Here is a 565,633-nt window from a genome sequence, read left to right as displayed (position 1 = left end):
CAAAATCGTATGGGGTAAAATCGTACATGTACGATTTTGACCCGGATGTACTTAAGTGTATTAACCTTTTATTTTTCAAGACAGATGCCACGATGCCTCGTGATTATAAAAGGACGACTAATAGACAATCGTGGGTCGCGGAAAACATGAAAGAAGGTGTTCAAGCCGTGTTTGATGGGACTATGGGGTACTTCAAAGCTGCTCAAATGCCGTGGTGCCGAAATCCATACGGTATACGGTTTTGTCCATGCCCTGGGGCAAAACCGTAAAACGTCGAAGAATTATTTTTGCTATTTTTTTTCAATTTACGCTTTAATTATCTAAGTTAAAATATTGTGATTGCGTACCTTATGAGACTGGTTAAAAATAAATGTTGATTTAGTACATCTGTGTTCTAAAATTATTGATCAGCATCCACAAACCCTTAGCTATACGGCTTTGCCCCGGTCTCCCCTACTTACAGTATTGAAAAAAAAAAATGGTGTACCTAGATGTTCTTCTTTCAATGAGAGAACGCTTGACGGCTTCAATTATGGAGTGGAGCTAACTGCAGTTAATTAGGTCCTACCTTGTTAATAAGGACGTAATTTAACCCATTACAATGTACTGCGATTTTTGAAGGGAAATAAATATTCTAGAGCACCAAAAAGAGCCCCTGAATATCAATGCCATGACCTCGTGCCTTGAGCAAGCCAATGGAAACTTAAATAATTAATTTGAGTTTTATAAAACCCACACATCTTCAAATAAATCCAGGAATTACAAAAAAGCATTTTTCACGCCAGGCTAGTTATTAGCAAAATTACGTAAAAAAGCTTTTATCATAATTTAAACCAACGTCATCTATGTTCCCTCCGTTGAACTAACAAGAGCATTTGACGTCACAACTTACAACGCACTTGTTACATTGAAAGTGCAATGCTGCTCAATTCCTGTGATTATTATTACGAGGTAAGTGAAAATTGATTAATTTATTACTTTTTTAATGCTTACAACTTAATACTTACTTAAGTACCTAAATGTTTTTATTAACAATCCGTTGTTTAAAAGTGCATGGTGCTAATGTGCGGAATGCATCGTGTTTTCTTCGTTGGTCCATCCACATGTCTGATGATGGAATATTTAACTTGGGCATGTTTGATCGGTGTAATCTCTGAAATGGCCAGACTGATTTTGATGGGACTTTCATAGCCAAATGTAACTAGAAGAGGTGATGCGGGAATTAGTCGCATTTGGCTGCAGGTGACAACGTTAGAACTACTAGTCAACCTGCCTAAAACAATATTTTAATATTTGTTTTACCCCAATCTATTTTAACAGAAGATCATTCAGAATCCCAGCAGTGAAAAAACTTATGCCCAAATTCGTCTTTCCTACGCTCAATTCATACCTATTGTGGGAGTCAGAGACTGGTACCAACAAAAACTACATACGGGGTAGCACCCTATCTAACCAGTGACGGATTAGGCAAGCTCGGGGCCCGTAGCAGACTTTAGCATGTTCCCCCTTTTGTCCATACTTGTACAAGTAGATTATATCTTTTCTAGGCCATCTACGTTAGTTTTCTGATAAAAAATCAGGAGTCAAACCTCAATAATGTGAATTGTGTGAATGAAGTATGCCTAAGTACCTACAACGACAACAAAAACTGTTTAGGTACTAACAATAGTACTTACAAGTTTTAAAGTAAACTGTTGTTTTAATAAAATTGCCTTTTATGGTGTGGTTTAATTTTCGCTTAGTCAGAAAGAGAGACGATTCAGATTGATCAGCGCAATAAAACATCATTGCAGTTGCTCTGAGCCTCTCTAAGCTTAGGCTTGGGTGCAGTGCAGGGCCCCGTTCGCGCGGGGCCCGTAGCAATTGTGCTGTTCCTAAGTACCCATTTAGTTAAGGTTCAGTATTTTTTTTAACATTTCTTGTTGTAACAGAAGGAGGTAAATATGTAGCTATCGCGGTTCATGAGATTTTTTATTTTTACTCATTGATAAATTTATGTCTTTACGTTTCGTTTGTTGGTGTGCCAATAAATAAAAAAAATTGAGATACTTAGATACCTACCTAGGTATAGATTTTGTTAAATATGGTACAGACGGACACTGAAGTCCTAGTAATTCGTTCCCGTGCCCTTTGACCCTTTGGGTACGAAACCCTAATAACAATGTAGTTAAAATAGTGATGTAGCTATAGAAAGTACCAATTTTATGAGATAGGTTTACCTATTTATTCTTAAGAACGAAATACATAAGTAGGTACTTGGTAATTATCTAGGTAATATCAGAATTTAAAATAGGTACCTACCTAGATAAAAAACTTAAATAACACGAGCAAAATCACAGAAAAACCACAACCTTGTGTGTTACCTATAAATCGGGAAAACTGCTTTTCCGCCGTAGGTCTTTCTATCTACCTAAGTACCTACCTACGAATGTATTTTTTTTCAACAAGCATTAATGTTGACGTCATTCATTCGTAAATAGGTAACCTACCTGCCTACATACAAAATACCTACTTACTACTTACAAAACATAAAAGTAGGCAGAATACCTATTCTACATAAGCATAACCAGCTAAGAAGCCCGTTTTAACTTATCCAAGCAAAGCAAAAACGTAAATAAAGTTACGCTAAACAGTACGAACTCCCATTAAATAATCCAATAAATCGAAAATTCACACAATCATCGGCAAAAGGGATCGCAAAAATCAATAGTCGATGGTTTCAACCAAGCTTGCTGCCTACAAACCTACTGACGTGACGTAACATCTTTTACACAGTTTATGTTACTACGAAAATATACTCTAATACAAACAAAATAAAGTTGAAGCTCGCTTGAACGTGCTAAGGAGTTATGATGTTCTAGTATTATGTGCGAAAGAACAGATAATCGACGCCTAGCCTTGTGCGATATCGATTTTGACAACGGCTACTTTCACTGAAACGCAACGAGAACAGACTCGCTATCTCCCTCGCTCTTGGCGCAAAAAACAATGACGCAGAAAGAGAAAGGTATAGTGAATCATGTCGACGCAACTTGGGGTCGCCGCAGCGGCGTTGCCATGACAACAGGTCACCGGGAGTGTATGATTTCCAATATAATTGTTCGATATTTTTAGGTCAAAATGTCTGAGTTTTTAATAAAAGTATTTATGAACGACAATAAACTGGAAATAAGCATGGATAATGGTAATGTCACTATGGTTGTGGATAAAAACGATTTTCTCATTGATTCGGTAAGAATTTTATTGGAATTTGACGCTGACAAAATGGCGGATGGTTGTAGATAAAATATTTTGCTTTAGGTATTGATTTTTTGACAAACATCGATAATATTGTAGATGTATGATTAGTTTTACAATGAGTAGAAGTTACGTAATTTTCTGTCGTTAGATGCGCTGGTTATTTTTAGGTTAGTTAACTAGGTACCTATACTTAGATATATATTTATACGGATCAATAGTTTCTTATTGGATTTGAAATAGAAATGAAATGAAGTGGTCATCTTGGTATCTTGATTTTTGTGTAGAAATTATATGATTATGATTGTATATGAATAATATTATGGATAAATAATATACCTAAGTCCCGTAGATCTATACCTACCTATACATTGTAATTCGATTTATCATAGACATACCTACCACACACTTATGTATTTTGTTTAAATACCTACTAGATACCTACTGTATCCCGTGGACTCACCTGAGTTTTGATGGTAGGTTATTGTTTCACACCTGGATAAAAACTTGTAGGTGCGTACCTAGGTCTTTTGTCTATGTACCTACGGATGATATTTTATCTAAGTAAATAGGTTTAGCCAAATCATAGGTACCTACAAAGAATCGTATTACGATATCAGTAAGGAGTAGCGCCTATGCAATAGGTATTTACGCGGACATCAGACGTTCATCTCAGTTTGTAGTGCAGCAGTTTTTCATAACAAACAGACTTTCACACTCTGATAACGATTAGAAGGATACCTACTCAGTAGAAACACCATTTGATTGGTAAGGCGTTTATTTATAAATTGCCGTGTGAAACTTTACACCTGATCAACCGTTGGCTTTTCTAGGAAATCTTAAAGGTATTAATAAGATCCTCATTTCTACTATTGCCTAGGTAAAGTGGATATATTTTTTTATTCTTAACTAAGTAGTGGTTTCTTACAGTATTAATTATAAGTACCTACTTTCTTTTTCTTTTATAAGTAGTTGAAAGAAAAGGGGGTGTGTGTAAAATGGCAGCAGCGTGACATATAACTTTTTGTTACTAACACATGGACATTTTGATATTTTATTGCATACTAGCTTCCGCCAGTGGTTTTATTGCCGTGGGAACTCTTTGCGCACCTGGATAAAAAGTATCGTTAAGCATTTGTCGATAAATGGGCTATCTATCACAAAGATTTTCTTCCATCGGTGCAGTAGTTTATTAGGTAGGTACCTATGTCCTTTATATCTTGACTAGCTTTCGCCCGCGGCTTTGCCCACGTAGAGTTCGGTTATATCGCGTTTCCAAGAGAATTCTTCAAAAGTCCGGGATAAAAACTATCCTATGTTCTTTCTCAAGGTCAACTCTATCTCTGTACCAAATTTTATTAAAATGGTTTAGACGTGAAAGCGTAACTGACAGACAGGCAGACAGACAGAGTTACTTTCGCATTTATAATATGTAGGTATTAGTAGGGATATGCAGAGCAGTTACCACGGGCCATGGACAAAACCTCTGGCTATAAAGAACGAGTCTATTTTATATCAACGTAATAGACACGCGAACATACTGCAAGGAAGGGTTGCTATAAAACAATGTGACACAACAGTAGGAAGTGGTGGAGCGCCCTAACCCTTCGCTTCCGACCACGAAGCCCTATTAGTATGTTTTTAATATCCTCACTATTAAATAGGGCTGTTTTTGATGCATGTGGCGTTTTTAAAAAGAGCTCGTTCGGATAGAACGATCATAAAGTTAAGCAACGCGTTGTGCGTTCGGTCCGGGGATGGGTGACAGTCTTGTCGTGATGAGTTCTTACATGTTTCAGAGAGCACGATAAAGTGTAGGTAAGTCGCAGCGATCATTTAAGTCTTTTACAGTCAGCAGCCAGTAAGTCTGACAACTGGTCTTACCAAAGGGTAGGTATTGGGTTGCCCGGGTAATGGGTTGAGGGGGTCAGATAGGCAGTCGCTACTTGTAAAACACTGATAAAAGCTGCTGAAATGGGCAAAATATTCGCGCGTGTTCTATTTCTCCGCGACTGCTTTTACTTTCTTTTGATCGAATTTGTTAACAAATCTACTTAATAGAGATTTCTTCTTATGTTCTAAAAAAAAACTAAACAAACATACTACATACAAGTCTTGTTATGACATACTTACCTCACTCAAAAACAGCCCTTCACAATCCTACCCCTTGTCCCAATCTTAAGCGGAACCCTAAGAAAAAGTAAAAAGGTCAATGCACCCGGAACAGTGAGGCACGCGCGCGCCACAGGTGTTCGTTCGATAATATCGATTTTCCCGCGACAATCGATAAGTGACGTCAATCCAATATGGCGGCTGCGCGCGCAGCTGTCGCTCGATAAAAAACACGTATGCTAATGAAAGTAGGGTCGATAAAATAGGGGTTTAACAATATCATTTTTGGGACACGCGAATGTACTTTTTTTTGTAATTTATTATTTAGGTTGACGAATTTGAATAGGGTGGTCTCTGAGTTTTAGAAAGATTTGAATATTGTTTGTTTCTGGGATTATGGGCTTAAAAAGTGTAACGTACAATAGCGGAAAAAGTTCTAACTGAACTTTTGTCCTTTCGGAATTATTAGCAAATCATGAAAGTTTGGTCCGGTTACAAATGTGTTAGGAATCCATAAGTATATCAAGGAAGGCTTAAACTCGCTACAACTTTTATTCAGGCTTGGTAGTTCCTGCGGGACGCGAGCGAAATTGCTGGCTAAATCTAGAATAACGATAAAACATATTTTTAATTCATCTTACAACAAGAAACATTCATTTATAAAAGGATCATCACCAAGCGTATACAACAAAACTATTATTAGGAACATGCATAGTTTAACCATATCCCAGTTAAGAGAGACCTTAGGTAGGTACGTTCAGTAGTAGATTCAAACTAAAAAAGTACCTAGTCAAAAAATCTTTTTCGAGATGTTCTCATAACACCCAGCCCACTCCGTAGGCAAAAGCTAGTTTCTCATCTCAAAAAGATACCAACTACAGACTACGACATAATGTAGTTAATATTAAACAATACGATATAGTTCGGTTAACGTTTACGTGTGTACGTAATGACGTAACGCAGTTAGCAGGACGTGGTATAGGGGCTGCCGGTGACGTGGTAGGGATGGGGTTGTCGATATCGATAAATGTGCTTAATGATGTCTTAGTGCTGTGGGTTATTTTATGTTTTATTATTATTTTTGTATTACAAGAATATATGTATAAGGGAGTTATAAAATACACAGGGAGTGATGCCAAAACAAGACTTTTTTAATGAGGATGTAACAGAATGCCGCAAATACAATAGAAAGGATGGATAAGCTGATTGGTGGTGGTATATGTAAATGAAGAGGGTTAAAATATAAAGTACCTATTACTTTATATTCATAAGTAGTTAAGTTTAAGTAGTTTAGTAGTTTGTAACATGTCATGTGATGTTCATCTAGCACGATGGAGTTAATAACAACATCAAATTAACTTATTTAAAAGAGAACAAAATAAATATGTTTAGCAAAAAACGACTTAGGAGTAAACACATATTTAAATATGCATTTCAAACTCCTAAAGATTTCATATCTACAGTTTGAATATCAAACCAACTTCACAATCTTAAGGGCTCTATCGATATCGATAACCCAACATCCCATCACTCAAAGCCCTTTGTCACGAGCCAGGTGTCGCGCGGGGTCATTTGAGCCACCTGCCCATGTGTGAGTAACTGTATACAGACACGGTTTGTAACACACACTAACACACAAAAGGGTTTGTTTGTGTGTTTTTGCTCGCGTCTGCAACATTCGGCTAAATACACTGTGTTTCAATTTTTTTTAGCACTGAGCTGGTTTTTTTGTTAGGTAGCTTAATATAAAATAATGTGAGAAAACATGGGTGGTATGGTTATGGATCAGTTTGATGATATATTGTATTTTTTTCTGATAAGAAATTAGAAGATAGGTACGATAAATGAGTACTTTCGTATTGTCTAATTTCATTTTTCGTAATACCTACAATGTCCATATCTGTTGATTAGAAAACGTTCAGAATCTTTGTAATATTTGTCAGTTTTAGGGATTATGTTTAGCTCACAGAGTTGGACCAGTTTGTGAATGTGCCATTACCTAAAAATATAACAAGTAGGTATGTCTTCACTGTCACCTTCTTCATTCAAAAATCATGAAAGGAAACAAGTTTTATTTCTAGTTACTTTTAAATAAATAAAAAATACAATTAAACGTATCCAGAAAAACGAGAATCCTAATAAATATATTCCTGACATAACATGTTTTCTTTGATATGCAAATATTCTGGTTCAACAATCAAGAGTTTTGACGTCAAAACATGGAATCACGCTTTTCATTGTAAACTCGAATAAAACATAATACGATGCTTTTGAAGTCACAATCATTCAACAATAAGTGGTCTACAATCATTGTCAAAGTAGAGACATTTTCTTCCATTGTATAGTTGTTCCAACAAACGCAGAAACTACAGTATTTGCTCCATAACATATAACAGCAATAATATTTCAAGCTTTGTAGCGTTAATTATTTCCCTCTTGGAAGTTTCACCATGAGGTAAGCTTGGCTAGCAAGTAGCCAAGTGACAGCAATGCTCGAACGAGGGCAGTGCCGCCACCACACCACCACCAAACTCACGCTCAGACCTTCCACAGCATCATCCATAGACGCTCCCGAAATAACCCCCCCAAAACAAACAAAACCCAACCAGCAATGGTCACAAAACAATCCGTACAGCTAGAAACACGGGACGTACGACGCCCCAGGGTAGGTTAAGGGTGCATTGTATACAGCTAACGTCAGATAGCCTGACAAAGTAAGCAAACCCACACGAAATCCAACTTAAACACCTTCTAATAAGGTTGATATTGCTCATTTCCCCATCAAAGATAGGTTGTTTGAAACGAGGGTGAAGAAACAGGGGTGTTTGCAGGATGCGGGGCGGGGGGAAGGTAGGGTGCGTCGCGCAGGCGTGCTTCAGTCGCCCGCGCGACCCCGCTGCCGCCGGCCGCGCGCCATGGACGAGGGAAGAGCGCGCGATCGCGCTCCACTCACGGTGATTGTCGCCCCGAGCAACGCCTCGCCGCCCAGACTGTCGCCAGCAGACCTGCTGCCTGACGGCGACGCGGCGTTCCACCCCCTGTCCGCAGTCAATGGACGGCTGACACCGCCGGGGCTCGAGCCCGCCTCGTACGCGACGCTCACCCCTCTGCTCCCACTGCCGCCGATCAGCACCGTTTCGGACAAGTTCGCGTACCACGCTGGGGGCACGTTCACAGTAATACAGCAGCAGCAGTCGTACGCGTCCTTATCACCAACTCCTTACAATGAGCCGTTGTCGCCTCAGTCGGCATACAGCCGGCGGAGTGCGTCGCCCAACTCATTCGAGAGGCGATCCCCCACGCCGCCATTGCCGAGTCCTGGCTTGGACTTGAACGCGGCGTTGCTCGCGAGAGAGGAGCAACAACAGCAGCAGCAGCAGCAATCACAGAGCGACACAGAAGAAATAAACACAAAAGAATTAGCTCAGAGGATAAGTGGGGAACTGAAGAGGTATTCGATACCTCAAGCGATATTTGCTCAGAGGGTGCTATGTAGGTCCCAGGGCACGCTAAGTGACCTGCTAAGGAATCCAAAGCCCTGGTCGAAGCTCAAGTCGGGGAGGGAGACGTTCCGAAGGATGTGGAAGTGGCTTCAAGAGCCGGAGTTCCAGAGGATGTCGGCCTTGAGGCTAGCAGGTATGTGATGCATGATGTTCTGTTGTTCGTAGATTTTATACTAGATGATGTGCTTTTGTTTTTTTTTTGTAATTTTCTCCAGGTAAGTTTACAGGTGTTGATTCTCCAATAAGAATAATACGAACTGTAAAAGAATCTCGTTGGTACAAATATGAAATTTTGAATTGACGCAGGTTCTTTTTCAGACATGGACCTGACCACGTGGTCCATGTTTTTTTGTATGATGCGTAAAACGAAAATGCGACGCTACTACTATGTAGTCAAAGCCTTTTTTGGAAGGGTTTCAAAATCATATATTTTTAGGTACTGGACCTATAATCTGGGATTAAATTTCCCTCCTGAAATAACCCTTTTGCCTTTATAAACAAACCTAAATTATGTCATAAATTCGCAGCTGAATAAAACCGCGCTTCAGTCAGCCTACATTAGCATAATGTAGCCTGACCTGGATTGCCACGTGGACGCAAAATGCATAAAACCATTCCAAATATACATTTATAATTTGTTTGGTATACAAACTGTAATATGTAGCATTTTTTTCAGAAATCTACCAAGTTTTCTTTAAGCTTCTGATGGTCCTGAAACTGCCTAAAAGCTTAAGTTAATTTAATGTTTGAAAATCTTAATAAAACAAGATACTATTTTATGTTAAGAAAATCATCCTGCAAGCTTTAAATATGATACACTTTCCCTGTCTATCTATCACGCTTTCCTGGCCAAAACTACTGGACCGATCTGTAAAAATCTTTCAGTATTTGATAGGTTACTTTTTATCCGGGTGCGTAGAGTAGTTACTTTGAAACGCGGGAAGCTAATAGTAAATAAAACTACATAAAAACGTTATTCCTAAAATAAATCCCATTCTAAGATATTTGCACATAGCAAGGCTTTCAAGTATGAAGATATGGCAATTAAAGATACCATAGAGAAACAATAAGCATTGTTGATGCGTATAGACGTCTAGACGATGAGAGTAACAATAGACAATAATACCACAGATACAAAACAAGTCTACAAAATTATGAACTGTAAAGTTTATTTAGTACCCAATATTGGTTCTCCATCTCTCACGTATGAGTGTTCGATTCCAGGTCAGGCAAGTACCAATGCAACTTATCTAAGTCTGTATGTACTTTCTAAGTATATCTTGGACACCAATGACCGTGTTTCGGAGGGCACTTTAAACTGCAGGCCTCGGCTGTTATTTGAACATCTATGGTAGTTGTTACAGGTAGTCAGAAGCAAGTAAGTCTGACACCAGTTTTATTGGGTATTAGGTTGCCCGGGTAACTGGATCAGATAGGCAGTCTCTCCTTGTATAACACTAGTAACTGCATCCGATTAGACTGGAAGCCGACCCCAACATAGTTGGGAAAAGGCTAGCCAGATGATTAAAGTGGTTTACATACTACAAAATAAACATTGCTAACATAACAGAATTGTATGAAGGAAATCTTAAACTAGCTCTAAATCAAGGGTGAAGACCTTTTTGAGTATTCATAGACCACGCTAGGGGTGAAAGTGGCCCATAGCTTTTATATATTGCCAAACTATTATTATTTTTCTTGTGAAAACTGTCTGAAAGTAATTTATGATTCTTTTGAAATTGATTTCTGATTGGATTTTTGTAATTCAATGCCATTTGTTGCTATTGGTCGGATTCTGTCGGAAATATGTTTCATAATCATTCAAGTTTTTCCTATGTTGAAGCTAATAGTTAAAATATGTTTTGTCTTCAATAGAACCAGCGTAGATAGGCTCTAAACAGTTGACACTGAAATCTATATACTAATATGATTGTTTGTTTGCTTGAACGCGGTAATCTTAGGAAGCATTGGTCTGATTTGAAAAATTCTTTCAGTGTTAGATAGCCCATCTATCGAGGAAAGCTATAGGTTACTTTCCATCTCAGTACGAGCAGTATTTTCCACAGGAAGCGGGTGAAACCGCGGGAAAACTGCAAGTTTTATATAAATGCTCTATTTTCATGTATTCATTTTATCAACATAACCCAAAAGTGTTCCAATAATGCATACATTTTTTTTACTCTAAAGAAAAACCCAATATTCCTCTTAAAAGCTTAACCTACGTAATTTACTATAAAGCCAATGATGCGCCACTACGTTATCGATAAACGCTTGCAGTTTACAAACAGCGGGCGCGTCAGCTGCCTCTATCGATTCGTACAATCGATGCGTTGGGTCACCGCGCGGTCGATGCGGTACGTCACTAGTTGTGGTGACCACGCGATTGGGAAACGCGGGAATGAATGGGAAATGTGTTGCGTTTTGTTTGTGAAAGATGAATGGTAAAATAGTGTACTTGTGTCGGTTGGGTTGCAGATAAAATGCTCTTGAATTAGTAGTGCATTATTTTAAATATTTTTAACCGGGTAAAAAAGGTTATCAATTTGGTCTGTATGTTTATTGGTGCCCGATTATCTCACGTTTGGTCCAACATAGTTTACTGCGATCTTCCGCATAATATTTCTGACTTAGGACATGGATTGAGGTATGGCTAAAGGTTTTTTTTGAAAAAAAAAATTATCAAAAAATAGTTAACCTTAATGGATTTTGCTTTTTTTTTGGAAATAAATAATGATAATAACTAGGGTCATTAATAAAAATCAAGATAAATGAGACCTCCAGCTGCGTGCATCGATTTTAATGCTAATGTATGCACGGTCGATGCGTGACGTAACTATGGGGTGCGTTACCCTCGCGTTGTAAGGGATTATGGGTTCTTGGTTTGTGCGTAACTAATGTATGCTTCTGCGTGCATACATCGTAATGTAAAAGCGTACAAATAATGCTGACTTGTCATCAAGGTTTCATTAGTGAACGAGCTAACCCAGTAGAATTTAATAATTATAAAAATAAAACATTTTTTTAATATACTTTAGATGAATATACAAAATGATGTTAGCCGAGTCGATCCAGTCATTTTACATTTGACTCCATTGCTCAATGAGTTTTGTATTTTAGAAAAAAGAAACTAAACTATCGTGAGAAGAAGAATTAAGATTTTTAAACTTTCACGTCCTATTCACATTTATTTACCTACCTAAAATCGGGACTACAGCGCGATATATTCCTGTAAAGGTACGCTACCTTTTCCTTTAACCGACCAAGAATGTCCTACAAACTCCGGCACTCATAGTCACCCTACACAATTTGACAGTTCATGTCGTCGGCACGCGACCTCCCCTGTTCGATAACCATTGCGTTTTGCTTACGTATCGCGAAAGTTGATCGGTGCAGTAGGCGGGCAATGTATACGGTAGTATTTGTCACTATGATGGATTGGGTAGGTTTTTAGAGCAATGGGAAGGTAGTTATTTGGTTAGGTTGTTTTTTCTTTCTTGTGAAAATTATGGTTATAAATATTGGTTGGTTTTAATTTTAGTTTTCGTAATTATCTGTTGCTTATATAATGCGGCTATTATCTGCATCACTAATGCTTTTTATTGTTTCTCCACTTTTAATATCATTGTTTTTCTGTTCAGCAGTTTTTAACTCTTAAACTTAATTAGGCATTGCCTCTCAAATATGAGTATGTCCTTTCTATGTTCATTTTGTACATCAATTATTGAGTAAGATTAAAGAAGAAATCTAGCTGAAATCAGGATTTTAAAATTATGATATCGCCAACCCGCCTTGAGCAAGCGTGGTGGTTGACGCTTATTCCTTCTCTGAATGAGAAGTGGCCTGATGACTCTACATTTAATTAGTTTTACTAGTCAATGAGTTAATCCCTACCTTCTATCATCAGTTGCGTTCTGCCTATAAATTCATATACTTTGTCATAACTAAGCTCAACTCTATCAAAACAACCAAAAATCATCAAATGTCCAACTATTATCATGGACAACATCATCAAACTTTTACTATCTTTCCTAACATCTAATATGATTACGTTTAATATCATGAATGACGTCATTCCGTGAACGCGTAGTTTCCTTATCTTCCTTTACTCGGAATATGATTGAATGGGACTCTTCCTCATCTTGGGTATTGACATATTTGTCATGTTATGTATTGACAAATTCGTCATATGTAGTCACATTATTTCCGTATGTATGTATGTTTTGTGGGTTTGCTGATGTAATTTTTTTCCTCATTGTATTTTTTATGTGGGTAAAGAACCAACCTCTCGAGTATGAGGGTGTGGGTTCCATTCCAGATCAGGCAAGTAACAATGCAACTTTTCTAAGTTTGTATGTACTTTCTAAGTATAACTTGGACACCAATGGCTGATAAAAAGGTGAAGGAAAATATGTTGAGGAAACCTGGACTATATAGTCTGAAATCACCAACCCGCATTGTGCAAGCGTGGTGCTCAATCCTTCTCCGCGTGAGAGGAGCCTGTGCCCAGCAGTAGGCCGATAAAAAGGCTGTAACAGTATTTTTTATAATACTAGTTTTTGTCGCACTCGGATAAAAAGTGACAGACTTTAGCTTGTTTGCAATACATGGGCCTTTCAACACTGAATGGCATTTCAAATCGGTCCAGTAGTTTCTATAAGCGCGTTCAAGCGATAAAAAAACTCTTCTGCTTTAAAATCTATATCTAAGGACTGGTCCGATTTGAATAATTGTTAAATACTTCCAACAACGCTACCTACACTTTTTTGTGTTGTTTTGGTAAAGTGGGTTCAAAGAAAATTAGGGGATCCCTTATCTACATACCTAATTAAATTCTACAAATTGTTGTTATCGCGTGGGTATAGCAACCATGTGGATGGAAACATCTAACTTCTATCAACTTCGATTTAAGTTTTTTCTACTAAGCCTTTTTCAGCCATTCCAAATTAAGGCCAATAAACCCCATTAACAGGCAGACACCATCATTTATCCTGAAGAACTACAAAAACCCTCAAAACGGTACCGCAAGCGAAGCGACCCCCCTCCCTCTGTGACGTCAGACACCCCGTTTATCGATTCACCCCTCCCCCCGCGGTCGCCTGCCGTCGGCTTGTGTTGTACGTACCTATATGGGGTTTCTTCAGTATACCTTTGCTCTAACGTTTTGAGATTTTTATGGCGTATATTTGGAGTTTCAGGTATTGTAACACATGGCTTGGAGTTATTCTTAAATAGCTTCTGACTGTGGTTTCAGCCACATCCCGTGAGAACTTTACCATAAAAATGACAAAAAGTAGCCTGTAGTCTTCCTCGATATATGGCCTAACCTAACATTGGAACAATTGTTCTAATGTACCCGTAGTTTCTGAGATAAGCGCCTTCGAGCAAACAAATTCTTCAGCTTTATAGGTTATATTAGTCTTATCTGGCTAGGCTTTTCCCAACTATGTTGGGGTCGGCTTCCAGTCTAACCAGGTAAGTTCAGTACCAGTGTTTTACCAAGAGCGACTGCCTATCTGACCTCCTCAATACAAAATATTTTTCTTTAACAATATTTTGTTCTCACTTTTCCTCGTCGGTTTTCTAAGAAAAACGGTTTGGCATAAATAATTTGGATTTCTTCGTTGACCTTTGATGGGTTCAATCGAAAATTATGTTAAATGTCAATTCTCTAAATATAGTCAAAGCAATTTGTAATCTGATAGACCGGGGATTTATAATGGTTACTTTTGATTTGGTTTGGACCTGATTTACAATATAATCTGTGTTTTGGAAGTCAAGAAATTGGTGGGTCCCGGCTGTCATTTGAACATCTTTGGTTGTCGTTTCGGGTAGTCCAAAGCCAGAGAGACTGACAACCAGTCTTAACGAGATCAGGCAATAATAGGACTAATTTTCACCCGATGAAGACTGGAAGACGACCCCAGCATAGTTTGAAAAAGGCTAGGCAGATTTTGATAAAAGGGAGGATTACAGACACTTCAGACATCCTTAAAAAATGATATTCTTAGTTCTATTTCCGTACTAAATTACACCTAAATACTTTCAGCATTATCATAGGGAAAAAGCATTAATCATTTAATCTGATAGTGTACTGCGAATTTAGAATTTGTCGCATCGCGGAAGCTAAAAAATATCAGCCATGATCATTTAGCAATTGAAACGTCACTTGTTGAAAATTATCTTTGAACATAAGTACTTATATCCTGTGCTTATCTGGAGGTAGTGAAGTACCATGCGTGTTAAGCTAACTTCCGCCAGCGGTTTCACCCACGTCCCGGGGAACTCTTTCTTACACATGGACAAAAAATTGCCTATATGTTATTATATCAGAATAACATACACGTTACTTTTTGTCCTTGTCCTGTCCTACGACCTACATATGAGTTAAATTACTTTTTCTCTCGGTGGAGGTAGTCCAAATTGGGTCTTGCAAAGTTGTCCCAAAATAGCGATGTCAATAATAACTCCTTTATTCAAAAACCGTTCGATGAAGATTCATATGTATTTGACAAACTATATCAAAATGTAGTATCTTATTAATTTCCTTCAAGTGGATGTCGGAAATTGATGACAATCTTCGTAGTGGCCTCACAAACAACTACAGCAAACAAAATTTAAATACTCTTAATTTTACAGATACCCCAAACCAGCATCAAACGATTAAAGGCGACAATGTAAACAACATGCCTCAACAGCCTTACTGCCAGCCTCGGGAGTACCAGGGTGCTCCGCCCGCGCCCCAGGGCTCCACAATGTACCCTGGGCCTCCGCCCCCCTGGGACGCGCCATACGAACCAGCTGGGGACGTTTCTTGCTTGTGAGTCCTGCCCTCAACTTGAATTGGATCCCCAAATCCTTCAAATCCCCTTTTCTGTTCATACCCTGCGGTTTCTGCTTTCATTTGTCATTTTTCTTCTATTTACTCTTTCATGAGTTCATTTTCTTCTCCCTCGATGTCTTCATTTTTTATTTCTTCATCAGCTGCTGAATCACCTTTATGTGTTTTTGCGTCATTAACATTAACATGTGTTTTGATTTCTACCGTTCCAATATCCTCTCCATCCTCTCAACCCTGGCTGCGTAGCAGTGGACTTGGTTTCTCATAGGTATAACAAACATGTAAATAGCTTGTCGCAAAGGTAAAGGAAACACATTATTATAATAGAAATACTAATCATAATTTTGATTCGCAGACTTTGTGACAAGTCGACTTAGATTGAGAATATTGTCTGAATGGATATTTTTGTTCTGTCGATCAAATGTGTAAAATGTATAGAGATTTGCTCATAGATGTTATTTTTTTTCTGAATAGGCAGTATCCTTTCCGCAGCTTTGGTTGTTTTTAGCTTTTGTGGCATTGATACTGCCTAGTGACTGTTTATTTAGATAATGTTTTTTGAAACATTACTTTTAGTTGTAGGTAAGTGTTATTTTGTTAGCTTGACGAGGCCAAGATGAATGTTAGACTGCTACCGCGCCCCCATCCCTCCCTTTTTGTTTCTCCCTGCGCCCGGGCTGTTATAGTTTTTCATTATATGATTTTATAGGTGCCTGCGAGATTACAGACCCTTTGTTAATGTTGTTTACATTGTCGCCAGGTATGCGTTTTTATATAATACGTTTGGTGTTTAGATTTCTGTCGATATGTTGGGATTCTGTTATGTCAACTAGATTTTTCGGAATTATGAAATAAAATAAGACCAATATTCAAAAATATTGGGAAAATACAATTCCAACATGTCAATATTACCATAAATAGATGGAAATAAATGTACAAATTAAATCTAGATGTTTTTTTTATTAGTGTAGAAATAAAATTACAATACCTATACAAAAATGTAATATTATAGATAACTTCTATAAGAAATGTATCCTAATTTTATTTCTACACTTCTAAAACCTAATCCAAAAAGGTCCCATGTTGGGCGCCAAAATAGAAAACTAAGAAATTTAATGTTAGCTCCATTACTCTAGATATAACGATCATTTTAAATAAATCTTATTACAATTTATATGCTTTTACATATACTTATGTCATATAAGATAAAAGAACAATCAATGAATCTGTAGATGAAAAAGTTTATAAAGACAAAATTAATTTAGAAAATGACAAAAGTATAGTAAAAGCTATAAAATGTAGTTTATGTTTAGAGCATGTTTGTTGTGTATAGATGAAGAGCTTGATAGATAACGGTCAAGCGCGAATAGATAAAGTTAGGGACATCATAATTTAAGTATGATTAACATTATTAATGGATTTATTATTTTTCTGTTACAGCGGCCCAGATCCCTCAGAGAGGCAGTGAGTATTTTATTATTAAATATTTAGATGTTAACACAGCATGTTTCAATGTAACTATACATGTTGTATCTTACAAAAGCGGGTTGATTATATTTTCTGTATCAAACCTATAATCATCAGTGAATTTGCAAATATATCCGTAAAAATGAAGGCAATAAACATATAGCTTTCCCTATTTTAATTCAAAACCAATTAAAAATCATAACACAAAAGCTAATAGTCAAACAAAATTTAACATTTAACACCAAAGTTAAGTCACTAATAACAAGCATTTAGTCTCTAAACATTACTTTTGGTAATCTAAAAACCTTCTCTATAATTCAAATTTCAAAATCTTTTAACTATTTATGACCTCAAACTCTGAATCGGCAAAACTTAAGTAGGACACAGCAAAATTACCATCTTTATCAATTCTAAAAGCAAAATTTCTTTGTTTTCACTCAACTTGAGGAGAGACCCGCATATGTACGTACTATTTCTAGAACTTTCCTCAAAGCTTGGCGTTCAAACCAGGTGATGTAAAGGTCCGCTTTGGTTACAGGCTGCAAACGCAAGGAGGATTTGGGTTCGGATACAATGCCTTCCCCGAAGAAACCGCGTTTGGTTTTCACAGACCTCCAGCGGCGTACTCTACAGGCTATTTTTAAGGTAAAGATTATAAAAATATCTGGACACATTTTACACACAGTTGAAAGCTATTGTCTGGTAACACTATTGCGCCAATGAGGTCTTCACAATTATAACATCCTATGTACCTATAACCGGGTACTTAATTGACGGGCTCAAAAGTATAATCATTCATGTTAATTTGGTATATCCATCTGTATCTATATCCGTCACTATCATTTATCGTTTTGATGAAAAAAAAAAAAACATAGAAATTGCAAAGTGTTCCAAGTGGAAAAAACAAGAAACCTTGCAAGATCTTCAAGACATAAAAAGGACATGAAAATAAAATTACATAAAAAAGACATGAAAATAAATTGACCTTTAAAAGTTTTGAGGTTATACGGTTCAACGAAGTTGTTACAGAGATTAGTTTTTTACATAAACAGAACTTTCCCACTTATTTCGTTAAAAAATAACTTCAAGCTAAAAATGTTAACAGCAGCACAAATTGTTATTATCATCAAAAAGTTTTAAAGCTGAACAACACCGTTTAACCTCAAGAACTAAGAGTATGGTAACACTCCAAAACTGACCATTTTTAACTGAAAGACATTTTTAAGCTACAGACAAACTTACCAAAATAATCAAAGTAGAATCATTAATTTCACTTCTACCTTTATAAGCACCTATAAAAATCAAAATCTCTAACCCAAAACATTCTGCATTCCAGGAAACGAAACGACCATCAAAAGAAATGCAAGTTACCATAGCACGACAACTAGGACTAGAGCCCACAACAGTTGGCAACTTCTTCATGAACGCCAGAAGAAGGTCCATGGATAAGTGGAAAGACGATGACGCACCATCAACAGACCTGGACCAGCAGTGCGAGAGTCATGACCTAGACAGGGTTCCAAGTCTAGATTCAGCGGAATCTGAAGAAGATCATGATGACCACGACGATCATTTGTTGTGACGCCGTATTCCTCAGCAGCAACTTCTAGTGCTATGAGATTCGCTTGTTTTGGGCCCCGAATTGACAGTGTCTGTTGTGGTTTCGGGTAAGCAGGTTTCTTAGGTTCTTTCTGTATTTTATTTTCCAATTTTATTGGGTTTAATTACTTCATTATCGATGATAATTTGAGCATCTTTTTCATTTTTAAATTCTTCATTTGATTGAAAAAGTTTGTCATTTTTGTTGGGTTTTAAATCTTCTTCAGTATTACTGATCATTTTAGTATCTTTTTCATTTGTAATGTTTTTGAATTCTTCATTTGGTTTCGGCTATGTATCAATACCTGTATGTGTGATATTATTATTACCTGTTACATAGTCTGTTACAGGTAATTTTGCTGCAATAATATTAATGTCATCTGAAATAATATCACTCATGCCATAGCCTAGTAATTTTCTTCTGTTCCATTAAGTGATGGGTAATTTTTTTCTTTTTTGTATAAACGATCATTCATTTTCAAAATTGTCGGGGCCCTAAACGGAGTTCAAAAAAGTGTACAGTTAAAACTTACGTGAATAGTGCGAAGCCGGAGCCGTTTTAGATAATATTTAGTTATTAGCTGCTGGTCGACGCCTCTATATCGATAGTCGATACATTTGTCGATACTAACAATCGACTCTTCTGATTGATTAGGTAAGGTAGAAAGTTCAAAGTTGATTGATAAAGATATGGGCAGGACGAGCTTTGGATGGGTCAAAAATGATCCAGTTTTAATTTTAGGATTTTTGTATGATAATGACTGAAGTGAAACAGGAACATGTTAAGGGTTGCCCATATCTTTTCATCGACAAATCTATCGATACCTACATAGTGTTGCGCCCCAGATTGATCTCTATATCAAACGTTTCTAGTCAAACGTGAACTAAACTAGTAATTTTTAGTTTTTATTTTAGAACGACAATATATATTTTTTAGTGTAAACAATCACTTTGGATTTGGGCGTCTGATTGATTCAAGTTTATCAATCATTTTGAATCAATCACTGTTGTACACAGCTCTATAGTAGTGCAATAAAACACATTTTCTCCTTTGAATGTAATAAGTGTAAGTGAATTAAACTAAGTTAAAAATGAATGAATCAATCATCTTTCCCCTAGTCTATGGCGCCCTTGTTCAAAGCTGATTGATTAGATAACTGTGAACGTTGTCAAAATGATGTTTTTAAAGTAGCGAGAATATCCGATGAAATCGGATCAGTTAACATTACATTTGATACGTTACATGATACAAAGGAAAAAAACTAGGTTATTTTCATAATGTTATCCATTTAAAAAAGTCTGTGAAAGTATGAATTGTTATAAAAGAGTTCCAATTCATTAAAAACAAACAGAAAAACTTAAAGATGATGTGCACACTTAAAGCTATAATACAAAATTTTTTAATAGACAAAATATTGTAGAAACGAGAAAAATAATATTAGTATCAAACATTTATTTATAGCAGGAGACAACATCAGAACTGCTCTTTTATTAAGTCGGTTTGACTGTGATGTTCTGTTCTCTTTAAAAATATACTTTGAAAATGTTTTCAATAAATTCCTTGGATCGTGTAACGTATCTCTCTAGTCACAACTTCTTAGCCATTCCTTTTAATTTCATAACGGCTGATTAAAAACTTGAAAGCAAATTTGTGCGTGATATTATCTAGATATAACTTAGATATAAAAAATGGTATTTATTTAAGAAAAAACTGCTTCAATATAAGACTAGTCTGATTTGTGCAAGTAGGTGAAGATTCGAAACGCTTGGAAAAAAGTTGGTGACATTGAGCGAGCGAATGCTTTATTTTATAGTATTTAAGCGAAGCTGTAATTGGATCACAATCCTTATGCTGTAATTGCAAATGTGAGTTTGTGTGCTACAATCTCTTTAACTAGTCAATCGATAGAGATGAACTTTTCTTACGGAGTCAACTTAAAAACTGGGGTTACAAGATACTTTTTATCATTTTTTTTTTCTTAAGAACATGACGTAAAACTGTGGGGAACAGTGAGTGTAAGATATTTAAATTAGGCAACAGTATTGTAAAGATTCTGTGTTATAAGATAGCGAGTAGTCATTGCGTTTATAGAAATGTGTAAGTTATCGACTATTTTCAAGCAATACTGTTAGATTAAAATAAATGCCTCCTTAAAATACTTTAACATAGAAAAGTCATTTAAGGATTTTGTACCTGTAAAATATTTATACGTTTTGTCTGTATAGACGCTGTTATATTTCATGCTATATTTAATATCTATAGCATCGCTCGCGCAGTGTACCATCAACTTTACACGTTATTTTTAATATTAAAAATAACTTTCCATTTTATAGTCAAATGCAAATGTTTAAGTTAATGTAAGAATAGTTTATTTATTAATTTATTTTTGTAATTTTAAACAATTGCTAGTCTTGTTTTTTTACCACCAAAGATATGTATGTGCAATTTGAGTTTAATTTAGTCCTCGAAGTTTAGTTTATTTTAAGTGAAAAAACTATTTATTAAGTTATAACCATTTTCATACATACAATTTGTTAGTTTGTACAGCGTCAACATATTTACAGTAAAAAGTATTATTTTTTTACAGTTCCAAATTATAATGTAGTTGCATAAAACAATTCACTGTATAAATTCTACTTCTGTGTATAAATATTTTTCACATTTATAATGGTTAATTTACGTACTTAATAGTATTAAAACAATTCATTTATTACAAAAAAAAACTTTGTAATGCAAAAACTTACTTCTGTTTTGTGTAAGAAACTTGAAAGAAAACAGCATTTTTATGTATTCTGGTTAAAATCTAACTATTATTATTTTAAATATTAAGTCATTATTTGTGTTCATATATCTAGTCACTTCTTATATCTTATTTCGAATACTAAAGACTATAAAGATTTTCACTTGGGAAAATAATTTATTGTTTAATTGATAATTATTCAAAGTTCAATTTTTCACAAGAGTTTTAATGCTACTATGAAACAAATGATTTCATTGAGGTAACGTTAAACTGTAGGTCCCGGCTGTAATTTAACATCCTTGGCAGTCGTTACGGGTAGAAAGAAGCCAGTAAGTCTGACACCAGTCACCACTCTTACCAAGGGGTATTGGGTTGCCCGGGTAACTGGGTTGAGGAGGTCAGGTGGCAGTCGCTCCTTGTAAAGCACTGGTTAGACTGGAAGCCGTTCCCAGCATAGCCCACATAGTTGGGAAAAGGCTCGGGAGTTGATGATGATTTCAATAACGAGCTGGCTAGCCAGTTCCTTTGTTTGAACATGTTTCTAATATTCTACGTATTTGTTGATTTCCTTACTAGACATAGAATACATACAAGTAAAATTCCTAACGCTAGTAAGAAAATCAACAGATAAAAGTAGATAGAATATTGGACACAGCCGTTAATCAGCATCCAATGATTTTTCATTACTAATATTTATCTTTCAATATTACATAATTTATATCGGGTGTGTCGTTCACAATCACATTAAATGAAATGGGTTAATATACCGGTTAATATATGTCGGTTAATACAAACAGAAAAGAAAAATACGTAAAAATAAAAAAAAATGTTTTTTCAAACAAAGTAAATAGAATAAAAATGTGTGAAAATTAGAACACCATATAAAAGCCAGTCAACAAACAACTGAAATTCTCCCTTGAAAACTGACATCTGTCAACTGGTCAAAACATTCGATACTCCTAACTTTATCTCGCTTTACACATGATGTTGTAAATTATAAAAACGAAAAATGACTGCTGTGGCTAAACCACTGAATGGATTAGGTATTTTTTTTTACAATTCGTCATAGAACATCATAAAGTATATGCGGTAGGATTTAATGTGATTGTGAACGACACACCCGATATATAAAGTACCTATTGATTTGTAAGATTATTTTTTTCACATCTCAATGAAACGCATTTTTGAAAGCAAAGTCTATTTATAAGACAATATTAAAATATAAGGTGTCCATTTAGAAAACTAGTAGAGTAACTTCCAGTTGATTTTCATTAAAATACCTTTTGATTATTATTGAAAAACAGTATACGTCTGCAAACTTAATTAGATATGTAATAATTAATATTTTGTAACTTACAAAGAATGTGGACTGTGAAAATCTACATGGGGAATTACTTATTATGTAATGTATGAGGAAACCATTATTTTTAATTTAAAATTGAGGTGTGTGAACTAGTCGAAAAAATACAGAGTCGTAATTAATGTGGTCTGTTATCTCTTATACATTCCAAATATGTTATTTTCATTAATTTTGAATAACTCTGCGTATTTTATGCAGATATAATCATAACAGCATGCAGAGTTATTCAAATGAAGTTTCTTTTTGGTTTCAAGACATTCAAAAGTCGTGTTTTCTTAAGAAAGATAATGTATCAAAAATTGCGCACAAAATTTTCAGTAATCCAGAAAATTATTATTCTACTGTAATTAAATAATTATTATTTTGGCTGTTCGAAGCTCTTTCACGTAATATCTATACTGATTTGAAACTATCAAATAAAAAAATGCAAAAATACAATATTTTTGTGTATGTATAGTACTAAATAGTGCGCTTTCTGATGTACATAGTTCGTGATTACATGTAAGATTATATGTACATTTTACAAAAATGTCTGTGTATTATTTTTCTATCCTTTTATTCCGAGAAATCTTTCGATGTTAAAGTCTAGAAACATCATACAGAAGTATGGAAACATCGAAAATGCAACAAACACAATTCAAAACTTCATTGATATGTATGAAGTCTGAAAATATTACCGATTTTTTTATATCAAATTATACCAATTTTAAAGATTATTATAATATTTCAACATTTCATGAATGTGGTTTGAACCCCGTGACAAACCGATATTCCAAAACAGGATGTTTACATTAGGTGAACAATAATTTCTACTATAATATTTTAGTTACAAATCAACAGTACCTACCTAGTAAGCGTAATAAAATGGTACACAGTAAAAAACTCGGCCTCTTTCAGCCTACAGCGACATCTGTGTACTGACTCGATAAATATTCTGGTCGGAGCAAATCGTACACAGCTAACATTTGAAATGAACTTAATACAGATTACAGGGCGAGTGACTACTTGTAGATTTGATGGCGCTACCATTGCTGGATACAAATGTAGGTACTTGCATTTTTCAGAACGGGAAAACCTTCCTTCTTCTTCGTCATGCCCTTACTGGTGAAGATTGCGACAATAAATTATATCCTTATAGAACTTTCTAAAGCCGTTTGGACTAAGAAGACCAAGAAGTTCCAAAGATGCTTGATCGATTATGTCCCATCTTATCAGTTTTATATAGGTAATTTATTGTTTATGTTACTACATATACACGTCTCTACAAAACATCTCAATATTTATTATGAAAGAATCTTTCATATCAACAGGTTGCTTCAATAACATACAACCTATAAATAAGTACCTAAGGTAAGATAAAATATCTGTATAAGGTATTTTACTAAATCGTTAAAAATACAACATAATCCTAATTTGAAATAACCTGGCTCCCAGTTATCTCGGTCGCCAATAACTTAACATCTATAAATAGTCTATGCAAATGTCGCTAATCTTGTCAAAGCTATCGGGCCTCGGTTTAGTTTAGTGAACTATCAACGAGGCAAGGCTTTGAAGGATTAACTATTTATTCCTTTGTGGTTCTATTCTGTGACAGTTAAAATGAGGGTTGTTTGACTAAATAATGGTAAATGGTAGATGTGGAAGATGGTATGGTATTTTATTTTGTTGATGCAATCTTCGAAAACTGTGTGGAATTAAAAAAATATGAGGAACTAGTGAGGTAGTAACTTGATGTTTTTAAAAAAAGTGTCTTGGTTTTCAACGAACAAGTTGGGAATATATGTAAATCTCTTCAAAACACATTGAGAGGTTGCCTCTGAAAGTCGGCGTTGGTATTCATAAACCAGAAAGTTTGTCTACCTTAATATTTTGGTACTTAATAAGTTTTACCCAATAGACATAGCCGCTCCGTGATCGAAATCTGTTAGCTATTAAGCTCCCACAATTCTTATTGTGGTGGAAAATCATCAAATGACACCTTCAACAGTGGGTGCAGTGCGAGGTAGTGTCAGACCAACCACAGAAAACCCACCATGTTCCTTTGTGTACCAGAGCTGCTAACTCTTTCGAACAATCCCGTAGGCCCTGCATAAGTTACCACCTGTCTTATAAATACTACAACAACCACTAAAACAAATGTGTTTTTTCCTCTCTCTTCGAAAAAATGTAAGCAGCGGAAACCAGACGGAAAAGGCTAGTAAGAAAATACAAGGGAAGCCAAATCGCTAGGATTATATACTTACTATAAAGATTTATTAGTATATGCACTTAGGGACCTCTGTATATTCCATACAAAGCATGGGATATGAACATAACTGGGTTACTATGAGTTTTTCGTAGTATGAGGTATGAGTGATTTTGAATGATGGTTTTGTATAGAAAATCCGATAGGTAAATGCTACGTTTATTTATTGCAAAATATCACAAAATACTCATTCGTTTTAAGCTCTTACTAAGATAATAACATGTAATTGTGGAAGTAACCCTGTCTGCCCGTCTCTCAGATTTTAACGCCAAAACTGCAGAACCGATTTAAATGCCAGATAAATAGTTTAGAATCCAAGAAATTACTTTCTATCTGAGCGCGGAAAATGGTTTGCCGAAGTTGGTTATGGTTGTTATTTCAATATAATATTTGATCAGAATCTGTTTGAAGCCTCCTTTTAAGCAAAACTAAAAATCCATTACAGACTTGACAATTGTAAAATAGCTTAATAGAATAAAAAATGAATAGGCGCGCTACATTGTATTAAGAGCTTGCACCAAATGGGATTCCAGCTCAGCGTGTGACGTGAAGAATACCTGACGCTTAACAGTCCACAAATTCCAGCAATAAATTAAAACAAACTAATAATACAATTTAATATTATGTAAACACTCTTGATACAAAATAAAAACAATAAGCAACAAAGAAACGATCCAAGAAAAAAAAAATATAGGCCACCCGCAACAGCTAGTCGCGTTTCTCATGGCCAAACCAGCGGCCACCCATCACTTTCCGAGCCTCACCCCACGCTTAACTTTACGCCTCCAGCTCAGTTTGGGCGTTAAAAAATAAAAACTGCCCCAAAGCTGAAGTCAGATCTTTTCACTTCCTGAAGACAAAAGGCCTTTGAAAAAATCTTCGTACTGAAAAATATACAAAAGGTCACTAGAGCTTAAAAGTGTGGGAGAGAGATGGCATGATGTGCATATTGCTGCGTTAGAGTGAGATGGCTAGCTGAAAATCAATTTATTAGGCAGTGACGTCACGGTGTACGCTTGCGCACTGCGCTTGTTCCCGGGAGAGGGTTGCTCATGGCGGGAAAATTTCCCCCTGTTTGTGGAAAGCGGGGAGAAATATTTTTCGGGGAAAAATATGTGAGAGTATGTATTAATTTATTTGTAGGTTGATGCTTGAGTTTGATAAAAGTTTCGTGTTTTACATAAGTTTTTAATTAACTATGGATTTTAGATTAAATAAATTCAGTAACGCAGTTTAGATAGGTATGTTAAAGTTGGTAAGCTTGATAATTCTAAAAACAAAGATAGTCGTTAACCAAAAATATAAGAAACAAGAAAAAAACAATCGTAGGAAGAGATAAACATTTAAAGTAAAATTCTCAGAAATTAAGATAAGAGCACTGTTAGTTCAATTATTTCATTTTGTAATTTTTAATCAAGGAGCACTGATGTTATTTCTTTCATCTCACCAAAATCACGAAAAAAAAACTAACCCAAACACAACTTAGCATCACAAAATGCATTACATGTAAATAAACAACAAAACGAGACTAAACACTCAAAAATAGAACACAAAACAATGTCCAACGATATTCGTAATTAAACTCCGCGTGTGGCAACACCGCGCTCATCTGGGCGGCCCGAAATAGTGGCACGAGGGGGGGCATCAGTAGTCGCGGCGGTGCCGCTCACGCCGCCCGCGCTATGGCGTCCGTCGCCGCTTGGCTGCCCTTCGCCCGAGCAGCCGCCATCGGATGGGTTCCCATCGCCACGCACCCGCTGCCGCCGCCCCCAGTCCCCAAGGACCGCCGCCGCGCCGAAGACGAGAAGCTCCTCATTAACGTCTCCGGACGACGCTTCGAGACATGGCGAAACACCCTCGAGAAATACCCCGACTCCCTCCTCGGCTCCACCGAGAGAGAATTCTTCTACGACGAAGACAGCAGAGAGTATTTCTTCGACAGAGACCCGGATATATTCCGACACATATTAAATTATTACAGAACTGGCAAGTTGCACTACCCCAAACACGAATGTTTAACGGGATACGACGAGGAGCTCGCTTTCTTTGGGATCCTACCTGACGTGATCGGAGACTGCTGCTATGAGGACTACAGAGATAGGAAACGGGAGAATGCCGAGAGGCTCATGGACGATAAATTAAGTGAGGCGGGAGATCAGAGCCTGCCCCAACTGACAGACTTGCGGCAGAAGATGTGGCGAGCGTTCGAGAACCCCCACACTTCGACTGCCGCCCTGGTATTCTACTATGTGACTGGGTTCTTCATCGCGGTGTCGGTGATGGCGAACGTAGTGGAAACAGTGCCGTGCGGCCACCGGCCCGGCCGCGCTGGGACCCTGCCGTGTGGCGAGCGGTACAAAATCGTGTTCTTCTGCTTAGACACAGCGTGTGTGATGATATTTACAGCGGAGTACCTGCTCCGACTGTTCGCGGCGCCGGATCGCTGCAAGTTCGTGAGATCCGTCATGTCGATCATTGACGTGGTGGCCATCCTGCCGTACTACATCGGTCTCGGGATAACCGACAACGACGACGTGTCGGGAGCCTTCGTGACCCTGAGGGTGTTCAGAGTGTTCCGTATCTTCAAGTTCTCCAGGCACTCTCAGGGCTTGCGTATCCTGGGTTACACGTTGAAGTCGTGCGCCAGTGAACTGGGCTTCTTGGTATTCTCGTTGGCGATGGCCATCATCATCTTCGCCACAGTGATGTTCTACGCTGAGAAGAACGAACAAGATACCAATTTCACATCCATTCCTGCCGCCTTCTGGTACACCATCGTGACAATGACGACGCTGGGGTGAGTACTTCAATATTAATTGATTACAGAACCAATCAAAGCTATTGGGAATGTATTGATCGTCATCGGTCAGCGATGCATCGGTATCCATTAAACAAAATGTTGCGCATATCTGACACCTGTCGACGCCATTAAATATGAACGCGGGAAAATATGTGTCATGGCGTCGATTTGCCGTTTCGACACCGTAAAATGTTTTACTTGAAATCGACGTTTTACAAGCGTTTTAATTTCGTGTATTTTTCATTTGCACAGTAGGTATTGTGGGGATTTGGGGACAAATGTTTTTGGTCTCTTGGGAGCGTGTTTTTCTGGTTACGGTCAGCAAACACGGTGCGTGAAATGCGGTGTTTTTATTTAATTATTTGCTGTCGCTGCGGATTTTCTGTCTCGTTTTGCTCTGGAGGGCTGTAAAGCTATATGAGATCTGTGACATTTCAGATTAACTTATAATTGATGTCGTTTTCAGCACTCGTTATTGGTTTTACGTAAATGTACGGTTTAATGATTTAAGAGACGTCTGCGTAAAGATTTTCTTTTGAACCAAAACTAGTATTAAGTTGTAACTTATACTTACACCCTTTGAATTAAAAGTCGTGCAATTTTAATACTTTTCTCTACATATATTTGGAAAACATAAAAAATAACTTGAAATCTGGTAACATTTTTATTTGCTGTGCTTACATATTTCTTTACAAAACCAGCTGCTAGTTAACAACAGCTGTTAGTAGTGTAATGGGTTATTTCACTTTCTTTTTGTCATTTTTTGGCATTTAACCAACGCGTAAAACATGAGTTCATTTGATGTCATAACAGATGAACTGCATCTCGTCTCTATCAAATAAGTTGCTTTGTTCCTGATACAATGTGAAAATCGGACTTGGGTTTTAGTGATTTTAATGATGTATTTTAATAATATTCACTCACTAATGATAATTGTGTCAAAAGTAAATCTTAAATCTAGGGATAGAAGAGTTATAGAAACAATACACTTAAACAAGTTATTTCAACCTGCAAATATATGTACATTTTGACTTATCTTCTTTCAATTAGTTTTCGCAGCAAGATTTTTTTCAGTACCATTTTTGTGTCTCATAAACCTTTAAATATATTAGTTAATTTTGTTATTTAAATCAGTATACACAATAAAAAATACATCTATATATATTTAAACACCTTACATCTTTCCATACCATTAACTCTGCTCACTCCCTCCATATAAAAGCTTGAGCATAAAACCTTCTTCGTACAAACTTTAAGGAGAGGATGTATGTACGTCATACGTCAGGCAAGTTTGACAGTTCACGCTTAACACTCAATATTGATTGACGTTTATATGTGGGAGAGATTTTTAGTTTAAGACAGGTAACAGGTTAAAATGTAACATGTTTTGAAACATATACATAAGTACCTGTAGTAGCTACCTACCATTGTTTTACTCGCGTCCACGAGGTATACTCGCATAAAAGATAGCCTATGTTCGTCTCCAGATTGCCAATTACATCTTTGCAAAAATGTTATCTTAATCTGTTCACCCGTTTTAGAGTAATAGTGTAACAAACAGACAAACTCACTTTCGTTTTTATAAGAAGTAGGTATATAAGAAGTAAGGAATGAGTTAAAATTATTTTTCGTAGAGGTTCTGAAACGCCTACGGCGTAGGTGTCCTATCTGCTACGGCGTAGGTGTTCTCTTTGCTACGGCGTAGGCTTTAACTAGGAGTAGTAGAAAAGGCTTTTTAATTATGATCTTGTTTCTTCTAGGTAAGTTGTATTCAAGTATAATGAAAACCGAAGAAAATAAATAAGTTACAAATAATTAAGATAACTAGGTATAAGTACCTACTCTAATAGATAACCTATTTATGCGCAAAACTTTATTATGTGCTTTGATACGTAGTAAAATATCGAAATCCAGGATCAAGTATCTATTATGTCTATAAGTTTATATATTTTTTTATACCTATTACACAAATTTAAGCACAAGTTCACTGACAACATAAACGTGAGTTTTCTTAAACCAACTGTTCACTGAATTTTCACGTTCAATTTTCAAACTAAACAGTTGTTTTAAGAAAAACGTACTCTAATATTATCTGTGAATCCGGACCTTTGTCTGTTTACAAATTAACTACTCTTTATAAACTAACAAAAAACCCTTATAAATGCTAACCAACATGTTTATTCCCTATTTTCGTATCAGGGTGAACGTTTACCATTGCCTCACGGTGTAGGGCTGTCCACTTAAGGCAAATTATGTACATAGATTTGAATAACATAGGACAAGCGGGGATTCGAACTTATAACCCCGATGCCATGTTTTTTTACTAACTCAAGGTCGCGTATGTTGGTTTACTAGGCTAGAAATATCTGTCTATAAATAGATTGGAAAGTTTTTGGTTGTTTTTTGGAAGATATGGTATATTTTACATAAAATATATTGGTGTCTGAAAATATGAGATGAAGTAGAATCCATTTTATGGTTTCAAAGTTTACGCGTAACTTAATTTTCATGTTAGCAATATTTGAAAATAATATGTTAGTGATTACTACGAATACTACTACAATACTAAAATATTGTTTTCGTACAAAATGCATTTATTTATAAATATTTACACACTTCGTATACAAAAACTATCTCAAAAAGCTGAAATACCATATACAACTAAATGGATTATTGATTCCTCAAAACCCATATTAATTTAATTTAATAGCCTTTTATTCCTAAACATAGGGTTACAAGAGGTCCCTAAGTTCGGTGTGCCTTTTGGCATAGGCCTCAAAACCCATACTACACATTTTTTATACTTATTTTTTTTTTTCAAACAAATCTAGTACCTTTTTGCGTGCATCCGTTTGGTTAACAAAACCACAAATATTATACTATTACATACACAAGTTCATACAAAAAAGAAAACATCTTGTTTTCCCTTTTATTCCCACAAACACACAGACAGAGTAATATATTGACGTTATTTTGTTTGAAATATGGCGCTCAAGGCACGGGTGAAACTGATTGATGATAGAAGGAATATAATAGGTACTAGTTCTGCTCGCGGCTGCGGTTGTGAGAAACGGGTGAAAAGAAAGTTATAAGTACCTAATTATTGGATTGTGTGGGCGTGGTTTTCTTTTTGGTTATTGTAAAGTGATGTTACATACACACATATCATCATCTACTGAGAATTTGCCCAACTATGTTGGGGTCGACACATGTCACGTACAATTATTTTTTTTTTAAATTACACTGAAAAAAGGACTCATTTTTGTCGCGAAAATTCAATGAGATAATCATCCATGAATTGGATTATAACTTTATTTATAAACATGAAATGATTAAGCGAGGTAAAGTATCTTAACAGATTCGAGATTTAACTCGTTACGGCCTAACCAGAAAGTCAGACAACCAGTCTTACCAAGGAGCCCTTACTTGTTTAACTAGGTTGAGGAGGTCAGATTAGCAGTCGCTCTATGTAAAACACTGGTACTCAGCTGTATCCGTTTAGACTGGAAGCCGACTCCAACATAGTTGGGGAAAGGTTAGGTAGATGAGTGTGTACTTAGTACCTCGTTTAGCATAAAGAATTTCAGTCCTAACAGTGAACATAAATTTTGTCTTAAGCAAATATCTGCTGCAAAGTGCAACTTGCTGGAAGTCGACTCCAGCATAGTTAGGAAAAGGCTTTTTTTCAAAAATCATCAAATGTCCCCTCCCGCCGGGTTAGCAGGGTGAGTTAGTGTCAGACTCTTACTGACTAAAAACCGTCGTGTTCCGTCGTAGGCCTCTTATGTACCAGGGCCGCGGTAACTCTTTCGAACAATCCCGCAGCCCCTTTAGTTAGGAAAAGGCTCGGGAGATGATGATGGACCAAATACATAAATACTAATAGGTACACATTTTGACTACAGTGAAGTCATTTACAGCTAACTTCAGACCAGCAAAGCTATTTAACGCGAAGTGTACACGAGTAAAGGATTACACAACAATACAATAAACTCTAACAGGATTGTGGTACTGCGATACATAAGTGGTTAAACAGTATTGATTTTAACACTGCATATGTGCAGTTAAACATGTACGCAATTTTCTTAGTTAAAGAATAAGTATTATTGTCAGGTTTGGACTATTGCTTTGTTGGTGTAGTGCTTGAAGTAAAGCTATGTGTCGGTTCGATTCCACGTCAGGCAAGTACAAATGTATCTTTTATAAGTAATACATAGTTTTTAATATTATATCTTGGATATCAATGACTGATTAACGGTGGATTTTTATAACCTACATACATATGTATCCTCTACATACACCAAAAAACGGATTGTATAAGTTAAAGAAATTCTCTTTAAAGGTAAAGTAAAACAATTTGAGGAAACTTTTTAGTTACTTCGAAATATGATATATTTTAAACTAATGAATGCAACTTTTAAGCTAATGTACTGTTTTGCTACCCTTAATTCATTATTCTACTTTTCTCACAAAGTAAAATTACATGTTTTTGTGTATTATATGTATTTCTCGCCCTATACCTTTATGGGAAATGAGGGTGATATTTCAAAGTCATTTATTGAAAGCGTGTTTTATCTGTCCAAAGAAAATCCATCGAAAACACGACTCCATACAATATTCAATGTTTTTAATAGCATATGGGGTTCCAAAAATATGGGTTGTTGGTATTTTTTAGAATTGATTATGGGGACTCCAAATGACAATCCTTATGAATTGAAAAAATATTAAATTAGCAGACTTCAGCTTCTGATTGTCATAATTTGCACATTTTTATTAATCATCATAAAGATTTTTGAAACCGATTTAACTATCTGCCGACGATTTAAACAGTTTAATGTTACACATTTAACTCCTGGCCTTTGCTTGAAAAATGACTACTATTAATTGGTAAAAATTATTTCCAAAAAAATTCAAATTAGAATTGATAACCTCCTCCATTTTGAGAAGTCGGTAAAAAATACTGTTACTCATACTTGAGGCATCGATATCTAACTTCAGAAATGCATAGTTAATTAGCGTAAACTATAAGGCCCTTTACAGTGACATAAATAGTTCAGGAAAGGTGCTCATTTAAAAATCTCTAACATTATACCCCAAGCAAAGTTATAAGGAAACTCTTTTAAAGGAATGAAAAGTACTTTTTTGAATTAGAAAAATGTTTTCCCGTCAAGAGACCCAGTGGTCCGAATGTAATGAGAATTGAGCCTTTTCCTTCGGCGAAGATTGTATGGTGTTATTAAGTCGTGATAGCTTAATGGAATCCGTTCCTTAATAGGAATGGAAGTGGGTAGAAGTTTCTTATGTAGATAGATGTGTAGGTAGGTTAATTTGATTTGATATTTTAGTTTTGAATTGTGGAGTTCTTGCATACTATCAGGTTAATCTGTTCTTACCATTCAATTTCCAGAACCCTGAACAAATATCAGCCTATTTTATTGTTTCACAGGCAAGCTAAGGCTTCTTCTCATGTAAAGAAAGTAAACACAATAAACACCATGCTTGTTTAATGTGTTTTAATCATTGTTGAATAGAAATACTTAGAAATTACATTATAGCTTTAAATTAGAAACTCGAAAACATAGCGCTTCTTAGCAGTTGGATACAAAGTTATATCGGCATTTGCCTGGCATAGAGTGAAACAAACACACTAGCACTTAAGAACCAAGTGCTTTAACTACTAGGCCACCGTGACTGCACATATGTCTTTTACCACTTCTAGGTACACAGAAAACCAGCCCAAAACCGCACGAAACAACCCTTAAATAATAACCCTAACCGCAGGCAAGCTATAATTACTTCCCCTATCCGCCCCGAGCTACATAGGGTTAAGCAAACTAGATCCAGCTACTTACAGCTCGTCACACGTTGAGTAAACAGCCTCCGGGGATACTGCATTTACGAGCTCGCCTGGTGTAGGGTGGTGGGTAAATGTTGGGTAAAAATTTAGGTATCACTACATAGTATAAAACAAAGTCGCTTTTTCTGTCCCTATGTCCCTTTGTACGCTTAAATTTTTAAAACTGCGCAACCGATTTTCATGCGGTTTTTCTTAATAGATAGAGTGATTAAAGAGGAAGGTTTATATGTAGTATAATAGCATAGTATAATAACGAGCGGGTCGCTAGTATGTATTATAATTAATTGTAACACAAAAACGGTTCTTCTTTATTACCTTTTTAAACGCGCTTTTATTAGCTTGACTTGTAACTATGCATGAAAGAAAATCTTGGAATCTTAATTTGACACACTTCCCGATCTTTGATTAAGATGCAATTTTGCACACGCTCTGAGTTGTGATGACAATACCTGACAAGTGTATTTTTTTTTTAGTATATCTTCATATATAAATAACCGGAATATGATCGGCCGATATAATATGTGTTTGTTGGCAAATAATTTTTTACGCTTTAATTTTTAATAATATTTTTTTCCCTATCCGCTACAGCTACATAGGGTTAAGCAAACTAGATCCAGCTACTTACAGCTCGTCACACGTTGAGTAAACAGCCTCCGGGGATACTGCATTTACGAGCTCGTCTGGTGTAGGGTGGTGGGTAAATGTTGGGTAAAAATTTAGGTACATATACATATGTATTATAATTAATTGTAACACAATAAATGTTCTTCTTTATTATAAATTTTAAGTCGATTTTATTAGCTTCACTTGTAACAATGTATGAACGAAAATCTTGGAATCGTAATTTGACACACTCCCCGGTCTTCGATTAAGATGAAATTTTGCACACGCTCTGAGTTGTGATGACAATACATGACAAGTGTTTTTTAACTATTTTTTTTCATATAGATAACCGAAATATGATTGGTCGATATAATATGTGTTTGCTGGCAAATCAATTTTCGCGACTGTTTTACGCTTTAATTTTTAATGCGTTTTTTTACCCTATCCGCTACAGCTACATAGGGTTAAGCAAACTAGATCCAGCTACTTACAGCTCGTCACACGTTGAGTAAACAGCCTCCGGGGATACTGCATTTACGAGCTCGTCTACCGTGGGGGTAACATAGTAATGTTAGTAGGTAGCGTAGTTTTATACGGTTTGCTGCAGGGAATAATTATGCCTGTATTTGAATAAAACGTTAGGAATATGTGTACTTATAAATAACTAGATTCTGCCAGCGGTTTCCCCCGCATCCCGTGGGAATCTCTGCACAAACCCGGATAAAAAGTATATATATAGGCCATAGCCTTCCTCGATAAATGGGCCATCTTACACCAAAAGAATTGTTCAAACCGGACCCGTAGTCCCTGAGATTAGCGCGTTCAAACAAACAAACTCTTCAGCTTTATAATATTAGTATAGATAAATAAATAAATAATAAAGAGGAATATTTTTTTATTGTTTGTTTTTATTTTGGAAAGCTACACTATTTCCGAGTAACATAGACTATATTTCATCCGGGTACTGGAAAAAGTTTCCCTGGTAAGAGAGTGAGACCACAGGAAATCAGATAAGTAGTGGTTTATATATAAGTAGTCTCAAAAAAGTAAACATGAAGAAATAACGCGACTTTGTCACGTTTTAACTAAACTAACATAGACAAAATTAACTACATGTTAAAGTAGACACCACTTCAAGTACGGTTATACGTAACTTTCATCCTTGAAGCAGCTCCTTAGGGACCCTCTGAAAACTGAGAAACGACCCCTAAATAAAATTAACAGCGCACGTGTTCCTGCCTTATAAAAAAAACATACCTTCACGCTTAATTTTACAAAGAAAACCTTAAAGCTTGTGGCACATTATAGCAGCACGGCAACAGCACGGCAGCAGCACGGCGTCGCCTCGAATTAAGACTACGGCTAGCTGCCAGCGCGCCAACCACGCGCTGTCCGCTCGCCGTCGGCGCGCCGTCCGCTCGCCGTCGGCGCGCCGGCCGCGCGCCTGCCGCGAGGTGTAAGCTTGCTGTCACCGCAAACTCAATATTATTTTAAGACGATTGATATATGATGACAATATGATTGATGTTATGATTGAACACGACGTAATGACGTTGTTTCGCTGCCGGCTCGGAGTCGGCGCGCAATTAGCACGCCGTCGGCGCGCTGTACGCATGAGGACCGCTCGCTTGCAGCACGCGGGCGGCGAGTCGAGTTGTGTGGAAGCGGCAAGCACGCTGACTGCTCGCCGTTGGCTTTTTCATATTGACATTACGAAATATATTATAATATACACGATTTAATGCTCTAAATTGAATGACAACTTAAATGCTGGTGTGGAGCCGTGCTGTTGCGGTGCTGCTGTAATGTGCCACAAGCTTATGGTACATCTCGGATACACACACAATAGTTGCTCGCCACACGCTTTCATTGCGTTCCTTAGAAAAGGTTTCATACATTCACATACGTGATGCCAGGATACAAATTGTGATTCTAATTAGTCCGTCTTTTATATTACCAAGAACGATTGGATACGTATTTTTAATTTTAACAAAACTTTAAACATTTACTAAGGTATTCACGATTTGGTTTTTGATGTGACGTTTAGGTACATTCATAAAGGTACCTAAAAGTGATGTAACACTAAATTTTTTATCTTCTTTATTATTTGTTTGAGAGAGAAAAGAAAAAAAATCGTTCATTAATTTAGGGTTATCTATACTATAAGACGGTATGTTTTTTTTTGATTCGCCATGCCTTATTGCATTGACCACTTGCGGCTGTCGTTTTTCTCCAAAGCGTACCTTTACGACGTGATAAAAATCGTCTCGTTTCTATGTTGTTTAGGAATTAATGAACTGGGCACGTCGCATTTACAATTGACCAAGGTGACCTCTGATTTGTGAAGGCAATTTAACGTGTGTAGCTGTGCTTAACTTCTGAACCAGAGCTTTTGTTAGAGAAAATTACTTGGATTGCGGGTTTTGTTTTATGTCATAATTAGAAATTAGAAAAAAAACTTAATTAAATGGACATAGCGGAAATTCTTGTCAATGTTTCTCGTGACCAGAGGGCTGGCTTATTCTTCGGACAAAGAAATGGTATTGGTAAAGAAATGGTATACGGTAGACTGCACATCAGTGGTAACTGTCATGCACCTTTACTCAATAGTAATAAGTACGATTTGCCTATAAAACTGTTACCACTGACCTGAAGTTGACTGTACCTACTCGAAAAACATTTGAATTACAAACATTATGGACTAACTTTAGGTTAATAAACTCTGAATTAATAACAAGCTTTCTGCATTGTTCCTCTGATATTTTTATACACATATTAAAAACCAATGACCTGTTTGTTTGTTCACCTTTTGCGTACTTCATAAATACTGAATGGTCTGTCTGGCGTTTATGTGACGAAGCTTGGGACAAACAAACAATCCTTTGTGTTTTAAAGACAGGTGAATGGAAAATATGTCAATAGTAATTGGTGCAAATTGATTTTTTTGAGCTTGAAAGTTGTTGTTGAGGTTTATTAGTCATTGCTTTTCTATACTAATATTATAAAGAGCAAAATTTTGTTTGTTTGTTTGGTTGAAATGGATGAACTCAAAAACAAGACCGATTTTGAATATTCTTTCACCATTAGAAAGCTATATTATCTGCGAGAAACATAGGCTGTATTTTATCCCGGTGCGGCCAGTAGCTTCCACGGGACGCGGGTGAAACCGCGGGAAATCGGCTAGTGTATGATAAAATACAAGTACAATACAATATTTTTTTGTTTTATTAAGGACTAGCCATTTCTTGCGGTTTTACCCGTACCCCGTGAGAACTACTCCTCGGACTCAGTTATAGAGTACCTACTTTTTACCGATCAAATCCTTCTCAATCCTTCTCCATGTAAGAGAAGGCCTGTGCCCAGCAGTGTGATGATAAAAAGGCTGTAACAGTAAACAAACTTACATTTGCAATTTCTAAGGATAATAACACAGTTATAGAGATCTGTTTACCTTCAATTATGAGTCAAAGAGTCATTATATTTGAAAAGAAAGACCGAACGAAGAAAAAGATTTCCAAGAAAAACATCCATTTAAATTCCAATGGTTTTCCAATCTTTCAGAAAATTCTTTTCACATTTCCTCGTGTTGTTTACCAAATCATCTGCCTAGCCTTTTCCTAACTATTTTGGTATCGACTTCCAGTCTAAGCAGATGCAGTTGAGTACCAGCGATTTACATGAAGCGACTGCCTATCTGATCTCCTCAACCCATTTACCTGGACAACCCGATACCCCTTAGTAAGACTGGTTATCAGACTTTCTGGCTTCTGATTGCCCGTAAAGACTGCCAAGGATGTTCTAATTTACAAATCCTAGGTGTACTAATTTAAAACATGCCTTCCAAAATACGGTGGGCCTCATCATGATAAAGATAACCACCCATCCATGTACCGACCACACCAAGTGTTGCTTAACCTTATGATGGATGACCGCTGCAGCTGCTGTAAGCTGCTACCGGTCGTTCCCAATATCTATCTGTATTTTGCTAACTAGAAATAGGAATTTACGACATTACTTGTTTGGGGCTTACGTCAAAATTCTATCTTTATCAAAAGATAGATAGAATATAGAAGCGGCGGTTAGACGAGCTCCTTTATTTACTGAGAGTGAAAATGTAAACAAAAAAGAAAATTCCTCAGCCTTGGGTATTTCGAAATGGTTCGATGTCGCGTTGGAGTTAGTGGGTCAATGGCGGATCGCGCGTCAGTTGCTCAAGGTTCGATACCTGGACGATGCTATAATTATGCCGGCTACTTAGTGATCAATAGTAAGTGTAGGTGCTAATTATATTAGGAGGATTATTGTTATGTGTGGGCAGGAGTCAAGTATTTTGTTTTTGTTGGTAACATTTGGTATTAATGATTTTCTAGCGTCTTGAAACCTGACTTTGATCGTTATTGAACACTAAGTATTACTTCATAAGCCTCTAGAAATCCTTTCTGTTATAATTTATACACAACTAGCTTTTGCCCGCGACTTCGTTCGCATGATAAAATACAAGCATATTTTTGGCATATTTTTGGTTTGACCAATAGATGGCGCTATATGTCCGGAATAAATTTTATTTTTTATTTTTATATATTTTTTTTAAACAAAAACTATCCTATGTCCTTTCTCAAGTTCCAAACTATGTCTGTACCAAATTTCACACAAATCGGTTCAGTAGTTTAGGCGTGAAGAAAAGACAGACAGACAGACAGACAGAGTTACTTTCACATTTATAATATTAGTTAGGATTAGGATTTATATCGAAACGATTAATACATACTGTCAGTTTGGAGTGAAAACCTCGAAAATGCAAAAAGTTTTGATTGCGTTTTTAAGAAGACGCCTCAAAATAAACTTGTCGCTAGTGTAGTAAACTTAAATTTTCAGGTGGAAAAAATAAGATCTATTCAGAGACAAACTATCACTACGTAATATACACAATAAGTACTTTAGCTACTTAGATAATTCTTCATACAAAAATACTCACAATAAATACTTGATCAATACTCCATCTTACCCCAGAGAATATACTCCTTCAGAATCAATGTTTTTTTCATATCAACCCTTTTCTAATACAGTTGGGTTCACATACATTTTTCTGTTTGCTGTTCAAATATTAATATCCTGACCCTTTAGTTTTGGAGAAATGTGGACCAAATTTAATAACTCCCCGAGTCTCTATATAGTGCTAAAAGTGTTTAATAACACATTTTAGTGGGAACATTAAACGGGGAACGAATTTACGGTCGTTGGCACAATGTAACTCTTACTCTAAATTGAGATGAGTGTGTTGGTTTGTTGTTGCTTTTGAGAGAATACACCGTTTTTGGGTAGAAGCTGAAATAATATCAAATCAAATCGCTTATTTTGCAAAGAATATGGGTACAAAATAAGATGAATGCATATCTCCCTTTGAAAGGTACGGCTATTGGAATTTCCTTGGAAAAACGTGAATCATAAATATCAATAAATCAACTGTATATTGACGATAATAAAAGTAATTCTGTTCAAATAACTATTTGACGCGAATAAGGAGGACCAAAATTTACTTTGGTAAGCCTGAGTTGCACCATTTAACTATGAAGGTAGTTAAAATGGGGGGTTTTTTTTCATAATAGACATATTTTACGGGTGCTTTATTTTACGTTTTGAGTGCTAACTGTCAGTTTCAACTGCCGACCGCACATGACACGACTGCATAAAATCGGCCGCAACTGCACTACTGGTGCGTTTGTATTAACATGAAATCGTTTTGGATCGAAGCGGCAGCAGCACGTGCAGTCACCCTCAGATGTCGACCGATTTCATGCAGTCTCGTACACATAAACGTACCTTAACGATAACCAATCCATAACCAGCTGTGAAATTGTCTCTATTTTCTGCGAAGTATTTTCAGTTGTTCTAAGTATATCTTGGACACCAATGACTGTGTTTCGAATGGCACGTTAATCTGTAGGTCCCGGCTGTCATTGAACATACTCGACAGTCGTTACGGGTAGTCAGAAGCCAGTAAGTGACGCCAGTCTAACCAAGGGGTATCGGGTTGCCGGGTAACTGAGTTGAGGAGGTCAGATAGGCAGTCGCTCTTTGTAAAGCACTGGTACTCAGTTGCATCCAGTTAGACTGGGAGCCGACCCCAACATGGTTAGGAAAAGGCTCGGGGGATGATGATATTTTCAGTTGTGAAATCGGTGAACAACTGAAAATCGTTTGGTTATCGCTACAGTCAAATGGTGTAAACCACAGTAACTGAATAAAGTTATTCTACTGTTATTTCTGAATGACTATTTATAAAGTACTTTTTCTTATGTCATAAATGTTATGTGGTAAACACACTTAAATTTCAATAACAAAATGGCTTTAAAACTGTTATTCCGATAATAAATAAGTTTTATGAAGACAGGAAAACTTGGCTATAAAGATTTTTAGGTTGAATCAAGATTTTGTTTGTAAAATCGTGGGCAAAATGTGGAATGTTCGGCGTTCGGATGATTCATTCTAAGGTGTGAAAGAAATAAATGTAGTCATACCGTAAATATAAAATTTCATGAATCAGATTTTTCGGGCCGACTAGACTTTTTGTGATTCTGATTCGGCGACTGTTATTTCCATTTAGTACAAATTTTTCAGTGTTAGATAATTGTGAAAGAAAAATTGTGACAATGCGAATCTATTATATTGTCACATTGGATAAGCTTGCCAACTTTTTTATGATATTGAATTTATATTTATTTGTAAACATGCATTCCACGCCATCATCACATTTTCCCTTTCATCTTTTTCTAACCTTATCTGTGTTTTACATATAGCATCAGCCTATCTGACCTCTTCAAGCCAGATACCTGGGCAATCTGATACCCCTGGTTCTGACTACCCCTAACGACCGCTGAAGAGGTTCAAATGATAGCCGGGACCAACCAAATTAATCGTGGCTTTTGAAACATTGAGAAACTCGTCATGACATGATGGACACCCATAAACGGACTTTAAAGGTTGCTTAAACTTATAATCGATCGATCTGCCCGGCTCTGACTTAGCCACGAGCTTTTTACACATATTTTTCTCACCTCAAAGTTAAAATAATCGTTAACCCAGCATACCGACGACCTCAGTCAATCAATATATCGACCTCGGCTGTACTAACATCGATGTATCGATATAAATTTATCAGCCGCACCCTACCTGCTGATTCCATAATAACAAATACGAACGGTCATTGAACTTGACGTTGAGACTTGATCTTTGAAGGGAAATCTAAGGTCATAGGATTGGTAAATTTGTTTTTTTTTTCTGTGAAATTATTTGTTTGTTGATAGAGAATATATTCAAACTGTGTTGATAGTGAGTTGTTTTCTGGTGTTGATGTTTTTTTTTGTAATATTTTATTTGTTTACTGCAGTTACTGCGTCATGAGAGAATTCTTTTGCGCACGTGGAATCGTCGAGTAAAAGTGTCGGTTATTTTATTGATTAGGGCTATTTTCTTGCTAAGTTTGTAAGTTTATGATAGGTATTTTTAGTATAATTAGCACGACATCATCTATCTGTTCACGATACACTCTGAACGGATTTCCATGAGGTTTTCACAAATAGAATGGCATTTTTTGGTAACAGTAAGTGATGGTGGTGGGAGATATAACTGTAGGTCATATTATGCACGTACTTATGCTGTGAATTTAGTTACGAACGGCCATTAAGGTTTGAGAGAACTATATAAAGAACATAATAAATCCTGTCTGATAAATAGCGTGACAAACACACAAAGAAAAAGATCAACATATTCTATGAAAGTACCTACAAGTACATACATATACAAAGATTGGCAAGCACATTACAGCATTATGATTAGCACATTCCTGCCAAGTTGAGTAATGGTGTTATTGCCATCGTCTGGCATTTCAGACTCGGTCAGAATTGTTATAGTCACTCTATAAAACGTCTGATGTGATACGCACGTCTGAATTAACGTGTTAGAAGTTTTTATTCATGTTTACATCATCAGCTGTCTAGCCATTTTCTAGTTGTGTTAGGGTCGGCTACTAGTCTAATTGAATGCAATTGTTTTCATAGAGCGACTGCCTTTTTGACCTCCTCATCTCAGATACCTGAGTAACTTTATTACCCTTGGCAAGACTGGTTGTCAGTCTTTCTAGCTTTTGATTATCGTGACCACTTAGAAAATAAAACAAATGACAGTTGGGAGCCACAATTTGACTTGCCGTGCCTTCTAAAACATAGAGGAACTCTTTATGTCATAGATGGCCACCCATCCACGTGCCGACCGCATAAAATGTTGCTTACCTGTTAACGATTATTTACTTTAGATACCCCAGTATCTCTTTCAAACAATATCATAACCAATCTTCCGCTTTGCAGTTGGTTAAAATGTATGCATTATTGAGCTCTGGCAAGCTCGATAAATACCTGAACACTATAACCGGCTCAGCGCGAATTATAAGCCACATTGACGGCTGAATTTTTATAGGCGTTACTTCAAAACGGATTGGAACGATGCCAGAACTATGCAGTTCTAACAAAAGGTTTAGTTTTCAGGTACGTTTTGAATATTTTTCTTTATTAAGTATATGATGAATGACATATTTTTTTATTGTGATTTTAATTATTAAAACAGATAAATACAGGGTGTGTCGTTCACAATCACACTAAATCCTATCACATATACTTTATGATATTCTATGGCGAATTAAAAATAAATAACGTAATCCATTCAGTGGTTTAGCCGCAGGAGTCTGACAGCTTTCAACTGGGCAAAACATTCGATACTCCCCTTTAATTTTGTTTAATTTTGTTTTACACATGATGTTGTAAATTATCAAAACGAAAAATGACTCCTGTGTCTAAACCACTGAATGGATTAGGTTATGTTTTTTACAATTCGCCAAAGAATATCGTAAGTATATGTGATAGGATTTAATGACATGTGATTAGCTACAACACACCCGATATACAAACCAGTAGTGCAGCTGCGGCCGACTTCATGCAGTCGCGGCATGTGCGTTCGGCAGTTGGTATTCAAAACGTACCTTTATTCGTACATAGAGTTAGCGTGATCGTTATTTGAGATTTAACGGGTTTAGGCTTGAGTTTAATTGGTGTGAAACCGGTTTAGTTTGTACACTATAGAGCAGGAATATTTGGTCAGCTAAAAATATAGGTACCTATTAAAAAATAATGCCATTTAATCGAAAGTTTTAATCTGGTAAACCTATGGTGATTACTACGACGCGACTTCTTCCACTACTTTAATTCACAGACAGCCTATATTATTCATGAATACTTTCCAAAATATCTCCTGATTATATCTAGATGATAAATAAGAAAAACATAATAAGACTATAAACTCAGAAAAACAACATAAAAACAAAAACACAACAGTTTTTCAATGAACAACAAACGTTCTTTGCCAATTATAATAAAAAGGAAATGTTATAACAACAGGTCATACTTAAGTATATACCTATCATAGGTACCTACACATATACTTAAGTCATTTCAACTTTATGTAAGTAGGACAGCACCTGTGATAAATTATACCAGATGTCCATAGTAGGTAGTGATCAATTACTATCAGGTTGCTAGTTTCCCATGCAATAGTATTAAATAACAATGGATTGGTTGTGCAATGTATCTATACCTACCTATTTTATTCATAAGATATCATCATGTTATAGTAATCTATTCTAACATCATAAAAAGCAAAAAAAAATTGTTACACTTTTCCCGGGTAACATAGGCTATAATTTATCCCGATACCGGCAGTAGTTCCTACGGGATGTGGGAGGAATCGCGGAAAAACAGTAATAAGGCTTATTTCTTTCAAAGGACAAATGAATGTACAAAATTATAAGATTTTTTCTAATCGACCAAGTAGTTTCCAAGTTAAACGCGTTCGAAATAATCAAAATTTTCAGCCATGGTCAATGATTTCTCAAGTCAACCTTCTGTTTTACCTTTACCATAACAGAACTCTTACCTACAGTGCGACCATGAAACATAACGTACACAAAATATTTATAAGTACACAAATATGCTCCAGTTCGTGACCTCAAGACTTTAGGTTATTGTTCAAGGAGTGATTTATGTTTTGTTAGTTTTTTTTCGAGATAGAAATCTTTTAAGACCTAGTTAGGTTTAAGCCATACTTACATACAGCTACCTACGCAATTCAAATTTGATGATAGAGTTTAGAGTCTAAAGGTATTATAGGTAGTTATAGGTGGCATAGTGGGTAAAGAACCAACCTCTCGAGTATGAGAATGTGTTTGTCAGGTTTAAATCTCTGGGTAGATTATTACTGCCAAGGTAATGGTCCTATGGGATAAACCCATAAATTAATTGTAGGCATGACATTAGCGTTGTCGGTTTTATAACGACTTTCTTTCTAACCATAGGAAGACAATAACAAAGTCGGGGCATACAATGTAACTTTAAAGAGTTACACCACTACTTAACTGACTTAAATCGAATCAAGAATGTGCTTCTACCACCACGTATCGGATACTGCCAATAATGAGTTACAGAAACTATGTCCTCAGCCAATAAAAGGCTAATCAACACATTTTCATATTTACATAACATTATATACTTACTATCTATCTCCATAATCTACTTCAAACAGAAGACCAGGGTCTCTCACAAACCAGAGATGAAACAGTCCCACAATTTCTTACGTCGTCTCCTAAAGATCAGGTGTATAAATCTGTCGACGCAGCAATTTAGTGATTATCAACTGTAGTTATGATATATTGAGAAGTATTTATGAGTTAGATATAAATAGTTAGAGATAATAGTTACCGTAACGTCTGCCAAGCGTTTGATAATTAACTAGAGAGTTGCTTTCATCGTACTATTTAGTTATCTTAACTGTTAGTTGTTAAATGCGAAAGTTTATTTTGTACTAATGTAACAGCTATACTCATTCTTTAATTCAGTTTTGGTTTCTTTGAGTTTGACCAATTTCTACGACTGCGTGATGGTTAAATTTTTGTAGGTATACGCTCAATTAAGCTACGCTACTACATAAAACAGTCACTGTGGAAACGCTGTTTACTGTTGTCACCCATTCATGGACCGACCGAGCCGAATATAAGCTTACGAATGATCGATCCGCTTGGCTTTGACTTAGCCCCAAGCTCTTCATTTGACTTCTATACATGAAAAAGTAAACTTTTAACCCTAAACACGCCGTCGTATTTAACGAAGTGAGAAGTTCTTGAAACACGTCAAGAGTGCCAGCAGTAAACGGTTGACCTAAATCCAGGTTTAACTTAATTGGCGAAGTTATTCTGGTTGCGAACGACTGTGAACTTATTTTTAGTTTTTTTTTTTTGCATTTTTTTATTTTATGGAGCAATTGATTTGTTTTAAGGTTTGCAATGTAGGTGTCGTTTTGTGGTGTTTGTACCACTAATTTACAGTCTACATTGATATTTTAAAGGTGAAGACTTTGTTTGTTGAACGTGCTAATCTCAGGAACTACTCATTGCTTGCCCAAAACCTAGGGATTCCTACTTTGGGGCCAATTGTAAACCTGCTACTTAACAGTTTTGGAAAATAAACGATCTTTTTTATATTATTCAAAAAAGCTATTTTAAAAGACCATGGTAAGAAATACTTTTTACCCGTGTTGGCGGAGCAATTTTCATGGGACCCTAATGAAACATTCACCATTGACAACCTCGATGGCACAATGGTCACCATGCCGGACTGCCGAACCTGAGGTTCCGGGTTCGAATCTCGGTTCGGTCGACATTTGTGTGATGAGCATGCTTGTTGGCCGTGGTCTGGGTGTTATAATATGTATTTATAAATATGTATATATGTAGCTATATGTAGTTTATCAGTTGTTTTAGCACCCATAACACAAGTTAATTAATAACTTACCATGGGTCTAACCGACCGTGTGTGAAAAATGTCCCGGCATTATTATTATTCACCTATGTACAATCTTCTATGTATGTCATAATTAAACTCGAGTCCGTATTTCGACTATTTCCTCGATAAATAAATAACCTATCTAATAAATACACAATTTCTCAATAATACAACAAACTAACAAACACGTGATGAAACTTTATAATTAGACCAGCATTTGTTTGGCCGCCATCTTGGTTACAGACCTTCAAGGAACTATTGTTTAAAAGGTAACAAGTTACTACAACTCTATGGATTCTTCAGTACAGAGAAACCTTAGTATTGTGGTCAATTTATGTGTGCCATTGAACACACAAGGACGATGGAAATACTGATTTATTTATGTATATAAGTAGTTATTTATGTGTTCTTACACGCGAGTGACCATGTGGTAAGAAATGGCCATTACTTTTTTATTTAATTATTATGCTGACTCTTGTAAGGCTATTCTTGTAAGATTGGTATTTTTCTTAGAGAATTATATGATTTTATTTATCAGGGTTTTTTTTCTGCCTGACAGATTAGTTTATATAGGTTTTTTACCGGCTGCTAAGAAGGGGTTATATTTCTTGCACATAACTTCATCCATCATCCTCCGAGCCTTTTCCCAAACTATGTTGGGGTCGGCTTCCAGTCTAACCGGATGTAGCTGAGTACCAGTGCTTTACAAGGAGCGACTGCCCTATCTGACCCCCTCAACCCAGTTACCCGGGCAACCCAATACCCCTTGGTTAGACTGGTGTCAGACTTACTGGCTTCTGACTACCCGTAACGACTGCCAAAGATGTTCAATGACTGCCGGGACCTACAGTTTAACGTGCCATCCGAAACACAGTCATTGGCGTCTAAGATATACTTAGAAAGTACATACAAACTTAGAAAAGTTGCATTGGTACTTGCCTGACCTGGAATCGAACCCGCACCCTCATACTCGAGAGGTTGGTTCTTTGCCCACTAGGCCACCACGACTTTTCTTGCACATAACTTGTATTTATAATTTTTTTATCAGGCTAAAATTAAATGAAATGTCAACCTTAAACTGCAAATGGCAACTGTGACCACAAACAATTAATGTAATTAACTATGTCAATAATTCAATCAGTATGATCCGCGGGTACGACCAGATGTAATTTGTAAATAAAACATTCATAAATAGACCGCAGAATGCAATTTGGTTATCTGTTAATTTACTGAAAATTATATTAATCTACTTACATAAAACAGATAATACATTACATCTTGATGAATTTATAATTTGGCCCGAAAATATGTACAAATTTGTATAAACTTTTCAAGTTTAGGACTAACGATTACCAATCGGTCAAAAATTAAGTCTACAAACAAGACAATTATAAAATGGGTTTCACAAACCCAAACCACCATGGCACACCATGAAACATCTTTCAAGATTAACATAGCATCCTACCTAAAACACATTTATAAGGGCTACACGAAACTTAATAAATAAATGGATCAATAATAGCAATCTGTGACGTCACAATCCGGAAATCGAACTCCCGTCCCTAACGTAATATGTCTGAAATTCCCTGAAGAGAGTAATGAATGCATCTGGAGCAAACCCACTGGGCTTTCAGTTAATCTTACAGGAATTTCCACCTTATTGCCTTAGGTTCATAGTTGGTTTTCCTGTAACAAATTGTGTTTGAAAAGGTCTTATGCTGATTTTTTGTTTGCATTCTAAATTGGACTTTATAGTTATCTGTTAGGGTTGAAAATGGTATGTGAATGTAAATGGATAGTATATGTAAATACAGTTTTAAATATTCATGTGTGTAGTAAAAAAATATTTTCATTGCTGATTGGAAAATTTCAATTTGTTGTAATAGTTTCAATTGTTCGATGTTATTTTAATTCTGTTAATAAATTATCAAAGTAGATTGAGTTGGTAACTGTACCACCAAAATAAAGATAAACCGATAAAACAACATTTTATATACCAGTTTTAATTTATATAGGTTTTTTAAATATACCATCATAAACATAAAATACCTATAATTTTTATCAAGTACCTGGACAAAATTGTGTAGTATCGGCTGTCATTGAACATCCTTGGCAGTCGTTACGGGTAGTCAGAAGCCAGTAAGTCTGACACCAGTCTAACCAAGGGGTATCGGGTTGCCCGGATAACTGGGTTGAGGGGGTCAGATAGGGCAGTCGCTCCTTGTAAAGCACTGGTACTCAGCTACATCCGGTTAGACTGGAAGCCGACCCCAACGTAGTTTGGGAAATAGGCTCGGAGGATGTTCGGCGCGACTCCACAACTAACACATGTTCGCGCACAAAGGTTGCAATTTCACGGTTATTTTTGTAAGTTCGCACGCAATATTTACTGTTTGCCAGAGCTAACCAGAAGATACACTTGTGTGGTACATACCATACATAAAATCCTACCTTTTGAATTACCGCCACGAGAGGAAGTTACCCATTTAAGAACAAGATATTAATTAATGTAAGCAGGACACAGACTATTAGCTTATTTAGCAAGGAATAAACCGATTACAAAGCTGTTTAACAGAATTGGGCAAAGGTAATTTCGCTTGTCTAGACATAGAACTTTGAGGTTTTATTTGTTAAATCAAATCCAACGTGGCAATGCTGCCAGCCTCTTGGGTACACTCCCGGTGGGCAGCGATGAGGAGTTTTTTGATGCCATTTTTTTAGTTGTATATATGTATAAATAAGGCTTTTTTTTACGTCATGTAAATATGTACATAAATTAAACTTTTTACAATGTTAAAAAAAAAAAAAAATGATAAATCCTTTCTAATATTATAAAGCTGCAGAGTTTGATCTAACGAGGTGATCGCAGAAACTACCTACTGGTTTGATTCATTGCTAAATAGCCCACTTATCGAGGAAGGTTGTAAAGTAATTTTTTTCCGAGCACTTGGACTAGTTTCTATGAGATCAAATTGTTAAGTTTCATTGAAATCCTTTCAGCAGTTTGTGCGTGAAACGGCAACAAAATTAATGTAATTAAAAATAAACACATATTTTTAATTAATTAAACACAGCATAATGAGAGAATTTAATATATCCAGTATATGTTGTAGGGCGTTCTACTTGCATTCATTACTACCCTATCCAGGGGGTGAGAGAGTATATCATTTGCTACCCCTGGGGGTGACCGGGGAAAGTAGTGTGATGTAACAAGGAAGTATATGGTAATTTATTCTGAACTAGCTTTTGCCCGCGGCTTCGTTCCCGTCAACTGACTTCTCTACTTTACCCAATTTTTTTTCATAAGAACCTTCTCCTGACAATAACAAACACAACAAAAAAAGAATTAGCGAATTCGGTTCAGTTTTTCTCGAGTTATGCGCTTACCAACACATTTTGCGATTCATTTTTATATTATAGATAGATGATGGTAGGTACCTTAAATAGCTGAAAACTATTGTGGCTAATTTGAAGATTTTTTTTTGTTCGTAAAAAAATAAAAATCATTTAAATTGATTTAGTCACTAAATTCACTAGTAACATTAATTGTAAATTAACAGCATTTTTTTCTAAATTGTTTTCCTCTCACTTTATGCCAACCATCAATTTTATATAACCCAGCTTCATAATAAAGGAGGGATTTTGATACTTATTTTGTCCAAAGTACTTCAACATAAAAAAAACTGTTTTATTTAATATAATATATATATTAATCTTGAACATATTATTTACATAGTTATATACATAGCAATACAAAAAAACTATCCTAGTAGAACAATAAAAATGTATTTATTTAATATTAAGTTTGACTTTTATTAGGAAATCCAAACAATCTATAATAAGTCAGCGAAACACGACGCCGACACATCGTGTGCATTAGTTTTAAGAATATTTGGGTAAAGTATGTTTAAGTTTTTATAGATATAGTAGGTATTGTATATATATTTTGATATTGTGAATTTTTATGTATTAGTTTGTATTGTAATCTACGATATAAGTGTATTTGTATTTTTATGGGCCCTAGTTGCCTGAAATAAAGGAATAAATAAAAATATAATAGTCTCAAAACTCGCATCTATCTTCATACATACTTTTACCACCCCTCATATACCATACAAACTGCCTGCAATAGAATGTGAAATGATATAAACCCATTCCCACTAATTAAAATAACACCACAGAGACTAAAAGCTAAACCACAAAATAAACATAACTTTGAATTAAGAAAACTACATGCAAAAGCTAAAAGGGTGCACTGAAGAATACTCCAGCTACACTGCAGTGCAGATGCAGGGAACACACTTCATTTGCACTCGAGTGTAATCCAAAATTTCAGCTGCAATGTGTAAGATATATTTTCTCGTACATTCTAGAAAGTATTTATATTGGGTTGGTTGAATGGAACTTATGTTTGTAACGACTTTCAGGCTTAAACTGAAAGTTATCTTTATAACAGTTTTCATTAAAGTGATTGTAACTTACAGTGTTACTGGTATCTTAAAGGCTCATCTTTTGATCATCTCATTTTATGCTCGCATTCGGGTTGCGGGTGATTTTTGGTCACGCATGCTATCGAACATACGCATAATACGCAGCATGCGGGATAAAAGAGAATTCTATTTAAAAATATCTATATATCAACTTGATAGAACAACTTCCTGCAGCTGGTTAAAAACTATAACCGTTCTTTGAAAACATAACCAAAGAAAATTATAAACACACATTTTAACCCTGTAGTTTTAACATCGAAAATAGTACTAAATGCGCATAGTACACAAAGCCTCGTAGTAACTATTAAGTAATCTGTTCTATTATGTATTAAAAATAAAATTGAGCCATCAAAGTAGTCTAATAATTAATGACTACAACCTGTAAAGAAATTCTTTCATGACAGTACTGCGTGCCAATGTTTACAAGTTTTTTATAGCGTATCGGCTGATTCATGCTTTGTTTACCCGCTAGTAAGGCTAGACTGTATAGTTTGCCAAAATACGAGAACTACGGTATTTTGTTACTGTGTTTACTTGTGTCTTGATGATACTACTTCAAGTTTAACTGATAAAATAAAAAGATTCATGCTATATATAAGGTGCTTTAATATTACCTGCCAGGACTTGAATGGGGGGTAGTATTGCGTTTATAGACTACAATAGTAAAGATAAATAATTGATTATTTGTCATATTTTTCTCATACAAAAAAAAAATACGTATAAATTTGACTTAATTTATTAGTTTAAAACCATCCAGTAGAGTTGCGCGTTGCCACTCGTGCAGAACATATAGAAAGAGATAGTAGTTGTTTTCATTGACGAAGCGACACTACGCGCGTAATTTGTGAACCACGTTATGCATAGTAGAGCTAATGTTAATTTAACTTGATTAATGTCTCAAATTGAATTGACTGTTCCAGGGAACGAAATTTCTTCACTACTGTAATCTATAAACGCAATACTACCCCCCATTCAAGTCCTGGCAGGTAATATTAAAGCACCTTATAGGTATATAACGCCCGATAATAGCTGGAAGCCGACCCCATCATAGTTGGGAAAAAAGCTCAGAAGATGGATATGACCGGTTAAACCAAAATGTCTCTGTCAATTTTTGTTATAGAATACTTTTTTTAAGGTGCGGGAAGTAGATCCTTGGGGACGCGGGAACTGTGGGGAACAGCAATTCATTAAATAAATCTTAATTTATTTAGGTACGCGTGATACATTCTCAGTAGCATCCCTTGATGTTAAACGTCATCTTGCATCAAAGTGTAGTTTTCAATAGTTTGCTGACTGATGCATGTAGTAAAAAAAACCAAGCGGAAAATCCGCTAGCGTAAAAACACACTAACTCGACTGAAAATTTGTTTGGGCTCATAAATCAGTCTTAAGACGAATGTACAACGCACATTACAGAGATCAGGTACTTAGTCGGCATCAGAACGACTGAAAACTCTGACTATTATGAAGATGTTCTTTAAAAAAAATGCTAACTCTCGGGTCAAATTGTCAACCGACTATTTATTATGCAGTGTGCTATCCTATCAAATTCAATTTAGTCATAGTATAAAATCTTATGTTTTCTACAAAAATAAGTAAGCTTTAAGATAATACGAAGTCAGTTCTTTCCGTACCTGTATATAAATTATGTGAAAGTAATCATTTCAGCAAGTCAGCAAGGTGATAGCGGACTGACTTGCTAATATTTTGTACGAGTCATTGTGACTTTAAGATTCTTAGTATAACCTTACCTTACCTTTATGCTAGTCTTTGTTTAAGCCAGTGTGAAAAGGGAGAACTTACATTCATACCCGACCACCAAGAAGGGTTGTGTTTTTCGCGTGTTTCTTGTTAAACTAGTTGTGTCCTGCGGTTCTAGCCGCATCCTGAAATGAAGTATTTTTTAATATTCAGAAAATAAATTTTAATAGTAAATTGAAGGAATACTTTCCAAAATCTTTAAAAAGTAGGTGTAAGGGTACGTTTTGGAAGCGAGCTGCCGACCGCAAGTTATAGTACTTTTAAAAAAGTACAAACTCGATGACTATACATCGAGTTTGTACTTTTTTTATTTGTATTTACATGGAATTAACTTGGATGTCAAGCGATTTCACGCCGTCTCTGCATGTGCAGCCCACAGCTAGACTTCAAAACATACCTTAACAGCATTTGAAAATAAGCAAAATAAATCAACATAACCACCTTTTTCAGTCTTACTCGTAGCTCTCAATAAGCCATCGTCAGCATATTACGCTCAGTATGAAACGTTAGCAGTCCCCAAGGGCTCTCTCACTAAGTGAGCCCTCACGGAGCCCTATCGATAGTCAGAACCGCTGACTGAGACCTTTCCCTTCGAGTCTGTAATGGATCTCTGGATTATGTATTTTAGTTATAATTTTGCGTTGAAGTGGTAATAATTAGTTGGTTTATTTGATTGTGATGTTAATTCTCACATTATCATACTCAGTAATGAATGACTGAATAGTTATTTCCGAGTATATGGTATATTGAGATCTTAATATTAAAAACTGATTGACATTTCTATGTTGTTGGTGTATAAATACACCTATATTCAGTTAAAAACGTAAAGTAACTATGTATGTCGAGTTTCTACTCCAAAATTACTGAAACAGTTTAAATGAAGTTGATAAAGACTACTTTTATCCGGGCATGGAAAGCAAGTCTCTCGGGATGACAAATAAATAGTTCTTGAGACATAAATAAGTTTATTGCAAGCGATACTGCATGTACAATGAAAATATGTCAATTTCCAAAACACTGTTTTATCAATTCAAAAAATATAATACCAGTAGGTAATCAGTGCAAACAATTTCGTCACAATTTTCCCCGTCACTAAGATAACATCTATCAAACGTCTCGGTACAAAAGGGACAAACTGACAAACTGCAACAAAAAAGCTCACAAAAGAACCCCCTGGTTGATGGGGTGAAAATATAGAACATTTTTCATCACATTTCCTCCGAAGAATTTATGAAAAATGAAATGTTTTTCTTGGGAAAATATTTTTTTCAAAACATGGCTGAGAACGGTTTGGTGTTAGAAAAGTTTCTTTTTTTTTTGATATTGATGGTTTTAACATTAAACATAATATACCTACATGTTTAAAAGTCTTTGGAATATTCGACAAAATTTGACCAAAAATACGATGTTCCAATTATTCACCTTAATCAAGCGTGGTGATTAATTTTAAATTAACGCTCATTCCTTCTCTGTATGAGAAGAGGCCCTTTTACACGATCCAGGCACCCCTTACATTATATCTTACATCTATTGTCTTTCAAAACGGCAAGTAAACTTTTTTGAAAGTCATTGTCCCTGAAAATAATTATTTATTTTCTCGCGGTCTCACTCATATCCCGTGGGAACTACTGCCCGTACCGGGATAAAATATAGCCTATGTTACTTGAGAAGAGTGTAGCTTTCCAATAAGGAAATTTTTATAAATCGGTACAGTAGCATTTGAGTTTATCCATTACAAACAAAAATAAAATTTTTCCTTCTGTACAATATTAGTATACAGGGTTACTGGTAAGTAGACCGCAGCCTTTCATGAGGTGATAGTATAGGTCAATACGGACAAATTTGACCATGGGATACACCGGGCAAAAGTTAACCCGTTTCAAGATAATCGAATTTCAAGATCTTTTCTTTTCAAGTCATCTAGGTACACGTGTGAATTTTTATTATTAGTTAAAAGTCTCGTTTTTGCGGATTTTTGAGTATTTTGTGCCTTTTTGGATAGCTAGATAAATGTAAATGAAAAAAAATTTTAAGTATTCTGCACAAAAAAATTAAGAGTAATATTTTTGAGAAAATAGCTACTAAAAAAGTAATTGCTGTTCGCTATAATTTCCTCTGTGATTTGTACAGTTTTATGGTTTGTTATTATGAAGTGATTCATCTTCTATCCAAAAATACACAAAAATCCACAAAAACGAGACTTTTGACTAATAATGAAAATTTATACGTGTACCTAGACGACTGATCTTGCAATTCGATTATCTCGAAACGGGCTAACTTTTGTCCAGTGTATGCCATGGTCAAATTTGTCCGTATTGACCGATACTATCACCTCCTGAAAGGATGCGGTCTACTTACCAGTAACCCTGTATATAAAGTATATCAATGTCCTATTTTCAGGCTGAAATCAAAATTCCCTTTCAGAGTTACAGCTATGAAATACAAGGGTTCTACAATTGTAGCCTTCGTCTATTGTGTTGGGGGGTGAAACGCCCCCCAAAGGTGGGGTGAAAGGGGGTCTATGTGGGGAAAGATGGGGGTCGGTAATTAATTACACCCCTGTCGTAACAAACTGTCGGAGTGTTCCTTATCCTTAAATATTTTTAGGGAAATAAAGTGTATCGCTAGTGTATCGCTTGGTCACAAAACTTGGGGTATAATTAATTGGGACAAATAATGAGGGTTTTCGTGTGTACGGCTTTGGAATAAAAATTGCGTGTATTTTGTTTGCAATGCAGTGTATTTTGAAACGGATTTTATGTGTTGTTTGTAGTACAAAGTCATAGAATAATTTATTGTTGGAAAATACATAATTTACCCCCTTTGACGCATGTAAGTGGTTAATTAAACCACTACTACATACTTACCACTAAATAGCTTTGTTTTCACTCATGGCAGCATCTTACTAATAATTTAATCCCGAAAGTTTGTGTGTGTGTGAATAGACGTTGTTTATCCTTTCACGCAAAAACTACCAAATGTATTTTGATGATACATGGATATGTTGAAATTAATAAGCCTACCCCAACATACTTGGGAAAAAGGCTCGGAGAATGATGACACATATGTTGGAATAACATAATACTCCTTATCAATATGCGGAAAGCACTTCCCTTAGAAAGCGGGCGACATCACTGGCAGAAGCTAATTATTAACACAAAAATCAAGTAGGCATAAAAACATTACTTAAAGAAATCGTAATTGCAACCAACTATTTGCAATTTTCCAAGCGTCTACTACGAAAAACCAGAATAACATTCCAGTTCTTCAGTATTAACATAAAACATTAAAGCAGTAAAAGTCATGCGATAATGAGTGATGATCTATACATCTCGTAGAAACTCACGAGCTATGATTTACTATGGTGTTTTGACTTTTATAGTTGTTTCAGCGTCAGTACACAAAGATAGTGAAGTTATATATAGCTAGTATTTTTATCCCTACTAATATTATAAATGCGAAAGTAACTCTGTCTGTCTGTCTGTTACGCTTTCACGTCTAAACCACTGAACAGATTTTAATGAAATTTGGTACAGAGATAGAGTTGACGTTGAGAAAGAACGAAACGTTTTTATCCCGGATTTTTGAAGAATTATCTTGGAAACGCGATATAACCGAACTCTACGCGGGCGAAGCCGCTGGCGGAAGCTAGTTTCACTAGGTAATAATGGCGAGCGACATCCTGCAATCGGATAAAAGCATACACTTTCTCGGGCCCCCCAGACTTTCTGTGTGTTTTGGTGTAAAATCGTGACAGATAGAGTTACTTTGGAGTCTATAGTATTACTTGTACGGGTTGAGATTTACATATAACAGTAATATAATAGTAAAATGAATATCTTTTGACATGCATAACAACAAATTAAGGTGCCACCCACGCTTGACTTACGTTTCACGTCGAAGGAAATGAGTAACTAAACTATTTCAAGACTAGATAATGTTATGATTTATTGCATATCAAATCTGGACTTGAGCTTACAAAGTCTAACTAAAAACCGACCGTGGAAACAGCTCGTGACTAACTCAAACCACGAGGATCGAGCGTTCATCCCTACTCAAATTATAAATGCGAAAGTAACTCTGCACTCTGATAAAGCACAAAAAATTATGGGTCCCGGCTATCATTTAAACATCTTTGGCAGTCGCTTCGGATAGTCAGAAGCTAGAAAGTCTGAAAATCAGTCTTACCAAGGTGTCGGATTGCCTGGGAAAGAAGGTTGTGGAGCTTATCTGCATCCAGTGAGACTAGAAGCAGACCCCAAGATGGTTGGAAAAAGGCTAGGCAGATGATTATACGCGACACCGGTCGTACGAATCGAGCGATGTCACTCGGAAAAACCGCACGAGAAATCTGCTAGTGAGAAAACAATGTTATTTTTCAAAATCAAAAGTCATTTATTCAAAGTAGGCTGAAAATCTGCTCTTTTTGAACGTGAAATCTACAAAAGACAGCCCCCAAAACGCCCGCCCTTCACCACTTCCTATGTGTTTTTGCTGGAAAGAAGAAGTGGTGGAACAAATTCCCCAGCAAAAGCTAGCTATTAAAGCTAAGGTATTTTCATTACATATAACTAACCTAGCACTTGAAAAACTCAAGCATTTGTTAGCCCAGTCGTTAATCCCCGAGGTGACTGGGGTGGACCTGAGAGTGGCGGTGGCTAGGCTGAAAGCCAAAAACACCGCCCCAGGGCCTGATGGCCTGCCTGGCAAGGCCTGGGTCCTGGCCCTTGAGGCTCTCGGGCCTCGACTTAGGGGGCTTCTCAGCGCATGTTTGGAGAGGGGCCAGTTCCCACTTCGTTGGAAGACAGGGAAACTGGTCCTCATACGGAAGCCGGGGCGCCCTGCGGACTCTCCGTCCGCATACCGGCCTATCGTGTTGCTCGACGAGGTGGGCAAGCTCTTTGAGCGAGTTGTCGCACACCGCCTCGTCGCGCACCTTGCATGGGGGGATAGGGCCGGACCTTGCGGACCACCAGTTCGGTTTCCGCAAGGGGCGCTCAACGGTGGACGCCATCATGCGCGTGAGAGCTCTCACGACGGGGGATGCTGTGTCCCGGGGGGGGGTCGTCTTGGCGGTGTCTCTTGACATCGCCAACGCCTTCAACACCCTTCCCTGGAGTTGCATCAGGGAGGCACTCCGGTATCACCGGGTGCCGACCTACCTTCGTCGCGTGGTCGAGGCCTATCTGTCGGATAGGTCCATCATTTACCCTGGTCACAACGGGGAATGGAACCGGCGAGAGATGTCGTGCGGTGTTCCGCAGGGGTCGGTACTGGGGCCGCTCTTGTGGAACATCGGCTACGACTGGGTGCTGCGCGCCGACCTCCCTAGCGGCGTCAGCGTGGTCTGCTACGCTGACGACACGCTGGTTCTGGCACAAGGGAGGTCGCACCAGGAGGCGGCCGACATAATGACGCGCGGGGTTGCGATAGTCATCGAGAGGATCCAGCTGCTGGGACTGGAGGTGGCCTTGCACAAATCCGAGGCCATGTGCTTTCATGGGCTTCGGAACGCGCCACCTTCAGGCTCCCAAGTCACGGTGGGGGGGGGCTACCATCGGCGTCGAGAGGGCGATGAAGTACCTGGGACTCGTCCTCGACGGCCGGTGGAGCTTCGTCGAGCACTTCCGACGTTTGGGCCCCAAACTGGAGAAGGCAGGTGCTGCATTCAAGCGGCTCAAACGCCCCCTGCCGTAAACTCTACGCGGGGGTCATGCGGTCCATGGCCCTTTACGGGGCCCCGGTATGGGCACGTTCGGCACGGCCGCGGGCTGTGCACTACCTGAACGTGCCCCAAAGGGTGATAGCCATTAGGCTAATCCGGGGGTACCGTACGATCTCCCGCGAAGCAGCTGGCCTACTCGCTGGACTGCCACCGTGGGATCTGGAGGCGAGGGTCTTCTTGCGCCTGTACGACTGGCGCGAGGAGGCTCAGCGCCGGGGAGAAACCCCGTTGCCGCGGCAAGTTGTCGCGCAGCGGGCGGAGCTCCGGCGCGATCTCATGGTGGCCTGGAGGGAGCGACTATCGCAACCCAGTGCAGGGCACGCCACCATCGTGGCGGTAAGTCCCCTTTGAGGAGTGGCTCGGGAGTCACGGCGCCCTCACGTACCGCATGACGCAGGTCCTCACCGGACACGGTTGTTTCGGGAGGTACCTGCACCGCATCGGTCGTGAGGAGGCGCCCGGTGTCACCATTGTGCGGACAGCCCCGAGGACACGGTGGACCACACAGTCCAGGTGTGCCCCGCATGGGGGCACCGCCGGGTCCTCGTCGAGGCTTTGGGCGGCGGCGACCTCTCGCGTCCGGCCCTGGTTCAGGCCATGGTCCGGGGCGAGAGGAATGGGATGCCGTCGCCTCCTTCTGCGAAGCGGTCATGCTCGAGAAGGAGGAGGCGGAACGCCAGAGAGTTCGCACCTCTCATCCCGGCCGCCGCGCTGGACCAGGTAGACACCATGGGCGCCGGGTGTCGCGAGATGACTCCCGGCCACCGTAGGCGTGGGTCTGTGGGCGGTGAGTTCGGGTGGCTCATCGTCCCTCTGTCTTCCTAGACGACAGACCCGTGTCGACGGCGCGGGTTGTTCCACGCGCTCCTCAAAGAGACGTCAGCAACCCCAGCGGGGCCCAGCAGGGCCAAGGCCTGCCGGGGCTGCGGGTTGTTCGAAAGAGATACCGCGGCCCTGGTACATAAAAGGCCTATGACAAAAAAAGCCCAGTCGTTAAGGTCGAGTTCCACTGCGTCGCACTCGAACACAACTCGGATTTATTTCACTCTGACACCATGTGATTAATTACAGCTAATAGGCAATTAATCATCTGTAGGTAAATACTGGCAGAATTACTGCGAAGTTCAATTGTCCTTTGTGATGATTTTTTGAGTATACGGCTCCAAAAAAAGGAGGTCCCCAATACAAATGAGTTATTTTTTCCGTTTTTTATTTGTGGGAAAATAGGTCAAAATTAAATTCAAAATTAGGCTATTCACTAAGACTTTGAAAATACATATAATATCAAATAATAGTGGGGTTGAGGAGGTCAGATAGGCAGTCGCTCCTTGTGAAACACTGGTTCTCAGCTGCATCCAGTTAGACTGGAAGCCGACCCCAACATAGTTTGGAAAAGGCTAGACGGTTCAACCTGAATACAGAGGAATCTATTGTTTGAAAAAAAGGATAGATTGAGGGACCTTATTAAATACAAAAAAATCTGATATATTTATAAAGTTCAGCGTAATGTATCCTATGCGTATATGTATATTTGCTGTTAGTAGCGCCACGTATCTACTACATATAATACTACAGCAAATATTTCAGTTTTTTACTGCGCAGTTGGAAAAAAAACACGAGTATCATTTTCCGATGCATTTGCCAAAATTCAACTGTATCTGTGTATTTGTAAACAGCGTATTATGTCAATACTAGTTTGGTGACAAACATACGGGCGTTTTCATACTATTTACACATACATATATATTTAGAATTGAAGTCATTTAATGTATATTATTTACCTATGAACGATTTTTGTTGTCTGCGTTAGGTAAAAGTATCATATCCAATTTTCTAATCATCATCATCATCTCAGCCATAGGACGTCCACTGCTGAACATAGGCCCTTAGGTCTCCACAGATACCTGTTGGAGGCGACCTGCATCCAGCTTTCTAATTATGTATAATATAGATACATGCAAAAGTTTGTAGGACGTGGATGTTTACTCCTCCTTCATGGAAAAGCCACTAAATAGATTTTGATGAAGCTTGGCAGTAGTATAGCTTATGTATATCAGAACAACACAAAGGTTACTTTTTGTATGTACTTTCTAAGTATATCTTAGACACCATTCACTGTGTTTCGGATGGCACGTTAAACTGTAGGTCCCGGCTGTCACTGAACATCCTTGGCAGTTCTCGGCTCGTTACGGGTAATCAGAAGCCCGTAAGTCTGACACCAGTCTAACCAAGGGGTATCGGGTTGCCCGGGTGACTGGGTTGAGGCAGTCGCTTCTTGTAAAGCACTAGTACTCAGCTGAATCCGGTTACACTGGAAGCCGACCCCAACATAGTTGGGAAAAGGCTCGGAGGATGATGACATAGGTTACTTTTTATCCATGTGTGGAAGATAAATCCCTCGGGCTCGGGTGAAACTGCTGATGGAAGCTAATAATTCAATATATGACGTGAAATATACTAATTGTTCAAATAAACCAGTGTTGACTGATATAAAACAATTTGCCTAATTACGTTATGTTCAGCCTTTAACTAAACGGCGGCCATTATTCAAAATAACGGACGCACAATGACAGCTAATGGTCTAAACACCATTTGCTAAAAAACCTGTTTAAAAACTAATAAATCAACGCAAAATACGTTTGAGAACGCAACGTGTTTTGCTGGAATTAACTAGTTTTATACCACGGTGTTTCTTTTACATAGTACCAGATTTTGGAGTAAGAAAAGCAGATATATTTATATTTTTTTAAAGTCACAACTAAGTATTCGAAGATTGATATACCGTCCCATTGGGATATAAGAAAGTAGGAATAGGGAGAGCACCTATGTCTGCACAAATGTATGGCATTTGTGGCATTCTTGGGCAGCTGATCCTGTTATACGAGAACAGATATTCGGTTAGGGCATTATGAATGTTTCTTTTTTATTATTTTCTGCTGTTAAATTAATGCTGGTAGACATGATTTTATGTAGCCTATATTCAATACATATTATAAAGCAAAGAAAATCCGTCGCGTCTGTTTGAGTTATACTCAAAAACAAATGCTCATATGAATATATGAGCATTTGTTTTTACGCGGTTTCAACCAATAAGTACTTAGTGATAACCTATCCCAGGGTTCAAGATCTCTTTTTAAATGACGTCTAAATTATTCCACCTTTACCTTAAAAGTTAAACAAACAAACTCAAATTTACAGTAGCAAAAATAAATAAAACTCTAAAAACCCGCTCTCGAAATCTATACATATAATAAATCTGTAGAAAAGTAATTTTTGTACATTGAAGAAATTGACAAAAAAAATAGCCAGAATGTTAAAGAATAACTAACAGAACCCATTTCCATCATTTTTGTAATTTTTGTCTGTTTGTTCGTTCGGGATTCACGTAAAATCTACGAATTAAATGCAGACAATGCTTATATACAAAAATTCTACGTAACTTGGGGTATTATTTAGTTTTTGTTTCATCGAAATCGATTCACTTTATCAAAAGATATGATAAATTTTGTGAATTCAAGATGTAAAATATTACGACACACAATCTATTTGTCAAAACTGTACATTTGAATGTTGTACTTATATTAGTTGATCGGCCTATTATTAATCTTTACACAGAAAATCACACCTTTATAAGTAACTTCGGAAGAAAAAAAAATATGAAAATTTTGTTTAGCCAAGGTTAAAGTAGCTCCATCTGTGCTAAATCTGTGGTAAATAAAATACATCAAATTAGTCAAAGGAGCGAGGTGGTAAATGACAATATTACCATACATTCTTTATAGAGGATTATTATTTCAACAGATGGAGTTGTGTATTTTCCGTAATTCACCATATTTTAACACGTAGTGTAATTTTTCGATAGACATTTCAATAGTGTTTGTCAGTTTGCCGTGCCACATCAAAATCCAACTATAATTATTACCTTGATGAAAAGAAAATTAATAGTTCTCAGCCAAATTTAAAACGGTGCCATCTAAATTATTTTTTGAACATTATGTCAAAAATGATGACTTTAGTGGAACAATTAATTATCGTTTAAAGTTACAGATGGAGTTCATATCAGGATTTTTTCATAAACATAGTTTAGCTTATCTTCCACTAATGTGCTGGCCTTAAAACAAATTACTTTGAGTGAGTAGTATTAAGTAGACCTTAATTAATTTTTTTTGATGCAAAATATGTAAACTTAATCCTAGAAGAAATGAGGATCTATCTCTCGCAAGCGCTGCTAAGCGTGAGGTAGGTAATGTAGGATTCTGTAGCTTTAAAAACAAGAACAGATACAAATGCAGATAAGAAATGGGAGCTTTCTCTATTTAATACCATACACACGTAAAATGCTTTATGCGTCTGAAAACGTACAAATTACGCGCCGCATACCAGAGACATGCTTACTTTCAACTTCTGATCGCAAGTACACTGTTCACGATTACGAACAGTCTCAGTACGACCCGAGCCAAGTCTAAAAAAATACCTTTTATATAAAACTACGTTTGATGTCATTTAATCACAAATCTAAAGACAGAATTGTTCTCTGTTGCAAATCCTATCCACCTATATCCTATCCTAATCCAGAATGCATTGCAGGTGTGCCTAGCACAAAAACCAATGGTATCCTATTCGAGAAGTCAAAAGAGTTGATCTGCCAACGTCGCCATCAGAATTACATTCATCGTTGAATGAGGTGAATAAATTTTTAGAAACCACAATAACAGTAGGAGCCAAAGCGTATTATCGCTTCATAGAGCTCTGATTGGCCCCAGGTGACCAAGTCAGGTCTGATTTGTTCGTTCATCAGATCTTTGAAAGTGTTTCGGTGGATACTTACTGTCGTCCTGTTTACGTGTGACACAAAATATACGTCCTCCGCAAGAGCGAAATTTTCCCGGTGTGCGGTAGTGACGCACAGTATACAACACTTATGTTTCTTTTGATTTGCTGGCTCCACCAAGAAATGACAAATTGCGAGCGCACATTTTTAAAATCACAGATACGTACATTTTGCCTATTCGTGAACTAATGCAAACATTTCGGTGGAGTCCCGGCTTAGGCCACCACATTAGGCGTGCGCGATCCTCGGGCGTGTGAGTAGCGCGGGCGCCGCGCGTGCGTCGCGAGCGCGTTGCATGAGCGTCGCGTTTTGCTGCCCTGCGGCGTTTGCAGGGCGCTCGCGGCGCGCACGCGCCTCTCTCCTTGACGTTTAACTGCTAAGGCGTTTAGCGAGCGGCGGGGATAGCGGGCGAAGGGGTAAAGACGCAACTTGAGCGCCGCGTGCTCGCCGCGAGCGCGTCGCTTGCACTCTTCACACATGCCGCAGGGCAGCAAAACGCGACGTTCACGCAGCGCGCTCGCGACGCCCGCGCTACTCACACGCCCGAGGATCGCGCACGCCTAATGTGGGGTCAGCCTTACCATAGTGAGAAAGTGAAACTATCCTACCCTATGCGCCTGCTGATGATGATGACTCATTTTATCATCCATCCAGCTATTCCCCAACTATGTTGGTGTTGGCTTCCAGTCACCGAATCTGTTTGAGTACCAATATTTTGCTTGGAGCGACTACCTATCTACCTATCTTCAATCCAGTCAACTACACAAGACGATATCCATGGTAAGACTGACAGACTTTCTGGCTTCTGATTAGTCGCAGCAGCTGCAGAAAATTTACAAATGAAAGCTTTGTCAGACTCAAAGCATATAGACATAGATTATAGCTGTTTCCTGTGAAAATTACTTACGCACCATCATCATCATCCTCCTGCCCTTATCCCAATTTTATTTGGGGTCGGCGCAGCATGTTTTCTTCTTCCATACTCTTCTATCTGCCGTCATCTCACAAGTAACATTCTTTCTTACCATATCTACTTTCACACAATCCATCCATCGTTTCTTTGGTCTTCCTCTTCCACTATATCCGTCCACGTTCATACTCATCACCTTCCTCACAACATGACTCTCATCCCTCCGCATCACATGCCCATACCACGACAGCCGGTTTTCACGCAGTTTTTCTGATACCGGCGCTACTTTCAAACTTCCTCTTATATACTCATTCCTCACTCTATCCATTCGCGTAACTCCACACATACCTCTTAACATTCTCATCTCTGCCGCATGCAATTGTCTTTCATTAAAATTACTTACGCACCATACGTAATAATTTTCCAAATTGGCTGACTAGATCCAGAGATATTCACAACGTCACAAAATTTACTTCTTTCGTTTAGATAAATGGTCACATCCACAACACAACCTTGATCAATGAATCTATGCTACTGCTAAGTCATCATCCTCCGAGCCTTTTTCCCAATCATGTTGGGGTCGGCTTCCAGTCTAACCGGATTCAGCTGAGTACCAGTGCTTTACAAGAAGCGACTGCCTATCTGACCTCCTCAACCCAGTAACCCGGGCAACCTGATACCCCTTGGTTAGATTGGTGTCAGACTTACTGGCTTCTGACTACCCGTAACGACTGCCAATGTCAAGTCAAAGTCAAAGTCAAAGTCAAAAACGTTTATTGAAAATAGGCTAGTTTCTAGCACTTTTTCACGTCAAGTAATACATAAGGACAGCACCCCCAAAACGCCCCCCTTTCACCACTTCCTAGTGTTATGGCTGGGAAGAAGAAGTGGTGAAGAACAAACTTCCCAGCAACACAGCTGTCTATTACAATTAAATATAATTAAATTACAATTATATAATTCAATATCTTTTCAAATTATAGTCACAAAAAAAATATATATAAAAAACACTTGTTGTCCACTTCAGAGCTGCCATCTGCGTGTATCTGTGAAATAATCATTAATGTTATAATAAGCCTTTTTAATCAGAATATCCTTAATTTTGATTTTAAAAGAACTGTCCGTTAGTTCTAGCAAATGAACTGGGATTCTATTATAAATGCGTATACAAAGGCCCACAAACGAACCGTGCACTTTATGCAATCGATAGTTGGATGCGGTTAATTTATGTTTATTTCTGGTGTTGAAATTGTGCACGTCACTCTTTTTACTAAATAACTCTATGTTTTGCCTTACATATATTATATTGGCATAAATATATTGAGACGCCACAGTGAGAACACCAATATCCTTAAACCTTTCCCTTAAGGAGACTCTAGTACCTAGTCGGTATATAGCACGGACAGCGCGCTTCTGTAACACGAAGACATTTTCTATGTCGGCAGCATTGCCCCACATAAGAATTCCGTAGCACATAACACTGTGGAAATAACTGAAGTACACTAAACGCGCCGTGGCTACATCGGTGAGAGCTCTTACCTTTCTGACAGCGTACGCAGCAGAGCTTAGTCTATTCGTGAGGCCAGTTATAATGATGAATATAATGATGTTCAATGACACCTATGACATCTATGCTACTGCTAAGTGCTAATCCTAATTATACTGTCACGTGAAAGAATGCACCTACGGGATAAGTAGTATTTTGACTATTCTATATTGCCCACGCAGACGAAGTTGCGGGCAACAGCTAGTTAATTAATAAGATTATAAGTAAATGCGCGCGCATTTTTGGCAAGTCGCCATCTTGTTTTGGTGTTGGCGATTGATATCTATGGTTCGGAAGGAAGTGTTTTATTTTTGGTCGGTTTGAAAGAAGGTCGGAGCTGTCTGATACTGATAAAAATGTTGTGCTAGACTGACAGACAAAACACAGGCTTCGTTTTTAAAGATATAAAAAATGCAGCAATCAACGATTTTATGTAAGTACCTACTGAAAAATGTTTTATCCTATATTTTATGGGAATTGCGATTCCATAAGTACTTAGGTATAGTGAATTACTTACATAAAAATGAATGCGTGGGTTCTGGCTGTTATTGTACATCTTTGGTATTGCTTAAGGGTAGTCTGAAGACAGAAAGGCCCCCATCGAAATCAGTTTTGGGGATTAGTAGGTCAGATAGGCAGTCGTTCTTTGTAATTAACTGGTACTAAACTGAAAGGAAAGGGCCGGTTGAAAACTCAAGAAACGATGCACGGGTGAAAACTCAAGAAACAGTAAGACCATGTATTCTGTGTTTCTTTTATATTCTAATTTATCTCTATTCGAAGTTTCATCAATATCGCGATTAACCATTATAAAGCAACAAAGAAAGCAACTTACGCATTTCAAACAAAACTCTTGCAACTATCTGCCAGTTAACTTTTAACTAACTAACCAACAACATTATTGCCAGTTTCACAACAATCTCCATAGTTTAGATTTTAACCGTAACTATGCACTATACAGTTATCTGAAGTTTCCTGCTAACTATAACTAATATAAGTACCTCTAGCTAACTAGCGGCGAAGTCCGGCAGTAAACTGTGAGAGGAAATGGTGGGGGGGTATTTAACCTTAATAGTTACGTTTAGAATAACTGGAATTGTCTGGTGTTAGAGATATGGGATCTTAGGCAGTTTTACGGGTAGTCAGAAACTAGAAAGAATCAAATAAAAAATTGGAAGCTGACAGTTGGATAGAAGCTAGGCAGATGATGATGTCTCGAATAAGGACATTTTTTTTAATATTATGTTCTTAAAGAGACATTTTCTAAAAAACACATTTTCTTTTTACCTTAAATTCTTCGAAAATACTAAACCGATTTGAAAAATTCTTTCGCCGTTCGAAAGCTAGTCCCGGTACCGTGAGAAAATGACTGGTACAGTATAGAGGTAAATATCTAAACACCTTTGATCCTACAAATATATTATATAATAAACATATCATAAAATATAATCAATCACGCAAGGTTATTTCATTCAAAAAAGCTCGCTGCCTCGTCGAATCACATACAAAATATGTACATAAAATTGCGTAAATTAATTATTAACATCATTAGCAGACGTTAATTACGGTCATTTGAGCCCTGATGGACGCGTGGAGGGGGGAGGGGTGGACATGGAGAACAAAATAACTAGCGGAGGTGCCATAACGGAAAATCCCCCAAAAAACTAGCGCACCAAAATGCGGGTGGTAGACGAAGAACGTTACTGTTTCCGCCCTTATACGCCTTCTTTAGAACTGGCTTCTTTAGAATCTCCAAGAACCAAAACACGTCATTAGTTCATTCGTAATTGATAGTTTGACACCCTTTGTACATCTAATATGTAATTTTATAATATCTATTTTTTTTTCTTTAATGTCGTGTTAATTTATATTATGTACCCACTTATTTTTCTATTTTGTTGTTCAATTTATTTGCGTCTGTTATTGTTTGTGCTGAATAAATGTCTTGTCTATCTATTCATTTAGCTGTCTACATATTTGACCTACAAGAAAGCGCCTGACCTACCTGCATTATGGTATCTCTGCTCATTTTTCCTTACTCCGTGGCTAAAGACTTTATGTATGATGTTTTATTCAGGGTTAAGTCATGACTCTGCAGGGGAGGGTTGACTCTTTTGATATTTTATGTCTTTGAAATGAAATGCTGAAGAGTTTGTTTATTTTACGGTGGTAATCTCAGGAATTAGTGGTTCGATTTGAGTTTTTTTTGCAGTGTTATGTAGCCCATTTATTAGGTAAGGCTTAAGGCTAGTTTTTCTACGCGGAAACTTGAATTTTCATGTTTGGTGGCAGCAATCAAAAATAAATATAAAAAATCGGTTATTCTCTGTCAATAGCTTTCCTTGGTAAGAGGAAACATTTACACAATACCTAAACCTTTTATAACGGAGTTTTTTTCCTCTTCAGAATAGGTACCTTACCGATAAAGTTAGTAATTGTCAAGGCCCAAGAAATTGTTAAATTTTTTTCCTTATGATGTACGTCCAGACCTGTTTTTTTAAAGCTACAAGGCAATTACCAATACTTCTTAGTCTTTGTAGATAGTCAGCTAGCACAGTTGAAAACTCTATTTTGTTATTCTTTTCTATATTCTTTTTCAGTTTATTTATAATACATACAGAAAATAAAACTTCATACACCAAAGACGTGACTTACCTAGTAACTTTCACAAAATACATTTTAAAAATTCTAACCAAACATGCAAACATTTTGAAACCGAAAATTCCTCAAATATTCGCAAACAATACGTGTTAAAATTCACCTCAGAAAATATCCAAGAAACCCGATATATTCAGTTTAAAACATACTTTTTTATTCATACGAAATGATGCGCTCAACATCGGAAACTTTCGGCAAAGTTCGGGTAACTTCGGCGGACGGCGATGCGGGAGAACTTTATAATAGGGCTGTCCAAAATGGATATTAGTTCCAATATAAGGAAGTATATTTTCCAAGTGCTGGCTTTTTGGGGATAATTTAGATTTTATTTCTGTTTGCAAATTGTTCCTGATTTTATTCGGAAGGATTTAAAATTTCGTTTATGTGGTTGGTTTATTTTCTTTGTTTTTTATTTTGTGAAGGTTATGGCATTTTCATTTTTAGGGTTCTATACCCAAAGGGTAAAACGGGACCCTATTGTCCGTCCATCCATCCGTCCGTCTGTCACCAGGCTATCTCACGAATTGTGATAGGTAGAGACTTGAAATTTTCATAGATGAAGTATTTCTGTTGCCGCTATAACAACAAATACTGAAAACTAGAATAAAATAAATATTTTGGGGTGCTGCCCAAAATAATATACAACAAACGTGATTTTTGTGTCGTTTTCTAAATAATGGTACGGAACCCTTCGTGACTCCGACTCGCACTTGGCCGATTTTTATTCTAACGATGCATGTTCCTAGGCTTGGGTATTGAAAATTGAAGTTTGGTGATTCTTATAGGTCAAAAAAAATACTTACTATACAGCCAATGGGTTTGTTCGATTGCAGGAACTTAACTAAGGAAATGTTAGTAAGATTTGATAAATTCTGCAAATTATAGCCAACTTTTTGCGGGAAATATGAGTGATACCGCGAATTAGTCAGATCCTAAAGATATAGCGAACTTCTAAACACTTTGATCTTAATGTGACAATAACATCCTCCCGCTGAAGAATGCTTCTGAAAACTAATGAAAACTATTATAATCTTGATTCATTAATCTTTGAAGTATTCTGAAAAATTACCGTTAATTATGACAGTTATCGGAATTTTAGATTGGCTTTGATATAATGTAGGTATCGTTAATATCTAATATTCTTTGTTTTGTCTGAAGGGCAGTAGGATTCCATGTTATTGACCTGTTAACCATGAAAGATTTTTTTTTAATACGGGGGTTTTTTTAATGAAAGTTTTTTATGGTGCTAGACTTCTTGCTAGTTGTATGCCTTTGTAAACTATGTAAATTAACCTATTTAGTATTTACTATCATACTCCGAGCCTTTTCCCAAATATGTTGAGGTCGGCTTCCTACATTAAATTAACAATATAAAAAATATGATAAACTGAAAGTGTGACAATAACTTACAGAAGAACACAGCATTCAAAAAAACAGAGTGAGTGGGACCACTCTCGGCGTTGGGTGCCGCATAATCACCACAGCATAACCAGTCGTACACCTCATTGCCGTCCATAGGTTAAATCGGCGATTTGACAACTGAAAATTGTTCGGCTATCGTTATAGATCAATGGTTCAACTCACGGTGATATTTGCATAAAAACTATAAAAATCTTTCTATGTACGAACATATTTTTTATGCAAAAGAATTAATCTTAGAGAAAATCTTGTCCGATTAAAATGTCTAGCGTCTTCATAAATTTCCTTCTATCCATAAAAGTAAGATTGGAAATTTTTGCATAGCTCTGTGGCCAATAAATTCCTTCAGGCTCCAAGTAATGCATGCAGACACATTGCTTTTGAGATTCAGCTCTTTTTAAGATGTTAAACGACTTTCGAAGTCTTTAATTTATTATTAGACATACCTAAGTTTTTCAGTCTTTCCATATTATTATGAGAGATATTGTAATTATGATTTATTCATTTTTAATGCATGTATTTCAAGATAGTATTTAACTAACCATTTCCAAAAAAGGAAGTTCGTTATAATTTTTTTTTCTATGTCTAATATGCCGTTTCACCCGCGTCCCATAGAAACTACTTTGTGTACCTGAATGAAAATTAGTTTTCTTCGGTAGGTTGGCTATAGATGAGTCTAAGTTATAAGCTTTTAAGTCTTAAAATCTCCACAGATATCGACTTAAAACATAAGACCATCACTATTACCTAGCCTTTCCATAGTCATAAAAAGTTGGCCTTTAAACAATATACCTATATAACTCTAATCTCAGTTTGACAATATTAAACTTAAATCTGCTTCAAATGCACACAAAACGAAAATTCCTTATACCCAACATTATTTATTCTATTCTAGTACTAGACACGAATAAAACCAATAAATATGTTTCAAGAATACTGCAGTACACAAAATAAACAAATAAATCCAACTTCATGTAGTTGCATACTTACCTACCGCCTTTTTCAATAATCTATCTAGGTATTTGTTGTTCCGCTTTCAAGAGATCGGCTGTCATTGAACATCGTTGGCAGTCGTTACAGGTAGTCAGAAGCCAGTAAGTCTGATACCAGTCTTACCAAGGAATATTGGGTTGCCCGGGTATAGTTATCGGCACGAATCTTGAGCTCTGACCTACATACATCTGCGCAGAAGTGATTTATTAGCAAAGAACCAATCCCGAGTGACGGCTATGACGCGATGCACTGCGGGCCAATCACCGCTTTAGCCCGCCCCCGCGCCTCACTTTTTACTACAAAAGGGACTCAATAAATTACTTCTGCGCAGATGTAGGTCAGAGCTTAAGATTCGTGCCGATAACTATAACTGGGTTGAAGAGGTCCGATAGGCAGTCGCTCCTTGTAAAGTACTGGTACTCAGCTGCATACGGTTCGACTGGAAGCCGACCCCAACACAGTTGGGAAAAGGGTTAGGCAGATGATGCTAAAGTCAAACTTCTGTCTCTTCTTCTTCCTCCTGCCCTGTTCCCAATTTTATTTGGGGTCGGCGCAATATGTCATCCTCTTTCATCCCTCCCTGTCATTCGTCATACTGACACTCCCTTCCTATTCATGTCATCTTTCAGGCAATCCATCCATCTACATTCATACTTAGCACACGCTTTGTTGCATGCGTATCATCCCTCCTCATTACATGCCCATATCATGACAATGTTCTACTTCTCATCTTTTCTGTAACTGGCGCTACTTTCAGACTTCCTCTAATGTAATCGTTCCTCACTTTATCCATTCTAAACTTCTATCTCTAGTATAAACAAAACGATAGATAGATAAATTATTGGGACCGCCCGTTAGTACACGACTCGGAATAACCTAGATTGTATTTTATTTATTTATTATACTTAAGTACTTCACCAAAGATATTACGTCGAGTATTATGGAAGAACTTGATGGTAGTTTATTTTAATGGAGTTTCGAAAATGGCATTGCAGTTTTATAAGTATTGGAAGATAATAAAACTTTGTTTGACGGGTTTCTGCTTGTAGCGAGGTTCATATTGTTAGCATTTGAATTAATGGGTTATTGCAATCTGAAATGTATCCATTCATTTTGATAATAAATTACAGTCAATAACATTGTTTTATAATGTAAGTAGGCTCAGATTTTTTTGATCTGAGTAAGTAGGTAGATATATAATATCTGTTAATTCCTGTTTATACTAATATATAGGTACTTAATATTTTAAAGCTGAAGATTTTGTTTGTTTGGACGCGTTAATCTCATGATTACCTAACAGGACAGATTTGAAAAATTATTGCAGTGGGCTATGTAAATAGCTAATTTATTTTATCTCAGTGGTTCCTATGAAACGCGAGTGAAACCACGAGTCGAAATGAGTTTGTAATATGTAAAAGTGACTATATAGGTATATAACATTAGTCTTAGCCGTGTGAAGAAAAGTTTTGTGTATGGTTTGTCAGGAAATATAATGTGAACATAAAATGTATGTTCCTAATTATTGTGTTCTGTTAATTCTTGGTTAGAATAATACTTATTTGGTCATTTCCTTGTTTTTACAGACAGTTATAAGTTTATTAAAAAGTTATGGCAACAAATTAACCTATAATCTATAATAACAAACTCTTACAACAGTTATTTCCTTTGTTTGTCAGATTTTATTTTTTCTAGCTACCAAAATAATTGTCCTACTCAATAAAACTTAGTTACAAATCTCATGTTTTTGACCTCATTTCAGAAACAACAACTTTGGTCTAGATATTCCATTTTATAGCGTTGTTTCTGCTGACTGTTCTTCAGGATTACCACTGATTTATAGCCAAGCTTCAGTTGGTTTTCAGGAGGAGAATATATTACCGTTTCTTTAAAACCTTGTTTGGTAAATGAAAATAAAAATGTAAAGACATTTTTTGGGGTATTAATTAAAAAGTCGGACATGGCCTGTGTTTTTGGTAAGTGTTGTAGTTTACCTATAGGTACAATTTTATTTATTAGAGTCTCTAAGAAATTATTTTGTTTTAGTCAATTTTTTTTTTAATATTTTCAATAATAAAATAAAGCTATTCATTATGTTCAGTTTGAGCCCGAAATATCAAATATATAATAACGATTAGTAATATTCCTGATAAAGAGTATAGTTTAGACAAACTAATTATGACACAATATTTTTCGCTTATTCATTTTAACCAGCAGAATATAGGTACTTTTTAAAATGGAAACAGTAGCCAACAGCACATCTCACAATGTCATTACATTTTACATCCCATCTCAAAAACAATTCGACGCCACAATTTCAATACCTATTTGAAGCTCCAAACTAGATAGGAAACTAGGTAGAAACACAGCCAACCTATATTCAAATATTACCTATTTAGACCGAAGCTCAGATCCAGGATAGTTCCCACAATTTCGAACAATGTCGTGACCTGAAACTTTCAGTCTAACGTCATAGGTATGACGTCACCACAATAGCTAGGTATTGGGTACGAAATCTGATGAGATGTTCGAGCGAAGTTATCAGCTGTTCCCAATATGCGATCTATCTATTGTTATGGTTAGAGATAGGAGTTTGACACTTTAAAGGTTTTCAAAATTTATTATGTATTAGCGCTTTGCCCCGATTTCGCCCGGGTACAATGCTGATACTAGTTACATATAAACCTTCCGCTTCAATCACTCTATCTGTTGAAAAACCGTATCAATGTACGTGCGTAGTTTTAAAGAATTAAGCATACATAGGTATACAGGGACAAAAAAAGCGACTTTGTTTTATACTAAGTAGTGATAAGCAATCGGGACACGATATGTATGTATGATGGTATGTATGTATACCTTTTCTTTACCCGATAGACGTTTAGGCCGAAAAGGCGTGATGAAAAAGTTAAAAAGAGTGATTCTGATTAGTCCGTCTTTTAGATACTGATGTTGATAAATGACAGCATACAATTTGATAACTTGTATTGGGCTAATATCAAAATTCTATCTCTAGTCAGCCAGAATGGATAGGATATTGGAAACGATAATGCATACGTATTTTGTATGCAAGAGTGCAACTTTTATTTGAAAAGTTTGCCAATTTTGTTTATAGGTTTGTTTACTTTATACTTTTGTTAGTTTTATTGGGGTTGAATAAGTTTCTTTATCTCTCTATTTTGGTTAGAGAAAGTTCTAATGATATTTTTACTTTAAGTGCCTAAAATGGATTAGTTTGAAAGTTATTTCAAAAATTGTCTCATTGGGGTGTATAAGGATTCTAACTAGTGTTAGGTATATTTGATTTGGAACTTGGTTATTTTTTAATATAAGTTTTTTCTTACACCGGTTTTTTTAGTTACAATCTTTTTTAATGTTATAAGCCTAATAAATACTTGAATTGTTTAAAACTTTAAGATTATTTTTCACAACTGTTTCCACAAAAGTAATTATTATCAAGAATATACATAAAAGTTTTATTTATTATTAGTAGATTATGTAAATATTAAAATATTGACGACTTAACATGAAATAGCACAAACAGCAGTACTTCTTGGCAGACAATAGCGCCTTTCTTACCAAATCCAACATATTTTATTTCTAACTAAAACGATTTTCAATATTAAAACAAAGGTGTATTAGCTATAAATCAAAATATATATTCTGAAGAAGGTACACTTAGCATAATAATATTGATATTGTTTGCCAAAGACTGCAATGCAGGTTTCTTTATTAGGTAATTTTGGAAAACTATGCGAAGTTGGTTTACGTTATCTATCCTACTATAATACATATTATAAATGCGAAAGTTCTGTTTGCTACACTTTCACGCAAAAACTACTTAACCGATCATCATGATACTTTGTACACATATTCTTGGTGGTACTAGAATTAACATACATAGGATACTTTTTACCAACACACCACGCGAGCGAGGCCGCGGGCGGAAACTAGTACTTAATATAATAAAGTGGAATATCTTTTCTTTGTGTGTTTGTACCCTCAAGGCTCCGAAACTACTAAATCGATTTGAGAATAAGTTTGAAAGCTACACTCTTTCCGAGTACCAAAGGTTATATTTTATCCAGTTACGGGCAGTAGTTCCCAGGGACACGAGTGAAACCATTTGAAAACGACTAGTACCGATTGTTATATTTTATGAAGGTACTGTGGCACGTTTTTCATTTCGTTCTGAAGGTGTTTTTCTTCAAGTGTTGTTGATTTATAGATTTTTCATTTGTTTTGATGTTATTAAAGGAATTACTTGAAGTAAGTAAATGTGTAAATAATGACTTCTATGTGTGGTAGTTATGGTTATTGCAATTTTTGCTTCATATCGAGATAAGAATTGTGATAATTAGGATTTTTTATTGTAATAGCGAGCTGTGATGTCATTTATTAGTTTTTGAATTGCTTTTATTTCCTGTAAGAAGAAAGAATATATGCTTCTTTAAACAAATTAAATCTTACCTACATAATCTAAAAATATGTTTAGTAAAATCTTTAGGAAAATTCCTACGCCTGTATATTACGCACAATAAAAATCTTGAAAATATGAACCCATTACTAATGGAACATCAAAACCCATAGACAATAGAACCCAACCTTAAAACTTTTCCGTCCCACACACCATAAACATCCGATTTTTTTTTATCTGAAATCACATGAAAACATTTATCTTCTGCCAAGTCCGTAGTTTATGGTTTTCACAAACAAAATAAGCGTAGAATACGTGAGGAAGGAAAACAAATCGTAAAATATATTGTCATACTTTAGAGTTTCGACAGTGTTACAGTATTTTGTATGGAATTTTAATGTCAGGTGTGAAATATATGGTACCTGTTATTATTATTACTACTGTGTTTTATATAATTATAAATTATCGGTTACGGCAGCTGTTCTCATATGAGGAGATCAGCCAGCTGCGAAGGACGTACTATAGTGCACAAGCATTTGCGCAGACACAGGTGCACTCTCTATTCCTTCACTCTCATAGCCCGATGGGACTACAATGCGACCATCGGAGAGAGATTAGGCACACGACCTTAACGTGCCATTCACGTGCTCTCCGATGCACGGGTGTATCAATCACCAATATCCAGACTCTGAGCTGCTTTTGTGTTTTTTTTTTAAATATATAAGTATGATGTCAGCTGCATACGAGAATCGAAGCCGGAATCCTATAGACAGCAGTCGCACTTTGCGACTACTTGAATTAACAATGCTATAATCCTCAGAGCCTTTTTCCCAACTATGTTGGGGTCGGCTTCTAGTCTAACCGGATGTAGCTGAGTACCGGCGATTTACAAGGAGCGACTGCCCTAACTGACCTCAACCCGGGCAACCCAATACTCCTTGGTTAGACTGGTGTCAGACTTATGTCTTCGGACTACCCGTACCTTCAGTTTAAGAAACACAGTCATTGGTGTCTAATATACTTAGAAAGTACATACAAACTTAGAAAAGTTGCATTGGTACTTTTGCCTGACCTGGAATCGAAGCTGCCTTCATACTTGAGAGGTTGGTTCTTTGCCCCCTAGGCCAAAACACTCCCGTATAGGCCTTAGAAAGCCAAAGCCAAACCACTTGAAACGGATGCAGCTTTAATCATCTTTTGTAGATGCTATCAGGCTAGTATAGTATAATCATCGGCACGAATCTTGAGCGCTGACCTTCACCTGCGCAGAAGTAATTTATTGGGTCCCTTTTGTGGTATGAAGTGAGGCGCGGGGGCGGGCTAAAGCGGTGATTGGCCCGCAGCGCATCGCGTCATAGCCGTCACTCGGGATTGGTTCTTTGCTAATAAATCACTTCTGCGCAGATGAAGGTCAGCGCTCAAGATTCGTGCCGATAACTATATATGTATAGGCCACCACAACTACCTAACGAATTAACAATGCTATGGTTTGGTTTAAATTGTTAGTTGTTTAAATTCTACCGTTTAGTCAAGCAGTATAACAACAAAGAGAGGTCATCAAAATTAATTGATTAACGAGTTACAGCGAACATTAACATAATTGATTTAGACAATCACAAATCAATTATTTTATTGCCCGCTTTTAATGTCGGATCTACAGTTCTATATGTGTTCTGTTTAGAAACTCCATGTCGGATTGTAGTTTATGAAGGATTGTATGAGAATCAGCTGGTTAGGCGATTTTTAAGTATCTATTGACCGAGTTTGGGTCACCGAGAGCGAAAATTGAAAAGAATTTAGCTAAAAGTTGAACTTTTTTACCGACTCCAAGAATGGAATGGGGTAATAGATATGTCTGTTTTCCACAAATTACTCTGAATGCCACTATTTATTGTTATTTACATAGAAGCTTCTTCTTATCGAGTAATCTGCAAACTTTAATTTCTTAAACAAGCTCTAGTATTCGTTTTTTCAAATCCTGATGACCTTTGACGTGGAATTGTTATTTTATTTTTAAATTTTTGCCTAATTCCCGTGACAAGTGCAAACAAACTCTTCAATTTCATCATAACAGTCTAGACTTTATCCTGGCGTGAGAAATGACAGAACCTCAAGGCAAAACCCAGTGAAACGGCAGGCAGAAGTTAGCCATCAAAATATAATCTAGCAGAACTAATCTTCAGATTAGTTCCTCCTTTCCACACAAACATTGATCATCCATACATAATAATCATTAATCAAAGGGAGCATTATCCTCCGTTATCTCAGTTATCTGGACCCTCGTCAAACCCTTTGGAAGCGGGTAATTTACTCGCTTCTAACTTTGACTGGTTACGAGCTGAAATTTTAAAAGCTTCAGCAGAATTGATAGTAAGGGAATTGGAAAGTACCTTAAATTATCCATCATCATCAAAATTGGCGTATTCAACAATTAAAATCATCAAAATCAGAAATCATTTATTCAAACTTGGCTGTAAAACAGCTCCTTTTGAACATCAAAAATTTGCAAAAGACAGCCCCCAAAACGCCCACCCTTCACCACTTCCTACGTGTTTTTGCTGGGAAGAAGAAGTGGTGCAACAAACTCAAGCAACACATGTCTGTCTGTAGGTTAGAAGAACTTTTCAACAATGTTTTATTAATAAATTGATTATTTATGTTCCGTACCAGCCGTTTTCTCGCCTTTGAGAACTACTGTCCTATCAACACGAATACAAAACAAGTTGTAGGAACATTCAATTGTTCAAATATTTTTCGGCGCCAGCCGAAATCAGTTACAAAATGGGTGACTCTTGTGCCTTGGGCATGAAAGTAAAATACATCATTATAACAAAGGTTCATAAAAGTTTATTCACTTCACAACCAAATAAATTATGAATAAAATAAGGATTGGCGAAAACACAAACCAGTGAATTGATGAAACACAAATAGTAATTGCTACTAACAATAAATTGATTGTTTATGGAAACAAAATTAAGAAGCGTCAATCAGGTTTACAATTAACGTTAAATTCATTAAGTAAAAGTAAATAATAAACGTCTAATTCATTATCAAATCAATAAATAGAATTTAAATAAAATGAAAAGAAAACAATAAAAACACAAGGTATTAATTTAACTACAGAGTTAAATATTAAACAAATAAGGTGACTCAGGTGTGATTAACGTCACAATTAAGAGGTGTTGACAGAGCAGAGGTCGAACACCGAGTCCGCTCCGCCGCAGCGGGCGTAGCATTATATACACGTTGACCGGTCCGTCCCCACCTCGCCTGACTCACAGAGTGGTGCGATTACGTCACTTCCAACGTGCGGCGCACGTGTTTTCATAACCTTATTCATCCGCGCCGACACGGCCATTCTGCACAATGGTCGCCCTCGACCTGTATGGGAAGAATCTGATATTAAGTTAGTAAGGAGGCCCCTGTCCTCAACTTACGAACACGCACAAACACAAATGTAAGGAGGCCTCTGCCTTCAACTTATGAACACAAATGTAAGGAGGCCTCTGCCTTCGACTTACGGACACATGTAAGGAGGCCCCTGTCCTCAACTTACGAACACATATGTAAGGAGGCCTCTGCCTTCGACTTACGAACATAAATGTAAGGAGGCCTCTGCCTTCGACTTACGAACACATATGTAAGGAGGCCTCTGCCTTCGACTTACGGACACAAATGTAAGGAGGCCCCTGTCCTCAACTTACGAACACATATGTAAGGAGGCCTCTGCCTTCGACTTACGGACACAAATGTAAGGAGGCCCCTGTCCTCAACTTACGAACACATATGTAAGGAGGCCTCTGCCTTCAACTTACGAACACAAATGTAAGGAGGCCCCTGTCCTCAACTTACGAACACATATGTAAGGAGGCCTCTGCCTTCGACTTACGAACACAAATGTAAGGAGGCCTCTGCCTTCGACTTACGAACACAAATGTAAGGAGGCCCCTGTCCTCAACTTACGAACACATATGTAAGGAGGCCTCTGCCTTCAACTTACGAACACAAATGTAAGGAGGCCCCTGTCCTCAACTTACGGACAAACACAATTATAAATAAATAAATAGTAAATATGTACTTCATTTCGTGATGGCCAGGTAAAAACACCAACCTCTCATGTATTGTTGTGGGTTCAATTTCAGGTCAGGCAGGTACTAAGTACCAGTACCTGTTTCTTTCTTACTTCCTTTTCAAAAGGCATTGCAAAGTTTTAGGATTCAATAATACAATATAGACGGTTGGAATTCTCCTAGATAGGCTAGATATAAGACTGTGTGAGACAGTACCAGTCCCCTGATAACAGAAAGGATAGTGTCCAATGAGCAGTAACCAAATTCAAAATTAAAATGTAAACAAAATGAAACCAGAATTATTAACTGAACTGAGGTTAAACTAATACAACGATCGACGTTAAAAATATTTGAATTTCATATAGATTAACAAACATCCTAGACTTACACTAGTGCGTCCATCTACATAAGCGTATTTTGAAGGTAAGGAGGCACCTAGTCCGGTGCTGTCATTATCTGTATGCAGTTTATATGGCAAAATCGGTAAATTAAGTCTGATGTTCTCGCGTTCCACGGTCCATTAAAGATTTGCGTCTGGCCTTGTTAGGTTATAGATGTTAGTGACGCGCTCAACTACATAATTTTTTAAATTTGTCATTTGATAAAATAAAAATATTCACTATATTCACGACGGCCGGGAATGGTGCGTAGATATGCTTGTCGCTCGCATCTCCGCCGCCACCGTGCCACCACTAGTCTTCAACCGCCAGTCGATAGATGCGCATCGCGCGCATTTCCTGCAACTGCTGCAAATAAACTATCAAATCTTGTTGTTTTATCTATACTTATAATAAATCTGAAGAGAGGTCAATTCTGTACATTGAATATATTTCCAAAATAACTATTAGGGGGTGATTGATTAGTGATCGATACTGATGCCAAAAATGCAATCAGTAAAATTTTTGTCTGTCTGTCTATCTGTCTGTCTGTATGTTCGTTATGGGAACGAAAACTACTTGACGGATTTCAACGAAACTTGGTACAATGATTCTCTGTACTCCTGGGCAGGTTATAGGATACTCTTCATCACGCTATGGTCAATAGGAGCAGAGCAGTAAAGGTAAATGTTGGGAAAACGGGAGAAGTCACTCCGTCTTTTATGCTTCCGTCGCGTGTGCAGCCCTAATGGTTAAAGCCACACAAAAACAATGTATGACGGAAATGTTCTCCTTAAAATTATGTAAAAAATATACCCGGACAGCACACGTCTGTCTCTTATGGCTGGCTCACAATAACACGTTTAACTGTCGATAGCCTCTCTTTGCACCAAGTCCAAATCCAACGCGGACGAAGTCGCTGGCAGAAGCTAGTTGTATGAATATAACCGAGCTCAATATGCACTTAAATCATTTAATAGTTAATGTGGGTTCACCAGTGACTGCGTACAAGGAATCACCCACCATCGTTTCTACACTAACCGGTGGTCTCCCACAAGCGGGTCGCCCAAGTTGGATTGAAAAAGCGCATAACGTCGTGAGTGATGCCTTGTACACAGCAACATCCAATTACGACTTCAAGGACCTGAGGATGCTACGCTACGTGGCTACGAGCCATCTCACGTGACCACTGTAAGAATACACACTGTGGACATTTCTGCATGAACATAAGCAACGCTCGGTCATTACCTGTCAATGATGCAAGGGTGAGAAACAGGCAAACGACTGCTGGAGAAAAACCCCCTACTTACGCGGGACCAATAAGCATCAAAATCGTAGCGTTCGATGCAACGCACCACCGTCCTCCCATGGCGCCGCTGCACCAGCATGCCGTCGTCCAGTAAACAGTTGCTTATGCTGAAGAAGAGGCATCTCCCAGCCACCACAATTCAGTGAGCAGTGCTGATACCGTCAGTAAGCCTACGATGACAAAATAGTGTCATGATATCTGTTGACGAGCTCAGACTTACATACGTCGGCCGCAGTCCACCTTCAGATTTCCTACAAGCTGTCTGAGCGGGAGAGTAGTGCTGAACATTGATACTTCCACCTACTGCGCCCAATTACCTGTTGATGTATTCGGCTTCGAGTTTTCGTGTAGCACCGAATTTTGTTGACTTCGATCCGCAATACTGTTTGCTTATTTGTTACCACGTTATGCTCCTCGACTGTGCCTGAATATTTCGAAATTTGACTTACATTCCACTCCCTGCTCCAAAGCTCCGCTGCTCGGCATCCCCGAAGCATGCAGCAGCAGAATGCAATCGCTAGAGGCAGGCGAGCAGCTGACACCGCTCGCACCAGAAGTCGCTGCAGCACCGCACAGTCTGCAGGTTGTTGTTGTTTCGGTATGCGGCTATTGCAGAAGCTCTTGCGTTACCTTCTGTCAATCCAGCTTGTCCATGTCATTAGAGCACCGACACCAACAACTCGGCATCTCCGTTCTGTGCTCTCCGCAGCAGCCCAACACGAACTACGTCTCTGCGAGTGTATGCATCACACTAAAACAGCATTAAACACTTGAAAGTACCCTGCAAATCCAAAGATACTGAAGGAACCATTTTGACGTTCAGGAGCACTGCTGGTAACTTCAAGACATCGCATTTTCCTAGGACATTGGACGAACTGCACCATTTGAGATGCAGCCGTCCAAACTTTTGATTGGTGTTTGAAAAAAAAACAAACCTTTCCTTGCGTTCACGGTCTTAACACCGGGACAACGCCACCATCTCCCTGTCCAAAGTCTGCAAAAACCAAAAGAAAATATTTCTTGACCATGTGGGCCAAGTTGCGGCAATGCAGCCAGACACTACTGTGCATCGGGACACTGCTGAGACATTCTCTAGTACTAACAAAGGCCGCCAGGTACACTAAAGGCAGTTCGCGGCAGATAATCTTTCTTGATTGGTACTGGGCAAAGTCCTTGAACTAAGTCCAAATTGACAAAAGGCAGTTGTCGACAATCCGTCGGTCCGATCTGAAACTTGAGAGTGAAAAATTAATGGGTACCTCATTTGTTTAATTCAGTCCGTCGCACACACACGTCCAGTACAATGTGATTTACCCTCTTGAAAGATTCCTTTGATAATCAGCCCGTCGATTATCTCCATTTTCTGGCGCCTGCTGGAGCTACTTGGCCAGAAATTTCAATGGGATCTCCTGCGTTAAATTGACGCTCGGAAATATCACAAACGTATCGTTATATCTAAACAGTAATCTTTTAACTGATGCACCGCTCCATACTGGATCCCATCAAAACACTAAAAGGTATCTCATGATCTTCTACGACGGCACGTACTATATCCCAGTCGAGTCTCTCGTTCTACATCGATTGTTCTACATGCTTGGTTGTGGCTGCTACAGAAATCGATTTTGCCACAAAAGCATCACGCCCAGATAGAATGCGCAGTCGGAAAAATTCATTGTTTAAACAGTCGATGACCGCCGCCACAGCATCTCCATGACTCGCCTCCAGACATTCTATGCCCTGGTGATAGATTCGGCTGGTCGCGCTATGTGGCATTTAAATCCTGATCATGTCGTCATTGACGCTGCTCGCTTGTCAAACTGAATTGGTGACTAATTAACGAGAGCTTTGGGTCGGCCTTTTTAATTTTTAAATCCAGTTTGTACATACCTCACGATGAGCGAGTTCCTAAAAACTTTCGCTCTACCCACATATGCACGTCAATCGGCTGCCGATCGCGGCTCATTACTGCCGCGATCTAACGCCGTCGCCTCTTTGGAGTTACGGCTTGGTTGGTTGGTCCTGCAGGTATAGGCCAATGCGGACAGCATTTCGTTCACACCGGCGTCGTGGTTGTCTCCTTCAGTATGGGCAGATGAGGCTGAGGAAGCCCCACTAGTGATCCCACTTCTGATTTCGGCGCCAGCCGAAATCAGTTACAAAATGGGTGACTCTTGTGCCTTGGGCATGAAAGTAAAATACATCATTATAACAAAGGTTCATAAAAGTTTATTCACTTCACAACCAAATAAATTATGAATAAAATAAGGATTGGCGAAAACACAAACCAGTGAATTGATGAAACACAAATAGTAATTGCTACTAACAATAAATTGATTGTTTATGGAAACAAAATTAAGAAGCGTCAATCAGGTTTACAATTAACGTTAAATTCATTAAGTAAAAGTAAATAATAAACGTCTAATTCATTATCAAATCAATAAATAGAATTTAAATAAAATGAAAAGAAAACAATAAAAACACAAGGTATTAATTTAACTACAGAGTTAAATATTAAACAAATAAGGTGACTCAGGTGTGATTAACGTCACAATTAAGAGGTGTTGACAGAGCAGAGGTCGAACACCGAGTCCGCTCCGCCGCAGCGGGCGTAGCATTATATACACGTTGACCGGTCCGTCCCCACCTCGCCTGACTCACAGAGTGGTGCGATTACGTCACTTCCAACGTGCGGCGCACGTGTTTTCATAACCTTATTCATCCGCGCCGACATATTAGTGATCAATATAAAATAATTATATACCATTATACCCCTTGTTACAATCCATTGTCACGTGCAAGGGAACTTAACCAGCTGTCAAACAGGAAAACTACCCTTTTCTTTACATTTCAATCAATAACTTTATTGATTACTAGCCGTTTTTCTGCGGCTTCACTCGCAACCCCTAGCGGGAACTCCAGCGGGGCCCAGCAGGGCCATAGCCTGCCGGGGCTGCGGGATTGTTCGAAAGAGTTACCGCGGCCCTGGTACATAAAAGGCATACGACGGAACACGATGGTTTTTAGTTATAAGAGTCTGACACTCCCTCACCGCTGCTAACTCACAGCGAGAGAAGTCATTTGATGATTTTTGACGTCGTTAGCCCATGTTATTCGGGAAGAGGGTAGCTTTCCAATAGTGAAAAAATTTTTTGGTCACATAATATTAATATATAGCTGTTTACAATATAATTATCTGGACTAAATAAATATAACTTTTTACTAATCACATTTAGGTACAAATATTAACAATAAAAATTAAAAACTATCTAAACTATATTTACAAACATGAAAAATATTATTTGTACTATATTCCCCGAAGAAAACATTTTTTGTTTGTTAGTTTGTCAAGTGTTTTTTAAAGGTTCCGAAACCACTGAACGTATTAAAAAATCCTTTCAATATTGGAAAGATACACTTAACAAACATAGGCTATATTTTATACCGGTACCCAAGTAAAACCACGGTAAAACGTATGCCTACATTTACATTGTGAACTCAGCATAAAGGCACGGTATTGTTCTGAAAATAACAATGTTAGAACATTACTGGTATAATGGGAAACGCTCATTTTATGGGAGCGACTTACGGGGGAGTTATGAAATAATTGATATGTTAGCTTTGTATTTAATGTGTGGCTACCCCCTTTTTGGTATGGAGAATACATTAAAATCCGTGTGTACCTATAGTTATCGGCACGAATCTTGAGCTCTGACCTACATCTGCGCAGAAGTGATTTATTAGCAAAGAACCAATCTCGAGTGACGGCTATGACGCGATGCACTGCGGGCCAATCACCGCTTTACCCCGCCCCCGCGCCTCACTTCATACCACAAAAGGAACCCAATAAATTACTTCTGTGCAGGTGAAGGTCAGAGCTCAAGATTCGTGCCGATGACTATACTAAAGTTAATACTATGAAGTTTTTATCCGAGTGCGTGAAATAGGTCCCAAAAGAAGAGAGCGATACACGTTAAACTCAGAAATGACTAATCAGATTTGAAAAAACATTTCTAATTTGTTATTTCAGTTAGATTTTTTAAATTCAGCTTTTTGTACCTTTGTAAATAAAATGTAAAATTCATTTTCTTCAATATTACTACTATTTATTATTTTGTCATTGTTAAGGGTCGTGTTATCTTAGTTATGTTTTACATTATTATAAAAAAACTGTATTAAATACGAATTATTACCAAACAAGATTCTTAATGAATATTCCTGATTTTCCAAAATATTTTGACTGGAAGCCAAATATAAATAATTTCTCCACCTGCCATTTTTGTATATGTATCTAATAAGTACATTGTCATCGGCAGGTGCCATAGTTTCCCAATCTAATCCACTAACATCCCATCACTGGGTGATAGTGTATATAGTGTGTATAAATTTGTCTCAAAAGGCTTCAGCGTATTGGCTTAGACTCCACGTTCGCCTTCCAAAAATCCGGGACTCTGCATTCCCGTGGTCTGGTCGAGACATACAAAATTGTAATACTTCTTGTTATTGCTTAGTATACTATATCATCTCATTCCCATGAAAAAAAAGATACCTCGTTTAATTAAGATCAAAGGAAATATAAAAATATATTCCCTACCTACAGTCCACATGCAATATTTTATTTCTAATAAATTTCTCTCGTTATTTTTCTGTGTAGGAAGTGTAGCGTATGTAGATGTTAATTAAAATTCTAGGAAAAGCAATAAGAACGAAGTCTGTATGACAACTTGGAATAGAGTTGCTTACATAGCTACTATTTTTTTTTCTGTAGTCGGTGTAGTTGAAGGCAAAAATATTCCCTATTTTCTCAATACGCAGAAATGAGTAGGAGAAACTCAGAAAGCGGTAACTAGAATGCACATTCGCAGTTTCAGGAATGAAGAGTATCAAAGGAGAATTTACCTATGTATCAAGTTAGGGTTAAAAACCTATGGAATGTACGGCATCTGTAGTGTGATAATTGAATAACAAAAGCTACCTCCTATAATTAATTAAAGACAAAACTTAAAAATAAATCAAAAAGAAATTCATTAAAATCTATTCCTGACGCTTCTCTCTGCCAAATACGCGCGCAATCTAATCGCCATCTTTAATTTTAGTCTATGGATCTGCTCCGTAATTTGTCGGCTTGTCACTGCACTACGCCTATGACGTCACGTTGCAGCTGACGTTCCAAATTCAAAGTTTTGATTGCCGGAGCCCGGTTAATTTTGTATTTGGTACGATATATTGCGGTAGGTATTAAGTAGGTATACTTATATTATAAATCCTACTTATATTATAAATGTGAAAGTTTGTGAGAATGTATGTTTGTTATTCAATCATGCAAAAACGGCTGGACCGATTTGATTGAGATATGTAAATAGGTGATACCCTGGATTAACACATAGGCTACTTTTTATCAACACACCATGCGGGCGAAGCCGCTGGCGGAAGCTAGTAAGTAATAATTTGATGTTGTGGTATTTTGAAAATATTTTTGGGTTTCTAAATAATTATCCATAAAATATGTGATACATGTAGGTATTGCTACAATATTTTACTTCATAATAATTTTAATACTTACTCAATTGTTTATATTTAAAATTGTCATTTATTAATCTGTTTTATATAATTTGCATTTTGGGCAGATGAAATAGAAAAATATGGTATAGGTAATATGTTTGTTTTTTAATTAAAAGATAATAAACTAAAGAAGTGTAGGTACATATAAGCTCAAAGTAATTTTGTTTCAAAATTAATAAAACGTTGATTTGACTAAAATTTTAATTTAGAGCTTTGACATTCCAAAATGTCTGCGGCTGTCATTTGATATTCAAATAATATGCACGTGTGCAAGGCGACATTTTAGTTTGTTACACTAACAAATTATTGCAATTTATTGAGATGTTCATAATAAAACTGATTTAACGTAACCTTACCGACATATTATCATCATCATCAGCCTTTTATCGTCCCACTGCTGGGCTGCGGCCTCCTCTCACACAGAGAAGGATTGAGCATTAATCACCACGCTTGCTCAATGCGGGTTGGTGATTTCAGACTTTATAGACCAGGTTTCCTCGAGATGTTTTCTTTCAGCTTCGTTCAGCGATGTCCAAGATAAACTTACAAAGTATATACAAACTTAGAAAAGTTGCAAAGCTTACTTGACCTGGAATCGAACTCACACTCATACTTGAAAGGTTGGTTCTTTACTCACTAGGCCATGACTTACATAATACCGAACACAAGTTAAAATCAATTCAAACCAAACTCCCTTAAAAAAACAACATCAAAAATACATACATTCATTAACAAAACCGAAACATTGTAATCGATACACCCAACGATTTCAATTCGATTCGATTCGATTACAATCGCGTGTCAGATAGAATCGAGAACGAACCAAATTAATCTTGGCCTCAAAAGCTCGCTCAGAACACTGCTCGTAAATACACCAGTGTAAAACAATAAACATAGAATTTTACTATCGATTATAAAACATTGCCACTTTACTACGAACTTTGATTTTGTTTGTGAATGTACCGACTTCGTACAAAAGAGGAAAAGCTAGTTAGAACCTTCCTATATCATATTCAATTCTATTACATATACTTTATGATATTCTATCGCGAATTGTAAAAAAATTACCTAATGCATTCAGTGGTTTAGAAACAGGAGTCATTTTTCGTTTTCATAATTTACAACATCATGTGTAAAGCAGAGATAAAGTTTGGAGTATCGTATGTTTTGATCAGTTGACAGCTGTCAGTTTTCAAGGGAGAATTTCAGTTGTTTGTAATGACTGACTTTTATATGGTGTTCTAATTTTTGCACATTTTTATTCCATTTACTTTGTTTGAAAAAATCTTTTTTTTTATTTTTACGTATTTTTCTTTTATCTTTGTGCTAATCGACATATATTAACCAGTATATTAACGCATTTCATTTAATGTGATTATGAACGACAGTGCAGTTTTTTGAACCTGCGCAGGCGATGTCTTTGAGCCGTTTGGGGTTGAAACCTTGGGACCATGGGGCCCAAGTGCCCACAGACTTTATCGCGAAATTTCCAAGCGATTAGTGGAGTCCACTCGTGACCAAAAGGCTGTCATATATTTCGGCCAAAGAATATGCATTGCCATCCATTGTGGCAATGCAGCCAGCCTTTTGGGCACGATCCCCGCTGACAGCGATGCAGATGAATATTTTGATAAATAGTTTGAATTTTTCCCCCTTTTTCATTTTTGTAAATATGTAAATGTAACTAAAATTGTAAAATTCTAACCAAGAATAAAAATATCTTTACAAAAGTCACGTTTCCCAAACTATTCCTCATTTGAACCCCTTTGAGTCAAAAGTGCATTGACCTTCACTTAGACACAAAAAAAATCTGTACCTAGACTATACCTAGGCTTACATAAATAACTTATTCTTATCTAACGTCGGTTCTAGGACAGGGGACAATAAACCTCTGTTCGTATTGTCTATCTGTCGAAGATCGTATACGTAAAACAAATCCTTTGGGGCTTACCGTCAACCAATCAGATCTGACAATTTTGGAGATTTTTTTTCTGGACTTTGACCAATTTTGTGGTATGAAAAATCTGTGTAGGCTGTCTATCCATCTTGTATATATTTTTTGAGGTTTGTATAGATTTTTTGTATCATCTATGTATATATGTATTTTAGGCTTGATATATATTTTTGACTTGATTTTTTAATGGAATAACTCCGTCTTTAAAAATGCTTTCGTATTTCTCAGTCAAAAACTGAATCAATAGAATTTACTCAATGTCATTAAATTGTCCTCACAATATCTTGTACATTTAAAAATACACGTTTTTCTCAACTTCACAACTTCTTTTGGTTTTACTTCAATCAAGTAGGTACCTAGACACGTTTTTCTACGTACCCACCATGAATATTCAATCTTGAGCCATCTTTTTACATGAATGAATCGATCAATAAATTGCAATTTTTCTTTCAAAACCCGCCACACAGAGCGTCTTTAACAAACTTTTATGACACCCATATAAAAAAAGACACAAAAAATATATTTACTCCGTTTTTCTTTCAAATGCCGTCGTTTTATAAACTTTGTCTTAGTAAAAACAAACAGATAAACGGACAAACCTATTCATAGTGTTGTTCTTGGCTCAAAACAAAAATGATATATACTAATATATTTTATTTTACAACTACAAAACGTAAAACTTTGAGAAACACTGCCATCAAGGAAATTACAGTTTATTGATGTAGCTTTGATAAAAAAAAGTTTTTTTTTCATTGATCTATAAAACTGGGCTAGAATAAGATGAATAAAAATAACAGTTGGTTCCAAGAATGTTATTTTGTCATAAAAAGTCTACCGTACTCATTTATCGTTCGCTAGCCGTTTTCCCGCGGTTTCACCCGCATCCCGTGAGTACAAATCCCGTACCGGGATAAAAAATATAGCCTATGTTACTCGCAGATAATGAAGCTTTTGAAAGAATTTTTAAAACCAGTCCATCAGCTTTTGACTTATTCATTAATTACAAACAAACAAAGCTTTCCTATTTATATTATTGAGTATATATGTAGATAAAAGTATACCGTACTGATTTATCGTTAGAAAATAGTGAGACATATTTCACCCAAATCACTTATAGGGATGCCCTGTTTCTTGCAGATGTCGATATGTCAATATCTTAGAAAGCTCAACCTCTTCAACCCAATTAGAGAGTAGTGGCTATTCCAAGATTAGAAATTGTCCTGAAACTGAAGGATGGATAAAAATATTTGTGTTTTCTCGATTTTAAAGGACAGTTTGTCGGTTCTTTTTTTAGCAAATTGGTTAGTGAATAATATGCCAGTAATTTATTTGTAAATACCATCAATTTTTGATACATAGGTAGACATGTTACACTTAAAGGAGGTATAATGTATGGGCAAATGTAGCTTATAAATAAAGACGAAACTTAACTTTAACTAACCGTTACGACCCATGTGCATAAAACTCAAAATTCGAACTTTCTTAGCTACAGAAGATTTTGTACAAAAGAGAAATTCTATGTCTAATGATTTATGATGAGAATTCATACCTATACCGTCAGTTGCACAAAGTTCCATTAAAGTTAAAGTTTCATTAAATCTATTGCTGACACTTTTTATCTTGTTGACAAAGAAAGAGCCAAATTAAAGATTTAAAGAAGCTTTAAAGGAGATTGGGCAAGAATGTATGAAGTTTGGTCCAAATGTCCACCACGAACGAGACCTATATAATTAAATAGTCCACTTAATTTAGAGTAACTTTTACTAAGAAAGTAAAAAAAAAAAACGATGCCAAAAAAAAGTTACAGCCAAAAATGTATTCTCAATTTTCAGTAGTTTTTGTATGTTATCATTATTATTTTTTTATTTTATTCCACTTCCAATTCCGCATTTTATCTAAAACTAAGATGAATAAGACACATTTGCATATAAACAGCCCATATTTTGTTGCCCGATGGATGTACGAATCACTAACCAATTGAGGCACCAGAAGTGCTTGAATACACTCAGCGGTTCCTGAATCTAAGAAAGTTCAATGTAACTGGTGGTGTCTTCTCTCTAATAATGAACAATTCTATTTTGTCAGAAGTTACAGAATTTACGAAAATCGAACATCACGAAAAGTAATTGAAAAAATGAAATTGAAAAAATCTATAAAATGTTTTATTTGATTTTGCTATAACTTTTTTCTGGCATTATATTTTTTTTTACTTTCATAACAAAAAATGTTCTATATTTAACGGGCTACCTAGCCATATAGGTCTCGTTCGTGGTGGACATTTGGACCGGAATCGCCCATTGTCCTTTAATGGAGCTTTGTGCAACTGACGGTTAGTCTCACAAAATTGTCGCACTACCAATCAATATTAACCCACAAACATATACCCACGTCATTACTAACCGTTCGTTACCCTGCTACAAGTAACTCTCAGCTGCGAGTTCAACAGTTTACAGTACACACTGCAGCTGACAAGTATTGTTGCTGAATTTCAAAATAAACCGACAGGAACGGTAAAGCGTAGGGTGCATTCAGAACGAAGAATATTTTGGAGATAAAAAAAGAAGGTTTTGTAAATATTGAAGAGATTGTTATAATATGGAGATAATGATAATATACTGTGAAATAATGTTCTTGTTCTAGCTCTATTTCTTTGTTGGTTTGATCTTAATGTACTCTTAAGTGAACGTGTTTTTATAATGATGAAATTCCACAAAAATTACGGACACTTAGGAAAGTTCGAGAACAAAAAAAAATTTATGAGTTAGCGAGTGCAATGCTAGCAAGTCTTCATGCATAAAGGTTCCAATTTCACGGAAATTAAATAAAGAAGCAATTCTATGGCATGTAATTTTTTAATTTTTGCTTGAACAAGTAGACCAGAGGAAACATTTATTTTGCGATCATCACAGTGCTGGACACCAGTGGCATCTCACCCTAACAGTCACCCAAAACTTTGTTACATATTCACAAGTCTATCGGCCTAATTCTTGACAAGTACAAGTTTATTTGTAGGTAACAGATAGCATTTACAAATTATTTACACTATAATACACTGGCATACGATGCAAGGTTTACTTCTCTTGCACTACATTGTAAGATTGTAATCTGTTTTGTGGATCATGTGCAATCGTAATGGTCTATAGGTTATGCAGTTTTGAAACTTTACAATTTACTGTATACCTAGTAACATTTTTTTTAAATGATTATTTATTACGAAAACGAAACATTATTTAGGGTGCATTGAAACTAATCTATGAAAGTATGTTATTTTATTTTCAAAATGGAAACTTTTAATTGGTGCAATAGGAAAACATCAGTTTATAATATTACTGTTTCCCGCGGTTTCAACTGCGTCCCGATAGGATTACTTCCCGTACCCAAATGAAAAGTAGCCTACTCAGGCTCTGGACTATCTGGGTACCAAACATATCAATCGATTCAGCTTTTTATAGACGGATTACCTATATCTTATTCCGAAAAAACCGATTTACTCATACTTACATTACTTTTTTGTAATTTTCTTCTCATGCACTGTGACCATCAATCTTCCCTTTTTTATTCCGAGACTGAAATTCCTTCTCAACTGACTTTACAGCGGACAGCTTCCGCCCTACATTTTTGTCGTACCCTCATGTCTCGACACACATGTCCTGTAGAAAATTAAAACATGCAAGAATTTTATACTGGACGACCACAAATGGATAGGAGAAGATATTTTGTTTTATTGACGTTTTATAGAATTTCAAATATCTACGAGTATCACCGTCTTACCACAAAAACTTTTAAACGTCAGTTTATGCCTTGTCTAAAAAAATGTCAAATTATGACGTTGACATATGGTTCATTTTGCAGCCAAAATTTTAATAGACAAGTGTAAAACAGGGTTTAAAGTTTTTGTAGTAAGGCCCTGAGTGTTTAAGGAGATTTTATATGAAGCTTCCATCTGGTAGTACTTTTGGAAATGGGAACCCTACGGCTGAGATGATGATGATCACTAATGTAAATAAACTGGTTTTCACCCGGATACCTGAAGTAACCGCCATCATGTAGTAAATTAAAACCCATTTGTACCATCTAACAATAACTAGAAGTATACCTGCCACCCAACTGAAAAGTAAATAATTGAATGAATTGATTCCACCACCCAAAGGAAGACTGGATGAAAACGTCTAAGGCATTAAGTACGCCATTGTACAAAATTGTGCATAAAGTATTAAATAAATAAATTGATATGTTTGCTTTAAATTAACGAACCGTCCGAAATAAGTACCTCCGCAATAGTTTTTTTTTCTGTATTTTTCGCTGAATACCACCCAGTATTCAACAAGCACTGTAGTATTTTTTCAACATCTCTATAAATCTGCTTCGTCTCACTTTCCAGTTAGATTTCAATAAAAACAAGACTTGGCACGAACAACTGACAGTTAGGACATGATAGTTTTATACCACAGCTGGACCACCGGGACTGTTGTTTTCCAAAATAACGTTAAGACCACCTAGAACTGAAAATAAATTAGAACTTTGACGATCTTGTTCGAATGGAGTGTCAGTTTCAAAGAATTGTAGAGGTATAGACCCCCCAGATAGATAGCATTAAATTCTCGGACTAGCTAAGTATCTATCAAAAAAATATTTATTTAGTTAGAAGCTAATCGTGAAATCCATATTCATTTTTTTATTTGACGATACCTAACAACAATACAACCCGTATTGCTGTTGTAAGCTAATAGTGAACCCCATATTTTTTTATCTGCGGATACATGGTTGTAATTTACGCAGTAGGTACGATTAACGTTTACAGGTCTATGAATTAGGAGTCTGAAACTATATATACCTTTGCCAATTAAAAGTTTGCAGTTTGCGAGATGCATGCAAGGAAAGTTGAATCATTATTTTCTTGTAGCACATATTGTTCAAGTTTCATATTCAGTCGACTACTCTAGTGATGAGTCTTACTATTTTACTAGTGACAAGCATGTTCTTATATAAAGAAGGCATAAGAATTGATCACTAGATGCTTAATGTCGTGTCTCGGCTCCCAATCTTTCTGTGGTGTCGGATTGCCGTCCCATCGGGCTATGAGAGTGAGGGAATAGTGAGTGCACCTGTGTCTGCGCAAATGCTCGTGCACTATAATATGTCCTACGCGGCTGGCTATATCTCTCGAAAAAGCAGTCACTGTGGCTTAAAGTATACATTTATGGTACATGTTTCCTTATTAGCATGATATTTTCTTCTCTATTTGTCAGTTCATGTATATTTACTACAAAATCTGCATATTCGTGCTCACCGACCTACACTGCATTGCAAGATTATTGAGTCAGTAAGTATACAAGTGATTGAGTATGAATCAGTGCGTCACCTCGGTAAATCAAAGTTGTCTAAATAAACATCATAATGTACCATTAAATGATTTGTTATTGTTATCATACGTGGAAGTATGTCTAGAATAGATTTAGCTTGGCCTTTATTGATTTGTCTCGTTTGAAAATAACATTTCACACGGTTTTGCTTGCAATTTTAGCGAACCTTGTTAAGTTATAAGGATATAAAGTATTTTATGATCTTATGTATATTTAACACAATCTCCACTATCACTAAATTATTCTTGATCATGGTAAACGAGGTTTTTAGACTTAAATACGAAAATTTATAGCTAAAAACACGCCAAGCCAAGTGTGAGTCGGACTCACGTGCAGTGTATTCCGCACTGTATGGAGGAGCTTTTTTCATACCGAAATTGACAGAAAGGGATGCGCTAATGCTTACTAACCTTATGATCGACCGACTTCGGTTGTCACATAGCCACAAGCGGTTTTTGTACCTTAGATTCATCATCATAATTATAGGAATACCTACTTGATTTTTCTCTAAAATCATTCACAATTTCATTGTATAGACAGCAGTTAGTGAAAGTTAGTCATAACAAAAGTCCTCCCACATACCTATCTGACGAAGCTGTCTGACGTCTGCTGGTATCACAAGATGATGGTTGGCTTCCGCAGGTGATGACGTCATTACAGGAGAGCCGGTCTGAGTGCACTTGCTGGAAAGAAATGTGGGTCAGCTTGGAGTATTTTATTTTTTTGTGTAATTTTATTGAAATTAAGGTGTAATGGAATGGTGTAGTAACAACGCTATTATTTACAATGACATTCAGCAAGCGTGGTGATCAATTTACATTCATTTTCTGTATCAGATTATTCTGCAGGCTGTGCCCTGCAGTGGAACCACAAAAAGACAGTTTCTCTTCAAATATTCAAACTGAAGTTGCCTTTTACTGATAATTAACTAAATAGTATCTCTCAGTAAACAAAACAGCGTGTAATCTGACTCACACGCGATGATACACAGACAAACTTACCTATTTATACAAGATGCGCTCCCAAATCGGGCCTGCAACGTTTTACGTACATAAACAAATTCTCTTAGAACAATATGCTTTTGTTTACAATTGAAAAAATTATACCGGGTGAGAAATGTATTGCGTCAAAAGGTTCCGTAGGTGTTTTGATAATTAAGGTTTGCGTCAGACTTTGAAAAGTTGTTTTAAAACGTCAGCAAGTGTACGCCCACTTTTTTGGCAGTTTATGCTAGGTTAATCTGATAAGTAAGGTTAGTGATTGTTTCGTGTATGATGTCAAAGTTTTATCTTTACATCTTTTGGAAAGGATCTGTTCAGACTTATAACAACAATTACGTATCGATGATTAATGATTAGGTATGTATACCTATTTATTAGTTTTAGTTACCTACTTGACGTATTGACAAAATTCTGCCTGTATTGTGGACATCGGTACCTACATATAAAGAAGTAATATCCGGAACCTTTCTCATATTTTCTTTAAATCCTGGTAGTAAGTAAAATTTCGTCACACGGTTTATTATGTAGGCACTAATAAATAACATCTTTATAAAGACCTTATCATCATCATCATCATTTTAAGAGCCCAGCTCTTGTCGGTGCAGCTCCTTCCACAATTGACAAAGACCTTAAACCACAATTTAAATTATTTCACTACAGAACTCTAAATATCGTAAACACTAAACATGGCATCTTCCTGTTCTGCGAATTTTTAAGATATTTAACTGGAAACCATTATACTTACCTACTATCTACTTCACCTTTGAAGTTATTCATATACTTCTCAGATCTATCTTTACCGACATAGCGTAGGAGGTATGGCGTTGTTAATTCCTATACTTATATGGAGATCAAAAGAATATATAAGCTACAGTTGTTTTGCTGTGGGAGATATTTTTAACGTTTATGATGCAGACATTATTCTAAAACAAGACTAAGACTTGATAAACAAACGTTTTTCATCCAAATCTACCTGTAGGTAGGTATATACGAGTCTGTCTAAGTATGTCTCACTCAGTGCAGTAACACAACGTGTAGGTTATAACTTTTCTTCCGAGTTTCAAACTTTCTCTTTTATATTCTCTGATATTTCATGTCCATTGATTCATGTCATAGTAATAATAATATCCTTTCTACGCCTACCACGTCACTGCCGTGGCTAGGAAAGCTATTGGTCCTGCTTGTGATCTCTCTCCGATGGTGTTGGATTGCCGTCCCATCGCACGCAGAGAGTGAAGGAATAGCGAGTGCACCTGTGTCTGCACAAATGCTTGTGCACTGTAATGTCTAATGCAGCTAGCTGACTTCTTTAAGAACAGCCGCTGTGTCTAAAAGTCGGCCTAGACGCCATTATTACTCATTATTATTTGCTTTAGACTTTCTTCTCAAACCAGTTCCATAAAACTATCATCGTGCTAGTAATATCTCTAAGAACAAGTCGTTTTATATCCGTAGGCCTCCAAAACTAATTCCTATTTCCGTTTCCTCAACACCGACCGTGTCAAACGTTGGCACTGAAACACGACAGTTATCTTCACTTTTCAGCGCCCTGTATAAACATAAACCCGTAACGATTACTCTAGCAAGTAATTAAAATTCTTCATACGACGAAATACTTCCCCTGATAAATAAACTAAGAAAAGCATTATTCCGTAATGACGTAAATTGAATTTTGTACACGTAATTTTCAACTCTATGTCCTAAGCAATAGAGTTGAGTTTTGCTAGGACTTCATAGGGTGTTTAAGACCTTGTGGAATCGTGTGTGTAATGAAAACATATGGTCCTGTATTTTGCGCGTTTCTGCTTGTATTATTGTTTTATAGTGAAATTGTTTTACATGTGTTCCGAGTTGTGACTGCTGTTTTGGTATTGATTGGAATAATTATTTGATTGGTACAAAGTTGGGATTATGAAAGGGCTTGCGCCTTTCACCGCGTTGGATTTTATTCTTGTGTAATGTTGTGTCATATGATTTTTTTATTACAATAATTTAACTGACTATAGAATGAGTGTGAACTGCAGAATAAATATGAACTTTCATGTGGAATTTTAATTTCAACTAAGTTATACAAAGAAAAGCATAATTGTTATTTGATTGAAGTATTTCAATATATTTTCCGAGATTGGTATTCAAATATTGATACTCAGCTGAATTCGGTTAGAATGGAAGCCGACCCCAACATGGTTGGGAAAAAGGCTCGGAGGGCGATGGTATTCAAATATTGCTATTTTATGGGGTATCGAATGTTTTGTGCAATTGACAACTTACAGTTTCAAGGCATGATAGCATTTTGTGGACTGATTGATAGCTATACTCAAATGCACCAGAATATAGTCAGACCTTACCTATCTGACCACCTACCTATTCTTATATTGTCCAAGAAAAAAATAACAAAATAAACTAATTGTCAATCCCAGCCTTTATCCATTCAATTTAACGATATCAATACCATAAAGACAAATGATCGAAGTTGCACAATTGGCGCCAGATTCGCACAAGATGGCCGCCGACCATAGAGTTTCCCGCCTAATTGCAATACTTCGGGAATTTCGTTGGGATTATTAATTACTTTATATGCCTGTTTTGTGTAATTGGTTTTTTGGGTTTAGATGTTAATATTGAAAGATGTCTTTATTTAGATAAAACGGAGACTGCGTAGTTAGATGAAAGTTTAATTCCCACAGATGACGCCTGATGATAAGATGACGTAGGTACCTATTAGGTATAAGTTTTTGTCATCAATCAATATACAATGTTACAATACAATAATATGTAAAATATTGCTATATTTTATTATACACTGAATTTTCGCGATTTCACCTGCGGTACCGGGATAAAATATAACCTTTGTTAATCAAGAAGAGTGTAGCTTTCCAACAGTGAAAGCATTTTCCAAATCTGTTCACTAGTTTAAGAGCTTTTAGGGTGCAAACAAACAAAACAATTTTTCCTCTTTATTATATTAGTATAGAAAAAATCATTTATTAATACTGCCCCATCTGCTTCGGGTAAATACAAACAATAATACAAAATAATGCATTTCACTATTATTTATCACGGAACTCCTAAGCCAAAATTTTCTTAATTCCATTCTATTTACAAAGGTATTTACAGACGATCCCACGCCAGTAGTAAAAGCGCATTAGCGGAAATATGCGTCTAAGAGGCGTGAAGACGAAACACTATCAAAACATCAACGGCTATGCACGTCTGTGGTGGATCTGTCTTCGCCGCCATCTTGGAATAGGTAGCAGATTTTTTTTAGTGTTTTTCGAAGAAGTAGATGTTTTTCTAATGTCTTGATATCATTTTCCTGTCTGGATGTGAAAGAAAGAAGCTGGAAGGTGCTCTCCTGACAAACAAAGATAGAAAATTCTTTTTATACTTCTCACCATGAAGAAACTTACAAATCTTGTCTTATTATTACAAATAATAATCTCAACAAGTAACCCTTGTTTAAAGTTGGTAAAAAATCTTTGTGATATTATTATAAGGAACAATATCAACAGCAATAGCAACCCTTGTTTGGTATTGTTGTATAATCCTTCAGAAAGGATTATCAGTGTCGGTAAATACGCCATTTTAAATGTTACTTTATTTTGTATACAAAATTAATTTACCATCAAATTATTTGAAAAAAATGCATGGCATTTCGGTAGGTATTTTGTCACAATACCTATGATAATAGAGCCATATATTTTCAAAATCTTTCTGATTTTGCTTTTCTCAGAAATCAAATTTAAAACTTCTCTTTCCTTAACGATTGCCTACGTATTAAAGATCTATCAATGACAGCTGCTACCAATATCTTATGAATGATTTATACCAGACGGTAGCGGGCAAAAGCTGAATTACATATTTTTGCATAAAACATATATACCTACAATTTTTTTTTATATGTAGATAACTGAAATGCCTTTGTCGATAAATGGGCTATCTAACAGTGAAAGATTTTCTAAAAGACCAGTAGGTAGTTTTTGAGATAAGTGTGCTAAATTTTTTTTTTGCTTTGTAAATGTCTTATAGTTAAAAAAATACAAGATTTTTTATGATAAAATTGTATAAAGAATGGTCATCGACGAACCTACCGCCTTAGCCTAAGCCTAACTTTACTTTTGCCATGAGCAAACCATAGCAAAAGTAAAGATGGACTCGCAAAATTGACAATTTTTTTGCAAACTCAGACTTTCCCACAAAATTAAAAGAAAAAACCCACACCTACCAAAATAGTTGTTTAATTAAGATCATTTGCTTTTATATAAGATAAAGTATAAACAGTTTAGCGGCATCGGATATACAGTTTATACAAAACTCACACACACGCATTTTATTTGTAAGTTTAACAACTATTAACAAATGTATATTGCTTGTAATTGGACAAATTATTTGTAATACATTTTGAGCAAATGGCCTATATATTTCGGTTTGTGAGTGTAGAAAGATTTTATTATAAACACGACTACGGAAGATATTTTTTTATGAAAAAGCTTCTTATAATATGTATTATACCATGTATAGTTACCGCCAGTTAACTATGCAATTCTGAAGTTAGCTATTGACTCCTTGCGCATTTCTTCATACAAATATTGTCGAAAAGCTCTGTTTGTCCGAAGGTGGCTATTATTGACATCAGAATAATCAAAAAATTATGACAATTGAATGGCATTAAATGGCTAAATTCAGAACTGTAAAGTTATGTGGTCCAATTATAAGATAGTAGATAGTATTTTCTTACCTAAGTTACGTTAGCAATATAATACATAGGAAAAACTTTTTCTTTACATTATGAAGGATAGTTTTCATCATTTTCAAATCACCTCCCACAAACAATTCACGAACAAATTACCTATGAAATATGAAGCTATGACCCATTTACTAAAAACAAAAAACGCATAAACCGTTCTATTTTCATTCCAACAATAATCAAGGTAACACTGAAATATCAATTGTTTACACAAAAGAGCACCAAAATGAAAGAATTAGCACCCAATTTATCAATCACGCACGATACTCTATTTCCCATCTATTATAATAAAACGAAAACAAAATAACATTGAAAAATCAGTTTTTGGGCCATAAATTTATGGGTGCGAAAATTATTGCATGCAAGCCCACGTAGGTGTCAGTTTTGAAAAATCTGTGTTTTATGATTGTAATAAAGAATGGAAAATATTAGTTATTGTGTAAATAGTATCGGGATAATATTAGACCAGGTTATTGCTTGCGTCAAATAATTTGAGCTGTTCATGATTGGTGCACATCCTGTGTACCTATAGAATTTTAAAGGTGCGCAGACAGACAAATCGTATTTTTTTTTGTATTTGTGACTATCTTTATAGGACTACTATTTTTTTACTAACAATTAGGTATATATAGGTTTGATTTCAATGGTTTGGTGTATTCTTACTAAGGGGTATTGGGTTGAAAGGGTAACTGGGTTGAGGAGGCCAGATAGGCAGTCGCTCCTTGTAAATCACTGGTACTCAACTGCATCCGGTTAACCTGTAAGGTGACCGCAACATTGTTGGCGAAAGGCTAGATGATGATGACTTAAGCGATAAATAGCGTACTTCAGAGCGGCATGGTCAATAGACAAGAGCTCTTTTTGATTTTCACTAACAGCGTAGGGGCAAAGTTATTTGGGAAATACTAAAGTTAGCTTGGAGATGAGGATCAAAATTAAATACTTACAGCAACTATGTTCTCTAGGCTTTTGATTCCCAAGAATACCAGAATTTCCAAGTCATACCCGTATTAGCGACATAGTCTAAAATCGCACCCAAATTCTGATTTCAACACATAATTGTCGTCTAACGAGTTTCAGGAACAATTCTCAGTTGATTATGCCATTAACGCGTTTATGCGTTTGCGACTGAAATTAAATTCAGATTCCATGTGTTTTAGTTAGTTTTCAAAGCATTTTAGGCTCCAGTGCTAAAGTCGTTAACACTATAATTACGTGCTTCATAAAACTATTACATGTTGACAAGTATATCTTAGACACCAATGACTGTGTTTCGGATGGCACGTTAAACTGTAGGTCCCGGCTGTCATTGAACATCCTTGGCTGTCTTTACGGGTAGTCAGAAGCCAGTAAGTCTGACACCAGTCTAACCAAGGGGTATTGGGTTGCCCGGGTCACTGGGTTGAGGAGGTCAGATAGGCAGTCGCTTCTTGTAAAGCTCTGATACTCAGCTGAATCCGGTTAGACTGGATGCCGACCCCAACATACTTGGGAAAAAGGCTCGGAGGATGAGTTGACAAGTATTTCCTGCGGTTTCTACAGTAATTTATTTATAAATCTTGAGTTTCGTCAAGTCACCAATTTCTGACCTATCTATGCTGGGGTTGGCTCTCAGTAGTCGTATGCAGCTGAGTACCAGTGTCTTACAAGGAGTGACTACCTTTCTGACGTCTTCAACCCAGTTACCAGGGCAACACTAAACCTTTAGAATAGCTGGCTCCTTTTCGTATAAATCTATGTTGGGGTCGGCTCTCAGTGTAATCGAGTGCAGCTCAGTAATGGTGCTTTACTAGAGCGATTGCCTATCAGATCTGACCTTCTCAATCTAGTTCCTCGGGGCACACGATATCCTTGGAAAGACTGCTTTCCTTACCTGAAATCGGACCCACACTTGTATACAAGAGGTTGGTTTTTACCCATCAGCCCACCATGACTTAAAGGAAAATTATTTTGCCAAACCATTATTTTTTACTAATTTTTATATATACCATTCATCATTCATACGGATAGAGGCAACCGTTGCTTAACCTTATGACCGATAAGTAGTTCTCAAATTATTATTTGCCGAGCAAAAAATCCACTAGCCTATAATAAAAGCTCTCCAAGAAATAAACAACAAAACAACACAACTTCAAAACGGAACCTAATTTGACATCTTAAAGCATAACCCGGCCTATTTCCGTCGTGAAATCCCTAGGTTATTCACCGTCTAGGTAGCAAAATTAGTGTTTATAGGCCAACAGGGGGTGTGGCTTTGGGCAGTGTTAATTCTGGACTGGGTAGCTGTCAACCTGTCTGGTATTTTAGTGTTATGTGTAGTTTGTCTGGTGTTCTAGAATAGCAATAGCAATCTTTGTAAGTTCGTTGAGATATGGGTCTACATATGTCTACTTATATCTATACTAATATAATCAAAAGGAAACATTTGTTTGCGTAAAGGCTCCATAACAATTGAAGCGATTTGAACAATTCTTTTATTGTTAGAAAGCTACATTATGCCCGAGTAACATAGGCTATATTATCCGGGTATAGGAAGAAGGTTCCCTCAGGGCTCGGGTGAAACCGAGGGAAAAGCTAGTAGGTTATTTTTATGTTAAAAGTGGGTGTCGTATATTTTTTTTAATATTGCCTCAATTTTATTGACATTAGTGGTCAGTATACGTATACCTATCTAAACTTATATTGTAAAGTTAAAAAATCGTTTGATTGAACTTGCTAATTTCAGAAATAACAGGACCGATTTTAAATTATTTCAGTGTGATAGGCCATTTTTTAGAAAGCTATAGACCTCTTATCCAGATGCCAGGAGTAGTTCCTACGGTACACGGGTGAAACCGAGTTAGGAAGCTAGTAAACTATAAACATGAAATAATTAACAACAGTAAGCCAACATTAATTGATACGGTACATATCTAATGAGATGCTTAGTGTAATTAATTTTGAGATAGTTAACATAAATTATTATTAAACTGATATTAGATTTGATTATATGAGATTACCTATATACCTACTATTAGTTATGATATCTATAAATAGAAAACTGACATCTGATGAAAAACGAGTTGTGTTATAAGTTTGTAGTTCTTAATGGATAAGCCGATTTAGATGCGGTTTTCTGAAACGATAGCTGGTGTTTCAGCTGTGGTTCTTATTAACTTGCTAAAATGACAGTTTTTTGCGACGGGGTTATTTAAAATATGTAACTTTTTTCTTGTTAATACATAAACTAGTTAGGTACTCTTTAAGTTGTGTTAAAGTTTTCATTGAGATTTTTTAACAAATCGTCTCTAACTTACTCTTTAACCTCAGAAAAAATTTATAAGACCGATATTTTTAAAACCCCGACAGCATTTTAGCGGCCTTTCAAGAACTTTACAATGGAAGTGACAATTTCCAGAACGTTCCACTATTAATACAACTCTCAAACACAAAGCAGAGACGGATAGAAATAAAGAAAGAAAGAAAGAAAGCGCCACCGCAGCGACTTTCTTTCCTTTATTAGGTTTCGCTTGACTTTCTACTGTTTCCTTTCTTGTAATATTGAATTTCTGTTTTTAGTTCAGCGTTTGAACGGCGATAAAATGCTGCAGTTGTAACTTTGTGAATTAGCGGCTGTCTTGTCATCTGTCTAACCAACTATGTTGACTTTATGTACTCACATACTCATAGGTTTTTCATACTCGTAGCTTTTTTTCGGAAATAAGGCTTAATAAATAAATAAAAAATATACAAAATACTCTTGAATATTTTTTTGATTCTAACTCATTTTATTAACTACCAGGATAAAATATAGCCTACGTTGATCCGAAATGATGTAGCTTTCCAACAGTGAAAACAATTTTCAATCGATTCTGAAGTATGTTTTTAACTTTTAGCTATTAATAATCTTACTGTTTTCTATATTTTAACTTAATCTATATCGCCCCAAAAACCCCATAAATAAACCACCCATGACACATTTTCCAAAAAACCCGCTACTAATAGCTTCATAGGGCCCGCAATATGTCAAGGGGTGCTTTCCACATCAAGCCCTCGAAGTGACCAGTAAGAGGTGCTTGAGGCCCTTTCGGCCTCTAAGAGCCTCTTAGATATTTGGCCATTGACATGATCGTGTATGGCCGCGGTCCATTTATCATGTTTGACTAAGTTTTGCGGTGGAAATTTGGTCAAATGGAAGTTTTATGGTGTAAGGAAGTCGGATGAATATAAAAGTTGCAATTATTTTTTCACGCAAAATCAAGACATTTTTAGATAAGTCCCAGGTATAGAAGAAAAAGACTATCCGTTCAACTTATTACATACTTTAAAGTAGGTTTAATAATTATTGGAAACTGAAGGAATAAATCTATATATTTTTTTAATATTTTTCAAAGTAAAACTACGCTACTGATGAATTTGCGTGTTCAGCGCACGCAAATTCGTTTCTAATTTCAATTGATTTATATTTGTTTTTGGACAAGCAAGCACTTAAATTCAAAATTATTGTTCATCATCCTCCTCCGAGCCTTTTTCCCAAACTCCGTTGGGGTCGGCTTCCAGTCTAACCGGATGTAGCTGAGTACCAGTGCTTTACAAGGAGCGACTGCCCTATCTGACCCCCTCAACCCAGTTACCCGGGCAACCCAATACCCCTTGGTTAGACTGGTGTCAGACTTACTGGCTTCTGACTACCCGTAACGACTGCCAAGGATGTTCAATGACAGCCGGGACCTACAGTTTAACGTGCCATCCGAAACACAGTCATTGGTGTCTAAGATATACTTAGAAAGTACATACAAACTTAGAAAAGTTGCATTGGTACTTGCCTGACCTGGAATCGAACCCGCGCCCTCATACTCGAGAGGTTGGTTCTTTGCCCACTAGGCCACCACGACTTTCACGAATTCAAAATTATTGTTAACCACTAATAATTTAAAAAAAAACCTGTGCCATTATCCTATCTTTTATGTCTTAGATTAGTTTTAAGACAGGTAACAGATACGTAGAAAATTAAGTTATAACAATTATTTTGTAAGTTTTTATAATAATTATGAAAATAAAGTTCTTAAGTACATAGGTGACTAACAGATATTGTTCCTCAACTACTTTAATTATTTAAAAAATAAGTTAACAATTAAAACAAATATTAACGATCCCCTCTCTTCTACCCACAGATACGGCGACATGGTACCAGGTACCATAGCAGGCAAGATCGTAGGAGGAGTCTGCTCCCTGTCCGGAGTGCTGGTCATAGCGCTGCCGGTGCCCGTCATCGTGTCCAACTTCTCCAGGATCTACCATCAGAACCAGAGGGCTGATAAGAGGAAGGCTCAGAGGGTATGTGGTTTTAGAATAGTATTTTCTGTTGATATCTCAACTAATATTATAAAGCTGAAGAGTTTTTGTTTGTTTGAACGCGCTAATCTCAAGAACTACTGGACCGATTTGAAAAATTCTTTCAGTGTTAGATAGCCCATTTATCGAGGAAGGTTATAGGCTACTTTTTATCCGGGTTTGTGACGTGGTTCCTACGGAATGCGGGTGAAACCGCTGACAGAAGCTAGTAATTAATATTTAGATACATGGAGTGGGGACCACGGACTAACAAGCGCAGCATAGGACGTCCAACAACAAGGTGGACAGACGATCTTATAAAGGTCGCCGGAAGATGAATGATGCAGGTCGCCTCCAACAGGTATCTGTGGAGATCTAAGCGGGAGGCCTATGTTCAGCAGTGGTCGTCCTATGGCTGAGATGATGATGATGATGATTAATATTTGTATGAGTTCTTATATCTATTTCGTTTTAGGCCAAGGGCAAATTATGCATAGGAGTAAAACAACTGAACTAATTCTCGTACATGTATCCATAAAACTAGGCCTTTGTGTTATTCTTATATGCTTAGGATTTTTATGAAATTTCTACGTCAAAAAAGAGGTAGACAAATTAAAACTTTTATTATGATTTATTTTCGTTCAGTTTTAACCGACTTCCCAAACAGGAGGTGCTCAATGCGGCATCAAAGGCGTTTTTTTTTTTGTCACTGTTTTTGTCTACATTGTTTTATTTGATAATACGTATTTAAACTATTCATTTTTATACTACGTATTGTTACCTAATTATAAGTTTGAAATATAACAACCTGTTACGTTTTATAGATAAAACAATTCTATTATCTTGTCTACTGTTATCACAAACAAAAGACTTGAGACCAAGAGTAAGATATAAATACTGTTTTATATAACAGGGTTCTATTTAACTCTTCCCATTTAATAATCTAACTAGTATTATAAAGTTGAAGTTTACTTTGTTTAAGGATCTGATAGTTCGACTTCTATAGCCCGTGTATTGAAGTAGGTTGTAAGTAAGTTACTTTTTATCTCGCTGCACTAACTAAGTTGTTCCCAAGAGACGCGGGTGAAACCACTGGTACAAGCTAGCCTCAATATTACTGTCAAAGGTCTACTAAAACTTAAACAAAATACCTCTCTGAGGATAAACACAGAACATTGCATGTCTCACAGATAACTTGAAGTGGTATAACACAGCCCCTTCTATAGTGTTGTAATTTTACGACCCTCACAGTGTTTATAGCTTAGAACATACAACTAGCTGGAACTGCCATGAGAACTTATTGAAAAAGTCCGTCCATTCATACAAACGATATAAATCATATTGTAAACTATAAACGCGACAGTTTGTATTTGCAAATGTTTGTTCCTCTTTCACGCAAAAACTACTGCATCGATTTTGATGACACTTGGCAGTTATATAGCTTATATCACATAACACATTAAAAGCTTCTTTTTACCCGCGTGTGAGAAAAAAATTACTCAGAAAGCGGTTGAAAGCGTGAATACACGTTATGCAAAATGAAGCGATAGCTCACTCATGAATTTCACAGGCACACGACAAAAATTAAACAACACAAGACGTGAAGCACTTGTATTCAAGGTACGCCAATATCGTCTCCAGTTGGTTGAATTCTCTAAAGTTTATACTCGAAGCAAGCGTGTTATGATTCCGCCGTGTTTGAAGAGCGTGACATTCGATAAAATCTTAGCTGAAAACGGCAGTACAATGTTTTGGAGAATATAATGGGACATAATATATAATGTTTATAATTTTGTCGTATGTGCTCGTGGTGGAAAAGGTAATTTCCTCTCGAGATGGGTGAGATTGAAGTTTCGCAAACAATGATCACTGAAATCATAACTTTCTTTGAAGCACACATTACGAGTGGTATCACTGTGCAGTATATAAATACATCTGCAGACCATGACTGTCAAAACTGTTCTGATAGAAATAGGACTGTTTAAAAAATAAAATATTGTACCTAATATTTAAAACATTTTGGGCATCAATGTGTTGAAAGTTAAAAAAATAATACATACGTTAGATACAGTTCGAAATAAATAACTTTGCAATTTGAAGTTAGCCATTTGTCACAGGCAGGAACTTACCTACCTATTCAGAGTATGGATATAATAACCGTGACATAGAAAACCCATAAAAAGCCCATACTATTTATTTCCTTACTAGAAGCGTGTTTACTTACTAGCGTGACAAGATTGTCCACGGTGCAGTGGCGTGACTGTCAATAAGGTTTTATAGTAAGATTATATGGCACGGTGACTTGATAGAAATATATACTTCCTGCCTTGTAAAGAGGGGAACAAACGTCTTTTTATTTATGGTGTTATAAATAAGGGAGAAAATCACTCGAAAATTTCGATTCCAAAATTGATTTATGTCTAAGATTTGGATCAATTTATCTTTTCAAGTTGATACAGTTTTTAAGAAATTAATTATTAACCTTCCTAATTTCTTGCGCATGTCTTAAGACTGGAAGGTAAACTCAGAAGAGTTTTTCTGTAAGGTTGAACATAATCTGATAAACTGTATTTTAGGACCTATACCTAACACAGATAGACAGAACCTAAAAGCAAAGAACCAACCGCATTAACTGTATTTTTTTAAAATTTACTTTATACATATTTTTATCAGGAAAGCTGCTTTGAAGCTAACACAACATAAATAGCAACACTGATTGCTCAAACAAAAAAAAACTACCCTCACTTATTAACCGTTTTTGCTGACCATATGAAGCTCACGCGATGTAACGCTCGCGTAATTCAAATAGCCTAGACGTTTAAGTAAACGGCGGCAGCTAATTGGTTATAATAAAACTATGATTACAAAGGATTTATTTATTTTTAGTTCTATCATATAATAGGATTATTGACGGTCGATTTTGAGCTTTGTTGCTTGGAGATAATGGTGATTTTAATTCACACAAAACTTCAAATCGACTTTGATGTTTTGGTGGTGTGATAATGCTATCGATATTTCTGACACGTGTAACGGGTTCAATTATAGATAGTTCCAAAGTTGATAGGCTTTATATTTTAAACTCTAATTTATGGCTATAATCAATCCTGGTGATCATAGAAGTAATTCCGTAAACAATACTGACTTTTCTGTATCAATATTTTAAAGATGAAGAGTTTGTTTGTAAGTTTGAAAGCACAGGAATTACTGGTCCTATTTAAAAAAAATCTTCTCACAGCTTATATCTGGGGGCACGGCAGTGCCCCAGCCAAGACTCGAGCAAAGCGGGCACGGCCGCACCATCTTTTCTCGAAGCGTTTCGCTACGCTATTTACAACCTACATAGCCTCTACATAATCACAATTACTTAAACAAGCTCATGGTCGCTTTTTATCGTCTTCTAGGTAGATGTTGACAATTTATAAAGCTTTTATTTGATATTATCTTTTGCCACAGTCAAACGGACCAACAGCAGATGCCCTTATATTCGAATCCAGTCTTCAGAACTATCTCGAGGTCAATTTATAGGCTAGGATTCTTGCCTGGTTCCTGTACTCAAGAAACTATTCGTTTTATACCTTTTAAAATAAACGTCAAAGTCGTTCAAAGTTACCGTTGGTAGGAAAAACGAATAGTTTCTTGCTATGAACCGGGAATTAGACTCTCAGTAGGCTAGACTGGAAAAGATATGGCTAGATACCGAAACACCATCTACATTATCGAGATACTTTTATAGAAAAAGAGAGAGGTAGTCCCTGTAACAGGTTCTTGTCCATTTACATTAGGTTTCCTAAAAAATGTGTTGTTTAGCATACCGTGTTTTAATGTAGATCGCTAAAATGTGAAATGTCTTGTGTTTAAATTAATTTGTTGAGGCTACCCAATCCGTGGTGTTTTGTGACGTAACTGTTCATTTCCGAAATCATTGTCTATTCCAAAATCTTAAATAAAAAGTTCATTAATAGATATAACATATAAGCCTCCTTTTGATTCCAAAACTTTAAAATGCCCCAATTAGATGGTCTAAACACCCTCATTAAAGCCGTAAAACTATAAATGGAAACCCCAGGTTTTAACACTTCTATTCACAAAATTCCAGAAAGCCCGCCTCGCCCGAATCCGCATCGCCAAAGCCTCCTCCGGAGCTGCCTTCGTGTCAAAGAAGAAGGCAGCTGAAGCCCGCCTGGCTGCCCAGGAGTCGGGCGTAGAACTAGATGATGCTGGAAGAGACGAGGACATCTTCGAGTTGCAGCACCACCACTTACTGCGATGCCTCGAGCGCACCACGGTGGGTGAAGTTAGGCCCTTTCCTTACATAACTACGCTTCGGTCTCGTGGCATGTTTTGTGACTTTAAGGTCATGTCAATGTGGTGTTGTGGTGTGTAGCATAGATTTCTTTCTAGTCTTTGTTAGCAAGCGTGATGGTAAATGGATATTTTTGTGGGTAATTCTTTTTGAGAGTTGAACGTTTTTTGGTGTGCCGTGTGTATTTTTTAGTTTTTATTTGTTAAGACGGCGTTTTCTGTGAACTAAAAACTTTAATGTGGATTTCTCACGCAGAAGGTTTAAGCCCCTTAATTTCGCTATGTATAATACGATGACCTTCCGATTTGTTATTATTATTTTAGGGTGCTTTTTGGAGAAGCCGGGCTTTGATTTGGTTCTAGATTATTCTATAATATGGAGAGGCTTATGATCCAATAGTAGTTAAACTGATGAGCATCAGAATAAGGATAAAGCGACAATGCATCATGAGTTAAAAACCCTCCCATGATTTCACCTTCAGGAAGCAAGAGTAGACGTCTTTTAAGAAGAAAATATCCATCTCTAGGTGCCTGGTAACAACAAAAGGTCTAATCATCGCATAGATAAAGAGACAGGTCCCAATATTTACAGTAATTAGACAAGCTGAGGAATATGAGCCCAAAAAATATATAGAAATAATTACCTAATCTAAAAATATGTATACCTATATCTTCCAAAAATTGCCACAAAGCCAGACTTCACCCAAAAACTTCAATAAACTGATTAAACTTATTTAAAACTTCTCCCCAAAATAGGGCCCTAACACATAACCCTACCCACAGGACCGTGAATTCGTGGAAATGGAGAACCCCTTCAATGGAGCAGCCAAACGGGCTGGGTCCCCGTCTCCGCTAGCGTCGCCCGCGCACTCTGGTCGCGCGCCTGCGCTGTTGGCGTGTTGCGCAAGATGTGGCTGCTGCCCACAGAAGTATCAGGTACCTGTGTAGTTTGTTTTGTGTTTGTGTTGGTGGTGGCAACTGGATGTGGATTTAGGGTGAGGATCGTTTGATAGATCGGTAATGATTTATAGATATAGATAAACTTATATATGTGGTATGAGTCCAAAAACCGAAGAGTCAAGAGGCCTGTTACAGTGTGTTAAAGGCAAAATTTTATCAACTATCCTAACAGACATTTTGAAATGTGTTTAATGTTCTATGCTCAAACAAAAATACTGTAAATATCAATTTTACGGTAAAAGAAAACTGCACATATTTAAATTGTTGATCTATCTACTATTTTAGATCTCTGGTCAAGACTGATCTTATTTGCACGGCCATTTTAAAATTTATTTCATTTTAAGATGGCCTTATCCAGTTGCTACTATTTTTATTCAATATTTTGAACTTAAAAAGGCGTAAGGTAATTTCTAAGTCCTTTACGCCTTTTTTGTTGCATCTTAAAAAGGCGTAATGATTTTTTAACAACTTACGGTTTTTGGAGTAACGTTAGATTAGTTTAGGGAATGGTTAGTTTCTAGGGTTTTAGCATGATGTTATAACATAGGGGTAGTTTTAGAAACAGTTATTATGCACTTAATTATCATGGTGGGAAAATAAGTGACCTTTTGAACAATTTATTTCGTAAACATTCGAGTTATGAACGAAAATTATAAATAATGAATGTTTTTTTTCACAAAGTTAATAGGGAAGATTAACGAAAACAGAGCATGAGTATGTGTTTAGATTTTATGTCAAAAAAAAACTAAATACTTTATTTACTCTTTTAATTTTATGATATTTTTCTGTTCTTTTTATTTTTGTACGTCTTTATAAGCATGGCCTAAGAATATAATTTGTAATATTATATGTTTCTTACTTGAGGTTTTTAGCCACTTTAGCATCCAGGTGGCACGGTGATGTTATTTTTTTTCTGATTCTTAAATATTCGGGGATACTTTTACAAAATGCAGAACTTTTTATTTTGAAAAAAAAAAAAAAACAATTTGTTAATATTTAACTTTTCCAACTATGCTAGTTTAGAAACTCTTCTTTTGTGTCATTTTAAAAGATCAACATTTCATAATCAATTTATGAAAATAGCATGAACATTTATTAAAAATGTGCATTACCTAGCATATTTCTAGCATGTGTTTTATTTTTATTTTTTTTTAGTTTTATTTTTCATATTTTAGTTTTTCATCACGGATTTTTGAGAATGTTTTGTCATAATTATTTTGTCATTTTTCTATGAATGATAATAATTGTTGGTAACAGAAGCGACATCGCTCAGTGCGGTGCATCAGTCCTATAGAGTTCGCACCGAATAGACGAGAGGTATATACCTACTTATTGTGCTACTGGGCTACTTGTCTACCCAATGTCAATATCGTCACTGTTTGTCACAGCTCCCCAAGTGAAATAATGCAGTTTTCCAAAACTAAAATTCTGAAAAATAAACTAAAAATATATACGACTGCATTATGCCACTTAAGAGAGTTACAAAATAATTTATTTTTATAGTTTTCCATGTCATTCTTGGTGGATTTCTATAAAATTAATTAAAATCATTGTGCTAAGGCTTCCATCGCAAAATGTGGCTAGAATTATGTGATAAAGTCTAGATGTGGTCCGCCAACAGCGCTTCTCAAAATACTTCCTTGTGACTACAATTATACATAAAATATATTTATATAGCTTTGCTAAACAATATGAGATAATGAGCAATGTTTTTATTATAAGCTAGCCAAATAGCTAGGAAATCAGGTTAATTACTTTTTATATTGAATTGACGTGGTGGGGTCTAATGACAAAACTGGATTTAAAAATGAACAGGTTGGTATAATTAGATTAATATAATATACTTACCTTTATTTTCGATGGCTCGATATATTTTTTCTTTTAGCGCTCGATATTAAAACTAAGCTATATCTATCCTTATAGCTATCTCTTTTATCTAGTATTAAAATATATTTAATAAGTAAATTTTATATTGCTCGATGATCTTAGTTTTTATTTTTCGTTCTATACACTCTCACATAATTTTATTTATAACTAAAAGGACACAAACTTTACACTCTTATTTCATACCGAAGTAAAATTTCAAATAAGCAATAATTTTTATTTTTATTACTTATTTTCACACTTTTAGTTTTATTTTCCTATTTTTAATTACACATATCAGAAATTTTCAACGCAAAATTTTTCTTGTTTTTGTATGGAAGGCTCAGTTTCGAATTGGCTCTAACAGGTCCTGCTATTAGACTCGAGTAGGAAGGGAAGAAAGGGGGGGAGGCGGTACACGTCGACCTCTCGACCCTCCGACACGTCAGTGTCCGCTGCGCCCAGCGAAGATCCATTACCAGTATGTGAGAACGGCGTTAACACACAGCGATGGCAATAAACTCATTAAAATCCTTTAAAACTCGCCTTCTATTTATAATAAAAAATTGGAAAAAAACATTGACTAATCAGGAAGTTATTTATTCAAATTGATGTGACTGCATTTTGTAAATGTTTGTTCCGCAAATCGAATGGAAAGGTAAAACAGATTTGACATTTATTTTGCATGTTAATTTGAAATGTGTTAAAAACTAAAAAGTAGATACAAGTTAAAGTTTTTTGTTAGTACATAATTATTTTTTTGGAAACTAAAAATACAAAAAACAATCGCTGTGTGGTAACGTCTGCAAAAAGGAAAACAATATAAATAATTACGAGGCTTTAAATGTCTGCAGGGTGTTGGCTGCCTTATACTGTTGCTTTATAAATATCGTCCTATTGTATCTTGTTAAATGTTGTATCATTGTTTATGGGCTTGCGCTATGGTGCCGTGTTGTCAATTATTTTATATAAAAGTATATATGTACGTATAAGATATCTCTTTGTCCCTGTATTTTGTGAAAAATCGCTTTATTCTTTTTTCTTTAAGGATGAGGCGATCGTAGATCCAAGTGTTGTAAATGTATATTTGAAAGGATGTCGTCGTTTTTTATTTATGCTGTATGTTGAACATAATATACGGTTTGACGAATGCCAACACACTGCACACATTTTGATTGGATATTTGTTTTATTGGCAAGTAAGAGTATTTTGGAAGCCGAAATTTTGTTGCTAATCAGCCCTCGATTCGACCTCACAAAATTTTGAGTATATTTCAAATATATTAGTCAAAATTAAAAATCATCCGAGTTCAAAAATTGCATATAATCTACATTAACCAACTCAAAATGTAATATTGAAATTAATTCAGGTTTGTAGGAACCAAAAGCAATCAATCGACATCCAATGAAACCAAAAATTCGTAAAAGTAATATTGTAGTAGTTACAGATAATTAAACAATATAATCATTCACATTCACGTTTACTGAGGTAAAAAATCATTAAAAAAATAAAAATATGGAAACGAAGGCTTACTAAAAGTTTTCACGTGGATGTTTTATTCGTATTTTTAATTTTAGTTTTTAGTTTCATAAACAACTTTCTGTAGTGTAAAATTGCCCGTAGCGAGCTCAGAAAATTTACATTCAAACATGAACATTTGACATATACATTTTACATTACACATTGGGTCTACATAAAATCTATTTATTTATGAATTGGCATGAATGGCACACTTACTCACACTACATCAAAATGCTAGCAAAACTGTCACAATTTTTTCTATTTTTAGTTTTATTTTCAGTATGTTTTCTCGATGTTTTTTATTATAAGTGTCTGTGTTTTATAAAAATACGTTGTACAGCTTGTTTCAATGTGATCGTAGATAGATTAGGTAGGCGTATTTATTATAAATTATAATTATAAAAATATTGAAAGTAATGTGTGTTTTATATAGTAGTTATTTAGATAAAATACGTGTATTTTGATTTTATGTTGTAAAAGAATGTAGGTATTGTTATTTATGAGTATGTGTGTATAGTATGTTATTGTTTAGTTTTGCTCGTCCAGGGAAGATGGTAAGATTTGAAATGGCAGAATTCCGCTATTAAATGTTATTTTAACTGCCGAAGGTGGAAAAACAAATTGAGTTATTAAAATGTTTAAATTATAGAGATTGCTAAATATATGTTTAAAACACTGATAGGTGGTCTTACTATGGAATATTCATAATTCAAACACGAAATCTTCTGATTACAGCAAGCGTGTGGCAAATACATTCCTGCCGGGAGCACAGTGCAGGGCAATCAGACTGGTGTCGCCATGGACGGGACTTATCTAGTGGAGGCATCCTTCTAGGGTCCATCCACCAGCCACATGGAGACATATGTATAGCCCATGCAAGTGAACCTATCACGGACATGAATCAAAGCCTAGTTCACACTAGCACGCGACACACGTCGTACCAAAACAACAATTATTAGAATTATAAATCTGTGTAACATGTTCTAAGTCTAACACGATACTGCCTAACATTAAAAAAAAATATCAGATTTGTATTTTGCGAGTTTCGGAGTGAGTTATGGACACAGAGTTTTACACTGTGATTTTTAAAATGGAATAGTCCATTTCTTGTTCCATTCCATTTTTAAAAGACTTCTGTAGTGCCATTCCATTTCGATTACCGGAATGTGCTCTGGAATGGAAGAAACGGCTGGAAATGGAATGCATTTCTGGATTGTGACATGAAAGAAATGGAAGATATTTGGGATTGTGGTCTTAATCTCTGGAACGTAATGTTCTTTCGCGTCCTCTCCGTGTAGTTTCTTTTATCCGTATTAGTAATAAAACAGTATTAATTAAGATTTTAAATGTTAATGGTGAACGGATAGAATCTTGCTTCTTGTAACAACGAGATAAAATTATGTGAAAATGGTATTGTCTTTAGACTTTCTTGTGAGAGGCGTTTTTAGAAAAGACAACTAGATTCAAATTTCAGTATAGTCAATAGTTATTCGAGTCATATCAACATTAGGCAGTTATATAGACGTACCGGTATGTTGTAATTAAACTGTTCATAGTTGAAGTCATTTCTGGGGGTCCTAAGTTAATAAATAGTATGTATAAGTAAATAAAATAGAAAAAAATCTAGTCATGAATGAAAAAGTAACACAAATGCAACGTGAATTTTTAATAATTTATTTTTACATTGCATTTTCAAAAGATGCGATTTCTAGTCAAAAGTCAATGTGATCGAATTACATTTTTGAAATTATAAATTATTTGCATTTTTAATTTTAAGTTGTCAAACATCGAATGTTATTTTAGATTTTATAATTTAATTTTAGTGTTAGGTTTTTTGAACTAAAATTCAAAATCTGTCTATTTGTAATATCTACGTTTAAAATCTTGAGATATTCATACATAATTATTTTGTCAAAGTTTTTAGAGGTTTAAATAATTTCCCGACATTTTTCAAAACTGGACCTTCCGATGACTTTGATTGTGGACATACTCAAGGTCCCAACTTTTGAAATACTACTTATTTTTTATTTATTTTAATTTATATCACTAGAACTCTAGTGCCTTCAATATTTGTTATTTCCAAAAAATCGTTGCTCTGTGTTAGTGAGGCGTAAATTTTAGTGTTGTAACGATGCGTCAGATATCGATAGTCGATACGTCGATATGACGTAACGCTGTGTATTTGTAAAGGACTTGTTGCGTCAAAGTGACGTATTGAGCCGTGTATAAATGTATTCGAGGTGGATTATTTACGTCGTCCGACCGTAGTGCTGGAATATGACATGTGAAATGTGACAGAGTATCTTGGCAGACAGTTGAATGTATTTTTGATCTCTAAAAGTAATATTCAATTGTTATAAATCTCCTAAATTAAGATTGAACGCAGTATGACGTACTGATGAGCGAGGAAATGAAGTTATGTTTATATTTTTAAGATTTTTGAACAAAAGTACATTTAACTGTATGTTCTACTTGCCATGCGCATGATCAGAAACATAACGACATTACCGATGTCACTAGTAGAGACCCCCTATCATAGACCAGTCTTATGATTGCATTAGTATGAAATAATGTTATAATAATAGATAGAGAATTTATGTGGTTACATTAGAGATTTATTTAATTATATGTTAATAAACTAGCGTTAAGACGAATAGTGTTTAAGTAAAAATTTATTGCATTGAATGCATGATTTTAAAATTGTAGATACATACGTATTTTTTTCACCATGCTTTCTCTCCAAATGTGTCTTTTAAAGTTATCGATAAAAAATATAAATTGTAAATCGTGTTGTTTCACGTCACTACGCGTTGGGTAACGCTTCAATTTTTAAATTTTAAATTTATTAATCAGTATACTATGTAAATTGTTTCTTACGGAATTAAATTTTTAATAAAATAATCTACCTTCGATTTACTGAAGTGTAAAATCGCTTGCCAGATTTTATGGTCTAAATACTAAGGGAGATAACTTCCAATTTCTTTGAAGTAATTCCTATATAGTCTACTTAAACTTACTTGTAGACATAAGCGTTATTTAAAGTAATACTTGAATAACGGCGGGTTCTAAAATGGTGCCTCGAATCAAAAGCGGACCATTTGAATCCAAGATTAGACAGCTCGTGAAGAAAGCATGGTTTTAAACAAAATCTTTTTGTTTTTAGTTCATAATATTTATCGTAGTCATTATGAAACCGAATTCGATGTTAATAAAATGTTTCTTCCAAAGTATTGCCACAATTTCTACTAAATATAATGAGAAATGTGTTGTACTCAATAAAATAATTTGGTAATATTGTAAGTCTAGGAGTCGAGTAAATAAATCGAGAAATTTTCTTTTTAATTTGAAAGAAATGCTGAGTCATTTTTGGTAAATTGGAAAAAGGTTTAAATTGCAAGGTTTTCTTGAATTTTAAAAGCGAGAGGGTTCCCATTCGAACGAAGAAAGACTTATAAAAATTAACAGCTGCTTTGTGCTACGCCATTACGATATAAAAGACTAAAAACAACTTAATATTAAATTGTTACATTTTACAATTTAGCATTAATTTAAACTTAGGAATTGGACTATAATAAATCCTATTAAGTCTCAATTTTGATACAGGCTAGCAGTACTTCAAGCTACTTCAATCTGTCAAATAAGTTCAATAGATTTTCAACTTTATCTTTTGCACATAAGATTGAATGTTGACTGGAAAACAGGTTGTAGTAGCTTGAATTGCTTTTGTACCAAATGTCCTTAATAGAGATATTCCTCGAGGCGCCATCGCTTTGAAGCGCACCTGTATTATTCCTCGGAACGCACTTTTTAGTAGTGCTCCCGATAATGATGACAACAATATAGGTGCGCCTCAAAATTGTGGCGCTTCAAAACTTTGGCGCTTCGAGGAATACCCGGTTGGAGTATCTTGATTTTCTGGTTTCTGTATAAATAAAAAATTGGTATGCTAAATTGTATAAAGTAATGTAGATATTCAAGAAATAACTTGCAATTTAAACAGAAAATACTCGTTTAAATATAATTTGTTATATGTGGTCCACACCCCTGTGATTCTATGGCTGTTTTACCATTATTTACTGTTTCGGTTTCAAGCTTAATTTTTGTGTTGAAGTGATAATTTTTATGAAATATATTTTTTAGATTTGAAAAAAATGCCGGTTGCAGGATATAGGGATACAAGCATGACTTATGCAATTTTAGCCTGTCAAATACTTAAGCCAAATTATGTAATGCTTTAATTTTATTTTGTTTATACAATTTCAGAATTTTTAGAGTCGTTTTTATTATTCACAATGAAACTTCCAGTACCTAACGATAGTTTTCTTTGAAAATATATTTCATAAAAATCATTACACTTCAACAATGTATTTATCTGAAAGATATTTCGTCTTTCAGTTTCTCAAATTTTATTTTCTGTTATGTTTTTAAAATATTCTATCAAAAATGTTTCTTGTTTTTTAGTTTTGTTATTTAATTTTTTTTAGTTTCAATGATATTATGTCGCTTTCAAAATTAAGATAAAATTATTTTGAGAAGTGTTGCTGTGGTGATAAAATTTTGGATTTTTAACTACATGATATAAACACCGTCCTTAATCGGTAATCAACAGAATTCTGATAATAATCAATTAAAATCTTATTAATTAGCTCAATTGATCACACAGTAACATTTTTCAAAATTAAAAATCTTTTTTAAACAATTCACTGATATTTTACTGTGTGTTTTCAAGACTGTATTGTTTAAGTAATTAAAAAATCTATTTAAAAAGATGGTCATGCTCGGAAAAATAAAATAAAATAGAAAAAAATGCACAAAATTATGCCTTTCCTTATGAATTATGAAACAATATTGGGCTATTTTTTGTGCTCCAAAATTAAAATTTCGAAAATATTTTGATGTAAGCCCTTTCGTACACAGGGCTACGCAAGGCTTCGAAAACCGGTGATTTTGGATCTTAGCGACTACCGAAATAAAAAAATATATTTCATACACAGGCACGTGTCGTCGACACTTTTGATTTGTGTATCAGTCGGTTAGTGAGCAAAAACATGCGGTTTCGAAGGTTTGCGTACCTTAGTGTATGAAGGGGCTTCAAGTAAATGTATGGCCCTATAAAGCAATCCAGTTTTCTAGTCTACTCTTGGTGACTAGATACTCTTTGGCTCAGGAGTATTTAGCAAATTATATATCTGAACATTTCCAAACTCTATTTACTTACAGATTTTTAGGGTGCTGAAGACCTTATTGCTAAAAAGCGTCAATAAAATTCCACCCCATCACTACAGTTGTGAAGCTACGTACCAACGTTCGTGAAAATGTCACCCACACATGCACGTGTATCGACGAGCTTTTACCGGCGCTACCGGTGCTGTCAGTACTGAGTGTCGTGCATCGAGCACATGCGTGTGTGAGTGACATTGTTACGAACGTTTGTAAGTAGCTCCACAACTGTTTACAAAAGAATATACGTATTTTAACTGTGCCATCACTGTCGACTGGGACCTGGTCCAAGAGGCTGCTAATGTTACCTAACAGATTTAAGAATTTGAAATGGAACTTACCTGTTCTTTATTTTTTCTGTTTTCCAAGAAACCCTCTTTCAATTGAACTTACTTATCATTATTTTATATACTGGGTAAATACAGATGTTTATAGTGTCCAATACCTATATGTCAAAATCCGAGCATGACACATCAAAATGCGTCGAAAGTATGTGAATGTGTCGTTGGACCAAAGTGGATACTTCGAGTGTAGAGACATAATCTAGTGAATGTACTTGGATATTATTATGTAGGAGACAATATGGAAACAAAGAAGTCAAAGTCAAGTCAAAGGAAAAAGGATAGAAGTGCTAATGGCGGGGTTTTTGCAAACATTTTCAGTTTTCTTCAGGGAGTGTGTGATAGAACTTGGATAAACTAGACTGTTATTCGTAGTAAATGGGTATATTACTTACACCTATGTATTATGTGAAATATTTTTTTCCTAATATGGAATTGAACTTAGTAGGTGACGGAAGTAGGTACTAAAATTGTGGTTGTACCTATGTAGTTGAATGGTGATTTCACTAGTTTGAGAAAAACTTGAAAGGGTTAGTTCAGAAAATAGTACAGTTTTTTTTTGTAAATTTGGAATTTTATGCCCAAGTATACCGACAACATAAGCTACCGATTTTCTTAAAACAACTGTTACCGTAACGTTGAAGGTGACTATTTATAGTAAACAGTTGTTTTTAGAAAACTCACGTTTGTATTGGCGGTGGACTTGGGCTTAAGTACATACCCTGGAATATGATATTCCAATCTGGTCATTTGGTCTTTTCAGATAATGATGGCTGATGGTCTTATATGAATGTAGGTATGTTCCATACTGTCTCCTACATAATATTCTAAGTGATCGAGTGGTCGATTTGTTTTATAATTTGTACCTAACTATCGATTGTCGAAAATTAAACAATGTTTAAGGCTCTCGGTTCTGAACCTTTAGCTTAATTCTTTGTTATTTTGAGAAAAAAATAAAATAAACATAATTGTATATAAAGACTTTGTTTTTTATTTTGTTAACCTTAAGCATTTTATTTATGTTAATGATTTTCCTAAGAGAAAATCCCATAAGATGCGGGTAAAACTGTGAGAATAAGCTGTAGCTACTGCACTTGCACTTTTATTTGGCTGGCAGATATTAAAATCGACTATAATACTTAGTAAATATATTATAAGTTGAGTAAAAAACAGAACCGAAGTAAATAATCATAAAATAGCGCCATCTCTGGCGTGAAAATGGTAAACTGCCAACACATTTGATGACAACGCCATCTAGTATTTCATGACAAACTACTTGATCGTTTAGCTAGCTAGCGCTAGTTTGGTAGCGGTTTACATAACAAACTAATAGATGGCGTCCAAAGTAAGAATTTGTAACTGAAAACGAGCCTTGTTGAAGACAGTTTCTGGTCATTACACTAAACATAGTGCGAATATTTTCGTGGAGGTTTCTTGAATATATCGTATAACTTTAAAGTAGTCATAAATAATTAATTTTGGTTGCAAGTTGCATTACAATAAGTTTTGTATTGCCAATGCTATCTAGTATTGAATACGAGAACTACATTACAAGCTGCTGAGCAGGTCGCTAGTTCAAGTTTCAGGACAAATTTTATGGAGCCTCTTAAGATAATAGATGGCGTGCAATGAAAATAAATACCATAGGATGAAAAACTTGCTAGGCAAATTCATTCTGAGTATGTTTGTGCAAGAAAGAAAGGTCTAGAACTTGGTGCTTATTTGTGCATCTTAACTGAGAGACCATTTTTGTAGATCTTGTAACATCTAGGTAAACGTAGTACCTACCTTCTTACTGAGTTTATCATCCATCACTACATAATAATATTGCGGGTACTTGCTTAAGTCGATGTTGATTGTCAAATGGAATAAACACCGTTCCTCAAGTGCGAGTGTGACTTATCATCTTGAGGAAAACGGCTGAAATCACCATAAGTATTATGCAAGCGTGGTGCACTCATTCCTTCTCTGTTTAAAAAGAGGCCTTATCCTGTGTCACACTAAAAATGGCTGTTAATGACTATGTTAGGATACACAGGTATGTTATCTTAGATAATTACTGCGAAGAACAATGATAATTTTTTTAAACTGAAACTCATTTACTCCAACTTGGGAGCAAATAAGAACTTTTTGTACGTCAAAAATTTACAGAAAAACATCCCCCAAAACGCCCACCCTTCACCACTTCCTATATGTGCTGTGCTGGGAAGAAGAAGTGGCGCAACAAACTCCCCAGCAACACATGTCTGTCTGTAGGTTAGAAGAACTTTTCAACATTGTTTTATATGTACATTGGTAGGTATACAATGGGTATTTTGCCGTTTGCAATATTGACATAAAATAACACTCTACATTAAAAGCTTACATAATTAATTAATTAGGAATTCAAAGTCCAAGGCAAGTAACTGACGATTGAAAAAACATACGATACTGCATAAGGAATGTATCCTGCAAGAAAGTTTAACTTATAAAACAGTTAATAAATTATCTTTAATTTCCGACAAGAAAATTGGTCAAACACTAGACTTTATTTTACAAACAGACTTGTAGATAGGTAGAATATGCTGCTTCTCATAAAACTGAGGGAGTCTTGTAGATGGTTGTATGTATGTCTATCCTCTTCTGCATACATATATATTGGCGTCAAATTAACATCATCATCATCCTCCGAGCCTTTTTTCCAACTATGTTGGGGTCGGCTTCCAGTCTAACCGGATTCAGCTGAGTACCAGAGCTTTACAAGGAGAGACTGCCTATCTGACCTGCTCAACCCAGTTACCCGGGCAACCCAATACCCCTTGGTTAGACTGGCGTCAGACTGACTGGCTTCTGACTACCCGTAACGACTGCCAAAGATGTTCAATGACAGCAGAGACCTACAGTTTCACGTGCCATCCGAATGAATCTGAATGAATTTCTCAAATTGGTCAGGTAAGTAGTTCCTCAGATTAGTGTGTTAAAACAAACAAACTCTTCAGCTTTATAATATTAGTATGGATTACTTTAGTAGGTATTGACATGATACTTCATACACAACTTATCTACTTTTGTAGATATCCTGATTGTAGGTTACAAACAAGAAACTCCAATTTACAAAACTAGTCCACTCTACAAATGAATTTTCATAATCTTTGCAAGTCGGAACCGGCAGGAAAAATAACACGGCGTGGGCGCATACTAATAGTCTGCTTTGATGCCCCAATGAGCTCAGGATGATATATCGATCGATATACAAGAGGGTAATAACATCGATTCGAATTATTGATTCTTTTTACAGTAAGTACTCATATCGAATGCCTATTGAAACTTAGCATAAGCTGCGCAGGAGTTTCTAACTTCTACTTATAAATCTTTTATTTGCTGTTTTTGTTGTTCATTGAATCTGAGAGTTGTATTACTTCAGATTTTACAATTTCCCAAGATGTTTCAATATACAATTTAGCAGTGGCAAACAGTCCTGCGATTCTATAAAATTCGATCAACAACTCGCATTTCACTTCGATTCGTAATGTCATTTCATACTTTAGGGGAGGTAGGGGAGGGATGGGCACTTTTTCACATTTATTGCATAAAAAATTCAGATTTTACAGATAATCAACTTTTATTGCCATTTCTTATGTTTGGCTAGATAAAATCAAAGAGCTATCCTAAAAATTACAATCAGTTTCAACATTACGAGATATTTAAACGGTTTCAATAAAACCGTCGACACGTCAAAATTTTGTTTAGTCTGACATGCTTTAGTTGGTACTTACGTAGTGTTTAAAGTTACTTTTTGCTTTTTATAGGGTTTATCGTTTATAACATTTTGTCATAATAATTGCGTACTTTTTTGGGTCGGGGTGTTTTTTTAAATTTATAATTTTATTTTATTTCATGGTTTTTTAAAGGAGCTCCTTAATTTTTCCTTCTTTTTATGATGGGTTCGCTATATGCGATCTCAGCCAAAGGAAGCTGTTTAACAATCCTCATGACAAACTGGCTCTGGGAGAATTGCACAGATTGAGAAACAATAAAGATGGACCTTTGTTGATCCAGGGTTATATATCATTCTAGGGTTTCATCCGCCACATCCCATTTCCAGCATTAGGTTCTCGTCAATTAGAAACATGAAGAAAACTAGTCAAAACAAATTAAACGAGCCCAAACTCGATGGGTTTACTAAAAGGCAGTTCAGGATTACGTCTCCTATCTTCGTGTCCTAACAGCAGACCAGCTCAGTGGTTCCAGAAGACATTAGTATTTCAAATTTTAGATCCCACATATGCTTGCAAGTAAACTGAGCGTGTAACATTCCTATCACACCTAACAAACGAGCTGATGACCTTGAAGACCTGAACCGATTTCCACCAAACATAGCTAAGAACACTCCCGAATGACATTCCAATTTCCAATTTAAACAAAAAAACCGCATTACAATTGGATCATCCGTTTGGGAGCTACGATGCCACATACACACAGACACGTCAAACTTCGGGGGTTAAAAAGAATGGTTTGCGACGGGAAATTCTTAAAGATTTAATATAACGAGCAATACAAGAGGTATCAAAAGGTTAAAAAATAAAATTAACAGCTGATAAATATGGAGTCCCTAGATCAAGTTGGCAACGGTACCTGAAACAAGATTCTATAAAGGATTTTTAGCGCAGATTTATAACCTCACAAATTTTCACTGAAGAAGAAGAACAAAAATTTACAAATTATACATTACATGGTATGTCCAAGCCTCCCTACCATAGGGAGCATTGGACACTTTTGACTTAGTTTATAAAAAAAAATCGGTAAAAAAACTTAACTTAAACGGTTTTATCTTATGTGCACAGAAAACTAGAAAATAAAAAATAGTTACTTACCTGTCAACCTACGGTGGTCCCGGTCATATTAGACTAAAATAAAAACGTGGGGCCCATAAACTATTGCTGTAGTACCTCTTCTAGAGGTATAATAGGTGTGGATTGCATCGACTTACTATAATCGTAACTGGAGATTTTGACAATCAATCATTAATAATAGAAAATACACATACCTTTCATTAGTTTTCTCTTTATAACGATCCGAAACCGCAACAAAATATTTAAGTACTTTTACGAGTGTTTGTTCTTGACAACTCACAGAAATGACAGATAGTCTATGGATGAACACCGTTACCAGTCGGTAACGTAAACTACCCAATAAAAAAAAAACTATGATCAAATCAGAATAAAAGGACCCCCCTTTTATTCTGATTTCATCATGTCTCCCAACTGCCCATCTGTCCCCTACCTCCCCTATAGATAGACAGATTTTGGCAGATCTGTCAAAATCTCGACTTTAATTTAGTTCAACTTGTCAACACGCTCGATAGTGAAGCGCTAGTGTAGTTTGACAATGTCAATCACGAAACTTTAAGGTAGAATTCCGTGGGTCGCGATTGTCGCACCCGCGCGCGACAAAAGTCAACCTATGAAAATGTATGGCACCGCTGCCGAGGGCCGCGACAGTCGCGCGCGGACGACGAATTTCGTGAGCCGCTCGCGGCCGTACGCTTCTCAACATGGTCTAGCGCTTAATAACATCTATAGAATTTTAGTAAAACCAGAATTAAATTGTTGACAATGCCGCGAGCAGCTTACGAAATTCGTCGGCCGCGCGCGACTGTCACGGGCCTCGGCAACGGTGCCATACATTTTCATAGGTTGACTATTGTCGCGTCCACGGAATTCTACCTTTAGATCGAAGTCGAAGTGAGAGTGATGTCGAAGTGTGTTGTGATATTTTATAGAATCGACATGCAGTTTTAGATTGTCTATGTCCAGCGATGTTTTCAAAAGGGTTCAATGCGAACATATGTATCTATCTAATTAAAGGTTCCACAACTTCTGAACCGATTTGAAAAATTCTTTCACTGTTGGAAAGCTTCACTATCCCCGAGTAACATAGGCTATATTTTGTGTACAGAAAGGAGTTCCCCGGGACACGAATGAAATCTCGGGAAAACGGCTAGTTACCAACCCGCATTGAACAAGCTCAATCCTTTTCTTGAGTGAGAGGAGACCTATACCAAGCAGTGGGACGCTAAAAAAGCCGACTTTGTACCTTACTTGATACAATCAAATTACTCATACACATCATACTCATAGTTTAAGCAACGCTCTGATCCAATCAACATTTTATAACTAAACCACTTCAAATAAACCGTTTTGTAATCGGGCCCGCAATTTTCAAAAGTAGTTTTTAACTACATCTTTTTATGTTATTGTTATTAACATTGTTTTATGTTGTGTCTGTATGTGTATTTTGTGGGTAGGTAAGTAGTACCTACTTTGGATTATAATATTTAGCGTTTTCAACCACTTGCCACATGAGGGTAACATGAAGCCTGTCTTTTCTCAGGCTTTTGGCCATCTGTGTACACAGAAACACTGACTTTTAGAGCGTTTCGTGTTTTTAGAAGTCATTTTATTTACTTTTCAGATTAGACATGTGTCCAGATTTTAGGTTTTTAAACCTTTTCTCAAATTACCACTTAGGTAGGTACTATCTTACATGCACTATTACCGGCCAATTTTAAGCTTACTTTCTTCCAAAAAAGTTACCAATATACTCTAAAAATAATCCAACATGACCAAATAACTACATAATACCTTATCCATCAGGATTAAAAAACCAAAGTAAAGCCAAGTTGAAAACCACTACTTAAAGCAACGTTAACAGTAAACGCACACATACAAACGGCCATAGTTTTCACGACATGTGTGCACGCACGCACACATGTGTAGAGTAATTGTGGAGAGAATATAAAAAAAATTGCGTTAAGTGTGCCTTACTTGCGCGGCGAGGCGGGTACAGGGGAACACGAATGTGGTTATAGAGTTTTTTTTTCAAAATGATATAGTTGTGGGTTTGGTAAAATATTTAAAGTAGTTTAAAATGGTCATTAGAATGTAGGGTATTATGTGTGTCCTTCAAAAAAGATACCAAAGATACAACCCCCAAAGTCATTAGCAAGGAAATACTGATATTCTGTTTCACCTGGTTTCAGTGGGAACTACTCCGAGCCCCCGAAAAGATAGCCTTTCTCAATAAATGGGCTATCTTACACTTAAAAAAAATCTAATAGGTCTTGTTCTTCCTGACATTAGTGCATTCAAAAGAACAAACTCTTCAGTAATTAAATAATACCTATCCTTAGTTTCGACTACATAGTCCAAACCCTGAAATTATCTAGGTTAAATAATAGAAAAATATATAGCACTTAGGGTCTTACTACAAAAACTTTAAACCCTGTTTTACACTTGTCTAATAAAATTTTGGCTGCAAAATGAACCGTATGTCAACGTCATAATTTGACATTTTTTTAGACAAGGCATAAACTGACGTTTAAAAGTTTTTGTGGTAAGACGGGTAGTGTTTATCGTGAAGTCAATGAATAGCCCAATCCAAATTAGACTGATTGTACGTTTCTGATTTTATAGAAGTAGAGAAGGAAGTGCAAAATATCCAATATTCCAAAGCAAATCGTTAAACAGAAAATTCATTTGAGCCATTAACTGTATGCCTGAAACAAAGATATCTTACAATCCCAAATAAACACATACTATATTTATTCCTCCACATTTCCTTATACAGCGATCCAGTATGCAGTTCAGGTGTACATAGCGGGCGGCCGTTCCGTCTGGCCACAGTTGGCTGACAGAGCGAGAAGTTCAAATCTCCCAGCTCGTAATTGATAAATAAACGCGGCACGTGCGGGTCAACACACCTGATGACGACGAGGTGGCCTGGATTGCACATGCTCAAAGCTTGGGAGAAAATCCACCTGAAAGATGGAAGACCAAAGGTCTTATGGAGCCATCTTGAAACTTACAGTCACGTCTTCGACGGTCCCTATAAACATATTGTGAATTAAAATCATTGCACCATCTTCAATATATACCCTAAAAGTCAATATAGCACTATATTGTAATAGTTCTACTAGAGAGTGCCTTAGGGGGGTGGGAGACCCTTACTGTATGTATGCACAAAACAGCGGTTAGAAAGGTTATAGAAATTTGCAGTTAGGGCAGATCACGTTGGCAAACGTAGTCGGATAACTTAATGCACGGCGGACCCCCGATTTGAACGGGTTTTGAAGAACGAAAAAGGGTTTGAGAGGAACAAAACACTGCTACTCATCAGTTCAGGGTTATCAGCAGTTGATGACATAGCGAGAAGTTCAAATCTCCCAGCTCGTAATTGATAAATAAACGCGGCACGTGCGGGTCAACACACCTGATGACGAGGAGGTGGCCTGGATTGCATGTGGCAAGGAAGATCCCCCAGAAAGGGAGAAAATCCACCAGAATCACGGCAAAAGGAGGATTATGGAGCAGCCTTACGTCTTACTGTCACATCTTCGACAGTCCCTGAACTTACAATAACATTGGGCAATTCGAATTTTTGTCTCTTAAAATCATTCCAGAATCTTCAATAATATATTTATCCTAAAAGTCAATTTAGCACAATATAATAATAATGAAGAAACATCGTGTAGAATGGCCTAGAACATGGTGGACCGACGATTTGAAGAAAGGGTTTTGTGGAAGAAATAAAAGTTTGAGTGAAACAAAACACTGCTACTCGCCAGTTCAGGGTTTCAGTAGTTGATGACAAAGCAGGAAGTTCAAATCTCCCAGCTCGTAATTGATAAATAAACGTGGCACGTGCGGGTCAACACACCTGATGACGACGAGGTGGCCTGGATTGCATGTGGCAAGTAAGATCCCCCAGAAAGGGAGAAAATCTACCAGAATCACGGCAAAAGGAGGATAAGGGAACCACTTTAAGTCTCACAGTCACTTCTTCGACGGTCCCTAGATGTGCAGTAACATTGCAAAATACAACACATTTTTGTCTCTTAAAATCATTCCAGAATCTTCAATAATATATTTACCCTAAAAGTCAATTAATTAAGCACAATATGGTAATAATGAAGAAACATAGTGTAGTACGGCCTACAGTATGGTGAACTGACGATTTGAAGAAAGGGTTTTGGAGAAATAAGAGTAAAATAGATAAATAATAAGAGTTTGAGTGAAACAAAACACTGCTACTCTCCAGTTCAGGGTTATCAGTAGTTGATGGCAGGGCTAGAAATTCAAGTTTCGTGGCCGGCCTGATGAAGACCGTCTTGAAGTTACGTTGTCCAAGATGTATTTTAACCCAAAGAAAAACTGCTATAATTTGTATACCTTTGGAAAGACAATAAGACTACAGAAGCGGTTGTAGTAAGAAAAAACGGCAAGGTTTGGTGACAGTTCAGTTTGAAAGCTAGCATTCGAGTTGCACAAGAATACGAAACACAAAAGAAAAACTCTCTTCTATATACCTATTAAACAAGCCTCGTAAGCGAGAATCAAACTTATAAAAAAACTAGCCGATTCCCGTGGTTGCATCCCCGTCTCTTAGAAACTACTACCGGTACCTTGATAACATACAGCCTATGTTACTCGGGAAGAGTGTAGCTTTCCAAGAATCATGGAAATTTGTAAATTGGTCGAGTCATTTTGGAACCTTTAGGGTACGAAACAAACAACAAGATTTTGCCTCTTTTTTATATTAGTATAGATTTCTGAAGAATTTAAACCTATCACTACTAGCTTTTCACATAAAAAATACAAGTCCTCACAGCAGTTATAATAGATGATTTCCTATACATAATATAATTCGTCCATTACAACCATCAGATAAACACTAAGGTGACAGGTTGCTTGTCGTTAACCCTACGTAACCTGTCACCCCTAGCAACCCTTCCTCGGTTAATGTCGTGACCACCTGACTGAGGGAGAAATAATAAGAAAATAACGACTTTTTCTTTAAGAATAGTAATAGAATAGCGGTGTTTGTTAAATAGTTTATGAAGGTTCAAAGTTACTTGAAGTTAACTAGCATCTACGAATAATGAATAAGAATGTATCAACAAAATATACCAAAGTGACTAGGATCTTACTAACTGTAAACTAGACTTCAACAGACTAACGGTAATAGGTATAAAGTACTTTTTTAAAATGAAAACCTAAGTAACATTAGCCCTGACTATCGCAGCAAGTATAAACTTTCATGTAAATATGTACAATTTAAGTCCATATAACACCACGAAGACCACAAAACTGAATTTGTTACCTTACAAATAATCAGCTTTTGCTTAAATAATAATCAACCAACCTGATTAAATAATATTTTAGCCTTAGATCCTTGCTTTATGTAGGTCCCGATCAAACTACATAGCAATGCTTTGAAGTATGTACCTAGGTTATTAACTTGACCAAAATGATCTGGATTTCAGGACTGAATATTCACATTAAATTCCCTTTATTATTTCCAGATTACATACACATAACAACGCATGTATAAGACAAGAAAATAACTTCTAAATCAAGTTAAGAAACAAGTTTTGCAAGCCCAGCCCCAATTAGATGCATTTAAGTCTGTCAAAACCACCAATTATTGCTTACAACATTTCATGATAGACCGACAAAACTTTATCATAATCATATCAATTTTAACATCAGAATTAAAAATATACTTCTTTAAAAGTAATTTGAAGATTAAAATCCACCATATTGTCATAAAGTACATAAATCACATACACTAGAAGTTTCCGTTAACACATACACATGTAAAACGCACACAGAGAAATACACATGTGTGTGTAACTGAGCATGTGTGAGTGAAATAAAAAGTCGACGCGTGCGCACATTTACGACACATAACAGATGACTGTTGCCGTCTCTTTCTTACTTTAGCAGTTGATATATCTGTCTCTGTTTAACACGGAGTATGTAATTATAGTTGGTACATTACTGGTCGGTTCCGTTGGGTATAACTATATCTAGTTTTATGTAGGTATGTTTGTATGTGTTTCTAATCTCGGGAAATTATTACTTTTTATTGCTGAGATTCTGTTCAGTGTTTTAAAATATAATGAGGTATTTTTATAGTGCTCGCGGTTTTTTTATGTTTTTGAGGTTAATGATATAATATAATAAGTTGATGTGGCTTATTCCAACATACCTACTTGTTTGGTTTTAAAAGTTTCGTTATTTTAGGTTAAATTATTTTTTTTCCCTTTATTGTAGACTCACTGACTGTTTATGGTTAATTCTTAAATAAGACAAATAATATTGTTTGATAAGTCATGAACTGTAAGGCATTAGGTATAAGCATAGTAAAAGCAGGCTTTATTGAGTTTAAATTATTAAATGAGGACGGTATATGAGTCTGATATAATTTAAAAATCTTTATTGCAAAAACTTATGGATGGGTACAGGGGATGGAATTTTATTCTATACGGCAAAAAACTATGTTTTTGTTATCTTAAAAAGGTTTGATAAAACAAAGGAAATTAATTCATAAAACACCAACAAGTATGAATATTCAAATAATATTGTTTTGCATTTTAATTAACTTGGATGACGGTAAGTATTTTATTGTAATGAGTTTAATAAATAATATCTAAATAAATATTAAGTTTTTATTGAAATGCGGTTAATAATATCTGCATAGCTTTTTTCTAACTTTATAGCGACCTCCAAAATTTTCAGAAACAATGCTAAAGAATAAACGTCCGAATCAATGACTTCTCAATCGCAATCGCTTGGGCACTGTATATCTTCTGCGCAGCTGTCTGATCTCTTTTGAGAACAGCCACAGTAGCCAAAAATCTGGAAAATCCTTTACTTATTATTTTACGTCTTTAGCAGTAGACTACTCTGAAGTCTCACTACTTTGAAGTCAAAAGTCTGATAACCTTCGAACAAGAAAAGTTTTTCGACAATGCGTGTACGAATAAATGCAGGGAGTCAAATGGTTAACATTAATGTGCTTTTAACCATGATATAAATGAAAAGGATTTGATAATTTTGGAACTGGACTTAATGGAATCTCTGAGTATTCCAATTTTAAGCTACCTTCTCATGTCTCACGTGGAATTCAACTAATTATTAACTGACTTAAACATCATATTTTTCCCACCGATTCCACCAACATGAACTTCTGCTTACCCCAGTAAGGGCTTAATGCCGTTTCATAGTGTTGGCCGTTACGAGACGGTTATACTTTCTTCGTCTCGCATCGGCGCCCGCGCAGACGGGGCAGGGCTAGTGATGTGCATCTATCGATACGATAGTTGCATCACTAGTTCACGTAATCCTTATGTAAAGGGTACAGTTGTTAATTTTGATGATGATTCGATATAAAAATGTAATATTATGTTGGTGGAATAAAGTTGCATAGTGTGTAAAATGTTTTCGTAAGAGATGATAGAAGATTGTGATGAAATACATAATATTAAGTTATTAGGTATTTAATGTTAGTTATTAACAGACTAACTGAATACATGTTTACAGTACAGGGGGGCAGGCCCTGAAAGAGGTGGCGGGATGACCTGGATGCCTACAACCCTGATTGGTGCGAAAACTCAAAAGATGTGGAGGCTAAATGGGGAGGCCTTTGCCCAGCAGTGGGACAGTACGGGCTAATAATAAAAAAAACATAAACATTCGAATTAAGAACCTCTCTTTTAGAGAGCAGGTTAAAAATGATGAACACAAATGACACGAGTTTTCGACAGAAATCTCTGAAATGAAGAGCAAACAAAGCACCAAGTAAATATTATTATTATAAAAAAAGAAGAAAAATATGGTTATTCAGGTAATTATGTGGCGTTTATGTACGGTTGACCTTCTTTTTTGTTCAAATTATTCGTAAAATATTCATAAAGCACCTGAAGCATCAAATTGTGATTTTTTGCTGAATTCATTTTAAATTAATATAGGTATGCTAATATTTTTTTTGAATCTTGTTTTAATTGATTTATTTTTAAATACTTATTGTTAATGAATTAATTGCATCTTGTTGATTTGACTGCTAATTCAGTTTTGATTAATAAAGAATTTATGTAACTCATACAAAAAATAAATAATAGCATCATCATCAGCCTTTTTTTACCATCTCACACAGAGAAGGATAGAAATACATAATGAAATCTAAATTATGTAGATAGCTATTTTACATAATATCTATTTCAAATACATATATTCTTTGCAAAAAACATTACTTTCAGTAAAATTTTCAATCAAATCAAATAATTCTTTCATTAAAAATAGTTTATCGATATCGACAAAACATCCCGTGTCCCATCCCTAACCTCCTGGGGCGGAAGTAGTATAATTGTGGTGTCTTCCCCTCACTGGCCAGTCCCGACGAAAAAGTTAACTTTACTTGTTCTTACTTTTCATATTATTACTTGATAACTGGCTCTTATTATCTATTCCTGGCTTGATGGATAAGTTATGTTGGGAAAATAATATTTTTTATAAGGCGATATCATACTTGTGAACTTTGAAACACATTTTTATCTAGACTGTCATTTGTAGATCTTCTAACGATAGTTTGACTGTGTGAAAGTTGATTTGAAATATAGAGGCATATGATATGAAGATGATGGAGCAGGATTTTTTGTACCAGAAGACGAGATTTAAAAAAAAATGGCTTAGTAAAATGTTTCAGTCTGCCCGTGACCATGGATGCTGTAAAGGATCCGAAACGTCGGGATTAAATAATATAATATAACCGCGATAAAATCCGTAAAAGTAGTTTTATTTAAATGCTTTTCGGACTTTCTGCCTTCTGACTACCTGGAACAACTGCCAAAGATTTTGAAATGACAGCCGGGATCCGCCACTTTATCGTACCTTCCCAAAAACAAAAATCTCCGCATGACAAGATGGTCACCTATCCACAGACCAACCACACCAAGCATTACTTGTTTAAGTAGTTAAAAGATTATCATGATCAAATACGTTTCGTAAATGATTGAAACATATATACGATCAAATAGTTACTCTTCCCTTGTTAATATTTTTGCCAACTTCAGCTTACAAATAACAACAAAAACTTTGAGAACCGTACCCCTCTAACAAAGAGCACCAGCGCACGCGCGGTAATTTTACTAACTCCATCCGAACATTAAGTAGAACACCAGTTTTTACGGTAACATTCTCAGAAACAACACAATATCTTACATGAATCGGAACGTTACTACTTTTCAGCTTTCGACCGCTTCTCTGAAAAGGTTCTAAATTAAATATTTTGTTTTTTTTTTTTTGCGTTGGTTTAAATTGTTAAGAGTTTAAGCGGGTCGTAGTGGGGTTTTCTCGTGGGTCAGTTGCATTTTTAATTATCTACTTCGATATTTTGTTTATGGTGGTTTTGGTTAGGTAAAAATAGAAAACAAGTATAATATTATAGACTTATTTCGTTTTAAGGAGGTAATGTGTACCTTTCCTATATTTGTGGCACTTTTTTAGTATGCATTAATATTTTACCTATGATATCAAAATCCACTTAGACTGAAAATCGACCCTAATACATAGTTGGGAAAAGGCTAGGCAAATAAGATGACGACCAAGATGCTATCAAAATTTAAACATTTTCCAAAAAGTTAATTAAATAAGATAGTTTTGAAAAAGCTTCTGCCAAAAAAAATCACTAACAAACACACTTCACACTTTTGCACCAATCACATTAATTTACCCAATCTTCTAGTGTTGATTAATTAATTACAAAATAGACAACACAAAATCGGTTCTATCAGATGTTCCACCCCTCCCCGCTACCCCTGGTCACCTGTACAGCCAACTTCAGATCAGTGGTAACAGTTTTATAGGAAAATCGTACTTATTACTATTGAGTTAAGGTGCATGACAGTTACCACTGATGTGCAGTCTACTGTACCTCTGAGGGGTTGAGGGGTTGAAGACCAACCACCTGCCTCTAATTATATACGATACTAATCTTTGAAATTGTGGCACGTGGATAGAAAAGGTTTTACAAAAGAATAGATTAGTGATATCTGTTCTATGATTGTTGGTGAAGATTTAGTAGTAAATGTTCTTATAAATGCTAAGGTTTGTAAGACGAATGTATGTGTATGTTGGTAACACTTGCACGCAAAAATGACTGGATGAATTTTGATAACATTTGGTCGTTCCTAATAATAGGCTACTTTCTTCACGTCAAGTAGAAGATTTCAACGCGTGAGCTTCTAAAGGAATTTAATACATTACACCCGCATTCTGAGGGAACTTCTACACATATCGGGTGTGTCGTTCATAATCACATTAAATGAAATGCGTTAATATACTGGTTGATATATGTCGATTAACACAAAGAAAAAAGAAAAATACGTAAAAATAAAAAAAATGCATTTTTCAAACAAAGTAAATAGAATAAAAATGTGCGAAAATTAGAACGCCATATAGAAGTCAGTCATTACAAACAGCTGAAATTCTCCCTTGAAAACTGACAGCTGTCAACTGATCAAAACATTCGATACTCCTAACTTTATCTCTGCTTTACACATGATTTTGTAAATTATGAAAACGAAAAATGAATCCTGTGGCTAAACCACTGAATGGATTATGTTATTTTTTTTACAATTCGCTATAGAATATCATGAAGTACATGTGATAGAATTTAATGTGATTATGAACGACACACCCGATATATTAAAAGTAGTTTATGTCCATTTTCAGGCTCTAGGCAGTCTATATACATAATACAATCAGTTCTATAGTTTTGACGTTAAAGCCGGACAGACAAACGGATGGACAGACAGACATTCACATTCAGAATATTAATAAGTAAGTTATTTATACTTTCGGTTCAAGATGCTTAGGATTTTCCGAATAACTTATGGAGGATTCCAATTCACCCAAGAACATTATGGAAAATAATAAATTAACAGCTTAATTATTATTTTTTATACCGTAACTTAATTATAACTTGAGATAATTAATGTAGGAAGGCTAATGGCACGCTCAGCCCCGGATCTTCAATTTTTTTTAGGCGGGGCAAAAACTGAAAAATGCCGCCCCGCCTACCTACCTACTTATATTTATTTTCACCAACGAAAGTCATTTTTTTGGTAGGTAAATGACTTAAAAAAAAGTGTCCAAGTGAAAGTCGAGACAGAATAATGCAATTGTTGTAAAAATTTGCGCGAGCGAAAGAAGCACGCAATTTTTTTTAATTTTGGGTCACAAAAAGTTAATAAATTTAAAAAAGCGCTGTAAAGTAACAAGCAGTCGGAAGCGCAAACTTTTTTTTTTTGAGGACTCCATGAATAATATTTTTTGCTACATTTGACTTATAAAAGGTGGATTTGAGGTTGCGTGGATTTGAGTCATGAAGTTATGAAAGTAACGTATGTATAATATTGCGCGAGCGAAGCGAGCGCGAAATTTTTTGAGCCTACGACACAATAATAAGTGACTAAGTACATTGTAAAACCACGAACTTTTTTAAATTATTTGTTTGAAGACTCACAAATTAAACTGGGAATTATGTACAAATAAAAAGAAACCGTGATAAGAGCGAGTGCCATTTGTGTTCGTTGATTCGGTGCGTCAATAAAAATAATAAAACAATCAGAAAAACAGCACATATATTGTGATTTAGCCGCGAGCGTAGCGAGCGAGAATTTTTTCACTTATTTGGATGTTAAAAGTGAAAAATAATCAAAATGATCGATCAATCAAACAAAGCGAATGCGACTTTTTTGTCTGTATCATGATACAATGTGGAACTTCCTTATCAAACAGGGGCGTCCCGCGGCGCCCCTGAGCCTGAGGCGCCCGGGTTATTCGCACACCTTGCACTATAGCTTAAGACGGCCTTGAAGACTCACAAATGAAACTGGGAATTATGTACAAATAAAAAGAAACCGTGATTAGAGCGAGTGCCATTTGTGTTCGTTGATTCGGTGCGTCAATAAAAATGATAAACCATCAAAAAAAGCAAGACACTCATTGCCATTTAGTCGCGAGCGTAGCGAGCGAGAATTTTTTCACTTATTTGGAGTTACTTACTTAAAAGTGAAAAGTAATCAAAATGATAAATTAAACAAAGCAAAGGCGACTGTGTAATTTTTTCGAAATTTCCTGGTGGAGGGGCGCCCCTGAGACATACACACACCCTGCACCATAGGTTAAGACGGCCCTGTAGGTAACTATTATGGTCTGTGATGTAGGATTTAAAATCAGGCAGCCGCCTGATTTTGCCGCCCCCTGAATTTGCCGCCCGGGGCATGGGCCCCGGCTTGCCCCCCCCTAGATCCGGGGCTGGGCACGCTTGAAGTAACTTAAAACGGCGGTTTTTTGTGATTTTTCTTAAAATCTCAACTTCAAAGTTGTTAAGTAAGTAAAGCACAAGAATTAAGTTTAAATAATTATGTTTAGGTATTTTGGATACACGGAGCTCGTGGCTAAGTAACTGCTGGACTTGCCTAGCGATCATAAAGTTAAGCAAAGCTTAGTACCTCACTACGTATACTTAGAAGGGTGACGGTAGTCATTATGGGCGGCCAGAAGTCAAAAAGTCTGGCATCCAGTCCAGCAAGGGGTATAAGGTTACCCGGGTAACTGGGTTGAGGATGTCAAATAGGCAGTCGCTCCACGTCGAACACTGGTACTCAGCTGCATCCAGTTCCATTAGACTTAAAGCCGACCACACCAAAGTTGGTAAAAGGCTGGGCAGCTAGATTGTACAAAAGTTATTATTGTTGATAAACATACTGTAGAGATCATTTTGTCATAATTATTAGCAGATTAAAATTTAAGGATACTTTTAAGAATATTTAGTCCAACTACCAACAACCAACCAGTAAGGATAGAGATACAAACCTCAATAACCTGCCTCAATACTTTATCAATATCAAGTATCTATACCCAATACAGAAATCATAAAGTAGGTATACATTAACAGTATACAATTACAAGTACCTACAAACAGGAAAACACCATAAACATAACCACATAGAACACATCCTTAAAACAATACATATTACACCAATAATCAACGATGACAGAGCCACGAAAATCCTCACTAATAGCAGTTTTCCGTCCTCCAAATAATATACTAGCATTTTACATAAGGACGGCTTACATAAGGCTGTATTAACATATGTGTGCGTGAGGCTTACTCGACTCGCTGCGCGGGAGTCGACTGTGTTCCACTCAGCCGCATTTGAGTCGTGGCTGCCGAAGCGAGCAGACGTGCGGACGCTAAAAATACAATAAGAAACAGTGCTTGTGAGTGCCTGTGGAACACGAGTGTTAGAAAGTTCTGTTTTAACAAGTTTTTTATACGCAAATAAATTTTAATTTACAACATTTTTTTTTCGTTTGGAAAAAAGCTAGTTACGTGAATCTGGTTCGCCCGTTTTTCCGGTGCAGGTACGTTTTTTTGTTGTTACTGAATTCCGCTTAGTTTTTTACTTGTTATGGAAGGTTTTTTTCAGTGTTTTAGACTGTTATATGTAAATATTATCTACCTGTAAGCGTGTATTACTGAAAACTTTACTGCGTTTGCAGAGAAAACCTTTTCATCTTCTGAAGTCGGTATAAATCATGAAATGCATTGCAATTATCGTTCGCTTGAGACAAAATAACCTTCTAAAATAGTCTTGAGATATTTTTTTAATGTCTTATAGTCTATCAATAAAGCGAGTGACATGTTTCTCAGTTTATTGATATTAAACGTGTAACAACCATGATAAAAATATACATCAAATGAAAGCTAGACATCACTGCTTTCGGGTGTATATAATAAGATTCTAATAAGAGGCACAGTTAAGTCTGATTCATCAACAAAATTCAAGGCTTTAAAATATTGAAAGTAATTGTGTTTTAGACTATAAACTGTAAAAGGTGGACAGGGTAATAGATCACATTAAGAAATATTAGTTTTCATAAAGTTCCTTTGAAACGTATATAGAATGAATAAGGTAAAAAGGAAATGAAAACTGCAGAAAACTCCGTACAAATCACGAAACTAATTGGAAGAAAGAAATATGAGAAAGAAAATTTATCTTCTTATTAAAAAGAACCTTTACGTAAGAAATGAGAAATGAACAACAAAAATATAATCAATCAGATATCTAAAAGCTTCTCATATATAATATTATTCATTGAGCAAGTTTTAATAAAAGCCTAGGAAAGACATAAATATCATTGAATGCGGTTAAATAATGTTATTTTTATCCCGTCGCACATAATCTGATAACATGCAATAATCACTGGTTAACAACAGAAGTATACGAGATTGAAAACAATAAAATATCTTCTTTCTATATACATACAATACCTCATCAAAAACCTACCAGTACTATGACTCTGGAATAAGGCACAGATATAATCCAAAGTTAGAAGTTTCCCTTAATAATTTCACAATATTAAATCATCCATATATGTAATACGCAAACAAGACTAATCCATTTTGACAAAATTCATTTACATGATCTCCACATGCAAATGATTCCCTTAAAAACGATTGCCATAGTATTTTTCTCAATCGTTCTAGCGTATTAGCGTTATATACCTCAAGTTATATTAAAATATTACAAGTCAGAAACACAGCAAGATTACTTAAAAAGAGATGAAATAGCAATTTCAAATACCATCAATCCCAAAAACAATTTAAATAAAGCTAAAACTAATAACGAAAGAAAGCATGCTAAATTAAACAATAATAACAAAGCGAAAGAAAATGATTAAAATTATTTAATTCATGAAATAAATGGTATTTCCAACGGTTAGGTAAGACTAGACCAACGGTTTACGTAAAGAACATAAGACTTTTTACCCGACGGTCAACGTTTTATTGCACAAAATAGTTGGTACCTTTCGGTTGTGGAATGTTCGGGAAAAAATAGAGTTTTCTTTTTGTTTGACTTATTTAAATTGTTAATCATATTGTAAAACTCTGAGTTAGGTGTTAGCACTTCTATGACAGTTGATATAGTTTATTGAACTTTGAAGTTACAATTAGTAACATTTCTATGTTTTACTTATTACTTGTTGCCGTTTTCTTTCTTATCCTTTCACAAATGGAAATATGGTGCCTCATCTTTAACCTTAAAATCTTCACACTGAATACTATCTACTACAATTCAATAGGTTTTAGTTTAGCTAGATCTTGCTCCCATAAGTTAACTTCTCCTTTCTGAAACAGCTATTTTGTTCCAAATACTTCATAATTTTTTTGCCTCATGTAGACAACAGAGTCCTTTAATCTTCTTCTACCATATTAAGTATCTAAAGCATCAATACCAGTTCAGTTATTTAAAAACTTAATACACCTACAAAGTTACTTCCAAACTTTAAATTTTTCATGATATTTTTAATTCCTCATCCACCAGACGCACAAAAACTTGCTGACCATCAAAATACTAATAATCTTACATAAGCAAGCAAGTGAAAACATTTTTTATCTAATATTTCAAGTGTGGGAGCCATTGTCGCGGGTTCTAGGTTAAAATCTCTTTGTTTCAAGTTACGTGATGTTCCCATAGCTTACTGGTGTGCTGTTTACACATTATTGTTTTATTAAAAACGCAAAAACTTTGTATGGTTACGGAAATTTGTTAATTTTGTTGAAGAATTTGAGGATCCTACGCTTTTTGGGCTCTTAAAATTCATCATCTGTTTAGCCTTTTCCACCTATGTTGTGGTCTGTTTCCAGTCCAACTCGATGCAGCTGAGTACAGTGTTTCAAAAGGAGCCTATCTAACCTACTCAACACAGTTACCCGGGAAACCTAATAACTCTTGATAAGGCTGGTTGTCAGACTTACTAGCTTCTAACTACTGCCAGAGATGTTCAAATGACAGCCTACCTACGGTTTATCGTGCCTTTTGAAACACAGGGGAATTTATTGCAAACAAAAATGATGTTTCTAAACATTTGGACCTTTAGAAATGACATCACAACCTTAATCAACTGTTATTTCTATAAAAATAAGTGGCAAGACTTTAAAATTATCAAACTGATTTACCATGCAAAATGGATTGAAACCAACTGATAAACTAAAACCTCACGATACCACATTTCCTTCCAAAACTGCAGTAACAGATAGTTTTTTTCTTGAGGAAGTTAAAATAAGGAAACAGACTGAATTAAAAGAATCACGAAAGTTGTACTCTTAAAAAGATATCTACATTTTGGCGAATAACCTTTGACACAATGAGAATTTTCACCGAGACACGTAACTCTAAGTTTTTTGGAGTTTATAAGATTTTGGAACGTTCGAAAATATCTTGTTTAGTGAGTCGTTTGTTTTTATCTGCGACTGTCTTTTGTTATGTTTTTTGTTTATAAGTCTATTTAGTGGCAATCTAGCTTTAAGCGGATACTTACTGGTTCTGAAAATTCCCCGTCGAAAAAGATGGTTGTAATTTGACCAATATGAGTGTCTGTCTGTCTGTGAATTTGTAGCCCTTAAACGGATGAACTGAGTAGAAACTTCTGACGAAATGATCTTTTTGTTTCGTTGTATGTTGGTTTGGAACCTTCAAAAGTGTCGTGAGCCTCTAAAATATAAATTATTGTTTACGTAGACACCTTTTCGGGTTTATCTTCAACATTTAGTCTTTTGGCAAGACTTATTGTCAGGCTTTCCGCCTTCTGATTACCAGTAACTACTGCTAAACATGTTCAAATGACAGCTGGCGCCAATTAAACATGCCTTCTAAAATACAGAATTTACATAAACAACGACTATAAAATCGATATTCAGAGACAGATCTTGAATTTCTTGAATTGCTTGTCAAGTGACAGTGTGGCACCTTTCGTCGAGTTTTTTTACTAAAAGATATAAAAAGAAACGGCAAAAAACTACAATGGACGGTAGCACTTTCTAAAATGATCGGAGACCGGCGCGCGCGCCGACGGCTGGTAGCGAATATTGTAAACAGTGGTTTGGTTCTATTATTATAGTTTGATACTACTTTTAAAGTATTTGATACATTGATTTTTGTTATTGTCCCGGCTGTCATTGAACATCCTTGGCAGTCGTTACGGGTAGTCAGAAGCCAGTAAGTCTGACACCAGTCCAACCAAGGGGTATCGGGTTGCCCGGGTAACTGGGTTGAGGAGGTCAGATAGGCAGTCGCTTCTTGTAAAGCACTGGTACTTAGCTGAATCAGGTTAGACTGGCAGCCGACCCCAACATAGTTTGGGAAAAAGGCTCGGAGGATGATGAGGATGATGATACATTGATTTTTGTTGTTATATTATTTAGACCTATATTTGCTTTTGTTTTATCGCTAAACTAGCTTGTGCCGGTTTCACCCGTGTCCCGTAGGATCTACTTCGCGCACAAGGATAAAAAGTATCCTATAGTTGGGGTACTAACTTCATTATGGCTATCATTTAAGAGGCTGTCTTACAGTGAACGATTATTTTAAATCAGACCAATAGTTCTTGAGATTAGCACGTTTGAACAAATAAAATCTTCAGCATTACAATAATAGTAAACATAGTTAAAACTTTAAGGACATTTACAGCTAATGGAATTCTAATTGTCTGTCGGGAAGTTAATTGCTTTATTTGTATCTTTAAAATGTCAATTCTTCCTCAATTATATACAATTGTTTAACTTTGTTTCTTGTACTGTAGAAACTTTAATTAAAAGGAAAAATATTTCCACTTTTTGTACGAATAGTAGTTTCTTTCAATTTTTATTTGTAAACCTTTGAGAAGGGTTATATTAATATTCCATATATGTAATAAGATTTATAAAATAACAATTTTGCTCTGTTCAACTTTCTGGAAAAACAGCGAAAACTTAAAAATTCTTTTGCTGAGTCATGAAATAAAATTATAAATAACAAGCCGTCTACAATTTCAAGAACTTACTTTTTTCTTCAAATTAAAGTGTGGTTCTTAATTATAGCAATTTAAGAGGATAGTTGTGTTTTAATTAATCATTATTTAATTGACTAACATACACCAGTACCCTTTTCTTTTTATAGACTGACTTTTTAATCTTATAATAAGATTATGAGAAAGTTGAAAACCGCAGACAATAAAGGTGTAGTATTAATTTATTATCTGGACTACCTCAATAAGCCAGTGGTTAGCAGCTGAACAACTAAGGTTATTTGTTAGTAGATTACGAACTGAAAATCTATGGAAAAGAATAAGTATCAAACACTTGAAAATAATCTACTAATATATGATTTATAAACGCGAGAATGTATAGATGTTGGTCCCTCTTTCAAACAAAGCTACTGGATGGAGTTTTAGAAAAACTATATGTAGGTGCTTATAACAGAATTAGATATAAGTTGTCTATTTTTGCCTATTTGCCGGAAAATAGTTATGTCGAGAAGCCAGTGAAACTGTAGACAGGAACTAGTGCTATACATAGTGAAGTTATTAATGATATAAGTGACAATATAGACACAGACAAAAACAAAACAGCAACAAATACAAAAACTACAGTATCAAGCAAAGCACTGAATGACATACTGACTACAGTAAGTGAACACGCTAGCACGGTACCAAACAGTTCGGCACTGCCACCCAAGCGTTAACAAATAGAGTTGAACTTGACTTCTAAACGAATGTTCATCCTGTACGAAATAACTGTAATAGGCGAGGAAAAGGAACCGAACTTATAACTGTTAATATTGATGGAAGAAATAAAGAAAATGTAAAAGAAATGATGAAGTTTTAGGAGTAAAAATGAGAAAGTCATTCATATATGCAGATTAGCCACCAGATTCTACCAGCGGATTCATCCGCGTTCCAATTAAATTACTAAAAAATAGCCTATAGCCAGTTTTGATAAATGAGCTGAAAACATCTTAAAGAGACCTAGACTATAAAGTCCGAACTTGCCAATCTACATTGAGCAAGCGTGGTGATTAACACTCTTTCCTAGTCTGTATGAAAAGAGACTTGTGTCTTGAAATGGACGCATGGAGAGGCTAAAGATATAATCCAACATGGACATTTACAAGACATTTTAGAAATCTAAAACTTTCAAAGTTCACCATAAGGTCAATTCAAAGTGAGTTTTCATTCCAAAATACGATGAAAGCGACACATTAGTATGGTGACCGGAGATTCGGCGCGTGCGCACCCTACATTGCGAATCGTTGCACCAGGATCATTACGTCATAAATGCATGCCTGACTTTGATGAAATGCATCAATTAAATTGCTTTATTTGAGTTAAGTTGCAGACAATTATTGAACGTTAGTTTGAAGAACTCGTTAAAAGTAAAATAAAATGCTTGCCCTAATAGGTATGTGTTTTATATACACTATCTAAAAACGAATAATACTATTTAAAAGTCCTAATAAAAACGGTAAAACGGAATGAGAACCTTCTCCATATTGAAGACGGTTAAACACAGAAAATTGCAGCCCTAAGTTAATGGATAGAAAAGTCCCCTACAGTACAATCATTTCCAATCTATTTTTCCACAAAAAATACATGAATCCATTCATATAGATAATGACATCACCATCAACGATGACGCAGGTCTCGTTGACTGCACACCACTGATCCTGACGTGCGCCAACGCCGGTTGACGCTCCGATGATACCCAGTCGCATGGATCGCGTTTTTACCGATCGGATTAACTAGATTGCTAATTCGTAGTGTGTAAGCTAATCATTGTTTACACGTCGATAAGACTGAAGACTGAAAGACGTAATTGAAATAGCAGCAATATTGAAGGAATAGATTGATGGTGTGAACGATAAAATGGTTGAAAAAGTAGTAATACATGAAATATCATAAGATGTATTAGTAGATGACAAAGATGAAGAAAATAATGACGCTACCAAAGTAGGAATCAAAATAATTATGAAAAAGACAGAAGAATAAAAAGCAAACAGTTAAGATGTTACTATGCCTAGTTATAAAATAGTTTACAGTATTCTTAAAAAGGTATGCGCTAAAGGCTAACTCGATAACTCTGTTAGTGCGATGACAACATTCAGTCATCCAAAAAAACTTGGTGACAAAAAATCTACGGAAATATCTGCACTTAGTCGAATACATTGACGTCAGGCTGCCAAAGCAAGTAAACTTAATGGTACATCAATGCCTTTATTTTAAAGAAGATTTTGACTTGAATTTGCAAAATATTTGGGTTGTTGGCGACCTTATTTTTGATGCATTTTTAACCAAATTATTTGTTCCCCCTGTTTCCTCCCACTTCCCAAGGGTGGCTTGCTACGCAAATAAAGATTAGCCCATTTTCCTCTTTAGGCTGTAGACTATCTGTGTGTCAAAGCTAATTTAAATTGGTTCTGTAGATTCTGTCACAAAGCCAAAGACGGACATACATTTTACCTCACTATACTAGAAAGGATAACTTCCCAATTTCAATAATATTTATCACCTCAAAAAAATATTTTTTGCTTATGCCTATCCATGAATTCAACATCAAAATACCGTCGAACTTCGTCCATTGACTTTTACTACCGTTTCCACCGACCACAGCGCACCGCTAGACCCTGGTAGGCAGTCACTGAGCGAATCAAACACTCCTGTGTGCTTCACTGGAGCATGCGCCACGTGTTGCCAGCGAACCAGAGATGGCAGGTCTTCGATTGATGCTCTTGTCTTGACGACTGTGTTTGAAAGATTAGCGGGCTTTTTGGTTTTAGTGGTGTGGTTCGTTTATTGAATGGAAATTACCGGAAAATCTTAACGTCTAATGCTCTTGGTACAATATCTAACCATACAATTATTACTGCAGTAACTGTAGTAGGTATAATAATCTTCATTGGAATACCTGCATAAGAAGTTAAAATGATAAATATATAAATACCTAAATTAGAACCTATTTAAAAAAATGCTACAGCACTAATTCAAAATTTATGCATGTAGTTTCTCTAATAAAAAAATTGTAGTAAATATAGGAGATCCTTCGAAAAATTCATCCACTAAGCCTCAGTCAAATGCACGGACAGAATCAAGCAGACTACTTGATCCTTCCAACTCATTACTAAGTATCAACCAATCATAACACAACAAAACCGAACTACAACAAACAGTTACACCAAACCAACTGTATCACCTGAATCGTGAAGACTCGAAACGGTGAAGCAGTCATCGTGCGAATCAAGCAGTCCTGTATGTATGCTTCAGTGGAGCAAAACCCACGTGGGGCCACTCGACCAGGCGTGTATCAGTGGTCACTTCATGCTTCAAGTTAGGCAACCTTGACTGATTTTTCTTTGGTACAGTTGGAGAGTAAACAAAGAACTGTATGGGTGAACAGCTGACTGTCAAAGAAAGGGAAGAAATGGAGATTGTTGATGAAGAGATGCGATAGTTAAAGAAAGAAGAAATTATTGAATTGATTGAGTTGTCAAATGAAAAAATACTGGCACTTATGGATTGTATACCTTAGTTATATCCAAAGCTAAAAGCTAAAGTTATGTTATTTCTAAAGAAGTCATAACAGACAAAGCGAATGAGATAGATTTATTCACATACCAATCAAGAGTTGAATTTTTAACAGCAAACTGACTATCGCAATCATATCTGATTATTCATCAAAATCCATGGAATTTGCCATGAAAATGACATCACTAGCGAAATGCAGAAGTGGGTCATAGACGTTATTATTTCTAATAGCTATTGTGCTATATTAGTCTTTACCAGAATCGTATCTTTGCCTAAAGTGATAGGTATAAAACTTTAAACCCTTGTGCCGCTGCAATGCTGCAACACAACGTATTGAAAAGTGACATTACAATAATGTGAAAAGCAGCATCTACAAAACAGATTTTGATGACATTCTTCTTATGCGAAAACTTCGTACAGCTCATTACATTCATCATATTTCCAGCGTAGATGAAGCATCTTTCCTTTTCAACACAAACAAAGCTGCCTTCGCCCGCCCTCACCTCTTTACCAGTTTTTTCACCCAAACTCAGACTTTTAGTCAACACTACAGAATGGGCAGTCATTGAGCGAAACAAACATACATCCCGTATGGCCAGCACCACGTGGATCTACTGAACCATGGTCTGATGAAGTCGAGTCCGTTTCGTCAGTTGGCACGTCAATACCGTGACCGTATATTGACGTGAGGTTTTTAACAGTTCTATTTTTGTATGTTTATTTTGGGCACTACATTTTTCGGTCTTTTGTCTAAATCGCTATGTTCTAGGCCATTCTTGGAGCATTCCTTTATTACTATTTTTGAGTTACTTTACCTATGTACATCTTTTCAACTGTGCTGTTTTGAATTTATGTGAATTGTAGTTGCCATTTGGTGCTGAATATTTTGTATGGGCCTTGAATCCTTGTACTGAAATATACCAGTATTGACTGGTATAAAACGTGAGACCTTTAATACAACTTTGTGAGTGCCTTTTATATTATCTACATGACATATATTTTCATTCTCAATAAAGTTGTAGATAATCCTTAGTAAACATGAAATAAAAGTAACTGATTATGTCAGTGCTCTGCAAAGTCTTAAAGCTCTCTAAGTAGGCATTGTTTTTTTCAGTTCATCGAAAAGGCCAAAACCAGATCTCTAAAGACCATAATGACACAATACAACAATATTAACTAGGCTAAGCTCAAATCAATAAAGTCATGGTCATAGCCTACTCTAAATCTAACGATAAATTAGTGACCCTAATACTATCGATAAAAAATATGACCATCGCAGAACATCCCTGGCTTATCGACAAAAACTTCGGAGGTCGGTTGACTAACGATTTTTTGTCGATATCGACAAGGTTACAACCTTATTGTTTGCGTAAGTATGCCCTGAAAATGGTCGTAGTACAAGTAAATTGTATCGCGATTTGTAATATTTTAAATCCATGGTTATGGAAGCATTAAGCAAGATTTTTTGTCAATGTTGATGCTGATTCAAATACGTACTTTTTATTTAGAAAATTATTTGACTGATAAAGGTTTCAGCATAATGAGACCCACGTCGAAGACGCTAAGCAAGATTTAGAAGACAGGCAAAATGTTAATGACACTAAACAAAAACATCTTCCTGTCGAAGTAGTTGCAAGTTTGATCACCTAAGATGCCTCATTGTGAGAATTTCCTCAAATCTTATGTTTCTGTAGTATATAACAAGAAATTAAAAAGATAATTTTAAAGCAAATGCTGGATAAGAAGGGAAACAGTAGCCAGTTACTAATAACGCTAGAAACATCCGTAAATGGGCTAAGTAGTAAGTAGGCTAAAACACAAAAGTATTGTATCAAAAGAAACGGAAATAAATACTGTATCTACATGAACCCAATCCAAATCAGTAACATTTCTAACTATTATTTCCAAATCTTCAACTGTCACTTCAATTTGAACTTTATTGTTTACAATTTACATTCTGATATCCATTGTCAAATTTCCTTAATCCATATCTTCTTTTGCTATTCCATTTTGAACTTTACTGTCTATGAATTAGATTTTAATATTCATTGGTTGTTTTATTAGATTCACCGTTAAATTATTAGCTCACAGTAATCACGATTTTTAATGTAATCTAAGTGCAATGTGACACTCAATTACTTAATTTTTACGATCAATTGTTGGATTTGTCGTTTTGATGAAATGTTTGAGATTGATGCTACTTTCATATTGTTCATTATTGTCGAAATCTATGATATCATGATAGAGAAGATATAGTTCAATAAGCTTGATCAGGTAGTTCTAAGTTGTAAATATGACTGATTGAAGATTTAGTTAAAGAGTATGATCTCAGGTTGGTGACAGTCATAACATATTATATTGACCTAACCAATAAACTAAAACGATTTCTCTTAGATAAAAGCTACTACACAATTGACGAATATTTCAAAGATAAATACCAACTAGGGAAACTAGGATAACTGGAATAAACAAGCAGTACTTAATATATCAATTTATTTACCTTACTTACCGTGCAATACCTTTAATTAGATTCTTACTATTGAGTCATAAATAAAAAAAACTACAGCTAATTTATAAATAAATATAAATAAATAAAATAATTAATAACGATTAATACATAATATAGAATATTTATAATATAAATTAATAATATATAAATAAACGAATATAAATTTAATAAATAAGTAAAATGTAAATAAATCTACACAGAAATAATACCTACTCAAATATCTAAATATAATAAGATTTTCTACATTTAATTCAATATAATTATGTTTAAAAAGCGCTCTTCGTCCTCTCCTCTAAAAACTAACTTTGCTGTGCCCGACAGGGTCCATAATTGTTTCTTTTAATTTTACCCACCAGCCTGTACACATTATGGAATGCAATAAAGTTATTGAGTATTGAGTATTGAGTATATATTTAACCGAGTCGCCAAAAAAGAGGAAGGAATTATTGACATCACCTTAACTTTAAGCATAATCAAGGGTTTCGAACTTACATAATAAGAATCTTTACCATACCTCAAAATCAAGTGGTCCCAACATAGTTGAGAAAAGGCTCGGGAGATGCTGGACCTCAAATCCAAGTGGTCAATGTTTTCCAGCTATCCGTTGATCAATTTGTATGAATCATTATTAACCTTTTCTTCATTGTCAATTTAGACTTTATTATCGTTTTTGACACTCAATCTTAGTACCTTGAATATAATAATGAGTCACAGCTCATCAGCAACCTGCAACCGTTTTAATTTGGTTGCCAGCAACCTCAGCCCCGACTTGAGGTCAAGTTTACCTCGCCGTGAGAAGGTCATCATTTGATACGGTTTACTGAAGTTTTTACTATTCATAGATATTTTTATTAAGTCATTATTGTGTAAAAGTATTGTTGACAAACTTGGTTGGTTTTTTTTTTTGATCATGAATGGATAATTTTCATGTCTTTGAGAGATCTTTTCATTGCAATCTAAATAATGTGGATCTGTTCCAATTTGTTAGTCATTTGCTTCTGTTATATTACTGTGTGTTATTTTAGGTATCATTAAAATGTTGCTGCCCCGAAATCTGCCATTTGAGCCTTTGTTGTGTTAGTGGCAAAGTAATTTCACGAGAGATGTTGTTTTGGTTTTTGATATCTGCACTGTTATTTATTTAATTCAGTTATTTTGTTGTTATATACATATGTATATGGCCAGCGACTGATAGACCGTACCTACCTACATATCTACCTACTCAAAAGACTGTCAAAGATGTTCAAATGACAGCTGGGTTACCAATTTAACGTGCCTTCACAAACGGACTCTCTGTACTAGTCTGTACACATACATAAAATATACCTATACAAATTCCCGTACTTACAAAGAATAGTCCCGTACTTGCAATACATTTTGTTGGAACATAATTTTTATGTCACCAACAGTGAAAATAAATTGTTTGGGATTCATACTGTGTTGTAGTGATAGTTTGGTATAAATTGAGGTATGATTTAGTAGCAAATTCATTTAGATTGCAGTCATAAAAGTGATGATACAGATCCATACTGTTCAAATATTCAATATAACGTAGCTCATAAAATAAGTAATATAATCATCCTCCTCCGAGCCTTTTTCCCAACTATGTTGGGGTCGGCTTCCAGTCTAACCGGATTCAGCTGAGTACCAGTGCTTTACAAGAAGCGACTGCCTATCTGACCTCCTCAAACCAGTTACCCGGGCAACCCGATACCCCTTTGATTAGACTGGTGTCAGACTTACTGGCTTCTGACTACCCGTAACGACTGCCAAGGATGTTCAATAACAGTTCAATAAGTACAATATAAGTACAATAAGTAGTAGTATACTGTACAAAAAATAAATAAAGCATTTAACAATTAATAAAGCAAATAAAGTCATCACAAAAATTAAAAACAAAAACACTACTTAATCAGTAAAAAACAAAATAAAACCTACATTAATTCTAAAATGATTTCCTACGGGAAACAAAATTTTACATGCCCCCATTTCCCATGAAGTCGACAATAGTCGAGAGGCGCAGACGCCGACAACATGGCGGCCGTGACGTCACACCGGAAACGGCTCCGTTTTGAATTTGGAACGGTCGAGCGAGCAATGGCGGAACATCCGGCGCGCGAAGACGTTACAATGAGTGCGCGTGCGACGTTAAAATGTTCTATATAGATCTATTGATCATTGATCTTTATGATCGATCTAGATCTTTACTGTTTTATTTATTTAGTGTTATATATTTTTAGCGTTTTATTGAATTTTGTCAGCTGTTACTTAGCCAGTAGGTAGACTCATCATCATCATCATCATCAGCCTATAGCAGTCCACTGCTGGACATAGGCCTCTCCAAATGCACCTTCCAAGGTAGACTCAGCTATTTTGGGAATGGTAAACCGACTGTTACGTAGGTACATGATAAAGTGAAAGGTTATATTTTCTCAATTGAAACAATGACTTAAGTATTTAAAAATTAGCTTTACCTAAAGGTATAACAATAGGTCATAAACAAGTTTGACAAAACCAACTTTATCTCATAGTGTACATAACTTAGTTTAACATCACACTATCTTCATCATAGCACGAAATAACATAAACTGTATCGTATCTAACTTCCCTATAACCAATAAACCCACTAACATCTTAACAGCAGACCACACACAACACTACAAAATATCGATCACTTCTATCGATACTTCTTCTTTTATTTTTCGAAACTGTAAACCCGGAAGGCGATAGAAAACCGGTCTATTTGACTACCGTGAATATACGTATTTATTTGTGAGGTAGACTCAGCTATCTTGGAAATGGTAAACAGACTGATAATTGTGCGGTTAAAGGTAGGGATGGGACGTTATCGATAGAAAATAATCGTAAACATGTTAAGTGAAATAATTTGCTATCGATTTCATTCACATGAAATTATTCTCAAAGTTAAAAACTTATTTTAAAGAAGTTCACTAATATATTTATTTTCATTTGCATTAAAATATGGTATTTACATACGAGTTTTAACTATAATACCTGTAAATACTATTTGAAATTGAGTTTTAGTCTAGAAATAAGTTAATAAAACGAACAAAATTCGAAATTAAAGATAGACAGATTCAATAACAATTAGAGTTGGGTATAATCGAGGATGTTATAATTGCAAAGTTTTCAGAAAAATATCGATAAAAATTTTTAATTGAGTTATTTTGTTTGAGTCCCATCACTAGCTCTGACCGCTAACATCTCGATACAATATTAGTTTTCGATATTTCGTTTCTTAATAATTCTATTAGCAAAAACTATCAGCTGTAATGGGCTTTATTTTCATAAGATTTTTTGTTTTAAATCATCATTAGATAGTATTACGCATATAAGATTGAATTGGAGTACTTCTTCTTGAGACTGGTAATCAGACTTTCTGGCTTCTGACTACTGACTAATTTACTATGTTAATTTCTAAGGGGTATGTAAAACATAAAAAATTAAAAAAAAAAACACTAATTTGCCTCGTCTGCTTGCTGCTGCTGCTAAATATAATCTTATTTTTACTGGAAACCATATTTTTAGAAGTAAATAGACAAACATACATAAGTATAATGTTTCTAACATCGCCTATCACTAGCTCATTACACATGTTAGGAATTTATTACTAGACACAGCTATGCGGGTGACGTTGTAAACGAGTATATTCTTTCAAGAATTGAACTTACTGATAACAGTTACGTATTGACTAAAATAACTACCTTATCAAGTGTGGCAGCATTTATTTTGACATTGAAAATTTTTATTGAAGACTGCCAAATAAAGTTATTTGGAAAATAAAGAAGGACCCAGGATGCATCCTTGTGGCAATCCCATTTTGAAACAATGAGATTTATAAATTATTTTATTTGCTAGACCCTCTTGCAAAAATAAGAACACTAGTGTATGAAATGCCTTAAAAATTGCAGACCGATATTTGAAAAAATTGTGACAAATCGCAAACACTTGTCCGCGACATGCCAAGTGAGTTTTCTTTAAAATTGTTTGTAAATTTTGTCAAAGCTAGTTCAGCATTTTAACAGTTTAAACATAGAAGACATACATACCAACAGACAGAGCTTTTGAACTAATAATATGTATAAGTGTGGTGTTAAAAACAGGTCAAGACAGGTGACGGGAATCGAACCTCGTCACGCCATTGACCACGGAGGGTCAGAAAAAGGTGCACTTACTTTACAATTTGCTGTTGTTATTATTTCCAACTTTCTTAAAGGAAATTAAGTAAAATAATAATATGGCTGAAGATCCAACAGGAGAAATAAACGTTCTTATTTTTTGGGACCCTGAAAAACAATATTTTCATGCCTATTCTAAGCAATTAAACAAGACCACATTGGTCTTTTTCTGGATAGAGCTTATAGGATAAAATATAGCTAAACCAACATAGATAAAATTGGATCTTATAGAAGATGGAACTGTAGAAACCAACATATATAACATTTTATTTCGTATGTGTGAAGCATTATCTTAAGCTAACCAATAGGTACTCAAAAATCAAAATCAAAAGTCACTGTAGTTAACAGCTATCGAAGTTAAACAAAGGAAACTTAAAATTGAAAATCAATTCTTAAGTATGCCATTTTCGATCATGATAGCCAAACCATTAATCTATCAACAACAGTTAAGTTTAACCAATTTCTAGAAACAAAACAGTACCAATAACCAGCGGTTAGTAGTAAAGGTCAACTACGGATGCGGTTGTGGCAACACCTGCTAACTCTGTCTTATTAACTGAGATTGTTTTTGATCTATCTATTTCGGTTTTGAGACCTTTTGCAGTGTTATAAATATATATAACTGAGATTGTTTTTGATCTATCTATTTCGGTTTTGAGATCTTTTGCAGTGTTGTTAGTATCTATAAGTAAAGCTATTTGGATTTTAATTTCCTGTTTGTTATTTGTTTTTAGTGTTTTTGGATTTTTGGAAGCAGCTTTGGTGGTCTGAATGATTTGCGAAAATGATTCATAACTTGAACTATTCGATTCAGTCACACTTTCTTTATTTTTGTGCATGATTAATAACCGTAGCTACGCCTCAAGGTATACTTATAATACCTACTGTTTTGAGTAGAACTAAGTTTGTGACAGTCTAAGGCATCCAAAGTGAAAATTGATTCTCAATTCCATTCATACACAGTTAATAATTTGTTTTGTTGGCCACAAGCACTCATCGGCCTATAGATGCTTTTTAGATTTTTTTTTATTGAAAGTTGATCTTTCGAATGCTTATCAAGAGTTATCCATTGTCATAGATTTTAGGCTTTCCTAGACAGGTCTGGTTTACAATACGGCTATAAAGAAGACGTCAGACAACTCGCCCTAGGCTAGGTCTGGACCGCAATCCAGTTAGCCTAGATTATGTCCTAGCAGGGCTGTCGGCCGTGGTAAGGTGGGTCTAGATTGTCTATTGTTTTTACTCGGTTATGGAGAGTTAGAAGAAGATTTAGATATTTGTGTCTGTATTTTTGTAAATTATGTTGTCAGACTTTTTCTACTTCTGTGCTATCATAGCCATTACTTTAGTCAGTAGGATAATTTTGTTAAGGTTTAAAGTTCCAATCGTTTTGCAGGAAAATTCTTGTCCCATATTAAAAGTATCTAAAATTCTTCTACAAAAGATTGGCAAAGTAGACCTAAACCTTCCTCAAAACTTTAAACTCTTTCCGTGATAAATTGCAACAAGATTGATTCAGCTTTTTATCAATGAGGCGTTATATACCAACTCATATAAATGCGTATTCAACTAGACTATATTTGCCATCCCTACACAATATTATGTCCTAGTACAAACATACCGAAGGCGACTTTCTTTCACTTATTATTATGGAGTTAAGCTCCAATGGTTTCAACTTTGAAAGTTATAATAATAAACGTTTTGTGGTCTAGTGATATGCACTCTTTAGGTTTTGTTTTTATTGTTTTAATGGTTGTGTGCCGCGGTCTTACTCGCATCTTTATGATACTCCTGATATCCCGATCCCGATATCCACGTATTCGAAGAATAACTGTTTTGAACCAATTTCATGTTAAAAAGTTCTACTGAAAATATGATTATTATTATATTTATTTATTTTTTTATTTTAAGAAGGCTTACAGACTAATACAATAATAGTTTACAATATACAATAATCATATCGCTAATGACAAGCCTCCACAGATAAATAGACACATGTCGATAACAATAAGTAGGTATCTATCCAATGTTGCGTGCCAAGTGATGGTGTTCTCCTAGCTGATTATCGTCTACAGCTGCAGTTCTCATATACGGAGATTAGCTGCCTGCGCAAGACATATTATAGTGCACAAGCATTTGCGCAGACACAAAACGCTTATTATTTGTGCACTCACTATTCCTTCACTCTCATAGCTCGCTGGGACGGCAAACCAACACGACCGGAGAGAGATCAACTGAAAATACAAATTCCTAACTTTTAGAATAGAATAGAATATTCTTTATTGTACACCAGAATAAACAGAAAAGGACATTACAAAAAAATACGTGTAAGTACAATAGGCGGTCTTATCGCTCAAAAGCAATCTCTTACAGACAACCTTTGGATGGAGTCGATTTTAAATAGTTATATTTAACTTTTGATGGAAATTGTTAGGAACTGTCACTGTATCTAATTAATAATTTGAAGAGCCGACCCAAAATATTTAGGAAAAGAAAAAGCAGATGATTTAACGAAATTCGAGTATGTGAAGCAGTTTGCAAAATGCAGGCAAACCAAGAGAATTAGCTAGTATGTTAGTATCAGTATAGACAATAGATCTATCCCTTAAATCTATTTGTTAGTCCCGTACTCAGACGGAAAGATAGGTAACTGTCCAGGACAATCACTGTAATTTAGTCTAGACTACAGTTAGGATGTAGGCCGGATTTCTGACTGGCTTTGCTTCTAGATATTTTTTTTAGTAGTTAATATACTGGTAAATATTTATAAATTTTGAGTCAATGGACTTTACAATATTCAAATTAAAATCTGACCAAAACACTACTGCGCTCGCATGTCAAATGGCTATCTTCAGAAATGCAAAGTTGTGTGAGAAACGCAGTATCCTGAAATAACTGTGAAAACAATGAATATTTAATATGTAAAATTTTCCGTAATAGATTTGTGATTATAATGTCATTCTGTGAGCATCTAAACCATTTCCCAAGACATCACAGGAAAAAACATTTCTCTTTAATTACGAAACGGCCATACATCTTCCCCTTTTGACCTCAAAAGTTCACTTATCACTGTCCTCAACTGACCTCTTAGGGTTCATTTAACCCTAAGCAAGCGACGACAGGTGCCAACACTATATTTCTTCCGTTACAATTACAAAAACACACCCCTAAGACAGTTTACTAGAAAAAAAAACTTCACAAATGCATTTCCTATCAGGTGGTTAAAACAAACTTTGTAATAACAGCTACTAAAATTACTCAACCACCCTTAGTGCTATGAAAATAAGGTTCATATTTGCTTGTAGAATGACAGTAGCAGCTGTAAAGAGAAACAAATTTGTGTGTGCGGTCAATGAAATTGCTTGGTCGATTCTATTTCGTGACCAATAAGGTTCAATGTCGTTTGTGGTTTAAATAATTGGTGTTGTTGTAAGTTGGTTTCTTGTGTCTAGGAAGTCGGAAGATTGGTCTGTTCCTAGTTTTTTTTTGTAGGTAAGTAACTGTTAAAATGTTTAGTTCGATAGTGGCATATAGTACTTAGATCAGTTAGGTTTTCGTGGTTTCCTTCTATATTTACACATTTTAAAATATGAATTTTTGTATGTTTGTTACTCTATCACACCTTAACGGCTTCACGAAATGGCTCACGTGAGGGTAGACAAATTCCGATACAGTTTAATAGAACACTTTTTATCCGGGCGAAGTATAATGGTAGTATGATTCAATCATTTACTATAGGTAAGTAACCCTAATAAAATTACTCATTTATATAATAAATCTATTATTCCTTCAGTAAAGACTTGCTTACGCCTATTGCGATTAAAAATAAAAATACTTTTTTATAATATTTAACTTTCTAAAAGTACCTTAGTAAGTGGATTGGAAAACTTAAAACATATGTACAGATCAAGCAACAAATACAACAATAGAATCTATTACAAAATCATTATCATCATATATCTTAAAAAAAAAAAAACTTCAATTCAACAATTATCAAACGCCCTACCGTTACAAAATTATACAGGATGCTACATTTTCATATCATTGTCATCGGAAATGACTTCACCCCTTATAATAGGTAAGCACGTGCCATAGACACAGAAAAAAAGTAAAAAGTTCGTTGGAACATGTGTCTAATGCCTTTAAATAGATATTATGAATATTTAGAAAACAACCTGTTGTGTTTTTGGGGATTATTTTAGGAATAATCGTCACGGCTGTCATTGTTATATATCCGGGTATACAATAATCATAATTTAGGAAGCTCCATTGTAATATTTTAAAGTCTTTTTATAGTGTGCTGAGTGAAGTAAAATATTATAATCATCATCATCAGCATTTGTATTGTCCCACTGCAAGGCACAGGCTTCATCTCATACAGATATGGAGTGAGCGTTAATCACCACCCTTGCACAATGCTGGTTGGCGATTTCAGACTAAATCTAGCTTTTCTCAATATGTTTTCTTTCACCTTTACTTAGTCATGATTGTCCTAGATGTGCTTAGAAACTGTATACAAGTTAGAAGATTTACATTGATAACCTGAACACTCGTACTTGAGAAGCACAAAAAAGTTCTTGAATGAGTCTTATCGCTCGGGCAATAAAAGTGTCCAATCCGGTGCTCCTTAAATTACTCATGATCTATAGACGATCATGATAGATGAAGTCAATCATGATATCTATGATGTCAATATGATCTTTAAATCAAAATATACCCCAACAACATCTTAAATCTCAAAAAAAATCCCTTTCCCCTTTAGTCAAGTCCTCAAATTCTCACGATCAAAAGTAAACTTAGCACTTCAAAATCCTGCCTACACATATGACTATTATGACCTACCGCGAGCATCGAACCTGTTGACCAGCGTTGACATTTAGTGGCGCAAAAAAATCACGAGTAGCACGTGGCACCCCACCTGCTAGCCTAGTAGGGGTGTCACGCGACCATTACTTTAAGGAAGGGCATAATATTTTTTATTTAGGAACACAATGAAAAAAATTGCTAAGGCATAGTGAAAAATATCATAAAATTAAAAGCATGCGCCTGAGGTAAATGAAATAATGTTATGAAATGTAATTATCTATTTCTTATTGTAAATGAACTGTAAAGTTTTTTATAAGAAATAAATTTCTTTAAACCGAAAAATATACTTAGGGGTGTAAATAAGTTGTAAGGTGTAACACTAAAGACCTTACAGTTATTATAAAATATGTCCAACTTGAAAGTTCAACCGATAAAAGAATAATTTATTTTTACACAATTTATTTACTAAGCCAACAAATGTAGCGTTGTAGTCACGCATTTTTCTTCACCTTTCCCAATTTTTCACATTCTTTATAAATTATTTAGTTAATTAATCCCATTTATTCCTAATTATTTGTTTATCATCACCTATATCTATAATTTACCTTACATTGCCTTTTATTTTAAAAAGTTTTTGACTGCCAACCCTATATTAAACTCGTGACGTAGTGCAATAATTATAAGAGTTGCGGTATTTTTTGCTTGAGGCCTCAAAGGTCAAGCGACTTGAATGGGGTTCAAAAAGATTTACTATGTACTGGACTTGTTACTGGACTTTCAGGTATCAAGAATGGGGTAGGTCGGGAACTAAGAAGGGCTTACAAACGAACTTTTTAAAATAATTTGCTGTGTCTAGAGGTAGTTACAGGAGGAAAAAAATATTCAAAATTAAGAAAAAATAAACTAGGGTTTATTACTAATTTATATTAGATTATTATTTATTTTGCAAATAAATAAATGGACACATATTTACATAAACTTAAAAATAACCTTATATGGGATATACAAAATAACTTTTCACCACATTTTTTATTTTTATTTTTCCATAGAAGTACATTAAATAGCAATTGATAAACGTATTTTCCAAAAAGCGTTAATCAAAAAAGCAAAAGTTCAAAATTAAAATAAACACCGACACTAAAAACTACATTTGCCCCCTCCCTGCACGCTAGGGTTGTGCGTTAATGTTAATTTAAATTTAAAATATTCAATGTTTTAACAACAGGTGCACAATTTATGTGGGAATTGTGGATAATTTGCATACCGATGTAAATGACGGTTTGTTGGTATGTAGGTGTTGCATCTAATTTATATTATTTCCTGAATTATTGCTGCAATATTGCTTTAACAAGAATTTTCGTTGAAATTTGCCTTTTAAAAACTGCATATTTGTTGTTTTATTTGCGAAAAATTTATGAGTTTTTAAAGTCAGCTTTAATTAATATTTTCAAAACCTTACTTTAACTAGCAGAAAATGCGGTTACGAAGATGCAATCTAAAAAAAAATACAAATTAGGTACTAAATATGAAAAAGTAAAAATATTTAAACCAAATAACAAAAATATATGAACATATACCTAAACGTTTTCAAAGTGTTTTTTTTTAAGAAAATAAACACATTACCTCTACACATATTTTTTTAAGAATAAAAGCAAAAGTCTTACTCAACTACCAACCCCGATTAAAAACTCAAAAAATAAATCACTTAACCACAGCCCTACCTTCTAAGGGCGGCGCGTGCGCAAGATACAGGTGATCCCTTTCATTATATCATCCGATAATCTTGTTAGCTTGTTAGCTACTAGTTCCTGGTTTTATTGATAGAATTAATTAATTCTAACTTAATTCTTACTTATTGCGAATGTGGTGTGATAAATGACTTTATGTTTGATGATTTTTTGTATGAAGATTATGAATGGTTTTGGAGATTGTTATTAAATAGGTTACTAATGTATAGGATAGACAGTTTTATTTAGATTATTGAAGAGGTGTCGTCAGGATACTGGTAGCAGAAAGTTTAGCACGTAGGTAACTAAAATCTTTGTGATGTTTTAAGAAATAGCATGGCTTAATTATTGTCACCTGGCAGTCAAGTCTATTTGTTGACTTGGAATGCACATTCAGGACAAAGATAGTTGATCTCTGTAGAACTTTGTAAATTCTTACGATAAGTCCCACTCAGACGATAGAAAGTGTGACAACCATCCTTAAAAAAAGGCATCAGGGATGTACAAACTTAGACTCTCTAAGTATGTCACTGAAATCAAAATCGTATACTTTTAAATATGTATCTTCTTTCCTTTCTTCTCCTCACTACTCCAAATCCAGTGCACCATCTCAATAAATCACACAAAACTTCCCGCCAACGTGTTTTGGCGGCAATCGTCGCGTGCGCAGGTCCGTTAGCGTCAGGTGTGGCAGGTGGGAGTAACGACCTTAGGGTAGTCGCCCCTACGATTTGAGTTCATTTTTTAGATCATACCGTCTTAACGGACGTTCGGTTACTGAACTAGGGGTGAGAGGTCATTAAGGGATGGTTGTTCGAAGATATATTATAATTGTAGGATATATTTTTGGTATTTAAATAGTGTCGGTAAAAGTTGGTATGGAGGCTCTAGGCTAAGTGACACGGATGGATGGATCATATTAGGTAAAGCAGCGCTTGGTACAATCGCTCCGTAGATGGGTGACCGTCTTGTCACGATGAGTTCGGCAGTATTTCGGAAGGCACGTTGATTTGGTGGGCCCCTGTCATTAAAGCATCTTTGGCAGTTGTTGCTCTGGTTGGTCTGTCATACTTTCTGGCTTCTGACGGGTAGTCGGGCCAGTCCTACCTAGGTTTATCAAGTTCTTGGGATACCCTGAGTTAAGATGGGCAGTTGCTACATGTAAAACACCGGTACTCCGCTGCCTCCGATTACCCTGAAAACCACACCTAACAAAGTTGGGAAAAGGCTAGGCAGATAGATGATAACAATGAAAAGTGCAATCACAATACAAAGACGAGAGATAAATCACGAAGAAATCTTGCGTGTCACAACAACAATTTATAAAAGAAAAAAAAGTATAGGCATCTCAGTATCATCATCATAATAATACGGGTTCATTGACCTCAATTAACTACGTGATTATAAGACAATAGGACAAAAACGTTGCCGATGATTGAATAATTACTGCTTAGAGAAAAACTCTGATTGATTTCCTATTACTTGAGGAAATAAGATGTTGATGCGTTTATCCTTTTGGTGTTTCCTTTATTTTGATGAGAAAATTTTCAGTTTTTTGGGACCTCTTACTGTTACTAGATAGTTACCAAAATTTATCTTTTGGTGCAGTTCGCCCCAAATATCTTTGCAATTGTGAGATGAGCCATTTTATTTCTTGCGGATTCGTTCTTACATATGTAGGTTAATATGTTGTCGAGAAGCTTTACCTGTCCGAAGTCGGCTACTATGCCTTCACAATATTCCAAAAAATTATGCACAATTATACTTTAAAACTGCCTATGCTCGAAGCATCAGTAGCTAATTTCCCCTTAGATAGTCTAAAAGTACTTAAATATCTGACAATCTCTCCTAACTGAACTCTCAAATCTTACAAAATTTGATCACCCATCATCAAACTGACCTCATAACACGAACCTGTTGCCACCTGACCCCAACGTCTACTTCGGAAGTCGGTTAAAACGTTACAAACTCCGATATGAAGAAACAACAGAGGGGTGACTCCGTAGCAATTAACGGGTTGAAACCGTTTGTGGATGCATTTCCATCTACACGGGTAAATAATCTTTGACATCACGCTAAGGGGTTTGTGTCAAATGTCAGTTGGAGAAATGAGGAGTGTCAGTGAACTGAGGAAAAGTTATGTAAATGTACCTATTTGAGTATATTAAAGATAGTATTTGTATCTGTGGGGAGAGAAAGTGTGCTATGTAGTTAGTTATTATTAAACTATGTTTGTTTGGTCGCGCTAATCTCAAGAACTACTTCTCTGATTTGAAAAAATATTTGTTAGATTTATTGAGGAGAGTATAGGCTATTTTTAACCGGGTTGCGCGGAGATATTCCGACAGTATGCAGGTTAACCACTTCACTGTCCACGAAGCAGACACAATAGTAAGACAATCGGTGTGTATCACATATGACTCATGGGACAGGGAAGTTATTAAACCATTTTATTGAGTGAATAACTATTTGACCTCCTGATTCCAGTTACATCAATAGGTACCGTCCTGTACGATCTAATAAAAAAATTGTTGAAAGTAAAATCATATTCTAGTAGATTTTCATTTGACGTCATAAACACCAACTAACGTAATAAGTGAACATTTTCACATAACCAGTGAAACTAAATTGGTACCATTTAAAACATTATTTCCGTTTTTTACTCATGTCTGTAACGTCATAGCTGTAAGGTGAAACTAAGGCTAGACACACACACACGGGTCAAAGGACGGCCTACTTGAGGCTTTTATTTATCTGCCCAGCATTTTCTCAAACTATGTTATCAGCATGTGAGTTTCTCAACCCACTAGGCCAGGCAACCCTTTTTAAAACTGGTTGCCAGATTTGTCTGACTTCTAGCTGGTACTCAGCTGCATAAGGTTAGATTGTGACCCAATCAACCCAGTTGGGTTGGGAAAAAGGCAAGGCAAGGATACATGGACTGAATTGCTTATCTTGTTCATGTCATCTGCGTGGCCATATCTCGGCTGCAACTACCTATCTGACCCTCTTAACAAAGTTACTTAGGCAGGCAACCCAATACCCCCTTGTATCATTGACACACTTTCTGTCATCCATTGATCGAAAGATGTTCCAATGACAGCCGACAGGACCCACCAACGTGCGTTTCTAACCCAACACGTATCGGGTAAGACTGGTTGTCTATTTAAGAAGTCCACCCGTTGCCCCTCGGTAAGACTGTATGGTTGTCTAATTCAGTCCATGTATAACCAGCTGAATTAGTAGCGATTTGAAACTGCAGTCGTCAGTGATGACGATATAGCCTTGACGTGCCTCAATCAGTCTGTAGTGTATTGTCGGGCTTGTAATGAATTGTATTACTTTGTATTATTGTATTTGTATTGCGGTGGTTTAAACTAGTCTGGATGATGTTGAATAGGTGTGAGGTAGGACGTCTGGGTGATTCGGTAATTTTATGTTGTAGTATTAACTAGGAATCGGGTTCTGTTACTGTCTTTTTTTTTAAGCCATTCGTACAGAAAGGATTCCAAAAGAATATAAATAAACATTATTTCCCTACTAATATTATAAATGCCAAAGTAACGCAGTCTGTCGGGCTTTCCAAATATGCCAAAAATAAGGAACCGATGAAATTTGGTGCACAGAGAATCTAGAGTCTGTGAAGGGACTTTTGTACATATTTGGGTGCGGGAATAATTTAGGGACAACGAATTTCACTTTAATATAAGCTTTAATAGAAAATAAGGTATCTATTTAAGTATGCTAATGTTTAAACAATTTTAACGCTTTTAAACTATACTAAGTAAAACACCAAAACTTTATGTAACACCAAAGTTCAAGATCACTTCTAGGTCACACACACATGCACAAACTTCTCCACGAACAGACCACAGACAAGCTATCGAGACTAACCTACAAATTCACAATGTAAGTGCCAGTTCACACGAGCGTTCCCACGCGGCAATGTCTAGGGCGGCCGTGTGAAACACCTTTACAATGATGTAATGTTATGTCATGGGTTTGAAAGGAAAAATGCTTTTACTTTGACTTTTATTGGGATTATGTCAGAAGAAATTACGCTAAAAAAAGCGGTTTTGGCTTCCGAATTTTTGTCTGTCCATAAAATATAGTTGTGGTAAACTATGTAGTTTTAATTCTACTTTAAAATTAAGCTCTCAGTGAATTTTTAAAACAATATAGCAGTTCCTGAAATTACCTACTATTTACTGACATAGAAACTACCAACTACAACAGAAACTAACACTTAAACTTCTTCATTAAATACTCTAACTAAAGAAAATATGAGAGCTTATAACCGTATTTCTTTGTATGGCAAAAATACAGAAAGACAGAAAACTAAATCATTATGATTACATGGAAACAATACATCACCGAAAAGTTACGAACCTACATTAAGTACGACATCATTTAATTTATCATTTATTCAAAAACTAGCAAATCCAGGAAACAAAAATTTGAATACCGACACGGGAATCGAACTCTGAACTCACCCCTATTAATTATAGCAATCGTTTATACTCACGCGATATAGAGGGTGTGACCATAGGAATCTAAGGGTTACCCTTTAAAATAAATACGGTAAATGGTATAATTTTGTACGAGGGTGGAAATTACCAATTAACTTCTAAATAGGTGGGAATTTGTTACTATTTGCCTTTGAAGTACAATATTATTTTGTTTTATAGATTTTTGAACGTTGAATTTTATCAGAATCGGTTTAGCTAAAATAGTAAATACTTACATATGAATCAGAAAATCACAGATATTTTTATTATTCAAATATTATCTGTTTGTTGTCCGTTTTAGCCGTTTATTCAGAACCCTTAGGAAATTCGATGAAAATAAACGAAACTAAAATCATATTTTTTTATTTAATTTATTATAATATGCATGGTAAAAATAAACCATATTACTAAGTGATTAAAAAAAATATATCAGTTAATTTGAAAAAAATACATTTTTATACACAAACTTTCACCCTTTAACAGCTTACCACATTAAAAAAAAAACAAAAAGTGACTACAAATCGAGAAACCCTAGTAGAACAAAGGGTAAACCAATTCATCATCATCATCATCCTCCTGCCCTTATCCCAATTTTATTTGGGGTCGGCGCAGCATGTTTTCTTCTTCCATACGCTTCTATCTGCCGTCATCTCACAAGTAACATTCTTTCTTACCATATCTACTTTCACACAATCCATCCAAAAAATGGTAGTAAAGGGTAAACCAATTACTACCATTTTTTCGCTAGGCTGCGCTTACGCAGGGGTTCGTAGCAAATCTACCGGAAAATTACCATTGTTTACAAAATAAGTAATTTTTAAACTGGCAACTTTTATATTTTTATTCTTTATTTTTTTGACGATTCGCTCCAATGATAATTGGTGGGATATTGCGAAAAATATAATTTGCTTACTATTTTTTTTTTCGTTAGAAATAGTGGGTATTTGGGTTACTTAAGTTGAGTTTAAGTAATGGTTTAGAGAAATTGGAGCGATTTGATTGGTATTGTTATAGTAAATGGAATTGCTGTAAATTATTCCTAGTTATGGTTGACGAAGACAATTTTTGAAAAGATAGTACTTATATATAACTAGCTTCTGCCAGCGGTTTCACCCGCGTCCCGTGGGTTATCTGCACGAACCCGGATAAAAAGTAGCCTATAGCCTTCCTCGATAAATGGGCTATCTAACACTGAAAGAATTTTTCAAATCGGTCCAGTACTTTCGGAGATTAGCTCGTTCAAACAAATAAACAAACTCTTCAGCTTTATAATATTAGTATAGCATATAATTACAGATAAATCACTTGATTCAAAATGTACCAAACACTTAAACTTGTTTTTCACTTATGTTATAAAGCTTCATCTGAAAACACAATTGCTCTATAATAGTAAAATTGTTTTTTCAGAACGTTTAAATATTAAAAATAGATCTTTATCTTTTCAAAAACGTTAAATTCGTATTTTCAGATCCTTAAAACTACCTACTGAAATTTAACTACAGTTTTAAATTAAAATATACTAGGAACAAAGCACCAAAAAAACCCATCATGACGAATGACTGACGAGTTTCGAGAACGGTTTAGCGATTTTATCGCAACATGTCCTTCAGTTTTCTATGTGGTGTTTTACGTATACATACATAATGATTTATGTGTATATTGGTGTATAGTGTATATAAGTGCTAAACGTGTCCGGACGTAAAGCGAATAACCTATTAGTAGGTGAATATGATTTATAAGTATATAGAGACAGTAGAAGGACCTGAAAAGTGCAAGGTTTAAACCATTATTTAACTTTACTACATAATCATTACTAACAGGTAGCTGATAATTTAAAACGACTTTAATATTCAATTTTTGCCTGATCTATCCTGAAAACCGCATCATAATCGATTCAGCCAAATGTGAAATAATCATGCACGCACATACATACACACCCACATACAGGTCAAACTGAGAACCTCTTTTTTAAATGTAAAAAAGGTATTCCTATAAATCTTTAAGTAAGACCGTGTTTTATTAATATACTTAATTTCTTCATCAACGCATTGTTTTATCACCATGCAGTTTATGGGCAAAAATATCCTTTCAAATCCAAAATAAAAGCTTGTCACCCTACTCATAATTAAATATACCTTTGTCTAGTTGTGTTAAACAATTATTCTAGCAGTTCAATGTCGCTGTTTTTTGCGCATACGTCATTCATTATTTCGGCGCCATATTTGACAGCCATATTGGATTTTCACGTATTTTTATGAGTCATTTTATTTTGTGTTGTAGATTTTACATTAACACATATGCCACGTCATTCAAAGTTAAATTGCCTTGATTTATAGCATCTTTGGCAGCCGTTACGGTTAGGCAGAAGCAAGAAAATCTGGATACCAGTCTTACTATGGGCGTCGGTTTGAACAGGTAACTGGGTTGATGAGCTGTCCATGTAAACAGCTGACACTCAGCTACATTATGTTAGACTGAAAGCCGACCCCAACTTAGTTTGAAAAAATGCTAATATTCATTACCTAAGGAAATCATTAGATGACTTCTACTGCTGTAGATCAAAAATCTCAGTAAGTAGTCTCAAACTCTTACTGATTGAAACCCACCATGTTCCTTATGGAGCCCTTTGTGTACCAGGGCCGCGGTAACTCTTTCTACCCCAGTTGGTCTAATAACCCAGTTCCCTTTCTATCCTGGAAATAAAACTATGATTTTTATCCCACATTAGCATCCAATTTTACTCCTTTTTCTTTTAACACCTAAATCTTTAACCAACCTGAAAAAATTACCGATCAAAGCTTATAAAATAATTAGGAGGTCCAAAAATAACTTGACAAAACCCAACATGTAATCAAATGGTAGTCACAGCTAAAATAAAAAGTTAATAATGACAATTTGTTGTGTGGGAAACAACGTGACATGTCGACACCTCTACAGATAAAATATATACGAATATAATAATATGTTATCTTAGGAAGAACTTTGTGATCGTTTTTGAAGGACCATAAGAGAGAAGTGAAGTCAAAAATTTTCTTAACTATAGCTGTTACCTGCTTGCAATAGCATTTTGAGGGAATTACGTCCCGCAATCGAGTATAAGGTAGCTTAGCTAAAAACCGTCTATGCACAAAATTGAATTTAAATCAGTTAAGTAGTTTTGGCGTTAAATCTCGACAATCTCTCTCTATATATGTATATAGAGTAAGTTTCTCATTTATATTGTGTAAAATTAGTAGATAAGAATTTCAAGGGTATTAAGGGTTAGTCATTTGTAGATAAGGTTATGGTATATGGAATAACTGACTGAAATATTTACCAAAAATAAATTCTATCACAAAATAAACCATCAAAATCCTCGATTGACGTCATCAAATGATTCATTAGGTAAAACATAAGCAAATAAATAACTTCGTACATGAGATAAGTATCGTCGGATACCTGTGAATAAATTGTGGGAAGTGACGATACACACGAGGTGTGGGGATCAGTCTTGAGATATGAATGATTGGGTTTTTTGAACTTATAAATCAGAATATTTTTTACAACAAAAATATGTATAGGTAGGATTACAAGTTAGTCATTTTCATTTTGATTCTAGAAATGAAAAGTTATAATGTCTGTCTGGCTGGATCGGTTAAATGGGTATGATTTCAATAACTAATCTTTTTAATTGTTAGTATTTTAAAATGGTATATACTTCATTTATTTACCATTTGATACACAGTTTTAGTCCCCTCTCTCCCTTATTTTATTTTTGTAAATATGTAGGTATGTAATTTTAATTTGTAACATACATAAGTAATCTTGATTTGCACCTCATATGGCTGGACCTGTGTCTGAAGACGGCAAAAGGTTTATTACTTATTTTTTTTAATACTAAATAATCCCGACATACATATGTGGGTATGACGAGTAGGTAGATAAGCGCTTCCTCATTTAGTTCTCAAATACCACAATTATAATTATACATACCACCTATTTAATTGCAATTACATAACGAGATTCTAATTAAGGACTAAGTACATACTACTTTACCATGCGTTAAAATTATCTATCTATCTTCAGACGCATCCCTCCACCGACACCCACATGTGTATCAGTATTGTATTGTCAAATTATTTCCCATAGCCTTGCGCGCGCGCATCGCCTTTTTGTGGCTGCCGGATAGACTGCCTTCTCGTCGCTTCAAGTTTAAACCAGTTGGGGATCAGTAGGTTCGAAAATTATTATTATTTTATGAAATATTTTTTTTAAGAAAAAAATATGTTTAGACAATAAAGTATGCTTATATTCTTATCTTTTTAGACTGTATTTCTATGTATTTTTTTAAAGTCAATATAATAATAAATTCTTCATATACCTACTTAGTTTGGCAGTCTATGAAGCAATTTGAATTTCAGTTTCTACGACTGATCAATGTCAAATCATTTATTTACCATTTTTGTTTACCAGCATATACATACGACTGCCAAAAATATAAATAAGTTTGATTCTATTTGCCCATTTCAAAAGTAGTTTCCTATGAAGAAGAACAGGCAAGAAACTCAAATTTCAGTTCAAATGTTAAAACAAAGATTTTTTGGAAGTCGGTTAATTATACAAAATGATAGCAATAAACACCATACATGCTTTCTTGGAACCCTTCTGTTTTCAGAACAAAGAAAAACGAAATGAGTCAGATTCTCACACGTTCTTACAAATCAAAGGAGGGTTACGAAAATACAAAATAAATTTCAGAAACCTTATTTTTAAGCACTAAACCTGTTGTTATACCTAAATTAAGAAACTGGTTTATTTTAACCACCATGCTATAATTTCAATTTTGATGTTTTTTTTGTATTCTAGTGTGCCCGAAACAATCGATTTTGGGAAAGGAATGAAACTGGTTAAAACAAAGAAAGATTTTAATTACATGAATAAATGAATATGCTTAAGTAGGTATATATATTTTTTCTGGAAAAAACTATTTAACAATATAGAATGGTTATTTTATATAGGTAAACATGAATCTTAAAACTAAAATCTTCTTATAAAACTGAATAATGTTTATCCTCCTGCCTTTTACATAATGAAGGTACTATTTAAACCTATGCAAGTACGCAGATACAATATTTCACTACTAATATCTTCCCTATACAGGAATGCGGAAACCAACAAAATACCACAATATATCTAAAATAGAAGAAATCCAACATTTGAATATTAAAATTGAAACAAACGCGGTGAAAATATTAGTGTATTACAACAAAAGGTATCCTGTAGGAGCGTTTGCAATGAGAAACGCGAGCCGCCATGTTGGACCATAGAGCTATGAATATTACTGAACAGAGTTGGTAATGGACGTGGCAAATAAGTAGCAGCTTGTCCATTTGGAAGACACGCAAAAAAAATCCTACAAAAATTTGGTTTTGTAACTGCAACTATAAGGTTTATAATAATGTTTGAATACATCCATCATTTTAGGTCCTTCAATTGTCTTGTGACATGTGTACCTATATGAATTAGTAGTTATTGAAGCTGTTGTCATCTAAAGTGGCAAAAAACAGAAATTTAAATTATAGTGGGACAGAATAACTATTTTTGTGAGCTGAAAACGTGGGGCGAAAAGGGTACACATTCTATAGCCATTCAATCAATAAGAAATAAAATTTGCAAATACACCTGACACAACTTTCTAGACTTTATATTGAGTATTTTTATGACAGTGCCTTATCCACCCGCTCTCATTTCCCACCTCCCTAACGAAACGAAACAATAGCAAACCCGGGCACGAAGCCGTCGTTTTAAATAATACATAGAGATACACATTTTATTTGCAAAACGGAAGCACAGTGATTTATATGTATGTGCTGTTAATCGGTAGTTTTGCTATGTAGCTATAGTAGTTTTTTTTTTTTGTATGGAATATTTCGATAAATGTTGGAAAATGCTGTGTTGGGAAAGTATGTTGTTGATGGTGAAATTAGTCATGTACATAATAATGTCATTTGATAGGTCAAATTGGGGTTTATTTAAGTCTCTCATAAAATATGACTGTTGTAGATGGAGTCATTTTTTTTAGTATCAGAAGCCAGTAAGTCTGACAACCAGTCTAACCTGGGGGTATTGGGTTGCCGAAGTAACTGAGCTGAGAAGGTCAGATAGGAAGTCGAATAAACCGCCCTTAACACAGTTGGGAATAGGCTAGGCCGCTGATGATGACTTATCAAGTGATGTATTCTACTTTTGTCAGTTATTTCATATTATATTTGTATCAGTTCAATTAATTTAGACACTTTTAATAAAATATTTAAGTAATAACCAAACAATGCACAGCCTAAGTTAAAAAAATATATATTTTTCCAAATTATTAATACAATTTTCCTCTTTTTCCAGGTACAAAGATGATAAAAAGGCAGAAAATACGCAAGAAACTCCGGTGAGGCCGATAGGTCCACGTAACAATGTGACAACAGTGTCAAACAGTTAAAACTAAATACTAAAATACTCCTAAATAATTCTCCTAACACTTTCCTAATCTAGGTTTTAGTCACAAAAGTTAGTGCCAATAGAAAAAAAATACAGAATTATAAACGTATAGAAGTGACATCGAACTTTGGAAGCAACGATAAAATCACAGTGCCACATTAACAAAAAAAAACATTGAACTTTAAAAAAAAATTACAAATTAACATTTGGACAATTAAAAAAATATAGTGATAAATTTTTGTGTGGAAAAAAAATTGTGAAAAATTTCCAAAATTTTGGACTTAACGGGTGATGTGTTAAGGATGGATCTCCACGCTCCGCAGTTGGTAGTCCATTCTTATGAGCCACATGCCCCACTCCTCGAGGTGGAAGGACTGGATCCTCACAGTCCTCAGCAGAAGGTGCTGATTCATGCACCAACTTTACAAAGCCAGGAGTTGATGAGCAGTGACCATCGGAACGGAGGTGAGCAGAGCTATGGTAAACAGAAATTTTCTTTACTATTCTAAATTTAAGCGAAAAAACTAACATTTAACCAAATGGAAATATGCCGTAATGTTGAGACTTGGGGTTCGATTCCCTAGCAGAACCAATTAATCAGTAAAAAAAATAACATTTTGGAAGCAGTGTTTTACCTTGATAAATCATCTTTCATTGAAATAATGAAGTACCTACATCACTTCTTCATAGTCAATTTCAACTGTTAGGTTCAATCATCAATAGAATTCTTGATTTATCATTTAATTCTTCTGTCAATCAAAAACTGTTTTAGGTTCTCAATTATACCCGTATGTATGTTTGTTTGTTTATCCGCCGATTTTAATGCATAGTACATAAACATACTTTGGAGAAGGTTTTAGGTACATTGTTGCAGCCGTTTTTTTTTTAATTTTTATTTTATTTCTGTCTTTCTAAAAGCCTCGATAAACTATTATTGAGAGCAGATGTGTCTGATCTGACGTAGAGTACGACTTTACAGATGAGCAGTATCACGCGCACAGCAGCAACCAGAGCGGAGACGGTGAGTGCGCTATCTAGTTTATACTTATATGTATACCTACATATTGCTAAATGAAGGTGGAGGAGTTATACCTATAGTAGTTTTTAATGAGTCTGTGTGTGCTTGATTGTTTGTTTGAAAAGAGTTTAGGTACAACTCAGTATCACACTGAAAAGTTTATAAGTACACAATTATAAAAAATAATTTAGATGTTACCTATGAGTTTTGTATTTTTTTTTCCGATAACTTTTTTTAATTACACTATAATAATTTCCATTTGTAATAGACACATTTTAAAGCCCTATCATCAAGCAACAAATTCCATATTTTTTTTTGTCAAGAACTATCTAAAAATACATAGGTCTATAACAACTCAGTCTAGCTATTTGCATTCCCACCGCCCCGCACTCGTAACAAATGTTCTCAAAGAACTAATTCCATTTAATTTCTTAGACTCGCTTCGATTTCAGTCTAACTTTTTGTCTAGACTAGAAAAAAGATGGACTTATCACCTGTCACGTTGATAGAGAGTTTTCAGTTGAAATATTCGTTTTTCAGTTGAATTTATGAAGCAATTTATGTATGACCATTTCACTCGTATTGTGAGATAAATTATTTATGCTATTTAGCCTATATTTTGCACTGAGCTAGTGCCAAGTTCTGTGCCAAATTTCATCAAAATTGGCCGAATAGTTTACAAGAAATTGATAAAAATAAATTTTACTTAAAATATACTTAACTTCAGAATCTCGTGATGAAAGATTATGAATACTTTCTCAAAATAAACAATATTAAATAAAAGCATGAAACAGTTAATCCGTAAACGTCTGTCTTTAAAATAACAAGGTTTAACTGAAATAAAATGCGTCGGTTTAAATATTATAGCAAGTTTTATATCATAGTGGGAAATTGATCATCACGGTTGTTTATAATTCTGGTACTGAATACTTATTTAAATAAAACAAAAGACGGACGGTTTCTTAAATAATGGTCTTTGAATGTTTTGTTTGTTAAATATTTTTAAGAGGTTTTTTAAAAGTTGGTCAATGTATTTTCTTTACTTATAAGTAGTAGGTAAGTGTTTGACCATTATATCAGGTTAAGGTAAGCTATGATGTTTTCGAAGATGGTGCAGGCTCGACTAGTAGGAAATAACCTAAACAGTGCCTAAACATTATTTTCTCACTTGATGACTCCTAGATTGCTGAAAGGGCTATAATACAATAGGTAATAGTGATTATTTGTGTTGTTTGTTACAGTTAGTTAGTACCCACCCAAAACAAAAATGTGAAAGACTGCCAAGTTCGATAATATGGGAATGCTTCGCCTATAAAAGAAGTGAGATCTGAATAAGTACCAAGTTCCATACACATACCTCAGTTAAAAATAGTTACTTTTTAATGATGTTACTTGGCAAGTTTTCATACACCTTGTTATAAACCTACTAAACGCAATGAATCAAGTATTTAATTTTCTATTAAAACTTGCCAAGTAATCATCATTAAAAAGTAACTATTTTTAACTGAGGTATGTGTATGGAACTTGGTACTTATTCAGATCTCACTTCTTTTATAGGCGAAGCATTCCCATATTATCGAACTTGGCAGTCTTTCACATTTTTGTTTTGGGTGGGATTTCATTTATTTTTGTAAGGCTGTTAATTTTATTTTTTTCTTATGATTAAGTTAGTTAAGTAAATGTCTCATTTATACTATCTTTCAGATTTTTAAATATGCACTATGCTTCTTACAAAGAAATGAACTAGATTAACTAAATGGACTAGATTTACCAACTGACTGACATGACATGTTATCATATATTATGTTCGTGGATCAAAGTTACACATTCGTTATTTTCGAAAGTGACTCACACTTGGCAGTTTTCAGATTTTTACTTTGACTAAATACAAACCTTTGTAACGAATTTCAGATCGGTACGACCATTCGAAGATATATTATATAAATATAGATAAATTTAGTTCGTTTTAGTTCCTTAGGGGTATAAATTTACACTGGGTATTTTACACCTTCATTATTTTGAAACCGACTCACACTTGGCCATTTTCAGATTTTTTCCTTTACCTTGACATAAAGAACTACCTCCTTGCCAAATTTCAAGTCAATACGACCATTGGAAGTGGTCTAGGTTTTTGATGAGTGAGTCAGTGAATCAGTGAATCAGTGAATCAGTGAATAAGTCAGTGAGTGTATAGTAAAAATAGCGATTTTCTGACGTCAATATCTCAAGACCTACAATAGGTATATTAATGAAATTTTGTATTTTAGATAAGTGAGGGGGTCTCAACAGATACTAGAAATTTGATATGCGTAAATAAAATAGATTTTGAGTTACAGGGGGGTCGAATTTGGCCCGAAATGGTTCGTGTAATATAACCCACGGCCGGTGTGTCGCTTTTTTTGCTCGAACTTGGCGGACACACTGCCGTGTGTCTAGATACAGTTCTTATAAAACAACTTAGCTACCCTGAAGTCAGTCATTGAACGACGTCAGTTCAGGCAAACCTATTTACAGTTATTTGATAGAAGCTTTTCCATAAGAGACTACAATATCATCAATGAAATAAGCGTCTAAGCTATACTAGCTACACATTTAAAAAGAAACTTTTTCCAACTGTCTCCAAACTCGAAGATATTACGGAAAAAGTGTAAAGGATTGATCAGTTTTTTCAATGATACCCACACAGATGTAATGTTGTTCACACGGTGTTGTTTTGTTTGTGTGTGTGAGTATAAATATCAGTGGTGTGTGGTTCGAGTGGTAGCGGTGAGCGGGACGAGTTTATAAGCGAAGCGGATTGTAGGAATATCAGGCAATTTTGTTTTATTGTTACGTTTTAATATTGGTTATTTCAGTTTTGATTGAATTTCTTATTAACTGACTTTTGACATCAGTTATCGAATTCGGTAGTACTAAAAAAGAAGTTTTTATCTGCCTATCGAAAGTTATGTAATAGATTGCATCAAACTTTGAAAGTGAGGTTGTGAACTCCGTTATTTATTTTAATGACTGCCTGATACTGATGAAGACGGAAGACTATCAATTCGATGTAGTAGATAGTTTTTTAAACCAACTTTTTCGTGAAAAGCCTGTATAAATTGTTGTAATTCATATTTATATACATACTAACAGAGTACATAAGAATGAATACACCAAATTGCTGTCACGTTAACCCCCGCCTTCACTGCGACCCCACCCTGCGCACACGCGGCAGTCCATCCCAACTAATTTCACAGCGATTTAGTCAAGTGTACTGACGACAAAAAACCTCCCATTCACCGTGCTATGTGGCAGACGTGGTTCGACAGTGAAATTTCAATGAATGGCTCTTCGGTTGTATTGAGGTATTTTGGATCTTGGTTATATTTAGGGGTTCACTCTTACAAAGGGAGTGTTCGGGAGACAGTGTTAAGGAGATTGACAGTCTTTCGAGCTGCAACTGTTTAGACTGGAAGTCGACCCTAATATGGATGGGAAAAGACCAGGCCGTTGATGTCAGGGCCACGTTTGCACTATGACGTAGCAAAAATTAATTAAACGTCAAAAACACAATTACAAAGAGTGAGTCCTATAAAGTCTAACTTAACTTACAGTCATCCAAGTTCAAATTGTCTGTCTAGCCTTTTCCTAACAATTTTGGACTCAGGATCCAATCTAACCGTATGCATCTGACTACCAGTGTTGTACATAGACCGACTGCTTATAATCAAGCTCTATAGCTACTAAGAATCTCAACAGATTTATCTCAATAAACGCCATACAAAAGTGAACAGCAAAGTGCTCACGCGCCGATTGAAAGCGAAACTTGTTACAAAAAACCGGCCAAGTGCGAGTCGGACTCGTGCACGAAGGGTTCCGTAAATTACAGTTAAATCAACCTATCTCAAAAACTATAAGAGATACTTTGATCAAACCAAAAATCGTTGAAAGAGTTAATTAGCATGCATCACCTCTATTTTTTTTAGAATTTTATACCCCGTAGTTATAAAAATAGAGGGGGGGGGACATACTTTTTACGACTTTGAGAGCTGATATCTCAAAAACCGTTCACTTTAAGAAAAATGTTTTTTAGAAAACTTTATATCATTTTAAAAGACCTTTCCATTGATACCCCACACGGGTATGTACATCGAAAAAAAAAATTTCATCCCTCAGTTACATGTATGGGGGGCCCCACCCCCAATTCTTTTTTTTACTATTTAGTGTCATATTTTTGTAGCGGTTCATACAACACATATTCCCATCAAATTTCATCACTGTAGTACTTATAGTTTCCGAGTAAATCGGCTGTGACAGACGGACAGACGGACAGACGGACAGACGGACAGACGGACAGACGGACATGACGAAACTATAAGGGTTCCGTTTTTGCCATTTTGGCTACGGAACCCTAAAAAGTAACAAAACGATGACAAAAAAACTCCGACCAGATGTTTCTACCCGGCGACGCCTGCGGGTATGTTTTTAAGTTTGACTTGAGGTTTATCAATCGATTGAATTTATAAATAAACTCATTCTTGATTGATGAGTAAGTGCCTAATTAATCAATTAGGTGTTTCGTTAAGAGTAGTCATTATAATTGCGATACGTAGTTATTGTTTAGACTTTTACAGGAAAAACAGTGAATCTGATTTTGATAAAATTCGGTATCTAGACATATATTGAAACTGAGAGAAGAACATACAACTTTTAGTTAGGTTTCTAGGCTAGAATTTTTCAGGAAACGAGTTCAACTGTGTGGATTTTTCATAAATCAAAAGAGGTGCTATGCCTACGGATTTGGGATTACCATTTTACTTCGGTTTTCTGATTAAAATACATACATGCCAAATCTTTACAACTCTTCCATTAGAAATTGATGTACCTTTTTGTCACATCAAATATCTTAATATTATCTACCTAGAAGGACCCTTTGTACATCAAAATCCAAAATATAACCATCTTAAATCCGCAACCCAAACAAATCCTCTCATTACTAACAAACCAAACATTCTAACAAAACAAAAAAGACGTCCGTCCACCTAGCTAGTTCCCAAGGAAGTGGCTGCGGTCTGCGAGGTGTTCGTTACATGCGCGCGCGCACGTCTCAGGGAGAGGGGAGATGTGGTCCCTCACCAATTTCCGTTCAGAGAATTGGTATTGGGATTTTATGTAGTTCTGATTTATTTTTGGGATTCTAAATATTAATTGTGAAGCCTAAGTTTACGTAGTTATTATTAAGAAATCTGTATTAAACCTACATTGAGTAGTGCACGGCAATTGGCAGATAAAAATGATGGTAATGATGAAAAATGCTAAAGTGAGTTAGCTTGTTACGGTTAAAACAGCTAAATCAATTGAGATGTAACTTGGCCTTCAGATGTCCAGACTTTTCAACAGATAGACATGCTGCGCTGATCCCAAATAAAGTAAGGTATGTTAGGAGCAGAAGGATGATGATGATCCACTATAGGTACTTAATTATGATTAAGTTTCACCTACGTCCCTGGGAACTACTTCACCTACGTCCCTGATAAAAAGTATCCTACGGCCTTTTTGAGAAATGGGATATCTTTAAGTCATTAAATGACACCCCCTACTGCGGGTGCAGCGTGAGGGAGTGTCAGACTCTTACTGACTAAAACCCATCACGTTCCTTCTTAAGCCCTATACGTACCAGGCCGCGGTAACTTGCGCGAACACTGAAGCAGCCACAGCAGGGTAAATGGGTTACCTAAGTCGTATAGAATTTACGACCAGCAGTTCCTGAGATTAGCGAGTTCAAGCAAATAAACAAACAAACTAAAAGTTTGATTATGACTCATTCTCATTTAATTTTCTCATCCACCACGTGGTTAAACCATAACCAAAAACCAAAAGTTAAACATAACTTTCTCACAATCTAACCATAGCCTCATAGAACCGGTTGCAGTGTCAAGTCATCGCAATTAGTTCCGCGCCGGGAACCGAACCCGCGACCTGTCGACGGAAGTTTAATGTTTTTAGACAAATTGTCGGGTTTTAAGTTTTTTTTTTATGTTTGATATTATTTTAATTGAGTGGGAATTGATGGTGAGTGTTGTTATAGATATAGCTAAGGTTTTTTTTTATTTTTATAGGTAAGTTTTATCGAGTAATAGGTACCTATATATTAAGAGCGCCTTTTTCTTATCAATAGTACCTTTGTATGGGAACGGGCTTTTAAACGGTAGTGGGTAATAAAAAGGGCATATATCATCATGATATATATCATCAGTGGGTGCACTAGTTTCTCTCAGTTTTATACACATTTTATGGGAACAACTTCGCATTCCTGGAAAAAAATAGCCCATAGGTAGCCTTGCCTTCTTGACAAATTGGGTGTGGACATCAGTAGGTTCAATCATTCGTGGTGAGTTAAGTGTGTCGAGATGACGAATGACCCAATCAAACGTTGGAATACACTTTTTTGGAACTTATGGAAAGCAAAAACAAATTAATGTTAATTACCTACTTAAAACTAATGCCCTGATCAAGCATCCACCAAAATAAGTGGTCTCATTAATAAACAAACCAACCAACCAAATATGACTTCATAAAAGTAAAATAATAATAAAAAAAACAAAATCTACAGAACCTCACCAAAATCAGACCATTCACTCACAGTACCCCAAAATCTTCAGTGCGAAAGAGACAACCATATAAACCACGTTCCGCTCGATTAGAACCGCCTTGTTCGAATTTTGACAGCAGCCAATCAGAATAAATTTGTCCGCGCACACTAATTGATAATTCAAAGTCAAAACGTCCTATGTCTTTCAAACATCAACCGAATTAACATCTTAAGTCTACAGCGTTAAGGTCCAAATTCGAATGTGCGTAGACATTGATGAAACGTTGACAGAAAGGCCTAAATTTATATTGAGACATTATGAATTCCACCTTATCGTCGAGGGTTAAGTTGTATTTTTGAGTGGCACCATGAATCAATTATTTTTATTTTTTTCAACTTTTGAGCATTTGGTAAAGAGTGATATGTATGGAATAAGATTTTTGGAGCTTTTATCCGGTTTTGTCGAAATGGTAAATGGTTTTGAGTTGAATTCTAAATATTCTGGTGGGATGTAGTGATATCAGAAAAAACCTAAGCTTCCGTTTATCGTATCTTTTTAGATTCATTAATTAGGACAGATTAGGAATATAGATTTTTTTATTGTTATAGCGAAATAAATGTCACAGTGCAAATTCTAACTGTCTAGCTATCACCGTTCATGGGATCCAGGTGATATAGATCTCAGTACATTTCTACTTTTTGGGTATAAATAACCCCATACAAATAACTATCTAAAAATTTTGTAAAAAATTGCAAATTCAAAAATCTAAAATTATCACTTATGCCTGTTTCCTTTCAGCAAGCAAGTTTAAAAGATGATCCAATTGTTCGGTTAAACCAACACAAAGCAATATAAGCCTTATGTTACTTAGTCAAGGTTCATTCTTCTTTGACTATTGATAGAGATGTTAATGAGTATTGCAGACATAGACATTACTTTTAAAAGTTCACCTTATTTTTATGACCGTAAGGTCGATTTTCGAAAAATAGAGGTTTGTTTTTTTCTTTATTTCTAATTGTACCGATGTGATTGTTTTTGGACGAATGAAGGCTGTTCTTAGTTACATAGCAACAGTTTAAACATTATTTAAGTTATAAATATGTATGCGTGACTTACCTAAGTAATAAATAAGTTAATGACTTCATAAATACGCGTCCAGAATCTGTATATAAATACCTGGTCTTTATGTTCTTCTAATGTAATATTTAAGCTAATATTAAGTTTCATCAAAATCGTTGTTTACTTATTTCATACTAGCTGCTCCTCGCAGTTTCATCTCGAATAAAGAAAGGTAACCATTGTCTTTACTCAGGCTCTTAGGTACTGATGACGATGATGATGCCCTCCTAGCCGAGTATCGGCTCTTACTACTTGTGTACCAAATTTCATTTCAAAAGGTTCAGCAATTCTGGCGTGAAAGTCCAAAAGACAGTCAGAGATACATTCCCATTTAAATATAATGATTAGTATGATATTTATATATCTTGGTATTTCACTTAATATATAAGAAGCTTTAACAGTAATGTATCTATTATCTATTTTGGCTAATGAACCGTAAGATCCCATACATGAAACACCATAATTCACTCGAATTAGATCAGGATAGTTCACACACAAAAACTACAGACTTGGTCAAAATAATCGGTCACATAAAAATAGATTAAATTGAGTAAGGAAATAAAATAATTAAGCCATTATTAGAGTCACTGCCAATTGGTTTAAATAGCCTTTTAATCAAACAGCTAGCCTATTTACTAAACAACGCTGTAGTAACACAGTTAGGTACATAATTTTCAAAAATACAGGGTCTACCACTTTGGTAGCTCATCACCATATTTCTATCTAGATGACGTTTTGTGAGGACCATATGAAAGGTCTACCAATATTAACACGCTTATTAGTTATTAGCTTCACTTGTAACTATGTATGTAAGAAAATCTTGGAATCTTAATTTCACCCACTTCCCGGTCTTCGATTAGGATGAAACTTGTTGAGAAATCATGACCTACCTAGTCTTTTCCTTAATTTTGGGGTCGGCTTCCAGTCTAACAGGATGCAGCTAGGTACCTACCAAAATAGAATTTTCCATGGAGCTACTGCCTATCTGGTCTCCTCTACCCACCATTTGGTAAGTCTGATTACACTATATCATTTTGAGACAATCGTACAAAAAGTGGCAAGTTCATAGTCAAGATAATCTAACTTCGTTTACACAACATAGGTAAAATCAATTTGTCAAATATACAATCGCTTGCATTAGCCGACATGGTCTACAATAGGTTGTTCTAATTAATATCATATCAATAGGCCTTTGTATTAGCTAACTTTGTTAAAAGATATCTCCAAAGGTTATCGACATATAATGCTAGTTTTGTACACAGAGGTAGTGTGTTATTAATTGACAATTTGTAACTTTGTAATCCCATCTATATAATCTCTGAATTAACAGGACCGATTTTGATCTATTGTATCTTTTTTATTTTTGTTTTTTTCACCACGACAAGTTACCGAACAATATGATATTCCCCATTACGTTCCAGCTTGTAATGACGTACTAAAAAGTATAATATGTATTATCAAAACGATATGCTCATTCTTATCACAACCGATTGCAATTATCTGAGGGGGAGAGGAAAGTGGGTAGAGGTGTCACTGAGAGCTTTCAATTTGATAAGGATAGTAATTAGTTACGAATTAAACCTCAAGAACATACTTTTTTATGTAGAACAGAGGGGTTCCATCTGGGTTCCGTATCCAAAGTCAGAGTTAGGGTTCAGAGTTTTCGTACAAAAAAAACTGTGAGGATAGATAATATTTATATATAGGTACTGTAAGTAACAACAGTAACAATTACCTAATTCTCAACGTCCCAAACATAAAAAAGGACCATTTTAAACGGTCTAAACATATACCTACCTAGGATTTTCTTAATTACTAAAGTCGATACACTAAAATAGTCAAAACCAATGACCGAATTATACCTATGTTCTTCAATTGTAATTTTCTGGTTAAGACACGGATTAACAAGAGATAGATCATTTACCTACTCGTCTAGATTTATCTCTTTGTTAGATATTTGCAAATTGCAAGTCTAATTAGTTTATTTCAATACTCAGAGCTACAAAGATTTATTTTTATTTGATCTATTTTGAAAGAGTAGATTACATAGGAAATGAGTACGAGTTAGTCTTCCTAAGGAGTACCATGTTACCCAGGTAACTGCGTTGAAGAGGTCAGATAAGCAGTCGCTCCTTGTAAAAGACCTATCTACCTATTCAGTTGCATCTGGCAGACTGGAAGTTGATCTCAACACAGTTGAGAAAATGATGATGTCAATTATGATAGAGGCATTTTTAGTAAGAATTTAGATACCTATTCTATACCAGCTCTTGGCCATACAAAATTGTGTAGCGCCTACCGTATAGGTATTAGTAGGTATAGTCTATTGGACTTTTACAGATTTTTTTCATCTCTATCTACCCCGAATTAAAACGCCAAAAAATTACCAAAATATATCCAAAAATAATAACTTAATTTCGCCAAAAATTCAAACAAAGATGGCTGCCCAAATCTCACCCTCTCGCGCCGTATTTCGGATGATCCCTCCACGTGGCGCGGCAGTGTGCTCGCGACAGCCGCGCGGTCCGTTGTGACGCTATCCCGCGACCCGTGACGCGCGAATTTGAAACGTCATCGCAGTTCCATTTTTGAAAATTTGAATTTTGCAATGATAGAACGAAGTGGTTTGCCATTGTGTTCGCGGGTTTTTTCGTTTGAATTTGGAATGTGAAGTGATGATTTTGAGGTTGGATATCTAACGGAATTTTTTGGTTTGTGATTGTGCTTGTAATTTTCGTGGTTAGAAATAAGTGCAAGTTTTCTTCTTTTTTTTGCAAAATTAACGACTGAAAAAGAAATACACCAGTGTGTCAAAAAAATATTTTGACTACCACAGGCAAATAAAATAAAATAAGAACTATGTATACGGTGCTTTAAGATGACTGCCAGAACAAAATAAAAATCCGAACAATACATCAAAAATACAACAATTTCAAACTAAACACACAGAACTACACAAATACATAACAAACGAGTTATGTAAAACAATACGGCATGTAATACCGACACCGTATCACCGTAGCTACGGTATCGCATTACCGAACACGCCCCGTGTGAATGTTATACGACTTACACGCTAAGTTGTGTGTTTCATGATCAAAATGTTAGAAGAACAATAAGAAAATATCTTCAAAACCTGTACAGATCCTTGCCTGAAATAATAATAAATAAAAGAATAATCAATCTAGGATAAAAATCAAAGATTACCTATAGGTACCAGGATAGTCTCCAAAACGCTAGCTCTTCTCTAATTCCCAGGTGTTTTTGCTGGGAAGAAGAATTGGTGTAGGTACTAAATTCCTCTATGACGCACATCTGTGTGTTTGATTTGCGAAAAATAAGACAGATATCAGTAAGGTTAAAAGTGTGACCCTGTACTGCAATATGGCACGAAAATAAAAGAGCTTTGACTTAGCTGGAAGATACAAAGAAGATAAATATAAACAGGATTGATAGGCTCTTAGCAAAACAATAGGTTTAGTCCTAGGTTTTTTAAATGAAGCGGCTTCGGTCCGATTAAGGCGAATCAAAAAGAATTGAACAGCAGTGGTAAAGAAGATAATTACAGAACCGCTGTGACAGGTCAGGACACAGAATAACACCCTTGGTCAATTCAACTTTATTACTACGCCATGCCCGAGCCTTTCAAAATCGCCATTCATTTGTTGATCGCAATTTGCGTAAGTACACAAAGGTACATACATACCTACGTTTATTATTTTGGGCAATAATCTGTTTTTCTATTTGATATGGTACGACCAAAACGCTAAAATGACAAAGAGTTATAGGGACTGAATGCAGAAACATCTCCACCAATAAGTCCAAGCAATTATAAGTTATGAAGAATGACATAATAAGCCTTAATATAGACTTTGGACTTGATCAATATCGTCATACAATATCAAATTTAAAAAAAGACAAAACCAAAACAGTCCCACGGACTAACATAACAAGAAAACTGATCTCTTGTCACAATCGATCAATTATGTCCGTCAACCGTAAAATATACCTCAAAATCGAACTAAGTTATCTGTGCTCGATAGTCCGGCAATCGATTGAGACGTGTTTTAATCGAGATGTTAACGATTTCGGGTTTTTTTTTGTAAATTATAATAATTTTGGATTGTGTCGCTAAAAGTTTAAATTTTTTGGAGTGTTATTCAGTGATAGTGAGTCTTCAAATGGTGCAATATAGGTAAACACAAATAAAAGTGATCCAAATGGAAATTTTGCAAAAACAACAAAAAATTGAGTGAAAATCAAAATGGAACACTTTTAGAAAGCAGCCGTACCCTAAATAGAGCCTCTCTAAAAAACAACAGCCCTAATAATGAAACAAAAGAAAAATAAACTTATACCAAGAAATTATCTTCAAAAAAGACTTCCAAATTATCGCCTTTCGCCGAGCACACGGCTAATAATCGGACTATACGCGTTAATTGCTACTTCCTCTTAACAATCATTTACTTATCAAAAATCTTTGCTTCTCGTGAGAAAAACATTGTCATAGTTGCCCACCTGCCTCAATTGAACCGGAAAAGTGGTGATCAAACACCGGAAAATCGTACAAATCGTCGAAAAACCGGCAAAATTACTCCAAACGAATCGTTAATACTGACCAATCACAGCGGCCGATTCCATACCGCTTTCACGGTGTTATTTTTTATCGTTTTTTGAAAACCATTAGGGCATTGAAATTAAGCAAGTACTTACCTAGTTTCGACAAATAGGTATATTTTTTCTACCATCCGGTTTTTTTTTTGTTAGCTTTTTTCTTATTATTTTTCTAATTCTGCGAAGAGCAATCAGACGTTACGATCTCTGTTTTAGTTAGTTGATTTTAGTTGGTCCATGCGATGGTCTAATTACAAGCGCAATCAAGAACAATTTAAATAAAATAATTTATTTCAGTCCAAAATTCTAACTTCATCTTAAAATAAACACTATTGAAATAAAAATAATGAGTGAAAAAGTGATATAAAAAAATAAAAAAGACACTAAAAAACTCGTGATGAAAAATCGGTACAGACCAAACGAGTGACGTGAGAGAAAATTCTAATTGCGAATTCAAAACTTTCAAGATGGCGGCCGCATATATTTCGTTTTAAGTGTGATTTTGGACTAAAAAGTGTTGTTTTTTTGTAAATAAATTAAGATTAGTGTTGTGCCGTAAGTGTTCAAACTGGAGGGGCAGAGTAAGGCCACTTTTGCGGCCCTGTTTGGGCTAAGGGCCGGCGGCGGAGTCGATCTGTCCGCCGCTTACAGATACAACCAGAATATGATGGAATATTACACATGTAAGTGTTAATTTTTATGGAAATGTTTCATAGTTATTAGGAGAATATTTATGTTATCTATAGGTAAATTAACTATAGAATAAAAATCTGTGAGTATTCCGAATGATTTAATATAACCATGAGAAGAGGAATACTTGTAAGAAACGTTGTGGATGAAATTCAATGAGATGTTTTTGGCGATTTCTTAATTCTTGTTATTAATTCTTGAAATAGAAATCCTACATAGGTAAAAATATTCCTTATTTTGAGGACATTCAAAAAATAAAAATTTTGTCTTTAAATTTTGCTTTTGTACAAAAAACTCTTTGACCTATACCTAAATGAGATATTTGTTATCCTCAAGGTTTTAGACAAAAATACTCTAATATTTTTAAAACGGCTTAACGTCTGTAATATTTTTAAATACGAAAATCTGGTGCAGTTTCCATTTCTACCTCAGACAAGTCAGATAACGTTGTCCTCTGTTGTCCTTATAAAATTGCAGTCTGTTTCTCTTATTATTATAAGGTATATTAAGCAACTGATCCAAATACACCATAGGTAGGTAGGCACGTACGTACGATGTTCATATAACCACCCTAAAATCCCCTTTAAACCGAATCACATTCCATTTTCAAAAAAAGCATCCCTAAAACAAACGAACCGCCCTCATCCCTCAAACGACGTTATCTAGTCATTATGCAAAAGCGCTGGTTCCATCCATAACATTATTATCATAAATACAACGCATAAAAACTCAATCCCGTCATAAAATACCTAACAACCATCTGCAAAACCCTGAGATTTCATAAAACACCCGAAAATTTTCCCTCCGAAAAAGATCGTTACAAAACCCGCCAATGAGAGTTGTACAAACGCGTTGGAGGGCGAGGGAAGGCATCTGATTGGTCGTTTTGGAGAATGGTGTGCTGTGATTGGTCGGTGCGGTTGTGGGTGGGGCGTTGTGTCTGTGTGAGTGGGTGCGTTCGGTTTACGTTAATTGTGAGGCGTACGGGCGCGTTCGCTACATGTGTTGACCGCGTCTAGCAAATTGGACGTCGAGCCTTTTATTAGATTGGCGTATGGTTTTATGTAAATACATTGCTTTTCTGTATTAATATCAGACCTAGTTGATTAAATATACACTTACGCACTTTTCTCGTTAAAAAATCCTGAAAACTCCATTTATTCTTTGAATTGCCAAAATGATTGCAACCTACTTACTTATTCTCATAAAATCATTACTCATCAAATGGTTTTATTACCCATCTCGCAATGTCTTGCAATATTCCAAATCTCTGCTACTGCACTGATTCATAAAATTGATGTGATGATAGTTAACCACAATATTGCTTAATGTTATAGTTTTATAATGATTAATAAGAGTTTTGAACTGTCTAGACCCAATTCTGCAACAAGCATTGAATAATAAGGAAAATGGTTATGGAATGTTTTCTTATATTGCGAGTCCAGTAGGATACCACTCCTATACATCTCTGGTAAAAGATTAGGCTTAGTAGGACTATGAGCTTTACATGTATGAGACAGGATCTCACTGTTCCTGTGAATATGCATTGAGTGAACTCTAGCGTATTTCATTTTCTTTTCATTATTTGAGGTGATTTTCCGTGAGTAGGAACTGTAGGTTGCCTTATAGATACCTATCAAACGATAACACATAACTTTGGACACACAAAAATGGGAAAGGGACCTACTACACACAGATAGAACAAACACATTAAAGACCAAACACTTTTGGGAAAACTAAGTAGGTATCGTACATACCTACTGTGAAGGATGATTTGAGCATGAAAGTGAATAACTAAACAGGACCTAGATAACCAAAAAAATTAAGACTGGATAGTGTCAAAGACATTATATCTGAAATGGATGTTATTTCTAAAATTACATGGATAAAGCAAGAGGATGATGATGATGATGATAGCAGTCCCAAGTTACATTAACGTCTTTCACATAAATCTAAGGGTACCATATACATACCATAATACATTCACAAACCGTGAAGTTACAAAGTGTTACATATCTTCTAACATTGTACGTTAGTGTGAAAGTTATAAAGTACAACAAAGATAAGATTTACTTAATAACAAACAGTTTAATTAGAAGCGAAAGCGAATGCTGGTTTAGACTTTCCCAAAAAAGGTTAAGTAAATACTTAAACGAAGATTTTTATCTGTTTTGTATTGCAAGAAATGTTGGTAATGAAGCTATCTACTTCTTCCTCGTTTTAAAGATTTTTACAATTTTCTTTCTTATTTGTCATGGATATATTATACGATACTTGCTTTCTTATCTCACATCTGATATTGGCAGAATCATTGACATCGGCATCGACGAATCTTTGCCATCAACCAAAAATTGAATAGGAGCTGTGTGCTGACAATGATTTTGATGCTTATATTAAGGGAATACGGCAATATTTTTTCCTCACATAATAGCTACACTCTTTAGAGTTTCTCATCTTCCCATAGAGGTAGGTATATAAAAATGAATCCCTATATCCCTTGGCCACGCCATCACGCGTAAACGGCTGGAGCGATTAAGCTGAAAATTAGAAGGGAGGTAGCTCAGACCCGGGAAAAGGTCTATAGTTATGTCTTAGTTAGGTAAGCAAAAATTTCAATAGCATCTCAGTAAAAACCTCAAATCAAAAATAGATATGAGCTTACCAAAAATAAGTACCTACCTAACAAAGGAATTGCACCACCTAACTAGGAAGAACAAAACAAAAAATCTACCAAAAATTAACCAAGTTTTATACATATGACACCAAAATAATGACTGTCTAAGCCAAAAGAACAATAAAACGAGTAATACTTAAAAAATCGTCATCGTACACTAAAATACAGGAAACATTCAAATCATAAAGCACACCGGCCATTACGATGTCACATACAAACAATAAAATTAGGGCACACGTACAAAAAAACAACCAAATTTCAAACTTCCTGCAAATGACTCAACTGTCCATAGATCACGGAGTCATACTTATGTAGAGTGAACGACATTGCTTTACCAACATATTGAAAACACATTAAAAACTGACATCACAACCTTAACTATAAGACATAAAGTCTAAATTCACACAACAGATCTGTAGAACAAACTTTGCATGTAACATGAGACTCACGCACACATCTAAAACATGACACACGCCTATTCTACACGCGTACGCGATTGTAAACGCACACATAGATCGCGCGCTTCTGATTGGTTGACGGCGATGCGCTCACGCACATATCGTGTAGATCTTTTGCGTTTTGAAACTGGTTGTGCTTGGTAATTGTCGAGATTTTAGAAAGGCTGTTTGGTTGGTTGCTGTAACCAACTTGTTGGGTTGCGTCGCCCTAGAATGTGTTATTAACATATAATTTTTTTATTGCCGGTTATGTAAAACTGTTAATATTTATTGCAAATTATAGTGTTGCATCGTTACTTGGAGTGGGCTTTTGGTTTGCATAGATTTTTTAACTGCAGTTTATGATCACAAATGCAAAAAATTCCCGTTCCTTTTACCTATGTACCTATAGGTATCTACGTTCTAACGATTTTTACATAGGTACCTATTAGCAAAATTTTATACAGCTTCAGTAGTTTCTGGTCATAATTACGTAGACAAAGGACGTAAATCTATGAATACTAATATAATAAAGCTGAAAAGTTTTTCGTTTCAATGCACTAATATCAGAAACTACTAGACCGATTTAAAACATTCTTTCAGTATGAGATAGCCCATTTATCAAGAAAAGCTACTGAGGTTCTGCAATTTTTATAAGGGATATGAGGGAAACCGTAATAGTACCGTAACTCGTAAACATTAAATTAATGGTACTTATCTATATGAAAGACGCCTGAAAATAAATGAAGTTTCTACCTAATCAAAGATCTAAGCCGATGCAACAATGTACAAGTTTTGTAACATCACAAGGTTGGAGCTAACTAGAATTTTATCTAAATTCACCTTTTCAGTTGCTCAAGTTAACAGCTTTGGTATGTTTTTTACAATGTAACGAAGGAGATTGGTTAATAGTATGATTATCTAGTGTTTCAATAGATCAGATTGCTACATTAGTTGCGATACTTAAAACCTCCATCTCGGAATAATCATCATCATCTCTCAGCCATAAGTCGTCCACTGCTGAACATACTTAGGCCTCCCCCTTTGATCTCCAAAATAATCTCGTAATTATAGGTACCTGTCATATTCTTCTGTTATTGGCAAAAATTCTTAAGGACTATCCCTTACCCGGTATTGCCTTATCTTACCATTTTTGACTAGCTGCAGCGAAATCACGAAGTAAGTAAGAAATTCGAGGAAAATTATTACTGTACTTTAAAATCAATATTGTGACAAAGGCTCATTTAAATCAAGTCTTAATACACAAATAGGTACATTTTTACCTTTCTAATGCTTACATAAAATATGTTAGGTTTTCAAAGATACGAAATGACTGTAAAATGCTGTATCCATTTTCGGATAGTCATTATCTTTCCAAAGCATAGTTCTACTAATTAAGTTAATCTACTACCGAATATAGATACATAGTAAAATTATCAATTAGTTACACCATTTCAGGATCCATTACAATTACACCCCAACATTGCCTTCCTCTAAAAAAAACACGTTGATTTACCAACACAAAAACATTACAAAATATCAAAAGCTTTTTACGTTTAATTCAAGATGGCGGACACAATGGCGTCGGCCTCGCATCCGGTCGTCGCATGGTAATCTCACTTCCGGTCTGACCGCACTTCTGTCGCTTATTATCTAGGGAACTTTATTATTTGAATTTTGTTTGGGAATGTTGTGTTGAAGAAAATAAGGTTTTAAACTGGAAAAATTCATAAGGTGAAAATAAAGTACTTTTACTAACATGATTTTAGTGACTCAAAATTATAATTTTGGACTTAGGAGGACTCTTCATACCAACATGCTTTTGAAACGTGGTTATTTTGATACCAAAATAGATACAAAAAAGCCCTGCGTACAAACATGTTCAATATTTAGGATTTTAGTTGATATTGACATAATATAACAGTTGCAGAACTCATATTTATGCTAATAACCTATGTTTAAACCTTAAATATATTTATATACTTACAAGACCTACTACAAGAAGTTTAAATAGGTAGGTATATGTACCTACCTATCAACAATTTTGACTATCCACAACCAAATTCCCATACACCCAAAAAAAAACATCACCATATTTTCCTCAACTCTCAAAAAAAACCCATAACCATCAAATAATTTCAGCAGATGGGAGTTTTTAACATAAAAAGGCGCATTCCCATAGAATTCCCATGAAACAAAGGATGATACCCACTGCGTCACGGTTCGCAAACCATACATATTTAGTTTTATAGGATCCCATAAGATATTATGGCGGTATAAGGATAATGCTGGGAATTATGACAGAATGATCGTATCTCTGACGTTTTAAATAGGTTTTTGTTTAGGTGTCCAAAAAACGTGGATTGGATTAATTGGGTTGTTAGTAACGTGATTTAAAAGGAGAGGTAGAAGTAAGAAGTAGCTCTTGGTTAAAATTAATCCATTTGGTTAACTAAAGGTTAAGATAGGAATTTTTACACAAACGTAATAACTAAGCAAATGATCTACTGCATTAAATAAGGGTTCCAAAGCCCATGCAGATGATGTATTTTTAAACGTAGTTATTTAATAAATATAAAATTCTGTATATTTAGTAACTTACTAATCATTAATGGAGTATAGTTGACCCATGAAATAGGTGTTGAATTCATACTAATTTTCAGTATTAAGTTTCTCTAGTTACTTACTACGCTACTTATAAGATACATTCCAGAACCAAAGTTACTCTATCGAACATTCTAAAAACAACAAGAAAATACAGTAACGAACACAAACAGTTAAAACTGCAAAAATATTCCACGAACACCTGATTTCAATGCAAATATCTTTAGAAAAGTTCATAAAATGCCTGCACACAGTTGAAAAAAGGTTTACTAATTACAATTAATGCTGTATAAAAAGTGACAGGTTATAGAGGGGGTGAGTTCGACCATGACCATCGTCCTTGCACCTGTATGCTACCCTGAGGGTCAGAAACATAATTGTAGGGCTCATCAGTTTAACACTATTTAGATTTGTGTTTGATGTATAAAGAACTGTAAGTATGTGTATGACTACGCGTGTCACTATTTATAGTTTATATACAGAATTATGCAGAGTAACAATATGTCCCAAAGCTTTACCATACATAGATCCATTGGTAGCATTTCATAATATAACTACTATCAATGGCTATTGATTGGTACTAAAATTGTAAGGAAAATGAATATGCCAAGTCTGTTGTCTCGGTTGTTGATCCATTCTTTTCTAACCAGTACTTACAGTTGACAGTTTATTGTAGGGCAATCGTGAATGCAATCATCTTTTTAGTCAGTCTGCTACCGACCGGGTACCCTGAAGTAGTATTTAATATGGGCACTTCCAATCATCTCTATACTTAGTTACCTCAAGCCTGATCAAACTATGGGCTGAGCAACTACGCTGGGGCTCAAATTTTTTTATCAAAACGAAAACTATAAGTACCTATTTGCTGACTTCTTAACTTTTATCGATCCGTATGCTTGCTACTCCCCTGTTAATCAAAAGTACTGCATACCTTTACTGTAATACCACAAAGGGCACTATGCGTTGACGTGAACGCTCTACGGAGGGAGTGCGCTCGCGCATAACGCGGCGCCGTCCTTGCACTTGTATGTGTAGTTATCGGTAATAATAGTGTATTGGAATTCTGTGTGCTTTGCCCTTTTGAAGAGGGGAACTTTACCTTTTTTATGTAGGAGGGTAGGCGATTTTTTGATGAAGGAAACTCGATGTATTTTTTAATGAATAAGGCTAGTGCACAAATAATATATGTACATGTGTTGTGTTCACTCATAAATGTTACTTATCCTGTCGGGGCAATGATGGACAGATCTTGAAATTGTTCAATAATTCTTAACAAACCTAACTCTTATTTAATTGACGCTGACTGGCCCTATCCAAAGATTAAAAATCTCTCACAAAGCCTATACTCTCATTATCACAAGCTTGTTTACTATCCCGCTGCTGGGCTGCGGCCTCCTCTCACACGGAGTAGGATTGAACATTAATTACATACCTAGCTTGCTCAATGCAGGTCGGTGATTTCAGACTTTATAGTTCATGTTTCCTCGAGATGTTTTCCTTCACCTTTATTCAGTCATTGATGTCCAAGGTATACTTGGAAAGTAACTTAAAAAAGTTGCATTGGTACTTGCCTGATCTAGGCTGTTATCGAACCCTCACACGCATATGAGAGGTTGGTGCTTTACCCACTAAGCACCATGATTTCTGAATTCTCCTATATTACAAGCACAAGTAGAATCAAACCGCAAAATAAATCAGTACCTACAAGTAAAGTTATTTGAAAATCAGATTGTCCCTCGAACGGAAGTGGGAACGGAAATGTTCCCCCCACATCTAAATTGGATGCGCTGTCCAGTTTTATGTTATGGGTGCATGTTTATGGACTGTTATGGGTAGCTGTGAGTATGGGAAGTCAGAGTTTATGGGATTTAATTTTTGAGCGAGTGCTTTTGTGTTGGTGCGTTTAGCAATAGGTATTGAAGTTGGTATAAGACGAGCTTATCATACATGTAATACGTAGGTTCTAATGTGATAATATACATAGATAGGTAGTTTGTTTTCTTGAACAAGATAATCTTAAGAGCTGCGGGATTCATGATGGGTTAAGTCAGTAAGATTCTGACAGACGCTGCTAACCCACAGCAGGAGGGTTCACAGCAGACCGATTTGAAAAATCTTACATTGTTAGATTGCCCATTTATTGAAGACAGCTATTGGCTACTTTTTCTCTGGATTCGTGAATTAGTTTCCACGGAACATGGGTGGAACCACACGCAAAACCCAGATTACATGTAAAATAGCGTTAGACGAAAGTTGCGTTAAAATAAAACCTACTTAAAATAAATTTACTTCTGCAGAGAACTCCTCTTAAAATGTTCCTCGTTGACCCAATTCCATAATTTCTGGGGACTGTAAGATCTTTGTAGGAAGGGGACAGCTGGACACCTGGTGAGAATAAGCGTATAGTTTGTAGTCAGAGCAAAGTAGGGTTCGCATAAACTTACTGATTTTTTCGTCTATTATGAGTATTATTAGCTCCGCCTTTCAAACTTTTTATTAAACATTCTTCTGAGTTATCCTAAAATACTAGAACTTACGTACTCAAAAGATGTAAAACAAATGATTTTGAACCAAGTATCATGTTTCTGATTTGTTCTTTTTCTGGAATGCTCCGGACTTAGATTGGATGTGAAGGGAGAATGTAACCCAGAACAATAGAAAACGGATATAGGTTTCAAACACTTTAATGTCTTAGTTTTAGAACGTTCTGTCTGTAGTCACAAACACCTTAGTCGCAGCTTAATGAAATGTCAGCTTCCAAAAATACACTGCTGTAAAAAATTATAATCTTCACAATCTGTCGGTACAGTCTCGTCCCCAGTTTCCGGGCGGCCATCTTGCTCGCTATTACGCTTAATTACTACCTAAAATAGAGCCTTATTTGTGTTTTATTTATAACACAAACTCAGAGTATAGAACAAGAATATTTTTACTGAAGAAAATCAAAGGCAGTTTTGTGATTATGCACATTACATAGCTGACATTACAATTTATTTAGTCACTTAAGAGCGTGTACGTCAATCGCGCGCCATTTGGCCTAAAATGGTACTTTTCAAACCACTGTTTCTCAGTAACTACTTATCCCATAACTATGTTATTTTTTAATAACGCAAGGTAATTTCACTGTCTATATAGTTAATTGAACATAAATTTCAATTTGTGTAGTTTAAATACTTAAAACCCCTATAACGTAACAGATGTTTTATAAAATTCCCGTTCAGCGTCTATTTCGAAGCTTAAATTCATGTGAAAACAGTGGCAAATCTAATCATATTTATTTTTTTACTCATAGACGAAATCCCCATGCCTATAGTTAGTTGAAAACATTTTTTGATTTAGGTCTCTATCTTTCAGAAAAAAATATTTTAACAATGTGAAAATTTGTGAATTTCAAATGCTTTTTTTACCTACCTATCTTACTTAATTTAATATAACAATTATTTACTATAGTAATATAACTCTTTCTTTAAAACATAAACTTTATATTATAATTTAATCTCTCGTTTTCATTTTTTTATAAATTATTTAAAAACTACTATTAAACGCTGCACGCGAGTCAACTCAAACCAGACCGCCGCAAGGCTTCACAGAGAGAGGACGTGTCGCTCCGTCACATCGCGTAGGGTGAATAACCTCTGCCGTGGATACCGAGAATAGAGTACATTTCAAGCGCGACCAACAAATCTTGATACATTACTATTTTATTTAAAGCTCAATTTTGAAGCATATTTTTTTTATCGATTGAGTTGAAATTTTGTTTGAATGTTCAGTTTTAATGACAATGTATGATTCTATATCCAATATGGCGGTATACCGAAGATGGAGAAAAAAATGTTTTTAATGCATTCCTACGATATGGGTATCAAATGAAAGGGCTTGCTATGAATAACTCGAAAAAAAATGTGTCGCGAGTCTAAATCCAATATGGCGGACTCCTTAGGCTAGAAATCACTTATTGCAGATGTCTGTTACCAATCGAGCTATAATTTTTTTTTTTTTTTCATTTTGGATGTACCCAAATTTTGACTTTTGATCTCGAATAACTTTTGAAGCATATAGGATAGATAACTTAAAACTTTATTTGCAATGGTAAACCCAAGCTCTTCCCAATATTTGGCTTTCCGGCAATTGTTGTTATTTGACCACAATTTTTCGGTCTGGATGGACTTTACCATTCATATAAACAATCAATTTTTCAAATCGGTCCAGGCGTCTTTGAGAAATCGAGAACAATCAAATTGAGAACAATCACAAAACAATCTAATTGAAACCTCCTCCTTTCTTTTTTTGAAATCGGTTAAAATACAGAAACTCTTAACATTGTCATTAATCATCAGTCGACTATTTAGTACTGTTGAAAATTGTATGTAATATACAGAAAGTCCTCAAAACCAAGGTTTTCATAGGTGCCCGATTTTTTTGCAAAAGAGTGTAAGTATTAACGACTTATTTTCATGCTTTTATATTTTAGACATCCATAGACTTACACTATTTTCCCGCTATTAACTATTTACTAAATAATATATTTTTTGTTCTACCAATTTCACTCGAAAGGATCAAAATGGTTTGTGTGACTATACGTGAAGTATGATAGGCACGCACACAGCCGCGACGCTAGTCTGCGCGGTTTTTGCGTTGAATTACCTAAAGTTGACATCGCGCGCCGAGCGTACACGCTCTTAATCTAGATAATAGCCTGTTGCAATTTTCTTACAATATTTTTCTTTTTGGATTTTCGATTTTTTCCATTCGAAAGTTGCAGTAACATTCATAATATAGATTCAGCTAGGTAAGTAGTAACAGGAAAATTATGAAAAGAATACACACTAACGAAAAGCTTTTTACAGGAATACGATATTCTAGCGAAAATAGAAGATACATAAGTATTTTACTTATTACACACACATGAGATTGAATTTAAATAAACTTATGTTAGGTATTTAATTTACTTATTGATTAAGTCCACCAGTAGACAAAACAAACAACAAATAAATAACTGAATTACTAACGGATGATAGTAAATAACCCGATTTTGGCAACGTTTCGCGGCTGCAAGTTATTTATGGATTTACAAAAACAATTGTGTTAACATGGTATACGGTTAAAGCTAGCCTATAGGTATGTTTTCCATGAAAACTGTATAAGGTTGTATGTAGCTGAATTTGAAGCTCAGTTTTTGATAATGAAATACAATGTTTAAAATCATATTTATAACCTCAGGAAGATTCAGAGTATTCAGTGAATTATTTCATTTTCTGGTTCAGTTATCTGCAGTGCAATGTACATAGCATTTAAAAGTACACTACGATTAATATTATGAAGCTGAAGAGTTTGTTTGTTGATCGTGCGAATCTCAGAAACTACTAGACCGATTTGAATATTTTTTTCAGTGTTAGATAGCCATTATTTTATCAAATCTATCCGGATTCGTAAAATACGTCTCATGGAAAGTCGAAGATCGCTTGCAGATCGCAGTCGTCGCTTGCAGATATTGCAAGTTGTTTGGGTTAGATAGAATATGTACCTGATTTAGCAAGATTTACATACAAAACAAGACAATATTATCGAAAATCGAACACCTCCTAAAAATATCCTAAAAATACTAACTCCCCAACCTTATCACAATACCGACGTTATCAAACAAAACAGCCGGTTACACCCGGGTATCGACCGCGGGGCGTGTCGGATCGATCGTCACGCCTTGTGCCCACCCCACCCGGGTCGGGGGGTCCGTGAAAGTGTAACGTAAGATGAGAAGGGATGTTAGGTTCTGTGTTTTTCGGTGGAAAAACTGTTCGTATGTAGTTTTTTTTTGTACCTGTATTTTAGTTTTGGATAGTGTGTTGGTTATATTTCTAGACAATCATATTGCAAATACCTGCCACGTGAGATGATGGTCAAATAGTCCCAGCCATAAAATAAGAATAAAAAGTGTACCTATGTAGGTATTGCAAAAAGCACACATACATAATTTTATTCAGATAATATTTTGTCCATATACTCGTTTGCTGATTCTAACGTGTTTGAACTTCGATATATACTCTTACCACTTGAAACATAAAGGCATACTTTGAAAGAGCCATTTTCATTTACCTTCTACAACTTAAAATGAAAGACCGTGTCTCGTTTATCCAATTGATAATGATAAAGACTTTCAGTCTAAATGACATCATTGGTTACAGACCATTTTCGATAAAACACATTGCCAAAAACAACAAAATAAAACCAAAATCCTTAAAAAACTAACATTTATTATAACCAAAACTTTACTTATTCATCTTCTATACAAACCAAGCTCACGAGAACTCCACTAAGCATGAAACGGTTACATCAGACCACTGAGCCGGGACCATCGATCGGTCCACACCCGGATACGCCCGGATACGCCCGGGTTCGCCCGGGTACACCCGGCTAGCTAGTCGATACCCGGTTCACGGCCGGGGGAACTTCATCAATAATGTAACTCCTTTGTTGGAGATTTGACGGTATGGCTCGTTGTAGTTTGGTATTGTTTGCTCTTCGATGGTAGAATGGTAGGTTTTGGCTGTGTGCAAATATATCGGGTTAGATAGAATAGGAAGAGCAATGATAATAGGTTATTTTGTTATAGGTATCTGGTGACTGTGTCTAAGTTCAACTTCTATTAGATGATAACCGAATTCAGGGTGAAATATTAAAGTGTGAAATCTGGCAAAAGACTTGGGGTTGTATAATTTTAGCTCGGTACGTCATTGCGTAAGAGTTATAAAGAATGCGTTAGATCGAATACCTCATCATCCTCCGAGCCTTTTTCCCAATCATGTTGGGAACGGCTTCCAAACCTATTAATACCTATTAATCCTAAAATATATAAGTACCCAAGGCTCCATACCTAAGCTGTAATTGTTACCTAAGGTATTTCATCGGTGTTCTCTCAAAAAGTTTACACAACCCTTAAAACATGATCGCAAATCCCATCAATTTGAATTCAGCACACACAGATCTCAAAATATCTTCAAACCTTTTACCTATTGTAATTTTCTTATGTATCAGTTAAACTAATATTTCCTTTATCCCCACAGGCCACGGCGGAGTAAATCAACTAGGAGGAGTCTTCGTGAACGGCCGTCCCTTACCCGACGTGGTGAGGCAGAGGATTGTCGAGCTGGCGCACTCCGGAGTCAGGCCGTGTGACATCAGTCGACAGCTGAGGGTGTCGCACGGCTGCGTCTCCAAGATACTGTCCAGGTACGTGCTGAAAGTAGCTACTTACCCGACGTGGTGAGGCAGAGGATTGTCGAGCTGGCGCACTCCGGAGTCAGGCCGTGTGACATCAGTCGACAGCTAAGGGTGTCGCACGGCTGCGTCTCCAAGATACTGTCCAGGTATGTGCTGGAAGAACAATGGAGGCTTGGATGATAAGTTAATATTAATCATAACTAGCTTCCGCCAGTGGTCTCATCTGTGTCCTGTGAGGACAGCACTCCGTGCACCTAAATGAAATGTATCTTTTAACTTCACTCGATAAAAGGACTATCTAATCATCATCAGTATCATCATCATCTCAGCCATAAGACGTCCACTGCTGAACATAGGCGTCCCCCTTAGATCTCCACTGATACCGGTTGGAAGCGACCCGCATCGACTATCTAATACTGCAAGAACTTTTCAAATCACTGCAGTGGTTCTTGAGATTATATTAGCGTTTAAATGAAACAGGCATTTTTTGAGAAGAGAGAAAACAATTATTTTGCCTAAACCAACTAAACCTAAGCCCCACATTTCATCCAAAATAAAACACCAAAAACCCATACCCACACAGAAATCTCTGCCATCCTTTAATCACAACGTTTATTAACCCCACTCACACTCACACACTCACACATACACACATACACTCCACTGTCCATGTGTGCGTGCCCCCGTTCCGCGCGGTAACTTCGGCGTGTGCGCAGGTCCTAGCGGCTAGACAATGCGCTTATGTCATTTTCTTTTGTTTCGACTTGCTGTAACTAGTTGAAGTGGGGTTCCGTTGGGTGGTTTGTGAAACGGTTATGTTTTTTGGAAGTATTTACTGTTTAGGAATTTATTTTTTGCAATCGTATTTTTTTTACTCTAGTTAATGCAAAGTCTTCATTTAAGAAAAGTTTCATATTTAAAATCAATTAATATTTCTAAGAAATAATGGAGCTTTTAATACCTATCATCTCTTTTCCACACAAACAGATAAAAACTGAATTCAGGCAAAGCTTATAATTTGATCAATCATTATCCTATCTGTTAGATTAGACTAGATTTTAATAAAATGGGTCGATTATATTTATGTAACTCCTGCTCCTTTTATACTTGAAATATCTGCTACTTACCAATAAATAAATGCGAAAATTAGTTTATTGATGTTTTGCTACGCTTTCTCACTAAAACAAGCTGATACGGTTGTGGTATGCCTAAAAATATGTGGTATCCTATACCCCTTCTTATTCGGGTGCGGAAAACTACCTCAAAAACCCACTGAAATCGCAGCCAGATATAGTATCTTATAATTCAACTCAAAACAAATACTGAACCACCAAAAACAGCCAATTATACTAAAACAATAAAAAAATAACATACGGAACCATTATACTAATAATAGCATACCACTCAGTATATCTTTATACCTCATCTAATTGGTGTATTTATAACAAGCGAGGCATCTGATGAATATAATTCCGTTACAAAAAACTTCGAGTCACTATGACGGAACTTTACTTTGATTTAGTACGAATAATGAATATTAAGGTTTTTTGTAAAGGTTTTTGGTGGACTTTGAATTTAAAGTTCTACCAATACCATTATCTACCTTAATTTTATTATGTAGATATACCTACGATTGAAGGCCTACGATGCATTCTAGTTCAGATAAAAAAAACACATAATATATGAATTTAGAATCTCCTCCTTTTTTGGGAAGTCAGTTACTAATACCATTTTGTTATGGTACGCATTAAAGAATTGAGTATTGAGTATTGTTAACCAAGGTAATACGAATTCAGTTTTTGATATTGAGTGCATTTTATTCTTTTCTGAAATTGTGAAAATACCTAAATACCTAAGTATTTCTTTCTAACTCCATCTGTGAAGGGTAAAAGTGATTTGGGTTTCATAGATTTAAATCTAAAGGAATACTGTTTTTATTCAGTTTCATGACTATGTTTAAAAATAACTGTGATAACTATAAGAAAGAGCTAATCTATAATAGTAAGTTATGTATTTTTACGAATAACGCGATATTAAAATATATTTTTTGTTACAATAATGGTCTAGAATTTTTTCCTCAACTTCTAAATCACATTTCTAATCCGAACGTATCTAACTGATCATTAAAACCATCAACTTAAAGAGTTCCAGTTAAAACTAATTATTTTAACTGAACAACTTAACAGTCGAGTTAAATGCTCATCATTTGTGGTAAACCGATGTTAAACAGCGACGCTCCGACGGTTAACTGTACAGTCAACTTCAGGTCAGTGGTAACAGTTTTATAGGAAAATCGTACTTATTACTATGGAGTTAAGGTGCATGACAGTTACCACTGATGTGCGGTCTACTGTACCAGTTAATTCGTGCTTAGTAAAATATAATGGGTGTATTATTTAACTAGTGTTTATGTTTTGGTGTAAGTTGGTTAAATATAGGCTTGTTATCTGACCATCAAAAGAAAATAGGTACTGGAAATGTTAATAAGTATCACTTACACACATATTTTTCCTATTTATAACACCTTTTATTCAACATTTTGTTTAATAGACGAGTATTTATAACAATATCTATTTTGACGCATTGTTGTATATTTTGTACGACCCGAAATCTTATATTTTTGTCTGTATACGTAGGTAACCAGTTAATAGAACTATTGCTAACGGGATGAGATCAAGACCCAAGTTCACCGAAAACACTTAAAATTCAGTACTAGCTTAAAATAACTGTATTTGTACACAATTTCCACGTTGGATTTTCAAAGTAGACAGAGTTAGTTTAAGAAATACGGATGATTGAGAGACGATGATCAAATGATAAGATAAGAGAGGAAATCGTATAAGTGCCCAGTTGCGTTTGCTATCACTAAACCAACAAAACAAACAAAAATACCATGCTCTCAAAACGCAATTGACCATTATCTTTCCACAGCAAAAACACAATCGAAAATCCAATATTTGCTATTTAAATTTAATTCGCAATTATGTTTAAAATCCCGCAGTGTTTGTCCCAACAATACCGAATAGGTTCAGATGATTTGACGATATCATATCGATATAAATGACAATAACGTGAATGGAGCGCCGGGAGTCGAGCTGACCATTGTCCGATTTAAATTGAAAACTGAGCAGTGTTGCGCGGTGCGGGAATTTTTGTGGGACGCGGGATTTTAATAATCCCGGTGGGTCTTCTGATGTTAAGATAGTTCTTTCCCACATTCAGTACAAGTATAAGTGACATATTTTAAGATTGACAGAAAATGTATAAACTTTTAGAATAGCAATAGATTTTCCGATGTTTAAGCACACCAAAAAATACTTCCGTGCCTTAGTTGACATAACAGTCAAATTTTACATTGAAGAAACATTACTGCAGCATTTTACTGTTAGCAAAATATTTACTTTTATCGAAACTAAAATTGAACTACATATTATGTCTCAAAAATAAAAGGGAAAATATTTAATTCAACCATCCCAAGCCGTCTCAATCAATCAGATCACCTTACAAGCACTTTCACACATCACCATATTTTTCAACGAACAAATCGATCGATAAATCCCGGGCTGCCCATCCCTATTCCCGGGGGACACTCAATCGGCTCGCGCCGAACACTCGCTTTTCAATTTATCCCGCTCGTGCAATCCAACCCTATGTTTTGTTTTTAACCCGTAGGGAATTCATTTTTGTCTTAATGACAATGTAGAACTACCTACAATTTTGTCCTGGGATTTAAAGAATGTTCTAGATTAAGGGACTATGTTCTAGTTCGAAATGTAGGTTAGTCTCGTTTTGTTAATTGTTGCTGTTATTTAGATTTTTGTCGTTGTAAAAGTCATCTGTTTTTAATTTAAAAAGACGTTGCAGATTCTTAAGAAGTGTCAAAGATCAACTTTGTGCACAGTTTTAAATTGTGGAGAAGAACCGGCAAGAATTTCCATATACTTCCATTTTTTTAAATAAGAGAGTTTACTTCGCTTAGATTAAAATATCAATCATCTTATATGGGTTTGTATCATCATCTTCATCATTAGTGTGTGGTAATATTTATTTTGTATATAGGATCTCTTTCGATACATTTTTCAAAAGTATATTATATCCTACTCATTTTCCTTGTACAATTCGGTGTAAAAATACTAAAACTTTTTCAACTACCTTTATCATTCCTCCTAACAACACAAATAACAGTATTCCACAAATCTAAAAAAAAATATTTCTAACAGTGTTATTCGAAGCATTGTACTAGGTCGCCACGGTGCGCGCGCGCATACGCGTAAACTCACCGCGCGATGCGTGTGAGTTATAACGCCTAGGAACTTCTTGTACGGAAACTGAATGATTGACGCAGTAATATGCGTGATATATGAAGCCTAGAAAAACTAATATATAGCGTTAATATTAACAGCGTTGAATCACCACGGTATAGTGGTATTATTTATGCATTAGAGTAACACACTGCAGAATTGGTTGCAAAAAACTATTTTTTAAGAAAATCGTGAATTCAATCAAAGTTTTTAGTCGGTCTGATACCGTCCAAATACCTGATCGTTGCTGGGTGCTTACTACCAAGTAACTATTAAGGTAATTAATATGTGGTACTAATATTAATTTTTATACTGATTTAGAGCCCGAATAAACTTAGTTGAAGCCTAGATAATATAGTATACTTTGGTGGAGATAAATGTCCAGTTGTACAGTAATATTAAATAGGTTATTGATGATAGACACATGTCCAGAATATTATATCCAGATTTCAAATACTTTTCATACAATGTCAATTCTATCATAGCACCCCTTCCTTTAGCTTTTTTATTATTTTCCTTACATTAGGACCAAAATACTCTTTTTTCCTACCTGGTCCTTTAATACAAACTCAAAACAAACATAATAACAATTATTTCATAAAATAAATCAACGCACACCAACAAACGGAAGCGGCGTCACGCTTTCTGCGCCCGCGCCGACCGATGTAAAAACTGACTAATTATTAAACAGATACAGGACTGTATAGTGTAGCACTTTCATAATGCTCTTCTTGTTTGTAGCTGTAGTTTTATGTAGTCAGCAATATAGGTTGCTTTATATTAAAGCTTTAAATTAATGTAATACGTCCGACAAAAGTCTGACAACCAGTCTTATCAAGGGGAAGGTATCATGTAACTTAGGTTAGGGCGGTCAAATAGACAGCCGTTCTATGAAGAACACTCTTTTTTAGCTGCACCCGTATATACTGGAAGCCAACACCAAAATAATTAGGAAATGTCTGGGCAAATTATCTTGTACGAAGAGCTCGCAGCTTTATAACGCATGTGCGGTTTGACGTCTGCATAGATTAAAAAAGTTAGACTGGGCCAGATGGTTAGCCATTTCCTTTAAGCCAAGGCCTTAGAATAGTGACAAACCTCCATGTTTCTGAGCACTTGGAATGAAAAGTACAGTAAAGTACTAGCCCTTCTTCCAGAGTACATAACATCTCTATTGGTTCTGCCATTTTAGGGTAACAAACAAACTCATCATAACATTTATAATAATTTTAAGGATACACTTATTAATGCTCAACGAATATAAACCAGTTCTGCTTACCCTATCAACATATACATACAGACAAACAGCTAAATTGAAATCAATATCTACACAAGTCCAATCTATAACCAATTTGTCGATGTGACAATGTGGAGCATATTGCCAATCTAGATAGCGGGGTTAGCAAATCAGCTTATTGGGGACTTACGGGGTATTATGGGGACTTATGGGGCATTATGGGGACTTAGAGGATTATTTGGTTTTGTTCATGTGTGTTATTTGATGATCGGGTGATGTGTGAATTAAAGATAGGGGATTTAAGATGTAAGTAGCACAGGATTTTTAATTTAATCAAGTAAGCTGTAGGTGTCGTTACGTAACAAGGTTTGTCTTAAGAGTTTTCTCAAGGCATTCGAAGTAGATAATTCCTTTTTTGACCGACTTCCAAGTAAAGAAGAAATATTATATTTAGCTAGGTATATAGCGTTTTTTGGTTTTGTTTACGACCGTCGATTATTTGACTACAGCTAGCCTAATTGAGATGATACTTTTATGGTCGAAAGGGTCCATCCCTGTTAGTTTTAAAAGATTCACCTCCATTTTCTTCAAAATATGATTCAAATAAAAGGTTTTTAAATAACTAGTTTATTGACCAAAATAAACAAAATTAATTTTTGCATTAAATAATATGAACATCCCAAAACAAATTTTAAACCAGTTCAAAAATACCTCCGAGTGAAGTGCCCAATCCCATAAGTACCGGTTTGATTATTGTCAATTTACGTACAACAGTGCAGAGCCCAGGGGTGCGTTACGATAATGTTAGCTATCCCCCATGGATCACTGTCACCCTTGTTTTTGGGAGCCCTAGGATAGTTGGGGCGAAAAGTGTTATTCAGATTTCTGTGCAGGAGAGGAAAGCAAGTGAATAAAGCATGTATTTTTTTCTTGGATTAGACTGAAACTTTTTCTACGTGTTTTCTGCGGTTTCACCCCAGTCTCGGAGTCAAACTACTTCACTTACCCAGACAAAATATAGCCTATGTTACTCTAGGATAGTCTAGCTTTCTAATAGTGAAAGAATTTATCAAAATCTGTTGAGAAGTTTCCGAGCCTTGAGGGTTTGATAAAACAAACACGTAATTAAAAGTTTTCTTTTCATTTCATTACCTACCATAGAATTATTTAATTTATTTATTAATTTCTTTCCTTGTAATAATTACTCACAAAAAAAATTGTCTTCCAAAACTAAAATTCTAGACCCAAAAATCAACAAAAAATATCTCTTAAAAAATACTAGACGTGTAACACTTTTCTCCGTATCTGTACCTCAGAGTACCACTCACTTAGGGTGTGATCGCACTCGTAATTGACTTATCACGACGATTGTAATGCTCCACAATGTGAGCGCGCCCTTACTATAAATTGCTTAAGTGCGGTAGAAGCTGATAATCTTGTTTTTTTTTAATCTTATGCTTTTGAAAATTACTTTATAGACACTAGCTAGATATTGTTAAACACAAGTATTTGCATGTCCTAATTTAGGTAGAATAGTAAAATTAAGCATAATAAGAAAGATAAAAAGTAAGGAAAGACTATAGAATTAAATGGATAGTAGATAGTTGGACCATAAAACTGTCATAAGCTAAAAACATTTTTTTCATTCACTATAGTACCCTACCTATGGATAAAACTCCAACATTTTTTCTCAAAATACGTACCAAAAGACCAACAATAAACGCACCATATTGTCCTATCCTTCGTAGACAATACTAACCAGCCCCCCACCATTGTACTATCACGCCCCACTCCTTTGGGACCTGGCATTAGCTGAAGATAATTAAGTTCATATGAATTGTAATGTATTAAAAAAATACATTTTTTTGTCTATATGTATGGCCCAAACAAATGGAATATCAAAACTGTTCCTTACACTCTAAAACTCCATAATTTTTCGCAAAATACGTACCATCATCCTTCGAGCCTTTTTCCCAACTAGATATGTTAGGGTCGGCTTCCAGTCTAACCGGATTCAGCTGAGTACCAGTGCTTTCTCAAAATACGTACCAAAGGGAGCAAAAAAATCGTACCATATTGTCCCATCCTTCGTAAACAATATGAACCAGCCCCACCATTGTACGATCACGCCCCCACTCCTTTGGGACCTGGCATTAGCTGTAGATAATTAAATTCGTCTGACGATACAACAGGAGTATTATGACAATTGGATTTTAAGTCAGAACCGGGGGTCTGCCCTTTCGCTGGTGATTTTTGATTGAGTTTTTATGGGTTTGAGTTATGGTCTTATTTTTTGTAATGGGAAAGGGTAACGAAAAAATCAGTTTGTTGCAATGATATTGCTATGGTATAAAAATCATTAATATAAATAGCTAGACAACTGGGATTTGGAATTCTAACGGGTTGTGACATATAATTACCTACGTTCTTACAAATAATTTATTATTTCTTAGTGAATACATAAGTAATCAGGTTATAATCCTATAGGTACCTACTCCATTTTTATCTCCATGAACTCAAGATCCTATTTACCATATAAACTATTGTTTTTATTTCCTATATTTATTTATTTATTTATTTATTTGATTCAGGCAACAAGGGCCCATAGAAAATACAATACACAAATAACAATTAACATTAAAATAATTATAAACTAATACATACAAAAATAGATCGTCAAAACAATAGGTATCTATTTGCTGACACGAATAGGCGGTGTCGTGTTGCACTGCGTGGTGTCGCGTAGCCTCCCGCGGAATCGCCGGAAAACGACACCTTTCGGCCAAAACGCTTCTTGGAACATGTCGAGATGCTGAGTCGGCACACGTACCACAAACGATTTGAAATTTGTGTTGTGTCTCGGCTCCAACCTCTCGACTCTTAAGGTCCAGTTCGTCTTGACTCGTATATACTCCACGATCTCCTCGACCTTCGTGGAGTGATGAAGGCGCGACACATACAGCTGCGTCGTAGGTATTGCGGGGCGCAGCAGCATGTTCGGACCAGTCAACGCAGTTCCGCATTGATTACGGCTGGATGGCTTCTTCTTCCTTCTCTCCACCTTGATGAAACCATCTGCATCAGTTGTCCCTTTACATGGTACAGATTCGGGCTGTTTTTGTATTGCCACAGTAGCTTTAGGTGGCCGTTGGACGGGATCTCGCTTTACGGCATCCGAGTAAACACGTCCAAGCCTAGACGAGCTTACATTCATCGGCGTCCCGAGGGCAGGGGACGCGGGGAGGGCGGGGCACGGTGACGCATCGCTAGTAGTGGCGACGGCAGGCGACAAGTGCAATTTTGCTGACTCGGCGCGCTGCGGCGATGCGTTGACCTGTCCGTGGCGTGTGTTGTCGCTGTTGGCATGCGCGTGTGACCTACATACAGAGTTTCGCAATTCTGCTACCTCACTACGTAGATCACAGATGGTGGATTGCGATGCCTCCAGCTTCAATTGCAGCTCGACCAGGCTGGACCTCATACTTGTGATGTCCTTTAACAGCCTGGTGACGTCGACGTGATCGAAAGTGACCGGGGGCAGCTTCCGCAAGTCCTTTGCTACGAACGTTGGCACGTCGCCCGGGTCGGTCTCCTTCAACAGCCTTATGGTGTCTTGAAGACTCCTCTCTCCCTTTTCATCTCGCCTGCGGGACGGCATTCGGTCTGCCATTTGCAGCGACTCGTACAACAGCTTCTTTGCACTGCGTATCTCCTCCTCGGTGAAGTTCGAGGTGCATATTTGTGTCACACTGACCTCATCCATGACGTCCAGCTGGTACTGCAGGAACGCCAGGACCTCGTTCGCCACGAGTTCTTCCGAACGCATGGTATCAAAATAAGCGGCGGCTGACGCCGCGCTCGGCACGAAATTAAAATAATTTCTGCGAACAGTGCAAACGCGTCCGATGTCAACGAATGAACGCGATACTATCTATAATATATGCCAATTACCAGATGATTTTGCGGTTGACTTCACATATGCATAACTATAGTCGATAAATTAAATTGCAAAATAAAACACAGATTTTTCATATCAGACGAGTATTTCCTAAAATTCGAAAGAAATAATTGATACCACATATTTCTCCCAATTTTTTTATGTCATTGATTGAATTCCATTGTTGACTGAATTTTTCATTAAAATTAATTTAACATTAGTACAGTCGACCCCAAATAAATAGACTCACTTTCCCCAGGTACTACGAAACGGGCAGTTTCAAGGCGGGCGTGATCGGAGGCTCCAAGCCGAAGGTAGCCACGCCGCCGGTAGTGGACGCGATCGCCGCATACAAGAGAGAGAACCCGACGATGTTCGCCTGGGAGATCAGGGACAGACTCCTGAGTGAGGGGATCTGCAGCCAGGATAATGTGCCTTCCGTGTCCAGTATTAATAGGTAAGTTTTTTTTTTATGTAAGAGTTGGTTAAAGATCTTTAATGGAAAGAGTTAAGAAAGATTTATTGTGTTTTTTACGTTTAAGAATGTTCAAATTGGAATAAGAAAATTAGAAAATAACTATGTGCATTTATCATAATTATTTTGTTCTGTTTTGATAAATAAGATAACTAATTTTTTGGCTACTTTCGAGTAATTTTATTATAACATTCATAATTCTCACAAAATAATAAGTTGAATTGGATTTCCCATTTAATCTATTATATCATGAAAAAAGTGTCACAATTTTTTTGTGTTGCGTTTATCAGATAAAACTTAAATAATGTATTTAGTAAGGAGTCGAAAACGATAATTTATTTTATTTACATAAGTAAAAATAAAATAAACTACCAGAACATAACTAAACATACTGAAACTCCTTTTAACCACAAAAACAATAGTTTCCATACATCTACTTACAACAAATGTAGCAAGAATAACAATGATCTTAAAATGTTCTTCTACTGAGAAACGATCCCTTTCTTAGAACTTTTTCGGAAAAACTACTCGTACACATTGTAATTTCAACTTTAAGTGTTACAAGTTAAGGTGTAGTTTGGTTCGTGAACTTAAGTCGAGGAGAAAATAGTACGTTGGGCCATGAAGTTCTAGTGTCTTTTTTGGTCGTAGTTTTTTTTGTTCGACTGTACTTACCAATGTAGTGAATGTAACAGTGAGCTTGTTTTTCGCGCTTAGGTGGTAAAATGGCTGAGCTGATTAAGATGAAATTTGGTATGGATATAGAGGTACACTAAAGAAGTTAACCTACTTAGGTATAGATTTTTATACGGATGCGGAAAGAAATTCTTTCAGAACACGTGTGAAACCGCGGGTCAGATCTCGTCTTAAATGATTTGAGTGAATGTTAAAACTTCTAATCAATAAAAAAGTGGTTATTAACAAATAAAGATTAATTAAATATCAATACATCAATAAAAATAATTTCTGGACTCCAATATTGAAATAACAGAATTTCCGGTTAAAACTTCAAATAAAAAGATTCGCCCAACGTGGGGCTCGAACCCACGACCCTGAGATTAAGAGTCTCATGCTCTACCGACTGAGGTAGCCGGGCTGTGCCGATAGTACCCAATATAATATTCAGACTACATTATTATTTAGGTATATAACATATTTATTTTAAAAAAAACTCGCTACAGTGTGTGGATGTTTGAACAAGATAAAAATAGGGTTCAAGGTTGAAACATCGGCAGCTAACACGTTCTCTGTAAAAGATAATCCAAATAAAGTCTACAGATTATTTAATATTAAACAGATTTTTTTGTTACAAGAGCGAAGTTTATTTATAGGTTTCCGTACCTGTACTGAAAACTGGATACTTGGGGTATTATTAAGACACCACTGTCAGTCTTTTCTTCTATCTGAATGTTTGTCACCAGACAGTAAGTCTCATGAACCATATTTAGACAATTGAAATTTTACACTCCCAATTCTAGCTAAGTATTTTTTTTCCTCTAAGAAACGAATTGAAAGGTAAAAATAACTTCTACTTTACTTCTAATTCTTCCTTTTTTGAAGTCATCTAAAACATGTCTCAACAATTGTCTCACTCGCAGTTTTCATAGCCCCTTAAGGGGTTGCGTGATCACAACCGGAAACGGCTGTAACGGGGGTGCAAAGATGGCGTACCGGAAGTAGAGACACGTGCTCCGTTCACCGGATGTCCTCCACCATTGAATTATTATCCTACTAATATTATAAACGCGAAAGTTTGTATGTATGGATGTATGGATGTATGGATGTTTGTTACTCTTTCACGCAAAAACTACTGAATGGATTTTAATGAAACTTTACAATAATATAGCTTATACATCAGAATAACACATAGGCTACAATTTGTAAACATATTGTTCGAAATACTAAACCTGCGCGGACAAAGTCGCGGGCACCAGCTAGTATAATATAATGTAGAGATGCGTAGAGTCCCATAGAGATGTGACTCTATATAATATATTTTTGGTAGAATTTTTCTTATGATAGGTTATTGAAGCTGTTTCCTGGTACACGAGTTTTCGATTAGTGTTATTGGATTTATTTGGGTTATATTCATTGGAATGTGTATTTCAATATGAGTTATGGGGAAGTCACTCAATGATGATATTAATTTATTGCTTGTGTGAAGGCATTCTTGAAGAATAGAAGTCAGTGGTTTGGATTTATGAATATAGGTATCATGCAAAACTGTTGAACTGCATAAGAAATTCATTTACGATCAATATAAATATTATTGCACAGCCACTGTTAACGCCTTATATGGCATTCTATTATATCAAAGTCAGTTTGAAGACCTTAGTAGATACATGACAGATTCATTTAGACTAAAGTAACATATCAAGGTAGTTTAAAGTAGCAGAAATACCACTTAAAACTAAGCAGTCTTAATTTAATTCACAAAAACCAATAAATAACTCAACATTAATACAACAAACCATAACACTATTACCACACTTCTAAGTATTAATTTCCCCCAATCAACAGATAAACAAATAAAGATAAGCGACCCTAAATTAATAAACGGTAGCATTATGATTACACTGACAAGCTAATATACGGGAATTGATAAAACTCCCCATAATCGGGGAGTATTATCTTATCTGGCAACACGCAATTAGCCGCGGATTTAAGCTGGCAACACTTGAGGTCAAGTGCGTGTGGGATATAGTTTTTAATATGTATGTCTTGTTTGTTTGATGGTATTAGAATGTTGGTTGAATAAGGTAAATTAATTATTTTTGTATTTTTGTGTTAGGTACCTGATTTTATAGTTGTGAGTTATCTGATTTTTTAAAGAATAATATATGCCCCCCAAAAATCTATACTAAAAACTGAAGAATTCGTTGATTGCTTGAACGCGATATTTTCTGCAACCACGCGATTTGAAAAATCTTTCAGTATTAGATAGCCCATTTCGAAAAAGGCTATAGATTACTTTTTATCTAAGTATATTGGTAAAGGTCATTTGGAGGAGGCTTTTGCTAAAACAAAGCAAACAGATTTTCGAACCAATAATGCAGCTGAAGAAAATAACCAATTGTGAAATATCAGGAAGAAGGCAGTAAAGATTGTAAAAGTTTATTTGAATCAAACAAGAATTCTAAGACCATATTTATCTTCAAAATTCAATAAATTTTAACATCGATATCACTTACAAGCAATTTGTCTCTAATCTTGACTAACCCTTCACGCGCTGGTCTATCAAAATGCACTCTAAGTGCATTCTCAGCGGGGTGCAATCAGTCCATTATTGGACAATAAGCGAGGGTTATTGATACCAATATACTGCTCAGGGGTGAAATTGCATTATTTTGAGTTTGTATGGATGATTTTGTAGTTGCTGAATTGATTAGTTTTTATGGGAATTTTATTCGGAAATATGAAATGGTTTATTTTTATGGTTTTGACGATTTTCGAAATAAAAATGTTTTGTATTGGTGGAAAAGGAAGGGGTTCACAATGTTATATAAATAAGAAATTTGAGCGTTTTCACCCGCTTCTTGATTAAACACTTCTTCTCAAATTTCATTAAAATCCATCCAGTCTTACATACATTTACGCATACAAACTTCGCGTTTACAATATCAATACGAAGATAAGAAGGTAAAATACGTCAACCAACCAAAATCAAATTAACAACCAAAAATACAGACACAATCAAAAGTGAGAAATACCAAAATACCAAAACACAGGACTCTATTTTAAAGCCATACTTCTCCAATACGAGGCCTATTCGCACCCCCGCCACGCGTCCAACACGAGGCCGACACGAGACCGACACGAGGTCGACACGTGATACTAATGTTACAGTGACGGAACTCGGAATAGACCGCATGCGAGTCAATGGGGTTTATTCGAGTGGAAGCGAGTTTTTGGGAAAAATGTTTAGGGTTTAGAGGTCATTTGGGGGTGATGATTTTTGATTATTGGTTGTTATTTTATTTCATCAGGATCTTAGATATGTTCAGTTTTTTATAAAAAGATAGACCTACATCTCAAGTTTACTGGAAAATAATTAAAAAAACATGTAAAGGGATGTATTGTTAAAATCTTTCCGTCTTACCACAAAAACTTTTAAACGTCAGTTTAAGACTTGTCTAAAAATGACAGATTATGACGTTGAAATTAGGTCCATTTTGCAGGCACACTTTTTTTAGACAAGTATTTGACAAATGGTTAAGTTTTTGTAGTAAGACCATTAAGTTTATCTTAGGCTACGTGATCCTAATGTTACAGTGACGGAACTCGGAATAGACCGCATGCGAGTCAATGGGGTTTATTCGTGTGGAAGTGAGCTTTTGGGAAAAATGTTTAGAGTTTAGGAGGTCATTTGGAGGGTCATGATTTCTGATTATTGGTAGGTAGTTAGTTTGTTTCATTAGATATGTGCAATTTTTGATAAACATTTAGTGAAAAAAAGAAATACTGACAAAATGATGTACGAAAACAAAAATCCAGTTTTTCAGCGATTTTTACCTACTTCAAATTCTTGAAAATGGTCTCCTTTTTCGTGTATTTAATGACAATACCTTATGGTTTATGTTCTAATACCTGCCCAAATACCTATTAACATCAATCAAAAGGTAAGCTAAATTCGGCTTTTCCGCAAAAACTGTGTCGCATACAACATTGCAAAGCCATGCAAAGGTCATTACCCTATCTATCGCGATGTGTATCGATTGTACTAACTACAGCAAAAGGTCGATGATCGATGTTAGAAACATCGTAAACATCCTGTGCGGAGTTCAATACACTAAAATAGACAATAATTAATACTATAAGTGCGTTTGATTCAAAGAAAAAAATATTATTAAGGAATTTCCTGATTTTCCAATTATCTAAATGCATATCTGTGTAATTGTTTATATGTTTTGTATGTATTCGAAAGATTAGAGTAAAGAAATATTTTTTTTTATCTGATCTATCTTTACCAAACTACATATGTTAAGGTACTGCTTCCAGTCTAAACGATGTCAGTATTTGAAACATGGTTGTCTCTTACAAGTGGACGTTGCTTTACTTTTGATCCATATACCCATGTAATATATTATGTATTGCTTAGCCACGAGGTGTATCTAATACAATAAATTGTAAAAAAAGTCTGACAAAATAATAGCACAACAAATCAATGTTCAAGAAAAAAAACAATAAATAAAAACCCCATAACAATCATTCTACATTTTAAAAACTCAGCAAAATTGAACCGCCCTTTAAAATAAAAACATAAAAATGCACGAAAAAAGCTTACCTAGCAACACTAAGACATTTTAATCGAGGGACGGGCGGGTAATTGAAGCCATAACTCTGGCAACCCCAGTTTGACATTTAGATTTTTTTGCCGCGCAAACTGAGTTTGTTGGGAATAATAATATAATTTGAGGGGGTGTCAACGCGTGAATTAAAGCTGTTTCTATTTAGATTATTTTGGGTGTGAAATTAGATAAGACTTGTTTATGGATACTTGGGAAATTGATTTGTTTTTGATGAGTGTTAGTTGTTGATTTGAGAAGTATTTTATGCTGATTAGGTGGTAATTGAGGTCAGTTGATGCCCTAAACTAAACTGTGTCGCCTTTGTGAGGGGTTTAGTCTAAATTACAGGACCATAATTGGTTTTCATAGGTAATACAGAAAAGAACCAGACAATTGTAATAAAAATCCAAATATTTGCAGTTTTCAAAATAAAAATGCCTTAAGTATTTGCTCTAAGGTAGATGCTTAGGAAACCCATCTCATAAATAATACCTACATTTCCTAACAACCTAAATCCCATACAAATCCGAAAAAAACGGAAACCCATCCACTTAATTCTCTAAATCAACATTATGTAAAGTAAATTGTGGCAAAGCGGACAAATAAATCAAAAATATTTGCCAACGATTCATTCGTATGAAAAGAGGGTAATAAAATATTAAAGGGTAAAACATGGCTCGTACTGGTAACCCTAACGGAAACGGATATCATAACCTTGCTTTTTGCGGTCACAATTGTTGCGATTTTGTGAATTTTTCGCGAATATTTTCGCGGGTTTTTGTTTATTTTTCGCTTATTGCCGTTTGGTTCCTTCCTGGGTTAGTGTTTTATGAGAGGGTTAGAATTTTTGGGTAATTTTAAATTGTTATTCCAACCCTTGTGTTCTTATACCATGTGAGGAATGCCAAGCTTAACTCACTTCTGCTGTCTTTAATTATTTTTATTTGCACTATGTAAGTTATAATAACATTCAAAAGAAAAATAAACACCTACTACCGAAATCATTATCACACTACATTTTCTTAAAAATAAGAAAACAAATCATCTCCGCAAAACGCCAGAATATAACAAACAGAGCATCGATCACCAAAATCCCCTCAAACTGATGACTCTTTTACAAGAAGCTAATAACACCTTTTTGATAACTTTTACTAAACAATTTTTGCATATGTCAACCCCGAGGAGGCTGGCAATAATTCACGAAAGCGCGCCATCCATCATGGCGGAATGACCTGTCACGGGATCAAAATGGCGGATAGATAAAATGGCAGTCATTCTTGTTGGCTAATTTTAGCGTGGTTTTGATGAAACGTGGTAATGAAATGGAGAATATTTATGTTGATATTAATAATAGTTTGTTTTTGTGAACGTATGAGTTCAGACTGTAAAGGAAACTATTGTCACACAAAATAAGAACATTATTCGGAACCTTGAGAGTCAAAAAAAATTTTTTTTAATTCTTGTTATTGCAGAAATGTTACTACAGTCAATAGTTCATTAGTGTACCTAACTGTCTAGCCTTAGAGAAGATCCTACTATACGTTCATTTTTGTAATATTATATTTGTCGATTTTTCTCACCACAATCATTTTTATAATCCAAAATAAAAATTATACCACACCCCACTCAAAAATCCCGCTCATCTTCAATAATTAGAGCAAATGACATGAATAATCCATTACTGCGTCCCCTTCAAAACTGCGACTGCGACTTTTTAGTCGCACTGAAATTATCCCGTGGCGTGCCGCAAGCCGCAATGAATTATGCGCCACGCGACTCAACATCCTTTTGCAATATACGAAGCAGTCGCCGCGATTAGTCGCGCTTCCGACGGCCATTGTCGTAAAAAACGCAGACGTTGGCAAATTGTTAGGTTATTATTGAAATTGTGAGTGGAGATGTGGTCTAGTAATGGTTGAGATATTCATAGATGTGAACCTATGTGACTTATTATTGATACTCGTAGTTTAAGTAGATAGTAGATGTAAACAACGAACAAACATTTTCCTTTTTTTCGTCAGCTTTAATTAAATGGCACAACTAGTGATTTTAAGTATCGATACTAAAAGTTTTCTATTCTTATGTTGTCACTGGAAGATGAAGAGTTTTAAATAATCCAAATGTACCTACGTCAATGTTTTGGGATAACAAGCAGAAGACAGGTTCACCATGCTTATCTTCGTAAAACATACTACATTAAAAATGAAATCTAATAAATTAATTCTTCGAAATGTTCTTGCCATCAATTTTGACGGATGGTCTGAATACAACTTCTAGGCATACTTACATAAATAACGATATAAAAAATAAATAATGAACTAAGAATTTGTATTCTGGTAAAAGCAACCTCTACATATAAATAACTAATCCCTGCAAAAACAAATGAAATAAAAATAAAACTAATGTAATACTTCTTGTCGACAGGATCGTTCGCAACAAAGCGGCAGAGAAAGCGAAACAGGCGCACAACCAGCAGCAACAGCAACAAGAACAGGAGATCAGCTCGGCGCAGGGCAGCGTTGTATCTGTAAGTGACATCTGTCAGAATCTACACTACCTGTGTACCAAATTTCACTTAAATTGGTTCAACAGTTTTAGCGCGATAGAGTGACAATAGTGCTTAATAAGAATAATTTTCGTTCGAAGTTCTTTGTGCTCAAAAATCTGCGATTAAAACACGAAGTTCTTTGTGCTCAAAAATCTGCGATTAAAACCAGACTTGTCTGCATTCCCCTGCTTTTTCTGAGAACTCACTATTATCCCTTGTAATGCTTGATAACATCAATAACTTACTAATTATTGGACAGCGTTGAAAGCATACAGACCAGCCAGCTGTCTTTTTAGATTAACGTAATATTATGCCGCTATCGACGTCTTACCCAGATGAAGTGTTAATCTCTCATTCCTCAACTAAAAAAAATCTCAACAACCTTCTCTCCCCCAGGTGATAACCCACGCAGGCAACGCACCAGGCACGACAGCAGTCCTGTCTCCCACCACAGACCAGCACGTGACGAACACCGGCAGCTACAGCATCAACGGCATCCTGGGTATAGAGCAGGTGGAAGGCTTGCATAATGGCAACGCGACGGGGCTGAAGAGGAAGAGGCATGAGGACCAGGGTGAGTTGGAGACAAGTGCACTTTATAGGATTACCAGTGAGTGAAGATTCTTGAAAAACAAAAATGTCGAAACTGGTTTGCTGAAAAAAGGAAAGCAAAAGCAAAGTGAAGAGCTTATTTTTAAGCGACTTCGATGGAGTTCCAGCTTCTCAGTTTGAGAGTTTGAAGTCGCCGTTAAAAATGCATATAATTTAGTTATTTCCGAAATCAGTGGACAATAAATAGGGCCTTTAGGCCAAGAACAAGTCAAAAAGAGGAGTCTTTAATTACAAAGTACTCTTGTTAGACAGTTTTTAATCAAAAGAAAATCGTCCTATTTCGGATTCTGTGAAGCAGACTACCACTGCTTTTGAAAGATATACATAGTTAGCGTTCCTTTTTAGTCACTATAAGTGAGAAATATCCCCACATACGAGTATCTTTACCCCGTCAATTCAAAATCGAGTGGATTAATTTTAAACCTAATTTCAAACCTCATGCAATCCCCTTAAATTTCACACTCTTATAAATTACGTCTTCTAAGTATTCCCCATAAGTTCAGGAGTAGAATTTAATAGAACTTATAATAATAAGGTCACAATTTGTGCAGTAAACTTAATAGCTCAGTAAATCTCGGTGGTCGCGCTCCGTGCACGCCACTACGGCTGAAAGGATGCTAGTGATGTGGAGTTAGGGAAAAAAAGTATCGATATTTTTATCGATTTTGATAAGGACTATAATTTTGAAGTGGTGTTGTTACTATATCAAAATAAGACGTAGGTACATCATTTACATGAAATAAATAGAATGCTACAGAAATAATGTATCTCGGAATTTAGGTAAAACGGCAGCAGTTGTCTAAATTCAAGAAACAAAATCACAACAATATATCATAATATTGAGCATGTTATTTAAGCTGATATTAGTTATAATATGGATGACCGACAAACCGTTAAATTGGATTCAGTAATTATGCCTTTATAAATACAATTCAAAGGAAATTGATGTAAAATACATCAATTATTGAAACAAGTTCATTTCTCAATCATATTTCTTTGTATTAATTATTAACTGCAGACTAAATTTTTATCTTTATGAATGTAGTTTCATCATCACTAATTAATCTGCCAAATATTATATAAGTAACTTCATAAGTATTTATTGCAACATTCTTCAACATTTGCTTCTTTATGTTTATAGAGTTATTTACAAGATTCTACTAAAAATAATATTATAAAGAGTTATTTACACTGAAACTAAAAAGTTTTAAAAAACTCCTCATCACCGCCAAATGTTGGATTTTTTATTTTTTGCAGTATCCCACGATAAAAATCCTCGACATCGATAAAAGTATGTCGATAACTTGCCATCCCTAGCAACTTTAAGGGGTATAAAACGGGCCCCGCCGGGGGAGTCCGCGAGTATTTCACTGCCTACACTCTACTAACATCACTTACAACTTTACCCTATGTACTCCAAAGCCAGCAGTTTTGATAAAGGGGTTCAAACTTCAGATTAATTTTAAAGACTGAACTTTGTTTCAGACTCTATGTTTTTGGATTTTAGGAGAGTTATTTTTAGAGGAATTATGTTACGCTTCCGTTTTATGAAAATCCTATCTAATATTTTGGTTATCTATAGACTCGAGTAGGTAGTTGTTGTATAAAAAACAAACACTGGTACTTACTCAGTTGCTTCCCATTAGACTGGGAATCGACAAGACATAGTTCGATAAAGTTGATACAAGGCAAGGCAGATAATGATGATTTTACTAAACTAAGTCGCTATGTTACGTTTCCATAATATAACGACTGATAGGTTTTACTGACGATTTTGATTGTCTGAAATCTGGTAAAAGGCACATGGTTGGTAACCTATAAGGACTGTGCCGCTCCCCAAATAACCAGTTCAAGCCAATTTTAAGATACAATCTGTAAGAAATCAAGGTAAAAAGAGATTCTAATTTTAATATTTGTTACAGACGAGAATCGGGACTTCAACAGCCATTCGGAAGACGACGTGAAAAGACAAAGAAGTCACTACAATGGTGATCAAATATACTCTAACGTAAGTTTATACTTCCTTACTGCAGATTACTATACCTGTATAGGGTGTGTCGTACCTAATAACATTAAATTAAATACGTTAATACACTGGTTAATATATGTCGATTAGCACAAAGAAAACAAATAAAAAACGTAAAAATAAAAAAGATGATTTTTGTTGTTTACATTAATCGACCAGTTAGTTGGCTTAGTAGATAGTGATTCTACCTGCCATGAGGTCGCGGGTGCGATTCCCGCAGAAGACAAACGTTTGTCTTTTGTGTGTTCCTGTGTGTATATAACTTACAAAAGAAAAGTATATAAGTACGTTTGGATAGATTGAATACCCAAAATACAAGCTCTGATTAGTTTGGGACTAAATAGATGACGTGAACAGACACGTAGATACCTAACAGTCAGGGTTAACGACTCGACATGCATTTACACTTCTACTTTTACTACACCCAGAATCCGATTCCAAGATTTACCTCCACCATTAACCATTAAAACCAAATAACCACGAAGACAACCACAGCTTAACACAAATTAACAGCCGACTAACATCACATTAAACCAACCTCGTGCCATTGGCACGGATTGGCGCGTAAATTCAGCGGCCATCTTGCAGTGACGAATGGCGGCGGTCGGACGGTAATGACGTCACATCCGCCCGCCATTACGTGCGTATGAAAGTGCAATTAAATCGTGCGTGATTTTTTCGGTGGTGTATCGGTATTTTGCTGGTATGTTGGATTGTTTGTTTTGCAATGTTTTTATGCTATCTTTTTGGGAATTAAATTGGGATTGTTTTTAAAAACAGATGCGGATTGCAATCAGAATCATAAAATGTACATACATATTGAGTGACCGAGTCAGTTAAGTCGGTACCCACTTATACGGGTTCGAAGACTATAGACTCCTATCACAAAAGAAAAAGCCTAATTAGCTCCTAAAGTTAAATTTGACCATTCCGATGAAAACATTTTGACGCGCATTCAAATGCCACCAAAAATGGCCCATCCTCAACCACATAAAGATTTCCTTATTATCGATAAAAAGACCTTTTGGTGTCAAGATTTCTCATCGACATCCTCTTTCCAGCTCTGGTCATCATCAAAATGGAGTCTGAAAGACGAATACAAGCTACTATCGGAGCTCGGCGGCGCGGCGGGTGGTGCCACTGGCTACTACGGAGAACTCTTTGACACTCCCTACGAGCACGCTGCTCATCCGCATTATACGCCGCATTCAGGTAAGTGGTTTTGTGCTGTATGTGAAGGCTAAAATACAAAAAACCGTCCTATTTGTACAACAAACTCAACTGGATTGCTAGTAAGAGAGAACGCCCGGTAAGACAATGCTCACAGCAACTCTCACGGAACCGCACAGTACTGCTTTCAGAGGCAGTTTTAAGTACGCTGCTACTAAATGCTGGAACAATATTCCCCCGCCAATAATATCAAAACTCTTGATGGTAGAACACATCTAAGAAAGTTCCTTATTGATTTGATTGACGATCTCAAACACGTCCATAATATAGCGTTTCATCGCCATATTCCGGTTAACCCGCAACATGGGAATCTTCAAAATGTAAATATAAATAAAAATTAATCGTTATGGAATAGTCAAGTTACACCTAAGAAAGAAAATGGTTTCTCAAAAGCTTAAGTAAAAATAAACCCACCAAAAACATTAAATGTAAAAGAATGCCAAGTCTCTCGATGCAGTCTTTCCATCGTAAAAAGTTTTGAGATCTCATAGAAGCCAAGTCCTATTCAAAATATTTTGTAGTTATAAATCAACATTTAGTAATTGTATCAATAGTTTTCTTTATTTTATAATTATAGTGACTTGGCAATGAGCACAAGAAGAAACAAATAAAACGGCATATTTGGAGGAGTTGAAAGTTACACACACCGCATGCGTAAACATTAATATCACAAAATTAAGTTTCTTTTGGTTTATCCGTGTCGTCCCAACCGAATTTCGGCAACGGCAGTCAGTTTTAGTGTACTCTCGATTCATTTACTTTCATAAAGCGATGGCCCGTAAGGTATTCTTAATTATTGTATTGGAGCATGTAATCGGTAGTGACCATCATGATTCACACATAACAAATAATCTGATCACTGGTCTCGTCAGTAACATTTGCACATAATTCCAGGCAGCAAGCAGCTTTTAATTTGTGCTCATTGCCAAGTCACTATAATTATAATATAAAGAAAACTATTGATACAATTACTAAATGTTGATTTATAACTACAAAATATTTTGAATAGGACTTGGCTTCTATGAGATCTCAAAACTTTTTACGATGGAAAGACTGCATCGAGAGACTTGGCATTCTTTTACATTTAATGTTTTTGGTGGGATCTCATTTATTTTTTGTAAGTGTATTTCTTTCTTTTTTTTCACGTTCCATTACACTATATTTACAATTACTACTATAACAATATATTAAAAAGGCTTAAACTTATATACATATGCATATGTATATATATATATATATATATATATATAAATACAATATATATATATATATAAAAATTTTTTTTTTTTTTTTACTATATTTACCAGACGTATTAAGTTGTATCATTATTACAACGGCGGCGTGTAACATTGTATCTACCTCCGCAACGGTTTACGCGGGCGAGAGCGCGGGGTGCGTTGCGCGCTCGCGCCGCGTATGTATGACATGCGACAGTTCACGCCGGACTTCATGAAGAGTGGAGGTCGCGCGCCTATGATCGTCGATTTTTACGTAATTAATAATTTATAACGATATTTTAGAATTATGTAGTTTTATAACGACAACAACCTAAACTGTTTTAAAGATTACTTACAACAACTTACGTCGCTTAGAAGATACCAAATCAGCGTCGTATAATCACATACAACACTTTACGTTGTTGAATAATAACAAATTATATGTGAAGTAATACATACAACAGTTTACGTCTGAATTACATACACAAATAATTATTGGATGTTGACATAGTATATTTTACGTTGCGAAGATATTTCTTTTTTTAATGACATACAACAATATAGGTAAAGGGGTATTGAATAACACCGTGGATTTTAGTCAGTACAAGTCTGACAGTCCCTCCCACTCTGCTCTGGATGCTTTTGATGATTTTACCACGCTCTAAAAATTTTTGATTTAAAGTTCTGATGATCATGGGCCGAATTTAGTTCAGTAATCAATAGATAATTATGAAATTGATACCATTACATTTTATTACAGATTCTCCGTTGCCAGTTACTTTTAATGAATCTGAGATGAATGAATTAGCGAATATGATATCAGATGTTGACATTTTTGAAAATCTGGAGATAACAAACACTACAAATTCTAATGACTCCGTAATTCTTGAAACAGCTCATCCTTCACCTACCTGTAGCATTAATCATTTGGACTATGATTGTGACAATAACTTCTGCCCGTACTACATAGAATAAATAATAGTTTAAAAAAAACTAAAAAACACGCTTTTTATAGAAAAACGAACTAAAAAATAGAAAATAAATGTTAATGAATTTAAATTAAGAAAACAGTGTTAAAATACAAAAAAAGAATATTTTAAAAAAAGCGTGGGTGCATGGTGTCAATAGTTATAAATATTTTATTGACAGATATGAGTACAGTGATTTTCATTTCGATAATATCTTAAAAAGCACCCCACGCTTTTCATAAATATTTTTTTTGTATTTTAACACTGTTTTCTTAATTTAAATTCATTAACATTTATTTTCTATTTTTTAGTTCGTTTTTCTATAAAAAGCGTGTTTTTTAGTTTTTTTTAAACTATTATTTATTTTCTACTTTTTAGTTTGTTTAAAACTATTATTTGTTTTGTAGAATTAAAATTCTCTTTAGTATACAAAAATTTGTCAATATTAGAGAAAACGGCTAAAGATAATTATTGGAAATAAAAATTAACATCGAGTCCTGCCTTATCGACTGTAGAGAAAAATTCTAGAAAATTTTAATTAATTTTCTTACCTTATCGACTATAGACGAAAATTATATAAATTAACAAAAATCATATTTTGCAAATTGAAAAGCCTAGAAGTCGGTTTCTAATGGATGTTACTAAGTTAATTTTGCCACCGACTTCTAGGCCGATGCACCTAAAATTAGTTTTTTTTTTGCTTTTTAGTGTTTTGGGAAGTCGGTTTAATTTTTTTGTAAAAAGGTTATTTATTTAAAGCTTTTCAGTGATACGAATAGTTGTCACTATCCATACAAGTGGGAAGTTCTCATCAATACAAAGAATATAAGTCCAAACGAGGTATTTTACATATTCAGTTGTCGAGTTCCCGCGACTTTCTCTGGTCTCCATCATCAGGTCAGCTCCAAACCTTCACTGTTGCATAGGTCTTGTCAATACGAACAATTTAAGCCCAAACACGAGGTAGTTTACATATTCAGTTGTCGAGGTCCCTCGACTTTCTCTAGTCTCCATCATCAGGTCAGCTCCAAACCTTCACTGTTGCAAAGGTCTTGCCAATACAAATAATTTAAGCCCAAACACGAGGTAGTTTACATATTCAGTTGTCGAGTTCCCTCGACCCTCTCTGGTCTCCATCATCAGGTCAGCTCCAAATCTTCAAGTTGAATAGTGCTTTTAGGCGTACACCTGAGTGTCAAGTTTTTACCCTATGTATGCCTACAACTTTTGAAGGTTGCCCTCGATTTCTCAGGGTTTCCATCATCAGATCCTGACCTGATGACTATGGGACCAATTGCCAGCTATTATGAGTCGAACAAAAAAAGAATCACGTAAATCGGTCTATAAACCTCGGAGTAATCGATGTGTATGTGTAACCTCCTCCTTTTTGGGAAGTCGGTTAAAAATGGAATAATTTTATCAAATTAGTGTATTGTCATCGGTCCTCAATAAATCTACAAAGTTTGAACGAAATCTGGCCATTTAACGTGGGTCAAAATCGCGCCCAAAGAAGTCGGTTACAAACCTACAAACATACAAACCTACAGGTGAAGCTAATAAAAAGCGTGTAAAAAAAAGAAAAGCCTTTTTCCCAATCATGTTGGGGTCGGCTTCCAGTCTAACCGGATTCAGCTGAGTACCAGTGCTTTACAAGAAGCGACTGTCTATCTGACCTCCTCAACCCAGTTACCCGGGCAACCCGATACCCCTTGGTTAGACTGGTGTCAGACTTACTGGCTTCTGACTACAAGTAACGACTGCCAAGGATGTTCAATGACAGCCGGGACCTACAGTTTTAACGTGCCATCCGAAACACAGTGCATGGTGTCTGAGATATACTTAGAAAGTACCTACATACAAACTTAGAAAAGTTGCATTGGTACTTGCCTGACCCCCCTTATACTTGAGAGGTTGGTCCTTTACCCACTAGGCCACCACGACTCCGACCACACGACGAGAAAAAGAAAATTCATCAGTGTTGGATATTGTACCTCAACTATCACCAACAGCTACTTGCATAAAGTAGCTGTTCAACTCCACAAGCAAATAGTCCACCGTCCGTAATATCAAATAGTCCGCAATCTATAAACTTGATGGATCTTTGTAACAGTGGGCTTATCCCAGCTACATATCATGACTTCTTCAGGAGTCTGCCAGTTGTGGTAGCAACGCGTTCTGATAGTGAAACTTCTGATTCGGAGTAGTAGAGTTTTTTTTTTATTATTATGTATGTCTTTGCCAGACCTCGGGACTAAAGAGTCCCGGATTTTTGGGAGGCGAACGTGGGGCCGAAGCCAACACGCTGAAGCCCTTTTGAGACAACTTTAATGAAATGGTGACACAAAACCGACGATTATCCCTGTATACACTATAGAAATGTACCCAAGGACAATCCCCGGTTCTGTGCTAAACTATTGCTAACTATGGATGAAAACTACTTGAGCTATTGTGATGGGATGCTAATAGACTAGGAATGGGGAAACTACGGGAACTATGGTACCTGCCGATGACAATGTATTAAAAACATGTAAAAATGGCAGGTGGAAACTCGCCACCTCACTTACTGGGCCCCCGGGAATCAGTCGCTAAATCGCAACAAGAGGGCAACGGGTATTATTATTATCTTGTATGTCTCTACTCGACCACGGGACTACAAAGTCCCGGATTTTTGGAAGGCGAACGTGGGGCCGAAGCCAACACGCTGAAGACAACCCTTTTGAGACAACTTTAATGAAATGGCGACACAAAACCGACGATTATCCCTGTATACTATATAAAAACGTGCCCAAAGACAATCCCCGGTTCTGTGCTAAACTATTGCTAAATATGGAATAAAACTACTAGGGCTAGGGTGACGGGATGCTAATGTAATGGACTGGGAATGGGGATAACTATGGGAACTATGGCACCTGCCGTTTTGTATACGTAAAAATGGCAGGTGCAGACTCGCCAACTCACTTACTGGGCCCCCGGGAATCAGTCGCTAAATGGTAACAAGAGGGCAACAGTTACATGAGCGGCTGAAGGGTGAGGATACCTCGGCGGACTTTAAACGCAGATCACGCGCTCCCTGTGGGTCCAGCATCACCGGCCCACTCGCCACTTACCACGAGGCACCTACCCTCCGAGCAGAGCTGCTAACCCTGCTCTAGCGAGGCGGGAGACCTATCCCTCGCCATGCTTCACTCCGGCAGGCCGGAGATGGGGGACAGTATACTCTCCCTGGAGCATTCGGATCTATAGCCCCGCGGGTTCGCTACTCCCCGTCATCCGCCTCTACAGTCAGTACTATTCTTATTTTAATACTTCGTTTTCAATTTATTTATTTTTTACTGTTTAAAGACTGTTGTGACAGGAGGTATCACACAGTATTTCATCGATACCTTATTTCTTTTTATGTTTAAGTAACTTTAACATAATATAGGTATCAAAGTTTTAATAAATAAAAGACTGGAATAATTAATCTTACTAATAATTAACCTAGAATCTTGATTGTTATTTGATGTCAGAAGAAACTGTTTTTTTTTTTAGATTTTTTAATAATGTTGCATTGTTACTATTTCAGAGTTACTTAAGAGGATTAAATATGGTTTTTTACTAAGCCCTAATTATATGGAACTACACATACTGCTACAAAATATTAAATTTATATCAACGTACACTATAGTATTTAGCACATACAGTTAAATGCAAATATTGTTTTCCGCTGTAAATGGTTGTAAGTATCCTGTACAACATTTATGTAAGGTAACACTACAGTCTAGAATGTTGTATGAACAAAATCTCAAAAACTACAACTATTGAACAAAAAAATCGTAGGCAAACATTGAAAGCACTTTAAAATATATGTGTATGCAAAATTTGAAAAGAATATATTGAAGCAAGACAATTTGACGCGAGTGTTCCTCTTTAAAACGCTGTAGTGTAAAATTACAATTTTGAAGATACAACAACTTACGTGGGAGGTATCGGTATGTATTCATCCAATTGAATAGGTACTTAAACAACGAACAAAGTTAACAATGCAGTCAAAATCCATACATAATATTCTTGCCAAACCGCAAATATAAAATTGTTTTCTATGGCATATTATTTTTTAATGTTTTCATAATTTTTCCTTTATATGTGGCTAATGACCTATCTTGGTGCAAAATTTGAAGTTTCTAAGTCTGCTAGAAGTACCTTAGATTTTTGATGATCTGTCAGTGAGTCAGTGAGTGACAAAATGGTGTAACTTTGATCGACCGTAACTCCTAAACTATTAATTCAATTGGCATGTAATTTCGAACTTAAGCTTGTTCTAATGCCTACTATTATTCAAAGAAAACCTAAACTCCTAGCTATGTCCACGTCGAAGATATAGGGGGGGCGAAACAGCCGCGAATTGCTTCGAGAAAAGATGGTACGGCCGTGCCCGTTTTGCTCGAGACTTGGCTGGGGCACTGCCGTGCCCCCAGATCATGCAAGAATAGGCAATATCAATCGCTCTGCAATTTGCAAAAAAAAAAGTATTATACATAACTGTTTTGCGTTCAAAATACTTGAGAGACTACATTGCTACCGATGATAATAAGATGCCACACAGATAGGTAGACAGTCAAATAAAACTTAACACCCCTCTTTATCCTTCAGTGGTTCATAAATAATCCAAATCATAACACACCTACAATACAATCAATTTCAAAACACTATAATTTCATCATTTTATTCTTTATGACCATAAAAATACTAACCCATGATTTGCAATACGATTCCCATGTGATGATGAGCTTACAAGTTAATATAACTTACAAATCAATACTATGGTTACCATGGTAACCACATAAACGTCTGCGGTCAGACGGTGGCGATGGGAACCGGTCGTATCATTCATTCATACGTTCAGTTCATTCATGAAGTTGTTTTGTTTGTCTTGGCTATGAGATAGGCGATATTGGTTTTTTCACCGACTCCGAAGAGACGGTTAAGTTAAGCAGGATTTTTTTTTGTTTTTGAGTAAGCACGAAAATAGCGGAGGATTGATTTGTCCATTAAGTACCTTACCTATTTAAAAAAAATCTGAGAAGGTAATATCACAAAATAATAAGATTTCTTTCGTAAGTTCCATAAATTCTTCAAAACTGCTGAACCCATATATTATGAAAAAATATTTAAAAACTGTTGAAAAGCTTGACTATCCCCGAGTGGCACAGGCTCTATTTTATTCAGCTACAGAAAGCTTTCCCAATCCGCTGGTGAAACCGCGAAAAACAGCTATCCTTAAAATAAAATAGTTTTATCTACAATACCCCTTAAAATAAACACTACTAAAAGAAAAATACTTTCTCCCACAAACACAGCTAAACTAACCACATCCTCCTGTGTGAATAGCCCGGCTAGATCCCTCTCAGTAACATAAGCTGCGTCTGCGCATATCATGACGTATGTAACACGATGCGCGGGAGTCTATTGTAGGTGTACGCCCGATTTCCTTGGATAAAAGCTCTGCGGTTTTGTATTGTTATTAACTGGGATTAGAAGGTGCTTTTTTAGTTTAAATAATAAAGCGGATTAATGATAAGAAAGGAAAGGATTAGATGTGATTGCGGGTCGCTGAAGATCGAGTAAAGAGGCGAACTTTAGGGGAGGTCTTTGTCTAGCAATGGACGTGGGTTTTGGCTGAGACACAAGTTATATAGGAAATATGTTTTCATTCTTGAGTTTGGCAGTCGCTACGAGTAGCCAAAAACCAGAAAGTCTAATGTTCAATCCAACCAAGATGTATCGGGTCAAGTCACTCCATGGTAAACACTGGTACTACACTTGAAGAAGACCCTAACGTAGTAAGCCGACCCCAACATAGTTTTAGGAAAAGGCTAGGCGGAGACCCGTAAAAAGGCTAGGCAGATATTGTTACAATGACTAGCAATACTGGACACGAAACAAAACCAAAATCCGCTATAGCAAAAGCACTGTTAAAGAGAAACCAAGTTCAAAAAACAATAACTACTCAATTACAAACAGTTACAAACAATCAAGTTGACAAAACTAACGGGTTTACTTACCATTTCGTTGACACCATCATTTTCCATAGATCCATGGGCTATCATTACACCATTACCTGTCACGCCCTGAAAATTACTTGCGGTGGCAACCCTGCATGCCTCTGACATGGAATTTGTGGGCTAAGTCTAGGTTAATGGGGTTAAAATATGGTGTCATTGTTGGTCTTTTGGAACCGTGTTTGTAGGTCCAAAGTCTGCAGGGTGTTACTTGTATCCAGGCCTGCAAAATACTAATATAATAAAGAGGGAAAGTATTTTGTTTGTTCGTACCTTAAAGGCTCCAAAACTAGTGAACCGATTAAAAAAATTCGTTCACTCTTGGAAAACTACACTACTGCTGAGTAACATAGGCTATATTGTTTTTGGGATACGGGCAGTGGTGCCCACAGGACGCGGGTAAAAGAGGCACCTAGCTAGTCTGTTATATATTGCTGAAAGCTGAAGTTTCTTTGCTTGAAATCATTTTTAGACACAAATCTCCAAAAACACACCGACCTTCATTTCCCAGTCGACATCATCATCCTTTATCCCAATTTTGTTAGGGGTCGGCGTTGCATGTTTTCTTCTTCCACATGCTTCTGTTTGCCTTCGATTCCCAGCCGAAACGAGTCGTATTTTAAATCGAACTTGAAGTACTGTTGGTCGGACTACGAATAGTATTCAACTGAATTCTGAAAAAAGGCTGACTGCCCGTGATTTACGTTTGGATCACCAATTTATGTGTGGTCCAATTTATTGTGGTTTTAAAATAATTTTGCTTGATGTACGTTCAAGGAAAATATTTTTGAGTTTTTAGTGTGTCGGTCTCTTTTTTTTGCTAGCTACGTTGTAAAACCTAAGTTACAGATTTAGATATTCATTTTTCGTAAAACGGGCTTACTGACACTGTAAGAATTTTGAATACTATACCAGTACTTCCTGAGGTTGTTGTGGTCGTTGTACACCGGGTAAAATAAAAAAGCTTATGTTACTTAGGAATAGTATCTTTCAGATCGGTTTAGTAGTTCCGAAGCCTTTGGGTACAAACAAACAAAAAAAAACCTCTTTATTATGTTAGTACAAAAATTGGTAGAATTTGTGTATAAATGCAATGAGTCCATCAATTGTAAAATTATCACTATTTACAATCTCATTTAGCGTGCTAGCTAGGTTTGTTGTTATAATTAAAGCGGATTATTGTCAAGCTCTAATTAACTAAATAATATGCGTTTTTCTACTGGTAATTAAATAGTAATTGCTCACGTCACAATAATGTTACATTCATTTGCATGACTAAACTATAAAGACAGGTTTTGATGAAATTAATATTCAAACTACTGGAATTAATGTAAATCATAGTTGATTTGTTTATGATTAATTATTTTAATAAAATGCTCTAGAGTCTAGGTGTTTCCTGAAGTGGCATGCAAACTACTTTATGAATCCGGATAAATCCGCCTATGTCACCCGGGACAGTGTACTTTCCTAACAGTGGAAGAGTTTTTAATTCCCTTCAGCAGTTTGACGTACAAAGAAGCATTAAAAAAATCCTCTTCTCAATATTAGTATAGACTGAAGTCATTCTAAAAGGTGTTGAATTTATACACTTTTAACCTGTAGAAAAACAAAACTTTAGGTACTATAAACGAACATCAAGGAATGTTATAAGAAACACAGCTATGTCTGACAATATTACAAGACAAACCTTTCTCTATCAATGTGTTCCTGTTCAAAACTTTCAGAAAACTACTATACCAAAATTCAGAATGACCCAGTAACTGTTTTAAGACCCGTGTATAATCTAATAACATGTAGTTTCCTCTTTGGCAGCGCACAATCGCCTGCCTACGTTAGGGCAAACATCTCTACAACCACTCTGTAAGCTGACTTATACAATATTCTAGTTACGGATCATAGTACCACGGGATATGCGAATATGTGGAGAACTAATTTAGTAAAGCAACCTGACTAATTTTGAGACAGTCAAGATCAATTTTCAGTATAAACAAGAACCACGGATTCCTTTACAGAATGCAGAAACTGCCATAACAATATTAAGGTGTAGAGAATGAAATGAACATCAGTGTAATGTTCAATCAAATCAAATTATTGACTGAGCCGTGATCTTCATGAGACCAAATTTTTGGAACCGTGCAACTGGTGTGATGTTCCATAAGAGCCGGCAAAGGTCTATTTGATATAAAATCATTTGAATTTGACTTTCACTTTGAATTGGCTCTATAAGATTTATGCCCAAAGACTAATTCTGACTAACTTTCACTATTGAACAACGCCCTGTTCAAACTAATGATTATAATGATCTTCAAATTAAGAAAGAATCTCCACATTGTCGCATATCACATGGTACTATGATCTTACCAAATGCTTAAACTAGCAATATACTAAAAAGCGCACTTGTTACAGCAACAAATGACTCGACGGGTTCGAACGGAGGGGCGGGAGGAGAGCCCCCCTCGGCGGCTGCGAGTCCTGACGCAGCAGCGCTGGTTGTCCTCCAACCTCCGGCGCCGCCGTACCCTCCGTATGCTCATTATGATGGTAAGTTAAATATAATCCTTTGTTACATGTAAAAAGTGAAAGAGAAGGAGAATTAGTATACCTACATATTTGTGTTATAGTGTATCAATACTTGATGGAGATTTGTGGATAGGTACTGTAGAGATGTAGTCTTAGTTAGATACTCTTTGGTGTTTCATATTCAATTCCTGGCCGGACAATGATATAAATAGAAATAGAATAGTTTTTATATATTGAAGTGTGTCACTTCACCCCCGAGTCAGAAAATAAACGCAACGTTAAAGTTTTTTCCAATCTTTTAATTGAATAACCTGAAGATCCCCGGTTCCTAGCGCGCCACGCGCTACAGTACCTAATGGAGGGTATTAAGAAATAAGAGTCACGTTTTATTCGCAGTCATGTATGTTGTTAAAGTAGTTATGGGAGTATTTAAAGAGACTGATAAAACAAGAGAGTACCTAATAAGCCAGGTACCTATTTGTTGGCCGAAACTAGTGTTTTAATCTGACGTCACTGAGAGGATATTTGTGTTAAAATTTCATTGGCTATAAAACAGTACGATCCATAATTATATTGTGAGTGTATTTTTGGTAGCAGAAAGGCTATATCGTTAAAGTATCCTACGGAATATATGGAGGTCATACAACGTAGGTACTTAGGACATAAAACGAGCATAAAAACTAAATTAGACACTAACTTTAAGAGCGTGTACGCTCGGCGCGCGATGTCAACTTTAGGTAATTCAACGCAAAAAACCGCGCAGACTAGCGTCGCGGCTGTGTGCGTGCCTATCATACTTCACGTATAGTCACACAAACCATTTTGATCCTTTCGAGTGAAATTGGTAGAACTAAAAAATATATTATTTAGTAAATAGTTAATAGCGGGAAAATAGTGTAAGTCTATGGATGTCTAAAATATAAAAGCATGAAAATAAGTCGTTAATACTTACACTCTTTTGCAAAAAAATCGGGCACCTATGAAAACCTTGGTTTTGAGGACTTTCTGTGTATTACATACAATTTTCAACAGTACTAAATAGTCGACTGATGATTAATGACAATGTTAAGAGTTTCTGTATTTTAACCGATTTCAAAAAAAGAAAGGAGGAGGTTTCAATTAGATTGTTTTGGGATTGTTCTCAATTTGATTGTTCTCGAATTCCCAAAGACGCCTGGACCGATTTGAAAAATTGATTGTTTATATGAATGGTCCAGTCCATCCAGACCGAAAAATTGTGGTCAAATTGCCGGAAAGCCAAATATTGGTGAAGAGCTTGGGTTTACCATTGCAAATAAAGTTTTAAGTTATCTATCCTATATGCTTCAAAAGTTATTCGAGATCAAAAGTCAACATTTGGGTACATCCAAAATGAAAAAAAAAAAATTATAGCTCGATTGGTAACAGACATCTGCAATAAGTGATTTCTAGCCTAAGGAGTCCGCCATATTGGATTTAGACTCGCGACACATTTTTTTTCGAGTTATTCATAGCAAGCCCTTTCATTTGATACCCATATCGTAGGAATGCATTACAAACATTTTTTTCTCCATCTTGGGTATACCGCCATATTGGATATAGAATCATACATTGTCATTAAAACTGAACATACAAACAAAATTTCAACTCAATCGATAAAAAAAATATGCCTCAAAATTGAGCTTTAAATAAAATAGTAATGTATCAAGATTTGTTTGTCGCGCTTGAAATGTACTCTATTCTCGGTATCCACGGCAGAGGTTATTCACCCTACGCGATGTGACGGAGCGACACGTCCTCTCTCTGTGAAGCCTTGCGGCGGTCTGGTTTGAGTTGACTCGCGTGCAGCGTTTTATAGCAGTTTTTAAATAATTTATAAAAAAATAAAAACGAGAGATTAAATTATAATATAAAGTTTATGTTTTAAAGAAAGAGTTATATTACTATAGTAAATAATTGTTATATTAAATTAAGTAAGATAGATAGGTAAAAAAAGCATTTGAAATTCACAATTTTTCACATTGTTAAAATATTTTTTTCTGAAAGATAGAGACCTAAATCAAAAAATGTTTTCAACTAACTATAGGCATGGGGATTTCGTCTATGAGTAAAAAAATAAATATGATTAAATTTGCCACTGTTTTCACATGAATTTAAGCTTCGAAATAGACGCTGAACGGGAATTTTATAAAACATCTGTTACGTTATAGGGGTTTTAAGTATTTAAACTACACAAAGTGAAATTTATGTTCAATTAACTATATAGACAGTGAAATTACCTTGCGTTATTAAAAAATAACATAGTTATAGGATAAGTAGTTACTGAGAAACAGAGGTTTGAAAAGTACCATTTTAGGCCAAATGGCGCGCGGTTGACGTACACGCTCTTAACAAGCACCATATTCATAAAATTCGTATATAAAATATTCAAATTAAAGGATGTATAAAACACTGTGGAAGTGTGGTGTGGTGAGATCTAAGTATTGCTTAAATAATTTAGAGGGTACCATATTTTTGCATTTAGACAAAAAATAAAGCGTCGACCGTTCTTTATTTTCAATGTTATTTATGAACAGAGATTCAGTAATTTACACGATAACATGCCAGCATCCTCTTACGTTTGAGAAAAGTACAAAAAAAGCGACAAACGAAATTTCGTCTCCCCCTCAATAAAGACCCACGCACAGCAATAAAACAATGAAAGCTAAAACAAAAGTAGCCGAACAGATAAACAGCAAGAATCACAGTTGAGAAAACAAAAGTGCAAAAAAGCTCAGGAAAAGCTTTCGACAAAGTCGAGTGAGCCACTCGGAGCCACTCCGTCGGAAATCTAATTTTCTCCTTGGACCCCGCAATCCTCTCAGTGTTATAACATCATAAAATTTCATACAGCGCCCGCAATTTTAGCACTTATGCATATTAAAGAGAGATTCTAAAATGGAGTGCCGCAAGGAGCGGTATGGGGGCCGCTCTTTACGCTTCTGGTCTTTAATCTGCCGCAATCTGCTTATCTTGGCGGAGGGTGGCAAGGGGGGGACGCAGACATCTTTAATAGCTCATTCGGGGCTCTATGCAAATAATTTTAGAGGGGTGGTTCGAAGGGGGATCATACGGGCTTTGTCTGGGCTAACGAACCGGGACAGAGTCTGCGGAACAGAAGTGCTGCTAGCTCAAACGGGTTTAGGCTCACGTTTATAAATATTAACCGAGGGTGGTGGGGGGTTGCAAGCGGTTACGCGTAAGTGTTCAGGGGGCGTGTTAGTGTTAAATTTGTTTGAGGCGTGCCGCTTCGGGAACATCCTATTAATGTTGAGTGCGGTACTGAGTGATCAAATTGGATGATGTTAATAAATAATGTCTTGGTAAAATTTAATCGTATCACTGATTTTGTGTATAGACAATATAAATATGAAATGAATTTATGCGAGTATTCGTAGTTACTCCGAGCACAAAGTGTGTGGGGTCAGAAAATTTGTATCGTAAAAGTACTTCAGTGTAATCTAATTACATGGGTGTCTGTTTATTTTATAGGAAAGCTTTTATTCAATTTGCATCTTAAAACTTACGAAACTATTAGCGGTCTCTTTGGTTTGAGATTTCCTTTACCAAAACGATTATCTAATTAGCGAATTTGCGAGAACAATAGACTTCAAACCATAAATCATTATGAGTTACCTTCGTAACTTGAAGGAAGGAGGAAGCGACCGCTCGAAGGACGGCCTGAAGTAAAAACATTTTATCTTCTAAGCGTTTTTTTTTATATTTAATTGTTTTGGCGGGATGTATTTTATTTCATACGAAACCTCAGTGTTTTATCTTTTTTGTTGTATACGATTATTTATGTCTTAAATGCAATACAAAGGTGCCAACGTTAGGATGATTACATCTTTATAAGGATAGTTTTTCTCGTATGTAAATATCAACTTGACCTGAAAACCCACTCGTTATCAATGATCGCAAAAATAATTTCAAACCGCGGTTTACTGGGAATCAACGTCTCTTCAAATCTTACAAGAATGAATAGACTTGAAGCCTAATATCGACATATTATTTTTTGTTTCATATTACTTTTCTTACTATATTTAAACAATTGTGTTACAGGTACGACAACATTAGCCAGTGAATACGCGTACGCGGCTCCCTACTCACAGTACTCGCCCTACGGAGGACCCTACTCGCATTCCGCCGCCACCGGCCTACTGTCCAAGTGGTAAGTTTATTAGTACCTATATTCTTAGCATACATTATGTAGTTAAATTAACACCATTTTGCAGCGAGAAAGATCGGCATCTATATTCATAATCACTTCGCTGTCCACGAAACAGACACAATAGTTAAACAATCGGCTGATCACATATGACTCAAGGCACAGGGAAGTTGTCTATGTACATAGTTAAAGTAACAACAGCTAACAGTTAGAAATACCAGTGAAAGATAGCAGATCAAAATTTACAAAAACTATCCTTTTGTAGTTAATGAAATTAGAAAAGAATGCACATTTTGTATATCAATCAAAAGGAAAGAATAATTTAATAAGTACTAAAAAGTCTAATAAATAAGTCATTGCCTAACGTAAAGAAAATCACTGTTGAAAATTAAAATCTTATATTAAATTCAAATTAATCTTAACCATTTCCCTGTGAACCAAACGGAAAGAACCAATCTCAATCAATAAAGCACACAGGTGCTAAAACACTTCCCTGAGGTACGCCCTCTAAAAACTGACCGTTAAACCTCTCTAAGTGATAAACGGTTCAGATTTATATCCAACACATCGCCATTTGTTACTCAGAGCCTGCTAAACGACCAACGGTTTAAAACCTTTTAAATTCGACGAACTGTTAATGTATGTGCGGCTTATCGAAGGCTTTTGTTAATTCGTTGTTGTTTTTTTGTTGAAAACGCATGTAAAGCAAAAATACAAACTGGCGGGTTCCTGATAAACTGCCGATAAATATGTTCAGAAGGCTGGGAATTGTGTAAACTATGAATAGAAAACTAGTACGAGTATATGAAAATAACATTACGAAATATATATTTTTTTTAATTTTGAGCTATACATATGAACCCGACAATGTACTGTCTGTTTACTTTAATTGCTATAACAAGATATACATACATATTATATTCATTGTTAATAAGAATTCTTTGAAACTAGTTAATAATATTCTTAGTAAGAATATACCAATATCATTATTATTAGATTTCTAACAAGACAACATACACCACAATAAATATAAAATCACCCGGAAACAATATGAACAAAAGTATTCAAAACACCAATAACCCTGAAATCCCTCAGAAATTCACTGACAATCCGACAATTGGAATACAAAGAATCACTCTCACAATACTGTTTTGATTCTACCATCAAATTAGATACAAAATCCCAATCCCATAGGTGCTACATCAAAGCTACTGTAGCACACCAACTTATTTCAACATCAATAAACAACATTTCTACACAAATATCATCTCTATGACCTTCATCTTAAACCTCATGATTCATTTTGCCATCAGCAATGTCAACTTGGTTTTTCTCTATAGGGTCGGATGTGTTTCAAATTCTATATGGATTCGCGTGTTGTCGGTCCAAAGATGTGTTTTGTGTATCCTATGATGATAATGGGAAAAGGAATATGAATATTTTGGTCTTTGATTTTAATTAATCTTCTTACCTTTTTTGTAAAAATTCGTTCTAAAGTGAAGAGAAACAATAATTTAGAGCACAAATGAATAACATTACAAGTTATTCAGCGACATCCTATGGGAAAGGCTCCATGCACCCAGATAAAAAGGACCCTAATACACACGTTATCAAACACAGAAAATATTTTCCAATGGGCGAACGTAAGCAAACAAACAAACCCTTTTTCCTTATAATAGTAGCATATGTATATTACAATTAAATTATGTTTATTATGTTCATTTGCCTACCTATTAATTTCAAGCATTTTTTGTAATTTAGACAAACTTGTCCGACTAATATCCAAGAAATTAAAACAAAATCATTTCAAAAGCACCCCAATCAAATTAACTGTCATCACTACAAAAAAAAACATTATTAAAACTAAATCAATCGACTCAAAATAAATCAGGAACACAATAGGGCTGCACTCGCACATTTGTTGTCCCGTCCCTGTATTCGTCCCTTAGGATAGCGACAAAGGGCACAGCACTGTCCCTTGAGACACGGATAACTTACAGGGCATTAAATTTAAGTGATTCTTGTGAGTGTACTTTTAAAGTTAGGATTGGGGAAATGCTAGCAATATGGAGAATTTTTTAATATATTGTTTTCTATTGATTCTATTGTTTTATTTCTTGGTGATGAGCATGTAGATGTAGAGGATAGAACGACCAAAGAAATTATGGATGTAATGTATGAAAGTCGATATGGCTACGCTACTTGTGAAATGACGGTAGATAGAAGAAGAAAACAAACATACGCAATGACTAGTGATTTTCAGTGGTCTTTTCATCATAAAAACTACCAAATATTGAATAGCTTGTTGAAAGCCATCTTCAAGACGAATATTCTAAGATACATAGTACTTTTTCTCTGCTTTAAACTCATCATCATCATCATTGGCCACAGCACAGAGCATCTTAGTCAGATGATTGTGGCTTTAAACTAGTCATCTGTTAATTACTTATTAGTTTTTTTTTTCTTTTTTAAGGTTTTTTCTTCAGATTTAATTTAGCCTGCCTTATGAACAATACTAATAACAATTTCTTTGTTCTAGATATCAACGTACGCCGTGCGAGTAGTGGCAGTCGGCGGATAACAACGAACAAACATAAGTGATAATCGGACACTAAACTTATATGTATATCGATTGATCATGTGAGAAAATTAGTTTTATTTCTATAGGCAATCTCCTTTGTAGATAAATTAATATATTTGTACAATCCTTTATAATCTTTATTTCCTAAAAGCCTAATTTTATTCAGGTCAGTACATTTGCTTTCTCGAACATTTAAAACAATTAATAATTCATTTATACTCATTATATTTAATTAAATGAAAGTTCAGAGAGCCAAAGTTACTTCACTACGTTAAGATGTAAATAATGTATTTTAATGAAATTGTACTTAATTCATTTAATGTCATTAATAGGATTAAGGTTTATTCTCTTTTTTTACCTCAGCATAGTTACAAAGTAGTGGGTAATTTTGTGTAACATTTAATTTTTAATACTTCCAATTTATGTTTATTTAAGCTGTCCTGTGTGCACAATGGAATGAAGATTTTACATTTAAAATCATTTATTATACATTTAAAATCGTTATCATTTATATAAGTTATCTAATTTATTTCTTTTGTATTGTTATTGAATATATTTGCTTCCTATGAAGCGTTTAACAAATTACTTGGCAAGTCAACTGCTTAGTGTATTATTTAGAATATTTTTTTGAAATTACTATGAGATTATTCGTGTTTTTTTTGTACTTTTTATATAAAAAATGGTTAGTTTTAATTATACGTGTATAGCATGTTCAAATTAGCACGCTGTATGCCATAATTATATAAAAATAATAAGTTCAAATAATTGTTTTATTGTAAAAGAAATATTAGTTATCAAATCTTATCGTTTCCGTCCATTTATTATTATTATTGATTATTAATTTCTCAGTTGTAATTGAGATTTGTTTAAATGTAAATAATATTTTCTCTTATCCCGATGAGCATGATTTTAATATTGTTTTAAAACATACGTCATACAGTTTAGAGAAACGCCAAAGACTTAAAAAAATATTGTAACGTCTTTAGTTTACAGCGCAGTAATAATAGTTTAATTTTATATGAAAAACAAGCAATAACTTTTCACCAAAGATACAAAATAGCGGGCCTTTTTCTGATGAAACTTTTAATATAACCCTTTTAAATTAAAATTATTAAATCATGTTTTTAAACAATGTTTTGTGAAGTTGATTTTAGATTTTAAAATAGTTTTTTTTTTCAATTCTTTATAATTTTGTATAATACTATCTATTTTTTAAATAAATGTATTAGATAAAAGGTCTGAGCTGTATAAAGTATTCTACTCATTTTTGTATAATAATAATAATTTGCATTCTTCCTATTTATTAAATAATTTGGTGTCGCTTATTATTTCACAAAGCATATCGTAAGTGATCGTTGTGATCGACATAATAATAGATGAATGATAAAAAAACATGGATTTTTCTGTTTAATTTTATAATAATAAAGTATATTTGTAAGGCAAACGCACCAGTACGAAATAAAGCATTATGAGTTTATAAATTTAAACTATTTTATTTTTTCCTTCTTATTACCACGTTGACCACCACTTTTTTAGTAGAGGTGCATTCGACCTGATCTCTCTCCGGTGGTGTCGGATTGCCGTCCTATCGGGCTATGAGAGTGAAGGAATAGTAAGTGCACCTGTGTCTGCGCAAATGCTTGTGCACTATAATATGTCCTGCGCAGTTGGCTAATCTCCTTATATGAGAACAGACACCGTGGCTGATAATCGGCTAGGAGGACATCATCAGTAGAGTACCTACATACTTCCTTCGGGGAAAGTGAAGTGAAACCGTGGGCGAAAGATAATTCATTTTATAAGTAAAACATTGATAATACTTTGTGGTCACAAAACCGTATCTAACTCTTATTAGCTGTCTAGACAAATGTAGGCTTTTCGGCTATAATTTCGAAGTAGTTCTCTTAGATGGTCGAGTCTACCATGTCCCTGCACGAAATTATTTATCAAAGACAAAAAAGTTTGTTTGTTATTTTTATAAAAAATATTGACCGTCAATACAACCAACCTTCTCTTCAAAAAGCAAAAAGCAAGAAACATCAAAATGACATTGGATTTTTTTGCTGAAATAATGGACAAAACGTCACGAAGAAAACAATTAACAGAATCAAAATCCCAAAATGTGATACAGGTCATAACTAAAACAACCACTGAATAAATACCCAAAATGTAACTAACAACACCCACTTCAATAAGAAAGCAAAATTAATCTTTACAAACTATAATTTCAAGGTCTAATAACTTGATTTTTTTTTAATGTCTCCTAAAAAGAAGAAGAAGGCTAAGGACGAATGTGAAGCGGATCCCCCCCTACCCCGCTGCAAACCCCCTCCAGACATATGTAAGGAAACTGGCCTAACTCCTGCTGAAAACGCCATGTGTGCTGAAAGAAAGAGAAACGCTCTCAAGACACCACCGCCTACTATAAAGAAACTTTGTCCCAAAAAGAATAAAAATCCATCTTCAGCACAACCAGAAAACCCTCCTTGCTAAGAAATTAAAGATCTATTCATAGAAGAAATCAATAGTATTGAAACTTTTGATGTACGCGATACAGATCAATATAACGTTTGTCAATATCAAGGAGATGTGGGGGATTTGGTACGACTTGATACTCGACGCTGTAAATTCCATGTCAAGTTTGGCGAGAAAATTGAAGGATATCTTGAGCTTAAAGTTCATACAAAACAGGTTGTGGACAAGGAGGAAACAGTTGCAGATCCTTTATTACCCACAGCCTTGGAACAATTGAAAAGTAAAGATGTCAACCTCTCGAATGTTGAATGTTTTCGTACTGATCACAATTTTTAAGCTGTCTCTGACTAGACATTTGCTTCTGTACGTGACCTTGAGTATAATCGAACAATTTGGGTCTAACAGACGAAACAATAATGTTACTCCCATTGATGCAAACCAAGACATACTCCTAAGACATAATGTATCCAGCTCAACGATTTTCTATCAGCTCGTTTTATTAATGATCTTATCATTCTTTAAATTAGGATTGTATCTGAACACTAAATTCTGTGTTTCTTAAAATGTTAATATTTTAACACTCAAATACAATTCTATTTGGCTACTACACTTTGTTGTTTCATTTTATGTTTATCTCATACTAGCGACCCGCCCCGGCTTCACACGGGATAAGAGTATTTCCCTACCAGTTAATGGACGTTATTACATATAAACTTTCCTCTTGAAACACTCTATCTGATTAAAAAACCGCATGAAAATCGGTTGCGTAGTTTTGAAGATTTAAGCGTACAAACTGACATAGGGACAGAAAAAGCGACTTTGTTTTATACTACGTATGTAGTGATAGTGATGCACATAACTGTGTCTACACCACGATTAAGTTTTGTGGAGCAATTCAGATGTATTGTAGGTTCTTTTGCGCTTACGCACTCGTACAATGAATATCACAGAATTAGGTCTGATTATCATTTCGGAGGGGACGACAAACTTAGTGGGCCCCGGCTATCATTGAACATCTTTGGCAGTTGTTAGATCAGTCAGTAGCTGATAACAAGCCTTACCAAAGTGCTGGGTATGATTGCTGGGGTTGCAGGTCAGACAGGCAATAAGAAAGACGAATTGTGTTCGGCTCGTGCTCCGCTTGTGCTCGGCTCTCCTAGCGTAGACGCAGCTTTATAAAAAAACACTGGTACTAAGCTGCCTCCAGTTGACAGTTCGACATCAGATGATTTTATGATGATTCTACATTGGTCACAAGTGTAAGGTTTGTGTTTAGTAAAAGTTCATAACTGCGGCATTGAGGCCAACTAACCTAATGATAGTTTAAGATGTTAAAAAGAAATATCTATAAAATCCATGAAAAGAGGAAATCCTTTATTAAAACCTCAAAACCCAAAACACCAGTAAATAAAACTCTTTACTTCAACCAAAGCCAAATACCATTTAAAACATAAGAAGAAAAATTCTGTCAAGACCACAAGATCATCTGTCACAAAAACAATGGTTGCAAATTCAACGTAAAAACTGAAGACTTTAACAAAACCAGTCAGAATGTAATTCTCCACCAAAAAATTCAAAACCACATCAGCCCAGGACTTCAAGAAACAATCTACAGTAACTTTCATAATGGATGGGAAAAAAGCAAGGGATCCGAGATGTCCTCCTAAGAAGAACACAAAATGCCCGCCTGGTGAAATTAATCCGTGCACACTTATTCCAGAGCCTACTAGGTCCAAGAAAAAGGGTGGACCATTAAATTGTGATACTGAAGAAGAAGAGCAATGTGATCCCCCAGGACCGGATCCAGCTGAAGCGAAAGCACAGCTTAAAAAGCAACACGAGGAAGCCTGTCAAGCGCCCAAAACTAAAACTTGCGGTGAAACTAATAAGAAGAAGACCAAAAGACCATGTTAGACTGGAAATCTATGGATATTAAGACTGATTGCAAGGAACACAGCCGAACAGATTACTTCTTTTATATAACCAAACTGTTAATTTGAACCGACAGAATTAAATAACATTAAATCCAACTCATTTCTCTATTTTTTATTTCCTTTTAAGTATGCTTGAGCATAATTTGATACTCCACTATAAACTAGATACACTAACAAGATTTTTCCATCCCATTGGGCTTTAAATGAGAACAGTCCTCGTGTTTGACAATTGAGCACCATTAAAGCAAAGACTATAATGTATACATTAAAGATGGTGTTTGCATAACATTCTAGTTTCGACCTGACATGGTCAGAATCATTCGTAACTTCTTTCTTCTGTTTTAATAACTTACACAAACTGTTGGTTAACCCCATAGTATTTTATAGTAACCCCATAGTAAGCTATTTTTTAGCTCGTGTTATGGGTGTTATCCTGACTGATAAACTACATGTACTTTTAACATTAAAATGTATATACACATAAAAAACATATGAATGATAAATGTTATAAGTAGTTATAAATATATAGCTGTGTTAGCGAAGAAACATACTCATCACAATGTTGATCGTACCGGGAACTGATCAGGGTACCATGCCCGCCTCCACTATATATTTTGTGGTTTGGGCCTCCACATACTGTAGAGTGTAGACTGTGACACGTGAGCCCGAATAATAATTTACATAAAACTTCAAAGCACCTTTGGTCTTCCAGAACTTTTTCAAAGATAGATATCATCAAATGAATACCAAACTAGTTCTAAGCCCTGTTCTAAGTCCTTGTTGCCCTTTAACAAAATAATAATTCCTTCTTCCAGAGCTGCAGTAACTTTTTGAACAAAACCGGAGCCCTTTTCCAGTAGCCTGCAACAGACATGCGCAAGTTTTATCTATGTTATATTATGCTGAATGATTAAACCTCATCAATAGAATAAACCTTTTTTTAGCGCCAACTTCGTACATTTTTATTTTTTATTAATTATCAACCAGTCATTTAAACATACAATACATTCTTCTTGGTACACACGTATTTTTAAGAACAATAGATACCTATCAATTCATCCAACTGTCACAAAATTGCAATTCAATGCCATGAAAAGATGGCATGAAAATCCAATATAAATAAATAACAAAACAATAGCATCTACCCGCTGAACTCTGTCAAAATGTAAGTCTTTCAATAACCCATAAATCCCCCTAATTACAAATATTATGCATCCCGAAAAATTGGGATTCGAAGACTGTGACCTTAATTCAATTTTCAAAGCTATCGACAAAGACACCCAGACCATCGAAGCCAACTCCGTCAAAAGTTCAGAGAGTTCAGTAAAGTCATATAAATTACCCCTGCCGAGAGAACTAGAGAAACCTGAAGATGGTACAATTAAGGTATTCTCGTTTTGTCAGGTAATACAGGATCCTGATTGCCCGAAACTCGTTACAATTGTCAGAGAATCTGTCACTGAAGAGGTTCACAAACACAACGAATCACCGAATAGTGACGCTGTCTCAAACAGGTACAGGTATTGCAAAGAAGTTATAAAGCCTTATCTAAAAGATTACCCACCAGATTGCCCTGATTCTGGAGAACTACTCTTAAGGGATGCAATAATAACTGCTAATGAAGAGTTCCCCGAGTACCCACCCTGTTACGAAGTCCCTGTAAATGAATCTGACATACAACCGGAGCACAAAACAAAACAAGAAGGAAAGTATATACCACCCATTCAATCAAAAAAATCGGATAAACCTCTCTGTCCTCCTGTCCAACCTCCTGCCTGTATTCAACCAAAGCCAGATTTAGATTGTACTAAAAAGACATCCCATAAGGATTTAAAGCCCAAACAATCAAAAAAGGATCTAATTCCTGCTAAAAAGTCTAATACTTCAAAACAATCTAGTACTTCCAAAAAATCTAATACTTCAAAAAAATCTAGTACTTCAAAAAAATCTGATCATAAAAGCACGAAGATAGCCGATTGTGTAGCTGAAAAAGCTGCTTTGAGGAAAGCCGAAAAATGCTTAGCCGAAAAAGCCTTAGCTGCTAAGTGTTGTGAGAAAAAACTAGCACAAAAGGAATGTACTTGTCCAGCCAAAAAATCCGATAAAGATCTTAGTAAAAAATGTGAAAAGAAATCTAGTAAAGATTCATGTAAAAAAAAGTCTAACAAGGATTTATGTTTGAAACCATCTGATAAAAATATAGCTAAGCAGGGATGTACTTGTGATGATAAAAATTCCGACAAAGACAAACCGCATCTTATACTCTGCCCAGGTCAAAAAGTTCCTAAAATTTGCATAGAGATTACTGATCCAAAATGTTGTCCAGAAATCCCACAGCCAGCATTCTGTGAAGACGAAGACAAACGGAGACATCAAGACGAAGCCTGTCAAGAGGATTTATTTCCACCAGAAAATTGCGCCCCCGAAGTCGTAGAAGAGTGTAATTGTGGAGGAAGTCCAAAAGACGACGATTGTCCAGAAAAACCAGGAAAGGAAAAATCTTCAAAATCAAATCCAAAGGCCTCCTGGCCCCCTAGCATAGGAAAAAAAGATCATACTAACAAAAAAGACGGCTCGCCTGAGAAGAAAGACTGCCTTGGTTGCCTTTTAGAGTCTTTACGACGTATATCATCTGACGCAGAATCGTGCAAACGTAAGGCCGAAAAGTGTGCCGAATTAAAAAAGAAATTATCATCTGAAAAAAAACCGTGTCCTCCACCCACAAAACCTCCAAGCAAACCACCCGATTCTCCTAAGCGCAAAATGGGAGACTGTCCATCAGAGAACCCACCCTTAAATTGTAAGCCCAAGGCTAAAGCTCCATGTCCTAGCACCCCCATCGATGTGTGTTCCCCCAAAGAACGCAAGTCATCGCAAAAAGGTGGTTCGAAAGTCGGTGAGGAAAGAAGCAAAAAGGGAGCAGGCGGAAGCACTAGCACGCGTAAAGTTGATGAATCGGTCAAAGGCAATCTAGTTCAAGTTCAAGCCGAAGAAAGACAATTAGGTTCATGTACGTGTACTACAAATGCCGAAGTTAAATCAGCTATAGACGCACATCACAAGACTTTGGCAACCCTTAAATGCGCTATGGAAGACTTCATGTGTAAGATGTATAGAACCACACAGGAGGCCGTGACAGTAATCACCACTGAAAGTGCCAAGCAGCTGCAAAAGATAAAGAAATCCGCTTCCAAATCGTCTGATGAGTGCAGACCACCGAAGAAAGTATGCGATACCCGTAGCAAGAATAATTTGAGAAGATTTAGTATAGTGAACATAGATAACCCAAACCCAGACACGTTAAAGAAATTGCCTGATTGCGTACCCCCGGTCGGCCATGACGGTCCTTTGAAATACTTTGACGCAGTAGTTTCTAAAGTAGATTCTGCAGCATCAATGATAAGCGATACGCTTGCCTTTGACATGCCAAAACCTTTGAAGCCAAGAACATTTAACGACTGCAGTTCTGAGTATGACGTTCCCAATACTACTAGGCCTTATCCATCAGATATCACGAACGTTTTGGAGTCTGAAGGCACATCAAGCATGTTCGCATCATGGAGAGACAAGCTTTGGGCTATGTTCATTGAAGATGAAAATAAGCCAGAAGTCGAGATTGCTTCCAAACAATCAGGATCGGTAACATCGGAAAGTGATGAAGATCTTTTACATAAGCTGATTGATTAAAATTGATAAGTGAATACCTAATGTTTTTGTTTTATTTATGTTTATTTGGGAAACTATTACCACATTGCTTATCGTAGTAGGAATGAGCCGATGGCAATAATATAGTCTGTTTGAGATTTTAGTGGGTAAAGTACAGTGGACTCATAGTCCGCTGGTAGATATGTTCTTGTCTAGTGGCTGATTTCGGACCGACTTACTACAGATTAAAATACGCGATCCATTGGTTATCGAGTAATTGAAGATTGAACCCGTGGAACCCGCGCCAACCACGAGGCAAATCAATTGATTTTATCTTTTACGAGCTATTGTCCACGGTTTCACCTGAGTCTCGTGAGAACTACCCGTACCAGGATAAATTATAGCGTAGGTTAATCAGGAATAGTCTTCACTAATGTGAATAAAAGAAAACTTTGAAAAAGTTGTTTGTAATCACAAATGTACAAGTAGTAATATTACCAGTCACCCTATACATATCGATACCCTGTATATCGATGCCTTGTACGAAAATAATTCTGAAATCAGACCTTTTTGAGACTAAACAACTAACCTTTTTGGTGCGTAACAGAATACAATGAACAACAATACTGGCCAAATTAATCTATGCTTCAATTCTCAATACTTTTTATAACACAAACAATATAAAGAAAACGCATGAAGTCCGCCAGTCTACCAGTCTAATACTAAAAAATCGAGAAAAACGAACAAAAATGACTTCGAAAATTTAAACACAGCATGTCTAATCACGAGAACTGTGGAAACTGCAGAAGGAAGAGTAAATGTCTGCCATGTGTGAAGCCCTACTCCCAGGATTCGCTTTGTGAGGAGAAGCACCAAGTGGTCCACAATTGCATGGGCGCGAACCAAACGGCTTGCCAATGCACCGCTGAGAACCCTTGCTGCAAAAAAACAGAAAACAAGTACAATCACAGGAAATCGCATAACCACTAAAATTGACAAGCTTGGGAATATTTGGAAAATAATTTGCTATTTTAAAATATCATTTTAATCAAGTAAGTTCCTTATTCCACCATCTTCTTCTTTTTACTCTGTTCCAAAGGTATTTGGGGAATTAAATCATTTTTCTCGTGGTTTTCCTCTGCCTTTGTAGCATATAGTTTACACCCTCTCATAACATGATCATGCCACGACAAGTACTGACCTCTCGTTTTATCTGTCACACTCATCCACAACATAATACCATGATCGTCTGTATGTACCCAACAAGGGTGTTTATGTTATGTTACAGCCTTTTTATCGTCCCACTGCTGGGCTGCGGCCTCCTCTCACACGGAGAAGGGTTGAGCATTAATCACCACGCTTGCTCAATGCGGGTTGGTGATTTCAGACTATATAGTCCAGGTTTCATCAAGATGTTTTCCTTTACCTTTTTATCAGCCATTGGTGTCCAAGATATACTTAGAAAGTACATACAAACTTAGAAAAGTTGCAGTGGTACTTGCCTGACCTGGAATCGAACCCACGCCCTCATACTCGAGAGGTTGGTTCTTTACCCACTAGGCCACCGCGACTATTATACACACGACAAGGGTGTTTATTATCAACTAATTTGCTTGTCTTTTCAGACGCAAATCCAATGGGGGACGCTGTACACGTGAAGGTCTGTGAGGGGGCGCCATACGATGAGGATGAGGATGACGACCCCCCACATCCCTGTGATGACCCCCCGCGTCCCTGCAATCCATTCAAAGTGGAAGGGGACTGTCCATTTCCTTACCTCTGTTTTGAAAGGTTAAAGAATCCATCTATAGGTAGTAAGTATTTTCAAATAAACTAGGTTGGCATGGATGCCGTCGCGTTTATTACTAATATTATAAGTTTTTTCTTTCTATGGTTCCTTTCAAAGCAGCAGTTTTTTATAAAAAAGATTGATTTCCAGCAAAGTGCCTGGGAGTCCCGTTCATGCATGCAAAAATTTGTGGTAAAAAGGGCAAACCTACTGCGAAAACAGTGGAGGAAGGTCATCATCCTTGTGACCCTCTGCCCCCATGCAGCACGATGAAGAAGATGAGAACATGTCGAGAACCGGCGCTATGCTTCCACAGGATCAAAAACCCTGAATGGCCGAAGAAACCTATTACGTCAGATTGCAATCCCGATTTATAGAATATATTATAAAATTATAAAATGTCATGAAATAATAATAATAATATGTTTGGTGGATTGGTTGTTTCATTGATCGTCATTACACTTGTCGTTGGGTTAACCAAAGTTGGTTCTACATACTCCAAACCTGTAAAGGTGGATTTAGACAATACGAGCTTGGGGCTAAGGGCCGAGTCACCGGAATGGTAGCGGCTAGCAGCGACGCGTGTGAAATATTTTTATAAATGACATACTTAAAAGACCAGTATCGCTTATAAAGGTGTCGCGAGGCCACCTGCGACTTGTGGTGTTTCCACCCGCAGCTGCCAGCCGGCCACGTTAGGCCGCTGGTGGCACCGCTGGTGGCACCAGAGAGTATATAATCACTACGTTTTAGGTGGCACCGCGGGTGGCTGTGCGGTCCAATGTGCGGTCCTCACAGATCATAGATGATATCTCTGTTAGAAACTCTTTTCTCGGTAGTGTATCTGGCCATTTTTATATCTATTCCCACATCACATCCTAAAAAAAAAATCACGTGTCCAAACGTCACTGCAACACCATAGTGTATTATCTATGGCAACACCGACCGTCCGATGGACAACACGTCACCACCAAAATAGAATTTCCATAGCCCAAACCAACAATGGGTCAAATCTTCATGAGAAAATGTCACCCGGACCCAGGAGACCCACCACCACCACCACCACCACCGCCTATCCCGCCGCAAACACCATGTGAAATACAAAAACTCGCGCAGTTGAAAGCTAAGAAGGCAAAATTGAAGAAATGTGTACCAATCTGCAAACCACCACCACCACCACCAAAAGCCAAGCCCTGCGAAGACCAGGGCTGCCTCTGCATCGAGCGAGTGAAACACCCATTCTACCCAAACCCCTGCGAACTTAACCAACAGATTAAGTGCGTTGTCGAAAGAGTCCTTCCTGGAAGACCTCGATGTGTGTACTTTAATGAAAAAGGGATAGACCACAATCCTGTGGGTGTTCCATGTAGACGAGACCCTCCACCTGCATCAGCACCACCCCGTCCACTTACCACTTGTGAACAACAAAAGAAGATCAGAGAAGCATACCTAGCTAGATACCGAAAGAATAGGGAATGGTAACATGGTCTAAATTAACTATCTGAAATCAGCAACCACAAAGTTACAGTCATTTGCAGTCGAACAAAATATAAGTTTTAAATAAAATCTTGTTTTTCTTTTGTCGCTGACCGTACTAGCTCTTCCGTAACTTTCGAACGATCTCTCACCCTGCCAAGCGCACAACCCTGGTAGGAGAGATAGTCCTTGAGATCAATTTTCAGAAACGATTACCGCGTATTTGTTTTGCCAGAGTTTTCAGGGTAGCGCCGCAATTATCCTTGTCCACCAAGAATTTTTGAGTGGTGGGGGTAGTTCTCCACCAACCCCGCACGTCACAAATCCAGAACAGCACAATGTGATTGCATGGTATGCCATGCAATAACAGGCTTGCCCTATAGACTATGGGCATTTTTATTGCCTTGTATATTTGCCTGTACTCATACCAGCTCTCATGAGCGATTTTTAGTATACTTTTCACTCTATTGGCGCATCCACTCATGCCGCCGGCTTATGCCGCCGAGTTTCAGACCGCCTTGCCGCTGAATGCAGGCCGCCGGCTTTACCGGCGGTTGCCGGCGGTAAAGCAACAACAATACCACTCCGTATCGAAGCCGCAAGCAAGCTGCCGCCGGCAACCAAAAGACGCGCCGGCAACCAAAGGACCACTTCGGAATGAAACCGCATCTTTGCCTGCTTATCAGGCCTTATTAGCAGTTCAGCACTTTTTAGGGTTCCGTACCCAAAGGGTAAAACGGGACCCTATTGTTTTCGCAACTCTGTCCGTCCGGCCGTTCGTCTGTCACCAGGGTGTATTTCATGAACCGTGATAGTTAGAGAGCTGAAGTTTTCACAGACGATGGATTTCTTTACCGCTACAACAACAGATATTTAAGGGGGGCTCTCATACAACAAACGTAATTTTTTTTGCTCTTGTACGGTACCCTTAGTGCGCGAGTTCGAATCGCACTTGGCTGGTTTATTTTTATTTTGTATTCCTTTATCTTAACTACTACATGAAACACTGCACCTGCACTGCCACAAGTATTTTTGTGTTCTTCGACTACGAATACTCTCTTTCAGTTTTTGTTGACAAACCTCTTTTGAAACTGCTACCTATATCTGGCAGGTACGTTCTTAATGACATCGTAAAATTTGGCACATAGCTTCGTCACCAAGTCACCACACCCTTCATATAAAAAAAATGGAAACCAAATAAAAATTGCAGCAAATAATGTTTATGAAAAAATGCTCTGACGTGCCTCAAACAGAAGCAGCTGCACCAGGTATATATAATTTTTAAAGTAAATAATAATTATGGGGTTCAGACCGATCATCGGCCCCGATGGTCCCTTGGCGATCAGCCAGCTGCGCAGGACATATTATAGTGCACGAGCATTTGCGCAGACACAGGTGCACTCTCTATTCCTTCACTCTCATAATATGGGTCCCCATGGGCGGTGATCCAACACGACCGGAGAGAGATTAGGCTCAGAACTGATATTGACGTGGTCTCCAATGTACAGATCTGTTAAATAGGACTTCTGTCACCAGTCTGGGGTATTGCCGGGGTAACTGGGTTGAGGAGGTCAGATAGGCAGTCGCTCCTTGTAAAGCACTGGTACTCAGCTGAATCCGGTTAGCGGACTCTAACATAGTTGGGAAAAAGGCTCGAAGGATGAGCCTCGCGAATCATCCTAGGCAGGAATGGGTTTTCTTTTGCAAGGACTTGTGGTTCATCAAGTCTGATGTAATGCTGGGCTTTGTCAAGTTTGTGTGTGTTCACAAACTGCTGAGTTTCTGGAACTGAGGTGTTTGACATCGGCGATGTGTTCGAGACCACAATCACAATCAAGCTTCCATATGTCACCGGAAAATAACAAGACTCGTAAGTTGATCAATTTTCTAGGTAGTTGATCAAATCTCGGAAGATAATAAATGGCAGTTGAAATGTACTATTGAATTTTAGCTAATTGGTCAACTTACGTTACCTGGTTTATTTATTTTGCTACAAGTAAAATCATCTACGAATGAGCCAATAGTTGCCCAGTGTACACCTGCATCTTGTAGAGGCATCATCTTCAAGATGACACTTGACTTTCTTCAGCGGCCTGAAGTGATTTTGATTGGAGCTAGCTTCATAATATTAATATAAACGCGAGGAAATCCGTAAAAGTAGTTTTATTTAAATGTAAACTTTTTCTTGAGTTTTATTTATTTTTACTCTCCAGAAAAAAAAAATATCTTTAGATATACACCAGGTACTCTTATGAATCAGGTACAATAAAAATCAACCTTCCGACATTCAAAGCTATAAACCCTAGCTTTTGAGTTAATCAAGTTTTTGATATTTGACTTTTAGAATAATGTTACCTACTGTACCTACAATATATCTTGAACGGTGCTTGATCTGTTTTTTATATACCATTAAATATGAGAACTCTAATGATGAAAGTTGTCAGGACGGATAAGCTGTTATTCCTTTTAAATCTTTGGTACTCTATGTAATGTCATTAGTTAGCCTGGATTATGTTTTTTTTAAATAATGATTCCGACTGCCCCCTCACGGTTCAATATTTTATGGTGAATATTGTAACTAGTATCAATAAGATTAAAATGTCAACAATCAAAACTGCCAGCCGTCACTGATTATACATATTACACTAATTATATTCTTTCTTGTGTATTTGTAGAGCCACCAAAGAAAACACCATCAGTAACAACAACCCCAGAACCAGAACCAGAAAAACCCAAGAAAAAATGCAAATCGAAAAAAAGCGCAACTGAACTGCCCTACTGTGACGAAGCACCGGCTATCCCCCCACCACCACCCACACCTACAATCATCATAGCAGACGACACACCACCCCCAAAGAAGAAACGAAGTTGTGACAGCTGTCTCTGTCTAGAAAGAGTTAGGAACCCACCACTGCCGACAAAGGAACAACTAGCTGCTGCCGAGGATCCAAGAATAAACTGCGTAGTTAAAAGGCAACTGCCAGGTACGGCCCGGTGTGACAGGATTTTAGCATTAACAGCTGCAACTGAAGACGACGACGACGCAGAAAATAAACCCCCTCCACCAGGTAATCAGTGTCTGCCAGAAGTAAGACCCCTTAAACAAAGGGCGACCGGCACAGAATGCATGGATAGTTAGGATATGCGGAAAATGGCTGACGACAAGTACGTAGACAACAGTCCACGTAGCTCCAATGTTGATTCATTAATAGAGAAGCTAAGGGTGGAAATATCCAATGACTCTGAAGATGACTTCATGAATACAAGAAGACTGACTATTCAGTCTACAGCAAACAGAGCAGACATGACGAATGAGACTACCCACGACATCGATAAAGAGATAACTGAACTAGAGAACCTAATCAAAAGGTTACAAGCAGAAATTGTTGAGATGACCGAATCTGCGAGCAAACCTTTAAACGAATATTACCCTGATGATGCTTTAAATGAAGAAAACAGCTTCATCATCAGGGATCAGGATCAGGGAGAACGGCACTTGTCACCTCTAGTGAAAAATGACATAAACGACGAAAACGATTTTAAAATTAGAAAACACGGATCGGATGTCATCTTCCCGGTCATATTAAAAGACAATGGCTTGTTAAATGAACAAGAAAAACTGTTTGCAGAAAATATGTCAAACCCCCCGACAATTGTTTCTAAAGACGCAGACACTGATAATGAAGCTATAGATGGCGTAAGACGCAATTTCTCAGTACTGTGGGATGATACGCCAAATTCAAATGACACAAATTCTATGCCTAATCCAATCATTAGCGAAATGCAACCAAAACCCTTAATAGATCCGGCCTTGGAGCAAGCAATACCGGTAGGTGACCTGAAGTTTGTGAGCAATATATCGAAACCACCAGATAAGACTACAACAATGATTGCCCAAGTGGAACCAACTACTAATATTGATAAAATTCACGATGATGACGACGAAGAAGCAGCTAAAAATTTTGATGAAGATCACAATCAAGACATTGAAAATACGAATTCTAGCCCAACTGCCAACGATGATATTTCAAAAATAGAAACTAGTAGTTTTTCTAGCTTATCTGTGAATGACAATATTTCAAAAATAGAAACATTAAGTCTTTCAGAAATCGTCAATGAGCACGGATCCGAAGATCTACCTGTAACATTGAATAATGAAGCTATTATTCAGAGTGATCATGTTAAAACCTTACCCGGTGGTGCGGAGAACCTTACCACTGTTACTACAGACCCAAAAATCGCAGATTCTAACAGATCACCATCTTCAGAATCTAAAAAATCTATTCTCAAACTAAGCAAGAAAGATTTACACGCGGCTCCTCCTAGTAATACAGCTGAACAAATAATATCAACCATACTCCCTAAAGAAAATCCAAATACTAACCAAGAGGCAACTAAAACTCCCGCAAAACCTGTTTCAAAATCTGAAAGCAATGACAGTGGCATAATGAAAACTGTCAACAAGAAATTGCGTAAACTTGTGGGTAAAGTTAGTAAAGCTTCTATAGATAGCAACAAAAATGAAACTAAGACTCAAAATTCTTCGACATCAGATAGTGATATGTCAAAAAAGAATCGGAAATCTGCTTCTAAGGCAAAAAGTAAAGATTCGTTGACACAAGACGAGAAGGGTAAAAACAAAACTATACATGAATCAAAGTCTTCCACTAATAATAAAGAAACAGCTACTGTCAAACCTCATAGGAGCTCAAATTCCGCCCATAAAAGCTCTCACAAGACAGGAAAGGTAAAGTCTAAATCATCTCTTTCTCAATCCAGTGTTGATAACCCCAATTCTAGGAATGAGAGTGAGAGCAAAATAAAAGCAATAAAGTCAAAATCTATCAAGTCTTTGAATTCTGCTAAAGATTTGATTACAAAAGTCGTAACCAAACATGTTGAGAACAAAGATAATATAGCGAAGGAAAATGTACTAAATACAGTCAATACCAAAATACCTATCAACGCGACTGAAGGTCCTCAGATTGTGGACACTGAAAATATATTTGCTAAAAGTGAGATTAATTCAACTCAAATACCTATCACCGTAACAAAGGCAGTCAGTAACGCCGATGTGATTCCAAAGACTTACTCAGGCCTTACAGAAGATTCAATAGCTGATAGTAAAGATGAATCTGCAAAATTAGAAGCTGCAAAAGAAGTGACCACAATGATAGTAACAGAAGATTTTGGTTCTAATGCGGTAGAAGAAGATTTGGAGGGCGAGGAAGATCTAATGGATGAAGAGGATTTGCCTAATGATAACGATTCGACGCCGGGTGATGAACAAGAAGACGAAATGTTGGATTGTGTTGATGATGATGATGAAGAAAACCCTTACGACGTAGACTGACTCACAAACTGAAATAGACCTTCCATTAACTGAAATAAGCTTTTTATTGTAGTTTTAAATGAAACAATCCATTCAAAATCCATTCCAACAATTTATTCACAATAACAGGTATATTTCCATACAAAATACATCATTTAAAATATTTTTCATACTAAATAAACATTCACGTTAAAACTTAAGCAAGCATTTATGACTAGAATTTACTCAAAATAATACCCATACAACTTTACATTATAATTCCATTTAAACATGTTTATATACTTTATCAATAAATTAATTTATAGCAGAAAAAATAGCAATATTTATATTTAAGGCGATTAAAATTTTTGGCACAATTTCTCCGTCTACCCATTATAAATAAGGCACATAGCCATGATTACAACATCAGTATACATATTAAAATTTTCCATTTAAAAATTCACTCCTAACCACAAAAATTTTTGACCCCATAGGGGTCTTAGAAAAACACATGGGACCTTTAAGCCAAAAGCTACCTTTATTTACAAAATATTCGTCGAAAAATCAGTTTTTTGTTCTCCTAGCCCAGGGTGGGACTGAAAGCCCAGGTTGGGCAACAAACCCTGACGGTGTCAACCGAAAGGGTACAACTAATCCAACAAAGATTGTCGTGAAGATTATTTTTTTCTCGGCGGGGGCTGCATCGGAGGCTGGTGGAACGGATGGTATTGCCTTGACAATATGCTTTCCTGAAACAAATTGGAATATTACTCCACAGTCAACGGTTTTGATGACTCTTAAGCCTTATCAAAAATCATCTGTGTCAAATTACGGCCCATGAGTTACATACAGCTCAGTGATAGGCGAATGGGCAGACCACAGCGAAGTCTCAGTCACAGGATTTTTTTTCTTTCAGTACAGAATCATTAAAACTACGAGGACTGACTTCACCCAATCTAAATGCAGATACGAATATGTGCTAAGGATTTTTAGAATGGATCATAATTATATTGAATCTAAATAAATATACAGTTCAAAATGGCTTACCACATCGTTCGGCCTGCGCTGGGCAGATTCCATCCTTCTCTCTTGTAAAATTATCTGATTGGCAGCGCTGTAAACATCGACACATATTAGTTCATATTTTAGAAGAAAAATATCTTTAGAATTTTTCTGCAACACTCATTTTCAGCTTTTAAGGGTCGGTTCATATCTGACGGAAAATGCGTCGAGCGTATCGTAAATGTATGGTCGACGCATTAACGCATTATCGGTTAGGTGTGAATGATTGAATAATTTACCGTATATTTGACTGTTCTGGCGTTACGCGACCGATAATACGCGACGCATATTCCGTTAGATATGAACCGACCCTATACCTCATACTAGTTACCAACGCAGTGTATACCACTTAATTACAGTTTCTTGCCCAATATGGCAGCAAAAAGGGGGTAAAGAAAAACAATAAAAATAAGCCATAAGAACTGGTAGGTATAAACGTTAATATTGTTACTCAAAAGGGGGTCAAGAAGGCATAATAGGGGGTCAAGAAGTCCTAACGGGGGGTCAAGAAGGCATAATAGGGGGGTCAAGAAGGCATAATAAGGGGGGTAAAAAAGTTACAAAGGGGGGGTCAAAAAAAGGTCTCACGTATCCATTTCCTCCTGGGTAAGGTCGAGCGCCTCCTGCATCTCGCGCGAGGTGCTCTGAATGAAGTCCTTGTCACAGTACTTGCCGAGCCCCTGCTCCGTCAGTACCTGTGGGGGGGGTCATAGGGGATCTTAGCACGAGGCCTTGGGTAATACATTTTCTATAACACCCCGTCGTTTTTGCGTCGGGGGTTAAAAAGAGTACTAACCAAAACTACAGATTGGCAGGTTACTATACGTTGGGTCTACACTTTTTTTTATTCTATGGACATGGTATATAAAAAAATAAGCCAGGTAAATACGAACTACTTTACCTAACTACATACAAAAGTAATAATCTATATTTTTGATTGTTGTTGTAATGAAGAATTGTAGGTAAATATATACAAAATAGCTTATTAAAAAAAATCTACATTTAACTACATTCTACCTAATTAGTAGGTACCTAGGTAATGCCCCATGAGGTAGCTTGAAAAGATAAAATACAATTAACACAACAGATAGGTACTATTTCATCATCATCAGCCTATCGCAGTCCACTGCTGGACATAGGCCTCTCCAAGTGCACGCCACTGAGATACTATTTAAAAAAAGTTATTTCGAACTCTTTAACGGTGCAAAAACTTCGTTCCATATTTTTATAGGTAGTTTATAGTTTCCACGCATTGATGAATCAAAAGGCATAATCGACGATTTATGTACATAACTGGAGAATAAGTGATGGAGAAGAATATAACTTACTCGAGAAAATTTTTTGACGCTTTTTAGTTGTTTGTTTTACTAGGATAGTTTTTGATTTTTATTGTAAATACGTATTGTAAATATTAGTATTGTAATTAATAAACTTACTCGAGTAATAAGATTCTCCGCTGGATTCTCTATGCAATAAGGCACGTTGTTGGGGGGTCTCGTCTTTTTGTCACGATCTGAAATATAATAAACAAAATGTTTAATTTAGCAATACTTATGTTCACAGCTTTATTTGGTCAGTATTCATAGGTGAAGCCTGTATTTAATTTTAATTAACTCAATCTTCACATCATGACGAATAACAAGTTTTAATAGTTCATACTAAACGCCGATAGATGGCGCTTATTTCAATAACACTGGAAAATAGACAAAACAGTGTTTAAATTAATTTATTAAAGTTATCTAAAAGTTGTTAATTAAATATTCCCTCATGCACAATGCTCTATTAATAAACTATAAGTGCGTCATAACAACAAATTAATGGTGTTTTAGTTTAAAATATTAATAAGTCAAAATCTGGAGTTGGTACATTATTATCTTACCATCCTTCCTTGCTTACCAATGCAAGATCTAAATATAATTTTTACGACATTTCTTGTGTTAAAACTCATGCAAAGTTATCCCTGATTAATAAACATAGCATGAAAATAAATAGATTGCTACACAATCACAACACACTAAAACGGACTTACAGTTCTTTCTCATAGTCTGCATTAAATCGTTGGACGTTTTTCTGTGAATATTATTTTAGTTACATACCTACTCCTTTCTTTTATATAAAAATATCATACAGAAGTATTTTTGTAGTTATTTTAATATTTTTTACTACTAACGCCATCTTACACATTATCATAGAAACACGTAACAAGAGGGTTTGTGAGACGCAGCAGAAGAACGCATTTCACAAGCTTAGTTACGTTTCATTACACTACACTAGATGGCGCTGTACTCAATTTTGGTTCTTAAATGAATTGTTTGTTTTTAGGGTTCCGTAGCCAAAATGGCAAAAACGGAACCCTTATAGTTTCGTCATGTGCGTCTGTCCGTCTGTCCGTCTGTCCGTCTGTCACAGCCGATTTACTCGGAAACTATAAGTACTACAGTGATGAAATTTGATGGGAATATGTGTTGTATGAACCGCTACAAAAATATGACACTAAATAGTAAAAAAAAGAATTGGGGGTCGGGCCCCCCATACATGTAACTGAGGGATGAAATTTTTTTTTCGATGTACATACCCGTTTGGGGTATCAATGGAAAGGTCTTTTAAAATGATATAAAGTTTTCTAAAAAACATTTTTCTTAAAGTGAACGGTTTTTGAGATATCAGCTCTCAAAGTCGTAAAAAGTATGTCCCCCCCCTCTATTTTTATAACTACGGGGTATAAAATTCTAAAAAAAATAGAGGTGATGCATGCTAATTAACTCTTTCAACGATTTTTGGTTTGATCAAAGTATCTCTTATAGTTTTTGAGATAGGTTGATTTAACTGTAATTTACGGAACCCTTCGTGCACGAGTCCGACTCGCACTTGGCCGGTTTTTTCTCATTCTATCTGTATAACATTTTTAAATGCACAAAAACTAAATAATTTTAATGTGCCATGATTTAAAATGAAATTAAAACACTGGTCACGACACAGATAAACGTAATATTGTAAGAAGCTACTGTAAAATACGACAATAATTACTAGAACTATTTGGAATATCAGTGGGTATACGTACTCTATAGCTTTGAATATCTTTTCCGAGTCCTTGCCGTGAAGGAGAGGCTGCATCGCGATTTCTTCGTCGCTTTGATTGCCGTCTTCGTGTTTACTGCAACAAAAAAAAGTTGGATAATAACCAGAAGCTTTCCAGGCTCTGAATATTTGTCGATCTTAGACAAGTAGGTGTTTGGAAAGAAAGTTCTATTATTTAGTTATATTTGAGAGTTTAGGATGGACTAATAAAAAATGTGGGACTGTACCTACCAATGTTTGTTTGGCTCAAGGAATTTTGATGAAAGTTGGCAGTGGGTAGATAAAATAGTTTAATTATACATAAGTATAATATACATAGATGAGTAGGCTACTTTTATCTGGGTGCAAGAAGTAGTTCTCTTAGGAAACGAGGGAAACAGCTGGCGAAAGCTAGTTTAGTAAATAAATAAAATGATATAATTTTGATACTCACATTTCCTCTTCAGGAATCTGGCCATCCATGCCCAGCTCTCTCCTCATCATAGTGCTCAGTGACTGACCATCTTTGTCAACTGCAACAGAATATATACATATAGTGTATAGGTTAAAATGTTCCACAAATCTAAGGCTCATTTTCACCGACCACATAAACTTCCATTTCTTGAAACAACTGTTTTTTTTAGAAAATAGACCGTGAAAATTTTAAAGCAGTTTTATGAAAACTGACGCTTATGTTATAGGGGTCAGATAGGCAGTCGCTTCTTGTAAAGCACTGGTACTCAGCTGAATCCGGTTAGACTGGAAGCCGACCCCAACATAGTTGGGAAAAAGGCTCGGAAGATGATGATGTTGTAGGTGAACTTGGGCAGTCTTATCGCTAAGAGCGGTACCTTCCAGACAACTTTAAGATGAATTGAACAGAGAAGGACAAAATTATGTTATGGTAGGCAGTTAGATAAGGTGATAGAGTTTTTCTTACCACCATTCTGATTGGGTGACATATTTTGCATGGCAGTGCGTCGGTCCCTCCCGTAGAAACTCTCGCGGCCATGCTTCTTGATACTCGTCCATACTGCGCCGAATAGTGTGTGGTTACGCTGAAATGTAAACAAATAGGTGTCATAGTGAAAGAAAGAAAAACATTTTAATCACGCGAGTGATACATGGACAAAAACAAAAAAAAAATACAAAAAAATTAGACATAAAAAAGACGAATTACAATAAGAAACACGACACGAGAAGAAGGTACATAACGGGAAATATGTGTCACACCCGCGTGAAACGGCCCTCGCTCAGCATAATGCTGAGACCCGACTGCGAGACAAAAGCCTCAGCGCTGATTTTCAGCGAGAGATTCTTCGAGAATTATTCTATTAGAGATATTTCTTCATACACATAGAACTCGGTGGTTTTTCCTTAGCTGTACGTTGATAGATCTATCTATTGGATTTCATACTTTTTACATACGTGCAAATTTAGTGTGATCTTGACTGAGTCCATACATGTGTATGTAGCAAGCACATTGTCTTTATGTGAGTCAGCCACTCGATCATTAGCGAGCACACTCGAGCTCAGGCATACATAGACAATCTGCATACGTGCAACGCTCACCTGCGTAAAATAAAACACCTATTATTCTATTCCACTTACCCTATGCATAGGCTCAACAACTTCTCCGACGCATTCATCCAAGTTCCCAGATATAGCTCTCTTCAACTCCGGTCCAGCTTCATGTAAGGTCCTCAATCCAGCTTGTAACGTCATCTGGTTGTTCTGAAGAGATGCAGCAGCAGCCTGCTCCTTGCGCTTTCTGAATCTGTTTTCATTTACGTGGGAATGATGAAATCTTTGGCTAATATTGGTAGGATTATCTTTTTCTGCTGTTTGTAATAAGACTGTGACATTTGTTTGTGTCTTTATTGTTGTCTATAAGTCTATACACACATATCACAGTGTCTCTAATAAGATTATTTACAGCTAAATTATTTTCATTATCCATTTTAATTGTCTATTCAATGGATAAGTTAACTTTAATTTGTAAGTGTGATATCAAACACAAAATGGTGACTAATTGTTAAAGTTCCAAACTTTTCCAAACATGTATACTCTGTGTCACAGAATTACAACCATTTGCCTAAATTGTTTTAACTTTATGTTAAAAAGCCGATTTAACTAGCCCTCACCTTGTTCATGCAAAACATCTGACAAAACACAAAATTAAACCAAATCCACTCAAAAAAGATCAGAAAAAAGATAAAAAAAATGAAGACTGTGCGATTTAAGCAAGTGATTGTAAATACACAAGTTATTACACGGAGGTAAACATGCTTTGGATAAATCGAAAAAAATGTATCGAAAATTGTCATGCTGTCAACAATATATTTGGAAAATGCATTGAACTCGGAGGTAAAGAACACCTTATGAAAGGCATGGAAGCTGAAATCAATAAAAATGTATCAAGAATCATACAATCACCGACTGACATTCTTGAACATATAACTTAAAATGTATGTAATTACTTCTACTTTGATCTTACTAAATAAAGCTTTATATACAGATGATCGTATGAATCTAAAATCCCAAATATATAAAACGGAACATCATAACCAAAATTCAGAACAAAATCTCTCAAGCGGCTCCCTTGGCGTAAAAACTAGTAAATTTGCCAAGAAAGCAAGCGTAAATACAGCATTTGTAAATAAAAATCTTCGAATGTTGCTTAATACTCGTGATTGACTTACGCATGGTTCCTATAAAAATAGAAATGTAGATGTTAATGATTGTGCTCACAAAGAAAATAAAGTAAATGGATATAATATGAGTGATGGAGTGACCCCTGTTAAAGTGAATGATTTAGAATACACGTGGGAAAAAATACAGTATTCGCTTATCACTAAAGATCATGATTTCAAGGAACTGACTAAGACCTTCGAATAGGATTTCACCAAGTTGGTTTACTGTTACTGTTACTGTTACTGTTACAGCCTTTTTATCGTCCCACTGCTGGGCACAGGCCTCCTCTCACATGGAGAAGGATTGAGCATTAATCACCACGCTTGCTCAATGCGGGTTGGTGATTTCAGACTTTATAGTCCAGGTTTCCTCAAGATGTTTTCCTTCACCTTTTTATCAGCCATTGGTGTCTAAGTATACTTAGAAAGTACATACAAACTTAGAAAAGTTGCATTGGTACTTGCCTGACCCTGGAATCGAACCCACACCCTCATACTCGAAAGGTTGGTTCTTTACCCACTAGGCCACCACGACTTTTTTACACACGAGTTGGTTTACATTACAGAAAATTTTATATCTATTCTATATCCCCCTTTTTTAGACAAAAAAAATGTTTCGCTGATTATTTTAGGTGGATATATAAAATAAATAATATATAACCCTAAAGAACTATACAATTATGTACTCGAAATTTTAAGTAAAAAACAAGTTAATTTACCTTTAGACGACATAGTACTACCTACACATAAAGATTATTATTTTATTCCAATATTGTACTAACCTTCTGAAATAGTCCTGAATAAGGAATGTAGCGTAGAACTTTCCAACGGTGATCTCATTAGGATCCCCTGGTGGAGGTACCACTTGATCTAGAAGCTTCGGTGACGTTCGTTTCCAAACCTTTTTGATTATTGCTCGTAGTTCAGTGTTGCATTCATCGATAACACCTGTTATGAAGAAATGTTCTTTTCTGTTAGCAGTATTGGAAGACTGAATGGCTCTTTGAATAATTTGATTTAAGAATATTATCATTTGTACAAATAATTATATTTTAAGTGGTCTAAATAAAACACATAAGTTTAAACTAAGAACATTCTCGCAAATTTTGTTTTTCTTATTTTTAGGGACATTAGTGGATTACCTTAGCAAGTTAGAAATAGGATTTCCAAATTACTTTTCTAAAAGATAACTAACATTATTAAAGGCACTGCACAAGCACATACTATATAGGTTTTCGATGCTGTAACTATGCTTATATATTATAACATGTCTAGGTTAACTATATTATAGTTTCAACAAACCTGTAGTCTTAATCTGCAGCTGTGTTCTAACCACGGCAAAGAGTGTAGCGTTGAAGTTGACAGTGCCGTCAGAGTTCAACGGCATGTTCATAGACACTAGACGTTTGCATGCAGTCCGGTGAGGACAGAGCTTGCCGAAACCTGAAAATAAATAGATCATCTTTCATTTTAACATCTTTAGCAGCCGTTCCTGGCAGTCAAAAACCAGAAAGTCCGAGAACTAGCCTTACCAAAGGACATTCTGGTTTTCTAGGTTGAGGTGGTCGGATAGACAATCGCTCCAAGTAAATCAGTGGTACCTACTTGACTACATCTGGTAAGATTGAAAGCCGACCCCAGTATAGTTGGGAAAAGGCTAGGCACATGATGTTATTTAGAACAGTAGACTTACCTAAAGGTGGACTAATTTTCCTTAACAATGTGACAACGTCTAAGTGCTTGATTCTTCCCTTCGCATCAGGGTCATATTCACTCCATAATCTGAAATTTATAATTTCAGTGTTAGATAGCGAAGGCTTTAGTGTACTTTTATCAGGGTGCGAAGTGTACTTTTAAGGAGTTCCTACGGAAAGCAGTAGAAACTGACAAAAAGTTAAAACATGATATCTTACCTAACGAATTCATCAAGATGATGAGGTCCCAAAATGGACCAATCTCTGGTCAAGTAGTCGAAGTTATCCATGATGACGGCGACGAACAAGTTGATGATCTGTGAACAGGAATTCAAAATTATTCAATTCAACCGGCGATTGGTGCAGTAAATAACATTGTGTTTATTTGTGGGATCATTTTCCATACTGACCGTGACCTTCTCTCTAAGCCAGGCACAAAGTAAATTCTACCTCTCAATCCGTTTACTTTCACCCTCTTTGACACTTCTCATGTACATAATTTGTGTTCCACAGTCTAAGTTACATAAGAAAACAACTATCCTACATATATGAGTTGTGGCTATATTTTGGAACTTCATGAAATGCGACGATGTCATGAAATGAAGTTATCAAATCCACGTTATAGTTAAAGCTTAACGAAATATCTACCACACGCAGCACTATAAAAAACCAACTCACCAAAAAAGTACAAAGCAGCGAGAACGAGATAAAATAAGGGAAGGCCATCCAGTTTCCGCAGTCGGTGTTTAGGTCAGGCTGGGCATCTTTGTCATAGCGGTCCGGCTTCATGCAGTGCAGGGGTGCCCCTGGACGCTCGTCTATGTTCGGCGATAACGCCATCATTATGTCTTGCCATGCTTCTCCTGGAATATTCATGTTTGTAACTATTAGTTTGGTACTTTTGAATATATTGGATGATAGGCATGCAACAAAGTGTGGGCTAAGTATGAATGTAGAATTGTAGATGGATGGAGAGGAAGAGGAAGACCTAAGAAAAGATGGATGGATTACATGAATAGGAAGGGAGTGAGTGTCAGTATGACGAGTTACAGGGGAAAATGGAAGAGGATGACATATTGTGCCGACGCCAAATAAAATTGGAAACAGGGTAGGAGGAAGAAGACTTTTGAACATAATATTTTGAAGCATGACGGAGCTCAAAAGGAGCCGCAGCCGTCGTCATAAGGTTTAGTAAATGAGTCTTGAGTGTTTCGGAAGACAAGTTTAATTGGTGGGTCCCGTCTGTTGTTTGAATATCTTTGACAGTTGTTAGGCGAAGGAAGTCTGAAAGCCTGTCAACCAGTCTCATCAAAGGGTGTCTAGGGGTTGAGGAGGTCAGATAGGCAGTCGCTCTATGTAAAACATCTTAGACTTCTCTCACTAAACAGGGAGCAGACACGATAATGTAGTTGGGAAACAGCTAGACAGATGATGAGATGATAACGGCTATATTTATAAAGGCAGAACTAACCTGTAGCAGATCTGAATAGCACCATGAGAGCTCCTCCAAATGTCTTGAAGTTATTGTTGCTGCTAATTACATCATCGTCTGGAAACACTTTACCGAAGAGCTGTAAAGCAATTCATAGACAATTAATTAACAAATAATAATTTCGGTCAGATCAGGTATTCGTTGCAACTTAAATAAGTGGCAAGATTTAACCGAGAGTAATTTTGTCTTTTTATCGGAGAATTTATGGGAATTAAAATAGAAGAGTAACTAGGTACCCTTTTCCCGCAGATAAAACCATTTTCCATGGAAACTGCGTCGCGCACCGAGACAAAGAGTCGCTTAAAATAGTTTTTTTATGGTTTTCGACGTCTGTTATGTAAAAATACTCAACACATTTTATATGAATATGCAAAAACAAATAATGAAAAAAAAAATCCTTACCTGCATACCAACGACAGCATAAATAAAGAACAGTAGAACAATCAACAGAGCTACATAAGGCAGCGCTTGGAAAGACTTGATGAAGGTCCATAGAAGAGTCCTGATGCGCTCTCCTCGGGACAGCAGCTTGATCAGACGCATGGCTCGGAAGAGACGGAAGAATGTTATGTATTTGAGCAAGTTTGAGCCCTGGAAGGTGAAAATAATATTAGAATCTTGTATAAAAGAAAGGTGCATTCAGATCAAATAATATATAATAATAAAAGTGAAGGAAAACATCTTGAGGAAACCTGGACTATATAATCTGAAATCGGCAAACCGCATTGAGCAAGCGTAATGATTAATGCTCAATCCTTCGACGACGATAAAAAGGCTGTGACAGTAACAGTATCAAAGTTGTTCGTTAGTTCAAATGAGCGAATTGAAAATTTACAATTAAATCAAATAAAATCGTTTGTGTATTTATCGCTTTTTTAATGAATCTGTTTTGATCCGATTTTTTTTCAAATGATCATGCATCGCCATCATTGCCCTTATTACAATTTTATCTGGTGAGGGCAGCATGTTTTGAGATCATTTTGTAATATACGTTATTTAATTTTTAGCCATATTTTTTCTAGCCACATTATTCTAGCTATATGTAGAATCTGGGAATGAAACTCAATTCATTCACTCTTTTTTTGTCGCTCCCATTCTCTGCATGCATCCACATCCATGCGTTATATTAATAAAAAAAATATCTTACATCTTTATTAGCTTTGGTGACGTGCCCAAACTGTAAAAAAGACACAACAATTAATATTTCTTCTACCACATCATTATCTGAAGTAGGTATTTCAATAAAACTACTTACCACAACCGGTTTCTTGTTTTCATTCACTTGAGTAACGACTATGTCTATAATACTACCAACTACTAATATGAAATCTGTTGTATTCCACGCGTCTCCGAAATAATTCTGAAAGAAAAATTATATAAAGCAATCCCGACAGTTTACAAAATAGTAATATTTGTCATGATATTATGCACAATTTCTGTAGATAGGTATCTTATATTAAATATTAAAGTAAAGCAAAGTGTTAAATAAGCACTTCTAACTATGAGAAGAAAGATATAAGGGATATAATTAAGTAAGACAAAAACTTACCTTAAATCGAAATGCAGCTAACTTGAACACAAATTCAAGCATGAAAACTGTTGTCAGCACCATGTTTACGAAATCCAGACCCTGAAAAACAAAACAATAAGGATATAGGACAGGATGTACGCAAAGCGAAACATTTCACAACAGTGGATTTTCAGATCGAAGTTGTGGAGGCCTAGAGGGCAAAGAACCAACCTCTAACTTTTCTAAGTGGGTATGTAGGTACTTTCTAAGTAATCTGAGACACCAATGGCTGATAAAAAGGTGAAGGAAAACATCTTGAGGAAACCTGGACTATATAGCCTGAAATCACCAACCCGCATTGAGCAAGCATGGTGATTTCTTCTCAATCCTTCTCCGTGTGAGAGGAGGCTGTAACAGAAACAGTAACAACAACTATAGAGACCTACCTTCTTATAATCCTGCGATGCTCCATGGAACTTCATCATGAGCGCCACCGTGTTCAGCACGATGAAGAAGAAGATGCAGTATTCAAACCGCTGTGACGTCACAAACCACCAGGTCTTGTACTGGATCCTGTGTTTTGGGATGTATCTGGAAGGTAAGAAAAAATGAAATACGTTGGTTTATTAATTAATTTCTTTCAGAAAAATATTCGTATGAGACTTTTTGAATCTTGAAGGTAGCATGGTTCCGAAAGTTGGTCTTACGAAGAAGAACTGTTAAGAAACCCTATAAAGGATAATTTCTACAGACATAAACAACATAAACACTATTAAATATACAGGGTTACTGGTAAGTAGACCGCATCCTTTCAGGAGGTGATAGTATAGGTCAATACGGACAAATTTGACCCTGGGATACACTGGGCAAAAGTTAACCCATTTCAAGATAATCGAATTTCAAGATCAGTCGTCTAGGTACACGTATAAATTTTCATTATTTGTGAAAAGTCTTGTTTTTGTGGATTTTTGTGTGTTTTTGGATAGAAGATGAATCATTTCATAATAACAAACCATAAAACTGTACAAATCACAGAGGGAATTATAGCGAACAGAAATTACTTTTTTAGTAGATATTTTCTCAAAAATATTACTCTTCATTTTTTTGTGCAGAATACTTAAAAAACATCTACATTTATCAAGCTATCCAAAAAGCCACAAAACACACAAAAATCCGCAAAAACGAGACTTTTGACTAGTAGAAAAGATAAGAAACCCTATTGGTGAAGCGTCAATGTCTTTTTTTTTCAATGCAAATATTTATTCAATAATAAATTAAATACATAAATTATTTTTCCCGCAACTTAAAACTTTATTTCGATCATTTTCATATTAATAATAACCCAATTGAGTCTCTGGTGATGATATCCGAACGACAATACTAGCTACCGCAGCGCCCATTGGTTCGTATCGAGTGTTCTAGAGGATACTCGCAACAAGCTAGCAGTGTTGCGTCTGGCCAAGGACGGACGTAGTACTTCTCCCGCCGCCATTCGCATTGTGTCGAATACACACCGCTCCGCGTCATTATTTCCCTATATGTGATTTCCTGAAGATTCTCGTGTAATAATTGAACCTGCTGCTAGAAGACATTGCGGACTTGTAGTGCAGTGCTGATTTCACGAGTTTTAACCAGTCCACCGGTGGATGAATCTAGATTTAGCTCGCCGGCCGGCAGCCATTACCGCGACCACGCGCCCTGGAACGAGGCATCTTCACATCTCGCTGGTTCTAAGTGAGGTCCCTGGATTCACAAGGTACGTGGGCTTTATTGCTGCAAATAGTTGTAGTGGGTATTGGTGTCTAAAGGAATATCATCAGCAGTGATTTAATTGAATTACGATTTGAGTTTCACCGCCATATTGTTTTTCCCGCATTCGATTTTCAAGATTTGAAATCACCGCTCCCGCATCCCGCACTTCTCTTTTCTTTCTTCATTCCACCTTTTACAACAACAACTTAGTTTTTTTAAAGTGAATTTTATCCTGAAGATAAGATTGATCAGCATCGACATAAAGTGATCTCATAGTAAATACCTGTTCCAATTAAATCCATTATTTTTTTATTATTTTTCCCCGATGAGGCTATTTACACGCCTCATCAACTATCTACCTATCACTAACTGTGTCACTAATGGTTTTACTCGCATCCCGAAGAAGCTACTTCGCGCACTCAGTTAACGAGTTGTTTAATTTCTAATCAAACAAACTCTTCAGCTTCTATTGAAACTCTACTAAGAAACTAACAGGTATCCAAACTTACCGTCTAACAGGTTTAGCCTTTAACGCGAATTCTATGCAATTCCTCTGGTTCTTGTCCAGCTCGCAGTCCTTGAACTCCTGTTCTCCCTCCTTCTGGAATGTTACTATGACGAAACCTACGAAGATGTTCACCTGGAAGATATAATAGATGATCATTATTTATGTATATGGTTTTTTAAAGGGTGATAAATTGTCGGAATAGTATTTTACTAAAATAATTTAGGGCCGGTTACGGACGGTGAAAATTTGTGAAAACATGGCAGTTTTTGGCCTCTTATTGCCACAATATTATTATAGTCTTCAAAATCTTAGCTTTAGAGAAAAAAGAATGGGTGTCACCGTCAATTAGGAAACCACGCACAATGAATCCTCTGCGAGATGATTTATAGCCATTTCCAATATTCTATGTATTTATTGTTTTGCTTACAGAGATATGAAATTTACATTACTTATATATGTGGCCACTATGGGGCTATCTCTAGCAGGCAAATTAATACATGTATAGGCTATTGGGAACGGTCGTTACTGGATGATGGCAGTTTTGTAAGATAAATTAAATATGGTTTTAGCAATGCTTCATAACAACCTATAATATGCATCATAATCACTTATGAATCTTACCATGAAGAACGCTATAACAATAATGTAGCTGATGTAGAAGAAGGCGACCAGAGGTCTGGAGTTCTCTATGGGTCCGTGGCGCTCCTCGTTAGAATCCATAGATGTTGACAGCAATCTGGAAATATGCATAGAAAATACTTTTACCTCTGTACTGAAGAAACTAACCTAGCAAGCGTATCTACTCCGACTTTTTTTTCATTTTTTTATTCTCAAGTTCCGCTATAATATTTGGACATTTAATTCTTGTAGCGTGTACGTCTCGTCAGAACCTTGTCACTTAAAAAAAAAATTGATTCGCTTGAAGATTGTTTGCTACCCATACCGCTATGCACAAAGATCACGGATCCACTCGGTAGACTTGCAATGGAAAGAAAACTTTCATCTGTATAAAACTACATAGGTACGGTAGACTGCACATCAGTGGTAACTGACATGCACCTTAACTCAATAGTAATAAGTACGATTTTCCTATAAAACTGTTACCACTGACCTGAAGTTGACTGTACTATGGTACATATTATCGTTTTTTATAATGGTCAAACTTAACACACAATTTTTTCGTTCGAGGTAAAAAAAATCTTACCCTGGCCATCCTTCAAAGGTGGAGACAGTGAAGAGAGTCAGCATTCCGTTGAGCACATCATCGAAATTGAACTTATTTCGAATCCAAAACCGTTCCTCTATCACAAGCTTGCCATTCTTGTAAATTAAGTATGTGCCCCTGAAATAAAATGTATTTAAAAATAATGTTTAATTATATACAACATGTAAGTTAATTAACGCACATCCTGAAATTACTGCGTGCGTTAATTACGTTACATGTTGTATACACGTATGCACATAGTATTATTTATACACACAATATACTAACGAATATAAGAAATAAGTAATTAAAAAATCTGTTTATTCTGCATTTGTAAATCACCTACGTTTTGTCTGTTTTTTCGTGTGCAGCTTGAAGAAAAATAATTAACGGTTCCATGCATAAAATATAGACCATTCTATTACCTTCATACCTTTAACTCTCAAAACATCTATCATCACTTCCATATCTTTGTAATTCAATAAAATACTCACGCGCATTCCTCTTCCGTAACTTTGGTGATATCTGTACATCTATAGAATTTACCCTGAAATCAAAATAATATTACACCACAAATGTTTATATAAAAAAAATATGTTCACCGACTCTTGGACTATATCATTCGATACTTATAGTCCGAGAGCTCGACAAACACATTTCAGAAAAAAAAAATTTTTGAATATTTTTTTCCATACTAACAGAATCACCTGACCTCGTTTACTAAAGTTCCAATAAATAAAGCTAAGCACATAAAACAAATAATTAGTACATTGGATAACAACATAGCTGATACTAACCTAGTTATTTTAGCATTAACCTAACTTGAAGTATGACTAACAACCATAATAATATTTCTATAAATAAATCTTGAAACTAACTTTTTTATACTTTGCCTTTTTTTTCTTTTTTTTTGACTTTTTAAATAATTATGGTCGTGAGTCATACAATAATCACAGTTGAAGATAGAAAACTGATTTGAATATCTTGTAAAGATACATAAAAAAGAACATACTTATTACAAACCTTTTACCCTGTATACCTATTTTTAAAATAATACAATTAATATTGACATTAAATTACCTTAAACAACTGTATACCCACAACAGCGAACATGAATTGCAACATATGATTTATAATGAAAATATTTCCAATCGATTTGATAGAAGCAAACACACACTTGACCACATACTAAAGCACAAAAAATGCAAAAAATGTTAAAGCGGCCAAAATAAAACGTTACCCAATTGAAGTATATTTTTTTATATTTTTTTTTGTATTTTTATTATCGCCCATTTGTCCCAATGTGCGTTTGTGTAGGTGTATGCAAACCACGATGCATAAGTTTGTGGAAAAAAACAAAATGCAAAAATTAAATAAAAATGTTAGAAATAAAAAAAAAACACAAAAAACTGGGGGGAAATGTCATCAACTTACATCGCGTTAGTCCTTGGTTTTACGGAAACAAAAAAAAACTTTATTCGCTTTTGTACAAACGTGTCAGGGTCCCGGTCTGACTGTAGCTTTTTAACAATAAAAAAAAACTTAAACACACTAATAAACCAAGTACCTCACTCCTAGTTTTCGAGTGAAATGTCAAGGTAGGGCATTGTGCAACAGAAACACACCGAAGCACTTAATTTTGAGTCCAAAAAATCACAAAATTCGTAAAAAAAAAAACTTAAAAAACATCACACAACACCTTTGGGCTAATTTTAATTGAAAAATAAAAACAAAACGAAGCATGCAAGCTCCTAGATAGAAATAACAAAATAGAATTTTTTGGACCCACGGGCAGAAGCGAAAAAAAATTGTTAGTAAACTAATTTTTTGTTTTGCACGTAAATAAGCCTCACACATATTAAAGAAACGAAATCAGATGATTTGTGTATAAAAGTAGATTTTTTAGAAAATATAGTGCAAGAATAATTTCCGGGTGCATAAAATACTTACTTCCATATAATGTAAATTGTAAATAAATTGACCCAAAGGTGTCTTAGTGAGTAAAAAAAATTGTAATATTGTTTGTCAATTTTTTCCTCTTCCCTACCTTGAACATTTGCACTCCCATGACAGCAAACATGAACTGTAGAAGATTTGTCACCAACAAAATGTTGCCAATCGTCTTAATAGCGACGATCACACATTGTACTACGTGCTAAAAATTGATAAAAATACTCTCTGTTTATTCTATCTCTACAAAAATATTATTTTACGAAGATTTTTTTAAAATATTCTGAGTAAGAATAGAAAATGTGAACACTAACCTTTAATCCTTTGGCTCTGTTGATTGCTCTTAAAGGCCTCAAAACTCGAAACACTCTCAAAATCTTAATGAAGTTCACAGTGTTTTTGGACCTGAACCAAAAAAAAAGTTTTTTTAATATAGCAGTAACTGCATAGGTACCTACTCTGGAGACTTAACAGATATAAATAACTTCAGAAAACCATCTTTATGGCTCTCACTCTTAAGAAAAATATCTCTTCACGATATATGTAGCTATTCATAAGAACCATGCTTTAATCACTTTTAAGAACATTTTGTAGTAAACACAACTAAAATCCACTTACCCATCCAAAGAAATCAAAGACACAATGACGACGAGTAAATCTAGCAAATTGAATGCAGATCTACAGAATGCATCCTTGTGTAAGATGAAGCCGTATGTGATGACCTTCAAGATCAGCTCCAACGTAAACACGGCGGTGAAAAAGTAGTCTATTTTACGTAGAATCTGTAAATAATTGCCCATTCACTAATACTACTATTCGTTATGATTGTGAATGTTTGCAAGTTAAACGATATTATTTTTACATAGGCTAGTCTTGGTGTTAGATGTCATAAGATCATTTGCAAACATTACGGGTAGTCAGAAAGTCTGAAAACCAATCTTAAGACTTAAATGTGTCAAGGAAGTCAGACGGGCAGTTGCTACACGTAATTACACTGGTACTGAGCTTCATTCGGATAGACTGGAAGTCGACCCGAACGTCGATGATGTAGATTTTACGGTTACATTGCTATACACGATATATGCCACTGCAAGACCTTGAGTAAACAGAAAAGATCTCCACTTAATATTAAAACATACCTCAGTCTGAGTCTCACTGTCTTTCGATCCTACAGGATCTTCCATTGCCAACATGAGTGACGACGCAAGAATACACAGCAGAATCAAATTCTTGAACCACGAGTTCTTCTGGATTTTGTAGCACGTCACTCGGAACCTGGAAAAACACAGCAACTTGTATTTTATCTTTGAATTTATCAAAGGTATAAGAGGGCCAACCAACATCGACCTTTCCCAATTGAAAACCTTATTTGACCGTGGTATAACCTGCGACCGACTGTACGATATAACTACCATTCAGCACCAAATGGGATATCAAAAGAGATTGTCAGCAGCATCTCCAAAACTCACACTGCGCTCACCTCTCAAGGGCGGTGAGTATGGGCAAAACCCACAAACTTATTTAGTCCTCCCTCAAAGAGGTGTAGTAAACAACATGAATCAAGATGGGTACAAACCAGTTAGTATTAGAGAAGATGAAGAAACTGCTGGCTTCGGGAATCGGTTTGTCCTCGTTCTTCATTTCCACGTCAGACAGCCTCCTGGGTCGAGCTGAAGTCGCGGCTAGCTGACGCTTTGGTGAATCATCTTTTTTTATATCTCCTGGGTATGAAAAAACATAAATTCTTGAATGTTATACTTATTCTTGTAAACTGCATATTAGTCCAGATTTGAGGAATCCCTATGGTTTTAATTATATGCATGTTTATTTTAAATAATATGTATGTATGTATATTTTTGTTATAAGAGCAGAAAGCAGATGATTTTTTGTAGTTTTTTATGTGATAGCAAATGAATAATGATTGGTTGAAGTTAAGAAATTAATTTCTTTTATCTTTCATAATTTTGGATTTACACACATTTCTTGCCCGAAATTACAGATTTGAATATTACTCACCATTTTGTTTCTTCTCAATTCCTACAAGTGTGTCGTTGGCTTCGTCTCTCGTTTCTTGTTCCTGCTCTTCCACGTCTTCTTCTGAACCTGTCTCTTCATATTCGTGGTCTGACCTGGAAACATTTACAACAAAAATCAGGTCTATATCATCATCATGATATTTTTGGGGTCCTGATTTCAATAATCATGATAAAACAAGAGCCTTTGATAAGTTTTACGATAGATGTAAAAAACAATAAATTAAAAGTGCTAAGAATAAAAAAGTTCCGCCCTTTGTCTTACCTGGGTACCCTTTTATATTTCTTGTAAGGCCGGCTGTTAGTGAACAGTTTAGAAGAGTAAAATTAGCAGATACAGAAACCAGATGAAATGCAGAGCATAGTTTTAGATAAGATATTTTCAGGATAAGTTAGGAAGATAGAGATATTAATAGAATGAAGATGGCAGAAAACTGAGATTTCTGATTGATAGATTTTCAACTAGCAGCAGCATTCCAGAAGATTTTAGATACGAAAAATGCATGTGTTAGTAATGTTTCATGATTAAAAGGTGCCTTAATACAAGAACTTATCACATATAAACATTAATTTACTTATCAACTAGCAGCAATTTAAAGGCAAGGTTGAAAGACTTACCCTTCACTAGAATATCCTTCTTCTTCGTTAACGTATTCATCATCAGTCTCGCCTCTCTCCTCATCCAGTTGAGGATTACCTGCTTCTGGATTTTCAGCTTCCTGTCAATAAAAAACATAACTTGAGATATCATAACAGTGATTATCTATTTCGTAATTTTCAACAGCAACATGCGCTTTTAGTTTCATAAATATTATAGCACTGTTCCTAACAGTATTTTTTTGCAATTGCTATTAAGGTACAGGTAAAAGTAGTTGAATCATTTCAGACTCAATAGTAGTACAAATGATGTAACTGTATGTTTCAAAGTTTTATATTTCTACATATTTTATTCAATCGGAAATTTTTCATTTCTCGTGTATGCAATCATATTTTAGTGAATTAATCATATCTTAAATAAATATGGATTAATCTTACGTCTTTCTCCTTTTGTATTTCATCCATCTCTTCAGCGTCTCCCAGATTGTCGACAGCGATAGCCAAGAACACGTTCAGCAGAATATCTGTATTTATTCTCTAAGGAAATTATTATTTTCTACTAACCCTTAGTCATTACCCACATCTCCGGAATACTTCTTATCATACACGGATAGACGCCTTACGCTTTTGTTAATCAGGTATTTTATTTATATATAATGGCTTTGAAACTGGTCCATTTGTTTTTCATACAAGCAGTACATAAGAAAATATTGAGATCGTTTTTGAAAAGGATACAGTTACCGCAGATGAAGATGACGATGAAGTAAATAGAGGCCAGCATCCCGGCCGTGCCGACACCACCGTACGCGTTGATACCGTGATACATCACAGCGTTCCAATCTTCACCAGTTAATATCTAGAAGATTTAATAAAATAAGAGTAAGAGGGGAAAATATCGAAACTGAAAATATAAAAAAATGCCTGATGTTTAGAATAAATCGGAGAAAGCTTCCCAAAAAAACAAAAAGAAAGGCTTTTGATTGATGTTTAAATAAAGACAAGGCGCAGACCTTCGTCAAAGAAGTTCAACAGTGTTTTAGAATGTGAATTTTCCTTAAACACTCGACTAACGAGTTTTTATCTCTTTTACAGTAAGACTAAAAGTGTTTGGTCGAAAAATAATATTACTTTTTCGGGTCTTTCTTTTACCTGGAACATAGTCAGCACAGCTTGCCAGAAAGAGTCAAAGTTGTGTCTCTCTTTCTCCTCCTCAGGCTCGTAATCAAATCTCCCTCCGAAGACTTGCATGCCCAGCAGCGCGAAGATCATGATGAACAAGAAGAGAAGCAGAAGTAAAGAGAAAATGGACTGGATCGAGTTCAGAAGAGATGCTACCAAGTTTGAGAGGGAACGCCAGTACCTGGAAAAAAGAGTAGAAAAATAAAAATTATTTCAATGGCAAATTATTTATCTGGCCAATATTAGACTCATAGACAATCTCATTATTTCTAAAAAACTAGCTTCCTCTAGCGGTTTCACCCAAACCCTGTGACAACTACTCCGCGCACCTCAGAAGACTATAGTCTTCCTCGATACCTTTTTCTTGAATGGGCCAAATAGACTGACCCGTTCTCAGAAACTAGTGCACAGATTTGAAAAACTCTTTCAGTGTAACGTGGCCTATTTATCAAAAATAACTATATATACTTTTTGTCCGGGTATATAGAGTAGTTCCCACGATAAGTATAACCGCTAGTGGAATCTATTCAATTACCAGATTCCTCCAGCAGTTACAGATCTAGAGATACAGATACCTACAGATATATCCAGAAAATACAGAGGAATAAAAACAAAACTTACTTGGTAACCTTAAAGACCCTGAGCAGTCGAACACACCGCAACACAGATATACCGAGCTGAGGAATGGTATCCGTGATGGTCAGCGCCAGCTCCACGATGGAACAGAACATCACAAAGCAGTCGAAACGGTTGAACAGGGAGACGAAGTAGCCCTGGAAGATGATGGAAAATTACAGACAATTAATGATTTAAACGTTGATAATACACAAGGGTTTTGGGCAGGAACGTGGATGGATATGGTGGAAGCGGAAGACCAAAGAAACGACGGATGGATTCTATGAAAATGTACATGTCTATAAAGAATGTTACTTGTGGTATGGTGGCTGGTAGAAGAGTATGGAAGAAAAAAACAAGCTAAACACCAGAAACTCTGACAACCAGAATTAGCAAGAGGTTGAGCGGTCTAGATGACCGGGTTGAGGAGATCTGATAGGCAGTTGCACCATGTAAAACACTGATACTCATCAACATCCAGTTGGACGAGAAGCCTAGGCAGGCTAAGCAGATGATGATGGACCACAGAAGTATAGATTAAAGTAAAAAAACATCGATATCAAGTGTAACTTACTTGCAAGCCCAGTGCGTACATCTTGACCAACATCTCCATGGTAAATAGCACGACGAAGAAATAGTTCGCATAGTTCTGGAAGTGGTCTAACCAGTGTGGTTGGCTGAAATCAAAGAAAACGCTTTAGTAAATAATATTCTTTATATTTCACAGGCCCTTCCTCGTAGTTCCGCCCGGGTCGTGTCTTGAGAGAACTATTTCGTACTACACAATAAAAAGTAGATTTTATTGTATCCTTTCTCAAGGTGCTGCGAACGGGTTGCCTGGGTAAGAGGCCAGAAGAGTTCAAACACACCATACAAGATACCTCAAGATGACTTGACTTGCGCAAGACGGCTGGCAGGAGCTGGATGCGAGTAGCCGAAAATCGATCTCAGTGGCGTGCACTTGGAGAGGCCTATGTCCAGCAGTGGACTGCGATAGGCTGATGATGATACAAGATACCAGATCCATGTAAAACACTGATATTCAGCTGGACCTGGTTAGACAGCAAGCCAACTATTACATAGTTTCTCAACTATACCACCAGACAGATTTTGTGGCAGCATTTCAGAAAGTTTTATCCTGGTTTAAATAAAGGAGGCTAAGGATACTTACTCATGATGTTCAGTAGCTAACACCAACGTGTTCAGGAATACTAGTACAATGATAGCCCAGTAGAACGTCTGAGATTTCACCGCCTTTCTGCATTGTCTTCTTAAACGTCGATTCACCTGAAAGTTTATTATTTTTCATTATTTTGTCATGTTTAATGGGTACATAGCTCGTACCAGCGGCATCCCCAAAGTATGGAAGACCTCAATTCGGGTGTTTATATTATTTGTTTTTGGAGATATTTTGTTGTTATTTTCATTATACAGTGCTAGCTGCTTCCCCTTGGTATCACCCAAGTCCCAGAGGCATTGCTTCCCGGGTAGATTATGGCCTCTAGAGTTTCCAGTTTTATCTCTATACCAAATTGTATCACTATCAGTTCAGCCGTTTGAGAGTAAAATTGTGTTACACTAGCTTACTTTCTTATTTGTAGTTTTATTACTATAGTTCTGTACCTTGTCGAACCTCCTACAATAAATCTTGCAGGTAGACCCGTGCCCTTGTTCAGTACTTGTATTTATATTGCTTTGAGATCCTTCGTTGCTTTTTCTGTCTTTTTTGCCTGAAATACAAAAAAAAATATTCGCTTTCTACTAATTATTCTGAATAATACTTTCACATATAAAATTTTACATATTTTTATGTGCCTTTGTAAGTTTAAATTCCACCTTCTTCGGCATTAACATATTCGAGTACTAATTCAACTTTACCTTGTGAGTCCGTATCATCTTCTTTCTGTCCCTGATCATTCTCAAGGTCCAATTCTTCGGCTACTGTGATCCAATTCAGGTATCCTTTCAAATCTTCTTCAAACTGCTGTCTTTCACGGGACTTTTGGAAATCACCTCGATTTTTCGCTTTTTCTCTTTCTTTAGAGAATTCTCTGTGAAGATAATAATCAAAGTAAGTTTAAAAAAATGAGTGACAAAAAAGAACAGTTGAATTGAGGACCTCCTCCTTTGTTGAGGTCGGTAAAAAAAATTGGTCTGCAGTTTTCACATGCCATCTTTTTTATGCTGGGGTGATCATGCTAACATTCCCGAATAACAGGCAAAAGTCTTACAGTGCACTAAATATAAATGTAATACCTACCTACAGTAGAGAAATATCGTACAATTTTCTAGAATTTACTATACTCACTCATCCTTACACAACTGCAGTAGTCATGAAATGCGACAACAAGATGAATTATGTCAAAAGCAAGATATTTACATCTTTTCTTTGAAATCAGTTTACATCACCACAATATTAGGTAATTCTTAGGAATTTAAAGTGGTTTTATTATTTCTAGCTTCTAATTCAGCACACGGCATTTGTCATTCTGAGTTTTATATATTCGTTTTTAAATAGTCTGAGAGAATCATCATCATGCATCTTTTTGCTAGTGAAAGATGTCCTCGATTCTCGAATCGGCACAATAAAAAACCTACATCCAAGTTTTGCTGTGAAAGCCCTACTAAAAGATAGACATGGTCACTTTCTCTTTTATAATATTAATAAGGATATAACACTTACCCAGACAACACACCAAGAATGAGGTTCATGACGAAGAAGTTACCAAAGATGACCAGCGTCACGAAGTAGATCCACGGCCACGTGTTGCCTTTAACGTTGGCTATCTGAAACATACAGTTCAACCTATATTAGTATTTATTCAAACAACATTGATCAAAGTCAGTCAAAGATACAAATGGAAGGAACTTCTATGTATAATTATAAAAAAAAGTTTACTTTCGGAAAAGGAAGCAGCTCTTTGTCAATATCATTCTTTGGAAATTGTGTGCCAGATCTACCAACCCAGTAGAAGTTAGCAGAGATAGGGGGTAAGGGAAAACAAGGGGAATGAACAAAATCCTAAGGTTTATAGCTGTAAATAGATAGATACTTTATTAAGTAATGTAAAAAAATTTAGGCACTATGGACTGGAAACAAATCAACCAAAAACATGTAAAGATAATAATAACACTCACAGCATACATAATATCAGTCCATCCTTCAAGAGTGATACACTGGAAGACGGTCAGCATAGCATAACCGATGTTATCGAAGTTGGTGATGCCGTAGTTGATTCCAGGCCAGTCGCCGCGGCAGACGTAGTTCTCAGGACACTTGTAGCCGAAGTCACCGGGCTCACTGTTGCAGGGGCTTGGGTCGTCTATGAGCTCATCTGGAATGTGGTTATGTTTATGATGACATTAATGATAGAATCACTCTAGGGCTAGGGGAATATATTGATGTTAACTGATAAAACGTAAATCAAGAACAAGCCACTGCCAGACCTATTGGTTATAAAAAATTGCCCACTTCTACAGTGGGTATAATAATTGCCCACTGACTCTTTCTTTTTATTCATGTCCTTATTCACGCAATGTAGCCATTTTTCGGTCTGCTTTTACTCCTTACGGAACGGAATAGATGGTTCTATTTCGTTCATGTATCGCGACAACTCTTAGCTTTCATTTTTTTACTGTCATTGGGGCGGCCACTCTTAGATACTTTCCAATTTACTTGTCATAAAACAGAGTATTGTAATGATTAATAATTAACCAAAGAAAAACGCAAAGAAAAACATCATACAGACCTTTAGTCCCGTTCTTGAAGCAAGTTTCATGCAAGATGCCAGAGAACAGCTCCAAGCCGATGATAGCGTAGATGATGATCACGAACAGGACTAAGAAAGCGATGTGGAACAACGGCACCATTGCTTTCAATATGGAATTTAACACAATTTGGAGACCTGGAATATAAAATACATCAGATTAGCATTCCATCTTCTCAGATTTTAGGCTTGCTTTTATCATAAAGGGGGACTTACTATGTGCAAATTTTTGTATCCACTACCATACAATTTATTCTGAACTTCTAAGTAGTAATAAAATTAATTCACTCCAAAGTCAATCTTTGCTGACCTTAAGATCATATCGATATGTATAGGTACCTAGTTAGCAGTTTTCTTGAATTTCTCATGTACATTGGATTAAATAGTGATCAGGAGATGTAAAAGGATGGGTTAGACACTCACTTGGCACACCAGAGACCAGTCGAAGAGGCCTCAACACTCGGAAAGCTCTTAAAGCCTTCACGTCAAATGAGTCTTTTGAAATATATTGCAGGATCATACTCGCTATACTGAAACACAAAAAATGTCACTTTAAATATCTGGTATTATTAACATAAATATAAACGAAATACAGTAGCAGCTCTTTAAGATAATATTTTTTATACAATCTGCCTAGTGTGTAAAGATCTGATCCTATATTAGTCTAAATGTTGTGACTGCCTATTCACAACTAGCGATGTTCTTCTTGTCTGTCATAGAGATTAAAATGATTATCACGACCTTTCTCGTCCATTACACCATCGACAATATTATCAATATTCTCTATCTCCATCTAAGCATCAAATTCACCATCTTTTTCTATCGCTCTTCTAGCACCACCAAACAAAGAGTAGGTTAGAAACTCACCCAATAGTTACGATGGTGAAATCCAAACTGTTCCAGGTGTTCCTGAGATACGCTCCCGGGTGGAACAGAAAGCCGTATGCGATGATCTTCATCACGCACTCCCCGGTGAATATCACCATGAATATCCATTCTACTTTTTCCTGAAATCAGTTTATGGAAAGCATTAACTTCAGTTGCTAATAGAACTGATTAAGCTATTTAAACCCGATTTGGGAATCAAACCCGAGATGTAATTCACAGTAGTCGTGCTGAACGACTCCTAGACCAACGAGGTATTCATAGGTACAATATATGTACATACTGCGAATGGGTATGTATTTTGTATGGGTAGGATTGACCGAAGTAGATAAATATTTTGTAGAAAAGCTTCTCATTTCCGCGTGGTCTTTAATCTCTTTGAGTCAATATACTCTACAGGCAACAGTGTTGGCAAAGACTTATGGTGTTGGCATAACAACATCTGGCGTTTATAACAATGTATTTAAGAATTTAAATAACTTAATATACGTATGTATTTAAACTGTACTCACCAATATTTGATTAGTATTATTAGTATCACTGCACGGATACGGTGTGAAAACTGCTAAAGCTATACAATTTGCAAAAATCGTCGTCAATATCATGTATTCAAATGGTCTGAAAGAGGTTGGTTAAGGAAATCTTTGAAAAATACTGTGCATAATAAATTCGTCATCATCTGCCTTTTTATAGTCCCACTGCAGGCCACAGGTCTGTTTCTATGCCAAAAAATGACCGTTAGACGCCATGCTTGCTCAAGGCGGGTGCGATATCAGACTTTATAGTCCAAGTTTCCTCAGCATGTTTTCCTTCACTGATTCTTTGTGAATTACAGGATAGCTAAAGTAATGACTAATGCCTAAGTTAAAAGGTAAGGTACATTGGCACATTCAGCACTTTGTGAAATCAAACCTATACACTTATACTTGAGAAGCTGGTACTTAACCAATAGATAGGCCACCATATTATTTACTTTGTCATTTTCATCTAATAATTAATCTTAAATAAATAGACATGACTTTTGCAAAGGATACTTCCACTCAACAATATCATAGCACAACTTCCTCAAGGGATTCTTAAGTCCTAAGCAGAACAGACTTCGTTTAGGTTTCTCAGGCTGTGGCTTGCCCCGCGGCCTCGCCGGCTTGCGGGGAGCCGGGGTTGGGGCTGCTATGCTCGGGTCTACCACGCTATCGGCTCCGGGGGTCGTAGCCCCAGTGGTTTGGGGCTGTTCCGTTGACATTTTTACCTGGAAAGAAAGAAAAGGGGAATTTAGATTGCAATAAGACCAGTAACAGTGCACAGATTTGGTTTCCTTATGTGTACCTATGTAGTATGTTAACTTTTCCACGATTACTTTGATATTTATATTATGATATTTGAGGTCCACCGATCGTTCTAAAACAGTGTATTTATTGGTCCTTAAGGAATTATTTTTATAACCGATCATAAAAAAATTGAGGTAAAAAGAACAATTTCAGTTTCTCCCTACATAATTTGAATTGATCAGCAGTGACCATCGGAAAAATTTGAATACTCAGTAATCAGAAGGATCACATCCGTCCCCTCGAAAGATTTATCGAATTAATGCACAATTTACGACATTATACGTCGTAAACGAAATGTAAGCCAGTTCATAAAATTGAGATATTTCGCCAATATTATTGACTTTCCGAGTAGGCGTCCGATGATGTTTGTTCGATCTATTGAAATGACAGAATATTGAAAAATAAACTGAACAAATGGCCGAGTAGATATATAGAAGTCAGGAAAATAGCTGTGTTTATATATACATTTGAAGTCGGCTTGCATGTAAATCTAACTCTTACCGATGTGAATATTCCCCGCATATTCCCGATTATATACCAAAAGTTGTCATTATATTGTAGGTACAGATGTTTATCTTACGAAAACGAGTGACCCATACTTGTGTGTGTGTGCATGTACATTGAAAGTAATAACGATTATGAATATGAAATACACGATTCTTTGTACTGTCCGTGGCTTACGATTCAGTTCTTAGCCTGCCGAAGCGAAAAAAATATGCTAAAGCAATATCTTAATACAAAACCAATAAAAACAGATTATATAAAACAACAAAATCTAGGTTTTACACTACAAAACATACTAGTAACGTACCGCGGAAGACGTTGCATCCAAAATTAGACTCCTTTATAGCACTTTTGACCCCGAATCGTGAATGCGAAACATAAAGACTTAAAGACAGACAAGGTCTAGAGCAAATATAACGCATTCGTCAAGGGGTGTGTTTGTTTATAATTTCTCATAATAACTATGTAACAAACAACTAACATGACTGCATATTTGTTTGTTTGTGATGAAATCTAAAGAGACTGCCTTCCATTGCGACCCGGTTCATCCGTATTGAAGACAGCCTGTGTTTACCTTAAAGATCTCAATAGAGAATATCTCAATCAGTCCATCGATTTTAGCGTAATTACGTAACACACAAATAAAATTACTTTCGTAAGTAATATTAAAAAGGTAGAAATGATTGGGTATGGCTATCGCCTATCGATCCTAACTACTTACCTTTCGATGTGACATAAATACATACACAGTCTCTAAAACCTTAAAAAACGTCCAAAAACTTTGTGAAATTCATGGTCCATTTCTTCACCATTGAACAAGTCTTTATCTATAATAACTAGGAGCGGATTAAAAAGAAATATAGCATCAGAAGTACTATCGAAAGTCTAGTATCTAAAGCAGACAGAAATATAGTCGAAAATACACTCACTATGACGTCAAACAGTCATATTTCATTCCGCAGTCTTGCCAGACAGACGCATTGAATAACTGAGTATATTGTCGTTTTATCATCTAAGATAAATTTCATATTTGTCTTGTCATAGGGCAAAGGTTTTATATACTAGCTGGTTCAAACGGATTCGCCTGTCTCCCTTCCTAAGAATCATCCTCCGAGCCTTTTTCCCAACTATGTTGGGGTCGGCTTCTAGTCTACTTGGATGTAGCAGAGTACAGTGCTTTACAAGGAGCGACTGCAATATATGACCCCATCAACCCAGTTACCCGGGCAACCTAATACCCCTTGGTTAGACTAGTGTCAAACTTACTGGCTTCTGACTACCCGTAACGACTGCCAAGGATGTTCAATGACAGCCGGGACCTACGGGACCTAAAGTCCCTTTCTAAGAATAGATAAATAAAATCACGTATATCTGTGATAGCCATTATCAGTCACTTTTCAGGAAAGAATCACTGTGATTTTGTATATATCTCTAACAGCCGTTTAAGTTTAAGGGAAAGAGTAACAAACAAAAATTTTATTTTCACAAAATATAAATGTCCACTGCTAGACAAAGGCTTCCCTTGAGCTGAGGAATTAACATTTCTCCCTATTCATGTTTCTCCAAATATATAGACATTATTTACTGTTGTAGATTGCAGACAACTAGTATCTAAGTAAATAAAGAAATAATCATATGTTATTTAAGTACATCAAAATATGGGACTCGTTATTTATTTATTTATTTATTTAACACTTTTGTACACATAGAACACAAACAATAATAAATAATAGGAAAAAATTGTACAAGGGCACAGCTTATCTCTAATGAAATTTCTTCCAGCAGGCCCGTTATGGGAGAGTTAGAATAGAAGTTAATATCACTGAATGAAACACGAGTGGATAAATCCATGTCAATTAATAAGTCTATAAACCGTATTGGAAGAATCGTAAAAATGTATCGTAAAACGATTCCTTGTTTGTAAGAGATAAAGTCAGTAGGTATACCTACAGATCAAATAATATATTTACGAGTATTTCATGTCGCGTATACTTTTGCAGTAAGTAGGAGAAAATTATGGATTTATTATTTGGGAATTTTGATGATTTTAGATAAACTTTTTACGTAAAGAACGTAAGTATCGTGTTGATATCATGTTTATCAGAATGCCAGTGGTTTCACCTATTCCTTGATGGAACTACTTTACACCTTCCCGCTCCCAGATAAAATGTAGCCCATGTATAATGTTATCCTAGGTATATTACTGCCCATTTTCACTGTGCAGCAAGAAGTAACAAAAATACACACTCAGGAACTTTCCCGTTTACAATACTTGTAGGATTATGATCTAACAACGTGTCTCACGCTATACCACTTTGGCCAAACGTTTTGTCCTCAATATTGTTGAAACATTTTACTACACTGTGATAGTCCAAACGATACCCAGAAAGTCTTTCAGAATTGTTGAGTAATTTCTTTATCACGAATGTACCTATTTTGTTTTTGGGTTAGTGTTCCAAAGTCTGGGTCATTACCAAAGAGTACCTTTATTGACACTGCTTTGCTTAAAATGATACTTGGGAGAATCTAGTTGGTACTCATAATACCTGCTCCTGGGTAAAGAATCCACAGCAACATTTTCCGATACTTAAATGAAAAACATATGAAGAGTCAGAAGAGTGAATGGAAAATTACAGTTCATCATTTTCAACTACTCTATGCTAACGTAATACGTTCGGAACATAAAAATAAATAAGCATAAACTACATTAATATAAACTATACTTTTATCATAATTCTTATTTACTAATTCAAATGAGATATCTAGTCAAAGAAATGAATGATTAATCTCTTTAAATTTTTCGATAACCCTCGACTCCACTCATTTTTTGATCTACAATTCTTGGCATGCCGCCATTTTGAAATTAATTGCTGAAAGCAATCCGTCATTTTTATTTCGTGATCTCTTTCAATCTTAGTGTGGAAGTGTTTAGATAACCGACTTATGCAATGTGCTGACTTCCGTGGATTTTGAAGGTTAAAGAATTAAATAAAATATGATTTCTTTTCAATCTTTATTTCCGCCTTCAGTGTTTAGAATAAATAAGGTAATGTTTTAGCATGTCTAATGTACTCTTTTAGACTTTGAGAATTACTGCTGTACCTATTGCTAAAGACAAGAACTTTGGTGAAACCCCGAGCACAGAATGAGGTCTACTACTTACCTAACGTCATAAATCTACAAGATCGGCTTTCCTTGCAGCGCTTTTACATTAGTGGATTTTACGTTACGGCCTATGGGTAGAAAACAATTGACAACTGTCATCTCTGTTACACTAATTCTGTTACATTTTCACCAAAAAATACCTAATTTAGGGATCCCCTAAGAGCATCCAGGGAACACTTAATACGAATTTCGTTGTCACCAAAGTTTAAGTGTCCCTTATAACCTTTCAGTTTAGTAGGTCCTTATTCTAAGTGACACTTGGCGAAATGTTAGGAGATTGTTGGTGAAAACGGGCATAAGTAAGGCAAGTGAACATTTACAATATTAGATATCACAACTTCACAAGTTTTCCAAAATTGTGAATCCACTTTCTTTACCGACTGTCCTATGTAGGTACCACGTAGGAAAACTTTTGGCTAGATACTGGACTCGATACTAGCATAGTCCACAATGAGGCGATCTAATTGAACTGTTTTGACTTCAATTGATATCGTAATGGAACAAATGGTGATATTTCGATGAATCGATCATAATAGCAAGATTTGACATCTTGATCAAAGAACATTTCATCTTTGATCCTATTTCAGAGCTCATGTCTAGACTGTTGAAGTTAGTTGTAAAAGCTAGTAGATACTGGACTATACTGAGCTACGTACCTTGATTTTTTTTTTAGAAACTACTTTATGCACATACCTAATCATTCTTATATGCGGAATTACCGAGAGTATATACCTAAAAATCATGCTTCAACCACTCTAAATTAAATAAACATAAGTATCGTTATGTTATCCAGAAAATTAATATCTATTCAAAATCACTCAGAGATAAATTGCACACTGAACACTTCTAGGGACACTTGACTACATAAAAACACAACACTAAAGCAAAAAAAAGCTTTTAAATACCATAAAAAATCCCCATAATACTTTTCTTCTACCAATTCAATGCGTCCCGTGGCGCCCTAGAAGCACTAATTGGTGATATAATAATTGGCTGTTAGAAAAGCTTGATAAGTACAAAGTATTGGTTACATTATTGTTTCCATTGGACAGACGAAAGTTACTTTCCTATTTACAATATTTCTTCCACTCGTCATACTGACACTCACTCCCTTCCTATTCATGTCATCTTTCAGGCAATCCATCCATCTTTTCTTAGATCTTCCTCTTTTTTTTTTTTTATCGACGTAAAATCATCAATGACCCTCCCGCTGTGGGTTAGCAGCGGTGAGGGAGTGTCAGACTTTACTGACTAAAATCGTCGTGTTCCGTCATATGCCTTTTATGTACCAGGGCCGCGGTATCTCTTTCGAACAACCCGCAGCCCCGGCAGGCCTTGGCCCTGCTGGGCCCCGCTGGGGTTGCTGACGTCTCTTTGAGGAGCGCGTGGAACAACGCGCGCCGTCGACACGGGTCTGTCGTCTAGGAAGACAGAGGGACGATGAGCCACCCGAACTCACCGCCCACAGACCCACGCCTACGGTGGCCGGGAGTCATCTCGCGACACCCGGCGCCCATGGTGTCTACCTGGTCCAGCGCGGCGGCCGGGATGAGAGGTGCGGACTCTCTGGCGTTCCGCCTCCTCCTTCTCGAGCATGACCGCTTCGCAGAAGGAGGCGACGGCATCCCATTCCCTCTCGCCCCGGACCATGGCCTGAACCAGGGCCGGACGCGAGGGTCGCCGCCGCCCAAAGCCTCGACGAGGACCCGGCGGTGCCCTCCCATGCGGGGCACACCTGGACTGTGTGGTCCACCGTGTCCTCGGGGCTGTCCGCACAATGGTGACACCTCCTCACGACCGATGCGGTGCAGGTACCTCCCGAAACAACCGTGTCCGGTGAGGACCTGCGTCATGCGGTACGTGAGGGCGCCGTGACTCCTCCCGAGCCACTCCTCAAAGAGGGACTTACCGCCACGATGGTGGCGTGCCCTGCACTGGGTTGCGATAGTCGCCCCTCCAGGCCACCATGAGATCGCGCCGGAGCTCCGCCCGCTGCGCGACAACTTGCCGCGGCAACGGGGTTTCTCCCCGGCGCTGAGCCTCCTCGCGCCAGTCGTACAGGCGCAAGAAGACCCTCGCCTCCAGATCCCACGGTGGCAGTCCAGCGAGTAGGCCAGCTGCTTCGCGGGAGATCGTGCGGTACCCCCGGATTAGCCTGATGGCTATCACCCTTTGGGGCACGTTCAGGTAGTGCACAGCCCGCGGCCGTGCCGAACGTGCCCATACCGGGCCCCGTAAAGGGCCATGGACCGCATGACCCCCGCGTAGAGTTTACGGCAGGGGGCGTTTGGGCCTCCCAGGTTGGGCAGGAGCCGCTTGAATGCAGCACCTGCCTTCTCCAGTTTGGGGCCCAAACGTCGGAAGTGCTCGACGAAGCTCCACCGGCCGTCGAGGACGAGTCCCAGGTACTTCATCGCCCTCTCGACGCCGATGGTAGCCCCCACCGTGACTTGGGAGCCTGAAGGTGGCGCGTTCCGAAGCCCATGAAAGCACATGGCCTCGGATTTGTGCAAGGCCACCTCCAGTCCCAGCAGCTGGATCCTCTCGATGACTATCGCAACCCCGCGCGTCATTATGTCGGCCGCCTCCTGGTGCGACCTCCCTTGTGCCAGAACCAGCGTGTCGTCAGCGTAGCAGACCACGCTGACGCCGCTAGGGAGGTCGGCGCGCAGCACCAGTCGTAGCCGATGTTCCACAAGAGCGGCCCCAGTACCGACCCCTGCGGAACACCGCACGACATCTCGCCGGTTCCATTCCCCGTTGTGACCAGGGTAAATGATGGACCTATCCGACAGATAGGCCTCGACCACGCGACGAAGGTAGGTCGGCACCCGGTGATACCGGAGTGCCTCCTAATGCAACTCCAGGGAAGGGTGTTGAAGGCGTTGGCGATGTCAAGAGACACCGCCAAGACGACCCCCGGGACACAGCATCCCCGTCGTGAGAGCTCTCACGCGCATGATGGCGTCCACCGTTGAGCGCCCTTGCGGAAACCAAACTGGTGGTCCGCAAGGTCCGGCCCTATCCCCCCAAGGTGCGCGACGAGGCGGTGTGCGACAACTCGCTCAAAGAGCTTGCCCACCTCGTCGAGCAACACGATAGGCCGGTATGCGGACGGAGAGTCCGCAGGGCGCCCCGGCTTCCGTATGAGGACCAGTTTCCCTGTCTTCCAACGAAGTGGGAACTGGCCCCTCTCCAAGCATGCGCTGAGAAGCCCCCTAAGTCGAGGCCCGAGAGCCTCAAGGGCCAGGACCCAGGCCTTGCCAGGCAGGCCGTCAGGCCCTGGGGCGGTGTTTTTGGCTTTCAGCCTAGCCACCGCCACTCTCAGGTCCACCCCAGTCACCTCGGGGACATCGTCGTCGTCGGAAGTGTGGTCCGTCGTTGACACCGCGGGTTGCAGAGCCATGGGCGGGGGAGAGTGTTCCCCGCGCGAAGGGAACAGAGCGCTCACCACCTCCTCCACCAGCTGAGGCCGGAGACTCTGGGTCAGCGGGGGGGCCCATGGGCGGAGCTTGCCCCGCACCATTTTGTACGGGCGCCCCCACGGGTCCCTGTCCAGAGACCCCAGCAGCTCCGCATTGGCCACCTCCTTGGCCTGGACGATGGCCAATTGGAGGGCGGTCTTCGCAGCTCTGTAACCCTCGTACAGCTCTGCTTCCCTGGCTTCTGCATCCGGAGGGCGGATGCGCAGCCTGCGGTGTCTGGTGTACAGGTGCCTCGCAGCGACGCACGCCTCTCGAAGGGCGGCGATCTCGCAAGACCACCAGTACACCTGGCGTCGGGCGCGTCCTGGCGGGGCTCGGGGCATGGCCACGTCACAGATCTCGGACATGGTCTCCCGGAACCACTCCGCCTCGTCGTTGATGTCGGCGGGCCTGTCCGGTGATGACACCCAGGCCTGCACGACTGAGGCTTCCAGGAGAAGCTCCCGGTCCAGGTGCCTCAGCGCCCAACGTGGACCACTCGGGGTCTGCAGGACCGGCGCGCTAGGGTTCTGGGCGGAGACGTCAAACCGGATGTACCGGTGATCGGAGTAGGTCTCCACCCTCTCCTCTACGCGCCAGTCAAAGACACGCGGCAGCAGAGCGGGGCTGGCGAACGAGATGTCCACCACTGACTCGCCCCGCATCCGTACGCACGTGGGGACAGAACCCCGATTGAGGACGACCAGGCCTGCTTCCAGCGCCCAGTCCTCCACCATCCTACCCCGTGCATCTGTGCGTCGGGAACCCCAGGCCAAGTTCTTGGCGTTGAAGTCCCCTAACACTATCACGGGGAGGGAATAACTTCCGACGACGACGGACAACTCCAGGAGGGAGTTGTGGAACTCGGCGAGAGTTCGGCTCGGGGAGAAGTACACCCCCACGACGACTATCTCCCCGAACCGTGCTGCGACGCAACCCCTTCCACTCTTCACCCCTTCGAGGGAAGGAGTACCAGCGGCGGCCGACGATATGATGGTCACTGAGCCGCTAAGGTCCTTAACCCAGTCATCCCTGGGAAGGACAAAGTACGGCTCAGCGACCACGGCGATGTTGATCGACCACTGCGCCATGCTTTGGAGCAACAGATCCTGGGCACGGGCGCAGTGGTTGATGTTCGCCTGGAGGAAGCGTAGTGGAGCCAGGCTAGCACTCCATCACGTCTTCCTCCTCTTGAGGCCCAAGGACGGGCGCTGCGGCAGCAGCAGTGGCGACGGCGACAGCGGCGGCAGCGTTGGGGGCGGCGGCGGCCGCAGGAGCTGCGGTGGTGGCCACTGCGGAGGTGGTAGCGGTGGCGGCGACGGACGGCCCGCCCTTGCCCCCTTGACTTGGCGGGTGGGGCACAGGACTTGCTCCCTGCCCGGTGTTCGGCCGGCTTGCCAGCAGCCGCGCATGCAGTGCAGTGCGGCGCGGCACTACAAGCCACGGCCTTGTGACCGGGCTGACCGCAGCGGAAGCAGAGGGCGCTGCGGTCGACCTCCGAGGTGCAACGGACACCCACATGATGCCCGACATGGCATCGGAAGCACCTCAGCGGTCGGGGGTCAAGCAGCTTGACCTGCGCCGACACCCAGCCAACCAGCAATCTTCGGCCGTCTACGATGCGCTTGGCCGCCGTCACGGGGCAGCTCACCGTGATGGTGCACGTGCCCCTGAAGTCGGGACGTATGGTGCCCGCCTTGACTTCGTCGGCGGAGCACCCACCCGTCCTAGCGACGGCGGCCACCACCTCCTCCGCAGTAACTGAGTCGTCCAGGCCCATGATGCGCAGATCCGCGCACTTTTGGGGCCTGGAGACTCGGGCGTCGTCCGCACTTATGGACGCCCTAAGCCTCTCGGCTAGAGCGTCTGCGGCGGGCCCACTGGCCGCTCCTGGGACCTCCAGCATTCGGGCGCCCGTTGCGGTCACCCTGAGCCGGAGGCCGGAGGCGATACCCAGCTCCTGCAGGTTCACCGCCTCCTTTGCTTGGGCGAGCACGTCGCGGTACGACACGCCCCTTTTGACCGCGTCCGGCTGTAGTGTGACTACTACAGCCGCGGTTTTGGGGCGCGGAGCGCCGCGGCGGCTCGCTCCCTGCGCCGCCGTTTCTGGGCCTTCTTTGGCCGCTTTGGCCGCCCTCCGTTTCTTTTTCTTTTCCCCCACCACCTGCCACTCAGACTCAGTGGCAGAAGAGGTAGGGGCCGCAGACGGTGTCGGCTTTGGAGGGCGTTTCGCCACTGGTGCCGACGACGGAGCCGGTGCTGACGGTGGCACCGGGGGCCTCTGCGCCTGGACCGCCCTTGCGGTCTTGGGCTTTGGCTGAGCGGGCGCCCTCCTGGTCGGTCCGTTCGGCGCCGCGACAGGGGGCTTGCTCGGCGGTCCCCTTCTGGGTGGGAGTGCCGCTGCAACCGCGGCCGCATAGGAGGCCCTTTGGGCCGCTGGGGGCTTCGACGCCGCGAGGGGGGGGCGCAGGACCCTGCCCTCCAGGACTGAGAAGCGAGCCTGGAAGGCCGCCATCTCCTGACGGACTAGGGCCAGGATCTGGCTCTCAGCCGGCGCAGTCTGCGCCTGTTGTCTGGCCCCACCGCGCTCCGCCCCCTGCTCGCGCATCTTAGCGAGCTCCGCCCGGAGACTCCTGTTCTCCTCCACAAGAGACTCCAGGGCGGCCGTCAGGCGACCCACCTCCTGCTGCAGTTTGGCCAGCTCGCTCACGGGAGCCCGGCCAAAGTTGCTCACCGCTGCGGCGGTGATGGAGGCGGTGGCGGCCTCAATGGCGCCGTCTTTGCTGGCCTTTTTCCGTTTTAGGGCCACCTGCCTGATGGCGGACTCCACCGTCTTCTCAAAGTCCGCCCTCCGCTCCCGGTCGGAGCCGATGGCCGACTCCTCCTCGGAGGAGGAGCTCGGATGAGCCGCTCCTCCGCCACCCCCAGAAGCCCCAGCGGACCCTTCGCTGACGGGCCTCCTGGCGACCTTTTTGGCCGAGGCCCCGCGACCACCAGAGGAGGACCCGGGGTCCTCCTCCTCTTGAGGAAGGCGTCGACCCGGTGGTCCTTCTTGTTGCGGGGGAGCTTAAAACCCCCCGCATCCCCCTCGCTGGACACGGACTCGGATTCCGAGTCCTCATCCCACTCCTTTTCGTTTTTATCATTATTATTTTTTGAAGTTAGTGAATCCATATAGTTCCCACGATCATGAGAGCAATTGTTCGTCCACCCCGGCAGTGGCCTCATACCGGGGCAAGCCTACATACTGTTGGGGGCGGCTGGCCCCAACAGGGGGGAGCGCTAACGACCGTGTCCCCCACGGCCATTCATCCCCTCGCCGCGCTCCCGAAACTTGGGATTGGGTGGTTTTTTATCAAGAGGTGTCCTTCCTCTGGGCCGGGCGATTAAGCCAAGCCCTCGGCGGCGGCATTATGCATGCCTCCGTCTGCTGTCCGGCCAACCCGGCTCAGCAAACCCGCCGAAAGGTTTGCTCTTCGTTGTATGAAGAGCAAACGACCACCGCTTTGGTGCGCCTGCACCTCCGCGGGTATGGCCGCATCCTTGCCATGTCCACTAGCGTCGACTGGTCAGGAGCGGCCCCTCCCTGGGTCCCTCTTTGTCTGGCCTCTCCCCTGAACCTTTCCGGCATGAGTATCTCTACCGGCAGAGCTTCAGGATCATTGAGGCACGCAAGCCCCACCACGACGGCAACGTGGGGACCCCCTCGGTGGGGTAGATCTTCCTCTTCCTCTCCATCCATCTACATTCATACTTAGCACACACTTTGTTGCATGCGTATCATCCCTCCTCATTACATGCCCATATGTTGACAACTTTCTACTTCTCACCTTTTCTGTAACTGGCACTACTTCCTCTTATACAATATAAAAAGTAAAAATTAGTAACTTTTCTATATCGATTCTAGCACAACGAACTGTGTCTAAGTAAAGTACATAATATAATAAAGAATCGATTAAGTTAAAAGCTTTTTCGTAGAGTGTATTACTCTCAAAGTGAGTGTCGTGAAATGTGTAGACAAACATACGTTTTATGTATGTGTATGTATAGATATAGAAGCTACTGTTACTTTTGTATTTTTATACAAAGTTGTGTATATGGAGATGGTGGGAAATTATCTATGATAGGAACAAATTCACTGTTTCGTTACAATTCTGAGATCTACTATGGAATGCCCGGAAATAAAACTCACTCTTGAAGAGTCTTTAGCTGATTTAAAGTCGCTTATGATAATAATTATTATTGTACTTTTTTAGTACAAGAGAATCGTACTTGTAATAAATAACTGAATAATAGTTATTCATAAAATGAATACCAATCAAGTAAAACAAATTAATTACCAAAGGACCATGGGCAAAAATGTATGAAGCCTGGGCTCACCAACCAACAGAGATGATACCACTTTGAATATACTTGTAAAGCACTAAATATAAAGATTTAAACTAATTTTTGCGAAGAATCCATGGGGTTATTTTGCTATAAATATTTTTCTCCGACCATAAATAAACTAATATTCTGCAAAAAGTAGTGCTGTTATGGCATTGTAGGTTTTGTTATTGAACACCTTTAACTAGTTTTAAGTCCAGGTTTAATGTATACATAAAAAATGAAACAGCTGCTTACAGTTAAAATTATTTTTGTTAACATTTGAATCAATATCAATAATAATGTCGTCTAAATATCCTGCCGGTGGATTATGCATATCTACAATTTTCGAAAGTTGCCCTCGATTTCTCAGGGTTTCCATCATCAGATCCTGGCCTGGTGATGAAGGTGGTCCCATAATCCTAGCATAATCAAATCCTGCGAATTAGGTTTTATGTCATGTATAACCAAGCGCACTACGACTCTTAACAATTGTCTTTTTCTACAAAACCTATTTATTTATTTATTTATTCCTTTATTTCAGGCAACTAAGGCCCATAAAAATAAAATACAAAATATAAAAAATACTTATAAACTAATACATATGCTTACTTATAACAACACATACAATACTATAATATTCAACTTAACTTACTATACATACATACAAAATAACAAAGAAAATAAAAACTACTGCACACGGATCATCGGCGTCGTGTTACGCTGACTGGTGTCACGTAGCCGGCCACGAAACCGGCGGAACACAACACCTTTCGGCCAAAGGTCCTCCTTTAGGAACTTTTCGAGATCGCTCGTTGGAACACGCACCACAAACGAATTGAAGTTCATGTTGTGACGCGGCTCCAACCTCTCGACCCTCAAGGTCCATTTGGTCTTTATGCGCAGGTACTCCACGATTTCCTCAGCCTTCGTGGAGTGGTGCAGTCTGGACACGTACAGCAGCGTCGTATGAATAGCTGGACGCAGCAGCATATTGGGTCCTGTCAGTGCAGTACCGCACTGGTTCCGACAAGGAGGCTTCTTCTTCTTCCTCTTCTCTACCACCTTGAAACCATCCTTATCGCACGTGTCCTTCTGTGGACCCTGCCTCTTCAAAACCTGTTTTGGTTTCGACTGGCTCCGTTTACCCCCTTTTGGTTTTTCCGCTGGTTTTGTCTGCGAGATTTGTGGCCCAGCAGGCTTATTAGCGGCTACTATTGCTGCGTAGGCTCTTTTGGGGGTCGCCGAACCAACGCAAGTCATCGTCTCTACCGGTGTCGAGGCAGGGACGGCGGCGGCACACGTTGCAACGCATGCATTCTCGGCAGTTGGTGACGCATTCGAGCCCGCCGACTCGAAACTGCATATGGAAGCGTTTTTTGCCTCGCGACGCGTGTTTACATTTACAGCGTCGACATTCGTAGGTGACCTACTTGCAGAAATTGCATTACGCAATGATACTACTTCTGCCCGTAGATCACTGATGGTATTGTTGGACACCTCCAGCTGATGCTGCATCTCGGCCTGGCTTTGCTTCAGGAGTGTAATGTCCTTCAGCAACCTGGTGACATCTACGTGGTCGAACGTGACGGGAGGAAGCTTGTGCAGATCCTTCGCCACGAATTCAGGCACGTCGTCCGGGTCGGTCTCCTTGAACAGCGTTATGATGTCCTGGACACTCTTCTGTGTGCCATCCCTTCGACGAGACGGCATCTGGCTGACTTTGCCAAGCGTCGTGAACAGCAGCAACTTGGCACTGCTAATCTCATCCTCCTTGAAAGATGATTTGCAGATCTGCATGATGCTGACTTCGTCCATGTAATCGATGGCATGTTTTATAAATGCCAACACCTCATTGGCTACAAGCAATTTAGGTGCATATCTTTTTTTTGCCATGGAATTGAAGGTAGTGCCCATAGTAACAATTTTAGTACAAACAAAAACCTTCACAATGGCATATGCTATAACTCTGTTGGACAATGAGCCCAATTTGACTCATGGTCCTTTTCGCCACCAATTTCATTCGCGTCCCGGCTCCTAGATAAAAAGTACTCTAAAAAAGCCAAAAAAAATGTAAAAGTGTAAAAAGTAAAAAGTAGAGTAGCCTTTCTCAATAAACAGGCTATCTTTCACTATAAAGAGGTTTCTGAACAAGCACGTTTAAGCAAACAAACAAACTCTTACTATAGATCGCGAACCAAACATTTTATCTGCCTAAGGTTCAAAGCAAATGAATAATTGGATGCTGTATATAATTTCAAAAACATAAATCTGTATGAAATCTGAAGTGCACACGTGTATTGCAAGCATGCATTATTTATTATTCTATTAATATTAATGCACTTCATACAAATGCACTTTGTTAATAAATTAAACCTTTTCAAATGAAATTGGAGCGGTATCATTAATTCTCCAAATGTTTTCTAGAACCTATGTTGTCATAGTATGGAATAAAAATGTCTGAGCATTTCAACTGTACAAAAATTTGCTGTTTTCCCGAGGTTTCACCAGCGTCTTCTATGAACTTTTGCCCGTACCCAGATAAAATATAGCTTAAGTTACTCGGGAAGACTATAGCTTTTTGACATATATGTATGTTATATTAAAAATGTGAAAGTAACTATGTTTGTCTGTCGCATTTTCACTCCACGAATACTTAACCTATATGTGTTGGTACCCTCATAGTTTAGTAATGCCCATTTTCACCAACAAATACCTAAATTAAGGCCCTAAGAGCATTTAGGGAACACTTAATACGAATTTCGTTTTCACCAAAGTTTAAGTTTAAGTATAGGGGGAGCCCATTTGCTAAGTGACACATAGTTAGGGAAACGTTAAGAGATTGTTAGTGAAAACAGCCTCAAAAAGCTTGTCTTATTAGAAAGACACAGAGATACAGTAAGCATTGACTGATTTTTCAGTTTTACATCTTGATCTCTCTTTAAAAAAATTTATGTATAAACATAGATCTAAGAACTTATTCAATTTTAATAAGACATCACGAAAATAATTTCAGACAATGAATAATGATTCAGTCTAGACTATCAAAAACTTTCTGAAAATCAGTCAATCAGCAAATGACCTACCATCTGAAATAGCAACCTATAAAACGTACTATACATATGAATTACTATGGGTTCCCATAATATTCTGAACCCTCTCATTTTCACCCTCATTTATATGTAACACATGTATGAATATAGTAATTTCAGGAATTCCTATATTAAAGAATAATTTCGCTTTTCTTGGGAGACAAAAGGAGTCAACGTTTCGTATATATACAAATATAATAAGACTGACGAGTTATCTCGAATGTGCTTATCTCAGAAAGTAATGGTCCTATTTGAAAAAATATTTCAATTAATATTGATGGTCTATTTATCCATGTCCGTTTTGTACGCAGGTAGAATTAGTTCAGGTATCTATAAAAATACATCATCAGACGTCTTAGACGGTTCTATAACAATAAATATGTAAGTTCTTAAACCATTGTATCAGACAACCACTTTTTTAGTTGGTTACCTATTAAAGCTATGACCAGCATTTAACAAGTGGGCCTAAGTTCATTGATCCATTCAACAAGACTTCAATACTTAACCCAATAAAATAAAAATACTCTCATAAGTATACCTAAAACGTTGTCGTCACCAGATTTCTGTTTATCCCACAACGTGAATCATCGCATACAGTTCATAAATATATATTCGAATTTACGCAAGCACAATCGCAAGAAATCATTAGCGTGCTACTGAAATAAAATTCTCTGGTTTGGTTTTATAGCTATAGATATGAATGTGGTTTGTGGTTTTGGAAAAAACTTTTGGCTGTTTGGCTAGTCTGTATTTGATGAGATCATTCGTTGTATAATCATCAACCACCAATTAAACTTTTACCAATGCAACTTTTCTAAGTTTGTCTGTACTTTCTAAGTATATCTTAGACACCAATGGCTGATAGGTGAAGGAAGACATCTTGAGGAAACCTGGACTATATAGTCTGAAATCACCAACCCGCATTGAGCAAGCGTGGTGATTAATGCTCAATCCTTCTCCGTGTGAGAGGAGGCCTGTGCCCAGCAGTGGGACGATAAAAAGGCTGTAACTAACTAACTAACTTTGTTGGGGTCAGCTTTCAATCTAATTTCTCAACCCGGGCCATCTGATATCCCTTGCTAGGCCGGTTGTCAGACTTTCTAGCTTCTTCCTACCCGTAACAACTTTCAAAGATATCGGGATCCACCAATTTAACGTGCATTCCCAAAAACGGGGATACTCGTCATGTAAGATGGTCCCATCCACAAACCACTCTTAGCGTTGCATAAATTAATTATCGACGATATTGATGAAAATTTACAGTAAGTAATTTAGTTAGTTCATATTCAAAATGACAGACAACCTTATAAAGGTCGCCGAAAGACGCTGGATGCAGGTCGCCTCCAACAGGTATCTGTGGAGATCTAAGGGGAAGGCCTATGTTCAGCAGTGGACGTCTTTTGGCTGAGATGATGATGATGATGATATTCAAAATATCATATAGAGGCTTTTTCTAAGGGTTCAGGAAGCAGGTAAAACCGCTGTCGGAAGCTAGTATTAATATAAAACAACTATTTGAACCATTAATACTGCAATCAGGATGTAAGCCCGTTCATTTCTCAACGGGCGCACGTGGGTAATTTATTATTGTTTAATGAGTGCACGCATGCGCGTACGCACACTGCAGATGTTTGATGCATGCCATTAATAGCATAAATGTAGCATGTGTACATTGATATTGAACGTTGTGTTTTGAATGCCTTTAATAATAAAAAAATCTAGAAAATTGTGCTCAAAGAAAGTTACTATTGATTACTTTTTTTTTTCGATCTTCCGGTATTTTACATACTACTGTACCCGGATAAAATATAGCCAAGGTTACTCGGGGATTGTGTAGCTTCCTAACAGTATAAGAATTTTTCAACTCTCTTATGTACTCCCCTTATGTACTCCTCTTCTGTTCTCCCCTTATGTTCTCCTCTTATGTACTGTCTTATTTAATCTCTTATATACTCCTCTTGCGCGGCAGTAAATGGCTCATCGTCACTCTACGAATGCACGAGGAAGGCGGCCATCAGAGAGGAGTGGCGGCGGGTTGTAAAGCTTGCCACCAACACCTGAAGTGATGACCACGACCACTCTGTCAAGAGTGATAACGACAAAGAAGATACTCCTCTTATGTACTCCTCTTACGTATGTACTCTCTTATGAACTCTCTTGTGTACTCTATTATGTACTCCTCTTATAAGTCTGTCTTAACGGATTTCCTTAGTCTTCAAATGGGTAGTACCTATATAAAAGTCAATTCCGTCTCCCATCCACATACCGACCGCATCAATCGCTTAACCTCACATACCATTCAAGCTCTCAATACTTCACCCGTACATACGTACAAACAGTCAAACATTTAGTGTTAATACAAACATATACTCACGCAAATAGAAAACCTATATTTAGTACAAATTCTAACTACTAGTACTTAATCCGTAACTAGCTTATATAACGTGGTGTTGTCTGCGTTTTTACAATAAGTTAAAACCATTTTAACTGACTTTAAAAAAGGTCGCCAATTTGACCTGTAGGTATGTAGCTAACAATATGGTGTTTAAGAGCGATTATTTCGTTTCACTGAAACGATTTTGATGTGGTTTCAAATGTTTGTGAGAGTCAAAGGAAGAATTGAGGTATTTTATTGAAATCGATTTTGTATTTTATGTAAAAAACGTTATTGAGTGACTGTTTAGTTTGCATGTAGATTTTCATAATAACAGTTTTATTTATATTCCGTTTCCTAGATATCTTATTTAGTCAAACTATTTCGGAAGTACGCGATAGTATATAGACATAAAAAATTCTTTTTCACACCGCGTGAGGAAGACCATGAGTTTATCATAACTGAAAATTGTGTATTTATATTCATGGTGAAAAAATATAATTATCCCTTCTTCATTTAAAATCTGTAACTTTTACGTGACAGACAGACTCAAACAATATTAAAACCTACACATATATATAGAACTCGCATTTTATAAGCGCGTCTATAAATACAAGCACTGACCCCGATGCGGTCTACTATTTATGGTGAAAATGTCCGTCCGTTGCGATACCAGACCGACCCCGTTTTGTAACGCCGTGATTATAAATCTATCGTAGTCTTGGTAGTTTTTACCTGAAGATTTTCCTGTATTTTATTATGATAATGAAAATGCTGAAGAGTTTGTTTGTTTGTCTCTGCGTGGTTATTTCAGGAAGTATAATGGTCTACTTTGAAAAATTGTTTTAGTGTTACATAGCCCATTTATCAAGGAAGTCTTTCAAGCAAATACTCTGTGAAGTAGTTCCTACAGGATATGGTTAAGCCCGCTGGCAGAAGCTTGTCATTTATATCTGGTCAATATCTTTTCAGCCGTAGAACATCCAGTGCTCAACATAGCCTATGTTACACAGGCCATTTATTTGTAGCCAATACATACTTTCATACAAGACGCTGGTTGCAGGTCGCCTCCAACAGGTATCTGTGGAGATCTAAGGGGGAGGCCTATGTTCAGCAGAGTACGTCCTATGGCTGAGATGATGATGATGATGATGATGACTAACTTTCATCAGCGGTTCCATCATCATCCTACCTATAGGACAGCCTCCTTTTTGGGAAGTCGGTTAAAATTTTTCTAATCAGTTCAGTAGTGGCTGAGATTACCATGTTCAAGTACTGATGTAGGCATTCAAACGGAACTTTTCAGCTTCAGGTAGTAATAAGTAAGCAGTAGGCAATCATGGAAAGTATTTCCCCGAAAACCATAGAGCCATGACAACAAAACACTCGTATGGGAATGTTATCATGAAGATAATTTCAACAATTTATCGATTCTCTGCTGTTGTTCGATAACTTATCTTTAGTACTACGTGCTGAAGCTTTTGTTTAGAAGTCGGATAAGGCTGTTGTATGAGCTGAAAAATACCTCTTGGATGCATTCATAATATACATAGGTATACTTGCTCACTGCAGTCTAAATTGTCGACAGTTAGAAGAAAGTAGTGGATTCATTGATCATTCATCACCACCATTTCCATACTGATTTATGAGACCGAAAAATCTGTCGGTCGACTAAAAGTTTGCAGTGGTACTCATAGGTAAAGACATTTATAATAATGATCATTGATCAATATTGGGACGCAGGTCATTCCTACCTGGTTTTCAACTAAAAAAGTTCACCTAGAGCATTTTGTATCTCTCACACCTATTGAACATTGCGAGCATCAATCAATCAATCATTTTCATACTACTTACAATATTATAAACATGAAAGTTTATTACTCTTTGCCCCAAAAACGTACTGTTCCCAACTTTTTAACTGATTGTGCGAAGTTCGTAGTTCTTTCATAGAAAACTAATGAACAGCTGACAATAAATACCTAAATAGATTGATGACACAAATACCCACTTTTTTCATCACCAAACAACCAAGCAAAAAATACATTACTCAACCAATTAGCAACTGACATTCCCACAAAATAAACGTATCTACAATAATCTTAATGATTCCAAGACAATTATTTTACACGGAAACACCATTGAATGAAGTTTTTGGCACAAAACATTCACATTTAGTGAGCCAAACGATTGAAATTAACTCGTTATCCGAACCTGGCCTCAGTTTATAAATATCTTGCGTTCACTAATAATAAATAAACGGGTGAACTGGGAAGAAAAAGTGTGACAATCTTGCTGTAGTACAATAGCTGCGAGCTATTTTTTCGAAGCCAAAATAATTAGATGGGAATTCACTATTAGTAGGCTATTTTTTTTTTCAAATAATTCTATAAAAGCTCTTTCAAAACTTCAAACTGGTTGCACGGTTCCAAAGAGTAAGTGTCATGGAGAAGAACCGGTAAGAAACTCCAAAGACAGTCTTTTGAAAACACAAGTGTTTACAATAGTTTTCTAGCTAACAAAATAGGTATATTTTTAAATATATACTGTTTCTTGCATAATTATCCATTTGTACACTGAAAGATCTGCTGCTGCTATACCTACTGCTCCACACAAAAATGTCTCCTAAATTGACGCACAATATAAGAGGTTTATAGACGTAACAAACCGTTAACTGTCCTATTAGATTTTATACTCAGGACTGCAGTCTAGATATTGTAAAAATACTATGAACAAAAATACTTTAAAATCTACAATGCAGCTAACCACACGAAGGCCAACCAATAGGCTGTTATGTGACATCAAGAATTGTCTAATTCATCATAAATATACATACATAGTAAGTCATATAGCGAAAAGCCACATACTATATTTACGTCAACTGGGCCAAGAACTAACAGAATTCAGATACAAATGATATGCTGAGTCAGACTCCGTCTACCAAGGAATCAGTTGAGGTAATTTTAGTCCAAGATTCGTTTAGATTACGCCAGACGTACCGTGGATGAGATTTGGCAAATTACCTGGTAAAGGAAAAGCTGATTCTTGACATAAAAATGTTTCGTAATCAGATCTGCTGAATTATCATGAACTGCATAGCAGTTAATTCTGACCTCTCTACGGTCGTGTCGGATTACCGTCCCATCGGGTTATGAGAGTGAAGGAATAGTCAGTGCACTTGTGTTTGCGCAAATGCTCGTGCACTATAATATGTCCTGCGCAGCTGGCTGATCTCCTTATATGAGAACAGCCGCCGTGGCCGAAATCGACCGTGGACGCCATTAATTCTGACAAAGCTACACAGGTCGGCCCGTGGATAAGTGACCATTTTGTCATAATGAGTTCCTCTGTTTCTCAGCTGTCATAGGCAACTGTATACTAGATAACAGCTACCCCTTGATAAGACTGGTTGTCAGTCTGGCTGCTGACGACCTCTAGCGACTGGATAATATGTACAAATAACAGCCACCAATTTAGGTGCCTTCCGATACATAGACAGAGGAACTCGTCTTGACATAGAGAGATGGTTACCCATGAACCGACCATGCCAAACATTGCTTAACCCTATGATTGATCAAACCGTGCGACTTTTACTAAGCTTCCTTAAGACAGAAATTATTTTGTAGGTAATCCAAAAGTTATATACCTATTTTTCGGAGTTTTAAGCTCTGAAAACTTATATTTTTCTTCACACAAGTTTTTATCCTATGAGATATAAAGCGGATTTTCTTGGAGTACGTAAACACATAAAAATTCATTGTTTTCTAGTAAACGCTGCACTACTTTGTTTGTTTTCAATAATTTATTTGTGCAATGAATATTGGTATTATTGCATTTTTGCTGCAATGTGGAATTACTCTATATTTTGGTGGACAAAATAGTTTTATCTAACTTGGGTACATTAGATTGAACTCTTAAATTATTTATTAAAGAAAAACTAATGGATTTTATTTAGCCAACTTACTTCCGCCAGCCGTTTCACAACGCAAATCCGTCACACGCACGCATTCAGTGATACCTTTTTTGCGCACCCGGATAATTAACCTATGGCCTTCCTTGATAAATGGGCTTTAAAACTATGAATGATTTTTCAAATCGGACCAATGATTCCTGAGTTTAGCACGTAGGTACAACAAAACAAAACCTGAAGCATTTGATACCAGCGGTAGGTATATTTTCTTGAAGAAACGGCTGATTATTTTGATTCTACGAAACAGTGTTTTGATAACTCTTCAAATAGTTTTTAAATAAATACAAGAACAGTTTGATTGTTTTCATTTTCAATTGTTATTGCACTAACATTGCATCTAAGATTGAGTGGAGTGTAAATAAAAAAATATTTAAGCTTATTTTGTTTTTACACTGGTTAAACAAAGATGGAAATCGTTATTTCTTCTTGTTATTTCGAAACCAATTTATTTTAAAAACGTACAAAAAATACAATCATTAAAAAAATTGAATCTACAGTTATCCTACGATCAATGGCCAAAGTCCCAGACAACATGCTTAACATATTTACACCCGCGTCCCATGGAAACTACTGCCTGTGCCGGGATAAAATATAGCCTATGTTACTAGAGGACAGTATATCTTACCAACTTACAGTCAAGTGGAAGAAAGTCTTTAGGCTACAAACAAAAAAATGTTTCCCCTTTATTATATTAGTATAGACGTAACTCTTTCTATTTGCAATATAGAAAAACTTTGGCATAATTATGATATTAGCAAGGATTAGTTTACAATGTAAGTTTTACAACATAGTGCAGTAGGGTCATTGCACTACAAAGTCACTTTGTCCTGTATTGGGATTCTATAAAACTCGATCAACAACTCGCATTTCACTTCGATTCGTAATGTCATTTCATACTTTAGGGGAGGTAGGGGAGCGATGGGCACTTTTTCACATTTATTGCATAAAAAATCAGATTTTACAGATAATCAACTTTTATTGCCATTTCTTATGTTTGGATAGATAAAATCAAAGAGCTATCCTAAAAATTACAATCAGTTTCAACATTACGAGATATTTAAACGGTTTAAATAAAACCGTCGACACGTCAAAATTTTGTTTAGTCTGACATGCTTTAGTTGGTACTTACGTAGTGTTTAAAGTTACTTTTTGCTTTTTATAGGGTTTATCGTTTATAACATTTTGTCATAATAATTGCGTACTTTTTTGGGTCGGGGGTTTTTTTTAATTTATAATTTTATTTTATTTCATGGTTTTTAAAGGAGCTCCTTAATGTTTCCTTCTTTTATGATGGGTTCGCTAATGCGATCTCAGCCAAAGGAAGCTGTTTAACAATCCTCATGACAAACTGGCTCTGGGAGAATTGCACAGATTGAGAAACAATAAAGATGGACCTTTGTTGATCCAGGGTTATATATCATTCTAGGGTTTCATCCGCCACATCCCATTTCCAGAATTAGGTTCTCGTCAATTAGAAACATGAAGAAAACTAGTCAAGACAAATTAAACGAGCCCAAACTCGATGGGTTTACTAAAAGGCAGTTCAGGGTTACCTATCTTCGTGTCCTAACAGCAGACCAGCTCAGTGGTTCCAGAAGACATTAGTATTTCAAATTTTAGATCCCACATATGCTTGCAAGTAAACTGAGCGTGTAACATTCCTATCACACCTAACAAACGAGCTGATGACCTTGATATACAACACCCCGTCGTTTTTGCGTCGGGGGTTAAAAAGAATGGTTTGCGACGGGAAATTCCTAAAGATTTAATATAACGAGCAATACAAGAGGTATCAAAAGGTTAAAAAATAAAATTAACAGCTGATAAATATGGAGTCCCTAGATCAAGTTGGCAACGGTACCTGAAACAAGATTCTATAAAGGATTTTTAGCGCAGATTTATAACCTCACAAATTTTCACTGAAGAAGAAGAACAAAAATTTACAAATTATACATTACATGGTATGTCCAAGCCTCCCTACCATAGGGAGCATTGGACACTTTTGACTTAGTTTATAAAAAAAATCGGTAAAAAAACTTAAGTAAAACGGTTTTATCTTATGTGCACTGAAAACTAGAAAATAAAAAATAGTTACTTACCTGTCAACCTACGTAGGTGGTTAGTCCCGGTCATATTAGACTAAAATAAAAACGTGGGGCCCATAAACTATTGCTGTAGTACCTCTTCTAGAGGTATAATAGGTGTGGATTGCATCGACTTACTATAATCGTAACTGGAGATTTTGACAATCAATCATTAATAATAGAAAATACACATACCTTTCATTAGTTTTCTCTTTATAACGATCCGAAACCGCAACAAAATATTTAAGTACTTTTACGAGTGTTTGTTCTTGACAACTCACAGAAATGACAGATAGTCTATGGATGAACACCGTTACCAGTCGGTAACGTAAACTACCCAGTAAAAAAAAAAACTATGATCAAATCAGAATAAAAGGACCCCCTTAATCTGATTTGATCATGTCTCCAACTGCCCATCTCTCCCTACCTCCCTATAGATAGACAGATTTTGGCAGATCTGTCAAAACTCGACTTTAATTTAGTTCAACTTGTCAACACGCTCGATAGTGAAGCGCTAGTGTAGTTTGACAATGTCAATCACGAAACTTTAAGGTAGAATTCCGTGGGTCGCGATTGTCGCAGCCGCGCGCGACAAAAGTCAACCTATGAAAATGTATGGCACCGCTGTCGAGGGCCGCGACAGTCGCGCGCGGACGACGAATTTCGTGAGCCGCTGGCGGCCGTACGCTTCTCAACATGGTCTAGCGCTTAATAACATCTATAGAATTTTAGTAAAACCAGAATTAAATTGTTGACAATGCCGCGAGCAGCTTACGAAATTCGTCGGCCGCGCGCGACTGTCACGGGCCTCGGCAACGGTGCCATACATTTTCATAGGTTGACTATTGTCGCGTCCACGGAAATCTACCTTTAGATCGAAGTCGAAGTGAGAGTGATGTCGAAGTGAGTTATGATATTTTATAGAATCGACATGCTGTTAAGAATAGAAAGGTCTCTAAAGTGCAAATTCAATAAACAAAGTAGGCGTTAATAACAACATTTTTTAACAATACAAGAATGCATACAAATATTTTTATTATAAAGCTGAAGATTTTATTTGTTTGTTTAAACGTGCTTATCTCAGTAACTACAACTCGGATTCGGAAAATTCTTTCAATTTTATACAGCGCATTTGTCGCAGAAGACTACAGGTTTTACTTTTTATCCTGATGGATAAAGTAGTTCCTGGTGAAACTGATTTGAGAAGCTAGTTATCAAATACGTACTGTCTACTTTCTGGGTTGCCCGGGTAACTTGGGGGTCAGATAGGGCAGTCGCTCCTTGTAAAGCACTGGTACTCAGCTCAGCTTGTAAAGCAGTGGTCTAAAGCACTGGCATCTGATTAGACTGGAAGCCGTCCCCTAAATAGTTGGGAAAAAGGCTCGGAAGATGATGACGTACAGTCTACTTTTAGCTTTGTCGATAAACTTATGAAAGTAGGTAGTTACATATTGCTTTGATCTCTTAATTAGAAGAGTAGATCATGCCATTCATCATGTTCAATGGAAAACCTCGTTCATGACCGTTTAGTATTTATTATCCAAGTCAATATCTTTGGAAGTCAAGTGTTGTGGGATCAATGAACTGTTCAGAACCAGAGCTGTGCTCTAAATAATATATATATACAGAGTAGTATAAGCACGGAACATGTTACCGTGGTTCCTGGGATAAGTGCTAACAAACAAATAATATCTTCAGCTTTTTTTCAAACACAATATTTTATTCAGGCTTGTAAAATAGAATATCAATAACTTTTAAAAAATAATAACGGGCTTCAATATTATTCCTAAAACTGTGTTGAATCGCATAAAACTTGAGATAATCGCACACAAACGTACGCGTTCAATATGATCAACAATTTATAAACCCCGGGACTTTTTCAAAAGCTAAAAATAAACCAACTATTTTTGAAAAACATATATCAGTCAAAAATATCATCATCAAAGAAACATGAATCGGTCTATGAATCATTTTGTTTGTCAGTCAGTGCGTATCAGATAGTTCACTTTGTAAGAAAGATGAAAACTGAAAGGTCAATGACACCGTGCTTTTCAGGTGGATTTGAGGTAAATATGTATGTTCGTAAAATTTTGCAATGTCAAACAATGTGGGTACGTACTTGCTTACGTGATTGTACATACAAACTAGCTTTTGTCAGAAATTTCACCCGAGTCCCGTATAACTACTTTATGCGCCTTGATAAAAAGTAGCTTTCCTCGAAAATTATTTCAGTTTTACATACTTAGCCCTTTTAAAGAAGAAGGGTAAAATGCTATATTAGGTATTCGGGAGCAAGAAGCAATTCTCTGTTGAAGAAAATGGAACCGTAAGGAACATTAATAATATTATAAAGAGATCCAAAGAGTTATAAATAGTAAGTTTGTGTCATTGTAAGTGATAAACTCTGGATCTACTGAACTTATTTTGATGCAAATTGTCGGTGAATGTCGAGGAAATCAAGAGAAAAGTTTCCACAGGTGTCAGGTAAAACTGTGCAATATATACTTATCATGAGGGAAAAAGGTAGCCAGATGACGTGTAACCTTCATGTAACATTAATCTTAGGATTACAGTTATGACGTTTAAGCTCAGTTACTTAGTTTTATCCTTTAATTAATTTAGCATTGGGATTTCTTGCTTCATTTAACATGGCTGACGCTAGCGGGATTTTCGGATTATTGGGCAAATCCAATTTTGTTGGATAAATTGTATTGATAAGAGATTTTATATGTGATTGAGGGTAAACGATGATATTTTTCTTATATCAAATGAGCTAAATGTTTAATCACATAATAATCCCTAGTGTCAGAGTTTTCTCAAATCCGTCTGACGGCCTCTGACGAGGTATTGTAACAACGACTGCTACTGAGTAGCATTTGGGTACGTTGGCTGAACATGCGAACGGGACAAGGGATTACTGCCCTCATAGACACCCCCAACTTGTCGAACATATACCTACATACATACCTATTTACTTTCATGTACGAAAGCTTGCATCAGGTTGTGCCTAGACAGTGCAATGTGTGCGAACGATCGCATTGTTGGGATGACGATGACGAGAAATTATCAAAGAAAAAGTTTGCCCGTTTGCCTATGTTACTTTGAGATCATCTGCAGCCCGTAGTTCAAAAGTGTCACCACTAGATGGCCTTCTCCTCAAAAAAGAAATCAACTAAAAATATTCTTATTTTTATCACAATCCCAAGGTTTTTAATTTGGCGAAGAGTAAAGCTTTTGTTTTATCAGTATTAAAGTATTGTTAAAATAGTTTATTGTACGGCAGACAATAGGATCTACTCTATATTGTAGTTTTTCTGGCAAGGAGCCAGGATCTTGATTAGAAGGATTAGACAGTATTGTAACCACGGGTTCCTTTAGCGAAGATTTTTGGGAATATTATTTTTGGGATCTGCTATGTCATAAGAGAAATTTATTAATTAAACTAGCTTCTGCCCGCGACTTCGTACGCGGATCCTGTCCCTTATGCCAGCGACTACGGGGTCAGCAAAATCAAAGATCTGAATAGTCTGATATTGAATTTTAAGAGCCCGTTGACTTGAAAACAACGAAATACGCATAACCATTAGAAACGTTCCATATATTTATTTTTTGTAGTTTAACGGCAAAAGCACAGCAGACTAAACAAAACGCTGAGAACTGAACCGCAATAGACGTGACCATAGGGATAAAAGTAGTGATTCTAATTAGTCCGCATTTAAGTTGTGTGTGGCAAAAATATAACATGTATTATTACGTAAAAAAACATTAAATAGATGACAAAGTCGTGGTCTTTGATTCCAGGTTTGGCAAGTACCTGCCAATGCAACTTTTCTAAGTTCGTATGTACTTTCTACGTATATTTTGGATACCAATGACCGTTATTTGGAGGGCAAGTTAAACTGTAGGTTCCGGCTGACATTGAACATTCTTGGCAGTCGTTATGGGTAGTCAGAAGCCAGTAAGTCTGACCAGTTTTACCAAGGGGTGTTGGGTTGAGCGGGTAACCGGGTTGTGGAGGTCAGCTGGGCAGTCGCTCCTTGTAAAACACTGGCACTCAGTTGCATCGTGACTGGAAGTCGACCCTAACATAATTGGGACAAAGGTTCTTGAGATAATAACGACAATAATAATGAGATATAAGCACCGCAGGACATCTCAGGCTGATGACGGGGAGTAGCGACCCCGCGGGGCTATATATACTGAGTTCTCCAGGGAGAACTAATTACTTTTTTTGATTCACCATACCTATTTCATAACATTCATTTCTATAAATTTCAAGTGTAGTATTGCTCTTGAAGTTCCACATCAGGTGTTCCAGATCTTCGATGTTTGAACGTCAATAGAGAGTGCTTATCAGATTGAACCACTTTTGCTAGAACCTCATATCTTCTTATGTTGTAGTCTAGCTGGGCTCCTGGAGTTCCACATCAGGTGTTTTACATCTTAAATTTTTATAAGTCAACAGAGAGTGCTTATCAGATTGAACAACTTTTGCTAAAACGTCATACCTCTATATGCTATAGTCTAGCTGGGCCCCTGGACTTCCACATCAGGTGTTTTACATCTTAAATTTTTATAAGTCAACAGAGAGTGCTTATCAGATTGAACAACTTTTGCTAAAATGTCATACCTCTATATGCTACCTATAGTCTAGCTGGGCCCCTGGAGTTCCACATCAGGTGTTTTAGATCTTCAATTTGTATAAGTCAATAGAAAGTGCTTATCAAATTGAACATTTTTTGCTAAAACGTCATACCTGTATATGGTACAGAGAAGCTGGGCGCTTAGGGTTCCACATCAGGTGTTCCAGATCTTAAAATTTATTATCTCAGCTGAAAATGCTCATCACATGAAACAATTTTTGCCATGGCACCATTTTTGTATCTCTTATAGTTTTGTTGGTCTGTTGGAGTTCTGTATCAGGTCTTCAAGTTTCGAAGATAAATTATAGCCTATATGTTGACCAGGCTTAATACTGATACAACAAAGAAAAAATCATTGAAATCCGTTCAGTAGTTCCGAAGATTAGCGTGTACAAACAAACAGACATACAGACATACAGACATACAGACAAACAGACAGAATTTTTTTTTTGGATTTGTGTTCCATTACTGTTTCTAAACCCCACCCAATTATTATTTTTTTAATATATTCAATGTACAGACACAGTTTTTTTACAGATTTATTATATGTATAGATTAATATATTCAATGTACAGACACAGTTTTTTTACAGATTTATTATATGTATAGATATAGAATAGATATAGATATAGATTATTTATCAACTTGGAGGCAGTCTCCAAATTAGACAAAACCAAGAACATTTCTAAATGGTCCAGACCAACTACATGACTTACCACGATGTCCAAATTTGGATTGATTAGTCTTTTCTCCCTTGTCAACCCGACACCTCTTGGTACTTAAGCATCCCGAAACCTCTTATAGACAGATTATCAGACTATGACAAGCATAAAAATAAAAGACATGGTTCAATAGATAACTTTTTCCCTAATTTAAAAAGACTTGTCGGCAAAACGTTACGCCTACTTACTTACTTTCTAATCGAATTCCAAGAAAATCGATTATACGAAACTAAAAACAGGTTTTATCCAAAACTACTTAAAGTGGGGGATAGAACCTCCCCTCCACAGCCCTCTTTGAATAAATATTCAGTAGTACATATTCTGAATTCTAGTGAAACACAGTGCCAAAATGGGCTTTCAGCCCGGAGCTGAGATGAAATGACAAAGACGAGTGGTTTTGAAGCTAGAGGGTTCTGTACAATCCTTTTATTGAAGTGCAAACAGTAAGGTTCCAAAATCGTAATCTCAGATAGCAAAGTATGGTTAGAGTGGTCAATAGAGAAGCAATGATAATGGTTTTTTTTTTTATTTGCTGTTGGATTATCAAGGCATCTTTTATGCAGCTTTTAACAAAGACCTATGTATTTATTTTTCCATTGCTGCATGAAACATTGTTTTCACATAAGAAAATGTGGCGTCTGATGTTAGGGCGCTCAAAACAAACAAGCTCTTCAGCCTAATAGTATTAGTATTGATGATAGATATCATGAAACTTTTGAAAGTCACAATTGTACCTGTCAGCATTCGAACCCACACCCAAAATCCACAATCAAGACTTACCGCCAAACTTACAACAGCTGTTTTTACGCATAAAACCTCGAAAACAGATGCAACGGGCATTAAACACATTCGAGCATAAAATACTCGTGCAAGATGTCAGTTTCCACCACGGAGTAAGAAAACATGAACAGAGATGCCATAATGCAGGTAGGCCAGGCGCCTTCTTAAAGGTCAAATTCGAAAAGTGGGCATGACCAAAAGGATCAGTAACGAGTGAACTAACGAGGCGTTTGGGTTCTTTGAGACATCTGGCAACGATTTTTTAATAACAAAAAATGTCCAAATGAGTCCAAGGCAGGCGTATAACGGCGAAGACGTTCCTCGTCCTCCGCTCACCCGCATTTTAGCGCACTACTTTCGTCGGTGATTTTCCGCTATGGCACCTCCGCTAGTCATTTTATTCTCCATGGTTCCCGCTATTTCCAAAACGTCATTGACATAATTATGTCATCAAAATGGCGACAAATATCAGCATTATGTTGGAAACGGGCTCGAAGTGTGTCACACACTGCCAACGTACCAGCTAATATTAAAACAGGGATGTGCAAAACTTTATTTTCGTATTTTGAGGTGAATGGTATGTGTGAGAGATACTTTTTGGATTGTTTTCAAAGTAAGGACATGTGTCCTTAGATTGGCCTTAAATAAAAGAATAATTTTGAGTACAGCTCCGTTTTTCGTGGGTTTTAAAGATGGAGAAGGATAAAGGCAATGATTTTTATAAGTTAATCTTTAATGCTCATCATAGTTATAAGATTCAATGCAAACCTTAAACCTTTTTTTACAACAGTCGTAGTAGTAGTACAAGAAGCCTCGTTGGTCTAGCTGTCGCAAGTGCGGCTGCTGAGCACGAGGTCTCGGGTTCGATTCCCGAGTCGGGCCGAAATCGCTTTGTGGGTTTTAGAAGACTTTCACAAGGCAGCCCGGAGCCTGGAAGCTGGTGATTGATACACCCGTACATCGGAGAGCACGTAAATGTCGGTCCTGCGCCTGATCTCTTACCGGTCGTGTCGGCTTGCCGTCCCATCGGGTTATGAGAGTGAAGGAATAGGGAGTGCACCTGTGTTTGCGCAAATGCTCGTGCACTATAATATGTCCTGCGTAGTTGGCTAATCTCCTTACATGAGAACAGCCGCCGTAGCCGATAATCGGCTAGGACATCATCATCATCATCATCACAAGAAGACAAAATAATTTGTTTTAATTTATATTTTTCGTTTTTCTCTTTAAATATTTTTTTCATTCGTATTTGTACAGTGATTTAGATCTCTTCAAAATCCTAACTTTGTTAATTAATAATAATTATGATCAAGAAAACATTTCACACAATAATTTCTTCTTCTTCAAACAAAACAAACACAATAAATAACTGAAATAACGCCAAGGCTTCCAAAATAACGATTATTATTCGACCTTAACATTTATGACGAAAAATTAATAATTTTGTCACAACAAAACAAAACTTTGAAAGCGGTACCCTAAAAATATACGAAACTTTATCTGAGTCAAGGCCGGGGGAATTCGGATGATTTATTAATAATCTTATTATTTTCTGTATGTATTATTATAATAAATTCATAGTTATGGAAAACTTCAGAGGACAGAAAAGTGGGTAAAGAACCAACCTCTGAAGTATTAATGTGCGGATTCGATCCTAAGTTAGGCCTAGTAGAAGTACCAATGCAACTTTTATAAGTATAATTATCTTGGACAACAATGACGGCGTTTAGAAAAGCACGAGAAACTATAGGTTTCGGCTGTCATCTTTGACAGTCGTTACGGGTAACGAATCTTACCTGGGTGTATTGGGTTGCCCAGGTAACTGGGTTGAGGAGGTCAGATAGGCAATCGATCCTTGTTAAACACTGGTACTCAGCTGTTAGCTAGACTGGAAGCCGACAACATAGTTGGGAAAAGGCAGATGAAGAATATATATATATAAGTAAGTAAAATCACAAGACATAAAGAAAGTACAATTGGCGGTCTTATCGCTATACTGCGATTTCTTCCAGACAACCTTTGGATGGAGTTTATCTGTAGAATACCTACATAGTTATGGAAAAGTTTTCAGAGGACAGAGTATATATAATGATGTCATGAATTTCTAAAATTGTCTCATAGCACAGCTGGACAGTTGTAAAAGCGAATGATTGTTGTATGATGTTTTAACTGCATAGCAAAATGGAAATAGACTTAATTATCTCTGTAGTAATATTATAAAGCTGAAGAGTTTGTTTCTTGTAACTGCGTAGATTTGAAAAATTCTTCCAGCTTTGTGTGTATCAAGGAAGACTATTACTTTTGCTACCGGGTATGCGATCAAGTTTAAAAAAAGGAGGTTCTCAGTTGGATTTTCATGTATGTACCTAAGAGGTGCGCGAATATCTCACGTGTGGCTGAAGCGATTTTGATGTGGTTTTTAGCATTTTCGTGAGCAATTCTGTAAGCACCAATGAAAAAGAAAAAACAGTTCAACAGCGTATCTTACATTAGCTGTACCCATGTGTTAAATATGATACTATTCTTCTAACGGTCTCATATTAACTGCTTTATTTGTAAAACAGACCCACACGTCAATAAAAAAAAACTCAAAGCACTTACTAACGAGCTATTTCAGGCAAAACCAGACAAACAAAACAGCCATATAAAACTGTTTTTATAACTCTGAAAATATTTTTTTCATCACAACTAACAATAAAAATAGCTTACTCATCATTTCTCGCAAATGATTTGTCAATCTTTTGTGGAGTTTTTAACCAACTGCAGAGAAAAAGGAGAGAATCAATACAGCAGTATTTAATCATCAAGATTTCGACTTCTAGAAACATGTATTGATCCACAAGATTTTCAGACGAAAGTATAGTTGCTTCTTAATTTTTAAGGTTCCGTACTCAAACGATAAAACGGGACACTAGGATTCCTCAGTCTGTCCGTCTGTCTGTCACCAGGTATTTCATGAACCGTAATAGTTTGACAGTTGTCAATAAAACACTGAATACTAGAATAAAATAAATATTTAAGAGGGCTCCCATCAACGTGACTTTTAGGACCGTTTTATAGATAAAATGTACAAAACACTTATGAGACCAATTCGCACTTGGCCGGTTTTTTTTTTCATTTATATATGAAAGTAGTGTTTTGGAAAACGGTTTTGTTTTTCATTAATTTTCATTCTAATGATGACCTTCATAAAACAAGCCATGCGGTGTATTATACCCACTACTAAGGCTTCTAGATTATGTATCGAGTTTTATCAACTAGGTACTTATAAAAAGCTTTTTCATGTACCTATTGCTTACTATGAAGCCATTAGCTGTAATACGTAATACAAGTATGGTTTTAAGTAGACTGAGAGGAATATACTTGTACTCTTACTACGCAAATTCACGATATTTCAAAATTAATAAAAAGAAAAAATAGGTATATTGTTTTCTGTGGTGTGGCTGACTGAAGTGTATGCAGCTATCTATATAGTAGAATACACATATACATATCTACACTGATACAATAAAAACTGGAGATGTGAATTGGTACGATTTTAAAAATTCTGTAACGATTAGAATGGTACATAACTCCCGGTACTTAAAGAACTGTTTTATTTATCCGGGTAAGAAATATAATTCCTCCGGTACCTATATGGATGAAACTGTTTGTATTTCATTAAAAAAAAAAACATACAATTTTGAATCCTATGTGTACCCTAAAATTTAAGACAAAATGCTCCCAAACAAACGCCAAAAACATTTCGAAAATACTTATTCAACAAACTTTCCTTCGACTGTCAAAATTATACAACTTTTTGTGTAATTAAAAATCTTTTACCGAATGGACATTCTGTTTGAAAACGTATCTGTGGAGCTATATATATAAAAAAAAAAACAATCAAGCCAATAACGTTTTCACATCCCTATGAAAATCATTTCAGTTTTCCTTAAAAAAATACAATTAAAATTACGTTACATCACGTAGATTATATGTATTTATTTCATCCATTTTTGAAACAATTTTAATAGTATCAAAATTCTTATGCAGAAATCTGATTTTTGGCACCAAAACTACATCAATTGATCAACCAACCCCCCTGAAAACTGATAAACAACCAAAAAATCTATAACCTCACCTAAATGTACAAAAAATCCACGCTCACAGCAAATCCAGTATTATAATCACCATCACTCGCTCCGCATTTTCACAAACAAGACATTATAATCACCAGAAAAAAAAAACGTCGATTAACACCTCGATACACCAAACACAACACTAGCACTCAAAACAGCACTATTTATCGACATTATCTTTGAGAAATACACAAAAAATGAACAAAAGTTAGTAATTTTTACATATTTTTCGTGTTTTTTACGTAAAAAATTAGGAGAAAATTTATTTATAAACGTTTTCGCGGAGTGCCCGGAGCGACGGCTGCGTACCTCGGCAATCGGATTTAGGTTAGAAACGGCGGGTTATGGCGCCACGCACACATGCGCAGTACTGTATGTATATAGATAAAGATTATGGAAGTTTCAGATGTGATAACGGTTTGGAGCTTTCGACACAACTTTCGGGGAGTGAATGTTTTTGTATTATTTAGTTAGTTGGGAACGATTAAGTAGAGTGCCGTCTTTTCATTTCACAATAGTACCATGTAAAGTGGAGTAACTGAGTACCTTCAAAATACATATTTATCTTACTAATACTGCCTACCTATATGACATACAATTTCTGTTTTCTTTGTATAGATAATGTACCTACACCTAAAAATATGAAAACTTTAGACGGATCTAGGTACATAACGCACAAATTCGCTAATTTATTTTATTAATCAAACCGGGGAAGGTTTGATGAAAACTTCTCTTTACTAAAGTTTTATTTTATATGTATATTTTATTGTGTTTAATGCTGTTGGTGTACCATTAAAAAAAATAGGCATATTACTCCCCTCATTCACCTACTGCCACATCTACGCTTAACAACTCTTTGCCCCCTCACGCACACAAGCACACATCTTCTGGCAGACTCAGCGGCGTTTACGTAGATCGCAGCACTCTGCTATTACTGAAAATACTCGTAGATATTCGGACACACTGTAGGATGATGCCTACTGGTGGTAGTCACTTGTAATGGGGGAGGAGTGAGAAGAGGTGAGAATTTTGTGAGTTCTCAAGTTTTTAACTCGCTGGAAAGTTGTGTTTGTGCGGTATGTACATTTGTGTGTTAAGATTCTATGTTTCATGAAAAAAAACTTCAGTGGAAAGTTTACGTATTGGTGGCAGAACATGTAGCTCAAAAAATATCTTAACTTCTTACTGATATAATGAATGAGAGAGTAAGTTAATTCGCTTGCTCAAAAGATTGAACCGGTTAAGATGACAAGCATCGGCTAAATACAGACGAAATTGATTTAGGATATGAGGTATAATTTTGTCTGGATGAAAGCCGTATTTCCATCCAGTAACCAAAATATATAAAAACTTCTTTGTTTTTAAGAAGTCGATTAAAAGAGAATGGTTGATTTCACTTTTGTTTTATTAATCAAGCATTTTTATCACATTCATATATAGCTAATTTTCACAAACGCGACAATCATTCGAGTACCAACAGTAGTTCCCAGTTGTGACGTATGTTACAGTGATTCAGGAACACGTGACCTGATGACGGACAGGATCGCGGCATTCATCACGCTTAATCACGTTTTGGTATCTGCAGAATAGCAGGCATAGGTAGGCATCGATGTTGCTTGTCATTTGTGACAAAAGAATTGTGGAAGAGCAACTTAGGGCCGAAGTTTGCCAGTGTTGCTTGACATTTTTTGTCAGGAGAATGGGAGGAGCACCTTGAAAGTGTCGGGCTGCGGGATTGTTCGAAAGAGGTACTGCGGCCCTAGCACATGAAGGGTTTTAGTCAGTAGGTAAGAGTCTAATACTCCCGCAAGATACATCCACAGCAGGACCCCTTCATTTGATGAATTTCCCATAAAAAAGCCCCTTAAAGTCAAAGCCTGCCGGGGCTGCGGGATTGTTTGAAAGAGTTACCGTGGCTCTGGTGCATAAAGGGCTTCAGAAGGAACATGATGGGTTTTAGTCAGTAAGAGTCTGATACTCCCTCGCGCTGTACCCACTGTGGGAGGGTCAGGTCAGGGTCAGGTCATTTGATGATTTCCCAATAAAAAAGCCCCTCAGTGCCAAAGACCTGGTGCATAAAGCGCAGAAGGAATAAGGCCAGAACTCATTTTAGGCTGCTTGAATATCATTATCTCTTTCACGCTTATGACAGAAATACTTTTAAGTAGAACTTTAGGTTAGGCAGCGTATGAGCTGTTTGATGTTTCGAGGTAAGACAATGATACTTGTGTGCCCTAATTTAACACTAGCTGACATTGACTTTGTAAAGAAGTCGAATGAACTTTACCCTCGGGTCAAAACACCAAGTGCATTTTTGTTACAGCCATATTTATGGTGTAAGTAAATACCCAGTACATAAAATATAGCTATTATCATTAAGGCACATTCAGCAAAATTTCACACACGCACACACAGAACTATAATTCTCATCTATACTATTCTACGAAATTGCTTTTTTTATCTGTTTGCTATGCTAGTAAAAGAGAAAAATGCACCTGACGAATTATACTAGGACGGTTTTTATTCTCATGAGTAAAGAAATAACTTAAGTTGGAAAGTAAGTAAAATGAGCCAGTATCAAAAAAAACTAAATTATTGTGTACAAGCATTCGTATACCTTTTAAAAGATTCATTCATAACACAGTTCTACAGTAATACTAGAAGGCTGAAGAGTTGGTATATTCGTTTGGTTCCTTCGTCACGGAATGAGGGTGAAACCAAACCTTTTACTTAACACATCGTGCAAGCTCATTTTCTTCAATGCCAACATGAAAATGGACTTAAAAAGCACAAAACAAACCTGAATTTCATAGTAACATTGTAACACCAAAACCATCTCAGGAATGTGAACAATGCAAATAAGGAGAGTGCTATGAAGACAGTTTACGACCCACTTTTATGATTACACCGTAAAGATCTGTTACAGTACTGAAATCACCGACATTGCTTGCTAAATAAACGTGATAGCCTTTGCGGAGAATGGCAAGGAAATTAGGGCCTTGGACGGCGAAAGTTAAAATGTGGTTCACCAAGAATTTAACATTGATAGGTTTCAAATCGGATTAGGAGTTCCTGAGATTACTTCAAACGAATAAACAAACTCTTCAGTTTGACTATAAAACTACTTTAGATAGTAGATTTATATGCGCTTCTCTCAGGAACTACTGAATCCTGACCTAAAAATTCGTTCCTACTGTCTTTCTTCTACTTTTGTTCTACTGTTGTTCCTACTCCCTTGAGATGGGCTGTTAGATAAACAGCCCATTTCAAGAGGAAGGCCATTAGGCTACTTTTTATCCCTGTTGCGCAGAGTAGCTCTATTTCCCTCGGCAGCTGGTGAAATCGCCAGGAGAAGCTAATCTAGTAGTATTCTATAAACTAAGAAATTCCTCATAGAAAAATACCTACTGAGCCTATTCTAGCGTGCCTAGAGAGATCAATAGACTATCGAAAGATTTTTTTATCCAATACATAAATTATTACCTCCCGTATCCACGGAAGTTAATACACAAAACAAAAGACGCCCACGCAAGAACAGATTAACATTATTATAAACATATCGTAAAGTTTTATCGTTCGCACCAAATATTATAGTAATTTTTGTTAATAAAAAATATGTTTTTTTCGTGTAGGGAATTTATGTTTCTCGATAGATTCATATTGAGTTTATAACTTTTGAGAATATAAATTTTTTACAGTTCTAATAAGGGTCGGTCGGTCCATGGATGGGTGGCCATCTTGTAATAACAAGTCCCTCCCTATTACAAAAGGCATGTCAAATTGGTGGGTTCCGGTTGTCATTTGAACATCTTTAGCTGCCGTTACAGGTCTGTAGTCAGAAATTAGAAAGTCAGACAACCAGTCTTACCAAGGGATTGTACATGTAACAGGGATTGAGGAAGTTAGATTTACAAAGAAAAAAAGATTTCATCGGAATTGATAACCTTCTCCTTTTTGGGGGGTCGGTTTTTTCAAGATAGTCCTTCTAGTTTTACTGGAATCTCTTTAGGACCGTAAATAGAACACGGATGCGATACCAGATACTAATATTTTAATTCTTTGTTTGTAAAGGATAAACTCATAAACCACTGGACCTATTTTAAAAATTCTTTCACTGTTGGAAAGCTATGCTTTTCCCGAGTGACATTACTTTATCGCTATGGTCAGTTGTTCCCACAGGCGTAGGCGAAACGAAACTGCGGTAAAACCATAAAACGGCTAGTTTAAAAACAAAAAATAATGGCCAATTTTGTTTACAACAAATCTCACATAACAATATGCTTGTAATCACAATTTATGTTGCGGTTACATTCTCTGACGTCACGGCGGCCATTAACGTTTACGCGGCAATAATAAATGTTCCCGTTTTCAAACGATTGGAGATTTATTTTTAATTGAACGATTGAGTTTATGGTGAATATCGATGCTAGAAGTCGAATATTTTTTTGGGAGTATTTAATTCCTGTTAATCCCATATTTGCAAAGTTTGAAGGTAATTTTCACATTCCCGAGTCCATTCACAATATAATATGGAGCTTGAGAAATCAAAGCATTATTTTACATACACTGTAACTGTGATTTCATGAAAATAAAGGCATACCTAGGACTTAACAAGAGGTCTACTTGAAAACGGACGGTTGGGCTTAGTTGGTCATCAATCTTCAACAGAAAACTGAAGCAAGAAAGTTTCATGAACTTTCACAAAGTTCAATCATGAAATGTCGTACAGCGCCATCTAGGAAAAAAATAACAACACCAACAAGGGTGGAGAAAAACTACCGTGACAAAGAGCGATGTGAACTTTTTACACGAGTTGAAATCAGCGCCATCTGTGAAACTTTTCAGGAACTAACTGGGGTGATTTTTCTTACATTTGTTTTTATGTAGTGCATGAGATGTCGCTAGAGGTTTTACAAAATTGAAAGTTATCCTTTTCATTTCATTTTTTGCTTATTTTTTTATTTAGCTCGTTGAGACAAAATCACGAAATACGTAGACACGTACGACGATACTTTGGAAAAAAGGCGTACAGATTCTCATAATCATGACCTTCTTTTTATAGTTTTATAAGCGGAGCTGAATTTTACCTCGATTTTTGCAGATTTTAGAACTATCCATCCATTTTAATACTAAATCCTCAATTATATCACACTACGAAAAGTAACTGTTTAGGCATGGAGGCATAGTTAACTAGTTTTGATGAACTTTTTAATAATGTAAACATATACATCAGGATATCATAATTTTTATCCCTTTTTTCCAGGCACTGTATGAAGGTATTTCCGGACTCGGGACGCGAGTGACACTGCGGCGGATAGTATTCATAATGTTAAAGCCAGGATAGCCACTTATTCTTCTCAGAAGACAGACACTTTTTTGCAAATGATGTCATAAAATCCGTCGATTTAACTCAGCTTAGTTTTACTCAGTAAAAAACTAACACTAAAACGATCAATAGACTTTTGTGCCATTGACCTTTCCTTTTATGTTAACTGAACTTAATAGCGCAGTTTAGTTACGTAACTTAGGCTGAAAATAACGTGTTTTCACCTGAAAGGCTTCGCGAGATAGGTAGAAAATAATAAAGGCTTATATTATTCTTATATTAGGCTGCTTGACTGTTAGAAAGAGTTACCATGACTTAGAAAGGGCGAAGGTAGGAACATAGATGAGCTTTTTTTTAACTACGTCAAAAATCATCAAATGACCCCTCCCGCTGTGGGTTAGCAGCGGTGAGGGAGTGTCAGACTCTTACTGGCTAAAAACCGTCGTGTTCCGTCGTACGCCTTTTATGTACCAGCGCCGCGGTAACTCTTTCGAACAACCCGCAGCAACATAGATGACCTTAAGTCATTGTCAGTCAAGTTTAGTCAGTGTCATTTAGCAGTTAAGAGCCTGCTGGGGCTGCGTAACCGTTCGAGGGTTACCGGGGCCCTGGTACATTGGTACATAAAGGGCTTAAGACGGAACATGGTGGGTTTAGTCCGGAAGAGTCTGACACTCCCTCGCACTGTAACCACGAAGGGAGGGGTATTGAAGTTAAGAGTAAATGCTTATCGAGCTTGTCTGTAAACTATAAACTAAAAAAAAACTGAACGGTTTTCAGTAATAGATAATATTTTTATTAAAAGTCGATCTTTTATTTTTTCTCTCGGTTTATAATAAATACCTTTTTGAACATGCTAGTTTTAGCGATCTTAAGTACATATTACACCTTCGTACTTATTGTGTAGGTACCTATTTTAGTCTACTACAACTTTATGAAAACTACAACGAATATTTATATCGCAATCTTCATAATTTCTCTAGCATTTCACAGCCAGCCTTGGTTTCCAAGTTATTTATGACGTAAAAGTGTTGGCTCTCATAATAAATTTTAAGCGTTTAAAGAATCTCCACCTTAAGACGAAGTTTTTATCTTCAAAGTAGGACTTTTTAAATTGAAGTTTATCTTTGCTATCTTTTTCTTTGAACGTAGATTAGGTACTAATGTTCCAGTCTAACCAAGAGGTATTGGGTTGCCCGGGTAACTGGGTTGAGGGGGTCAGATAGGGCAGTCGCTCCTTGTAAAGCACTGGTACTCAGCTACATCCGGTTAGACTGGAAGCCGACCCTAACATAGTTGGGAAAAAGGCTCGGAGGATTATGATGGATTAGGTACTAAAGCAACTATTTAGTAGTCTGTGGTTTAGTTTTTACCAGATATTAGATTATTGCAAAGAGCCCGTTACATTATAATACCGTTTGATTTCTGTCTCCAAAATATGGTTGCTTTGAATACCTTTATATATGCCATTTGCCTATTAAGACCCAACTCCTAAAGGGAACAGCGTGCCAGGGCTGCGGGGCTGATGTTAGGAGCTACCACGGGCTCTGGTACATAAAGGGCCCAAGAAGGAACATGGTGGGGTTTAGTCAGTAAAAGACTGACACTCCCTCACACTGCACCTGTAGTGGGAGAATTCAAAATCATTTATTCAAACTTGGCTGCAAAACAGTACTTTTTGAAAGTCAAAAGTTTACAAAAGACAGCCCCCAAAACGCCCACCCTTCACCACTTCCTATATTTTTTTGCTGGGAAGAAGAAGTGGTACAAAAAACTGTCTGTTTGTTAGAAGAATCTTTCGACAATGCCATTCATTTGATGATTTACCATAACAAGTTTGCAAAGGTAGTAGACATTTATATTGATGGAATAAATTAACCTTAATAGCTTCAAATTCAGTATGTTACCACGCCGTATGGTTTTAGGTCATGTCAATAAACGTCTAGGTACTCGCCCTAGGTTAGGTCATATAAACCAATCAATACCTACCTTATTTTTGGTGTTGACATTGTAATAATTTACATAATGAGACTTAACGAGTTTTTTAAATAAAATAATGTCAATTTCTTCCCAAAATGACAAATCTCACTGACTTCAGACTTTATAAATGAACCTATATTTTGGAAAACATTTAGGTACGAGATAACTAAAAAAATCTGGACAAGTGGGAGCCGGACTCGTACACAAAGAGTTAAAAAAATATATATATATATTTTTCTATTATTATTTTTTCTACAGCATCAGCAAACATACATCATCTGTGAAATTGTTCACTGTGTAGCTACCACGGTTTGTGAGTTAAAGCTTAGTGACAGACGGACAGCGAAGACTTAACAGTAGGGTCCATTGTTACTCTATTGGTAAGAAACCTAAACTTCCAAACTATGATTTTTTAACTAAATAAAATTAAAAAGACTGTAGCAGACTGAACGTTAAGGCTTTGACTTCGCGTGCTGTGCTCAAGAAATTCCTTCAGGAATTCCAATAGTCTAGCTGGCCATAAAAACTCGTGTTTTATAGACTAAACACCCTGATATGTGGGCAGTAAATGACATACGTTTGAATCCCATATTGCAGGATTAAATTGATGCAGTGGTTTGTTGAGTAATTAAGCGTTTTGCATAAGTATTATGAAGGTTAGATAACTTTAGTATTGATTTAAAAGGATATGATTACTGTAAAAGTTAAAAGGAGAGCTGGAATAAATAATAATACTTTATAAACACCATCCTTTTTGCAAGTTGGTTAAAAATATGAAGGGCCAAAATACTGTGCTCCACAAAAATCCTGAATAGCACAAGTACAAAGGAATTCTTCCCTGGAAACACAAAAGGGGCTTTTCGGCTTTACACACGTAAGGCATAAAGAGGAATAATTCATAATGACGGAGGAACGGCGGTCCTCCGCTCCTTTCCTTACTATGACCTAAAACATTCCCAGCAATGCAGCTTATGGCTCAAAATCAGCTGCAATGCGCAACGCTCAAACTAGCACAAGAACCACCAAGGTAAAATACTACAAAAGTCGTTCACCCTGCATCATGTACGCCTCAGCTCACCTACACATTTATTATCTGTCAAAATATAATCGCCATTCTCATCTCGATACAATTTTGACAGTCACCTAAAATTGATTAGATTTTTTACAACACCATTACACGCGTAATACGAAAATATACACATGAAACGCCCGCCCTTAATCAGGAATCATTATTTTGCAATTTTACGACTGAAATGAAGCAATAGAATCGATGAAAAGACAATTTAGTATCGAATTAACACGCAGAAATGTCACATTTGGCGCGTAAACGTCAAACGTCAGGCGGCCATCTTGCGCGAGCTTATTGGCGCGTTCCGTAGGGTTGTTTGCGAGGCGAACGGGCGGCAGTATAGCCGTCTCTGTCGCTCTCCGTTACATAATACGGAAATGGGTGAGCAGTGTTAAGTTTTGTGGCAAGTTCCGCATGAGGCCACTGTCGGGGGGTAGTTATTGATTTTTCAAGGAGTTTGCGGCAGTCGCCTAACACGCCGGTGCCCAGCGCGAAAAACACATCCGAATCGCGCTCGCGTTTTTACAAAAATACAATTATTTATCCTAAATTCTAATTTTACAGTTAAATAATCCGATTTCTGTTACAATCGTTCGGTAATCTGTTGTTTGTGTGGAGATTTTTGTGCTGGAAAACTCATTTCGTAAGTGTTGTACGTTCAATTGTCACTTTTTTATTCCGAGACACCATTTTAATCATGTTTTATGTGTCTTTGGAGGTTTTTTATTGTCTTTTGCTTTGTTTTTTTATGACACCTGTGATTTTAAGGCGTTTCTCTCTGAATGTTGTGTTAATTGGTATCAGCTGTGAGGCGCACCCATGCAGCTAATTAAACGTCAGAGAGCAAAAAATATTGACAATACCTAATTTTCGCAGATATTGAGTGTAAATAAAAAAAATCTGACTCACCAATTTTCCCAGGCTGAAATTAGGCTTCAGCAGCCTGCTCCGAACCATAGCGTGATGCACGTTCATTGTTATTTTTTTATCTTATTTTATTTTTATTTAAAAATCTAATGGCACGTTCAAATCAGTCGCCCGTCAGCCGTCCACTGATTAAATCTCAATGATGCATATACATTGCCGGTTGTATATGGAGCTGAATATTCTCCTACGAATCGATAGTGTAATGTATAGTGGGACAGATCTTGGTGAGGCGGAGATGTGAAGTATGACGTCACAAACCGTTAGTGACACCATAGTGACGTCACGCGTCCTTGTTAACGTCCCCCGGGATGGCTTTCGGTCTAAACCCCATTACATTTAATATGGCTGGATTAATTTGCACCATAGGAATATTAATGGCCATGATCTAAATGTTATGTATGGGAGTTTACGACTGTGTGTCTTATCCCTTATTAGATTAGGGAGATCCAATTGGTGGTTATAAGGTAGGTACATACTTACGTTCTTGAAAGTTGTTCATCTAGGCTTAGTCTATCTTAGCCGAAACGCCTTGGTAACTAGCGGACAAAGACCTTTTTCTTTATGTAACAAAAAAACTTGAATTACGAAGAAAACTACAGTAATTTTTTCGTCATTTTCTGCATTGAGAAACAGTACGTTAATAAAATATTTTATTTTTACTACTATCATCACTGCTTAGTTAATACAATATAATAAAATAACTATCTACCGATCACTAGTTTACCTAACATCAATTTTATACCTCCAACAAAAAAAAAAGTATTTCCCCCCTTCTACCGCAATTGATAGATATTCTTTTAAATATCTAAGTATTATAATCCTGTCTATAATATACCCAGCATTATAATCATCATTATTATCATCCTTCTTCTTATGCAAATTTAATTTCACCACGCCTCATACCCGGTTAAAATATAGTCTATTTATCATAATCATCAGCCTTTTTATGGTCCAACAGAAAAGGATTAATCTATAATCACCACGCTTGCTCAATGATTGATTAAAGCTTATAAATCCCCACCCATGTACGCGAAATAGTCACCACATGAAGCAGGTAAAACTACGGGTGTTACTGTTACAGCCTTTTTATCGTCCCTCTGCTGGGCACAGGCTTCTTACAAGGAGAAGGATTGAGCACCACCACCACTACCAGAGGTAGAAGCTAGTATTTACTAACTTCAACAATATGCCTAAAACCTCCTAAGCCTAACAAAACAGCATGATTTTAGCCAAAAGTGAAATCATCATTATCATCATCAGCCTATAGCAGTCCACTGCTGGACATAGGCCTCTCCAAATGCACGCCACTGAGACCGATTTTCGAAAAGTGAAATAATCGCATACAAACAAACATACAGGTCAAATTGACACCCTACTTTTTTGAAATTGGTCAAAAACTATGACCTCTATTGACACATCCCACGTTGCATACCAATTTTCTTCAAGTTTATTTATCCAATCATACACAAGAATTGACAGCGAATCCAAAGATCAGAGACTTACCCAGATTCCAATGTAGTATGTTTACAATATCTGTCAAATAAATATATACAATCTATCATTTCGTATCCCAATGGCCTCTGTGTATATCATTGATGTTCAAAATTAACGTATTTCGAGTATTTATAGGTTGCGGATATTTTTAATTTTGTTTTCGAGGCTATAAAATTAAAGTGTGCCTCTTTTGAAAGGGTTAGGTGTATTTTTATCATGGAATTTGTTGGTTTTTAGAAAAGGAGTTTTTATGTTCGAATTATTTCATCAGCCTATGTTAATCTATTCGAAAGTTTTCTAACATAAAAAAATTAAAATATTTAGGCTGGTAAAAAATGAATACTGTAAGCTGTAGGTAAAACAAACATAATACATCTTCAACATGAGATAGATTGATCCTAACTAATATTATAAATGTGAAAGTAACTCTGTCTGTCTGTCTGTCTGTCTTTTCTTCACGCCTAAACTACTGAACCGATTTGTGTGAAATTTGGTACAGACATAGTTTGGAACTTGAGAAAGGACATAGGATAGTTTTTATTTCAAAAAAATATATATATTTATTCCGGACATATAGCGCCATCTATTGGTCAAACCAAAAATATGCCGGATGTCACTATATCATGCGAACGAAGTCGCGGACAAAAGCTAGTTATATAATAAATAAAAAGACAACATACATTTATATATGTCTGACAATAATAAATTAAGAAGAAAAGGATACAAAAGCCTTAAAATGCTACAACATCAAAGACCAAAAGAAAAAAAAGGCAAGAAAAATATTAATACGGATTCAATTATTACACTAGTTTACAGTACATTTGTTGCCGGGATTTTTTAAGCTGTTGTTGACTACTCATATTTAACCATATTTAAAACTATTAGTAGTTTTTTTTTATCAGCTCTAGTTTTTGAGATTCAGCTAAGTGCGGTTTAAAGAGAAAAACCTTAAAGAATATTTGTTTAAAAATTATATTAATTGTTAAGTTGAAAAAAAACTTGGGTTTAAAGCTCTTCTCTTATGTGTAGACTTTGGGAAATGGCGTATCAGAGACCAGCAATAGTGAGACATCATATTTACATCCCAGAAACCCTGATAACGTTCTTCCATGACACGTTAATCTTGATGCATACGTTCTCCCTGCTCTTCGCTCATATCTCCTAAATTTTCCGGAAATCTGTCCAGATGACTGAAGAGGAAGTGAGTTTATGCTCAAATTGCATCCCATATCTCTTAATTGTAAGAGCAGGTCTTCGACAAGTTCAACATAATTTTCATTATAATTTTTCAAAATTCAATATTATTTTTAATCTCTGAAAGTTCAGGTGAATGCTACACTGGACGCTGAACACTTGTACTACTTCGGTTTTGCCATTTAGCTCGATTTTTGGTGTTTAAGCTGTTTATGTTCACGCTACAAAAGTAAGAGTCGTCGAGATGATTTTCCGATTCTTTCCAAATAGTTGGTGTTTTAAGTTTAAAAGTACTTCTTTTACCACTGTTCCATAATCTTAAGTATTCAACGCAGGATTTACAAACACAATCAGGAGCCCAAGATTTGTCATTTTTATCTAACAACATTCCAAAATATAAAAAATAAGTATTTTTAAGCGTCTCTGATGACATTCCTACTCTTCTCAAACATATATTCTCCACATAAGTAACAAACATGGTTTGGATTGTTCAAACAACGCCTCCTTGAACTACTCGTGTTGTAAAAACTTCACATATTTGTATAATTACAATAAAATACGTACTTTAGCGACTGAAAAAGGTTCAGAAAAGAGAAAGTCAATAACAAGTAAAGTCGAGCTACAAAAAAATTTTTGCGGGTGTAATTAATAAAAACTAAACATAAGTGAATGTTACCAGCCATTAAATCTACGGCAACAGGCAAAAAGTTTGATTTTGTAAACTAGTGTTATTAATAAACAAAAAAGCTAATCATATTCCACCTAATTAAAATCCAGCCAATCTATATACTTGAGTGCTATCAATTTATCAGAACCATCGAACCAATCTCTTCCATAGATAATCTGTAGACCACGGAGTAGGGAACGATGATCGGAGATGCCATAATGCAGGTAGGCCAAGCGCCTTCTTGTAGGTCAAATATGTACGGTGGGCATGACCAAAACGATAAGGTAAGAGTGAACTAACGAAGTTTTCGGGTTCTTTAATACATCTGTCATCTGTATTACAAAAATGGTCGGGTCCAAAGAAGACGTGTAAGAGCGAAAACGTTACTCGTCCCCTGAACACCCGCATTTTGGCGCACAACTTTCTTAGGAGATTTTCCATTACGGCACATTTTTTTCTTATGGGAAATCATTAAATGACCCCTCTCGCTGTGGGTTAGCAGCGTCAGATTCTTGCTGACTAAAACCCATCATATTCCTTCGTAGGCATTTTACATAAAATGCCTACAGCGGCCCTGGTACATACCAGGGCCGCTGTAACTCTTTCGAACAATCCCGCAGCTCTTTGGGATATCTGTCAACGATTTTTGGTATTACAAGAAATGGTCGGGTCCAAAGAAGGCGTGTAAGAGCAAAGACAGTAACGTTCCTCGTGCCCTGAACACCTGCATTTTAGCGCGCTACTATCTCAGAAGATTTTCCGTTATGGCATCTCCACTAGTGATTTCATTCTCCATGCTTTGGACCTTTTAATACGCCACTGAGCTGATCTCCATTGCACATTGAACCGGCAAAAGGTATCCGTGGTTATCCGGCATACCCGGCCGGATGAGGACCCTGATCTTCGATTTTATCTCTTCCTTGTGGTTCTACGTTATCTTTAGAGAAAGAGTTTTTATTTGTTGGTAGAATTTTGTGTTCATTTATTCTATGTGTCTATTTAGAAAATATATTTTATACATCGACTATTTTCTGCTTGCGGTTGGCGCTAAACTTCTCCGCGCATCCGGATAAAAGTTACCTATACATAAATACCTTTCCACAATAAATTAACACTGAAAGAATACTTTAAATCGGATCAGTGGTTCCTGAGATGGATTGTTCAAGCAAACAGCTTTAAATCTGTCTTTGAGTTTCAAAATAACATTACAATCCATATTTGCCAAAAGCTGATTAGCACTAGATAAAACAAAAAGACTGATAGAACTATTATATACTTTCTATTTGGTTCCTTTTTGCCTATATCAAGCTGCTAGAGCTGTGGTTCGCGCGAGTTACCGCGGCCCTGGTACATAAAGGGCTTAAGAAGGAACAGGGTGGGTTTTAGTCATTTCATTTCACAGCGGGAGGGCTCATTTGCTAATTTTCCGTAAAAAAAGTAGTATTTCATTACTTCCATCGTTTAATCTTGGGTCGACTTAGGTTGTAATCTTAATCGTTTAGTCAGATAAGAGGAAGATGAAGTGGTTTCAAACACCCTCATCATTTGTGCTAGAGTTTATGCCAAGTTATGGCAAGTAATTAAGTATTAAAGTATAAGAAATAAGCTAAGAATCTTGATGAATTCTTAACTAAAATGAAAGAAAAATCAGATACTTTCATAGTGAGATGGTATATTTTCTGGGGTACGAAAAACCAACCCTCAGTAGAGGTAACTTGCAAGTCCTGGAAAATTCTAAGTCTTTCTGAGGGTTTCTGGTTAACTTATTTATTTATTTATTTAACAGTTTATGTACAAACACAGAATACAGACAAGAAGAAATATAGAACAGATAGTACAAAGGCACAGCTTATTTCATAAGAAATCTCTTCCAGCAGGCCCGTTATGAGAGAGTTAGAATAGAAAGAGATCTTCCCTTACTCGGATAAAAGATTTGTTCACAGGCTCTAACTAGACTACCATGTCCAGTATTTTTGACGTTAAAGCGTGACAGATAGACAGAATTACTTTCGTAAGAGAAATAGGTAGGTATCATTTGTAAGGACTCTCCATTCAATCACAATTTCTTATGTAAGTAAGTGTTATTATTTAATAAATTCAGCATTGCTCTAATATTCCTTCAGGCTTTAATCGCCTTAATTGCGAGGAACGGAATATTAGTAATTCCTAACAAAACTCCGTATTTCCGAAGGTAGGATAATTAGGCTCAATTAGAATGTCATTAAGTGAAGTTTTGGAAAACCTTGGCTTCGGATTATCAAGAAGTCAATGAACTCGCGATATAATATGTATGGTTTCTGATGGCTTATGTTTAACTGATCACCAGATATAGTAACAAACAGCAGACAAAAATAGTAAATGATCACCAAAATGAAACTCGCATTTTAATGTAAAACTATCACCAAAGTTTTAACACTTTGCTATCCTATTTAAGTGAAATTACTCCAAAATAAATCATGCGTAAGCCAAAAATAGTAAATGATCACCAAAATTAAACCACCATTTTAAAGTAAGATTATAACCAAAGTTTTTAAATTCTGCTATCCTATTTAAGCAAAATGAGTCCAAATAAATCATTGTTATCCCAAAAGTAGTAAATGATCACCAAAAGTAGTAAATGATCATCAAAAGTAGTAAATGATCATCAAAAAAGTTTTTACATCTTGCTATCCTGTTTAAGTAAACTGACTCCAAAAAAATAAGTTCGGCCTGATAAAATAAATGTAATAACATTATGGGGACCCTTTTCCTGCACTAGCGTGGAAAATTGTCTATTGCATGCCTCTAAACAGTGCGATAAGAGTGTGTTTTAGAGGGAGTGTATTGAGAAACACATTCTTCTTCTTCTTTCTCCTGCCCTGTTCCCAATTTTACTTGGCGTCGGCGCAATATGTAATTTTCTTCCATTTTCCCCTGTCACTCGTCATACTGACACTCACGCATGCATTGCAAGCCGGACACATAACTAAATATGGCATCATAATACTTTATTTGGTAATAAGCCTACATTTTATGGCAATCACAGTGACTTATTTAGGCAAAAATAATACATTAATTTGGTCGTCAAGAGTTGGTGATCATTTACTAAATTTGGTGGTCGAATACAATTTAAAGTGAAGTCGTGACTAAAATAGCTGGTACTATTACATTTTTTGACTTTATTTTTCTGGTGTTCAGTAGATATTTCTGGTTGCAAAACTTAGGGTATCAAAGCATTTTATGGTGGTCATTATATTTGTTCCCGTTTCTGATCGATACCAATTTATTGGAGACTAAATTGGGTATTTGAGTTTTTACGTGTGCGTGAAGTATCGATAAAGCTTTAAATATTTTTGGAAGTTTTTTAGCTTCTTTTCTCTTAATTATTTCAACGAGTTTGCTCATTAGCTGGTTTGTGATATATGTATGTAGTACTAGGCATTATTTACCACTCCGGGTTATAATGCAAAAAAATACTTTCCTCGATCAATAGGCTACCCAAATTTAAAAAATAGGAAGCGACCGTCCAAATCTACAAACTCTTCAGTTTTATAAAATTGGTAAAATATATTTGAGAATTCGTCAGTTGAACTCTTTGATTGTATCAACAAAGGATAAAGTAAAACAGTGACAAGCCTCCAGAATACTGATAATGTACAAAGTTACACCCTAGCTTTTCAAATGTTTCACAATGCTCAAGCATTGCGGAATTTTGATTATTTTTATGAACATCCATCCTCCGAGCCTTTTTCCCAACTATGTTGGGGTCGGCTTTTAGTCTAACAGGATGTAGCTGAGTACCAGTGCTTTACAAGGAGCGACTGCCCTATCTGACCCTCTCAACCCAGTTACCCGGGCAACCCAATACCCCTTGGTTAGACTGGTGTCAGACTTACTGGCTTCTGACTACCCGTAACGACTGCCAAGGCTGTTCAATGACAGCCGGGACCTACAGTTTAACGTGCCATCCGAAACACAGTCATTGGTGTCTAAGATATACTTAGAAAGTACATACAAACTTAGAAAAGTTGCATTGGTACTTGCCTGACCTGGAATCGAACCCGCGCCATCATACTCGAGAGGTTGGTTCTTTGCCCACTAGGCCACCACGACTTTCTTCCACCTTTTTTATTGCTATGAAAAACATACTTTCATGTCATACATAAGGATTAGTAATTTCTCACTACGGCTGTCATTTTAACCACCTCCTCATCATTAATCAAAAGTTTTTCAGGCTTCAGATTGACTTAATGTCACTTTTCAAGGTCAAATAAGGCTTTTATCGAAGGTATGTGGCCCTGACCTTTCTCAAGGACATGAAATTACAGGAAATATTTTTTAACTGTAAATATAAACAGCCTTGTTTGACTACCTACTATTGTTCGTTGCTTAATAACTTGTAATCATAACAATAAAGGTTCTAAACCATAATTTTCTTCTGTAAACTGGCTGTTTTGTGGAGAAATAAAGGATTTTGATATCTGTACGACCTTACAGGTTAAGTTGGCCAGAATCAAATGGCTCACATTAGATTTTGAGGGTCTTAAAGCAATGGCAAAATCTTCATCCTTATTGCATCGGTATTCTCAATTTTATTAAACGACTCCAAATGTGGAGAAGGTTCTATGCTGAGTGGTATTTATCCTTGATCAATATATTCAAGAGGATGCTGCTAAATTATCTATATTTACGTGAATATGAGTACATTAACACAGCTTCATATCTTTTTCTATAGCTTCAAATGTATGAAGGTTACACGACATTATTAAAGTTAAGTTATATAAAGCAGTTATCAAAGAATGTTGAATTATTAACACAATATAGAACTAAGTATTTCACCAACTCATAAAAGCTTGACATTATTAACAATACAAATATTTATGTAAATAAACTTACAAACACACTGCGGCATTGCTTTCGTAGAATCTCAGCAAGACCGTTATTGGCCCAACAAAATTAAGCCAATGACAAACATTTGGATATGACGCCAACGTTGTACAAACATTGCGTATAGGTCAGAGGACAGATGGGTTTAAATCGATAGGTTTTCTCTCTTCTAGGTTAGGTTAGTTTGAACCACCATAAGAGGTCATCTTTTGGTAGACAACAGACCCGTGTCGATGGCGTGCGTTGTGCCACGCGCTCCTCAAAGAGATGTCAGTAACCCCAGCGGGGCCCAGCAGGGCCAAGGCCTACCGGGGCTGCGGGAGTCAGTAAGAGTCTGACACTCCCTCACCGCTGCTAACCCACAGCGAGAGGGGTCATTTGATGATTTTTGAAGTCGTTAAAAAAACAGTCATCTTATGGTGGATCAAACTGTGGTTTTGATATCATAATTCATCTGTCCATCATTTTATACCTTCTTCTTCCTGCCCTATTCAAAAACCATGAAAGAACAGGGCTTTTGTTAGGTGTTAGTCAAAGTAATTGACATGAAAAAGTGCTAATTTCAATAAACGCTTTTGACTTTGAAATATGTATGCAGTCATGTCATTGTATTCCTCGCTTCCTTATGCTTTTCTTCTCATTAATGTAATTTTTCAATCAGTGTTTGACGTATCGTCGTCAGCCTCTTATTGTCATACATACACAGAATAAGCATTGGTCATCATATTTCCTCGAGGTAAAGTGAAAATCCTCATCTCTCTATGTTTTCTATCATCTTTGGTCGATGGTATCTCAAATACAAATAGGCACACTTAAAATGTGAAAAAAAAAATAAAAACTACGTCAATGAGTCCCTCGTCACATTCATCCCTTTTTGATGAAGTGCGAAGATCATAAGAAAAGTACAATTCACTATATTCCCAAACTTATCACCTTAGTACGAAGATCATATCAAAAGTATAAGTTGCTGTATTCTCAAACATATAACCAAATATGTACTTGTTTTTAGACTGTTATTTGAACTTCAGTAAATCACTGCTTGAAACTAAAAATATATATAAAATCTCCATTTCAAACATCCCAGCTTACTTGTACACTCATTAATTAACTCTACTTAATTATATTTCGCTGACAACTGTAACTAGTCTGTTAATTAGAACACGGAACCGCGGCAGCTAACGATTTACTATCACGATATTATCATGTATTTTATCTGTGAAAAGAAAGTTTCTTAGCTACGTTACTTTATTTTTCAGTGTGACAGTTTTAATTTTTAGATTAATTTATAGCTGCTGGACGTTATAAAATCTCGCACCATTATCTGTTTAGCCCAGTCACAGATTTAAAATTATTATGTATATTTATGTAATGTAGTATGTATGTAGGGCTATGGAATGAAATTGAAGAAAAATAAATAAGAAGGAAATTCGTGTACAATATGAATTTATTATATGTAGGTATGTAATGGTCTGCATAGCACTTATAGACAGCGTCTCTTATTGTTAAGAGATAAAGTTACACAATACACATAGAAGCATAAACAAAGAAAATATTTACCATATAAAAATAGACATAAGGGAAGAGGATGAGGTAGTCTTGGAGTGAAGCTAAAGAACCAAGAAGCCTTGGATTGTAAAATTGGCAATTTTCTGTCAGTAGACATTAAGCAAAATCATACTAACAAAAACCATTTTATCAGCTTTTTTAAGCAACCCTAAAAACCACATAAGAAGACATATAAAACCACTATCAAAAACAACCACAAAAAATCTCCAGACACAAACAATAAAAATCCCCTCAATGTTTTTGCTAACGCTACACTCAATAGTAATTCTATGCGTCATTTCGATTGACCGTACACAGAGTATAGTCAGCAACGTAAAGCCATTTGGCTGGGTTCCATAAAACATATAAAAGTTTCCTTAAGGTGAATACTTTGACTGGTAGTGGGTAAATTCAAAATAAAATGTTTTTTTTTTTGTGTTAGTCTAAGTTAACATTCAACATGCGGTAATGTAATAATATACTTTTTTATGGGAAATCATCAAATATGGGGGTCAGATAGGCAGTCGCTCCTTGTAAAGCACTGGTACTCAGCTACATGCGGTTAGACTGGAAGCCGACCCCAACATAGTTGAGAAAAAGGCTCGGAGGAAGATGGGAAATCATCAAATGCTCCGCTGTGTTTTAGCAGCTTTGAGGAAGTGTCAGACTCTTACTGACTAAAAACCGTCGTGTTCCGTCATAGGCCCTTTATGTACCAGGGCCGCGGTAACTCTTTCAAAAAATCCGACAGGTTTCCGGCAATTTTTGATCTCTTTGTCTTACTCCGAACTTCTTACAATGCACATATAATCCTGTATACTTTTTAATGCAAAATATTACTATATGTTTCACCCGCATCCCGTGGAAATCTCTGCACGAACCCGGATAAAACGTATCCTTCCTCAATAAATGGGCTATCTAACACCGAAAGAATTGTTCAAATCGGACCAGTAGTTCCTGAGATTAGCGCGTTCAAAAAAAAACAAACAAACTCTTCTTATTAGTATAAATTTAATTCCGATTTCATTTGTCAAATTAGATAAAATATCAATAAACCATATTATTTTCGGATTTTCTTTCTAACAGCGGAAATATTCCCCTTAACGGCACAATACTTAGCAGAAAATATAGAATCAAGTGTATGGCAGATAAGGACTTTATTACTTGATTTGGTAGTCTTTGTGATAACTTTGTGTACTTAGATAAGAATTAGATCATTATTTGGGTCGTTAAAGTAAATGAGGCTTGCGGAAATAAGATTCTGGGAAAAATAAGTACAATCCTCGGAAAAGTACGTTGCGGTTTGACCTGAAATAAAATTGTCTCTTATAAACCTCAGGCGTTTGTATTCATCATTTATTTGTTTGGTTGGTGCGCCAACAGCAATACATAATTAAATATGAAAAAGAAACTGTCAAAATATCCATCATCATCTGCCTAGTTTTTCTTACTTATTTTCAGTCTCGATTCCCACGGGATTTACTGAGTCTGATAATCAGTTGTTTTACATGGAACGACTGCCTATCTGACCTCATCAACCCAGTTACCTGAACAATCGGTGAAACCATCATAGTACCCAAAATTTTAACTAAAATTAGACAGCTCTATAAATAAATATCGATACCAGCATCACACATAAATGCATTATCGATTCAATTGAACTCTAGTTAACTCGGCAGTTAAATTGAGTCTGCAAAGTTTAAGCCTAACTGTGAGTGGTTAAATATACAAGTTTAGCTTCGTTATGGAAACTGAGTTCCTGTACCTAACTTTATTTCCGGTAGTTGACGTTTAGTTTAGAATTTTGTAGGTAATATAATATTGAGAGATGCCTGTGTATTAACCATAGTTCATTTTATGAATATTACTAGCTTCCGCCCGCGGCTTCACCTGCGTAGAGTTCGGTTATATCGCGTTTCCAAGAGAATTCTTCAAAGGTCCGGGATAAAAACTATTCTATGTTCTTTCTCAAGGTCAACTCTATCTCTGTATCAAATTTTCTTAAAATCAGTTCAGTGGTTTAGACGTGAAAGCGTAACAGACTGACAGACAGACAGAGTTACTTTCGCAAAAGGAATTTTGTGCTTGCCATGAGAGCCTTGTAGATTTTTGAAAATGAAAAATAGAACCTTATAAATCACGTTTAGACAATCTGATTAGCTATCCTTTGAGGAAAAGAGAATAAAATCTGATGTATCTTTCACAGGCTGATTGGCAAGGCAATGCATTGATTTTCTTGAGGATTCACAATTATGTAAACCTAAAAATAATTATGATATCTCTGATAAAAACCTACAGACCTGGTCCTGCTTAAACATCAAACTTGAACAGGTCAGAAGTCATGGTTCTAACAACTAGATAGACCATCATCATCCTCTGAGCCTTTCTCCCAAACAATGTTGGGGTCGGCTTCCAGTCTAACCGGATTCAGCTGAGTACAAGCTTTACAAGAAGCGACTGCCTATCTGACCTCCTCAACCCAGTTACCCGGGCAACCCGATACCCCTTGGTTAGACTGGTGTCAGATAGACCATCAAGACTATCTTATGCACATTTCATTTTATTTTCAAACCTGCTTACAACGCACCCAGCCTGTCAGTACCCACTTTTAGTTGTAACATCTTCCACTATTGCAAGGCTAGACAAGTTGGATAGTTGCCAAGCTACCGAGACGAAGGCTGCTGAATTTTCCCACTAAATCAACTAGGAAGATTACTTTGATAGGATACGGTAGGAAGTAGTGCTGTTTATTAAAGACTTGGATCCTGCAACGATTTTATATAAGTCCTCGATGAATGGGCTAGCTAACACTGAAAGACTCGTCGTCATATCGGTAACAGTAATTCTTGAGATTAGCGCGTTCAAGCAAACAACAGAAAGAAAGCTGGAAAACGCTGGAATCTTATAAGCGCTTATCGGCGCTTGACAGCGCTGATAACCTGCGCAGGGAAATATATGGATACGCGCCGATAAGCGCTCATAAGTTTGGAGCGTCTTCCAGCTTTTTTTCTGCATAAGGTCTTATGCTTTATATTTATTAGTTTTAGTATATATAGATATTTGGGGGGAGGGAATAAATAGCTCACAATGATGGATGATGATCACTACATGATACACATAAGGTATAAATAGAATCCGTCTCTCTCCATCTTGTCACAAACTTAAAAACTACTGCACGGATTCTCATGCAGTTTTCTCTAATATATAGTTAGATAGATTTAGGGTCAATTCACACTGAAAGAGCAGCGGCCGGCAGCGGCCGGCAGCGGCCGTAATTGCAAGGGATTGAGCGTGAGCGCGGCGGGCCGCGCGGCGCCGCGCGGCGCCGCATCGCGCCGCGCTCTTACATTTTCCGTGCTCTTACGGCCGCTGCCGGCCGCTGCTCTTTCAGTGTGAATTGACCCTTAGGATGATTATTTATTTAAATATAAAGGCAGCTCTCACTGTTACACGCTTACAGTAAGCCAAGGCCTGGACCTATCTCTAAATTCCACAAGATAACTGCGACGTCGCATGTTACCTACAACTAGCACTATAAGTAAGCCTAATCCACATTAAAATTTCAACCCCAAAACACTTAGGAAACGCCTGAGTTAGCTTTGATAACATAACACATATGTCTGTACGTGGGATATATGGTCTCACATACTATATGTAGGTACTATCTGTGCTCGGGTCATTAAACCTCATTGCTGTGAAGAGTTCTCTCGTATGGAATCGTGAGGTTGAGGAAGGTTTATAAGGGGGAAGGGGATGTGAAGTGGACTTGAATGCGGATTGAAAATAAATTGAGCGTTTATAAACATTATTAAAGTTTAAAAAATAATTTCCAGTTCTATGTAATCTATCCTCCAATAATGTACTTACTGCACTTTTTTTTACAACTCATTCTAAAGCGTTTTCTTTTCAAACACTTCCTTTACATTCTGTCTCCCATCATCATTATCATCATCATCCACCACTATTTTACCTTTATTTTTACCGTTAACCGTTATTTTACCACAGCAGGGCCAAGATCTCTGCTCAATAAAACATTATTGAAAGGTTCTTCTAACCTTCAGATAGACATGAGTTGCTGGGGAGTTTGTTGCGCCACTTCTTCCCAGCAAAAACATATAGGATGTGGTGGAGGGTGGCCGTTTTGGGGGCGATCTCTTGTAAATGACTTTTAAAAAGTATTATTTTACAACCAGTATAAATGATTTTGAGTTTACGTAAGTTTAAACATTAGGCTACTCTATCTCCTCTCGAAGCCACAGCCTACCAAATCCCCTTATGTATTAGTACCCTCATGGGCAACTGTACCTTTACCTTTGAGCTTGCTGACACTTCAAGAGACCCAAAGACTACTTTTTATTTTGTTCAAAACTTAAGCATTGCCATCCAACGTGCCAGCCTCGGTACGCCCCCACGTTTAATTCGATGCCTTACATATATTTTTTTGTGTTAGTATATATTAATAACAGGCGCCCTTACATTTCAGCAGCGAATGCCCCAGCAGCCCCCAGCAGTAAGGGCGTGAACCAGTGCCCCCAGATCCCGGCCTAGAGGCGTGCCCAGATGATTGGATCATTTTGGAACCTGTGCCGAGCGTGCCCTTCCATGCCCGTCGATAAGGTAAGATAGAGTTAAGAAAACTGGGAACTTTTATTGGGACCTCGTTTAGGTCGTCCAAAAATCTTTATCTACAGATTTTCGAAGCATTTCTTGGGAGAAGTATATTTTTCTTGAAGCATAAAAGTATGGTATGCTTTACCAAGATGACAATGGTCATTATTGCGGTTATATACCTACTTATTTATTTTTGTACAATTATTATGACTAACTAAACAAAATTTCAGAAAGAGCATGTAGGTATCTACCTATTATAAATATGGAAAATTGAGTAAAAGATCAAAAGATGATATAAAAATTGCTTCTCAAATTGTAATCAAAACTATGAAAAATTACAATTTCTTTGCCATAAAACAGACTATACTGCAAATCACACATCTTTCTCTCGATTAAGTAATATCTTCCATTATTTTAAAAATAATACTCACAATACACCACACGAAAGAAATCCACATAATATAACTTATAACAAAGCATCTCTCAAGAAAACCTACGTAATTTACTCATACCATGGTCGCAATTTTCTCCCATACCAAATACGCCATTTTCCCCGCGAAATTGCCGCGGATAACCTCTATAACTTATTCAGCAGTTAACACCAGGAATTCCCACAAAAACCCCGCGTATGATTCCTCGTGGGATATAAGCTTAGAGTATTGAAGCGACTGGAGACGAAATTGCCATGCCTTGCCTTCTAACAATTGAAAAAGAGTAGTGGTACAAATTTATAAGTGTGCGTCAACTTTATGCTGGTCTGTATCTAGACACACGGCAGTGTGTCCGCCAAGTTCGAGCAAAAAAAAAGCGACACACCGGCCGTGGGTTATATTACACGAACCATTTCGGGCCAAATTCGACCCCCCTATAACTCAAAATCTATTTTATTTACGCATATCAAATTTCTAGTATATGTTGAGACCCCCACACTTATCTAAAATACAAAATTTCATTAATATATCTATTGTAGGTCTTGAGATACTGACGTCAGAAAATCGCTATTTTTACTATACACTCACTGACTGACTGACTGACTGACTCACTCATCAAAAACCTAGACCACTTCCAATGGTCGTATTGACTTGAAATTTGGCATGGAGGTAGGTGTTTATGTCAAGGTAAAGGGAAAAATCTGAAAATGGCCAAGTGTGAGTCGGTTTCAAAATAATGAAGGTGTTTTATACCCCCAAGGAACTAAAACGAACTAAATTTATCTATATTTATATAATATATCTTCGAATGGTCGTACCGATCTGAAATTCGTTACAAAGGTTTGTATTTAGTCAAAGTAAAGTAAAAATCTGAAAACGGCCAAGTGTGAGTCCCTTTCGGAAATGACGAATGTGTAACTTTGATCCACGAACATAACATATGATAATATATCATGTTAGTCAGTTGGTAAATCTAGTCCATTTAGTTAATCTAGTTCCTTTCTTTGTAAGAAGCATAGTGCATATTCAAAAATCTGAAAGATAGTATAAATGAAACATTTCCTTAACTAACTTAATCATAAGAAAAAAATAAAATAAACAACCTTACAAAAATAAATGAAATCCCACCCAAAACAAAAATGTGAAAGACTGCCAAGTTCGATAATATGGGAATGCTACGCCTATAAAAGAAGTGAGATCTGAATAAGTACCAAGTTCCATAAACATACCTCAGTTAAAAATAGTTACTTTTTAATGATGTTCCTTGGCAAGTTTTAATAGAAAATGATATACTTGATTCATTGCGTTTAGTAGGTTTATAACAAGGTGTGTGAAAACTTGCCAAGTAACATCATTAAAAAGTAACTATTTTTAACTGAGGTATGTTTATGGAACTTGGTACTTATTCAGATCTCACTTCTTTTATAGGCGTAGCATTCCCATATTATCGAACTTGGCAGTCTTTCACATTTTTGTTTTGGGTAGGTACTTACTAATATAATAAAGAGGAATTTAATTAAATATATTTTGATAATTTGTCTCATAAAGAAAGGCTCCGAAGCTACTGAACCGATTTGAAAAATTCTTTCACTAAAGCTACACTATTCCGGATTAACATCAAGGGAAGTTCTCCCAAGACGCGGTTGCAACCACGGAAAAACTCGGTATTTGTCAATTTATTTAGTCGTTTACATGCTTAATATGATGTGATTGAAAATACATGAGTGAGCTATCACGTTTTATCATGTCACGTCAACACGCGTAAACTGACACTCAATTTTTCGATGCTTGTGCTCACGGCGGCTCCAATTGTTTGAGTGCTCTAAGGATATAAGCCTTATATAATTTTATTAAGCTGGATCGATCCAGGTCGAAAACGGCTAATTTTTCAGTAATATCGTAAGGTTTCTGACGTCCGGCGTTTGAGGATTTAATGCCTAAGTGATTAGTCTAGACTTTGTGGAGTATTTAGGACATGCCGGTATTTTAGGTCGAATTTTATGGTATCAGGCTGATTTTAGGATATACTTTTTGTAGAATTAAATTTCAATGTTACTTAGATATTATGAGCCTAATGCTTGCCAAAAGTTTTCTATAGGTACAGTCAAATGCTTGAATGTACTTAATGGTCGTTTAAACTCTTTCTTTAATAAGGCAATATTTGTTATAGAATCAGATGTTTTATCTCACGACTGTTTTCATAAGTTATCGAGTCTCTGAGATATACAAAGACAAAATACATACATGAACATTTTTATACACACAAGTATGTCTCCACGTGTTCTCGGGATAGTAGGTACAATATAACAAGAGCATGTCTGACCATCAAATCAAAATAATTTTCCACGGCAACATAACCTACCCATCCCGATGCAATGCAGTTCCCAACCATAATTTCCCACATCCTTACTTCAAAGGAGAAAAACTCGAATTGCAAACTCATCTTGAACCCTGCCCCCCCCCCCACCCCTCTTCACTCAAGCTACATGATAAGCAGGGTTCCCTACAACATGATTTAACATGAATTTCGTGCCCCTAGCTCCTGGCGACCAGCCAACGCGTCTGGGCTCTCCAATCACTCGCTTGCAAGTAAAAAGGGAATTTTGAATTTAAGTTTTTAAAAGGATATGCGTTTTTGATGAGGTTTTTCAACTGACATCCCAAAAAGCAGGAAGTTCTCAATTCGGTCGGAATATTGGTTTTTGCTTTGTAATAATCTATATATTGAGTGTTTATTAAGAATCATAATCACAATTTGTATTATGATTCTTCAAACTTTACATAACAGATAAACATGTGTTGCTGTGGAGTTTGTTGCGCCACTTCTTCCCAGAAAAAACACAGGAAAATGAAGGGGTCGGCGGCTGTCTCATGTACCCGATATATAAAACGTTCGAAAAGTACTGTTTTTCAGGATATTTTGAATAAATGCATTTTGATTTTGATTTTGAAGATGATTGGATGAAATTGAAACTAATGGTTCAATTATCACACTTTGTAAATCACAGTGCTGCATACATTTTTATCGTTTATTCCGTAGTAGAAACTATGCACATTAACTAGTAATTTATAATGCCAGCGCAGAACTAAGACCACTTAGATTAATATCAAAGGGCTTAGTCAAATGGCTTCAACTATTGTTTAAGCCAGTGAATAGAATGACATATGTAAGGGTGCATGACATTTCATTAAGTAATGTCAACTACATTATTAATTCTACTTCGGCTTATGCTCGCAAATCCGTCTGTGTCGTATGTGCCGTCCGTGGGTTAATGTTTTGCTAAACCTAACTAATATATGTGAATCAAAGTGAATATATTAGCACCTATGTATCATCAAAAAACTTCTTAACATGCGTCAGTAACTTTAGGAGCTCTTCGTCACTCTCTTTCGCCTTAGTAGACACCTCCAATAATTTTTTGCTTTTCGCTAAAATGAGGTATTACTAGTTTCCTCAGAGTGCGACAACTAGTTCGGCTGTGATTATCATGACATAAATAAAGTTATCAATAAAAACATGTACCTCCGCTATTTAAAGTTTATTTACCTATAGGGGTATCTATGAAACAACCAAACAAAAACCCGTAGGTTTAAACACACATATGCAGCTAAGTACGATACTTACTATAAAAATATAAAATGCTAACTATAAAATAACATTGCTATAAAATAACAAACTCATATAAGTTTCTACAGTTGACGCCAGAATATTTAACTTTATGAACCCTGCACCCTAGTTGGAAGCTATTGAATGTTGAGAATCGCTTGCCGATGCAGACGCCAAGTTGTCGCGTCTGGCTAGCATACATGTTTGTGATGTCTGATCGAATTAAATTGAAAAGTTTTCTTTGGAAACTAGCTTAATAAATTGCATGCCGTAAAGAAGAATATTTTAGATATTGTATAAAGAGTAATGAAGTAGTAAAGTTGACACTAAAATAAGGCAATATAAATGCTATTTATAAAATACTTGATCTGATCATGTCAGTACTTAATATTGAGCTCGCGCAAAGAAATAAAAAAGCAGAACATTGGCAGCCAGCTGCCAGCCTTTTGGGATTTCTCCCGATGATGATCAAGAAATTTTCAACGCCACATAAAATAAGCTAGTAATTTATTTTTACCGTGAGGTGTTAATAAATGAATTTTAATTTTACATAGATCTCCTTCTTTCCTTTAAACTCGATCTAGCTCCTCATAATTTTTGTGCCGTATCATCATCAGCCTTTTTATTGTTAACTAGGAGGCACATACATCTCCTCATATACTCAAAGAATGAGCGTGATAAATGAAAAATGTTTTTTATTTACATTATTTTTAACAACAAGTACCAAAATACCTAAAAATATCCCCCTTTTGCATTAATTACAAGTCGCCGTAATCTTCAGGGACTATAAATTAGAATTTGCGTCGACGTGTAGGTGTTTCGAGTAAACGAATTAACAGTTTTATCAGGCTTAATGTTACTTAAGTATTGTGCAGAAATTACGTACGTGGCTCGGTTTTGGTACATAATAATACGTGTTGTGTAACTGTAATTTGCAAGTGGTGTTTCGTAACTTGGTCCTATTTTTAGATTTTCGGGCTAGGTAAGATTGTTATCGTAAAACATTCTCACTTATATTTTAATTTATCACTGTTTCTTTTCTGCATAAATTATGTCAGTTGAAATCCTACCCTAACCTTCTGAGGCTTGTATTAGAAACATTCTTGGCAGTCGCGTACATAGCTTGCTACATGGGTTATTTCTTTCTGTGCCTGAGATTTTAATACTGCAGACTAAATGAGGGTAAAGTATATTACTTTAAGTAGATTAACAAAACTGTTAAAAAATCAATTCATGTTGATAGCACAGGTCAATTACCTTCCTTTGCTGCGCGTAGTCGGGTAAAAAAATTACTGTACCCAACATATTGAAGTCCAAAGAACCGTGCAAACGGGCCCTTCCTGGCTTTATAAAAAGAGAAGGCCATTGTACACTAGTGAATATGGTATTCATTTGTTTTTCATAAGGTCATTACTTTTACATCTCTTGTGGGAGACATGGGCGCTGGCAATTAGCGTGGAGCCAATTACTGTAGTGACAGTAACGGTTTTAATTTGGATGAATGGTGATTGTTGCCTTAGCGTTGTGTTAAATTAAAAATAAATAAAAACAAATTAAATACCTAAGGCATTAAGTCAGCCTTTGTGATATATTATTGTGTTGCATAAAGTTTAAATAAAGAAATACATTTTTAAAGGATATAACTAATAAATAGTTCAGATATAATTACAAATTTTCTGCCTTGTTTGTAATGTAATGAAGTTTTATGTGCTTCTCATTTTCATGAAGAATACACAGTATGCTAAAATGACACAGATTATTGCAAGTTTTTAAGTAACTATGTTATACACTTATTTATTTTAATGGATGAATTCTACGAATTCGTTTTAAATCTGTTATTCTACGGTGATAATTAACTTTGGAAACTACAAAAAACGACTTAGAAAAATCTTTCCGACAATTTTTTGCAGAAACATTGAAAACTTTCAAAAAAAGTGATTAGAAATATGACCTTGTCTCGTCTTCGCAAACACGAGGGTTGTAATTAAAAACAGATACTTTTTTTGTTAATTTGTTTAATTAGAAAAGAAACAAGAACGGATAAAGGAGAGCAAATTACCATCGTACTGTCTGTCTGTCAGACTTTTAATTACACAAAAAATAAAATTTTCTTGGTTTTGGTGTGGTGTTTTTCCATCTTTAAATAAACTTTTTTTGTATGTCAGTTATAGACAATTAGTGGCTTTGCTGTGGCTTAGTATCTATGAAAATATTTAAATAAACAGACGACGATTTTCCTACATTATTATAAAAGAATGGAATTTAAAAGACCTCTTTATAAAGGTCTAAAGGTTCGTAAACTTTGAGAACCACTGTCTTACAGCTTACGTCACAAGCTTTGCAGACGTCTAGTCTATTGGAAATTTTAAATTAATTACGAAGAGATCAATCCCTTTTTAAAACAATTATGTACTCTTGCTGTTTATTTAGCCCTTTATAAAAACTTATAAAACTGAAATTGAATTTAGATATACAGGATGTGTAATGCTATAAATGCGAAAGTACATAACTCGGTCTGTCTGTCTGACTGTTAAGCTTTCACGTCTAAACCAGTGAACTGATTTTAATTAAATTTTGTTCAGATATAAAGTTGATCTTGAGAAAGAACAAGGGATAGTTTTTATCCCGGATTTTTGAAGAATTCTCTTGGAAACGCGATATAACCGAGCTCTACGAGGGCGAAGACGCGGGCGGAAGCTAGTGGACAATAAATGTGATATCTTTTATGTAATTCATGATTAAAATTTTAAAAAGCTTTAGTATCTTTATTGAAAAGAAGTGTAACAAAACATTTAATAAATAGAAACAAGTTTTCTTACAGGAATCAGTAAATGAAAATAATTCAATAAACCTGTTTTATAAAGCTGTTCCTTTGCTGTAGAGTTATTGGAAAGGAAATGGCTCTGACGGCAAAACATATCAAACGTTTGTAAATCAAAGGTTTCCTGAGAATAGAAAACCTTGTAGAAGCTACCTTGTAGAGATTTTATTTACAAAAAAAATATAATACAAGAATTTGAAGCACTTATCTGGAATATTCCGCTTAAAAATAGGTTACAAAAAGAATAGAAAAACTATTTAAAACCAGCCGTTTTCCCTCGGTTTCACCCGCGTCCCGTGGGAGTTACTGCTCGCACCGGGATAAAATATAGCCTATGTTACTCGCAGATAATATAGCTTTCTAATGGTGAAAGAATATTTAAAATCGGTCCAGTAGTTTTTGAGTTTATCCATTACAACCAAACAAACAAACAAAGTTTTCCTCTTTATAATGTTATTATTAAGTATAGATAGATAAGTTTTTTGTCAACATTTTAATTAAATATTTACTCAAAATAAACCTATCTTCTGACTGAGTTTAGGTATCATAACAAATTGAAGGAACGACAAAACTGTTGTTCTACCTACAATATAACAACTCAATATACCATAAAACTAAACAAAACAGCCTGCATTTTCTCGAGAAATGTCCCCTTAAAAGCAGGGCCGCTGAGTAAAGTTTGAGAGGCATTGTCCTCGATCTGTGACGTCACGCGTCTAATATCTGCTGATGGAATATTTCAGCCTGAGGGAAACAAAGAAACCTTTTTCATGCGATTTTGTTCTCGATTTCTTGTTGAGAGTGTCGGAAAATGTTTCTAGGAAAATAATAGTATGTACCTACTTGATAGTAGGTATTTTTTATTTAGACACTAAAATCCAGCCTAGACATAATCGAAAAAAATATATAAGTATGAACAAATAGGTTCATTATTGGTTGGTAGGTATATATTTTATTAAATTAATTTCCTTTTACATAGCCTTGTTGTAGTTAATATTAATTATATTAATGCTAAAAGAAAAATTGGTGGCGCTGCTTCTCTGGTTTTATCTTTTGTGAAAAAAAAATTAACACAAATGTAAGGCGGTCTATATCAATTATGCTTTTGTGTAATTTTTACGTTTTTTTCATACGAATCATACTGTATAAAAACACATAAAGCTACACAAAATAATCTGTCTACGTATTAATGCACAATTTTCAAGTTAAACTAAATTCTAAGTAAACACTAACTTTGCAAAACGTCTGAAACTCTATTTTAAATTCACAACCAATCCGATTATCTAACATTCTGAACTGCAGAGGTGAATGACCTTTCGTTTCTTATGCACTACGGCAAGCTTTAAATCTTATTACATTATTACAGAACTTGGCTTGAACCGCGACAAACGATTTACTGCTGTCCTAATATTCTATCTAAATCAAATCAAATCAAATCAAATCAAAAATATTTATTTGTCAGAATATGGTACAATAGATGGTACAAAGGACATTGTCCAATTTTGGCCTAAGAACCGATGTGAATATAAATTATACTATAATTTTTATTTATTTTTATATTGTTTGAAACATATTTTAGTATTCCACGGACACTTCAAATAAATAAATTCCAAATAAAAAGTTGGGTCACAATTATTGATGCCTTATAAAATGTTTCCGTCAGCCAGTGCTGCCAGTTTCGGAAGTTTTCGCGATTTCGGTAAATACGGATCGAACTGAGAACCTCCTTTCCGAAGTCGGTTATTAAAATTAGTTGGTAACACTTTATTCATTTAAATACCTAAACTGACTAGCTAGAAAAAAACTAGTATTCTATCCGTCTTACCACAAAAACTTTTAAACGTCGTCGTGTTTTAAGCGAAATCGCGAATTTCTAGCTTGACATTCGAGTAGGATTATAGTTTTCGTAATTGACAACACTGGTGTACTTCAGTCAGTTTGCTAGAAGTCAGTTTGATTGCTTTGCGACTATCGTTTCTTTTGTGATTTTCTATGCGTTTCATGGTTTTATTCTAACAACTTTGGCTTGATTATGGACTCCGATTAGATTGCGTACTTGGTAGACTCGGCTGTGTGTAAAGGACTGGATTTTCCTGGCATTTTCGGACATTGCTCTGTCTGTGATCGAATTTAGTTGTATTATAATTACAACAATGGATGCAGAATATAGTATATTGTATAAATTGTGGATCTGCTGGAGGTTCTTTGGTATTAGAAAACGAAGATATACTTCGTTGCATACAACAATGGACTGCTCCCCGTATGGTAAGTGGTCTACGAAAGTGTTTTTCTAATTTTGATAAGAATGTTACTACCTACTTATGTTTTCATAAGCACACAATTTCTCGGTTTTCAAATCAATTGCCACAATTGCAAGTTACTTGACATTTACTAATGTTTTATTGTATTTATTTATTACAGGTTGAAGCTCATGACCTTATATGTACGACGTGTTGGTCTGAAGCAGTCAAGCATAATAAGATGCAATGCACTGTTGGACGCAATTGTGTACTTTGTAAGAAGCTCCTACCATCAGGCATTACTGTTGCAATTGTATCGTTGGGCGTAGAACAGTGGGCTGTTGTGCCCACATAATGACTATTATCTGGTATTTAAGCTGGGCGAGATACCAAAATTCAATTGAACCCCCTGCTCAGTTCTTAGATAATATATTATTAACAAATATTGATGATTAAAAACCTTTAATTGAATATAAATATTGTTTTTATTGCACATCCTCGAAAACCTCTTTCATTGTTATTGGTAAACCTTACTTTAACTGTTAAATTATTTTGTGTGGTAATGACATTTTTAGTATGGTCTTTGCCTTCTTGGTAATAGACCGCGGGTTCGATTCCCGCCTTATGGCATGTAGATAGCCAGGTAACTGTCTAATATAAAAGTAGTAACAATCATTTAAATAAAGCGGAGGAATACTTCGACGCCTGATCGATGCTCTTTTATATTATCTTTTATGTTTATATACATTTTGTATATAGTATTTTATTTTTGTATAAAGATAAGTAGCTTAAGTTTGTATATATGTATAGTGTGTACTTTAAATAAATAATTGTCCATCGTAATAATATCGATATTTTATGAATTGTGGTGAATGAAACTCTTCCATTTTGGATACTTATGCGTTTTATCACAAATCCAAAGTGGATTCACTATATATTAAGAAACGTAACGTTGAAAGCAAAAGCGTTTAGGTCGTTGTTTTTCATAAAAATTCTAAGCATTTATGAAAACTAGTCACACGCCCCGTCTTCACACGGTGGCAATGTAAAACCTTGGTGTAAACCTCCCTCTTGACCTACTCTATCTATTAAAAAAAACGCACCCGCAAGCTTGGTTATTTTTTATTTATAACCTCAAAATATTAACTTTTTTCGTAATTATTTTAGTTTCCTGAAGTGTCCGTTCGTGAAAACTTATTTCATAGGATTCCATATAATTTTAAGAGTTTATAGAAGTCACTTTCCATTCGAACGGTTCTTAGGCAGAACATGTATGGAGCCGGAACAATGTCCTTTCTGGTTCCAACATATCCTGCCATACTATGGCGTACAAAATATTTATAATGAAATTGAAATTACATTATATTATTATTGTAATTATATTGGTTTTCAAATTTATTTTTCTCAGGTTTATTGAAACCTGGTATTTGTAGTATCTTACGGGCCTAGGCCAAAGTGAGATACTAATTTATTGACGGGATAATTTGAGATGATGAATTTGGTACTGCACTGAAATTATTGTCCAGATCTAGCTGTAGAAATTTTCTGACTATGCGACATGTATTTAATATAGCGGCTTTTTGCAATGTTAGGTAAGTGTATTTTGATAGATTTAGGGCATTCAGACTATTAAAAATTTGTTTTGGGATGACGCCTGTAGTTGAAATAACTATTGGGACTATTGTTTATTATTGTAATTATGTCATTTTTGAATATTATATAGTATGTACAGTCAAATGTCTATCTATCGTTTGGTAACTAGAGATAGGAGTTTGACGTTATTTGTATGGGACCAATGAGAAAATTCTATAATATTCTTGCTAGTAAACCAATTAAAATATAATATTAGGAACGGCCGATAAAGTTGCTTACTTACGATGGATTTCAATTCCAACATTGTTTCAATAAAGATAAAATATGTCAAACTAGCTTTTGCCCGCGACTTCGTTCGCGTGGAATAGTGACTTCCGGCAGATTTTTGGTTTGACCAATAGATGGCGCTATATGTCCGGAATAAATTTTATTTTGATATTTCTTTGTAATAAAAACTATCCTATGTCCTTTCTCAAGTTCCAAAGTATGTCTGTGCCAAATTTCACGTTTTTTTAGTTTAGGTGTGAAGAAAAGACAGACAGAGTCACTTTTACATTTATTTATACCTAAGATTAGTAAGGATTTCAATCTCTAATCGAAAAACAGTTATTGAAATCTGCAGTTAGTTGAACCATACAAACCTTACTTTTGTGTACAAAAGTAAAATACATTCAAAATTACCTATTTGCTATATAAACGGCCATTTTCCGTTTATTTTCCACACAATTCTAACATAAAAAAGAAATTTCAGATTACAAAACACACATAAAGGCTTCCCAATTCAATATAACCTCAAAATTCCTTCATTTTCCCGCTTCATTATATGGGCCAATAAGGCCGCGCCTCGGTGGCACGTGATTGGTCGATTCTCTGCGGCGCCGCGTTCCTATTGGTCGATAGCGTGGGGCAACGACCTCACCGTCGAATTATGACCTTGAACTTTGTTACTGTGTGTCAGAAAGAATTTTAGATTGATTGTTTTTCAACGAAAATTGAACGTAGATGAGATATTGAAGTGTTTTGATGAAAAATCCTGAAAGGGTTTATCGATAAAAATATTGGATTATCCATTCCATAGAAATACTGAAGTATTCTTCATAAGGTTGCAGATGGTTATGGTTTAGAGAAAAGCTGTTTCTAGATGAAATTAGATTACTCCTCGTTTCTATTGTGCAAAAAAAAATGTTCCATCACTTCAGAAATTAGATTGTTGCTTAGGTATTACTTTGAATTTATCAAAATAAACGGATCCACTTTTATCTAAGAGGACTATCGATAGTCAAATTATTCGCACAAATGCTGTTTAGCTGTTCCTTTTCAATAAGTATAAATTAACAATATGCTTTAAGTATTTACAGTTCTTTTTCTTGTGTTAAAATAATATTATGACGTGATTATATCGCTAATTATTGTGCAGCGCCATCTACATTTCTAAACTCAAACTACAAACCGTCTACAATTCTACATCGCTGTTTGGAGTGATCCAGATATATCCAGAATTACACATCCAAATTCTTAGTATTTGTATGAAATATGATTATTAAACAGGGCTTTATAAAACATATTTTGATAGTTAATAATAATTCTCTATACAGGCTTTATGAAACCTATGGCCTTTTGCAGTCTCTCCTTACTATGTGTTTTCTTAACAATATTATTTTAGGCAACCCGTGTTTTCTTTCTTGATTAATATCTGGTAAGGGCTCAAAACCGACGTAGTGTGTCCTCAGGGACTCTGGGCTGGTCGTTAGCCTTTTGTAACGTAACGTACTAACTTGAAATACTTTTTATGGAATTGCAAGATGGCGGCGAGAAAAATAGACTAGAATAAAATGTTGCTTATGGCAGACCATTTAAAAAAAAAACAATATAGGACAATGTAAACAATTATAGATGAGTAGATACTAAAAATATTGAAGGGAAAATTAGATTTGCGAATTGGCAATTAGTTTTTTCCACGCGCATTGGCAAACCGAGCGTTTATGCACAAAAATGGCTAGTACAAAAGCTCTCTAAAAAACACAGCTTTTTCATTATTTGAAAGCAATTCTGAGGTACTGCAAAATCTTTCTTTTATATCTATCTAACTTTCCTATATATCTACCTAATTAACATTGTAAAAGGTATAGATATAGTATGTATAATCAATAACCATCCTACTAAAGGAAGGGTTCCAGAACCTTCGATAGAATGCTCAACGGGAAATAGTTTGCACCCCAACACCTTCGCAAGGTCATTTAGTGGTCAGCCTAACACCCTACCCGATTGTTCGTGACCTCAATCGTCCTTTGACCTTCGACCGATCCTTAGTCCCAGTGATCTATTCTTAGTAATCGCGGGAGAGCGCTCCGTCTTAATAAAAAGATATAAGATTTGGACGAGAGAAAATCTTTTTGGTAAACTTTGGTAAAGGTCTACTGGTGCAAGTCATACTTGTAAGGGTGAGTTTAGAAAATACGAATAAAAGTACTAGAGGAGTAGGAGTATTCTTTTGCAGCAATTTAGTGTAGGTTCTCTATCTTTATCGTAACTAAAACTATACAAGCAAGCAACTCTGTCTGTCTTAGTGTCTAATCTGTGCTTTTACGCTAAAACCGATTACTTATGATAAAATTTGGCAAAGCCTAGAGTCAGAGAAAGGAAATTGACCGAAGTAATCTATAGTCTCCCTTCGTAAAAAGGCCGTTTAGCGCTAAAATATTACTTAGCTCGTTCAAGAACTACTTAATTATTTTTATAGCATAGATTTTCTCTAACTATGCCTAGGTGTACAACCATTCAAACCTTCTAAATTACCTAATCTTACTAAAATTCAAGCAAGACAGGGTAGCCTAACCTCACCTATATCATTTACGGCTACCGCAAAGTACCAAAGGTGAAATAAAATTGAGATGAAAACGAAAAATATGTGCTACCTTTTTGTAATACCTTACGTACCTACTTACTAAGATTTATTACATACGCTACTTGGGAAGCGAGGGCAATGCCCTTGCTGAATTAAATTATAGACCTAGCCTTGATATTCTAGCTAGCTAGATATTTTCCTAATTCAATAAAGTTTGTGTTTGTTTGTCTAGAAATTGGTTTTGGGTTCTGTCTTGTCATTGGTTGTTTATGCATGCTGAAAGAAGATATGCTTAAGCTGAGGAGGCATAGTAATAAAAACTGGACTTTCTTATACATATTTCGGAGGGCAATATTTTTTTTCAAAAATGCTATGCTTTTTTCATTGGATGATGATGTGAATGTTTTTCAGCGTTTTATGAAATCTTCCTTCTTTTTTATAATTAAAATCAACAGTTCCTTCAGCTTATTAATGAACTTTCCTTTTTAATCGACTTCAAATAAGGAGGAGATTCAATCTCTCACTCAATTCGTCGGAATCTTTCATTTCTTAGAGAAAAAGTCGTTTGATTATTTAACACATTTTCAGTGGGTTGCAACATCACTGGACATTTACATACTTAAAACATTATGCATCAGATAAAATTAGAGTAATAAATCACAACGCTAACACAATCCGAAATTGCAATGCGGAAAACTAAATTACCATCCGCATAAAGCAATGAAATACACGTCAGCTAATTTTCCTATTCAGCCCGCAAAGCACTCAATTTTAGTTTACAAACGCATAATAAAAACTTTTTAGACTGTATTGGCTGTACACAGCTGCCTTTGCATTTTTATGGCAGAATCTAAACGTCACTGATGAACTTAGAGAAGTGAACCAACTGGATACGCCATCGCCTTGGTTTCTCCGCTGGCAAAAGTAGGAGACTGCCACTCATACCCATATGTGCTATCGATATCGACCAATAACATGTATGACACATATTGTCGAATACGCATCTGAGCCATCACTGAGTTTTTCTGCCTTCTAAATTGCCAGACGTTTTTGCACAGCCATTATTTTGTGTTCAGACAACTCCGGTTGGCTCAATGCTCTTGGTTGGTAACCAAACTTTTTGTTCCTTTTTTCTGTTTTCGCGGTTTTTTGTTAAAAGCTGAATGGATGTGTTCACGTTTCACGGCAGTGACGGATGACGTAATACTTGGTGTTCTATTTTTGAATGTGTCATACTTTTTTAGGTTTTAGATAGGTATCTGTGTTGTATTCAGCCAGTTGGTTTTTGTTTGAAATGAGTTTGAAGGTTTGGTTCGGAAGTTGAAACTTTTCTGTCTCATTACTAGCATATTTTTTCTCACCCGTGTTTTCATAGAGCAATTTCCTATGTAGAGGTATGAACTAGTTAAGTGTGGGTATCTATGAGTACGTTAGTTAGTTATCGTTAAATAAATTAGAGCACCTATAATAATTTCAAAAAAAAATTAAATCAGAAAATAATAAATTCATTTTTATTTGTCATTAAAGAGCTCGTGGCTAGTTAACCGCCACGAGAGATGATAGCCCAAAATATTCATTCATGTAACATATCTAGATATTCATTACCGCAGGCGTATTTAACAAATATAAAAAGTAAGAAATAAAAAAAACATCCAGATATACATTAAGCGAATGAAAGTATTAAAAGTCATTTGCAAGTCACTGCAAAGAGCATTCGCAACTTCACTTACCTGCACTAGCTTGCAAGGGTGTTCCAATGCACGTGAGCTGTGCACTTTGCTATTGACATTCCGTTCCATTTCACGCAGAACACTCCAAAGTCTGTTTGTAAAAGATAATACCGGAATTCGAAATGGACTTTTAGAATAGGTTCCAAGATATTCTGGCTTTTGTTGTAAAATTCAAAGGGAAGGAAGTCGGGGTTGAAAATTTTGAGTGCATTTTTGGATAGATATTGCTTTGGATATATGTAACGCTTAGGTACCTGTGTAAGAATAGTTCAAACTATGGGTACTAGGCATTTAATAAACAAAATGCTTAAATACAATTTTTGTACCTAAATACGTAGGCACTAGGCAGAGTATTACTGTAAGTATATAGAACCCAAAAACTATATCAATCGCTCATGTTAATGCACATTTTTTGACGTTTGCGAAATCGAACCCGTGAAATTCAGCATGGGACACAGATACATTAACTACGACGCCATCTACAAAAGTAATAATCGCGTAAAGTTTATGAGTTGTTACAGTAATATAGGAAGACACAGACTGCAGCCCCCTTTTTTATGGGGGTTCAAAACTATCTACTTAAACCAAATACAGTCAACAATGCAACTGTCCTACAACGAGGTTCAAACGGGATTACCACCGCACTGTTTTTCAAAGATAACACCCGCACCATGAAGTTGGACGCTGAAAACCATTCAGAAGGGAATTCACTTCAGTCATTTCAATAATCCCTTTGTGAAACGTCTGTGTGGACGACGATTTTAATTTTATGAATGAGGTTTTTATTCTGTTGAAAAATTGCATGAAAATGGAAAACGGTAAGGTGCTGGTTTCCGTTCTGTGTTAAAAAGAGAAGTAGGTAAATAATCAATTAGAGAAATAATTTAGAGCAAAAATAAATGAAACAAACATAATAATATGCGAGAATGAAACATTTGAGTATTACAATGGGGGTTGTCAATGGGTCTTATTTACTTATGTGATTACGTAGCTATTCATGGTTGATCTGTTAAGGCATTAATTGTATAATAAACCGAATAAATCATTATATTATCCAGATAAAAATACCTCTAGTTGCCTACAGGCCCAGTTGGGCGCCATAAATTTCAGTGATCCTACCTCAAATAAAAAATATTGTTGTACAAAAAATAATAATTCTTTCCGAGACATTGAAACCTATCAGGCTGTAACTAAAGCCATAATTTTACCATTATTTGTCAAGCTACATGTTCGGACACGCCCATTGTCCTGGTTTCCGTACTTTATAGGGACACCCTACTGTGAACATTTGTTGAGAACATTAACAAAATGACTAGCGGAGATGTCGTATCGGAAATTCTCCTAAGAACGTTGCGCGCCAAAATGCGGATGTGCGGTGGACGAAGAACGCTACTGCTTTGGCCCTTACATGCCGTCTGCGGAAGCAGACCATTTTTTGTAATACCAAAAATCGTTGATAGATGTCTCAAAGACCCCAAGGCATCGTTAGTTTACTCATAACCATAACTGATCGTTTTGGTCATGTCCACCGTACTAATTTGACCTAGAAGAAGGCGCCTGACCTGCCTGCATTATGGCACCTCTTATCATTCCTTACTCCGTGGTCAAGTCCCATGTTCAGACACGCCCATTGTCCTGGTTTCCTTACTTTACACGGACACCCTACTGTGAACATTTGTTGAGAACTTTAGGATAAATCGTTTTGGATACTTTTCCTTAGCAAGATTTATATCGTTACAAAGTTTTGGATACCTACCTACTTTTGGAAAAGTTGAGAACGAGACATATTGTGTATAGCAAATGTTTATTTTTGCAACAATCATAATAATTCTAAGACTGCGATCAAACTTTGCACATAAAAATCGGTAAAAAAACTTTTAAGTCAAACGGTTTTATCTTATGTGCACTGAAAACTAGAAAATAAAAAAATAGTTACTTACCTGTCAACCTACGTAGGTGGTCTTGGTCATATTAGACTAAAATAAAAACGTGGGGCCCATTAACTGTTGCTGTAGTACTTTCTTCTAGAGGTATAATAGGTGTGGATTGCATCGACTTACTATAATCGTAACTGGAGATTTTGACAATCAATAATCAGCCGTAGCGGCTTCACCAGCGAACGCCGAGCTCATGATCTACCAAAGTATAAAGATATGCTTTGCCATAGGTAGGATTTCAGAGGGGCCCCACGTTTTTATTTTAGTCTAATATGACCAAGACCACCTACGTAGGTTGACAGGTAAGTAACTATTTTTTTATTTTCTAGTTTTCAGTGCACATAAGATAAAACCGTTTGACTTAAAAGTTTTTTTACCGATTTTTTATTTTCTAGTTTTTAGTATTTAATGAAAATGCCTACCGAATATTCCTCATTCTATCTAATTCATTTAGTGCATCATTATTACACGGTCTCTTATCTGATAATTTATTACAATCTAATTTTTTTAAAAGTCAATTTTTTTAACGACGCCAAAAATCATCAAGTGACCCCTCCCTGGGTCAGCAGCGGTAAGGGAGTGCCAGACTCTTACTGACTAAAAATACTTATGTTTCGTCGTAGGCCTTTTATGTACCAGGGCCACGGTAACTCTTTCGAACAATCCCGCAGCCCAGGCAGGCTTTGGCCCTGTTGGGCCCCGCTGGGGTTGCTGACAGTATTCTACTTGTGTAGCCCTTTCATTTGATACCCATATTGAGGGGGTTGTGGAAAAATATGTAATCCGCCATTTTGTGCCGGCGGCCATATTAGATTTACAATGTTATTGATATTTCTATATTGTATTGTCATCGAAATAAAAGGTGTATACAAAATTTCAGATTAATCGGTTGACAGGAAGAGGGTGAAATTTGAATTACTAAGTTTGACCCAAGAATAAAACAAACGGGATGAGCTAAATAAAACCGTTTAAAAATTGTTATCAGCCATTTGGTAGCGGCGGCCATCTTAGATTTCAATTTTTCATAGTAAATTGTATTCTACTTGTTGAGACCTTTCATTTGATACCCATGTTGATGGGATTGATAAAACCTAAGTTATCCGCCATGTTGTAGAGGCCGCCATCTTGGATTTGAATTTTATATAGTACATTGTATTCTACTGGTTGAGCACTTTCATTTGATACCCACATTGACGGGATTGATAAAACCTACGTTATCCGCCATTTTGTACCGGCGGCCATCTTGGATTTGCAATGTTATTGATATTACTATATTGTATTGTCATCGGAAATAAAGGTGTGTACCAAATTTCAGATCAATCTGACAACAGGAAGGCACTGAAATTTCAATTTCTAAATTTGACCCAAGAATGAATAAATAATAAAAAAAAACAAACGGGGTGAGCTAAATAAAACCGTTTAATAATAAAAAAAACGAAGAAAAGGACGTATAAAAACTTTTCTGTGTTTTCTTTTTGTAAGACACACAAAGACGTTTCTTTTTTGTACCCCAAGCAGTTAGAAAAATCGCAGTTTAGATACCTATATTCTCTTGGAAAAATTATCTTACAAGAAAAAGTTCACGTAACTTTAGTACTTCATCTAAAGGATAGATGGCGTTAGTAGTTACAAAAATGTTTTGTCAACAAGTAATTAATGTGTAGTAAAATGATTAAATATGAGTATTATATGACTTAGGTATATGTATATGGAAAATACATTACTGTTTAATTATTATTTATACAGTTATCAATATCTTAAAGAATATACTAAAAAACAATAACAGCTGTAAGACTGGTTTCACGCATGCGTACTATCAACCATATTAGTTCCACAAAATATCGTTATGGCGCTAGTATTAAGTTCTTATATCACTTTCAGTCTGTGAAAATAGTATTTATTGTCTTATCCTACGAAGATGGATTATTTTTTGTTGGAAGGCACTAGCTTCCAACCGCGCCTCTTGAGAATTTTATTATAGTTTAGAGCGTTTCTGAATATATAAGGTATTTTACACTGAAGTAATTTTGCAAATAATATCAGTAGAATGCTTGCCACGACTGAACTTCTATAAAAGCGGCGCTAGTTTACCTATATGTCATTGCTTAACATGAAAAAGTAAATACTTCTAACATTTTCCGACGCCATTAGAGAGGTCAACCACACAAACGAAATTCTTCAGCTCTATAATTATTATAATTTAATAGATAAGTAGTTCACAAAGGATTGCTGTTTTTTATTTATAAACGAATCTTCCAAACCATACGAACTTACTACCAATAAGTTATTAGATAAATAAAATTATTATTTAAGAACGTAAAGAAACTCATATTTCACTAGTATCTGTAGTAGCATAGAGTAAGAGATCTAATAAAACCATAATTTATCGATTCTACCTACATATGTACTGTATGTTTGCCACATCAAATAAAGTAATAAATCAACAAGATTGCCAGTATTGCTACCGTATAAAATAGATAGATAAGAACTGGCAACATTTTTGTGTGAATGCCAAGAGTATTTGGATGCTGGTAATGTTGCTAGACTAAAAAATGTTTGCCGATTTGGCATTGTCGTGTGGAATCGCAGGTTTTACGGTATTTCTAGACTTTTAGTTAGATACTACAATACTACATAACGGTATTCTATTGAGATGAATCTGAAGAAAATTTCAGATAGCCCTAATCATTCTTTAACAGTAAAATTACCTAATCATCTGCCTAGCCTTAGCCTTTTACCAAATATGTTGGGGTCGGCTTCCAGTCTAACTGAATGCAGCTGAGTACTAGTGTTGTACAAGGAGTGACTGCTTATCTTTTCAACCCAGTTTCCTGGGCAACCCAACCCCCTGACTTATTGGCTTCTGACTCCCCAGACGACTAACGACTGCCAGAGACGTTTAAATGACAGTCGGGATCTACAGTTTATGGTGCCCTCCGAAACGCGGTCATTGGTGTCCAAGACAAGACAAGTACATATGTACTTAGAAAGTAGGTACATGTCAATCGCTTGACAATATATTGTTGAAAATTACAACCCTACTTTTTGACCTGCATACATAAACTATGTGCAAAGTATAAAGAATGAGGAAATGCATAATGTTTGGGTTGCTCTATATAATAGGAGCAGTATGGTAACCTACTTCCGTTGCCATAGCAACCATGTAAGCAACAGTGAGGATTTTAACCTTCAACCTGACATTTCTGACATATGTTTTGATATTAGTGTCATGTCTTACAATTTAAGGGTAAGTTGCACTATTATACATTAATGGGTGTATGGTTTGAAACCACAATATTTGATGACCTATATCAAAGACATTCCTTTGACTTTTGAGTCCCAGTTTTTATGGTAATTTTCTTAAAATGGCAACACCGCATAGAGCGACTTCTGTGCTCATGGTCTCAGTATCAATTACCGGGTTGCCCCGAAATCTCTTTGTGGCTGTCAGAAAATTTCACAAAGCAGTCTGCAACTTGGAGATTGATGCACCCGTTCATCGAAGAGCACGTTAATGTAGGTTCTGTTTGTGATCTCTCTCTGACCTGGCTGTGAGAGTGAAGGAATAGTGAGTGCACCTGTGTCTGCGCAAATGCTTGTGCAGTATATTTATGTCTGCTGATCTCCTTAGAGAATCCCCGTTATCATTATTGTCTTTTTTTCAGGTGGTAAACACAGTGTACCTAATTTTTATATTATCAACGTAATTGTTTACCCTAATTTTTTCAGCAGAGAGAGGTTTTTGACCTTTCGTGGTCTACTTTTTAGGCATCCATTAACGTTTATTAAAAGCTATTGTCGTTAAGAATTAGTTTTCCCGTTCCACGCGATGTAATTAATAAGACAAATAAATAAACCTGCAAAAGTTTAAGTACTTCAACTTTTATCTATTTCCTGGTATAAAATGTCTTTGAAACTTTCAGTTGTGTAAAGAAACTTAGTTCTGAAACTGTAAGCAATCATTCTAAGTATTTGAACTTAAAACATTTTTAGCTCTACTTTTGAACATGTTTTAGATAAATATACGAAATAACAAGCATTACTTTTGTAAATTCTTTCTTTCCTGTCGTATTTCTATGTTCAGGTATCGTGTGTGTAGAAAAAATCATAAATAAATAAATAACATTATGGCGTCAGGCGTAGACAGTAGAATAACTTTTTAAAAATAACCATGAAGGCACAGGCATTAAACATACAGCCTTAAACACGACAGCTCCATTATATATAAGCAGATATTGACACACCCTTGGCTATCCTACAATCCAAATATAGAGTGTAAAGCGTGGACGCGACGAGGCGGGCAGTGCGTGCGCCCCAGACTGTGGTATTGATCCCACCACCTGCCGGCCACCACTCCCACCCGCCAACTAACTTCTTCTAGTCGGCCATCGCCCCGCGCCACGATACTACACTCAAATAAAACATAAAGAAAACAATTTAAAAAATAAAACAACTGTCAATTTTGGCGCCATCTCAGTTCCAAGTTCGAATTGTGCCGCGAATCCAAGTGTTCGTTCCGCCAAATTTTTGAATTTCGAATTTTTTTTATAGTCTTTTTTTTCAACCACGTGTTTCACAACAGTGATAAGTGTTTTACCGACAGAAGTGTTACTCGCTTGTAATTGTTCGCGCAATGAAGTGACTCACCGGTGTCGACCTGGATCTTGGATGTCAGGCATTATCTCAATTTATGGCATTAAACTCGTAATTGCTCGTCTGTTAGCCGGTTCGCAAAGTTAAATTATCGTCCTGAATTTTCCAGGCTCAGTTTCATTTAACTTCATAATTCCGTGTTCAGACTGTAGTAGAGCATAAACAAACTAGACTGAGACCTAATTTATGCGGCCAGTAACAATCTAATTGCTTTCACCGCTACATACCGCTGCAACAATAGATCGCAAAAAGGAAATTATTATCAACCGTCTATCAGATGCAAATTATTATCACGCCACTTATCTAGACCCCTCTAGATAGAGCGAGGATGATATTCTCGTTTCGCGCGGCACACTAACCCGATCGAGCGTAATAACAGATTTTTCTTGTATGTCTATCAGCTGTTGGAGTCTGGCCGTGTAGTATCGCGGATATTTTTTCCCGTGAGGGGGGAAAATGCATAAAAATTTGCATAGTCTCACGTCACAGAGGTAGTTAGAGACGCCGACGTGAGTCAGACAGCGGACGAGGCCAATTACGTTTTTTGCGCGAACAATTTTCTAAATTCAAAACAGATAAACTGCTGTCTAGAAAACGAAACGTAACGATTCTTTTTTTTTAATCGATATTCTATTTTCGAATCGAGTGTTCTGTGTTGTGGATTGTGTTAGTGTGTGTGAGATGTGATTATTTTTTTTTTACTTTTTTTTTATAATGGAGCGAAGTGTTTTGGCGGAGTCGAAGCACGTTCAGTGGGCTTCTGAAGTAAGTATAGTTACTAGTACAAAATGAGTCATTGTTAATCGATTTTATTTACAAATGCTTTGCAATAGTGTCGTGTCGAAGGTTAATTACTGTTGTGAACAAATCGCTTTTCGACCATAACCTGAATCACCCTGAATATTGAAAAAAATGCTCTTTTCGGTTGCATTATGACTGGTGCTGTGCTGACCTTGTCACTCTCAGTAGCTTTCAAATGAATGAAACTTGCAACCAGTTGCATCATTGCTGAAGTTTTTTTTTACATTGTTTTAGTAATGATACCTTATTTCACACAGTTAAGTAGCTATATTATTTGTGTGTACACTGTACATAAATGGTTCTGCTACCTTATTTCGCACTGCTAGGTACCTATATTATTGTGTGTACATAAATAGTTCTGACACAAGTTTCGTTTTTTTTTTGGTAGAGTTTACGGTTCGTCAAATTACTTTGCCACTCCGAAGTTGGGTATTAGTGACTCACTTCACAGTAGTCAAAACATAACGCTTTTTGGCAGTGAAGTAAAATTAACTTACAATGCAATAGCGCATGCGCAAGGTGTCACAACGGTGATCTCAGAGCGGCATAGTTAATTCAGTATCCATGAACATTATATCAAATAACATACATAGGTACTTATAGGTAATATAAAGATAACTATTTTTGAGGAAAAATACTAGGTAGAGGTACCTATTTTTAATCATAAATCAACTCGTTCAAAGAAACTTACAACAATGTTTAAGATTGTAAACCTACTTCTGACATATTTGTCATTGACGAACATTGAACATTTTGTACGAAAATCTTTTTGAAACAAAATTCTTATTCTTAAATAAAATATCACCTTGGTTGGCATTTGTAAGTTAAATATAAGTAAGTCGTGGCACTCCGTCACGTTGTTATACTTTTTGTTACAGTTTTTCAGTAATGACTTGAAGAATAAGAGCTCTTGCACACTGAAAACTTTTAGTCGGCCGATAGTTTGTACGGGCTTATAAATCAGTATGGAGCATTGACATATATTCTAGCGATAGACAAGAACATCCATACAAATAATTTACCCGCTTATGTCGTCTGTTGACATCTCGTTGACGTATTGTGACATGTAGTCATCCTCATTGATGTTAATTGCAGAAGTGTCGCTCGTATTTTGCCTACATTTTTCATTACTCAAAAAGTTTATATCTAAGTGAATTCAAAATCATGTAATATATCAAAAAGTTTATTTATATCTAATTGAATGCAAAATCATGTAATATATTAAAACCAGGAACTTATTTTTAGGGTTTTTAATATTAATTACGATGTTTTTTTTCTTAAGAGGGCTATCATAAATTTTCGCGAATTTAATTATTTTTTCTTGAAAGTAACATACCATGACAAAGTGAAGTCTGTTTTCATTGATATTTTACCTACTGCCAGTTTTATGGCACATCTGTTTCTGCACGATTTTCTTAATCCATAATTTAAGATGGCGGGCGGGAACAAATTAATGCATGTTTGTAAAATTGAATTATAAATGAAAAGTATGATATACATACAAGCGTTGTAATAGCATAAACAGCGTGTAATTTTACTAACTTGACTCTCGAATAGTTTATATGTGTAAGTTTATACCTTGATATGTATTTTCTATTTTATAATTGTCGTTTCATAGACATCCATCTGACGCAGGTGTCAAAATCGCTCTGATTTGCCATTTTGGGCACTGCATAGTCTGCAGTGCAGTTCAGTGTGGTAAGCTTTTTGTTCAGAACGTTCTATCTAGTACGTAGTACATATATATCGATGGTATGGAGTGTATGTCAGTGCGCACATTATAATCATCTGGTATCCGACCAGTATTAGAAAAATTGACGGCAGTTCCCATTATTTATCTGTTTTACTACATAGTATAAAACAAGTTCGCTTTTTCTGTCCCTATATTCCTATGACCCTTTGTACGCTCAAAGCTTCAAAACTACGCAACCGATTTCATGCGGTTTTTTCAATAGATATGGTGATTGAAGAGGAAGGTTTACATGTATAATAACGTCCATTAAATAGTGGCGAAATACTGTTACCCCGTGCGAAGCCGGGGCGGGTTGCTAGTACTACCTACATAAAGACATAGAATTTTGACATTACCTTATGTTACATTCTTATCTTTAGTAAGTAAAATAATAGATAGAATACTCAGAACTGCAAGCCAAAGTTCAAAAACTACATAAACGTCAATTTTCCTCAAACAATGTATTGTCCTTTTATTAACCTTGAATTTTCAAAGAAGGTAAACAGTTGTTTTTAGGAAAACTGACGTGTTTATTGTCTACGTGTTTTTGTTGTTTTCTGGCGTTAATAGTTTGATTGGATTCGCCAATACCTTCAAAAGAAAATCCGAACTTCAGAATTACACGAGTCAAACTCCCCAGCAATATGAACAATCGGCAAACCATCCTCGCCAACTAAGTATCGGCCGACAGTTTAGTCTCCAGTGTGCTACTCTTAGTCGGTAGTAGAGCAGAAAAAAATAATTAAGCCATTACAGTCCATACAAATTGGATGCAATTATCTTCTTGTTACCTACATATTTGTATCGAAGAGGATACGATATTGTAAGGAAAATAAACCACTCAAGTTTTCTAAGAACAATTTTGACTGTCAAGCCAATTTCTAAATTAAGAAAAGATCAAGTCGTTCGGTCGTCGTTTGTAGTTGCAAAATGAGACTTTTTCACAATTCCAATATTAGGCAATAGAAAAGGTGAAACTCGGTTAATATAAAACATGGAAGGACACCTTCAACCTTTACATTATTATAATTAATATATAACTCTATAATGATGTAAATTTTATATTTCAATTAAATATATTTTACTGAAGTCAATCCCTTCTTTCATCTCAATTTTTACAAAGTTATCTATCAAGAGGTTTATCCCGTGAAAGAATTTCCTTCCTGACCCTGGAAGAAACTCCATTATCATTATCAGCTTCTTATTCAACCCCGCAAAGATAACCTCTTGTCATTTTAATAAATAATTTATCAAGTAAGTAGACGTCAATAAGGGCGCGCACCTTATACAATTTTCATCATTCTTTTTTAGAGATCCATATCCAAAGGGTGAAACATCATTATCATCATCTGCCGAGCCTTTTCCCAACTATATTGTAGTCGGCTTCCAGTCTAACTGGATGCAGCTGAGTGCCAGTGTCTTACAAGGAGTGACTGATCCAAAAGGCAAAACTGGACCTATTAAGATTTCGCTGACTGTTTGTCATCCGGCTGTCTGTATCTCATGAATCATCATAGCAAGATAGGTCATTTTGTTCCCGCTTTAATAATGTATAATAAATAAGTATTTTAAAGGGCCCATGCAACAAACTTGATTTTTTGCTCGTTCGTACGTGAGGCCGACTCTCACTTGGCCGTTTTTTAACTTAGACCAACCTTTGTCTGTTGCGTGTAAAACCGTGGCTACACCGTGTGAATTAAATATGTGAATGGGATTTCTTTATTGCAGCCACACACACACATACATATAAGTAGGTTTAATATACTGGCTGTGTCTCAGCTATTGTTTTTGTTATAATCTGTGTTACAATGGGTTGGATCTCAAGAGATTTCTTTTTGTATCCTTTTTGTATAATATAGTATGTGTTAGGTTCAACTCGGTTTTGATTGTTTTGAGCATAATCTAATGGGTTATGTATGGAAGGTGACCTTATTGAAAATGTTCGTATTATTTCAAGCCTTTCATTTTTGTTTTAAGTTGAAATGACTGAAAGAACAAGAATAGTATTTAGTAGTGTTTCTTAGATTTCACTTGTGTAACCAATATCACAGAGTAGGTACATCATTATTAGGTTCCTAATACCTACAAAAAAATCTTCACCTATACAGGTACGTCATGAACAGACTTTCATGCAGTTTTCACCAATGGATAGAAAAATTCATAAAAAAAGGTTTAGGTACATAATTGAAGGTCCCTTAACGGACCCTAGTGATTCAATAACTTACGTAATTGCATTTTCTATCAATTTGGAATGACAACCCCTAAAACGCCCACTTAAATATTGCTCTTTTTCATATACCTAAATATGTATACCACTAAGTAAATATGTACACATTATCCCTGCTAATATTATAAATGCGAAAGTAACTCTGTCTGTCTGTCTGTCTGTTACGCTTTCAAGACTAAACCACTGAACAGATTTTAATAAAATTTGGTACAGAGATAGAGTTAACCTTGAGAAAGAACATTGGATAGTTTTTATCCCGGACTTTTGAAGAATTCTCTTGAAAACGCGATATAACCGAACTCTCCGCGGGCGAAGCCGCAGGCGGAAGCTAGTTAATAATATAAAACGTGGGCTGCTTATTCAGTAAACAAACAAGATCCCATTTCTTATAAATAAGTGTTTCTGCGAAAACTTTCATATTAATGGTCTGAAGCTCATATTACAGACAGACATACTTATTAGTAACTGTATATTCTGTTTTGTTATGTTTCTCGAGTTATAATGAGTCATATCTATTACAATTAAATATTATCCGAAGGAGGGCGTGTTTCTTATAAATTAAGGAGAAGATAAACAATATTTTCTTTTGTATCAAATAGCGGTATAATTATAAATCTTTGACATTTTCATTTCGTGATCGTCATTTTTGTTTATTTTTTGTAAAACGGTATGGTACGTTAACGTACCGGTACGGTTAAATAAAGAGTACGGGTGATCCAAACTATCAGAGATTCATAGCTTAATTCATCCACTGGTTTGTGTTGCAATATCAATATAAAGCTTACTATAATAACCAATGATAGAAAAATACCTGCAGAACCTTTACTTCAAAAATAAAAAATAACTATGAAAACATCCAAACTAGCCTTCTATAGTTAATTTGTTTTTGTAAATTATGATTTTTCAACTTGTATGGACTGTACTTTTATTTTTTTTGTATTCCAACTTGTCCTTCTACTATAATAATTTCCCTAAAAAATGCCAGCACACGTTTTTCAGGGTTCTATGTAAATATGTCACTCGACTAGAAGAGGGATCCTCGTGGATCCTTGTCTTATCTTGAATTAGGAACAGTAAATTGACACTTTAGCGGCCATCTTGGATTATTACGGTCACGTGCCGACCCTTGGGGCTGGGTGTTTCAAGTCTTCTGGTATATCTAGGGTATATCTATTACTTATTATGTAAATAGTTATGTTTTAGGTCAATCATTTTGATGTGAATTACCTATTATTAGGTAACGATATTATACCTAGTAGTATTTTATTTTTTTGGTAATGTGAAGAATCCAACTTCGAATCAATAAAAGTTTCTAATCAAGATCACTGTTTGTTTAGAAACAAATGTGCGTGGAGTGAACAAGTTATTTCTGGGAAACGGTATAAACTTTACATACAAAATCTGTTTAAAGATTCTTTTTAGCATTAAAATAACTCAACATAACTTCTAAAAAACAGATGCACTTATTTTAAGAGCACGGATGAAAGAAATTCATTTCAGCACGATGCTATATTCATGTCTGGACTCGTGATCATCACATCATTAGAAAATACATACTATAACTTATAAAAGTACATTGTAATTCCATTGGGATTTTCCTGGTCTCTCATCGTAACCGTATGTACCTACTTAAACCACTAGACCACCAAGACTTTTATTTTCTCAGTAAAAACGTGAAATTACGAAATAAACCTCAATGACTCAGACAGTATATTGACTAATGTATAAACGTATTAAATCTAGCGTTACATTGCACTTAAAGAATTGCAGTTTTCGTGTTAAGCAATGTTAATTACAACAAGTGGGTTATGTAATGTATTACATTACTGTATGAGGATATAATCTTAAGCTATTAATGAGAATATGACTGGAATTCTTTGCTTTTCCCGATAATAACTATTTTTTTTTATTTACTTTTTTATATTTCTTGATAACGTTACGGCCCATACCACTTGTAATGTTTATTATGCAAAGCAATAAAGTATCAAGTATTGGGTATAAATTATCAGTAAACCTACTTTTGTATCCGTCCACGATTGGGCCAAATGATATGTAAATATGTATCTATAAATATATATAAATATGTATCTCCGTAATATATATAAATATGTATCTCCCTCTTCTCCGAATTTCTCCCTCGCATTGTGGTGCTATATCATACAGCTTTCACGAGGTCCATTCTGTTTTATCTTACTACAGAATCACAAAATGTATGTCACTATGTCTAATGATCACTTAACAATTTAGTATTCGAACCCTGTAGCCTTATTACTTAGTTAGAAGACGCACTAGCGACCAATAGACCAAAGAGTTTTCAAACAAAATACTGAAATATACTTACCTCTAACAACAAAACACCTGAAATTATTCGTAAATAATCAACAATTATTTCGCAATTAACTGTTCGGAAACTATTAATAAACGATTTATACCAATTACTAAACCATTTACATACCATAACAACTACGTATGTAACTTTAAATATATTTCATTATTACGAAATATTTTTATCGAATTCTTGATTTCGTGAAAAACCAATATGGCGGCCTCATCGCGGTGTGATGACGTATTTCGAGGTTTTTAATTACGAAAGTGTCACAGTGCTTGCATTGTTTCGTGAATTTGATTAATTGTTTGGTTTACTGGGTAAGTTAAAATTAAGAAAATAACTTTTTTGGTGGTTTTAAATATACGCGTAGGCGTAATCCCAGCTATGCGAAGAGTAGGCGTAGGTAATGACGGGGCTAAAAATAGCGATTCTAATTAATCCATCTCTTAGGATTTTTGGACTGTTGGACACGTTTTTTTCATTTTATATATAAGATATAAGGCATTACAGGTTTCGACTGGGGGTTTGTGTCGTCAAGTTTATGTATTTGTACTTACATACAAACGTAAAATTAAAATAACACAAAATTCAATCGTGCTGTGTCTTCACAAAAAAAAGGGTGTCGATAATCAGTTTTTTCATTCACAGTGCCTATTCCCTCTGGTTGTTTTTTTAAGAACAGATGATTAAAAGTTTGAAAGTTTTCATCATAGAAAATGGCTCTGAATTCTACCAACAGCTCAATTTAAAAGAAAACAGACTTACTACGTAATTGCTACTTATTAATTACACACAATGGGTCGTCATTTAACTATGGGATCGATAAATCTAACAATATGAGCGAAAGTGATGAGAATAAATACGAAAACAATGGATTCCCATAGAGAGATGCCATTGTTTCATATTTTACTAGATAAAAATGTAACTGAGAAGAAAATTTAGAAAAACAAATACCTAACAGGGAGCTGTTATTAAATAGTTTTGATACAATGCTTGATTGTTGAAATATATTTCGTATTACTAATATATAATTAGCTATAGAGTTACAGGCTTCGTTTGATTGATCACCATAATGTCAGGAACTAGTCTGATAAAAAAAATATTTCGATGCTAGATAATCCCTATTATCCGAGTGAGGGAAATAGTTTCACGGAACAATGGGGAACAGCTAGTAACAAAATAAAATTGTCACTACCTAGCCTACCATTGATTTCCCCAGGGTACTAGAAGTCTCGTTGTTTTTATTTTTTTAAAGCAAACTATGCAGAGTTACATTGACTATGCAATGCAAAGGTTAATATCGAAAAGAAATAACTATTTAAAACGCGTAAATTTTGTAATATTGTGTAATTAAATAAGTGTAATATTATCTAAGCCTGTCTTATTATATGTATTATTGCAAATCAAATTTCCACCTCGTCTGCCTATTATTTAGCCAGCTTTTTATATTGAGGCTTCCAGTCTAACCGGATGCAGCTGAGTACCAGTGTTTCACTAGGAGCGACTGCCTTCCTACTAACCGTAACGATTGCCAAAGCAAATGAAAACTGCTAAGTACCTATCATTATTTTAATCAGCTGATAACAATACAAGACCAGTTTCAAGTTCTTGTAATTGTTATCTTAAAAATCTCATTTTATCTACATTATCAACACTTGAACAAAAACAAAACCTTGTTGAGTAGCTCTCTAAAACAATGTCATGATAATAATTACAGTTAATGTAAAGTCCAGTTAATTATTTCATGACATCATTGTAGACTGGTGAGTCACTCGTTTTTACAAGTTTCATGGTTACATGGATATGAAATATTTGGATAGCACACTGTCTAATCTAAAGTTCTAAGCTAATGTTATAAAGAGGTTTTTTGTGTCTGTAATTTTGTACTTTACAGGCTCCTAAACTGCTGAACGGATTTGAAAAATTGTTCCACTTTTAGAAAGCTACGCTATACAGCTACACATAGCTACACACCGTGGGGCTGCCCACACAGTTTCACCCGGGTTCAGAGGGAACTACTTCTCATACCAGGATAAATTGTAGCCAATAAAACTTAACAGCCTACTATGTAACCTACTATTTATTAGAATAATTAGTATTTTCAACTTACCTGGTAGATCCAGAGACCTACCCCTATAACTAAACGAAACCTCTTCATAATATTAATATAGATAACACCCCAAATGCTTAGCCCCTTAATCCTTACCTTCCTAACACTAGGGTGACAACAATAATTCTAATTTCGAACCTTCTCCTAAATTGGTGACCACACGATTACGAATGTCAGGACACAGGTGGTAACAGGGATAGGTTGATGTCAACCTATTTGATACCCGAGGGGTCAAATGGGTGCGGTAGTACATAGAATTTGGTTTGGTATGTAGGTCAGATGGATTTTGGTAATGAAATGAAGTATATTTTTTCAATTTTGAATCCGCAATACACTGTCGTCAAGCATTTTATTTAATATCCAACCAGACTCACTTCTACACTGATATTGCTACTTAAATAGTTACGTGAATTTAGTGATAATCTGTCTTAAAGTGAAGAGTGCATAGATTAGTTACTTGTAGGCAACCAAGCTCCATTTTCGACCACACTGTTGCTTACCATCAGATGAGATAGGTAGTAGTCAAACACGAGCCTATCATCAATACAAAAATATATAAATAACTGTACACAATATTTTGCTGCTACTTTTCATTCATTATTAATAGTTAACCTCTAAACTAAAAACTCAATAGGTACATCATAAACCTATCTACTGCACAAAACCTCGAACAACACCAAACTGCATTGAACTGCGACTCAATATAAAAGTACCACTAGGTACCGTTTAACCGACCTCAGTTACTTGAATCAAAGCCGATTTCTATAAGAGTTTAGATTCGCTACAGACACGCGAAGATTACTTATAAAGAAAGTTTTTGCACCTAGTTCTATGTCAACTATTTATTAATGCTGTTAAAGACTTGAGGACTGTTTCAATATTCGATCTATCTATTCATTTGCTTAGTTAGAGACAAGAATTTGAGGCAAATGTTATAATTCTATCTGTAGAAAATTCAAAAGATAGAATATTAGGAAACGGCCACTTTTAAATTATTTATTACTATTAAAGATAAACCCCCGCACTCAAAGACGTTTAATGGTTACTTAAGTCATTCCTTAGTGAAGGATTTCTTTGACAGTCCATTACTAAGGAGTGTCTTAAGTAATCATTAAATGTCTCTGAGTGTGGCCGATAAACTTCTAGACTGTTTGAACTGTTTGATAAACAGATGGTCTAGTCTAGAGCCTAAGAAAGCACATTATAAGGTTGTCGGAAGTAGTTTCCTCGGGTCGCGGGAGGAACAGTAAGGAACAGATACTAGCTTATACATACATGATATACATTAGAATACGACTAAGTAACTTATTATCCAGCTGCGAGAAGTAGTTCCCTCGGGACACAGGTAAAACCGCAGACCCCGGGCTAGACATAAAACAAAATAATTTTAAAGACTAGCGGTGCCTGTAACGACTAAAACTTGCGTGCGACCTATAATCTACATAAGTTCAGTAGTTCAAACTAAAGACAAACTTTATCGTTTAATAACTATGACAAAACAATAAAACGTTGACGTTAATAAGCTTTGACAAGACAAAGAAAAACCTTGTAAAAGTTTTTGTTCAAAAACGTAAAAAAACTTTTTGGTAGTTTCTTAAGTTTCAATAGTAGGTAAAGTCCTTGTAAAGCACTGGTACTCAGCTGAATCCGGTTGGACTGGAAGCCGACCCCAACATAGTCGGGAAAAAGGCTCGGAGGATGATGATGATGAGTAGGTAAAGTCCTTATTTGGTAGAATATAGTCACAATAGGAAACCCTTATTTCCTTAACCTTTATTTTAACCCTACATTAAAGTAATATTCCAGGTTTAGTACCTACCTACCCCCAGATTAGTCACAGAATACTTAACATCCCAAAAGTTAGTCTTTAACCCTAAAACGTTTCATCTCAAAACTAATTTTCCTCAGTAACAGCCAACCCTACAAAAAACCACACCCTTTAAATTAGGCCGAGTTCACACTGTTCGAATCAGCGCAGGTGGAGGTCAGCGCTCAAGATTCGTGCCGATGATTCTAATTACGGTTAATTTCTCAATTGAAGACTTCAGTCCGTAACTACATCGAGTTAGGTAGGATTTGATGATGTTCACAACTACCCAACTAGCAAAATTCTCCTATAGCAATTGACTAATAAGATTACACGCCTTATAGAAATCTAGTAGACGCATTAACTTAGGCCACTGATCCTGCTAAAGCATCTTTTAAGATGATTTGCACTACAAGTACTTTCGACCGTATAGTTTAGTTTTATAAATGTCAATAGGATTATTTTACACGACTCTTACTAGAGCAGTCAGTCAGGATCAGTCTTATAAATGCAAGTTATAAAAGTTATTAGCAAAGTGTGACTTTTGATCCGATAATCGCATTTAGTAAGATTGTTTTATCTTGTTAACGTCTTGTTTCATTCTTCTATAAGACATGCACTTCCTATAAATGCCACAGATAAAGCTGCTAGAGGTAAAGATATTATAGAACAATTTTATCTTAGTCGTGACCCTTAACGGATTCTTAGCAGCAAGCTAGCATAGCCTCTGATTTTTATAAGTAAGGAACCTTGAAACTTAAATATGGTGGCGTAGGTATGTCATGTAAGCGTCTTAACTTAGATTAAAAAGTCATATAAAGGTTCTGATAAATGCAATGTAATGGCGCCCTATGTAGGACAGGTATTTATTAATTTATTACTGAATTAACAAATAATGAAAATGTTAAATTTTGAAGGCGTATGAAGATATGTTTATTATCGTCTAACATTTAATCAATAAAATTATTTTCGCAAGTTGTGTAGGCACTCTTTACGAAACAGGCACACGACAAATGTTACATAATGACAAACCTTATTAAAATGTGACTTTACTTATATTTTGAAAATAAAAGAGGATTCAATGTCATGCACAAGCACAGTACAATGAATTAACGAAAAAAGAACGAATGATCGACTGAATGAATCTACTAATGATATTACGCTGATCACTGTAGGACCAATTACTCTAGTAGCGGCACGCGCCAGATCATAAAAGGACCAATCGCTCTTTTTGGATGCATTTACCGGATTTTTATAGGTCAAATATGTTTTGTTAAAGCACTTGATAAGGTAATTATAAAATCAAATAGCACTTTACCGGATTATAACAAAGCGACTATAGGGCGAAATAGTCCAATAAACTGCGCCCAAATGCGGCTATATTATCGTTTACAGGATTTCTATAGGATTAAAAAATACGTGCTCCTAGGATAATTACAGGGCTACATTTTGCTACTTGGGTATGTACTACTTAGAACTTGTTGCCTGTTAAAGCATTGCAATTTATGTTGTCACTAACATACTATACAATTTCAATATATAATCATTACAGATAATCTTTACATTACATATAGGTATTCCTTACTATTAATCGTTTCCAATGTTCTTGTCAATCTGTCACTACAGCAAAAAAAAACAGTACATATCTCCAGCATAAATTACATACATCATACATCAAAAACTCACATACAAAATATTCACTATATCTAAGTAAAAAATCCTCAGTATGACAGACGACTCACAGTTAACCGATTTGTAACAGTAGCATTTGTATGTAGTACACGCTCAGCTATCATCTAAACATGTCTAAACGCAGCCTTACACAAAACTACAGACCGCAGATCTAAAAAAAGCACAGAAGCCCCATTATTTCGTCATGACACTCACACCGACACTCTAGAGCACTCTAGACACCGTAACATGACACTAAGAACACTGACCTAATTCTTGGGAACGCCAGTTGAATAAACGAGCTGAAAATTTACGCTGTCTTATTTTCTGAGAGATTAAAAGTGTCTTTAGAGTAGCATACTGCAAACTTTTAGTTGGCCGACAGTTTGTTGAAGTCATAGATCAGTATGGAAATAAATGGTAGTTTGTAGTTCGCACATAACAAAGACCTGGTATTTGGCCAGTATCGGATCGACTAAAAACTTTTTAATTCACGATTTGATTTGATTGATTGAATTCACGATTTTCTTAAATAAATATAAAATATGGGTCAACTGTCCTGGTTTTTAAAGAAAATCTTGATTCCAATCAAAGCTTTCAGTCAGTCTAATACTGGCAAAATATCTTATACCTTCATAATATGCGTACTACTACCATATATGTATCTTCATACTGATTTATGAGCCCAAACAAATTATCGGCCGACTAAAAGTTTTTAGTGTGCTACTCTTAGGGGAAAATAAAAAAATGTGGTTTTAGTAGGGTTAAAAGACAGTTGAATACAAGTTGGGGATGTCCGTCCTCTGGTAAAATTGGGAATGGGTTTTCATTGTTTTTTAGTCTTTCAATTGTTTTCGTTCCATCAAGATGAAGTTTTCATTTAAAAACGCCTTAAGCGGTAATGTTTCGAAGTTTTAGCGAATAGCTGAGAGCGATTGTTAATTGTTTTATTCATTCATTGACCAGTTCTTTCGCCGCGGTTTCACCCGCGTCCCGGGGGAACTTTTTCTGTTCCAAGACAAAATAAAGCGTATGTTACTCGGAAAGAGTGTAGCTTTCTAACAGTGACATAATTTTTCAAATCGGTTTACTAGTTTCGGAGTCTCCCAATAAACAAACAACATTTTTTTTTCCTCTTTATTATATTAGAATAGAAGATAGATTAGTATAAATGTTCAGTGATGATTCATACAATCTGAACAATAATATTTGTATAGATTATTACCGTTAATGTGACATTGACTCTTTAGAAACGATCAATTAATGAAGGATTGACCTCCAGGTGTACATAAAAAGATTGGCGCCGCTATTGAACTTAATGATTTATGATTGGATGGTTTTAGGGTACCGTCAACTGAAAATATATTAAATATTATTTCTGGTTATTGTTTTTTTTTATATATTAAGTACTTTACAATTAACTAAGTAGTACTTTACAAAAGTTATTTCCTATTAATCAATTAAGTATTGCTATATACATGTATTTTGAGCGATATGTATTTTGAGTAACTTCTACTCCAATGGGCTCAATACTTTTTAACTTTCTGGTTAACAAGTAGGTAATTTGCCACTGTGTACCTTGCGATATTGAAATTGTAAACTTAAGTTTTTTTGAGAAGCTATTGATAAATTCATTTTTTGATAAATAACTAGAAAAACCTATAGTGGGTTTTCCAAACCCTACTGCTAGTCTCCAGAGAAATTAACATTGACAGTGGCTTTACTAGCAAAACCTCAGCCGAAGCTAGCCATGACAGTTATCCGACGTTGCAGACATTTCACAGAATGCATTGTACAATGCAATCTATCTGTAGTTTAACCAGAACTGTTCCTACATTAGTCTATAATGCAGGAACAGTTCTTGTTAAAGTCTTTGTTTGGAGTACATTCTGAGTTAGCCATAATGCCTCCCATAAACAATTTTTATATTCTAAAATGAGGTTTTAGTCATGAAAAACGATTACACCTCATCATCTGGCTAGCTTTTTCCAAACTATGTTGGAGTAGGCTTCCACTCTAACCGGATGCAGCTGAGTACCAGTGCTTTTTATAAGGAGTGACTGCCTATCTGATCTCTTAAACTCAGTTATACGTTCAATCCAATACCCCTTGGTCACACTGGTAGATAAACCATTACACCTTTGGCTTATCCAAACACATGAGATCAACAATCAACAATGCAAATCTCCAAAGAAATGAACATCGACACTTTACTAGCAAAACCTCAGCCGAAGCTAGCTGTGACAGTTATCCGCCGTTGCAGACATTTCACACAGCGCATTGTGCAATGCAATCTATCTGTGACTGTCGATTGACTAATGCAGCTAAATGTTTAATGAGGGTATAGTTAGATTCCTGGATTTGGTTGGTTTAAATTTAGTTATAGGAACTAATATTATGAAGCTGAAGAGTTTCTTTGCTTGCTCGCATGCGGTAATTTAAGGAACTACTGATCCGATTTGAAAAAATCTTTGAGCGAAATTATTCATGGAAAACTGATGTTAATATTTATAGTCTATCTAGTATGATTTAAATACTTGTACAGATTGCTATGTTTGGTTATAGGAGAAAATTACTAACCACTATCCATTACTGGGACTCCTTTGATATTTTAGACTCATAAATCTTCTAAAAACGCGTGTCCCCGAGACCTATTATTACATGATTTATTACTTTCAGACCAGTGTTATAAAATATCCTAAGAATTTTCCACATCTTAAGTACCTACGCTTCTATAATTTCGTTGAATATTAAATTATTTATCTTTATTTAGTTGAGATTTTGTTGCTAGGTAAAAAAAAACAAATTCTCCTGTATATAACTTAGAAAATTCATTATTCATCTACTTAAGAGTCAAGAGTATCTTCGCTTTACCAAACTTTTATCTAATCACCGAGTTCTACTTACTTTACTTTCAGGCTTGCGTGATTCTTACTTACTTTTTGTCATGATCCTTCCACTAGAAGTTTGACTAAGTTATCTAGACATCCCGGATTCGGTTAACTTTTACAAGTACGCTATAATTGCCCTCAGACAAGTATCTTGTTATAACGAAAAAAGAAAACTTTGCGGAGATATACCAACTCATTAGAAAAGGCTGAAAGTTGATTCCTGTGCGATTTTTTTTTTTTATTATTCCCACTCTCTTTTGACGTTGATATTTTTTTGACGTTTAATATCTAACACGCTTAAATTGTGGAATATATTTATTTTAATCATAAAAGCTCTTAGATTTAAAGTTTTATTCACTACTCACGCTTGCCGGTACTTTACGCAACCGGGTAAAAATTTTATGATGACAAAAAAGTGCGATAAAAAATACACTAACATTTTAGATACGGAACCATTATGAACCTCTTTACTCAGCCTAATAATTTAATATGTGTCTTTTGTACTACATACACAAAGGGAATATTTTTGCACAGTTAATGTGTGACGAACCTTATATAGATTGCAAAATTTAATAGGCCTATAAATGACATCATATATAAAGTATGTGCAAATTAACTGACTAGGTTACAGCTGGAACGTTTATTTAATTGGTTAGTTACAAAATATTTTGTTGCATAGCCAGGAAACATGACAATCACTTGCGTAGCTTTTACCCAACTATGCATGTTGAAGTTGGCTTCCCGTCTAACCAGATTCAGCTGAGTACTAGTGATTTACATGGAGCGACTGCCTATCCGACCTCTTTAATATAGTTACCCGGACAACCCAATACACCTTAGTAAAACTGGTTGGCAGACTTTCAGGCTTCTGGTTGCCTACAACGACTATTAAGGATGTTGAAATGACAGCCGGAACCCACCAATCAAATGTGCCATCCGAAACTACGGAAGACCTACTTTGTATTTTAAGGAGATGGTCACATCAACGGACCGACTCCATTAATATAAGACATTTTTAACATTAATCTATCTACAATGACAATCAAGTTTTTATTCAATAGTTTTACAAAATGATCTTATTATAGGGAAATATTAAAACTAAGTATCAAAATATTCATCCGCATCGCTGTCAGCTGGGATCGTGCCCAAAAGGCTGGCTGCATTGCCACGCTGGATGGCAATGCATATCCTTTGACCGAAGTATAGGCCAGTATCTATCTACTATAATACATAACTTAAACTATAAACAAGAACAACAATCAAACTGAACTAACATAACAACAATAACAGGGAACCAATAGAAATAACGTAAACATTTACATTAGATAATTGCGTTTAGTTCCGCCGGGCGGTACGTAACGCTAAATAAATAAAACGTATTGATTCACTCAAATTAGTTTAGTGATGTTAGATTATGTATGTGTGTTAGTGCTATTATATTATTTACAAGCTTTTACCAGCAGTTTTACACAGTTCAGTGGGTACTACTCCAGCTGGCATTGAACATTGGCAGTCGATACGGGTAGCCAGAAGCCAGTCTAACCAAGATGTATCGGGTTGCCCAGGTAACTGGGTTGAGGGGGTCAGATAAGCAGTCGCTTCTTGTAAAGCACTGGTACTCAGCTGAATCTGGTTAGACTGAAAGCCGGCCCCAACATAGTTGGGAAAACGGCTCGGAGGATGAGGATGACTGGGTACTGCTCTCGTGCATCTGGATAAATAGTAACTTTTTCCAGGAAATGGGCTAGCTAACACTGACATATTTTTCCAAATCGGTCCAGTACATAAAGAATAAAATTTTTCGTCCTCCTATGTCATGACTGGACCTGAATGATGGAAAGACTAGCATATTCAAACAAACAAAGAAACCCTTTAGCTTCGTAATGTTAGAGTATAGTTATAATAGGTACTAAATCTGCAAACAAAATAAAATAATTTTAATGAATATTTACCTTTTGACAACAACAAATTGATGCCTATACATAAAAATTATAGTTTTTCCTCAAGTATTAAACCCCTACCATATCATACATTTATTATATTACACTATATACCTACTAGTCGTAGGTATCTCCTAAACGACAGCACGTAAATTACGTAAATATGACGTAGATGCTACGTGACCGTACGCCTAGTTATTGCGGTCTGAGGAGCACTGAAAATTGCCCGAGTAGGGATGGGACATGTCGATGTTGGGTTATCGATGTTTATTTTATTTTTGAGAGGGATTTTTGAGGATATTTTAGTTTTGTTAGGAATTACTTTTTGTTATATTACGCATTTCAAAGGACAGGAATTTAATAAACAAATACTCATTTTGTTCTATTTAAGTCAAAAAATCCTGGATTATGATTGCTTTTATTTTAATAACGTTAAATAAATATAGTTATGCTACACTTTTATATTAATCTTTTTGTTCTTATATTTTACTCTCAGTATTGTACATTATGAAAACATTTTTATATTTTCCTTTGTCAAATTATAATTAACACAATGATATTTTAAGCACTTCAAACCTTTTCACTATAAGTAGTTATCTTAAACATGCTTTTGTGAAACCTAAAATAAAAGTGAAACCATCGCGACTTAAATTCATAAACGTTCAAGTGTAGAAGCGAAAAAGCGTTTTACTCCTACATCTAGAACATTTATAAAGTGAACTCGTTAGTCTAGCTGTCGCAAGTGCGGCTGCTGAGCACGAGGTCTCGGGTTCGATTCCTGAGTCGGGCCGAAATCGCTTTGTGGGTTTTAGAAGACTTTCACAAAGCAGCCCGGAGCCTGGAAGCTGGTGATTGATACACCCGTGCATCGGAGAGCACGTAAATGTCGGTCCTGCGCCTGATCTCTCTCCGGTCGTGTCGGATTACCGTCCCATCGGGCTATGAGAGTTAAGGAATAGTGAGTGCACCTGTGTCTGCGCAAATGCTCGTGCACTATAATATGTCCTGCGTAGTTGGCTAATCTCCTTACATGAGAACAGCCGCCTTAGCCGATAATCGGCTAGGAGGACATCATCATCAGAGTGAACACACTCGAGACTCCATTTTCCATCATTAAAACGAACTACATATTTACCTTGCGACATCTTTCTCATGACAACACATTGCACGATTTATATTAAATATGTGCACTACTGGTATACTTACATACTTTCTAACATTATGAGAATACTGGACGCGCTCAGAGACATTTAATGTTTACTCAATCTTAAAAGGAATCCTTCGATCATTGATCATTAAATGTACTTTAATCATCAGATGTCTATGAGCGGAGATGCCATAAGGAAGGTAGATCAAGGTACATGTGGTAGGCGTCATCAGTTACTAGAACTAACGAGGCGTTTGGGTTCCTTGTCAAATCAAAACTAACCTATCAAAGATTGATCTTGTGACAAGAAGTTTTTTCGAGATAAGTATATAGTAGATACTAAAACGCTTGAAAATGGGCCTAGATTTGCCTATAAAAACGTAAATATTTGCATTGCATCGGAAATCGTGAATGTCAATATCGGCTTCACATTTTTTACTAAATAAGACCTAACATTGCCAAATCTCTTTGCCTGTGCTCAAAACTTTTCAACCACTGCCAACTAAGCAATTCGTGTAAAGCTACAATCTTCACAATACTCCAATAGTACAGTCAACTTCAGGTCAGTGGTAACAGTTTTATAGGAAAATCGTACTTATTACTATTCAGTTAAGGTGCATGACAGTTACCACTGATGTGCAGTCTACTGTACGTTCCAGAAAATTCTGGACACATTCCAATTTCGAACTGCATAAAAACAAAATTGTTCCAATTCGTGATTCTAACGGTTTTTTCGTTCGATTTTTAAATGGAATCAGGTCGCTTCATCATCTGATTAGCCTTATACCAACTATGTTGGGGTCGGCTTCCAGTCTAACTGGATGCAGCTGAGTTAGCAGTGTTTTACAAGGAGCGAATGCCTATCTGATCTACACAACCTAGGTAAATAAGCAATCCGATAAGTACCCTTTGGTAACACTGGTGACAGACTTACAGGCTTCTGACTACCCGTAACGACAGCAAGGATGTTAAATGACAACCGGGACCTACAGTTCAACGTGCCCTCCGAAACACAGTCATTGATATCTAAGATATACTTACACTTAGAGAAAGTATCTAAATACAAACTTAGAAAACTTACTTGCCTGACTAGGGATCAAACTCACGCACTCATACTTGAGAGGTTGGTTCTTTACCTACACACATCTGCTAAAGATGTTCAAATAACAGAAATATAATCAGGTCATTTGTCTTTAATTAGTTCGTTTATGTATTTCACCGAATTAAGGTGGGTCACTCGTCACATAAAGTCATTCGTTCATTCTGAATGTTTGTCTAATTCATTAGCAGATTCACGAGAATTAGGTTATCAGTTCAGTGGGGCGTGGAAACTTTGTTTAATTGATTGTGTGAACGTTCCATTAGGTGTAGGGTGAATAGCCTTTCAATTTTCGTTGGACATAACTTAATTATGAAAGTACTGTATCAACTTATGACATTATTGTTTCGTGTAAATGTTTGAGTTCTCTGCGTCATATTTTTAGCAATTAATTGGTAATTTTAATTGAATTTAGTGATAAATTAATTACATTTATTGCTTGAAAACATGATTTTACCAAAACGGTTGTCACTTAAGCTGAAGAAATCGAAAAACGACGAAATAATTACTTTACTTTCAGCTACCATTTTTTTCAAAACTGAGCTGTTTTTGCTATCACAGTCCTCTTCTTACCCTTGTATGATATCCCAATGAAATGAACCAATATACATCCCTAAATCTACACATTTACTTCATCCTATATACCAAAATTAAAATTAAATCTCATTCATCAATCATGTATGTACTATCCTATCCTCGGCTCCAATCATTTTAATTTGATTCTTCAATCCACAGCAAACAGCGTACTAAGCAATCAGACAAATTGATTCGCCATGAGTTCTGACAAGCGACGCTGATTGTCTGCGCAATCAGACGTTCATGGTATTAACCAATTTATTGGCTCATCACTGCAGAGCGATTCGGCAAAAATGGCATGTGATTTTGTAATGAGCTTACTGTTGTATGATGATATTGGTAACGATTGTATTAAAAATTAAGAGTTTGGTTCGCTTTGGATTTATAAACGATAAAGTTTAAGTCGTGGTGGCCTAGTGCGGAAAGCACCTATCTCTTAAGTATGAGTTTGTAAGTTCGATTGGAGGTCAAGCAAGTACCAATGCAACTTTTCTTAGTTTGTAAGTACTGTCTCAGTATACCTTGGACGTCAATAGCTGATTAAAAGTTGCAGGGATTTTTTGCTTCTCGTCTCAAAGAATCCTGGACTAAAAAGTCTGAAGTCACCAACCCACATTGAGCAAGCGTGGTAATTAACACTCGAACCTTCATGTGTCAGAGAGGAGGCCTAGGAACTTGATTTAGCTAAAGAATAAGCATGTCACTAAGCTAGAACAATGTTTTCTCCACTACAAAGATTCACATAGGTAAGTATACCTATTGTTTTCAGATAAATATAAGATTACTTTGCAAGACTACAATCGCAGGAAATCTGTCTGTTGTTTTTTTAAATCAAGGTCTTTGTAAAGCCCTCTCACTTTTTGTTTTTTTAAACAAATCACGAGGTTTATATTTCAAAGATACTCTTGATATTTAAATATTGCAACAATACACTATTCGTGAAAGGTTGCATTACATGCAAAAAAAATCTTAATTGATTTTAAAGTACTGTTTGCATTATTCCAATTTAATATTGCTTTACCTACAATTATCGTATATGTATTTTTTTTTATAAAAATACTAGCTTTTGCCCGCGACTTCGTTCGCATGATATAGTGACTTCCGGCATATTTTTGGTTTGACCAATAGATGGCGCCATATGTCCGGAATAAATTTTATTTTTTATTTTTATATATATTTTTTTTGAAATAAAAACTATCCTATGTCCTTTCTCAAGTTCCAAACTATGTCTGTACCAAATTTCACACAAATCGGTTCAGTAGTTTAGGCGTGAAGAAAAGACAGACAGACAGACAGAGTTACTTTCACATTTATAATATTAGTTAGGATTAGGATTTTTTAAAGCAAGGTTTTCATTTTTATAATATCAAAGCAAAATCTGGAAATTATGTGCCTTGAAAATACTAAAACACAAAAAAACTACTTACGTCTGCAGTATAAACAAAAGTTAAAAATTCGCAGGACTATGTGGATGAAAATTAAAAGCAAATGTTTGCCTAGGTATTAAAATTAAATTCAAGTGCAATGTATGAGCCATAAAGAGAATTATACTCTTTCAGTTAGCCGGTGAAACAGCTTACTTTTTAATATTATGAAGCCATGGCTTCATTTTAAACTTTTTAATGTTTTTAACCTTATGATTTTCATTCAGTTTTACGACTGTATACATTACTGTACTGAATGCCGTTCATTTCCGCGGTTAACGGGTTATTTTTATGCGATTTTATTTAAGCCTTATTATGGTTGATACTTGAACAGTGAATAAACTTCTGAGACCCAAGTTCACCGACAACATAAACGTCAGTTTTCTTAAAAGAACTGTTAACTGTTTTTCACGTTCAATTTTCAAAGTAAACAGTTGTTTTTAAGAACAACGACTTTTATATTGTTGGTGAACTGAAGCCTAAATTATTTAATAGTCGTTGATTTTCGATATTCGTGGAAACAATACGAATATTACTTGTAGAAACATACCCAGTAACAAAATAAACTACGTATAGTTATCGGCACGAATCTTGAGCTCTGACCTTCACCTGCGCAGAAGTAATTTATTGGGTCCCTTTTGTGGTATGAAGTGAGGCGCGGGGGCAGGCTAAAGCGCTGATTGGCAAGCAGTGCATCGCGTCATAGCCGTCTCTCGGGATAGCTTCTTTGCTAATAAATCACTTCTGCGCAGATGTAGGTCAGAGCTCAAGATTCGTGCCGATAACTTTAGTCTAATTCTCTCTTCAACTTTAGTAACATTATCAAAAACATCAAGCAAAGGCATCATCCACCATAGAAATCTACCCTTCACATACACCCAATAAACAAAAACTAAAAATTTCACCACAACTATGCAAATATCCTGCCATTTCAACAAACATGGCCGCCCCACTGCCCAAGTTACCTTGTCCAGAATAACAAATGACAGCTCACCGATTGAAAATGCCACACGCCTTGAATATTTTATCACTATTTTAAATGTACACAAATCGATTTTATCGGCAAATGGCTTTAAAATCTATTTTCAGTATATTTGATGTAGTTTTTATGGTGAAGGAAATTGGGACAGGTTTTACGAGCTTTTTTAATGATAGACTAGATTGGAAAAGTCTGGATTGGTTTTATTTGCGCTCTTAGAAGTGAGAAGTAAATAATTTTAATTTGTTTTTAGAAATGATATAAAACTCGAATACTTTCTCGAATATGTAGACTTAATAATCAACTCAAATAATATGTAAGTTTTAGGGAATATAGTACGAACAAATACTTTCAATTTGCATTTTGATCGAAACAACGAAAGACTTTCGACATAAAATGCAAATATACATAATACACCCTTTCATACAAAGATAATACCAAAATTAAACATCAAAATAAATTACGCAAACCCCCACAAAACCAGTTACCAATATCGATATCTTCAAAATTATCGATATGGTAATCACATCACTACTAACGAAGTCATCGTTCACAGTATCGATATCAGGTTCCTACCGTCACGTGTCTATATATCTCTGCTATCCATGGAGAACAAAATGACTAGCGGAGGTGTCATAACGGAAAATCTCCTAAGAAAGTAGCGCGTCAAAATGCGGGTGTGCGGGGGACGAGAAACGTTACTATTTTCGCCTTTACACGCCTTCTTTCTTTGGAACGGACCATTTTTTGTAATAACAAAAAAACCGGCCATGTGCGAGTCGGACTCGCGTAAAATCACGTTTTTTGTATGGGAGTCCCCAAAATATTTATGTTATTCTAGTTTTCAGTATTTGTTGTTATAAAATTACAACTCTCTAACTATCACGGTTCGTGAGATACAGCCTGGTGACAGACGGACGGACGGACAGAGGAGCGAAAACAATAGGGTCCCGTTTTACCCTTTGGGTACGGAACCCTAAAAACGTTGACAGATGTCTCATAGAACCCGATCGCCTCGTTACTTCACTCGTAACTGATCGCTATAATATAATTTGACCTAGAATAAAGCGCTTGACCTACCTGCATTATAGCATCTCCGTTCATGTTTCCTTATTCAGTGGCTATATATCTCTGCTATCATATTATTGCGTCCTCGGTAATAGATTGAAGGACGGGGCGGCTGGGGGTGTTAGGGTGGGGTAAAAGGGGGGGCGTCGTTGTTTTTGCCTCATGTGTCTCAAGGGTCTGTTTATTTTTGGAGTAATTTGATGCCTTGGGAACGTGTAGATGTAGGTAAATGCTTTTGTTATTAGAAAAGAGTCGGGTTGTAGGTTTATTACTTTTTCTTAATGTACTCGAATTGCATAGCATACCTATACGTTCTAAGTACCTACTTGGGTTTCCGAGAAAGGGAAGTCATCCCGTTTAAATAAAATTGACAAGTCTGATTCAAAACCAGTTGCCTGACACAATTTTCAGTCACAATATGAACTGACAAATAGGTATCCGATTTTAGGACAGTCCTATGTTGTTATTTACCTTACCAAATCTTCTAACAGCACTATCTCCTTGTTACAGCTGCACTCGGAATACCGCAGCACTTACAAATGGCACGAGTACAAGGAGCAGCAGCAGGGGGTGGTGAAGCAGCCCGCCCCCACGCCCCCCTCCGCACTGCCCATACAGAGGGGTAAGTTGTACCACTTGCTTGTCAGCAGCCCCTCAGCATCATGATGCAGGAGTACCTACAAGGCACCTCCGCACTGCCGATACAGAGGGGTAAGTTGTACCACTTACTTGTCAGTAGCCCCTCAGCATCATGATGCAAGAGTACCTACAAGGCACCTCCGCACTGCACATACAGAGGGGTAAGTTGTACCACTTGCTTGTCAGTAGCCCCTCAGTAATGCAGGAGTACCTACAAGGCACCTCCGCACTGCCCATACAGAGGGGTAAGTTGTACCGCTTGCTTGTCAGTAGCCCCTCAGCATCATGATGCAGGAGGCCTTGTAGGTAAAGGGGCAACAGAATTATTCGAAAGAGTTGCCACGGCCCTGGTACATAAAAGGTCTACGACGGAACACGACGGTTTTTAGTCAGTAAGAGTCTAACACTCCCTCACCGCTGCTAACCCACAGCGGAAGGATACAAGGCACCACCGCGCTGCCCATATAGAGGGGTAAGTTTCACATTACCTAGGAAAGTAGGAGAATACTTTAAGAAGCCAGTAACTTGCAGCAGTAACCAGTAAAAAGGTCAGTTACCAGATCTAGGAGGTAAAATATTCCATCCTGATGATGAAGGTACATATGAAAGTAACCATGATCCATACTGCCATGAGAAAATCAGCATCATGCTATTTCGGTACTATGAACTAAATACTGACCTACTATGAGTATTTACCCTGGCTGGCACACCCTTTGGAAGGTTCTACTAGTCAAAGAACAACAAAACCAGGGCTATATAAGTCTATATTATCTTCTACCTATATATTGTCAATATATTTGTGTTGTGTCTCCAATTGATAGAAATAGATGGCAAATTAAAGCGTTTGATTAGAACAGACATTGATGAATGGTGCTTTTCGCTTAATTACATTAAACCTACACAAACAAAGAAACACTATGGTGGACATTTTAGTAGGAGATGAGACGGAATACCATATTTTCTTTAATATACCTAAAGTTTAGCTTCAGAATATTACAGCTTTTATAACCATTACCTTATTCAACTTAAAAGGCCAGGTTTCCTTAACATGTTGTCCTCCACCTTAACTTAGTTATCATCAACTTTTTATGGCCTCACTGATAGGCCTCACCAGCGTCCTCTCACAGAGAAGAATTGAGGGTTAATCACAATCGATGATGTCTGACTTTATAGTCCAGGCTTCCTCAAGATAATTTCCTTTATCTTTAATCAGTTTTTGGTGTCTAATACCTATATAGAAAGTACATAGGTACAAACATTGGAAATGTTGCAGAAAAACTTATTAACAATATTCTTTTGTCCCCAGGCCCGATGGAGCCAGCGATGCCTCGTCGCAAAAAGTACCCCGGAGTGGCGTACAAGACGAACGAGCTGTTCGACCCTGCACCCGCTGATGATATCAGGCCCCAGCAGACTTCGGCCTTCGATCGAGCTAGGGTAAGTGTCCTAAGAAGAACAGCATAACTTTGACCACTTTAGTGAACCACGAGTGAGATAGTAAGCATTACAAGTAGCGTGGTAGACTGTAAAAGACAAGGTGATCTTTCCAATGAGGGTTTTCTAAAATGGCAATCCACGAGGTGGCAGCACCGAGTCGTCAGGTCTAATAACTGTCAAAGTGCTTATCTTTACTATGAATAGTGAACGATTTTAGTGTTTTTTTTTATTTTATAATTAAAGCACTGCATTATTGTTTTACTATTGCGGTTGAGTAAATAAAAAAAACTAAATCATATTGTGTTAACAAATTTTTCAACAAGCTTTTCCTTAGTACCAGTGACTTTTGCACCCTCTCTCTTAGCTCAATTTTTAGTTCGGAAACCTTATTCTGACCGTAGTCCATAATAAAATCAATAACACTTCCAATATAACAGAATTTCAATAAACAATAAGTTCGGCACCTACAATTCCATACTATTTGACAGCTGTTTGGACCAGACGCATACGTGGCGCCACCCGGTGGCAGAAAAAATTTCAAAAACCCTCATTATTACGCAGTGTTTTTTCTATGAAATCGTGACGAAACCAGCTATGTAGCAAGATATTATTTTTTCAAAGAGCTCCAACGCGCTTCATAAAAGGGCACCTAGATAATTTTTTTTTTATATATATGACGGCGCCACCGTCGATGTGTCAACCATCGATCTGTCAACGGTGGACCTTATATAAAGCGGCGCGCGCGCACGACTCGGGTCATTCGTTCGCCGACCGTTGCCGAGTGCACACCTCCCACAAATTCGTGATAATTTATTTCGTTAATATTAATTGTAGTGACTAATATTGTGTTAATTGGAATAAACCAAGTGATTGTGTGAGAACCCCTTTGTTTTATTTAACGATGTCGGATCCTGACGCCGACATATATAATTAAATAAGAAGAATGTGGGTAACATCTATCGCTAAACGCAATATGACTGCCTGAGAAGTAGACAAAAAATATTTATCAATATAATAATTTATCTTATTTTACATTTAACCAGAAAAATAAACAATTTAACCTTACGTAATTAACACATTCACTGCGGCAGCGTTAAATCTAAACTTTCTACTAGTGCGATACGAGACAAATGCTGCCCGTATCTATATTTCCTGATATGCGTTACGGCTTCTATTTTGCCGTACCAGAACCTGACTTTCAAAGCCTATACAGACGTGGAAACCACCTATATCAATGGTTTTTATCAACAAATCGATAGACTATATCCTTGTATACACCTAGCTGCAGTCGCCCCGGGTTCTCTGTTATACTTTGAAAGATACAGAGATTTTTCAAAATCTTTCATTCGCGGCAATATATATGCCGTACAGCGTAGAAGTGAAAAAATGCTAGGGATGGGGTTTACTTCTGGAATGATAGTCGATAGTTTAAAAATATTTTTTATTGTAGATAAAATATTCATATTTATCAGTGTTATATTATTATATAAATCAACATAATTATGTAACCTAATTATATAATATGTATAAATATGTATTTATATTCTACCACAATCACACTATAGCGCCACCTAGTCCCAAATACATATAATGCATAGTATAGTTAGAAAATACACCCAGACCAAGACAACTAGACAAAGAATGTTTGATTTGTGTGGGAATCTAACCCACAACCACTACGCCAACAGACCAATTTTAAAAAAACTAAAAACTATTAAAGGACGTGTATGAAACTTAGTAAGTAGGTAGTTATTCCACTGAATTATTTTCACACTTGACATCTTTGGCATCAAGATGATGATTTCCCCTCTCTCTCTCTACTCAAATCCAGTTTTTTATGTGAACATTGTATTTGTATTGTCTCATTGTAGCAGAACCGCGTAATATTTTTCACAAAAAATATTGTTACGTCTTGCTTACGGCCAGCACTAGCGCACACTGAACCGCCGCGCGGACGCATGCAGTGTGGTGCGGGTCTGGGGGGGTACGGCAAGATATTCGCCGTACCGCACTGAATGAAAATAATTATTTTACTGTGCGTTACGGCAACTATTTTGCCGTATATTGTTAGTGTACAATATTATTATATTAAAAGCAACAATATTGAAAATATCACTATCTCATTCCTACGCGCAAGGGAACTTAGATAAATCGCCCCCGCACAGTACGCAAAACAAGGACAACGAGCTACCGCACTGGCTGAGAGTCAAATACGGCCAAATACTTGCCGTAACGCAGTGAATGTGTTAAACCAAAAAAGAATATCCAACCTCGAACTCAAACAAAATTATTCCATTCACAATTTAAAATAACTTCATAACATTACGCCGGCTCTCGATACGGTAAGGTTTAATTCGACTGACTGTAAACACAACCGTGCTTGTAATAAAAGGCTTACATAAACACAGACGGGACAAACATGGCCGCCGAACGTTGCAAAGTCAACAGAAACTGCCAATAAACCCTCGCTGTACGTTATTATGAGTGCAAAGTTCAAAAGCAGTGGGGAAACTGAATTTTGGGAGTATTTTGGATACTATAGTACTTGGTTTATATGACTGAAGAGTCAAGAGTCTTAATTAGTTATATTGTTTGTCATTGTCTGTAATTACCTTAGGCTTGAGATACTTTTGGTTAGGATGATAATTATTTTTTACAAATTGTAATTGTCAAAGAATCATTGTACCTTAATAATAAGCCGTTGTCTATAATTTTTATTATTTACGTATTATAAGTAGGTTAACCGATGTGTGGTAGGCCTAAACCCATTTGTTAAGGAAATGTAAATCCCTTTCTAAATTGCATGAATGTCTATATAAAAAACAGGCCAATATCCTTCTCATAGCATGAAAAGCAATATATTCAGATTTCGTCCTAGAATTTACGATATTGGGATAGGATGGGCCGATTGGCCTCCTTTGCCGAAAGACAATGATTATGACGATTGTCACACGATTTCGACTGCTGTGCACGGGGTCCCGGGTTCGATTCCCGAGTCGGACCGTCACTTTGTGGTTTTTTTGAAACTTTCAGAAAGCAGCCCGGAATTGAATTGATGTACAATTACAAGATACATAAATAATTTCAACTTTTGTAATTTTCTAATAACTGGATTATTTTGTCTTGTAGTCGCTATAGTTACCTTCCGTATTTTTGATTTTTGATTTTGTCCAACTAATAAGTAACTTAACAACACATAAGTAGGTACGAAGTGGTGAAGTGGCATTTTTGGAGTTGTCCTTAAAAAAGTACATATTTTTAGCCTATTTTGAATAAATAACTTTTATCTTTGTCTTTATCTTTAATTATAATTTTATTTTTGGTACAGAGTGCGCAAAGGAATGATGCTGATCGCGCTGGGCGGCGCAGCAAGTCGGAGGGACCTCGCCAGCCGAGGTGGACCGACACCGTCGAACCTAAGGTAAGCAAAACCAATACAAAATAATAGTTCCGTGCCTAGGGGGAAAAACTGGACCCTTCGCTGTCCGACTGTCTGAAAACAGGAAACGGGACAGCTAGATAGATGATTGATGCCGCTTAATAACAAATAAATACTGAAAACTAGAATAAAATAAATATTCAACTGCCATACAAATAACTTTGTTTTTTGGCCGTTTTATAAGATAGGAGCAGCCTTAGAAATACTGTAACTTATACTCAAACTTATGCATTAGTATACTATATAGATACAATCTTAGTGGGTACCCATTTGGCCTTACTACAAAAACATCGAAATAAAAAGAATATATTTTTAAGAGTACCCGCACACTCTAAACTTATTTAGTCTTAATACGATAACTTAAACATATGTTGAACACTTGTCTAAAAAATGTAGCTGCAAAACGGAGCTTATTTCAACGTCATAATCTGACCTTTTTAGACAAGTGTTCAACAGACGTTTAAACGTTTTTGTGGTACGACGGTTTTTGTTTAACGAAAGCGGTGAACCATACTAAGTTAGTGCGTGTAAATGACTATGCATGTTGTCGATGACTCGGGTACTCGGCCACTCCTATCCCATCGGGCTATGAGAGTGAGTGCACCTGTGTCTGCGGAAATGCTTGTGCGCTATAATATGTCCTGCGCATTTGGCTAATCTCCTTACATGAGAACAGCCACCGTAGCCGATATTCGGCTAGGAGGACATCATCACTCGGCCACTACTGAGCGTTTTCGAACTTACGCATAGAAAGACAAAGTAATGTACAAACAACTAATGACGCACTCGTTTTCCTGACATTTAAAACATCTATATTTACCTAGTTTGCGTGCACAATACCTAGTACTTATTTATTTATTAGCAGACTTCTTCTCCAATCTGTTGATCAAAGAACATAACACAACAATTTATTACAAAAACGGAAACGATTATTTTATTATTAGAAAAAATAATAGCCTTTCACTAATTACGTACGTTGAGATAAAAATTATATCGACAGTAATAAGTACTGGGTATTTCTTCCTTATTGTAACTAGCTTTGTAACAAACATTTTTACCTAACTTCTTCTTACCAAGGGATATTGGGTTGCCCGGGTAACTGGGTTGAGGAGGTCAGATAGGCAGTCGCTCCTGGTCAAACACTGTTACTTAGCTGGATACGGTTAGACTGGAAACCCACCCCTAAATACCTGATCTCTGTAATATGCGTCGTTCATATCCATACTTACAGATTTATGACCCCAAACGAATTATAAATCCGCCGTACCACAAAAACTTTTAAACGTCTGTTGAACACTTGTCTAAAAAATGCCAAATTATGATGTTGAAATAAGGTCCGATTTACAGACACTTTTTAGACACGTGTTAAACATATGTTTATGTAACTCATGTTTAATAAGTTTAGGGTGTGCGGGTACTCTTAAAAATTTATTTTGTTTATTTTTATTCCGTTACTCGCGTATTTACACGAATAATGTTGACAAATAAGTCGAACCAAAATGTATGCAAATCAATGTAATAAATATTTTTAAAAGATTTTTAATTTACTTTAAAAATGGCAAAAAGGGGTCGAGTTAACCTTACAGGTTTTATCATCCTCCTCGTAGGTCGCATACCCTATTGCAGGGCACTGTTCCTCATTATACGTTTTTAAACTCAGTTTTACCGTAACGGACATGTTTACCACCAATGAAGGTTGGTACATCTGAATGACCGTCAAATTAGACCAGGTTGACGAATCCTGGCTTACCTCGAGGCGACTGACCCCCGATATTCTGTGTCGCGATCAACGCTTATAAGCAAACGTGTGTGCAAACTTTAATTGCGCGATGTAGGACATCCTAACATTTGTGTACACAACGTCTTAAAAAATGAGAAATAAATATGTTTCATTGTTAATTTGTTAAAATTAACTATTTTAATTTGTTATTTTTCAAATTAGATTCATATTTAATTATTAAAAAGAATATTCTAATTAGAAAAAATACGGTTGTAAAACCACAAAAAGGATTCCCTTTGGTGAGATCCGAACGTATGACATGACAGAACTATTGACCAATGGCGAGCCAGTATTCTGTTTTGCATAATCGCAGTTTTGAACGGGTATGATTTAAGCTGTCACCATTTTAATTCATTTTGTGTTTCTTAAATAATAGGGTTTACCCTCAAAATAGTAGATTTGTCACCAAAATGTATCACCAAACAATGTAAAATCAATTCCACAATAAATTACCGAAAATCATGGAGATATGGGGTCAAGTACCAAATAAATGATTTTGTATGTATTATAATAGGTTTTTCCTAATAGTATTTAAGCAAACTAATTTAAAGAGATCACCAATAAATCATATAGGTATTATATCACTAGAAAATTTCATGAAGGTCTAAAAATGTAGGGTGGTCGTCATCATCCTTTCAACCAAAAGAGTCTACTACTTAACTGGCCATGTGTCTCCCCCCAAGGGCTTTAGTTTCCACAGGTAGTATAAATATATTTAAATTAAATTTCTAGCTGAATAGTAAATAAAACACTTAATCAAAGTCAAAATAATCAATATTTATTGTTAAAAATCTCGCTGCCCGCGCCCCGCATCGTATGATCGTACCTACAACCAACCTACAACCCATTCGTTGAGGCCCGAAAGCGCGCCAATTTGTCTCCCTTCCCTTTGAACATATTTTTATTAAAATTATAAACTGATGTATTAAATTGGTAACGAATACATTATTTTAATAACTGAACGAAATAAAATGTAACTACTGTATTGGTGACAAAATAACAAAAAAAAAGGAGTCGCAGTCAGGGATCGATTAATCGATTTATTTGGTGACAGATCTACCATTTTGAGCACCAAGCTATTATTTAAGTAATAAAACTATTATTATAAGAACGAAGTTTATATTCATGTAATGCACTACAATTTTATTGGTAATCCATCTCATATTTTACACATTATATTAACAATAATTTGCTAATTCATACCTGGGAACACTCTTTGTTTATCTGAGAACGAAAATATTTCGTGGCGATAGATCTATTTATTAGGTGATACAACTTGATGACAAATATAAATTTTGGTGACAAAAAATATAGTTCCCGTTTTGAACTTAGTAAAAACAATAACATATCGCGAAATATAATAGTACAAAATGCATAACAAGTTCAGTTATGGAAACTGTATATTTATCTTAAAAAAAATATATAACAAAAACTAATGAAATAAAAAAATTCAAAGTATTTTTTGTAATTAATTACTTTCTTTTTATTACAAGTATATGTAACTATATAAATACCTCAATTAAATTACAAAAATTAATATACATAGGTATGTGCCTACATGGTTCTAGTCGGATTTCGATCCTGCGGTCTCATACTTGGAAGGCGCAGTCCGTAGCCTCCGGACCAAATTCGTTGGTCGCCATTTTTATTGTTAAATTAACATTCTTTATAAAAAACCTGATTGTTATGAATGGTCCCCTATTATAACTTTGTAGGACATCTGACCATTCGTATTCTTTAATAATAACTGGGTCAAATTAGATTTTTTGTGATTGAGATGCAAAATTAGGATCTTATTTTAACTTACATATTTAGGTCAGTACCTACAAATGCTAGATGAGACCAGAAACCAGGTCATTCATATAAATTCAAGCTTAACAAATACTCAAGCGATCCATAAAAATCGACCATCTTATATCCATGGAGCAAACAGTGAATCATTTTCAAGAATAGTTCTCAAAAGTTCATTGACGTCATAGAAATTCGGTATTTGCAGATTCCGATGTCTGTTATCTAATCTTTTCTTCTCTTATAATATGCATTGGTTGCAATATTATCATTGTTAGTCAGATTCAGAAAACTATACATATGTGTGGTAAAATAGTGTAGGTGCATACCTACAATTTGTGGATTTAAATCATTTCTTTGATTTTTATTACTACCCACAATAAACATTTACTTAGGTTAATTAATTTACTGATAGGTACGGAGCCACAAAGATAGCTTATACTACTTTATACTTAGCCGCTATAAGTACCTAAACTAAAATTAAATAAACATGAAAGCTAATACCGTTACTTACTAAGTCATTCCTTAGTGTAGGATTGTCAAAGAAATCCTTCACAGAATGGCTTAAGTAACCATTAAATGTCTCTGAGTGCGGGTGTTAAACATGGAAATGGTTTGATATCCTAAACATCCTTTTCGATAACATTATTATCTTCGCGTATCTCTTATAAGGTCACACACTTTCTTTTGATAAGAAATACAAGCTTATCTCTGAGAATTATCTTCAGTGCAAAATCTTGTTAGATCAGTGATGCTGTGTTATCAGTGGTTAATACTATGGATTGCTTGGATCTTAAACATCAGGTTGGTTTTTGTTTTTTTTTTTTTTAATAGGTAGGTGATTAGATTATCTTATATTATCCTAGCGATGATATCTAAATATGTGTGTATGTAAATAATATACAACTACTGTACTATAATGTAAGACTGGAAGCCGACCCCAATACAGTTGAGGAAAAGGCTCGGAAGATGATGATGCATATAATGTACAACATAGTTCAGAAAAGAGTTAGGTAAATTAAATAATTAGCTAAGTCTAAAGTCTTAAAAATCAGTCATATGGTTAATACTCGGCAGTATAGTACCAATTTTAAAAATACAAAAGTAAGTTTGTGCGGATTAACAGTACTTAAATGTAGGCTATCCTGTCACTCAAGTAACACTAAAATATTTTTTTATCAATTTTCGAACACCACACAGCTGAAGTCGTATCCAGGAACTAGTATAGCTACATAACAAACAGATAGCACTTTGTCCAGTTTCCGAAACAACAGTTTTGGCACGTAAAACTTATTTCCTGCACTTGGGTCATGCCCAACTGGGAATTTTGGCAGGAACATTTGTTATACGCTCGCCGAATACAAAATGTCGTAATATGGACCGCGCCCTTCTTGTTTTGTTTTGTAGGCTAGATATATTTACTAAATGTTAACTTATTTACTTATCATTATTACTAAGGACTAGAGTGAAGACTTTGTGAGCTTGACCGTGACAATCTCAGGAAATACTGTTTTGAGAAATTTTACTTCTTTACTTACATAAACTATATCTACCAAAGACTATGAAACCACATTCTTTATGCTAATATAATAATCAGGAAACATTTTTGGTTTGTGTCCCTAACGGCTCAGAAACTACTACACTATACTACTATTTGAAAAATTCTTCCGCTATGGGGATGTTAGACTATCCTCGAGTAACATAGTACGAGTATATATTTTATCCTGTTGCGGGCAGTAGGTATTTGCCACGTTACGCGTGTGAAACCGAAGGAACCGCCAGTAATTTACAAACGTGTAAGTATAACGGAACAAAAGACCGTGAAAGTAGAAAATAACAAAATAAATAACTAATCAATCAAGGCCGTCCAACTATCTCTAAGATAGTAATCAGTTCAGTTAGTCAGCAGTATGTTATCAACTTCATGCATGCATACTTGCATATGCCTAGGTAGCTGTAATTATTTATAATGAGATCTTTCTTCATCCCACACTGAAGAAACAGTATATGGATTTTGCAGATATCTTGAATCTGCAAAACTAGATTTAAATTGTACTTTGTCTACTTGAAAAAGCATATGAATATGTTTGAGTTCTACTCGGCCTTTTGGGCACGATCCCCGCTGACAGCGATACGGATGAATTTTTTGACACATACTTTTAATGTTTCCTTTTTTATTAGGGTTCCGTACCCAAAGGGTAAAACGGGACCTTATTGTTTTCGCTCCTCAGTCCGTCCGTCTGCCACCAGGCTGTATCTCACGAACCGTGATAGTTAGAGAGCTGAAATTTTCACAGATGATGTATTTTTATTGCCGCTATAACAAAAAAATACTGAAAACTAGAATTAAATAAATATTTTGGGGGGCTCCCATACAAAAAACGTGATTTTTTGTCCGTTTTATAAATACCTAATGGTACGGAACTCTTCGTGCGTGAGTCCGACCCGCACTTGGCCGGTTTTTTTGTAAAGAGATAGTTTAAACATGTAATGTAAATATATCTTAATGTAACTTTTCATTAAAAAAGTACCTAACTCCCCATTTTCTTCTCCTAGGCCACCACGGCACTTGGCGAGGTAATGGCAGCGAAGGAGCCGGAGATCGTGAGCACGGAGTACCGCAACCAGTTCGCCTGGCCCAAGGACACCACGGATGCACCACGGAAGAGCATCTCCATGGGCGCGCTCAAGAAAGCCGCTGTGGCTGAAGGTAAGCTCAAAGTCAAAATATTTTTTTTTATTTCAAATACATAGGCCTATAAAGGCTGTTTCGAAACGTCAAGCTATTTGCGCGGTTCCAAAGAGTTGATCTCATGGAGAAGAACCGGCAAGAAACTCCATGTTCTGTGTCTCCATGCTCTTCATTTAACTATATTTAAGGGTATATCGTCATTGCGGGATTGTTCGAAAGAGTTACCGACTGACTTTTTTAAGGTAGTCGAGTCCATATTTTTTTGTAGACCTGATACCAGGTGGATACCTGGTTGCTGTAAAGTGCGCTTAAATGTTGCCAAAAAGTTTGCAGCGTATGGTGGCTACGTAATTGTGGAAATCCGATGTACCTATATAATGGGGTTACTTTACATTTAAAGATTTGAATGGATACAAGCCGACCTGAGTTAAGAAAAGGCAAGATATATAATAAAGATATGCAAGGCGTAGTATTTATAAACTAAGAAATTGGTATTTGTTTATTTAAATTAAGTTCATTTGTTCAAATGACAATACCAAAAATACATGGAATTTTAATACATCATTTTAATACCTTTATAATGAATGAGACTGCACCTCAGGCATGTTAAATTGTTCTCAAATAGAAATACTTCGACATTTAATGAATTCCTTAAGATCCAAACTCTTGAGTTCAGAACAATCTGCATATCAAGTGCATACGTTATAGCAAGTTCTGAATTTCGTAAATGCTAGGGCTGCTTCTTGAAAACCATTTCTGGATGAAACGAATAGGGCTGCCCAAGTCACACTTTTTGTAGGACAGATAATCGCACCGATTTTTTGTAAGACTTGACTGGCTCGATTGCTATTAGTGTGTTATATTTTTCTCCTACAAAAAATTGGTCACCGATTTATCTGAACTGGGCGGGCAGCCTAAACGACTTAATTCAATGTTTTATAATTTTTACACTAAGATCTAACTGTATAGTAGTAACATAACGCGACTGCTTTGCAACGGGTGATGGTTTCGATTCCTAGGTAAGGTTGTAGAATCTTTATCTTAGCGTTCTCTTAATCAGTTCCACTTGATTTTCTTGAAAACCTTGTACAGATTTATACAAGTTGTATTGTACCAACTTTTCAATAGGTGCCAGTAAATAAACTTGTAGGTACTTCCACAAACTGCTGACTCCGCAGCCCTACTCCTGAGTTATTCAAATTAGTTCGCACAACTGCGAACAACGCCTGAAATGCATTATTTATCACTAAGAACTGCTTCTCATGAAATATTTGGACGTTATTCAAATTTGCCAGACTGGGAATGGTTGAACATGAAATAGAGCTTTCTTATTGCTATTTAAATAAAAGTAGCCAGAAATATGTTGAAAAATATGGTATTTATATACCTAACTTTTCATAATTAACAACATCATGTGTAAAGCAGAGATAAAGTTAGGAGTATCGAATGTTTTGACCAGTTGACAGCTGTCTTGTACATTTTTATTCTATTTACTTACTTCGTTTGAAAATATTTTATTTTTATTTTTGCGTATTATTTTTTTTTCTTTATGCTAATCAACATATATTAACCAGTATATTAAAGTATGAATTTAATTAAATGTGATAAGTTACGATGCACTTTGTATGTAGATAGGTACAAGAATGTCGAACTTTTTGAGGAGGTCTTGTAACAGCCTCACGGGTCGATCGATCATAAGGTTTCTTACCAAGATCAATCATTCTTACCAAGGGCTTATAGGGTTGTCCAGGTAACTGGGATAAGGAGGTTAGATAAGCAGTCGCTCCATGTAAAACACTGGTACTCAGCTCCATTTGGCTAGAAAGGAAGCCGATCCCGACGTAGGGAAAACATTAGACAGATGGTTCAACTTTACACTAATGCTAGTTGTATGTTGAAAAAACTCAAATTCGTCGATCGTTTTTTCGCTTCATATGTTACAAAAGTGTTAAAATGTACAAAATATTTTTCCTCCTTGAGCTTGAGGCATTATACATAGGGTTTCGGTTTTATAATTGGTATAAGTATTCCCCGAAGTAATTGTGCTATGTAAAAATCTCTTTAAAACTCAATAATTTTTACTTAGTTCTTCCAAAAGGCGCCTGTCTTAAAATTACTTACGCATCACCTTGACCACAAAAAATCATTACTTTGCTTTTTCTAAGAACCTTCCGAACAACTAATAGATTTCAAATTCTATCACGCCGTGAAATAACACAAAAACTGACTGTTCTTTTTTCTTTTTTTCCGTTCGTGAGTTCCGTTTTAAGATCAATGTCAAAGACTCTAGTGCAACTCTAGACATTTCAAAAGATATTGTTCTAACGAGGTCATAAGTATGGATTTGCATTTGAGTGTACTGTTGTCTGTCTGTCACGACTACTTTTGTGGGTAATCGGATCTTGATGATGATGACAAGGAGAGATCAGTGACAGCGAGGAAACATTATCTAGGTAATGGTGTTAGATTTAACAAATGATAAATCAAAAAAGTAAAAAAAGAAATAACTACTGAAACAGTAACTCATATAGCAAGCACTTAACTAGGCAAAATTCGGTAGGTGAAAATACATACATCGTATTTCTTCACAAGTAAATTGATGGTAATAACCACAGAGCAAAGATTAGCAGATAAACTTACTCTCATTCAAAATCTTTGCCAAGTTATGCATAGGTACCGACTACTAAGAAGAATCTATAAGTTCCCTAAACAAATAAGTGACCAAAAAATGTTAATGATCAACCAGAAAAAAAAAACAGATTAAATAAAACCAACTCGTCAGTAATGAAACAAGCCAAAGTACAGTCCAAGCATATACATTTAAAGAACAAACTACAAAATGTACAGCTGAATACCCAACAATAGACACAAAAGGTTTCCCTGAAATAAACGTCAGTGTACATTTTATTACAACAATATTTAACTTGGAATACAAATGAAAGAGTACTCAAACGAATATAAAATGAACGAGCAATACTCTGGGTTGAAAAGAAGCTTTTATTTAGTGTAAATTCTCTTTGGATGCAGTAGCAAACTTTGACTATGAATGAAGTTTATAATTATTTAGCACTAGCAACTTCTTAAGACTATTAAATTAATTGAGAACTCGAAGCTACTTTTTATGCGGGTGCGTTACCTCTGGTGGAAGCTAGTCAAAGATACTATGACTTATTCAATAGTAGTGCAGGTCGTGTAGTGATATGATATAACATATGATAATAAACCACAGTATGAAGGATGCTGTAGCTTATAATTACATAACTAGGTAGGCATAATAACATGACTTAATGCCAGTTAGTACGGAATAACGATTATAAACCCGTCTTGTTTGTCAGATTACAGATATACGCGAGACACAATTGATTTTCTACTGTCTTATAATTAGCGACATGCAAGCAGTTGATTCACTAATTACAACTCTGTATTTAAGATATTATATACTTTATCGACCTGAACGATTACTGATAATGTTTTGAATAGATCTAGAATGTCCATGTTTCATATGGATGACGACGAGGCTTTCTCAAAAACTAACTAAACACAATCCAAGATGTTCCATTCTGATTTCTCCATCTGAAATTTCCAGGGTTAGTAGAAGCAGAGCCGCTGATGAACCACGTGGATGGAGACCACGATGACCACAAGCGTTACATCGAAGACTATCTCTGGAATGGACAGAAACCTGGAGTCCAGAGGTGGGTTGGTCGAAACTCTTTAAGATAATAAAAGCTCCATTCGTCTTTTGGAAAAGAAGTTGGTTTATATAGATGATTTAGTTGTTCTTCTGAAATTGGATAGAGTAATGATGAGATCTGATGGTCCTAAATTAAAGTCTGTATATACTTTATATTTGTGGTCTGAATCAAGTCTAGAATAAATCAACTTCGTTATACAAATAGACGAATAAACTAGCATAACATTAGCATTTAAAAATGTTTCTACAAATATTTTTGTAAAAACATTTAACTTGAACAAGCTTTAGCTTCTCACATTTCCATAATGACCAAGCTTCCCATATCTTCTAGTCTACTTTATAGATTGTTTCATGTCTTATTTCTATATTTCATCTTAACAGCATGCCTTTAACTTAACACTCAACAAGATTTCATTAATAAGAAACAGTCTATAATCATCTACTATGACGATTTGATCATAATCACAAAAATGCTTTGCTTTCGCTAAAGCAGCAGCTTCTTAGCAATTTGAGTCATTACCAAGATCTTCGAAATTATTGAATTTCGAATTATCTACACCTTAAACATTGAAAACACTAATTTCAAGTAACACAATCACTAAATTCTCAAATTCGTTAAAATCCGTGAAAATCCGGACTACACTCAACACAATATCTTTATATAAAACTTTATTATGTAAACCATTAGATCCTGTACATACCTTTGTTAATATATAAAATGTAAAACAAATAATCCCAATACTCTTTCAGGTGACGACCAATTTTGATATTTTTGTTATTTTACTAAAATTGCTATAGCTTTTGAATTTTCTATGTGTTTAGCTTTGTGTAACTAACTTGGTTATGGAGGAAACTTTTTCTGTTACTTTACTAACATCTACGTCAGTATTATTGTAAAGGGCTTCATCATTAAGTCCATTTAAATATTTAATATTTACTTTACCTTTTTCAGTTTCTTCCAATACATTTCTTTTATTTATTATTTTTTAAATGTAATCCTGTTTTTAATTGTCAAACGCCACCTTATCGCACTTATTACTATAGTTTGGAATATTCCCAGTATCGTATATACTTACTTTTATTATAACCTTCAAAATCATTCCGTTACATGTCATGCAGACAAAGCATATTAGCCCATGGATCTACCGCAATGGTATAACTCTGAATATAAAGAAAGTAAGAGTTTCCTCCACGGCCGTGTTCTGCCCCCAATTCTTTACTCAAAGCCTTTCAAAGCAGAACAAAGTCTAAATTTCGTTTTTGATATTTGCTTAACATAACTCCTCACGGTGGCGGTGTCTAGGCCGAGTAGATTTAGTTCAACAAAAACTAACATTAGTACGGAATGACAGCTAGATTTTTTAATTACTCAATGTGTCCTGCACTTTTGTCGATGTGAACGTTCATTGATACTGTTTTACTTAGAACCTGTATGTCGATGTTTCACCACACTTGAACACTGGAGTTAGATGTGAGGGCACAGGGCGGCAGCCCGCACTCTGTCGGTCCTTCTAGACTCTTCTAGGTTTCGACATCCTAACCTCACCATTGCGAGCTTGACAATTATTTGAAGCATGTCTGTACTACTAACCCGGCTCGGCGCGAGTCGTTTCTGTTGCCACATCATCATCACAGACAACAACACCAGGCGTCTAAGACTTAAATGGAATTTTCCAGAAAATCGACGTTCCGTAACGCGCTATCGGCCCTCATATCCAACGGGGAGGATCGTTCCAAAGATAATAGGAAACGTTACAAAAGCGAGTACAAAAAGAAATTTAGACCGTTCTCTCAATACGTGTACGAGGCGTCTAAAGGGACATTTACGAAATGCAGGGGAAAAGGGAAGTCGAATGAAGAGGCGAGCGAGAGGATGCTGGGGGATGCGGGTCAGGGGGTGTCGGGGAGTAGTGCGGGGGCGGGCGGGGTAGCCGGGGCGGGGGGCGGAGACGCGGGGGAGGACAGCGCCAACACGCTGCGCGCGGCCGGCCTGCAGCCGCTCGGCCTGGCCCAGGGCGACTCCTGGTACCGAGAGGTGCTGGACCTGCGCAAGCGCGCCGGCGAGTACAAGGTCTGCGCCCGATTACTACTGTTATACCTGAGAATAGGTCCCGAGATAAATACGACCGAAATTCTGATTGAAATCAAATTGTGGACACAGAACAGAGAAGTTTTATGTCAAGCTGGCAACCGCAGATCAGGTTTGATGCTAACAAACGTACGTATCTATACATAAACCATTTATAACGGTTACTAAATAAAAACTTAACAACATGATAAAAAAACAAATAATAATAAAACCATCTTAAAATTTCTCTGTCCTATGCTCCCGAAAAAAAACCTCTAACCTAATAAAAAAAATGTTAAACCTATTTCTGAACTAGGTAGGTCAATAAGCAACCATGAAATTCAAACACCATCAGTATCAGTACTAAATGCTTTACCATGATCATGCTTGGTATTCAATATTGGCAATATTTCGACAGTACCGCGGCTGGGGGACTGAAATGGCGCCAGAACACATCACACAGCTTTACAATAAGCAGATCGAACTCTGGTACCAAGTGTCCCGACGATCCTCGCTGTCGGCCTTATCACTAGCTTCCACAAATCACAAGTAAGTGATGCACCAAGCGATTGGCTTCAGCGGCTCAAAGGACCAATAAAATACAAGATAGGACCAAAACAATCTAAATCTATAATAGAACTTATATGTACAGTCACGGGTACCTATAAAAGAAATGCCGATAAGATGAGAGCCTAGTATGAAATCCGTAGTCGAAAATGAATTGTGGTTTCCACAAATGGGCTTTATGTAATAATGGGTCCAGAACACTAGAAACAGCTTTTGCGCAAATACCAGGTCCTTCGAGGCGAAAAAAACAATCAGCTTTTATATAATCATAAGTATATTTAGTGGCAATAAGGCTGATGCAATCAAAGAATGGCTTGAATGGCGGACGGAAGCCATGGTATCCCATGCTAATCGTAGCGTAGATATCATCAGCCTTTTTAATTTTATTTTAGAAAGGTGAATGGGGAGCTGGTTTGTGTTCTTAGGGTAAGTGAACCCACAGAACTGAAGTCTGAACCAAAGTGTCACTATCAGAAATGGTTGCACAAGCAAATGTGAATATGGCACTACAAACACTACAAAAGGATACCCTATCAAATCAAAGGAACCCATTGACTTCTTCCACCAGTTTCAAACAATTAACCAGTTCTCCAAATATTAAATTCTTAAACTCTGTTTCTCTTCAGGGCACTGCCTCGCGACGAGAAGGATGGGAAGGAATCCAAGGGCCACTCGCCGAAGAAGTTCAGGTCGTTCCGGTCGGCGCCCCACCAGTCGATCCACGCCAAGCTGCAGGAGACGAAGGCTTTGGAGCGCTCTCCTCATAAGACCTCGCCCCAGAAACAGAGGAAGAAGCTGCAGGGACATAGCTTTGATGAGGGTGCTACCCAGGATGGTAAGTTGGGTAAACATTTAATGATAGTCATCATAGTATATGTAAATAAGAAAATGTGATTTTGTTGGTCACGTTTTCACGCTAAGGCGTCGTCCTAATTGGGAGCGATCGTATGATGGCGCGATGCGTTTTTCATCTCACGATCTCACTTGCGAGGTTCAAATAGGACACTCTGATGAAATCTGTATGTTTGAACTCATCGCACGACGAGAACACATCGTGTCATTGTACGATCGCTGTCAATTAGGACGACGTCTTAGATGAAAAACGTATCGCGCCATCGTACGATCGCTCCCAATTAGGACGACGCCTTATACTGCTCAACCAATTGAGATGACATTTGAAAAAGGATGGATTTGAATGTTATTCTGGATACGGAAGAAATATCTATCCGAGGCTGGGACATAGTTCCTCGGGATGCGGATCACTTCGCAGGCAAATGTAATAAGGATCTAGGGAGACTTCAATTCTTACAGACTTCAAATTAATGCTCATAGTTTTTATATCTACTTAAACTGCTTGGAAATATAGGTTAATATAAAAAGCTAAGAACACCAAAAACTTCAAAATCCATTATATCTTAATTTCAGGAGCTAAGACGGGAGAGAACGCGGCATTCAGGTCTCCACGGCGGCGGCCTCGCTCCGCCGACCCCGCGCCCGCCGCTGCGCACGTCAAGATCCTAGCCAATGGTCACGAGCCTCACCCTGCTCCTATCAAACCTACTGGTAAGACTACATAGTCTAATCCGCTTTACTTCCCTTGGATTTACAACCCTATCACCGAGATATAGAATAGGAATTCCTTTAAAAACAAAAGCTAGTGAACATTGTTTAAGTTATATATGGATGACATACTACTTTATGAAATTTAACGATAATTTCAAGACCTTGAGGGTATATAGAAGCTTAGAATTATTTTGGTTTTGTATCAAAATGTAAGACATATTACGTCTTGCATCATGTACAAAAATGGTCGACTGTTTTTGAGTTAACACTCTTGACTGACGCATACCATTGGTATTTGCTAATATCCTTGTGAAGGATCTAATTGAAGTTGAATAAGAGCAAACTGCTAAATAAATGTTCTACTTCACCATTTACTCATACTACATAATATATACGAAAAGTAGGCCGATCTTATGATGCACGTGTAAAACTGCGCAATGCAACTTCCACCTGCATTGTTCTGTATTCTTCATAATTCTAAGATGATTTAAAGAACTATTTGTAGTATGAATAGACAGTTATAAATCATAATACCTAATTTTGGGTATCTGTTTTACTAAACCTACTGGTTCCTATTAACGAATCCAACATAGCTATTGTAGCAATAAACAGTATTTCAGCTAAAATAAACACTCCTAAAACACTTGATGAGTAGTGAAACCTTTATTTTTCCATCTTCTACTAGATTCTGTGTCTAGAACTCTAGATCTAAATGAGCTAATCGATGTGTGTACTAATATGTTGTGTTCCTGCCTGATGCCTGTCCCCATCCGATGTGGCTTACTCTTGAGAATATGGCTCTAATATAAAATTATCAAAATTTAGAAGCACTACAAAAGCATAATCCTCTGAGAAGCTTGGCTTCAAAAAGCGAGCAGCAAAAAATAAAAAAGGAGCGCTCCCAATATGATTTTGTCTTAAAGTTAACCATTGCTTAATCCAAAAATATTCTTGACTCCCAAGAGCCTATTCTCAGTAGCCGAAAAAAGTAGAAAAAAAAAACTTTCTTCTGTAGGTTTGCAGTTGAGTAGAGGGAGTAGTAATAGAGTTAGGTCGACATCAAGGGGCGGACGGTCACCGTCAGCGCCGAGCAAAACTGGGGCAACTTTGGCAACAGGGGCAACTGGGGCGACTGGGGCAATCGGGGCAAATGGGGCACCGGGCCGAGGCCGCCGCAGTCGAAGCGTATCCAAAGTCGGCATAAAGTTGGGTGCGTAGCTAAACAGGTGACAGTTAAGTTGCGTCGACGCTCTATGTTCTAAAATGATGCTTATAGCCCCTGATGCTTCTGTCTTGTGACTATTGGCAGTACCTGTTTGGCCTCCTGTGGCTTTGAATTGATGTTACTGTGTTTGCTGTCCCTTTCTTAATTGATCACTGGATTTTGTTGTTGATTTCCACATTTTTTCATCCAGTTCTCAATTAGTAAACAGATAGCAAAACCGTTGATTTGAAAATTTTCGGAAATGTTCGTTTAAAACATAGTCCATACTTACACAAGCTGTCAAGAATTTGACAGCTAATGTCAAGCGGCCATTTTGTGTCAAAAATGACCGTAAGTCATGGAATATGTTTTAAACTTGGATTTGAAGCTTCCGTGTCTCTGTGAGCTTTGTTTTGTGTGACTGGTTAGTGCGTCTACGCAACGTCTGATCACTGGAGCAATGGCACCGACAATGGGAATGGCTTGACACGACACAAGGTGTGGTTGTATGTCCGTTTCGTCCGTGTGATCACCCTGCACACCCACTGTAGAACAAATGTTAGATTCAACAATGTGAGCATTTTATATTGACCCAACACTGTAATTATTATCCCGGGCATTTTTTGTCAAAAAATATTTTCTGTGTTTTCCGAAGCAAGTGTCGGGGGTTTTCCGTGAATATGGAATGAAATGGAAACCCTTCGATTTATAAGCCCACGTTTAATAAATAAACTTATAGTTTTATTGAAAATACTCAATAATAATGTCCATACACTGAGTTAAAAATTGAATATTGAGTAAATAAAAGTAGCAAATCTAATAGATTTCTGTGTGATGTCCAACTAGTGTTGCGTGTTTAGGTGTTTTACTGAAAAATAGTGTTTTTGTTTGACAATGTTTTGATTTGCATGCGATGTGTATATTTACTAGATCCAGCTGATTGGCAACTTCTTGAATGTTAGACTCTAGTTATTTTCTTCTTCTCTGATTTGATTCGTGATATTTCGTTTCTTGAAAACTTGATTTTTTTGTCTCCCTTAAGTATTTATTTATTTTATGTAACATCTTCTATTTAATAATAAATCGTCTCGTACGTAAAAATCTACAAATAATAACCTATATAACTGAATTGTTAAATTGTTTTACTTAGAAAATAGTTACTTAAAAAAATATTTAAGAGTATACAAAAATATGTACTTTATGAGGTACTATTTACAAAAGGGTCAAAACTATTTCACCCACTTTGCAATCTTGGCACGATCAGTCATTAAGAAATCCTGCAATTCAAATAAATTAATTCACCGACAAATACAATTATTAGTTAATTATAAATTCTACATTTTAAAATAAGTACCATATACCAATACCGTAGTTTGTAGCAACCTTAATTTCCCCTACTATCCTTGTCTCCACTCCATATTATTCCACTGAACAATAACCAACTAGTTTAAAAAGTACCAACTTAGTATACAAAGTACCAACTAGTATACAAAGTACCAACTAGTATAAAGTACCATTTCAGGTGTTTTGTAAGATATAATAATTGATGTTTTTCACTGCAAATGTGTGATAGGCACGTTTTTCTGGTATGTATCGTTACAGTGGCCTAAAGATAAGTAAATAAGAATTTTACTTCAATGCATAAAGCACTGCTTGTAGCTAAAGAGTAGGTAATTAAGGATTTTTACGAAGTTTAAAAGTTAGATCGCTTTCGATGTTTATTGCCTTACGCGGTTTTCTTTTATTATAGTCAGTAATAAGAAATAATGTTCTTTCTAAAATTAAAGATTCAGATTTAAGATTAGTTTTAAAAGAATAGTGAGCGACAATGGCAAATTCACTTTGTGTATAGGGATTTTTTATAAAACATATTTTATTACAATAAATAATAAAAATACCTAAGAGACTTGATACCATAGTCTAAAATAAATAATAGCTTTTAATAAAAATACAGCCAATATAATTACTAGAGGTTTTAAAGGCATCTGTAACGACACAACCAGACAAAAAAGACCAGACACTAACTGCCAACCTTTTCCAGACGACGAAATTCCATCGCACCGCAGCGCGTCCGTAGCAAAGGACCATTTCTTCGACGACTCGCCCGTGGTCAAGTCGCCTCCCGAGCCGACCCGGGTCAAGTCGCCCGAGCAGATGAACATGAGGTCTCCCGACCCGGTCAACTGGACCGTGCCCCTGGACACTGGGAAGACCTTTACTGTCACCCAGAATGTGAAAAGCGGTGAGTGTAGGACACTCATTAGATTGGGTGGGAAGTTTAGCTAGATTAATTAGGTTAAGACCGTGGAACTGATTTTATGAATTTTCTTAATTTGGAGTTTATGGGGTCTTGAAAATTCTTGTGGGGAGATTAATTGATGAGGAATAGTAGTGATGCTTCAATTTGAAAATTCTTAACCGAGTTTAGAATTTGGTTTAGATGATCGGTGTGACTGAGATAAAATTAAATGTTAGGTAATATTATATTCCCTTCGTAAGATTAGTTTCACTTCATAATTTGTACAAAGGAGTATCTTTTTCTTGTAGGAGTTACTATTCTAGATTCGACCTCTTTATGGTGATGGTGTTGCCATGTAAAAAATCGCACTTTTTCGAGTCTTCTATCAACGTTTTATGAATAAGATGCTCTTCGAATGAACAGTATTCGGAACGTAAATATAAGATCATTGACTTGTTATAATATTGTAGGTAAGCTCTAGGTAATAATTTTGACGATCAAAAGCCATCACACTATCATATCACGACACTGGTAGTAAAGTGAATCATGATCATTCAACCATCTGGTAAAGTGTGACCACCCTAGTACGGAACAAGTAGAGCTTGCAACACTGACACAAATGAACACAATAAAATCATGTGCATTGATACCAAAATATTTTAGAGGGTAACACTCATCAATTCTGATCATTTAACATTTCACATCTTTTGTTCGTACACAACAAGTGTTTTATTTAATTACAGTTCTTATTCCACTGAAATTGGCACTGGCAACTTTTCACTTTAACGTCAATTTGACATTACAGGCTGTATATACTTTGCACAAGTTCATACCTTTGCGCAAAAAAAGCTTAGCTGTCATTTTCCGTGGACATGGAACGTCAAGTTAGTTCACTCCATCCGACCATACAACTCGCTGACCATTTCAGATGAGAGCATTAAGCGCCCTAGCTCTGAGTTTAAGGGTGGCTCCGTAGCCGAAGAAGCCACCGTGAAGCCGGCAGGTACGACGAACACAGCCACCGCCTAGACCATCGGCCATACACGTTTTAATGAGTGTGACAGACGATGCGACAGTGAACTCTATCCCCTAACACATAGAGTCCACTATCACATAAGCACGACACACGATCGACACCAGAAAAAAAATATATAATCTGTTTTATATTATATCTATTGAATAGTTCATGATTAAATTGTGTTACTCCAATAATTGAGATGCTTTTATTTATTTTGACCGTACTCCGCTGAGGCGTCGACCACGTATGTATTCACTTGTCTGTGTGTGTCTGTTTCAATGTTTGCGTTCACTGTCACTGTATGGCACCCCAATTCTTATTGTTTCCCATATCATTATAATCGTCCACTTTTGCATGCTGCCTGTCCTCTCCTGTGGGACCCTCGGTGTCTGCTTCATCCATCAGAGTAGTCCGTTAGACTCATGTGGCCTATTGTCAGTTACAACGTTAAGCTAGTTATCTAGGAAACGTAGGTCTTATATATTTTATAATTATGTATATTCTAAAGCATTAACCGTTATTGCATATTTTATGGTGATCTTTTAATCAAAAGAATAGTTTGCATGTCTTCTTCTACAGATAGTCGAGCTATTTATTAGCGTTTCAAAGTTAGAAGCAGTTAGCATGAACTCTTGTTAGGGTACTCAAATAGAAGGTAGCATGTATAAGTGAAGTAAAGACAGTAACAGACTGCATTCACAGTCGAGGATATTATTTCCTGACGCCTAAGTAACTAGGTAACATTGCTGTCCTTTAAGGAAACGTAGGTGAGTAAAAGATATAGATGCTGGAAGTAAAAGTTGAGCACCCTACAATAACAGGCTAGGAGACATCTCAACCTGTACATCTTTCATAATCCTTTACTAACAAGACTAAATAGAAACCTTCTTGAAATTTTCGCCATTAAAAAAAATACGCAACTTAACTAACAAATATTGGGGAAAAGGGCAATGAAAGATAACTTGTATGTGCTTAATTGGTGTAAAATGGGAGTTCCAAAGTGTAAAACAATAGTAATAACAACTAACAAAATTTTACTAATACATTCCAAAACATCTTAAAAAAATCAAAAAACACTTTTGCAACTCCCAAAAATCTTAGACACAAGAACAAAAAAACTAAAATAACCCAAAACTGTTGCAGAAATCGCTCCAATCCATCACCAGCAAATGTCTCCAATTCGTTCGCTGAAAAAAAGCGAATCACCCACCAGCCTCAGCAAGCGCACTGACAAGACCCCAACGACTCCCATCAGTCTGACCCCCATCGACGAGACCAAAGCCCTCGACATGAACAAGGTCAACGGAATTAACGGCGTGAACGGGGTCAATGGGGTCAATAGCAATGACATAACCCCTGAAACTCCAACTCAAGAACCGTTGAAGGAGAAGGAATTAATCAAAAAGTCTACTGAAGCCACTCAGATCGCTCCTGGAGTGGTTGATACGAATGTGGTGAATGATGCTCCGACTGGTGGTCTGACCGCCTCGGAGATACTAGACCGAGCCCGCACGAGGTTCGATAAGTTCTGGGGCAAGAAGGAAGAAGACAACGTTTAGTTGTTGCGAAGTTAGATTCACTTTTCACTGTCAAATGTGGCTGAATGAAACACAATACCTTTTAACATTTATTTGTATCACATCAAATTATTACGATGACTTACGATCCAATCAATAACTGTAATGATACAAATGAATTTTAAACAATTAAAAGCTTTAACTAAACGATCTTAGCTAGATAATTTTGACTCCTACAGCCACAGTTTTCAGTTTGAAAAGTTGAAAATCAATAAAAGTAGGGAAAAATTAAACGCAATGTTTAAAAACGGAATAAAAATATGAAAAAAAGCTTCGCTTTATAACGACGACTGTAATAATATGTATTTACTATAATTTGATATGTATTAACATACAATCACTGTCTATATAATAGGAGTGTGGTGGCTTGTGATAGTAGTAACGATGACGACTAGTTATTAATTATTGTATTTATTTATTATCAAAGATTATTTAATTAATTTATTATATTTATAACGACGTATGACAGATTTTCGATCTAAATACTTATAGGATAAGACCCAAAGTAATCTTGTTGAAACTTAACTCGGTACACTATTTCTTTCCGATTGCTGTCCTGTTTTACTTGATGTATTTTAATGAAATTGTTAAAATGTAGGTAAATATTAATTAACGTTAAACATTAGTACATATGACCTGAGATTATTTATTATATTATTTGTTTTTTGCTTAACATGCGAAGCTTTGCCCCAATCTGTATTACATTATTTTAATTTAACATTCCAATTTAAATCGTTTTATGTTAGCAATATTGCGTTCTACGGAAAATCATCGTTCATATCAATTGGCGATGCAAAGATTCTAACTAGCGCCTCTAGTGTCAAAATTGTGAAGCAGTCTAAGAACGACACTTTGACAGATATTCGTACATTTTGTGTCAAAATACCGCGCGTCAAATTAAAAAGAAAAAAGTGACAGCGTGACATAAATTGTATAGAAAAGGCTGTCAGTGTCGTTCTTAGACAGCTTCTTAATGTCGCCACTAGAGGCGTGCGCGTAATCTTTGCATCGCCAATAAAACTTTATATTTTTGTCAAGTACACTACAGTTAATTCATTTCTTAGAAGAAATGCAATTAATAAAACTTCTTAATTAAATACAATAAACAAAGGCAAAAGTATACATAACATAATTGAAAGCCGTCCATGTAGTGTTTATTGGCGAAAATTAATTTTAGTTATCGAAACTGTTTTGGAAATAATATATTCTGAACGCATCTCAACTTTAGCCAGCCAATCACATAGCTTGTCATACATGTCAAATCGTTTTGGCGGGAAACCAAACTAGTAAACAAAACAAAATAATACGCTAGCAGTATTTTAACACAAAAAAACTCAAAGAAATGGAAATATCACGAAAATCCTGTCGTTTGTGTCTCACGGAGACTGAATTCAACGTGTCTCTGTATAGCAATTACGGTCGAAGAACGAACATGGTAGACAAAATCCTAGTTTGCCTAAAAATTGTTATTGAAGAGACAGATGTCCTGAACACAATATGCTACAAATGCGCCGAAAATGTCGAAAGGTATTACGATTTTGTTATGTTCATAAAGAAATCGCAGACAAAGCTGGTAGAACCGCAGCGTAAAATAGAAAACTCTGTCAATCGTCGTCTGATCGCGTCGTACGTACGCGAACAAGTTTATGACGCGGACTACACGTTTTCATTCCTTGACGAAGAGAAACAGGAGCCGAAAACATCTAGTCCGTTCTTTTCTTATTTCTCGCCCCCAAATATGATGGTAAAACGTACTGGGGAGGAGCCTGTGTGGAAAACTCCAAAGCCGCGAAGAGAAATGATAGAAAAACATGAAATGAGACAAGATGATAAGCTGAAACGGCCGTTTAGGCCTGAGAGGCCTCGCCATCATTCCAGAGACTTGTTTGAGTCCCAATCCCAAGATGTTGAGGAAACTGACCTCAAACCGTTAGACTGGAAATTGACACCAGACGATAATATCATTAAAAGAGTCAGGGATAAGTGTTTTGGTCGGTCTGAGTTTTAGATTTTTATTTCTGTTTCAACCTATATTACACTTTATAAATGAAGTTGATTTTCAATTCTGTGAAATAGACTTAGGAACTTTTCATTTCAGTAAGTTTGTAATATTTCATTAGGAGCCTATGTTATGAGGTTTTATATAAAGAATAAATTCCAATTGTATGACTTCATGTCCTGTCGTAACTATTTTTACATTAAAAATATGATATTGACAGTGAGAAGTCACATAATTACAGATTGGCTTGCATTCTTAGAAAGTTTTCAAATTGACCAAAACTTTTACTAAACGGCATAAAAACCTAAATATTGATTTCAATTTTTCAAATGGAATCATTAATATGGAAGTTCCTGGCATTATAATTCTAGTGATAAAATAATAGTAATGAAATAGGGTATTAATTTTTATCATCAATTAATTATTAATTAACATTTCTGCTTTTTTTTCTTGTGCTTGTTTCAAAACTTTGAACATTTTATCTAAGTCTTTTTTATTTTCTACTGTTCAAATAATATGATTTTTTAATTATTATTTATTCCTCACTGCGCCCAGCCGGGATACAAAAACTTAACTAATGAAATTATTTACTCAAAAGTGTAATATAGGTTCAATACCTATTTAATTAATTTTACAACAACATTTGTTATGTTTGTTATATTAATTTATTAGATTTTTTAAAGATTGATTTATTAAATAAAGATTTAATTTATTGCTGTTTCTGTGAAATTCTGTAGAGACAGGGTAACTGTTGTTTGTTTTTAGAGATTTTCTTGTGAATGTTTTCAGTTAACTTATTTATTGATAGATGTTACTTGAAATGAGTGTAAGTCTTATGAATAAACCAAAATACTAAACTCTTGCCCACTTAAAAAGTGAAGTTGTCTGTATGAAAAAACAACAAGAAACAAGAACCTTTAATAGTGTTTGATTACCTATAAAATTATTTCGAAAACAGAAATCCTAAGCTTACACTTAGTTCAAGCATAAATAATAAAAAGATTAGAAAAAATACTCTAAGAAAAAGGTATGGCAAAGTATGCTAAACACCATGAAAGGAAATGCCCATTGATTTGAAAACTCATGCAAAATGTATTGATTTGTATGGAATATAGGAATTATTGTGAAAATTGTTTTGTAAGAAATGTACTCAATTGTGTAGAATGATATAAAAATAATAAAAAAACGTATTTTTAATTTAGTTCCTATCGAAGTCCATTCTTGCATCCTTCCATGATATATTAATAGTTTGTTCAAACAAAATGTCATTATTTTTTAAAGCTTTTTGCTCCTAAATGTGTAGTTAAGCATTTTGAAAATAACATTAAATCTACCACATAAGTATCTAAAAGAAACTTGTCTTCTATTTATAAAATTTCTTCACAGCAAATTCTCCCTGTGTATAAGCCTACTGCAAATTAATGTATGAGTACTTGCACAAAGTACTTGTACAACTATGAAGTAAATATTTTTTTTGAAATCCTTAATCAGGCTAGGCCAGCTTAAAAAAACGACAAGTTTCTTCACACTTGAACCCCAGATATTTTCAAAGTGCCTGACTTGACATAAAGGATATACCATCAAATACTAATCTAGAAATGTATGTACTACCATAAGTATATTTAATATTGCCCTGTATCAACCTGATTGATTTTGTTATTAAATACCTACCTATTTACTACCTACCTAATTTTATGGTCCCAGTTGGGTACCAATTGTAGATCAGTTTTTCTGTAAGTTCCTATAAACGTGTATTGTTTTCGCACAAAATGTTTTATTTTCTCAATGGTGTATGTATGAAGCCCTGCCCAGTAAGGATATAGTTAATACTCCCTCAATAGCAGATAATGATTACAAAATTTTTAGCTTTGCTACGGGTTTATAATAGCGTGTGTTAATTTTCAGTTGTTAACATCAAAATGGACACCTAAATAAAAATTTGAAAATGTTTTTTTCGTTTTATTTATCTCTTGCCAGTTTACATAACGGGGAAAAGCAAATATTATATATTTATAATAAGTATATAGCATATTTTTGACACCCAATCAAAAATGGGTTCCCCTGTCTACAGAGATAAGTCTAAATAACCATTTGATCAACTAGCTTATACATACGCAGGGAGAGATCTGAGATTATAACGATTATACGGGGATGAACTATAAAAAAAACAGTATATAAGAACAGTTAATTCATGACTTTATTTCAGTATCCGTTCAATTCATACACATATCGTTACACTAGAGAAAATATTTCCTCGCTAAACATATTTCTCGTTTATTTATAAATCACATTTAACATTTTATACGCTAGTTTAAATTTAAACTAATTACTGAAGTACAATTTATTTTGTATGGCAGACTACACATTACATGAAGATTAAAATGTGAACTTATACTAACGGCGGCGTCACACGAGCGACTGGTCGATCATGTGCGCCGGCCCTTGTGAACATGCTCGCTACATCTGCTCGTACAGAGCAAAGCTGCTCATAAAGCATGCTCAATTCCAAAGTAACAATGTAGATTGCTTTCATACAACTAATTACGAAATAATGATTTAATCAAACAATATACTTTTCAAATTCGTGGTCCCGAAAGCAATTTATACATACATACAATATGCACAAGAATCTACAAAAAATTCATTGTTACATTTTGGTCTCCATTTAAAAAAATAGTTGCCACAATAATTAATTGCTCATAGCGCGCGAAATTAACGTTTTATGGGTAATCGTATTTCCACCCTGTGTTACCATGCAAAAAAAAACTAAGTTTAGTTTTTAATTTACAAATAATTAACCGATGAGTATTACAAACAATATTTTATAACAAAATTCGTCTCAGGTGAAGTCCAAAAGCATTTTTACAACGATCTTACTTACAACTTTGTCCTTATTATCAATATTGATTTGTTAAAAATTGATAAAAGGCTAGTTTCAATCAGAACTAATAATACATTTTCTGACATTAGTTTATAGTTGAAGCGCACACTTAGACAAAGAAAACTATGTATAAATCTTTTCTATTTTTGCAGTCATTTCAGTGTACTTTGTATTTTATTTAAAAAGCTATAAACTAACACCAATTTATTTAAAAAAAAGCCTAGGATTTTCGTTGTTTTATCCATAAACTGTAATTCTGACATGAAACATGGATGGAGCACTTATTCGTTCTTGCAAACGTACAAGACATAGACAAGTAGTCCATCCATAGACATTAATTCATTAAATTATATATTTACAATCAAAACATTATTAAAAAACAGAAACAATTTATCTCAAATCGCGATTACATTTTGACGGAATGTTTTAATTTTATCGTTAAAAAGAATTTTAATACAATTTGTAAATTTTAAAATTATTAGCTTCACATTTGCTTTAAATTATCTTAAGTCGAATTTGTATCTTTGCAAAGCGCTTTTGCTTTTCTAAGCAAGTTGTAAACATTATTAATATTATAAATAAATGAATGATCTCATTACTTTGACAACAGAATTAAAACTTTCAACGTAACATTTCAATCAGGAAGACAGTTATTAAGACCTCAATGAAAATGGTTCGTAAGTATTTGTAATTAATTGTCATTTATGTTTTAGACAGATTGTAACTTTAACAGTAAGAGTACCAACACACTGCAAATTAAACAGTGGGACGACAAGAAAGTCGGTCTGATATCGGCCAAATATCTTATAGTTGTTGTGTGCTTTCTACCATTCATTTCCATACTGATTTATGAGCCCGAGAAAGTTGTCGGCCAACTAAAATTCTGCAGTGTATTCTCTAAATCTGAGGAATTTACGTTACTTCATGATTTTGGTAGTTTATATTAAAAAAAACTTTCGTATACAATTCATAATAGTTTTTGGCAATTAATTAAACATCTGTTTAAAGTTACAATCTGCCTAAAACAATGATGTTAAATAAGAGGCTTGTATGGCACAGATATTAACTTAATGGAATGTTGACTAACTTTGAAATTAACCCCTCAACAGGGTAGATAGTTATAAATTCGTTAATGAGTTATTTAGGTGTAACTGAAAATGTTAATGAAATAATAATGCCAGGTATTATAAACACAAATTAGTAGAAAAACGCAAAAAAAAAACATGACAGTATTTTGGTGTGTACAAAAATTAATAAAAGAGTTTTTTATAGATATGCATTACAATACAATAATCAAGAGTACAAATGCTTGAATGTTAACTAATTTAAGCAATGCGATGGACCACTATGTTCATAAACAATATAGAGAGTAAAAAACTCTCTCGAAAGTATTTAAAAAAATATGTTGGTTAAAAAAATCTTTCTATCAATTTATGTACACAACAAAAAACGTGAACTACAAAACTAAAAACGGTAATAAAAAAAATATTGCATTACAAGAGACGCTGAAAGAAATTAATAGTTTTTATAAAATATATCACATACGTCACAATGTCCTGTTCCGATAAGACTGACACTATATACATATATCGCTTATAAAAGAGTTTTACAGAAATACTGACAAAACAAATATATATTTTGTAATTTTTAATTCATGATTAAGTTAAATTATTAAAATATTGGATAAATCATTGAGTTGTCATTAAATGGTTTCATTGCCAAATAGAATGCTTTCAAAAATCAATTATTATTAATAAAACTTTTGTGGCCAATCTCCAGTAATTCGGAAAGTAAAGACTATATACAGAAAAGCGTCAAGTATCAAACCATCGAACAGGACAAAACTAAAGCCTAAAAAAATACAACACTAAAAGCTAAAAACTAAAACTAAAAAATGAGATTTAATTAAAAACTTACACAAGACAAATGACAATTACATCAGTGCGCGAACAAACTTTTTAAAAATAGTATTAATTTATTTAAAAATAAAAGTTAAAATAAAACTTTCTTTTTTTTTGTAATTTTTATCAACGCCTCTACTTTGTAATACTGAAAAGCGACATAAAAAAATTAATCGCGGCTAAACATCGTGCTGGCAACACTTTGGAGGGCGCCATCTTGAATAGAGAAGAGAAGTGTGAAAATTGACGTTTAAAATCATTTATTTTGCTTTAAAAAAAAGAGGGCATTTCATGGAATAGAATAAAAGCCTAAAATGATTGGAAAAATATGCAGCGTTAATTTCCGCGTGACAGTTAATCGGGGCTTTGGATACTCGACTCGGATTCCGTCCCTCCACGGAGCAATTTCAGGAGATGTTGACTCATTGACTGGGTCCAACCGTCGCCCACATACATATTTTTTCCAACATGCCTGATTTCATAATTTAGAATAAAAGCAATCAATTGATGTCTGTTTAAAATGTTTTGCAAAAGATAAAATTTACATAATAAGGGACCCCCAAAGCGGCTAACACGACTGACAATCTAAAGTCCATACAATCAACTATCTATTTAAACGCTATGAACAGTCTAAAGAAAGCTTACTCATTTAACAAATAGTTTTTATTTTATTTAGTATTTTTATCAATCACAACACCGAACGCCGGTTTGATTCGCTTATGAAATTTTAATAATACTTCGAAGTTTTAGTATCGTATAAGCAAAATACTTTAAATAGAAGATATATTTTTTAAGTTCAAAAAGGTTCTTCTAAATTTTTTCCCAAACCTACTGGTAAAGTCATAATTTGCAGAAATCAAATCTTATACTGTATTTTGACACCTAAAAAGCAGTCCAATAGTTTCTTAAAGCATTTATCTAATACTTTAATTAAAATTTAAATAAATTTTAGCTAGATTTTTGGCTGGCTTTTTAGGTTATTTTTTTATAGATCTCTGAAATATTATTAAATCTTCATAAGTATATTTTGATAGCTCGACATAATCCAAAACTTTATTTTATATACTAGAATAATTACGTTTAATAGGCAGAGAAACCACACCCTTATTAAAGACAGATTCGAAGAGAATGAATTTGTATTTCCAAAATTAAGATGCAGAACACTTATTTTCATATTTATTAAAAAATTGGTCAGAGTAGTAGTAGAAAAATACACTATGGAAAAGTTTGATGCTAAAATCATAATCATTAGTCTATTTTGAATTAAAAATAGTCTGAAAAAATGTCTGAATCTCTGCCTGTTTTTACCTACTATGTACACAGTCTGAGAAAAATGTCGATCTACCCTCAAACCAGCTTACACGAACAATAGTAAAACATTTAGTAGACACATTACCGTTTTATATATTTAACCTACGTCTCACTACTTGTCTCGCGAGCTTGAGTGCTGCTTACACCCCCTTTATAAGCAGTCGTGATGATAACTTAGTATACAGGATGTTTGAGAAAAAAACTTGTGTTTTTACAATGTATGGACATAAATACGGACTATTGCCGCTTGATTTCAATGAGATCAAATAGATTAATAATGCCTTAATCGAAGAAAATTTTAAATAGTTCCTTTTACGTACAGTAAAGGCACAAGAAAGTTAATTTCGAAGAAAAAACCAAGGCAATAGACAGATTTACGTCTTTTCCAAAAGTTCTTAATATACACATCCTGTATTTACAATCAAGCAAAGCTAACCACATTCTAAAAATACGATAGTTGACCTAACCCCCACCCATCTAAATCGCGACCTCACTATATTACTTAACTTCATGACTAAGCTTAGAATTTGACAGCGAAAGTCTATCCCACTTGCACTTCTTAGGTCCACATAAGTCTAGTGCTCGAACAAACTAACTTCTCACTCACACAAAAGTACTTCTCTTTTACACTTTCAAAAAGACGAAACTGCGATAACTATGTCCATCTCACTCGCACTTGTACAAACTGCGTATGTCTGTCTTACTTTTCTCCGGATGATGAGCTAGACGCTCGGCCGCGGGTTTTCTTGTTTCTCTTGTCGTCTGTCTCTTTTTCTGAGGGTTTTTCTTGAGGAGTTGGTTCCGGTTTTGGTGGTTGCTGTGGTTGAGGGGGGAGGCTGCCACTCTGAAAGTATTTTTAAATAAGTGAAACTTAGACACATTTTCTTCGATTACATAATACAAGACCACTTATTTTCGTAATATATGTTTACTTTGAAAATTGAACGTAAAAATTCATCGTAAACAGATGTTTTTATAATACTGACGTGTATGTTGTCGTTTAAGTACATGCTATTCAAAATGGGTGATATGTTCGTAGATTATGGTTATGTAAAAGAATATGTAAGTCATGGTGGCTGAATGGTTAAAGCACTTCTCAAGCACAAATGTGTGGGTTCAATTCCATGTCAAACAAGTACATGTAACGTTCTTGTCCTACCTAGCTAACACATGACTAAATGAAGCTTATGTCAAAATTAAATCTCTAATCAACGGAAAGAAATTCTTAAATTCACCATAAGTGTATCTTGGACATCAGTGATTGAGTATATGTGTAGGAAAACATTTTGAGTAAACCTGGTCTTTGAGTTCTCAAGCGTGGTAATTAACGCTCATACCTTCTCTGTATGCGAACAGCCCTGTACATTGATAAAATAAAATCTAATGATAATTATGAAAATGCTAGTCACATAATCAAACTAACCTTCTTCTTAGCATGCTTATCAGCCTTCTTACTAGGTTTGTGGTCATCATCATCTCTGTCGCGGGTGCCCTTGCGTCCCATCACGCCGAGTAGCTTGCTCACCATGCTGTTCTTGCTGCGGCTTTCAGATTCTAGCGGCTCTGGTGACTGCGGAAGAAAATGAGAAGAAAGTTAAGACATTTTAAGACTTGGTTGAATGTTTTTTTGGGTGAAATATAGTTTGCCAACTGCGTTAGTGGCATAGATTTTGACATAGAGGTGGCGATTAGTTTTTGACAGAGAGGGTAGTTCCCGGTTTCAGCCAAAAATGTTGCCCTACGTCATCAACGACTAAAATATCAGAATTTACTTTAATTGCTAAAAGTCAAAGATAAAATGTGCAGTGATAAATGGTTAAATATAGAAGCAGATTCCAAATCTTAGCTTAAGGCATAAAAAACAGCATCCAAAAAGGTTCAACTGTTTAAAAGCTGCGGTGCCACAGAGAGACACACATAGCGATCAAACTTATAAGGCTTGTGTTTAAACACCACCCAAAAAAGTACCTATTTTACTACCAAAAAAATTCTAAACGATTACCAAAATGGATAAATGGTCACCAAATAACGTTTCCAAAAATATTATTACATAAAACCATTTTTTCGTATTATTGACTACTAAAAAAATATATGGACGCCTTTAAAATACACCTTAGACCAAATATTATATATTGTCACTACTTAGATGTAACCAATTATGTAATACCATGACACCTAATTTGGTCATTTTTGTTAGACTAAAAAAGCTAACGATCGCTGGAATATTTCCCAAATACCAATTAATATACTGGGGTTCCCGAACGTACGTCGCTTATTTATTGTTATATGAATTTGTGTGTAGCTCAGTGCGTTTAAAATGTAAGCACGCAACATGCAGCAAGCATGGCTTCTGTCACGGCTCCGGCGCTGCGGGGCTCCGGCGGTCCCATGCGAGCTTATCGTCGCAGATGGTTTTCACGCTCACCACCGCAGCTTCGGCTTGCTGGCCGGCTCAGCCGGCCAGCAATTATACCCAACTTAGAATATATTAAAAGCTATAGCTACCTTAATCATGTCAACAGACTCCTGCTTCTTCAACTCGATCCTCTTAACAGATTCACTCCTCTTAGCTTCTGCCTTCTCTTGTTTTTTCTCCTTTTCCAATTTCTTATCTTTTTCTTGCTTCTCGACCTTCTTGATAGACCCCGTTCTTTCCATCACTTTATCTTTTACCTTTTCTTCTTTCACTACAGCAGAATATTCTTTATTCTCCTCCATTCTTGCTAAAGATTCTTGCTTCTTTAACTCTGGTTTGTCTTGCTTGAACTTCTGTTTCTCTTTCGACTTCAAGTCTTCATCTTTGAGGCTTGAGTCCGACTTCTTTCGGGCTTTCGTTTGGACTTCAACTGGTGGGGTCGGTTCTTGTGGTGGTGGGGGTTTCTTGGTCTTTTCCTCGATGAGTATGCTGGATTCTGTGCTGGCTCGGCTGTCATCTATGTACAAATAATGCTATTAGTATTATTCACTGTAATGTAAAGACATAGCTTTTTGAAAATAAATGTTCCCCTTTTTGCATTCTAGCAGTACAAAAAAGGCGAATGGATTTTAATTTTTTGACCTTTTTCCTGGGTTTTCAATTATGAAGTATAAGTTACATGTCGTATAGATCCGAAACCTCATATTTTTTTTTTAATAAAGCGCCATAATAAAAAGATATTATCTATCAAATGGTGACACTAGTTTCAATGAAGTCTGTGAGTGGGGATATTTCTATGCATTATTACTTACTTCACTGCCACTACTAAACTATACTAAAATTACAAAAAGCCTGACTTACCCAAAAAGCCTTCTCTAGAGGTGTCCAGATTCGACAGATCGACAGAAGTATCGATAAACGACTCATCGGATAACGATAGTGATGCGAAAGATGCCGATGTATCGAATGCGGATTTATCCAGGCTCGTCTTAGGGGATGATGTGAAGATACTGGGGGTGGATTGCTTGGCTGGCGTCCTAGGGGATGAGTTGGTTTGTTAGAAGTTGGTTTTCAGTTGGTTATTTAAAGTTGCTGTTATGAATTAAAGTTGAAGCTCTAAAATATACTTTAAAAGGCACTTTAATGTAGGATTAAGCATGGTTTTCTAGATCGGCCCAAAAAAAGAGTTGAAAAGGAAATATTTTGTTCATTTCATTTAATCTTCTTAAAACCTCGAGTGCTGTTTACCTATCACTATGTATTGTTGGATATTTCCAGTTTAATCACAAATTACTAATTTTGAATCCTAAACTTGGCAACTAAAAGCTGTTGATTTATTTGACAAATTAATTTCAAAAGCGTGTCCAAGGAGTTTCTTGCCGGTCTTTTCTCATGTGACTTACTCTTTGGAACCCGTGCAATTCTCTTGACTTTCATTAAAACCTTAGACTTCAAATAAAAACTTTGGACTTCGAATAAAACACGTACCTATTAGGCAAGTTCCTAGCATGATGTGTAGGCGAGTCCTTCTCCTCAGCTATCCTGGGCAATGGCGCGGACGCATCATCCCCCTTGTCCGGGGGCGGAGGCGTGGGTGACGGCGGGGCGGGGGCGGCGGCTCGCCACACCACGCCGCGTCGGGCTCCGGTGGCGCCGGCTCCGGTGGTGGCGACGCTAGCGCCACCACAGCAGAGGGGCGAGATTGAGCATTTTGATTCCGCTGAGCGGGGATGTAGTCTGTAATGGTTAGGAGTATGATAAAGAAATGTGGGGATATATTCCTACTGTAGAACATAAACTTTAGCATGCACTAGATACACAAAAATTACCTCCGAGGAGGTTAAAAAATAACTTAAAATTTTGACGCAAAAATAATAATGAAACTGACATGATACGAAAATGAAATAGCATGCGTTAAACACAAAATGTTTGAAGCACATAAAAATGAACACATTGAACGTAATATATGAATTAAATAACAAAATATTATGCCCAATTAAAATTGAATTATAATAAAAGACCTCGTGCACGGCAGTTAATAAGACAATTTAACCAACAGACGGTAAAAGCCTAGTAAACACTACCATCCAGGCATCAAAGGTAAGTTTTGCCTGGCGATTTTTTCTACAACATTAAGGTCCAAGTTCACTGACAACACTAAATACGAGTTTTCTTAAAACAATTGTTTACACATACAATTTTCGAAGCAAACCGTTTTTATTGTTGCTGAAAATGGCCTTTAATCTACAGATGCATTTAGCATACTATCAACAAATCACATTTATAAGCAAGTTTTCGTAGATACAGTCAACTATAATAAGGCATTTACAGTATATGCTGAATTTTGTCAAATTTTTCCCTATTGTTTTGACAATTTCAAATTTTTAGAAAACAATAACTACATACAACAAATAGCTACGTATAATTGGTTTTTAGTACAAATGTACGTATCATACCTGTCAGGCGACAGAGCTCGTCTGAGCAGCGGCGAGGCGGGGTCGCGGCGCGGCCAGGCGCGGCGCCCGCACTCGCGCACCGCCAGCGGAGACGGGCTGCGCGCCTCGCAACGACTACGCGGGGGAACGTGGGATGATGAATGATGTGTGTTTATATATAGGTTATTGTGTAACGAAATGGTTGTTTATTAAAGGCCTAAATTCCCAAAAAAAAAAGCATCTCATCGGTCATTTAGGAGTTTCCTCGGAAAAGTTTCCAGGTAAAGTATAATTATTAATAGTTCATTCAGTTCATTGAACTATTGTACATAATTATTTCATTGCGTCAAAGAAAATTGGTTTTATGAAGTAAACTTCACTTTTTGTAGCAAATACATAGTACCTTAAATGACGGATTTAAATGTAAATTATATTGTATCAAATACAATAATTGAAATCCGCTAACCAGCTTTTAATTTATTGTCCCTAACTTCGCAATAATATATTTTTTTTTAAGAAATGTTAACAAAAGCTTGGAACTTGATGATAAAAAAATATAAACCTCGTTTCACAATATCCGAACTATGGCATAAAAAGTGTCAAGTTGATTTGTTAGAAAAACTGTTGATAAATGACTGAAGTGTATTGTATTAGTCACTCATGCGCATAGAATTACACGTTAAGACACAGATAGACATACACAAGACGAACACATATATTTCCCATGAGAAAGCGTTTCCAGATGATATGGTCATAGTGACTATGGTTTTACCCAATGATATTTTTTAATTATGGCATAACGCCATTAACATAATATGTCTGTCGCAGGAAATAGTTAATTTTCTTGAGTCATTGTTTAAAACGCCCCAACTTTTAGATAAGAAGAGAATCACTTCACTGAACGGTTTTGCAGGTATAATTTTTCCCGTTTCAGATTTATTTTTTAAACCTATTTCAGAAATAACTGAACCGATTTAAATCAAATTTGGAAAGCACACAGTCTACACCCTAAGAAAAAACAATTAGGCTACTTTTTTTCCTTGTTGCCGACACTGGATCTCATAAGACGTGTGTGCTTATTTTTCCTACATAACCAGTATACCAGTTACCTGGTGGGTGATGCGGGTTGTGGCTGCGGCGAGGGTGACGGCGTCCTGGCGAGAGGAGACAGAGGCATATGCTGTAGTGAAGCCCGACGTACTTCGCCTGCCGTGCCTACTGCGCCGCCCGCTACTAACTTGTGTTTAAGCCCGTGGAGAGATGATGGCCTGCAAGGGAAAATTGTTATATTTAGAACAGAATTATTCCAATGTGAGAGAGTATGAGATTATCCCGTTCAACTAAAGGATCATACAACATTGTAGAGAGTAATTCGCAAGACAAAGCATCCAAAATTACTAAGTTCTACACAACTGTCCTGTTTGTCTTGGAAAGTGCAGGTGTCGGGGCACATTGGACAGCACTGACATCGTGAGTGTCATGGAAAACCAAATGACGAGCGGAGATGCCATAATGGATAATCTCGCCAAAATGCGAGTGTTCGGGGAACGACGAATATTACTGGTTACGCCTTTTTTTGGATTCCGCCCATCTGAGATATACATCGTATATATGTATGTCCAATTACCCGAACGCCTCATTAGTTTAATCGTAGCAAATCGTTTTAATCATGACCCACCGTTAGATTTGCCTTAGAAGAAGGCATCTAACCTACCCGCCATATGGCATTTCCGCTAACCTTATTTTTCTTCGTGGTATAACCCCACTCGGTAAGGGAAAATGGTGACTTACCGCTGGTAGTGAGTGGTAGTGGTGGTATGTAGAGGACTGTCTGCCGCCGGGGTGGCTGGAGTAGCTGATACTCCTGCTATTTCTCCACCTGACACCATCTGCGTACGAGTATATAAATGTGTTAATATTATGGAACAAGGGTCAATTTTTAAATCGACAGATTTTATCTAAAGAATATGTTTGATGTTTTGAAAGATTGTATTTAAAAAATATGTCAATCCGCCATATTTATTCTTCTGACAGAAGTAAACTCATGATTTAATAGATCATAAAATGATGAATTAAATGTCTTAATGAAGGCTTCAGATATTTATTTCTATATTCAATTTAAAAATTTGTTTACATATAATTCATTTACTATTTGCGTAGTGCAGACTTTACATGCAGTCGATTATCAAATAGATCCTACTCAAATGGAGTACAGGCATTAAGCAAGCCACCTTTTTGCGTGGACATGGCCTTAATGTCCTTATTACCGTCTCACTGTTTAACTGTAATTACACCATTATAAAAATACATGAGCACATACCTGATGCATCTCCTGCGAGGCTCTCTTAGTAGATATCCTGCGGAACAGCGAGCAGCGTCTTCTGGGGCGCGGCCGCGGAGGGGCGGTGGCGCGACGCCCACACCATGCGCGACGACGACCGCCCGCCTATAGACAGGAAGACAATGTTTCAACTTATATTCTTATTATTTATTATTCATTTACATTCCACAATGTATATGTTACAACAAAATAAAATTAATGTTACATCTAACATAATAATTTTTAAAATCTATCGAACTTTAGGCTGTATTGTAAAATTTTACAACAACATCTAATATAAAGTTGGGTTTCCTATGCTTTAATGAGACAATATAATAATCATTGATACATGTTAAGGCTGGCCCCAGACAGTTTATTTTGCTTTTCTGTTCTCAATGAAAGAGAATGTCTTTCTTATCGGTGGATACTTTATCACCGGTGTTCTTAACGGTTTGGTTTATTTTGTATTGCAATCTAACCTCCCGGATTCAATTTATTTCTTTTGTTCCAGTAAAAAAAGCAAAGAACTAATAAGTTTGAACCCAGCCTAAGTCATAAAGCTATAAGCACATTATGTTATTGTATATTACCTGTATGGTAGTTTGATCCAGTGGCGTAGCTCGAAGAGTAGCGTGAGGAGCAGCCAGCAACAATCTTAACACCTGGTTAAACAAAACATTATTAAAATCATCAGTTTAAAACGAAAACATCAGAAAATATTTTAGTATATTTTTGTTACTAAGCGAAAAAGGTTAGAAAAGTTTTTCCAAAATGCAATCGCTGTGGTTGTTACAATGCCAAAAGCATTGAAGTAAATTAGATAAACTCTTAATTTATGTATAGTGGTCCCAAAGAAGATGCCACGCAAGATCTATACTATCCTCATGCCTAGAGGCACACGCAGAAACTCACTCAACAATGTTCAGTATTTTTTTTCGTTTCGAGTTATCGACAATCTCTGTTACTTATTTATAACGATTTGACAATATTTTTTTATACAACACTTTTTATATAAAAAAAGTTCATACATTGTAGTTGTAAAGAAACTAAATTTTCCGTACCCTTGGGACCACCTGAAATTTTCACACTATAAAAACAACTAGAATTGCCTGATAACGTTGGCCATTTTGTTTACATAATTAGAAGTAAATTTATATTATTTAAGTATAAGTAAAAAATAAGTATAATATACCTGTGTATGCAACAATCCCTGTACGGATTCACCGTTGAGCTGGGTTATAAGATCGCCGGCTCGCAGTCCGGCAGCCCACGCCGCGCCTTGCTCGTTCACCGCCTGTAAATATACAATAACATACTCATATAAAACTAATAAATAAGTATTAAGGATGCTTTTATTCTTCAAAATGTACATTTGATAAACTTAGGATGCAAATGCAAATGGAACTTAGGATGTAAATACCAATGTTTCACATATAAAATCTCTGATTCTGGTATTTTAATTAATATACACTCCATTTCATCGTCTAAAGAAAGAAAACGTCTTTTATTATTCTATCTCCTTTGAATAAATGCAAACACTTCGAAATTATTGAGAATAAAATAAGGTTTTAGTATCAAGTCATTTTGATGAACACCATTCTATCAATCAATATGATTTAGAAACTCAGTTTTAAAATTAAAAAACCGACTAAATTTCAAAGTAAATACAATAACAAAAATTACTCGATCAATTGAAGCATTTCTTTTTTCATGTAGTTGCGTAAATTCATATCATTTTATCAAAACAGTTTATAAGCCAAGTATTAATACATACCGAAACCAAATGATGCATAGTATAGTAGTCTGTATCCCCGTAGTACACTCGCACTGTGTGTATCGTGAAGCCGAAGCCGCGGGGGCCGCGACGTACCACTATGGGCGGCTTGGAAGACTGGATCAACCTGGTTAAAATTATAAAGTTAATTAGAGAGTTTGACTTAAGTGAAACATTTACCAAACAACCGATTAGTTAATCAGTCGTTCAACAGTTAGTTTTTTATTATAAAGCTAGGTTGTTCTTGAAGCTTACTTCTTCTGCAACTTTACTTTGGGAATCAATCGTTTTAGGAACAAAGTCCTAAATATTATGTCGTGTAGTGATAATAAATCGTACCTGGGCCTTTAGATACTGCAAAATTAAATGCAAGGCATCACCACTATCTTTTTACACGACAAAAGCGAAAATCTCTTTTATATTAAAATATAAAAAGCCATACATAGCTTTATTCAGGTATATTACTGAGGAACACATTATTCCAGTTAGCGAAAAAAATAAAGAAAAAAATTTCACACCTAAACAAATTATATCCTCCTTAATATCTGTTGTTGGTGTTTTTTTTTTTCAAGTTTAGTATACTCACGAGTGGCTCGGCAACGCGAAGGGTGAGGGTGGGTCGCGACAAGGAGACGAATCTCGCGAAGAGTTAGTGGACGACGTGTTGCCGGCACACGGCGACCCGGCGCCTATGCTCAGTGTGCTGTCATCTGCTGAGGGTAAATTATGATTAGTTTATATTCAAATATATAATTTGAATTTGACTTTGCGATCTTGGAGTATTAAAATATAACCTAGATGCACCTAGGTAAGTACATTTATGGTCCTCCTTATCAGTTTTTATAACGGCGATCCATGTCGGTTTACCTCCTAACGTGAGTCCTGATTATAATAGGCTCAGTTCAGGTGCCACGGTGTTGGTCTTGAACTTAAGGTGACGATTTTTAAAGATAAGCAGAAGTTAAAATAAGAAGGGTTGCATTACAGTTTTTTTTGCTATAGTGAATAAAATCAATTTCTTATTCTTTTAAAATAAATATTATTTTCTCAAATATTTTTTTACTGTAACAGGTCTAACATGATTTTGAAACTGAAATTGAAAAAATATGTTGTGACAAAATTAAGGTAAATATGTGTTCACTATGTTCAGTGAATTATATGTAACTAATACATATTAATATTTTGTAAAGAATATTTTCAAACGTACCTGGATGTATAACCAGCGACAATCCGGATGTGCTAGCGGATCTCCTCATCGACTTAGCAACGATAGCCGTAGGCCGCGACTTATCCGGCCTCTCGGGCCGCTCCGGCTTGTCGGGCTTGTCCGGCTTATCCGGCTTGTCGAGGCTCACGCTCTTGTGTGTGTCGTCTTTGCGGGACATGTCCGAACTGTGGGAAAGGGAATTTATTTTCAAATGTTTACAGATACTACAATGGATTATTTTGTAAAATGGATTTGCTACTTAATATCAGTAAATGACATGAATTGAGAAAAAAATCCTTTCGATCACAAAGAACTGCTACGTACCGATAACTGGTTCTATTTAGTAAATATATAATAACAATAACACAACACAAGTATGTGCCAAACATTGCAACAAACGAACTGAAAGCACAGGAATAAGCTAATCAAACACATTTAGAAACTCTTGACTACCTAGGAATTCAATTGTTTTTATATTACTAACAATACCTTCACGGGTCGGACAGATTTTACTTAATATATTATATAGATATCGGAGACCACGTAAATCCTGCTTGTGATCTCTCCGGTGGTATCGGATTGCCGTCCCATCGAGCCATAAGAGTGAAGGAATAGAGAGTACACCTGTGTCCAAGCAAATGCGCCTGCACTATAATATGTCCTCCGCTATTGGCAGATCTCCTTACATGAGAACAGACGCCGTGGCCGAAATCGGTCGTGGACGCTATTACCAACGACTTATTTACTAATATATTTAAGAGAAATTCTTACACAAATGCTTAAATGTAGAGTGAATTTATCACTTCAAGGTGAGCAGAACATTGACAAACAGTTTTATAAAATTTGTTTTTGTTAAATATAAAATGCACTAATACAGGAATAATCGTCGGTTATGTGTCACCATTTCATCAAAGTTGTTTCAAGAGGGCTTCAGCATGTTCCCTACGTTCGCCTCCCAAAAATCCTGGACTCTATAGTGCAATGGTCTGCTAGAGACATATAAAATAATTTATTATATACTTACAGCCTAGGCACGAGTGCAGACGGCACATGCGGCAGTAGCGGCGCGTGCGCAAGAGGATGCGCAAGTGCATGCGGCCGCAGCGCCGCGCGACGCCGCGCTGCGGGCGACACGTCGTCGCTGTCCGTCTGTGAGGATTCCGCTGTTGATGTGCTGCCTAGGATCTGTAGATGATGGACAGGGTCGTCAATGATAAAGGATAAAAAGAAATTTATTTAAAGTAAGGTTGAAAATTGAAGGACAAATTTACAAAGGCTCGCAATTCTCCAATGATGTCATCAACCTCAGTGAAGGCTACCAGGGCCAAAGCCTGCCGTGGCTGCGGGATTGTTCTAAAGAGTAATCGCTCTGGTACACAAAAGGCTTGAGAAGAAATTTACATGGTGTGACTAGTATAAGTCTGACACTCCCTCATGCTGCTAACCCACAGTGGGAAGAGTCATTCGAACCTGCACGAAAATGGCCAAAACGATAGATGATCAGTGCTATTTTTTGTGTGATAAAGAACCTGCATACCCAAAAAAAACACAGAAAGAAGATCCAACCATATCATTTCTAAAACATACACAAAATCAAACATAAAAACTAATAATCTTCTCTTCTCTGTGTATGTATCATTATTAGGCTAAACATTATCTTTAAAAACTCCTTTCGAAACACAACACAATCACAACAAAGTGACTTTATTTGACAATGAGAACTATCTTCACACATTACCCTTAAGTAAACATACAGATTAATCTTATAAATTATACAATAAAAATAATTTATATACTAAAACCGTCCACTTACCGGACATTTAGGATGGTGATGCAACGGCGCAGTCGGCGTGGTGGGCGGTCCTGCACTATCAGGCGTACCCGGCCACGAATCCGTGCTCTGTTAAGAAATAATCAGCAAATAAACAAAAGGTTTCAAGCGAACATTTACTACTGAAAACGTGAGAAGGATGATGTGTTTCTGATAGTTGAAAAATGTAGAGAAAAGGGGTTAATTTTGGTTTGAAAAAACGAAGAAATTTAGGTAATTAAACATCGATTTTGTCATGGTTATCATCCTACTAATATTATAAATGCAAAACTTTGTAAAAACGTAAGTGTTTGTTACGATGTTACGGAAAAATTGCTGAATAAATTTTGATGAAACTTGGCAGTAATATAGCGCTAACATCAGAAGAACATACAGCCTACTTTTTATCAAAGTACGGGGAATAGTTACACGGGAAAGCGGGCGAAACCGTTGGCGAAAGCTAGTAAAATTTTATACGTTGGTTATTCCCGTAACATAAATTCTGGAAGCCCAGTCGTAAAAGTCCAGAAACACAGAATTTCCCAGTGATAAGCTACGCTTATTTACGATAACAAAACGATAAACTTCAATTGAAATTCTTTACGTATTTACCTATCAAGTTAAACGAAACTAAATGGGCCGTAACTAATTATTACACGATTCTATGCACCCAGAAATATTTTTCACATCAATTTTAACATACCCCCAACATAAAAATAACAAAATTTTTGAAAAAAAAATTTTTAAGAAAACTTAGTTCCGATTTTCTAACTAGATGGCGTTGGCGTCGAATTAGAAGTCGCTATGGTTTCGTTACATCGAATAGTATATGTAGTTAGAGTGATGTTAGGTCGATCTGCCCACAAAGCTGGACATAGGCCTCTTCTATTTATATTTTTGATAGCGTAATCGTCACTTGGTTTGACGACCGCTTTATTACAACTTAAAATAAAAAAATAAAATTAGAATAAAAACACAAGTGTGAGAATACTGAGAATTAAATTGTAAGGGAAATATTTGATTTGCGACTGAATCTGAACGAAAAAATTACAAACTACCTTTTCTCTCGGTTTTGCCCGCGTCCCGTGGAAACTACATCGCGTACCCTATGTACCTTATAAGATAGATATATTTTATCCATATGTATCTCGGGTAACAAACGGTCATAGAGCGCCCATTACATATTGGGGATAATGTTAATTTCATAACTGTGAAATGATTTTTTCAATCTGTTTCGTAGCCTTTAGAGTACAAAAAAAAACTTTATAAAATGTATAGAGAATATAACGTTAGAATTACGAGTACCTAAATAATTTGGAAAAATAATATTTTTCGAACAATTACGACTAAATTGGGAGTGATGTTGATTGCAAAAAATCGTGGATTAATACTGCTGATATAAGAAACTCTTACTTTATAGATTTACAAGGACTGTTATTGTTTTTTCTCAATCGAATAAGGGGAGTATTATATTAAAAATTTAAGTTATATAGGACAGATTGTCTAACAAGTGAAATACGCAGTATATTAGATGGCAGTCGCTATATGTAATGCTTATATCTAATAATACTGATATGCTTAGAAATAGTTTATATATATACAAGCAAAATTAACATAATTATTTACAACTATAAGTAACTACGTGATTACTACTAGAAATAGGTGCTAAGTGAATATAAATGTTTAGTTTAGAAGGTTCTAGGGCATTGGGAAAAGCATATACTAGGGTACCTGGGTTTGTAGACTTGTATAGATGTACAGGACAACAGATGCATCGGAACTATGTGGAAATACTATAGTAATTGCTGTATTTAAAAAAAAAACTACAATATCATTTCCTTGTGTAAAATACCAGAAGACAAAATAACTGGGGTCTCCAAAAATGACTTACCTGGGTAGTTGAGTTGGTTGATTTCGATGGCAAATTAAGATATTTCTCAAAAAAAACCCCCACATATGGCAGCATGATTTTGTCAAATCTTATTTTTTTTCTTGATTCCTAGATTTCGAATGTCGTATAAAGTTTTGGCTCTGAGTCCTGTTCAAGACATAGCTTGTTGTAGTGATCACTGACGAGTAGCGCAAGATAAGACTGGCAGTAGACCAGCGTATTTTTGTTGATAATACTTTTAAGTTACAACTAGACATACATAGTGGTACATCATACTAACCTTGGAATCGTTTTTGTGAGTAGTAGTAATGGCATCACCGCTGAGAAAAGACCGCCAGTAGACCGTAGTCTTCTCTTTGCTTAAACAATTTCCCATATGACATATGGTACATACCCTGGAGTCATGTTCAACACACGAATGATGATAATGTCGTCTCCACTGTGGCGAGGTGCTGGAGAAGGCGGCGAAAAGACCGGCGTCTTCTGCCGGCTCGGCGGGCTCGGCCGCCTCGTCTGTGTCCACCTCGCTGTGGTTGTAGCGGTCGCAGCGAGCTGGGGATTGTAGTAGAGAGTGTTGAGCAATTATTTCTTTTAAAACTGGTTAAAAAAGAGATCTCATTAATACCATTCTCATGTTAAGTGTTGCCAGGAACTGTGATTTGAAAAATTATCGATACTATTGCAGCAGGGTGAAAGAAATGTGAAAACTGAGTTCTATTCAGGATGGTGATATTTGCCCGTGTAGTTGGAGAATAATCATATTTAATATCCATTTAAATGTATTTTTGATTTGGATAGCAACGCTCATTAGCTTCACGAATACTACTTCTATTTGCAATTTTTGCCTTGCCAGTAAGTCACTATTTTTAACTAGTATTGTACTCACTGTCAAAATAGCTGGTATCCTCATCGTTGTCGAGCTGCGGAATGAACTCCGCTTTCCTCCTCAGCAGGTTATTCCAGTCCAGGCCACAGAAATATACGTGATCCTGTTTAAATTATTGAAACAGTTAATATTTAGAATAAAACTAAATATAAAATTATATTATAACACTCCCCTTGTAAAGATACTGTCACTAACATCCATATTTGTTTATTTTAGTTTAGAAATGATAAGAACCTATCTGCCGCATTAGGCACGTCCTGTCATCGTTGTGTGTGTAAATAAATAAAAAAATATTGAATCGTCAGCGAAATCAATGTTTAAAAGGATCGCCAAGAACTAAGTTTCATTTCGGCGACCTCAACTTTTAAGAGTCGCCGAGAAGTCTCATTGTGCGCCCTGTCTTAACTTGATGTGTTCCCCTAGTTTCTACTGCTTAGCCAGCAAATTCCATATTATCACCCTTAATCTTGAACTACCTTTTTGAAACGGTCACCAAGAAATAAGGAATACTACAGCGGCCTACCTTAACTTGATGTGTCCCGCCAGTGCCGAGCCTGTCGCGCGGGTTCCGCGCCAACAGCTCCGTGATGATGGCACGAGCCTCCACTGCTATGGGGAAATCCTCTTCTGACGGCCATTCGATGTCATCTGTATAAATATAAATATATAAGTTTCTGTTTGTCATGTTAACTAACTAACCACTAACAACATTTTAGAAAAGGACTAAAAGGACAATGGGCACTTTGTATGAGATTTGGTACCCGCTCCAACAGTAACGTATGATATATCATTAGATAGGTATTTACGTGAAGAATAATAAAAACTATGGGGCTTGCCTCAATTAGCTGTCCGATCCGAGTAACGATAAAAATTGAATCGACATAGAAACAAGTATGTCATCCATATATGCAAATTCATTAAGAGGCATATGTAGTCAGTGTAATTATTTTAAACTCAGTTAATAGACATCTTACATTGTTTGAGATACACTCTAATATAATCGAAAGGTTGTAATAGTCTATGGAGTCATACTACGGATTCCGTATGGAAACACAATCGTCATCTGATTTGACAAAAGTTCAAAACATTTCTATTCATCTTTTTATAAGAAGAAATTCATAATTATCTCAGCACCTCTTGAGGAGCAAGATTAAGTCGTAATATGTACTATGTAAACATCGTCTCCTGACTTGTAAATACTGAAAGACTTTCATCAAATACATAAGATAGTTCTGCGTGAACTGCAAAGGTTTGGCACAGTCTTTTTTTTTAGCAGTCGGCAGGCAAACATTTTAAGAAAGCCAAATTCCTGTTTTTTTGTTACTTTACCAGTTTTTATTCAATACAGTTGGATTTAAGAACTACATCTATGTTGATGATTTATGAACATTACGCATTCTATTAGTCGATGTCACGCGAAATGGACAAGGATTTGGGACTAGTCGTCATAGTAAATATTTTTTGCCTTGCCAAGACCTACGCAATGGTACTAGAATCAACACTGTTGGACAGGGTACCAAAACGCCCATCGTCCTTTAGCATTAGTCTCAAAAATGAAGTATCTAATTTGTTTGCTGTGTGGAAAAAGTGCATGACAATCGCGATCGATATGCGTACAAGAATATAAATGTGTAAAAGAAATATATAATATAGTTGTATGTAAGTTCATGTGACTATGTGTTTTTTATTATTTCAAAATCCACGAGCTCCCTCACAATCTCATACTTATTTTCAATCTATGTATAAATAAATAAGTTTGCGCACTCACCATTGACAGTATGTGCGAACAGTTCCTCCGGCGTATCTCCGAAGAAAGGCACACAGCCGACCAGGAACTCGTACAGAATGATGCCCATCGACCACCAGTCCACTGGCTTGCCGTAACCCTGGAATTATTTATTTATTATTATTGACTGCATAATATCATCAGCCTTTTCACTGACTCACTGTAGGAAATATGCCTCTTCTCATACAGAGAAAGAATAACCGTCAATCACCATCCTCGCTTATGGCGTGTTGGCGATTTCAGACATTATAGTGCAGGATTCCTCAAGATGATGCCATTACAAAGTTTTAGATTCTTTACAAAACTGCTTAATTAGTTCCGATTTTTTATGAATTATTTATTCAAGTCTGTAAACCCCTCAAGATATATTGAAATACAATTTATTAGAAGAAAAATCTCACCTGTCTCAATATAACTTCAGGCGCGATATATTCAGGCGTGCCGCACACTTGCTTGTCGGAGAACTGGCGAGCTTCTCTGTCCGCGTATTCTTCGTATAGATTTGTCGCCACTGTAATGTTTTAAAGATTATATTATTTACTTCTCTTATTTAATTTATGCACTAGTCATACTAAAAATACCTCCCTCCTTAACCATTTTTTTTAAATATTATACGATTTCATGGTCTACCCATAACTGTCGGCTAGGTAGCACAAATAAATATTGATACTTACACGACATCAACCCCATTTTACTGAGCCCGAAATCCGTCAGCTTTATATGACCAGTCGCCGTGATCAGCAAACTGGAAAACATAATATGGGCAAGTTATAGTACGTATACGTATACACGAAGTGCGTATACATGAAATAAAAACCTACTAAACAATGATTTTTTGCCAAAACTGCTTCATCTAACAAAACCATTTATTCTCGAACGTTCTTTGTCCCTATTTTTTTTTTAATTGACAAAATTCTAATGGCTTCTTTCTACTCACTTGTCAGGCTTTAAATCCCTATGCACAATCCCATAGGAATGCAAATACTCGACAGCTAAGACGGCTTCGGCGAAGTAATGTCTCGCCATGTCGGCCGGTAGTGGTCCCGCGCGAAGTAACGTAGCACAGTCACCGCCTTCTACGAATTCTAGCACGAAGCAGAGATGGCGTTTGGTTTCGAAAGAGCAGTACATTGTTACCTGGAAAGAGAGAAATAAACTTTTCAGAAGGTCGAATATATGAGATGATACTATTTACGATTCTGTGAGAATAGAAGATATTTTCCCCATTTATATATGTTATTCAACTTCGACTTTGTTTAAAGTCGTGGTGGCCTAGTGGGCAAAGAACCAACCTCTCGAGTATGAGGGCGCGGGTTCGATTCCAGGTCAGGCAAGTACCAATGCAACTTTTCTAAGTTTGTATGTACTTTCTAAGTATATCTTAGACACAATGACTGTTAGGGAGAATTCTTGGGCTGTAGAAATGACTGAGGCTGTTTCCGAAATATAGGTACTGGTTTATTCCAACGGATGATTTGTAACAAATTATATAATTAAACGGCGCGCGACGCGTACAATTTTCACAGCTGATCGGTAAGGTGTGTGAGCGGCCCGCGATCCTCGTACGTGGCTGCCCCCCGCGCCGCGCTGTCCCCCCTCCGATGCCATCGCCGGTGGCGCCTCCATCGACGTCGTTCCTATGTTCTAGAGGTTTCCGAACATCCTGCCCGGGTTGAAACATCGTCTTCAATAGGTAAAGGACATATGTTGTTGAAGGCCCTTGTGATGTTGCCCTTCTTGGTTTTGATTTCCGCCACCCTCGTGATGCCGTCAGCACCAGGAAACACCTTGACGATACGGCCTAATAGCCAATGTAGTGGTGGTTGCGTTTTCTCTCTGATCAGAACTAACTGATTCAGCTTAATTTCGCCTGTGGACGCATGCCATCTGGTTCTCTGCTGCAACATGACAACATATTCATGACTGAATCGGTTCCAAAAGTGTTGCCGTAGATGCTCAATTCTTTGTAGCGGTCCAATCGAGTGATGTTGACGGAGTGTACCTGCGGCTGAGAAACGGATATTAGCGGTCGTCCAATTAAAAGTGCGAAGGAGTGAGAGCGGTAAGGTCGTCAGGAGACGAAGAAAGAGCAACAAGGGGACGGGAATTTAATATAGCCTCAATTTGGACTAGGTATGTGTTCATCTCCTCATATGTTAGATGAGAAGAATGAACAATGGTTTTTAAGTGTCTTTTTGTAGACTTAACGGCGGCCTCTGTTATACCATTAAAATGTGGACTATAAGGAGGAGTAAAGCTAAACTTTATCGCTTCTTGTGCAAAATAGGTTTCTAAATTTGAATTAGCCAAGAATTGTGCAAGCTCATTAAATACGCCCACAAAAGCTGTGCCGTTATCAGAGAGGATACTGTGTGGTTTACCCCGACGAGCAACGAATCTCTTTAACGCGGCAAGATAGGCGTCTTTGGTGAGATCCGTCACAAGCTCCAGATGAACAGCCTTTACTGCCAAACAGACGAACACACAGATATAGGATTTAATGAGTCTGGCACCTCTGCCTTTACGGTCAGCTATCAGCATTGGTCCGGCGTAGTCGACACTACAATTATAAAACGGAAATTCAAGCTGTGTCCTCGTGCGTGGTAGCTGACCCATGACTGGTTGCACCGCTTGACACCTAAATCTGAAACATTTGACACATTCTCTGAATGTACCTTTAGATAAATTTCTACCTCCTAAAGGCCAGTAAGTTTGACGAATGTGTGATAAAAGAAGTTGTGGCCCTGCATGCATAAGCTTAAGATGTTCACAACGAAATAATATTTTCGTAATGTGATGTTTACTATCTAGCAATATTGGATGTTTTGTGTCGTAACTGTAGTTAGCGTTATCTAACCTGCCACCTACGCGAATTACACCTCGATCATCCATAAATGGAGACAGTGAAGCAAGCCTATTTTGCTGGATAGTGGCCTTTTAAACTAAGTGTTTTGTATTCGTCAGAAAACATTTCCATTTGACTAAAACGTAACATAACAGTAAATGCTTCATTTAATTCATCACAGGATAAATGACCACACAACCTGCTGTTAGGATTTTTTAAATTAAAAATGAACCTAAGTACATAAGCGAAAATACGTTTTAATTTGTTTATGTTAGATTTATTACTAATCAAACGACTGATAACTGATTGAGTTGATTGACAGTTATCTACTAAATGAACTTTAAATTCAGGTATGTCGGAATTAGAACCCGTATTTGGCATTTTAGGCCAACGATCTTCGCCTAATTTTAAAACTCTGGGCCCGACCACCACAATTTACAGGTGCCGGTTTGATCGGCCCTCAGCCCGCGAGATATGAAGTCGGCCGGGTTCTCTTTCGACGACACGTATCTCCAAGAATTTTCCCCGGTACTTTCTTGTATCTCACTGACACGGTTACGAACAAAAGGCTTTAATTTATTCGGCGATGCAGATAACCAACAGAGAACTATCGTCGAATCACACCAATAATAACACTTATTTATTTTAATAGTTAGTGAGTCTACTACCTTTGCACTCAGTCTTGCTCCCAACAAGGCCCCGCACAGTTCAAGACGGGGTATGGTTGTATGTTTAATGGGAGCTACCTTATTTTCGAAGTTAAAAGGTGAACGGTTATAGTATCATCATTATTTAGGCAACGAACGTACACACATGCCCCATAGGCACACTCGGATGCATCTGTAAAAATGTGCAACTCAATTATTTTATGATTAACACTAAATGCATGCCGTGGTATGTTTAAATTATTCAAACACGATAACGTAGTGACGAATGACGACCAACATTCTTGAGTGTCACGAGAAACCGGTTCGTCCCACGAACATTTTTCTAACCATAATTTTTGCATTGTTATCTTTGCCAATACGACACACGGCCCTACTAGCCCTAATGGGTCAAAGATTTGACTAATGCAAGATAAAATGTAACGTTTAGTTATTTTATTAGTTGGAGGTAGATTTATAGAAAAAGTTAACTGATCTAAATCGCGAACCCAGTTTAAGCCCAATACTTTAGCAGTGTTATGAGATTGATTACGATTTAAATCCAGAATGTTATTATCATTCTGATCAAGGGATGACAACATAGCCTTCATCACTTGTGGGCTATTAGATTGCCATTTTCTTAATTTGAATTGAGCTGATGCTAAAATCGAACTCACCTCCTTGCATAACAGTATGGTTGCTGACTCAGTGTCACTGCCTCCCAAATAATCATCAACGTACATGTCCCGTTGTATAGCTTGCTTTACGTCATCATTAGACGCCTGTGAAGCGAGACTTACGAGTGCCTTTGTCGCTAAGTATGGTGCCGAAGCGGTGCCATAAGTAACTGTATTAAGAACAAAGGTTTTAAGCGGTTCATGTTGATTAAATCTAAATAGGATTTTTTGTAAAGAGCGTTGAGATTTATTTAAATCTATAGCTCTATACATTTTCTACATCTCCTGATACAACGTATCTATGTTTTCGAAAACGAAGTAAAATAGAATAAAGATCGTCCTGTACAGTCGGACCGATCATTTGTAGGTGATTTAAAGAAATACCTGAAGTCGTCACAGCTGACGCGTCAAAGACAACTCTTAATTTAGTTGTAGTACTTTGCTCGCGCGTAACACCGTGATGTGGTAAATAGTAACTTATGTTATCATTTGAGTTACTAACTTCAGACATATGCCCTAATTGCAAGTACTCGTGCATAAAATCGATATACCTACCTTTGAATAAGGGATCACGTTCAAACCTACGTTCGAGCGAAAGAAATCGAACTTTCGCCATTTGGTATGAGTCACCTAAAACATCTGGTGACTGTTTAAATGGCATTTTAACAATAAAACGCCCGTCTTCGCCACGAGTAGTAGTGCGTAAAAAATGTTCCTCACCTGCACGTTCCTCGGCTGACAACGAATGTTTTTCTGATATTGAATCTAGTTCCCAAAACCGAGTGAGTTCAGGTTTTATTTCCTGCACAAAATTACACACTGGTTGGTCACGGGATGGACTAGGTTGCGCAATAAACCCAGAAATAAGCCATCCTAATTTAGATTCGTATAACCTAGGTTGACATTTGCCTAGATTTATTGTGTTAGTACCTAAAATATTCCAGAACTGTTCGGCACCTAGTAAAATGTCTACGCTTGACGGTTTATAATAGTGAGGGTCAGCTAGACAGATGCCTGATGGAAGTGGAATAGTACTTATATCAATTAATGTCGATGGTAATGATTTGGTTATCTCTGGTAATACTAAACAATCAATTGTTGTTTTAAATTTACCCGAGTAAGATTCTAAGGTTAAGGAACAAGACTGTGTGCTTTTACAAGTTTGCTGGTTAATACCCGTTATTCTGGAGTTTACGTTACGTTTAAGTGAACCCAGCTTACCACACAGCTCCTCAGTTATAAAGTTTGCGGTACTGCCGTTGTCCAGCAGCACCCTCGCTACGTGGCTGCGGCCGCTGCTGTCGCGCACCTTCACCCTCGCTGTGGAAAGCAATACGGTGGACGAAGTAGTATTCTGTATAGCTTTGGCAGTTAAAGTAACATTATCTGTTATTTGACTACTGGTAGTCGGCTCACTGTCTTTGTCTACGTGTAACAGTGTATTATGTTTTGCCTTACAATACTTGCACCGAGCCCACAATTTGCATTTTTGTTCGGAATGGCCCGGGTTTAAACAGTTAAGACAAACCTTGTATTCTTTAGCCTTCTGATTACGAACATCTGACGTCAGTTTTCGAAAACTATCACACTTAAATAAAACATGACTTTGTTTGCACATTGGACAATTTGAGCTCGAAACCTTATTTGAAATATTATTATTATCAGTTGATGTTATGGCAAAACTTTTTTGCTTATTTGATTTATTGTTTGAGGTCTTGTTTTTAATAGCTTCAGAGTCCTCAACTGATTCCAACAAGTCTGCCCTGTTATTTAAAAAAGTTAAAAATTTAGACAATGTAGGTGCCTCGGATAACGTATTTCTAAATTCTTCCCAATGAACGTAAGTTTTAGTATCTAATTTGTGAGCCATTATATAAATAATTAAGGTGTCCCAGTGCTGCGTCGGTTGTCCTAAAATTGTTAAAGCTCTGAGATTTTTTGTAGTACTATCGACTAAATGACGTACTGCTTTACTGGACTCCTTTTCTATTTGATCGACATTAAATAACGATTGAACATGATTATTTACCAAAAGACGATTATTATTGTAACGTTTCGTCAATAAATCCCAGGCGATGCTGTAGTTACCAGAATTAAAATCCAAGCTTCTAATAATTAAGGCAGCAGCACCCTTTAACGAGGACCTCAGATAATGAAATTTACTTATGTCATCCAACAATGTGTTCTTGTGTATAAGAGAATCAAACGTGTCTCTAAACTCGAGCCAATGCTGATAGCTTCCATCAAAATGTGGTAAACTAATCTGTGGTAATTTCACAACACTATGTTTCGACTGTGTGGCGTCATTATTATCTGAAGCTTGTACGGAACTCACCAACACGCTGGCTCTTCGCTCGCTATGCTGACGTCGCACCTCGCGCGCCGATGACACCAAGGAGAAGTATTGGTTTTGAAAGGCTTCGCGATCAGCCAATGCCTCGGCGGAGTCCTCCATCAGCAGCTCGATATCCCCCTGTATTTTATCATAGTCATTGTATAATAAATCCATTTTATCAAGTCGGGTTTCCAGTTCTGTTACTTGTAAATCACTTAATCGTGAACAAGAAAGGACTACATTTAAATAATTGCTGAAAAGCGTAAGTTTAGCTTTACAGCTTGCACGTTTCTTAACTAATTCTTTAAGTTTAGAGTCCATTATTCAAATAAATAATAATTACGTTAATTCGTAACTAATGAGCAAGCACTGCGTTGAATAAATTGCAAAGCGACAGATGTTGACCTTGAGTGAATTAGCGGTCAAGCTAACACGTATCCGTGTAAACAGGTTTCTTATTTTGCCTGCTACTAATTATGCAGCGATGCACCTACAATAATAGGCTTGAGCGATAACCAGGCTTGAAATATGTGCAACGAAATGAATGCGATGACTAATAAATATGGGGAAAAAATGGAACAGATTTAAATGGCCAACAAAGCGGGAAGAATTTAAGAAGTGATAAAGGGCAATGATTAATTGGAACGACACACTATTTACCGATCCGTAGCCACAGTTATCCGTTCTCGTCGATATATTTCTTGGAGACGTGTGCGCCACGTTGGTTTTTTCCTGCGCTGCAAAATCGCCACGCACGCGTCACTGCACGCCTGCCTCCGTTGTTTTTTCTTTCTTGCGAAGGACCACTTTGTTAGGGAGAATTCTTGGGCTGTAGAAATGACTGAGGCTGTTTCCGAAATATAGGTACTGGTTTATTCCAACGGATGATTTGTAACAAATTATATAATTAAACGGCGCGCGACGCGTACAATTTTCACAGCTGATCGGTAAGGTGTGTGAGCGGCCCGCGATCCTCGTACGTGGCTGCCCCCCGCGCCGCGCTGTCCCCCCTCCGATGCCATCGCCGGTGGCGCCTCCATCGACGTCGTTCCTATGTTCTAGAGGTTTCCGAACAATGACTGTGTTTCGGATGGCACGTTAAACTGTAGGTCCCGGCTGTCATTGAACATCCTTGACAGTCGTTACGGGTAGTCAGAAGCCAGTAAGTCTGACACCAGTCTAACCAAGGGGTATTGGGTTGCCCGGGTAACTGGGTTGAGGAGGTCAGGCATGGCAGTCGCTCCTTGTAAAGCACTGGTACTCAGCTACATCCGGTTAGACTGGAAGCCGACCCCAACATAGTTTGGGAATAAGGCTCGGAGGATGATGATTATATATGTTATTTGTTTTGCAGTAAATTTGTGTATTATTAACTACGCAAATAAATTATACAAATCTACCTTGAAATGAACGCATATAGAAATGAAGGTGATCTGTTTACCACATCTAAAATCTCCCCATTCCAAGAAACATACCAAAACATTTTTTTAAAAGCTTCTTTGTAACTTTTGTGACATAACACCAATACTTTTTAGTCTTGAAAAAATAAATAGATTTCTTGCTTGTGCATATTGTATAGTGTGCTCACCACGAAAGGGTTGTCGGCAAAGCTGAGAATATCCCTCTCAGCGAAGGCCTGTTCCACCTGATTCCTTAGTATCAAGTTGTTTTTACTTATTTTCTTCATCGCGTACCTGCAAATAAAATATCAAATATTATATTGATTCGAAATATAGATTTTTCGTTCTACATAAAGAGTACTGTTTTTGTGTAGTGAAAAGGAAAAAAAACATATTCCGTTCGATCATCTTGTCACGAACCCTCTTATTATAAAAACTGCCGCAAGTAGTGGTTTAAACCCGACTGAAGACGTCTTGGTTTGTTACGGTACTTACGATAGTCTTGACATCCTTATTACAAAACGTAGACTAAGAGAAGACTGTTTAGTACTTCGATTTGTCTATGGTTCAAATAATATCCACAGATTATAAGCAACAAATATTTAAATCATTCGTTCAATCGTTCCGAATTCTATGCGCCGTTCCTTTTTACATTATTTTGTTAAGTCTATTTTGATGAAAAATAAATAACTATGATAATAAAAAAAATATCTCTGCAGTTGAAAATATTACTTTTTATTATTTAAAGGTAATTTTATATTTCTAGTATCTTTTAACGATATACATGATTCAATTATTCTCTATTAAACAACTATCGAGTTCGCGCGTATAACGGAACGTCAGCGCGCGTATCCGAGTTATGTTTTGTTTTTAGGTTAGAAATAATTTGGATTATTTTCATCCCGATTTAAATGATTAAATAAGACGTTGTGCATCTAATTAGAACCTCTTCAAAATTAAGTGCACAATAACTTACACACAGAATATCGTGTGCATTAAATTACCAAAAGAAAATGAAACATTTGAAACAACATAAAAGTAGAAAATTATATTTTATTCCGATGTCTATTTATACAGTCAAATGCACTGATACATGTTGGACACTGTTCTTCATCACACAATCTTGTTCCCTTTCTCATCTAGGCATTTTTGTACATTTTAGCAAGCTTCCAGTCTTTTACAAACATTGCATATTACTGGCAGAGATACGGCGTGCAAAACGCCAAAATAGTCTTGAATCTGTAAATAAACAATAGACTGTATGATAATCTGATATATTTTCGGAGTTTCATCAAAATCTATGTGGTAGTTTATGCGTGGAACATAAACAAACATCCATAATAAAAACTTTGACTCGTATACAATTAATTAGGATGTTTTGGCAACCTACTTGCACTGTAAAGGCTACTTACTTTATGGCGAGCCCAGTTGAGCATCATAGGATCATCCTGGATTATCATCATGCATTCAATTGACTATTATTTCGAAAAACGTAAATCGATATTTATATCGAAAATTGTCGTCAGGTAATTTGAAGAGATTTTGTCGATGACGCATTCTGTTGGGTCCCCGGACACTCTCAATAACACTACACTACTATTCTAACACATCCAAGTATTCCAAATCACACATATTTATGTCCACTTTCGTTTTTTTCATCACAAAACAAATAACCTCAAAAGTAAATAATGTCGGAATTTGACGTTTGTCGACTAAGTACTGCAGTTAAACTAGGGGGCTCGATGGTTTATCTTTTGTACTACAGATAGTAATAGGACTTGCGATAAACTGCGTTTTGTAATAACGTTTTTTCAAGGTCGTACTTAAAGGTGGATTAAAGGTAGTACAAAAGCCTATACTTATTTGATACCGCGTTTTATAATAAGAGGGGAAGAGTTCATCCACGGAAGGTTCGATAGGTGGTGGGTCCCAAGCCTTAACTTAAAAATCTTTGGCGTTTCGGAGACTGAAGCCAAAAACTTTGACAAATAGGCTTACTAAGGGGCATCGGTTGATAAGGAAGTAAGATAGGCAGTCGTTTCATGTAACACCCTTGTTCTCTGCTACATCCGGCTAGACTGGAGCCGACCGCCATGATACCTGGTTCTACTCTTCTTATTTTTGATCTATTCTTACATACTAGATATTTCACTATATCATACCTAGTCCTGGTCTGCTTATGCTTGACTAGATAGACGGCTCCGTAGGCGCCGTTGGAGATGAGCTTGATGACGTGGTAGTCGTTCTCGGACGGCGGGGCGCTGTTGGAGCCCTGCCCGCTGGGCGGGGACTGACGCCCGCGACTCCTGGGAGAAAAATGGGGTAATTAATGAAATACAGTGACTTAACAGTGTTTACACAAGGAAAGAAAACGTATAAGGAAGTCCTAGTGCCTTTCAAATATTTTTGGTTTGAAGTTTTCCCAATGCTGAAGACAAAGTGGTTTCAGTATTCTCCATAAAGCTTGTCTTACAGCATGGCACCATAACATTGTTTCGACATTTCTCAAATTGCTTTTTAGCAACCCAAAACCATCAGTTAATTTCTTAATAAATTCTCACTGGAAAGTACACCTGTACAAAATGCTAATTATTAAATACATTTATTTTATTTTAATTTAATCGACTTAATCTTAAAAACATATGTTCATATTTTTACTGGACTCTCAAGGGTTATATGTTTTACATAATAATTCTAAAACAATCTGTACTCACTTGGAAGGCGATGTATTCTGCGGCGGCGGCGGCGGGGGCGGCGCGTGTAGTTCAGCTAGTGGATCGCGCGACAACCCAAGCTTGTGGATTATGTATTGAGGGATATCCGTCGTTATGCCCTGGGAATAAGGTATATTTTAGTTTGTTTGTGGCTAATTTTACGAACGCTCTAAAAGTATCGTTAAATTACTGACAAAGTTTCCGCATGATAGGTTTATTTTTAGTCAACTGTATTTTAACATAGTCGATCAAAATATCATCTTTAGAAAAATATAATTGTTTAATAAATGTCCTAAGACTGCTGAACTGTAAAAGTACTAAGAACTACTACCTACAGTGCTCACCTTGCTGATATTTCACGTGACACTTAGCGTCCACTTAGAATCGGTAGCTCAGTGGTACTTGGTATACATTAACTTTTTTTGAGCCTTAGCTGTGTACATAAGGTTTATTGTGACCCACCTGCTGATGCTTCGCATGACCCTCAGCGGCCTCTAGCAGGCGATAGAACCGCTCAGGATCGAACTCCAAGCACTCGAGCAGACGAGCCGGTCGGGCCATCGCGAGTATTAACCGTTACTAATGAGTGCCACATTGACCCACTTGCTGATGTTTCGCATGACCCTCAGCGGCCTCTAGCAGGCGATAGAACCGCTCAGGATCGAACTCCAAGCACTCGAGCAGTCGAGCCGGTCGGGCCATCGCGAGTATTAACCTTGCCCCTAAAAAGTACCACATTAACCCACCTGCTGATGTTTCGCATGACCCTCAGCGGCCTCTAGCAGGCGATAGAACTGCTCAGGATCGAACTCCAAGCACTCGAGCAGGCGAGCCGGTCGGGCCATCGCGAGTATTAATCTTGTCACTAACGAGTGCCACAATGACCCACCTGCTACTGCTTCACCTGACCTACAGAGGCCTCTAACATCCAATATAACCCCACAGGGATCGGTGACACTAAGTTACCAACTAATTTCACAGCTGCCACTAAAAAGTGCCACAATGACCCACCTGCTGATGCTTCGCGTGACCCTCAGCGGCCTCTAGCAGGCGATAGAACCGCTCAGGATCGAACTCCAAGCACTCGAGCAGGCGAGCTGGTCGTGCCATCGCGAGTATTAACCGGGTCACTAATGGTGCCACTTGGTTACCGGCTTCTGCTGATTTTTCTCGTGTCTGGGGAAGGAAAGTATATAAGTTTTATAACTCATAATTTTCTTGTCATAGGACGTCCACTTCTGTATGTAGATTTACAAAAGGTTTGGTTGGAAGCGGAGTGCATCCAGTCCTATGTCAGATTGTGTGACTATTTTTTTTGTTGGTTGTCCTACGCTACGATTGAAAGTCTGTGGTCTCCACTCGAGTGCCTTCCTGCCCCATAAGCCATCATTTCTGATATGAGAGAATATATTCAAAATGATATTGATACTCACTTGTCTGTCTTTTATACGATTATATTTTTTAATAATTTGCGCCAGCATTGTAGTTATTTTTTAAATAGTTCGGAAATATCAGTAGAAAACCAACAGTGTAATACAGGAACTTGAAGATCAAGACAGGTAATGGGTTTGGTATACAAATAATAGTATTTACCTCAGCAAGCAGCCTGTCTAAGCTATCAGCCATGTCGTAGAAGTAAGTGCTGGTCACCTGCTTAGATTCCGACTTGTGTAGGCAGTCGCGAGCCATCTCTAGTACCTGAGAATATTAAAAATTATGTTGCCTTTTTATAAATGTTATCTTTTTTTTATAAATTTTGAAATTATACCTGGGGAATCGTCAGGGGAATGCATTACAATTTACTTTTTTACATATGGGAATAAAACTACTAAAAATGAAATATGTAACTGAAAAATAACATGAAGTTACTTTTCGCTTAATCGTGATCTATCACAGTCAACGTTTGAATGACTTTGGTACCAAAATTTTAATATTTTTTTAAAAAGTTTTCTTTAATTACCATCATGCTTACCATGTCCGTAAGGTATTATCAATAGCTTGACCTTTATGTAAAACAAAAATCTTTTACAAATGATGTTTATAGCGTAATAGTTTACCTGTCTCTGAACGAATCTCTCAATAGGCGGCCGATCAGGCTTCTTGTCTAGTTCCAGCACTTCATCTATCAACCCTCGCAACCTGAAGGCATAAGCAGAAACATGATTTATTTCATAAAGCTTCCTTAGAGAACAGCTTTACGCATCTGATATTAAATATACATACAGGGCCTCCCTTATTAAATTACTAATTTTCACTAAAATATTTCTCAAACCAGACCCAGTGGTTTACGAAATTAACGCGTCTAAGCAAACAAAATTTCAGCTTAATATTATTGGAATAGATTTCATGAAGAATTATTTTCATTACATCAGACTATTGGAGACTACTAAGTCACAAATTGACCGACAATCTATTGCACAAGTTTTAATAATGAAATCCTATTATTTTTCCCAATTTTTAAGTTCATTACGTGTTTCTTTTTGTGAGTCATAAACTGTTTACAATGGATGTTACTTATCTCATACATTATTCAAATCGGTATATTTAGACGAGGTCAAAAGGTTAGGGCTATTTCGGGCAATTTCAATACACACTTGTGAAACAGGAACTTTAAGTACATAAACAGTCCTAGAATAGATGAAGTAAATAACTTGTTAGTATAAATAGACTAACTTTTAGCATATTCTTTCAAAATAAAAATTTTAAGGCGTAAGGGTTCCATATTCTTATGTGTTAGTGCTTGCGTAGGAAGATACTAGTGCAACAAATAAATGTAATATTTTTAGGAGGTCTTTTAGTACACCATGTATTTACAATATAACGGGTGTTACATATCTACTTATCTGTCATTGTCGATATCGATGCTTCTTATTTACCTTCCATTTCAAAAGAAGCTCTTCAAAATACACTGGTATTATAATTTGCTATGTGGACCATTTCTATAGCCTTATACTCACTTATCATCCATAGCCCGTTGCGCGGCAGGGAACCTAGCAGCGAACAGCGCAGACATGGCGGAGACCGCATCATCTCGGGACCCGGAGCCGCCGCTCGAACCACCTCCACCACCAGTGCGGGATGGTGAACTGGAAGCAAAAGATATGGATGAGGTTTATAAGATTTTATATTTTTAGAGGATAAGACTCAGCTTGGCTTTTTCGGAACTTTAATGTCTGACATTATTACTTACTCTCATCGTCAGCATAACCCAACTATTGTTTTTTTCACTATTGTGTATTTATTTTCAGTAGCCAAGACTTAGCCCAATCTCCACTTAAGTGGAGAGGAGCTGAAAAAAAATTGTGCAAATCTTTTTTGGGATTTCGTTACTCAAATGCCTTATTACCTCTGACTCAGTAATATCCCTAAGCGAAAATGTCAAACAGCTATTTAAAAACTTTTTCGATCTACCTTGGTCAAGTTAGAGCCTAAGTCATTTGGTGTTTGAAGACTGGGAATTGGAAAAGACCAGGCAGATAATGACGATGAACACCCGCAGTAAGCCTAGGTGACCTCACGCGAAGTTGATTCATATCAATTCTTCGCACGGCTTAGTTACATCACATATTAAACTATTGAACGATAAACAACACAGTTGCCAAGATTCCTGACATTCAATGCTGTCTTCACTGACTCATAGGAATGTACTATCAACCAAGTTCGCGTTATAATAATTTTTAACCTTATACTTGAAGATTTTTTGATATTACTCTTTGGCAAAGAGGGTTTAAACCTTGGTAAGACTGGATGTCAGAATTTCTGTCTTCCTACTACCCGTAACCACTGCCAAAGGTGTCCAAATAACAGCCAGGACCCATCAATTTAACGCGTCTTCCGAAACACAGAGAAACTCGCAATAACATAGACGATTACCCATTCAAGTACCGAGCGCGCCAAGCGTTACTTAACCTTAAGATCGATAGACCCGCGTCGATCTTCACACTTCCTGTCAAAAATTGTTCCGATCTTCTGTCCTACAAAAAATTGGGACGAACTAGCTGTCCTAACTTTTACAGTACCTAACTAACATTAGCAGTTAAGCGGGAACAGTCAAATTTGCTCATCTACTTAATATTTGTGTCAGGACTATAGTAGTTACTGACACAGATAGTAAGACATACGGTATGTCGTACGTCTGGCGTAGTATACATAATACATTATTTACTAATACTAACACACGCTAGGAGTTAGTGACGCGAACAGGTGGTAACCACAGTTGATGTATGTGTTATAAATATTTTGAGACTAACAAATGCAGCGTTGTATGATACTCTCTTTGGGTTAGAGGTTACAAACGAGAATTGGTGGGCAGACAACCTTTAGTGTGGTTTAAAAGAAGTCACGAAGCAATTAAAAGTCATTACCGATGCCATTTGCCGTTTCAAAACCTTCGGAGCATTTAAGAAAACTCAGACCCTAAGGCCCATGTACACCGACGGCAGTCAAACACAAGTAAATGTCAGTTTTCTCAAAAAAACTATTCAGCATCAAAAGTCAGTATCATTGCTATTTACCCTTTTAATCTTAGTTGGTTTTTTAGGAAACTCTTGACTCTACGAAACTTCCCCTAAAACCCTTATTTTGACCAATCATTACCTCAAACTCCTGCTGCGCACGCGGCGGGCCGGGCTCTGCGGCGAGGGTGCGCGCGCGGCGGTGTTCCCGCTGCCGCCGCTGTCCGACAGCGACGCCCAGTTGTTCATGCCGCTGCCTTGTGAGCTGCTGTGGGGGGAAAATTAGGAAATAAGTATGGTGGTGAAGATATAAATATAGAAACATCTGAAATAAACTTTTCAAAACCTTTCGGAGCAGCATAGAGAGATGCCCAAATAGGTGATAACCAACAGAGACCAGGCCTTAATCTGATTAACATTTTGCAATAATCATTATTTAATTTACTTGCTCTTTCACCAGACCTGCAACATTTCAGTCTCCTCATCCCGCAGTCCCCATTGATCCCCAGGTCTTCTACCAGAATTCCACTTACTTGAGCGAGTTCTGATGCTGATGGCAATGAGGACACGGCGCCCGCGGCGGCTCGCACACCGCCTGCACCGCCAGCAGCCTCTCCTGGGACGAGCATTGTGACTGCAACAAGTTTATACAGCACATTAATGTTTGCCGATACCGACCCTCTTTGAGGATATAAGAGTCTCTTTTTAAGGCACAACGAGGCATAAGAACAGTCTAGGCCGGTAATACACGGAACGTTTGAAGCAGTCAGGGGTGACCGCTTGAAGCTGTCGTCTGCCCGAATCAGTTGCACTGCTCGAGCGGTTCGTGTATGTGCGTCCATAGAACTCTGCAGTTCACTGTGCAGTCGACAGCTTCAAGCGTCCTTCCGTGTATTGCCGGCCTAAAGTTTCATCTGTCCCTTTGCTTTATTTAAGTTTATCTTCACTTAATACTTCCACAAAGGCTTTTTCATCATTTTTCAGTCATTTAAGATCTTCCCTTTCACTTTCCCTTTTTACTATTAATATATTTATATTTTTGCATTGTCTTGCCAAGAATGGACTCAGACTTCCCTTTCAACAGTCATAATGCCAAATGAAACAGTACGCGACAGTGATACGAAGAGCATTGTTTAATCCTTACTAAGAATCCAGCATGAGTTCATTTTACTTATTCATTTATATATGGAGAACATAATGACTGCGATCGCAGCTGTGCGCGAATGCTAGCCAAAGCAACGTCCAGTACAATGCTTGTTAAAAAACTCCTATTTTCAACATGTAGTAATTTTCCTCAACCACAAGGGACCTATAGAACATAGTCTATAACCTGTCACACCTAGCCTGAACACTCCCACAACTTTTCGAGTACTTTAATACAAAACGAACGAAATACAGTGCGTGTACAAACACACAGTTTGACACCTTTGGGAGTTGAAGGCATGACCTCATGCAGAACACACCTAAACAAATGTTTTTAGGTGACTAACGAAAAAGCTGGTGACTGTTTTTAATTAAATTTTAAACATTCAAATGTTTCACTTAGAAAATAATATTTTTACAATTTGATAACGGTTATTCAGTGTCTCATAATGAAAAAATTCGAAGTTTTCGGTAATAATGAACAGTGGACTACTACCACGTTTATTTTATACCCTAACAATGTTCAACTTTAATTCTCATGAACAATCCATGATACCACAAAATATTGTGAATGCGTTTACAACAATACATTAATTACGATAAAATTGAGTACAAAAACAGACATGAAAACTTATCGATAGTTGAAATATAACCCACACCAGATAATAATAATGGCGTACACGGCCGATTTAGCCACGGTGGCTGTTCTCATTTAAGGAGATCAGCCAGCTGCGCAGGACATTAGTGCACGAGCATTTGCTTGGACACAGGTGCACTGACTATTCCTTCACTCTCATAATCCGATGGGACGGCAATCCGACACGAAACACGGCCACAACAGATACTATATACGTACTCGTATATACATCGTTTTAAAATTCCTATATCCATTACAAAAAATGTCAATGATGCAACATTTAAATCTACAACAATGGCATAAGATGTCGTCATTTCACATTCACATAAAATGCAATAAATATTCCTGCTGCTGAGGAAAATGCCTGACGCAGTCCGGGGAGACGGTGAGGTTATGGGGCTTGCTAAAACCTCAGCGTTTGTGCCGTCTTCTGCCTTTTATTTCGTGACCTGGCAGTGGCTGGTCGCCTCCGTCTACTGGCGATCCATCTCAGCAGCAGCTCGTGCAATGCAGGTAGCAGGAGTTCCCCGGTCTGCTACCCACTGGCTGCTGCTACGGCATCTGGGCGGCGTATCCGACGCCTGCCCACCCTTGCCGCATGAGCGTCTGCCTCACGGACCCGCTCTCCTTCTGCGATACTTGTTCGCAGAAGGTATCTAGAGCCGGCCTCGCTGCCGATCATCACTCTACCAAATTCGGCAGCGAGAAGTCCTGATAAGCCGCCAACACATTGCGCTGCTCGTCCCAGGCGGGACACAGCTCTGTGTGCTGCGCTGTATCCGGGCTACTACCACTGGTGGCACACGGGGTAGGTTGTCTAGCCACCTTATGCAGATAGTACCCGAAGCACCCATGGTTGGTCAAAATTTGGGTGGTACCGTACCTTCTTCCCACCCACTCTTCGAATTGTCCAATGACCAGCAGTACGCCGCCAGTCTCTCCTTCCACTCGGACGGACATCCTCCTGCGCCTGCTCGCGCCATCTTCTCACAAGCTCGGGCGGAGGACGGTCGCCGCTCGAGCGAGCATTAGCTCTCCGGGAATAAATCTCCGCGAGCACTTGTGCCTCTAGATCCCACGGGGTTCCAGCCAGGGCGCATGCGGCCTCCGCAGAAACAGTCTTATATCCGCGGATGACTCTGTTCGCCATGATCCTCTGTGGCTTACGCAGTAAAGCCCTCTCCTCAAAGAATCAGCCCACACCGGTGCTCCATAGAGCGCCATCGACCTAACCACCCCGTGTAAAGCCGCCGACATATCGCGCTTGGTCCGCCGAGTTCGGCAACAATCGACCAAGGGAGGACGCTGCATTGATTAACTTTGGCTGAAGCTGTAAAGTGCTCGCGAAAGTTCCACAATCGGTCTATTACCAGGCCCAAGTATTTCATTTTGGTTTGAACTCTTACCCTTGTAGTCCCAAGGGCAAGGTTGGACGACGCCGGGGTCCATGAAATAGGGCCTCCGTCTTCTCCAGAGCAACGCGCAGTCCGAGCGCTTCAATACGGCTGACGACCAGGACACACTGGATTGCCGATTGAGCTGCTTCGTCAAAGTCTCACCCGAGCGGTAACGAGGGTGTCATCTGCATTGCACCTGCCCGGCGGTAAAGCCGCCACGCAGGGCAATTTCCGATGTTCCACAGGAGTGGTCCCAGGACTGACCCTGCGGAACACCGCACGTAACAGAGCACCGTACCATGCGCCCGTCGCGTCCCTGGTAGCAGACGCTCCGTCCTCTCAGGTAGTCTGCCACTAGCTGCCTCAGGTATGTAGGCACTCCGTGGAATGGAGCGCTTCACCTATGCAGCTGAATGGCAGACTGTTAAATGCATTGGCGATGTCCAGTGACACCGCCAACAGCACGTTCCCTCCGGCGACCGCTTCCCTCGCCTCTGCTTTCAAGCGCAATATGGCATCCACAGTCGATCGTTCGGCTCGAAAGCCATACTGGGCATCCGACAGGTTGGGGCCGGTCGTATTAAGGTGTCGAGTTATGCGGCTGGCCAGAATCCAGCATCTTACCCACTTCGTCTAACAGGACAATGGGTCTGTAAGCCGAAGGTGAATCTGGCAGCCGACCCGGCTTTGCAGAAGCACTAAGCGACCTTCCTTCCACTCAGGGAACTGTCTCGACGTTAAACACGCGTCGAACAGTTCCTTCAGCTGATCATTCATCGCATCGCTCAGTGCCATGGCTAGTACCTTGGAGGGTACGCCATCCGGGCCAGGAGCTTTATTCTTGAGCGCGCCTTCAAAATCACAGTATTCATCTCCGCCTCAGTGATTGGCAGGATCTCCTGTTCATCGTGCTGTTCCTCCTCATAACTGGAGGTACATGTTCTGCCCGATTGGGAAATAGGGCTTCCACTACTTGCTAAGGAACTGAGGTTCGAGGGCCTCCGTAAGTGGGGGCCCTGAGCACGTTTGTTCCTTGCTGAGAGATACGGGCGTCCCCAGGGATCGCGGTTAAGGCCATCCAGCATCTCGCTTCTGCTTTGGTCTTTCGCCCGAATTATCGCCACCCAGAGTTTCTCGTGCAACCTGATACGTCTCATAAAGCTCAGCCTCTAAGATGTTAAGGCTGTCGCTGCGCTGGCGTCGCCTGCGGACGCTAGAGTAGCACCTCCGCGCATGAATACAGGCCTTCCGCCATTTCCTGAGACCACCAATAGACCTCCTTCTTAGGGTCGCCGGCGCACACGAGGCATGGCCGCATCACAGATCGTCGTCATGGCGCTCCGGAAACGATGGGCCCGACGTTGACGTCGGCCGCTTCTGAGCGTATTGGTGGCAATAGCCACGCCTGAACAATGGCGGCCTCTTCCAGTAATTCCCTATCAAGCTGCTTTTGTGCCCATCAAAACTTTTGGGCATTCGAATGTCGAGCAGCAGCGTCATTGTATGAAGACACAGATACATCCAGACGAATGTATCTGTGGTCGGATAAGGTTTCAGTATCCTGCACACCCGCCAATCTAGTACGCGCGCGGACAGAGCTGGCGTAGCGAAAGTGAGATCCACTATTGAACCCCGTTCCACCGCACGCACGTGTTAACCCCTATTCAAAGAACAGGTCCAGTTACCGCCGCCCATTCTTCGACAACACGTCCTCGTATGTCGGGTCGGGAGGAGCCCCATGCAGTAGACTTCGCATTGAAGTCCCCATGATCAAGACCTGGCTTGGTGCCATCCGAAGAACAGAGGCCCCAAGTCTGTCAGGAAGTCTTCAAACTCGGGAAGGTCCTATTCGGGAAAAGTATACGCCGAAGATGACCTCACCTTAGCTGCAACGTATCCCGTTGAGTGTGGAGGAGTGCAGTTGGGATCCTGAGCCGATTATAGCTACAGACGAGTCCACGTCACCCACCCAGTTAGGGCGAGGAGAGACAAAATGGGTTCTGCAGCTACGGCCACGCCTATCGACCACTCTGCCATGGTTTGCAGAAACAAGTCCTGTGCACCGGCACAGTGTTCGCCTATTTGGTGATTACGGACTTGGTCCATTAGAGTCCTCGATAATCATTTCTATCTCCTGTTGCCTTTGGTCTGGCAATGATATGGGGGTGGCCTGGATGTTGGCGGCCGTCTTCCCCTCTTTGGCTTGGCTGGGGCCTTACAGCCCTTTCCTCTAATTTGCGGGCAGCTTTGCTGCCTCGCAACCAGGCAATGGGGATCGTCAGTGCAGGTATTTGCCTTATGACCTGGTTTTCCACGGAAACAAAGTCCGGCGTAGTCCACGGTAGAAGTGCATAGAGAAAGGTATGTCTAACCCCATGCACTTATAGCACCGTGGTCTTGTCTCCAGAACCTTCCAGCCAACGAGGTCGATTGGCTTCGCTTAACATCTTGGCGAGGCTACGGGGCACCGAATTCTGGCAGAACCGGCTCAGGACCAACACGAATGCGCTGACGCGCACCGCCTCCTGGAGCAGCCGTCGCGCAACCGCCTCACATATGTCATCTTCGGTGACAGAATCGTCAAAGGCCGACAATGCGCAGTTCGCACACTGTTGGCCTTGAAATCCGGATGCCCTCCGGAAGATCTGGCGCAGTTGTTCAGCTACACGATCCGCTTCTGCAGACCATTGGCTCCCGTGAACTCAAAGTCGAGCCCCGTTGCACTCGACGGTATCTGATGTCGGTGATACCGTTCTCTTCATGATTGGCCGCTTGTCTGGCCTTTGTCAGGACATCTTTGTAGGTAAGCCCTTGCCTCAGGTTGAAGCGTCAGAACTGACTTCGGTTGCGAAGCTTTCTGCGTCGATTCCGTGACTTTTTATTTTTCTTCCGTCCTTTGGCTTGTGACGACGAGGGCTTAGCACCGCCTAAGATGGTGGCAGCGGCCTCTTTCGACGTAACCGCTTTCTTTTATTCTTCCTGTCTTTCTTCCTAAGGCAGTTTGCCACTCTTGCTGTGGTTGCGCAGACGACGGTGCCTCTGAGACTGAGGCTTGAGTTGCCGCGATGACAGTTGCGGTTGCGGACGCCTGGCTGTACCAGCCGCAGAACTCTGCCGCTGTTTCTGGGCTGCCGTCTTTCGATCGGCTGCTAATGGAGGGCGAAGATGTGGTAGAAGGCGATCTTCAATCCCCGCCATAATCCAACATTTGCCTACGCGGTCAATAACGCCACGCAGCAGCTCGTCGTCTACTGTGGACTTTTCGGGGTGGAAGGTATCGACGGCTGCGGTTGCTGACGTTTAACTGAGTGGAGACGCAGCATCTCCTCTTTGAGGCTTCAATCTCCTTGTCCTGGGATCCAACCTGCTGCCTCAGGCGCTGGATTTCCAGCTGGGCGGCTAGTCTCCTCTGTGGTACTCCTGGCAGCGAGCATCTCGACGCAGCAGCGCACCTGCTCCGCCGCTTCTCATGGTACGTTGACTCGTACCTTTAAGGTTCTTTGATTTCCGGATGGACGAAGAACCTCCACATTCTGGATGCCTGTCCGCTCCAGTCCTGCCACCGAGCTGTCGGTGCCCGTAGGTGGCAGTAAGGTATGCGGCTTCCCGTCCATCGCTTCAGAGACTCGTCTGATGCTTGGTTCAATCGAGGCCTGAGACGTGTCCGTATCGCTTTCGTCACTTAAGCGCGACGTACTTGGCCGCCAAAAGCGTCCCCTTCCATGACGGCCAGACTTTTCCTTGGCCTTCGTCGGCACCTTGGGAGGCGGCAGCAACTTATCGTCACTGGACGCCGCCTCATACTGCCCTTCTCAATTTTCCTCAGCCTGGAGGACCAAGGTTCCAGTGATGCGGATGTGCCATAGAACCCAGCGACTCTACATTATTTCCATCCTTCTAAAACATCATCCAATCGGTTAGTATCAATAATCGGTATCCGGTTTTCGCGCGTTTGGTCGTTGGTAGAATTGTGGCAAATGTTGTCCCCAGAATACCAGACAGAGCCGTTAGACGGGTCTGTGGAGGATTCTCCCATTTGGGTACCTCCCTGGGGTACGCTATCTGTTACATGTGCCATTTCCATAAGGTTCCTTTTAAGGTGAGGTCCTATCTCCCACATTTTCGTCTCAATATATACATACAGATATATACTAATATTTTATCATAATTATAATATTAATACTATGTATACTATAAAATATAATATATCTCGTATACGTGACCATAGCTATGGCCTACAAACGGTGCATTCCTTCCAAAACTAGCCTGCTTACAGGAGCAGGGCAGATCGTATGTATCACCAAAGGTGTAGGCTAAAACCCTCAACATTCACAGCCTGATTAGATCAAGGCAAATCCCATACCACCCGAGCGGCCCGCCAAGGCAGGAGAGACTGGATGGTAAACTTAGTGATTTTTATAGGGGTTTTCTTCCTCGCGACCCTGTACACAGAGCCCCGTTCCGCTCAATGAGGCTTACGGGTTGTCCGACAGTAACCGAAGTCGACGTCATAGCACTGACTGACCGAACCTGCCGCACGCGATCGCTTTCTCTACTTCCATCACCTGGTTTGGTCCGCGATTACCGCACATATCTGTGCGGTATTTATCCTGGACAGACCAGAAACTCCAAATAAATATTCCTGGCACTAGATCTGATACTGCCAATGATTGGTAAACAAAGAACAACGTAACGTAAGTATGCGCGGGAGTTCCTCATCCGCTGTCTGAATACAAACCGCTGTCAATTTGGATGAGGTTGGACACGATCGTAGTAAAAAAATACGGCATTAAATATTATTTAACAGCTTAAGGCTCTCTGCAACGTCAGACTTTTTGTAGATAAATTAAACCGATATTTTGTAGGAAGTTCTGAATAGGATTTTCTGATCTTCATTTTGTAGGACGTGTGCATTGCACTAGCTGATAGTGTGTTCTATTTTTCTCCTACAGAAAGTCGGTCACCGATTATCGGACGCCCTACGTTCATTTGTCGGTTTGAGCTGAGCTGGCTACAAGACCTGTGTTAGCTAGTGTATACTCCCGTCAATTACATTATAGTTTTATGTAATAAAGTTATTGAAGAAACTATTCTCATTATAAACATTTAAAATAATTATAAGAGCAAACAATTAATAACAATGATGTTAAGACAATGGTTGTGTTTTGTTTTGGTTAAAACTGTGGGAAACTTGGTTTTGTTTGAGAAGTAGACTTTCTCCACAAAGTTTAATGTAGACACTAATATTATTCATGACCTAAAGCCCCATACAAGTAATAATACATTTCTATTACTAGTAAGCAGAATACTTATATTTCATTATGTAACATATCCTCATACCTATATTTTTTACAAAGTATTCAACAAAGTAATCTCCAAAATAGATTTGAATTTCTAAGCTTTTGGAATTTCATCAATTATGTATTTTCACACTTTACTATATCTAGTACATAAGCACTCAAACAACATAATATCATATCAACATACCACGCACAGACCTGCCAGAATAATTTGAGAGCAGCCGTGTCAATCACCCATGATACCTAACAAAATATATGTCACAGAACAAATCTCAGATATAAATAGACAATTCAAAAGATAAACAGAGATTTATCGATCAACAACATCTTATCAGAATGTTGGATATCATTCAATTATGTACTTTAATTCATCAGTATCGCAATAATGAACACTATTAAAAAGGCTTAAGGTCTATATTCTGTTGATAAGGTTGAATTTGGCAAACTTTTGATAATATTGATGTTGTTAAAGTTCACATAAAATGTGTTTATGTGCGTTTTGTCTGGGATTGTGTCAACAATAAACTTTTTCTTTTAAATTAGGTGTCTGTTGAAAAACATAAATACACGATGGGCCTTAATAATCTGAAAGAACTGTAATACCGAATCGATTCAGACTTTCAACGTAGTTCTAATCATTTAAATGCAAAAGTACCTCTTCTATCAGTACGACTTTCATACCATAACTACTGAAATAGAGCATGTGAAAAGACCTAGGCTAGGGACGAGGGTGTAACTGCGGGTAAAAGCTAGGGAAATTATAAGTTTCAGTCTATACATTGCTACAGAACATTAAAAGCATGAACCCTTGTTTTAGCTTTACTAACCACGGTAAGCCGTTTAAACTATACAGGGTAAACTTTCCCCAAGCCAACCCCATCTATGAACTCGTTCATTCGTTTAATTGTCCGATGGAGCAGAAAATACGAAGCTACTAGCTGTTTTACCCTCAAATTAAGCCAATAATTTTGTAAAGAATCTAATGAAGTACTTTTATTTTGTCGCCCCTAGTGATTCATGAATCTAACCAATGGTATTGGGTTGCCCGAATATCTTGGTTGACCAGGTCAGATAGGCTATCGCTCCATATAAATCACTGATACTCAGCTGCTTCCGGATAAACTAGAAGCCGACCCCAACATATTTGACCATCATCATGTGCAATATTCATACACACTTCACTTTTATTTTTTATTTTTTCATCTCTTTCTTTTATACAGTATAAATAAAGACTTGTCTATTTTAAAATTTTTTAATATCTTCTATTTTTATTTTTTGTTTGTTAATGTTACACCGACACTGTTTTAATTGTTTTAGTACTCGCTATCGAATGTCATATTATTATAAATTTTGTTACCTTGTAGCTGAACCCTATCTCTTAAGATACAGGTTAGACCTAGTTTAAGGGATAGAGTTGTGTATATTGTGCTGATAATATGATATTGTTTATATTAATGCTTTATCTTGTATACAGTGCAAAAAGTCCTATTTTGTGAAATAAATAAAATTATTATTATTATTAATATGTGGAAAGGCAGACGATGATGATGATGCATGCATGAAACCCTGACCACAAATAGAAGGGAAACCCGTAAATATTTGGTAAACTGAAACTTCTTCATAAACGATGTTCAATACGCTTCCAAACATTACATTCGTATTTCGCACGTACCTAATCACTTCATTAATCGCTTATTTATCGATCACAAAAAAGTACCCAAACAGCCAATTACGAGAATTCCACATCCAAATCTAATGACTAGACCAAGAATGATATAGCGAAAAAACAGCTAAATCTCCTTAGCAAGATAATCTATTACCCTTTCATAAGAGAAAGCGTGGTAATAACAATAGAAGACTCACGGAGTTCAAAATAACAAGCGGATATGTCATTTCAGAAAATCTCCCAAAAAAGTAGCGCGCCAAAATGCGGGTGTGCGGGGGGCAAGGAATATTACTGTCTCTGCCCTTATACTCCTTCTTTGGACCCGCCCATTTTGTAATACCAAAAATCGTTGACAGATGTCCCAAAGAACCCGAACCCATCGTTAGCTCGTAACTGACCGTTTTGGACACTCATCGTAAGTATTTGACCTAGAAGAAAGCGTGTGACCTACCTGCATTTTGGCGTTTCCGCTCTTTCTTTACTCCGTGAGAATAGTATTCAGTTTCACGGAATTGTTTGGCGAACGTATTAAAGTGGGCACATGTTGTGTGTCACCGCGGTTTGTAATTAGTTTTGTGGCTAATGAATCATTGTACTGGGAAATTAGCATATTTTACACATGTGTTTCGTATAGGAACTTAGGATTGTCCGGTTTGTCAGATTTCAGGAAGTGCATCAAACATGATGAATTGGATTTGAATAGTGGTTGAAACAAAATGGAGTTTTGGAAGTTTCCGTAATAGTCAGAAGTCTGGGTTCATTCTTGCTGACAATATGCACGCTGGTTCAACCTCCGTAGAGATTAAAATGTAGGTACGAAATCGATACTAGAATCGATAAACAGGTTGTTTTTTTGTTTACCTTGTAAATACTCCGACACTACTGAATGGAAGTGAAAAATTATTTATTCACTGAAAATTGATATGTCAATGATTTTCAAATAGATATCAGCTCTAGCACCCGTGATTACATTGAAGAATTCACGTGAATTCCAAAAATCGACGAATAACATTAGCGTCACGTATGATCACAGCTATTTATAGTATTTCGCTAATCGACACGACACACAATTTATTTGATAACATTATTATATGAGTCAGTAGCACAAGCCCAAACTTTTTCTAATTATGTTGAAGTGAACTTTCTGTTATTACCAGCATATATTTTATGTGAAAATTCCTACTTCTGACTGAGGAAAAAACTGGCAAGCTCACATAACCCGTAAAAACAAATGACACTACAGCTTCATATTATAATCCTTATCTCAGTGTGCAGTGAATGGTCACCAATCCACAGGCATGGCAAAATAGTTCAGCAAGCATGGCTAAACCATGACAAATCAACCGCTGAGAGCTCAGCTTACTTAACGCGACAAGTAATAGAAAATGGGCGATAATGTTCATGATAATAGTGCTTCTATTTCTTGTCAAACAACTTACAACTGCTGTCAACTTCAGAGAAGCATAGTTAAATGATGATAGACGTCTACGGCTTTAGATTCAACACATTTAGTACGATAATGAATTAAGAAATATTATAGACTTACCGAAAGACTAGAGCTGCCCGGAGTGGTCCCGTAGCCGGAGGAGGGGAGCGAAGCCACCGACCACCTGCGACCATCGCTGTACACAGACAAACATACATTAGAAACACATTAACAAAATACATATAAAGCAATTTGTGTATGGTGATTATTGGGAACAGGAAAAAGACAACGCTACTTTATGAAGATAGGTTGGTGATTTTTAACAAAAAAATATTAACCAGCCACTTAGGCTAAATCTCCGGTCCAAGTACAACGACAAAATAAACGTTAGTTTTCTTAAAACAAACGTTTCTATTGTCCGTGAACATGATGAACGTTTTATTCATCGAGGAAAACTAGCGGTTTTATTTTTGTTCATAAGGTTTATTACAACTCAGTCGTCACAATATTAGACACCATGGCCATAATAGGAACTTTTTGTAACATTAAAAATGTGATTAAAAAAAACAGGGAAAATCTAGACAACCTCATCTCTTTTTACCTAAAGAGGAGTTTCTAAGCATTCGGCTGCAAAAAATCTCAAGTTCCTTAATAAACATCCAAGGACAGAAAGGGTATAATTTCATTTTCCTCGTAGAAGGAACTGATGAGGAAATATAACTATGTTTCCTAATGAATACAAACAACAAACAGACAACCAATTACGACAACAAATAATAGGATATGTACAATACAAATATAGGCATGTACTGCTGTGATGCAGAGGAATGAGGATCATGTTGTGAGGAAAGTCATGAGCATGGATGAGGACGGGAACGACCAAAGAAACGATGGATGGATTGTGTGAAAATCGACATGTTTATAAAGAATGTTAGTTGTGAGATGACGGCAGACAGAAGAGTATGGAGGAAGAAAACATACTGTGCGGGTACCAAATAAAATTAGGATAAGAGCAGGAGGATGATGATGATGTACAGTACAAATATACTTACATATCCTTAGTTCTAAGTCGGTTAGACATGTAGGCAACACAAATGGGACATTAGACAATTCTGTTTCTCAATTAAACTTCTTCAAAGTGATAGATGTATTGTGAGAAATAATAGTTATGCATGTACCAGTGCGAGAAAGAGACGAAGCTATTATGTGAGTAGCACCATCTCTTTTCGGAATATGATCTGGTGTACTGTATATCTGGCTACACAGATTAGGTCTTAATTGCACAGTTCTGACTGCTCTGTTTTGATATCACAATACTTTTTTTTTAAGCTAACTGTTTAATATCTATGACAGGGCTTCAAGATATGCCATCATAACAATGTGCAATTATACCCAATAATGTATAGCTGGTTAGGCATCCTAACATAGCCTTTTTTAGGAACAAAAATAACGAAATCCGTGACATGATATATTCAGATAAGGTGTCACGATGCGTGGTTAAAACCTCCAAAGACATTTGAAGATAAGGTTCAAAAGAATGAAGAGATAGACGTAAGAATGTAAATGAAAATTGACTTGGTCATTAAGTAACTTATCGCAGTCCAAGACATTCGTTTCTTTCTAAAGAATTTGGTAACTTCTGATAGTAAAAATGATTCTAAGAGTGAAAAAGAATGGCAGACAGATGTATGACCATGACATGCAAATCCATGGCATGCAAAAATAGAAAAAGATGGTGATGCCGCTAAATTGCCTAGAGCAGAACAAAATAATCAGATTCTGAATGATATAATAAATCGTGTCGATTATATATGGATTTCTACTGATCCTATCTAGAAAAACCTGAACTTGTAGTTTGTCCAATGTCGCCGTACATGAAACAGAATGTTATACAGAAAGAGGGAAGAATATAATAATAAACAAGGTATAGTCAGAGCAGATTACACCTTCGCGCAGAAGAGGAAACCTTGTGTAAGAAAAAAATGCCGGAATTGTACCTAAAAACCTGTAAAAAAGTACTACCGTTTCACCATTGTAAGATTAGCAGAGTATACTTCAAAAAACCAAACAAGACCTTGATTCCGTAATTTAACCAATATGGAACCATACTCAATCATAGATCGTGAGTATCGTTCTAATAGGCCTTCGTTGTAAGTCCCGATTTTAAAGAATTTGATTGGGTAGCATTTCTCAAGATTCGGAGCTTCGGTATGTGAATACCCAAAAAAAAACAGAACTCCGCACGTGATTCTAGTTCATGAGTCTGATGGCATTTTGCTTAGTCTACAATCAGCCAGAATCTTCCCAATCAAAACCCTCAAGATTTATAAGGGTAAATACATCCATATGATTTTTGCTGTGTGACGAAAATCCTGTCCCAAAGTAAATTAAAGTAGGATAGCCTTTAATTATGACCTAAGCCGCACGGCAAAAATCAACCGATGTAAGCCCCTTTTCCAAAATTAGCAAAAAGCTTGGTTACTCCAAGATACTCACAGCTCCTTCCCTCGTTTAACACTGGAGGACAGGAGAGCATGGTGCAGAGGATGAGGATGATGCACGTGTGGCCAGCGGGGACCCTCGGCTGGAGAGAGGGGACCCGTGCCTGGAGAGCTGCACCGACCTGATCCGACCTGGAAGAGAAGATAGGTTATTGAATGAACATTTTGTTGCATGTGGGGGAAGCTGTGTCAGATAACTTCTTCGCGCATTGGATACTAGAGGTAAGGTCTGAATATAACTGCTGAATGTCTTCTTTAGGGTATAAATTGGTATAGATATTAACTGGTTTTCTAAAGGTGATCTCTGAGGTATGTTCTATCTAATTGAGACATGCCATTGGTACCTTTGACAATGAGTGAACACTTAAGAAAACGCAATTTCACAGAAATACAACGATACTATTTTGTTTTCGCAATAACTTACAAGAAATAGCCAATTCCAATCTCACCTACTTGGAAGTGAGCCAAAAAAATTATATCATTAACGACATAGCCACAAAATAATCGATGCTTTATGTATATTTTTTATTTACCATCACGTTTCCACATAACGGCACACCATGGAGGCGAACCCGTGGATTGTTTATAGAATAGATGGAGGTACAGAAGTATCACTGTATACTTAATTAAAACTAGCTTTAGCCAGCGGTTTCGATCGCATCCTGATGGCACTACTATGCACATGTGAACCAAAAGTAGTCCATAGCTGCCCCCGATTAATGATCGCTGAATTTGTTTTTTAATTCGACCTGCAATATCCGCGTTGACAAAACAAACTATGTACTCAGATTTATTACAGTATTTTTTTAATCTGTCACTGATTAAATAGGTAATCAATAAATTACTAACGTCTCTGCCCTACACAAACAAACCATCCGTACTTAAAGGCACTTATAAAAAGTGGGCCTTCTGTCATCACACTTCGATACTGCAAAAAAATTAAATGGGCATTTTTTGCTAGTTTATCAGTACATAAAACATCTGGCCTGTACGGCTGTACCAATCATTACGTGTAAGGAGAAACTTGTTTGGTTTGGAGTACAATGCCTTTTAGATCATGGCCCACGTGGAGATACTGAGTAGAAAGATTAATATCTTTACATTTATCTATACATAATGTGTAGCTTTAAATGAGCAGAACCTCGAATCCCCTCTCGAATCCTTAGAGAGAAATATTAAAGACTTAATGAGCTGTTTAGCTTTTTCAGCGTTACACGTGGTATAAAAATAAATAAAACAAACGGGGTGAGCTAAATAAAACCGTTAAAAAAAGAAATGTTTTGATTGTTCGATTGCTTATTTCCATGGCATAGGCTTCGAAAGTACCGAACTGAGTTAAAACATTGTTTCACTATAAGCTACACTAAGCCCGAATGAAATAGACACATTTTGTCATTTTTGTACTTGACCATCTTAAACACTGGTACTCAGCTGCCGGTGCAGATAAGACTGGAAGCCGACCTCAACAAAGTTGAGAAATGGCTAGGCAGATGATGAAGATTTGCATTTTATTAGCTTGATCTATGATTTAATGGAACTTTTTTTTTATATTCAGGTACAGAAATCACTTTTAAATACGCTTTACCTTTTGAAGGTCATGTGGTTATACAAAAGCTTAATAAAAACACAATGAAAACGCAAACTTTGTAAGAAAAAGGAAGGCGGAGACATTTGTAACGGTTCAAAGAAGATGTTTTAAAATAACAACCGACTTCTGCTTTAGTTCAGAAAGATAATAACATCTGTGTTATTTGAGACTTGGAAAATTGTACTTGTTTTATTTTTATTCGGCTTTGTTTTAAGTTAAAACTTGAGATATTTCATACATTTTAAGTAGACTTCAGAAAAAGAAAAAGGTTTTCAATTAGACAGAAAACAAAATCCTCCTTTCCTTACAAGTGGTGCTAAAGAAATGAACTAACATATTAATTACCCTATTTTACCTAACCAAGTCACCAACGTCTAACCAAGGGGTATATGGTTGCCCGGGTAACTGGGTTGAGGGAGTCAGATAGGGCAGTCGCTCCTTGTAAAGCACTAGTACCCAGCTACATCCGGTTAGACTGAAAGCCGACCCCAACATAGTTGGGGAAAAGGCTCGGAGGATGATGAAGGATGATTGCCCTATTTTACCTAACTGACTTCTAAAAAAGGAGGAGTCTCAATTCGGAGATTATGTTATTCCGTTCAGCATTACAGTATTATCAAGTGTATGTTTACTAACGGTTATTATTATCAATCACCCCACGGGTTATTATCTAAGTAATTAAATATTGGTCCCAATTAGGCGTAACGGATAAGACGCGGTTATAAGATAAAGCAATTAACTAACTCATATATTGATAAATATAGATTTATCTATACAGATATCTTTGTTACTATTTAATTAGTTACTTAGGAGGTAATCTATGTCCGCCTCAAAGATTGCTATGTCAGAATACAGAATGTATTTAAAAAATATACAAATATATTTCTCTCTTTTAAGCATTACGCTTTACCTATAGCTATTGCTTGATATATTTATTTCATAATCATTAGAATTATTTAAACAATTAAGATATAAAGTAAAGCATCATATAAAACTACTAAGTAGCTACCAGATTTGAAATCGCAATCACATGCACAAAAGGCAGGCCTCTTAATTCACTTCCTATACTAACCAATTTAAGACAAGACCAAAAACTATATAATATTGGACTATATAAAAAAACCGATTCGGTACGGAGGTTCCGTCCGTACAAAATATCACGTTTGTCGTACGGAAGCGCCTTAAAATTGTTATTTTATTCTAGTTATCCTATTATTTCCTGTTATAGCGGCAACAATAATACATAATCTGTAAAAAGCTGAACTGTCTAGCTATCACGGGTCTTAAGGTACCTACAGTTTGGTGACAAACGGACGGACGGACGGACGAACAGACGGGAAGCGAAGTCTAAGCAATACGGTCCCGTTTTACATTTTTGTACGGAACCCCAAAAACCACAAAGTTTCAATTATCCACAGCGATAATATAACAAAGATGGAGCACATATACCTACATTTTTTTATTACAATCTTCACCTTGACAGATCTTTGACTTCATGAGTCATAAGCCCATAACAGTCCATCACGTTTGTTATTGTTTTTATGTAGGAACTCGCTCTGTTATACATAATGCAGGTTTTTTTGTTTATGAGAAAAAAATATAACAACGTTTGTTCATTTGTTAGCTGTACATCATTGTAGAAGCTGGTGATGAAATGTATTGAAGATTAGATCTGATCGCAGATAGCAGCGAAAGTAAATAAGTTTGTTAATCTTCCGAAAACAGCTAAACAGATCGCGATATGGCACGAAAAAATTTTACTCCGAAGACGGAAATAGACTACCTTAGACGCATGCAGAACGTAGATTTCTCTCCGGACATGGACGAAGTCGCGAGCAAAATCTAGTCAACTAACCTTTTTCCAACTATGTTGGGGTCGGCTTCCAGTCTAACCAGATGCAACTGAGCACCAATGTTTTGTAAGGAATCTAGTCAACTATAAAACTTTATTTACAACACCTGTCTCAAAACCTATCAAACAATACGAGAAATTCAAAAACACTTAAAAGAAACTAACTTTCGACACCCAAAACAAACCAGTTCCAAAAACTCGTCAACTAGCTTACAATATCCAAGTGGAAAAGTTTAGGAGATAGATAACGCAAAGACGGATAAACAATTACTGTCGTTAAGTCAGGGTTATCAGACGAGGCCGGAAGTTAACGGACATAGAGGCCGTTTTATAACTAGATATAAAGGTTCTGTTAAAACAGAAGAATATCTAAGCATGAGGTATAGATCTAATTGTTTTCCCATATAAGGCCCTTGTCTATATTTCAATACCAATTAATAGCATTAAGAGTTATAGAGAAGTTCTTGAGTAATCTCATGACATGGACATCATGGGTGAGACATGGGTGATCTCATGTCTGGTTCTGGTGAACCGAATTAATTTACTAGTAGGAAGCCAATTTATTTGTGAGCCTGGGTATGGGAAGTAGTTGCCTGGGTACGCAAGAAAAATCATGGGAAATGGCTAGACTCTAGTGTTTCAATAATAGACTGTTGCATGCCGATTGCATTCCCGTACGAAATACAGAATCAAAGTATTCTAATACTGACAGAATTTTGCGAACAGTTTAGCTTACATACCGTAGCGAGAGCCGCTTGCTTACAAACTTCGTTTTTACGCTAAACTATTTTTTTACATAGTTTAGCTTCTAAAGCATACCGTAACGAGAGCCGCTTAGACCTTACCTTCATAAAAAATACATATTTCATAAAACCAGATACCAATAAACAAGGCTTACGTACAGATTTTCACTAAAGGTAAGCAATAAATCACGACTAGTTAACAGCCCTGTATCGGCTTGTATGTAAACAGTCATAAGTGGACTATTAAACGGGCCGTGACGCGATACCACTTAACGAGCTTAGGGCAACCATGTGGGTATTTGTTTGTAATTGTATACAGGCCATTTACTAAGTTTGGTTAAGGACAATCATAAGTGCTAAAGAGTTTAAAATAAAGATAAGTAATTATCGCATATAAGGTGAAGAACTTATAACTAATTTTGGAGCACAGGTACGCGCAAAGGTTGAAGATCAGGGTCGGAAAAATCCTCTGAGGTTTTGGTCGAGAGACGAATTAAAATCTATCAATTACAACACCACAATTCTCAAACTAAGATACCCGTGGAAATACATCATAACACAATAAGAACATTCAAAACCGTATGCAAGGAGAATGAAGGACATTAAAACTATAAATAAATCTGCATATTTCTACTACTGTACTGTAAAAGACAACATTAAACCGAACCAAGACACAATCTCATTTATCTAACACCTTATTAAGTCTTTGAAAGGGTTATAAAGTCGCAGTCAGGTCGTCTAACAATAGTTCTGCATGCCCTTCCATTCTTGCGAGAGTCGTAAAGCCGAGTCCAGACCGGTGTAACGTGCTGCAATATTGTTCGAAAGAGTTACCGCGGCCACAATGGTACATAATGGCTTAAGAAGGAACATGGTGGGTTTTATCTCTCTCACGCTGCACGCATAGCGGGACTCATTTGAAGATACACTATTGACAATAAACTGCAGATGGTTAGAAATGATGGTGAGATGATGGCAGATAGAAGAGTATGGAAGGAGAAAAAACGCTGCGCCCGCGCCGACCCCAAATAAAATTGGAATAATGGCAGTAGGATGACGATAATTAGCATTGACACACTGTTGACACAAAATTAGACCCGGCTTAAGATCACTCTCGTACAATATTACGTAGACAGGTAATAAACTTGGTGTTTCAATGACTAATCCGACGTTCTATGTGGAATACAAAATATAAACTGTGAGGTTTGTTTTGTTGCATTTTCACAATAGAACTTTAATGTCAGAAAGTAAACTATGACTACGAAGTACAGTTGTCGTCCAAAAACTTTGTCACTCCGAATTTGCGTAATAGTGACTTTATGGAACAAAACAAAGAGTGAAAATTATAGCTAACTTAAAATTATTTATATAAAAAACGACTCATTGTTAAGAAGCTCCATGCCTTGATAATACCATAAATCCACAAGGTATATATATCAATGTGAAATCTTACTGCAAGAAAACGATATAGTCATATTCTCAACGAGCCTTATTACCTACGCCTGTTACCGAGCCTATCATAAAACCATAGGAAGTAATCAATGGCAAACACAACAGTTGTATTTATGAAGCTGGTATTGCATTTAATTGGCCGACTGAACTAAGGTTAAATGGACATCGTTGATCGATTAGCAGTGCCATTAAGTCTACGCTTGTTAACTGATGGCTAACTATGTATTAAATTAATAAATGTGATTGAACATCTTTGGCAGTCGTTACGGGTAGAAGCCGGTAAGTCTGACAACCAGTCTTGCGTAGGAGAATTAGGCTGCCCGGGTAACTGGATTGAGGATGTCAGATAGGCAGTCGCTCCTTGCAAAACATTGGTAGTTAGCTGCATTTGGTTAGAATGGAAGCCGATCCCAACATAGTTGTTGGGAGAAGGCAGATGATATTTCATAAATGCGTTTTATTTTAGCAGTTTCGCTCCTTTTTGGGAAGTCTGTTACAAATACTGGTAATGAAGTTTTTACTACATAGCTAATTATCATATTAATTACTTTTAGGTCATTTACTTGATTATGTATAAGTATGGTGCCCGAGCTTAGTCCTTTAAAAATTGACCTTCAGATGCCGCGCCAAATTTTTCTAGGTTTATTATAATTCATTTACATATAGTAATTTCAACACTAATTAAGATGGCTATTTCACGATCACAAAGTGACACGAACCTCCAAATTTTAAGTCGGTTAAATATCAAAATAAACTTTGTGACGTCTTTTAGGTCAGATTTTATATTGCAAGCCTGTTTATAAACAGACAGTAAATTGATATCTGATGACTGATAGAGAGGACAAACTCAAGGTAATATAGAGGTGACATGATGATATAAATACTGCTTTGAAAGACACAGAAGATCATTTACGGTAATCTTCAAATCGAGGGAAAAAAACGTTAATGATGCGGATTTATCTTGATTTTGGGAAGTTAATTGGCTCATTTAAAGGATGGGAAATCATCAAACTACTACGGAATTCGAGCCAGTCTATCTACTTCTTCGTATAGTCTATAGTGGGAATGGGTTTCCAAATCAATTGCCCCTCACAGGCTTGTGTATGGGCCGTAACCAATTCGGGTAGCATGCCAAGATTGTGGCAAACATTCCCATAACGCTATTAGTATTATAAGGTCAAATGCGGCCTCAGTTCTAAAGTTCTTGATATGATACTTTTGGATGGTGTATCCGCAAATAAATACATCGTAGACTCAAAAAATATGGTAGATACTGACGACCTCTATGGCGCAATGGTCACCAAGCCGGACTGCCGAATCTGAGGTCCCGGTGAAAAAGTGTCCCGACATTATACTTATGTTTCTAAATAAATAAAATAAAAACGTATGATTCAGTCACGCGTCACTTCACCAAGTTGTAATACTTTTTGATAGGCCTTAAATTATTTTTTACTGACGACATTACAACGAAAAAGAAAAAAGTCTATTTCGTTTATCGCATACTTTATTTCTTACGAAAATGAGTCTATAAAAAGCTTTTTTGTGCGTTTCTCAAAACTATTGGCAACCGAAGCAATATCTTATTTTTTACTTCCAAGATTCTATTCAGTACTAATTTGTGTTTCATTTCATATTGTCATTTAATATTTTTTACTAGCATTTCATCAAAAGTCATAGGTTCAAACCTGATGCAAGTTTTTTCGTCAGCATTTATAAAAATATGCCATCATCATCCTCCTGCCTTTATCCTAAATTTTTCGGAGTCGGCAAATCATGTCTTCTTCTTCCACATAGACATTTCTGTAACGTCATATAATAGGGAAATACAGTGCAAAAATCGAAGACAAGGTCATCAAAACCCTGAAAGGCCAAGCCCTTGGTCACCGTTATGATTCATCGCCTTTTAATATGAGCCGTAACAATAACTGTTTTTAAGGTGTTTATCAGAATCTGTGAGGGCAAATACTTAATTGTTTAAAGTATATTTTCGAACTTACATAGGGGATACATATCATGGGGTATTGGGTTCTCATGAAAAAAAACTAGTATTCAGCTGCATCTGATTAGACTGGAAGCCGACCTTCAACCTTGTAAGGAAAAGGCTCTCCTAAAAGGGGGTCACTTTTTTCCCAAATGCACATTGTATTTTGCCAAATTAGTGATCCTTTTTCAAGAATTAACACCAAATCTGAATCAGCAGACTAGTGGAATTTGTATCATTTGACAAATCCGTCTAGATTTAAACACAACGCATCGTCTGAGTATTACCGGTATTACATACTTGTTTATTTTAGTTCTGCGACTGACGCGTAACAATGTGGAGATTCTTGGAGATAATAGTCCACGATCATGCGATGGACGTAAATATGTATTTCTGTGCGCGTCGGAGTATGCTTGAGATTTTATTGGCGTTAATTTTGGCGCGATCTTTACGCGGTTCTGTTGTTTGATTTATTTAAGCTGTCACGCGAAGGTGTATAATCTGTCTGGTTGTGTGTTGGTGTCTGTGAATATGTGTGGTTTCTTTCAGAAACATAAGGTATAGCTGGTCCCATATCTCATATGTACCTATGCTTTTATCACCAACTTGCATGCCCAGCGTGGTGAGTTTGCGCCAATCCCCTTTGCCTTTGTCAAGCAGTCAACCTTTTTGGCTGAAGCTTTTACCCTGACCTTCTTGTGAATATTATCTGTATTTACTTCCTCTTCTTAATGTTACTTCAAAACCCTTAAAGTAAACTTATAAAGATATCTCAGCACACAATATAAACTTAGGCAATATTCGGAAACTAGGCCGCAAGTAGTTACCAACTTCCGAGCTCAACAAACCAAATCAAATGACTTCAAAAGTGCCAAGTGGGTGCGCCTAATTAAAATATTACGTCAACAATTATCTTTAACATTGTAATCTTATCATATACCTACTGGTATTTACTTTGGAGGTGTGCTTACAACACAACCAAGATTTGACACTTGTCAAAAAACCCCGTCATATAATCGGCAATACATTTTCTCTCGTATAACAGGGGTTTCCCTGACCTTCCTGCGAACTGGATGCAAATCCATACGTAATAATAAAAGCCTGTACATATGCTCAAAGTTACCAACTAACTCAGACTGAACGACCGAACCAAGGCCTGCAACTCAGTAACCTCTCTTCCTACCACTAGTCCAAGAATGCAGTCTTCAATCCAGCCTTTAATTAAAAAATTAACGAAGCAGCAATTAGCACCGTTTCCTCAAGTACGGACTACGGTTCACGCTTGACCTTAACCGTCACGTAATCAGTTACGTAAGTTACATAACAACGTTTATTGTTGAACCGATGCTGGCAGCCGTTTACAATGCGCGATTACTGTTATACACTTCAAGGATATATGCTGTGAAGTATGAATTTGTACACGGTAACAGTTTGGTTCTTCGAAAACTATGAGAAATAGTAAATAAGCAAAGACTCCCGAAAAAAAAAAGATCTTAAAACCTTGCTTCGGGATTGTTTGGAAGTGTTATCGCATCCATGGACACATAAGTATGTTTTGATTTATAAGAGTTTGACACTCCCTCTACTTCACCCACAAAGAAAGGCGTAATACTAATAATGACTTCTTCTCCTTCTTGCACTGTTACCTTTCCATCCACCTTTCTTATTCACACTTTCTCATCACATGTCCTGCTGACTTCACATTTTTTTCTCTCTTCAAGCCTCAAAATTTGCAGACCAGAGTTAGTCATCAGCCTGATAGTGAGGTAACAAGAAATGATGCAACGACAATGAAAACCACATGTTTCACCTTATATAGTAAGTAGGACAGTTTTTCAACACAGCCATGGCGACTGTAGAAAAACAGCCTTATTCGTAAACATTAGCATTTTTATATGGGAATGGAAGAAACAATGTCTATTGCTTGTCAACCTATGTATGGGGACTGTCGTCTTAATTGAGGTATTGAAACATGATGAAGATGTTGCACATGATAGCATGATACATGGCAGTGAAGATGGAGGGGTATTTCAGATGCATAAATGTAGGGGTTTTGTTACTCTGGAGATGACGGCAGATAAAAAAGTATGGAAGGAGAAAACTTACTACGGCGACCACAAATAAAATTGGGATATTGGCAGGAGGATGATGAAATGTAGGGTTCTTGGCAAATTCTAAAGTACCTATCTTTTTTGTGTATTAATCGATTGTGTATTAATCGATCCAATCAAAGCAGCGCAAAGTTCCATTACTCAGCTCTGAACACCTTAGAGTCTTGTAAGCAGCATTACAAAATTCGATTCCAGCTTTGGAGGTTTAACTCGTGTTTTAGAAGAATTTTACCTATTACGTAAAACATGTAACCTCCTCCAATCTATCAATATAGTTCATACTCCCATATTTTACAGCAATTAATAATGTAACAATAACCGCAAATCACCCAGATGTTTCCAGATTTATCACGTTATAATTCAGGGTCGATGTGTTAATAACATGGAACATGTGCGTCTGCGCAAGTGCGCATACACCGTGACAACACTGCTACCGTGGAAGTAATACCATACGACTTGTATAGTAAAGGTTATGTATAGATATAACGCGGATTTTTTCTATTTATAGAAAGAGTTCCAATCGCCTCCAACAGGTATCTGCGGAGATCTAAGGGGGAGGCCTATGTTCAGCAGTGGACGTCCTACGGCTGAGATGATGATAATGATGAGGAAGAGTTTCTGAGACAATTAACAAAATAATGTACGAAGAAGATATAAAAAATATTATTTCGTGAAAGACAACGTATATGTATCACTAGCTGTTGCCCGCGACTTCGTACGCGGATCCTGTCCCTTATGCCAGCGACTACGGGGTCAGCAAAATCAAAGATCTGAATAGTCTGATATTGAATTTTAAGGGACCGAAGAGAAACGTTCTATATACTTAATTTTTGTAATTTAACAGCAAAAGCACAGCAGACTAAACAAAACACTGAGAACTGAACCGCAATAGACGTGACCATAGGGATAAAAGTAGTGATTCTAATTAGTCCGCATTTGTGTGTGGCAAAAATATTACACAAGTATTATTACGTAAAAAAACATTAAATAGATGACAAAGTCGTGGTGACTTAGTGGAAGTCGTGGTGGTTTAGTGGGTAGAGAACCAATCTCTCAAGTATGAGCGTGCGTCTTTGATTCCAGGTCTGGCAAGTGCCAGCCAATGCAGCTTTTCTAAGTTCATGTGTACTTTTTACGTATATTTTGGATACCAATGACCGTTATTTGGAGGGGATGTTAAACTGTAGGTTCCGGCTGTCATTGAACATTCTTGGCAGTCGTTATGGGTAGCCAGTAAGTCTGACCAGTTTTACCAAGGGGTATTGGGTTGAGCGGGTAACTGGGTTGTGGAGCTCAGATAGGCAGTCGCTCCTTGTAAAACACTGGTACTCAGTTGCATCGTGACTGGAAGTCGACTCTAACATAATTGGGACAAAGGCTCTTGAGATAATAACGACAATAATAATAAGATATAAGCACCGCAGGACATCTGAGGCTGATGACGGGGAGTAGCGACCCCGGTGGGCTATATATACTGAGTTCTCCAAGGAGAGTATACTGTCCCCCATCTCCTGCCGGTCGGAGTGAACCATGACGGGGGTAGGTCTCACGCCTCTGGCTTGGCTTGGCCGTCCAGAGTGGAGTCGCTAGAGCAGGGTTAGTAGCCCTGCTCGGAGGATAGGTGCCTCGTGGTAAGTGACCCACAGGGAGCGCGTAATCTGCGTTTAAAATCCGCCGAGGTATCCTCACACTTCAGCCGCTCATGTCCCTGTTGCCCTCTTGTTGCTATTCAGTGACTGGTTCCCGGGGGCCCAGTAAGTGAGGTAGCGAGTTTCCACCTGCCATTTTTAGATGTACCTAATAGGTACATTGTCATCCACTAACATCCCATCACAATAGCCCAAGTAGTTTTCCTCCATAGTTAGCAATATTTTAGCACAAAACCGGGGATTGTCTTTTTTTAACGACGTCTACCGGGGATTGTCCTTGGGTTCATTTCTATGGTGTATAAAGGGATAATCGTCGGTTTTGTGTCACCATTTCATTAAAGTTGTCTCAAAAGGGCTTCAGCGAGTTGGCTTCGGCCCCGCGTTTGCCTCCCAAAAATTCGGAACTCTATAGTCCCGAGGTCTGGAAGAGACATACAATATAATAATGAGATATAACGCAACAAAGTCGGAGAGTGGGGGCTCGTGACGCCACGTCTAGGTATGTAAAATTTGTACTAAGCAGTGAATTCAAGCGTTGTTGTATCTTCGTTATTATTTGTTTGTGAGAGAGAGAAAAGAAAAATACGTGTCTAAAAGACGGACTAATTACTTTACCATACCTATTTCATAACATTCATTTCTATACATTTCAAGTGTAGTATTGCTCCTGAAGTTCCACATCAGGTGTTCCAGATTTTCGATGTTTATACGTCAATAGAGAGTGCATCAGATTGAACCACTTTTGCTAAAACGTCATATCTTCATATGCTTTAGTCTAGCTGGGCTCCTGGAGTTCCATATCAGGTGTAGGTGTGGTTCAATTTTTATAAGTCAACAGAGAGTGCTTGTCAGATTGAACAACTTTTGCTAAAACGTCATACCTCTATATGCTATAGTCTAGCTGGGCCCCTGGAGTTCCACATCAGGTGTTTTAGATCTTCAATTTGTGTAAGTCAATAGAAAGTGCTTATCAAATTGAACAACTTTTGCTAAAACGTCATACCTGTATATGGTATAGAGAAGCTGGGCTCTTGGGGTTCCACATCAGGTGTTCCAGATCTTAAAATTTATTATCTCAGCTGAAAATGCTCATCACATGAAATATTTTTTGCTATGGCACCATTTTTGTATCTCTTATAGTTTTGTTGGTCTGTTGGAGTTCTGCATCAGGTCTTCAAGTTTCGAAGATAAATTATAGCCTATATGTTGACCAGGCTTAATACTGATACAACAAAGAAAAAATCATTGAAATCCGGTTAGTAGTTCGGAAGATTAGCGTGTACAAATCTAAGAAGATGTATACAAACTTTCATCCCCTATTTTATCCCCTTAGGGATGGAATTTATCAAAATCCTTTCTTAAGGGTTGCCTACGCCATAGTAGCTTTATGCATGCAAAGTCTCAGTCCGATCGGTTTAAAATTGACAAAGTTTCATACAAACTTTCATCCCCTATTTTATCCCCTTGGGGGTAGAATTGATCAAAATCCTTTCTTAGCGGATGCCTACGTCATAACATCTACCTGCATGCCAAATTTCAGCCCGATCCGTCCAGTGGTTTCAGCTGTGCGTTGATAGATCACTATGTCAGTCAGTCACCTTTGAGTTTTATATATTTAGATTATGATTTGGTAATTTTGTATCGCGGTAACTTCACTTAATCTGGATACGTCAGTGATGAGTTTTAAACACTTCTTCGCAGATAAGACAAGTATCGAATGTGGAAGGTTATTTGAGACATAGTGCGTTGAAAATCTTAAAACATTCAACCATCCGTAACTGGCTGAACACGAGTCTATGAGAAAATATCTGCCAATTTAGGCACAGCAGCAAATTGACAAACTAAAACTTGACGCGCTCATGGAGATAAGCGGGAGAGTGGCGTTCATACTTTCGCGTCTTTGACAGTAGGGAAAGTACGGTAGCGTCTCCAGTTACTTATATACTCTAAGTAAAAACTACTTGTATACAACCAAACGACTAGGTAATGCTAATAAATAGGTATTATATAAGTTGATACGTTTCCTATTACGCGGTGCCGCGGTTACTGCAAGGACATAGTGTGTCATTGCGGTGTAAGAGATCCGGTCAATTGATATGTACGGAGATAATAATATTTTATACATATGTTACCTATAGAACGTTATATTATGGACTACATAATATGTGTTACCTATAGAATATTTTATCAAAGAGTCTGTTCTTTAGAGAGGCAAAGTTTTATTGAGTAACATAAGGGGATGCAGAAACATAACAAGGTCTCCAACCAATTTTTTATGACCCAAAATAAAGGTCACACAGTAGGCCAGTTAGAGTTACACTAAAACCTGCTTTTCCTTAGAAAATTGTATAGAGTTTTCATGTCTTGTCCCCCTTAACCGTCCCTGACAAATAGGAAAATATAAACTCTACTGCATCGGCTACTTACTTCCGCAATTTTATGGACTCATAAACATCTATAAAGTGTTCATAGCACTTCTATAGTCGTCAATCCTCGCTTATGCTATAATAAAAAGCAAATAATGTTAATATTGCGTATAATTGTGCATGTTTCACTAACATAGAGCTAGAATAAAAACTTAACCTTTCAAATCAGTTTTATTTAAACAGAGAAGCTGAAGTTTTCTCTGAGAGTAGGTACCTAGTAAGAGATAATTTATCATTTGTCCCTCTCTCTTTTAACATTCGAAATTAGGTGTCATAAAACAACAGCGTCAGAAATACCAAAATCTACATCATTCCCTTTCAAAGACAATACTACTATGTACCAAGATTTTCACCAAACAAATCCTAAAAAGGAGCAAGGAACTATCCGTCCTTTTATAACCTCTAAACGGAACGCAACAAATTAAGATTTATACTCCTACGAGAATAACGTCCCTCCAGTGAGTTAAAAACTCCAGCAATGGAACTTTCTCGAAACTACGTAAGAAACGTTGACAGAGGTTTTATGAGGACATACGATACCCTTCTTACTAATAAAAGGTATACTATGTTATATTGTGAATAACGTTAGTGTAGCGGATCTTTACTTATCCCAGCTAATATTATAGAAATGCGAAAGTAACTCTGTCTGTCTGTCTGTTACGCTTTCACGTCTAAACCACTGAACTGATTAGAATAAAATGTTGTACAGACATAGAGTTGACCTTGAGAAAGAACATAGGATAGTTTTTTTCCCGGACTTTTGAATAATTCTCTTGCAAACGAATACCGAACTCCACGCGGGCGAAGCCGCGGGTGGAAGCTAGTACATATGTTATAAAAGCTGAAGAGTTTGTATGTTTGAACCTCTCAGGTCCTGGTTACAGCCTTTTTATCGTCCCACTGCTGGGCTGCGGCCTCCTCTCACACGGAGTAGGATTAAGCCTTAATCACCACGTTTGCTCAATGCGGGTTGGTGATTTCAGACTATATAGTCCAGACTCAGGTCCTACTTGAAAAAAAAAGGGAAGTGTTAGAAAGGCAATTTTCGAGAAAAGGTATAAGACTAGTTTTCAGCCAGTTTGCGCGAAGTAGTTCCCACAATGCGGGTGAAACCGTTGTCGGAAGCAGCTCAGTGTTATATAATGACGTGACAGAGTTTGTATTATGACATTCATTTACATTTCCTCTCAACGAAACTTTGATTCACAAGATCTTTAAGCATTTAGAGTAGATATAATTTGTTAGCGATAGCCAAAGCAAGGCATCTATAATTTCTATTGTCTTCCGTTTTTTTGCTATCATTAGACGCTCTTGAGCTCAATCTCAGCTAATTTCTACCAATCTCTATAACCATTGCTCATTAAGGTAATCTAATCTTCAATTAATTTTCCCAAGAACTTGTTATCGAATTGATTAACCGTTCTCGTAAACCCACACGATCATTGCACTTAATAATATGGATAAAATTCGCGAAAGTCACTTTCGCTATCTATTCGAGGAATTGTTTTGAGTTCTCTTATGTTAGCTCATAGGACGTATACGCATGTAGAAAACTTATCAAGACCTATCATCAGGGAGTATCAGTAAAAATTGCGCTATGCCAATCTTAGGTTGTAAAACTTTTACAAGAAATTGCTGAAAGTTTATAGGTACCACACTTCATACTAAATCTTTCAGGGCGATGCTAACTTATTTAACCAAACCAAAAAGCCTTAAAAGGATCTATACTCCGTTTGAATACACACTTAACTAAAGGCAAACAATCTTGCTAGTTTAAAAATAAAATGTGTTTAAAAAATATAAATCTATGAGAAGATACTAAATGCATTGAACCAATTTATAAAATAAAAATCCATTACTTTAAGCTAAGCAGCACTTTCTGTTTAACATGTACTTCTGTAAAACACCTTGTTTACCTTCACTTAAGTGCCTCAATAGTTTACAGTAAGTAACACTTATAAGTAATCCTCACCACTAGTGACAGCCTATGGTGGGGGGGCGGCGGAGGCAGACGCGACGGACGCCGGGACACCGCACATGTCTCCTTCTGCAAACATCATTGCGCTGTTACTTATGTTTCTAAGAAGAGGCTGTAGATATTGGAGAAAGTTTTTAAAAATGTAAAGACAGGTTACTGTGGAGATCTAAGGGGGAGGCCTATGTTCAGCAGTGGACGTCCTATGGCTGAGATGATGATGATGATGATGATGAAAGACATATGTAAAAAGTATTAATGTTCATTTGGTTTGAACACAATCTTAGAAAAACTCCAAACCGAAGCTTGCCTTAGATTTAGCCCTAGCATAGTCTAGATCTAGCATTTAGAAAATATATCATTAACTCTCATACTATAATTCACAAATCTTTCATTACATGTTTCACGCAATCTATCCATTCACTTGTCTACGTCATCTGCCAAAAACGCCCTAAAGCATGACTTGTCTAATCCTCAAATTCGTCGAAAAAATCACATTGTTTCTTAGAAACTGTTTTCTTATTAAGTAGGCTTAAACCTCGAGGCTACCCTTTTGATCTTCTCAAAGTCTTAACCGCCTACAACAGCTATTGTAGGTTCTTAATACCAATTAATTGTGTTGTTCCACCCACGTCTTAGAGAAAATATTCCTAGAACTTCACTAGAGAAATTGTTTGCTTCTGAGAAAATTTAAAGTTCTCAAGTGGGTGTAGCTTTGTGCTTTCTCGCTAAAATTGGATGTAGTCTCTTGGAAATTAATTTTGCTTTAGTATTCAGAATATTTTTTATATTTCTTTTCGCATTTCAAGAACTTGGTTATGAAGAAAGCACCGCAAAGTTGCGAACTACTTTATTGTGGATCTTGGAGTTCCTCAGAGATAGAAGTCCTTCTGATGAGATAGTAAAAAGTTCTTAGAAACTCTTAAATTATAGGGCCCTAATTATTTACTCATAAGTTTGTATACATATTCTTTATGCAATAATAACACCACAATTTTTAGCTAAGCAATAATCAAAAAAGTGTTCAGAAATAATTTTAAACGCGTCAAAATTCTCGTTCGAATTAAGTAAACCTGTAGCTTTACTATTTCTTGTTTTTCTATCATGATTGAGGAAACTGCATCGTGCGAAACTCAGCGTGACTGTGTTTTCTACAAACCAATAAAGCCTAAGGGCCTTAGTAGAAAATATTGAGACCTTAGTTCCGCTGTGTGAAAGGGATAGTGATATCTATACTCTTATGGTCGTTCCCAATACACTATCCATCTTTAGATTTCCTTATTATGGACAGAATTTTGATTTTGATTAGCCCCGTAGTCGTGGTGGCCTAGTGGGTAAAGCACCAACCTCTCGAGTATGAGGAGGGTTCGATTCCAGGTCAGGCAAGTACTAATGCAACTTTTCTACGTTTGAATGTACTTTTAAGTATTTCTTAGACACCAATGACTGATAAAAAGGTGAAGGAAAACATCTTGAGGAAACCTGGACTATAAAGTCTGAAATCAGCAACCCGCATTGAGCAGGCGTGGTGATTAATGCTCAATCCTTCTCCTTGTGAGAGGAGGCCGCAGCCCAGCAGTGGGACGATAAAAAGGCAGTAACGTACAAGTAACGTCTAAATCCTATCTCTAGTAACAAAACAGATAGATAGAATACCGGAATAGGCCGTAAGTCGTACATTAACAATATCATAAGACAGATACAGATGTCAATTAATAACGGCTTAGCAGTCTCGGATATAAGATCACAAGTAATGACTCACTAGTTACACGCCTATTCAATTGAAAGTGAGCTTATATGGAGCTTAACAATATTCTGTAGTTTCTCTATGGCTTGTAAACTAAATCCATACTATAATAGTATAATATAAATATTGTTATGAGTACATAAGAAAGTACATAAGAGGAGAACATAAGAGAAGTACATAAGAGGAGTACATAAGAGGAGTACATAAGAGAGTACTTAAGAGAGTACTTAAGAGAGTACATAAGGGTACTACATAAGAGGAGTACTTAAGAGAGTACATAAGAGGAGTACATAAGAGAGTTCATAAGAGGAGTACATAAGATAAGTACATAAGATAAGTACATAATATGAGTAAAATTACGTCTAAAATAAGGACCTGAGAGACCTTTAGGCAACAAACACACCAGTTTACCTTTACCAACAAATAGAAAACATAAATAAACACAATTTATACTCACGACGTGAACTGAGAGCGTAGGTGCCGACTTCCCGAGCGCGGACCGGCGCATACGCACCAAGTTCGACAAACGAGGAGTTTTTGTCGCATCTGTAACAATACAAATAGTATACTATTAGAAATAAAAACTGATTGAATTGCTTGGTTTGAACTTGGACGTCTAAATGGATAAGTTTCGCTAACGGAATCTAATTCTAACATCCTGAGATATACATATCATAAGAGTGAGTGACTTTACTTTTTAAGTGGCAAAACATTAAACAGATTTTGGTGAAAAAGTTGTAAAGTGAGTTTAAAACACAGCTATTTAAAATAGGTGCCTATCCGGTATCCGGGTGCTTTAAGGAATTTGTTAAAAACGCTTTCCACTGCACCTTTTCACCGCCACGCCATATCGGTATTCCTATGCCCTGTACGCCAAGCCCGAAAATCTTAATTAAATATCTACTAAAAAATACATAAAAGTAATGATTTAATAGGTTTATTTTGTATTTTTCTGCGACCTGTTTTTTGTCGAGTATAGCCGTCGTTGGCGCACAGGGCACGCTTGCTCATGTCGGCTATAGCCGACATTGGCGTTCAAAAGGTTAATAAATACTTCAGTGAGAAATAGCTAGTGTTCATTATAAATGTGAACGTATTACGTAATTATTCAGGCGCGTCTTGCTGTCTCCCACACGTTAGATTAGTACAATTATTCATCCCGTCCATGGAGAGCAAAATAACTAGCGGACATGCCATAACAGAAATTCTCCTAAGAAAGTAGCGTGCAAAACGCGAAGTAAAATGCGTGTGCTTGGGGGGACAGAACGTTACTTTTTCCGCCCTGAAACGCCTTCTTTGGAACCCGCGTATGTTTTGTAATACCAAAAATCGTTGGCAAATGCCTCAAAGAATCCCAACGCCTCGTTAGTTCACTCGTAACTGATCATTTTGGCCATGCTCACCGTACGCATTTGACGTAGAAGAAGGCGCCTGACCTACCTGCCTTATAGCATCTCCGCTGATCTTTCCTTACTCAATGATCCCATCTTATACCAATGACGCAACGAGCGTCATACAATTTCTCAAATCATAAAAATACCCACTACATTTAAAGAGTGTGGTATTTTTAAAGTCTACGGAAATAAATACGGTTTATTTTTACGTAGACTGTCGTATTTCATCGGAGAGTATCGAATGTAAACAACTGAGGCTGTAAAGTTGAGATAGATTGCTAAAGCTCTTTACTACGTCAGTTCTTCTTATTTTATCTTTCTCAAAGAAATGGATGGCGTTTAGAACTTTTGTTTTTTGAGTGAAAGGACCACTTTTATTAATAAAAGTAGACTGTTCTCGTTGAAATGGACTGAATCATATATTATGTAATCTAAATACAAGTATCTTATGATCGAACGAATTTCATTTCATTTTCCTGTAAGATATTTTGAGTAGCAGTCATAGCAAGAGTGACTTCCTACACATCTCAAAACCTAACTAGACTATAATTCCCGTCACACCTTTACTTAACGGATAATAACAAAGTTGAAATATTAATCTCACCTACGATAATTCTTATACAAGTTAAACAGCAATAAAACATTGTGTATGGTAATCACGTCTTTACTCAGATACTCTTTATAATGTATTTGAAAGTAAACGTAAAGAGAAAATAGCATCCTTTTAATATGTAAACAGAGTATTTGTATATGTTTGGGTAAATCGCGTAGAATACAAAGTGATTAAGATAATTTCGATATAGTGTGTCTGCGGTTTTCTTGAGTGTGATTTATCACTTATTGTAGTCAATTATGTCTGTAAATTATAAACTTACATCATTACTATGTATTACCTATTGTGAAGGACAAACATTTTTATGTACTTAGCTAAAATAAACTCAGACCAAATTCAAAATTTTGTTCACGCTAGGACCGCGATTTTGACAGAGCCAGCTGTTTTAATTTAGAAAAAAGTCTGGTACTAAACTGTCATGTACAATATTACAATTATCTTGCCCAGAACTAATGACTGCCAATTTCATTACGTAACAGATGCACCTATAATACCTTCGTGTATATGTGATTTTAATAGCATCAACACCGTTAATAAAATTGCACATTAAATCATAAACATTCACTAATAAAACTACCCGGTGTAAGCCGTATCTATGTAAAAGCAGACCAAACGAGTTATATCCACTCAACTTGTTTACTGCACGTTATCTTAAACACTAGTATATACCTATGAATCACTATTACCGAGTATATGTCTAGACGTTGTTAATATAAAGGGGTGACATATGTAAAGCATCCGGTTTTACACTTGCACTTTACGACAATTACTAAGGCATTGAGAATGCACTCTAAAATCTTACACTTCTAAGATTCGAGAGAAAGAAAAAAATTGTTCCATGAATCATCCGAAAAGTTTATCAAGCAAAAACAGCAGAACGAATTCGGATTTTTCTGTAATCCTCTGTAAGGCTTTAAGTTAAAGTATGACAAATCTAGTTGATTCGCACGATTGCATGAATCATATGACATAGAATATGCCATAAAACGTTTACAGACTAACTGCAAAACTTAAACATCTGTTGAACACTTGTCTAAAAAAGTGTGGTGTCTTACTTCAATGACAAAATCTGTATCTTTTTTAGGCAAGTGTTCAACAGACGTTTAAGAGTTCAAGTGGTACGACGGTTAAAGAAGTAGGGGATTAATATTTTTCATTACCAACCCTATCTAGTATTTTATTTCTACACTCAGCCCCCTAAAGTCGTAAAGGGATGAAATATTGCACTGTTATTTACTCAAACGTCTTATTCTGGTTATAAACGTCCAATAGTTTAGATATAATAAGATTTTCTGAGAACACAGAAGTTTATCAAACAATTTGATAGGTTTCGAAAATTATTGCATTCAGGGAGATAATACTATTCATATTTATTAACAAACTACTATTTGGATAGTAATTTAGTAAATAATAGTGAGTGTCCATACATATATCCCCTTAGTCACTGAAAATAAAAAAGATGTCAAACATTTTATAGCATAATGTTGAACTCTACATATTCAGCAGTTATGGAAACTGTGGATGTTTTCCTGTTCATTAGCTTTTGGAATTGACCGTACTTTTGCATACAAACATACAGTTAATTAATACGATAAATGAACCACGTAATACCAATCTACACTGTTTACTTGCAAAGTTATTGACAAAGTCAAAGATAATAAAAAATAACGTAATTACTGCTCGCTCCCTGAAGGCCTTATTAAAATCTGCGTAGATCCGAGCTGGGAATATTTATAGTATAAATAATTAAATCTCCCCCTCTATTAGATAGATGAGTAGTGGGAAAACAGGGGGGCAAAAAGGTGTGGGTTTAATACTGAGAAGTACGGTACGTTTTCTTGAAGTGCAATTTGTATTAGAAAATATTACGCAAGACTTTGCAGAAATATAAATAAAAACTTAACGTTTTCGCTACTTCAGGAGGCAACAAGTAAGGTCCAAGACCCAGATACTACACTGTAGAAAACAAGAGACCAACAGATAAATGCTAGTATAAGTTAAAGTTCTGTTAAATTACTGGTCTCTTCTAAAATCAGCTGTTTGACACCTCTCACATGCGAAGCCGACTGCAACGTAGGCTAGGTAGATGATGATATAGCCTAAACACAACCATCGCATTTTCAAGACACTACACCTTTCAAAAAGAGGAGAGAAGGTGAATGTTGTGACGTATAAGGAAGTCGTTAGATAAGCGTAAATGGAAGGAGCTGCAACGACAAGAGCTGGGCTCTTAAATTGAAGAAGAACACCTTTCAGGACAGCAAAGTTACCTGACGAGAGCTACACACAAGTACCAGGCTACCATAAAACGCAAGAGGTAAACAGCAGAATTTAAAGGCACGGCAGGGGTGTGTCCGGTGTCACAGTATGATATAAAACAAGATAATTAAGTACAAATCCGTGACAACAGTTCAACAGTTATCAGTACCATAAATATAGATAAGACCAGGAGCGCGATTCTGCTAATTTTACTTGAGCGACATACGATTCACATCCGACTGAGATCCAATCACGACTCAATTACTATTGAAGCGTATGTGGCATTCCACTTTTTTTTTTGTTTTAAATAAACGTTTTTATCCTTTTCTGTGATTCAATATTCAATCATATGGTCTGCATGATGATAAACGATTGCAACATGATTTTAGAGCAAACTACCGCATAAACCAAATGGCAGACCAATCGAATGTCTGAATACGATTGGTCTTATATTAGTAGCAGAATGCCGCTAAGGTTAAAACTGCTATTGCGATTTAATTTTGACATTATTAACTTAGCAGAATCGGGCCCTTGCTTTGATTGTTAATTAAAGTCCGTTTCTGTTCGTGCTTTATGGAAATTGATAGCTGGTTATTATTTGTTATTGTTTATGACAGGATTTTGTGGCTTGATAAACGTTATTGGTTCAGGCAAGTTTGCGTTATTAGGTGTATTGTTTGGTTAACTCAAATACTGATTTAAATTGTTATTAATCTCTCTAATATTCAATTAAGACTACATTTCATTCCATAAGTTTCTTTGTCTACCTACTCCTATTTTGCCCTCCGATATGGTAAGATACCTTCGTATGACATGTATCTCAATCAATAAAGTCAGTATTTGATATCTTGTTGACTATTGATTAATATTCAGATTCTAATCGACTGTCAACAAATCAAGAACATTGACAACTCGTTCAACCTTACCGTAGAACGACGTATATTACCTCGAAATATCTACCTACTCATACACATGCGTATACTATCGTATCTATATGATTTCATTACACGTTTTTATCGAAGATCGTATTGCAACTATAGCATATGGGATTTTCTTTACTTGGACCACGTAATAAGCTCACTATTATCCTAAAACTCGCATCAAGGAGCAACTTCTTTCCGTACCCGGACAAAATGTAGCCTAAGCTACTTGAGGATAGATAGCCTTACTTCGAAACAGGGAAGGAATTTGCCAATCGGTCCTGTAGTTTCGGAGCCTTTACCTACGGTACAAACAAATAAATAGTTTCCTCTTTATTATATTACTATAGAACTATAGATGAATTAAAAAGCTAGTTTCAAAACCATAAAACCCATCTTTGTTCGTAAAATACTTAAGCCAAAGAATTTCTTTTTCACATCACGACACAGATCGCTCGATTAGACGCCGTTTGGTCAAAGGTCCGTTCAGATACCTACTCCAACAAAATTACTTGATGCTGTGATTAGAGATGACTTAGTTAGATTACTTTGGATACAGTTCAGATAAATTGCGGCAACTTCTTTCACAATATTGAGCTGTTTTTTTATTATTGTGTTTTAGTTGTTTGAGTTTCATTGTTGTGCTGAGCAAGGGTTATTTGATTTAAAACTGTTTTTTTATTTTAAGATTTTATCACAAACAGTTGCGGTATTAAAAGGGATAGTTATGTAAATTCTTAGAAATCTAAACTATGTACACACATTTTGTACATATATTTTGTAATTATAAGTATTCGAAAAATCTCTGTATTAAGCCATTACTTAGATACAATTAATCATTCCCTAACGCAGACAATATAGCAAAGTATACCGGTCACATTAGTTTACGTCTATTGATCTAAGTCTAAGTTAAAATCAAAGCCAAATCCCAAAAGGAAATGAGATCTAGATTCGGATATGAGAGACATTTTCATTTCCGAAATCGATACAAATCTAAGTAGAAGAATATCGATATAAAATATTTTTCTTGATTGAGTGCAACGAAAAACATACATATAAAGATACGATTGAGTAACCAGTTACATATTTTACATTAATTAAATAATAAATTAGTTAATATGCCTAGGTAATGATTACGATTCACAACATTAATTTTTAAATATACAGCTTAGACCCGATTTTTTTTGGATCAATAAATATAATAGTATGTGTAACTATGCATGTGTAATAATATTCATGTTATGCATTAGGTAAAAATAGGTACATAAATAAACATACGTAACTTTGCAAAATTCTGTGTGGGTGTCATTTGAACATCTTTGGCAGTCGAAAAAGCTGGGTAGATATGATAAGACCCGATTTTTTATTGATAAAGTAACTTAACGGTGTTTACTAGCATAAGTAACGACTTAAAGCTAACTTGGTTAAGTTAGCAGTAATCATCTGACTGTGACCGCGACCGTAATTTCAAATTATTATCTTAACGGACACACTTTATAATTATACACATTATGAGTTATCAACTAATTAGAGCCGAGATTTTATCTAAGAATTTATAAATAGTCGTATCATTAGGAAAAGACGAGAAGTTGAAAATAGACTTTCTCGCGGCTGCATAGAGTTGCTTTTGGAAAATAAGAGAAGATAAATCATATGTTTATTAAGAGCTTATCTATTAATTAATGCTAGACGAATCATAATAACGATAACTGAGTCAACAACAGCTCTGAATGTTGGATGTTTACATCGTCGACTTGGATACAAAAACATTCAGGTTTCTACTGTGTATCACATTTTTTATTTATTTAAAATCTCTAACTCAATTTCTGCAGCTATGTAATAGTTCAGATCCTAACTGGATATTAAAAATCGGAATTTGCATTATTTTTTTAAATGACAAAGACCGTGCTGCAGTGACAAGCATGTATAGTGAGTATAATAACTTCCTATTATTGAAAGAATTTCTGGAAACTATCCAGCAATTCCAGAGATTCCTTAATCTCTTCAAAACATTCCTAGACTTCCTACATCCGAGGACTGTACGTCTCTATAAATATAAATTTTCGATACTATCTCAAAAATATCTAAGACTCAAGACCAAAATATTAATAAGCTAGTTACAAAACTCACGTGTATACTGAAACTAGTAACTAGTATCAAAATACACGGCACGTGGGTAAATGGGCATCCATCCAAAAGTGTTCACCCACAGCTTTTATATTACAATCGTAAGAAAACAGTTTACGTCGAGTTTTTCCAGCACTTGGGTAAATTATGTTCGTGTAGTAATATTATTTATTCGGTTTGTCTATTTTTACGAGCTTTTATTTCACTAACAACGTTTTACGCGTCGTCTGAAAATTTGAAATATTTTGACTAGACTAGATGTTTAGAAATAATTAATCTGCTACGTTATATTCTGAAAAATAGATAAAGTATTTTTTTCATCGTCATCCCACCTTATTTCCCGCCCTCATCCCAATTTTACTTGGGGTCGGCGCAGTATGTCTTTATTTTTTCTTCATCCATACGAAACAACAATTTAAATTATATTCTTCCTGACATGCCTATCAGTCAGTAATCTCAAAACTATTGAAAATAGCAAAGTAAACACTTGTTCTTAATTTTCGGGAATTACAATTTTCTATATGTCTAAGTTTGTTACTTTATATCTAACGATGCAAATAATATAACAACATACGATTACAAATGTTTATAAAAGAAAATAATAGGCGAATAATATTGTCCTTTGTTTACATAATTACCACACATTATATCTACGTTTAACGTACCGTTTGCAACAAATGGTAATCATGCATGATAAATACATACAGAACATTTCAAAATTACACGTTCCGTGAAATAATTTCTAGAAATGTCTAACTTACCGTTTACCGTAACATAATGGTTTAAACGTTCCGGTAATAAAACATTTATTGGAAGCGAAACTGCAGGGTTTATTTACAACTAGGTACTCGCTGTTTTCCATGGGAATAACTGCGCTCACACGGATAAATGTATCAAAAAGCCTTCCTTGATAAATAAGCATAACACTGAAATAATAACACAATGACATAAGGGCAGTCTCTCCTTGTTAAACACTGGTACTCAGCTGCATCCGGTTAGACTGGGAGCCGACCCCAACATAGTTGAAAAAAGGCTAGGCAGGATTAATAACTAAAATCGGAGCTGGTATGCTACTAAACGATTTCCTCAATTCATATTTTAAAGAGTGTTTTGTTGACGACAAGAACCAACATAGGTACTTTAGTACACCATAATTATGTCCACAAAGAAAATAATTTGAACAAGGCTGCAGTATAAATCTGTACAAATAAACTGGCAGAATATCAAGCAAACATTGGTGTCGAACGGTGTTTTTCAGGTCAAATTATTCGCTTCCAGATTACATACGTTGTGAACTATTTATTACCAATAATAATGTGAATGACTTATAATAATTTATCAACAGTCTGACCGACAAAAGTTATCTATAGATACTATTGGTAGAAAATAATAATATTGTCTGTATCTTTGCAGGCAAGTCTGATATTGCAGGCGGTCAAAATCTTTTTTGTTTATAAACACAATCGTCTCGTTTCTAACGCATAAATCTGATCAAATCGTTCTAATCAAATTCTTTCTACTACTCTCTATACCTACTATCAGAACTTATAAATCAATTTAGGTTGTGTAATTCGCTCTCAAATGCCTTTTGTCCTGTGGGGACTTTTCCGATCACATTCCATTAATAAGAACATAACATACTACAAATTGTTAATAAATAATAAACAATAACATAATAAAACCAACAAATCCCAAAACAAATTGTAAATTCACTTTGTCGACATAATCAATTCGTAAATAAGGTACCTACTAAATAATTCTCATTGTTTACCGTTTACAAACGATACGACCTCGCTTTGTAGCAAAATGTAAATAAATAAAATATTGTTTTGATACTAGCTTCTGAGCGCGGTTTCACCTGCTTCACATAAGAACAACCCCTAATAACTGGTTAAAAAGTATCTTATTCCCGTCGCCAGGGTACCAACCAAATTCCAAATTATCTTCACCTCTTTTGGCTTGGAATGGAATTCGCGTTTGGTTCCTGGATCTTTCAATATTGTAAAAAAGTCTTTTGAGGCTGCTAGCTTACCAGGCTGTAGCGGCAAACTGTTTCTTTACCCCTGCTTTGATTCTTAATTAGGTACTATTCTTCCTCAAGCAACTTGATTAGGTGTCTAAATAGTAAGAAGTATTAATTAATATACACATCAAAACATTTTTACCCGAATACGTAAACAAACAATACAAGATTAGTTACTTTGCTTCCTGCAATATCAAGCAATAAACTGATCCAATGGCAATATTTTCCTTAAGGAAAAATCACCCTTGCGTATACATTGACGTTTTCAATAAAAGACCAAAATTCCAAATAGGGGTACGAAACCACTTGATCACATTACTGTGGGTTGGAGAAAATTCATTTTATGGAGCCGTTCTTGCGGTTAACATTTTGACAGCGAACTTTGGCATAACGCTAACCCTCAATACATGTGAGTACGATATATGACATCGGCAGTGTTTCAAATATGTATACCTACAAATGTTATAGATATGAAGAGTGCGTTAGTTTAGTCCTATAAGCTGGAACACTAGCAATTAGAAAAATTCTTTCAGTATGCAATAAGTAGGAAAAAAGAAACACCTTTTTACCAATCACATATAGTTTAAAGGAACCGTCTGTTATGTATACTTTTGCCAAAAATCAAAAACGTTTGACTTTACCAGGAAAAATCAGTAAGACTCCCTAAAAACTACAGTCTATACTGCAATTCCGTGAAACTACCGCATATATGCATGCAAAGCTATTCAAATACAGTGGGCACGCCATGTCAGGAACAGGGAAGGGGAAACGTTTATAGGAATGTAGGCCATGAGGGAAGCCAATGTCCTGTGTCTATGGTAAATCGTAAGGGTTTATACTATTTTATGGGTACCTATATATTTAAAATACACGTAAGTTTAATAACCCTCAGCGCAAGGCCACGTTAGGTTAAAGAATAAAACAAATATCCTTTAATTTCTGAAGAGTCCATTTTGGACCTTTCATAATGACATAAAGTCATTTCTACCTAATATTTTTGGTCTAAAATGACCCTTCCGGAATTAACTAAACAGCTGCAAGTTGCAGATGCTTCTAAAAAATATTGACCGTAAACCTTCGATCGACGTCTAGAAAGAAAGAAAGAAAAAGAAAAAAGCCCAGGTGTAAAACTCGGCAACAAAAAAAACAATAAACATGGATCTATGCCGTGTGAATTGACACTTGCAAACAATTGCAACTCAGAATATCTGGGGGCTATGCAAACATTTGTCTCGTACGGAAATGAAACACTGCCAGTGAGAACAGTTGACATTTATTCAGGTAGATTGAAATGGAAATTGTAGTTTGCTGTTGCTTTTAATACCTTAATGTTGAGGTTAGATTGAAGACTGTTCAAGTAAGAAAGAACATAGTCAACTGAAGGCTGCTCTAGAGAGGAGAAATAAGATTAGCAGTCACTTACAAAAAAATGGATACATTCATGAACTAAAAAACTGACCAGCTGGACTCATACACTGACTGATCGGATATGGAAAAATACAATCAAATGTCCCTAAAAGTCAAGGAAATGGAAATTCGTTACGTGTGAAACAGCGCGTCAATGTTTACATGTCTCAATGCGCTAATGTCAGGAACTGCTGATTGTAAAAACTCAGCATAAGATAGCCCCTCAAAGAAGTAGTTTCCTCAGGATTTTTTAACGACGTCAAAAATCATCAAATGACCCGCTGTGGATTAGCAACAGGAGGAGGGAGTATCAGACTCTTACTGACTAAAAACCGTCGTGCCAGGGCCGCGGTAACACTTTCGAACAATTCCGCAGGCCCGGCAGGCTCAGGATGCGGTAGAGACAGAAGCTAGTAAATTACACACAGTACCTATAAATTCACTCTAACACAAACAATTCAAGCTCCAAACAAATATCTTGGTACGGAAATGAAACACGGTACTACCGAGCACAGATGACACGGTGCCAAGTGATTCAGATAGTCCCAGGAATGTGGAAATTATCTAGCTCTTAGCTTATTTTGGTTACCGTATCGTGGGTAATGGACACGTCAGTGTGCAGTCATTGTGGTGTCAGATTTTTATCTTCTGAACTTTGAGACAGATTTAAGTTGCTGGGGAGTTAGTTGCGCCACTTCTTCTTTCCAGCAAAAACATATAGGAAGCGATGAAGGTTCGGCGTTTTAGGAGCTTTCTTCTGTAACTGTTGACGTTCAAAAAGTGCTGTTTAACAGGCTTGTTTGAATAAATGTTTGATTTTGTGTTATATCACATATTTTACACAAAACTAAAACGTCCAAACTTATTACACAATCTATAATTATAATAATTTTGTCATCATTATTCAAATATTCACCTCTAAATGCAATCACAAACCTACACCAATCTTCTAACAGAAGTTACTTCAGGAGCTAATAAAAAACAAAACACAAACTTAAGGTCACCACTCACTGACGCGTAACGTAACTCTTACAAAAAACACCTAACATTGAGTCGTGGGTTGACAAACAAATGCTACAGACTTGCAAGCGTGAATAATCCGGCGACACGGTCCAGTGCAGTGGGACGAGACCTTTAGCAACGAACCACGAAATTCATATAATTGAGACTTAGGTGGGTGCAGTGGCGGATTAACCCTATAAGCACAACAAGCACGTGCTTGGGGCCCCTGTTCTCCAGGGGCCTCCATCCTCTGCTGGCGTTTCATTTTATACCTACATTTTATCGAGATTCATCCACAATATATCCGAAATCACAAGGCGCGAGCAGTTCGGGAGTGACCCTTCATACACCCCCGCCACTGTACCTTCTAAACTTGATTGGTCGCAGTGCTGTTGATTGTTGTACGATCGCAGTGATTTTTTTTTTCAATTGTGCAGTTGTTACACAATTTTTTTTCGGCTTCTACTCATCGTTGGGCAAAGAATTAATAGGCAACGATAGCGTTCCGAAGTCGCTATCGTACAGTCGTTGGGAAGCTCACGCTATAACTACGAGTGCAATATAACAAACATATCCGAAAATTTTGGACGCTTTAGATCAGTGGTCCTGGTGGTGGTGGGCTGGTGGTGCCTGGAGGCATTCCAAGTGGTCCGCGGACCACCGGTTAAGTACGCGGACGTTGTTATCGATCTTACGTTATCCATCTTACTTGTCCAACAGAAAGAAATGAAGGTTTGAAATGTAGCCCTTTTACGAAATTTTAGTTCTGAGTCTTAAAACATAATCAAGATTTCCCGCTCGCTTCGCTCGCGTTTTCAAAAACTATATGTCCTCGTTTTTACATTTGTGAACAAATTAAAAGTTAAGTACGTTTGGGCTACATTGTACGTAATTTTGGTTCTGAGTCTATAATAAAAATAATTAAAATTTCGCGCTCGCTTCGCTCGCGTATTCAGAAACTATGTGCCTTCGTTTTTGCATTTGTCAACAAACAAAAAATTAAGTACGTTTGGGATAAATTTTACCACCGTACGAGTCCGAAAAAAATTTCGCGCTCGCTTCGCTCGGTCAATTTCTTCAACCTTCTATTTCCATTTAAGTAATAGGGGGTCTACACAGGCTCTGTGCTTAGGGCCTCGGATACTCTTAATCCGCCACTGGGTGGGTGTGACTGAAAGTCGACAGAATATAAGAATCCCTTACATTGTTTGCCATATGTACGCTAAGAGCAATAGATTCTGTTGCAATAATATAAGTTTCTCGTTACCAAACTACGGCTACAAGAGATTGAGCATTTAGAAAAAAATAATTAAGTAGGTAGGACCTGAATTACTTGACCTCTTTCGAGATCTGTGTCAAGCATTGATTGAACGCTGATAAAAACTGAATCTTAACACCCATTCGCTGCAAAAAGACCAAAAATAGAAATAGACACTACTCTCCTTTGATTTACGTCTAAAAATAAAGCAAAGCACATTTCTAATATAGAACATAGTTTAAGCTCCCACACGTTCTTAACCTTCCAACGCCCACTCACATAAGCTATGTACGAGTAGTTACATACCTGACCTCAACAACATTCTCTATATAAACTACAAAACTAGTCAGAAAGCAAAACGTATCGTAACTAGTTACGCAACGCCACGTCATGATAAGGCGACATTGAATTTGATGCCAAGTCTCTCTCTGTGTATCAACAGTAGGTCTGCATTTTAAGGTTAAGGGTAATTATTAATCTTTCTGCATTGCACTAGTTAATTATTGCCTATTAATAATTTTAAGTTTAGTGTTGCAGAAATTTTGGATGTCAGATGTGTTCTAAAATCCACCTAACGAACTCTGACATGGAATTATAATAACGATAGGAACAGTCTGACTGTTTTCTGGTGCTGTTGACAGTTGCTGTCACTCAGTACAAACAACGGTATTTTCGTACCTTCCCTTGAAGACTGACAGCTGTCTACTGCACAAAACATTCAGTACCCCTGGAGTAGCATTGGGAGACGAAGACAGTTTGACACAACTATGTAGCATTGTGATATCTCCATGGCATTCTTTTGACGAGGAAAATGAAAACGTTTTGCCCCCATAAAATTCTAAGACAGAAAATCGATTTCCGGCTATTCTAAGCTTAATTAAATAGTAAATAAGGCAAACGGACAACTACGGAAACTATTAGTAATGGTATTGATTTATTTTCGTAAAGTAGGTCGGAAGTTACTTTAAAGTTTGTTGTTGAAGATAACATTCATATAAGCCTATTAGAAAATACAGAAACTCTAATTTAATTATACAATAGTATCCATAGATTTTTTGCCGATACATCTACATAGGTTTTACTTTTTAGACACCCATACATTGTAGATTCTATTCATTTTTTATTTGGGAATGGTTTGGCAAACAGATTCAGGGCAAAAATAAGTTGAAATACATACACAAAACCTTATAAAAAGTCATTATATTACCACGTTTTATCTAAAAAAAAACCCTTACTGACATAATTCACATCTAAATTCCAATGAAATCGATCCAGCTACCAACGCAACAATTTCATAAAGCTACATTTCATGACCCTGCAATATTATTTAATCCCTCACAGATTCTGCTACAGCTAGAACATCAAACGAACTTTATACCCCTAAGCTTAAAGCGCTTTAAACTAACTTGTTGCTGACTAAGCTGACCAACGTATATCACGTTCTTGGTCGCTTTACAGCGATTGCAGCTTTAAATGTTGGTGCAACGAGCTTGTAAAGCTCTGTAAAAGAGTTACAAAGTTGGTAGATTATACTGGAAGTTTGCAAACATGATGATGACAAGGTTTTAGTACATAAATGTGAGAATATGGATTACGGCTAAATCAACAATGATATTTATTGCAGCAAAGCTACAAAAGTTTCACAGGAGCTGAACGAAGATAAAAACAATAATCTGACTCTTAAACCGACTTGTCCTTAACGACATTGTCTATCGCCTAAAAAAATCATCTCGATCAACTTATTGAATTGAAAATTACATTTGGAAGTTAAAGCTGATTACGCTCAAGAGGTCTCCAAAAATTTCAGAATTTCGCAAAATAAACTACAAGATATGAATGATATGACAAATACGTCTGCAAGTATAGCACGGTACAAGAACCGTCGAATAAACCATTCTAAAGGAGCAGTGTCGGATGAAAGTTGTCTGTCACGAACCCGTTATAGCCACGATTGGAAACCATACCTTTCGATCAATGGAGAGCAATCGCTCAAAGAAATCGGGGTCGCACGCCTACCAGCCAATCATTTGATGACTAATGTGATGATTGGCAAATACCACTTAATGCCAGGTAATTGTTTTGCTAATCATAATGTGCATAGTAAGTTTGTTCAAGTGTTAATAACGTGTGATTTATATTGGTGCCGTTACGCCTTCTGTGTGTTGGATACGGTGAAAAAATTGTTTAGAGAAAGCATTTCTTGTGAAAGAGCAGATGGGGTCTTGTGAAAAGAAATGGTCCTTTGAGTTTTGTGCCCATAAATAGAAAATTGGTCCTTCCAGCTTATAAATTCTGGTATTACTTCACCTAGCAAGTTTGCAGCATTCATCACGTTTAACCGCATCATACCTTGACTTTGTGCCAAGGTCTGCAGTCAGTATTATGGATAGCCAGTTACTCTTGCGTTCGCAAACACTGCATTATCTCTGCCAAGAGATGCACGCAAAATAAATAAACAGCCGTCGGAATAATATTAATATTAGAGATTTATCATGGTATTCAAGAACTATGTGGATCATGAGATTGGTGAGAAGCTTATGAAAGCCTTGAGAGAGTTAGGGCCGAAACCATTGGACTATATACAAGGCCAATATATTCTATTAAAGTGCCACAAAACCCATCGGTGGAATTATATGCAAGGTCATCTTAACATTCATAATTTTTAGGTCATTTCTCAATTTGGTTAAGAAACCATTCAAATTACATGTAGGCGATTAAGTATGCATATTGCATATTATGGACTTGAAAGAATAAAATAATGGCAGGATATTAGCTCAGCAGGCTTATGAACATATGGTATATGATGAGGTCAGAGCCGTATTTTGGCTCATTGATTTTCGATAGAAAGACGAGCATCGTTAAATTAATAGTAATGCTTGTTTCGCATGGATACGGAAGGCTTAGAATGATCTTGGAATAAAATGCTATCCTTTTTTATGAATAAATCAAAGTTGACAAATAATAACAATTAATTATGTAATTCCAATAGTTATTGGATGACTAATCTTACGTATGAAGCAAATAGATAGCGAATAAAATAAAAATTATCAGATTATGTTTGATTTAAGAAAAGCAATTTTATAACACAATGTACGGAAGAAATAAAAATAAAACGGTCAAGAACGAGCAGTAAACAAGTATTATATCAACGATAAGCATCGCTGTAGCTGATTTCATGCGATAATAGATACAATCGATCCATAGAGCGAGAACAGGGTTGCCAGTTATAAAACATACATATTTCATAATAAATAAACAACCATAGAAATAAAATGACCATGACTAACTTAAACAAGCTAGATAAAGAAATAAAACCTTTTATAGCTAAACAGATTAATCAAAACTTTCACTAAGAAAAATCATAATTTCAATCTGACAGAGTGGTGTCCAAAATGTATTCAAACTTTCTCTAGTCTCTAGGTGTGATTTTTGACAAGATAAACCTTGATCTTGTGAATATCTATAGATACTGCATACATTTACAATTCATAAAACCCTACTCATCCCTATGATATCAAATATTGAGGCCAAACCAGGGCACACCTTTCAAACCTTCATCAATTATTTTTTTGGATATATAACCCAGTTTCTAAGACCATTTATATGACGAAATAAATGTATTACAGAGTCATCTCGCGCCAAAATAGCACCAACGCTGGCAGCCATGTTGAATTCTCCCGCCATTTCTGCGATCCATAATGGCGGCCCTAACTGGCCGTAACCTACATGCTTGGAGCTGATAAATTATAATCAATCAGCCACAATGCTGCGTGAAGGGCGCTGAACCGATATCCGAGTCACGGTCGGTCTTGACCAGTTTGTCGTTAGCTCATATAGTCGTGTTGCTGCACCTATTTGGGTATTGGTTTCCACATTCCTTATTTGTTTACTGTACTTTTTAGCTGTCATGATTTTAATTTTCATTAAAGAAAATTGCAGCGTTTATAAATGACAAAGATATTGTCATCGAAGACTTTTCACTCGATCCCTTTTGGGGCAGGCAAAAGAGCCCTTCGGGTTTCAGGACCACGGTGGCTCTTTCAAACAGACCCACATCTTCGGCTGCTTGGCTCTTGGTTGAAAAATTAACTCCCAAATTAAGCCACAACTTGATCTGGGTGTTTAAGGCATAAATGTTAAGAAGTAAATGACCTCTTATTTCAAACAAAAGCTAATTGGGGGTATTTTCCTTTAAGACGATCATTAGTTGATTGCCAATATAATAATGATAGCATCGCCAATAATTACAAGAAGTAGCACAAAATAACACAAATCACTTGATAATTCTGTGATTGTTATCACGGCTTCATTGTAATTCTACTTGAAGTTATCTTGGCGCCTTGTTTCTTTGTAATGAACTTTGAATAACTATGCGAACTACATCATCAATTGGTTTGGTTAGAATTTTAGTAAAAATCCTAACCTATGATACATCCTTGATCAGGTCAAGCAAGTACCAATGGAACTTTTACAATGTGTAGGTATGTACTTTCTAGTGTAAGTATATCTTAGCATCAATGGCTTATTAAAGGTGAAGGAAAATATCAAGAGGAAACTTAGAACCCGCTATTCCCAGCAGGGAGATGATAAAAAGCTGAAGATGATGATGACATTTACAACAGTATCAACATAGCTTCGCTCACATATTACAGCAACATAACAGCCTTACAGGTAAAACATAAATTACAGTATCGACTTTTCACGCAGCAATGTCAAACATCCCAAATTAATATACTACCATCCCAAAACCCCTGAACGGGCGAAAACGCAAAATTGTTCAAATCACACAAGAGCAGAAATGCTAAACAGTACATAAACATCCACCATTTAATTATGCATGGCATTTGGGATGCTTCGCGCATCGAAAATTCCCTGACCGCTAATTTATGAATGCTTCTAATTTGATCACCTGTATTTCTGTACTATCCAGCTGCAGTTTTACTTGTTTCCCGAGGGAACTACTGCCTCCACTCGAGATAAAATACAGCATCACTGCCAACTAGTCTTACCAAGGGATATCGGGTTGCCTGGGTAACTGGGTTGAAAAGCTCAGATAGGCAGTCCCTGCATGTAAAAAAGTGGTAATCATGGTTTTTGCGTGAAAAAGTAAAAATATATCCACACTTTCAAGTCTGTAATATTAGTGTAATTTGATGTGATTGGGCACACTGAAATATAGGTTTTGAAAGCGGGTCACTCCCTTGGGTCCAAAAATATGGAACGAAAGTTATGTCCCACGGGAATCGACGTACGGAAAGTTCTAGAAACTTTTTGCAACCTGGGAATACGCCTGGAATTTCGGCTCATAGCAAATCATAGCACTAAAGATGGATGGAACATGCATATACTACAGATATATGTATAATCTAGTTTTTGGCTCCCGACCTCGTCCGAGTGAAATAAATAGATACTTTGCAAGATTTTGCTAAGTGGTAACTTTCCAGTAAGATTTACGTGTGTATATAATAGCTGGGTATATGCCACAGCTTTCCTCACGTGCCCAGGTAAATACTCACTAATGGCCAATAAATGTATTAACTCTAAGTACATATACGTACTCAAAAAGCAAGCCATTTAGTCATAGTTACCGAACTATTGATAACCAAGGGTAAATACCTCAAAAAAAAGTCCCGACAGTACATCAGAAAGCCCTGATAGCCAGTACTCCCGATAAGTACTGCGAATTTATCTAAAGTGCACAACTACATAACGAACGAACACTTTATAGATATCTACATAGACTAATATAATAACAGAAAGTATTTTTTTGTTCCTGTTTGTAGGCAAAAGGCTGCAAAATTACTGCACCGATTTTAAGAATTCTTTCACTATTGGGAAGCTACATTATCCTAGAGGAACATAGGCTATATTTTATCCAGTTACGGGCAGTAGTTTCCCCAGGACGCGAGTGAAACCGCAGGCAAACGACTAGTGTATTCTGTATCGACAATCACTCGAATCAGCTGGATCGACTACGTTCCATTTCGATATCAACCGTGAACAACGGAACGTTTTAATGGACTGATAATTTTATCGATATAATTACAAACAGTATTCGAGTTGTTTTCATTGTTTTGTTAACGGCTGACCAATTAATTTGCGCCTTGGGATAGGTCACATTCAGAATTGTTGATTGAGGTCGCGGTAGGAAATTGTTTTGTTAGGGAATTTTTGATTTTATTTGATTACACTGTCCAGCGACTCAAATTTGATTTCCTGATCAATTCTGATCTTTTTTCCGTCAAACAGGTCCATAACCATCATCGTCCTGCCCTTAATATCTTTAGCAAAAGTTTAATACAGATGTTTGTTCTGCTTTCACGCAATAGCTAACTGTATGGATTTTAATCAAACTTGGCAGTAATACAAATCAAACATAGGTATTAACTACATACTCTATATCTATGTCCAGGAATTAGCTACCTTGGGACGCTGGTCAAACCGCGAGAGGAGGCTAATCTTCTGAACTTGTCCTCTGCTGTGAACTGTGACCTCATACATTAAAATTTTTATCTAATAAATAATCATCATCATCATCATCCTCCGAGCCTTTTCCCAATCACGTTGGGGTCGGCTTCCAGTCTAACCGGATTCAAGAATTCTTTACAAGAAGCGACTGCCTATCTGACCTCCTCAACCCAGTAACCCGGGCAACCCGATACCCCTTGGTTAGACTGGTGTCAGACTTTCTGGCTTCTGACTACCCGTAACGACTGCCAAGGATGTTCACTGACAGCCGGGACCTACAGTTTAACGTGCCATCCGAAACACAGTCAATGGTGTCTAAGATATACTTAGAAAGTACATACAAACTTAGAAAAGTTGCATTGGTACTTGCCTGACCTGGGATCGACCCCGCGCCCTCATACTTGAGGTTGGTCCTTTACCCACTAGGCCACCACGAATTCTAATAAATAAATTAAATAAAAATTACCAGTACAATATAAAGTTCTCTCACAAAAATCATGTTAGTATATTCGTAGCTTATTATTAATTAGGTAATCTGGTAGGCGTTATCGAATGCACTCGCAACAATGTGACCGAGTAATGTTATCGATATGTCTGCTCGATTAGATACAGCCGCTAATGTTTATGCCAACAAAATGTTTTACGCAGATTCATTGTTTGTCATGTAAAAACAATGTTTTAGGTTTTAGTGAAAGAATATCATCATCAACCCTCTGACCTAATTGAATAATATCAATGATTGGGTATTTGATCGCACCTTGAATATTGCTAATTCCTAAAAAGTTATCAAGTTTACCAATAATGCTAGTGAGGCTATTACCATTCCAATTGACTCTAGTTTCTAGTCTATACCATGAAGTGTTACGGAGAGGTGAGGTACCATGAGGTTAAAAAAATATTAGTAGGCTTAGAATCACCAAGATTTTCTAGGCTGAGAGGGGCTACTCCCCTTTATAATCCCTAAAGGGACTAAACCAGGCTGTTGTTAGAAATTGCGTGGCGTTGTTTACGTACGTCAATATGCTGACTTTGCTTTTAACAAATACAGAGGTAAGATAACAATCTATGGTTATCTATGAAAGTACTGAATAATTTTCATTCACACCACTAATCAAGACAATTTCTTCATAAGCTACAACAAACGCCCTCATTACAGTAATACCTAACAAAGTACAATCACCTACATAAGGTTTACCAGCATGACATCAGCTATAACACTTGTGCAATCAGTACAGTCGAGTACAACGTTATCTGAACTATAAACGGTGCTCATTGCAAAACGGAACGTAATCAATGAAAGAGTTTCATTAAATGAGATTGAAATCTGGACTTACTGTTAACTGATTGGGAAGTAAATGCTTAATTGATTTGACATTTGCTTTGCATTCCAGGTTAGGACGAGATCAACGTAACTTTTGTTACAAGTATATCCTACTAATCTAGACACACGGCAGTGTGTCCGCCAAGTTCGAGCAAAAAAAGCGACACACCGGCCGTGGGTTATATTACACGAACCATTTCGGGCCAAATTCGACCCCCCTGTAACTCAAAATCTATTTTATTTACGCGTTTCAAATTTCTAGTATCTGTTGAGACTCCCTCACTTATCTAAAATACAAAAGGAGAATGGCAGATTTCGTACCGCATATTTTTGTCGTTGTTCAGTTATAGAATTTGTACCAATTATTAAGGCAACTAAGTCATTTATTTTCATGTTAGTATAGTATTTTTAGAACTCCGGATTAATTAATTATACCAATTAAAAGATTCAAGTAAGTAAACGTAATATAATCTTAAACTAAACGCAACTAAACGTAGTTCTGTTTTTAGAAGTTGCCATTTGTAAAATATCACGAGGCTCGAAATGATAAATAATTATTTAAACATAGAAATAACAGTAAATATAATTAACCAATTACATATTATACCTTAAAATGAATAATTATTGCATACTATCTTAATAATTAACAATTTAATTATATAAATTATTTTCACCATCAATGTTTTTATTTTGTATTGGCAATTATTTTATTGACAGGTAACGGATATCTTTCAGAGTCTAGTCTCTGTCTGTCAGTGTCTGTTCAGTTCTTTGCTGTTGTTTTGGGTTGTGGTTTGTTACTGCATCTGAGCAATTTAAGCAAATTATCTGGTCATTTTTACCTTGAGTCGAGGAACTGCTCCTCCGTACTCTATCTGTTGATAGTACTTTCGCGAAAGGACGCTTTATTACGTGCTTTAAAATGACGAGTTTGCAACAATGGTTTGCAATGCATCATTTGCAACGTTCGCTTGTCGCGAATACGAAGGCACGCTTTATCCGATGAGAGGGAAGATATCGTCAATACTATTCGGCTGTGGACATATCCTAGAGATGTAAGTAGTTTTCAAATAACATTTTGCGTACGAGTGTGCCAGTTACGAAGTGAGAACTTTTACGTGTTAAAAAGTAGACTCACCATATAAACTACACGATTTCATACTAAAATAATATGAATGTACCTAAAACTAATCTTAACATTATTTGAAAAAATAACAAACATTGTTGTGGTTGTAAAAATATTTACAGTTTGTCCTGTAAACGATCATTGTTGTGTTTGTACATTAACAAACATCTGATCTCTGTGATCTCTTACATGTATTGTTTACTTGTCTAACTTGGTTTGTGTAACACTGTTAAAATAGTTATTTAAAGCAATGTTGAATCATACTCAAAATCACTTAAATATTTTCCAGATAACACCTGCTGACTGACCATGTTTGCCGCACGGAACAAATATTTGAATGATCTGCAAGTAGTTGTTCTGGGTCTGGGTATTTCTGCACATGAGTTTCTATGTTGATGAAATAATACTAAGAATAGATTAAATAATTATAAGAACAATAAAATAGATGTATATTCCTACAAAAACAAAGTTGTTTTATTATACCACACTCGAAACCCGAGAACTTGACCATTATCAAACTGTTGCAGTCCGCTGCTGGACAGGTATCTCCTAAATGCACTCTACTGAGTGGGTACGATCTAGGGCTTTCAAATACCGGATTTTTTCAACACCGGTATCAATACCGGTATTAGAAATGTCAATACCGTGATCACGTGATCACGGTATTGTCGGTCATGCAAATATTGCAATACTCCAGATATTAAAAGTTGTCGCTCCTTTATGCGTCTTCGAAGTGCTTTTGCAAGATTTTGGCTTAAGTCATTAGCTTGACCATCTAACTTCGTCAAAATAAATTTTAGCGCAATATCCGCTTTTAGTAAATTGGCATCCCGTATAGTACAGTACTAATATAGTTACTTTGACTACAGAAAGGCTGTTGTAAACATTTTTTAATATTGTCAAATCGAATTCGTCTAATTTGAAATCGGAGTTTAATTTTAGATCGAATACAACTTTTAAAACACAATCCTTTAGTTTCAAAACGCATCCAATCATAGCCGACACTATGACTAAAAATGAGATTGACTTCATCATGACGAACAAGAAGCACATAGTCAAAGACGTCTCCGTGATCAATAGGTTTAACACCGGTAGCGATCACCGACTTGTCCGAGGCTCTCTGAATACGGGATCCCGTAATACCGGTATTGAAAGCCCTAGTACGATCCTTATCTATCTATCTATTTACCTAATTGTACGTACCTACCTAAAACACACCCAAGATTAAGAGACAAGCTAAGTAGAACATTTATTTTACCATTACCATAACAATGTTCATGTACCTAGCTAAAACAACTTACATGGGTACACTGTAGTACATAACCTTAAAAAACAAAACTGGTTATACCTTTTACTTCCCAAGTTCTAAAAATCTAAGAATTTACAAAGGGCTTGTCTATCATATTACCCACCAATTATAACCCATAACAATGTTAATGTACCTAGCTAAAACTACTTATATGGGTATACTGTGATACATAACCTTAAAAAACAAAACTGGTTATACCTTTTACTTCCCAAGTTCTAAAAATCTAAGAATTTACAAAGGGCTTGCCTATCATATTACCCACCCATTATAACCCATAACAATGTTAATGTACCTAGCTAAAACTACTTATATGGGTATACTGTGGTACATAACCTTAAAAAACAAAACTGGTTATAACTTTTACTTCCCAAGTTCTAAAAATCTAAGAATTTACAAAGGGCTTGTCTATCATATTACCCATCAATTAAAACAAAAAATATCCCAAAACACGAAATTTTATTAGCGGTACGAAAGTCCCATACAAGCCTGCCATTCGCCTTTCATTAATATACCTATTGTAGGTCTTGAGATATTGACGTCAGAAAATCGCTATTTTTACTATACACTCACTGACTGACTGACTGACTGACTGACTGACTCACTCATCAAAAACCTAGACCACTTCCAATGGTCGCATTGACTTGAAATTTGGCATGGAGGTAGGTCTTTATGTCAAGGTAAAGGGAAAAATCTGAAAATGGCCAAGTGTGAGTCGGTTTCAAAATAATGAAGGTGTTTTATACCCGGTGTAAATTTATACCCCTAAGGAACTAAAACGAACTAAATGTATCTATATTTATATAATATATCTTCGAATGGTACAAAGGTTTGTATTTAGTCAGAGTAAAGTAAAAATCTGAAAACGGCCAAGTGTGAATCACTTTCGAAAATAACGAATGTGTAACTTTGATCCACGAACATAATATATGATAACATGTCATGTCAGTCAGTTGGTAAATCTAGTCCATTTAGTTAATCTAGTTCATTTCTTTGTAAGAAACATAGTGTATATTAAAAAATCTAAAAGATAGTATAAATGAGACATTTATTTAACTAACTTCATCATAAGAAAAAAAATAAAAATAAACAACCTTACAAAAATAAATGAAATCCCACCCAAAACAAAAATGTGAAAGACTGCCAAGTTCGATAATATGGGAATGCTTCGCCTATAAAAGAAGTGAGATCTGAATAAGTACCAAGTTCCATACACATACCTCAGTTAAAAATAGTTACTTTTTAATGATGTTACTTGGCAAGTTTTAATAGAAAATTAAATACTTGATTCATTGCGTTTAGTAGGTTTATAACAAGGTGTATGAAAACTTGCCAAGTAACGTCATTAAAAAGTAACTATTTTTAACTGAGGTATGTGTATGGAACTTGGTACTTATTCAGATCTCACTTCTTTTATAGGCGAAGCATTCCCATATTATCGAACTTGGCAGTCTTTCACATTTTTGTTTTGGGTGGGTATTATAAACGCGAAAGTTTGTATGTATGGATGTTTGTTACTCTTTCACGCAAAAACTACTGAATGGATTTGAATGAAACTTTACCACAATATAGCTTATACATCAGAATAACACATAGGCTACAATTTGTAAACATATTGTTCGAAATACTAAATCTGCGCAGACGAAGTCGCGGGCACCAGCTAGTACTTTATAAGTCTATGGCGATCTGACTGATTGAGAAGAAACACATCTTGGTGGTCTGCCTTTGCTGACCAGCCTTGAGCAAGCAGGTTAACAGTCAATACTGATTCCTTCTTTGTATGAGAAGCTGCAGCCCTGCAACGGGACAATGCCATATGTCTCTCTATAGATGTTACTTACAATCTGGCATACTTATATTATTTTGGAAATTCCTGTCAACATGGTAAATCGGGACCATACCACGGCATCAATGAATTCTCAATGATCACATAACTTCAAACATAAGATAAACCAATAAACAAATAACTAGACCACGCAAAAATGTAAACTAATCATTATCTATAAATATTTATCAGATACAGCCGAATCGAGGTTAAGGCACTAAGAAATAAAAATAAATATGTTAATGATAACCGCTTTTATATTACAAATCGGAAGATATATCGCAGGAAATACTACTTAACTATTAAATGGCTTGCGTAACGAATTACAGTCGGCAACAAAAATACGCCTTCAAGAATTCAAGGCATGTTTCGTTTTGGAAGATTTTGCAATAGTTTGTTCCTCGACAGTATTCTCTTAATTTTTTATCTGCATATTTTCGTATTAGCGAACATAGGTTTTCCAAATAAAAATAAGTTTCTTAAAGTTTCTAGTGTAGGTAATATTTGAAACAAGTAATCAAATCGTTCCTCTGTTACTGTGACAGCCTTTTTATCGTCCCACTGCTGGGCTGCGGCCTCCTCTCATACGGAGAAGGATTGAGCATTAATCACCACGCTTGCTCATGGCGGGTTGCAATCTCAATCTTTCCTCTATAAAGTTAAAAAAATGGGAGAGAAAATATAAGAAGTTATGGCACAGATTACTACAGATACTTCACTCAGTAGAAAACTTCCAATACCTATTACGATAATTGCCTACTCCTTCGCGTCAGCAACCACTGTATGCTAAAATGCGCCTAAATGCTCAAGCGTACAGCAGTGATTGCTTCGCACCGCGCGATTCCACAGTAATCGCAGGGCTGCCTCTTCGGTAAAATTAAATTAACATAACTTTTTATCTATGTTATTGAGAACTGTGAATATGTTCTGACTTTTATGTGGCAGTTAAAAATTTTATCATTTATAAAATATTTAACCAACTTAAAAAAAAGGAGGTGATTAGACATAGGTACAGGCCAAACTGAGAAGTTTGACTTGTATGGTTTGTAGGTATGTATGTTTGTGCGCGATAATCTCGCGTTTGGCTAAACCGATATCGATGCGATTTTCAGAAAAGGATTTGTTACATTTAGGAGAACGTTTTAAAATAAGTATAATACTTCTTAGTTTGATGATGATCTTCGGAGATGTTCACTAGAAATGAAAAAAAAGCCTTAAAAAAAGAGAACCGACTTCAAATAAGGCACAAAGCCGTAAGAAATAATTTGGTTTTTTTTTATGTTGGTGCTAACAGCTGGTAATTATGTTGGTGCTAACAGCTGGTAATTACGAATCGAAAAAGCACCGACATCAAAAAATAAATTATTTCTTACGGTTTAGCGTTTTGAAGTCGGTTCTCTTTTTTTAAAGTTTGTTTTATTATTTTTGTAAGTTTGTTTTGTTTTATATACCTATTGGTGCTGACTGTAGAAGAAACCTAGATAAAACATAATTATATACATCAGTGTGTAGGTAAAATAAAAAAATCTTTAAAGTTACAGCACATAAGGCACCACACGGCATCGTAATGCGCGTACGAACGAACAGCACTATTAGAAGTAGGGCATGCAATACCGGTTAACCGGTTTCGTTTTTACCGGTAAATCGCCCATTTTTGCGAGTTTTAAATTACCGGTAAAAATAATATGAAACCGGTAATTTACCGGTTTTTACGTTTTTCTGATAAAATATAGGAATTGTTCATTTAACGTCAAATCTTTGTTATGTAGCCTGAATATAATGTAATGTTGCATACATTACGAATTGTAAGAGTGTTAAAGTTGGTGTTTTTTCGGAAAGTAAACTTGTGTGTCCTTAACTATCTCTAGGTTAGATACAAATCTTCTTTCTCATCTTAATTTATAAAATCTAAACAAATTGTATTCATTCGGTTATTCTGTTTTTCCTCATAGCTGTCAGCTCATACTAGGTACAAAGTAGCTAATGCTTATTTTACCTACTCTATGACCTTACTGAGCAAGAGCTTTTACTTCACCAACTTGCGGACAGCTCTGAGGACACGGTGGAGCACACAGTCCAGGTGTGCACTGCTTGGGAAGGGTACCGCCGCGTTGTCGTCGAGGCAATAGGCAGCGGCGACCTTTCGCGTCCTTCCCTGGTTCAAGCCATGTTCCGGAGCTTGAGGGAATGAGAAGCCGTCGTCTCCTTCTGGAAGCAGTCATGCTCGAGAAGGAGACGGCGGAGCGACTGCGAGTAGCACCTCTCATCCCAGCCGCTGTAGTGAACCAGGAAGACACCACGGGCGCCAAGGGTCGAGAGACGACTCCCGGCCACCATAGGCGTCGGTCTGTGGGCTTTGAGTTCGGGTGGTTCATTGTTCCACCGTCTGCATTGACAACAGACCCGTGTCAGCGGCGCGCGTTGTTCCACGGGCTCCTCAGGGAGATGTCAGCAAACCCAGTGGGGCCCAGCAGGGCCAAGGCCTGCCGGGGCTGCGGGATTGTTCGAAAGAGTTATCGCGACCCTGGTCCATAAAACGTCATTTGATGATTTAACATAAAAAAGGGCTTTCACCTCAATTATTATTTTTTTTTTTTTTCGGTAATTCTTAACGTTTATCCCATCTTATGACGGGGTCGGCTTTCCGTATCTTCCTCCTTCCACTTCGCTCTATCCTCCTGAATAGACATCTTCCTCTTCGAGTTCGCAGATTTTCATGTCATTCATACGACACTCAACCACCACGGTTTCGGCCTGCCTTTGCGCCTTTGACAGGGTATATTGAGATTGAGTATCAGATTCACACTACCGATGTCCTCAGGTGTCACTCCTTTTTACATGTACCATCGCAGCCGTTTCTCTTGCATTTTGTCGGCGACATCGCGTACGGATGGTACTGACATGTTTTTTGTTACGGTCCACTTCACCAAAAACGTTTACCACCTTTATACTTTGCATATTTATTTAGTTTTTGCTTTAAGACTACCCAATCTTTTTATCATTTATTTATTTTCTAACATATGATTTACATTTTTAAATATTAAATATAAAAATCTACTACCCAATCTTATTGTTACAATATCACATTTAAAAAAAAATACAAAAATTACCGTTTTACCGGTTTACCGGTAAAAATATTTTTATTACCGATTTTTTACCGGTAATTTTCGTTTTACCGAAATTGCATGCCCTAATTAGAAGTCGGTTAAAAATTGAACGGCGCGCGCGCTTCGCTTGTGAAAACCGCAACTGAATTTGATCCGCCGGCGGACCGAGACCGCTCGGCTGGGCGGTAGGCACTTATAGCGCGCAAGTACATGGAGTGACGGAGGCCTGGTTATGGTAAAACACATCATAATAATAAATGATAATGTAGGTAAGCATAAACCTGCTGATATATTTTTGATACTGACTGTACATGCAGACATGAGGTATTTATAAACTAGCAATTAGGTAACATAGAAGGTAGAATTTAATTTCCCTTGAGTTTTACGTAGGTACCTACGCGAAGTAATAAACTGAACAACTGTAGACCTTACCTACTCAAATATAAATTACGTAGTTTTTGAGAAAAAAATAAACAAACGAAGTTAATCAAACAATGGCAAGGAAAACAGAAAATGTGAACTTATATGAACTTTACACTAAAACAAAGTTTTTAATTTAGCATTTCTCTAGAAAAGTAAAAGTAGCTACATTTGAACCTTATTATGAAGAGGATAAACGTTATTTCTAAAAAAAAACGTAAATTAATCCAATTTGCTTTGACCTAAAGAAAACTGCAATTTTCATAATGTAAATATTAGCAAGCGTTTCAAAAACTGACACTTGATAAAAACCACGTTCTAACGCCATTTATTAAGCGGGTAATCCTACAGCGAGGTACAACATGAATATTTCAATCGAGGGTAGTTAGTTACGTGTAACGAAACGTAACCTCTTGCCCCCACTGTCGGAATACGAATCAATATTTAAAAAGCCTATTAAAATTCCTATCGAATACGTGTGTTTAGGGAAAACCAGCAAACTAACTAAAAACTTGAGTTTTTGAAACGAAATCGGATTGGTTGAACCTTCTTTGAGTCATAAAACCTCAAATCGTCATAATGGTAAACCTCATAATTGGAAGATAACATAATAATTGAGTACCTATGAATGCACTGTTTTTCCCCATGATTTAATCTACCTAAGTCAAATCAAGTAAATACTTCTCAAATTCTTTTACTATGGAAAAATGCATTATTTTCGGTACGACTACGTAACTCAATGTGGCCTCACCCTAAAGAAAATACTAAAAGTAGCTACCTCTATACTTCAAATAAGGGAATACAAGCTCCATGTTAATCTAGCTGTCATCTACATTTCTATCAGAACACCTTTCAAAGGAAATACCTTAACAAACTCGGTGATCAAAGCCAGATCGATTAAAAAGGTGGGTAAGAGCAATATCATTTAAAATGCAAATTCTGACCCAGTCATCCTGCATTGCTTGCAAAAGCTCTAATGGTGTACAGACAGAATATTTTATAAGGGTCAAAAAACATTAAAGGGAGAACAAATTGATAAGCGTTTTTAGGATAAATTGCATCTATTTGCATGGAAATAAAGGACTCGAAACTCGAAGGGAAGTTTTTTTTCGTAGGAATAAAAGTTTGTAATCCAGAAAGTCCATGATTTTTGGTTTTGATTCTGTAATTTTTGAATGGTACTCTGGTTCATGTAGTTTGACATCCATAACGAGACTTCCTAAATGTTTACCAAAAGAAGACTAGCCAAGTCATTAGGATAGTCAATCCATACAATTTTATTTTATGTAACATCTAAGTTCGTTATAACCACACTTTTTTCAAGAAGGTCCTTTCTCGTTTTTGCCAAAAATAAAATCCAGCGTTTGACCGTCATGTCTTTGCCTCATAATATTCAGGTCTAACCAACCAAAAGCTAGAACAACTTACAACTTCCAAGTCTGTCGACTTCTCAAACCAGAGTTCTCATAAAACAACGGGATATAAAGACAAAAGCAACAATACAAGACACACGGTCTGCTTCACGTCAACCTGTATAACAATGTTATTACTGTGTGCTGGTTTCTGCGACCGGCTTCGCTCGTGTTGGAGAGAATTTATTTTGCAAAACATTGTTGAGGGGCATTAAAATGAAGAAGCTAACTTAACATATTACAATTTTGCATTTTTTTTTTGCTTATTTATATGTCTCCGAGTTCTATGATTTCTTTGGAAAGGGAGAGAATTAAAAAGGTGTGACTCGTGATAAACTTACAAAACGAGCGATTGTTCTTTTTCATAATTATTAGCCTTTTCATTAGCCAACTACAGGCCCCTTCTCATATAAAGAAATAATACGTAGTAACTATTATATAATCTGTGATAATACTGCTCATTTTACACCTATTAAATGATTTTAGAAAGACTAGCGAAATAAGAAAGAATCGTGTTTCAGCCTCAGTTTGTCCGTTTAATATAAACGTTAACTGAAATCAAGGCAAAATCATTTAGAATGCAAATGTGCAATTAAACAGTGGGAGAGCCGCCAAGTTAGATCTGTTGTCATAATAACATATCATCAAACTTGTTTACCTTATCGAACTTGGCAGTGGTGAAACTATAGCATATCCATATTTTTCACAAATTCTAGGAATCCCGTGTACCCAGCTCATAGGCATAATGGAACAAATACTGGCTCCAGGGTCCTATTTGAAGAGTTTTAAAGCTAAAGCCTGCTGAGGCACAGCATTGTTTGAAAGAGTTGTATCTTAATCTCAGTATAGTCCTTGCCACTTGCCTTTTTGGCGGCTCAGAGCATTGCCCAAGACCCTGCTCAGAATCCATTATAATAAGCGTAGGTTTTTATCGCAACAACTAAAGAACCTTTTTCTTTACTACTACTTTTACTCATTCCATTTGATGAAACAGCTTTATTCTCACACGCCATAATTATGTTACTTTGTACTACTTAAAGGACTGACCTACAGAATCTTTAAGGCCTACTTTCTGTTATAGTTATTATCTCAACTGTCTAGTTTTATGGCGAAGATTATTATCTTAATTACAAGAATTGAATGTGAACATACCTATAATTTTTGGGGTATGCTATGCTTTTGAGTTCGTAAAAGTATGGCTTTTAATGAGAACGCGGGAGACAAGATATTTTACTAATATTATAAAGCTGACGAATCGCAGAAATTAATGGCCTGATTCTAAAATAACTTACAGTATAAAGGTGTCTACACACCAAAGCCGCTGATGCCGGCGGCACAGCCCGGCGGCCCAACCCGCCGGCCGTATTTTGTACAATCATGCCGCCGGCTTTCATAGAGTATTTGACAATTACTAGAACACCACATGCCGCGGCAGTCGTGCCGCCGGGTCAGCGGCTTTGGTGTGGAGACCCCTTTAGATAGCCTATTTATCGAAGAAGGCTATAGCTTTATGTAAGGGTGCGTTTCGCAGCTTCTTCGGGACGCGAACCAAACCGCTCGCGGAATCTAGTGAAATTATAACATGACACTTTTTCCAAAGTTTATGTTTGTTCTGCTCAACCCCATAAGTAAAAGGCGTGAGCATTTAATAACAAATAAAAGTAGGTCAATGCGTAGCCCACGGCGTTAATTGATACGTCACTAATTAAACAAAATATCAACATGTATTCAACTGGGCATTCGGCCGCGCCTTGCACGCAATAACTTATTACTGTATTCATTAATTAATATTCGCATGTTATTAGGTGAAATGCATTGTTTTCGTTTTGTAATTAATGTATGGTAGTATTATTGAAATTATAAGTGTGAGATACACCATTTATCTGTACCAATTACCAGCTTTGAAACTGGCGACTTGACAACTGAAAATGGTTCAGTTATCGTAACAGTCAAATGGTGCAAACCAACATAAAAGTGCTGAATATAGCAACAGTTGTTGTCAAAGATCTTTGCCGCTTTGTAGACAGCTTAAAAGCATCGCACATAGTGTTTTGTAGGCGGCATAGCAATGTTACGAGTGGCCTTATGATAACTCTACACGTATTGTATTTCATATGAATATATGCCTTTCTAGGATTTAAAAGAAACACATTCAATGGCTCAAAACTAGGCCCTACAGCAAAGAACCAGCATAAAACTCCATTCAATTCAAACATCAAAAAATATGTGAACCGCCCACATAAATAGTGCAGCTGCAATATAATACATAGGAGAAAAATATGTGTATAAAGGCTACTACTTAAAAATTATTTTACTGTTAAAAAGCTACACTGTTTCTGAGTAACATAGGCTATGTTTTATCCTAGTACAGGCAGTAGTTTCCAGTGGACGCAAGTGTAACCACGGGAAAATTGCTAGTATAGAAATATATAGTTCTTCTCAGAAGCCAGTAAGTCTGACACCAAGGGGTATTGAGTTGCCTGGATAACTGGGTTGAGGGGGTCAGATAGGGCATTCAATCCTTGTAAAGCACTGGTACTCAGCTACATCTGGTTAGACTGGAAGCCGACCCCAACATAATAGGGAAAAAGGCTCGGGGGATGATGATGACATATAGAACTTCTAGCCTGTGGTGGCATTGGTTTCGTCTGCATCAAAAATTTCCCATAATTAATAGCCAAATGAGTTTTGCTATGGCATCATACAAAAAACCCATACTAATGTATTTCCAATACAAGTCCTTACCAGAAATATACAAAGTTACCTAATAGAAAATATTTATTTACATTTGTATTGGGGTAAAAATCATTTACCTGTTTCCTTATATTTTATTACAATCTTTGTTTTGTTTCCCTATTCATTACTATAAGTTTTTTTATATGACTACTTTTACTATATTAGTTTTTAGAGATGTTTCAAACGTTAACAAATTTATATTTTCAGTTCAGTCAAGAAACAGTTGAGAATTAGGAAAATCTTTCATGACATCTGAATACATATTGAATAGAGTGTAGTTAGAAGTTTTATTTATTTATGTGTATTCCTTTATTTCAGACATAATAAATACTTAATGTATATTATGCAGGATACAATACCATGCTTTTGAATGTTATATTTATAATTAAAATCAGAATACCTATATTTTTAACATATTTTATTAAAGTTTTCTTAAGCAGTTGTGATTACCTTGAAGACATGACCACTCAGACCACTTCAATCTTTTGCCATTACCATTGTTTTATAAGATCCAATTTTACAATGAATAAAATTGTTTCAAGTATTTTAATGATGATGATTTTAATATTTTGCATGTTAATGTAACAAAATACTGCACACCTCATTATTTGATCAGATATGAGAATATACTCAGGTATCAACTTTTAAATGTTCCCTAATCATTTAAACAACTTTTAGATAATAATATTTGTACAAGATTACCTTATTTTTATCATTTCTGCACATTTTTGCAATGCCAAGAAAATATAAGGTTGTAAATAAATATGCCATGGTCATATAAAACTGTTGGTAAAAGTATTCGTGACTATTTTTATCAGAGAAATGATCATCTGGGTCATAGTAATGCAATTTTTGTGTTTCGCAATCATAACATGAACGTAAAGTAACTGTAGGCGTCGCTGTTATTATTTGCTGGTTTATTTGGCGCAAAACAGGCTCCACCAATCAACTGTAGCCGTTAATTCGCGCCCTCGCAATTAAATTGACAGCAGATAAACCTTGAAAACAACGAAACCCCGCTCCACTCTACCCATTTCGCACATTTGCCAACCATAATATTGATAATTTCACCGACCTTCAGCGCTCTGGTTCAACGACAATGGCGCTCCAGCCGACGCCAGATCCTTCTTCTGTCCGACTTTAGGCGGATCAGAGTCCGAATCGTCGAACACAAGTGTCCGGACGGACTGGGAACATCGGCGATCCATCGTTCACTCTCACAGCACAACACACAAATGCACTAATATTTCCCCCATTTAACACCCCTTGAACAACTTTACAATTTCACGGTCTATTTACATGACACCGTTAATATTAAGCGTGCGTAAACATTGATTAAAATCAAGGTATCCATAAACGATTGTTAATGCAAATATTTTCTATGTCATGATAAATAACGCGATACACGACTTCGCACAAATCGAAAAATGACACTTTTGAAGGGCTTGCTAATGTTGCTAGCTACTAGAATTTTACCACACAGTGTTTACATCGTTATAGTTTATGATCATTGATGGCAAACGTAAGTCCCTGTTAGAGGAAACAAAAACTATTGAAACATATATTTTTTGCGGGAATTTTAGGTTCGTAAATAACTGTAATTTTATTTTTCACACTGAAAATAAACTAGGCTCTGTATGGAAACAATGCTAATCGCAACTAGGGTATTTTTAGGATTTTAAACTATATCCTTTGAAGAATTGCAATATTCGATATTTTACACAAATATGGGGAAAACTAATTTATAATATGGCAACTAAAACAGTGCGTTCCAGATCGTGGTAGTATTCTTGTTCTGTTATGTAGCATATTTTTGTATAATAAATCTACTATTTATTTTATATAAATATAATTGAAGTGTTTCTATGTTATGTTTAAATAATCTCTTGCACATATCCATATTAATACTCGGTATGAATATCCATATATTTTTTCTACACCTTTATGAGTCTGTCTTTTTGATCCAGCTAATCTCAGAAAAGGCTAGACTGATTAAGGTGAGACTTTCAGAAGCAAATAGCTGCTGTAACAATGAGTTACTGAGGCTACTTTTTACCTGGCTGAAGGAAATTGATCCCCTAAGACGCGTGCGAAACCAAGGTGTTTACAGGAGGGGGAAGTTTAAAAACAAGTTTGAAAGCAAAACATGTAAAAAATGAGTTACTATGTGGCACTAAAAACAATTTTAAGTTTTTTTGAAAAAAACGAAAACTTTTCTTTAACTTCCTTTTTGATGTTTTGAATCATATTTTCTTATTATTTTTTAATACGTACTTCTTTTGAAGAGGACACCGCCATGCTAAAGAACTTGAATATGTTCACTGCGACCATATTTTTATTACTGGCATTACAGTCAAATTAACAGGTGTAAAATCCTCCATCCTTATTTTTTTTCAATTATGATCAGCGCCATCTCACGGCATAGTAGGAAAATGTGGTACAGATAAGTATACCATATCAAAAAAAGGCTGTAACTGACATCTTAATGTTGCCAATTTACATCATAGAAGTCACTAAATTTGAAATAGTTATTGATTTTCAGCTATATTTACTGCATTATTTGACGAGATATTAAACTACCAAATTCATTTCAATAAACATATTTCCAAGAAATGTTAAATAAGCAATAAAAAAAATTGGTACATTGCGCCATCTATTGGCCAAATTTGTTAAATTTGACATATTCCGTCAAAAGAAACGGAAAAACACGAGTGTGCGTCGCCTCGGTAGATATCAGTTGAATTATTCGGCTAAAATGCCCTGGCACGGGCATACGTAGTCGTCGGTCCGCCATTACGACGCAGCCGAAGACACGTTCGTCGTATTTAGTTAAATATTTTCGTTTATAAATGAGTAATAACGCTCATGAACTAAGTAATCGACTTCTGAATGCGTTGGATAACAATTACAATGTAAGTTTCAGAGTTTTGATGATCGTAAGTCCGATAAACTAGCCGAGATACGAAACGGTCCACGAGCCCATGACACCCGATTCGATGTTGCGATTCGGACACTCGCGAGGTTGTCTCGGGAGTGCCGTGTGCTGTGCTAAGATCACGAGATGTGTTGATAACCGTACAAACAATAAATCGGAGTATAGTGCGGATCGCGGAGCGGAAACGGACCGTGTGGATACGTGAGCGTGCGAGTTAGAGGGGCCACTGACGTCGCCAGCCCGCCGCCCCGTCCCTCCGTCCCTAGTGCCAAAAATTTTGCAATGTGAAAGTATGGAATTGTGCCACGCGCGACCTTTCCCGTTTATCTTCTCCGTTGGTGTGACTAACGACGGGGCTGCTGCAAATATGTGTTTTTTTGTACTGATTGACCTTACGTACGTGAGTACAAACGTAGCTATAGGTGTAACGGCGGCACCTGGCGCCCCGCGTGCCGTATGCTGCTCCTCATCACACTGTTGCCTCCTCGTAGCTCGTGTTTGAAGCCTGTTCTCACTTGGTGGTTAAGCAATAAGCAATTGTTCTGTACTTTAGTGGTTATTAACACACTCGTGTTATTTAGCTGGCTTCAGACTGTTGCTAAGGCCTAGGAGCAGGTGGATGGCTTGTTGAGGCAAGTGGCTAGTGTTATGACAGTTGTTTTAAAACTTCTACAGTATCTCTAGCTGTTATCATTATTGTGGTCATGATTATTTTAAGTCTGATAACTCATTATTTTGTTAACATTGGTTGTTTCCTTGTTCGCTGTTATTCTGGGTTGTTGTTCAGTTATGTCTAAACCGTGAGTTAATTTAGGTTATTTTACCATGAAGTTAGTTGCCGTGGGTTCTGAACATAAAGAGGTTAGTTTCAGTTAAGGTTGTATTAAAGACGGTGCAATGTGATGCAACATGATGTCTTTATTTGACCTCTATGAGCCTTGTTTCTTGATCAATTCTGACCACCACAATATTTATCATCTAAAGATAAACCCATAAAAAGTTACATTGATAAGATGCTGCCTAATAGACTGATTGAGTAACTTAACTATAATTTCACAGAAACGGTTACTAACAAGACAATCTCTATTTCAGCATCATGAATTGATTACATAAATGTACAGACTACTGTAATACAGAATTTTACAGTTAACGTAAGATCTTAGTTAGAGTCTAGTCTCAAGTAATGTAAGTTCATATTACTACTAGTTCATCGAGTTACTCAAAAAGTATTAAGTCAGTCTTAAGCTGCAAGTAAGTAGCTCTGTACTTAATTTGGCCCTGCAATGTACAGGGCCAGAATTGCTATCAAGTTTCTAAGAAATATGATATACATAAGTTGACAAATCGCTTGAGCCAGCACTTATAACAAAGTTGCATTTCAAACATTCATAAGTTATACTTATTGTAAACTACAATGTAATTTGCTATTACATATAATAATTCATTGTTTTGGGTACTTAACTGTTCAACTGAATTTTATTATAGGTTAATAACCTGGTTTAATTTATGATCATGTTTCAGTCATCAACTTAAATTTGTTAGTCTAGACTCTATAAAGTATTCTAACCTATTACAAATTGAGAGTGCATGTCTCCGACCATATTCTTATGAAGTCTATGAGATGTGCTTTTAAACTAAACGCACAGACCTTCTCAATCTTAAGCATTGGACAGATCAGGCATCTATTCTGTCAAAGTTGGACAGAAAGTAACTTTTTTTCCATGGTTATTTCATTGGGTTCAGTAAATTCTGTAATACAATATCTATTAATGATTTACCTCTGGATTCTATCATACAATTCCTATATTCATTAACTTGAACACAATTGATACAAGCTTGTGATTATGACAACCAATTTTGCTAAAAGATAACTGTCCTAGTAGCTGGGTCGAGGAGGTCAGATGGACAGTTGCTCCATGTTAAGTTCTGGTAACTAGCCGCAGCCAGTTACACTGGAAGCCAAGCCCAACAATAAAGTTGGGAAAAGCAAAACGGATGAATGATAAATTGAAAATTCATTGGCAACATTTTATTTACCAGGAGATAGGGTTAATGAACTCTTTATATTAATAATAACAGTAAATAATACCTACTAATTACACATAATGCATCACCTTTAAATCTATTCTTGTAACACAGGAAATAAACTCATAATAAACAGCTAAAGTTAATCTTTTCACAGAAGTAAAAAGGTTTTCAAAAATGCATTTTGATTATCTTGAAATAAAGTACTGTATCATAAAATTACTAATAAACAGTAGCTTTATTTATATTGGGAAATGGTGCCTGTTTTATCCAAATAATCCATTAATTAAATATTTCATAATCTTATCAAAATCTCTATAAGATTCGCTAACTTATTTTCAAGTACCTAAGTTTTCAATGGCCGACTTGCAAATTATGGTGTAACTAAACTACACATGTAACATTAACAATTTTTTCATGACTCATCGGACATAAAATAAGAAGTTTTTTTATGTTATTTAATACTTCCTAGGCCAGATTTAACACAATAGCTTGACAATATAACACCATAGCTTGGAATTCTATTCTCTGGCAAATAACTTGCAACTATGAAGTTAAGTTGCGATACACGGCGCCGTTCTCGAAGTTGTTCGGAAATATGTATACCTCGGGCAGACATTGCAGTTAGGTAGAAACAACTTTGAGGACGAGGTGAATAGGAGAATTCAGTTGGGTTGGGCTGCATTTGGGAAGCTACGTCGAGTCCTAACATCGTCGATTCCACAGTGCCTAAAGACAAAAGTCTTCAATCAGTGCGTCCTACCTGTCATGACTTACGGAGCCGAAACGTGGACACTGACGGTACGGCTGGTCCACAAGTTTAAAGTCGCTCAGCGGGCTATGGAAAGAGCTATGCTCGGCGTTTCTCTGAGGGATCGCATCAGAAATGAGGTAATCCGTCAGAGAACCAAGGTCATCGACATAGCCTACCGAATCAGCAAGCTGAAGTGGCAGTGGGCTGGCCATATTAGCCGAAGAACCGATAACCGTTGGGGTAAACGAGTTCTAGAGTGGAGACCGCGCCTCGGCAAACGTAGTGTAGGACGTCCTCAGGCACGGTGGAGTGATGACTTGCGCAAGACGGCTGGCAGGAGCTGGATGCGAGAAGCCGAAAATCGATCTCAGTGGCGTGCACTTGGAGAGGCCTATGTCCAGCAGTGGACTGCGATAGGCTGATGATGATGATGATGAAGTTAAATAAGGAAGCTAGATCCAAAGGAATTTGCTTTTTTAGTCAAGTTTATGGGAATGTTGCTTATTTCTTGTTTTTATAAGCCTACTATGTCTAGAACTACTAATTACAAGTCTACATAAGGTAGATAGAGAAAACAATTTAAATTATCCCATGTGTAAACTGGGAAATATCCTCAAGGAAACCCCAATTCTAAAATTGTTCAGTTGCTTAATATTTCAGCTTTTGCAAAAGTCCTTTCAATAACATAGATTGCCATTATGTGACATAAGTAGCGAGAAATAAGATGCTAATTTCTCAACTTGTCATAAAATTAGTTGTCACTCCCTTGAAATATTAATGGGAAGATAATGGCTCTAACTGGTGCTCAACTCTTTTAGCTACAGGAGACCATCACACATCAGTAATTTTTACAGTATTGTGAACTCAAGTTACAGTAGCTGTTTTGAACATTGAGGAGGTCAGATAGGCAGTCGCTCCAAGTAAAACTGTGGTCCTCAGCTGCATCCGGTTAGACTGGAAGCTGTCACCATCATAGAAAAGGCTAGGCATATGATTAATGCTATATGGCAGGCTGTAGTATTTAAAATGCTGGGTTGTTAATTAGAAAGCTAGAATAAGCATATATCAAGTTTCATAACTGTTCCAGTTAAACTCTTCAAACTTGTCTAAACTTGATTTTAATAAATCTAAAAACATTTATATTTTTATCATTATGTAAGTCCAGATAGATTGATCATGGTACAGACTTGTCAGAGAGATACAAATTGTATGAATTATTAATTTGTTTGGCTTATTCTTAGATTGCAAGTCCAGTGACTTTTATCTGATCTACAAAATACAATTACAAAATCTGAGGCTGTGAGATTCCTGAATCACTTTCTTCATTACTGAATTCTCCATTTGTTTCCTGCTTTGTAGCTATAGTCTTCAATCTGTATGATTCCTAACTCTTATGTGCCTGCCTTGTGCCTAGCTTTATTTGGGGCTAGAGCAATATGTTATCCTCTCCGATTTCTTTTTCACTCACCATACTAACATTGACTCCCTTCTTATTCATGTCATCTCAGAAAACCCATCTTCAGTCTTCCTCTCCCTCTCTATCCATCCACATTAATTTAGTAACATGGTTTTCATTGCTCATTGAGTGATTAAAAAAATAAACCAGTCAGTAGGGCACAAATTCTTGCTCCAATTATTAATTGTACCTGCTTGAAACTAAGTCATTCAAGAAATGCCCTTTCGGTCCGTCTGTTGTTATTATAAATATTAGAAGCAATGTGTAGAATTTCGGTTTTTGCCTTGACCCAGAAACCGATTTTATTTTCAAGATCTAACACAGAAACACACTAGCTATTGTTCTTTTCTAATTTTAGTTTATTATGTATTTAGTAGCTAATTGTTAACTTAGTAAAAATTTGTTAAAACTTTCCAGTAAGGAACTGTAATTTAGCCTACAAATCTAGCTTGCTGGGGAGTTTGTTGCGCCATTTCTTCTTCCCAGCAAAAACATATAGGAAGTGGTGAAGGGTGGGCGTTTTGTCGGCTGTCTTTTGTAAATTTCTGACGTTCGAAAATGCTGTTTTGCAGCCAAGTTTGAATAAACGATTTTTTATTTTGAGCGTAGAAACCATGGTAACAAGTAAAAAAGTAGTTTAAAAAAAGGTTTCATTACCTAAGAATCAAACTTGTAACCCATGAGTCATATCGGAGGCTGCGCGCGCGCCGCAATCATAGGAAACGGTCGATAGTTATTTTTTTCCCCCCATTGATTGCGGAACGTCGTAAAATCGTGAAACTAAGAAATATCATAAACCAAACTAAAAGAAATAACAGTGGCCTTTTTACCGGAATTTACAACATTGTACGTATTGATGTTTTATTAAGTTATTTTTAACCGATTTCAAAAAAGGAGGTAACAACTTAATTTTTGAATACTGAGCAAATTATTTTTTCCAGCAACACTTTTTGATTTGGTTTGTTCTGTTCTATTAATTCTAGAATCTATCCTGAAGGTCCATTCTCATTTTGTCTCTTCTCATACAGAGAAGTACCTAATCAGATTCAATAATAACGTTCAAAGGGCTCGTGGACTCGATATTTTTTACGGAAATAAGGCGGTCTTATCGTAATCTGCTCACGGTCAAATTAAAAAAAATAGGAAACAGCAACAAAACTAATGAATTATTAGTTGACGTATTCTTAAAGTTTTTGTTACTAAGGGCATAAAAGTCTCACTTTTTATACGTTTTCAGCAACTCTGCGTGCTGGGGTCATGAAATCATCATAGTAGATAGTTGTCAAATAACGGACTGACTTCACGATAGTCAAAATGTAGCCGCAAATCATTATACTCTCGGCAAATAACGATGGCTCTCTGAATTCGAAGTTAGAAGCCAACTTTAGACCGACAGTTATTTCACGATGTAAAAGCTGTACCTAAATTATTATTAGAGAAACAAATACTATGTTTTCTGACATCCATCATGTATCAAATTTTAATATATTTTTCTTGACTTTTCCAGGTTGTCGACATGCATACTGTCAACGAAATTATATCCGTATTGGAGAGAATCAATATCACAAAAGAGCTGCTGGAGGTGAGATATTTTATTCTAATTAATACTAGCTTCTTCACCCTGCGTTGCTTGTGTTTTAAGCACAAGGAAGACAGCTTACAACATTTACCTACGCTGTAGCATGTGTTGTAAGCTGTCTCTCTGTAAGAGTAATATCGAAATTGGTTTAGTAGTTCCAAAGATATCGTCTAGAGTTCTAAAAAGTTTGTTATTACCAGGTACAAAGTATCAAAAAAACTCAAATGTAGGGGTACTTCCCGCATTATATGTATTATCATACTTCCTCACACTAGTCTTTCCTAATTATAATTATCCTCTAATGACCCAATTAAAATAACAAGAATGTTATCTAAAACATTGTAAATAGCAAAAAATTTAAAACATTACTGAACACCCTGTAATTTTTTAATTACAAGTTCTTAAGTACATACAAGTTGGTGATTAGTTTTTATTAAGTACACAGTAACTTAATAGCTTTAGGTATAAGTCATAACATAGAATAGTAAATGACAAAGATAATATCTTTATCTTGATAATCATTTTCACATAAACTACTTGTGATAACTTGCTTTGTTTGTCTAGTCTAGTAATAGTAGCTAAGCAATAAGTTTAAGGTTTGAATCCTTGACAAGGTTATTGAACCAAAACGTAGTCCACCATCAATGGCAATACGACTTTTAATATCTTTAACAAAATTCGCTGAGCCAGCAAAACTAGCCAACAGTCTCACCAGCCGCTCTTGGGACCTACTCCGCTTACCCTGATAAATAAGTAGTAATCACGCTTCCACACAAATAAACTTCCAGCTTTATAATATTATCATGAAGTTTTAACATATCTTCTAACATTAACCCTTCTAAATTCCAGACCACCCGACTGGGTAAACACGTGAACGAGCTTCGGAGGAAGACATCGGACCCCAGTCTCGCGCGGCGGGCCAAGGTGCTGGTCAAGCGATGGCGGGACCTCGTCATACCCACCGTCGCCTCGCCCGGACATACAGGTTATTAGCACCATCATCTTTATGCCTCAATACTACAATAGTAACCTAACCATCATCATCCTCCGAGCCTTTTCCCAACTATGTTGGGGTCGGCTTCCAGTCTAACTGGATGTAGCTGAGTACGAGTGCTGTAGCTACTGCCTATCTGACGTCCTCAATTACCCGGGTAACCCAATACTCCTTGGAAAGACTGGTTGTGTCAGACAGACCTACTAATATTTACACTAGACTAGAGGCCTTAATATTTACACTAGAAGTACAATATACGGGCATAAATTCGCATAATGTGTGCCATAACGGAAGGAATGAGGGGTATTCATTGATAAATAATTTTGGTGCCAAAGACACAAGCATATGCATGCTAGAAACTAGGCAGTTTAGGGCCAATTGCGAAACTTCTTGTACTTAATCATTTTGGAAAATACTTAAAGATATTCTCAATTTGGTATAATGGGGTTTAGACCGATTAATTATCTTCTTCAAGATCAGCCAGCTGCGCAGGAAATATTATACTGCACAAGCGTATGCACATACATAGACGCACTAACATAGTTGGCGGGATGGCAATTTGACCGTAGAGATAGGCGAAACTTGCCCTCCGAAGCACGAAGTAATAGATAACTATGTATCGATAAGAGCAAAGCCATTTTAGGTAATTCCCCCAACACTGACAACATAATCTAAACCTTAAACGAACGCCATCTACCGCCACCGCCACAAGACAGCGACACACCCCATCGATCTTCAAAGTTCAATACAATATGGTTTCGCAACCCATTGGCCAACAGTCGTGATCAAGCGATTGGATCGCAATTAGACTACCAACACTTACCACTTATGAAACTCTGACTCATTGTAAAATTATATAAGTTTTTGTTAACCATGGCAATTTGGCAATGAAAAATAGATAAGTGGGTTGAGACAATGGGTTCGAATTGGTTTTTGAAGGTTAGGTTAGTCAATGTAATTGAGATCTAAATATGTGATAGGTATTTGTTCTTTGAGCTCTGCAGACATATAGTTCCTCATGATCCTTTTAATGGTCCCACTGCAAGATGCAGATTTGCTTGATCTACTGTTCCTAATTTTGCCACAAATTTGAAGTTCTTTAAGCAATAATACATTGGTAGTTGGTAGTTTCCACGGGACATATGTCCCGTGGAAACTACTTTCTATACCCGGATAAAAAGCCTAAAGCCTTCCTCAATAAGCGCGAACACTGAAATATTGTATAAATCGGATCAACAGGATGAGCAAGCAAACTTTTCATCTTTATAATCTTTATGAGTACAGATTACATACACTAATATAATAATTCATTGGACGTTTTGTCTCTTCATCTATCCCTGATTATCATCTAATTGTTTTAAATACAATAAATTACTGCCTTTTTCCTAACTTATTTAACGCTTACCCTTCATCCCTAAGGTTCAAATCGTTCGTCGGCAGAGAGACAGGTGCGTCGACTCGGCGGCACCCCTCTCACGTCGCCGGCGCTCTCGCGGGTAAGTTCACCCTTTTGTATGTGTAATATACCCCTTTGTATGTCTTATACACCACACCCCATAGTATGTCTTAGTGTACCCCTTTTTAAATTGGGGTGGTGTTTTATAAGAAGTACATATTGTATGTTTCATAAAAATATTACAGGGACATTTGTAATAAAATGTTGAAATGGAGGTAGTCATCATATTTTTAACCGACTTCAAAAAAGAAGGTTCTAAGTTTGACCTGTATTTATGTTTCCACGCACTTTTCTCATATCGTTCGATCTCGATTGGCTTAACCATATTTGAAGCCGTTTATATGATTGAAGTCGGTGTTTATGCGACACAAAGTCTTCAACTAGATTTCTATGATACAGTTGTACATAGTAAATGATGATGATATAACATTTCAGCAAGTGGTGAGCCCAGCGGTGAACAGCCCGCGCCCGCCATCCAGACCGGGTTAGTATGTAGTTCAGTAAAAAAAGTAGTAAAAATACATTCTGGTATCGTAATTTTTTTGCGAGATTTTCTTTCGAAGTTTTTCATTTTTAAGTAGCCATAAAGCCCACCATTTTGTTCCAAAGAAATGTGAAACATGAAGAACTGGTCTACCGATTTTGGACAAATACCACATAAACCATCTATCTACTAAATAGTCTGAACAAACATTTGGTTTGGATAGGTGAGACAAAGAAAAGTGGCAAATAAGTACCAAATGTTGGCTACATCCTGCAAGACTGGAAACCGACTCCAACATATAGTTGGCAAAAGGCTCGGGAGATGATGATGATTACCACTAGAGTTGACATTATTTCTTACATGTATTTGTAATATTGCAGCGTGGGGCGGCTACGAGTCGGACTCGCAGGATGTGATCCTGGTGGACGACGAGCCGCCCGCCGCCGCGCCCACCGCCGCCGCGCTGCTCGCCAACACGCATAAACCGCTCACGCCGCGTAAGTATTGGATTTAGCTGTTTATCTATTACTTTAAAGGCCCAAGTTCACCATACAAAAACAACTGTTTGCTTTGAAAATTCATAGTGAACAGTTGGGTCAGTCCTTGAGTTTCTTTCTCGAGGGTAAAATAATTTTTAGTCATCAGTTCATCTCACCAAAGTTTCATCAGAATTAGATGTGTCTAAATACATACAGCATAGTTTTTTTATGTTTGGACAACGAGTTTGAGTCAGGGTTTGTAAAAAAAATATTAATTTTGTTTCAGCCGTAAAAAGGCCGCCCTCACCAGAACCTTTATATGACGAAAAGAAAGCGAAAAGAGATAAAAAACCTAAGAAAAAAAGGTAAGATTTGTCTTCCGTCGTCTTTTGGTGTTGTTAGTAATGTTTACAGTTTATAAGTTGTATGATAAACATTACTTTTTATTCTGATTATAAACTTTAAATATTTACCTGCACATATTTTTCCTGCTAAGAACATAAGAAGCAAGCTTTATCTTAAGTACTTTGTAATAATTTCATAACACATATTTAGTTATCCCCTTTTTAACATAATTATTTCGTCTCCACAGAGGCCACAGTCGCGCCGGCTCAGGCACGGAGGCGACAGGTCCGGTGGCGGCGCCGGCGCCCGCACTGGGCCCCGGCGCGCTGGGCCCCGGGGCCCCGCTGCCCGCGCCGCCGGGCCCCGCGCCGCACGCCTGGGCCGCACGGAACGGCACCCACGAGCGACGAAGGAATGGAACTAAACGTGATGCGCTCGACTCATATGCCGCCCTTGTTAATAGGATGCCACCTGCTGGCGCTAAGAAGGTATGTATAATATTACTAGGTATATATTTCAACTGAAAATGTGTGAAATGTAAATTAATGTAGAATAAAACTGTAGAAGTAAAAAAAAACATTCGATATCATCTGCCTCGAAAAATTGGTTGAAGGCGGTTTCTAGTCTAACTGGATGCAGCTGAATAACGCTGCTTTATATGGAGCAATCGCTAGATTTTGTCATTTAAATAGGCCAAATTGAATAATTATGAAGCTAAACTAGGATGGATGTTTCATAAATTCAAAATAATATGTGTGGCACAATAATGTAAAGCCATTTCTCAACTTTTTTGCCAGGTGAAGACGACAAAGGAGCTGCTAGAGCAGATCCAGTCTCGCGGCAGCAAGCCCCCCGCGTCCCCCGCCTCCCCGCGCTCCCCGCGCTCGCCCGCCTCGCCCGACGTCATGCTCATAGAGCCCGACCGTATGTACTGCTGCAATACTGCGAGAATTAGTACCAGCATAACATTGTTCCTAACTATATTGTGTTTGTGTTACAGCGGTGGTGAAGGTGGACTCCCCGCTACGTAACGGCGGCGCGTCCCCCCCGCGCCTGCCCTCCCCCGCGCCGCCCCCCGAGCCCATGGAGCCGCTGGAGGAGCCGCGCGACTACCACGAGTGCACCTGTCCGCCCCCCTCCCCGGGGGCCTCGCCCGCGCCCGCCTCGCCCGGCGCCTGCCCCGCGGGGGTGAGGACACGAGTCCGGCCCCGCCACGTGCACGCGCTGCACCACGCGCTGCTGCCCGGCGTCAACGGCACCCGCGCGGCCGCGCTGCCGCACCGCTTCGCAGTCCGCCCCGCCGCCGACCCCGAGCGCCCCGGCCTCTTCGCCTCCGTCGTGCCGCTCTACAAGTACTCCGACTACGCCGACGACTACTGCGCCAAGAACATGTCGCGCGTGCCGCTGTGCCCGCACCTGCCCTGGACCAGCTTCGCGCCGCCGCCCCCGGACCTGCCGCCGCCGCCCGAGCCGCCGCCGCTGCGGCCCTACCCCGAGCCCGAGCCCGAGCCCGCCGAGCCGGACGGCGACGACGACCTCCAGCCGCCGGTCAAGCGCGAGCCCAAGGAGGAGGTGATAGTGGAGGCCGAGATGGTCGGCGCGCCGCCCCTCGAGCCCAGCGAGAGACTGAAGGCGCCGCTCCTCACGCCCGAAGACGAGACGCAGTTCGGCGCCACCCCGCGGCCGGAGCCCGCCGCCGCCGAGCAGTTCGCCAGCTCCGCCCCGCAGCACCGCTCCGTGCCGCGCACGAAACCCGAGCCCGGCGGCGCCGCGCTGCTGCAGGCCGCCTGCCAAGCCGCCGCCGCCGCGCCCTTCCTGTACGACGAGCTGCAGGCGGCGCCCGTGCTGCCGCGGGCCGCGCTGAGCTCGGACGCCGCGCTGGAGGAGGCGCTGGCCGCGGCGGACACAGCCCGCGACGAGCTGGGCCGGCCGGCGCGGCCGGAGCGGTTCGCGGAGTGGCACGAGTGCGCGAGGCTGGGGGAGCTGGTGGCGCTGCCCTACGTGGTGATCGACTGACCGTGGAGTGCCAAATGCGTGTCGCCCGCCCCGCGCCCACACCCAAGTGTCCTTACGTTAGTTATAGTGGCCGGCCGGCGGAAACATGCCTAGTCATATATTTATTTTGTAACTCGGCCGATTGACAAGTTGGCGGGCGGGTCCGCGCCCGCATGTGATATTGTGTAGCGGGCGGCGAGCGGCCGGTCGTCGGCCGCCGGCCGCAGCCGGCTCGCACGTACATTCCAGTCGGCCGCGAGTCGCCGGCCCGCAGACTGAACGCTTTGATTGTGCTCAATATGTTGGACGCTCTTGGTATTTTTGTAATTAATAGTACACGCATTGCTCAGTCGATATTGTCGAAGATATTGCGCGCGATCAGAGCGCCGAGCCGGACGAGGCCGGACGAGTGTCGGCCGGCCCCGGACGCCGGCCGCCGGCGCCGGACGCCGGACGCCGGACGCCGGACAGCGGCCGGGCCGGGCCGGCGGCCGCCCGCCGCCTCGCGCGCTCTCGATCCGGTCCACCACTTATTTGTATAGTTATAAAGTTCCCAAATAAGATTAAATAATAATCTCCCGACTGTTTCATGAGTTGTCGTTACCTTTTGTGATTTTTAAAATGAAAGAAGAAAAAAATTAGGTAATTAATAAATAATTAAATAGGAGTTCCAATTGTATATTATACATAATTATTGCATCTATCATGCGTCGAAATATCAATAATAAGGGAAAGAGAAAGTTAAATTTTATAAATATAAACATTTACTATATGAAAAGTTGTACCAAATTGTTGTTATTAATGATAAGGTAAGCGCACACTGCTATGCGCCGCCCGCCGCTCCGGTGTAGTCCGTCAGGGTGTAGTATGTACTCTTATATTCGGAACTGCTCCACCGATTGCCACAAACTTTTGTAAATACATAGTTTAGTTAACAAATGAGTTGCACATAAAGCTTCTTAGTGCAACATGCAAGTGTAACACAAGTTAGACTCATGTGTACAAACTCTAGTTTTATATAATAATTCGAATTTGAACCACTGTTGTAGTGTCTCTGTACACATTATAATATAACGCTTTTGTATCTGTCCGTCGTGTATAACCGTGTGCGCTCACCCCAAATAAAAGTATAAGTGTCTGTTACTCTATAATGAACCAAAAACAAAACTATTCGCAAATATTTTATGAATAATTAATAGCCGCCTTGGTGAGGTCCAGCCTGTTACAAAATTGCACAGTTCCTAGTTCCGATTACGTTTGGAAGCAAGCAAACCCGTATGAATGACAATTTGGTAAATTTTTCACCATATCTTGTATGAAAAGACGAGTTTTGTGTATCTATAGTTGAATATTGTTACATAGAGTTTGTTATCGAGTTTACAAAAGATGCCAAATGTTGCCGCTGTGCGGTCTGTGTGTTGTGTTACACGGCGATTGTGATGCGAACGTGCGAGCTTTATGTTTTCGCTGAATAATACGTTTTTGTAAAAGTTAAACTCTTTATTTTTAATTTTTCCGTTAGGTTTATGTGTAATTGTGTTGTTTTGATGAGAATGGGATGAGTGTTAATGGTGGCGTTGCAATAGTAGAGGTACCAACATTGTGGTGATATTCAAGTATAGATACGGCGGCATCGTAAGCGCGAGGGGCCGGTCCTCCGGCGGAGCCCGCGCGAACCTGAAGGCCTTACGTGTGTGCTGCGGGTGAAGCCGCGCCGGCTTGTTAGTGCAGCGCCGGCGACACACCCCATCACTGCCTTGTTGGACGAGATCCAAAAACTTTGCTAAACAAACGAAAATATATATATATCACTGTGTTTTTATTATCCCCTTTGTTTTATTTTTGCACTGTGAGGTATATCCTCGCTTCTTTTGACTGCTAGAACTTCGCTTTATTATTTGCACCTTCTGTCTATACACAAGTACGAACTGAATGCAATAACTGGCCACTTAAATATGGGTAGTGGCAAGCCGTTATGGACATTACGTTTTTGGTAGTGAATATGGTAAAGGCTCGCGTGGAACATTCTAACATCGTGGTTGATGGGGAGTTTGTTCCACCACTTCTTCCCAGCAAAAAGCAGCAGTTGAAGGGCGGGCGTTTTGGGGGCTGTCTTTTGTAAATTGACGTTCGAAAAGTGCTGATTTTCAGCCTACTTTGAATAAATGACTTGATTTGTTTTGTAAGTAAGTATGATAAGTACCAAAAACTTGCACTTGATGAAATATGGATAGAAAACACGGGATTGTTTTCAAACTATCCAGGAAGAGGGTAATATACATAGCTTTTATCCCGTTCACAATGATGTGAAAACACTTTCATTTCTAGCTTTTCAAAATAAAACGAAGTATTATCAAGTTAATAAAATTTATTATTAATAAAAATTACAATATCGCTTTATACACAATATAACCGAGCGCATTTATTTCAACCATTGTAAAAAATGTTTACATAGAAGACGTATAGATGGCAGCACCATAATTTTTCATTTTCATGATACAATTTTTTTGCGCTCAGAAGATGACTTAATTATAATTAAAATAACATTAATGGCACCTTGTTAGATTAGCTTTATTCAGTAAAGATATAATTCAACATGTAAAGGTACTGTCAAAACCAGAAGTGTTACAATATTTGACAATGAAAGGTACAGTTACGTACGATGTTATTTTGTATTTTCTCTGAGATTCGTTAAAGTATACGTTTTTGTAAGCTCTGATACACTTTCTAAGGAGAAGCGTATAGACACTCACCTATTACTTACTTTACATATAAATAACATAAAATGACCCGATATACAACTGTGTAAACTAAAATTCACGTTAACACATTGACCTTGTCACCAAGGTCACAACTCAATTTACATGATTTCATATAATTTACTTGTATGACATTACTATTGAGAGCTAAAATTGCTATGACCTTCACTTAAAATCTCAAGGTCATTCTGTTTTGATAGCTGTCAACACGTACAAAAAACTTAAAAACTAGGTAATATCAACATAAATTATAGGCTTGCCCGATGATGATGAAGTATTCTAACTTTACCCATAAAAAAGACTACTTAGCCCAAGTTTAACGACAGCATAAACTTCAGTTCTCTTAAAACAATTGTTTACAATTTTAAAGTAAAATTTTCAAGTTATAAAATGAACTCTAGACTGTATGAATTTTCAAAATTAAAACAGTTGTTATAAGAAAAACTGGACATTTATGTCAAAAAACGGGCCTTAGAATATAAAAAATTGGGTGAGCCTATTGTGGGTGACATATTCAAGGTCAAGGTTACATTATAACACAAGGCATGGCGCAGCAGAGAGGCAGGCAGATGGGGACGGCTGTCTTCTTTTCGGAGTGCTTCTCTTTGCTTCGGGAACCGGATTCGTATTCGTACATGGCGCGGCCTGATGCATAACTGCCGCCTCCTTGCGCCATCGCCTGAGGGAGAAAATTGGAGTTTAATGTGAGGAGTACATTAGATGTGTAAGGATTAAAACTGGTTAATAATTGGGTTGAAAGTTCTTATGGCTTTAGGCTTGGAATAAGTTGTCACCCAAGTCGGAACAAGTCATCTAGCAAGGGCGGATCCAGCTTCGGTGCCAGGGGGGGGTCACACAGTCGTGGTCAAGTCACAAAAAATTTTATATTGTAGCGTATACTTCTTTTAATATTAAAAGTCGTAGCGAGCTCGAAATTTTTACGAATGTTAAGAAAAGTGTTTTCATGTAGAAAATGGCCAGATCAGAGTGAGCGCAATTTCTCGTATATATATTACACACATGTGGCAACCAAAAAAGCGCGAGCGAAGCGAGCGCGAAACTTTTTGTTCAGGTCGAGGACTAAGGTAAAAAGTGTGGAGGAAAGGTTGGAGGAAAAAAGTGTTTTATGTAGAAAATGGTCCGAGCTGAGCAAACGCGATTTCTTGGACATAATCAGAGACGCGAAATTGAAAAAAGCGCGAGCGAAGCGAGCGCGAAAATTTTTTTCAGTTTGAGAACTAAAAGGATATGAAAACGCTTCCTTGCTGTATAACAAATATACAGCACAAATACAAGAAAGCGCGATCATAGCAAGCGCGAGATTTTTTTCAGGTTGAAGACTAAACGTTTGAAAAGTATTGTGTACGCAGAAAAGGCCGCGTACGTTTTTTATTGCAGCAACAGTAAAACATTTTCTGTGAAAACTTCAATTGTCTTACTATTGGTAAGGGTTCATGAGATCAGGGCCGTCTCTAGCTCCTATAGCGCCTGGGTGCAATCATCACCCAAGCGCCATCTATGTATCTATTGAAAGATTTTGAGTAGTACATATTGATCGAAGTACTTTACAAGGAATATAAATAAGAACGTTCGAACGAAAGTTACTTTTTTGGTAGGTATAGGACTTAAAAAAATTTTTCCAAATCATTGCAGGCTCAAACTGTTGGCCAGATTTAAGTTATGAAAGTCGAGACAGGACAACGTACTTGTAAAAATTATCGCGAGCGAAGCGAGCGCGCAAATTTTTTAATTTTGGGACACTAAAAGTTCATAAGTTTTAAAAAGCGCTGTAAAGTAACAAGCAGTCGGAAGCACAAACTGTTTTGTTTTTGAGGACTCCATGAATATTTTTTTTTGCTATATTTGAAATTTTTCGAGCCTACGACACAAAAGCACCTGATTAAGTACACTGCAAAGCAACAAGTAGCCGCGAGCGCAGCGAGCGCGAACTTTTTTAAATTATTTGTTTGAAGACTCACAAATCAGACTGGGAATTACGTACAAATAAAAAGGAACCGTGATTAGAGCGAGTACCATTTGTGTTCGTTGATTTGGTGCGTCAATAAAAATAATAAACAATCAGAAATAGAGTACAGACACAGTCACTCGCGAGCGTAGCGAGCCAGAATTTTTTCACTTAGTTGGAGGATGTTAAAAGTTAAAAATAATCAAAATGATCAATCCAACAAAGCGAAGGCGACTTTTTTGCCAGTATCATGATACAAAGTGGAACTTCCTTATCGAACGGGTGTAATTTCTTCGAAATTTCCTAGTGGTGGGGTGTCCCGCGGCGCCCCTGATATCGAGGCGCCCGGGTTATTCGCACACCCTGCACCATAGGTTAAGACGGCCCTGCATGAGATACAGCATGTAATGTAGACAACCCGGACAGCAGATTCTTAGTAACACGGTCCCGTTTCCTCCTTTTGGGTACGGATAAAAAAAAATAAAGAAAAGAGAGCGAGAGTTGCGAGCACGAATTCTTCAGCAAAACTACTCTACCTGTAACTATGTAGGTATCTACCTATTCACTCGGAATAAAAATTATCTTATACTTATAACAAAAATATAAAACATCGTGTTTAACCATTTCAATTATTGGTCCTCTTAGGTCCTGAACCTGGCCCAGGGGGGGGTCATGACCTTGTGACCTACCCCCTGGATCCGCCGTTGTCATCTAGACATTTTTCTAAATAATGTGTAAGTATACCGTTTTTGAAACGGATACAAAATCAAAGAATTTAAGAGCAGATTCAAATATCTAAATATTTGAATAAATACATAAAATGATACGAACCTACATAAACATGACATAGACAGTTAATGTACCCTAATATAAAAAAATATACAGAAGTTATTTTTCGTCGGTCTTGACTTTCGAGTGCTTTTGGTTAGCTATATCAAGAACACCACTATTAACGGACATTCCTAATACTCTATCTGTTGTTTTGCTTATAAGAGTCACGAACGAAAGGAAGTAATTAAAGCTTTCAAGATGACTTACACTGCTAGCCTGATAACCGCCTCCCTCTTTCTTCTGGAAGGGCGTATGCCCGGGCGGGTAGTACACCGCAGGTCCGGCCACATTGCGGCTGTTGGCCACAAGCGGCGCCTTCGCTGGCGGACTGGGGGCGGAGTCCCGCGTGTCTCGGGTGTCGCGGTTGAGCGTGGAGCTTTGTGTTGAGCTCTCGTGGGTGACGTGTATGTTGCGGCGGGTTACACCGTCTGGTTGTGTTGGGAAGCGCTGTGGAGGGAAGAGGAATTAGATTGCTTTGAAAAACTGAGAAGAAAGCTGTGTGGAAACTGAGAAGTCAGCTCATAGCTCAGCTAAGCCTTTATCATACAAAGCTTCTTCGCTCTTCTGAAATATAGTGTCCTTCGTACTCCGGGACGACTTCAGTAGGTGTTACAATCTTACCGAAGAGCATCGTGTTACCCGGTCTACGAGTTGTTTAGTTTGTATAAACAGTAATTCCTTGTAACACATAATATTAGCCCGTATTTAGTGGCAGCCCGTATGACTAGAAGCCTACCCTACCGTGGGTGACAACAGTCTGTCAATTTTAAGTTTTCATCATCGTCAGGCTTTTTTCGTCCCACTGCTGGACACAGTCTTCCTCTCACATAAAGAAGTTATAAAAAAACTGTTTACCTATAGGTAAAAGTAGTAGTTGCAGTATTGTGTACCTAAGCTGCATTAATACTTACAGCTTCAGGGAAATCAGCGAGCAGATCATCCAACTTCTTCGGCGGCTGCTGAGTGCCCATCGACGGGGTAGAAGGTCGAGGGAAAGGCCCGGGGGAGGGTGACGGGGAGTTGGCGGGGTGCAGCACCGTCACGTGCGGGGGAGACACGGGGTGGGGGCCGGGGGAAGGGGACGCGGGGAAGCGCTGAGTCGTGTTGTGGGAAGAGTACGAGGTCTCTGAGAACTTGTATGTTGATGGACCCTGTGGATAAAGAGGATATGGGTAAATTACTTGAACGTATATTTGATGGTTTGTTAAAAACTCAAAGAGCCCATGCAGTTGCTTGCTCTGTACATATCCGATCTCTTGATACATCCTCCATAAGTTCTGCCCCAAACCCTTGAGAAATCTGAATTTGGCTTTTGAAAGATCTCTACGCCAATATCTTTAATTAAAATAGAAGTACCTACATCCGAATTGAGAACCTCCTCCGTTTTGGGAAGTCGGTCAAAAACTGGTCTGCAGTTGCATACAAATCAGTAAGTAGCTAGAAATCTTGAATCATCCGTCAAGATAAACGATGTATAGTCAGCTGGTAACAGTATGTACTTACATATGGGCCGTGTCCATTATGCGGTTCAGCAGGGATGATCTTGGTCTCGTTGGCGGGAGCTGGGTATACCATACGCTCGTTCGTGCGGTCTGAAACAGACATTATCTTTAAGAATTATAAAGTTTCACCACATACAATATGTATTTGTTTTTGATTTATCTATCTATATTAATCACATCGGTTCAAGGGTCTTCGAGAAATCAAGTAATGAAGCCAAAAAAGTACAATTTGAGAACCTCCTCGTTTCTTGAATTTGGTTAAAAATACCTAGGCTACATAAGCAGTGAACATGTTGAGCCAACAATGTCATTAATCCATATTCTGGATAAATTTAGTTTGAATACTCAGATTAGTCTGAGTTGACTACCCCAACGATAGATCCTTAGTTTTCTGCTTTTCTATAGTCTATATTTTATCTGTATTATCTGGATTCTGCACAAACAAAGCTAATGTTTTGTCTCAGAACCAAACCCCAGCAGTAGAACCTATGTCTGGTGATTTCAGGTCTTCAATAACCGTATTTATTACCAACTTACCATCAGTAGTGGTGACAGTGCGGTACTCGCGGATGGTGTTGCAGTGCGAGCAGTGAGCGCAGCAGCCGGGGGCGGGAGGGGCCACGGTAGTCAACGGCGCCGGGGAGGCTGTTGTACTGGAAATATACGAACAAAAATTATATTTAGTTACTTATGGAAGACAAAATTACCAAGGGGTTGCCCGGTTAATTAGGTTGGCAGTCGCTCCTTGTAAAGCACTGGTACTCAGCTGCAACCGCTTAGATTGGAAGTCGACCCTAACATAGTTGGGAAAAGGCTTGGGATATAATGACTACTATTGATGACTGAATAAAATGGAGCCTGTGACTAAGAAACAGCTGCATGGATCGTGCGATTATAAGGTTAAGCAACGCTTCTCGCGGTCGGTTCGTGGATGGAATCATCTTGACGAGTTCTTCCGTGTTTCGGAAGTCCCAAATGTCATTTCAAAATCTTTGGCAGTCGTTATAGGTCAGAAGCCACAGGAAGTCTGACACTCAGTCATCCAAGGTTTAGGTTCCCCGCACACAAGCCACAACCGCAAAACGCCGTCTTAGATTTACATAGCATGGGTTCAGTTGCAAACCAGGGGCCCGATTCTCCTAATTTTACTTAAGCGACCTTCGATTGACGTTCGACTCGATTCGACTGAGATCCAATCCCGACTCGATTACGACTGACGCGTATGTGGCATTCCGCTATTTTTTCTTTGAAATAAACGTTTTTATCCTTTTCTGTCATTCAATAATGAATCATTTTGTCTGCAAATGATTTACGATTGCAAAATGATTGTACAGCAAACTACCGTATAGACCAAAATCATCAAAATAGCAGACCAATCGCACACCAATCAAATGTCAATCGAATGCGATTGGTCTTTTATTAGTAGCAGAATGCCCGATAGGATTAAAACTGCTATTACGATCATATTGCGATTCGATTTCTATTCGATTTTGACATTATTAACTTAGGAGAATCGGGGCCCAGCATCAGGCAGTTGTCTGGCATAAATGCATGAATCTATATTCGGCACCACATTTTTTGTTCTGGTCTCGTGTAGGTACCAGCTAGTAACTATTAAGTAATGTGTGGCAGTACTCACGTAGTCCGGTTATGTTCAGAGCTATGGTAGGTATGCTGTTCAGCATGAACAGGTATGGGCACCGTGGCCGGGTCCTGGTCAGCCGGCACTTCGTACGTGTAAGTCTTCACGGTGGTCGTCACCTTGTTCATCGGTGTTCCGCCGCGGGGTAACTGTTGGGGTTACAGGGTTACATTATGATGGGGGTTACATTATTGATTTCGCGATAAAATCCGTAAAAGTAGTTTTATTAAAATGGGGGTTACATTTTTGGGCATTTGTAGTCGGGTAATTTTTTGCTTGTTTGGTAGTCACTACATAGTATAAAACACAGGCGCTTTCTCTGACCCTGTATCCCTATGTATGTTTAAAACTTTAAAACTAGCCAACGGATTTTGTTGCGGTTTTTTTTTTAATAGATAGAGAGATTGAAGAGGAATGTTTACATGTATAAAAACATTCATTCAATATGGGAGAAATACTGTTATTTTTAATTTTACCATTGCATCCGTGCGAAGCCTAGGCGGGTCGATAGCTTGGTAGTAAAAAAGAAAATAATAAACTCTCGCAAACCTATCGTCTAAATCGTTCTTCCTCACATTTCCTTTGCGCAGGTCTAAGAAATTTCTTTTGAATTAAACTGTACCTTTGAATTCAATTGTATTGTGCCATTTCTTTTTGTTATTTATAATGTGTAGCTAGGTAAATTATAAAACAAATAAAAATAAATAAATTATAAAAAAAATATAAAAAAATCTGTATACAAAAACAACGTTAATATTTAATGTCTATTGACACTTATTATGTCATGTTTCAATATATTTTGCTTATGGCATTAGGTTCTAGTTTGAGTTCTTATATTTACCTAACTTCTCACCATAGATGGAAAAGAGGGTGCTTTTTTGCTCGGCTCGTATTTTTTACCCGACTGCCAAGAAAGGTTACCTATGCTTTTTATGATTGACTTGTTATCTAACACAACCTAGGCTGATTTTGTCGGTGCCCAAGATCTTTTAGAGAAAAAAGACAGTACCATTCATTTTTTATTTTTTGATGGGTAAATCATCAAATGACCCCTCCTGCTGCGGGTGCATCGTGAGGAAGTGTCAGCCTCTTACTGACTAAGCCCCATCATGTTCCTTCTTAAACCCTTTATGTACTAGCGCCGTGGTAACTGTTTACAATACCTAGTAGTGAAGGGTGGGCGATTTGGGGGCTATCTTTAGTAAATTCCTGACGTTCAAAAAGTGCTGTTTTGCAGCCAAGTTTGAATGTTGATTTTGCTATTTTAATTAGAAGGTATACTTACAGTGCCAGTGCTGGGTGGCTGGTGGCAGTGCGAGCAGATGGTCGGCGGCACTACTTGTGGGACCGCCGGGGAGATCTGCGATGGCACCACGCGAGACTCTGACGAGATGGAATAAAAACTATGTTATATTAACTGGATAAGGATGTGGTAGAAGGAATATTATGAGTACCTAATGCAGGTATAGTACGAATACAATTATGTATAAAGATAAGTAGCTTAAGTTTGTATATATGTATAGTGTGTACATTGTAGAAATAGATTATGGTAGTTGACATATTCCATTCATGTTCTTGAGAGTACTCAAAGGATTTTATAGAGGTAGCCGGTAGGACATAAAACTTTATAAGGGGAGTACCTATATAGTAGTAGTAGATAGAAAGGAGAGTAAAACAGAGCGCATAGAAGAAGTACATAGGGAGTGTAAAACAGAGCACATAAGAGAAGTATATAAGGAGAACAAAATGAGTTTTCAAAGTGAGAGCATAAGAGAGTAGGTACCTAAATAGGAGTAGAATATAATGGAGTGCATAAAATGGCACATTAGGAGAGTAAATAACGCAGTACACTCAGAGTCATACATTCCGAAACAATTATATAAATCCTCACCATGTTTCTCCTCCCTATACACCTCCTGGCGCAGCTCAGCAGCCCTAGTGACAGTGGGCGGCGGTGGGGGGGAGGAGCCCCACGAGGACGTCTCCACGCGCTCCTCGCGCTTCAGCGTCGAGTAGCCGCTGGACGGCGCCTTTGCTGGAGTTCTGGGGGAAGAGATGGCGATAAGTTATAAAATCAAAGAATCTGACCTTTAAAAAACTTGGGAGCAGAGTAGGAACAAGAAGATACTTGATGTGGAAGTGGCCCAACTGCATTTTTTATGTGGAAGAATTAAATGTAGTTCATAAGACCAATAAGTAGCTTTTTGTTCATGCCCTGTTTGCAAATTATTTGGGGTCGGCGAAATGTTTTCCTCTTCCATTCCTCTCTGTCAGGCGTCATACTAACAACCACTCCCTTCTTATTCTTCTCCGCTTTCGACGGTCCATATTTTCCTTGACCTCTCCATCTATCACAATTTCTAGCACAATCTTTTGAACTATTTTTCTAGACCTCATATTGAAATTGTACTTACCCCCTCCTGTAGTCAAATGATGTGCTCTCAGCCGTATCAGAAGTGTAGCCATCTGTAATTACAAGTTGTATAATTAATAACTTATTCCCACATTCGCCGAAGGACAAACACATCATACAACTATCGATTTAGGAAAGTTTATCTCAATATGTAAACGATTGTAATTTTCTTTACACATGCAAAACGCACACACATACACACGACACACACACAAACAAACGGTGGGCAAGCAAATCTTTAAGATCTAATAAAACTTTAGAATAGTTAAAATGTATGAACAAAACTACTGCACATGCACACAGTCATTTTATTTCTTAATTCAGAGAAGCAAAGTTAAGTATTTGACGAAAACTATTACTACAAAACGATGTTATCTCAAAAACCGCTTGACCACATTCAGTCACCTCCACCAGACGTACCATGGGTCTTACTTTTGTACAGCTGTCGTTCTTGATCCTTCTGTAAGTCATCCAAGAGTGAGTCCAGCTCCTCAACGTTCTGTGTCAGTTCTTTTGTGACCTTGGAGCTTTTGACCTTGGAGTAGCCTGGAAGTTGGAGAAGGAAATGTTATAGCAAATGGTTGTAAGGTGATGATGGACGAAATGAGGGCATTCGAAGAAAGGGGAAAGATATTTTACTCAATTTGCCAAAAACTACTAGATTGATTTTGATAAAACTTGGCAGTAATATAGTTTTTATAAAGGCTCCTTTTTAATACTTCCCTCGGAAAGCGTGTGAAGCTAGTCCAAATAATAATTGTAAAAAAAGTTATACGTATAGGTTTCTAAGTATCTTCTCAGACACAAATGTCCAACCATTGGTGTCTGAGAAGATGGTTGGACATTTGTGTCTGAGAAGAAGGAGTAAAACATCACTAGGAACCACGGACTTTAAGCGCTCGTGGCGACAACGCTCATACCTTCTCTATATAAGAAGGAGAAGAGGGCTACAGTTGGATAGTAAAAAGGCTGATGATGATCCTGAATAAATCGGTGATTTTTGTAGTCAAAGAGCTGTACCCTACAATAGGACAATATGCAGACTGATGATGATGTTCCAAAATAACAAGTTTCTCTCCTAGTTACCTGGTGTAGAACTAGTAGAAGACTCATAGTTGTAAGTCCTGGTCCCCGACGTGATGGCTGGCAGTTCCCTCTCCTCTCTCTCGTAGTAGTACGAGCTGGACTCCGAAGCTTTAGGCACGGTGCGAGGAGGAATGGTGTACTCCTGGAAGTAGGGGGTAGTTTGTTAGAGTTAAATGAAATTATAGATTTCGAGGTAGAGGATTTTATAGGGGTACCTAGTACTTAAGGAAGTACATAGGGATAATAGGCATAAGGAAAAATATTAGGGTACATAAGGGTGATATATGTATGTATAATGAAGTAAATAAGGGAGTTTAATTTAATATAATACAGAGCAACGTCATAAATAATATAGATTGTGGGCATGTTCACAGTGCCCCGCCCTCTAAGGTAAATCCACCACTGAACCGAAATAAATACGAGTATATACGCATAGACCATATAGGTACGCATAGCAGTAAAAAATATGCATCTAAATATTTGCAAACTTTCTACTCACAAAACCTAACGATATAAGCTAAAATTATTTGGTCCACATTAAGACCGGAAATATAAACATTTCACCAGTTCTGCTAAACTAAAGTTATTGGTCTTTCGGATATTAGCAGCCAGTGAACAACGCAGTCAGTCACAATGATGTCATTCTTGCAGTTAATGTTTATTGCCGTTTTATCGCTGTGTTTTACTCGAATGTATATTTAACTAAATACTACCTTTTTAATGGCGTCCGTTCTCATATAAGGAGATCAGCTTCGCAGGACATATTATAGTGCACAAGCATTTGCGCAGACACAGGTGCACTCCCTATTCCTTCACTCTCTGCGCCCGATGGGACGGCAATCCGACACCACCGGAGAGAGATCAGGACAAACATTTACTTGCTCTCCGATGCACGGGTGTATTACCACAGATTACTAAATAGTTATACTCAGCAACTTCCAGACTGCTTTGTGCACACAAAGCTACATATTCGGCCCCACCCGGGAATCGAACCCGAGACTTTGCGCACATGCAGCATTTCGCGAAAGTGGCCCAATAATTGGATAAAATTTTGACGATTAATGCTCTTATCCCTGTGTTTAGGAGTAAATTTGGAGGCCTTTGTTCAGCAGTGGACTTGTGCCTGATGAAACAAAAGACTGAATCTTACCTCAACAGTATGCAGGTCCTTTCTATCGTACTTGCCGGAGGGGTGTTTTTCTTCCTTGTACTCATAGTGGTACTCCCGAGCCCCTCCACCGAGGCCACCAGTCCGGCCCAGCGAGTCCAGCTTACTGCCTTTCGGTATTAACTCCGACTTTATCATGTCTGTAATTAAAAGTAGGTAGGTAAGTATCAGTAGACTTATTTTAGAGACCTTGTGGACAGCTGTTACTCCAACAGGTAAGATTGGAAGCTGACCCCAACATAGTTTGGAAAAGGCTAGCCAGATGAGGTGAAGTAACAGGTTACAACAGGTTAAGTAAAGATTGACGAGATCGGTCCGTGGATGATGGGTAACCTTCTTCTAAAGAATCCCTTCGGGTTTAAAAAAGCGTGGTTCCCATCTACATCTTTGTACATCTATGGCAGTCATTATAAAAGCTAGAAAGTCTGACAACCAGTCTTACCAAGAGGTTTCTGGTATCTGGTTTAATTAGGTCAGACAGGCAGCCGCATCATGTAGGTAAGTAAAATACTGGTACTCGATTAAACAGGTGGCTGCCTCCAACAGAAGAGACTGCCAACTAACAGAGATGGGAAAAGGCTAGGCAGATGCTTAATTAAAAGGAAGTAGTAGGTCTAAGTGGTGTATCTTACCGAATTGCTCGTCTGTATATGGTATGGTTCCGCTGCTGGAATACTCTTTGTACTCCTTGTGTTTGCTATACGACTTGGTCGCCATGTTCTCTGCTCTATGCTATCTGTAACAACAGAAATTCACAATTTAATATAAGATACCCCATGTATTTTTTTACTTTTATTAATTTGACGCTTTGAAGTTTTTAAGAATGTACAAAGAAAGAAAACAAAATTGAAAAATTGCGCAAACGCATGATACCTCTCTTATATGGCTTACTTCGGGATGGCAAAGTTATTTGATGAGCATGTCATTTTGCGTTTATTAGGCGAATCAGTCATAAGACCTTTTTGACTAATACAGGTTAAGTTCATGCATTTACCATTTTAGTATCAAGTATTTCCAATAAATCAACTTCATTGAAATAGGCATCAATGGCCAAGATAACACACAATTTGCATTAAGTATTTCAAGGCAAATCCTGGTATTATAAATTGCAATTATCCAAGCCGTGATTGCAATAAACATTATTTATTTATGACTATCTCCTTCATTATACAATCGTGGAAGGAAATAGAATAAGTATACAAAACAACTCCATATATTTCTTAGAAAACCAAACTTACATGGTAATCGTGTATTTTATTCTTATTAATCTAGACGAAAATGGATAAATATTAAAACTGTAAACAAGTTTCTGTTTGAGTATTAATAAGACAAGCTATTGTCTCAGACTAAAAAGTTTAACTAAGGTTTTGATATATGCATGCGTTATGAATATTTAAAAATACATAATAAATAAATTATTATTATATAAAAATACCTACTTCGAATAAGCATATTTTTGAAAAGGTATCTACATGATTAATTTTGTATGCCCAAACAGGCTGATTGTTGTACTGTATATCATACCTAACATCTGTAACCTTCACAATCAACACAAAAAAAGATTACCTTACTTTATGAAAAATAACTCGTGGAAAAAAGCCATCATCCATTTGAAGAAACATCTTCCCATTTTTCTTTTACCGACCTTGAAAAAAGAGGTTCCTTCTCTATTAAGCTTATCTAATCCATACTCCACGGCCCCACAGGTCGCCATATTAGGTAGTGAAACGTAATCCAGTCGCCACAGGTGCGTGGGCGCAGTGCCTTTCATTTCTCAAATGTCAAACGTCTGTCTAGTCTGATTGATGGTAACTCTGGGGCTAGGAGTTAGTAGAACAAGCTAGTAATGAGAATTTTCTAGAAAGGTCGTAAGCAGGAGTTGAAAGGTTTTTACTGTTTTGTAGGTGAAGGTTCAAATCTGCGGTCATGTAAAGGATATGGTCGAAGTCTAAGGGTCAATTCCCACTGAAAGAGCAGCGGCCGGCAGCGGCCGGCAGCGGCCGTAATTGCAAGGGATTGAGCGTGCCGCGCGGCGCCGCGCGGCGCCGCACCGCGCCGCGCTCTTACATTTTCCGTGCTCTTACGGCCGCTGCCGGCCGCTGCTCTTTCAGTGTGAATTGACCCTAAAACCGCCTATCTATATCTATACTGATATAATAAAGAGAAACATTTTTGTCTGTTTGTACTTAAAAGGCTCCGAAAAACAACTGAACTAATCAAAAAAACACCCTGGGTAGCTTCACTATCCTTGAGTAACCTAGGTTTTATCCGGGACAAACAAACAATTAGACTAGACGGGGAACACAGCTAGAAAGACAAGCAAATCATACCAACGATGGGATATGGGTCACTAAGTTGTGAGTTCAAATCCCACAACCGGTAATTCTTTTTGTGAATCAAAGCTACTTTTGTTTATATTATCAAGCACATTAGTGTACATAAATGACTAATATTTCAATTAACAGCACAAGTTATATATTTTTTAATGTGTAAAGGTGTTTCTATGTGTGCATATCAGTTGCACAGTTGTTGCAGCTGCCTGCCAAATCTGGTATTGTGTTGATTATGTCAGGGTTCGTAAATGTCAACTGGTTTTGTTACTTGTAGATGCGAAGGACTTTTAGATTAGAGTATATTCTAGTACTTATGTACACCTTTGACATATGAACTTTATTTAATTAAATATTTGAAGAATAAATCTTCAAAAAAAAGGTACAAAAGAACAAAACATTTTATATCTGCCGAATCTGCGTTATATACCTAGAATGTATCATAATAAAAAATACGTTAAAAGCATTTAGAACAGAAATTAAAAATTATTTAACTACGATTTCTTTTGAATAGTTTGAAATTAACCTTACCAAGACAAATGTGAAATAAAAAGAATACGTTCGATGTAGCCATCTCGAACAGAAATAAAAACCACGACAGGAGCACACACAGCACAGGAGACTTTTACACAAACAAAACTGTATTTAAGTCAAAGTCAAAATCATTTATTGAAAGATGCCTATTTTCTTTCATACATAGAAATATAATATTTGACAAAAATTACATAATAGGTACGTTTAGTTTGACATCCGATATGATATTGTTTTGTATACCTTCGACTTAAAATAAATTCTCACCGTCAATATAATATTATGTCAAGTCACGAGTTCGGATCTCGGAAAAAGCAATCATTTTTGTAGTGTTACTTTTATTTTAAAAAAACTGTTTATTCTTCATTCTAACCCTAAATACGTGGCAAATGCTCTTGAATGTATTATATTTATTATTAAAACACAAACGAAAAATTAATAAAACAATTTATTGAGATTTCATATTATTTTGTTACTTTGTAAGGATCCTAAATCGCGCAAGCAAAGTTTGCACACCCGTTTTCTTATAAACGTTGACCGAACCATTGAACATCGGGGGGTCAGCTGCCTCGAGGTAAGCCAGGATCCGTCAACCTGGTCTGATATGACGGTCTTTCAGATGTACCAACCTCATCCGTTGGTAAAAAGATCTCCAAACTAATATTGTGAATGAGAAATAAGTCCAAACAAGTAAAACATACCCAAACGCACCTACGAGGAGAGCACCAAGATCTGTCAGGTCAACTCGACCCCCTTTTTATTGATTTTTTTTCAATTGCGATATTTTTGCAAAAAACTAGGTATGCGAGGGAATGAATCGGAATCGGGAATCAACAGTGTTTGTCTGTCCGTTGTTAAGCTAATAATTTTTTTTTTCGTTAAAACACAACAGTAGGTCAAATCGATCGATCAGCCATAAGGTTAAGCAACGCTAGGCGCGGTCGGTCCGTGGATGGGTGACCATTTTTTGTAGTTTCTTGCCCGTTCTTTTCCATAGGAAGCTACTTTTGGAATAGGCAACTAGAATCAAACTTATTTATAATTTTGACGTTCATAAGTGCTTGTAAAGGCCTACATGAAATAAATGATTTGATTTGATTGATTTCATTACAAATTTTTCTGTGTTTCTGAAGGCACGCCGCACGATAGCAAACATTTAGAACATGTTTGCCAGTCCATACGGGTAGTCAGAAGCTTAAAGAAATCTACCTGTAAAGTCTTACTACTGGGCTGAGGCGGTTACTGGCATTTAGTTGGCTTAATTCGGTAAGACTGGCTAGGCAGATGATTCAAGTTAAAGTTCAGAAGAACATAAAGTATAGTGTAAAGTAAACATATAGTCTTTGTAGATTGTAGACAAATAAATGAATATTTAATATTCTATCTTCGTGTCGACATTAGTGTCATAGTGTTACCTACAAGTGTCATACCACGCATGCGTTGCATATTTAATGCATATCGTTGCATATTAACATTCAAGATGGTCCAAGGATTGGCAAAGTGTTCCGGTGTCCTTATAAGTTTTTTAGTGTACTATGAAAATATAGTGATCCCTTTTTAGGGTTCCCTTATAGTTTCGTCATGTCCGTCTGTCCGTCTGTCCGTCTGTCCGTCTGTCACAGCCGATTTACTCGGAAACTATAAGTACTACAGTGATGAAATTTGATGGGAATATGTGTTGTATGAACCGCTACAAAAATATGACACTAAATAGTAAAAAAAAGAATTGGGGGTGGGGCCCCCCATACATGTAACTGAGGGATGAAATTTTTTTTTTCGATGTACATACCCGTGTGGGGTATCAATGGAAAGGTCTTTTAAAATGATATAAAGTTTTCTAAAAAACATTTTTCTTAAAGTGAACGGTTTTTGAGATATCAGCTCTCAAAGTCGTAAAAAGTATGTCCCCCCCCCTCTATTTTTATAACTACGGGGTATAAAATTCTAAAAAAAATAGAGGTGATGCATGCTAATTAACTCTTTCAACGATTTTTGGTTTGATCAAAGTATCTCTTATAGTTTTTGAGATAGGTTGATTTAACTGTAATTTACGGAACCCTTCGTGCACGAGTCCGACTCGCACTTGGCCGGTTTTTTTATTCGGGCTTCGTTAAATCTAAGCGCTAAATATTTTGAAAAATAATGTAGGCAGGCACACCTAGGATTGTTGTTGTGTTGAGCTGAACATAGTAAGATTCAGACAAATTGAAAACCTTATTTTTTGAAGTCGGTTAAAAGTCACATAAAAATAAGTGAAATCATGTCGAACAACTAGTCTTTATTGCTTCATTCTTCCGTGCTTTTAAGGCGAGGAAGTGGTCAACAATAATTCCATAACCGGCACGCGCATCTAAGGCGCCAAAAGGGGTCTTAGCGTCTGAGCGGGGCGAGGATAACAATACGCGCGCTAGCTTATAACTAAAAGTCGTAAGCGACAAAATGGTTTTGTAATTTTAATATTTAGAAATGATAATTTAATAAAAATTCCTACTACCATTTTAAAGAGTATGTATATACTCAACTACTAAAAAAGTTAAGAGGCTTAAATCGGTCCCGTTTGCCCATAATATGTGAATCTCTTTTTAAAAAGAGGTATGTTTGATATATTTTTCTCTGTTATAAAAGTTACCTAATCATGTTTCTACAACTAACAAAATAAGGCTTATATCATGAACTTTCAGGTAACCAAGTTGTATTTTGATCCGTTTTGTATTTACTGAGAAAAATTGACATCCTTGGCGCCAAAAATTCCAATTCGTCCTCTTAAAGGCTCGAGCAGACCGGATGCGTATGCGTAACCACGCGCGTAGTCACGCGCGTAGTTACGGCGTCGCCATGAGTTGTAATGTATGGAAATGTATGAGACAGGCCACACCGCTTGCGTAACGACGCGCGTGTCTACGTTACGCAAGCGGTGTGGCCTGTCTCATACATTTCCATACATTACAACTAACTACGCGCGTGACTACGCGCGTGGTTACGCATACGCATCCGGTCTGCTGGAGCCTTAAACGTAAATATAGCACGTCTGTCAATGATGATCATCGCCATATAGGGATGCAACTCATCGCCTAGTCATAGCTCGTGGTAATGAGATGACAAAACATACAGCTTGTAATGAGTCGTGATCGTGATCTCACACCTTATATAGGGTACGAATAAATTATATAGTTATGAACCTAATTAAAAGTGCTAATTTGTATGTCATCCTGAATTTGATACAAATATGGTTGTAAGTGTACAGTACAATGAACTTAATGAAATGAATAGGTAAAGTTGTTTTTTACTTCCCGCACCTGGATAAAATACATATGTTATTCTGATGCATACCTAAGCTATACCTGTTACTGCCCAGTTTCGTCAAAATACATTACTTTTATATCGAAACTAGCTTCCGCCCGCGGCTTCGCCCGCGTCGAGTTCGGTTATATCGCGTTTCCAAGAGAACTCTTCAAAAGTCCGGGATGAAAACTATACTATGATCTTTCTCAAGGTCAACTCTATCTCTGAACCAAATTTTATTACAATCTGTTCAGTGGTGTAGACGTGAAAGCGTAACAGAGAGATACTTTCGCATTTATAATATTAGTAGGGATATAAGAGTGATTCGTAGAACATGCGAACAAAATCGCTTCAAACTGCAAGTATGTAGGTACAGGTACTAAAATCAGGTACCCACATACAAATTACCAAGTTTCTTAGATTTCCTATTTTTAAATTCCGAACACATCGCTGTCCAAATATTGACATGCGCACAGGCATCCGATGAACTCATGTCAGTCAATTTTTCACACTTCAAAACCACTAAAATACATAATTAAGCACTGCTAAGGGGAAACAGACTTAATGTACTTGTTTTTAAGGTTTAATTTCTGTCAATTTGTGAATAAATGGCATTGTTTACTGGACTAGTCTAAACATTGGGTACTAAAATACCCGCTGAAGGGGCTCCACACATCAAAAGGGTTTTAACAGTTACAGTCGGTCGGTTTTGCCCTAATTTCGCTTAATTATCTGCGTTCAACGTTAATTGGAATTAAAATAGATGGTCTTGGTTATTTTGAGAAAGAGATTTTAGTTGAAGAAAGAAAATAGTTAATTAATCTGAACTAATTTTGTTTAGTGATTAATGTTCTATAACCTTTTGAAATCCCTTTTTGAAATTCCAGTAGCTGTGTTACTCAGTTAATAGTAGGTATCCGAGTCTGTTGACATTTTTCGGCTAAGCCACCACACTTTGATAAGATTTGTGCAAACAAAGGATGATACCTAGGTTAATGACATTATTAACCACACTATCTAGGTGCAAAAGTTATTTACACACGCACATTGGCTTACAAGATTCACCTCTTTTTTGAGCAGGCCGATAGAATGTACTATTGGGGACACTCCAGCCTGACTACCACTAGGTTCCTTTTTGCTTATTCCTAGGAAAAAAAAACACTTTCTTGCTTTATTCCATTGACCCTAAATAAACGATATTATGCTTTCCTAGAAGGTAAAATCTGTAATATTTGTGATATGTTTTCTTTGAATAGCGCCGTAGGATTTTAAACGTAAAAATTCACCAGAAGTACTTTTACAAATATTACGTGGGAGTCTCCAGACCCCATATAAACCATGGCATTTATTAATCATACTTCCAGTATTGAATACCATGAATGTCATTGTACAAAAATGCGTTACAAATAAGGTTGCATCGTAAAGTGCGTAGGCGCCGGTTGCGTCATCCATTCACTAAGCGATCGGACAACTACCCACGGATACTATAAACTAGGGGTGTCAGTATACCGTATTGGTAAAGTCACGACAGAATACGTGATTGGTGTTCAAAAGTCTTAACTTATCTTTTAAGTTACTTAGCAAATGCTTGGTTTATTTAGGAGGAGGTTCCCCCGATCCCCGAGGTTCCCGTACGATTTATTTTATTTGATACGGCACTAAGCCATGTGGTTTCTATGAAGTATTTAGTACTGTAAATCCTAATGTTTTCATTCATGTTTCAGATTCAGGATGGATCTAGGTAACGCATTACCATTTCCTACTTCAGGAATTGTTTGTGCAAGGATGGATATGGTATAGTTCATCTTCCACCCCTTTTGTTGAGGGAAATTATCAAATGACTCCTCTAGCTGCGAGTGAAGCAGCTTTATTCTAGCTTTGCATAATACCAGGTGAATTTACTTGCTTATTTGTATTGAAATTATATTCCTTTTTGTCGTTTAAAAATAACCATTTATTCACACAATTTACATACATGCAGGTGTAGATAATGCAACAATAACACCTTGTATACTTTATCATAGTATATGGGACATAGAAATAATTATGTAGCATATGAAATGACTGCAATTAACTGATAACAGAAACTCTTCATAATAACTTAGACAGTCAGTTATGTCAACACGGTAGTTAATTTACTTGCATACAAAAAAACAACGATTAATTAGTTTTGTTCTTTGAATAGCCATTAGGCAAAACCCACTGATTAGGCACGTAGTATATTAAAATAGGTATGTGATAATAAAAAGTTATCAGTGTGACCATAAAAGGTCAGGAGTTCCTAGGTAAACAATATGAAAACGAGCCTTAAATTAAATTAGCCTTGCGCGTGGATTGTTTTATACAACCATGCGCAAGCGGTGCACAATGCACATCCCTGGTGCGCAGGGTGCGGGTCAGCCCAAATAGTATCTTGAGCGCATTTGCAGAGCGTTTCGACTGCCTGTACGTGTATCACTGTGACATGGTACACGTGCGGGCTAACGTGGGAATATTATTTTAAATGTATTTGTATTATTTTTGAACTTTATGTATATTCATGATTATTTTATGTTATAATTTGTAATTGGTCCATGTTGGCTTTTGTTTCAATAAATCTTATCTTATCTTATCTTAAAAAAATGTACTAATGCCCGTTTTTACCAACAATCTCTTAAAGTTTCCCTAACTAAGTGTCACTTAGAATAAAGGCTCCCCCTTTTGATGAAAAAGAAATTCGTATTAAATGGTCCCTAAATGCTCTTAGAGGATCCCTAAATTTAGGTATTTGTTAGTGATAATAAGCATAAGTCATGTATTTTTTTTTACTACCGGTAAATGTTCTAATCTGAGAAAAGGGCTCCACTAGTCACGAATTAGAAAGAACCAGCTTGATATAACAAATCTGAAAACCTAGATTTACAGATATTAAATATTTAATTCTGATAATAAAATTAGCAATAAACTCAAAACAAGAAATGATGACATTACCAAAGAATCTTGACAATTAACCTTTCAGAATTAAAATACACACGTCTTTATTACACGAAAATCAACTGCATCCACTTCAAAACGTCACGGCCCAAATATAGCATCTTGCGCAGGCACAGCTTCATAGAACCGCAAGAATTTCTCGACTGCAACTTATCGATACTACATACATATACGTTTAATTTCTGCTCTGTGTTATCTTACATGTACCCTTGACCGCTATTCGTCTTAACTCATGACATCATCCCGCAGTTTGCTTGCTTTTTCATTTATTTTTGCCCGGTCTGCCATCTCTTTCGAACTACTACATCAAGGCTCTCTGCCTCTTTCACTCTTAGAGTGCACAGACTGTAGACGAAACAGTCGGCCGATAGTTGACCATATGATTGGCAAACACTGTTTTTTGCAGGAAATCTTGATTTCTGAATTTTTTTGACGGTCTGATACCGGCTTAATATCTGATCTTTGTAATGTGCTTACTACCATTCATCTTCATACTGATTTAAGAGCCCAAACAAACTATCGGCCGACTAAAAGTTTGCAGTGTGGTACACTTATGGTAATCAAACTCGGTTTTAGAATAAAGGGCTTTCTTTAGCCATGTCTTGTGGTCTCGTTTCTAAGTATGGTGTGATTGTAGCTATAGGTATGGGGTTCGAGTCTCCTTCTAAGAAATCATTTGGGAGTCAAAATGTTTGGAATGTTTTAGCTGTGTGAATTGAATGAATTTTTCTTTCGAAGCTGTCTGATAAATCAGGCTTCGTTTGTTTTTTGTTAGCAAGAATTTGTTCGATGTTTGTGAATTTTATATACTTACTTACATACATAACAAGATTTTAAACACGTTTTCTTGATAATTTTAGATAACAAGTTATTCAGTTTTAAGAACTGCTACTTCACTGAATAACACTTACCTTACATAAATGTCACTGCCAATAATATACAAAACTGCCATGGAAGTATGACTTTCATTATGCATACCAAAGATTAAAAAGTTCAAGTACCTGAAAGAGTGATGGCCACCCTTCCAATTACCGAAAGCGGTATGCGATGCTTAACCTTGCTCCAGGCTAAGAGCTCTCTTTCTCATAATTACAAAACTTCTTAGGACAGAACTTGTCTTTCTCGTCAACCACCTATATCAGTTACAGGAAGAAATCAAAAGGGGTATTTCTGGTCATATTTTAAATGAGAGTTGTTTTTTTCCGCTCATAGGGGTCCTTTAAGGAGGAAAATGAAATAAGCGCATCATAGCAGTTACTTACATACCACCGTCTCTTCTTAGAAGCAATTTGAACTTATCTTACCCTTCCTAATGGATAAAGTTCGTTGATCACTCAGGCTATAAGCAGCTGTTGCCACCCATCTTGCCAAATGAGTCAGTCTCCATCACTCAGCAGCAATTAGAGTTCGTCACACTTTGTTAATAGGATGTATTGTTACTAAGGAAATTATTGTTAGGCATGTATCAACAATAATTCCTAATATTGTCCAGTTTTCAGTCTATCTAGCTAGAGATTGAAAATCAGTCCTTGCAGTCATTAGAGTCAGAAGCTATGTAGTCTGAATCCTAGGGAATATCACCCGTCGTCTAGCTCAAGTAACGGCAGGCTTGTTTAAGGCGGTCTGATATAGGTAATCGCTCGATGTAAAACTGATCTAAGGATATGATAGGATAGGATAGGATAGAGTGATAAGAGGATAGGATAGAATGATAGGATAGGATGATCGGAGGATAGGATAGGATGATCTGAAGATTAGCTTCAGATTCCTACGGTCAGATTGGAAGCCGACCCCAACACATTTGGGAAGAGGCCTAACCTCAGATGAGATGAAAAAGACTTAGCAATTACAGTTAACCCTAAGACAATTATATCATAAGCCAAAGATGTATCGTATTTACCTGATGACGTCATAAATGGTGACTGACCGTGTTAATTAGAATGACCCCTTTGAGCCCAGTTATACTGCGGTGTACTGAATGCAAAACATTAACATGTATTTACAATGAATGGAGACTAAGGACTTAATAATCGATTTAAAATTATATAATCAATGGCTCTGTGTTTGGTTAGTTGAAGGTAAAATTTTATCAGTTTACCTATTATTACGTATACTATATTGTTTTTTTGTGAACAATATTATTTTTGAAATACTTACTCAAGTTTTTTGAAGTTAAAAGTTTCACTATTTTGAATCCTTGAAACAAGTGTGTAAATTTTCAAAACGGCGTGGCAAGGTGTTTTTGAAAAAAATGAATGAATTATCCTAAAACTCGTTCCAAAAAACTACCTATGACTTCGAGGATGCAAAAAAAATACAAGCACCCAAAAACAAAAAGCCAATATTTAAAAGGATGTAAGTGATGTAACGATCGAACACAGAGTAAGCAGAAACTAGTATTTGCAAGGAAACTAGATAATGCGCAAGAGCATGAGATAAACGACTTCCTATTTAAAGACAGAGGACAGACTGACCGGTTCTCAGCAAGGCTGTCAGTTAGCGGGACACTGATGTAACACTGGTTTAATTATAATTATTAATTAATCGGAGTATCAAGAATTATATTGTTGACAGCTGTGTAATAGCAAGGTTGGGTTACATTTTTGCGAGTTTTGTTGAATTATTTAGTAACCTGACTGAATGAAGGAAGGATTCCAAAAAGTCGACTTTTCAAAAGTTGCTTAACTCAGCTGTTGAATTTTTCATCATCATCATCAGCGAGTTCTGTATACATATTGTGGCATTTTTCTGATTCTTCTTTAAATATACGCAGACTTCCATTTTCCGTTTTGCTAATTCTAGCTTCATGGTTTGATTCTGGTTCGATTCTGTTATCTGTGTTTACCTTCTGGCCTAAAGACACAATCGTCTTTATACCCTAACCACCAATTTTTAAATACTTAATAGGATTCACCTGGAGTCTCGTAATTCACCTTTTGTTTAGAACAGTCCCATTGTTATTAACAATGTTATAAAATTACACCTAAATACAGAAACAGGTTTAAACAATGACATCATCGCAGAGGTCAAACGTATCGCATACTGACCTCGCCAGATGTCGCATTAAATGGAATCGCTCGGGTCAAGTTTGTAAGAACGCCTTATACCTTATCTGACTTAATAAGGATAAATAATAACTTCGTGAATGCAAAAGGAAGTATTGGCAAGGTAGATGACGTAATATCTGACGAATATAAGATTTCTGATGCAGGTTTTTAAAGGCAATTTCCAATGCAAATGTGTTCCGTGGATGATTTCATAGCTTAGGTGCTTAAGGATTAGTCACATTTGAGAGGTTTATTTCTACTCTTTCTTAACTTGAAGTTTATGTGACTGAATAATTGGCTTGCGTCAGCTGCAGGTGCATTGGTAATGGCGTCCATTAAAACCGATATTTGATTGAATGAACTTTTGGCGCACCTAGGCCCTGCAAATTAGTGGGAATGTGCTATAGCTAAATATCTAAGTCTTCTGAGATACATACACATGTACATACATGTTTTGAAGTAGATATAGGTATATACTAAAAGGGAGGAGTGGGACTTTCCTTAAGGTGACAATCAAGCCCAAATACATAATGTACATTGATGAGCAGGAGCTTTTGTAAATATACTTTTTCAGAGCCTTAGACTCAGCAATACCTCAAGCACTAAAAGATTTTTAAGAAATAATAATACTGACATTGACTGCAAAGGATCTTGTATCCTCGATGTGAAAGAACATAATCAGCTGGTTGGTAATAAACATTCGTAAGTCGATACTTATGTACCACTTGTAATAGAACTCTTGACAACATCTGATAAGGATACGTCTGCTTGTAATATAATCCTCTCAGTTTTATTAGTTTGAATAGGAAGATATTATGTTTAATTACTTACATAAGTGATAGTAAGTATCATTTAACAGATATAAAATGCATCGTCATAAATAACATTAAGTAACTAAAATTTTTCGTCAATAAAGATACTATGATGGAGACAGACGATATTGATCGTAATGAAAAAGACCCTTCAACATTCAAATTACAAGGAAAACGGAAGATGGATACAAAGTCAAAGTCAAATCATTTATTTCATTTAGGCCTTTACAAGCACTTATGAACGTCAAAAATATAACTAAGCCGATTACAACTACAACGTTGCCCATGAACCCTTGCTGCCATGTGTCAACTGTTTTTCCGGGGATGCACTAATGCAAATTATAGCATAAACTAGTACAAATTATAGTAAAATTCTTAGAAACCTAGATACAGCCGATATAGTACCATGATAGTACCCGAAAAACTTACAGTGATCCTAAGGCCAATTTGGTATTGTTGAGTGATTTTCTCATCACTCCAATTTCCATCCCACTAGGACATAAATAGAACAATACCAGTTATGTCCTTGTCAACGCTTGATGGTACACCTACGGCTGAAATTACTTCAAACGAACGTGCTCATGAATAGAAGTCGGTAAACGATTATTAATCGTGTCAGGGGTCACGTGGAATTAGTTCAGAGTATTAGATTGTATTATGCTGGTTATGAGCTAGATATGTACAGGAAAATACCTTTTGGAAATAAAGTTTTGGTTTGTCAATTCAGAGGCAAGAAAGTCTGATAAATAAGGGTATCGGGATATCCAGGGAGCTGGGTTAAGATGAGAAAGCCAGTGGCTACATGTAAATACATAGTTGGGAAAGGCTAGTCTGATCAGATGATGGAAAGAAAGGTCTTTTTTTTTAGTGACTAAAAACCGTCGTGTTCCGTCATAGGCCTTTTATGTACCAGGGCCGCGGTATCTCTTTCGAACAACCCGCAGTTTAAAGAAAGGTCTTGTGTCGTATGACGGTTGGTTTCACAAGCATCAAACTTGCATCACTGTTGGTGATGTCATGAAGATTGCATAGTCATGATGTCAATGAACTCTAAGTAATTAAGTAAGTCAGCATAATGAAGTCACGAAAAGTTTTACCTATACAATGCCATTGCCCTTGTGATCTCTGAATTATAAAAAGGTAAAACCAGCTACTTTTACCACTGAAGAGAAACAAGACGAGGCAAGAGTCTTAGTAAAGATCCATAATGCACCAGATATTCAAAGCATTACTCACCAATTTGGATCCAGCTAAGCGGAATCTGTTTCAAAACAAATATTGCGTAATTATGGTTACGATACTCGAGCTGATGGTGGGCGGATGGGTATCAGAATGTCGCCGCCCGCCCACGGTCCTACACTGGCTATTTACCTGGTGCTAAACCATTATGGCTACTAAATATGGACTGGTAGATTATGTGGCAATTGACTGTGTACTTTATGGAGTAGTTGTGAAGGTTTAAAGCTGAGAATATGATTCGTAAAACCCTTTTTTGGATGAGATTACATATTAAGGTCTGAACGGACATGAAGATATCAAAATCTTAGTGACAGGCCAAGTACAACTACTGTTATATTTTTAAAGCCAGCAAGCAGAACATTGCTTTCGATAACTTTCTTTTCATTAATTACTATAAAGTTGCCCATTCAGATGATTTTTGTTGGCATTAACATTTTAACTGCATTTGCAACATTGTTGTCAATATTTATAGCGGTATGTAAATCATAAAAGAAGGTCGCACTGTCTCTTAATACCTCGTTTCCTTCACTGTCATCAGCCCGCATACTTACAGATTGCTGACAATCACTTCAATAGGATTATTTATCTACAACTGTATAGGGGACATCATTTATTGGACCAACAAGTTGTTCCATTTCATTGATAACAAGTATATCTGTAGTTATGTTGTTTCTTTGTAAAACATCATCTATGAAAGCATACCGTCTACTGAATTCCTGTCACGGATGGACCGAGAAGTCTTGATTCTACGATCCAGTTTTTCCCTTCCGGAAGAACTTCCCTGTCCCATGAGACCTATGAGATACACACCAGTTTAACTATTGTGTTTGCATCCTGGACAGTGACAGTGGACAGTTTAAAAAGGAGTAGTTCTTGGTCAACTAACTTGTGCCTGTCATCGAAACCTTTAGTAGTAACATGGCTACTTACTTAAACAAATACAATATTAATCTATGATTAATTATAGTGTTCATAGTCACCAGGTAGTACAATTAGTAGGTATAAACAATTTATTTTATCGGCCGTATCACATCGTGTGCATGCGCAGCTCGCACGTGACTTTACATAAAGAATGACTGCCACTTCGGTCATCCATCATCGTTAGAAACGTATTAGATATCATCATCATCAGATGAATTATCTTATTGTTTCATGCTTAGATTTCATCATATCTTGGACAGACAATTTCAAATACATCGGTATAAATAAGTCTTCTGCTCAGCCTTTTTCTTACTTACTTTTTTTTACATTGGGGTCGACTTAAAGTCTAACCGCAGGCAGCCGAGTGTTTTACACGAAGCGTCTGCTTGTCTGACCACCTCAACCCAACCCAGTTCCATAGCGGGGCTGGTTGCTAGACTTTTTGGCTTCTCTCCTTAACGACTAGCAAAGGTGTTCACATGTCAACTAGATCAATAAATGTATGGTAGTTTTGAAAGGTTTTAGACTTGCTTTGATGCGACTCTCCAGAATCAGGTCAATCAAAATAAGAATGAGAAACTCAAACTTAGCTTTACAAACGTTCTGCTCTCAAAAGTTACTGAAGCTTCTGATTAAAAATAAAGTGGCTTCTAATAATTTATCTTCGCATAAACGTCTAAGCTGACTAATCTATTTACATTTTAATAGGATTTATCTGAACTGCTATATATTTCAAAGAACATCGTGCAAAACATGAAATGATGTAGATACTAGTTATTATTTTTCCGTATGCTCCAAATAACCGTTGAATGTTCAGAGCATGTATGAAAACTTTGCTAAATTGTAACAGACGAACCAAATACTGTAGCTACCAATGTAAATTATCCTGAAAATAACACCTGTGTCAATAACATCATAATTTTCATTCATTCTAAATAGACTGAGAGACCAGTCCCTTTTATTAGAACGACAATAGAATCTTAAAAATAACCAAATGAATAATAAGAAGCAACAAAGTATTAGAACTGTCACGTAACTCGATCGTTAGAAAGAACATAAATTTAGTTGCTATGGGAGTTAAGAAGAAACGTCGAAAATAGACCGACGGATGTGCGAACCACTCCATACACCTTTACAAATTATTTTCCTTCTCCCTTCTTTAAAGCTTGTTTTCATATGTATGTCTCTTTTCGCACCTATGTAGGTGATCTCAAGGAGATTTGGTTCGTAAAAACTGTTTATGAATGAGTCTGTGTTTGTGTAGGTTGCCGTGATCGATTGACGTTAATTAAGCAATGCTGTGACAACACCACCATTTAAAGTTGAGTCTGGATTTAATTAAGAGTTAAAGTGTGGACATAAATGATATATTTCTGATTTCTTATACATAAAATTTCATGTAGGTACAGCATATTTACACTGTCCATGAAATGAAAAACTAGAATTCCCAAAAACGTCAGATGATTGATGTTTTTGAAAATCTTAGTTCAGTAATCCTATTCGTTTTGGTCCATGACCTTCATATCGATACCAAAATAGTCAATACTTGAAACATATACCACTGGCCACTTCACAAGTCTTAACTCCTAAACTGAGATGTATAGACTAACATGATCAAAGGGCTCAGTAAGATCTAAAATTCGATTTTAGGCAATTTAAGCATGTCTAAAACCAAAAAGAAGATAATGTCCCGCGAATAATTCATTATAGCAGTTTTATGACTTCATTGTGTACCAGCGGAATATCATCAGAAACCGGTTTTGATGCTTGGGACGACGAAACCGCGAAATCGTTGTTTTCTAGTCGTATTTTTAACATTTTGGCAACTTTAGCATTTTATAACAATTTATAGATGGTGTGTATTTATTTATGCTAATGCACGAGTTTCTAAGTTAATTATAAATTCTCTATATCGTGTTGTTGTAAAGTTGTCTGCGCATAAAATCGGTGAGATCATCACCGTCCTCTCCAATATTGCACTGCTTTATCTAAGATTGTTTTAATTAAATATCGTCAACTAACAATTGTGATAAATTGTCAATTAAACTTCAAGGCAAGGACTGTCGAAGGATTTTAGCTATACGATACAGTGCTACCTACTATAAAATAGGTAAGTTGGAGTCTACAAGGTAAAAACATATGTTATCATTTTTTGGGCCCAGAATGGTTCCTGTAGGAACACCATAGTCGTATGAACTAAATTTTTAAGGTAAATGCTTTCTACTTTAGTTTAGTAAATAGTGTTAATACATTGTATATGGTACTATGTGTTAGTATATTGTTTACTCCATGCATCATTAAAGCGGTGACCCTGACTGATGTGGCCAACGCATAATTTTCAGCGCAAAAATTAAACTTCATTACCAACAAATTGGAATTACGTCATTTAATGAACAAGAGTCGTAAATAGTATGATAGAAGATAATTTACTCTTTTATGCTTACGAACAAACCCAAGGTTATCTGAGTGTCTGGCCCCGCGAAAAAATAAATTTAGTGCATGCAAAACACGACGGACCGGTTTTTGATAACATACCATACAGAATTTTGTTATAAACTCCTTGGGCAAAAAGGATCTACAGAGGTGGTTGCAAAAAAGTTTGTTCATATTATTATCATTTGATCTAAATTGTCGCTTAGATATAATATGACCGTTAGAAGAACAAAAAACGATACTTAAGTTTTAGGAAAATATTAATAAAGTAGCTTGTTTTTCTATATTACTGTACCTTTTTGAGTGTCCAATAGAAAAACACGTTATTAAGTACATAAAACTTTTAATATATTAGACGCAACTAAGACAAGTTCTCAGCGACAGCAATAAGGTCAATAATAAAATCTCATATTGCCAATTCATTTATCTAAGTAATTCAATATAGCTCCAATATAAACAGCTGTTCTTGTAAATTGACCTTCTTATTATTGAATGATAAATGATGGATAGTTAGTCTACTGTTGCTTGTATTACAAATTAATTATAATTACATTATTTGCTAGTCGTAATCGTAATATCCTCGTCTAAGGTCTACGAGGTTCATAATTTTTCCATTTGGACTCAAAGGACCCAGTTTTCAACTAAGTCAAAATCAGTACCTACCTAGCAAATCCCGCTAAACACTCGGAATTTCTTTCATTCTCTCGCAGCAAAACACACAGAAATAAACGTGTTGTATGTTGAAACAATTCATCCAAAATAAAACACAATTTCACCAGAATCGTGCCAAAATTCCCCTCGAACGTACCAAATACCAAGCTGGATATTACTGGATCTGCATCCAAGTTTATCAATTATTTTGACGAAGCACGAGCAGTGGCCTATATGGAAGTAGATAATAAGAACACATCTTGAATAGCTTTGAGCAGAGACCTGGTATTTTTGCAACACTAGCCTATCCTATTGCCACCATTTTAAAATCTGGTGGTTCCCGAATGTTGGAAGTTTGTCCATACCATACCCCTAAAGTATTTATTTTGTTGTCATCAACTTCAAACTCGGGTTCTTGCCCTCACGGCATTTTTCAGTGATCAATGTTAAGTGATGTGTGATACACAAAAGGGACAGGAGTCCACTTTTCGCCAGCAAGACCGCTTTGACACTTCAAGGCATGGCGTTAGACAAAATAAACTTGTATTATCAAATCTAGACCAGCCTCTAGACGTATGATGTAACTTCCTGATCAAACCACGGATATGAGAAGGCCCAGTTGGCAGCGTCAGGTAACAGAAATAAATTAATAGTATCACTAATTATAGTACACCGCGTCATTTCGGGGAACACACATGAATTGGCATTATGTTTTGATGTTTCTTTGTTCGTTTTGCACGTTTTGAATCAGTGTTTATTTACGTAATGTCACTGGTTTTGTCGTATAGCGCCGGGGTTATTTTAAGACGTTTGGCTAAAGTAGATTTAGTTCGCAAACATTCGAATCTAGCATTTTCTTCCCCTCTTTAATTTGACCATTAAACTTGGTCTTAAGTAGTCCGTTGACCTTATCTCTTCATGTGGTCATTGGAGGTCCAAAATATAGTCCTTCAAGTCAAATATTGAAAGGTCTACAAGCAAACAATATGTACCTCGAAATCATAATTCAATCACAGCATGGTGTTTATTATCCAAGATTTCAAGAAGACCCTGACACAAATAGTTATTTGAGTCACATTACAATTGAGCGCTAACTAATGTATTCCACGCACAACACTAGACAACAAACGACCTTTTAGGTAGTCGGTGAAAAAACCAACACAGTATATTCGCAAGGTAATAAATATTATTGAGTAAAATGGAAAGAATACCAATTTAAACTAACGGCAATAGAAATCGTGAAGAGATTTTCAAAAACAACAGAATTGTATTATAACTTCGATAGCGAGGCGTCGATCCTAAAATTCTATTTCGCAGCACGTTGTGCTATTTTCATCAGCAAAATCTAAAGTGGTATTCGGAATACGCGTTCAAATGTTTCCAATGACTCAACAGTATTTCTCAGCTCTGATATTATAAACATTGGAAGAGCCACGAGCCTCAAATATTCGAGTTTTTGCTCTCCTGTCATCACTTTCCATCTTATGAAAAAATTGAAGAGTTCCTCTCCAACGTTATTGAACTCATCACCTTGGTTGATAACAGCTCCTCGAAGGCCTCAAACACTTAATGGATAGTCTGGCGAATCTTCAAATCAAATTTTGGGACAAACGCCAAAAGTGTTTCCTAGAAATTCGTCAATAATAATAAAATTGGATGTTACGTTGGTCATGTTTATGATGATGTCATTTGTTTAGAGTCATTTGTTAGAGAATTTATTTCACCTCGAGGATCGAGCGAGGGCATTTACATGACCTTTCATTTTTCATCCACTACTTCTTCAATCTTGTCTTAAGGTACAATATCCTCGATTTAGTATTACACAGTTACTTATGTAATTGTGTGTATATTCAATTATACAATGTACTCCTTCTCTTTTTCGTCACTTTGACACGCGTCAATTGAATTGAAAAGAATATTTAAACAGTCAACATCGTCATTAGTGTTAAAAGTATTATGCAAAATAAAGAATTGTGTATCTTACATAAACATTGGAACTTTCTATTTGGAGTGGCAATCTCACAATATGTTAATTGTCAAGAATATTTAAATTCGTAAATTAATTTCTGCTGATGCTGTCGTGTTTACGTACGTCACTTCTTCAAGAGCGACAGTTAAAATTGATTTTAGTTTTCTTCGTTTAAGATTCAACATTGCACTATCTAAAATTGATGTTATTAAAATTTTCTGTTTGTTTACAAATTACAAAAATCCCTAATTCCAATTAAGACGTCTAAAATGATGTAAACAGTTGACAACACAGTTAAACACTAGTATTTTTTCCTCAAACCATTCAACGGGAGGAATGACAAATAATGACGATGTCTGCCATGACACAGGGAATCTACGTGACTCTATAGATGTAGCCTTATTCATTGAGAAGGTGATTCTTGGAATACGGAATGATGCTGTCGGTATTCAATGTCAAAACTAGAGGTCCCATAAGTAGATAGACATACCTACTGAATGTTACTATGAAATATGTACATCTTATTATGGATACGTAGGTAAATAAGGATAAATTGTTTTCGTTATCTTCAGAGTATTTTCATTGACGCGGCAGAGAGGAGGAAAGTTCAACCAAAATATTGACCTGTAGGTACGCCGCCGTACGCATACATAAATATGGGAGATCCCACAAAGTTTCTTTTGGGAATTTTTAACTGGGTTTAGGCTCCACTCTCCATCTCTGTTTCTGATTAATAAAAAATAAAATTCATAATGCGCTTCATTTTCTATGGCTATGTTTTCTGTTTTGTCTGTCCAGTCTAGCTACTTTTCAAATTCATTGTTTACACTAAATTCACGAAAAAATCCACAAAACCCCACATTTCCGTTATTAAACTATGCAAAGTATTAGTAATTCCGGCTAATACCTCAATCCTATGATCCATCGATGGTCGGCAGTGGAAGGTGGAAGAGTGCCAAGTTTTAATATTAGCGGCCTGGTTCGCTGATGTCATAGTACCACATAGCCCCAGCCATGGAGTAGGGAAAGAGCGGAGATGCCATGATGCTGGTAGGTCAGGCGCCTTCTTCTACGTCAACGTACGATGGACATGATCAAAACTATCACTTACTGAGTGGATTAATGAGGCGCTAAGGTTCTTTGAGACGTCTCTTGGTATTACAAAAAAATATCGGGTCCAAAGAAGGCGCGTAAGGGCGACCGTAACGTTCCTCGTTCCCAGCACACTCGCATTTTGGCGCGCTACTTTGTTAGTACATTTTCCGTTATGGCATCTCCGGTAGACATTTTATTCTCCATGGTTCCAATGATGTTTACACACGGAATCGGTAACATTGTTTTTAATGTTTCGTGATTAGCAGAGGTATGAGAAACTGGGAGAGGAATTGGGGTCGTTTGTTTCGGATGCAGTTTGAGAAAGCATTTTGTTTTGTTTAGCGTTTTAGCAACTGTGTGTGTGAGAATTCGATGCGAATCGATTTTTGATTAGAATGGGGCTGTGAACTTATTAAAGTTAGGTATTGATTGAAGTATAAGAAGTCAATACATATGTATGTATGTTACTAACCCGCGAATTGGGAGTATACCTTACTACTTGAAGAATAAGAGTGTATGGCGTTTTCATATAAAAAAATACCCAAGTAGGGTCTTGGGTATTTTTTTACTTGGGTAGGTATACATAGGAATCAGACTCAGTCATAGACAAATTGTAAACATCTTACCCAAAAACCAATGTTAGAACAACTGCCAATTTAGATATAGGTAAGTATAGTGGAGATCAAAGGGGGAGGCCTATGTTCAGCAATGGATGTCCTATGGCTGAGATGATGATGATGAAGTATAGTCAACAATGAAGGAAAAACAAACTTTCCTAAGGATAAGTAAGTGACTGAAAACCACAGGCATCCAATAACAAAATATCAGGGACTTCGTAAAAGGTAAATGCATAAAGTAAACAAATTGGTAATAGGTACCTACTTCACGTAAACAACAAACAACAGAAAAACCATCTGTTGTACCTTGAATGAGTTACAATCTGACTCAGAAACCTTGCGGTCAATTCTGCAAATGATGAAGGACCAATCTTATGACTAAAATGTTATTATTTTCAAAATATAAAGACTGCATAAACAAATTCGTGGCGAGAACTCTGACGCATTTCTTGCGGTTTCAGTATGTTCTCATACAGTTTTGTAATTCACCAAAATAACCAATGAGCAATGCAAAGATTGTGTAAATGAGAACAAGGCTCTTAGGATCCTTGTGTTAAGAAGTTATGACCAAAGAGGTTTTAATGTAATTTTTCAAATTGCGATTTATTGGTTTTCTGGCGAAGTGTGAGTCAGTTGTTGATTGAACAAATTAAGTTAGTCAAATGCAGAAATAAATGTTTCGTAATGTTATTGTCTTATTCTGTTACAATAAAGTTTGCTGTAAGAAAAGCCAATTCTGGGTTAAGCTCGCCCTTGTACATCATCTTCTCTCTAAGCGGCTGGTTGACGCTTCTCGTGACGTGTGAAGGCTGGCTATTACCTCGGACAAAGAATCAGCATGGCGATCCAACGAGTTAATGCTGCCAGCCTCTTGGGCACGCTCCCAGTTGACAGCGATGGGGACGAATTTTTTGACGCTTTTTAGTTGTTTGTTTTACTAGAATAGTTTTTGATATTTATTGTAAATATCTATGTAAATAAAATGAAATACTGATACGTTAGGTACCTCTTCTCCAAATGTTTTATGAACTTATTTATAAATAGTGTGTGCATTAAAGTTAATAGGTCTTTCAAGAAATGATAGAATATAGACAATGGACTATTTGTCTTTTCTAGAGTAACTCCGACTTCCGACAGAATTAGGACCGCTGACATTGTCAGTTTTTAAGTAAGGCTTACCATGGCTAGCTACACCATGAGTATTTATGGGATATTAGCATTCATTACACCCACTTCACAAAATAAAACCTAAGGCTATCATAAATCCATATTTAAAACTGTTTAATCTATGATTTACAACGAAAACATAGGTGTAGGTGTGAATGTAAGTATGGCCTTAGACACCTAAGGCTCTGCCCACACTGCACAAACAGCTGTCGCTGTGGAGGCGGCAGGAAACGTAGTATAGTTTATTTGTGCTTTAATATTATTTAAGTACCAACCGACTTGATGTACCTAAGTATGTAATTTTCTGGATCTCTGTCTTCTCACACTCAACCCTGGAGACATAATGAATTCTTAAATCAGTCCTTAGTGACAGATTCTCATAGAAATTCTGCACTAAGGAACGGCTTAAGTAACCATTAATGCGCGTCGGCGATGTTATAAGTATCTTACAATCATTTTAAACCTGAGAAATTAGTTTGATTTGGCTACGGACTTTTTATTCGGGTGCGCGGAGTAGATTCCCCGGGATGCGGGATGCGACAGTATTGTTACTATAGATATCCAATATGAGGTATCGGTACCCACAGGTACCTATACCTACTGCTATTATAGGTACGTATAGGTAATGAGCACAATTAGTACCCAAAGGGTCAAGCCTTGAATTAGCAACCACACGACTTAGTACGGTAAATGTAAATACGAGAGTTTACCGTAAAACACTAAATACCGTCAGTTTTAGTGATGCCATTGTTTTGAAAAGGGTGCGTCCCCGGTAGGACCCCCAGAAAAGGATAGGTACGTAGGTTAATAAAATTATATACGTAGGTTAATATAATTAGGAAACTGTGAGCCTTATTGGTTAACCAATCCTTCTTCAATTAGAACCCTAAGGATGAGTTGCACCACCTAACTATAACGATAACTAAACCATAACCAGCCATATACTTGCCGCCCATTTAGTGGTTCATATCGGCGAATTGACAACTGAAAATCGTTTCGTTATCGTTATACCTAGTTAAATGGTGCATTTCACCGTAACATATGGAAATTATGTACCTAATTTGTTATGTGTTGAAAACGTGATTTTGTTCATGTTTTTTGTTACGAATACATGGCGTTTTAAGTTGTATAATAATATCTTGCCAAAGCCCGTTATCATTCAGCTTTCTTGTAGCAAAAGTAGAGCTGTATTTAATGATTAGGCTAGCCAATTCGTTCAATAAAGATTATAAAATAATAATATAAATGGTTATTGTCTTATTGTGATTATAATGAGACTATAAATAGACAGTTCTTGGAACCTTCATTTAAATAATGACTTTATTAAGAATAAATTAAAGTTTTATTATCTTGGTTGTTTTCCTCTATTAAACTTAGTGGTATTTTCATTTAAAAAGGCTATTTGAATTAGGTATTTTATATTTTTCTATGAAAACTTTTCGATGTTGTACCACAGATACTACATAGTTACTGGTTATGTGCAGTAGTAGGAATAAATAAATGCACAAATATGTAATTCTGAAACTTAGGACCACAAACTTCTAAAATAAGGAAAAAAAAAACGAAAAAACAAACTTTCTGTGGCTTTGTTACGGAAACTACTAAATGTACCTAACATTGTAAGTAAATTATCTAGCTATAAGTTTGTAGAAACATAAATTTAGTGTGCAATACTGTTAAGTAGAAAGTTTAATCTTAAATCAATGCAAGTTACAATATCGTACTTGAAAGTCCGCCGCGGGCAACTTAGATCTTACCTATTTAGTACTTAGACGACTTAGGACCAGCTTCACGCCATATTTGTTAAGATAACGGCGAACACAGCCTTAAATGGCCATACAAGTTATCTAGAATAAAAATGTAGCCACCTAAAGTATCACCTTTGTAAAGAAACATGAATTTTCTGAAGGTTATTTGCACGTATAAAACTAAAAATATAATGTAAACACTCACCGTTTGTTAAATATTTAAATTATTCACTAAATAACACAACACTGCACGTATTCACAGAGTATTAGAACATTATTTTCACTCACAACGATTAATAAGTTACGATAAATTATTTTTCGTTTTCTTTTCGACGGTTCGTTTTTCAAACTACGCGAGTATACGATCGCGCGCCGAATGATTGCGCGCGCACTTGTTGAACGTCGCGCGGGAAAAGTTGAACGGAAATATCAAGTTTCGACTGAAGTCCGCCCACGTGTTTTGACGCTAACTTCGCGTCGATGATTTCGAAAAGAAAATTGGTGGGAAATTCCAATGAAACACACTGTATACTTGGTATTTCTTACAAGAAGTTACTTTTATTTACACCTAATATATCAGCCAATGTTCTGTTTCTCATTTCCTTTTTCCTGACTTTGGAATTTTATTAATTTCTTTAACTGTTTTCGGGTTTTATCTTAGAAAATCAATTACTTATCCTAAAGATTTTCTTGTAACGCTCTTATAAGAATGTCATCTTTCCAGCTTATTCTAGTTAGAGTTTTTATAACTAGTTTCAAGCGTACGACACATAAGTAGGCAAGGAGTTTTGGTGGAGGGTAAGCAGACTCAGAACTTTAGTATGCTGTTAGCAGTTAGAATATAAACAAGGGTGCAATATAAAGATTTAGTTATTCACTTAAGTACCTGTTGCTACTACATACATTACATACATCTAGTGTACTTTGGACAAACATAAATGCTTCCAATTAGCTAAAATACGCTTTTAATCAAAACAAGTTTCAATAAGTTATGAGAATTAAGTATAGGTGGCGCTGAAAACAATTTTAGTTCGACAACGACAGACGCTGTTTTTGTTTTATGTCAGTCAACTGGTTCGCTAGGTGTTTTTTGTGCAAATTGATAGAGGGCGCTACAGTACTAAAAATGAAAGCAACTGCTGCTATTTTTTAATAATTTTATTTTATTTAAGATATGAGGCTTTCCACTAAAAGATGATTCTGGAAAAGCATACATGGCA

At 36.7% G+C, this 565,633-nt stretch overlaps 10 protein-coding genes, 5 long non-coding RNA genes and 1 other non-coding gene across 51 annotated transcripts; 9 read left to right on the top strand and 7 right to left on the bottom strand.

Annotated features, from left to right (window-relative positions):
- Positions 1 to 879: 879 nt before the first annotated feature.
- On the top strand, positions 880 to 18,851 carry LOC110372674 (hepatocyte nuclear factor 6). 6 transcript variants are annotated; one of them, XM_064041851.1, is made up of 7 exons: positions 880 to 951; positions 8,181 to 8,985; positions 15,489 to 15,669; positions 17,131 to 17,154; positions 17,608 to 17,619; positions 17,696 to 17,802; positions 18,494 to 18,633. In XM_064041851.1, the coding sequence occupies exons 1-6, from the start codon at positions 919 to 921 to the stop codon at positions 17,799 to 17,801; spliced, it is 1,161 nt and encodes a 386-aa protein (XP_063897921.1). In that variant the 5' UTR covers positions 880 to 918; the 3' UTR covers position 17,802; positions 18,494 to 18,633. The 6 variants fall into 6 exon arrangements, with proteins under 6 accessions (XP_063897921.1, XP_063897920.1, XP_063897919.1 ...); XM_064041850.1 differs by having other exon boundaries at positions 17,605 to 17,619; XM_064041849.1 differs by lacking the exon at positions 15,489 to 15,669 and having other exon boundaries at positions 18,494 to 18,851.
- Positions 18,852 to 26,648: 7,797 nt separating this feature from the next.
- LOC110372654 (potassium voltage-gated channel protein Shal) lies at positions 26,649 to 118,124 on the top strand. Of its 6 annotated transcripts, none has more exons than XM_049849769.2 (6): positions 26,649 to 27,899; positions 104,522 to 104,684; positions 108,778 to 108,975; positions 109,767 to 109,919; positions 112,174 to 112,287; positions 114,063 to 118,124. In XM_049849769.2, exons 1-6 carry the CDS (start codon positions 26,785 to 26,787, stop codon positions 114,159 to 114,161), a joined length of 1,842 nt encoding a protein of 613 aa, XP_049705726.1. In that variant the 5' UTR covers positions 26,649 to 26,784; the 3' UTR covers positions 114,162 to 118,124. The 6 variants fall into 6 exon arrangements, with proteins under 6 accessions (XP_049705726.1, XP_063897869.1, XP_021185214.1 ...); XM_064041799.1 differs by lacking the exon at positions 112,174 to 112,287 and adding an exon at positions 111,201 to 111,260; XM_021329539.3 differs by having other exon boundaries at positions 26,650 to 27,899; positions 108,778 to 108,966.
- Positions 77,813 to 83,471, bottom strand: LOC135118813 (uncharacterized). The gene is made up of 2 exons (XR_010277799.1): positions 79,679 to 83,471; positions 77,813 to 78,369 (listed from the first exon to the last, which is right to left on the bottom strand). It is a non-coding gene; the product is annotated as an uncharacterized LOC135118813 (long non-coding RNA).
- An 18,809-nt stretch (positions 118,125 to 136,933) lies between the features above and the next one.
- LOC110372673 (paired box protein Pax-5) lies at positions 136,934 to 236,916 on the top strand. Of its 5 annotated transcripts, none has more exons than XM_064041818.1 (13): positions 136,934 to 137,142; positions 169,244 to 169,801; positions 170,301 to 170,357; positions 196,126 to 196,291; positions 206,017 to 206,214; positions 213,945 to 214,047; positions 214,465 to 214,642; positions 216,603 to 216,688; positions 217,768 to 217,918; positions 227,975 to 228,022; positions 228,569 to 228,703; positions 232,763 to 232,871; positions 235,408 to 236,916. In XM_064041818.1, coding segments are annotated over exons 2-13 (1,395 nt in total). In that variant the 5' UTR covers positions 136,934 to 137,142; positions 169,244 to 169,638; the 3' UTR covers positions 235,409 to 236,916. The 5 variants fall into 5 exon arrangements, with proteins under 5 accessions (XP_063897888.1, XP_063897889.1, XP_063897887.1 ...); XM_064041819.1 differs by having other exon boundaries at positions 169,244 to 169,816; positions 170,316 to 170,357; XM_064041817.1 differs by having other exon boundaries at positions 169,244 to 169,816.
- Positions 207,256 to 207,328, bottom strand: Trnak-cuu (transfer RNA lysine (anticodon CUU)). Its single transcript has one exon. It is a non-coding gene; the product is annotated as a tRNA-Lys (tRNA).
- A 3,964-nt stretch (positions 236,917 to 240,880) lies between the features above and the next one.
- LOC110372669 (axoneme-associated protein mst101(2)) lies at positions 240,881 to 243,566 on the top strand. The gene has a single exon (XM_021329562.3). It carries the CDS (start codon positions 241,068 to 241,070, stop codon positions 243,543 to 243,545), a length of 2,478 nt encoding a protein of 825 aa, XP_021185237.3. The 5' UTR covers positions 240,881 to 241,067; the 3' UTR covers positions 243,546 to 243,566.
- Positions 243,567 to 247,884: 4,318 nt separating this feature from the next.
- On the top strand, positions 247,885 to 252,159 carry LOC110372634 (glutamic acid-rich protein). The gene is made up of 2 exons (XM_021329485.3): positions 247,885 to 248,036; positions 249,444 to 252,159. The coding sequence occupies exon 2, from the start codon at positions 249,911 to 249,913 to the stop codon at positions 252,119 to 252,121; it is 2,211 nt and encodes a 736-aa protein (XP_021185160.3). The 5' UTR covers positions 247,885 to 248,036; positions 249,444 to 249,910; the 3' UTR covers positions 252,122 to 252,159.
- Positions 252,160 to 252,192: 33 nt separating this feature from the next.
- LOC110372633 (muscle calcium channel subunit alpha-1) lies at positions 252,193 to 322,106 on the bottom strand. 7 transcript variants are annotated; one of them, XM_064041854.1, is made up of 48 exons: positions 321,968 to 322,106; positions 279,112 to 279,326; positions 278,590 to 278,695; positions 278,060 to 278,199; positions 277,616 to 277,722; positions 277,175 to 277,330; positions 276,564 to 276,760; positions 276,109 to 276,212; positions 275,304 to 275,476; positions 275,049 to 275,155; positions 274,597 to 274,712; positions 274,000 to 274,102; positions 273,432 to 273,583; positions 272,781 to 272,991; positions 272,367 to 272,487; positions 272,070 to 272,155; positions 271,653 to 271,753; positions 271,300 to 271,332; positions 271,018 to 271,130; positions 270,578 to 270,722; positions 270,141 to 270,276; positions 269,620 to 269,783; positions 269,316 to 269,406; positions 269,099 to 269,206; positions 267,546 to 267,598; positions 267,052 to 267,189; positions 266,469 to 266,583; positions 265,849 to 265,979; positions 264,034 to 264,178; positions 263,627 to 263,707; positions 263,333 to 263,437; positions 263,225 to 263,254; positions 262,480 to 262,668; positions 262,057 to 262,156; positions 261,264 to 261,448; positions 260,805 to 260,902; positions 260,585 to 260,673; positions 260,194 to 260,334; positions 259,674 to 259,839; positions 257,810 to 257,975; positions 257,139 to 257,256; positions 256,653 to 256,731; positions 256,203 to 256,295; positions 255,171 to 255,211; positions 254,578 to 254,654; positions 253,730 to 253,836; positions 253,127 to 253,193; positions 252,193 to 252,828 (listed from the first exon to the last, which is right to left on the bottom strand). In XM_064041854.1, exons 1-48 carry the CDS (start codon positions 322,031 to 322,033, stop codon positions 252,757 to 252,759), a joined length of 5,637 nt encoding a protein of 1,878 aa, XP_063897924.1. In that variant the 5' UTR covers positions 322,034 to 322,106; the 3' UTR covers positions 252,193 to 252,756. The 7 variants fall into 7 exon arrangements, 4 of the variants coding, with proteins under 4 accessions (XP_063897924.1, XP_063897926.1, XP_063897927.1 ...); XM_064041856.1 differs by lacking the exon at positions 321,968 to 322,106 and adding an exon at positions 312,686 to 313,013; XR_010277811.1 differs by lacking the exon at positions 252,193 to 252,828 and adding an exon at positions 254,174 to 254,196 and having other exon boundaries at positions 253,153 to 253,193.
- LOC110372641 (uncharacterized) lies at positions 321,492 to 411,673 on the top strand. 10 transcript variants are annotated; one of them, XM_021329505.3, is made up of 15 exons: positions 321,492 to 321,701; positions 336,238 to 336,368; positions 382,531 to 382,642; positions 383,966 to 384,096; positions 387,425 to 387,517; positions 393,660 to 393,813; positions 397,382 to 397,490; positions 399,167 to 399,560; positions 399,976 to 400,106; positions 400,751 to 400,959; positions 401,550 to 401,687; positions 402,703 to 402,897; positions 404,933 to 405,133; positions 406,059 to 406,133; positions 407,292 to 411,673. In XM_021329505.3, exons 2-15 carry the CDS (start codon positions 336,312 to 336,314, stop codon positions 407,705 to 407,707), a joined length of 2,415 nt encoding a protein of 804 aa, XP_021185180.1. In that variant the 5' UTR covers positions 321,492 to 321,701; positions 336,238 to 336,311; the 3' UTR covers positions 407,708 to 411,673. The 10 variants fall into 10 exon arrangements, with proteins under 10 accessions (XP_021185180.1, XP_021185179.1, XP_021185183.1 ...); XM_021329504.3 differs by having other exon boundaries at positions 336,235 to 336,368; XM_021329508.3 differs by having other exon boundaries at positions 321,492 to 321,710.
- LOC135118831 (uncharacterized) lies at positions 344,705 to 345,938 on the top strand. Its single transcript, XR_010277814.1, has 2 exons — positions 344,705 to 345,486; positions 345,643 to 345,938. It is a non-coding gene; the product is annotated as an uncharacterized LOC135118831 (long non-coding RNA).
- A 226-nt stretch (positions 411,674 to 411,899) lies between the features above and the next one.
- Dop (drop out) lies at positions 411,900 to 513,206 on the bottom strand. 4 transcript variants are annotated; one of them, XM_064041840.1, is made up of 37 exons: positions 512,805 to 513,206; positions 479,463 to 479,551; positions 477,256 to 477,330; positions 461,477 to 461,613; positions 459,101 to 459,176; positions 447,945 to 448,045; positions 447,554 to 447,679; positions 445,915 to 446,043; positions 445,015 to 445,096; positions 444,551 to 444,655; positions 443,969 to 444,133; positions 442,958 to 443,076; positions 442,406 to 442,549; positions 440,432 to 440,537; positions 433,280 to 433,479; positions 433,017 to 433,087; positions 432,744 to 432,853; positions 432,325 to 432,442; positions 431,080 to 431,204; positions 430,557 to 430,659; positions 430,065 to 430,222; positions 427,783 to 427,869; positions 426,994 to 427,154; positions 425,970 to 426,154; positions 425,349 to 425,475; positions 424,763 to 424,889; positions 424,181 to 424,282; positions 423,579 to 423,650; positions 422,989 to 423,114; positions 422,460 to 422,557; positions 421,778 to 421,936; positions 420,690 to 420,803; positions 419,722 to 419,970; positions 419,095 to 419,270; positions 418,323 to 418,750; positions 417,241 to 417,387; positions 411,900 to 416,661 (listed from the first exon to the last, which is right to left on the bottom strand). In XM_064041840.1, exons 1-37 carry the CDS (start codon positions 512,935 to 512,937, stop codon positions 416,518 to 416,520), a joined length of 4,974 nt encoding a protein of 1,657 aa, XP_063897910.1. In that variant the 5' UTR covers positions 512,938 to 513,206; the 3' UTR covers positions 411,900 to 416,517. The 4 variants fall into 4 exon arrangements, with proteins under 4 accessions (XP_063897910.1, XP_063897911.1, XP_063897912.1 ...); XM_064041841.1 differs by having other exon boundaries at positions 425,349 to 425,472; XM_064041842.1 differs by lacking the exon at positions 420,690 to 420,803.
- LOC135118827 (uncharacterized) lies at positions 433,779 to 439,921 on the bottom strand. The gene is made up of 2 exons (XR_010277809.1): positions 439,504 to 439,921; positions 433,779 to 434,240 (listed from the first exon to the last, which is right to left on the bottom strand). It is a non-coding gene; the product is annotated as an uncharacterized LOC135118827 (long non-coding RNA).
- On the bottom strand, positions 441,279 to 441,822 carry LOC135118829 (uncharacterized). The gene is made up of 2 exons (XR_010277810.1): positions 441,656 to 441,822; positions 441,279 to 441,482 (listed from the first exon to the last, which is right to left on the bottom strand). It is a non-coding gene; the product is annotated as an uncharacterized LOC135118829 (long non-coding RNA).
- On the top strand, positions 500,101 to 501,391 carry LOC126055042 (uncharacterized). Its single transcript, XR_007511216.2, has 2 exons — positions 500,101 to 500,852; positions 501,213 to 501,391. It is a non-coding gene; the product is annotated as an uncharacterized LOC126055042 (long non-coding RNA).
- Positions 513,207 to 514,440: 1,234 nt separating the features above from the next.
- LOC110372627 (uncharacterized) lies at positions 514,441 to 528,056 on the top strand. 3 transcript variants are annotated; one of them, XM_064041732.1, is made up of 10 exons: positions 514,441 to 514,641; positions 520,407 to 520,481; positions 521,328 to 521,463; positions 522,892 to 522,968; positions 523,364 to 523,412; positions 523,793 to 523,909; positions 524,178 to 524,256; positions 524,484 to 524,724; positions 525,034 to 525,160; positions 525,237 to 528,056. In XM_064041732.1, exons 1-10 carry the CDS (start codon positions 514,579 to 514,581, stop codon positions 526,250 to 526,252), a joined length of 1,980 nt encoding a protein of 659 aa, XP_063897802.1. In that variant the 5' UTR covers positions 514,441 to 514,578; the 3' UTR covers positions 526,253 to 528,056. The 3 variants fall into 3 exon arrangements, with proteins under 3 accessions (XP_063897802.1, XP_063897801.1, XP_063897803.1); XM_064041731.1 differs by lacking the exon at positions 514,441 to 514,641 and adding an exon at positions 514,677 to 515,064; XM_064041733.1 differs by lacking the exon at positions 514,441 to 514,641 and adding an exon at positions 514,679 to 515,060.
- Positions 528,057 to 528,581: 525 nt separating this feature from the next.
- Positions 528,582 to 564,858, bottom strand: LOC110372652 (proteoglycan 4). Of its 2 annotated transcripts, none has more exons than XM_064041808.1 (14): positions 564,619 to 564,858; positions 540,231 to 540,334; positions 539,581 to 539,738; positions 538,431 to 538,572; positions 537,765 to 537,890; positions 537,346 to 537,397; positions 536,823 to 536,974; positions 536,217 to 536,314; positions 534,929 to 535,080; positions 533,827 to 533,942; positions 533,291 to 533,379; positions 532,699 to 532,938; positions 531,995 to 532,234; positions 528,582 to 529,669 (listed from the first exon to the last, which is right to left on the bottom strand). In XM_064041808.1, exons 2-14 carry the CDS (start codon positions 540,313 to 540,315, stop codon positions 529,517 to 529,519), a joined length of 1,803 nt encoding a protein of 600 aa, XP_063897878.1. In that variant the 5' UTR covers positions 540,316 to 540,334; positions 564,619 to 564,858; the 3' UTR covers positions 528,582 to 529,516. The 2 variants fall into 2 exon arrangements, with proteins under 2 accessions (XP_063897878.1, XP_063897879.1); XM_064041809.1 differs by having other exon boundaries at positions 537,777 to 537,890.
- Between the last annotated feature and the right edge of the window lie 775 nt (positions 564,859 to 565,633).

The sequence above is a fragment of the Helicoverpa armigera genome, chromosome 26, assembly GCF_030705265.1.
Source record: "Helicoverpa armigera isolate CAAS_96S chromosome 26, ASM3070526v1, whole genome shotgun sequence".
Lineage (NCBI taxonomy): Eukaryota > Metazoa > Arthropoda > Insecta > Lepidoptera > Noctuidae > Helicoverpa > Helicoverpa armigera.
Note: the sequence above shows the minus strand (reverse complement) of the source record. Positions and strands in the feature narration are given on the sequence as shown.

Coding starts and splice junctions, on each gene's coding strand:
- LOC110372673 (XM_064041817.1), top strand. CDS start 169,639: ATGGATCTCCACGCTCCGCAGTTGGTAGTCCATTCTTATGAGCCACAT. Junction 196,292..206,016: donor GTCTCCAAGATACTGTCCAG/GTACGTGCTGAA, acceptor CACTTTCCCCAG/GTACTACGAAACGGGCAGTT. Junction 214,643..216,602: donor GAAGAGGCATGAGGACCAGG/GTGAGTTGGAGA, acceptor TATTTGTTACAG/ACGAGAATCGGGACTTCAAC.
- LOC110372652 (XM_064041808.1), bottom strand. CDS start 540,315: ATGGCGACCAAGTCGTATAGCAAACACAAGGAGTACAAAGAGTATTCC. Junction 533,943..534,928: donor TCTGAACATAACCGGACTAC/GTGAGTACTGCC, acceptor GTATATTTCCAG/TACAACAGCCTCCCCGGCGC. Junction 532,235..532,698: donor TCGCTGATTTCCCTGAAGCT/GTAAGTATTAAT, acceptor TTCCCTCCACAG/CGCTTCCCAACACAACCAGA.
- LOC110372654 (XM_049849769.2), top strand. CDS start 26,785: ATGGCGTCCGTCGCCGCTTGGCTGCCCTTCGCCCGAGCAGCCGCCATC. Junction 104,685..108,777: donor ATAAGAGGAAGGCTCAGAGG/GTATGTGGTTTT, acceptor ACAAAATTCCAG/AAAGCCCGCCTCGCCCGAAT. Junction 109,920..112,173: donor GCTGCCCACAGAAGTATCAG/GTACCTGTGTAG, acceptor TGGCTCTAACAG/GTCCTGCTATTAGACTCGAG.
- LOC110372674 (XM_064041848.1), top strand. CDS start 919: ATGCTGCTCAATTCCTGTGATTATTATTACGAG. Junction 952..8,180: donor CCTGTGATTATTATTACGAG/GTAAGTGAAAAT, acceptor GGGTGTTTGCAG/GATGCGGGGCGGGGGGAAGG. Junction 8,986..17,130: donor GTCGGCCTTGAGGCTAGCAG/GTATGTGATGCA, acceptor TTTCTGTTACAG/CGGCCCAGATCCCTCAGAGA.
- LOC110372641 (XM_021329505.3), top strand. CDS start 336,312: ATGATTGGATCATTTTGGAACCTGTGCCGAGCGTGCCCTTCCATGCCC. Junction 336,369..382,530: donor CTTCCATGCCCGTCGATAAG/GTAAGATAGAGT, acceptor TCCTTGTTACAG/CTGCACTCGGAATACCGCAG. Junction 400,960..401,549: donor TGAGGGTGCTACCCAGGATG/GTAAGTTGGGTA, acceptor TCTTAATTTCAG/GAGCTAAGACGGGAGAGAAC.
- LOC110372633 (XM_064041854.1), bottom strand. CDS start 322,033: ATGAACGTGCATCACGCTATGGTTCGGAGCAGGCTGCTGAAGCCTAAT. Junction 271,333..271,652: donor GAAGGATATTCTAGTGAAGG/GTAAGTCTTTCA, acceptor GTTCACTAACAG/CCGGCCTTACAAGAAATATA. Junction 256,296..256,652: donor CAGATTCCTGAAGAGGAAAT/GTGAGTATCAAA, acceptor TTTTTGTTGCAG/TAAACACGAAGACGGCAATC.
- LOC110372634 (XM_021329485.3), top strand. CDS start 249,911: ATGCGGAAAATGGCTGACGACAAGTACGTAGACAACAGTCCACGTAGC.
- Dop (XM_064041840.1), bottom strand. CDS start 512,937: ATGGATCGCCGATGTTCCCAGTCCGTCCGGACACTTGTGTTCGACGAT. Junction 440,538..442,405: donor CATAAGCAGACCAGGACTAG/GTATGATATAGT, acceptor TTTTATTTGCAG/GTACGCGATGAAGAAAATAA. Junction 420,804..421,777: donor CAACCCGCATCACCCACCAG/GTAACTGGTATA, acceptor TCCCCCGCGTAG/TCGTTGCGAGGCGCGCAGCC.
- LOC110372627 (XM_064041731.1), top strand. CDS start 514,957: ATGGAATTGTGCCACGCGCGACCTTTCCCGTTTATCTTCTCCGTTGGT. Junction 521,464..522,891: donor CGCCTCGCCCGGACATACAG/GTTATTAGCACC, acceptor TTCATCCCTAAG/GTTCAAATCGTTCGTCGGCA. Junction 523,413..523,792: donor GCGCCCGCCATCCAGACCGG/GTTAGTATGTAG, acceptor GTAATATTGCAG/CGTGGGGCGGCTACGAGTCG.
- LOC110372669 (XM_021329562.3), top strand. CDS start 241,068: ATGCATCCCGAAAAATTGGGATTCGAAGACTGTGACCTTAATTCAATT.